Source organism: Ammospiza nelsoni, chromosome 1 (genome assembly GCF_027579445.1).
Source record: "Ammospiza nelsoni isolate bAmmNel1 chromosome 1, bAmmNel1.pri, whole genome shotgun sequence".
Taxonomy (NCBI): domain Eukaryota; kingdom Metazoa; phylum Chordata; class Aves; order Passeriformes; family Passerellidae; genus Ammospiza; species Ammospiza nelsoni.
Window position 1 is genome coordinate 65,471,947 of NC_080633.1, and position 576,716 is coordinate 66,048,662.

At 41.2% G+C, this 576,716-nt stretch overlaps 4 protein-coding genes across 12 annotated transcripts; 2 read left to right on the forward strand and 2 right to left on the reverse strand.

Moving 5' to 3' along the window:
- Positions 1-18,265: 18,265 nt before the first annotated feature.
- Positions 18,266-91,200, forward strand: GFOD1 (Gfo/Idh/MocA-like oxidoreductase domain containing 1). Its single transcript, XM_059474803.1, has 2 exons — positions 18,266-18,593; positions 83,747-91,200. Exons 1-2 carry the CDS (start codon positions 18,341-18,343, stop codon positions 84,664-84,666), a joined length of 1,173 nt encoding a protein of 390 aa, XP_059330786.1. The 5' UTR covers positions 18,266-18,340; the 3' UTR covers positions 84,667-91,200.
- Positions 91,201-101,568: 10,368 nt separating this feature from the next.
- Positions 101,569-119,407, forward strand: TBC1D7 (TBC1 domain family member 7). 2 transcript variants are annotated; one of them, XM_059478848.1, is made up of 9 exons: positions 101,569-101,716; positions 103,031-103,220; positions 103,672-103,795; positions 104,456-104,536; positions 107,415-107,602; positions 109,216-109,353; positions 110,965-111,110; positions 118,215-118,344; positions 119,141-119,407. In XM_059478848.1, the coding sequence occupies exons 3-9, from the start codon at positions 103,684-103,686 to the stop codon at positions 119,225-119,227; spliced, it is 882 nt and encodes a 293-aa protein (XP_059334831.1). In that variant the 5' UTR covers positions 101,569-101,716; positions 103,031-103,220; positions 103,672-103,683; the 3' UTR covers positions 119,228-119,407. The 2 variants fall into 2 exon arrangements, with proteins under 2 accessions (XP_059334831.1, XP_059334820.1); XM_059478837.1 differs by having other exon boundaries at positions 101,671-101,887.
- Positions 119,408-124,476: 5,069 nt separating this feature from the next.
- On the reverse strand, positions 124,477-450,352 carry PHACTR1 (phosphatase and actin regulator 1). 8 transcript variants are annotated; one of them, XM_059472153.1, is made up of 17 exons: positions 450,307-450,352; positions 447,064-447,169; positions 422,334-422,445; positions 411,129-411,275; positions 409,373-409,519; positions 244,386-244,550; positions 199,861-199,941; positions 193,163-193,342; positions 191,924-192,130; positions 181,483-181,813; positions 173,852-174,060; positions 172,076-172,232; positions 146,192-146,247; positions 141,335-141,396; positions 134,721-134,861; positions 131,385-131,461; positions 124,477-129,276 (listed from the first exon to the last, which is right to left on the reverse strand). In XM_059472153.1, exons 3-17 carry the CDS (start codon positions 422,392-422,394, stop codon positions 129,261-129,263), a joined length of 2,037 nt encoding a protein of 678 aa, XP_059328136.1. In that variant the 5' UTR covers positions 422,395-422,445; positions 447,064-447,169; positions 450,307-450,352; the 3' UTR covers positions 124,477-129,260. The 8 variants fall into 8 exon arrangements, with proteins under 8 accessions (XP_059328136.1, XP_059328127.1, XP_059328110.1 ...); XM_059472144.1 differs by lacking the exons at positions 447,064-447,169; positions 450,307-450,352 and adding an exon at positions 424,514-424,574; XM_059472127.1 differs by lacking the exons at positions 447,064-447,169; positions 450,307-450,352 and adding an exon at positions 423,658-423,820.
- A 107,488-nt stretch (positions 450,353-557,840) lies between these two features.
- EDN1 (endothelin 1) lies at positions 557,841-561,898 on the reverse strand. Its single transcript, XM_059489364.1, has 5 exons — positions 561,696-561,898; positions 561,387-561,528; positions 560,245-560,403; positions 559,868-559,975; positions 557,841-559,121 (listed from the first exon to the last, which is right to left on the reverse strand). The coding sequence occupies exons 1-5, from the start codon at positions 561,757-561,759 to the stop codon at positions 558,983-558,985; spliced, it is 612 nt and encodes a 203-aa protein (XP_059345347.1). The 5' UTR covers positions 561,760-561,898; the 3' UTR covers positions 557,841-558,982.
- Positions 561,899-576,716: the final 14,818 nt, after the last annotated feature.

The following is a 576,716-nucleotide window of genomic DNA, read 5'->3' on the forward strand; positions in this document are numbered from 1 at the left end:
ACCAGCTAAACCCAACCAATCGAAATTTTGAAATTCGAAGTCCAGCCTGAGTTGCTTTTCAGTGTTTGCTGGGATGCTAGGGGGGAGGGGAAACTGTCTGGCTTTCAGAGGAAAATACTGATCTAAGCCTATTCAATGTAGTTTGCATTTTCCCTAATGTGACTGTATTATATACACTATATTTTAAGAAAACATGTCTCTGAGGAGAATTAAAAAACATTTACTTAAATCATGTTTGTTTCTCAAGTAAGTCTCTGATCTAAGGCAAGGAACCATACATATTTAAACTTGGAAATTGTTTTTCTCTGTATGATTAACACTGATTTCTAATGTATACGGTGTCACTTCTCCAGCTTGCTGCAATCTGCTTCATAACTTACAAGGGAAATTTCAGTGCTCTCTACAGGGCTGTGACAGAGACAAAGGAAATTTTAGAGGATAAATGAAGGATGCTCTTGAAAACCAGGGCTGTTAATTGGTACTCTGCTCTGTATTGATCTTATTCCTCTGCTCCTGAATTCGACTGAGATTCTGTAACCCCAGCTCAGGCAGATTGCCATTAAAGAGTTTTTCCCAGCAATATTAAACCCTCAGAGGTTCTCATATCCACCTTCTGAAACACCAGAGATGTCCATCCAACAGACTTGCTTTCATTCCATTCTCTGCCATAAAAACTCAGGAATTTGCCCATCCAGCTGATCTATTAAAAATTAGCCAGCATTCCCTGAAAAAACCCACCCATATGGCTTGCACAGCATCACTTAGTCTTTTTGCACTGTTATGCTTCATTCTGCAGAATTGCTGATGGTGTTGTAGCTTCAAGTTTCTCCACATTAATTGCAATGATATTTTTCAGTCTTTTCCTGCCAACCAAGCTGCTGGCTTTTTATTATATGTGTTCCAGAAAGAAGCAGAGGATTTCTGTCAGCTGGCTCCCATCTGTTTTGGAGGGAAGGGTGAGGTGCACAACACAGGACTTCTGCAACTGAAGAGAGAAAAAGTATGAGATACATGGGTTACATAAAAGTAAGGGGTATGTAGGAGCTTAAAACCCCACTAACCAAACCCAGGAGCCTCTTTTTATGCAGTATTGAATGGAGTAGAAATTGTTTCTATCCCTGGATTCACTACTGGGCCAAGATTGACTCTAGACTTCCACCTTCCTGTGCCTCAAAGGTGAATCAGAGATAAAAATGCCAGACTCCTATATAAAGTGCTTTGGAACCTGCTGATGAAACACATCCTTTGTGGTGATGTGCCCTATGGGCACATAAAAATGATTTCTGTGGAGTGAAAAGGCACTAACATATATGTAACAAATAGGTGAAGTTGCAGTCAGAGATAAGTAAAGATCAACAGAGCTCCCACTGTCTTGGCTGAAAAGAGGCACCACGTGCAGCCTGTTGGAGCCCAGCCTGCACACAGATGAGTTATGGATGCAGGGGGGTCTTTCAACAGGGACAGAGAAGCCTGTTGATATCGGCAGATAAGAGAAGATCCATGTCACATTTCTCCCTAGGAGATTCTGGGTACACAAATGCCCACATGAGTGACAAAATGCCTCCTTGGTAGCCCCTCAGTTTCTGAAAGGCCATGGATGTGTGCTGTACATGGTTTTGTGTGCTGGGCACGTGCAGGTCTCCAGCAAATTTTGAACCTGTGGTGATGCTGTGCCTACACATGTGAAAGGCTCTGTTTACTGGGCATTACTTTCACCATGTGAAAGGCTGGGTTTACTGGGCATCCAATGGATGCCTGGTCTGCCAGACAACCAAGAAAATGATCCTGGATAAAAGTAAAAATCTAAAAATCAGATGCTGACTTGGCATAGTGTCCATGCAAAGATAACAGGAGAAACCTAGGCACCTTATCTGTGGCTCCTCTTCTCCTGCACTTACTTGGCTCTTGGTGCCTTCTGGGCTCACCTCTCCTCAAGGAAAGTTTTGCTATGGGTGTATGAGTTGCCCACCTGAAAAAACCACACTATTTTGGGCTTCACAGTTAAGGGAAGAGCTGCGTGGCTAAAGCTCTGCTGGGGGTTTGGGAGACTTCTGGGCCTCATGAACTGCTCCTCAGATGGGTGGGCAGAAAGCATCACAGGCAGGGCCATGGCTGTGACCCAGTTGTGGTGTGGGCTCACAGCTGTCCCCAGGCAGGTGACCCAGCTCTCTCATGGCCCTTTGGCACCACTGCCAGGCCATCACCACTGGCACTCAACGTGCTCATGAAGGGCATGAGCCCTGGCCCCCCCTTTGCCTCTCAGGAGCCTCTGTCATGGCAGAATTGGGCTTTGGTTTTGGGGGTAAGGGAGGAGCGCAATTACCAGGTGTGAGGTTATCTCCAGCTCCTTTGCAGGGAAGTGCTGTGGGGAGCTCCTGGCAGATCAAAAGAAGAGGGATACATCAGGAGGGGCCTTACCAAAATACTCTGCAGTCCAGCTCACTGGCAGCAAACCTTATACAAGCCTCTTTCCAGGAGAGTTGCAGGGAGTCCAGCTTTGTTTGGAAGGAAGGTTTAACAAGACTTTTGTGATGGATAGTGTGGAAAGTTCCCAGGGAGCAATTAAAAAGGGGTAAGGGCAGGCAGACTCTTCTAGCATTTTCCCATTGCTATTTGGGTAACTGGAAGAGCTACTTTTGAAACTCTGAAGCAACCATAAATTCCTGGAGAGAGACAAGATGCTCCAAACATTTTGTTCCTGACAAAAAACTGTTCTAAGTTTTGCTCGCTGCAAGCAAAAAGTGAGCAAATGCCAAACCAGTCATCCAAGTAACTGTACAGTTCAGTGCTTGTTTTGTGCTGTCTCTTTTGGGCACCTCTTCTAATCAGAGGGGTTTTTTTTCAAATCCTCTTCTTTCCCTGTCTAGCTTGACATTTCTTTAGAACATCTTCATATTCACTTTGTAAGGCAACAAATTCTTCCTCTCTGTTCTATTTTGTCTCTCCCCTTCCCTTGTGTCTTCTGTGAAGAGCACAGAGAAATTTCTTCCACATATTAAGCAGATATTCCTGCACCAGTAATTTCTGTTTTGTCTCAGGCAATCCATCAATCTTGTGTGATTAAAAGGTAATGTCTGTATGAGGCTTGTATCTCTTTCTACTAAGATTTTTCTATACCAATATATTGAACAAGGAGAAGTTCTTCCAGCCATTAACAGGAAATGAAGGTAAAAAATTTATCCATTTAAACCAGACTTCCAGAAGTCAGTTGAAGGAGCACTAAACAGTTACAGGCAGGAACCTGCCAGGATCACTGTTTTGCAATGCAAGCTGAAATTTGATTAATTTGGCAGCTTTTTGACTAGAAATCAGAAGAGAGTTTTGAGAGTCATGAGAGGAAATCAGGGAATTTTTTGCTTTTAAAGCTCTGTAAAACTCAGTGGTGCTTCTTCTCCCCTGGAGGTTTATGAGCATGCAGCAACTTCTGTATTTAATAAAGAAAGCAAGCACAGCAGAAAGACTGAAAATCTTTTCAAGGGGCAGTGGGGCTCAATCTTCATGTGATAACAGACCAGAAAATGTGGTTTCTGGAAGTAAAGGCTTCAGCATCTTGGTTTGCATAGTCCAAATCCACCATCATGTATCTTGCTTTATCCAGTGCTGAGGTCTAGTTTAGAAGCACTCCACAATGTCAAGCATTGAACGTGGCCTGACTGACACCTCTGGAGATCTCCTTGACCTCCCTTGAGAGGGATCTCTCTGGAGGCTGGACAGCCTGGCCAGAATGAGTTTAAGGTCCCACCAGTGGTAGGAGGGTGGCCAATGCATATGAACAATGTGGAAGAGAAGGTTGCATGGCGTGAATAATCTGCTTCTCCTGGTGGAAACAGGGTGGTTCTAATCAACATGTTACAAAAAAACAGAGAAATGTCTTCCTTGAAAATGATCAACATATGCCATCTGTGTGACAAGTCTAACTCAAGAGCAGTAAATTGGGAGTCAGTCAGAAGTGTTAAGGATGCCTTGGAAGCTTCTTTGTGTTAATGAAGGTTTCACTGGGAATTAAGGTTTTAAAACTGTGCTTTTCTACCAGGTGTGGGATGCAAAATTAATGCAGATGCAGCAACCATGGCTCAGTGGAGAGGCTGTGGGCTGAAGCTCAGAAGATCTGGTTTCTGTTTTGGGATGTGCTGATTGTGATATGGAAAAATACTTTATGCTAGATTTAGGAAAGTTTAATATTTTTGGCAGTCACAAATCCAATTTTATCCTTCTGTGCTCCCAACCTTTCTGTGCAGTTAGTTTTCCTATTGTTGAATCTCCAGGGTCAAAGCTTTTTACCCTCCAGTCTGGAAGCTACTAACAGTCTGCAAGATATCAGAAGGCGATTTGTGGGAAGTGCCATAGTTTAAAAACAAAATTAAAATATTGCCAAAGGCATCATGAACAGTCAGAATGGGGAAAATACAAATACTGAACATCCTGGGTTGTATTTGGCTGTAAAAGAGAAGCTGCTGTGATAGTGTCTGCACAGAACAGCCTCTTGATTTGTTTCCTAAAAGATGTAAGTTGCTCTGGGTTTGAGGAGCATCACTTTCAGAGCATGCCTTTGTCACCATCATGCCCAAACTTGCGTTTCTCAACCTGTTCTGCATTTGGAGTCAAAGTTCATCTCATCTCCTCTGACAGCAAATCTGGAGGTGACAGTATGTTCCCTTTTATGCATGAACTCTGTAGTTAAGGCATTAGTCCAAGTTGTAGAAGAACCAAATTCAAACCCCCCTCTGCCCTGAGGGAATGTGAAATCCCATCTCTGACCTTTTGGAAAGTTGTCCTTGCATTCAGGCTCCCAGCATCTCTCAGCCTCTCCCTCCCCCTTCCTAGGGAGTATTTCCATCCCTCCTAAGCCAGGCATGACCTTGCAGCTCGCAAGAGAAGGCCCTTGCTGGTGAGGAGGTTCACACCTGAGGCTCAGTGTTTGCTCAAATTAAAAGCTCAGCATTTCAGCACTGTTTGCTAACAAGGCTCTAAAGAAAGGCAGTGCACGGAAATGGGGAGCCAAGGCATGAAGTGAACTGGGACAACCACTTATGGAAGTGATAAACAAATATTCTTCACTTGGAGCCTTTACTGCAAGTGGAGAAAGCGTATTTCCTGTATTTCAGTTTCTTCATTTTAGCTTGGTCAACAACTTGTTTATTAGAACTGAGGACTTAATTATGGTTTAAAAGATCAGTAAATTTATTTTTCCTACCCACCAGTCTTTGAATCAACTGAGACATCAGGACTACTAGAGATCTACTTATCCCAGGCTGTTTAAGCACTAGTTAGCAGTTATTTCATAAGCATCAGTTTTCCTTGTATGATGATACAGTCAATTTTAAATACAAAACATGTTTTGACATATTCTTCTTTTATATTAAAATAATTTGATATGACTTTATTTGATAACGGAAAGCAATGCTGCCTTTTGCTATGTTATTACAGCCTAATTTCTATCCAAAGGCATAACTACTAAGAAAAAAAAATTGAATTGCCTAGCAAGTAAAAAACATAATTTACCCTATTCCAGTATAATAAAAGGTAAACATGAAACATTTTAAAAGTAAAAACATAAGCATTGGTATAAAAATGTCATTAGTTTCAGTATTTGAACATATATATATATATATATATATATCACATCACATTTTGAGTTAGCAAAAAGTATGAAATACAAGAAACAGAAACAAAGTACAAATAACAAAGAAACAAGTACAAATAACAAGAAAGTATAAAATACAGCAAAAGTCTTCAGGTGCTGTGGAAGAAATCTCAGAGGCTCACCAACTACTAAGTATCAACTGCTTTTTGGAAAAATGATGAAATACAAATTCAAAGCAAGAACAAAACCTGATAACATTAGCTGAGTTCACTTGCTTTCTCCTTTAAGTGACAGTTAAAATAGATTGTTTAAGTCCCACACACATGAATCACTCCACCCAAGCTCATTTTTCACAACAGGAGGCAGTGAGTTTTCGTGCCTCTGCGGTCGAGTAGGAGGAGGAGGAGGAGGAGGAAGGCGGCAGGCTGCTAACCCTGTCACTGCTGGCTGCTGCTCTGCTTCCCCTCCTCTCCCTCCCAGCCCTCCCTCAGAAACAGCTTCCAGAAAATGCACTTGTCTCACCTTGCTCTCTATTGCCTTTCCCAGGAGCAAGGCACTGGTGTTTTCTGCCTGCCTTTCACCTCTCCAAACACACATCTCCCTGCCTTTGTCCTGTTTGTGCTTCCCACACCTCTCTGGTGATGGGCAGGTACCTCTGGAACCAGCAGATAGGTCTGACCACAAATACTTGCAGGAACCTGAGATTTCCATGGAGAGGCAAGTTGCAACAGGTCAGACTTCTTGGACATGCAGGAAACTGGGACCTACTGCATCTGAAAGGAGAAAACCAGAGAGATGGGGTTTGGCATCCTGGGAAGTGAGGAGATGAGAAGTAAAGCAGCCTTGATACTTTGGTTCACCCCAGGGCAAGAGGCTGTTTACTATGCTGCTGCTTACCTGGGATTTATCCGCTGCTTTCTTCCCTCCCTTCTGTCTGACTCTCAGAGTCAGTCCATCATTGCACATCCTGCCCACATTTTGTACGAAACCAGCCCAGCCCAAATGCAGCATAACTCCCCTGGATGCCTGTGGGAGAGTTTCAAAATGCCACCAAACCACTCACTGCAATTATACCTCCTTCCAGGAATAGGAAGTGAGCTCTGGGGCATTTCCAAGGGCAGCCACGTCCTTCTGCTGCTATGTTGCTGTGCATGCAGGTTACCAAATTCCCTATGTCAGCTGTTTCCTCTGAATTATTCCAAGACTGTTTGCCATTCCTTTTGGGTAGTGTTGTTTTGTTTTGGTTTTGTGTTGTTTTTGTTTGTTTTTTTTAAATAAACATTCTGAGTGTAGCGTGCTGGCAGCCATCAATATTCAGATCAAATACCACTGTGTGATGTGCTGCCTGGAGGATAAAGAGAAACAGGAGATGACATTGGGTGCTGCTAAAACTCGTTATCTACTGCTCAGCCCCACTGCAAGTCTGATGGCAGAGAACTGACTCTAGGCAGGTTTGTCTGCCTTGACTGAAAGGCATAACTGCAGGATTCTAAAGCCTTGTGACCATGCATATTTTGGGAGTTTAATGCAGAGAAGTGCAGGATTTGCACCCACGTGAAACTGCTTTGAATCTAGGCTTAGGGCATTTTCTGTGAGAAAAGAGTTGATATTTCCTCCTCCTTAATTGTCATGAAAATGAGTCACAACTTAATTCTGGACCATTTTCTATGCCAGATGAACAGCACAGCGATTCTTTGTTCAGATATCTGAAATGATAAAAACAATGCAAGGATGAGAACATCAAATTTCAGTGCTTAAATCACAGAGATTCTCCTTCCCTCCATTGGTATCTGAAATGTCTGCATTTTTTCAAGTGCGAAATTAATGAAAGAAAATGTGAGCATCTCTCCTTTTGAGATGAGCATGATTTCATTGCAAGTGCTTCATGCATATTTTTGACTTGCCTCTGAGCCTTGCCCAGTCACAAAGTTCACTACACTAGAAACTATTTCTCTGTGCAATCAAACCTGGTTAAGTCTAAAGTCTGAGGGTAAAGGCTCTAACCCAGATTTCTAAAATGATTTGCAAATGTGATTAAAACTAGCCTAGCTTTTCATGGTAAATTATAAAAATTATGCACCTGACAGAGATATTAACCTGAGCTCTGCCAGTGATTGCATTGCTGTATTCAGCACTCCCCTTTGTCTTTTGTCAGAACAATAGGAGCACAGTCACACATTTGACAGTGTCCCACATAGGGTTTATGTGGGACACAGCCCAATGTGTACTGCACTGGATTTGTGATTCCATACTGTCCTTAATAAAGCTGCCCTACTTTCCTTGTGTCTGTGATTTTCTAATATTAGAAGTGCTGAGTGCTATCATGTAGCCTTATTAATATTAAAAAAAAATTCTCCTGTTACTGAGAGATCCTCATTCATCCACTTTTGGTTATTTGTCCTGAACTGAAAGGTGTTGTGTCCTTAAGCATTAGAAGACATGTACACAGCTGGAACATTGTCCTGTGCACTACAGGTGAGACATGGCAAACTGGAAGTTCCCTGCCATAGACTTCACTTGGATGAGAAATGATGAAGTCCTTTCATGAGGGTTTATTTAATAAACCACAGTTGCTGCACCAGTTTCTAAAATGCTAAGTATCCATTTTATTCCTAATGATTAATGCTTGAAGAATGGTGATGATATATATACTTATCTGAGGTATTAAAATACTTTTGAAGAAACATTCTTCTATTAAATAAAGTTCCTTTGAAGGATGCATTTTAATTGCAAGATGAAGATTAAGCCTTGCTTAAATATTAACAGGGAATTCTGGTGTGGAAATTTTATCTGTTTATCTTGAATTGGGAGTCAGTCTTTAGCAGCTGTGGTTTCAAAGACCATCTCAAAAGTATAATCTCATTAAAACTGATGCCTGGTTGCCTTCCTCAGTTTGCAGATTTCATGAGAGTCACTCTCTCCTATTCATTTGGACATTGATGACTCAGGCCTGGATACCAGAAATCATTTTACCATTGTGATCATTTGGGCACACAAGGGCAAGACCTGTTCTGAATGAGGCAGACACAGGGCAAGGCAGAAAGAGGAAGAGGAAGCAATTAAGCCTGATTTCAAGAAGGAAGTCTCCAGCTTTGAAAAAGCCAAGAAATACCTTTGGCTCTTCTGAAAGAGAGAATAGAAAAACATCTGATGGTTTCTTTGTTAACAGGAAACCAGTGCTCCAAGTTTCTGATCCCCTGAAACACTCGACAGCGTGCTGTCCTCACCCCATTGTGGATGGTGACCCGAGGGACCCCAGGAATGGACAGGTTTTCTTCCCCCGAGCAGCAGACATTGCTGCTTTCCTGAGAATGACAACACTCAGCTTCTTCACTGCAGACATTGCAAAGGTTCAGTATTTGCCTGGACTGAAGAAAGAACCTCCAGAAACAACACAAAATAATGGATTTGCTATTGCAGATAAAAGAGAAATAGCAGAGAGCCAGGAGCCTAGAAACTGGACTGGACTGAATTTACCCTGCGTGTAATTAAACAAGACACGACTGACCATTATTGATTTAATGAAGCAAGGTCACAGAGCAGGTAATGCAGGCCAGACTTCAACACAATAACATCAGTACACTTGGCAAATCTAAGGCGTGAAATGTAACAGTTTTACAGTCTTAAAGAGCATGATTTTAAGGGAGCAATAGCTGTGCAGAGACACACCAATATCTGAAAATGTCTGAAAGCAAACTGCACTAACCTTGCTTCTGCTACAGTGCTAGCATGAACCTAGCTAATGGATTTTTTCTATTTTATTTTCTCAATGCATAAAAAAGAAAGTTAATGAACTTGCTTTTTTTTCAGATTAAAAATAATCCCAGTACCAATCCACAGATCTGATTCCTTGTGCCATAAATTGAAAATTGAAATGGAAACAAATGAGGAAGGCTGCCTAGGATCATAGGAGCATACTTCAGGCTGGCAGTAGATATTTACTGCATTATCTACTGAGCTCAGTAGATAATGCAGTAAATACCACTGCCTCAGTACATTTCCCTTGCTAGCAAGGAAGGAGAAGGCTGGCATTTCATTGTGTCCAGGAAGCCAACAAATCCAGACCTTTGGACAGATTATAGGAAAAATACAAGTTTCAGTACTGAATATCATTAAAATATATACATATATGTAAAGACAGCAGCAGGACACAAGCCTTCATTAGATGACAGCACTTTCCAGAGGCAATTAGCTGTGTTAATCTGTTTCCAAGAAAGAGATTGGGATTCAGTATCAGCACCTGGGATTCAGTACCTTTCTAGCAAGCACAGGACATGGGCTTGTTTCAGCAGGTAGACAGACATTCCTTCCTACTCTGCCTGAATAACTGAGCTTTTGTAAAACAGCAGCAGGCTTGCCATTGTGCAATGGAACTGATCTGCAGCACCCTGGAAGGCTGTACAAGTCTGCAGTATTTAGCATACCTGACAATTAAAAATTATTCATGTAACAGATACATTTTCCTTTAGAACCTGTTCCATAGCTCTTTCCATCAAGGTTTCTTGCAAGTCACATTGAAATCCCAACTACTTTCTGAGACAGTACAGTTGAGGAGGGAGACAACTGATTCCAGCATGGAGAAGTCTTGAGTTACACTCCTTGGCCACTTAGAGCACAGATCTGCTTCTCACACTGAGGAGTAAGAAAGAAATGCACAGGCAGTGGAAGCAGTGGCAGGTGACCTGGTGGAAGAGTACAGGGATAGGGTTTGAATATGTAGGGATGGGGTCAGGAAAGACAAGGCAAAGCTGGAACAGGACTTGGCAAGGGATGTGTAGAATAAGGAGAAGGGATTCAATAAGTACTTAGGTCAGAAATAAGGGCTGAGAAGAGTGTGCCTTCCTTAGAAGCAAGTGGGGTGACCTGGTGGCAAGTGATATGGAGAAGGCTGAGGTACTCAATGAATTCTTTACCTCAGCATTCACTGGCAGTCAGGCTTCCTGCTTCTCTAAAGTCCCTGATCCTCTGGGTAGGTGTGGAGGAAGTGGAGTCTCTCCCACTATAAGCAAAGAGCAGATTCAGGATCACTTGATGAAGCCGAATAATCACAAGTGTGTGGGATTGGATGAAATGCGTCCCAGGGTCCTGAGGGAACTGACTGCTGTCACTCTCCATCACATCTGAAAGGTCACAGCAGTCAGATGAAGTTCCTGGTAACTGGATAAAGGGAAAGATTGCTCCAATTTTTAAAAAGGTGAGAAAGGAGGATCTAGGGAAACAACAGAGTGGTGACCCTCACCCCGTGCATCGAAAGATCAAGGAGTGGATTCTTCTAGAAGACATGCTAAGGTGTATGGTGTGGGTCCAGAGGATGCTATAAAGATAATGAGAGGGCTGGAGCACCTCTCCTGTGAAGACTAGACTCAGAGAGCTGAAGTTGATCAGCCTGGAGAAGAGAAGCTCCAGTGAGACCTCTTTGCAGCCTTCTGTTGCATTAAGGGGGTTTGTAAAAAAGAGGGAGAGGGACTTTTTGCATGGGTAGATAGTGACAGCAAAAGGAGCAATGGTTTTAAATTTAAAGAGGGCAAGTTTAGATTAGGTATCAGGAAGAAATTCTTTACTATAAAGGTGGTGAAGCACAGGAACAGGAGGTTATCCAGGGAAGCTGTGGCTGCCCCATCCCTGAAAGTGTTTGAGGCTGGGTTGGACGGGGCTTTGAGCAACCTGATGTAGTGGAAGGTGTCCCTGCCCATGGTAGGGGTGTTGGAACTAGATGCCCTTTAAGGTGCCTTCCAAGTCAAACCATTTTATGATTCCATGACTTAAGGATAAAAGAGGGCTTTCTGAGAAACTGAACTCTTTCAAATCCTACCCTGCATGGCCCAGCTTAGACATCTAGAAATCACAACACATGCTCGCTTTCATCCACTCCTGCGTGAGTTATAAAGTGATGCTTCTCTGCTATTTTCATCCCAAAGTAACATCTCAGATGTCCTGCAAGCAATGTGCAATACAATATTGCTAAAGTAGTAACCATTTTGGCTGCATATTACAGCTATTTGCACAGCACTTAACAAGTGTGATATGACACAAGCGACTGCTTAGGCTCCAAAGCGCTTTTCAGAATTAAGAATTTCTATATGACTCATTCCCACTGTTGTTTTTTTCCCCAGTTAAATACTAATATGACAATCCCCTTCTCCGTGGATCTACTTACATAGTTCAACAACCACAGATTTGCTAAGGTGGCTTAGGGAGCTTTAGCTATTGCTGCCCAGTCCTTGGAATTTATCCAGGGTTTCTGGAGGCCTGCAAGAAGCCCAGGCAGGGCAGTAAACAGACCAGGCACATAAAGTTAAACATGTTGTGGGCAGGAATCATGCCTCTTCTGCAGGCCAGTACCTGGTGCTGTGCTCTAGGTCTGTCTCAGGAGTGGCTGCTTTGCTGAAGGCGTGTCAGGGATTTCATATGCAGGTACAAAGCATGCAACACATCTGGTGATGCAGTGCTTGCACCTCTGCTGGCTCCTGCATCCACCCATGTTTCTGTCAGGAGGGAATGACTGATGTGATCTTTAAACACCAATTACACCATCATGGGTCCTGGCTGCACCCATGTTAACCCAGTAATATTTTCTGAAAAATCCCTTTGCCCAGGATTTTCTCCTGGGAATCTGTGAAGCCTCAGAGAAAAATGAAAACAAATTCTTATCTCATTTGCTTCTCCTGTGTTGTGCTCACATGTGGAATGTGTTTGGAGATTGTTTACCAACAGGTGGTTGTTTCATTGGTCTCATGTGAATTGTTTTGACTCATTGGCCAATCAGGGTCAAGCTGTGTCAAGACTCTGGAAGGAGTCATGAGTTTTTATCATTATCTTTTTAGCCTTCTGTAAGTATTCTGTATTCTTAAGTATAGTTTAATATTATTTAATATAATATAGTATCATAAAATAATAAATTAGCCTTCTGAGAACATGGAGTCAGATTCATCATTCCTTCCTGCCACAGGGCACCCCACAAGTACAACACCATGTAGCTGTGTGTCTACTCCCTGCTTCCATCAGGTGATCCCATGTACATCTCTGCCAACAGGTTCTCCACCTGCTTCCTCATGTTATTGAACTGTGATAGCAGGAGCTTAGGAAAGCCAGCCAGGCCAGAACTGTAAATGTGTACCAGCTGAGTGTCCCGTTTTGGGTGCCTAGCTGTCCTCAAGCACCCAAAAAGACCCAACAGAGAACAACAGAGAACATTGCACTCATTTTCTCTGAGCCTTAACTTCTCCACATGTAAAGTGAGAATACATGCTCTTGTCTTCATAGGATGTCACAGGTTGTCAAAGAGGGGAAATTGTGCTTGTTTAGATCCTCCTCTGTGCCTTAGTGAACAGAGCAGCAATGTATTCACAACTATCTTGTTATAATGATGTGGTTTCTGGAAGCTTTGGTGTCTTCCTCACAGCCCAACCACACTTGGCATACATGTCTTCTAAAGAAAGGCTCTGGAAAGTGGGAAAGAATAAATGTAAAAATCATACTAAAAAGGCTCAGAGACCCCAGGCATGGTCACAATTCTCACTGATCAGAAGAGGACTGAATGTATTATGAACCCTTTGCTAGCAATATGGTCTACTCTAGTTTTTTCTGTTGCATGTTAGACCATTTAATACTACAAATGTTAAAGCAATTTCTGCCTTCAGAACTCAAAGCGGGAACTTCTGTGTATTCTCAGTGGAAATGAATTCAAAGAGACACTAAAACAAACTTGCTCTTCACAAGAACAAACTCCTGTCAGCTTGGGAAACTGCCAGTTGTGTGGCATTAGATGTAAAAGAGGACTTGAGCAACTCATCTCAGACATCCTTTCTCGTGCTGCACATTAAAGCTGTGGATGAGTCAATATAGCTGAGTAGGAGAACCAGACAGGTTTGAATCACCACTTTTCCCCCATCTCTGAAGCAATACTGTTTCAATGCAAATAATTTCAACCTCAGAGTAATAAAAGAAGCCCAGTAGTGGTAATCACTAACCTCATACCCCAGAAGGAATTGACTGTTTAATGAAAATTCACAGCTGTTTCATGTTTAAAGACACTGATCTATGTAAAAGGAAATGAGCTAATTAATCTTAAATCCTGGAAATTGAGAAGTATCTGAAGAGACAGCAAGCTCTGTTTCAGGGTTTCTCTGAAGCTATGTCATATCCAGCTCTTTCCTTTCTTGTTCAGATGGATGTTTGAGAGGTTTGGGAAACACAGCTGAGAAGTCTGACTGGATAAATGTTTAAAAACCTGAAAAAGAACAGATTCTTCTTAAGTATGGAGAAGTAAAAAAGAAGCAGTGGATTCCTGGTACTCCGTCAGGTGGATCTTATATCTGTCTTGAGTTGAGCAGATCCTGGAGTTGAAAGCTCTGCAATACTTAAGAAGATGCATTCACATATTTGGAAAGTAAATTGAGAATGTTTATTGACTAAGTGCTATCTGTATGTGTGAGAACACCAACTTTCTGCATTTCACTTATGCTAAAAGATAATGCTTATTTAATGCTTGATTGATTTTTGTACCTTTTATTTATCCTTTTACATCTAGTACTTTCAATCTAAAACTACCTTAATAATAATAAAAAATCTAAATACAAAAGCTAAATAAAACATTTTTTGGTAGTTAAGTAGAACAGTTTTGAACTTTTGCAAACAACTGTATGAGAATTCTGTAGAAGTGCAATTGAGCTGGGATTTCTCACAAGAAGTTGGTAATATACCTATTACAGCCATTGTACAGTGTAGTGACCTGGAGCCACAAAACTCAGCTGAAATAAGTAAAAGAAATAGAATTGTGACTGCCACATTTTATTAGTTTCCTGCAGGTTTCATTACAGAACTTAGAAAAAGGATGTATGAGACTTTCATGCTTTTGTTTCTTTTTCTATGTGCAACTTTCTTCTTCTTCTAACTTACTTCTGTTTCCAGAAGAAAAATCAAGAATGAACAAATTCACTGTCTCTGTGTGAGGAATCTCTGGGTGTGTGTCTTCATTGAAGGAAGCTTTAGCAAACTTTAAGGACAAAATGCTGGCATTCTTGCCAAGATTGATGTGTTCAGAAGAGTGCAGGTAGGATATACGGAGTACGAGAGGCTTTGTAGCTCATTACACTCAACCCAGGGAGCCTTGGTCCTGCTTAGACAGAACCTTCAACATGAGGCACTTAGTTGTGGTCTTAATCTCTTTTGTTTTGCACAAAAAAAAGGCTTGCCCAGATTTCTGATTTCAAGTCAGAAGTAACAGGCAGCATCAGTGGTGTGGATTTGAGCAAAGAGTCTGCTTTCACTCATGTGTGCAGTTGCCTACAGCATGGTGAGGACATGACCTGTATCCTGAAAGGCCAATTGTCCTTCACTGCCTTCCCTCTCTGGGTGCTCATGAGGACAGGCAAGCGTGGCAATAGGTGGCCCTATTTCACACAATTAATTGAGAAGGGTTTGACGCTGCTCAATACAATCAGTCTGCAGTATGGCCCCAAATGTCCCCCCAAAAAATAAGGGGGAACATGGGGCTCCTGCAGGTGTGATAATTCAGGTTCTTACAGGCTGACTTGGCTGCTGGAGTGCTGAGGGCTAGGTGCCATCTGCATCTACCCAGTTTAACACTTCAAAGTTATGTTCACTTAAATGGAGAAAAGAAATTAAAAATTAAATCAGGGAAAAATTCTTTCTAGGGAAATAGTATGTGGCTGAGGATCCGTAGTGGTGCAGAGTCCCCAGGCAGGTGCAAAGGAGTGCTGCTTTATTGCAAAAACCAGGCCTTTTTAAGCAGTCAGGCCTTTATCAGTTACATAGCTTTAAAGCATAACAAACCTAATTCAACCAACCACCATATGATGTGAATACACAATGGTTATACAACTTGTTTTTCTACCCCTAATTCAGCGGAGTCTCCTTCCCATAGTCCTTTTTCATTTAGCCAAAGTAACTGGCCTGAGCCATGATTTTCCTTTTGTGAAGCTTTACCTATTGCTAACAACAGTGAACACAGCAGAACCGTGTAATAATTTCATTGCCTAATGTAATAATTTCATTGCCTAGTCCTCAGTTCCTAGTTTGAATGCATTACTGAATATTTCCCAAAACAGGGACCTTACAGAGAACTTCATAAAGTGCCTGGTGTCTGCTAAAGTAAAAGCTATATATTGACTAAATAGGCACATAGCATCTACTTCTCTTCAACCATCACATATTTAGCCTGTTCCTGTAACCTAGCTACTTTTCCAGGTTTTTTTATTATGCACAGACAAGTAATTAAGACAGATATTCCAAATTCTCATTCTGGGAACAACCCCTATCAGCAGGTTTGAATGTTGGATGGAGAGCCCAAAAGCAGTCTTTGTATTTTAAAGAAAGGTAATATCCCTGTGGTTCTCTGACAAATAGATCTGGACTGTATTTCAATTGTCAGAAGCCAAAGAGTATCCACCTCCTTCACTTCAGTGCTAATAGGGCATGGAAAGCAAAACATGTTTAACTTGCATCAAGCCTTTCAGTGTCTCTGCTTTTTGTAATAAAAAAGTCCTGTGAGATGGTGGCTGGAAAAAAAACCCCATCCCACCTCTTTACAGAGTATGAGAGAGTGCTACCTTCCAAGCCTAGTGTTCTTGAACATGTGTGGATTATATTTCCAACATTGTCCCTGGCACACTTCCAGAAGTCTCATATAGGAAAGATTCTTAATTTCTTTCGTCTTACTTTCCTTTTCCCTTTACTTTCTTCTCATTCCTTCCTCCATTTCCTTCCTTCCCCTTCTCTTCCTTTCTCCTAGGAACTGGTAAAGAAAACAATTTGTGGAAAAACGTCTTTACTCTTATCCTCTAATTGGAAGCAGGATGTTTTGTCATTTTTCTGTTAAAGAGTCGGGTAGGCAGTGAGGTAACTGTGTGGCACTCACGAGAGCTGCTGTGCTCTCACCTGGCTGATCTGTGTGCAGAGCAGGGCAGAGATTCACCTCTGGGGGAACGAGGTCTGCAGAGACCTGTGTGAGGCCAATGGCACCACTGTCCTCTCCTGCTCCCAGGCCCACCTGCAGCCTCCAGGTTGGCAGCAGGGTGGCTCTGGAGGCCCAGCATTCAGCCCAGACAGGGATAAGCAAGAGCTGGCACTGGGTACCATGCCAGTGGTGCTGGAAGGTTTCCTCTTCTGGAAAAAGAGTTTTTACAAGGGTGGGTTGTCATAGGACAAGGGGCAATGGTTTTAAATTGAGAGAAGGTGGGTTTAGATTCGACATTAGGAAGAAATTCTGCACTATGAGAGTGGTGAGGCACTGGAACAGGTTGCCCAGAGAAGTTGTGGCTGTCTCCTCTCTGGAGGTGTTCAAGGCCAGGTTGGATGCGGCCTTGAGCAACTTGAGGTAGTGGAAGGTGTCCCTGCTCATGGCAGGGGGGCTGGAACGAGACGCCCTTTAAGGTCATTTCCAACTGAAGCCATTCTATAATTTTATGATTCTATGATTTGATGTGTTGCAAGCTTTGTACCTGCTTATGAAATCCCTGACACGCCTTCAGCAAACCTGGCATTCCTGAGACAGACCTAGAGCACAGCACCAAGTATTGTGTCTGCAAAGGAGGCATGATTCCTGCCCATAAGAAATTTAATTTTATGTGTCTGTTTACTGCCATGCCTGGGCTTCTTGCAGGCCCCAGAGACCCTGGAAAAATGCTGTGGACTGAGCAACAGAAGCTAAAGATCCCTAAGCCGCCTTAGCAAATCTGTGGTTTTTGAACTATGTAAGTAGACCCATGGAGAAGGGGATTGTCCTATTGACGCTTTGCTAGGAAAAAAAAAGGAGAACCGATGTCCCAGTAAGGCTGAAGTGCCTTGGTATTTCTAAGGGAAATGAATGAACAGCAGTCCAGTGTGGGATAGGTTGTGAAGATATTGGCTGGGCATCCCGGGTGAGTGGATGTGGTGGGAAGCACAGGTGGTGGAGCTGGAATCCGACCCCGTGCACGGCACTTTTAGGGGTTCAGGGCAGCTCCCCTCGTGCTCTGCGACATCTCCGTTCTGGAGGACCGTCCCAGGAGGAGACGGACCGCAGGGGATGGGCACGACCGGCTCACGCCAGTCTGCCGCTGTTGCTCTCCCAGCTCTCCTGTACCTTCACTGGGGCGTGACTCCGACGACTCCACATCGCCACGACCCCTCAGAGGCTCTCCCGTGGGGGAAGAGATGGGGGGAGGGAAATCTCCGGAGATGCCCCGATACCGACCTGCCAGGCGGACGGCAAGCCCCGGTGGTGCGGCGGAGCGCACCTGTGGGCGATGTCTGCACCGCGTCCCCGCGTCCCGGGCCGCTCCGCTCCGCTCCCGCCGCTGCCAGGGCGCGCCCGCGGCGCCAGTGCCGGCAGCGGGGCGGTGCCGGGGCGGGCGGCCGCCAATGGTGCGGCGGGGGCGGTGCGGGCGGTGCAGGAACACCCGGGAGGTGACAGCGACGCGCCGCCCTCCCGGCGGCGAGCGGGCGCCGGCGAACATGGCAGAGGAGCGGCGCTGAGCCCGCGCCGCCGCCCGGGGAAGGGCGGTCGCCCCAGCGCGTCCCGCGTCCGCCGAAGGGAGCGCAGCGCCGGCGCCGCCGCGGGGCTCTGTGTGATGGTGGGGGCATGGCGGGGCAGCCGGCGGCCGCGGCGCTGCTGAGGCGGGGGGCGGCTGGTCCCGGCCCCGGCGGCGGCAGCAGCAGCAGCAGCAGCGGTATCGAGCGGGGGCTGCCTCCCTCTCCCCGCTGAGAGAAGGAGGGAGCGCCTGGCCTCGCCGTGCCAGCCGCCTCGCCGCCGCCATGCTGCCCGGGGTGGGGGTGTTCGGCACCGGGCTCACGGCGCGGGTGATCGTGCCGTTGCTGAAGGCGGAGGGCTTCGTCGTGAAGGCGTTGTGGGGCCGCACGCCCGAGGAGGCGGAGGAGCTGGCCAAGGAGATGAGCGTCCCCTTCTACACCAGCCGCATCGACGAGGTGCTGCTGCACCAGGACGTCGACCTGGTCTGCGTCAACCTGCCGCCGCCGCTCACCCGGCAGGTCGCCGTCAAGACTCTGGGTGAGTGCGGGCGGCCGGGGGGCGACCCCGCCTCGGGCTCGGGATTCGCGCTCGCCTCGGGCTGAATGGAATTGAACCTCCCCCCTCAGCGCGGAGTTTTCCCTTCGCTTTACTCTTCATGCCCTGTGTCTCCGGAGAGGGGCTGGCCGAGCCGCGGGTACAGGCCGGGGACCGGCGGGGCGCGGGGGATGGCGCTGCGGCAGCCCGGTGTGACATCCCGTATCCCGCTCCTCGCCGGCGAGGTCCCTCGGCGCCGGGGACCCGCCCCTCCGCGATGCTCGGGCAAGCCTATGCAGAGCCGGGCCTGACACCCGAGGGTGCGGGAGGAGGGAGCAGGTGTCACCCGTGTTGTGGTAAAAAGGAGAAAGTCGCGGTAAAAGGGAGAAATGACCATCCCGCCCGCCGGTTCCCATCCGCGCCTGGCCCGGGAGCGGGGATCCGGGATCCGAGCATCCTGCCCGCGCTGCTCGGGGGGCGCGGGTGTCCGCGCTGCCCCCGGACCCAGCTGTGAGCCAGAGAGGGAGGCAGGAAGCGGTGACAGCAGAGGAAACGCTTAGCGAAGCTCACGTACAAAGGGAAGGAGGGACTGAAAAAGTAGGCATGCACTGTGGTGAGCTGCTCTGGTTTCAGGCGTGCGAAAGCGGGCCGCATCTCGCTTTCTCCTCTGTGAGCGCAAGCCTGGGCTTAACTCTGCCAGCTTCGGGATCTCTGGTCCTCGGACACTGGATTTCCCAGGGATTTAAGTCGAAGCACTCTCTGCAGTAAAGGAATTTTAATTTGTCCCCTCAAATATAGGCGACAAAAGGTGAAAATGAGAGGAGAAAGCTGAGGTGGTGTTGCAGAGAGCATGGAGGTTTATGAGCCAGGGTGATTGCTATTCGCTCTCAGCCTCATAAATGTGTGTGGTGTGTCGTAGTGTTAAATTGCTACTAGCATACTCATTAGAATTAGTCACCATTCAAATGCTGCTAATACTGCAGCCAGCTAGTGTTTTCAACATTTGAAATTATGCAATTAAGGAAATTAGGTCAGTACCTAAAGAAAAAATCCTGCCTCAAGTACAGCGTAGGCATTTGTCTGGAATCTTTGCTCAGTGTTACTTTCTGTACTTGGAAATGCTTGTTCTTTGAGTCAGAACATTTACTTTTCTTTTATAATATTCTTGACTTTTTCCTGAAGATGCTGCACTTGCACCAGAAGCCCGACTTGCTTGCCAGAATATGTGAATGAATTTGTTTTGTAGAAGTACATATCGCACAAAACACATAAACGACAGTATAAGGTAACAAAGTTCCACGTTTGACACACAATAATTTGGAGACAATTGTGTCAGTTTTCCTGTGACACACTCTTCCTGCAGGTGTTGCTCATGGAAGTGTCCAGGCTTGCCTTGTGCTCTTAGAGGTAGAGTCCCATGAGATTTCAGGCAGACGCAAGGCATCTGTTAGAAGAACAACATTTCTGAAATAATCAAGAAACACAATTGTTGTGCTTTCTCTCAGAGGGCCAGACACATACCTAGCATAATAAAGGAATAATGTTTTGTCCTTCTCTGAATATTTCCAGATTAAGGAAGGAAAAAAAGTCTGTTCTCAAGCATGAGTTGAATTTATGATTGATTCTATGAGTTGATGTAGCTGAGATGTTAATGGTACCTTGCTGATGCAATCTGCTAGCAACAGACTAGAGCAGGAAAAAAAGGTGTTTTCCCCCTTTTTATTAGAACATCGCCATTCTTGGTTCCCTTTCACCTCTAGTTAAAGGGTTTCCTCCCTTTCCCCAGCAGATGTTATTTGTATATTGTAGAGATAACAAAGTTTGTGTAAAAATGATCATTAAACAGGAACTAAACATGTTGCAAGATGATAATGTGCAACATCTGATAATTTTTTAAATAGCGTTTTACTTTAAAGATTGTTACGGAAATATATCTTGGACTACAAGTAACTCTTCTCACAGTTATCTCAGAGGTAAATTTTCTTAATTTTTTTTTTTAATACAGACATTGGGTCTATAACAATGAAAGTTCTTGCATGGTCGTATAGGTGCCAACAGGGAGTCAGAGCAGCAGTTCCCAAACTGCTGAGAGGAATTATCACTTTGCTGGCAGCTCTGTCTCCTGGTCCTGCTTGCCCTTCATGGCTTGGGAGCTGCTGTGCCCTGGAGTGATTATTTTGCTTTAATCAATGGTTTTTCTGGTTTGTGGGAGAGAGTGCAATTAAGTGGGAGGTTCAGAAGTCTCTGGTAAACAGGGGTAATGTTGTATAGGCTGAGGAAAGAAAACAATAAAAAAAAACATTCCTTACTCTTGAAATTACACACAAAAATATTATGTAGCAGCTAGTGATAGGACACAGATGGGGATACCAGAGCTTTGCAGATGGAGATTTCAGGAGGCCTGAACATGATGTCCTGCATTGCAGTAGAAGAGGTAGAGAAGTCATGAGTTGCTTTTTAATAACACGTTTAATAACATGTTTAATTTAATAACTGGCTTCTCTATTACAGAATGAATATCTGGCCTGGGAAGAGACAGGGACCAACTTTTCTTTGCTACCCATGTTTTATTTTAAATGGTTTTATTTCCCAAAGCTGTGTTCTCATTTGGTGAAGTTTCATTATTGAAAAGTGAAAGCCCAAGGAAGCAGTTGGTGGTGTTTCCATCACCCACCTAGAGCTGAGTTTACCCTGTGAATTTGCAGCACATTAAGTCCTGTCTGGCCTATTCCTGATGCACACTCCAGAGGTGAAGGTGGGGTGAAACAGGTGTCCCCACAGCTGTGTTTAACTCTGGCCACTCGGCAGGAAGGACTCAGTAGTTTTGTTTTCACTGATGCACTTGACATGGAGATGTGATGCTGCTTGAAATGTGTTTTTGGCACAGTGGCCCATCAACTTCTGTTCAAACAGAAAAGTATGAATACATGCCCCAGCTGAGGAGGTCCCCAAAAGGTGGCTTCCTGGCAGCTGTTGAGGGGAGAAAATGGGAGAAATAAAGCTTCAAACTTGCCCTGTTAGCTTTTCCTCTAAACCTCTGCTGCCCATCTCTATTAGAAACAGGCTCCTGAGCTGCATCTGACTCTATGGTAGGTTTTTTTAGGAGTAGGATCAATGGTTGGGCAAGTCTTTGGAACCAGCTGAGAAATCAAGAGAGAATTGGAAACCAGGCTGGTTTGAACAGTGACCAAAAGCTGTGGTGTTTTATGTGAAATACGCTGATGACCTCTGTCACTTCTGGATAAAAGGAATCAAATTCCTTGTTTGCTTTTACAAAATGGGCCTGATTGACCTTTTCCCTTTCTTGCCCCTGGTCTGTCCTGTTCACTTAGGAGCTCTTTTTATTATTGCTTTATATTTGCTTCCTGGAGCATAATACAAAACTGATGTCCTTACTGACTTGCTGCTTGGTGGTGAAGAAAGATCAGTGGGTGAATATCAAGGTAAGCATTGAGAATAATGCTGCTGTTGAATAGGGGTGGTTTCTGTTCTCACTGAACTGGAACATTCAGTGTGTTTGCTAGAAGTTGTCCTCTTTTCCCCTCCCTTCAGTAGAACAGTCATATCCCAAGCCTGATCAGGCAGGGGAGCTGTGCTTGCATAGAGGAATGAAATGTGTTACCTATTGAATGCCTATTTGTGCCCAGCATCAGAAGAGCTGCTAGTACAGACAGTATGATATCAGCCTCCACCTAGTTCAAAACTGTCAGCACATGACTTTTCCCAGTGTAATTCCTCCTCAATCAATTAGATATGACATTCTTCAGATCCTGACTGAAACGCTTGCTTTGTGAGACTGAGTAGCTGCCACATCCGGTGATTTACTGTGTGTGGTTCTGAGAAGACCTTGGTGGCATTTCATCTTGAAGGCACAGGTGTTTCTATGTGCCTGGTCCTGTTGGTGTTTGCCTCAAGTCAGCTTGGATAAAGAGAACTTACTCCTGAGCTCCACATGCAGTGTTTCTGGGGAGCAAATGTTTTGCTTTTGAGAAGACTCAAGTACCAGATGTTTAGCATATCTCTGGAGATGTTATCCTTGATTCTATTTACAGTTGTTTTGCTTACTCTTTCATCCCAAGTTAAGGACAGGAACACTGAGCCATGTGTTGAGTATTTACTGCATGTGTTTGCAGCCATGTCTATGTAGTATTAGTTTTTAAAATGTTTATGTTGTAGTAGTTCATGGTAGGAGTCCATTCTGCCTGGGGACTACACAGAGTATGATTTTCCCAGCCCTCCAGAAGCTGCTCCTCTTAAGGAGCACTTAAAGTTTTTTGCTGATTGGTAGCTCTTCTATACTTGATCGTGGTCATGAGGGAGCATCTTTATTTAGAGAGGAACATAAATAGTACTGCTCAGATCCTTACCTTCCCACCCCTTCACAGGAAGCACTGGCACCACACACGCGTGCAGTATAGGCCTGCTGTCCAAAATGTGTGTGTGAGAACTCCTTGTTAAAGCACTGACAATATTATTGCTGCATCTATCTCTGAGGTATCAAGCTGCAATGAAGTAATTTACAGATCTGATGCAACCTCTAATGAATTTCTACACTCCTCTGCACCCATGCAAGTCAGGCAGAAGTTGGGGTTGTAGCAGTGGATAAACTCAGTCCAGAGTTTATAAAGCATTAGGATTCCTGGGGAAGAGATGCCCTATTAAGGGAAAACATTATCATGACTATTTATTATTAATAGCAATGTAATTTCTGTCCTGTAATATTGAGTTTAAATTTGACCTAACAGCAGTGACTTTCAGCAGAACAGCTCCTTTCAGCTCCTGTGCTTGGAAGGCAGATGACTTTGCGGCATATTAAATGTGAATTATGATCATCTTAGTGCAAAAGAAGTCAGATGAAGTGCTGTCTATCTTTAATCAGCAGAGCTAGCAAAGGCTGTGATGCCTTTTTCTTACATTTATTGTAAAGGCAGTCCAAAGAGCCTGCTGGCAGTCGGCTGGATGTCACCTTTCTACTCAAGTGAGGAAGGTATCCCACAGAAAATGGCATCTAACTCTTCCATTGACCTTTTCCTCTCAGTACAGCAGACCTTTAATGCCAGGGTTATTCCTGTAAAATTCTGTCAGTGATATTCGGCCTCTGAAACAGTTGAGGTAAAAAGACCAGTGTTCAGGTTTTAAAACAAAACTAATAAAAATAATAATAAAAAACCAGAAAACCCCCCACCTCTTAAACCAGAAAACCCCCCACCTCTTGTTTCCTTCATGACCTTAAAATCAAAGGTGTGTTTTCATTTTTTTCCCAGTTGCTCTCTTCAGTGTGAAAGTAGCCACTGGTTCTATTATTACTTTGGTAGGTGGGTTGGGAGCCCAGAATGGACCAGACTTGGAATACTTGGAGCACTGAGCTCCTGCTGTGATGACACATTCAAATCTGCCTAGCCTAAAAACCAGCCAGTTGTGATGGAAGAGGTTGTTTAAAACAGTGCTAGATGTGAAGATCTTACTGTGATCCTGTGTCCAGTCAGGCCAGTGTGTGTTGCTGCATTTTTTCCCTGTTTAAACAGAGTGCTTGGCCTTGGGGATCCCAGGATGGTGTCTCTAGACCAGTGTGGGCAACTGAAGTGGGTTGGGGTGGGTCTCTCAGGTTGCCTGCAGGTGTAGCCTTGGCCCATTCAGCTGGAGGAGGGCAGATGTGGAAAGCAGCATCTCTTGAGTTTGGTGGGTTACTGTCTGCTGTCAGATTTCACTGTGCACCGTAGGTGACTTGGTTGAAACAAATGGCAGCCAAGCCCTCAGCAGCCCCACTTCTTGCTGTGATTTAAATGGCAAAATGTGCCAGAGCACAGACACTCTTCTTCATCTGCTTGACTGCTGGAGACTTGGACCTTTGGCATGGTGAATGAAGAAAATGAGAGCAATGCTGACCTCTGCCAGTGTTTGATTTGATCTGTCACGCTTTGTTCAGCAGAGCCCATAGTCAGGGGTGATACTTGGAAGAAAAATCTTCCTTTTAATGCATGTGTTAAGGGCTGTTGCTGTCTGTTTTTCTTTTTTTGGTAAATCTTTATGTAGGCAAGTCCTTATGACTTTATCATTTCAGTGTGCTTTGAACACTATTGTTGTGCTATTCTGCTCTTACGTTGTGTTAGCAGTGGTGGTAAATGCAGCTTTTTTTTTTTTTCTTTGCTGTCACTGGTGCTGGAAAAACTCATCTGTTCAAAGACTGGTACACATCAGGGCTGTGTCCAGCACAGGTCCTCCCAGGGCACCCTTGGCAGTGCTAACAGTGACAAACCAGCATTAGCAGCACAAAATATCTTGATTTGGTGTTACAAACAGGTAAGAGGTAAGTATCTCTCTGGGGTGTGGCTTCTAGCATGGCTGAGGAAGACCTGACTAGTGTGAGTTAAGTAAAAAAGGGCTGGAAGTAGTAAAATATCTCCCATGAATGAAGCAGGTGTTGGTGCTGAAGGTGTAGAGTGCATGTCTGGCCTTGTGGCTGTGCTAGTGAGGATCTCTTTCTGTTTTTCACTTGATGGCACAGTTTGTACAGTGAATATCTGTATTCACTGTACAGTGAATATTGTACAGTGAATATCTGCTCTTGTGCAGCTGTTTTTTAAATTTTTGTTAAGTGGCACATCTGTGCTGTTGCACAAACAGAAAATGTGCCACATAGCTTGATTCTGTGAGAAGGTATTGATAAAATGTGTATTTATATTGCTAGAGCTGCCCAGGCAAAGTATTGTAATTATTTAAGGTGTAGAGTAAATTATTGCACTCAGCTCACATGGGAAACATCAGAAGACAGATTTTATTTTTGTTGTTGTTATTCTTTCTTGCATTGCTTTGTGCCTTCATTCTTGACAGACAGTGGCCACTGTGATGGCCTGCTGTGGTACTGAGCTGTCTCATCCCTCTGTCACTTTGTCTTGTTGCTTGGTTTTAGGGACTTGAGTTGCTGGGTGTTCAGTGGTGCAGGTAGATAAAAGGAAGGACTTGCAAGCTGCTTCTGTTGTTCCAGATTTTGAAAGAATATTAAATAATAAATAAAGGAAGAATATGTAGGTAAATGCAGAGCAGGGAAAATATGTTGTACAAATAAAATTACTGGATTTTCAAGCTTCCCATAGTTGCCTCTTTTCTCTCTTTCATTTGTTTTGTTTTTCTTTTCTTAAAGCCCTCTAATGCCTGAGGTGACTGAGGTTTGCTGTATGCTCCAGACATGGATAGTTTAGCACAACCCCTGATGGAGGCAGAGTAAAAACTCTGCTAGATACTAAACATGTTGCTCTATCTGCTTTTGTTTGAAAACTAGGTAGATTGTGTTAGAGCATATCGCAGCTTACTATCCTTTTCTTCATATGTGCAGTAGATTTTGCCCATTGTGCTGTAGTGGTGGCAGAGCCCCAAGAGTGAAAATGAAATTAAATTTCCAGGATGGCCAAGATGGATGTTTTCCACAGGCCACTGCAGTGTACAACCCCCTCCACTGTTTTTATCTATTTGCCACAGCACTGTTTCTAGTGGCTATGAATTGTTCTTGTTGCTTCAAACCACTGAAGCAGAAGTGCTTACCCTACTGCTTTTTGTTTATTTTCCATGTAACAAACTCTGAGCTCCTAAGAGTGAGCTCAGTGACTTCATTTGCAAGGTCAGCATGCATGCAGGTAACAAAACCACACTCCTTAAAAAAAAAAGTCCTTCAGGTCTTAAGTCTTGATTTTAAACAAATTTATTTAAGCGGCTATATAATTAAAGAGGGACAATCCCTTGTGTAGGTTTCCTAAACTGAATTAAGGCCTGGTCTGCACCTGGATTTTTGTACCAGTGTAATTTTGACTGCAAGGGCTATGATTTCTTTAATGCAGTAATTGCTGGGTGGTCATTAGAAGTCCAGCTGGTGTGACTTGGCATGAGCACTGTTCTGCCAGCACAGTGTCACTTGTCTGTGGTACAGGTTATTCCTGCTCCTGAGCAGTGGTCAGTTGCACACATCTTTTGAGTGTTCAGCTGTGTCTGTGTTACAGATATGGTCCAGCTCTAGGTGTGTGCGTATGGCTGTGCTCTGCACAGAGATGGGTCATGGACACAGTGAGGAATTCAGTTCAGCTTTTGGGTCACTGTGAGTTTGGAGGCCTTTGAACAAAAGTCTCCAAAAGGTCTCCAAACTTCTGTGCTTGTTCAGGAGCTGGCTATGCTGAAAATGTGGTGAAGAGCAGAGGAGGATGAACCTTGCTGCTCTGCACAGCTGGCCATGACCACCTGTGTCAGACAAGGCTCATCCACCTGGCAAGTGTAATTGTCCTTGGGTGCTGTGGGTGCCTGGGATAGCTGCACTTCCAGAGCTGGAACTGGCATCCAAGATATCATAACCACCAGATCTAAACACCAGAACACACAGGTTTGACTCACAGAGTAGCAGGAGCTATAAGGAATTGTGGAGGCTGGGAGTTTATCCCCATTCTCCTTCAGAAATAGACCATAGCATGCTTTGTTTTAGCATAGCCAGGGCTAATGATAAAAGTTTGGTTTTTATCAGGCCTAACTCCTGGATATGAGCATGGTGAAGAGCACAGAAAATGAGAACATGGTGTGAACAACTTGCTTGGTAGTAATGTAAGAGCAAACATAGTAATTTAACACTGGGAGTAAAATTGCTTCTGTCATTTGCTACTGTGCTAGAGTTTATCTCAGGGTGAAAACTGGTGCTTTCAATTCCATCACAGCAGCAGTCACAGCTTTAGTGAAGCAGATGGAAGTGAAAAAAAGGCAGCACCTTTGTTTTGCATTCTGATGTTTCCATGGCTTTTATCAGCAATAAAGACCCTTGTTTTGGCACTTCCTTGCAGTGAATGTTTGGCTGTCTTCAGCTATTCCAACTGGCAATTTTTTGCCAGGAAATGCCCAGAAGGGAGGGCATGGTTGAATTAAATACTGTTTCTAGGGTACTGGGCTTCACATGGCTAATGAGAAGCTTTAATATAGAGAGCTTTTCAAAATCCAAATGGAGTCAAGCAAGGAGAGAGAACTATAAAATAGTAATTACCCTTGCTGTGCTGGAGTGATGTTGCTTAAAAATGTGAAACCAAGGACTGGGCTCAGTACTCCAAATTCTTTCTCTTAGTGTTTGTACATATAGTTTCACATATGTATAAATCTCCAAAAAACCTGTTAAAGTGAAAAATATATAAATTAAAAATTCCTGGAAGTCCCTCCCCTTCCTTCACTTCCTCAGTCCATAAAAGACAATGCAACTGTTAGTGTTTCATGTGGGGATAGGAAAGGGGAAAGAAAATAGCTGGGAGAACATCTGAAACAATTGCAGCTAAGCTTGTGTGCTTAATAAGCAAAATAAATTCCAGAAATGTGCCTGAAAGTTGTATGTAAAAGCTTTGATTCTGATCGTGCTTGCTCCACTGTAAATGTAATTAAAGCTCTACTGGATCAAAGGAAATAGTTGAAATTTATGATGATATTATTGAGAGCACATTGTGGCCCAAAAGAAAAACCAAGTGTGCCTCAGGGAGAGCGGCCTGGCCTTGCAGATCTGTGTCCTCTCAGCAAAGACGTCTCTGTCAGTTTAGGAAATGATTGGTGGGAGTCTTGGGACACAGTTATGCAAACTTTTGATTACAAGTAGTCTTCTTGAAGATAAAAATCACAGATTCCTTCTAGAGAATATTTGTCAGGCGCAGTAATTTCTGTAGGTAGGAATTTGCTTGCAAACTGCTTTTGTACCAGTTTATCAAACAATCTCAAGATATAGCTACGTCTCTGCAGTTCTATAGCTCTATATAGTTGTGTTTCTGTAGCATATTTTGGCAGCATGTCTGCAGAAATGAAAAATAAGATGGAAAATATTTGGAGCAGAGGTGCATAAATACCTTAGCCATAGCCTACAAAAATCTATCACTAGATTAATGTGACAGAGCTTGCAGAACTCTTTTGTGACTTGCTGCTTGCCTTGAAGGAACTTGACAGTTTAGTGCTGAGAAGGATGCTTTGTGGTTAAACAGTATGAGATGCTTTGATAAAGACTTTCTTCTCAGGCAGAGTGCTAAGCAGCACTCCTTGAGAGTAGTTTGTGGATACAGTGTTATCCGAATGCATGAGAGGGTCCTGAATTTTAAATTCATGTTACTGAAGAATTCTGTTTAAAAATCTGTGTCATGAGATGCTTGTTTTGTAGGGGTGACATCTTTGCTAAACTAGCCAAAGTATGTGTGGACATGGCCTGTGACTATTGGTGTAGCTTGGGAGAACCATGGACATGAAATGTAATTCTGAATATAATTTTTTCTCTGCCACGTAGCTGTTAGGAAAAAATACTTTGATGCACTGTATGCCTGAAATGAGGAAATTGTGTTCACAAGCCATCTTGCTTCTGTCTCATGAATGCTGTTCTGTTTGCTTGTGAGATTTAATGCTGTCTAGCAGACTTATTTATGCCTTTGATTATAGTGCTGTCTCTCAGCTTGTCACACAAATTTAATTGTGATGGTACTGTGGTTGTCGTTGTTTGAAATTACAGATTTGTTCACGTAGGCAAAGGCGATCCTTCACAAGGCCCGATGATGTGCACAGATGTTTTGGCAGCTGCTGGGACCACACCTGCTTCCATCTGTGTGCAGAGAGACCTGACCCTTTACATGTCAGGTGGGAATTAAATTGTTCCACTATACCCTTGTGGTGTGTTTGGTGAGACCTCTGTTTGCTCTGAGCAAGAGTGGTCTGATGAGAATTAAGCCTCAGAGTTGCTGTCCTGACCTTCCATTCTCTGTAACACAGGTTTTGTGTTTGAATTAGATCACACTTACCTGCCTTCCTGAAGGTGGTTTCATCCTCCAGGATGCCCAAAACTACAGACCAGGGATGAGGGGGCATAGGGAAATGAAGAGACTGGCTGAAGGTTGTTTGGAAGCAGGTGCAGGGGCAGAAGGTGAGGCCTCTGAGGTCTGCTCTCCTCTTTCCCTGTGGGACGTGCTGCAGCTGAATGCTGTTGGGAGGATGATCCTCACAGGAAGCACATCTGAGCTCCTGGAGGAGGAGCAGTCCCTGTCACTCTGGGTGGGGCTGTTCCCTGGATGCTTGTGCAGGGACTTTTGAATCAGGGTGGGAAGAGAGGACTGGGGAGGGTGCAGAGTAACCTGGTTCACAGTGCAGATTAACCTCTACTGCTATACTTGTTGGTGTCCCTTTTTGCAGGTGTCCCTTTTTGCAGCTTGTCAAGGAATTGCAAGGACTGTTTGAGGCACTGACTATTTTGTGGGTTATTAATTAATTAATTAAGCAATCAGCTTTCTGGTGTTGGAGCTTTATCTACCAGGTGATACAAAAAAAGCCCAAATCTTAATTAGACAGCTTACTATGAGCAGTGATGGCTCAGCAGCTGGGAGACTTGTGTATTTATTTTTAATGAAATATGGAATCTCTCTTTAGTATTTGTTATGGCTCTCTGCACACTGGGAAACCCCTTTCTTTACCAAATGGGCAGGGCCTTTTTGAGCTGACTGGAACAACTGCTGTTTTGGAAGACAGAAGCATACACATCTGTAATGTATGTTGCAAATAGGTCGCAACCTCAAGCATCAGCTCAAGCTGATATGAGCAAGTTCAGATTTGCAGCTGCTGTTAGGAGTGTTTGAATGAAATATCAAAACATATCTGTAATTTCATGTAATTTCATGTCTGGGCATTTTTTCAGCCTGTAGAGTGCATAATTTTACACTACATAAATAATCTCCTCATCACAACCTCTACACAAAAAAAAAAAACAAAAAAACAAACCCAAACCTCTGTTATCACTGAAATTCAAAAAACTAAACTTAAAATCTCTGCAACAAAAATTCAAAAAGTTTCACCTTAAAAATACCTAAAATAAAAAATAACTGAAACGACAATAACACCACAAAAAATTCAAATCCAAACCAGTATCAATAACCTACAAGAGTTACAACAACTTTTAAAAAAAAATCAACTGAGTCAAACCAATGTTAAAAATCACCAATAATAAACTAAATCCACTCTTCAACTTAGTAAAAAAAAATTACATCATCACTTCACCAAAAACTTTAACCCCTGAAACTCATACTACCCTCAACAAAATCACAAAAACTCTTCAAAAAAGACCAACTCATCACTGTATTCCTAAAATCCCTTTCTTTTTTACAATTCTAAGAAAAAAAAAATGCAACTTTGTAATCTCATTTTCCAGTAAAACACCTCAAAACAAAATCCTTTGTTAATAATTAAATAAATTTTTCCTCCCTACAAGTTTCCAAAAAACATTTTCACAATTTTAAAAATAATTGCATACATTGTAATTAAAGCTAAAACCAAATTATTAACTTTAACAAGTCAAGAATTTTCAGTTTTCTATTTGCCATTAAAAAACAATTACTTCAATTGAACAATGCAAAATTCTAATAATTTACAATATGCATTTTTAAATTTCCCAAGTGTTCTATACACTACCCAACTCACAAACTACTGCAAACAAAATTAAATTAAAAAAAAACCCCTAAATTAAGTAAAAAACCTTTAAATACTGTAACCCTCTTCACTAATAACTCTAACAAAAACCACAAGTCCGTTATAACTTAATTTAATCAAAAAACTAATGTTTAAAAATCTAATATTCAAACAATAAAAAAATCCCCTCAAATTATTAAACTTGCTACAGTAGTTCAAACTTTTCAACCTTTCCCTCAACCTTTAAATTTAATCACACATTCTACTTATGTTACTAATGTAGTCAAAAAAATAAAAAGTTCAATTTTAAAAAATGTTAACAACAAAATTTTACATCACTAACTTTCATATCTTTTTACAACTTTACAATATAAAACTAATCCATATTTTGTTTCTTACATTAAAACTCACTCTTCACTTCCTAAATTTTTAATAGAAAAAAATACGAAAACAAACAAACTAACAATAATTATTTCTAACACTTTACCAAATATTTTCAAACAAACAAAATTAAGTAATACTTTTTCCACCAAAATACACAAACACTCATACAAATGTTTCAAATCTCTAAAAGTCAAACTAAACCTATCATCAATACCTACCTTAACTATCAACTTATACAACCTCCTATTTCTACAAACGCAATCAACCCCCAAAACTTACAAAACCTACAGATGTAACAAACATACATCACTAAATACCCTTCCTTTAATAAATTTAAAAATATTCATGTTTCCATAAACACATTCTCTAATACAATTTTTACTTCCCTTCACACAAATAAAAACAACAATCATGCCTATCATCATTTCCTACAAACTTTTACTTCATTAAGTATACCCCAAAAATTAAAAACTAACAACAATCCCACATACGTATCTCAAAAATTAACCACATTTTTAAATAAATAAAATATTCAGCATATCTTTAGTATTCCCCACTCTCCCACAAACCAAGCAATCATTAAAAAAACACATCAAACCCTAAAACACATTTTAAATCAACAAAAAAAAAAAGGCTTGTGTATGGCCTTTTGCATTGTGCAGAATAATTTGATAGTGCTGGGTGAAAGTGAGTAGGGTGCTGGTAGTTACTGGAGCTGCATGTGCTGTTCCCTGTGCTTACAGGGAATTTGCACTAGATGGAATTGCACTGTACAGAATCATTATGTCCTTCTAGTAGATATGAGTGTTAGTGCTTTTCAACAAGGTGGTAAATAAATAAATAGGCATTAGAAAACATTTTCTTTCCTTGGTGCCTGACAGAAAACTGTGGGATGATGCTCTAACTGCTAAATTGGGTTTTGGCAAATAATTTAAGGCTTTCTTGAAGAGTCTTAAATGTAATGCAACAAGTGAGTTATTAATTGGCCTTGTGTTCTCTTTGGGTTAATGACAAAGCACTGGGTTTTGAGGCTTTTGCTTACTTTGGGGAGGAATTACTTTTACATTTCTTTATTGAAAAGGATGCATCAAAGAATTAACAGCAGAGAAGTACGGAAGACTGGTTTTTTACTCCTAGAGAAAGCTAGTTTTACTTGCACTGCAGCTCTGGACCAGGATGATGGACACATCTGGGTTTTTATAATTGTCTTTCTGGTCTTAGTATGTTAGCCTGCATCCCATGTGCATTATGTGGTGCTTGCAGCTAGGAAGTCTGTAGGAAACATGCAGATCATATGGACTATACTCTCATGATTGTAATGAGATATGTTCTTTGTCCCTGTATGAAAAACCTCAGATAGAACAAACTTCAGATGGGACTGTGCTGTAGCAATGGGCTTGTGAAATTGCTGCAACTGTTGCTGCCGGGAAAAATGAGAGTGTCACATTCTTCCAGTCCTGCCAGCAAATCAAATATATTAATTTGTAAATTAGTATTGTTCATGGAATACATATCTGTAGTAATAAGGTCACCTTGGTGGTCTGTATTTTTCTCAGTATCTGTTCTTTTATTCCCAGGCTGGTCTGGCACCATAAAGCCTCTCAGGGCCCAAAACTAGTTTTAGGGAAATTAGTGTGGGTAATTTTGCTGCTTCAATTTTCTGGTAGCAAACAGTGGGGGTAGTTTCTTCATGAGGAAAAAAAATTTAAAATCTGGCCAGAGAGGAAGAGAAGTCAGAAAATTAGTCTTGGACTGGGACAAACTCTCTAACTCTGGTAGGAGAATTGTGTAGCATGAGCCTCTGTTCTGTTTTAATGCAGCTGTACTGTCCCAGTTTCTAAACCTGTCATTTACAAGACTATGAGAGATTAATTGATGTGGACAATAGTTAGGATATTAATTAAAATGCTGTGGAAGATGTGAGGAACATCTGGCCTTATGTGCTTTAAATAGAGAAACTGGCAAATATATCATCCAAAATGCCTGTAATTTTCAGTCTTTGATCTTGTTTCTTTTTCTTTTGGATGCTCAAGTAGCTGTAAATTGCTTCACAGGGCACAAGATAGTGAAAATTCAGGTATTTATGGTCAAATGTTCATTTTGGTGGAATTAAAGTGATTTCAACTGGCCTGTTGCTTTTCAGACATGGTAACCAGAAAGAAAAGCCTGTGTGGAGCAATCTGAGATTTACCTCTACATTTCCTAGGGGAATTTAATATTTTTTTTCATGTTGATATCCTCCTGTGCTCATGTAACTCCAATTTGTCCCCACAAAAATATGGATGCATTCTTTATTCCTCCTTGGGATTAGAGGTGGAGCAGGTGAAGAACACTGAGCAGCTGGGGATGGGACTCCTGTGTGTCTCTGGTTCTCAGTTTTGCCTTTGACACATCTGTGACATTCCTTTTTTCCTGTTCTTGTTACATCTCCCATGAGAAGTTTTACAATGATGGGAAAACTCTCACCTTTTTTGGTAGCTGCAGGTGTTGGAGCTTTGTCTGAAGCACACCAACAGCAGTGAGTGATCACAGGCAGAACAAGCTTGCAGGGCTCTTATTCCAGACTGCCTCGCTACAGCAGTGGGTGTTTTGGGTTAAAGTGGGAGAAGGGGGTTATTCACCTGGGTTGGACCCCTGGGTAGCTTGTCCCTCTCTCTGTTTGTGCAAAGCAGTGGAATAGATGCTGCTGTCCTCTAGGCAGTGGGTTTGTTAGGCATCAGTGCAGAGGTGTCTGTCACTTGGTGGGAGGCTAACTGTGAAAACTCAAACAGGACTGCATTCAAGGTCAAATGCTAAAAGATTCATAGCCCTGAAGATCTCACTGTCTCTGAAATCTTTGGCCATTCACAATCTTCCAGACTTGGCCCCTGAGAGCTTGATCAGGAGTGCATCAGGCGTGACCCTAATGGAACTTCCACATGCCTGAAGCCCAAAGGCTTGAAAGCTTTCTGATCTGCTATTGGCAAAAAGTCATCTGTTTGAAGTCACTTTCTGTTTAGCAGTTGTTGTTTTGTCCAAAATTCCAAAGAAACTGGTCTTCTCCTGAAAGCAGCATTACAAGAGATGCAAAGCCAAACCCAGTTGCTTGCATTGTTTCAGCATTTCCGTGAGATTGAAAGAAGTAGCCAGACCAAGTTGTTTTTCTTTACAAACAAATACTTTTGGTGTTCCTACTGCAAAGCTTGTTTTATGGCTGATGCTTTTTTGACAGATTTTATCTCAGAGAGTAAAAAGCTGTAAATACTGGGAGAGGGATAAAGAGAATGGAATTTGTGATGGAAACGTGCAGTGGCCCATAACTGGGCCATGCTGCCACTGCTGTCTGCACAGCAGCAAATTTTAGTCAGATCAGAGAATATTGTATTTCTTTCTGCGTGGCTGACTTTCTTACATTTGGTGGCCTGTGTTTGGCTTGTTACCTTTGTTTGGAAACAGTGCCAAAAAAAGGAGACTTTTGAGGAGGGGAGAGTAGCATGGGCTGCTGAGGGTAAAGTCCTGTATTAGGAGTAGAAATCCCTAAGTCTTCCTTCTGCCCTCTTTGCAGGAGACAGGCACTTGCTGCAGGTCCCCTGAATGTCACGGAAACGTGGCAAGCCATGCCCAGCCTTGTGGGAAGTGGTGAAAAGGCTTAGCAGTGTTCTTTGGCATTTCTTGTCTTTGAAAATGCTCTGCTTGAAAACTTCAGATAACATTTGCCTGGAAGAGGAGGATGTGTTTCAGTCAAATGATAAGAGGGGAGGGGCTGCTCTCAGGGCAGAGCGTGAGACGCCTCCCTTGTTAGAAACCGGACAAATAGATGAAAATACAAAATGGAAAGGCACCCTGTCATGCTGACGAATTTGGCCTGAGGAAGCCAGCTGAATAAAGGCCAGCAGGGGAGGGGATGGGAGAGTGTTGGAGCAGGAGGGACAAGTGTCAGTGCAACAGTCTGTGCTTCTGAGTCTAGGCTCGAAAAAAATGGAAGGGGAAAGAGGGTGTTGCTCTCCTTACTTTGAAATTCCCTTGTCTGCCCCCCCTCTCGCCTGGGAGCTGTTCCCTGTCTCCCTCCCTCCCTCCCACTACAGGCTGTGGGCTGCTTGCCTGCAAAGGGCTGTGCACCAGCTGCCCCTAGGGTGTGCCACAGGGGCTCAGGTGGTGGTGGTGGTCCCCTGACAGTGAGATGCAGCTGGGATGAGAGGGCTGGAGCAGGACCTGAAGTGAGGTTTGCATTACTCTGGGAAAGGGTAAACTGAGAGGGAGGAAGACTTCATTGACTTCAGTGAGAACTGTCACACATCTCCAACACCAAAGTGCAGTGAATTAATGAACCTTCCCTGGAAGTGAAAATGCTAGCCATATGCTTTGGTGGTGAAAAAGGTTAAACAAAGTGTGTTACCTTTACTTTCCTTTCTTCAAGTTGTCTTGAACTTTCCAGGGAAAGACTCTGTAAAGGCTCTCTCCCTGTGGAGATGAGCTTCAAAGATCAAGACTGCTGAGTGGAGGAATAAAGCAACCTGTCTGGCACTGAAAACTCCCCTCTGAGGTACCAAGAACTATTCTGGTCAGGCAGAAAATGCTTTGGGCACCAAGCGCAGCAGGTTACTGATAACATCACTGTGATAGTGAAGAATGGAAAGTTAGCCTTCCTTTAGGAAGATTAGGAAGGCAAAGAGAAGTCAGGCACAGTTGGAAATTCTTGTTTATTAAACAGAGGTGATGAATAGGTATTTCTGCATCAATGAGCCATGAGACATTTGATAAGAGCTTGTTGAGTAACTCCAGAAGTTTTTGCCAAACACGGTAAGGTCTGTTTGAAGTGACCTGGTATGTATCTGTGTGTGCCACAGCCTCCCACACTTTCAGGTATATGAGCTGTCCTCCCAAGATGATTGCTGAAATGTGCTGTGGGCAGATGCCCAGTGTCACCTAGCCTGAACTCAACTTTTTAACCCAGAAAATGGGTTAAAAAGTCTGTAAAAATTTCAACTTCGATTTTTTTGAATTTTTTTTTTTTTTTTTTTTTTTTTGTGAGGAAGGCCTCCAGATCAATGCTTTTCTTCATGTTCTGGAAAGGGAGCACCACTGGTCCAAGCTCCATCAGAGCTCTGTGTCACAACCCTGCCATCTGCCTCATTTTGTTGAAGCCACCCAGCTCCTTATAGCGAGGGCCTGTAAAGGTCTGTGTGTTAGCCTGGCCTGTGCTGTGATGCTGCTGATTTGGCAGTGGTTCCCATGCCGTGCATTTCAGGTTGCAGCAAGCATTGCAGTTAGGTGGGCTCAAGCTTCCTTGCTGTTGTTTGAATAGAGTTAAATGCCCCAATGATGCTGTTACCCCTGCAGCCTTCTCACTGAGACACTTTCTTGTGCATGCAGTATCTGAGTATTCTCCAGGCTTGTGGGTGTCTCCAGACTGATCTGTGGTTCAGTCACATCCAGTGTAGAGGGAGAGCAAACAGTGTTGTCCATTCCTCGCTAGGTTCACAGCTTGCAGTGGCACATTTCTAAACACAGGGCTTGGAAGGGGAAGCTGAAGGAGCTATTACTGTGACTTGCTTGACTTGGCCCTGTGAACAACTCAGCCTTTTCCTAACATGGGTATGTCTACAGTATGCATGACTTTGTATAGTTGAGCTATGTTTTTCTCCTCCTGGCTCCTCTTTGTGCAAGTTTTTCTCATGTGAAATATTTTGGATTAGATGAGGTTTACAAGGAGGAGTTGACATTATATTTCAAGGTTTGCCTCTGCTATTGCACTGGCATACTGACATCATATCCCCTGGGGTCAAACCTCTGGGATGACAGCCAGTATTTAAAAAGATTTTTTTGCAGGGTGGAGGAATATCTTGTAGTTTCACCCCCTATGAGTTCGACCTCTCCCTCTTATGCTGCTTGTTCATTAGTTCAGATTCCACCTCTACAACAAGTAAGAAAAGGGTTTGTTAGCCCTTTCTGTGATAATTCATGCCTAACCATCTGCTTAGGAGGCACTGATGATACTGCATGCAGCTTGATCTCCTCCTGACTCGTTTCTGAATTGCTGTACATCCCTGTATGCTGTTAAGCCATCTTTGAAGCTTGCTGTGTCACAGCAGCATACATGAGGGGTAAATCTACTGAAGTCAGCCAAGTGGTACCAGCGTGAAACTGGAGTGACCAGAAAATCATGTCTCCTTTCTTCTGGATTATGTATAGCAGAGAGGGGTGAAAGCTTCAGGTGAGCAGAGAAAATTTTGAAAGCAGCTTTTTGATTTCCCTACCAAAGAGTCTGGCCAAGTATGCTGAAAGTAATTCCGGAGACCACAGGCTGATTTGAAGTGGATCCCTGGAGCTGCATAAACAGACAGTGCATTATTCATGAGGTAACTGAGCCTTTGCCCTGCTCCAGCAGCCTGGGACAAGCAGAAATGTGCTTGCTTCCTTCACCTGGTTGACTGGCCCTCTGGGAAAGCTCTTTGCAGAGTGGAGTGGAGAGCAGGGAAGGCTGCTGATACAATTAGGCTGATTTGCACTGTGGCTTAGGAGCAGTTATGGGAAGCCCATATGAATTCACTTCCTACTTGTTAGTGCTGTGTTTGTCAGACAGCAGTCAATGGGGATCTGAAGTCTGGGGTGCACAAAAATGAGGCAAGAGGGAAAGATTGCCTAGGTACCAGTGTACCTGTGTGCTAGCATGGGCTCAAGCACATCCCGTCTTTGTTCCTCCTGCACTCGTTTGCAGAAAGCAAAAATAACAGTAATGTTCATTAGAAGCTGTTGAACGTGACCTCCTTCAGTGTATTTCGGAATCATAATCTTGTAGAAAGCATGCCTCACCCAGCAGGAATTCAGCAAATCCAATAACAGGCTTATGATGCTGGATCTGGCATGAGAGGTTTCGGCTCAGCTGACCATAAACTGGAGAACAGAAAGGGCTGCCCTTGTTTGTGCCCATAGCTATGATGTTCATGTGGGATGTGTTTGTGGGAGAACTGGGTGTTGTGTGTGGTTTCTCCTTGAAGCATCTTGTCTCAGGGAAGCTAAGTAGACATAGAAACATTGACTTGGAGCAGTTGAAGTGGCCACAGAAAAAGGAATCTGCCCTTTTCCTTCATGCTATGTTTGTCAGTCTTGCAAGTTCCACATCTGACTACTAAGGTAGTAGCTACTGTCCTGTCTTATTTTATTCTAGGAACAATGCTAAAATGACATTTTTGTCCTCTCCCATCCTCCACTGTTTACTTTGCCATCTAAGTGCTGGTCTCCAAGAGTTGTAACATTAATGTGCCATGAGCAAAACCTGCTAAAATACTGTGATCTGACAGGGAGCAGATGAATGTTGTCATTTGAATGTGTTCTGCCAAGTTTTACTTAGTGTTATGTGTGTAGAGGTGGATATTTTAGCTGGTACAGATGTACAATAATGTTCTTAGTCCCAGGACTGCACTCTTGTGTTATAGTCACAGGTCATTGGAAGAAACAGGTGTTGAGAGAGAGGGCTGGCATAATCCTGCCATTCCATAGTCATACTGGAAGAACAAGTCTTATGTTTTTGGAATAAACTGCTGTGGATTCCTTATGAAAACAACCACTTAGGTTTGGGTTTGTCTCTGACAGACCAGCTCTCTTACTGTTCATATATAAACATATATATTGTTCATATATATACATATATACTGTTCGTATATGTACATGCTGTATGTTCATAGCTATTTGACACAGGAAAAACTGTTGAGGTCACCTAACTAATCTCCTGGACAGAGAAGAGTTTTCTCTACAGCATATTTTTGTGATTTATCTGATCTTAAATGTTTTCCTTTATGGAGATTCCATCACAGTGATCTCTCCGCTGAAGGAGGTATTTTGTAGTCAGGCTATACTGTCCTTTATTAATTTAATCACATTATTTCCATGTGACTCAGTTTTTAATACCTTAATGAGTTCTCTTCAATCCTTGTTGTTCCATTCTTAGAATTCACATGTACCTGTACTTCTACATTGATGTTGTATTGTCTGTTGGTGTGATTGAGGAAATTACCTCAGTTTACTAATGCCTCACATAATCTACAGAACTGCATTCAGATGCCATTAAAATGGGTTGGGGGTTAGACCACTGTGACAGAAAAGGTTGGAACTAAATAATCCCTCAGATTGGTTTCCAGATGAAAACATATCCCAGTGGTGTAGTAAAAAGCAAAAATAATGCTGTGGTCACAGTCCGTCTTCTGGTGTGTGGTCAGATGACCCCTGAGAGCATCTAAACTATTTAAGGCCTGCAGAATCAATGCTGAATGTGTGTTGCTGAATGTGTGAGCAGCCGCTGTTGTAGAGCTGTCTGGATCAGAGAAGCATGCACAAGAAAATTGTGTTTTCCCACACCCTTTGCAATGGCTGTTACCAGGGGTTTGTGTTTTGCCTCGGTACCCCCAACGAGTGGTCTGCAGGATGTGGCTGGTGTGCTTTCACTGCTCTGCTCTCTGTGAAGGAGGCTGCACAAGGGTGTTGGCTCTGATGTGCCTGTCGATCATGGCTGAGTCAGAGAGGTGGGTACACAGTGACTGTGATTTTTCTTTTTCAGCTCTTCAGTGAGCAGCTCAGGCTATTCATCGCAAGCCTGCCAGCAGCTCTTGCCATTCAAGTGGGTGATGTTCTAGCAGCATCTCAGAGCTGGCAGAAAAGAGTGATGATCAGATGCAGCCAGTTAAAAAAACTAAGCATATGCTTTACAGGAACATTTGTTCTGTATGCCTGAGCTGAAGATGGAATTTCACAGCGTCAAGGCAGAACAGTCTCCCAGGGGAAATAGTGGCCTTTTGGGAAGCTTACTTAAATATTAGATGGATTGAGATGACATGTCAGCTCTGCATTAAGAAGGTCAAGGATTTGCTGAATCAGGAAACCCAGAGGTGGACACAGCCTGCTGAGCACAGAGGTCTTGTTAGTGCTGTGGGTATTACAGAAGCATAGCTAGAATGGATGGGATTGCATTAAACTTAAATATGGTAGTATTAGACCCTGGGGATTTGTAGGTTTACTCCCCAGATTGTATCAGTTCATTATAAAACATATGTCAAGTTGTAGCTGAGATGATACCACATGAAGGGAGAGGTTCCCTGAAACAAGTTCCTCCTTGCATGCTGAGTTTTGAGGGATAGTTTCTTCTGTCTCTTTCAGGTGCTATGGGAGACCAGTCTCATAACATCATGAAGTTAGGTTACCCACCCCAACTCAATGCCCTCAGTCATCTTCTCAGAAGAACAGCTGAGAGCTGCATGAGGATGGAAGCTGAAGCCCCCATTTTCTTGGGCATGTGGACCTTCTGGGTTGGATGCACGGGTATGAATGCTGTGGAAGAAATCATAGTTGCTCTTCTGTTCAAGAGCACATACAAGTCCCTGGAGATGTCAATCTCATGCTTCCACCAGCTTTAAATTTGCAGAATGATAAAATGCGATTGTTGTATTGAGAGACCCAGCTGTAATACATGAAGAATGTGTGGCACATTAAACCTGTCTAGTTCATACAGAAACTCATGTATAATTCACAGTTTTTGTAAATATGTCAGTTTAATGCTTCTCTGCACCTGTCAGCAAAGCTCTGTCTCCCATGGGTTAGTCAGACCTGACAGCTTCTGAAACTGGACCCTGAATTGTGTGACAAATGGTGCTGAACTCTGAATATTGCTGAATAACAACTAATTTCAAATTCAGAAAAAAAAATCCTACAGTCAGACCCATTTATTGAAGTTCCTCATTGTCTCCTTAGGGCAATTTTAAGACTTCATCCTTCTTATGATGGAGGAACCCTTTACTCTCTTAGTAGAGCTAGATTGTACCAGCAGTAATCAAGCTTTGATTATTCTTCCCTGGACACATTCCACCAGCATCAAGAAATGTAACATAATGCAGTTGTTGGTCGTCTTAGAGTTCTTTCAGATACTTATTTGTAGTTTAATTAATACAATATTTTCTTGTAGACTGTAGCTCCTGAGTAAGAGTCCCTTGCTAACCTGTGACAGAAATGTGCCAAGCCACAAGGCTCTTGGTGACTGGTGTGATTTGTGCTTACTTCTTATTAACTGAATTGCCTGTATTCCATGCATAGATTCAGTTGTGCTTTTGTAAAGCCTGTGAGAATGCATGATTTTGTATGTTTGGTGCTTGCAAGCCTTCCTTGTAAGTGACAACACTGGTCTCTTAGGTAGTCCATAGTAGGTAACAGCTTGGTTGAGTCACTGCTGCTCAGAAAACAATCCAAAATGCACTGTATACACTATGAAAATAATGCTAAATAACAGGATGTTGTACTGTGGCTCAGTCAGTGATGCTGAAAATTTTAAGAGCTGTTGCATGGTAGATTGTTAAAACACATTGCTCTGCAGGATGCTAATGTAGCCTGGGCTGAAGCCAAAGTCTGTACAAGTCTAAATGAGTCAGTTGTCCAGGGAATTAGCCTGCTTTGGACTGGGCCCTTTGGATGGGATTTTCAGAAGCAGTCAGCAGTGCTCAACTCCATGACCCTAACTTCAGTGGGAGTGGAGAGCCCAATGCTGAGTTTTCCTGCTGTTAAATCCTACTGGATTTAACATCATCTTTGAGTGACTCAAAGGGAGGGAGGAAAAATAATCTGCATTTTCAAGTCAGATAGAGTATAAATTCTCTCAAGAGCTGGTTTTACAAGTGACTGTACAAGTTACAAAGTTTGCTTTACCACATGGTCAATATGAGTTATTTTCCTGTGCACAGATGAGTCAAACCTAGAGCAGTGAAAGGTGTGAGTCTGCATTGCTAAACAGCTTTTTGGTGGGAACTGGGACCCCTCTTTGGGAAATTGAATGTGTATCCGTGTGAAGGGAGCTAGAGCAAGAGGCTTTAACATCTGGAAGCCCTCCCAGGGCACATCTTAAACTTTGTTTTCCTGAGCTCTGCTTTCTTATCCAGTTTCATGCTGTCAATTATCACATTCTAACAGCTAGTGGAAATTGTGTGGCTACCTTCCTACTCTGCTGAAGGGTGTCATGGTAATTCTTTATTCTTTCTGGAATTCCTGTAGGCCCTTTCTTTGGGAAACAAAACGTATCTATAATAAAAACAAGAGCAAGTCTTCCTGCAAATATAATAGCACAAAAGCTGGCTGCTCTTTCCCACTGAGGCTATCTGACCCAAGCAGCCTTTGCCCTATCACTTTCAAAGCCCTTCATTTAAGGGAAGGGAGTGATTACTGAATCATTAAGGATAATGGCTATTTACTTTTGGAAACAATGGACTTGATGAACCACAAAAAATAGCCTGATTTTTAGAAGTGCGTTTGTCTTAGAGAAAACTAACTGGGTTTTGGGGTGGAAGTACGTACATTTTAATGAGGAGGTGGTAAAAAGTGACCTTTTGTTCTGAGGTAAACCACTTTTTTTTTTTTTTTTTTTTTTAATCTTGAGGACTGACGTTCTCAACCACGGACCTAAGCTCGGAAATGTCAGGCTGAAAAACAATACTAACATTTAAAGTAAAGAGCACAGAATTTAAAACTTTATAGTGAGTACAAGTTGTCAGAGTTACCTGACACCTTGCTAGGAGTTCCTGTTTTTACCTTGTATGTTTTTACCTCTGTATGTTAACATACAAATTTGCTCTTTCTGCAGTAGGATTTTGCCATGTAATCATCAACATGTGGAAAACTGTTCCTATTTGGTAGAATCACAGAATGCTATGGGTTGGAACGGACCTTTAAATCTCGGCTAGTCCAACCCTCCTGCCATGGCAGGGACACATTCCACTATATCAGTTTGCTCAAAACACCTACCTGGCCTCAAACACTTCCATTGATGGCATACCCACATTTAGGTATTTAGTCATGTCTGCTTAGGTTACAGTGTAATTAAAATGTGCTGAGGCAAGGGTAATAGAGAGGGTATTACTGGGCTAATTAGCATATTACTGTAAAATAAGGGATACTGCTGGATTTGCTTTGTGAGCTGGGTTGAATTACAAACTGGAGGTAGTGGTGGTGGGATAGCAGAATTTCCTTCCAATTTTTCTCATAGTCCTTCCAGTTCATGTGACTCTGGAGCTTGAAAGATGTGTGTGTTACCTACAGCCTGGGCTGAAACAGTGACTCCTGCTCTGTTGTAAGTAATTTTGGCATTTATATAAATTTCTTTCTCAGGGTGTGTAGTCTTAGATTCACTCCTGACTTGAAGAGTGGGAATAAATGCTGCTGCAGACACAGCTGAAGAAAGTCTTTGGCCTTTCAGAAGAGATCCTGACAGGGTACTTGACAGTGGTACAGATGTGCATGGCAGAGACCTTCAATGCAGGATCCTGCTGCTGTTCATGATGATTGCTGTGAAAGAATCACTAGCAGCTGCATGTTAACCTAATGTAACTAATAACAGACTGCACAGTGGCAAGGAGATAAATAACACAGGAAGATCAAAACTGGAGAAAAAACCTAACAGAGTTTTTGAGCTTATGTAGATGGTTCTTCATGGACAAGTGACTTGGGAAGAGTCTTAGGTGAAGGTGCCCTGAAAGTGGAGGTAATCAGAGTAACCCAGGTCATATGTGCATTTGGTAAGTGGTGTTGGCTGTATACCTTTGACTTTGGCAATTGAGGTTTGCAGGTCTAAGCCCTTTGCATTTTATGAAACCCTAAGCAACCTTTTGATGCCCATGCTTGCTTTCTTCTGTGGAGAGCTCCAGGAGCATTTCTTGTCAGGGACAGACAGATGTGCTATCACTGCCTTCTGCTGAGCACGTGGAGTAAACAAGCCCTAGCAAATAATAAAATGTGAAATTTGTGATCAGTGTTGAAGACAAAGTCTCCACCAGTCCCAATACTCTGTAGGGCAGCTTGTAATTGGATTTTTTATTATTAGACTCCTTGCTTATTCAAAGTTTTTGCATAAAATACCCAATGATTTCACTGGTAGAATATGAGGATATGAATCTTATTTATGCTGCTGCATTTCCTCCTATGGTAAAAATGCTTTGAAATACTCCTGTAATAGGTATATAAATATTTTAAAGTGTTTTTAAACTTTAGGGAATGTAGTGAAGTGACCTCTGTGCTCTTAAGAATCAGACTCTATTATGTCTGAAGGGGATTGTTCTGCTGGCATCTGATAATATGCTCCAATTTATAGGGAATCTGTTTTTCAGTGAGCATTGCAGGCTTAACTCTGTCAGCTGGCTGAACTTTTGGTATAGGGACAAGGTCATCATTCAGTACTTGTAGCCTGAGCAAGTAAAGCTTCCCCACTTCTGCTGCTGTCTTTGCCCTCCAGGAGACACATGAAAGACTTTGGCAGAGCCTCTTTTTAATTTTTTTTTCAGTTCAATTTTAGATCATTTCAGCATTTATTGCCCTTTCTGCTATTGCTTAGATCAAGTGGCATTATGTGATCCAGCTTGTCTTTGTACAGTGGGTGAACTTCTGTCATATGTGTGGTGTCTCCCACATTCTAATGACCTTCAGCAAATAAATGCTTATTATTTCCTGGTTAAACACAACAATTAGATGCTTAATAACATATACATTGCCAGTTTCATTTCACACATAGATTCCTAAGGGCTTCATGCTAAACCAAAGGAGTGATTTTAAAGTACATAATGGCTAATTTGTCTCACAAAAAAACCATTTTTATAATGAAGTAGTAACTTTGTGATCTTTCTTTAAAAAATACAAATAAATATGTGTATATAAAAAGGAGGAGCATCACCCTTTAAGAATTGCTTGCAGCTTTTGGGTAAATTTTAAGCTGTTTTACTGCAAATGATTTGTTTTATTGGCAGTGTGCAGTCATGGTGCTTAAAGGTGATTTAAGGTATATAGAAAGGTACAATATCTTTTATCTGATGGACTGATGAAGTTTGGGAAAAACTCCAAGCTTTCAAAAAACATTTGCATTGTGGGTTGAGATTTTTGTTGTTGTTTTTGTGTTTTGTGGGGTTTTTGAGTGTTACAGGAGCCTTAGTGAGTGAGACAGACACGCTAAACTTCAGCAGACTTTCTGTTCTTTAGTTTAATTTTGCGTTCTGGCAGTGAACCGTGCTAAAGCTCTTTCCACTTCACTGGTGCATGCCACAAAAGTGTAACTAAGAGCTTATGTAGTTTTGAGCAGACACTGCAGTAAAATTCCCTTCTGACTCTTTTTGCCTTTCAGGCTTTTGCCAATCCTGCCAAGTCACCTAAAATGCGGGATCAAAAATATCTCGCACAGTCAGAGCTGGTTAATCTGTGCTTGGTTTGTATGTCTGTACAAGCAAAAGGTTCTCTTTGGTGATTTGGATATGCTTTTTGCCATTGCCTCATTTTAGGGCCTTCTTGTACCATAGATTTGATCACATATGAGTGTGGTTCCATCCCTTGAACACACACAGAAGACAAGATTTTTTTCAGGCAGGAGACATGGCTTTCCATCTCAAGCACTCCAGACCACAGCACCTGAGGGCTCAGGCTTTCAAGTAAGGAACATGGAAGCACAACAAGAACAAGAACAAAACCAGGGTGAGAGTTGTATTTTCCTGCCCTGACAACTCAAAACTGTCCCAGATACAAAGATGTCTGGTTGGTGCCCTGCATGCCCTGACCAAGCCAGGCTGATGATTGAAGCTGCAGTAGCACAGACATCAGCACACCCTGTGCAAAGTCACCAGGCATCCTGTGGTCTGTGAAACTCCCTGCTGCTCTGGTTTCGCTGCTTTTGCTGCTGGAGAAAAGCTCACTCATGCAGCAGTCATGCTGTGCTGGCAGTGTAGACATGAGCTCGGAGCAGTGTCTGATGCTGTCTCCACTGGTGGAAGGGAAACGCCAAGCCTGACTTCCATGACCTGGAGGGGGACTTTTTACAAGGGCATGTACTGACAGAACAAGGGGTAGTGCTTTAAACTGAAAGAGGATGTGTTATTAGATATTAAGAAGAAATTCTTACTGTGAGGGTGGTGAGGTACTGGAACAGGTTACCCAGAGAAGTTGTGGATTCCCCATCCCTTGGAGTGTTCAAGGGCCAGACTGGATGGGGCTTTGAGCAACCTGATGTAGTGGAAGGTGTCCCTGCCCATGGCAGAGAGGTTGGAACTGGATGGTCTTTAAGGACCTTTGCAACCCAAATTGTTCTGTGGTTCTATGACTCCAGAATGTGTTACAACAGCAGACCTTCAAAATGGGGATATAATAAGGTAGATTAAAGGTAGGAATATCCATGTAGGCTTTCTTGATTGTTCTCATTCAGGGTGGTGATTCCATATGATGATATTGTATAGTAGTTTGACTGACTGAATGAGCTAAACTCAGGCTTGGCTTTCACTTGTTAAGCTATGCTGAAATAGATACAAGAACAGAAACAGTACTGCTGCAGATATTTAGGTATAAAGGTGGTACAGCAGTGTAGTTTCTTTAAGAAGAGTGGAATAAGCTATCCTAAAATAAACCATGATGCAGATAATACTGTTTCTACAACAGACAACCTAGAGAATCTGTGAGTACTTGGGAAACATTTTAAGAATTAGTCAAGGATTTAGACCAATTGTTTTCCAATTCTGTGGGTGGCTGCTAAACTAAAATAGTACTTCCCCTCTAAAATATTTATCTTACTTTAAAATTTCAGATTTACATTCAAATAGCAAAAGTAGTGGTGTGTTTTGTTCACTCACTTCTATCACTTGATTGTTTTGGTACACAGAGTACTTGTATCCAGAACAAGTGAAGATGCATGTGGCCATATATTAGATCTGCACATGGAACATACATACAAGGTATTGTCATTTTACATGTTATAAAAGCATAGGCCATATTTGGCAGATGAGCAAGACTGTACTGTGCTAGGCATTGTATCAACACAGAGCAGAAAGCTGATTCTGTCTGATGTGCTTTCCATCTTTACAGAAATCAATATAGATGGTACATAGGGGAGTGTGGAGAAGGCAAGGGCATGATATTTTTCTGAAGCCAGATGTCAGTTCTGACAAAGAAAAGTTGACACAGAAAATAAAATGCAGGAGAGAAGCAGTAGCAATGGGAAAGGCAGGACGAAGGAAAGTATGAAAAGATTCGTTGGAAAACTAGATATTTGGGTGATAGCAGAAGCCTTCAGAGAGTGATAAGAAGCAGGAATCAAAGGCTCAGCAGTGGAGAACGACAGAAAGGATGACGGTAAGAGATGGGAAGGCTTGAAACCAAACATAAATTCGATGCAAGAAGGCATCTCTGAGAGAGAGCTGGTGATACTAACAGGTTTGGTCTGTGATATTTGCCAAAGCCATTTGGGTGGAAGAGAGCAAACTTCTCCTTATCAGGACTGGAGGAAATGATGTTGGAGTTGCTGAGATGTTCGAAAGGAAGAACTGTACAAACGCTGTGTAAAAAATACATTCAGGATGTGCTGTCTACCCTCTGTGTTAATATAGATGATAATAATATGTGAATTTAAAGTGAATTTTCTGTTACTAACTACACTGCTTGCAGGTAGCTCTGTTTGGGAACAACAGACCAATTTTTCTATTTAGCTCAACCCTTTTCAAGTGAAACTGCAGAGAGGCATGTTTCTGGTCTGGGAGAAAAGTATCCTCCTACAGAGAACTGAGGAAATCAGGAGAGGCTATTAGGATAAGCTCTGTCTCAGCAAGAGCTTCAGCATAATCCAGATCTGTAGACATAAATGCAGTGCATATCCAAGCTGACAGCTAATGGTACAGGGATGAGCTGTGTTGTCCTTAGGCAAGAGGAGGCAAAATAAGCATTCCCTTTTACTGTGTTCTGCTTGAGCTGAAGGCTAGATATTGTGGATGTGCTGTCCAAAATACAGGCCAAGCATTTACTAAGTGCGTGGAAGTAGTCATACATTAGTGTGTCATCAGTTTGGATACAGTTGAAACTGTAGATAAAATTTTCCAGGGATAAGATGCAGAGGTAGAAAAGAAAATCCAGTCAGAGCATTGTATGTAACAGAACCCCAGAACATGGGAGAGAGCGTTGAGGAGAGCATGAGTAAGGCAGGAGAAATAAGGTTTGGACAGAGTCATAAAATTATGGCTTTTACATGTCCTGAGAGACAGCATGAGCAATTGTATTAGTACTGTTGTAGTACTGTAAGGTCACATTGGTGATGTTGAATGCTATATTGTTAGTACTGCTATAATGTTTGTGTGATAAGGAATATCAGCAATCAGTGGTTATATTAGCAGTCTAATCTTGGCAAACAATTGAATTAACATCATGTGTGAGAGTAATGAGACAAGAACCTTAAGCAGTGATTGATTGCTCAGTGCCTGTACTAAGGCTCAGTTAGGGAAAAGCGCTGGGGTTTTCTTCTGATTCTGTGAAAGATTTCAGCTGTAATCAATGGGAATTTCTGCTCTCAAGAACCAAGCAATTTAGCACTCTTTCGTTATGCTGTGATTGCATTAAATATTAAACTTTCCAAGAAATGAACAATCTGTTAGTCAAATATAAACTATAAACATGGCATGAATTCACTATTCTGTTGGTCTGTTTTATTTGAAGCAGGTGTAAAGCCCCTGCCATTTTGGTGGGGTAGCAGTCTGTGCTCTGCTTCACCTCTGTGGTGGTACACACAGCAGCTCAGTGTTTGGTGTAGTCCAAGTTGTTACAGATATGGTTGAGTTCCAGAAGAAAAGGCTGGAGCAGAAAGAGAGGATTGTGCACAAGGAGATTCTCATCTTGGATGAACCTGTGTTTTCTACTGGTTTTTGCCTTGACTTTGTAAGAGTGATCAAGATCTGTTGAATACCCAGTGAGGAATGCTAGTGCCAGGTTGCCTCACTGCTGTTTCTAAAGGGCTTGGTGTAATCCAGAGCAATCACTGGCACTTGGAAGATATGACAATTTCATTCTTATTTTCCTTCCTATTTTTAATAACCTTTGCCCTATTCTTCCTCAGCCTGCTACGTCAGATTGGTTGAAGTCATAGGGCTCCTGGCTGTGTTCTCCTAAGGAGTTGTGTTCTAGTTTTGTTTTTAAAGGTAAAAAGAAAGACATTTCACCACTTCCCTTTCTCTTTAATGGAGAAGTGTTCTCTTTTCTGAGCAGAAAGGTTTGTGGTGCTTTCTGGAAACATTCAGACTGAGTTCACAAGATATGCTTCTGGGAGCTTCTTCAGCAACTGGATCTCCTGTGCCTTTGTAAATCTTACTGAAAATATTTCTAAGCAACTGTTTATCACAGAAATTCCTTGAGCCGTCAAGAAGCAGAAGCAATTGACTTTAGGAAAGCAGTTATTAATCCAGAAAAGCTGAATAATTGCAACAAGCAGTAATTAGCAAAATCAGATTTCACTCTACATTAAGTGCCCTTGCATATTTATTACACCACAGTTGTTGGCTCTTTCCCACATAATTTTGTCACTGGTCTCCCATTAATAAAGCAGTTTTAAATGCATTGGTAACAAACTGGCCAAGTCATTAAATTTCATTATCCATTCCAAAGTCTTGCTTTGCAGAGCCGTGGTAACTTGCTGTTAGTTTGTTTTGCCAAAGCTTTTGCAAAACTTTGGCAGTGGTTCTCACAAACTATGGTAGTGGCACCGTGCTACATCCCGAGATTTTCTGAGTCATGTTAAGATTCAGGAAACAACCATATAAATAGAGCTCTCCAAATAGTACCTTTACATCATCATCATGTGTTTCTAGTTGGAGGATAAATACTTCCTCATTCCAGTGGTGGTATCACTTTTCCAGACCCTCTCTAAAACTAAATATAGTCATAGAAAGTGTCTCTGCACTTACCAACTTAGTGGTTGAGTCATTTAGGACCCTGGAGAATCAGAGAGGATGTGCTGTGTCATATATTACTGACAGTGATGGTGGCTTCAGTGTCATTAGTGAAAAAGAGAGGTGTGGTCTTGATTCCAAAATCTAAGTCTGGAGGTCAGTGGGGTTCATTATGTACAGACTGGCTTTGCACAGTGATTCTGTTTGTCCATCCACTTGATCCTTAGACTTACTAAATGCTGCCCATCAATGGGACGTCTGGGTACCTGACACCTGGAGAAAGTTGCAGATCCCCAGGCAGCTTCTTGGCACTTCTGGTAATCCAAAAAAGCTAAGGTTACATGCTAAGCTCTACTGTCAGTAGCATTGCCTTTGAAGGGACTAGTGAGGAAGAGGAAGCATCCTCTGGGACTGATTTTGAGGATGGTGAGCCCCTTTAGTCATTTCATCACTCAAAACTCCTGAAGCAACTGTGCTGCTGTGGTCAACTCTCAAAATCAGATCATCAAAATGGGTGGCCAGTCCTGAAAGTGTTGACTTGAGATGTTCTCTTTCACTTAAAAAGAGACATTGGGTAAATGGTATCATATACAGAATGAATTAAAATCTGATCAAGAATTAGGCCCTATGCAAAATCAGTAGCTTTAATTAGGTCAAAAGAACTAATGAAGAGTCATGTCAGTGAGCAAATCTCCTAACACCTAACTCTTCCAGGGTTGTAACTGCTCATTCCCCTGCCTTACATCTTCTTCTCTTGCTGACTGTGGTGGTGTCATGCCAGCTGTTCTTGTAGTGCAGTTCAGCATCAGAAGGCAAGCAGTAATCACTCTACACAGACATCACTTCAGACTGAAGGGATGCTTCCCTTCCAATTTTTGGATGTAGAAATACAGAAAGAACAGGATTGTTCAGGCCTGCCATTTGCCAGATGGCCAAGAGAGCTGATAATCTGGAGAGATAAAAGCTCTGCAAGATGACAGCACTGCCACCAAAGCCTGGGGAGGAAGGCCATGCTCCATACTGGACTTTTAATAGAGAAACAGTGTGAGGACAGGTTTTTCACTCTGAACAGGAGGAGAGGGTTAAGAAGGACTTCCAATTTGGGCACAAAATCATCAGGCTAAACTAATCAGCATGCTTGGTTTTGTGTTGATATCCGGAATGCTTTTCTGCTCTGCTGCCTTCTCACAAGAATGCTCCTGTTTGAGGCACTAGGAAAAGAAAGGCATGCCAGGTGAGCAAAGAGCATGTTTCCTTGTCATATGCTTTCCAAACAGGAATGCCAAGATCTCTCTTTATATCTTGCTTTCCACAGATTTCTAAATGGTACTTAACTGCAATATTTTTGGCTGTTATTTTGAAAGAATTAAATCCTTCCTTAAAAAGGAAGAAGTTGAATGAAGCTTCAAGAGGAGACTTGGGAGAAAATTACAGCTCTATACCCACCTGTAAGCCTCAAAAGGAGCTCCTTTTCACTCTAGCATGCCTTGTAGTCCTTTGAGACAGTGGATTCCAAATGAAGGCAGAGTCCCCAGATGTGTCTGGGAGGAGTGGTTATCTGGGAATCTAGCTGACATTTGGGACAGTGAGCTGGGAGAGTGTGATATAACACCAATTGTAAGTCTTCTAATCAGAAGAATTGGAGAAACCCTCTGCCCTAAGGCTTTCTTTTAATATCAAAGGCTTGTATTCTTTTAATCATATGGTCATATAATCTGAATGTACAGAAATGGAAGACTGCTTGTGAAGTTTTGCACCTTAGCTTGCAAGGACAAATACTTGTGGGACAGACACTTGCAGGTACTGCTTAAGTCTTCAGAATCATGGAGTCCTTTCATTTGGAAAAGATGTTTGAAGATCGTTGAGCCCAACCATTAATTAAGCACTGCCAATTCCACCACTAAACTGTGTCCCTAAGTGCCATGTCTACAATTCTTAAAAACCTCCAGGGATGGTGACTCAGCCACATCTGTGGACAGCCCGTCCCAGTGCTTGAAACCCTTTTGGTGAAGAAATTTTATCCTAATTTCTAAATCTAAACCTACCCTGAGGCAATTTGAGGCCATTTCCTCATGTCCTTTATAGCAAGAACCAAATGCTGTAATCTTGCAGTTATAATTTGTTCTTTGGTGATTTCCATCCAGTTTGAATCCCTGTTCTAATTAATTTGGATCTGGCAAATACATGTTAGGTAAAGCATATGTTCTGATTTATTACGGCATTTGTGATCTCTGATTATTTTTTTTCCACACACAGTGGGGGCTCAATCACCAATTTCCTAAATGTTTTGGCTTTTCAGTGCTGAAAGGTGCCTCTTTGTCAAGCAGCACAAACAAGTGCTGCCCGTGCTAGCTGAGCCAAGGGAGGGAGTTGTACTCTTGCTGTCATTATGAGGAAGTTTGTAGGTGGTAATTTTCCAAACCAGAATTTGGCACTGTAAAACTAATACATTTTTTCCCTGGAACAAAAAGACTGTAGCTGTTACTGGGCACAGTGATTTACTCTCTCTGAGACCCAGCAGGAAGCAAGTTGGGAAAAAGCAAACAGCAATGTCTGCCTATAGTTTGCTCTTGCTTACAGAAGCCTCACCAGTGCTTGTGTTATCTCAGTATTGCAGGGAGAGTGTCCTTCTCCCCAGCCTTCAGGTTACTCTCCCTCTATCAGTAACCAACCAGTCTTTGTGCTGCATGAAGAAATCTGCTTCACGTGTGAGGCATCAGCTCAACACTTCAGGCACAGAGAGGCTGGAAAAGCTTCTTGTGAATTGCCAAGAAATACTCTGCTATAGGAACAACAGAGGGAAGTTAATGTTAGTGTAAATTCAGCATTGATGTGTTCAGCTCAGTCTCTCAGGGAAGAAATGTTTATTGTTTCCTTGCAGTGCCCTTGCCCTCAGACCCAGGGAATGCTCTAACTGAGGGATGCTCTGTGCTGATGCCTGATCTGTGTCCAGAAGGGATTTGAGGAGGATGGCATTAATTTCTTCTATCTCATTAAGCTAAATCAGGCTGTGCTTACAGCTTTTGCATTTCAGCACGTGGCATTCCCCTGGTATGTATCTTCTCTGTTTCCAAGACGCCCCTTATAAAAGGAGACAGCATCTGGCATGAGCTCAGGGAACACGAATATATAAGATTCTTATAGTTAGCCCTATTTCTTTTGCTGTTCTTTGGAAGCTTTTGTAGGATACAGGGACTGGCAGGATGTGGAAGCATATGATATGGTCAGCTCTGGATTACGCTAGCTTTTGTAAAGTGTTTTAGCCTTGAGTGACATTAATTCTCTTGCCTCCACTGGCTGTAAGGGGCGGGGAGTTTTGCCACAGACCAGACCAGATTCAGGTCAATGATCTAAACAAGAGTGTTACTTATTTTCTTGTAGCATCAATGGGCACCTTTTGAGGCCAAAATAAGAATATTTGAAGGGTGTAAACACACACACACAAATATATATATATGTATGTATGTGTATATATATTTGTGTGTGTGTATATACCTGCCTCTCTAAGTTTATGACCATATTGGGCACAGAGACAGGCCACGAGGAAACTGTGAGTTAAACAAAATTGCTTAAATTTTAACATACCCTGATGCTGGAAGAAGGAAATATCAGGAAACTTCTCAGCCATTTTTTTGGCAGAGTTTTATCACTGGAGCATTTTTGGGGCAGCACATTTGAGAGAGTCTATGGAGTAGAGCAGTACTAAACTGCTTACCACCTCATGTCCATGCAGACAGTATGTGCTAAATCATCAGGAAATATCTTCTTCCTGTATTTCCAACTGGAGCAGTGTCAGCATGAGCCCTGCATGCTTCCAGCAAGAGAGTGCTGCAAGCAAACCACAGAAGAAAACAGCGAGAGACCCCCTTTCTCCTTGCAGCTTTTGGGGAAAATCTTTTGTTTAGACAAAGGGAGCAGCCATTAGTGCCTGGAAGGATTAAGGCTTCCTGCTGAGATGTAAATCACTTTTGATTCTGTCTGGGAGATACATTCTGGGAACAGAAATAAATGACTGAAGAAGATGTGGGATGGGAAGAGTAATTGGTGACAACCTTTACCTGGTATAGGAGAGTAGTGGTCTGAAGGGAAGAAGTTCCTTGTCCTGTTGCTGAAGAGGTGTGATCTCCTTGCACTTAACTCAAGTTGGAAAAAACAAGCTAAAAGCCTTGCCCTTGGCTGGCATTTTTTAGTTACAAACTATTACACATGCACTGTGTTAGCACACAGGAGTCCAGTGTGAACTCGGTGTACCCTGTAAATATGGAGCAAGAGAGTAGCTCCCTTGTCAGATGGCTCACAGCCTTATTTGTCATGTTTCTCTGTTGTTTTTAAGATGGCTTTCTTGCCAGTGGTGTTGTATGAAAATCCTGTGCAAGCATTTGGGAGACATGCATGCAGTGGGCTGAGATACAGAAAGAGCAAATGGGAGGAGCAATGAGGGGGTAAAATTTTCTAGTTTTTCTTGCTTTCTTTTCCTCCTATCCCGAGCACAGCACAGCATGTTTCAGCTATGGATGATGATGATGACAGTAGTGAGTCACCACTTCTTGAGGCAGATGTGGGAACTTCCCATATGACGGAATTTCTAAAAGGAGCTGTCCTGCCAGGGGTCTGTTGGTGGCAGAAGCTGCCACTTGGGGCAGGGTATTTTTGGTGAGCATGACCACGTGTGCTGCTGGTTCCCTGGGCGGGCTGGGCTGATGCTGCATGGCTGGTGGGTGCCTCCCTCTCAGGTTTCTGTGCTGAGATGAGCCCCAAGGTACTAGAAAGTCTTTTTTTTCCCCAGCCCTGCGACTGAAGAAGTTGAGATTCATTGGTTGTGCTTTTCAAGGTTGTTTATTTTTTCTTATCTGTTACATTCTGTCTCTGACCTGCTGACATCTGTCCAGCAGGTTGGGTTGTGGCACAGCGTCCACCCTTGGGGTGCTGTTAACTTTTTATATTAAGAAGTATATGTACTTTATTTACAATAATTTTCCAATACGTATCACCTATGTTAGGCAGTCTGTCTCTACTCTAAACCAATCAAAAAGTGTCACCATTCCAGTAGAAGATGGAGGACAAGAAGAAGCAGGACAGGACATGCCCAGATTCTTCCATCTTGCTTCTTGAACCCCCATTCTAAAACCCCAAAATTCTAATTTTTCACCCTGTGACAAATTAGCTATCATTCTACTCCTACTCTTGTGGCTTGTAAATCTTCACACAAAGTTGGTAGTTTTTTCCATGGACTAAAATTGAAGGCATAGGTGTTTCTGACTCCATGCCAGGGTCTGGAATCACCCAGGGCAGCCAGAGGAATGTCCTGGGTCCTGACACCTCCCCAATCCTTAATGTAGTCAGTGCAGGCAGTGACATCAGTAAAGTCAGGGTAGGTGGGTTTATTCCTATATTTTGGAAACCTTGATGCTTTTCTGCCTAGAGTAGAGTAAAAAAGGCTTTGAAATGTAAACATATGCGCTCTCCCTGCTTTTCACTTTATTCTGTTGTAAATCAGGAGTAATCCCAAGGAAGTTGGTAGTTTCCTGGTGTCCAAGGATTCCAAGGGGCTAATTGCAAAAGATGTTTGTATATTAAATTGCTCTTGAAGGGAATAGCCTAATTTTTGTCACCTTTTGCCAGGGAAGGTGCAGTTGTGTGACCAAGAAGACAGTAAAGGAAGGGGACTTGATCTTGGATTTGTACTGTGAGTGCCAGACTTCTTGAAACATCAGTGCTTTACAAAAAAATCATACTGTCTTTACAAATGGAATTGAGCTGCCTGAGGGATGTTTTAGCTATGTAGCAAGTTACAAACTTTCCTAACTTCAGGGCAGGACTCTGTCCTGGTTTTAAGAATGTTCCCACACAACAGCTGCCGGCTCCACTTTAAATAACCTTCTCTATTCCCTAAAATGAGGTGTTTCTTTATTCATTTTTATCACAACTCATGAAAAAAAGCTGCAAGCCAGTAAACCACGGAAGCTTAAGACACTTCAGATTAGGATTAATCAGAATTTTCAAGTTGCGTAGATCATGCTCTTTTCACTGACTCAGAAGTCTGTCTCATTCTTCCCTGAGGCTCAGGCTGTTGCTGGATTTGGCAGTGAAGTTTGTCATTGTGATCAGTGTTTCACATGAATGTTCATGTGACCAAATGACGTGGAGCTGAAGTTTCAAAATCAAAAACCAAGAAGGAAGACTCAAAGTAATTTCCCCCTCCCCCCAATATTTAACTTGACTTGGTCTTTTGCAGTCAGCTGGAGTCTTGCTGGCCTGTTTCTGTGCCCCTGACAGTGTGCTAAAAGATTAGACGCAGGTGAAAGATAGAATAAGAGAGGAGCCAACTAAATTCTTCCTGCCACTGGTGTCAGTTATCACTAGATAACCACTAAACATAAAGTAATTCCTTTAAAAGATGGAAAATGCTGGGTTCATACCATGCATGTACAGAGGCCTTACATGACAGATCATCATTACAATAGAAAAGCAACAGTGATGGAGCAAGGGAGCTATCCCTGCCCATCCTCTGACATCTGCTGAAGTCCCATCTCAGTGCCCTTCTGCTCTTTTTGTTCAGAGCATGTGAGCTCCAGGCCTGGCAGGCATGTTTGTAATTAATGTTTCCAGCATCGCCCTGATGCTGCTTGCTGTGCTGTGGAGAATGTTGCTCCCATGGAGCTGGGCTGCCATGTGGGCTGCTCAAGGGTAGTGCTGGACTCTCACCAGGCTCCTGCATTATAAGCTGGTCTCTGTGCAGAGTAATGAAACCAAGCCTTGCTAGAGAAATGGACCAGCTGGGGTTCTTAGGGTAAAAGCAGATTTGAAGAGGGAAGGGCACCAGCCTGCTAGGTTGATCCATGAAGGGAGTTACCAGGATTCTTAATGCTGTGAAAAGTGAAATAATTGCAAATATATGGTTCTATAAAACAGTGCTTATGTGCCAGAGAAGTAATTCCCCTAGGACAGGGTAAAGGAAGAAAATGTTTACAGCCTTCGTATTTAGTAGGCTTCATGAATTTTGGCTGCTGCCTCTTTTGGATGCCCATTCATTACCAGAGCCTGTTAGAGCACTCAGAGCTTCAAGTGAGCCAATGGACTCTGTGGGAATCAATCCCAAGTCCCTAAAAATAGCAGTCCCCTAGCAATCAGGCATAAAAGGATGAGGGACATACCCATTGGGTCGCACCAATGTTCATATCTGGCCTCTGATTCTTCTTCATCAGTACCCAGAAGATGTGCTGATCAGGTAGAGCATGGGAGCCTGGCCCATGTCTGCAGTCTGCTCCCTTGCACATTCCTGCATCTACCATTCTTGTATTGGGGATGTTAGGAGAAGCATTATTGCCTGTTCCCTGTACTGTTTGTTTATGGACCTATTGTCCCTGGATTTGTCTAATCCCTTTTTGAACCTGCTGATACTGTCTGCCTGTGGCAGATGTTCCAGGTCATTGCTGTGGCAACAAATTCCAGAAATTCACTACCGTCTCGCTAAAAACGTATCTTCTTTTATTAATTTTAAATTATTTCCTGCTCATTTCAGTGAGTGCCTCCCACAGCTAATAATAGTGAATTTAGTTTAAAACAGTTCTATAAGTACCTTGCCCACAGACTTCATAATTTTGTAAATGTTGATCATATTTCCCATCAGACTTTTTGAGCTGAAGACTCATGGACTTTCCGGTCCCTCTCGGTAAAGCAGCTCCTCTGTCCCCTTAAGCATTGCAGTTGCTTGTGTATGTACCTTTTCCATGTGCACTTTGTCCTTTAAATGCAGAAACCAGAAATGCCCCCAGTGCTCAGAATGCCTTTGTGAAGAGTGAACATGGGAGATGGAGCCATAGACCTGCAGCATTCACTGCACACAAGAACTATTTCAGATGCCAGTTTGAAAATTCACTGTGCATAGAGATGGGAAATATGTTTGTAAAATGCCATTACAAACTGCTGTTATTATTTTATATTTGATGTTAAGTACTGTAATTATTCATGGCACTTCTCAGGAAGGCAGAGGTAGGGTGGGTCGGAGTAACACAGCCCTACGTCATGCTTTGTGAACAGAATGGTTTTCCACATGGTCCCAGCCCTGCACGCATTTCCATCTGTAGTGCTGCCAAGAACAATCACATGAATTTGCAGGAACTGTTCATGGCAGCAAGCAGCACTGTGGCCTCTGAACCCATGGTGCCTAGGTGTGTAGGTTCATACACATGTGCATATATATCGGCAAGGGCCTTTTTTAAGCCTTGTTTTATTTTTCCAGTACAAATGTCAATGCCTTTAAAATGCAGAATGAAGGTTGGCTGAATTGTACAGAATGACTGCAGGCATTTCCCCATTGTCTACATAACTGATAGCTGACTGAGGTAATATTTTACAGTCTAAGCTTAGTAATGGATCTGAAGGTCCCTAAAACTCCTTTCCCATATGGTCAAGCTTAAATCTGGTGATTGTTTTGTAGTGAGATTTTTTTTTTTGCCAAGCTTTGTTTTGTGGTTGTTGTCTGCAGGTGGAGGGTTAACCCTGAGGAGGTGACTGTGTGATAAGAACGAGTGCAATTCTTGGCGTTGCACACTGCAATAGTGAAGGAATATCCCATGTTCTTACTGTGTTTTCAGCTTCATGTGATTTTTAACCACTTTATACTCTAAATGTTGTTTTTATGCTTTCAGCCTGGTTAGTTGTATCTTGATGTTGGTAAATGCTTTTTTGAAAGCCTTAGAGAGAGCTTTTGTCAGAGATGAGCCGAGAAGTTTTGCCTTATTGGTCCATGCTCCAAGGATATTCATGGATATATCAGGTTTGGTTTACTAATGGGCAGGGAGAAAATTGAAAGAAGCATTACTTGTTGGCTTTCACAGTCCTTTGTGCATAAGGTGAAGTGACAACATATGTAAATTTGAATTTAATTTTCTGTGATGGTCACAGGAAAACTAATTTACAGTCAGAATTTTGTCCACTAAGTTTGTCTTATGAATCTGATTTCCAGTGTTTAAAAAAAACCCCAAAACATTTCCTAGTATAAATATGGTTTACTTTGGCATCTTTTTCCTTCATTTTTCTGCCTTTTCCCATTTCATTATGAATTATAATCCATCCAAAAAGCTAGAATGGCTTTATGGTACAGCTGTACTTCACATATAAGCAGTTTGGCTGCCTTCCCAAAATGGCACATTTCAACCATGACTGCCATAAAAGCTACTAGCAAGGATTCTAACCATACTGATGTGTTTCAGTCAGCTTCATTATATTTTTAAGTCAGGTCACATTCAAGAATATTCCTGGCCCTTGGCTATACAGTACAGTAACACTTTGAAATTTCATCTCTTGGGACATCAGCTGTCATTTTCGAGTTATTGAGAAATGTGTTTGATGGTACCTACCCAGTCCTTGGTGAAACATTTGCTCCTAGGACCATCTGCCCCTTTAATAGAGTTGTTATTTCAGCATCGCTTCAATCTCTGCAGCAGCTGCCCACTGATAAGAAGTCAGATGTGGGGATGTCACAGAGGAGAACAGCAGAGCCTGACTGCAGTGCTGTTGTTGCCTTCAGCTCACTCTGTCAGAACATCATTTCCCCAATTAATGAAATCCCCATTGCGTGTTCTGCCAGATCATCCTTCAGGTTCCTTCTTGATCCGTCTCCAGGCAGAGAGGCAAGTCATGTGGTAGCTCACACCAGATGCCTTTTTCATGGCCTCCACTTGCAGTGAGCATCTTTCTGTGCCTGCTGAGTTGTTTTTTAGCTTGGCTCGGCTAGCTCAAATTAAAACATTGGCAAAGACACGGGAATTTGCTGTTTCACATGGATTAGCATTTTTAAGTTCTTTTTTTAGGCTTGAGCTTGAACTGATAATCTCTGTTTATTCTTAGACTTGCCAGACATCTGCTTTCCAGCTGTCCAAATGAGCATCCCACTGAACCCCTGCAAATCTGAGCTGTCCAGTTTGTGGCACCCCAACACTACTGAGCCCTGCAGTGGCTCCCAGAGGGCACGAGGGACTGGCACTAATGCTGTGTGCTTTGGGACACAGGCATCTTGTTCAGCCTGGGTGAAAAGCCTGTGCTTTTAAAAACAGGCCCAGTGTGAGTGACTTTCCAAAAAGGTTTCTCTTACAAGTGTCCTCTGTTAGCAGGGACAAATGTGCCAAATGAGGTGTTACGAAATGATGCGGTGTAGGAAGGGTCATTCCAATAGCTTGCCCATTACTCTGAGATCTGGGAGAAGCAAATTAACTTTTCTGTTTTGCTACTGATTTTCTGCCTCCTTTTGTAGTGGAGGCCTATCTTAATTGATTAAATTTAGACAGTCTCTGTTTAGATGGTCTGGTCTAAAAGTTACTTATCTAGTGTTGGCTGGTTACCAAGATGCTCTGTAAATGGTAGAAAGACAGACAAGATCTTAAAATGTGTGCCTAAGTTAGTTAAGTAAATAGCCTTGTGGTGATGTGTATTTATGTCTGTTTGTAAGTCCCAGATTATATTTTAGACTAGGTGCTTGATTTTGTGATGATAGAAAGGAGCAGAAATGAATCCAGGGCTTGTAGTCTCTCTGTGCCTCTTTTCACAGGCTGAAGAAGTCATTAATGATTATCTGGTGTTTCACAGGATGTTGTGGTTGGAAAGATGAAAGTGCCCAGAGATTTTATAAGTAACTAAGTTACGCAGAAGGGAAACATGCCCCTGTGTAGGCAGAGGTGACCTAAATGAAGTGACAGTGGCTTCTTTTGAATGGGAAATAAAAAAAGAAGACTTTTATCCTCTTCCTAAATAGCTAGCTTTGTGAAATTTATAAAGCCAAAAGCGTAAGCAGCTTTTGTGGCAATCTTGGATCCATTTTCTGCTCCTCCGTACTTGGAGTCTTTCATAGATGTACATATTTCTGTACATACACTGTTCACAAATCCTCTGCCTTCACTCAGGTGTTGGGAACGAATGAATTATTTTTTTCTTTCTTTTTTTTCTTCTGTTCTTTCCCTTCTCTGATGAGAGTGCTGGTTTTGGTAACTAAGAGGATAAAATTCAACAGCAGAGTCTCTTGATTCTCTGATGGGTGATTTAGTTGCAGACAGACTCCAGATACCACTTTCTTTGATTTCTCTCTTTCTTTCAATTCTTCTGTACAGGCACGTGGAAGGGTCTGAGGAGCCCTGTGCACATTGTTGGGTTGCTTTGCCCAGGACTTCTGTCTGCTCTTTGGGCCTTTGGCTCATCTTCCAGGCAGAAAAGGTTAGCAATTGCTTTTATGGTTGGACAAGTCATTGTGTGTCAATAAAACAGACTGCTAGGCAGAAGTGCCACATTCTTCCGACCCTTTTGGCATTGCAATAACCCTTCCTGTGAGAGAATCCCACACCCTGGTCCTCTGGAGTTTGTGAAAAAGACACTGTTGTCTGTCTGTCTTGTGGGAGCATGGTTAAGTTCATTGTGCCCAGCTGTCAGGGGAGTCTCCCTGGCTGGAGCTGGCCCCATGGAGCACTTGGTGCATTCTGCACAGTGGTGGGAGTTGTGAGGCTCTCAGGCTTTGTGTTTGGTGTCCTTCAGCCCACCAGGGGAGCAATGAAGGTACCTCAGGTGGTTTAGCTCAGTACCCACCACTGAAAGGAGTACAAGGCATTATAGCATTGCCTCATGGGTTTTGGCTGTGTGTTCCTTGAAGCCACCTGGAAAGGCTTCAAGGAAGTTGCAGTCCATGATGCCTCCCATGCCAGGTAAGACCTGCTTGGTTACAATGACTTGGTGTTTCCTTCTAGATCAGATTCATGTTGGTTTAGCCAGATGCTGTATTCATTAACACCTCTGAGGGACTGTTTGAAAACAAATTCACCAGTCTGTTTCTTTTAGTGTGAGATACAGTGTGTAAATGATGAATGGGTTTTTGCTCACATAATCCACTTTCATCACAAAAATTATTTTGTTAAAAATTTCCTGGTTGGCTATAGAAGCCACCAAAGACTTTAGAAGACACACAAAGGCTTGTGTATTTGCACAGCTCTAACCCCAGCAAGACATGATTCGTGGCTAATAGGAACTGCTGAAAACATTTCCCCATTCCTTTGTGCCTGCACTTAGTGAGGAAACTGGGGAATGGAGTAAAGACTTAAATGCTTTTCCGTAGAAACCTGCTCTGCTGGCTTTCAGTTGTGATACCAATCCATCCCTTCCCAGCAGGCAGCTTGCACGTGGTGCAGTCCTTGATCTCCTCAGCAGTACTGCCTTCCTCAGCGTGAGCAGGAGGTGTGGCACTCCTGGTGGCACATTCCCACCATGTGCTGTGTGTTGGGAAGAGCCTTTTCCCTGGTAGGTGCAGGTTGTGCTGGTGTTGTAAGAGCTGCCTTCAGGGAGGCAGGCAGATGTTGTGGCACTCGCACAGCTGGGCTTGTTTTGAAGCTGTGAGCAGTGCCTGTGAGACCTTTGTGGGTGTCTGGCTGTTAGGTGTTTTGCACTTCATCTTCCTCTAGGGAGCTGCCCCTTGCAAAACAAAGCCCCGTGCCACTCCGGGTGAGTTGACAGTCTGGTGTGAGTTGAAGAAAGCTCAATGTTTTTTATCTTGTTCCCCTTTGCATCTCACTCAGACCCACACACAAATGTACATTAAGGGACACTTTGAGCTCCTTTTGTCTTTGAAGTTGCAGATTATGACCTGGTCTGATCTGACTGTGTGCCTGCACCTCCACAATGTTTACCTGTTTTGCTCCATTTTCTTATAGCAGGGCTGAGTCTTTATCTGGGGCATGGAGCTGGTGAATGTGGACTCTGAGCCCTGAGATATGCTCTGACCGAATGCTCATAGATCTCACATTTTGGCATCTGTCCACAGATTGAAACCCTGTCTGGCCTGCTGTCACCCTGTAATTGCATAAATCAGCCCTAGCATTTGGCTTCTGATCGTAATTTTTTGTGTTATTGTGTATTGTATTCCTAAAACTGTGATGTGTAAGGAGACAGTTCCTGAAATAGGATTTAGGCCAAGCTGAAAAAAAATTGCTGTTAAATAACATTGTTTGTTTTTAGTTGGTTTTTTTTTGTTTTTTTTTTTTTTTTTTCTGTAACTGGGACTCTTTTTGAAGTCCTTCTTTAAATATATAGTGACACTTTTTCTTCTTTAGCTCAGGGGTCAGTGTCTCGCGTCAGACCATGGTGTGGGCTCCCTTGCCAGCCTACAGAGGTTGCCAATTGTTTCTTTTCATCCTACTAGGGTTGGCTTTCAACTGTGTCTGTAAGCAGGGCTTGACTGTTGTATCCAGATGATGGTCGAGCTCCCTGCAGCTAGACACTGCTCACTGACTTCCTCTAACAAGCTCTGCTGGCTGGGATACTCTTGGGCCCTTCTTGCATTACTCAGGATGGGTCAGGGAAAGGCCATAGGTTGGCACAGTTTTTGGTTTCCTGCATGTACATCTTCTCTGCTCATTACCTTGTGTATTGCCCAGCTTCTCTGCAATCTGAATTTAAATCCCTTCCTGGTCAGAATAACTGCATTTTCTAGAAAAGAGTGTCTTAGGTAAAAAAAATACAGAGAATTGAACCTCTGAAGCTTTCTGCTGCTGAAACTAGTTTGCAGGTTGTTCACAAGATGTTATGAAATGGGAGCTTTATCACCCCTCCTGTGCTATCCTGTTAGTTTCTTTACTCCCTGATTCATGTTTTCAATGGCTAAACCTTAGGGATTTGAATGAATGAAACTTTACTAAAAACTCCACCATATAGCTCAGTAGTAGACTCAGAAATGCTTTATCCTAAATATTCTCAACAGGATTGGCAAAAAACCAAAACAACAAAAATCAACAAAACACTCCAAGATAAACAAACCTACCTTCCCCCCCAAAAACAGGGAAAAAATCACTCCAAAATCTTATATGAGATACTGTAAATTTATTTAATTGTAAGTTGAAATAATTTCTAGGATCTGTGTTTTCAAGATGTTTTGTCCTGTCTCCAGTGTCAGTCACAGAAGTGGAATACAGCTTTTGCATTACACACCAGCCTCACTGATTTTAAGGGTCCAACATGAAAAATGGCCCAGTGTAGTGATTTATCATGAGATTTGGGTTCCATGTAGTTAAAACCTGCCTAGAAACCCAGCATGATGTCAGTGATAATTTATTGCATGCCAGGACAGGATTTAATTGCATGCATTGACAGGATCTGGCTTCCGAGACAAACCAGTATGGAAAGCACCTTCTCAAGGTGGGCCAGGCACACCTGGCTGCTGCTCAGGAGTCTCTCCCTCACCTGTCTCCTCTGGGGTTCTTAGACATTCAGGTGGCAGAGAGTCAAGCTGCCCTTTCTCAGTGCTCCAATCACTAATGCAGGGGAAAAGCTTTGTCCCCTTTCTACAGCCACTGCCATTTGTATGCACTCAAGTGGTCAGTGAAGGCTTTAGCCCGTCTCGACTGGCTGCACAGGAGCTGTGCACAGCCAAAATTCACATTTGCATGCGTCGGGTTTCTCCTTTCTGTCACTCCCTTTGATCCCACTGCGAAGTGACAGTAGAGAGGGGCAAATGGGGACAAGCAGTTCTTGCAGAGGGAAGTGAAGAGAGGAAGCTGGGAGTGATTTTGTGTGGAAAATTAAATTTAGCCCAAGTGAGGCAAGTTGAGCAGGGTCTTGTCCAAGGTGGAGGAAGGCATCCCCTCCTGCTCCCCTGCTTCTGTGACACTTGGGAATCATGTTCTTTCCCAAGGACATTTTGAGCATGTTATGCAGGGGGGATCTTCCTTGTGAGCTTCGGTGGAAATGTCAGATTAGCTGCAGTGGGAAATGAATAGCCACAGAGGAGAGAGGGGCCCAGCTCCCTTCGCTAAAACTGCCTGATCCTATTGAAATGTTTTAGAGGGAGACAAAGCCCAGCCTGACAGACAGGACTTAATTGCATAATTCCTTTGGGGGAAACAAGAAGTGCTTCCAGTGCAGGTCCTCTCCCCTGAAGGGACTGCAGATTGATGGCTGAGAAGCCTTAGCTGAACTCAGCCAGTGGGAAGTCATCTCTGGTTGTTCAGGGGGGCAGTCAAAGTCATTTCAGTTTTAATTGGATGTGGCAATTCCTCTTCCTTTCCCAGGCAGCAGCAGGGGCTCCTGCCCTTGCAGCCTGGCCGTGTTGGTGTTTCGTGGTTGACACAGATACCTGGCACTCAGACCCAGTGTCATCAGTGTGTGTGGGAGCATTCCTGCAGCAAAGCCCTGCCAGGCTGCCTGTGCCTACCTTGCAAATGTGGTCACCCTTTTGTACCCAGGTGTACCCCATGCTCCTCCTGCTGCTCTCTGGTGAGGTCTTTTCCAGCCAGTCACAGCATCTGGAGGTGAATCTGTGTCCTGCACAGGCCCTTCACAAAAGAATTGGAGGTTTGTTTGTTGCCTTTGCTGTTTTGGCTCAGGAGACAGTGGAGTTCAGACTGTAACTGGTGTCACCAGCTGTGATCTCCCACTGCACACTTCCGCACCTGAGTGAGTGGGGTTTTCTTGGCAGAAGGGGGGAGGTCTGAGATGAAAAGTGCTTGCAGTATGCAATGGAGGTACCTGCAGCTGCCTCTTGGACAATCAAGGCATGCTCTGCACTCTGGAGTTCTGACATCCTCCTGGAGTAGTGGGGTGTGCTGGACTCACACCTCTTAGATACCTTATCAGGAAAGCTTGTCTTGTTGTGCTTCTGGAGAGCAAGGATAGCAGTGCCCTCACCTGTGCACAAGAGCATCTGTATAAGGATAAGGCTGGCTGGAGATGGGCAGGACACAGTCCTTGCAGAGACCTTTTCTGTAACCACAGTCAATAAAATTAATTTTTTAGGCAGAAACCACCAACATACACTCTTGAATATTTGCTGTAGAGAAAGCAGTAACATTCTGATCTACTATTTTAGCTGGAGGGAATAAACCAGTCTGTCTAGCAATTAGAAAAGAAAGCTGAAAGATTTGTGTTTTCATACAGTTAGAGGGGAGAATTGGACAGCAGAGCTCTGTGTTCTTCATTTCTGCAGCCACTCTCTGTCCTCTGTATGGGATCCTCTCCAAAAAACCCTGTGCTTGGCAGGACAGCACAAACAAGTGAATTAAAAAATCACATAACTTTAAAATTTTGCCAAGCTAAGGTAGCAGCAACTTGGCTGTTTACATATCTGCATGGGAGTAGTCACTAATCACAGTGTGCATGACGTTCATTTGTGTCCTCCTGGGAAGGGCTGTTTTCACACTAATAATTGCTTCCATATGAGAGCTGGAGGTGTGTTGCTCTGCTCTTGTCACTGCCAAAGGATGTGCTGGAAAGCTGAGCCTGTGGTGGATACTTGCTGTGAATTACAGGTCTTGCTTGCATCCTTTTAGCTTTTTTCAGTGACTAGTGAAAATGTCCAAGGCTTTTTTGGGAGACAAAAAAAAAAAATCCTCTTAGGTTACAGGTGTTATTAAACTTCTACTTCTCTCTAGTCAATCCTTTCTTCACTTTCTCTATTTTGTGTAGTATTGTCACTTTTTTTCCTAGCTTCATACAATAATGCCAGAAATCAGAAAGCCAACTTCTTTCTTGCCTTATTCCCTTCTCTGAAACTAATGTTTCATTGCCTACCCTCAGATGTTCTGGGCAGCTGACTCAACTAAGGACCAGATGTGGGTGAATGAAGGCGTGTTGCAGCCTGATACTTTGTGGGGATGTGTTCACTGCTTGTGGTGCCTTGCAGGGTTATTTGCATGGCCGTGAGAACTCCTCAGTAACACAGTGAGCATGCACACTGGGAATGTTGGCTTTCTGGAAATGAAGGGGTGCACTAGAGTCTTTTCTGACATAGAAGCAGAAGAGCGAGAGATGAGCTGGGATATGGCATTGCTTCCCCTCAGCACAATATTGTGTGAACAGGTGACCAGATTTCTGTGTTTTGTCAATTCTCTCAGTGGAAAGGACAATTTTAGATGAGCCAAACCAAAGATGACAACAACAGAAGCTATGAACCATACAGTTGGAGAGCAAAATACACTCTGTAGACTTAGAAGGGCTAGTTTTGTTGCAAACAAACACCACAAATTTTTTCAAAAGGATAATCCAACTGAATGTGACTCAGAAGGGAGCCATCCAAATTTCTGTGAAGCCCAGTTCCTTTCTGGTGTCACTGAGCCAACTGAAACCTGCTGTATTGTGAAAACACTGGCATCAGCATAAGTGTGTGCTTTGTTCACCTTTGAATATTGTAGCATTAAAAATAATTTTTTAAAGGAAAGCCACACCTATTGCATAACAGTATTGTTAAGGCTTGTCCAAGGTAAAGCAGCTTGTATTGCTGTGATGACATCCCCTACAACTGGAAAACTCCTCTGTCAAATGTGCTGCTGTAGTGCAAAACAGCTTGCAAGCAGAGAGAGGCTGTTCCAGCATGTTGCCACATTTTATGTCCTGTCAAGCCTCAAGGACAAATACAAGCTGCACAGTTTAAAAAAAGCATTTTTGAAGCTAAACACATTTGCAGTGAACAAAAACCTCACTTAAGTAGTCTAAATATGCAGGCAGCTTACAAAATTCATGTAGGATTTTTGCAGCACATACAAGAAATCTTTAAAGACTGAGCAATATGTTGTCTCCTGGTACTCTGGAGTTTCTGGAGATGTGAGCAGTTTGCTACAGCCTCTGTTGCAGCACTCCTCAGCCCTGGCAGCAGGACACTCTCAGATCCAGTAAGTCATGTCTCTCCCAAGGTAGCGGTGCTGTGCCAAGGTACGTCAGCTGTATTTCCCTGTGGCAAAGACTCATCCAGCCACAGATAGACCACAAGGTCTGTCTGACCTTGCCCATACATTCCTAAATCATCCTTAAGAAAATAGGAGGCCTGTGTGCAGATGCTTCCTCCAAGAAAGGGAAGGAAGGGGTACATACATTCTGTGTACACCTTGTGCCGACGTGCCCTTGGAAGGTAAGGATGTGTTCAGTAAAACAGCTGAGGTGTCCGTGCCATGGGAAACTAACTTTGACTTGTTTGGGCACTTCCCTTGCCTTCTGCCTCAGGGCAGATGCAGCTGTTGTAATGTCCCTGACAGAAACACACAGGAGTGTGGGACAAGGCAGCGTTTGGTAGGACATGCTTGCTGCTGCAATAGGAACACCTCTTCAGCACATGCTGCTACTTGTAAAAAGCTTATAGCCTGAATAAACCTGGAAAACTAAAATACTTGTGATGAGGACAGCCTCTGGTGCAGGGTATGGAGATGTGAGCATCCAGCATGTGCCTGGAGTTTGAGGCTGGCTGCTCGCCTCTGCTTTTGCCCATCCTGCTGGAAGGGCCCTGAGGGGACTTGCTGGTCTTGTCAAGAATGGTTCTGGTGACAGTAACACTTCATGACTGGCAGCTGAAGGCAAGGCGAGCCTCTCATTTCACCCAGGCCACCACCTTTTTGTCAGGCCTAATGACATGCAGTTGGCCATTACTGAGATGAATTTGGGCTTGGAGGAAGAGCACATTACTGCAGTAGTTCCTCTGAGGCATCGAGTGCCCTGCAGTGCTGCAGTCAGACCAGGCTTTCCTCCTGAGAAATCACAAATAGTTGTTTTGGCATCCCCCTCTTGCTGCACTGAGTCATGGGGGTGAGTCTCCGCAGGCAGTGAGCTGCCTGTGGAGAAATGATCCTTTCCCAGATTTGGCACTCTATTCATTTCTGGTTAGATGGGGTAAATATTAACCCTTAGCTTAGCTTTCTGCAGAGCTTGTATGACTGAGTGGCATCTTTCCATGTGCGCCTATTGCTGCTGATGGGTATAACCACAGCCAGGTGCTGTTCCTGCCATGATTTTAGGGAGTGCTTTTGTCTCAGCACCCTTCTCATTTTTCTCTACCTGTTGGAAAATGCCCAGGAGTGAATCTAGCCTAAAGATGGTACTTTTGCCCAGGGATGAATCTAGCCTAAAGCTGGTATTTTGCCCTGTCTGCAAGGCACCCATTTTCAAGTGTGTGAAAGGAGGAAAACAAGAGCCTGGCTATTACAGTGACCTGAGGAGGTCTCCATGGTGAGAGAAGGATGAGAATCTTGTTTCTTGATCAGAAGGCTGGATTTATTGATATAAGATATATAATATATTATAACTATACTAAAAAGAATATGAAGAGAAGTTGCAAAGGCTGCTAAGCTAAGAATAGAATAGAAAGAATGAATAACAAAGTTCTGTATCCAGGGAATCTTTCCCCGAGCTTGCTCCTGTGATTGGCCCCCAATTGTACACATGGAACATGAACCAATCACAGGTGCATCCCATTGCATTCCACAGCAGCTGATAATCATTGTTTACATTTTCCTCTGGGGCCGCTGCTTCCCAGAAGATGCACAAATCCCAAAGAAAGGATTTCTATGAAAAAATGTCTGCAACACCTGGCAGTTTTGCTACACAAAAAAATCTCTGCCCTGAGACAGTCCAACCAACACTCCTACAGCTGAGGTTTGGTCGTTTCACTTTCAGCTGAAGTTGAGATATTCCAACAATCTTTGAAGAGCAGATATGGTGCTTTTTTAAAGAAAAGAGTAAACCATGGCAAAATTGGATGGAAAAGCTAAAAGGATGGTGTAATTTCTGCAGATGCAGAAAGGATACTAGTGAGGAAGGGGTTAGATAGGTAAGATTACTGCTTTGGCCACTATCTGTACCAGGAGAAATCATCAAACTTCCTGACTTCTCTTTCCTCTGTCTTTGCAGTGTGAGGGTGATACCTGCTTGGCTTTGTTGAGTGCTTTGAGATCTGTGAGTGGACCACAAGTGACTGGTGGCAACTTTCAAAAATACTGTGATTACCTGTTAGTTATCCTTGTTCCTCCAAAGGGATAATCTGACTCTCAGTGTTTTCTGTGCTGAGTGCAGATGCAAAAGAAGTAATGACACTGAAGGGTCAAAAATCTATCTCCCAAATGTCCTAGGGAGTGGTTTTTCTTGGGATGTGGGGATTCCCAGTTTGAGATTACATAGACTGGTGTCATAAATGAAAGGGAAAATAAAGAGAGTGGTTTTAATAAATTTCTCCCATTCCTAAGCAGCAACAAGCAGATGGATTTGGAATGAACTCCCAGACACATGTGGCACCCTTCTGAGGCTGTTCAGGAGGATCCTCTCCCATGGCCTATGAGTGTGTGATCCTTGGCCAGAGTCCAGAGCAAGGCTCTTGTCCAAATCCACCCACACACACTCGTGTTCAGGTTTCTGACTGGAAACTTCATCCAGACTGAAGCACATGACAAATAATGCAGAGCTCCCAGTGCACTCTCTGTCCTGCCTGGAAATTCGCCCTGGTGTAAGATGTGGGACATGATGTTTTATATAGAGAGTTGTAGTAGTGTGGCTTCCCACGTGGCCAGTTATACTGGAATAATGATGACCTATTGAAATGAACCAAAAAACTATAACATGCTTTTAATCAGGAAAACCATGTGTGTACTTGGGGGTAGGGATGGTAAATTTCTTAATGAATGGTTATGAAATAATAATGAACTCTATATAGTTGGGGCATAAAAACCCAGAGAATTCCAGGATAACTTTTAGTCTGTACTTATTGAAGTGTCTTTTGGGCTATTAAAACCCTGGGCTATATTAAATGATTTTAAATATACAAGCTTGTTACCATGAAGCCACTTGAGATATTGTATAATGTGACTGCAGATATATGCAAATTGGCATAATTTCCATTTGACATATGCACTGTAATTATTGAAAGCTTTTTCCCAAATTTATTTTTCATGTCTGCTGTAGTTAATTCACTATCTCCTTTTAACACTGGCAATTATAATTATTTGCCAAGAGCAAATCCTTGCTAACAAAAATCCAGTTTTCTTTAGCCTGCAGCTTTTCCTTTGAATTCATGATGAGATACTGTTAATCAGAGGAACCAGTGCTGGCCTCTGAGTATCCAGCAGGGCAGGAAAACACTGCAGTCAGAAAAAGAAATGCAATTAATTAGCCTAAGCTTCTTTCTGGCATCCCAGCCCAGCACCTCCTGGGTTGCCATGTTTGAGTGAAGAGGTGCTCTGTGAGATCAGAGTTAGCATCTCAATAGAACTTAAATTGAAAACTCTCTGTGCCCACTGTGAGATTTCTCCTCACAAGTCCTTGCTCATTCTTCTCTTGTAGGGTCTACAGGTAGAAAATAGCATATATTTGGGGAAAACAGTGTTATTGGGTTGAAAAATACGCTTTCTAGGGTTGTTTTGTGTGGGAATCTGAGCCAAATCTGTGACTGAAAAACAGAGCAATTGAAGACCTTTGGGATTCTAGCTGCATACTCCTGTTCAGAAATAAAGCAATTCTTATTCCCTTGAAAATGCCTCATCCTTTGTGCCCTCCCTTCCCTTGGAGATCAGTGTGTTGTGCAGCTTCTGAAAGGAAACACAAGTGCAAGTGCTGTCTAAGAATTGCTGACCTACTTTACAGGTGTTTTATTCTCCATTGAATCAGATATGTACCGGCAACAGTACAGGTGGATAAAAATTACATTTCTTTCACCCACTGTGGCACAGGTCAAGTGCAGGAGAGCTCTACCCTTGAAGTTTCTACCCCTGGAATATTACTTTAGGTTCTCCTGGGGCTTCAAAGGGATGAAGTCCGAACACAGCTTTGCAGTGAGCTCAGAACAGCATAAAGTAAGGCAGCCTGGGCTGCACTTCTGCCACAGCAGTAGGTGGGCACAGAGAGAGGAACTGCCCATGTTGACCCGTCTTTCCAGCCCAGGTATCCAGGGTGCAAATGATAAAACAAAGCCTGCTGTGAATAGGGGCTCATTTTCCATTGCACATTTGTGGAACACCTGGCACAAGAGGGTCCTGGAATTACAGTGTAAATGCAACAAAATCAGGTATTGGGGCTGATGAAGAACACAGCAGATTGGGCTGCCATAATTAACTATATCCAGCCTGATGAGCATAATGGGGAAATGTTTCAGTGTTTTCCAGCAGTTTTTCAGTGGTGGGGAAAGATTCCCAGTGTCCTTCAAGAGCAGGTGGAAAAGCATAATAAAATATTCAGCTGCTACTGTACCATAGCTGCATCTTGTCTGGTGCACACTTAGCCCGTGTGAGTGTGAATGGCATTTTCCAAAAACCCTTTTGGGAGGGTTAGTTTGCAGCTTGACTGCAGGCAGGACAATCTGGCATCCAGGCAGATTGCACCCGATGAGTTACTGCTCTCTGAGTCAGCTGCTTGGGCTGCTGCTGAGTCCTTGGCTCTTGTGTGAGCTCTGCAGCCTGGGGAGTAATTAATCAGACCTCCATTGTTCTTATGGACCCAGGGCTGGAGCCAGGGAAGCATGATGTCAGCGTCTCACATCGTCAGAATTGCTGATTCATTTGATTCATTCTTGCTGCTGCTTTTCAGAATGGGTTTATGGCTCCTCTTTAGCGGCACTTAGCGCTCACTGACAGGAATATAAAATACTACCCAAGAAAGTACACCAACTCTAAGATGACTGCCTTGAGGGGAGCACTTAATAATTTATTTAGAAGTTTCTCTAAGGACCTGAGAATCATAAAATACTGTTGGATGAGAAGTTAACAAAAGTACAGTTAGTTTAAATCCTCATTTGCTTGTCATCTGTTCACTGTTCTATTGGCCACGTTGCTCGAAGAGCCTGACCAATGGCCAGTGTGACTGCTTTAATTAATGGGATTACAGCCGAAGTAAATTTGGCTTCAAATTGGCAAAGGCCTGATGCCAGCTCTCTGGAAAACTCTGTTACCAGAATTCTCACTAACTTCAAAATGGGAGTGGGGCTGGACTGAAGGAACCCAGTTTGGTTATGGGTAGGGTAGAACTGCACTACTCAACACTGACTCGGAGAAGTCAGTGAGAATGCATTTTGTCTTGAAAGGGTCCCAGGAAAAGGATTTTAATTTAGCTGGCTTGATTTTTCTTGCATAGGCCAAGCTACCTTATTTTCTTAGCCTGTGTGTTCTGTGGTCCTGATCCTTGATGTTGTTGGCAAGACATAAAAACCATCTCTGGTTTGGGCAGAGGACTAACTTAGACTGTGAAGAGGAAATGAGAAGCCCTGAAGAATCCATGCCATGGGCTCACCAATAAATAGGCTTAGGCAAACTCTGATGAGCTAGGCAGGTGGGAGAATATTGTCCATGGTTTTGTGTATGGTTTTGTAGTCTCCCAGGTCCTGGGGAAGGGACACACCACAGATAAACAGGTGGGAAAGGCAGCCTTGAGCCCTCTGGGTGAGGTTGGGGAGGTTGGACCAACTGCATGGTTTCATCATGACACCTTTTGTGGCACAGCTTTTCCTCTCTGTGCAGCCTTTCCTGAGGGCAGAGCAGTCATGCCAGCCTCTCCAGCTCTGCTGCTGCTGCCCCTCAGTGAGCAGAGAGGGGACCTGCTGACTGACACAAGGAGTAGGAAACCACTGACAGAACATTCTCTCCCAGATGCATTGTGAAGCCAGTGTTTGTCCATTCCTGCCTTACATGCTGGAAAATCCAGTTCCACTGCTAGGCACAGCCTTACACGCTCTAGTAGGGTTTGCCTAGTGATTATAAATAGATGTTTTCAACTTTTGCAGCTGCATATGTGGAAGAGAAAATGTGACCACAGGGTGCACACAGGGACACACAGGGTGTTTGTGCACTCACTACTGAATGAAATGGCACTGCTCACCTCCACCTGCCATGTACTTGTCTGTGTGTGAAAGGAACTCTCCTGCTCCTTGGCATGTGTCTGTGGCTATGTGCTTCTGTACTGAAGTCAAAATTTTGTTTGTGGGCACAGTCTTCAAAGTCTTCACAGTCTTTGTTTGTGAGCCCAGTTATGTTAGTGTGTCCCTGTCCATAGCTGGGTGCTTTGGTATCTGTAGTCAATTCAGTATTTGGGAACATGAGTGATGATCTTAGAATTTATTTTAACCACTCATATCAGAAAATTAGGTCAAGTGCATGCTCCATTCATCCAGCACTGCAGGGGTGACACACATTTTTTTCAGCACAACAGTCCTTCAGACTTCACTGGGCAGGAAAAGAAGTAGAAATACCCCAGCTGAAAATATTGCAGAGAGATAAGATTAGGAAAAACATTTGCAGTAGGGTCTGGGCTAAGTGGGTAGTGAAGCTGATGCTTCATACAGTTATCACATAGAAGGGAGCATACTGGAAACTTCAGTGCTTCTCCTGCAAAGAGATTGTGTGGCTGGATGTTTATTGAAGAAAATCCTGAAGTATGAAGTGCAGGGGGAGTACTGGTGCCGCTCTGCATAGTGATGGCATGGGAGATGCAGATAGGGATCTGACACTGCTACTTGTAGGGACAGTGGGTTTTTTTTCCACTGTCCCTGTCACTTGGCTGGCGAGATGTAATTTTTCATGTTTGTAAAGCTTCATGGATCCTGTACAAATGAGTGCATTAACTACTCACCAGCTGTAGTCTGATGTTTATATTTTGTCAGTTTTTTATTTAGTACCAGATTACAGCTTGCTAGTTTTAATGGGGTAGAAAGGGTAGACAAGAGAAATATAAAGAAAATTAATTAACAGTCATAAATTTCTCTGACTCAGGAAGCGCAGACAATTCTGTGATGGAAAAGCAAACCGAAAGAAAATTGAACCGCCTGATTTCCTAATCCTCCCAAAGCCTTTACAACAGCTAGGCATTTAGTTGTTGTCAGCCAAAACAAAAAGAAACATGTTTAAATACAGATAACAATGCCTCAGGAGAATAGAGATTGATCATAGACTGTGATTGCTCTGTGACTTCTTTTCTGAGGAAGAGAAAGGTATTATAATATACTGGACTGATGACATGCATCTTGCACTAGAAGCTGAATAAAGGAAATGAGAGTAGTTGGGAGAAATAAATGACCAAACACAGAGATTTACACTGAGTCCTAAATTCAGTTTAGTCCTAAAACAATTAAAACCCCCTTGAAATCAATGAGTGTTTGCTTGAATAAGGTCTAAGTAGATTGTCTGGGAGATTTTTTTTCTCAGCCTATCTGAATACTTTGTGCAGGTCTTGATTTTTTTTCCCTGTATGGGGAAGTACTCAGCAGGGATGTGATGATGCTGTTTTGATGGGGATTTGAAGATAAAAAATCAAACAGAAATTTGGGAAAGCCAGCATGGTTTGTCCAATATACTTTTTCGCAAGCAGTATGAGAGCATGGAAAGCATCCAAGCAGGGCTCAGGGAATGTAAGTCTGAGCATGTTTCAGATGCCTGAGCAGATAATCTCAAGCTGAGACCCCTGAAGCATTTCCCTGTGGTGTGCACAAGTAGCTGGTTTGTCAAGGTGTATTTGCACCTTCTCTAGATTTCCCAGCAGTTAAAGGTTTTAAGTAGTTAAAAAATTACTAAGAACTTCATTTATTTCAGGCTCCAGTGCTGTTATTTGCATAAGTGCCTGCATAGAAGAGATGAGAATGACATGTCAGGTGGGCTATAAACAAGGAATCAAGCTCTACCCTGTGTTAAGAAAGGGTTAGAGAATTTTGCTTTGCCTTGCAAAGTGCGCTGGCATACACAGGAATGCAGGTCTTGCTTGCTTAGCTTGCTGTGAAGCACATTGCCAATGGATTGAGTGATGCAGAAACTTCATAGTGCCAAATCAAAGGCCCCAACTGGCCAAAGTAACAGAATAAACACTCAGAAATGTATACGGACTTACTAGGAAAGTTACCTTCAAGTCAGCACATGTGGTCTTTGCAGAAGAAGTTCTATATCATGGAATCTAGAATATCTCTAAGTTGAAAGGAACATTGAGTCCAAATCCCTGCTCCTTGCAGGATTACCTGAAGCTTTCCTATGAAGCAAATGTGAGTCCAGTGTCAGGCACAGAAGAAATGCATCTATTTCAAATGCCATGAACACTGCTACAGCAACATTTATATCTGCTGTAATACATGCACAGACATGGCCCCAGTCCATAAACCCTAATGACTACCTCCATGCAAATAAAATTAATATGATATTAGTACATAATGAAAATTGATATCATCATTACAGTCTTCCCTCATTCTGATGAACTGTCCTGGTTCTGCTTAGGTGGCACTTCCTTACCTGCAGGCATCATTATAATCCTTTTGGAGTCAGCAGGGCTATTTTCCCAGCCTAGTCCCAGCCTAGGCACCATACCTCAGGAACTCTGTCCAAAAAAGAGCCCAGCATAGCTTTTTTTTCTTTTTTCTTTTTAATTTTTTTCCAAGACAAAGCAGTTTTTTGTTTTTCTGTTTGTTGGAAGGTGTTACAGACCACTAGCCCCGCTGCAATCACTGGTGTGAGCTCCCAGCTCATGGTAACCCTCTTAGCTCTAGAGCCTGATTGCAGCTGTGGCCCTGCATGTGTGAGCTGTGTGTGTCTCCTTAGTGAGTGACACCTAAACTGTCGCTGCAGATGGTGCTCATGTGCCACCAGCAGCAACCTGCCCTTGCAGGTTTTTGTCTCATCATGCATACACTTGTGAAGTTTGATTTAGCCTATGACTACAGGGCAGCCAAGGCAGAGACACAAACTGCTTTTTTTCCCCCGGTGTATTTGAATGTTAAAGTTTTGTTTTCAAAGGAGTTGTGTGAAATATAAGTTCTATCAGTGAGGATACACCAGCCTAAAAACTTGAATCGATGTGATGGACCATAGCCATAAATGAACTGAGGGCCTGGCTTTAGGGGTGTACAGTTCAGGTATGTGTGTTTTTACTGTGGAGATATTTCTCATCTAATAGTTGTGAAGTACAATTTGTCCCTGTTGACTGTAGAATTTAACAGGGCATATGTTCTTTAACTTGATAATATTTTGATGCAGAGGAAGAGGCGTAGGGCTTGTAAAATCTCTGCTAGCCATTGGTTTGCTGGGGACAAATGAGCTGCTGCTCATCAGCAGGGCAGTGTATTCCTGCCTCTGTTCATTTGCTGTCTGTTCCAGTCCCAAAGGAAAACACATTCCTCCAGTCACTGTTATTTTCCTTCACACTTGCAGCAGACTAGGAATACACACATGGCCTGTTAATACAAATCAGATTGTGAGCTGTGACTCACTATGTTGTAGTAACTTGATTTTTTGCAACAGATATGCATATCTGTGATTAACAAAGATTGTCTTGGCCAATGTTAGGGCTGTGACTGAAGCCAATCTTGTTAGGCATTCATCATCCTGATTTATTTCCTTGTCAAAAGGTTTCTTAAATAAGGTTTCTTCGAAGAAACATTGTCATGCTATCAATTTTCCCTGGCAGATATACTGATTGAAATAAATGTATTTTATGCACTTCTTTTCATGCCACTCAAGAACTGAATGACAGATTATGCACCAAATACAATAAATGTAACTATTGTTGTTATTGTTACTATGATCATTACTATATCACAAGATGGATGGCAGCAGCATCTCATAAGAGCAGAGACATATCTACACATTAATAAAATTCCTACTCCCATGTGAAAAGGTTTTCAAATCACCTGAGTGATTGTTTTTTTGAGATGGCCCAGACATCATTTCTCATTTCCCAGAACAGAGCAGCCTTCTATCCAGTTTTCCACTCTTCCCGCATATCTGTTATTTTGTGAGGGATTCAAAAGCTTTTAGCCACTGTGCAGTATGTGTGATATGTGATTCACACATCTCCACATGTAATGCATCACAAAATAGTACCAGTCCCATAGAACAGCCTGTCCCTGTATTGCATTGCTCTAGGCTAATGTACTGTTGGGCAGCTTAATTCTTACACATATCAAACTAACTCAGATACTTTTTTTTAATTGTCCCTTCTTCCTGTCCAGTCTTTGGGTAGAGAAGGGTGCTAATTTTCTCTGAAATCTATTTCTTTCTCCTCCATTATTTATTTCTTTTGCAGAAAAGATGTTAGCAGGGCACACAAAAAATTGGACTCAGGTGATCCTTTCAGGATGAGCCTCCAGACAGTGGGGATGTTACCATTAGGGCTGGCTGTGCAGCTCCTGGAGTGGCAGGAGCACCTCTGGGTTTTTGCACCAGACCCTTGCAGTGCCTTTCTTTCCACCTTGGGAGTGTTTTTACTTCCAGCTCCCTCTCCTTTCTTCATTTACTCAGCCACCTTCCTGCTTTTCTCTGCTGGATTTCTACTGATGCTTGCTCATCTGGAGTGACTCCAGTGGCTGCCTTGGATTCCTTAGGGAGCACCAGGAGGGAAGAAGGACTATGGACTTCACCTGGGTCCTCCTGATGCTCATTGTGCCAGTCCTTTTCCACTGCTCCAACATGCAGATGAGCTTTGTATCAATGAGCACAATATCCCTCCTGTCCTTACAGCAGTTCTGTGTTAACAGAGCCAAAGGAAGACACTTTTGAAACAGAAGAAATAATGTCACTTTCTTTTAGGTCTGTGTGTCTCCTTTGTAATCAATGGTTTAGTATGGTTGCAGCTCAGATCTCTTAAACAGTCTTCTGGGTTTTCCAGGGAGTGATGAACTTGAAAAGAAAAGAGAACTTCATTACCAGCCTCTGATTTTCTTCAGACTGTTTAAATATTGGAATGAGTTGATAAGATAACTGAGAAAGTTTTTTACAGGTCCTGGCAAAATTAAGCCTCCAAATGTTGTATTTTTTGCAAATGCTTCAAATAACTGTGAGGATATCCGAGGTCATTGTTAGGTAAAATACACAGCAGCTCTCTCTACTGATACACAGTTTGCGTCAAAGATCAGTTTAGCTGTAGGGAACCACAGGCTGGCTCCAGGTGCCTTACTTAGTTTCTAAGATGGTTTCTGTGCACAGCTCCAGAGTTGACAATGTGTGTACATATATGCAGAAGAACAAACTGCTGGCCATAAATTATTTAAATGAGAAATAGTGTATTTTGATTTAGGCCATTTGTTTTGACCATGGTTTTCGATAAACTCCCAGGGAAAGGTCTTCCTCTGATTGTGCATAGGATCCAAAGGCAGCAAGAGCAGTTGCAATGGTGAAAATCTGAGAAGAAAAACTTGCATGTATTTATTTATTGTATGCTTATTAATGATAATGTGGATTATTACCATTTGGAGTATAGTTTTGTATTAGTTTCTTTTTTTTAAAAAAAGTGTTTGAAAAACTGTAGTAAGTTTAAGTCATCCATTTGAAATAACCTGGTAAGTGTGCTCTTTTCACCACTCCAGTATTTTCTGAAACCCTCAGACTGTCCTTTGAATGTTGACAGTTTCTCTTTGCTTTTAGAAAGATTTTATCTTTTTTTTTTTTCTGGTGACAAACTTAGCTCAGTTCACCAAAACCTTGTTTTTTATTTCTCTCTCTCTCACTCCTCCATCCTGACAAAGAGGAATAGGTCGCAATTGCTAACTAATGAATCTTTCTGGTGCCAGTGAAGGATTTGATTATATGCCCAGACTCCAAATAGAGCCCTTTTTATTTTCTTGTGAATAGGAAGAAGAGAAAATACTGTATTGGGGCCTCATGTTTTAAGCAGAACATATAGAGGACTAGTCATACTTCAGCTCAGAGACAGACACTTGTTTTTTTAATTAGTTGGAGTTTTTTAATGTGAAAATATTTGTCTCCTTGTTTGAAACAATCAGAGCAGATGGGGAGAAAAAGCTGATGTTAAAGGTTTCAGAATTGATGATTCCTGTGCTGGTTACAGCCATTCTACCTTCCCTGTGCTTTGAGTTCTGCTCGTTTTCAGCTGTGCAGCACAGGGATGATAAAGGACAAAGAAACTTGGGCTGCTGGTAGCGAAGGAGCTTGAAAGGAGCTTTGTCTGTAGAATGAAGAGATGCAAATTCCAGGAACTGCAGAGTCAGTAGTTAAATTCTTACTGTAGCTCCTCACTCTTTCCCTGCACTTACATGGAAAAAAATGTAAATACCCTGGACTGTATCTACTCGCCTCTCACTTCTGGGCTTATCTCCAGTTCACAAGGACTTCCTTTTTTAAAAATGAAGACTGAGGATTGCAAATAAATCACATGGCTTCCTGAGAGAATTAAATACTGTTAGGTGGGTGACAAGCCATTAGAGCATGGTTATGATTTGACTTTCCAACATAAAGCTCTCCAGAGAGATCTTCACTTGAATGGTAGCCCAGACAATTTTTTTTCTAATTGCTCAGCTGCTTCTATAGAGTTGGTTAGACATCTGCTTCTTCAGAGAAGAAGAGTGTTCTTCAATAATCTTCTTTAAAAAAGGCAGACTGGTACCTAAGTTGTTAAGGTTTGACTTGGGGGATGCACTTCATGAGCCTTGCTAGGAGATGTGTTCCCCACCTTCAGCTTTGGACTTGGGCTGGCCAGGAGTAAGTCTTCCCCAATGCTGGCGCCGCTCTCTAGAGCAGAGCCAAGATGGGAGGCTGGAATGAAGCCTGTGTGGAGCCCTCAAAAGATGGACATGTATTTAAAATGTTTGTCATTTTGCCTGAGAAGTCAAGAAACCAACGCTCATTAGTTGCCTGGTTGTGAATTGTAGCACTGTATACCAGATTTCTTGATGCAGGTGGAAGGGGTGTGTATTCTTTCATAGGATGAGATTTATCCAACTGTGTTGCTTATCAGCATGGACAGATATATTTCACTTTCTTGCTGAAACAAGCTGGCTGCGTTTCCCTGCTTTTATGTAGTTAATGAAGTTTTTGCTGTCTGATGTGGTGCAATTTTCAAAGACATGAAACAGCAAAACACGCTGGTAGAATGACAAACAGTAACAATTCATCCTTTGCTAGAGTCCTGTCCAAAAGTGGAGAGGATTAGTCCACAGCCGCAGACTAGAGAAGAAGGGCGTCAGTTCCCAGAGAAGCCCCCTGCAGCACCTGCAGTCAGAGCATGCCATTCCATGAGATTTCGTGTTGGGAAGGGAGATTTTCCTTGCACTCTGCTCTCTGTTCTGCCTGATGCTGCTATAGAGAATGGCTCAAAGGGAAGGTTCCTTTTCTTCCTTCTCCTTTTGAGAAGGGAGCAGAGGGAAGAGAGCAGAAAAATGGTGTTTTGATCTGCCTTTTTCTCATTCTGGTGGCATAACCACACCAGAGTATTTCTCTAAATTAAATTAAGCAAACCTTTTATGTTCTGTCCCTACTTTCAGAAGGCTAATGTGGCTGCTTGCAGATTTGCAGCCATGGAGGAGACAAAGATCTGTAGTGCACACAGACTCAAGTGCTGAGCAGTGTTATGCTGAATGAACTGCACAAGCTTTAATAGCATATAAAAGCTTTCTGGGCAGCAAGCAAAAAGCTGTTTAAATCCCTGACAGGAATGAGAGAATAGCATGTATTATCAGCATATGCACAGAGACAGAAAGTCTCTCAGAACATTTGCATTTTGGATTTGCTGAAATTACAAGGTTTCAACCTTTCCAAAAAGGTTGAAATGGTGGAAGGAGTAATTTTAAGGCTTCAATTTCTCCCCGTCGCCATATAAATATTTAGGGCTTTTCCCTTTCCTCTGCACACATGCCTGAGTTACACTGATCCCACTGGCAATTTTTCTCTAATGTATGGAATGTAAAAATCCATAGGCTTCTCTTTCATATTAATAATCATAATTTCATACTCAGATGTTAATGATCCCAAGTATTCCTTGTCCCACATGGCGAAGGACTAACCCCCACCATGCATGGCATGGAACACTCAGCAAAAAGATTGTCCCCAGGCTGCAATTCCTCATGAACACTGATCCTTTTCCTAGCAAGCACATGTGTGGAGCTGCATATCTTGAGACACAGTGCCTGGACAGAGCTCAGATAAAATGTGGCAGGCGTCTGTGAGGCAGAATGATGCAAGCTGAACTGGAGCAGAATGTGATGCTTTTGTGGATCAGTGGTGAGCAGGTCAGATAATGAGTAATATATATTGGTTCTTTGGGGGAAAATTGCTGTATCAGGAAGGTTTGACTTTAGGGGATGTTTTGTCTTAAGATTTCCCTTATTTTGCTAACTAATTTGCCAGACTGACATCTCTCTGCAAAGAGTCCGTGTAACTCAAGGATTATTACATTAGTGATTTGTATCAAGTGGCATAGCTGGAGGTACCAGTTAGAGGATATAGGGCAGGTGGATGAATGTTTTCTCCAGTATCAAACAGATGCAGCAAAAAATTATTCGGGGGCAGGTAAAGAGGTGCTATTAGTTGACATTATTGAAAATGTCAACTCGGTCACCAATAGCCATCTGTAAAGATGAGAGAGAAAAGTAAAAAGAGAAGACACCATGGGCACTGAATAGAAGATTCGTGGCTAATTTAAGAGGAAAAATGAGTTTTTCTCTACTTATCTGATTAAGGAGAAGGTAGATAGGAGCAAGTTGAAGAAAGATCTTTCCCTTCTTGTCTGTTAACTGGATGTGACTGCCACTTCAGTAATGACAGCCCTCCCTCCCTGCAGTTTCAGCTACTCAAATAGCAGCAGACAAAGACTGGGAGTAAGCAGTGTGGATAAGCTGGTTTTTGAATGTTTGGACTGTGACCCTCTTCTTCTTCCAGTCAGGCTGTTAAATATTCATGTAAGTGGGCTCAGATAGATCCCTGCCATCTGTCTGTACTTATATGATTTCATCCAAACAGCTCCAAAACATGTAAAATTTTATACTCTGAACAGCTCTTAAAAGAAAAAGAGATTTTTTTCTTTTAAAACTACCTGAAGGGAACAGGAATGAAAATACAATGTGATTTAGCAAGTAAATTTATTCATCTGGACTCCATCAGCAAGGACCCAAATTCAGCTCTTTTAAGTGCCAGGCCCAGCCGTAGCCCAAGGCTCTCCAGGTAAAGGTCATATTTAGTGTCATAGTTTATATCCAGAGTGTTCCACAGCTTACCTAATATTGATCATTAAGCATTAAAAAAGTCTCTGTATGCAACTAAGAAGGAAACTGGAGATTCTGTCACTATATGTGTGTGTGAGTACAGAATGGAAGTGTTTGAGGAGGAGAAATCAGTAATAAGCCCATTATTTAGCCTTCACTGCATCCAGTTGCACACCTTGATGACCAGATAAAAGGGGACTGTCATGCAGGCTTCAGTAAGCAGTGTGCCATATGGACAATTCCACAAGGGAACAGATTGTCACAGCTACATTTGACCTGTTTTAGAGCAATCCTGACTCTCCCTTGGCACCATGGATGCACTGCTGACATTTCAGCAGAACTGCTTCAAAAAACACTTGAGTGCTGTTGTCAGAATAGCGGGGCATTTTAGGAGTGAGAAGCAATTTCTTCATTTTAAATTAAGCAGCAAGCCCAGTACTTCTCTCCTCAGAGCCTCTTAAAACAGTCTGAGCAGGAAAGAGGGAGAGACAAGAGTACTGAGAAGACAAAGCCAGGCTTTTCAGTGTACCTGTGTTAAGTTACTGAGTACATGCACTTGTGTCATTCATACCCTTCAGGGATTTGAGTCTGAACCTCAGATTCAGCTCACAGAAACCCCTGCATGGGCAGGTTGTCACAGAAGAGATGTCTGTGAGATGGCTGAGGTGGGTGATTGGTTTCATACCTGTTCCCAGAAGGGAGCTTACTTTTTTCTGTTCAGGCTTTCACCTTTGAGCTCTTTTTAGACAGGAATGCTTTTTGAAAATGAAAAGGATCACATTTTGACTGTGGTGCTTAAAAAATTCTTACATGTATTTTGGAAGCATGCCAGAGTGAGTCTTTGTGCCTCGAAAACATTTCAATATGGCGTTACTCTTTTAGGGTCTTTCTCCTTGGCTTAGTCTTTAAGAATAACCTTGAGGCTTTCAGCTTACTCCATTGATAAAAGTTTATTGATGATTTTCTTTTTCTCACCGTTTCAGGCATTGGGAAGAACGTCATCTGTGACCGAACGGCGACTCCCCTGGATGCCTTTAGGATGATGACTGCGGCTCATTACTACCCCAAGCTCATGAGCATCATGGGGAACGTTCTGCGCTTCCTGCCTGCTTTCGTGAAGATGAAGCAGCTGATCCAGGAGGGCTACGTGGGGGAGCTGCTGGTGTGCGAGGTGCAGGTGCACAGCGGGAGCCTGCTGGGCAAGAAGTACAACTGGAGCTGCGATGACCTGATGGGAGGCGGGGGCTTGCACTCGGTGGGCACCTACATCATTGACCTGCTGACCTTCCTCACCAGCCAGAAGGCCGTGAAGGTGCACGGGTTGCTCAAGACCTTTGTGAAGCAGACGGACCACATCAAGGGCATCCGGCAGATCACCAGCGATGACTTCTGCACCTTTCAGATGGTCCTGGAAGGGGGCGTGTGCTGCACCGTGACGCTCAACTTCAACATCCCAGGGGAGTTCAAACAGGACATCATCGTGGTGGGCTCGGCGGGACGGCTCACTGTGATAGGCACTGACCTCTACGGGCAGAGCAACAGCTCTCCTCAGCGGGAGCTCCTGCTGAAGGACTCCACGCCGGTCAGCAACTCCTTGCTTCCGGAGAAGGCCTTCAGTGACATCCCATCCCCCTACCTGCGGGGCACCATTAAGATGGTCCAGGCTGTCCGGCAGGCCTTTGAGGACCAGGACGACAGGAGGACCTGGGACGGGAGGCCCCTTACGATGGCTGCCACTTTTGACGACTGTCTGTATGCCCTGTGTGTGGTGGACACCATTAAAAAGTCAAACCAGCTAGGGGAGTGGCAGAACATTTCAATCATGACTGAGGAGCCAGAACTGAGCCCGGCATACTTGATCAGCGAAGCCATGCGGAAGAGCAGGATGTCTCTGTACTGCTAGCTCCTCTGAGCTCCTAGGAATGAATAGGAACCAGACAGCTCTTGAAGGAGATGGTAATTCAGCCCCTGTGAAGGGCTTGGGTGTCTTATCTGAGGATTACAGGAGAAGGAAATACAGTGTCTGGATCAATTAAATCTGTTGGCAGCTAAATGCCAAACTGATGTGGTCCTTCAAAATGCCCAGAACAGACAGGAGACGTAAGAGCTGATAAACTTAACTGTTTTAATAACAGTATTAGCTGGCTGATTGCAAAGATATATCATGGACTCATCCCCTGCTTGCAGGTGCTTTAGATTATCCAATTGTGTTTACTGTGAAAGGTTGGGAAGATCCTTTTAGATTTTCCTTACCTACCAGAGGGCTGTGAAGGTACTGTCATGTCATTAAATTTTCTGTAGTGTCTGACATGAATGTTTCCTACCATGACAGCTGACACCACCATGTTGTATTACTACACCTCCAACCAACACACAGAATAACAGGACTTGATGTGAAAGTGTTGCAGTGTTGCAGGATTCAGAAAATCTTGGCAGTTCACTTTTCATACAGCCTGTTAGGAGCTTCTCCGTGTTGGTTTAGTAGTTGTTTTTTGCTTTGTTTGGTTTTGATTTTTTTTTTTTTTTTTAAAGCACAATTAAATAGGAAAATGTGTGGCTTTTAAAACAAAGCAGTCCTCAACCACAATGCATATGCCTGGGTATTTGGGGAGGGAGGCTCTTCTGTGAGCTCCTGGTAAGTGTCAGTGTTATGGGTTTTCCGAATAAAATGGGTGATGGAAAACCTTCATGGATGGCAGGTGGCACGACCCAGTAATGATAATGGAGTTTATTATACAGCCAAACTCAGGCTAGACTTACAAAGATTTGCACAAAATTTCCTGTGTTTGGGACTGACTTTTGAGTGAATTCATTGTGCATTTTGGTTTTAGGTGGGAAACAGTAGGAATATAACCCAAAACCATACAATGTTTGATTGCATACACAAGCGGTGTTCTTTTAAAACACTGTGAACTCACACTTGAGAGATGCACACCAACAAGTAATTTCACATCCCTCAATCCAGAACTGCTCACCTCCAAGTGGTAAGTGTGAGTGAAAAACAAAAGGGATGAGGAAATTTCCTATCTATTTACAAGGAAAAAAAATTACATAGGACCCCCAGCCTTCTCACCTCCTTAAAGTGGCCAGCTGCTGGTACTGTATTAATCATTCCCTGTCACCAGTGCAGGGGTGGACATACTTTTTTGCTATGTTTGTCCTGTTCTTCTTTTTAATATTTTAGATTGCAGTCTTGAAATAATTCTTTTGAGAATATCTTCTTGAAAGAATATTGTGAAAGGCACATGATTTATCCCAGTAAATAGGGATACTGTTTTTCTGAGTAAAGCTGCTCCAGTGCTGATGTGTTTACAGTGCTAGGTCTTGAGATAGTAAAAAAGTAGAACACAAGCATATAGCACTAAATCATATTAAACTTGAGAAAAACCTTTTCAGGGTTTTTTGTTAATTTTGACTAGGGGAAGTAAGAGAACACTGGGGTGAGCAGTAAATAGAAAGAGAAAATATGTTTTTGAACAGGAGGGCATCAATAGTGTTGTTCATCTTATCTGGCTTTAGTCAGCTCAGAGTTGGTTGTCTTGTTCTGATCAGCAAGAACACTGCAGTCAATACAGAGAGAGCTCTCCAAAGGCTGACTCAGTTCACCCTAGGATTAATATAGAAAGAGATGCCCACTGGAAATGCCTGTCTTCCTTCTTTGCAGAGAATTCTGGCTTCTAAATTTTGGTGTGGCTGAAGTTAGGAAACTTGACTTCCAGCCCAAAATTGATTCATATGTGCTTAATATTTCAAGAGCATATATATGACCTTTTGTTAAATAGTCCCCAAAGTGTGGTAGTGTGACTGATGAAGGAATAATGTAATACTGCAAAACCACACCCAAGGGGAGAATTGTTTCTATCCATGCTGTTCTGCCAGTTCTAGCAACTCTCTCTGGGGCTATTTCGGCTAAAACCTCGGGCAAGGCTTCATCATTCCTTCTTGGAAGCGGCCCTTGACAAATTTGGTTGTTTTTTTTTTTTTTTTTAATGGGTTTCTCTGAGAATTCCAGAGGTAGTATCTGTGCCAATACGAATCTCCCAGTGCAACTGTCATGGTATATACCATGCTACCCACTTCCTGCCCTGAAAAGTAAATAATGAAGAGAGGATTTGATCAAGAAATCAGCTGTCTCCTGAAAAATAGAATTACCCCCAAGGGGATCAAGAGAGTTTTCATACAGTGAAGCAAAACCCATTTACTGAAAAGAGTGGCTAGTTCAAGTCATGAATGCAAGCCTGGTGGATAATTAACCATGTCTAGTTAAACATCATCCAAAAGTGGAACCAAACATGGACCACAATGTTTGTGAATCTTGCTTCTCAGTTTGGCGATTGTGTTGGAGTTGCTGTTCATGTCTTTGTCCTTCTTTATGCTTCACAAATGTTGGCCGTGTTTCCTCTCTGTGTTTTCTTCTTTTCTCTGTCTTTCTGGGTTTTGTGATGCCAGTTAGAATCCTTTCCCCTGCCCCTGCAGTGAACAGGCGAGACACAGCAGTAAGGATAGTACTACTGAGCTCAAACTTTCTGCCCCAGACACAAAGGTTTAGGTGGCAGGCATCATCCATCCTCTGTGCAGACCTACTGTAGATGCAGCAGAAAGAAAATCCAATGCTTTGGTTACACAGACATCTGATGCTGCTGTCTGTACTGGCTTGCAAATGGGTTGAATCTTGTACAGCTCCTTGTGCTGGCCCAGAGGGAGCAGGGACAGGGTGGAACCTCCTCTTGTAATGGTAGCAGAGATGCTACATTTATGCTACCTACTGGGATGGCAGCAGGAGCTGCATGCATTCAGGATTGTATGGCAGTTTTTCCATTCTCTGGGAGGTGAAGGTGCTGCAGTGTCAAGTGTAAACATACTAAACTTCCACCTGGCTTGGAGGAGGAAAGAATTAGTGTATTTATTGAATGTGTATTGTTATTCTGACAAATAGTTCATTTATAGTCTGGGATTTTTTCTTGGCAGCATCCAGCCCTCTGTTCCTTTGGTGCAGTTGAAAGTACATTGAATTTGCCCTAAGTAGCCTCTGGAGTTCAAGTTGGGTTTAGGAATTTGGGCAGCGGATAACAGAGATGTATTTGATTGAACTCAGAAGCGGTACCATCCCAGGAAACATGTATTTGGAATTGCACTTTTAATGCTGTGCCACAAGGTTTGAGATGAATGCTGCTAAATTAGTGCAGGCCTAGGAGCCAAACTGCAGCTACTGCTGGAATTTACAGTAGCCCCCAAATTAACTTGTTCATACACTAGATAAGAAATTTCATTCCTCTTTCCCAGGACTGCTATTGGAGAGGCTCTTTCCTTTGCCATCGGCCTGTGCACATGGGATACTGATCCTTATGGTCTGTTGCCAAAGACAGAAAGAGCCAAAGGGTGAGCTTTGATGCTCTGCAGGGCTCTGTTCCAGTGCTGGGACAGTCAGCTGGGAGAGGGTGTCTTATTTCCCATTGGAATTGCATTGGGATTCACACCAGGGGTAGGACAATGCTGCACTGTGACAGCAGGGCACAGCTTAACTCCTTAAATGTGCCCAGAGGGAGGGTGGTGATTGCAGCAGGGAGCAGCAGGAAGGTGTCTGCAGGCTGGTACCTCTGTGCCTGCCCTGCAGGGAGGCTGTGGAGGGTGAGGGCTGCACTTCCCGAGGGTGACAGCAGCAGCCTTGCTCCACCTCTGTGTGTGGGAGCTCAGGAAGGGACCCTGCCCTTGGAGAAGCAGAGTCTATCCCACACTCCTGCTGGATAGGCACATCCTCAATGCTGATCTCAGTGGAGTCCTACATGGAAGTGTAAGAACTCTGCAGGAGCTTGGGCTTTCCTACATCCAGTACCGTGCATGTGGTAAATCCGTAGTACGTCAGCTGTGTAGTGAGCAAATACCCAGTAGGCACGAGGGGATCTTACCCATGCAGCCAACATGGCAGGGAATTGGGCCATGCCTTGATGAGTTTTGGCTCAGGAAGGGCTGCCCTGGAGCTCATCCTTTGCTTTGGCTGAAGCAAATCAGCCAAATTTGATTGCAATCCCTGTCCAGCCAGCATCGGGCAATCAGAGGCAATATCCTCTTTGTACTAAGTGTTCCCTTCTTTTCCATAACTTTCCAAAAAGTGACTGAACAAGTAAACAGCTGTCCTGGAAGTTCAGCCATTCAAAAAATTGAGGCTTTTCTGCTGCGTGTGGTCACAGCACAATGACAATTCAATTTCTTGTTTAGTTTTGTGTCCATGTGGAATAGACCCAGACAATTTAAAATGAATCACTGTTATACCAAGAAAAGGCATATTTTATTTACTGGGTAAAGGTAACATTAATCTTGATGTTGTTTTTGCAGAGAATCAGAAAGGAGTGATGACAGAACTTCTTGTTGCTGGGAATTTTTGTATTTGACTTTTATTTATGTCTTTCAGCATAAAATACACTCATTATCAAGTCTGTTCACTGCTAAGTTCTGTATTTACAAGCCAGAGTTGTGGCTTTGTGCAGATACTCCACACTGGTTTGGTGTTCCAGTGGCCCAGTGATGTACCCTTAGTATGTATGAAACTCAACACTGGACTTTCGACCTCTGCAGTGATATCTGGGTATGTGGAATTAATGTGAAATGGCAGGATTAATCAGGACAGCAGTTTCTTTTTGTTGTTGTTGAAGTTGCTACTTGTGGGGAGCAAAGTTTGTAAATTTTAGAGATGAAGTGTGACTGAATAATATTTGGCAGTCTTATCTGCTTTAAAATTTCCTCTTTTTTGAGCTGCTGGGTGAAGTCTGTCCAATAAAAATAATTTCCCCTTAACTGCCCACTTCCATTTGCTCATGAAAAGAAGAAATTTTAAAGTAAATGGGACTACACATAATGCTGCATTCATGAACTGATGTCAAAACCTCATGACTTAATGAGTGTATGAAGCCACAGTCCAAACAAGTAATGTCTTTTTTGAAGCTGCCAGATCGAGGCCTTGGGGTTGAGGAAAGAAGGGTATCAGCACAGGTCAGACTGAAATAGCTTTTATTCAGCATTTTGAATAAAATGAATAAACAGAATGGCTATGGTCAATCCAAAACTGAACACATGTTTGTATAAGAGTATTTATATACATTTTTTTAATTTTGGGATTAAGTTCTATTTTTAAAGAATGCTGTTTTGAAATGAAAGCTTTCTAAAATCTTTTATTATGTTTTGGCATGTGTGAAATAAATTGTTTGGGGCTGGGGGGGCGTTGTTTTTTGGGGTTTTTTTGTTGTTTTTTTTTTTTTTTAATCCATACTTTAAAAATCTCATCCATTTGGTTTAAGGATGTTCAGTGAATTCAGCTGCCCTTGGGCAGGTTCAGCTCTGAACCTGGGCCTTCACAGAATCTTACAGTGACCCCATTTTTAACATCTGAATTTGGCCTTCTGAGTTTCCTTTGTGTCTTCTTGTGGCAGTGGGAAAACTGATTCATTCCATGGAGTTGGCAACAGATCATCAAGACACTTTTTGCAGCAATGCCAGCCATTGTCTTTAAAAGCACTTAACTCTATTGACTTGTTTACCTTGGTTATTTATGACCTTCCAGCCATGTGCTGTCCATTATTTGTTTTCCTTTTTTTATATCAGCCTTTGGACTCACTTCCCTGCCCTCTCTGTTTCTCATTCCGTTGCAAACCTGGAGCAAGCCTCCCTGGTCACCCCTGAGCTCCTGCTCAGTCTGTGTTACACGTGGCATACAGGGTGGCTAACTACAACTTGAAGTGACTTTTAATACATTACAGGATAGGTGAGCACCACGACTGCTCCAGTACGGGGCATTCCGAGTGCCCAGCCAGGGCAGGAATTCAAGCTCCTTGCTGTGCTGTGCTTCACGAGCAACACTCACTGTTTCTCTCCCACTGGTTTGCTTTTGTTTGATTTTGAAAATGAGAAAACGTTCAGTTTGTTGCTGTGTCAATATTAAGTATATATTTATTGTTTTTCAGACATACATACATATATATAAATGCTATATATATATATATAATGTCAACGCATGGACATATGTACAGTAGATATTTTAAAGAGCTATTTATCAAGAAAATTAAGTGTTATAAGTAAACAGAGTTTATATTTTATATATTATGTAGATAGCAAAAAAAACCAAAAAAAGTGGTTAAATTATACTAGGACTTTTGGGGGTGGGGTTGGAGAAATGGGCAAGGACTGGTTCTAGCATTTTAAACAGCCAAACTACTTTGTACGGAAGCTGCCTGCTGTGCCTCTCGGCTGCAACATCTGTTTGTTTCTTCTTTTAGAAGATGATGTGCATTGTTACTTTTACATTGCTTGGGGAATGTAGTTAGTTTATTCTCAGCCAACTGGTATGTGCTGCTTAAAACATGGTTTCCTGCTGTTCTGCATACTTGCATTGATGGAATAAAAGGATCTTAACTGGCAAATAAAGATGTAAAAGGTTGTCATCCCAGCTGTCTGTGGTCTTTCCCCACACTTGTATTTTGGGGGGCATGTGTGTGTGTAATAACCATCCCCTCCTCCTGGCTTCTGGCCTGCCTGTTAAGTTCAGCAAACAGTAAAATACATGGGCTTTGTGCTTGGAGGTGAGGATTTTGATGGAGGAAGAATGAAGTTTAACACTCATTTAACACTCATTGAAAATTTTATGTGTGGCAAAGACTGCACTAATGCCTCTTGGGGGGATATGTCTTAAAGGGACAGCTGCTTTTGTTGCCAAAGGATGCAAGTAAGTCCAGTGTCACTGCAAAATTGTGACATCCCCCCTGCTGCCTGGAGATCCTTTTTTCTGAATTTTCTCTTTCTTCTGGATCCTTTCACTTGTCTTCCTACCTGACCACTGGTATTGTGGAATGTTTTTGCCTTCCCAGTCCCCAGCTCCCTCCAATGACTTCCCCATGCTTACCTCCATCCTTGCTCCCATCTGCCAGGAGGTGTCTGTTTGTCTGGTGCTCCTTTCCCCCCTGTATGTGGGAGTATCTGAAGTCTCATAAGGATCTTCTTATCCCAGCCCCTCTGTTGCTGAGTAAAACCTCACTTGGGTATGAAGGAGAAGAAATTCTGAGATCTGAGGGAAGATTTAGTTGCCTGTGTGACTGATGTGTAAGAAGGATAGAGGATTTCCTGGATTGCCTTTTATAGCAGAGCACACAGAAAGATGCTGGATTCTACTTGTATCAGTGCACATTCCATTCCCAAGCACTATGAGAGTGTGTAAATCCGAGGCACAAATCTGTGAAGGGATGGGAAATCATCATCACTTACAATGCACACTACCCTCAGATCACCTAATCTTGTAAACTGTATATTTTTCATATATATATAAAAACTTACAGAGTTGGTATATTTTATACAAAATTTACAGTGTGATTTCATCACAGATATGTAACATGTTAGCAACTTCTATTACTACTACTGCAATTATCATACTGTAAAGATATATTTATATGCACATAAAATACTCTTTATCAGTTTTAATACACATCATTTTCTTAGTCTGAAGAGAAGAAAAGCACAAGACAAGGAAGTATCAGTGCCCAGGTCTTCAGGAATTACAGTTTAATGTTTGCCTTGTCCTCATGAGTAAATGCAGTATAACCTTGCTCAGGTTTCCAGATCACCATCCCCAACCAATCAATTAGGCACTGAAATAGAATAGGGCCAAATTTCACAGTACATCCTTTCCCATCAACTTCAGAGTAAAACAAGGCCTACTTGTTTTTAAAAGGCTAAAATGTAGAAATCTCTTGGAAATAGCACCTGGGGGAGCAATTACTGTGAAACAGTGTTGGAGGTACAGTGGGGTTATTAGTACAGCGTTCCAGTGCACATAACTGTACAGGTAAGTGAAAATGCAAGAGCGAGTATAAACATTCCACACTAATGAGGCTGCACAAGTGCTAAGATAAACATTTCCAAACCTGTGTCAGCACACTGAGACACTTAAATGCAGATTTATGAACCCAAGTGAAACTTCCGCTTTTAAAACAAACTGCAAAACCGTAGGTGAGGGGGAAGACCTCTTGCCATTTTCCCTAGTTCTTGAAGAACCAAGGCTTCCACAGTTTACCCTGGCTTGTCCTGCTGTTTTCTGGAGCCCCTATTGATTACCAGCTATGCAGTAAAAACAATGGATGGCTTGTAGCCATAAATATTAATCAGAAGAATGTTAAATGCATTGCATTGTTCCCTTTGGCAATGAAGAGTTTGCTGGGGCAGGGGTTATTAAAACATGCTGCTGTGCCAAATAGTAGACACACTTAATGCTTTTGCTATTTATTCCTCTCGGGCAGTGGAAAGCTGTGGAGGTCTTTTGTGAGGCCAGTGGAAAACTTGTGTTTCAGAGCTGACACAGGTGATCCCCAGCACAACAGGGCTTTACCCCAGCACAGCTCCAACAGGGTGACACAGCACAGCTCTTCCTAGGACAGCCTTTCCTGGGTTGGAGGCTGGGAGAGGGTGCCTGTCCGCTCAGTCTGCTTGGGTCTATGTGCCTGTGCTGGTGACAGCTGCAGTTGCCATGTTCAACATGGAAGGAGGAAATTTCCACCAGGCATCCCCAGCAGGCTGCCCTTGGAGTCACCAGACTTGTCACCTGTCCCACAGCACTGGCCTAGTCCAAGCTAAAACTCATGTCCTGCACATAATGCCTTTTCTAATGCATTTTCCCCTTGGGAGTGCTCCAACTACTGCATTTAGCACCACAAATCTTGGTGTGCACCACATCTTTGCTTTAAAATTAATCATTGCAGCTCCACAAACAGTTCCTGAGGGATGAGGCAGGGCTGCTGCCAAGCCCAGGGCACCACTCCTGCTTGTTCCTGCCTTCCCTGGGTACAGGCACTGGGGAGAATGTGTGTGGCCACCTGGTTAACAGTCATGGATTTAGCTGAAAACTAACATTGTGAGGTTTTTATTAGGTTAGTTTTCAGGCAGAACAATTCCCTGGTCTGAGTCATTGTCAACAGAAATTTATGCCAAATCATTCTAACAGCAGAATGTAAATAGAAACCAGTTTTGCTGACTGCCAGAAATGTGCTTTTTTCATCAGATCAAAGAGCTGGTAGAGTAACTACAGAATAATAAACATGTCCAAAAGAAAAGCTAATAGAGGAGAACAATTTTAAGTTCTGCATGTCCCTACAAAAGGATTTACATGTAAGCAAGTGTTTCTGCAGTGGCCCCTCCTCCAGACATGGAGGTGGTGTGTATGCAGATTCTAGAGAAATGTTTCACATCCTTCTCCAGTCTGTTTCGATAACTCTGCCTTTCACAGTTAATCACATCTTGCAGACTAAAGGATTTTGCAGATTATCAGATCCCATCCAGGCAATGACAGCAGCCTCTGAATGCAACCAGTATTGTCACTTGTGCAATAAGTTTTACATGGTGTTGCAGCCAAACCTGGAAAAGCTGGGACCCACTTTTCAGACTTTGAGAAAGCAGAGATAGTTGGAAATGAAAATGGTGCTTGACAGGCTGCTTTACTTTCCCAATGCTATCCCTAAATTGCTAAATTTTATATTTTAACACTCCTTTTCAGTGGTGCTAGCTATGCAGCTTATGGAAGTACCTGTGATGAAAAATGCCTTCCATTGCTAGTTGTGACAAGCTCTCCAGCTCAAGAAGGAAGGTAATCAAAATGTCAGATAAGGTAATCAGGATCAGGGTAAAAAGCAGATTTAGAAGGAACCAGAACTTTCCTGGGCTCTGATGATTGACTCTGTTCTGTTAATTATTAGGAACATCCCAAGAATGATTTCTGGCTTAGATCAACTTATATTTGTCTAGATCCTTTCCATGGCACTTTTAGGAAGTTAGCACACAGCAGACATGATTCCCACTAAGCAAACTGCTTAAACCACCCTCTTTTTTGGTGATGATGAAATTAATAATGAGCATTCTGTGCCAGTAGGCCTTAGTGGCAGAGGGTGGGCCTCAGGGCTTCCTCTGCTGCTGTGGGTGCAGCTGAATGTTTAGGACTGATTGCCAGAATGGAAGGATGTTGGGATTACAAAACTTGTGTGTTAAGAAATTGCTCTGTCTCTGCACTGTGTTGCAGTGTGAGGAAATGCAGGTATAAACTGTGCTCTTTCAGTAGAACATTTTTTGTTAAAATGGATTATTTTTTCCATTCACATTTCTATGCCTTTTGCCTGCAGTTCCATGGACAGCATAAACAGCTTTCTGGGACATGTCCTGCCCTTTTGCCTTACAGACCCTGATACCTGGAATCCTGTGTAGGTCTACTGTGGGACCAGGGCCTCTGTGAAGAAGAAAAGATTAAGTCACTTGCTGAATTGACAAAGCTCCCAGCTATCCACCCATGTCTGGCAAACTTTGTACTGCTTCATACATATGAAGTGTCTTATTAACAAATCCCCTCAAAATGAGCTGTTGTGATTATTCCCATTTTGCAGTTGGCAAAGTGAAGGCAGAAGTGAAATTGGTGAGATCACTCTCTAATGAATTTCTTTTTTTTTTTTTACTTGTAGCTTCCACCCTGTTTTTAAGGCAGATTTTGGTAGGATTATCCTCCTTTTATGGATGAAGTGGTCAGAACTATTTAGTTTTATAAATTTTTTTTTATATTCTTTTCCTTTGCTGTGATGCTGGTGAGACACTGGCACAGGTTGCCCAGAAAAGTTGTGGATGCCCCATCCCTGTCACTATGCAAGGCTAGGTTGGATGGGATAAGGAGCAACCTGTTCTAGTGTAAGGTCTCCCTGCCCATGGCAGAGAGTTGTAATTAGATGATTTTTAAGGTCCCTTCCAACCCAAACCATTCTATGATTCTATGATTCTATGAGTTTAACACTAGTACTGGAAGATTTGAAATTACAGTTAATATTTCTGTTTATAACAGGATCTCATTGGCTTCACAAAGAAGGTAGATACCATTACCCTCATCTTGTCTTTTGAAAATGAGAGATGAATGGCAACCCATGTTGCTCAAGGCCATGCAGAACAAGTCTGTGACGGCCAGATCCACATCCTGCTGCTTTAATTTCTAGTTCCCTTTAAATAGTTCTCAACCCTAATATAATTCTAATTCATTATAATTAATATAATAAGTCATATATAATTAATGCCTAATATGCTGTTGCAGTTTGTGAATACCAAATAAACTGGGGTTGGCTGCACAGTCTGTGTTCAAATTACTCTATTTAGAACAGGGCTAGCAGCACCAAAGCCTACACCAGCAGCTTCACAGCTAAGTGAATACATGTTGTGCAGTTCCATCTATGGAGAGGAAGGTGAGACTGCACTCTCCATGAATTGATTTTATAACCAAGCTGATAAAATCAGCACCAGATCCATCTGCTGACCAGAAAATCACTCGAATAAGTGATCAGGAAGCACAAAGCTGCACTTTCTATTGTGTGTTTTGAGAAAGGATGTTAGAGGGGTGTATCTGCCTGCACAATGCTCAGCTTCACAAGGATTTCTGGCCTCAAAATGCTTCAGGGAACATTGCTTTCAGTTCCCAACAGAAAGTCCTCAATGATAATGTCTGCAAATCATTGCCTGTAGAGGCAGATGACAATCATCCTGGTGTAATTCAGGAATTGGTGGGGTAAATTGTCCTGTGATTTTTACAACTTTGCATTAAAGCAGGACACTGACAGTACCTCTAAAAAGCACAGGAATGCAGACCTAGAAGGCTGACAGAAAATCACTGTCAGTAGAGACGGGGAGACTTCTTTGTCCTGTCACAAAACAAACAGCTGTTCACAATTTGAGCTGTACAGCTTGTCTTCATATATTAAAACAAGCCTGCAAACCATGACTGATAAAATTTCTAGTAATTAATTAGTTGCTGCTCAATCCTTTATGGATTCTCTAGCAAAGCCCTCTGAGCTTCACTGAGATCAAAAGCCAGCTTGTGCACAGGGCTGCCCTCCCCCTGGGCAGGCAGGGCTCCTGAAAGAAAACGATTAAGTGACAAATTATTCTTTGGAGGTACAAGTGCTGTGTCTGCTGGGTTGCTTTGGTTGGATCCAGTCCTTTCACCCTTCCATCAGTGGTCCCAGTGAAACTGCTGGGTTGGGCTCCTGCCTTTGAGCCTAGGCAGCAGGGTGGAACTAGGAATTTGTTTCCATGGCCAAACATGCCAGCAGCTAGGGTGCTGTTCTCAGCACAGGTTGTTGCTGAGGAGGATAGAAATGGGGTGCAAAGCTTAACCACAAAATAGTTTGGGTTAGAAGGGACCTTTAAAGCTCATCTATTCTCCCACCAAGAGCAGGGACACCTTCAACTAGATCAGCTAATTCAGCCCCCCATCCAATCTGACAATCAGTGTTTTCAGGGATGGGGCATCCACTGTAATGGGGGATACTTGGTTGAGTGAGGAAAAGAGTCTAATTACCACATGCAGCTTGTTACCTTGAACTGGCTTCTGGGCATATTTGTGGCTTTGGTACAAAGAGAAAAAATGCAAAGACTGAAACCCAGTCCTAATTTCTACTTAGTTTTGCATTTTGTTGCAGATATCTGCATATTTTTGCCTTGTCTCTAATCATATATGGGGATCATAATAACCATACCTCATCCAAACACCACAACTCTTGATTAGGCTGCTCAAGATGTTTTATTTGATTTTCCCACTGTCCTTAAACTGACCAACCTTTGTCTCATTTTCACCTACCTCATTGTCTGTTCTCAATTAAAGAGTAACAAACCTGAGATAATGTTATTTGGAACTGTTTATTAGTTACTATGTAGTGCCCCAAATGTGCCATGCTCAGTGACAGCACAAAGCATGTGTTTGGTGCTATTTAAAAACTTGCAAGCCTTTTTCAGACAAAAATGTCAATCTTAACACAGCTACTAATCAGGTTGGTAAATGAATAATTAGGGCAGTCACAGCTGAGGTTACACAACAAATCAAAGTTATGACTATAATCCAGAAGACATCATCCTAAAAAAATCGCTGACATAATCCTAAAAAAACCCCTTTACATTTGGAGCAAGCAACAGCAGTTGGTTATTTCCTTCCTAATTGTATTGCAGTTTCTGCATATCTTTGCAGACAAAACCATGTCCCCTCTGAAGAACACTTTCTTTAGCAGGATGAGAAAACTCAGAAGTAGGACACATTTGAACTCAGATTTCCAAGTTCAGCCACTCCTCTTGCTATTTTCAGCCCCATAAGCCTTTTCCTTGCTGTCATGTGGGGATGCCTGCTCATGATTACAGGGACAGTGTTTGGTCTGTTTGGAGTCAGACTTGCCTCTTGTGCCTCCATGCTAAAATGAAAGGCTGAATTCCCCTTTGATGCTAAACAGCTTTATAAATTTTTTACCTTGGAGTGTTATATTTTTTCCATCTGACTTCAACAAGGAATTAAGTTGTGAACATTAATAGAGCCAACATTTGCATTCTTCTCTCAGGTAGAATGTAAACAGCAGGGGGATGCTGTTTTGGCCAGGAAATGGGGCCAAGCTTTTCCACATCTGCTGATCTTCATAATGAAAAGGTTATGTGAATGCATAAGTAAATTGTTCTTTCCATTAACACAGCCCCACTCTCCATCTGGAAATATTAATGCCTCTGAAAAAACATGAGATGATATCTCAGAAAAGCTGATATGACCCAACTTATAACTTCTTTCCTAAGCATCAATAATTTCCTATTATTACAGGAACAAGGGATGGTGCATTAGCAAGCTGGAATCACTGAATCTGATACACTCTGAAGATACTATTAGACAAGTGTTTTTTTATTTTTAAAGTACATCTTCTATCAGTTTAGAGCAAATGAAACCCACATGAATTCTTCACTTATTCTCTGCATGTTACATCCTTGTGTCATAATGCCATACAAACATAGACCTCCATGCTGTGTGTGAAATTGACGTTTCATTGCTTTGCATTTTCCCCTTTTTTTGAGAAATTTGCATAACAAGGTGTGCTTCTGATTGGTAATCCTGATCCATTGATAGGTCAGTCACACAGGACAGACTGAACTGACTTTCTAAGAGCAGTGCTTAGTTCACATAAAATTAGTGCAGCTTTAACAGCAAAAGCATTCATGAAGAAACACAGGCACAACACAGTTCATATTTTGCAATAAAATACGTTAACAGTGCCTGTTTGGCTTCTTTTTCCTGTGACCCTTTATGCCAGTGAGTAATTCACTTGAGCAATATAAAGATATCAGTATAAAATGCAAGCACAGTGATACTCATAGTCACAGATAAAAGCAAGAGATGCAGTATGCTAGCAGGGTACTAATTCATTCAGTTCTGCTGTCTCAGATAATCCCAAGCCAATTCCAAACCTGCTTCCCTTTTAGCTTTTATGTGTGCTACCTTTTCTGATGTTATTACAGTTTAAAAGAATTAAGTGTTTAGGTTATCATGGTTTGGATAAATGCCTAGTTATGTATTATTGATTAATGATGTATTAATCAATTTTATTATAGGCACAGTCCTCCACTTGGCTGACTGACACTAGCAGCTATAAATGATTAAATTCTGCTTGCATTTTCAGTGGCAAGAAAGAGATTCTGTCAATAGGAATGAAGATACTTTATGTCCCTAGACAAGGGAAAATAAGGTTATTATTCAGTTTATGAAAATATAAAATGTATTAAAGATTTAAGTCATGACTCACTTGTGTGCTTTGCAACACTGAGTTATGGCACATAGAGTCACTTGGCAAGAACAGGTGGAGGTAGAAGGGCAGTTAAAAGATAAAAAGGCTGTTAGAGTAAGAAAGTCCAAGTAAAAAAATAGGTTAGTCATCTCTGGTTTGCTGTTTCACCACATAATAATTGTTATAGTCAACCTACTCTTGCTCAACCTATGCTTTTAATTTCATTTGCATTTTGAAAAATCTCAAATTAAATTCTTTAACTCATTTCCCACGGACCTAAATATTTATGTAATATTTACAACTGATCTCACTATAACCTATTATGTTAGAAACAAGCACCATTAAGAAAATCTCTGTGTATATGAAGCTTTCTATATATGGGGTTTAGAAACTTTACTAGGGGAAGAACATTAATTTGATTGTTTTTCAGGACAGGTGTTGATTTTATGCTGCATTTTTATGCAGCTAAACCTTTCAGAACCTATTTTTGTTTAGGCATTTTTAGCAATGGCATACCATTCTGTTAACATTCTGTATCTCCTGTACTATAAATTAGTGCTAAAACAAATTGTGTTAGCTTCAGGCTTCTTCAGAGCACCACTATAGCTACGTAATAAGTCTTGATAAAGGCTTGAAGGAATGAATGATTGAAAATTACACGAGATTTAATTTCGGCAGCTGTTTCCTGAACCGTGTGATACTGGTCAGCTCCCAACACCACCGAACAGCTCTCATCCCGAGACAAGTGCCATCTATCGATAAAAGATGTATTTGAGTTGAGGGAGCCCCAAGTGACCAAAAATGGAACCAGCCTGCCACCTGCTGCTGAGAGGAATTATTCCAAGATTTGCTAGGATTTGTACACACCCAACAAAAAGCATACTCCTGTGTGAGCTGGGTTTGACAAAAGCCTTGCCCATTCTGCAAGAGTGTGCTTTCTCCATGGCTACTTCCAAAGTGTGGGGCAAGATTAAAATAATGGGATGTCCTGTGCATTTGGAAATAAGCCCCATAACCGCAGCAGCTGCCTTGTCTTCTCTCTCTGGCACTGGGGAGGCCACAGCTCCTGTGCTGCGCCCAGTTCTGGGATCTCAATTCAAGAACGATGCTGAGGTGCTAGAACAGGTCCAGAGAAGGGCAACGAAGCTGGGGAAGGCTCTGGAGCACAAGTCCTGTCAGGAGCAGCTGAGAGATCTGGGGGTGTTGAGCCTGGAGAAAAGGAGGCTCAGGGGGGACCTGATTGCTCCCTACAATTGCCTGCAAGGAGGCTGTGGCCTCCTAAATAGGGGTCAGCCTCCTCTCCCGAGTTTCAGGTTGGACATAAGGAAGAATTTCTTCACCAAAAGGGTGTCTAAACATTGGAATGGGCTGCCCAGAGAGGTGGTGCAGTCACTGTCCCTGGAAGTGTTTAAGGAAAGGCTGAACTTGGCACTCTGGTATAAGCTGACAAGGTGGTGTTTGGTCAAAGGTTGGACTCGATGATCTCAAAGGTCTTTTCCAACCTAACTGACTCTGTGATTCCAGCACTTCAGACTCTTGCTGCAGCTAACTCAGGCACTCGATGGCCTCGTTCAAGTTTCTGCTCCTGGAAAGGGGCTCCAAGCAGGAAACTCCACTCCTGGGGCGAGCAGGTGTCCAGTGTTTGCAATAGCACAGAGGGGCTGGCAAGGTCCCACACATAAACATCACCAACAACTACAGAAGTACCCTAATCCCGAAGCAAAACCACACTACTAGTTTGATGCCCCCTAGTTTTGGCAACACAGGTTGATTTTTGAGACTTTCAGCAGCGAGACGTAGGTCCTTTATCTCTTCTGAGGGGCGGGATATTTAGCAACCAGCACTTCGATCACAAGCGCCGGAGTAAATCTCGATTTCGCGAAATGCACTTCGCTTCCCAGAGGTCTCTGTAAGTAACGCGCCCTTGGAGTCACCGCGGATGGGGGCGAAACCCATCATGACAGCAAACAACGCGGTGCAGCCCTCAGCGCACCCGCGCCAGGCGGGCAGCCGGCTCTGAGGGACGGATGCCCTCTGAGGGCAGAGGGACAGAGCTGAGGGGTGGCGGGGAGCACAGGCGGGGTGCGGGATGAACCGGGTGACCCCAAGAGGTTGCGGGACGCCCACAGCAGAAACCGCGACCCCGGACCGCGCCCATCACGGCAGCCCCAGCGCTCCGCCCGCCGCCGGGGCGGGACCGGCCCGCGCATGCGCCGCGCCCGCGCCGCGCTCGGGCCGCGCCGGGCTCCCCCAGCCGCCCCCCGGCACCTCGGGCAGGCTCCCGAATTCCCGGGGCGCATTGATCCTGTGCCCAAATGTGCCCTTGTTTTCCTCTGGGACTGTGACGGAGGTCGGGAATTGAGCCCCGAGGTAGGGCCGGGTGGGGGGAGCCTCCGGCAGGGCCTGCGGGGAAGGGTGCTCGGTCGGGGGCAGAGCGCGGTGGCTCCGCAGCCCCGGCCTGTGCGGCGTCGCTGCCCCCAGGAGTGACACTCAATGGTACCGGGAAAGCCGCTGGTGAGGCCGAAAATGCTGTAATTGAGGGTAGGACGAGTAAATTACACACTTCTGTACAGCACACTTCTAATGAGCTGGCTAAGGATTTGTTTTCCCCCTTTCTTTTTCCAGGGTGTAAAGATTGGAATACCGGTCATTTGTAGAACATGGAAATACAAATCCTTAGTTGGGAGGGAGGAAACAAACTATCTTCCTCCTTTTACCACTGAATAAATAAAACGTACTGCAGTTATAGTGCTAGTTTAAAATTATTAAAATAGTATTCCTGGCTAATAGGAATATTCCTACTGTTATTTTTCAAGTTACATTTCATGTTCCTGTTCTGTATCTTGTAATTTTTCCACAAGTGGTATGGCCAGACGTTTTTTTTTTTTTTTTTGTTTTTTTTTGTTTTTTTAATAGCTATTTTTCTAAATAACACTTACTAAATCCAGCTTTTAAAAATTTGACAATCTGAAAATTCTCAAAAAAAATCTGAAAATTTTCAAAAGTAGTTGACTGTCTATCACATCTGAAGTCTGCTTTTAAACATGGCTGTAATGTAAAAAATGGGCATTCTGATCAGTGGACCCTTAAATACACCAAACATGAATATCCCAGTCATTTTCTTAAGGATAGTGCAGCACTGGAATGTGTTGCAAGTAATATTTTTTTCTTTTTTCTCTGGTTTTAAAATAATATTTGGCCTATCTCAGAAAGCACTAATTCAGTCATTTGCTGGTTTGTATTTTGCTGTCTGATCTTGGCCCTGATCCTACAAAGCACTAAAACCAGACATAATTTGAAACACAAATAGGCCTTCTGGAGATACAGATTTAAATGTGTGCACTCTCTATAAATTGTGGCCTTTGTTTATATCTGTAAGTGCTTTGCTCCTGATGTGTACTTTGGTTCTGCAAGGAAAAGAAGAATTTAACTATAAAGCTTCTCAATGCATCATTCACCACTCTTTAGTCAAAATAATTTTTTTTTTGAAGTTTTGCTGCTGTCACTGGACAAGATAAAAGTTAAGATTGTTCTTAGTCCTTGGAGTTAGGAAACAGAATTTCTTATGTTTGCAAGCCTGGAAAGAGAATTGATAGTTAGAGGGCTGAGCTGAATTGAAATGTCATTTACAGTTGTTCTGATACACAGAGCACTCACTGGAATTTACCTTTGTCTCCACTACAGGGATGAGACATTTGTTTGGTTTTAGTGCTGGAAGAACAAGCTCAAGGCTGTGGCTGTTACAGCAGCTGGTAACAACATGAGCATTTAATTCCTATCTGCAACTTAAGAAGAAACCTACACACCCAGCCTTAGCCTTCCCTGTGCCACTGAGGCCAGCTCTGGCTTGTCCTTGCTTTGACTACCTTGACTGGTGAGTAAGAAACCTAATAATTTTACTTATGTGGGCAATAGTTCTACTTGAGTAGGGTTTTTGTAGTCAGAATTTTGTCAGACTTGTAACTGTACTTTTTAATGTTGGTTTTGAAGTACAGGGCATGGCGTAAAATATTTAAGTTGTTCTCCAGTTTTTTAAAAAACTTTTTGGAATTTAGCATAATATACTATGTGGATAATTTTAAAAAATCCCTCTAATTTTGTCTGTAAAGTTGGCATCTTTAGATCTTGTTTAGAATAAATTACATTTGTAATTGTTTATGTAAGTATGTGACAAAAAACATCTTGGAAGATTTAATATTCTGTAGGGTTTATTAATACTGTAGAGACATAGGCAGTAAATTTATATCAGTGTGCAAAATTGCTTGACCTTAAAGCAAAAGGAATGTATGTTTGTAAGTCTTCAGAGGAATTCATTGTTTCTTCAGGAGGAATCAGCCATGGCTGATGACTCTCAGAGAAACTTCCGCTCAGTGTATTATGAAAAAGTGGGGTTTCGTGGAGTTGAAGAGAAGAAGTCGCTGGAAATTCTGCTGAAGGATGATCGTTTGGGCAAGTTGCTCTATTTCTTGGTGATTAGGGGCTGGGGAGGGAGTAATAGATAATGCTTACCTGCTGTGCTTAATACTTTTTTCAGTTTTGCATCTTTCACCAATAATTCCTCAGTCAGTGCTAGCTGACCTTCGATTTTCAAAGACCTGAAAATCTGATTTTTAAAACTATTAAAGATTTGTCACCTTGCTTGTTTCTTCTTTTTTTCCTTCTTTCATTCTCTGTGCCCAAGAAACTTAAAGATTTTTAGAGAAAGCAATTTTAATCTGAGAATGCATCATCTCATGCTGTCAATTCCATCTAACTTCAAAACAATGAAGATGTTATTGCTTTTGGTCCCTGAGGAGTGCCACATCTCTGGCAGAACAGAAAGATAAATGTTGTCCCTTTAAAAAAGGCCTTAGTTATTTTGACAGTGACATGCTTTACAAAATGCCTATAAAAATGGTCCAGTCTCCTCCTTATGAAACCTGGAGTAGTTTTACTGTAAGTCAGGCCAATGTGAAAGCAGTGAAAGCATTTGTTGATAATATGTGGTGAAATAGAGAATTTCAATCTGCAACTAAAGTTTGTCATACTTACCTGGGTCAGAGATGCAAGCCTGTTTGTAACTGTGTTTAAATTTGTCCTGAATTTTTTTTTCTTTGCATTTCTTTACAGATATTGAGAAGCTTTGCACATTTAGTCAAAGGTTTCCTCTTCCATCCATGTATCGTATACTGGTGTGGAAAGTGCTTCTAGGTATGGATAGAATATAGAATGTATATTCTATATGTATCTGTATAACACAGAATATAGAATGTTATGTATCTGTATAACATGGAATATAGAATGCAGGAAGGTGCAATTTTTTCTTTTTTTAATTTTTTTTTGTGTTTGATGAAGTAATGACAGGATTATTCTGTATTACCTTGCCTGCTGATGCATATTTAACCTCCTTTTGTATCCACCTTGGATGCCCAATGGCAATTATAAAACAAGTTTTTGAGAACTTTGCTGAAATGTGCCTAGCAGAGTGTGTTTCTGTATTTAACTTTGTAACACTATCCAAGTACATTTATGAAATGAATTTGAAATGTGGATTATAAGAAGTTATCTATATCTGATAAGATATTCAGTTGTGCTCCTGAAATAACAGACAATGAAGTTGAAGTAAAGTTTTGATTAATTTTAGACTGAGTGAAGCATGGAATACATGTTTATTCTAAAGAGAAGCTTCGTGTTCTGCAGAATATCAGTTTCTTATGGTTTTGCTGCTGGCTTTGAATTGTATTTGCTGTTGAAGAAGATACAAGGCTGAAGACAAGTCAATAGTATCCCCAGAAACTGTAAAAACCACAAATAGATTATATTTTCCTAGAAGTGCACTAGTCAGATAATTCAAAAGTACTAATGGCTTTGCACTAACTGGTCAAGTACATTAGTTGACTAGATGCAAAGTCATGTCCACTTGGAGACAGGAGGGGTTTAAAAAAATCTTAATTTTCTAATTCATTTTTTTCTCCTTCCAGTTTTTTACATTTTGAAAGTTTTGGCTTCATATTCCTGATTATGTGGAATATAATTTTTATTCCTGTTTTTTTTTTTGGCAAAGGTAGTAAATAAACACTGCACAGAAGGGGCAAGATCTAATTACAAAGCTTGAAGTTCTTGGTGTTGAACTTACAGAGTAGTCCTACTTGATAAAAGGCTCTGCCATTAACAATATTATTGTATTCTGGGCAGTAGTCAGCATCCTTTAAAATATTAGTAGTGGGAAGTAGAGCATAGGAGTTTTGGACAAGCAACTCAGTACAGAATCCTTCAGCCAACATTATAATAGCAAAATACATCTCTTTGCAAAATTGTGGCTCACTGCAGAGCCAGGTCTTGGGCTGCTTTAGATAAAGGATCTGTGAATCATATGATAACACAAAACACCTTATGAATCAGCTGCATGGAAAGTTATACTGGTTCTAAAAAGTATGTTGTATTTTAAACCCAGAGTGATTCATTTCACAGCATGAAGTTGTTTCAGGGGAGGTTTGGGTTGGATATCAGAATAAGATTCTTCACCCAGAGGGCGGTTTGGCACTGGAACAGTTTCCCAGGGAAGTGGTCACAGCACCAAGCCTAACAGAGTTCAAGAAGTGAGCTCTGCTCTCAGGCGCAGTGTGATTTTTTTGAGTAGTCTTGTGAAAGGCCAGGAGGGGGACTCAGTGGTCCTTGTGGGTCCCTTCAAACTCGCGATATTCTGATTTCAAGTATTCCTACTGTTATTCTGTAACATGCCTTGGGTGAACAGTGGTTCAGGGACTTTCCTTACACTGCATTTCAGTGTTAGCAGTTGTTAGAAAAGCTGGTATTGAGAAGGACAGTTCAAAATATCTCCCCCTAAATGGCTGGAACCACAGCTCAGTCCATTTCTGGTGGGGGGTGTTATGTGACCTCTAAATAATGTTAATAATTTAAGAAAAGGGAGTGTGTCCTATCAACAAAACCCTCTCAGACATGTGCCAAGGCTTGCTGATGTCCCAGGTGACATGGTGTGTCAGAAATGCCTCTGTTACCGACCTGTTTGAGAATGACTCATGATGGTTTCCAGGCACCTCTCTGTTGTTTCAGCTTTGTTTTGCCTGCCTAAGGTTGTCCTCTGTGTTTGAGGAGAGCAGTTGGCAGTATGTACACACAGTTATGATGTTGACTCTCTTTTGGCGTATTGTGAAAAATGTCTTGCTTTCTTCCAGCTTTTGAAATGCAGACAGGTTTGCAGCTGGAAAAGAAAAGATAATTTTCTATCTGATGTGCTTGTTCCTCAACCCAGCCATTTCATGGTGTAACACTTGGCAGGAATATTTTTTTCTTTAAATGAGAGGTAAAAGGAGCAGGTACCTTGTTTCAGAACTGACTTTTGAAGAATACTTTGTTCTCACGGGTTTCTACACTGGGAAAAATTCTGCTCCACTAGTGATAGGGAAATGGCATTTTTTGCCTAGGTGTATATATGTTTTTATTTCTGTTGAAGTCTGTGACAGTTTTGTTGTGAAAATCAGTGCATGGCAAGACTCTCAGGTAGGGGAAAGTACTGAATTTGAAATGGTAAGTATCTCTGCTGGAGATGCTGTGTAATTTTCTTTGCCTTTCTACTTAGATATTTTTTAAATTTTTTTTTCTCCCAGAAAACTAGAAAAGATATTTGTGTTCTGCTAAGAAAATAACAAATGTTACTTTACAAGTGATGATGTGGCATTTTAAGTTCTAATCTTTAATTGATTCAACTGATTGATTGTGGTTTTTGAATGTCATTTTAGGGAGAATTAATTTCTGGTACAGTGAGTAAAGACTTTTCTGGCAGTAAAGTAATTATTACTGCAGTGAACAGTATCTTTGCATTAGTTAGTTGCATGTATATATTCTCTGTCATCTCAGACAAAGTGTAGAATTTGAGAAAATGAACAGCTAATGTATATAAAAAACATTCTACAGTGACTTTGTTTTCAAAATAAATGGAAGCTGGGCACAAATATGCAACTAATACTGTACTGAAAACTAGACATATAAAAAGTAGGATTCCTCCTTACAATTGCTTATATTTTTTTCTTTTAATTTTTAAAATTTAATTTAATTTATTTTTGTTTAGGAATCATTCCTCCTCACCACGAATCTCATGCTTTGGTGATGAAGTACCGGAAGGAGCAGTACTGGGACATTCACCACGCTCTCCATGTGATTCGCTTTATTAATGATTCTACCCCACAGGTGGATGTTTTCCTCCGCATACATCAGCTGGAATCAGGAAAACTGCCTCGAAACGTTGCTTTTCCATTGGTCAGTGGTGATTTTAACAGTCTGTTAAATACAGTACTTTATTGAACTTGAAACTGTAAACCAGTGAGAAACTGAACTGCAGGTCACCCCACAAGTGCTTGTAGATAGAGCAGGTAAGGTGAATGGAAAGCAGAGAAGTACTAGTATAAAATAAAGAATTTTAGTCAAAGTGCTTTTCTCTTTTCCTTCCCCTAAGTACTTATGTAAGATTTTATGCCTTAAAATCTCTTTTGTCCTTTTTTTCCTGCTAGGTTTCAAGCCTCTTGTACTCCGGGGCAATTCATTTTTTTTATAGCACTGACATGAAATGACATCATCTCATTGTAGCTCATAGGTTCTTACATTCCTGAAACAAGGGTAATTCAGAGCCTGTACAAGCAGTGATTTAATGCAAGTTGCAGCAAATACTTAAATTATTTGTTTTTAAATCTAGACTTCAGTGTACTGTCCTCCTTTTTTTCTTAGTCTGAACTGACCTGGGCTTCTGTCAGGTAGTGCACATACTCTGCTGTTCACAGTATACACCCATATGGTTAAACAAGGCTGTGTTGTGATGGTGAATTAGTAGTGTAATGATAAAAACAATGAGTGGTTCTTTCTTTTCTCCATGAAATAGGAGATGAGGAAAGGAGCCACAGAGCTTTCTAAGTGGATTCGTCCTGTAGTTAATTTATCCGTATTCACTCTAGCCCAGCTTAATTTGTAATTTTCATCTGTAATCGCAAATTTTGACATAAGTACTTAAAGAAAAGTTCAAAATTAAAAAAAGGTTAGACTTGATATGGAAAATTCAGTAATATTTAGAATTGGAGGATTGCCTGCAGCATTCTCTTCAGAGGAGGGAATGTTTTCATACACTTACCATTTCCTAGGAATGTGGCCATCCTACCCTGCAAATTTCCAGTAGAGAAATTTCCTTGATTTTGGCATGTGATTTTTTCAGTGGGCTGAAAATTCCTCCCTTCTAGAGCAGTATTGCCTTCTGAGCAAGTGTTTTGTCAGTGCATCCCAGAGCTGCTCTCAGGACTGGGGTGAGGTTTCATAGCGATGGTGTTTAACAGAGCCTCAGTCATTTCTCCTGTAACTCAGGTTTGTTTTGCTGCTGCAGAAAGCATTTGTTCTCTTTTCAGTGCAGTCACTGTCCCCTTAAACTTATGAGAGGTTGCTCTTGATGGTGGTGCAGGTGTTTTATTGTAGAGGCAGAGGGAGGTAGAGATGTCAGATTGATCTAAATATTTTGAAATGTTTGAGTTACAAGTGGAAGTCTGCTGAGTGTTTTGTGCATCTGAATGCAGAGAGTTCAAATAAGGATATGTGTGTATGGGAGCAGTCTGTGTGGCAGAGACACAAACCCAGTAGTATTTAGGACTCTCTATGCACTGAAGCGTATTTTGGTTTTAAAAGCAAGACAAGTCCTACTTGCTCTGTTTTAATAGAATCTGTCATCATCATGCAGCTGCTGCCCAATGTCTTGTTTAGGAACGTCAAAACAGCTTTTTGTGTATGTTGATTCCTGTTTTTTTCCCTGAATAGCAGAGAAAAGGAATATAAGAATACTTTAAATCAGAATAGTCCAATACTTTGTAGATCAATTTTTTTGCTTTGTTTTTCAGGAACCTGAAGATGAAGTGTTTCTTGCTATTGCTAAAGCAATGGAGGAAATGGTAGAGGATCCTATAGAATGCTATTGGCTTGTCAGTTGTTTTGTGAATCAGCTGAACAGCAAGCACAAAGATTCATTACAACAGCTGGTAAGGAAAAAGGATTTTTTTTTGCAAGGAGAAGCAGTCATAGAAAGCATTAACAGAGGGAGACAACTGGAGAATCAGAAGTGACACCCTTGGATTCTGTTCCACCAGCTACTTTGAAAATAGGGGAGGAGTGCTTTTTGCATTGTGACTGTGCTGCCTTGTTTAATGTAACATTAGAAATAGTTTTTGTTTGGTATGTGGTAATTTTCAATTAACTTTTTTCTCTAAAGTTTACATTGTATCCAGTTGAATTACATGTCTCACAAATTGGTCACTTGAAATTTTTCTTTAAACAATTAAAATGTCAAAAGTGAAGAACATCTTGATGTACATCTGCTGCTTTTTGGACTGCATCTCTGGCATTCACATGCTGCTCATTGGATGATAGACAAAGCTCAGTTTTGCTTTATAAATGGAGCAGAGTACTCCATCTTCAGAAAAACAGTATGTTGCAGATCAAGTTATAATAAGAAGTGGAGTAGATTTTTTGTAGCACTGACAATTTAAACACTATCACAGAATATTAATTTTGAATTGCTGTCTTCCTGATTTATAAAAGAAAATTTTGATTTTAATGTGTACTTACCAAAATTATGATAGTTCTTGTAATTCATCAAAAAGCCATAACAGATAAGGAATTTTTAGTGAACAATGTCCTAAAAAGTAAAAATATCGAGTACATGTGCACCAGCAATTGCTGAATAGAAATTTGCTGAGGAAAATTATGCCTGCCCTTGTTAGTTCTTCTGGAACTAAGAAATAATTTTTAAATCTACCTCTTGTATCTGTGGGTGGTACATTGAACTATACCAGTTCAAAGGAGAAAGAAATACTTTCAAAGTGTGTGTTTGTACGATGTGACGTGAAGAGTGCCAAGTGTCTCCCTCCCTATTTTTTTTTTTTTGTAACACAATCAATGTGCCAAGACTCAGTAGGTGAGAATATTGGCAAAGGAAACATTTTCTGCCTTTGACAGTTGAAGTCCTTAGCAGTTTGCCTAACTATGACAAAGCATAAAGGTAGTCAAGAATTTATGAAAATGTGTATTATGTTACATTAAAATTTAAACAAGATGAGAAAATCATCCACATGTTTATGCCTTAAATACTTAGGGTTTTTAAACAATAAGTCAGTGTCCAGCCTTTAATGGGCTGCACAGGGATTTGCTCTCAGAATTGCTTTTTTGGGTTTTGCTGTGTTGTGTGTAGATATTTTTGATGTGTGCTGAGGTGATTCGGTTTGAGGTGAATGAAACTCGATTTTACTTGTGAAGGTAGCAGTAATTAGTGCACGTTTAATCTTTGCATTGCTTGAAGCTCTGAAGCACATCCTTGCACCAGGGAATACTGCATATCTTGGAAGTTCTGCTAGTGGTCAGCAGTTTCAGGAAGCTGAGGTTGTTTCTTTGATTAAGTACATAATTAGTTAATTGCAAAAGTCGGTAACACCTGTATTTTGGAACAACTAAAACAATGAAGGTACATTATTTTAATATGTTACATTGCTCCATTACATTAATTGAATTGTTAAGACAGTGCTTGTCTTACAGTGTGCATTAACTATGAAGGTATTCTGATGTGAGTTACCTAAAATTTTCTCATCCTTTCTCAGCCAAAATTTCTGGAGCAGTATTTGAACATTGAAGATAACAGACTGCTGATGCATCTGAAGGCATGTTCTGCAATGAGCAAACTCCCCTATGATCTTTGGTTTAAAAAGTGTTTTGCAGGATGTTTACCTGAGTCCAGTTTACAGAGGCAAGTTCTTTTTCTTTTCTTTCTGTTTGTAACTGTATAGTCATTTCAGCTTTCTGTCACTATCAGGCAAAGAGCTTTCCATACTTTATCTGTAAGATTATGGTATTAGCTTTATTGCTAACTTGGAAATGATAAAATTGGATTTCATTCCCCTTGTTATTGATGCAAGATAATCCATCTCTGTGTGATTGTTTCACCTACTGAAAATAAAAAGAATGGAGCTAAGTATACCAGCTGATTCTGTTGGACACTTAGTACACTTAGTGCCTCTGAGGATGCAGAGCTCCAAACCCTCTGTCAGGGTTACAGAGCTGAGTGGTAGTCAGTTTTTGGGCTTTTGGACAAAAATCTCTGCTTAGGGAGTGATTGTAATATTGCATTAGTGTTACATGAAAAAGATTTTGGGAATGTGTATGGGTTTTGGCTGGGATAGAGTTAGATCTGGTCAGAGTACTGGTATAGGCCTGTGTTTTGGAACACAGGGATGTTTTAGTTCCTGCAGAGCAGTGCTTACACGGCATCGTTCTGCTCCTCACCAGCAAGGAGGCTGGGGGTGCACAAGAACATGGCTGGGAGGGGACACAGCCAGGGCAGCTGACTCCAGCTGACCCAAGGAATATCCCATTCCATGTGCAGTCATGCTCAGCAGTTCAGCTGAGGAGGAGCTTGGCAGGTGGGAGCATTTGCCTGGGGACTCACTGGCCATCAGTCAGGGTGGTGGGCAGCTGTTCTCAGTTGTATCGCTTGTCCCAGGTTTTATTTTCCTCTCTTCCTTACAATTTTTTAAGAAATTATTACTTCTTTTTAATTATGAAACTTTTTTTCTCCACCCACAAATTTGTTTCTTGCTTCTTCCCTTCCAATTTTTCCTCCATCCTGCTGATGGAGGTAGTAAATGAATGATTGGCTGCTGCTCAGTTGCTGGCTGGGGTTAAACTATGACAAAAAGTTTATTTTAATAAGTACTAAGGCAAGTTGAATATTACAAAGTTAATGAAATTGTAGGATATATCAGGATTCTGCAGTTACAAATAGGTTGTTGAGCTTTTAAAAGGGAAAAATTCTTGTGTGTGACACTTCACTGAAGGGCTTTTGAAATGAAGCCTGTATGATTTCCCTAATTCTGCTGCCTGAGAACTCTTGGAAAGCAGGAAATTCAAGCTTAATGTAGAGAAGCATCTCTCTGCATTAACAAGAGTTGCTGATAGCTGAACAGGATGTGGCACAGAGAAAACAATGCTGTCATTTGCAGCTGTCTAAAAACTTTGAGAAGTAACAATGTTCAAGAGAAACTTTACTTCGAGGTAATCACAGGACTTCAGTAGCTAGAATAGGAACCTAGCATGGAAACAGTGCTTTGTAAATTGCTTTGTAGAAAATGCTTTTGTGGTGGTAAAGTTGGTAATAATCTGAATAGTGGATGCAATGTTTGTTTATCTGGTACTTCATGTTCTGTGGAGGAAAGTGGAAAATGGCTGTTCTTAAAAATGTTTTATTTACCCTTATAAGAATAAGAAGATTTTAGGGAACAAGCTGTAAGATTAGAAATCATGCTCCCTGCTCTTGTTGGACCATGGTCTTTGAGGTTCTGTAGGTTTTATTATTGTCAAGGATAATGTTTGAGGGAAAAAACCCATTTTGTGAAGGATTGAGGCCTTTAGGTGCAACATGGTTATTGTTACATGGCAAGTTCTTCTCATCAAGCACCTGTAAGGCACCAAAATAGTCTTGTCTGCCTAGTGCTTGTGTGATGTGGTGATTGAAAGCTTTTGGTACTTCTGTGACTGCAGAAATTATGTAAGCATGCATAGTATAGGATGTTTGTTACAGTTTAGAGCTTAGAGCTCATGTGATTCAATTTTGCTACTGGATCTTATGGCTGTGGACAAGAGCTGAGGGAGGAATTTGTATCAGAGCAGATTTGCTCTCGGAAGATGGAGATTTTTTAAAAATTTCTGTTGAAAATTGAAAGTTCAGTGGAGCTATGTCATCCTGATGGTGTAAAAGGAGAAATCTAGATGAAGAATTTTGATTTTTGTATTTCATCTAGCAAGAATATTTGGCTTCAGTTGACTATAATATTGATTTAGTTTTATTTACATGAAATATTTTGTCTAATCAGTATGCATCTTTAACATTTCCATATGCTGTTTTACCTTACTGAAATGAGAATATTTTGATTACCTGAAATTTTTAATACTGTTTTTTCCCCCTGGAAAAGGTCAAAATTCTGGCTTTTTCTATCACTCTGGAATAAAAACAAATTTCAGTGTTGGTATTTCTGACGCAGAACAATCCCTTTTCCCTACAGTTCTTGTGGGAACATGATGAAAGTGCACTTTTTCTTGGCAGTTTAGGTTTGTGAATTATTCAGTTGTAATCATAATGGCCTTATTCGCTGAGGAAATAACATACTTCATGGGTAGTGTGTGACAGATGAACTTAATTAATGCTTGGAGACTCAGTTTGGATTAGGATCTAGAAGCCCCAGTGCTTATCTGAAATGCATCCAGATGTCAGTGTTGAAAATGCTGAGGTTTGAAGGTCTCCAGTTCTCCCGTGAATTTTACTTACTTTCTTGTGAAGTGAGAGATTATCTGAACACAGTCTTTTATGATTTATTTTCACTTATGATTTACCACTGCATTTCTTAGAGTGGCTGCTTGCTTTCTATGAACTGTAGTCTTCTCTGTCAAGCAGATAAATCTAAAATTCATTGGTTTTTGTGTTTGTTTGGTTTTCTCTAAGGTGTACAAAACTTGTATATGCTGTGCATACCTGGTAATGGTGGGATGAAGTTGCACAATACCAGTGCCTGACAGGCACTGCTACTCAGTATAAATACTGTTTTATACACACTTCAAGTTGCACCATAGGTAAAACTTACGTATCAGTTTAATGTAAGTGGGCTTGGAAAATACATATGGACAGGTTTCACCTGGAAACTTTTGCTTTGAGCTTATGCAGTGTCTAATACACTTGGCATATTATGTGATGAGCTTCTTAACAAACTTCTTAAAGGTGTCACATTGGTGAAAGGGAGGAACAGACCATTCCAAAGACTCTGTATCCCACCTGGAATATAGACAGGGTGTTTTCTGGAAAATGAACCAGCCTGTAGCAAAGGTTTGAGAGACACAGAAAGGTGTGTTTCTCTCTGAGACAGAGAACTGGATCACACCTTTGTTTTCATACTCATCATTGCCCTGTTTGTTTGTTTGATTTGTGCAGCAGCATATTTGCTCATCTGTTTGGTAAGCCCATGTGTGGAAAGCTTTCCAGTGGTGCTGTGAGGGCCCTCAGCTGGAGATGGCTGCTCATAAACCTTGGGGTCCTGTTTGTGGCTTCATCTCAACAGGATAAATGTCTCTTTGGCTCCCAGTTTAATCTGGCACTGTCAGCCCAGATGATTTAGCAGAAGCAGTGCAGCTTTGCAGTGTAATTGTGAATTAGCCAGGCGTTTTTTATGGCCTAATGATGCCGCCTACATGTCAGGCCCCTGCCTAATGTTGTTTGTACTCTGCACTGAAGGCTTGGCATTGGCTGGCTGCTGTTAGGTTATTAGTCTCTGGCAACTTGCTAGTGGCAAAGTATTTTGTCATTCTCCTGAAATCTTTTGGCTTTCAAACTGGCACTAACTCATGTGTTAATATAATTCTGTAGTTTTACACCTGTGATCTCCATGCCCTGCATAAATTACATTTAGTTGTAAAAATGTAAGTAATTAGTTAATAGAAACAACAGAAATATGGAAAATGTCTTAAATTTACTGTGGAGCAGGAGGACATAAGAATGTGCATGTGGGCTGCTACTACAGAGAAACTTTATTCAGTTTGCCTTTGTCTCACTGAACTGCTTCCCAGGTTTGCAAATGAATGGGCACAAGATCATGATAGATCAGGGTGAGATTTGTGTGAGCCTCATCAGGTCCCTCCATGCCCAGTTCCCTCTGGAAGGACACCCAGAAGTGCAGGCAGAGGAGAAAGCATTTGTTCTTTTTAGATGTCTCTTATCTGGATGGCTGAAGGAGCAGAACCAGGAAATAAAGTTGAGTATGTTTACCCTGCAGCGTAGGGAAAAACTGAGGTTAATGGTAATGTATCAGAAAAAGAGAGAGCAGCAGTGCTGTGATGCCTCCTGTGTATTACTGCACTGTGGTGCTGCAGGAACCTCAGAGAGTGCCTGGAGAATGGCATCCCTTCACACACAGGTGCACACAGAGTGTCCTATGTTGTCTATAGAAGAGGCTCAGTTAAAGTAAATGGTCTTATTTGCATAATCCTTGGCACGGTCTTTGCCTTTATAGCTTCCCATTTCTTTTTATTTTTCCTTGTGGTTGTCAGTACTGCTTTGCTGTTCAAGAAACACCTGCAAGAGTGTTCCTGTGGTAATTGAACAGTTGTATTTTACAGAGGATGATAGTCACACAAAACATAGTGAATTTTGTTCATAATATGTATTTCTTTTTCTGCATTCCTGTGTAGGGCTGTAGGTACAGTTTCATGATGTTTCTCTTATACTTTCCCCCTCTCCAGGAGTATCAAAGAACAGGTAAAAATTTGCAGTAAAGTTGATCTTAAATGATTGCTACTAAAAAAGTGAAAGCAGGACACCTGTGTATACACAGTGTATAAAGACTGCTGTATTAGAATAGGATCATCAGAAAATATATTTCCTTGAAACTGCTGTGATTTTTTTCCATTTTTGACAGTTTATGTTGTTGTTCCTGGCTCTGCTGGTACAGACAAGGTGCTGATGTTGATCACAGTGTTGCACAATCATTCCCAATTAAAGTTACTGGTGGAGTTTTACTGAGTGTAACAATAGCTGGAAATGTTAAGGAAAAAATACTGTGGCAGACACAGCTGGTTAGTGCTGACATCTCATTCATGCACTTTGCTGTGCACCATCTTCCAAAATTTGTGAAGACACTGGTGATTTAGATACTGCATCTGTTTTGCCATTGTTAAAACATTTGTTCTGGAATCAGACTAAATAATGCAGGAAAACAATAGAGTGTTTTCTGAGCATAGCATGTAACCTAATGTAATTATGGAGGCTGAAGTCAGAAGAATTGGAAGCAAAATAATGAAAGAAGACCGGGTATTTTATAATAGGATTAGTAAGTTTGTTTTCAAATTAACATGAGCTTTGATATGAACTTTAAAAATTATTTCCTGTTTTTGAGATCTGCTACTCTCTGTAATTGTCAGTTCTGATGCACATGGAACACACGGGGAAGTTTTTCTTGTGTTCTAAACAGATGTGTTTGGGAAGGAAAATGCTGTACAAGTAAACAGGAGTGGCCTGTACAGTGTGGAACAGAGCTGTTGTCTCAGTTTTCTCTTACCCTTGCTTAAAGCTTCCTAGACCTGACTTCAACAGCAAAGTAATATTTGCAGTGATCATTTGTCCTGGGATGCTTGACCCACAAATGAAGCAGTAAGATTTTGATCTTGTATTGTGTGTTGTTCCTGTCCCTGTGGGGATTATACTAATTGTTCAATCATAGCAAGACAGGGAATTAAAACTAAATTGCAAAGGGGAAAGAAATTGGCTGTGCCTTCCCCCCCCCCCCGCCCCCCCAATCTGTCCTTGTGGGTTTTTTGTTTCCTTCTGCTTTGAGAATAGTCCTGAGGATCTACACATTTGTTTTTCTCCTTTCTTTGTTATAAGTTATAATCTAGTCCTATGTTTGAGTTTGTGCCTGTTGCCTCAGATGATTGGAAAGTGCCTGGCTCCACCCTTTCTGTGCTCTCCCTTCAGGTTAACACTGATAAGATTCGCCAGATCCCTCTCTTCTACAAGCTGAGCAGTCCAAGCTCTCTCACCTTTCCTCTCCTTTCATCACCTTCATTGCTCTTGGCTGGGCTCTCCCCTCTTAATTCCTTGTGTAAAAGTGTGATCCTCCACTTCAGCTCAGCTGTCAGAGTTCATGTCATGCCTGTGTTGTGCTCTCCTGGCGCTCTGAGCTGAAGGGCAAATTCTTCTGAGAGAGGTCATACAAAAATGAGTTGTCCCTGGAAGGAGCACACCCTTAGATCCAAATCTGAAGATGGGCTGCAGAAGATGTTTTTCAGTCAGTGTTAGTATATTCAGAAATTATGGAGGACAGTGTGTGGTCTTTGTTTCCCCATATTTTTATTTGGGAGGAGAAATACTTTGAACAAGTGCCCAGAAGGAGCAAGAACTGTAATCCTCAGAAACTCTTTCTGACACAGCTCTTAAAATTCAAGAACTAAAAATAATGTGAGCCCACAAAAGCTGCCATCTGACAGATGGTTTCACACTGTTTTGTGTAATCTTTTATCCCGAGTCTCTTGAGCTGGGCCTGAGAGAGACCTGCTGGATGAGGGGTGATTTCAAATTGTTGCAGGCTAATAGTAGGTTTTGGTAGTGATGATCCATTTTAATATTCATCCAAGTTCTGTTGCTGAAGCCTTTGGACACCTGCCCAAGGAGGTCCAGGTATGATTTCACACGAGAGGTAGGAGTGCCTAGATACTTCTGAGAGTGTCTGTGCACAGTGGGATGGATTAGAAGATTTAATAGTTGTTCCTTGTGCCTAATTTAAACATCATGGACTATATCCTGCTGATAGATCATATTTGTATCTCATACAGCAATGACCTGCTTGAGATGTAGTAGTTTGCTATTACACCTCTTTGAATTTTTAGCAACTTAGCTGATTGAAGAGTATCTTTATTAGGCATGCTAATGAATTTTTTTTTTTTTTTGCTTTAGGAAAAATTCTCATCTTTACCACACACTCAGGTAGCTGTGTAGTCCAGTAGAGTAGTTGTTACAGTCCAGGCTATTAAGCCAAGTTTTGCTTTTTGTACTTGAGCTTGTAAACAATTCAATCTCTAAACAGCAACACACCATATCAGTACATTCCAATTACTGCTTGCCATCCCTCTGCTCTATACAGATTGAGGAGTTGATAAAATGTCTTCTATTTATCCTGACCCAAATAATTCAGTACATTGCTGTTGTTCAGAAAAATATTCTGGATAGAGATGGTTGTACAAAGGCTGTTCTAGCAGAGAAATAGGCAGATAAACACTGCAATAATGTTTAGTTATTCCTTTCACTTTCTTGTAGAGTTTGGGACAAAGTTATAAGTGGATCCTGCAAGATTCTTGTATTTGTTGCTGTGGAGATATTATTAACCTTTAAAATGAAGATAATAGCACTGAATTCTGCAGAAAAAATCACACAGTTTTTGGAAAATGTAAGTACTCTAATTATGCTTTGCATTACCTTTTATAGCTTATAACTGTTTCAGCCTGAATTGCTTGTCTGCTGCAGATGTACCAAAAGTTATTATTCCATTACTGAGAACAGTGTAGCAGTACTGAGGTGAAGGGAGAATGCTCAGCAATGAGAATAATAACTTCTTCTATCAGGAGTTAAGGCTTCCATAGAATTAAGTGATTTTTAGGCTTGGGGAATGTATTGTCTATGTTTGTACAGAATTAACAATTCTTGTGATACTAAAGGATTTTTCTGTGAAAGTAAGAGCAGGTCAGGTTCGGTTACTTTTTCTGGAGGCTTCTAGAAGGTCTGGTTTCTGGTACTTTTTTTTTGTGTCTTGCCTGAGTGCAAATCTGTAGTCTCAGTGTGTTTTCTGTTGATGTGAGGATGGGATCATGAACCTGACCCTGGACAGTAATGAGGTGTCTCAGCAGGGCTGTGGGGTCCCAGTGTAACCTAGGTGAGTTACATGAGACACAGTCTGTGGTCATGGATAGGCAGTGTGAGCCATGCCTGGTGTCAGGGATGTGTGAAGTGTGCCTGCCTGCTTGTCAGCATTTTGGAAATACAAGCTGTTTGTCCAAAACCTGGATGTAATATGGTGTGTGCAGGACAGAGGGATGGTAGGATGAGAGGACAGGGAGATGGGATTCTACTTTTGTTTTCTTTTTAATAAAGAGATAAAATCTGAACTGGAAGTTCAAAGTCTTTATTTAAACAAAGCAGTCTGAATGGAGTGCTCTGAGCAGACACCTTGCCCTGATCTTTTGCAGATTCCTCAGGACAACACGGACGCCATTGTCAGCAAAGCTGTGGATCTGTGGCGCACACACTGCGGGACTCCGGCACACTCAGCCTGAGAACTCTCCTGGCTTGCGACAGCTTGGGAAAAACTTGACTTTCCAAAAGACATTTTACCACCCTTCCCCCATCCTAGTGTGATGTTCTTCATTAACCCTTTTGTGTAAAGATGCTGTTAAAGCACGGTGACCTATATGTAAATATTTTTCAATAAATACAGATGGAATGAAGATACTTCATGATGGGGTGATGACATCTGAAGTTATGTGTTCATCCAGATACAGTATTTTGGTTGCACAGTGTGCTCTCTTGCTTTTGCAGAAGTAAAACTAACTCTTGAAGCAAGGTAAATAGATTTACTTGTAATGTAAAAATGTTTCAGTATGCCATCTTATACTTGATATGACTAGGTACTACTTGGAGGTATTTGTACAGTGAATTTACTGAATGTCAGCCTGCTGGCTGGTGGACAAGCATGCTTTTGCTAGGAATGTAATTGTACTCTTTTAACACTGTAAATTTTCCGATAAATGTAACTTCCCAAATCTGAGGTACAGGACATCACAATGACCAGGGGTGAAATCCTTTTCTGAAGTGTTTTAAAATACTTTTTATATGTCAGAACCTCTCTATGGCTGTATCTCCTTTGTTCTTCATGGAAGAGGTTCTAGAGAAGTGGATCTGTGCAGGTATGGAGAAAATCAGTGGGATGAGCCAGTATAATTGAGAATTACAGCCCAGTAATAACCAATGCCTCTGCTGAGTGCTTGGCTCAAAGCTGTTGTAATTTGATTCTTCTTGGTTTAGATTTCAGAATTAACTCAATGCAGAAATGTAATTCATGGTGTGAGTAAAAGTGGAGTGATTAGCCATAGGTAGAGATTTACTGGAGAACTGATCTTTTTCTTGTAAAAGTGTAAAATTCTATTTCTACCTCTTGCATAGACTAGGGAATTGTACATAAGAATGTGTTATTTGACTCAAATTGGTGCTTAGTGTGCTGAGTTCCAAGGATGCTTGCTGCACTTGAGAGAGCGTGTTTAGCTTGCACTCGGTGTTGTACAGACTTGAAATGCTTTAGAAGCTTTTGTTTTAAACTGGGACAGGTTTACCTTGCAGCACATTAAGGGGGGGAAGCCTGGGACTCAGCTGGGGTTACCCCTAAAATCCTGGGGAGTTGATCTCTGCTGGATCCTGAGACCTTGCTGTTGGTGCTACTGCAATGCCCAGTTCAGGAAAAGCGTGTTTGTGTCTGCTTTGGAATCCATTGCTGTGCCTGCAGTGTGGTGTAACCCATGGAGTTCACTTTGGGTGGGTGCTTGTTTTCCTCGTGCAGGCACGGGAGCTGGGCAAGGTGCACAGGAAAGACACAAGCTGTGTGAGCAACAGCCCTGCATCCTGTAGCATGCAGTGCACAAGTGTTTCACATAATGGCCACGGGTGCAGTCTGAGGGGTTGCTGGTGTGAAGGATTCCCCTGGCGTGCAGCCAGTTCACACCTCCCCAGAGGTGCAGGTGCATTACTGGGGCCTTCACGTGGCACATTACTTGGTCATTTAAAAACAAGCAGCGATGACACCGAGGGTGTTCAGCTGTTTCAGTCCTGAAAGGGAATCAATAACTCATATTCTGTGAAGAGAGGTGCACTGCATCAGGATTAGAAATGCCAGTCAGTGTTACTGCTTCCAGGCTTGCCAGTGGGTGTTCCTCCAATTACTCTTTGACTGAAGGCTCCAGAAGTTTTGTTTTTTTTTAATTTAAAGAAGCCTTTTTTTGTCCATAGGCAGGCCTGGAGCTGCACAGAAGAGAGAGATCAACTTACAGAACCATAGAAAGGTTGAAGTTGGCAGGAACCTCTGGAGTCCACATGGCCTGACCCCCCTGCCCAACAGGGCCACCTAGAGCTGGTTGCCCCAGACCAAGCCAAGTCTGTGTGGCTTCTGACTGTCATCAAGGAGAAAGAGTCTTAACACTTCTTTGGGCAACCTATATTTGATCATCCTCACAGGAAAAAACTTCATGTTTTCACATAAACAACAGCAATTTTACTTAAACATCGCATTTAATGTGGGATGGGTCCCAAAATGCTGCTCCACTGTAATGTCAGCTGAAGCTGGTATGTAGCTTTTTCATTTGTGTGTACCAAGAAGGGTCAGGAGTGTTTCCTTATTGCAGAGGTCATTATTTATTGTGGGCTATGCTGAAGAAGGTGCTATGCTTAAGAGAGGGCATGGTGGTTCAATACCATCCTTCTTCACTGCTGGTGAGAGGCATTTGTTTGTCTCATAATGAGTCCACTCACAAACTTAAGCTGTGGATTTAGAAGGAATCAGTTTATGCAGAAGATGCCCTGAATTCCCAATAGACTGGAAGTATGAATCTGGCTCGCTTAGGCTCAGTCAGTTTTCAGTGATTGCTCAGTTGCTCGTACACTCAGTGGAACATAAACCTTTAGCTGACTGCTCTGCTTCCCAAGGGAGCAGAATGGCACAACGGGAGCTTCCACTGTCCCCAGCATGTGACAGTCAGGGGAAAGTTGAGGCAAGGTACCTCTAATGTCCCAGCCTGGAGCAGAGTCCATTGTTAGGGAAGCCTCGGTCTGTCCCTCCAGACATTGTCACCAGCCTGGGGTTGGTGGTGACCATTCTTGCACCTCTTGAACTAAACCAGTGTCCAACTTGGCACTTCTAATGGGAAGTCCACGTTTGGTCATTTCTCTACTATGGACTTGTAGTGCCTAACAGAGAATGTTTTGAAGTTGCATGTAATTGAGTCTCCCACTGAAATCTTTGGCTAAGTAAGGTGAGGAAGGGGGGGTTATCTTTGTTATTTGTTTTCAGTTAACCTCTATGTCATCCAGCAGGAACATAAGAAGTTACCTGATGTTCATTTTTCCTGAGAAGCTTGAAAATGAGGTATTTTTCCTATTTTTACATAATTTCTCCTTGGCTGGCTGAGTATGTAACTGCTTGCTGCATACTTGCTTGTTCATTTAGAACCCAATAAGTGTTAGGTTGTTGTTTTTGTTTTTCCTTTATGTTTTTCTCCCCCCCAGAGACAGCACTGAAGCATTGACTTTGGAGAGTGAAAGCTATCCCCCTCAAGCTTCACCCTGCCAAATATCTTCATGGGCTTTGCAAACAAGAAAAAAAGGTGTAATTTGATCCATTTCTCCCCTCAAGCCATGCTCTCTCTCCAGAGAGGTTTAGAGTGGTGCCACATGTCTGTACTGTCCTGTGCTGCACGCACCAATTCTTTTCCAGCTGATGTCCAAATGTTGTGGAAACTCCAGATAAGAAAAGTAATGGCAGATGTCAGAGGATGATGCTTGAAAAGTGATGAAGGGTTTGGATTTTATTAAGGGGCCTGACTGCATGGAAAGGAAAGCAGGAGAGCATGGAGACAAAAGTAGCTGAAATACAGTCATTCAAAGGCTCCTAAAGTAACAGTGATCCGGAGCAGTGTTCTGTGGGCAGGAGATCAGCTGTCATCTCCACATGACATGCTTCAGCCAAAGATCTCCTTCTGAACACCACAGCTCCTGTGGCACAAATTTACCTAGAAGCCAAGCTTTTGTTCATTCTGCCACTCAGGGAGGAATTCTGTATGCAGCTTTGTACCATTTGAAGGCACTGCTGGCCCATGTGGCCTGAGGGTGCTGTTGCACCTCCTGCACCTTGCCCTGACAGCTGCACCAGAAGCTGCCACTGCTCAGGAGCAGCACAGCTGCTTTGTCCCACACACACCAGCTCGACTTTGTGACCAGGGCATGGCCATGCCGCTGTTTTTGGGCTTGGTTGTCTGGGAAGCTTGATTTGAGGAGCAGAGGGGAGAAACGGAGGTGAGGAGATGATGGCAAAGCAATCCAGCCCTACACCTGTGCTAAGGGCACCGAGCTCTTAGCCAGGCACTGCCAAGCAGCAATGTGTGTTTGTGCAGGTGTGTTTGTTAAATGGAGAATTGTTTTCCAGCCTCCTCTGTTTCCTGCCTACAGATGGCATTGCATTGCAATTTGATTGTCAGTAATTACATGGACTTCACTGAAGACACACACATCCCTTCACTCAGACTGCTTTTATGAAATGCTTCCATTGAAACAAAACCCATCCCTTCTGTAGAGGTCTCAGTGTAAGAGATTGGACTGTGTTCTCACATTCCCTGTACAATGTATTCTCAGCAATAATTTTCTTGTTAAAGCACAGAAATTACTGTATGTAATCCAACAACTATATACTGCTGCCGTGGAAGCCATAGCTTGATGTGAAGGAAGGGGATCTTTAGTCACAACCTACAATTTTGTTTATTTATCCACATCTCACAGGATAGCCACAAAACCCATTGGCTGTCAGAATGGAAGTACATACAAACACACACAAACAAGGATTGTGAGGTAGGTGAAAAGTCGCCCAGATGGAAGCAAACAAAAAAAAGCCCAATACCAGAGTTTTGATCATGTTTTTTTTTTTCCTACAAGGGAAAGAAACAGAGTTTGGTCAGTTAAAGTAGATGGATCTTTAATTTTTGTGTAATTAGAAGCATCTGTCAGGGGAAGGGAGCTGCTTCTAGCTGCCACTTACAGTGAGGATGCTGAGTGTCACTCATCTCCTCAGGGTCAGAATGTTTGCACCATCAGTTCCAAACACTGAAGAGCCTCAGCAGAGCTGTCACCCTTGCAGGGGGCCAGTGAGCCTGTTTGAAGGTCTGTACTTACTCTTGTGAAAGCTTTTCCTCCTCTTTTCACTACACAGGGGCTTCGACTTGTCACCCACTGAAGCTACTCGGGGAAGAGGAGTAACAAAAAATAGGAATACATGATATGGATGTGCAGGAATCTGCTGAACAGCAGCAGCACTTGCTGGTGCTGCACATTGGCATCTGGCCCTGGCAGGGCAATGCCTGCACCAGAGCATTGTGGTGACAGATGGGGTTTGGTTGTGGGGTTTTTGGATGCCTGTGTGTGTCTAGTGCAGACTGTTGGATTTGCTCTTCACTGGCTGGGTGCCAGGCACCTCTTCAGCAGCTGAGGTACCACTTGTCCTTCTTTGTGAGCTGCACCAGCCCAGCCATGGTGCTTGGGGCTCATCTGATCTGTCCCATCCATCCACTCTGGGAAGTCTCCCTTTCCTGCTTTGCTCCCATGGAGGTGTGGGAGAGCCTGGGTGGTATCCTTGAGTGCCTCTGTGTGTTTCATTGTCAGTCACTGGGACAGAGGGTGAGAAAATACACAGGCACCAGAAAGTTTTTTTTAAATGAATTTTTTTAAGAAACTGCATACATCAGAGACAAACAATAATTTAAATACCATGCAGTTTCAGTATGTACAAAAACTAGGACATAGAGATCCAGTTTAATTTTTTCTAGTTATTTACATCATTTTCATACAGCCATAATCTGTTAAATTACAATACTGGAAGATCACGATTGACAGCCACCACACTTACTCCTATACAAAGACAATCTATATACATACACTTGGATATCAACTGGAAAATGCAACTGGTGCAGGAGTAACTGAGACACACAGGAACACAGGGTATGTGCCTGTCACCTCCTCTTTGTTTACAGAAGTTGTTCCAAGCTCAAGCAGACTGAACACCTGGGAAAAATAATTTGTCCTCCCTTCTTTCCTGATTTTTTTATTAGCCTAGTCATCTCCCATGGCTATTTATACAAAGTTATTTTATTTGCAGGCACGTTAGGGAGCCCCCATTCATGTATAACTATGGGTTTCCACCTTGCCTATCTATTTTTATGAGTGCAAGCTTCACTAGGCATGTTGGAAGTGCTCCCCCCTCTCTTGGTTTATAGTGTTTGCATTGCACAGGTGGTGCTGTAGAAATAAGGAAGGGTGAATTTGGTGAGTAGTTGCAGTGATTGACAGACTTCAGTGGTTACACATGGATTAGGATGAGATTTATTTGTGTAATGGCCTCACTAAATGGTTTCAGTTAACATAAAATAACTAAAAGTCTATTATGCTCCTTTCCCTGCCTCTTCCTTCTCTTCTGATAATGCCCAGTGTGTTCACTAGGAATTGCCTAGACCCAAAAGTTGGCCTGAGCTCCTTCCCAGCAAACCTGCAGCCTGAAACTTCTTCAGCCTGCGAGTACCCACCCAGTGGGGTGTAGGGTGGGCAAAAGCCACAATGCCCACATTCCCTCTGAGTCAGAATGGTGTCACCAGGTCCCTGCAACTCTCTGCTGGTGAAGGTGTGCCACTGTTGGGCTTCCTCACCATCACTTTTCCCAAACAACCAAAACTTTTTTGTCCAGATGTTTTGGAACTGCTTTTTTAATCCCCACCACCTCCCCAGCCACCCTTTAGTCCCCATTTCTACTTCATTCTTCTGCAGGCTGCTGAATACAGCAGATGTCAAAATACTTGCACACTTTAAATATTCAGAATTTGGTAGATATAACAAAAATGCTTCTATTCCTTGATTCTTACCTCTGGAGATGGATTACCTCTGGAATAGTAATTTTTATTCTGTGTTGACTTTTCCATTCTCTAAACCTGGTGTAATTTCTTTATTACCACTATTAATCTCCTTCCAATCAGAACGGGGATGACTCTGCTAATACAGACTTGGCAGGAATGTCATCATTATGTCCTACACATAATCCAGGTCAAAGGAGAGAAATCATGACTGTTTGTTGTTTGGTTTTTTCCCTTTACTGCCAACAGAATCACAACTCCTTTGCCATGATGGAGATAGCTTTCACAGATCAGAAAACAATTCTCAAGAAACCAGATTTATAAAAAAAGGGACCAGCAGTTCCCCAGTCTGTGTGCAACTTCCTAGGGATGCCAGAGGTGGGTGTGCACACCAAGGATGTACTGCTGTGTTCAGGCCCTGAAAGGAACATTCCTGTTGTGGAATGCCTTGGCAAAGGTTAACTTTGCAAACTACCCAGACCCACTGAAGCTGAAAGCAGATGAAGTGTCAGTTTGGTGATACTGCAGTGCCAAACACCTTGTATGGCTTCTTTTTCCTCTCCTTCACCCTTTTCAGGAATAAGCTCTATTTCTGTCTGGGGAAAAATACGGCAATTCTTCCACTTCTCTCTGGTGTCTGCTCAGCTAGGAGTTAAGTAAAAAAACCCAAAAGAAATAAAAAAAAAAAAAAAAAAAAAGAGCATGGCTGCATGGAGCTGCCCTGGGGACAGCACAAAATCATGGGGCAAGGCTGAGTGTGGCAACTTGCTGAGTGGTCAGCAGGGACCTGCCACGGGCTCACTGGGATGACGATGCTGGGGAATGTTTGGCCATCACCCAGGACTTGGCTGTTATGTGTTTCAGACAAGGGTTTATTTTCAATGTCAGACTGGCAGTGTGGGCACTGCTTGGGGCTGTGCCCGTGAGGGACAGTGGCAATACCCAGAGTGATCATTCCCCTGGGGACTCCAGCACTAACAATGGACAGACAGCAGCAGCCTGCGACTTCCACCTCCGTCGTCTTAATGTGGTTAATAAAAATGAAACAAACCCTCACCTTTCCCTCCCACTAGCCTACCAAGTCCTGTGATTCCTGTCACCACTGCTCCTTAAACAGTGTCCCTTCCATTTCACAGTGACCCTCTACACTAGAGATGCCAGGGCAGGTGTGAGATCCATGCTGGGAACACAAGGATTTGTTGTTCTTCAGAACAGCTCTGTTCCAGAGCTCTTTGCTAATGCAGTGCAGTCTGTGCAGTTAAAAGCATAAAGACTTTCCTTCCTTGTTTTAAAGCTCTGAAGCAGTTTTGTAACTTGTGTGCATATGTATGTGAATGAATTTATAAACACAAACTGAGGTTTTCACGACAATAACCCCAAAGCAGTGTGTTCCTGGCTGGTAGTGCTCTGCCTCTGCTGGACTGAGCTGATAACACTGCACACTGAAGGCTTTCACTACTGATGAACTTTTATCTAAAGCAAGTGTGAGCTGGTGATACAGGGATCACGGTGCACTTCCTCAGGAATCATCACCCAGTCTGGGAAGCACCAGAAACCACCTGGTTTTTACCTTCCTTTGATGTTCCATCCTACAACAGCCAATCCTCATTGAATAACTAATAATCCACAGCATTGCAAGGATGGCCATGGATGAGAATGAAAAGCTTTTGCTTCTCTCTGTTGGAGGGCCAATCTGTGAGGTGCTGAGTGCCGCCACCAAGAGCAGATGGAGGGTGTCACCCTCTCTGCTGGGATTGTTGGGGCAGGCTGGCGCTAGAGCCACTCCTTGGGCTCTGTGCAGGTCCTTTGGCCATACTCCTGCATCCAGAGGAGTGAGGTGAGGCCTGAGAAGAGGCAGGAGTGTTGGCACTACACTGCACTGCACTTGAGCATTAAATGCTCAAGGGTGAGAGGCATCTCAGCCTGCAATCAGTGAAGGGTGATGTTCGCATGGAACAGGGGGAGCTGGACAGGGAGCACAGAAGAGAGGATAGATACATGGAAGACAGTGAGAAAGGAGAAATTAGTAAAAGAATAACAGAAATAACTATTCTGTAGTAAAAAACTTTGGCCTCTCTGTTCAAACTGTCAAAGGAAAATAGCTTTTGTGGAAGAAAAGGTGTCCTGGAATAATAATCTGAAACTTCTTACAGTCATGTTGCTACAGTGCTTTCAGCCACTGTCCCAAAACATGGCATGTATCCTGTAAGAGTTTGAAAGGAATCCTGACAATGTCTGCCCCAGTTTGCTGGCATTATACTAGTTAAGGACTTAATTCTGGAAGGTGATGGCCTAAGTTCAGAAAAGCACTTAATTGTGTTCAGGTTCAATTAAGCCTCTTAGACACGTTCCTGAAAGCAGTGAGGCTGTGTGTGCTTCCTCACTGTAGAGCACACGCTTAAGTTGGCAAGTAAGCCAGGCTCAGAGTGACCAGCTCTCTGAGCTCTGCTTGGTCAGTTTGTGTGTTAAACCACTATAATAAAAAGAAATTAAAATCAAAGTTAGAACCAATAAATTCAGAACGCCTCTGCATTGCTGTCCTTATGCCTCAGCTGTGGGTACCAGTGACAAGTCCCACCATCCATAAGAATGCCCCAGACTCCTTTTGTCAGGACAGGTAATACGCCTTGTCATGCTTTGCTCAGTGTGAGTTTAGGATCAGTTCTTGAGACACCTGATAGAGAGACAATAGATATCCTCCATGGAACCTCCTGCCCCTCCTGTTGTGTGTCCCTCTGCAGAGCCGGAGGGCAATCCCAGCCTTCCTGCTGCCGGGGGCATGCTGGCTCTCACACAGTCACAAGGTTTGGGTGTAAGACAAACTACAAGCAGAGCAGATGCCATGCAGTGACCATGAAGAGATGGGCTTTTGCTTGCTGGTTCTCAGTGTTCTTGTCGCTTACTGCTAATGGGCTCACAACCGGGTTTAGAAAATTATACTTGAAAGAGATGGAAAACAAACAGTTGCTAGAAGTGAAGCAGCCTTCAGTAGGGAGTCCTGTTCTTCAGAGGATTTTTCTGCTTGGAAGCTGAATAATGTCTACTGACTGGCTGAAAACTTCTCCAGGGAAAGAAATGCCTTTCTATCTCAGATGATATTCACAGATGGGCTGGCCCACGGAGAGTTTCGCTCCTTCACTGTCCTCATAAGGTGCTCTCAGCTGGAAAGGAGTGTTTGGTGTAAGTGCTTTAGTGCCATAGGGGCTCATCTTTTGGAGACTTCACCCAGGCCAAGTGATTCCCTGAACATGTCTCAGGGCTCCCTAGGCTTGATGAAGAGGCTTGTCAGGATGAGGGGCGCCTGAAGACAACAATGGTTGCACCACCAGCTGGGCTTGAACACATATGGCAAATCCACATGCCGGGAAAGTCCTATACATAGATGCCAAGTCTTGGCACGATTTCCCACCAGGGGTATTTTCTGTTACTGAAGCTTGAACCAGCAGGTCTGATGATGCTGCAGTACTCATCACATGTAAATACAATTCTCCTTTTTTTTAATATTTATTTTTCTACCTTTTTTTTTTTTTTTTTTTTTTTAGAAAGGCAGTTCGGAAGATTTACATTGTACGTAACAGGGAAGTGAATAATACCAGCACTTATGGTTCCTTTTAGTTATGTTTTGAAGATGGCATAGTAGTCAGGTAGAATTGATCTGCTACGGTCTATGAAACCTAAAACCCAAGGGGGAAAAAAAAAGAGAAACAGTAAGATAATATCCTCACATGTATATTGCACATAAAAAAAAGTAGGAGAACTAATTGCTGCAGTGACACCATTAGGCAGTTCAATTCCTGCAGCATTGACATCAGCCATGCTAGCAAGAGGACCTAAAACAGACAGACACTCACACTTCCTTGGCCCTTGCCAGACTCACAGTTCATAGGTGTAAGCTGTTTGCACCAAAATCTACCAGAGACAGTCATACACTTCAGGTCCATCCTGAGTGGGCAATAGCAGATCAGCTTGCCCTCTTCCAGGCCATACAAGGCCTGACTCCACAAAAATTGTCTGGTTTAGACAAACCTTATGCTATTCTGCCACAAAGATTTACATGCAGTTTAACCATGATTATTCCCTAATGTTGGACGCTAAAGAGACAAATGGAGCTAAAATGGTCCCCCTTCCTGCAAGGCACCTTGTGTCAGAAGGCCTTGGTTTGTCAGATCTGCAAATACACATTTTTTAAGCTTTGATTTTTCACTCTATTATGAATTAATTAATGTGTCCCACAAGTAAAGTGACACTCACATTCTTTGCTCTTGCCACTGCTTAATGACATGAAGAGCTCTTTACTTTGCTAATGACTTTATAATGGTGATTTATCTAAATTTATTTAAGGGAAATACTCTCTTTTGTTTAAGCACGCTTCCTTCAAGTGCGTTTTCCCAAAGCCACTTATTGAACCAGTAAGTCCTGCTGTTCTTCAGGCAAAGCCTTATTCCAGAGTCTGTTACATGAGCTGTGGCTCTCTGCCTGGCCCACAACTACTGAGTCCAAGCTGCTCAGGGGTTTTCAGATACAAACTTTAAAGGGTCACTGCTTACTCCAACACTGGACGAGAAGGAAAATACTGTGCAGAAACCTGTGAAACCCAAGAGCCAGAGAGACTTCTCGAAAACTAAACCAGTCTGTATGTTGTGGGATGCTAAAGGCTTCATGGAATTCAAAGAAGCTCTCAATGGAGCTTGACTACTTGTAGCAACACCCTCTTTAAAACAGCCTTTCTACATTTGTCACCTTGCCTGGAGGAGCCAAATGTCCCTTAAAGGCTCAGTAACTGGGGTCAACAGATCTAGGTCAACTGTACATCCTAAGGCTTCTCCCAGACCTTGTGGCTCAGGAGCAGCTGCCTTGTCTCTGGCAGCACTCCCTCACTACAAACCCCAGTGCAACCAGCCTAGCACATGCTAGGATGGAGAAGGGAGATTGCTTCTGCAAGGTAATATATGCATAATACATGTGGTGAATTTTAATATAATTATTAATTTATACACATAAAAATCTTCTAATACAAAATTAATTTTGCCTTAAGCTTTTCTGTATTTTTCCTAAAAGTACCACCTGCATTTTTCATGAGCAGTGAACTGATGAACACATCAATACAAGGGCAGCTCCAGTTTCACACCAGATCTCACTGTCACTTGTCTTCAGTACCCAACACTTGTCTTTAAAGTCTAAAGTGTTGATTTGCAAAGACCTGACTTCAGCCCTAGCCCATCAGAGAGGGAAGTGGCTGGTTTGGGCTCATGGATAATTCGTTCAGTCTCTACTTTTACAACTAAAAAGAAGCCCAAGGTGTAAATAACAGTGCCTCTCTTACAGTGTGGATCTTGCCATGCCCCACTGCATCAATGGCCAGGGTGGAGGACAAGACTGAGAGATCTGTGGGTGGTATCTGTGTGGTGTGAACAGCTGCACACACAACAGGGACCAGTGTGTGCTCATTCAGACTTTGCTACATGCTCTACAAGGGTTCCCTGTCCTCCTTCTGACACCAACTCTTTTTTAAAATTTTTCATCTCAGAAGAACAGATAAGCAGCATGATGATTTAAAATCCCCAGGTTATACTTCATTAAATGGCATGTGCCTGCATAACTCCACATAATGGGGCAGCACGTGTTTGCCTGTGTGAGTTGTTTTTACAGCCTGTAATTCTAAATGTTGTCTAGACCTCATGGTGTGTTCAGTGCATGTTGGAGAAACAGCTGCTGGCTTTGATTTTCTTTTGAAAACAACAGTGTTCATTTATAGTCTTAAAAAATTAATCTCTCAGCTTACCTTGTTAGATGCCTACTTAATTCATGAACTTCCATTTCAGAGCTTTTAAATTCATTAAGCTCTTTTCGAATGGCTGCCTGCAAAGGACAAAGAAACTCATAAATGTATAAATGAGAGAGATCAAAATAAGGTCACTTTGTTCTCAAAACAGTATATTAAAAGTAAAGCAGAGAGATAACATTATCAGAGAGACAAAGACAAACATAAAGACTTTAAAATGTGGAAAGGAACAGAGATAAGCATGTTCTAAATCACATAAAGGGAAGAGAGAAATTCTTTGGTGGAATGGCTCAATTTGAAAACATATCACAGACAATGCAGGTACAGAACCCAATTCTGGCTTATTATGTGAACATTAACATGTACAAAATCCAAATTAACATAAGCATGAGAAGAAAAATGTGCACTGCAGTTTGTGAAACACTGTGATCTGTTCCAGACTGGACTGTAACTAGACCAGGCCCAGATCCTGACAGACTTGTGTTTGAGATGTCTTCTGCCTTTATTGGTCCTGAATTTCCTCAGGTGATGTTACCTAAAGTGACTGATCTTACTTGGGAAGGAAAGCGGCTCCCTGCCCTCTACTCTGCCTTGGGCTGTGCCCCTCTGCCCTGCTCCTCTCTTCTGACCCAGCTGTGCTGTTCATTGAAGTGATTTGACAAGTTAAGCCAGCAGAAAAGCTGCCATGGCGTGGTGGTATTCACCTCTGTGGCTTCTCTGTGAGGGCAAAGAAAACCAGGGGCACTGGCAGGAAAAGAAATACTGAAAAATAAAAAACCAGAGGGGGTGACTTGGAGGGACTCAGCTGCAGGGCAGAGATGGTGCTCAGCAGAGATGGCTCAAGTCCCAAGCTCAGAGTCAAGACCTCTGACAGCTCTGTGCTATTTGTTGTTCATGAGTGGTTTCACAGTCAGCATTTGGAGGGGGTGGACAAGGGGTGTGCTGTGGCCAAACGCTCCATGGTCTGAGGTGTGTGCACAGCCTTTCTGTGTGATGCTGAAAACATTAAGACAGAGGTGGAAAGGGGGTCCTCCAGTAAGTGGTACTCATGTCTGTCAGGAATTTTTCTCAGTGAAGGAAATCTAAACCAGGATGAGTAGCACAAGCCCAAAACAGGACTTCTGCAACAGCCACGGCTGCAGTCAGCAACTACCTTTGCTTTGACAAACCCTAAGTGATGGATTTTGCAAGTGTTTCTATACAGAAAAGGCCCTTCCTGCTCCTTCTCCACAGCTTTGGTTTCTTATTTCCCTTAGAAGTTCCTGTCAGGTGCTGCCTATCCATCAGGATGGCTGTGCAGCAGCTTCTGGGCTGCCTTCAGCAGAGCAATCTGCTACTGAAGTGACTGTGAAGGAGGCCACAGGGGTGGCTGACTCCCACAGGGACTGAGATCTGTTCCCCCCTCCATCCCTCATCTGTTGGAGAGATGCAAAAATGCCCTTTTCCTTCCCCTAAGAGTCAGACCTGCTAAAGACAAACTCTGACTGAGGGCAGTTCCCTCCACCCAGCACACAGAGCAAGATTTACTGGCAAACAGAAAAACCCATTCCTAAAATCTGTTTTTGCAGTAAATCTAGTCTGTGTTGACCAATGAAGACAGCTACTGAATCTCAGCATCCTATCTAGGATGATGCAGCTTTGTTTGAATTTGTCTGGCTATTTTTTCCAACAGTGGACATAGTGTTGAGGAAAAGCAGGTCACCTGTATGACAGAAATCAAAATACTGCCCACAAAACCCAAAAAAACCCAATCTATCTGCTTCCTTATGCCATAAAAGGCAGTAATATTAGAATGACAAACATCTCTTCTTCTGCTTTGCTGAGAAAGGTTAATTTGAAGGGCTTAACCCTTTTCTCTGACTACTGAACTTGTACATGCATTATAAAAAAAGAAAAAGTGACAAATAGTCTGACTTAATACTAAATTCCTTACTAGGTTACATTTAATAACGGTATTTAATGCTTATTCTTTTCAGAAACATAGAATGAGAGATCAAATCTCCATGCCCAGCTGATGTTTCTCCATGCCTTTCAAACCAGACAGGGATCTCTCAAAGGCTGTAGAACCAGTTGGGAGATTTATTCCCTCCCTCATCCAATAATCAAGAGAATAAAGTTAAGTCAGTTGACTAATATCTTGTCAAACATGGTGAGGTAAATGAAAAAAGCTAATTTAACCCAGTATATTATGGTCTATGGACAGTCCTGAGGAAGTTTTTATTTTTTTTTCAGATCATGTTTATGCTACATTAACTTAACCAAAGCTAAACTGAAAAAATCCCTCTATCAAGGAGGAGAACAATGTCAAAAAACTGTACAAATCCCTTGGTTGAATTATACAAGTATAACAGGCTGTCCTTTGTGAATAAAACCAAGAGGACCAAAAATGCACCATAAATGTGTGGCTGGAAACTCTGCTAAAGCTCTAAACATTGGACATCATGCTCTCCATTGCTGAATGACTGAGTTCCATGGCAAAGTCAAGGCCTGAATTCACTTATCTGAAAGTTTTTGAAATTCCAAGGGCTTCATAGAGTGACTATAAGATTCATGAGTGAATCACTGAGCCTCATAGTCCTTGCTTCTTACAATGTCCATAAAATCTTTTAAATATTTTTCCTGAGGTCCCATTAAAGATCCTCAGAATGTGACTGATATAATTTGCCAGCAACTTAATAGGGATTAATGCCATCATTGTCAACACCAGAGACACTATTTAGTGGAAGTTCCACCAGTGCTCAGAGGCAGTTCCATCAATACCAAAGTATTCCTTTTTTTTCATCGGCAGGTCTTGTGTGATTTCAGTTCAGTGCTTAAAATATTATGTGGCAGAAATCCTGAGCAAATATCCCTGTTGTAACACACTAGAGAGAAGTGACTCTGGCTTTGGAGGGATGGAGGTACCTTTGCCAAATTGACCTGCTGGCATTTTCACACCCAACCCTGTCCTGTCCTGGCACAGCCATGCTGGCACACACTTCTGTCTCACTGCTCTGCTAAGTCTTGCCAGAGCTCTCAGCTGGCAGCATAATGTGATAAGACCAAAACCAACAAACAACAGGGCTGTCATCAAGACCTTTCCTCAAGGGGCTTGGGATTCCTTCCCTCCTGGTTTCCATGCATATAGAAACCTTCCTGCCAAAGATTTATGCAACAAACAAACAAAGAAACAAAATAACTGCGTGAATGGGAAAAAAACACAGGTCTGTTGGAAAGGGATGTCAGGTAGATGTTTATTCCTTGACAGCCATGGGACCTGTGGGACCCAAGGGATGCTGTTTGCCATGGCATGCTCTGGCTGTTTAGGCCATGGCTCTCCCAGAGTTGCCCCCTTACTTTGTCGGCGGCTGTGAGTCGTGTCCAGGGTTTGTCTGCCCTCCTGTCGTAGTCCTGCGCGTCTGCCACCTCCACGTAGTCACTGAAGCGGATGAGGATCTTCCTCTCACGTAGCTCTTCTACTGTGGGCCTTTGACTCAGCTGCAGGTTTGAGGAAGGAGTGGAAAAAGACATCAGGACTTTGCTTTTTCCCTGCAGAGTGCTGCTTGGGGATTTTACTGCAACCACTCTTACTGTAATAAGAGGGTTTGGACATTCCCACTGCATTGTTTTTATCTGTCTTTCAGAGAATTTCTGCCTGGGAAATGCCCTTTGTTATAACACCTTGACTATCATCCCACCTTCTGCCAGAGCAGCCCACTGTTCTTTGGGAAGCTGACGTGGCTGGAGACCACAATTCCCAGCTGATGTTGATCACCCTTAGCAGAAATGAGATGTAAGGCAAGAAAGACTCCTAGTGCACTGATGTCCCAGGAAGAGACAAAGACGACAACACAACTCTAAAGTGACCTGCACAGGCTGTGCACTTTCAGCCTTCTGCTGCTGTTGTCTGTATTTTTGTACTGCCTAGGAAGAGTTAGGCCAAGGCACGGAGTGGCTCCTGCCCTGAATTACATGCAAAAGGTGAAAACCAACTTTCTTTACCATTCTGATGTTCTGCAGTCCTTGCCTCCAGAAAAGGCAGGCAGCATGATTAGTGCTTATTGAACTTTTAACTGTATCTATTGACATTTGTGGTTTGTATCACACCATATCTGATTATTAAAATTTTATGTTGCATACTACAAGCCAAAAGAAATGGCAGTGGTGGATTGTATCATGTCGGGAAAGCATCTTCATTGTTTCAAGTATTTCTTTCAAATTCCACAGTAGAATAGGCAGCCACAGTGAAAAACTCCCCCTAAATTAGTGTCCTGATAGCACACGTGTCACACAGCCAGTTACATGGGCAGGGACAGCAGCTGGCTTTCAGGGATCAATTCTCCTTGGATGCACAGCATGCTGGTGAATGTCAAAAGCAATTACACAATCGTTTCTGAAGGGGCTACATGAATGTGTGCATGGGGCTGTAGATGAGCTGAAAAGTTTCACTGTTAGAGTAGAACATTTGTAACCAGGATACATCAGGAAAAAAAATATCCTGATAACAATTTCCTACAGTGCATCATGCTCTTCCCACTCACTAAAAATAGATGTGTTTGAAATACTTTACCCTTGTGAAGGGTGAAAGGTCTAAATATTTAATAAAAGGCTTGAGATTCTATTCTGCAACATTATTTATGCCCCTGAATCCACCTTTCTTCCAAATTAAGTATCTCAGTTCCCTGCATTTCATCTTCCAGGGAGAATTAAGATTTAAAACAGCCAGGTTACTAAGTGAAGGGTGAAAAATCCCTCCTTTCTTCAGCACTTGGGTGGAGCTCCACTACCCTATTCAGCATCTGGCTGTAAGCCTGTGTGCTTGTTCTTGGCACAGTTGCTTTTCTTCCTCTTCTCTGTCTAGAAAAGATGATTGTGATGGGAGGCAGCAGTGGGGCTGCTCTCCTTACACCAGCATCCCTGAGCATGCACACACAAACTGGGCTCAAACACCTCATGTGGAGAGTCTGCAGAGCTGCACTAATGCCCTGCCTGTGAGATGCTCAGGAGGAAGGGAATGAGGATGGAAAAAAGATGCCCTGACTCTTGTGCCAGTGCTCCTGCTGTGAAAGAGTGCTGAAATCCATGGCTGGTATCACATAGTTCATGTGTAGCCATAAATCTACATATATTTCCATATATAAATACATGCACACAAAATATATTCAGTACATTAAACCAAAGTGCCAATCTGATCATGCTAAGTGTAACGAGAGAGACAACCATGCTAAGTAATTTTCTAAAAGCCATTAATTAAGGCTACATTATTGGAATGGTTAACAACTTTCTCTGCCTTCTTCTCATAGCATTGCAGAGATTTCTTGTGACCTTCTAGGTGTGAGAGTCTTGCAGTATGTTTGGGCTGCCCAGAGCTCCCTTAACTCTTGAATAGCTGGGGAACCAGCTTTGCAGGACTGACTGTAAGCAGCCCCACTGCAGGTGTCAGTTCAATGTGTGTCCATGCCGAGGACACAGCTCATCTGAGATCTCACCTTGCAGTTTATTTTTATGACCTGTGAGCTTTGGTCTCTTGGGTCTAAACTGCTTAATGCTGCAGAGTCCTTATCAAGGAGCACCTGAGAACAAGCTCTTCTAACAGGCAGAAAGAATAGGGCACATTCAGAAATTACAGGACAAGGACACGGCCAAGGGCACCATGAAATTGTCTGCACAAGGTGTGGTTCTCCAAGCAGGGAGAGGGGTTCTTACTGACCCTTTTAAATTTGCTTCAGTTCATGTCAAAGGGTTGTACGGGCATGACTATGTCTGGACTTTTTCTGTGTGCAATACCTGGGCATTTACATTTCTATTTATCTATTTGTGAAGATCTGGGAGCTGAGGGAGCAGGGTAATTCTATGGTGAGTGACTAATTATATGAGTGTGAACCAGGGTAAAATTCCCTTTCAAAATAAATGGATTTGTATTAATGTAAGAGCAGTAAATGAGGACAGGACCCTCATGCCTGGTCAAATTTTCTTCTGTATATTCTGGAGCACTAGTACATAAAAATGGGCATTTTCCAGGCTTTGATACTAAGGCAATTTGAAAAGGAAGGTTTAATACATCCCCCTTTGTCCGTGGCATGTGAAATGAAGCAAACCCAAGCACTCCCACCAGGTAAAGTGGAGGGGGACTTACTGTTGCCAGTCTGGTCTTGGGATTTAGTCAAATGCAAAATGATGAGTTTGCCCCCACTTCAGTCACATGCTTATCTTAGCATGCCATCATTGCCTGCTCTGTTTCCTCATTAAAATGTTACAGTTGTTATTTAAACAAGAAAACAAACTGAAAAATTACAAATTACAAACCCTAACCAGCAGCACCCCTCCCCCTCCTTTGCTCCTCACCTTTTGCAGTAAAGACTTAGGAGCAGGACGTGATGAAAATGCCCTGAAGACCTTTCCTTCTGACTATAAATGCAGTTTATCTAAATTAGCCACCAACCTTTTCTTCCTCTCTGACCTTTCTGCTCCCTGCTGCCTTTCTCTCACCTCTCTCTGATGAGTCCCACCTCTCTCAAGAGTTCATTATTTTCAACAGCCTTTGCTGATGCAAGCCAGTGAAGGTCAGTTAAAGAAAAGCTTGAACATCTTCAAGCAGGGGAGACATTTCCCAGAGAGGCACCAGTGAACAGAGCATTTAAATTGAACTGGGGCAAGAATTTAACAGGAGCAAAGATTTCAGATTATGGCACGGAATTTAAGAAACAGCCACACCTCTTCAATTTGACAGTCAGTATTACAGCTCTGAGAGATTTCCTTTTGGAGCTAGACCTCTGAGAAAAATAAGCTATTGGCAGTGGGGGGATAGGAAGCAGTAAACAGCTCTGGGGATTGAGAAGCATGGTGCCATTTAAGAGAAGAGAAGGTAGGAAAAAAAAGAGTTCTATTCCACCTTGCAAGTGATTTGTAAGATGTTCTGTTAATCCAGGCTACGAGTCTCTCTCTGTAATGGAAGTCCTCAGGGGACATTGAGGCTCATGTTAATTGCCTTGGTCCTTGGCCAAGTTTGTCATGGTTCAGAGAGGATACGCTCTTGGTAGTAATTCACGGGGGCCCAGATCTCCCTGTGGATGTGACCCATCTGCAACACTTCCAGAGGGCTTCTGCACATTAATATTCTTTGAATGGGCTGGAGGACAAGACCAGTGCTCAGAGAAAAAGCCTCCCTAATCCACGTGTGCCTCCACTCCAATGACGCAAGCCCGCGTGCCCAAAGGCGCTCGGTGGGCCCGAAGGGCAGGGAGAGAGGACGGGGGGCTGGACATCCCAGGTGACAGGCAAACATGCTTCCACTCTCCTTCCTTGGGCAGGAGGGACATGAGCTGCTGAGAAACTTAGCCAACAGCATGTCCTTCACTTTGTTATTTGAATGGTAGCTATTCCTCACCCCAGTTAATGTGGAACCAGATGAGTTGGAGAGGATGGAAAATGCAAAAGGGGGCAGCTCGCTATAGGTCACCTGATTTCTTTATAATGTTATTTTTTTTTTAGAAATTGCCTGTCCAAATGATGAATTCAACCGGATATTTATTGCTCACTTTAATAAGGCATCTAGACCTCGCAAGGTAATCTTACTTATTACAGCATGTCATGTTACAACTTATCATCATAACACTGTAACAAAATGTCAGTGCTGACGGAATTTTAAGAATAGCTTTTTTATGGATGGAATGGGTTCTTCCCTTGGAATTGGAATGTTGCCACCAAAAAAACTGAGGACAGTAGCAGTTTCTGTAGGGCAAGGTCAAAAGTCTCATCAGCGGCTTCTACAGAACCCACTTCCCTTCTTAAATCCCAACTACACACATTTCCAAAAGAGGCAACACGGCAGAGTTTCCTCATGTTGAATTTACCCTGCGGGCACATGTGTGTTTGAAAATTCAGTGCAAACAGAAAGGGCTGCTGGGCAACACACTTGCTGTGCTCAATTAAACTTCTGCTTGACCTGGGGTTTAAAATCCTTTGGTAGTAAGACTTCAGTACAAACTGACAGAAGGAGCTTGCCACTCTGCTGTAAACACAACGACACATCTGGGACAGGCTCATGAAAGAAACAGCTGGGGAATAACAACTATTTTTGCAGGATTCACTCAGTGGTTGGCATTTCTAGTTGTTATCTAAAACACTTGCACACTTTATTCACTTCTTTTCTCTGGTGATTTCTGAGCTTTTGTGATGATATGTTTGGTAGGTGAGAACAAAATCTGTTGTTAGATCACCCCTGCAGTTCTTTCATTAAAATTACATGTGTCACTAGAACAATTTACAACAGTTTAAAAAGGTGATCCAAAGCAAACAATGTTAAGCTGTGTTGCTATCAACCTCAGAAATGTGGGGGAGAAAAATCTTTACTAGAGAGGAAGCCAAAAAGAAGACTAAAAGGTTTGTGACCAGGAACAGGGGTAGTAAAGAGCTAAATGCCAGGGCCTTGGACTGATGCTGCTTTCCCTGTTGTTCCTACACAAAAGGGCAAAGAAGACAAAGCAAGAAATGTCCCAGATAACTGCTGAGGTTTTAGGGAGCAGACACTGCTGTGAAGCAGTGGCAGCCTGGGTGCTTTAGTTGAGCTGTGGCCTCTGCCTGTGACAGATGACTCCTGTGCTCTGCACTCTTCCTACAGGATAGTGAAGGATGGGAAGGATGGGAACCGTGTGGCAACGGTGCCGGCTCAGTCAGCAAGCCCTCACTCCTTAGGCAGCACACTGGGTGTGGGGAGCTTTGCTCTGTATCTATTACAGCTGCTCCTCAAATGGCATCAAGCTCCGCACTGGATTCCTGCACGTGTTTACCCTTCAATGTACAGGGAAATTGAAAGCCTGGCAAAATGACATTTCCAGCCTTTGCGCAGAGCCTCAATCCCATGAAACATCTGCAATGCAGTTAGGATCCTTTCTTTCAGGCAGTGCTAAGAGGGAATGCACAATCATCCCTGTCATCGTGGTGAGGAATAGAAGTGTTTTACAAATAATATTATGGCTCTCTAGCTCCTGCAGACAACAGCAGTATCCTCCCACTGGTCACCAAGAATTCTACTTATTTACATGAACTGAGAGTTAAGGCATGAGATTTTTAACCATGGTAGAAAGCAATTCAGTTCTCAGAATGTAACCTTTCCACATATATTTAGAGACCTTTCCTTGTTAATATTTATACCATGAAAGCTGTGATCACATAGGTCAAAAAAATGAAGCCATCTAAAATTGCACAGAAAGGGAATGGTGCTGCTTCACAAGTATGTGAGTTTTTAGAGGGCTTTCTTTACCATTGGAGACAGGAAATATGTCAGTGCTGGAAGAAAGTTAATCTGCAATAGCAGGATGGATTGTTCACTGTGTATGTTTGGGCATCTGTAGACATTTATGCCAGCTGCAAAACTGAATGGGTACATCTGAAATGACTGTTCTTCAGTTTTAAGAGTAAATTACTTTTGAATCAAGCGATGCTGTTTTGTTTGTCCTTCCTTGCCAATACAAGATTGTTTTCTGCACTATATACTTTTTCATAAATGCTTGTCTCTATTAAGTTTAAATGCCTCAGTTCACAACCTCCCTTTCCAGAAAATGTTTAGCTTCCAGTTTTATGAGGGGTTTTTTTGGTGGAATTTTCAAATCAGCATTGCTTTAACTTTGTTCTCTGTAATGGCTACAGAAGCCATTACACTTACAAGAAGCACTGGTCCTTGTAAATGCTGATCTTTATCCTTCACTGTTCAAACCTCCTTCAGTTATGAAGACTAGATTTTCTTTTTTCCTGTTTCAAATGTTACCAGCAGTAGCCTGCAAAGTGGTTTCCTTTGCTCTCCATGGACTTACACCCTGCAACATTGCTGATTTCTTTTAAAGATTTTTTTGTAAGACTTGTTTCACACTCTACTTTTGAAAATGGTGCTGAAGAAAAGGAAAAAGGCAAACAACTGTGCAGTAGGGAGAAACTTAGAGTAGTGTCATAATAGGACCAAAGTTGCTTCTCACCTTACGTGTTAATCTTCTCTTAATCTCTCGTTTTTCCTCCTGCTCCTCTTGCTCATTCCGGGCTGTAAAAGATTTACAAGGATCTCAGAGTGTGGACTCATCAGGCATGCACTGTTTGCAACAAAATTAGCCTTTCCATCAGTAAGTGTATTAATGTTTCAGGACCTCTCTGATGCACAGTATGTCCCTCTGGGGTGGGTGAACATCCTCGATCTGTAGCTACTGCGCTTCTTCACACGCCTCATAAAACATCTACAGCTTCCTTCCTTTCCTTGTGTTGGCACCTCTTCATGTGTGTCACTTTTTATAAGGGCTGGGCAGCAAGCCAGCTCTTCAAAAAAATGTTATCTCCCTGCCCACAGGCCTGGTGGCCTCAGGGGGCTCAGCTACGATAGGGTTGGATTCTGCAAGGTCAGTGGTTGGAAAAGAAACACATACATTTTTTTTCCATCTGCAGAATAATTTCTTGCAGCTACTTTTTGGAGATAATAGAAAAAAACCTTTGGAATAGAGGTGCCAGACAAATTGTGCAACTTCCCATGGCATGAGTGGAGTTAAGTAGAGTGTGTCCTTCCATCACGAGCCTTCAAAGTTTCACACTGGAGCATAAAAGTTCATCCCAGGTCATTTAACTTTCAACATTAAGCCAAAAGATCACGTGCTACGAGTTCTTACCAGGGCATGCCTCAACTCTTCTCCCTCAAGAGTTCAATCACATTTGAGTACACTAACTCTTCTTCAACTTAGGAGCAGGCTGTCATGCATTGTCTTTGCATTGACCTTTACCAAAAGTCACTAAAATCCAAGGCTTCCAGGTACTCAGCTTCTCGATCAGTTAGGATCTGTCTCCACTGCTTCACTGATGGCTGAAACACTCTTTACTCCCATCATGCCAGCACAAAACAGGTGAGAGCAAACACAACTCATCAGCTTTTCCAGTCAGTACTCTGTGCCTCTGCTGGGAGAGAGTTTTTGCTCAGCTAGGACTAGCTCAGGCAGGAATGACTCTCTGCAGGGGACATTATGGACCTCAAAGGCCAGCTGAGGAGAGGTGCTTTGATTTAAATTGTTAAACTTTGGACTGCACTAAACTCAAGGGGGCATCCCACGTTCCTCTCTGCTGATCCTGCAGTTGGAGCAGGCACCTCCTGCAGAGCAGCAGGAACAACCCACCAGCTGTAGCTTCTTCAGCTATGAGAGCACAAACCAGCAATCTCACTGGAAAACTGGGGCTTTCCCCACACAGAAATGAGACCTAAGGTTTGGAGCCCACAGAAGCCTCTGAGAAGGTAAGAAGGGCTAGGCTGCAAACCAGGTGTCTCACTGCTCAGGACAGACAGTGCTATCGCAACTGCTCACTGACTTCAGCAGGACTGGGAAATCTCCACCAAAGTGGACAAAGAACCTGCCGATGTTATGATGTTTCACACTACACTTCTGATCTTTAAGTGCCATTTTACCAAAAATACTGCTTATATTTTCAGAAGGAAGGAAACCAGTAGGGACTAAAAAGAACACAAGACAGCAGGGAGTTACAACTGTCTTTTTAAGCAATCACTGGAGTAGCTACACTGATAAATATGATTTTCCTCTTTCAGTGGTTTCTGCCCCTACTCGGCTGGATACTCCTCCGGCAATTGATTCTCTAGCAATTTTTTTCTTCCCTTTGTGTCTCAAATTTGGAGGAGCTGGTCCTGCAAATGCTTGCTTTCAGACACAGCACTAACTAAAGAGAATCCACACAGAGTCAGGGTAGAACTGCAAGCAGCCAAGGAGTTTATATAAAACTTAGTAATGGCTACTCATTTTTGTCCTTGGCATCTGATGTTTTTCTCTTCTCCTCACTCTCAGCCCAACCACCCACTTTCAGAGACAGCCAGGCTTAAGACTTCAGGCAGGTAAAAGCTGGAAAACAGGAATACATTCTCCTTCAAAACTAGAAAGTGACTTTGTTTTAGCCTATTTCTTTGAAGTTAAGTCATGCCAATCTTGTGAAGATACAGAACAGATGCTTTATTTCATCTTAGGTGTTCAGGAGATTCTCTGTTTTTCTAAACCTGTGTGCCAGGGTGATGTAGGTGCAATTTTCACTCCTGATCTTGTGCCAGTGTGAAATGTCCCCCAGTACTGTTTGAGGTATTCAGAACCCACCTAACCATAATTTTTATGAGAAATTTATGCAACCCTAAATGTGCCAGGTTGACAATTGGATTACTTTCATCCACCTGTGAAGTGGCACAGGGGTGGTGCATGACAGGGGATCGAGGCATCTTTCCCTACACCCTTGGACAGCAAGTACAGGTGCAAAGTGTTCTTTAGTCTTCAAAATAACCCTGCAGGCCTGGACTCCTCCCACTCCATGCCCTTGATCTAAATATGAGTCAGTGACTGGGGCATACTTCAGTGAAGGAGGTCCCACAAGACCCAGTTGTCTGTCTCTGCTGTTTCCTTCCTGTGGCTGCTGTGATTTCACTGTTGCCATCAGCAAGTAGCAGAACTTGGGAAATGGATGCTTTGCCCTTGTAAAGATAACTCATAATTATTGCAGCAGCACAGACCTAGGAAGCATTCAATTCATGTATAAAGACTGGCTATCCAACCACACTTTGCCTCATTTTTCCCCATCAGCATGGGCAGTAATGCAGTTACACGTGTAATAGGCACATCACAGTACCAGACATGACATTTTCATCACGGAGATTTCAGCTTTAACTGCAGAGAAAGCCCTGTTTAGTCTACTTGAGAGCTTGGTAGGTTTTCTTTTGTGTTTGTGCATGCTTTGGGCTGGGCTTTTGCAAATTGCTTGACCTGCTTATGCAGAGAATTTACACTCATTTTATTAGCACTTCCTGAGTTTCTCTTTCCCTACACTCCATTATATTTATTATAATGCTCCTTTTCAGAAGTCTAGAGAAATGACACAAAATGACATACAAATCAGAAAATATTTATTTTTACTTAAGTGTAGAGTATGTTTATGCTTTCTTTTTAAAATTATGTAACAAATTTATTTTTTTTCTTTCCTGCTGTGGCTCACCAAAAGTTGGAATGCCTTGGAAATACCACATTACTCTTTCCTCTAATTAGGAAGCTGTTTGTTTACCAAGACACACATGTTTGGGGCAGATCTCTGCTAAAGCAAGCTATAAAAAAATCCATTTCGGAAATACAATGTGGTTCTGGAATCACGGTAATATTTTCAACCATCCATGTAATTTAAAAGCCTTTATTCAATTAAAAAAGAAACTGGTGTTACTCAAGGGATAACTCCTCTGAAATGTAAGACACCTTTAGGGCCCTCTGTGACTGCTGTGCTCAGCAATGTGACCTTTAGGAATGTCTGCAATGCACCCGGCTGCTCTCTGCTGATGCTGGTTCAAAGCAGGTGCCCAAGATTCCACCTCCCCCAGTGCCAGGGCAGTGTTTGCTGGTCATGCACCAGCACCAGGTGGTGCCTGACACGTGTTTGTTCAGAGGTCCCAGGATGACAACATGAGCTGCCAGAAAATCAGCCTCTGTCTCTCTGTGCATGAGCCTGACATCAGTCACGTCGCAGGTCCCCCTTCTCCAGCTGTTCTGCTACACCCCGGGAGAAAATCACAGCTGGATGCGCCAAATATTTCCCCAGGTTCTTCCTCCAGCAGCCAGTCACCAGAGTTCAGAGCAGACATGAGGAGCACAGTTACCAAGAGAGGGCTGGTCCCAAACAAATGGCTTTTCCAGCAGCCTCAGGCTTGCCCACCCTGCTCTGCTGTCCAGTCTTTTCTCCTCTTGGCATTCACAGTGGTGCCTCTCTCCCTCTGACTGCTACGTGTAATAACATCAACAGATGAAAAGACCCTGCTGGGCACTAACACTATCACTAATCTGCTAAGATTTTGAAGTATCTGAAAAATGAATTCTGCTGATTTTCGGAGAATTATCTTCTGCTACCACATTTTTATGATTCTATACAATGCAGCTATTTGAACAAGAGAAGGTGAATTATGGACCTAGCTAAGGAGACATTATGTATAAGGTACCATTTTGGAATACTTTTTTCTGTAGTAATTTTTAAAAATTTTCCTGGAAATATGCATTTACTAACTTAAAAGGGGAAGAACTTGTTTGTTTGTTGTTGTTTTTCTGCTTCCAAAGTAACAACAATAATTAGATAAACATTTTTTTTTTGTTTTTAATATTCAAAACACTTGCATGCAAGTAAAGAAACTGTAATTTTCTTCCTGTTCATTCATGAGGTTATGAAAGTTGGACTCAGTCCAGCTTCCCTTCAAGTCAGTGGCAATGTATCTACTAACTTGGTTCAGGATTTCTGAGTGGTATTTTGTCCCTTTAAAAATTACAGGCTGAGGATCTACCAGCAAATTTTTGGCTGATTTAAAGGGAGAGTTTCATGGGAATAACCCTGAGTCATACTGGATTCTTTTTTAAATTGAATAAAGGCTCCAGCTAGCATAGATTGCTGTGAAGATTTTTAGGAAAGCTAATCGAGCTATGCCCTAATGTCCTTACTAACTTACAATGGGATGTTCATCTACATAAGTGCTGCACAAAGGAGGCTTTTCAGGATGTCTGACCCTCTGTCTGGAATGTCATTCAAGACCTAGGATTTCTTCCCCTTAGGTTGTTTATTCTTGTAAATTTACTGACTCTGATTTGAAAGAACTGTTTCTGCAGATTTAGATGTTATTACAGACTTTCATGCTTATTTGCACTTACGATGCCCTTTATTATTTTTATTTATTATCAGTGATGCTTACAGAGAATAGCTGATGTTCATAAAAAACAACAAATGTATATGAAACCTAACCCAAATTATCTGGCTTCAGGTTAAATGGCAGCAGAATCAGGACTTACGTTTCAGTATGTTCCTCTGCTCCAATTCTTCAGCAGTCGGCCTCTGGCTCAGTCGTCTGCGAAAAAAGTCCAAGATCAATTTTTGGACCATATCATATTCTCCTCAGTTCTCTGCCTTGAAGAGTCACTTTGGGGTGTGAAAGGCAGAACAGAAAGCACTGACACTGCTCCATTATGTACTTGGTATGCCTGGACCATGCGTGACACACACCATGCTTCGCTTTCGCAGTTTCCTCTGTTTCCAACCCACGAAAGACAAAATATGTTATGTCATCTTAGGCATGACTCTCCCACCCCTACCCCAGGCAGAGCTGCTGAAAGCTAAGCCACACAGATGTCTCCACTTAATTTCCTTCCCTCCATGCCTTCTTCCTGACTTGCACAAGTATTTCTAGCTAGGATCCAGCTAACCCTCTCGCTGCCCCCTCGCCAGCCTCCTGACCGCGCCCTGTTGGTTCACACAGCATTTGAATACATGGACACAGAAAAACAAGGGACTGATTGGCAGCACTGAGGGCAGAACAATAGCAACCCTCCTCCTTCTCTTGTGGCTTTTATTAAATCCTATATTGAAGGATCAGTGTGACTTGCTAGTCAATTTGTCTGTAAGAGGGTCAACAAACCCCACAATCTGATTACAAATAGGGGCTCTGTACATAGGAATGACCTGAATATTCAGAATACAGAGCAAGCACAAAAGCGTCTTTGCAAAACAAAGTAAACCACAGAGATGACATCAGAAGTCAGCACTGTTGGGCATCCTCATACTTTTATCCAAGTCAATGGGTGTTTTGTCAATGATACCAGTGACATGACAGAGCCTTCTCTTCCTCCAGACTTGGTCATTCAGAGACATTTCCAACTTGAGGACCCCAGTCTTTGTCAACTGGACCAGCTTCCCTGTGAGTTACTGGTTACGGGGCACTGATAGGAAATGATAAGAATGCTGCATGGCTTCATCTTCTGCAAGGAATGTTCCCCTGATCCTGGGCACAGCAGCTCCCTGAAATGGAGCTGGATGAGAGATGTCTGACAATGGCTCCTCACCACACAGGGACTAAGCTGCTGGTGCATGTGCATCCCCAGCCTTCTCCAGGGCCAGGAACTCATGTGTGTGCCAGTTCAAGACCCCTGCCCCTCACACTGTGTGCAGAGCACAGGGCTGAACAAGCACTGGGTAGGAACCCACCTCCCACACCAGCTGTTTGAAGGCAGAAGCTTTACAGGCACCTGATTTTACAGTCTGAAGATCTCCACCAGCAGAGGTATTACCAGCTGCATGTCCTTTGGGAGCACTTTACACCATGAAAACAAACGAGCAGTACACAGCCCTATTTCAGTGTAGAATTTGGAGTCAGGAGCTTTATCCCTTTCTCAAAGTAGATTGAACATTTATCTCATTAGAAAAGTGTTAAAAGGGACAGAAACTGACCCTTAATTCAGAAGTAAATAATGTCTGCAAAGTACTTTGAAGACAGAAAGTGCTATTCAAGTGCTTGCCATTACATCTTTAATATACAGTAGCTGTTGCTAATGGGAGACTTTGCCTTAGGACTGTGAAGCAATTAGAACTACTTCATTTCTAGCATCACATGACAACCAAAAAAGAAGAAGTTGCCTTTTTTACCCCCACCACACATGTCTGCAGGAACTGTATTATAAATGTATTATAAATGTTTTCAATCCCCCATGCCATGATGCTTTTCAAAAGGATGCATCAGAGGGATGTTCAGGATGAATGCCAGCCATCCAAGCATGTGAATGGCTTCTACAGAAACAGACATCATAGTAAAAAGAGAAAGGAAAAAAACCTCCCCCGAAGTCCTCCAGATTCCAAGAAAACAGGGATTGAAGGACTCAGATAACTGTTCTGTCACAAACAGTTCACACTAGGACATTTCTAACGGAAGGCAGAAGTTTTATCTACCTACAGAAGTGATTTACAACAGGGACCACATCTTCCATGTGTTCAGTGAGGTACCTGCCATGAAGCAGATGCATTTAAACTAAGCTTTCATTGCATGTTTCTGTGGCATTTCTTCCACACAAGAGGACACACATTTCCTCCAAGAATACCCTTGTCGTTATCTGCACCCTCTACTCCTGTGCTGCTCAGGACCTAGAGACCATGGGATTTTTCCCCACACTGTCTGGTAGGGCCCCAAGTGAAAGCCAGCCAAGGATACTCATGTTCCCCATCAAGAGTCAAATTACTTTGTGGATCCCATTATCCACCCTTTTCAGTCTGCAGAGTGCTCCTGCCTAAATGGTGACTGCCACTTTTAAGTGATGCACAGCAGAAAAAGCCATGCCACTTTGGATAGATTAATTCATGGATTAGCAAACACTTCTGGAGTTTTATAATCCTAAGTTTCTAATAATGTGAGTTAGGCATTAGGAAAAGCTAAGGTATTCTTGTAGTGGAACAAAATCTTAATTAGTCCTTACAGTGCAAGTAGTAAAGCATCACTGAAGGATGAAGAAGGTCATGAATAGAAGCCACAGAGGTTTCTGGCCTCCAGTACCAGTGTCTGCTTTCATCTCCATGAACTGCTGTTAAATTCCCATTTCCATCATCCCTTGGGACTGACCGAGTCTGCTCCTGCTCCTTCATTTTAAGTCCCTCCTTGATGAGCTCTTCAAATAAACCCAGCCCCTTCCACAGCCCTTCCCTTCCAAACTCCCCCAATTATCTCTTTTCATGGTCTCTTGCTCATTTAATTTAATTCCTTCTATGCTGTTACAGTGACTTCTGCCCCCAAACTATTGGGGCACACAAACACCTCCACCAGCTCCTCAGAACAGCACCATTTAAGCTCTTGTTTCTTGCCAGCTAATTTCTAGGCTTGCCAGATGTTGAACAGCTGTTAACATCTCTGTTAATCTTTGAAAATCTTGATACTAGTTACAGATAATCTAAGTCAAGAAACACAAGCAGCTCTTCCTTTATTACTATGGCTGCAAAGACACAGGTTTGGTTTTTTCCCACACTCAGTTTCAGTACACCAGCTCTAGCACAGAGCTCTGACCTTGGCAAACATCAGTGGTGGTAGCTCCCCAATTCTGCCTTCATTCCTGTCCTGCCCAGAATGAAAAGTTGTTAATGAAGCCCACCTAGCTTGCACAGGTTGTTTTCAATAGTTTGATTGCTGCTTGCTGCTGTGCCTCATTTAATTTAACATCACAGGGGCTGCATGAGGCAGTCAGGAGGCCACAGGTCAGGAAAAAGGTGTCTCATTAGCAGCACAATCAGAATAAACGGAAGAAAATGGATGTGAGGAAGGAACCTGGTGCCACAGCAAAGAACAGATCTGCCTGTGCAAACTGTAAGGATGGAAAGAGATGTGTGGTGCTGCTGTTGATCAGAAAGGTAACTCTGGCTGTTTCATCAAACAAAGTAAGTGCAGGTGTCTGGCCAAGGAACAGGGGAGACTGACCTCAACAAGTAACCACCTCTAACAGCACTTTCTGTGTTTAAAATGTTCATGTGTCAACATGCCTGACCTTCACTGTGCCATCCATACAGTTTTGCAATGTGCTTCAGGCATCCAAAAAGACAGGAAAGTGTTTTGTAATCGGTGCTTTACAATTATTGCTTGGTTTATACTTCATATATTTCTGCAATATCGATTACAACAGTTTTGCAAATATACTGTGACAAAGGTTTTACTACAAAGGAAAGCTTCCCAAGATTTATGGTGACATAAGGAAAGCCTTGCTGGAATTTCACTGAAAAAATAATATCCAAATGGGTGTGTCAGTAAAAATTGCTCACATTTACAAAGATAAACTTGACAGCAAACCAATTTTCAGAATTAATTCTCTATAGGATCAAATGCATCACACGTCTTGTGCTAGACAATAAGAGCAGTTCTTCGTAAGGATGGTGTAGTGAGGCTTATTTTGTTGGGTGGTTTTTTTTTTTTTTTTTTGCTTGTTTGCTTGCTTTGAATTTGCTCTGGGCTGGGCTGGTCACATTATGGCAGATGAGTAGGAGTTTGGGGCCAGAAGGGACAATCCTGCAAAATCAATTGCTGTAGATCTAAAATATTGGCTGGTGCAGGGACCAACAGGAAAGAAAGGCAGCATTTTCACTGATGGATGCTACTGTTTGGACCCTCCCCAGCAAACTGAGAACTCAGAATGAAAAGTTTCTGCTCCATGTGTCAGTATTCTGCAGGAGCAATAAAAGGAAAAACATGTCCTTGGGTATGACAAAACACTTAAATGAAGTACACAGTGCTGCTTACCCTGCTCTGCAGTGTGACCACTCCCCAAGGGCTCTCAGACCAGCAGCCAACCCCTTGTGGGGGCCTTGGCTCAGATTTTTGCAGCCCTTTTGTCTGGCAGCACCTTTGAGGTGAGATGCTCCTGGCTGTCTTGGCTGTTCCCTACCAGGAGTCATGGGTTTTCTCTCCTTGATCTCTTGTTTTGCTGTGGATGAGCTCCAAGAAAAAGCTGGTTTATGCCATCCAGCTTGTTGTTGTGTGAACAGGATGATGTGGGATATGTGTTTTCTGTGTACCAGGAATTCATCTTTGCCTCTGTCCAGAGGACAAGAGAATTTAAGAGCCTAGTGCGGGGTCACACGCAAGTATAATGGCTGGATACAATACAGGGCTGGCTGGAAATTGCTTCCCCACCCACTTGCCAGGCTTATTAACTGTGAGTGTTTGCAGGCACGAAAGGCAGAACTCAGCAGCTCTCCAGTGCCTCAATGGTGACATTTGGTGTGTGGGACCCATGAACAGGACTGGTGGACATGACAGGGCACACAGCAGGACGGTGAGATGTCCAGAATATCCCCAAGGCATCTCTGAGCCAAGTTGTGCTCACACAGTTGTTCCTCATGATTTAAGTCACCCTGATGTAAAATAATTTGTGAGCACAGTGGGGCATAACCTCTGGAGCAACTCCTGAATTTATTCTGTGCAAACATCCTCAATCAGCAGCAACTGGGCCCATACTACCCTAGACACTGCGCTAACAGAGCAGTAAATCTGAGCTGGGCACATGAGAAGCCAGCTGCTACAAAGAACTACTTGAGACATTGCTCTTTAGTTGACATAAATGAGCATGACTGAAGCCAGTAGAACTGCACTGATTTACATCAGCAAAATAATTCCACATGAGGAAAATTCAATGGGAGTAAAGAGTGTTAATTTACCTTGCCTTTCCCAACAATAATAATGAAGCAGAATTAACCAAGTAAAGGCTGTCAGGGGCTCTTTGCACTCCCATGCCATGTACAGAAAATTCAGAGAAAAACAGAAAAGAAGAAAATCTTGTATTTGTTTCTAGCAGTTAACTGTTAGCAGAGGGCAAGAATGAACTACCTCCTTTCCTTACATCACTGCACAATGAGCAAAAAATCATTGTAAGCCTGGAGGTTCACCTTTTTTGCAGTGACAGCCCAGATTTTGCCAGCCAGATTGTAGAGTCTACAGAGGACTATCATTCTCCTAAACAGGATTTATAAAATGGGATTAAATGTACTTCTATCAATGAATTAATAAACTGAGGCCATATTAAATAGAAAATCCCTACCCAAAGAAGCAAGTGTAACCAATAAAATACCAATAAAATTCTTGTACTAGACTCCATTAGATGTTTGCTAATCTGTAGGATTATTACTTTAAGTTCCCTCACAGGTAAGCGTGACAAGTCTCCTGGTATCAGTCATGATAATACACTTTATAAGTTCTTTTTTTGAGAAATTAGGGCAATAAAACCATAAGGAGTGTTTGCCACGACTCAGTTATCATGTAATGACTGCTCTACACTTCCCTGTTGATTTAAAATATTCAGCCTCTGGGAGATGGTGATGCTTCTGCAGCTATAAAGAAGCCTGTGGCAATGAAAGCAGACCAACGTGGGCAGAGATGCCTGTTCATCCCTAGGAAAATGGGTGAAGCACCACTGGCATGGTTTAGCAGAGAACCAGTTAGACAATTTTGGTAGGAAGTATTTGCTTTTGGTGAAAGTCTAAAAAACTGCTAAGTATCAGTTGAAGATAAAAGTATTTTCTGACAGTCCCTTACTGGCAAGGTACTACTTCTGCCTTAGTATCCCAGAGTGCTCCCTGGACTTCTGATTGTGTTCCCTTGACATTTGATCCAGGATAGCTACAACAGTCCCATAACCCTGAGCAGAGAGGCAATGCTTTTGCTCAGCATTAGTGCACTGCAAGAAGTACAGAACAATCTGGAATGTGAGCCAAAGTAATTTTATTTCCCGTAACACATCTGCAGTTGTGTTTCCAGCTGGGCTCTACAGGAAAATCAGATTTACAACTGAAATTATTCAGACTTTAATTCAGGCTCTAAGCAGTCATTTACTACCCCCCAAAATTATCCTTATCCCAGACTTGATTTTGTGTTGAGAAACAGCTTCAATATAGACTTTAAAGCTCCGATTAGTCTAGATTGCAGTGAGGATTTTTGGGAAAACTAATCAGCAAATTTTCTGCTTGCTCAAGCATCTGTGTATAGTGAGAAATATAACCAAGCTGGCTCTTTGTTTAAAACTCTTACAACTGACCAATTTGTTTTCCCATTCTTTAGATCATGTGAATCTATTCTTGAGTCATGGCTCAAATGATGCCATTTTTTCTGGTTCAGCTCACTGAGGGATTGAATTATTATGATTTTGATTTATTCTTTGGAAAGTTACAAGCTTCCTGAGAAAGAACTGCCTGCCCAGAGCAGGTCTCCTGGGAAAAGAATATCATATTCAAAATGTAGATTTTAAAAATTCATTATGTTTGCATAAGGTTACATCTTGTTCATTATATATGGAACAAATTTCTTTAAAATACCCAAATAAAGCAGAAATATTTTGGACCATGAACTCTGTATTTCATTAAAAGAAATGAAGCAATGACTAGATAGCCCTATAACTCTGACTAGAAACACTGTGGATAATGACATACCCAGGTCATCACTCTTCCATTAGACCACTATAATAATGCAGACAATTGCATTTTCCCAAGGAATGACTTCATTTCTTTTCTAAAGATAATGCCAAGCAGTGATAGACACACAAATCCAGATTTTGTCCCCATGTTCAATAATATTAACTGGGAGATGCCTACTGGTTTGTGGAACATTGCAAGACCATGTCTCACACCTCAACCTCTAAAATGGAGCCTCCTCCATTTAATTACTGTGCTGTTCCATTAACATCAAAGCTGTCAGCCAAATGCTGGCTCTTCACATAAAATAAGATCATGTAAGTTTAAATGATTTTAAAAAAAGGCAGCTTAATTAAGATAGTTTTGCAGCATTACTTCTCAAATCTCTTATCCCTATCCTAAGAACAAAATATCCAACAACTGCAGTAGGAAACAAAGAACAATCTTTTTTAGAAGAAGAGGGAATTTATTATGTATCTAATTCAAGAATGTATTTTCGGAACAATAAAAATGGGATGTTTTTGAGTACTAGAAATCCAGAGTGAAAAATGTACTAAATGCTGGTTGAAAATCCAAAGCATGCCAGAAAAAACAGATGGATGTTAGGACCCATTGTAATAGAGAAAAAAATGTTCTAAAATGTTAGCAATTGTCCTTCTGTTGTCTATACAGCATTGTGAGAAGACACTTGCCTCACCAAATGTGATAATATTGAATTAAAAGCTGAATTTACAAAGCTACAGATATCATAATTCACAGTTCAAGGTCAATCTGTAAATGACTTGAGTAAAATGGCACCAAAAAATAATCAATTTGAGCTGAACAGATATGCTTGCTGTCTATAGGCATTACTGAATGGTTTGTTTTAAAATCTCCGTACAGTAATATTGCTTTGTCTAGGTGAACGAACATACTTAAAGCAGTAAATAAAAGTTAGTTACACTCTTAAAAGCAAAGCCATCTCCAAGTATGAGCCAGAAGAGCAGAATCTACTTCTCTATTGGAATTTTCCCCACCTTAGCTTCTGATGCTCAGGGAAGCTTGGATGTTGGAACATATTTGATATAGGAATAAAGCAGTTATTCCTCTGTGTATGTGGCATGACCTTGGGATGGAGACAAAAAGCAGTGCTTTAGGTGGGAAAAAGTTTTGTGGGACCAGGGAAGAAAACACAGAGGGAGGCTGAGGGGTGACAATGAAAGTACAGCCCCATTCCCCCAAGCTCTTCACCTTTTAAAGCCCCAGTGATCTTTCCCAGCAACACAATCTTCTAAGGATGCTCTTCTGAGAAATCTGCTGCCACAAACTTAAATGCAACCTACCCTGAGAAGCAGCTCTGAGGAAGGGCTGAGGGCTGAAACACCTCATGGAGGAACCATCTTCCTGATGTTTAGTCAGCTTGAAGATCACACCCCTAGATGGGCCTCTGTGACCACAGTGACTGACATGACCTGTGCATTAGCAGCTATGTTGCACTTCTAGCACTGCCAATATGGAATTTGTTTAATGAAAAAAGCAGCAGCATCTTATCTTCTTATTCACATATGCACTAACACAACTGTAACCCTAAAATATGAAACCAGGGACACTTTAAACATGTAAACAAATAAACCAACTTTGCTTGGCAGTCCAAGTAGTCTGTGACCATCATGGTAAATCTCTATCTAAGATGTAAAAAGCTGTTCATTTTAAGGAAGGAAGTCTGGATGGGGAGCTTCACCAGTGAGCTGAAGTCAATCTCAACACATACACAGCCAACTTAATAAAGTCTCCTCTGTTACTACAGCAGCTACAGACCACTCAAAGTACACAGAGAGAAATTACCATAGAATGGTTTGGGTTGGAAAGGACCTTAATGATTACCTAGTTCCAACCCCCCTGCCATGGGCAGGGACACCTTCCACTGGACCAGGTTGCTCTAAGCCCCATCCAACCTGGCCTTGAACACTTCCAGGATGAGGGTACCCTAGGTTCTCTGGGCAGCTGGTTCCAGTGTCTCACTAGCCCCACAGAAAATAATTTCTTACTAATATTTAATCTAAACCCACTATCTTTCAGTGTAAAGCCATTCCTCCTTGTCCCCCCATTTTACATGCCCTTGTAGGAAGTCCCTGTCCATCTCTCTTGAGAAGCCCATTTAGGCAATGCAGGGCTGCTCTGAGGCTCCTCCTGGGGCCTTCTCCAGGCTGAACAACCCCAGCTCTCTCAGCCTGTATCAGCCTGTATCACATGCACCCCCTCACCATATTAGTTTCTTGTAGACCATTTTACCAGTGCCAGCATGAAGAAAGGCAAATGAACAATAGTGCAAGAACAAAATTCATCTCAAAAAAGGCACTTTACACTGGTAAATGTCAAAAAAAAAACCCAAAAACAACTCACACCCTTTCTGCTAAATGAATCAAAATCTAAAATACTCAGTGACTTGGAACAGCCACAATATAGAAACTCTAAATATAGGCTTTTATAACAGAAGTTGGCAGTGTTAGCAATTCAAAACCACAATAATTCAGTTTTTAGTAGAAAAGATGCATAGGAAATAGCTATGGTGCCCATACTTTGTCTTGTTACTGAAGTGGAAAATTCCTGGAAGTAAACAAATTTGAGAGCTCTAAGAGCAATTAACTATTTTGTGACAGAGGGATTTCAGTTCCCCAGATTATGGGATTTCAGATCCCCAGACTTCATGAAAGGCAGATGATAAATAGTAGTAACTTTTTGCAAAGGGCTGTGCCTAAAATTTTCACTTGAAGATTAAGAATTAGGACTGGCTGAAATGTTTGTGACAAACTAAAATTGCTGGAAAATTGAGTTCTAGAAGGTCAGAAGCTATCTGTAAGGTGAGGTCAAACTTAGTGAGCAGTTTCAGCTGAAAAAAACCAACTCACTAGACACATTTTTCTCAAAAACAATAAAATTTAAAAAGCATTAAAAACGCACTAGACAATATTTAATTCTGATCTGAAATGCTAGTTTTCAGTGTGTAATAAGAAAATTAATGATGCCTGTACTTGCTATTTTTAGTCAGTTTTCCCTATTCCACTTGTTATTTTGTTCCATTTGAGTACCAAAAGCAAAAAAATCCATTATTCAGCCAAGTCCAGTAGGCACAATTCTCCTTCCAATAACTGCTACAGTGATTCCAAGAACAAATCTACTGAGGTGGATTCCAAGGAGAACTCTCCCCAGCATCTGCATTGCAAACTGCAAAGTGCGGGTACCTTGGTCATTCCTCAACATTTAAGGGGATATCTGTGGTCAGACTGGGTCTTTGCCTGTTTGTATCTGCATCACCAACTGCATAATAATTTCTTATCTTTCTAGAGAATGTCATGTTTCACCACTCTATCCAGAGATTTGCCCATTGTACAAATTCCCAGCTGGTGTGTATTTAACACCTTCACTGCCAGAGCCTACTTCTGCCTCTATGCATTAGCAAAGGTCAGAAAGATTTTTAAGAAATCCTAGCATCTCATGGAATGTCAATGAAAACATGCAGCACCAGAGACAGAAAATAGCAAAAATGTCTAGCTTTAAAAAGAAATACCGATGAAATTATTTTACCTGGTTAAAATAAAAAAACCCCATGCCTTAGGAAACTGCATATTTGCATTTTGAAAAGATATTAGATACAATTATTCCACAGTTATACTATCACCTTTAGGTTCAAATCTAGTGGCCTAAAAGCATGACAAAATATTTTTTACCCAGGAGAATTCTTGTCCCATCTGCCTTTTCTTCTCTTGAATTTACTGAGATACACATAATTACCTAGAGGCTAAATTTGGACTACAAAGTGATAAGCTTTTTTTCTGTTGTTGCTTTGTACATATTTTCACAGCAAAACAAATGGAATGCTATAAAGAGGCTCATCACATCAAATAGGGAATTAGCAGCGGGAATCAATAATCTCCAAAGTAACAAAGATCCTATTTCCAGGCAAATACACTTAACTTCAAAATAAACAACCCCCCCTTGTGAAACAAAAGACTTCCAGAGGGACATTCAAATCCTCTGTGCTATGTTGAACAGGCTGCAGCCTTTCTCTTTGTCCCCTGCATAGTGTGACATTAGCTTTTTACATTTTCTCCCTCAAGTTTTGAGAGCTCAGTTCAGCCCGTACTGAAGTTTCTCCACACTCAGATTTCCGACTGCTATCAGGTGCCTGTACATCCCCCTGTTCCACCTGGCACTTCATTAATGTGAAAACTTGCTTCATCTACACATTCTAGCTGCTGGGATGAGTATTGGTACCAGTATTCTTGACGTTTTTTTTTTTCACTAACTAGAGGTGATGTTGAACTATGGAAGGGGACGGAATGCCCAATGATATCTTCCTTATGCAAAATGGGAGAGAAAACTGGCTCTGTTGACCTAAAGAATATTTTTTCCTTTACACTTCAGACACTTCACTTCTTAAATCTCATTGGAAAGGTGTTGTAGATATCTTCCCTGTGATATTTCAAATGAAGGTGCTATCAAAGTCCACATTTTTTCCAATTGTTTTCCCTCTAAAGAAAGACTGCCTTACATTATTGACTGGTTTTTGAGCTCCTTGCTGAATAGCTTTGCAGCTGGCATTCAGGCAGAAAGGATGAAGAGAATTAATATTTAAAATACATTGTACTCAAGCTGAGCACAGTATGTTTGTTCGTGGCTGCTGACATGCCATAGGAGAGGCCTGGATTTCCCTGCAGGGCACACTCAAATGCCAAGACTGAAACACTTCTGTCCTGGGCATTCAGTGCCGTGGTTTTGTGGCACACACTTGTTTTCTGCATATCTGGCTGCAGTGATGGCAAGGACAGGGGGCTTGGAAGAAGGCAGCAAAGGAAATCATCGCTATCACCCTGACAAAAATCCCTTCTGAGTAGTTAGTGATGATGCACAAAGTGTTTGTAAACCTGGAAACTGCACCTACTGCTATGAGAGGCTGCAGATTGGACTAAAACATGCTGGCTAGGATGGCCTGGGCAAACAGTCGCAGTGCCTCCTTCCCAGTTATGCTCACCTTCTTTATTATTTTAAAACATGCAATTTCTCATTCATCCACATTGAGCAGAAGTAAAAGGATACACCCTCTCAGGCCCTCCTTCCAGCCCCAATGGCCACAACCATGTGGACTTGAGTTTTGCTTTACAGGCAGATTGAATTTACATCTGTAGCCTATAGTTTATTGGGTGGTAAGCCTACTCTTATGACTGGACATTATCTAATGCTAATAACAACTTTGCTCTGCTGAGACCAGCTAATTAACACCAGCTGCTAAGGAGCATGAATGGGGAGGAATATCTCACAACTACTACACTCTGTCAACTTTTCAAACTCCTCTGAGCAGTGTTTTGAGCAAAATGTACATTAAATACACACTTCCACTCTGTTTTCTTCTTTAGAGACATCAGAACAATGCTGTACAATGCATTACTGGAGATCCCTGCTGCTGTCAAGATACCAGGCAGCACCACTGCAGGCTCTCTGGGATGTTTGTGAGAGATCAAGCTTCCTATTCCCCAAAGTGAGCAAGAGCAGCAATTTGCTGATTGCTGTCTCTGGATTCACCCACAGATAGAAAATGTTGAAGGCAGATCTTAAGGTTTTGCTTCAGATAGTTAGAAAAGCAGAAAAGAGCCATACAAGGGTGCCCAGACACTGAAAACTCTTGGAAGGGAAACTGGGACTCTGGGGTTTTTTTGTGGTATTTTGTTTTTGGTTTTTTTTGTTTTTGTTTTTGCTATAGGAGAGATGGACTGAGGGGATGAGGAAGTTCAGGGCTGAGAGAAATGCTTGTAGAAGGAAGTTGGGTGTCTGGAGTTGATTTCCTTGTGAACGCAGCATGTCTATGAGATGTTCTTGTCTAAAAACTGAGTCCTGCTAACTTTTTCCGTAGAGCAGAGCACAAGGAGTTTGGTTGCAAGAGCTAATCCCACACTCTCTTGGGACTGAAGTAAGCTAGAGACTTCTACAGTCTACATGCCATAGACAGGCATTTGTCAAAGCTTGTGACCTGGCTAAATTGTCTGTGCTGTCACAGCCATTGTGCAATAACCCAAATCAGAAGACATTAGTCAAGCATTGCAGCAGAATAGCTTTATGAAACATATTCATCGAAACCTTAGGCTGCAGAGAGTGAAGGGAAGCAGGATTTGGGGAAGTCTGAGACAGAATTTGGCTAAAGGCACACAAAAAATCAGCCAACAATGCCATACACTTCAAAATGCAAAGACGTTGCTAATGCACATTGACATTGTCTGTTCTTTCCCTACCTGTGTTATTGCAGAATGGTGAGTCTGGCAGGGATCTCTGAAGCCCATCTGATCCAATCCCCCTAGAGCTGGAACTGTGTCCAAATGACTTTTGAATGTCTCCACAGAGAGAAATCTCACAATCCCCCTGGCCCACCTGTGGCAGTGTTTGGTCACCCTCTGAGTAGAAATAATGTTACTGATGTTCAGAGGGAATCTCCTTGTTTTGTTTGTGCCTGGTGCCTCTGGTCCTGTCACTGGGCCCCACTGAGGAGTGCCTGCCTCTGTCCCCACTGGACCCTTCCTTCAGGTATTTATACACATTGATAAGATCTCCTGAGCCTTTTATCTAGGCTCAACAGTCCCAACTCTCTCAGGTGCTCTCCACAGGGAGGATGCTCCAGTTCATCATCTCCATCATCTTTGTGGCCCTTCGTTGGACTGTCTCTCATATGCCCCTATCTCTTTCCTACAGAGAAGTCTTGATGATCCTTGCAGATTTCTTCCAACTCAGAATATTCTGTGATTCTGAGCCAGAAGTTGACACAAAACTCCAGATGTGGCCTCACCAGTGCTCAGTAGAGGGGAAAAATCACATCCCTTGGTCTGCTGGCAATACTTTTTCTAATGCAGCCCAGAATGCTATTAGCCATTTCCCCCCCCTCCCCCCACCAAGTTGCTGGCTGATGTCCAACTTCATGCCCATCAGGACCCCCAGAGCCTTTTCTGCCAAGCTGCTCTCCAGCTGGGTGGCTCCCAACATATACTGGACCATGGGATTGTTCCTTCCTAGGTGCAGCCATTAGCACTTGCCTTTAATGAACTTCATGAGATTTTTGGCAGCCCATTTCTCCAGCTTGTCAAGGTTCCTCTGGATGGCAGCACTATCCTGCAGTGCATCACCCACTACTCCCAGCTGGGTGTCACCAGCAAATTTGCTGAGGATCTGCTCTGCCTGTCATCCAGATCATTAATGAAGGTTGTTAAAGAGGACTGGACCCAGTACTGACCCCTTGGGGCATGCTGCTAGGTACTGGAGTCCAACTGGACTCTGTGCCACTGAACAGCAGCCTCTGGACTGGATGGGTAAATGGACTGAAAAGTTTGAGTGGCTGGGGCCATTCTTGAACACCTGAGGAATTTTACAGGAGACAGTGTTGAAAGTCTTACTGAAATCTACACAGACATTATCTACTGCTCCCTCGTTGTCCACCAGGTCAGTAATTTCACAAGTTCATCACATTAATCAAGCATGACTTGCTCTTGTGAATCCACATTGACTATTGCTGACTTTTTTTTGTCCTTTACATGCCTGAATATGGTTTCCAGGATTACATTCTCCATCATCTTCCTAGTGATGCATGTGAGGTCAGCTGGCCTATAATTCCCTGACTCCTCTTTGAATATAGGAGTGACATTTGCTTTCCTTCTTGTCTTTGAGCACTTCTCCCAGCTGACAAGATCAGTCAAAGAAATATTAAAGAAAATAAGGATGGCACTGAATCTTCAGTAATGCTGGGTCAAAGTTCATCCTTTCATTTATACTTTTATGCAGAATAGTGAGGCAGCACTGCTCTCTGGAAGATTTTAACACGTGCCCTAATTGTTAAAACATGACATGACTAGTGACAAGTGCACAGAACTGGGACAAAGGCAAGGTACAGTGATGGGCAGGTGGGAAAATCAAATCTGAGGCAGCCAAATGTGCAACCATCAGGAAGGATGCTGAGACAAGTGAATTGCCATGCCTGGTATTCCTCTACTGATGCTTTGCATTTCCCCATCACTGTTTTGATATCTGCTCCAAAATCTTTCTCAGACTCAGGCCAAGTGCTGCACAGTATCTTGAACCAAGGTGGCGTGGCAGGGGCTACAAGCATTACTGAAATACAGTGAGAAATAAGACAGAATAAAGACACTGAAGAGAAGAATTAGGGACAAGGCAAACGGAAATAAAAGGGAAATCAAGACAAAGGGAAATAAAAGTGCCTCCCAAAGAAGTGTCCTACATGGTGGTTTTCAGAGGCAAAAATCATCTTTCCACCACTGAGCCTTTTTAATCTGTCATGTCACATTAGAAAACATGATGGAGCCCTTTTCTGGCATTAAACAGTACAGTGCAAAATACTGGCAGCTATTTTAACTGCAGTAGAGTATTAGATTTTCTTTGCTAGTCTAGTCTGAAGGGGAAGATGAAGTGGATGGTGGAATATCACATGGCTCTATAATACTTGCAATTGCCCAGGTCTGCCTATCTTACCTTTTATGTCTGCTCAAACAAGGGAAGGGTGAATGGTTCTGGCACAACCTGAGGGTGAAGGACACCAGGCATTTACACTCAGTTGTTAACCAGGAAAAGGTAGAGTCTCAGGGGATGTTCTGACTTTGGAACATCAGCCACTCCTTTTCCTGAAAGTAGCAGAGGGGGGTTTTGGGATCAGTTGGGGAATCCCATGATAGGGAGATGTAAAGGCACCAAACTCTTGTCTGAGAAGTTTCTCTGCACTTGGAGACTGATGTGCAGCTCCAAACAAACCATTTCCTGTCTGAGGGGCTCCCTGCCCTCTTTCTTTTATAGCTGAACCTTGGATATTAAAGCTTCCCCAGGCCAGGGAAGTCCTTATATAGGGGCACAGGGTGCTCTGGGAAAGCTAGAATTGGTGCACAGTTTGGGTAATCCAACTTCCTTCCAAGGCTGAAGGAGCTTGCAGGTTTAACTGGAGGTGGGCCAGCTGATAGGGCTATGAAAACACCTTCATGGAGGATGAGCAGAGATCTTTCTCTCTGCCTTCTGTGAGGGCTCCCAAGGAAGGAGTTTACTCACACTTTACACAGAGCAGCCTTCCAGTACCTTAAGGGGGCCCACAGAGAGCTGGAGAGGGACTTTTCACAAGGGCATTGTCACATGGACAATGGGGAATGGCTTTAAGCTGACAGAGGGAGGGTTTAGATAAGGTATTAAGAAAAAATTATTTGCTGTGGGGATGGTGAGGCACTGAAACAAATTCTCCAGAAAAGTAGTGAATGCCCCATCCCTGGGAGTGTTCAAGGTCAGGTTGGATGGGGCTTTGAGCACCTTGGTCTGGTGGGAGGTGTCTCTGCCTGTGGCAGGGAAGTTAAAATCAGGTAGTCTTCAAGGTCCCTTCCAACTCAAACCATTCTCTGGTGACATGAATCTGCGACCTCCCTGCATGCTCCCCTAAGGGGTCTGGCTGCACCCAAGGTGCCATCTGCCAGCCCACCAGGTAAATGATGTCCCTGAGCTTGTAGAAGGGACAGGGCCCTGGTCCAGGAGCCATGCCTGCTCCCAGTGAAGAAGCAGGCTGGCTCCTCTGCAGCCCCTGATATTTGAGATCAGGGTCCCTGCTTGCAAGGCTTTTAAATCAAAGCCAGCTGATTGCAGGGAGGCAAGAAGACCATTTCTGTCTTGATTACTGCAATAAAGGAAATCTTGAAGACTTTTCCAGCATGCTGAAAAACTCCAATATTCTGCAGGATAAATAGTCTAGCCTGACATTATGGATGCTTGCTCATTGAGCAAATACAATATATTGAATGCTTATTTTATTAATTATTCATTAACCAGTAATGCTGCTACCTCCTGAATTCAGGGATGTCAGTGAAGAACCAGGTTACCGAATTAATCTTGGGGCTAATGTGCTTTCCCTGTAGTTTGCTGGTTTGTTATTTATTATCAGAAAAGCAAGTAATGAACATTACTGGCTGCACACTTAGAGACATATTGATGTGATCTACCACACATTTCTCACACTCACACTTCCTCTTCACTAAAGTTATTAACACAAATTATAATTTCACATGGTCAGGTCAGAGGCTAAGGACTTAGTTGAATTCCCACATATGGTCTGTGCAGTGTTTGTGAATCCCAATGCATTGAAACAGGAACATAATTCTTATCCAAACCTGCTTCTAAAAGACTAGTTGTAATTTTTTCTGCACATATGCAAAAAAGGACCCTATTCATCTGAAAGCAATCCTTTTGTTAACACTATGTGTTAGAGAAAACATTAACGTTACCTAATTGTACCAGGTGTAATGGTAAGGATATTGCTTTTTTGATAAATTTATCCAAAAGACACTTAGTCCTACACAAAATAAACATTAAATCTTATTGACTCCTCTTCAGAAAGTCACCTCTGTTTACTCACATACAATAGTCTGCATGTGAAACTCCAGAGTTTCTGGGTATAGATGGATGACCATGTACAAAACTCAGACTTCCTCCTCTAGCAGTTCTCCTTGTACTCACAGTAATAGCTACAGAGAACATATATGAGCATATATATAAGCACAATTTTTAATTCCTAACTCAGATCACCTTTTAAATACATGTTTGACTGTTTTACAAGGATTGCCTCTGTTAAATCTCCTGCTCATGTGTTGCTAAATAGGCCATAATACATTGAAGTGGAGGGGAAACGCAAACTGTAACTTCTGAGAGAGGTTAAATATTTTGCTCAAAGAGTAATTTCTCCATTTTACAATCAGCCAGCTATGAAGAGAAATTTATTCCTGCCAGTCTGCTTTTATCATGTACTCCCACCTGATTTGTTTCCTTTACAAAAATTACAAGGTCATCCAAGCTAAGCAACTGTTGTGCTTCTGATTAACTACCTACAATCAGGAGGTACAAAATATGAAGATTTAGGGTTGGATTTTTTAGAGGTGGAAATCTATGAGCTAGTTCTTAGTGGAGCTGCCCTAAATTTGTCAGTATTAACCAGCAAAAGACAAACCTAACAAATAAACCACCTTTGTTTTTAAAGCCAGAATATAACATTTTGAAGCAGCTACTTCCCTGCTTGTGTTTGCTTCACCTGTTTTTATTAATGCCATTCTTTTACTCCAAAGAGAGTGCTGCACACACTCCATGTGGTCTCTTGTTTACTGGAGAAATAAGACTATTTCTATTACCAAAATATGTTATTCTCTTACTGCCACAACCTTTATTTATATCACCATGAATTATTTTGCCCAGCAGAGAAATGTGGCTTCTCTTATATAAAAGCTGCCAGCAGTTTGACAACTAAAAGCAAAACTACAATCAACTTGGGGCAGAAAATGAATGATACCACACCCCACTGAAACTGCAAAGGAAATTAAGGTAGATTTAATATATTTGTCTCAGCTGTGTTGACAGCCTGAATTAGACCTCAAATACAGACTTTGTTAGGGGTTTAAGGATATGGGAGGCATGAAGGGGAAATTGTAACCCCTTTAACACATTTTGCCTCAACTTCCTCAGAGAAAGAATGGGAGAAATAGATGTTGCAATGACAGGGCAGCATGACTTGCCCTGCTTCCAGGAGAGCAGAAACAGGAACAGTAACAGACCCCAGCAATAACAAATTCCTCTCTGGGCTGGTGACATTTCTGATTGAAATGAACTTTGGACATGATGAAAACACTTTTCATTTCATCAGTGGTCACACAGGTGCCGTGGGGAGACCTTGCCCTCAAATGCCACTCCCTGCTGCCTACCATTAAAATCATCCCTCTCCTCAGAACAATGCTTCTCCTCCTTTGTAGTAGCATAAATAAGATGTCTCTGTACATTTGGAGCTCCATTGTCTAACATGGAGAGACACATCTGCCCAAGGACAGACTATATCTACTCTGCAAGACTTTGCTTCCATAAATAACAAAACATCTGCTGGCCCTAGTTGAGCAAAATTGATGGGGGCAGGGTTTCATTCCATCCCAAGGTGGAGCTGGAAAGGTTAAGGACACTGTTTCTTCTCCAAACCAAGGAGTGTGTAGAGGTGATGTGTTTTGTGGTGACACTGTCATCCCTTGATTGCTCCACTGACCTTTTGCCATAGCAAATTACTCAGACAAAGCAAACTCATGCTGCTAGCTATGAAATGCAAAACAACCATCAACTATCAAAACAATAGCAATACCATCATGATGTTAGACATGCCTTTTTCTGTAATGAATGATGATGTTAGCCATGGAAATTCCTCATACAAAGAGGTAAGTGCAAACCATGCTCTGAAATGAGGACCCCTGTCCTACTGAAAGACAGAGTTAGATGTCTAAAGAGAGCTTGGTATTCGGGTGGTTTTTTAAAAGCACACAAATGTTGCTGTCAATGAGAGTTTGTCAACTAATGCAACGTTCCAAAGTTCATAGGCATGGATGTACTTTTTGAGATACCAACACACCTTAATTAAATAGACAAACAAGCAAACAAATAAATAAATATGTGTGTGGATCTCTTTCAGTGGCTTGCCTGAGGCTGAAAAGCTGGTGGAAGATGCAGCCTTCTCAGAGTATTGTAACAACAAAGCCACCTTTCCTTTCAGCAGAGCCGAGCCCACCAGGACATTGATCACAGAAGAGAGGGCTGACAAGGGCCATGAACACCCATCTCCCTTCTGCACCCATGCACAGAATCCAAACCAGTTCTGCTCAGAATATTTATTCCCAGCATTTGAGCCCAGATGTGTAATGGTAGCTCAGTTTCAGCTCGTCACCCATAAATAATCACCTGCTTCTCCTGCCTTCCTCCTGATGCTAAGGGCAATTTCCACAGCTCCCTTGGGGTTTCAGCAAATGAATAGCTAAACTAAAAGGGGAAAACTGCTAATCTCCCTAGGTACCATTGCAGCTAAAACTGAGGCTCAGCCTTGTGCAGTTTTTCTCTGTCACCCCCATTCACGTATCTAGTGCTGTCGCATCGTCCCTAATCCAGGATTTCGATGAGCTTGTTTAGCACAATCCCATTTTCTGTGTGATTTATCCCCAGCACCCTGCATGTGGAGAGGTGAGCTCCACGCACACCCGCGCGTGCGTGCTGCCATCAGGGATGAGCTCTTGCTTTAGGCACTTGCTCTGCTTTCATTAGTGGAAGCTAACATTAAGTGTGAGAACTGCAGACGTCAAATGTAATTAGGAAGAAATTATTTCACGTTACCCAACAAAATGGGGTCTTTGAATAAAGCCTAATCCTGCCGTCTGCCCATTCTTTTTATCCCTAAATGACTCGGAGATAGGGAGGGTGCAAAATGCCCTCCACAGCACCGGATGGGGAGCAGCCACCAGGAGATTCAGCCATGCTCAACGGGATCCATCATGCTGCCATCCTCTGGCTGAATAAACCCTTCCCTAGTGGGACTGCAGCACTGCTTAAAGAATTAGCCATTTCAAAAAGCTGAATCTCTTCACAGCCTAAATTGTAGGAAATAAAAATGATTGCTTCAAACTATTCAGTCTCCTCAGACCTCTGAAGAACTGCTGTGTGTTTCAATGACTGTGCAAGCCTTGCAGACTGACCCGTCCTCAGTATTGGGAGTATCTGTCACCTTCATGGGGATGCTGACAGTCCAATCCTCTTCCCAAACTGTCCAATTTTTCTACTCTTCTTTCTAGTATCTCATACGAACGAGTCCAAAAACCTCACAGCAGCCTCATGACATTTTAAAAATCAATGACAATTTTTTATACTTGTGGGAATTCACCAACTTCATTCAATCACAGGATTTCTGTTGTAAGCAGCATTTTTCAGAACAGCTGAGGAATACGTGGTATTGACCAGGGAATGTGTAGATTACCTTTCTCAACAAGATAGTAGGTGATCACCATCTGTCAAACCTGCCATTCCATAAAGTTTAATGATTTCTCATGCCATGTTTCTCAGTCACAGACATCCCAGTACTATTTCCAAAACATCAATGGGACTATAAAAACACATCTAGCAGGTGTGCATGTCCAAATCTCGTGTACTTATTTACAGCCATATGCACACAGACAGAGTCTCTCTCTCTTTCATGATCTACTGCCTCATGATCCTTGCAATATGTTATTTATATTGCTTCAGATCACGATTTTCCACTTGCTGGTGTAAGGACAGTACCCCATAAGGTATTGTAGTGAATAAATCTAGGGCTACACAAAAAACAATGCAGAGCACTACTGTATATCTGGAAGAGAAACTTTAAAGCTTTAAAGCCAGCAGAACATACATCTAGTGACACACAGGATTCAGGTGAGCAATTGGAAGAGCATCTCAAAGTCAGGAAAGAGGCAATAGGTAGTTTGTTACTTTCTTAATTTGTTTCTCATTTTACTAGTTAGCTAATGTGCAGAAGGCTGCTCCCCCACCTCATCTCTCTGCTTTCACACTGGGCACGATAAATATGACCCCTACAACTAACAGCTTTTGGGAGCAGCACAGCACAAACTTTTATTGGATAGCAAAATCTTACTGGTGTGCCTGTGGCACCTTCCAGTGAAGGGCAGCAGTCCCTTGACAAGCACTACTGCCTTTATGTGTCTCCTCTGCCTCCAGATCTGCAGACAGTGGGTAGGAGTGTGTTGATCAGACTGACATTATGCTGACCAGCAATAATACTGTGAATATCAAGAAGTTCCCTTGACATTGATTATTAACAACATGATGCCAGCACACTGGATTGCCAGACATTTTGTGTTATTAGATCATCCAATTCCAGCAGGTGGGAAAAGCCAGGATGGAAACAATCAGGGGAAACAAATAAATACACCATGTTCTTGAAAAGCAGTGGACTAAAATCTCAGCTTTAATACTCCTGTATCTAATTGCTAATGAGCACCTTCACCAGAGTTGGTGGGTTGTGAGACTAAAAAATACTTGAATGGTTTTGAAAGCCTCCCTTGTAGGATGTGTGGCAGATCAGTCGGTCTAAAGACACACATTTTCTCAGAGTATGGGGGAACACTTTGTGAAAGACACACAAAGAAAACAGGTCTTCCCATTCCAAGAAAGTGCAAAGTCTGGCGTTTGTAACAAAGATTACAGAGATGCTGTGACAGGAGCCCTGTAAAGGGCCCTTATGTTTACTAAATGTGTTGATTAAGTCTGTGGGGTCTGTCATGAGCACCATTATGATTCTGTGGTGAAAGAGATGTGCAAGGACTGAAGCACCTGTCTCAGCACCATGGGACATTCCTGCAGTCTCTGTGCAGTTCTGCTGTCCATCACCCAACAGTGCCGGCCTTCCTTTTCACCAGGGCTTCCTGACAGGCCTTTACCATTGCCCCAGGAAAACATCCAAAGTCACTGTCACAGCCTGGATATCCCATTCCTCTCACCCTGACAGCCACTGAAAGCTAAATCCAAATCTTCCTGGCTGCTTCTCTATCACAGTCAGTGAGACAGGCAGAACAGAGATGTCTGTCTTTTCCTTCCCTCACCCTGTTATCGTTCAGAGCGCTGTTTTTCCTCCTGTGTTCTCCTTTCTGTCTTACAGTCACACATGCACACTTATTGAGCAGCTGTGAAGCTGCATAGGCACCAGAGGGATAAAATAGAAGAAAAGTCTGGGAGAAGCTAAAAAAAAAAAAAAAAAAAAGGAACACCATACTCACTTAAAGATTTACTTAGCACAGAAGGTTTGCATTTCAGAGCAGAAGATAATGGAGTTGTAAGGGTTTTTAGCAGCCAAGAACATGGTCTCCAGCATCCATTTTCCTATCCTCATGCCACATGTGGTTTTGAGCTGAGAGTTCTGCATCTTAATTTACTATTTTTGCTCCTTGTTTCATAGGAGATGTCACATTTTGGAGCAATCCATTCTGGCTTGGTTAGAGGAAGAGCTCTTCTAATTAATCGCTGTAATCAATTGCCATAATTGCTATGTCAGGACTCCTCAGAAATGGTTTATGCTGCACTGGCCTGTTCGTGTGGCTGGAATTCATATGATGTGGAATCTCCTGCCTTTGCTAGGACATATTTTGGCACCTTGGGCAAGAAGCTCTGTTTTTGCTGGGGTCTGCATGTGCTGAGCCATGATACTGGACACAGACCAGGGAAGCACGACATTCATGTGAAGTGTTTTGAGACAGGCACAAAGAATGTCTCTCATGGCTCAGAGAACACCAAGGTGTGTAGTGGGCCAGGTCCTTCTGTAAGATACAGTCCCTGCAGCCTCACCCTTACAGCTGGCCTGGTGTAAGTCAAGGCACTATTCTCCCAGCATGGGAAACAGTGAATTCTGCTCTGGAGTCTCTCTTCCAGTTGGCTGATGTAACACTGAAGTCATAACAATTTTCTGGGAATAACAGAAGGTTCAGAGGTTCCAAGCTACATTTAAACAGGATCTGAACAGACCTTTCTGAGCCAAACTGATTCCCAGTGCAACTCTAATAAGGCTGGAGGAACTGCACCTGGGATGATTTTGGTCCCACACAATATGTCAGTGGCCAATCTCAATATGCCTGGGAAGAGGCATCTTTGAAAAAGACATTCTCTTAATAGTACTAAATTCTTATCTGCCAAATGTGGCAGCCAATGAGCTCTTCCAAACTAAATACTGTGAGGATTATGCACAAATACTGAAGTATCCTAATCAGCCTCTTGGTGAAAATTAATTGATCCATTACAGACAATAACTATATGCTGAAGTTTTTATTCTGCATTTTTTACTTCTGTAAGTAGCATATGTGATTTGATTGGCTGGATATTTTAAACCCTAGGGAACCATTGGTGGAGCAGTACAAATACCTCTGAAATCCAAAATTGCCAGCTGCAATTATAGTCTGCATCTAGCATCTTCTCTAAGGACTATAAATGCTTCACTACTTTAATTTTGCTTGGCATTTGCATCACTGTGTGACAATTACGAAGCAACAGCAAAGGATGGATTCAGTAATAAAGTCTGGACAGTAAGGAAATACTGTCCAAATTGAAATATTCTCTCTATTTTAATATCATATTCATCAGTTTATGCACATGGATACATCACATTTAGATACAGAGCACTGGTAAGACAAGCACTCTTCCTTTTTGCTGCTGAAATGCCTGTGGCTTCTTACATATTAGATATGAGCAAAATAGTTTTCTCCTCATATCTCTTTATTGTTTTCAGCTACTCAAAAGGATGAGATACGAAGTCGTAAATAGTAGTAATTAAAAGGTCAGACTGGAAACTACATCACTCCAGTTAAAGCTTGTGAAATTCTACCATTTTCAGTGATGTTACACTGATATAAAGCAGGAATGAAACAGCAGTTTCATTCAGCTCAGCTAGTTTTTGAACTCATATATACACAGTTTTAGTTATTTGAACTATTTGTGATTGCCCCTAAGTCCTAGCTATATTAGAAGACAACATCAGGCATTTTAGCTCAAACTATTAGATTAGCAGAGATACAATTGGGGAAACAAAAAAACAACATTATGAGAATATGGGGCTCACACAGGAAGGGCTTTGCAGACAGCCAAAAATAGTTTCCCTTGTTAAAAAGGCATTTGCTGAAAAAATACTGTTTAGTGAGGAAAAAAGCAGGTTTTGGATAGGTGAAAAATAAAATACTTATAATGAAAAAGATCTGGTGCACAGTGAGCTGTGCAGAATCAGTGTTTATAAATGACACTACTTTCCTTCATCAGCCATAGCTGGAAAACTTCAGAAAGACCTAAGTAATTTAGGCAAATGGGCAAGATAGTGGAAACACTGTTCAATGTCATTGCAAGGTCAAGCAGTGAGAGACAAAATTTTAAATTCTTCAGATGCTTCAAAAGGGTTCAAATTTAACCATATAACCACTGGGACCTTGCTATCCTGTGCTGTTCTTTGGGACCCAGAGCTCAGTGCAGCTGCAGTCTAACAAGTTCGGAATAAAGCCGAATAAAGACTGAACTGAAAAATCACAGTACCAGCAACAGTGCAGCACCATCTTACATATTTTGGGCATGTTTGCAGAAGCCCCTCAACAAGATACTGAAAACTTAGGTTTTGGAGCAGGCTGAACATGATCCAGCACAAAAACTTTCAAAGACAGTTTGGAAAGGTGTGGTTAATTTATTCCAAGGAGGTGATAAACAAGGCCATGAAAGAAAAGTAAATAAAATGCTGAAAGTGGTATTTACCTGGAGCTCCTATTCTTCCTGTCTCCACAACATGGTAGCAGTGTTTCCCCCTTATCCACCCACCCCCAAAATAAAAAAATGAAAATGTGCAAGAAAATTCCCAATAACTGGTTGGTCATTTCCTTGTGGTTTCCTCACTGGAGAGCAACTAACAGCATTCACCAGCTCTGCATACTACCAAGCTGACAATGTAAGAGGATTCAACTGACTACAGAAATCATGGCATGCACATAGAAGGTTCTTAGACAGTTCTGTCTGACCTCAGTTTAGTAATTCTTGTCAGAAATCCTCCACATTTAATGGCCACCCCTTTACACCCTATTCAATACAGAAAACCAGAGCAGCTAGTGAGTAACCCTGTTATGAAGAAGAAAGTGTCTAGACAGGGTAAATCTGTCCAACCCGACCCAATGAAGGCAAGTACTGAAGGACTTAAACTATTTTGCACCAGGAAAAGTCTCAGCTACTCACAGGTGATGCCGTCAGAAGAGAAAGTTATACCTGTGACCTTTGGCCAAACTAATAGCTTATAAAAAGGCACTTACAGCTACAGTCTGAAATGTTACCAAAGCTGAATATTTTCCAGTGATGTGCCAACAAGAACCAAATTCATGTAGCTCATGCTGATACTTAACCAAAGTTCCCATAGCATATACCAGGAAAATGAAATGGGGAGTTATATGGGAAGCTTTATTGGACCAGAAATAACATAGAGAACCATATCTTTTCTCTCCATGGCTTTTCTTCTTGAACATTGTAACCAAACAGATCTCAAATGTTTAAAGACTAAGGAAAAAACTACATGCCACCATATATTTCCAAGAGCAAGAGTTAAAAAAATGTTTGTCTCTTACCTTGTCAGCTTTGTCCCAATCTGCTGCCTAAGTTCAAGCCTCTCTTCATCAGTCTGCATGGGGAGGATGTTCTTTTCCTCTAGCTCTCGCTTGGAAGGCCTGTTGCTTAGTTTGATTGCTAAAGAGTCCTTCCTACAGAGTTTCCTTGCCAGGGGGCCTGTGGGAGAGAGGAGAGGTTCTGCCAAAAGAGGTGTCATCATTTCATTACAGCATGCACCTGGCAAAGAAGGACTAGCCAAGGGAGGATATGAGGCTCCTTTACACTGGTTGGACGATGGGAAAAGGGGTGTCATTAACTTCATGTGCTCAATTAACCTCAATTCCTATCTTAATAAGGAAAAGCTGAAATTGGTAGGTATAGAGGAAATATAAATTAATATATTGCTCCATAGAGGGGAATGGAGAAGAAGGGCTTGTTTCAGAATTGGTAGTAACATCTGTAGCTTTCTCTAGCACAGTATTTCCACATAATGGAATGAAAAATTCAACCTCAGAATATGGGCAGGCAGCAGAGCTATAGCATGTCAAAAGAAAGGAGTATCTGAATGTGTCTTGCAATGTAATATCAAGACATGCAAGCCAGCATTAGAAGGAATCAGAAGCGGCACAAATCTCTATGCACATGAACTAACTGCTTCCAGGGCCGTGGCAAAGACACTAAAAACCAATGGTCTTTTATAGCTCAAATTTGCTTTCTTAGGCTGGTGTTCAAAGCAGTTTGAGCAAGGAAGACAGACACAGAGAGACACAAACACATGAGAGTTTGTCAGGAGAGTGTGATATAGTGCAGTTCTGTTCTATTTTTAGTATAAGAGCAAACACTGCTTAATTTCACCTACAGGGTAAGGTGGGGTGATGAGGAGATGAAATATGCCTGTTTTAGAATCTTATTTCTATGTGTTTTAAAAGGGATGTTGTTTGACTGTACTGCTTCCAGTTTTCATAAGAAAAGAAAGGCAAGGGCCTGGAACTTCAGATGCCACACCGAGGCAGGAATTGAGTTTTCTTACAGAGGTCAGGAAGGCCACAAGGTCCTTTCCCACTCCGTAATTGTGATATGGTGTCCTGGGTTGGCTATATGATGCTTGTATCCCCAGTCATCTGTTCTGTTTAGCTGCATGATAAGTTTTGCACCTTTAAGACTTGTTCTGAGAGCAAAGGGGGGAGAGGAGAGGCGCACAGTTTGCTGGGGAGGGGCCACTTGAATTTGTTTTTCTAGAGGAAGCCCCTTTAGAGGTTTTTCTCCCAAAATTGCCCTAAACCAGGACATATGGTTATCAATTAACCTCTTCTTATCTGAGCCCAATCCTCTGATTGTGACCCCTTTCAAAGCATGCGCACATATATGATTCCAAAATTATTTACTATTGACTGTATATAAAAGCTCTGATTCTCTATGTGTGGCACTCATTTCATCCTCCTGAAGAAACTATTGAGATGATCTTGACTTAAGCCAAAAGCAGGGCTTCTCTTCACAAAGGGCATTTGGGAAAGTGAATCCAAAAGCCAATTTGTAACTGAACCAATATAAGCCCAAACTTGTCATTTGAGTTTAGTCTGAGCACTACCGAGACAAGGATTCATGAATATTAGTGAAATCACTATAAATTCATACTGCTTGTTATTTTGGATTAGCATCTCCATATAGTCAAGCCGTGAGGGATGAAAAAGCCACACCCAAGAAAGAAAATACACAGGCCTTGTGTTTCCTCTGTGTATTGTGAGCTCAGGGTACAAATTAAATAAGTGAGAAAGGAAAAATTGAATGAGTCTTACTTGTAAATAATGAGTTATCCTCCTCTTCATCTTCCTCTTCTTCCTCTTCCTGTCTTGGATAAAGGCAGGAAGAATCTTCATAGTCAGTTTCATGAGGCACATTTTCTTTATTGTCATCGCATTCGATCACAACAGTTGGCACTTGTCTCATGTCTGGAAGGCCTGAAGGTCCTGCTTTTGTAACACTGTCACTTGTGTGTAAACCAGAGCTGTTGGGAAAGAAAAGAAAATAAATAAACTGAAGGAAACAGCTCAATGAAGGGCAGAGTTGCTTCTCTCACTGTATACAGGAAAGTAGTGGTCTTTCATCCCTTTTTGAGAAGAAATGAGAACAGAAAGATTTTTCAAGACCAGCAAGACTTCTAAGGGGTTTAAACTGAGTACTTATTAGATTTAGGGTACGACACTTAAAAGGGAGAGTTAGGACATTAAATAAGCAGAAATCCTGTCAGCCAGGATGAAGCACTAAAGATCTCTGACAAATTCTCAGGGACCAGCTACTCAGTGGTAAGCACACCTTCAGCCTGGTGTCTGTGTGACCTTTTCGCTGGTGTGCAGGCAGCAAGGAGAAAATGTCTCACCTGAGTGGAGCAGGTGGAGTAAGAGTGGGAGGAAGGAAGGGTGGACTGTAGGGGCTTGCACTAGTGATGCGTGACTTGAGGGGATGGCAAATGCACAACTCTGGTGTGCAAAGGAGCGAGCCTGTGAAACTGGGCTTGGAGAAAAGAGACTTTGGGAGCAGGTGAGAATAACCAGGGAAGAAGCTAAAACCTGGGGGGTTTGTTTGCTAATGGCACAGTTATATACTGGGAGGTGGACATGATGATATCCCTTTTCATGCCTCAGCTTTTTATCCAGCCAGGTGTTGAAGATCAATCAGAATTGGCACTAACATCATATTTCTTTTGTCACAGGAGTGATTGATTATTTTCAGTATCTTATGAGATGAAGACCTGTGGTGAGGACTACTACTATCTAGCCCTGTTTATGTGTTGAATTCAAAGCCCTTTACCAAATAACATCAAGTAGGGAAACAGGAACATGAAGAGGTGAAGATCAAAGTCAAAGAAAAAGTGAAAAGAAAAGTCAGGAACAGAAGTTGGAAAACCCAACCAGTTTTTATTGAAATAGCTCATGCTGCTTTTCCAGTATGAAATCAGAATGAAAGATGGGCAGGCAAAAATGGTGGCAGCTCAGGATTGTGAGACAGCAGAAACTGCCCTCTCTCTGAAGTCCTGGCAGATGCAACAGCTCTATGAAAAATGGGCAACATTTGCCTGTGGGACACCCTCTCTATGTCAAACTCCCATTTTACTTTTCAGAAGAACACAGGTGTGAAAGCAGATGTTCTGGCCAAGTTGACCTTGAGGCACACCAACTTGGATCTGACAAGTATTGAGTGCCATCAATTCCCTTGAATATTTTAGCCTGAATACCACAGGTGTTCTGAATCTTGAATAAAATGTATTCTTCTCTTTAAATGATTTTCTACAGAAATCTGCTGAATCTACTATCTTCAACTTGAAACATTTTGCTTTCTTCTAACCTGTAAGTTAGAACGGACTCTTAAATGGCTTCCAGATAACATTCCAGAGAGACTTTTAAAAATGTAGTTCTAGGGTTATAATGCTACTCCAAATATGCTTAGGGATTAAAGAGAAGAAAAGGCTTCAGATCCTGTGAACAAACCATACCAACAAGCTGTTATCATAATCTTCAGCTTCAAAGAAATAATTTTTAAAATTCCAACATGTATTATTGCAGACTAACCAATAATGAGATACAGAGCTTTACTAGATTCCTTGAACAGAGAAACTCAATTTTCTTAGTGATAGCCCATGTTTTGTATCACAAAGTAAGAGAGATTAATGAAGAACTGGCTTGCAAATTTTTGTATTTGACTTCAATGATTTTGACACAAAAAACCCCTTTATCCCAAATGCAGTTTTAGAATCCATCAACTGAATTCTCATACTGACAAATCAACACACTACAATCTTAAAAAAGTTTGAACTAACTTTTAATTTACTGAAATGCTTTCAGAAGTTTTATATTATGAACTTCATTAAATCTGTTTTCTCTGTAAGCTAATTGTTGAGTAAGTCTTTTAAAGAGGAAAGGAAGGAAATTCAAAAGCCTGGAATCAAATTTCTGAGAAAAACCATAATATTGTGAAATTCTGTTAACACTGCTAAAAAAAACACCCAAAACCTTCCAATTGCACCATGCAACCACTGGATCATTAATTTAATTTTAAAGCAATACATGCACAGAGAGTAAGTACAAATGAAAGGAGCAAGAAGCAATTCAGCATCCAGGACTCTTTGGTGCTTCCCTGTTCTGTGAAGGATGGATGTAGCTCACAGATGCATCCTTATGGGTGTGTCCCCTTATGGGTAGCAGATATCAAAGTGATCCATCAATTCAGGTTATTGAGCAGATATAGGATGGCAACAAGATTCACAAGTTACCACAGAGGATTTTTATTTGAACTAGTGATCTAGAAATAGGCAGCTTCTCATCTCATTGTAAGCTTTCTGAATCATCCACTTTCTTGATAATACTACTTTCTATTTTAAGCCCCTCATTTTTCCTAGTGTTTTGTGTTGTTCTTGATTAAAATCAGCCCTTTCCACAGCAATTTGCCTAAGTCAGCTGTTTAAGCAAAGTGCTTATGAAATACATGCAGTACTGCAGTATACTTAAAAAAGACAAATCAAGGTCATAGGATATGTCCATTGTGTATAAATGACTCTGGGTCAGTAGCAAAACTCCCACATGGTCAGGTGACTACACGACAAGGTTTTTTAGCATTATTCACCAAAAAGCACACTATTGTTTCAAAAAGCCCATTTTAAACCAGTTTTTTGTTTTGCAGCAAAACCAGGGAAAAAAGCTACAGTTAAGCAAGTACTTGTTTTAAGAAGATCTTAACACATGGATGCGAACAATTCATAGCTCCCTAGTACAAGAACTTGCAATAACTGCTGGATCATCTGTACATAATCAAAACAGAAAAAAAAGTGACACCACTATAGATTACAATGGTTTTAGTGAGAAAATACTTCAATGAAAAATCACCTTTTAAGCATATGAGTGACTCATGGTACAAAAAAATTTAAAAAAAGAAAAAAGTGAAATACTTCCTGTAAAATCTAGTGGGAAAAACCTGCACACTTCTTGTCTATCATGCCAGGCCCTTTGATTTTGGAATAGAAGATTACATTTTTATCAGAATGTTTTCAGATCCACAGTACTTTTATGTACTTAGCAGTTAAAACAAAAGGTCTGAAAGAACTTCAAACCACTGTATATACGTTTCTATTACAGGAATGTGTGTCAGAGAGAAGGCAGAGCTATAAATATTAAGTATTTCTATCCTTAGGCAATGCTAAAGTTTAGACAAGATGCAATTCTCTTGACAAGTTTTATGGAAGATAAATGTTTTCTGACTCAAATATGTTTCGTAAGATTTACAAGACACTGGTGGTAATGTCTAATGCATTTCATTTCATAAATCTACAGTCTGAGGCTGAGCTGGGTGTCCCAGAGGAACTGGTCTCACACACAGTCTTTTTGGGCACAGTGATTTTTCACTGCTCTGCCACAGAGGCAATTCTAGCCTGGAGTGAGATATTGCCACCTAACAGCTCTTTAGTACGTACATTGAACAAACTGAGCCCTGGATTCATCTGTGCCTGCTCCTGTACACGAGCCCACAGAGTAAATGAAATTAATTGTCACCTTTCCAGACAGGCTGAGAATTATACAGGCAAGGCAGAAAATCAGGCTGTTTCAGATGAAGAAACTGCCTCACTAAGTCAAAATTAAAGACACATTTCGGTGTCACAAGAGAGTCTCTAAGGCTTCCTTAGCCACTGTTTGTGATGCACAGCTTTGAGGCATGATCTTTCTTCTCAAATTCATTTTGGTTAGGAGGATGAAATCTGCGTATTTTGGTGGCAGGGCTTACCAGATTTTCATCAACTCCTAAAATGCAATGGTAAAAAATGATGTCCAAATCTAGAGTTTTACTTATGCTTGACAAACACCCTTTGGACTGAAGGGGAAAGTAATTTGCAGTAAGACACAAATTAGCAACAGAGGTTGCAGAAAAAAGGTTACATGGAAATTACACATATCTCTGTTTCAACTTTATCTACCATAATACTGGTAATTTATCAGGGAAAATAGAGGCAAACTGGCAGCACAAATGACATGTCATAATAGTCATACTATGACAAGGGGCAGATTGCCCTTCTGAGAATAGGTTATGAATAGACATTAGAGTACCAGAAAATGTTTGCAATCAAAACTGTTAAGTGCACAAATGAACTTAATGTTCTATAATGTCTGTAATAAAATTTAATAAAAAAATCCAGGAATTAGCTCCCATTTTAAGTCCTAAGAACAACTGGGACTTGAATAGATATTTCATGCCTTTTAATGTACCTTAAGACATTAACTTATTAATATGCACTAGATCTAGGTGAGGTAGTTACATGCAATCACTCCTGCAGAGGGGAAAATAGAGATAGAGAGACTCAGTAACTTTCTCAAGGTCAAAGACAGAAAAATCTGGCTTCCAGGTCTGTACAGAGGGAAAGCTCATTTTTCTCTGGCAAGCCTGTGGCTCATTGGCAAAGCACCGATTTCAACTATCATTCTTCAGATGTTGTTAGACTACCTGAATTCCAGAGATCTTATCTGTGTAAGCAAAGAGTCCAGATTGCTAGAGGAAGGGAAGGTTTTAGCTTTTCATTTTTTGTTCATGTCCACACTCAGACACCTGGTGAACAGGAGAGTTGTAAGGTATAAGACAAATTTACTGGACAGAATGACAATTTCATAGAAACTGATTCATCAAATATCATTAGAGCTTAAATGACCTTGAGGAGCTTCCACTGCACCAGGACCAAAGAAACTAGGTACAAGGAAGAAAAGGAAAAATTCCGGAAGGAAAAGAAAAAAATTAGAGCTGAAAGCTGATCTGTGCTTGTCTATGTGATCATCTCTTATTAAAATCAAAACACTATTCTAAAAAATCCCCAAAATTACCAGACTTGGCAGCATTATTACTGCAGCACCATGGCAATTCTTCTGTAAAGTTGTAGGATACTTTTGAGATAATGTCTGAGATCAGAAGGAAAAACCCCTTAGTATTCACCAGAAGCTGCCTCAGAGACTTAGCAGGCTCTCTCATCTCCTCAGGTTTGTTGAGCCAACAGTAGTGGCCCAGTACTTTGCTAACTTGCAAGGAACAGCAAAGTGCAGGATGTCACTCCATATCCTTTGCAGGCTATAGATGTGAGCACACTACCAAGCTCCAAACAGAGGAAGGAGATCTAGGATCTTTGCAGTTTTAACAGGCCCTCAAGAATTTTGGGCTGAAGTGTGCAATGACAAATACTGCAGTATTATTTCTCTAGAGTTTAATGCAGATTTTTACAATAAGGGAAAGTAAGTAGTGTCAAAATAGTAGAAAACGGGCATTCAGTGCAAGTAATTGTCTCCCAAGTTAAATAAATATATTTAAAAAATCTGCACAAATCTTCAAGCAAACTCGGCAAATTTATCTAGATCACAGTTTGGCTTGGAAAAAGCAAATGAAGAATTTAAGAGCAAGATCAGCTCCACAGAACTGTAAATGGTTTGAAATATTTTTACCTCTATATACTATAAAAATAACAATTGCTGATCATGACCTATTTTCTCCCTTGTGAATGCAGAAGTTATTGATTTGCTTTGACAAGGATCATGAACAAAGTACTCAATACATTAATCTGTGATTTAACTAACAGTTAATCAGCATAAAAAAAGGCTATGAAAAATCTGCCTGCAATATCCTGAACTACGATTTATATTATTTTTAAATGTGAAATATCAGTACCCAACCTTTTCTTGTTTTCTTCTTATTAACTGCAAAAGGAAACAATTGCTTCACACTGGTACATGATTGCTTGCTTATTCAGTTTTTAACAAGCAGCAGAGCTTCAGCTTCAAATTAATAGTTTAATCCAAACAGCATCACCTTCTTTAAATCAGTTAAACGTATTTGTAGACATAAACATGATGGATGACTAGAAACTGGAGCATTCATTGCTGTGGGGCAACAGATGCCGCAGTGAAGTCATGCTCTGAGAGATGTCACTGGGCTCAGGATGACAAAGGGCCTTCTGCACACCGTGTGAGCCAGACATTAAGACGTCCAACCTAAGCTGGGGACAGCATGGGCAATGCAGCCCCAAAGGAGCCTTGGGGAGACAACAGCAATGCTCTGTGCCTGGTGCATTGAATTTTGGAATGGTGTAGAGGCACAGACCAGCCATGCTGTCAATGTGAGAGGTAAACGGGTAATCACTGGGTATGGCAGTAGGGGATACTCTTTCTATCCTACCTCTACAGCTCTTTCACAGACAGGAATAAGAATCTCCTTCATAGCCCTAGTAGTTTTTCTCCAGCTGAGAACTCCCCCATACTGTAGAAATATTAGCCCCATGATGTAATCACAGATGTGTCAGTATTCTGGTACTAAAATAAGCTGGCAGTGTGAGACAGCCTCTGGTCTCCAGACTCTTTTTCAGGCAGTATGGAGAAACTGCCATCAACAATCCAGTTGTTTCCAACTATGGAATATAATGAAGGTAGTTATCAGTTATCAGACAGAAATACTGGGGTAAATCATTAAGCATTTTTTCTCTTAGACCAAATATTTTGCCTTCCTGTATAAAAGGATGATCTGATGCTCCTAGAACAAGGTGGCTACAAATCTGTCCTTGGTACTAAATAAAACATGTAATTTTTCATCCATCTTCCCTGTTCTGGGACTTTTTCAGTTTTGCTCTGCAAGGTGAAATAAATTTTCCAAAGCTTGCTGATGTTGCAGTCTATGAGGGCAGCTTGCATTTATACAACATGCTTCACTTACTCAGACTACTTGGAGAAACATTCAGAGATACTCATAAGTGACAATAACAAAAAACAGCGCCAAGGTGGGTAAGGCATTTCTGATCAAATGTTCTACCTCTTGCCAGATGCAAATGGCTAAGAAGGTAACTGCTGTGGAATGAGTTAAATACTTACTTTAAGATCAAACACATAATTTAATTTAAATTAATTTAAGTAATCTAAATACTGTATTAAAACCCTTCTAAGTGACTTGTAGGAAGTCCACATAGATTGTTTTGAGCTAATTGGTAATACTAATCAGACGCCCTGCTGGAGTGGCACACTAGATTCTAATTGCTCTTTTATGAATCCTGCTCTCCTTGCATTTAGCAATCCTCCACACAACTGGAGCTCTGCAGTTATGCCTCAGCAGTACCTACTGCAAGCCAGGCATGTCCTATTAAAATCTCCATTGGCTGTATTAACTACTTCCTTGAATGGGACAATGGTGTTCAGGAAATTTGGTCTTTATTTCCTTTCAGCCACAAACTTGTCAAACAAGTCTGGAAAGGCTCTTCCTCTGCCTCTGTTTCTGCAGAAATGACTCTGCCCTGAAGCTGTTAGACCCCAGAGGAGACACCTCATTCAAGTCCTAGGAACATAACTCAAGTGATGCCTTCAATGCTGAGTTAGCAGGAATCAGTGCACACCAGTATGGAATGCTAAAAATGTTGGTCCATTACCTTTCTAGCCTGTGCATGGTCATGGCTAGCGTTTTGTTCAGTTCCTCGATCATGCGGCACCCTGAAGGGTGAATGGGCAACGTGCTGGACCCAGAAGGAAGGTGCTGGCTGTGGCTGCCGTACTGGAGCTGGTGCTGGTGAGCTGCTAACTGGGATGGCAGGACAGTGTGATGCTGCTGGGTCAAAGGCTGCTGGGAGCTCTTCTGCGTGGAATAGGATGAGAGAGAGAGGTCTGGCCCCCCTAAAGGCATGCAAATCATGACTTTCTTTGGAGGTAGTGGAGGTGACAGTTTAACTGGCATACAAGGCAGTTTCACAGGAGCGCCAGGATCTAAAAGAAAGAAAGAGAGCGCAGGTGTTAATTTTCATGTCAGTAAGAAGGAGATGAGAGTATCTGCCTGGGTGAGCAGGTACAGAGGTTGCTACTCAACATAGGAGAGTGCACACTTCTTGTGACAGACAACTCCTATTGTATGCTCAGCATGGTCTCCAGAAAAACACTGTTGTTTTGCAGCACTCCTGAGTCTCACAAAAAAACATCCCAGGGCTGTGCATGCCCCTAATAAACACATTAAGCAATACTTAACAAGGCTTGTGGCATACTTTAAAGCCCTAATCCTCCAAAATAGCCCTGTGAGGTAGATGCAACTTCTTCCACTCAACAGGCACACAAATAGGGGGAGAGCAATTAGGATGAGAGCAATTCAGTGTCTGAAGTTACAGGATGACTCACCACCATCACTGCCAGAGCAAAAGCTCAGGGATTTCTGATCTATCTCAGCCACTGCAGTACAATTACTACAAGTCACACTTCTTACAGCTTTGACATGTGCAAAACATCTGGTGTAAAAAATTACATTACAGGGCCAAAGAGAAAAGAAATAAGGTTTGAATACTAAACAGGACAGGTTTGGAAAAATGGAGGGTACATGAGGAGAAAAGTTAAAGGGCACTAGGTTGTTAGGACTAATGCATTCTTTTGCAGAAGTGGCAGGCATTTTTCTCTGGACTAAAGCACTGAATTTTACCTTTTTAACTCTATTTAAAACATTCACTGAAGCCCATAGTTCATCAGACAGGAAAAGACTTCACTGACTTCAATGAGAAATCAGTGAGAGGTCCACAAGCAAACCTCTCTTCCAGAACTCAACTGAGTTGGAGATTTTTGGAGTTGCATTGTGAAATATTTTCAGAAGGGAAAAGAAGTAACATGAGGGCTAGTAGTTGCCAAGATGAATGGGGGAAATGGTCACAAACCATGTTAAGAGTGAAAGAGAGAGAAAATATATACACTGTGAGCAACAACTCTAAGTTTGTCTCTAGGAGGAAGGCCAGGCCCTTTCCAGCCTGAAATACTGAACACATTTGTCTCCGCACTGTAGCTCTGTGAGGCTTGTATGACCTTTGTTCTCTTGCTGCTTCTGTCCACTCCTCTGCTACAACATGGTAAGGGAATTGCAGGGCCAGAATCTTCTTTTGACCTGAAGAAGCTTGGGAGTTAGATGCTGCTCTCCAAAGTTCATCACTATTCTGAATGCTACCAGATTTCCATAGTCTTTTTCCAGACTATACAAACTGGTTCTTTTTGGTTTAAATTATCCTCCCCCCCAATTCCCTTCATTCTTTCCTTCTTTCCTGGCTTGCTCTGGGTATTGCCTGGACTTCTATCCATATCTAATAGCCAGGGTACACAAGTTTGATATTAGGACTAGCAAGCAGTAACACTTCTTAAAAATGATTACGGATTGTAAGGTGAAAAAAGACCATGAGCTAAGTTCAGATATGTCTCTTGAGTTATTTTAGTGCTAGTCACATCTTCCACAGCATCCACTTGATATTAGTGGTTTTGCTATGCTAGGAACAACACATTGACAGTGTAAGCCTTCCCCCTCTCCAGAGTGTTTATAGGCTACTACACAGAGGGGTTCAAGGGAGTGCAAAGATGAAATGCTGCATGCTGGTTTTGGAGGGGATAGAGTTAATTTTCTTCACAGTGTCTGGTATGGGGCTGTTTTGTATTTGTGCTGAACAAAGTTTGAGTTGATAATATAGAGATGTTTTTGTTATTGCTGAGCAGGGCTTGCACAGAGCCAAGGCCTTTTCTGCCTTTTGAACTGCAACACAGTGGAGGGAAACCTGGGATGCATGGGAAGCCAGGACAGGTGATCCTAAGTGAACAAAGGAATATTCCAGACCATATGATATCATGCTCAGCATGTATAGTGAAGGTAAGAAGGAGGAAGGGGGGGATGTTTGGAGGGGGGGTGTTTGTCTTCCCAAGGAGCCATTACATGTGATGGGGCCCTGCCCTCCTGGAGATGGCTGAACACCTGCCTGCCCATGGGAAGCAGTGAACACATTCTTTGTTTCACTTTGCTTGTGTGCATGGCTTTTGCTTTCCCTATTGAACTGTCTTTATCTCAACTCATTCATTTTCTCAGCCTGACTGAATATGGTCCTAATACTTTTACCCTTCTGATTCTCTCCCTGACCCCACTGGTGGGGGAGTGAGTGAGGGGCTAAGTGGGGCTTGGCTGCTGGCTGGAGTTACACCATGACATAGGGGTATGGAGAAAAAGTGGCCTTCCCACATTGCAGAGTGGAAGGGCTATAGAGAGTAGAATCCAAGTCTTCTGCCTTTCAATGTAATATTAAATCCACTTAACATGTTGTCTCTTCTGATGGCTCTACGAAGGCTGAAATTTAACTCATGGGTTTGCCAAAGCAGTAAAAGAAAAAAAAAACAAACCACATTCAGGATTTTCTATTCAATCACACAAAGGTCTTCAAGTCACCTTGTTTTTCTTACAAATATGTTATTTGCATACATTTCCTTTGTGTATCCTGCATAAAAGAACACACTCTTCAATTAAAGGTAAGTAACAGAAAGAGTAAGGAGTAAATTGTATAGAGCCCTGAGAATAAAGCTCCTATGGGATTTGTAGTAAAAAAAGTGGGTTTTTTCACACATTTATCCTTCAGGCAATTTTACTTCTAGAGCTTGTCCTGAATTACAAAGACTACACTAAGATCTGCACTTCCATTTTGACAAATACAGGTTGGTTTAAGATCCTTTTCTGCAGCATGTCAATTAAAGTCTTCATTTGACAGTGCTTGTGCCTGGATGCCCCATCACTCTGTGGCAGCCCTCCTTAATGGTGAATTCAAAAAGATCCCAACTGCAGGCATCTCTGTCTTTTGACAAAAGAATAACTGGAAGGATCATTTGTGTTTTCTGCTTTTTGGGATCCTGAAGATCAGAGCAGTTCAGGTATAAAGCAAACAGGAATCCTTCCTTCCTTCCTTCTTCTAAATACAGTGAAAATTTCTTTTCTCATGCAAGTATTCATGCAGTAGAGTTGTGGCACAGGCACTGCAGCTCTGGAATTGTACAGGAGCACAAGTCTAGCTTAATTATCCTGAGCAGCCACATATTCATTCCAGCATGAATCAGATGCACACACTTTGGTTTGACTCCGCACAACAAAGGTTTGGACCTTCAGCTTCCACTTAAATTTAAACAAATGCTTCACATTAACATGTTTTCAATGGTACCAGTGCTGAGTGACTCCACTGGACACCTGCCAAAAATTGTGCCCATTATTTTTAATGTCCTCATTCAGGCTGACTGTGTTACAGCCAGGTTCTTGAGCTTGTCTGAATATGGTCTTAATACCAAAACAGACTTAGAAATGACCAGAGGCATTAAATCTGCTTGTCTGTCCTCCACCTGCAGGAGAATTCTGCTTTGTTTAAATAAAATGGTTAAAAGGAGAATTAGTACAATTTGCTGGGAAATGTAACTGTGTATCTTCATTGACACCAGTAATGGAGACCTTGGTATTGCAAGTTTTAATGTGTGGTCTGATCAGTGACTATGCTGAACAAGTAGCCTTGCCCAAATCCATGGGCTCTGGGAATGCTGTTGGGAACTGTGCTACCATCATCTACACTAAGGGACAGAACAATTTCTCCCTGCATGTGAGATGACTGAGTTTTACAGTTCTTTCCTCTGTTTGCTTTAATGTCACAATGTACATGATTTATGAACCAGAGATAGTAACAATTACTGTCTCCCCCATGGAATATACATCAGACATAGGCATCAGTAGATGAGTAAGAAGCTGGACAGGGGAAATAAGAACAAGGAATCTATGGTAAGTGTCTTCTCAGTGAAACATTACCAGAGTATTAAATCATTGCACAAAGCACTCATAACTGAAAAGAAGCAAACTGTGTGAAGCCAGGTGTGCAAGGCTGATTAATCTCTTCTGGCTGAGGTTTTTCATGCTCAAAAGAATAATGAGCAATTTTGCAAGATGTTGGTTCCCAGTGGGGATGTGACCACTCAGCACTGTGTAATAACTTGTATGCTAGAGTTGATAAAAAAGACATCAACCTCTCCACTCTTGATGATAAACAATTACTTAAAAGACAGTTGTGGATGCCACAATATTTGCTACACATCAGAATTTTGACAAGCAGGCCATCCCTTACTCTTTCCATATCATTTTGCTAACATCTGTAGTTACTATATTTCTTTTGGGGTGTTCATGAGATAAATATAGGTTTATTTGTTGCACAGATTTGCTACTATATGGTTCTTCTGAAGTGTTAGTGGTACACTGGAGCTGTGAACCATATACACCAAGTCTGATGCTTAGTCACTGAACATGGCTGTAGAATTACTCAGCACACATTGAAGACACAACTGCTGCAGATGGGGTGCAAGGAACTTCTGGATGCATGGCAGCAAAGGTTGCTGCAGCAGGGATTGTAGAAAGGCTCATCAAAATCTTCAAATTCTGCCCCAGCTGAACTACTGCATGGAGAAGGAGGACATGCCTGGGGATCCTGGGCTTGTGGCAGAGCTGGCTGTGTTGCTCTTTGTGGACTCCTTGCCAAATGTAAGGCAGTGCTGTACCCTGACAGCAAGGAAGGACAACAGACTCCTGGGTGGTACAAGAAGAAACACAGCCAGGAGATTCTGCTACTGATAGAAGGATTCCCTTCTATTCACTGGTCCTTAGACTGTGTCTAGACTACCGTGCAAGCTTAGTGTCCACCAGGAGAGATATCAAAAGAACAGAATGAGTTGAGAACAGGGTCACTGCAGTGGCTGAGGGCTAGAGCACCAGAGGTACTGAGTTATGTTCAGCTTGGAGCAAAGACAGCTTGTGAGGGGAACACTTAAGAGCTGCCTCCCAGTACCTACAAGTTATCAATAAGGTGATACTCTTCAGTGGTGTGTGGTGGGAGAAGGAAAGACAGTGGACAAAAGTGAAAAGAAAGAGGTTCAAGACTGGATTATAAGGAAAGTGTCTTCCCTGCCATGAGAAGAGGCAGTTAGTGGAACAGGTTTATCCAGACAGGTTGTACAGCTGGCATCCTCTGACGTTTTCAACACCCAGCTGGTCAAAAGCCCAAGCAATTTGGTCTGATCCCATACCTGGCTCTGCTTTGAGCAGGAGGCTGGATTTAAGATCTGCTGAGGTCTTTTTCCTCACCTGAATGACCTTACACTGTGACCTTTGCTGTACTGTATACAGCTAGTAAGTAATACAAGTAATACAGCTTGTCATAAAGTTAATGAGACACTCTTCCTCCTAAGTAATTAATTATGTAAAATAATGTGCAAAAAACTCCCTCAAACCAACAAACAGTGCAAAAAACAGTGTGGCTTATTGAGGGAGCTCCATGGGGTGATGTGCCTGATATTTACTGTCCCCATTTGGACAAGTAACTTTTGCTTTTTCAGGTCTTCTTTCCTGTAATCACTTGTGCCTAAATGGCGAGAGTCTCTTTTCTTGTTTCAATGACTTTTTGAGAAGTCAAAAACTGTTCTCAAAGGTTTGCCATGCATCTCCTCCTGACTATAGCAAGATCTGCAGTCATGTCTTTTGGGGAAGATTTGAGACGGAATTCTTTGCTGTTCTTCTGTACCACATACGCATTCAAGATTCAGGTTGAATATGGAGAACAAAAGCAAGGCATGATTATCCCTAAAGGCTGAAAAGTATAGCTCTGCATGAATTCCTGTGCAGGGCCTTGGAAAGGGTTTCAAAGACGAGAAGATTTCCTGATGCCTGTATGTGATATGTACTCCTCTCCAGGAAGAATCACAGAGAGGAATTATAAAGAGAGAAACTGCACCAGGGTCCAGTTTCCATGAGAACCTGGTGAAGGAGAACTGCTTTTGCTCTGCTGCTTCTCCCTTGACACGCAGTGAGAGAACTGTCCATTGTCTTCATGCGAATGTAACCTCCCTTCATGAATGTAGCCGGCCAGAGCAGGCAGCTGGAGGTAACATCACTGTGGAGGAAGCTTCTGGATTATGCCTTGGGCTCATCTACAGGGAGTCTTCTGATACATATGTGACCACTGCATTATAAAATATTCCAGAGTATTTACTGGACAAATTGTAGTTGTAAAAACTTTTACAAAGTTGTCACTTATAACCAGCTGTGTGTTGGCAAGGCACCAGGACCCCAGGCATTCGTGCTCTCAAACCTCATTCTTGTCTTGTCTGCATTGTAAGAAGCAAATTTCGAGGATTTTCAATATTTTGTACCCTATTAAATGTGTCCCTCTAATTATAAATTAGTTCTGAATCTACACAGACATAACTAGAAAGCCCAGTATCAGAACTAAAAACGTGCTATGTGTCTCTTCAAAATATTGAATGAAAAAAAAGCAAAAGAATGCAAAAAGCTTAAATGGAATAGATATTGGCCAGATATAACCAAAGCTACATCCTATTCTAATATTAGGCTGAATTTTGGCTCAAACAGACTCAAGTGCTCCTGAGATCCCATCTTAATGGCACATATTTTGTTCTCTGGTGTTTTAGGAGCTTTATGGGTTATTGGTGATTCAGTTGAAAAATATCTAATTAATTTCAGAAAGCATTATCTGCTCTGGTGAAAATTAACAGCTTAATGAATCAAGATCAAAGAGAACTTTACAACACTGGGGTCTATCAAATCAGACATGCCTAGCAGTCCTCTCACTTGACCATTAAAGATTTTTTTATTAACTGGGGACTTGAACACCAGAACCCCAATTAAATTTGGTCCCAGGTAATTATTTCAACTCTTCCTAAATTTTCAGTGAAGGAAGCTCGAAGTGTCCTAAATGCCTGGGTTCTGCACGTGAATATCAGAGAAATAAAACAACAAAAGAAGTTCTATCTTGTGAACAGTGTCTCATACTAATCAGTCTAATGCTAATCATGTTTGAAAACCAGGACAAGGCTCACCAGGAGGTGACTGGCCAACAGGACATGCAGAGCAGTGAACACAGTGGTAACAAAACAGTTAAGGCTCATGTTTTTCTCCTGGAATTGCCTGTCTTCTAGGGCTTATGTGAGCACTTCCACACCCAGTGCTGTGACAGGGATGTTCCCTTGATGGAGGCAGCACCATCAAAACCACAGGACATGGCGTGAGGAAAAGCATGGAGCATCTTCTGCAGCAGTGTTGGTACCACTCCCAGTGGCTGCCCTGCAGTCTGCTCTTGGCTCTGGCACTGTTTCTATAGTGTCCCATCCCTACAGAGCCTCAGCCTTGAGAAGAAGCATGCCAAGGCTGTGTGATTTATATTTGCTAGAGGCAATTCTCTCTTCCTTCCACCTTTAAATGGATTTTTTTTTATTTCCATTCACCACAAAATTAAATGTGCTCTTACGTGTTTATTTAGGTCTGCTCTTTTATGTGCATTTCTTATCAGTTGAAAGGCCAATCTTTGTCTTGGCACAGGCAGATAGATATTTGAGATGGCTCAAAATGCTTTCAGAGGAAAGGAATGTTTCTTTTCCATTTCTAAAACCTGTCATAAATTCTTTGTCAAGCCCTGCAAGTCAGTCTGCATAACTTTTTTAAGAACTTTGGAATCTTTTCACAGCAAGAGGTGGTCTGACTTTTTTCCCTCAAGGTTTGTTTTTAAAATATTTTTCCTTTTTTTTTTCCTCTGACCACGTCTGTAGTGACTTTTTAATATATGTTTGTACAAAACATCTTTCTATTAAATAGATACACTTATGTACACGTATACATGCATATATATATATGTATGTAGATAGAAGTTGAGTTGCTTCTCCCTTTTCACATGTGTACCTGAACCCTTCACAGGATCACATTTCCTCTCATAGTCTTTTGAAAAGAACTACCAGACCATTAAACCTCTGTCACTCTCCACTAGCCATGCCTGATATGTTTTAATTTGTCCTTCAACCTTCTCAAAAATTCTTCAGTAGAAAACTGTGTATTCAGCAAGAAATGAAAAGTTTTCATTTTGAATGCCAGAGTTCAGATTTTGCTTGTTTTCTCACTCCCAAGCAAAGGAAGTCTCTGGAGTGATTAGAAAAAGAATAGCATTAATTCTGCTTCTCACTGAGGAGGATGCTTCATTAGGATTGATTGCTCATTTCCAAAGATTGTACATGGCTAATATAATTACCACTGGAGAACACAAGGCACTGAGCAACACTTATATCCTTTGGACCACCAAAGTAAATGGACCCTTTAGAACAAGCTGAATACTTTTATTTATAAGGAATGTATAAGTGAGGGTTGCAGTACCAGCAGGAATACTGTCAATTAAATTATGGCTCTACAACTAAATTTGAGTCTCCTTTCCTTTACCCTGAAGGTTTTGTACACGCATGTACAAGAGTCTACCTATACTCACTTACAAGACTTTATATAGGACTGGATGAGACATCAGTGAAGGCCACCACAAGAGGCCACACCAGAGGAGTCACAGTTCTGTTTCACTTCCATTGGAAAGTCATCACCATCAAGCAACGCACTTATGCTGATAACTTGAGCCTGATTCTACTTCACACAAAATTTCCAACTGTGGAAAAACAAAACTACTCCAGAAGCCCTCATCCTTTGATTCTTCTGGTATCTGTTACAAAAGAATGGCTTATGAACCAAGGACCTGAGTTTTTTCCTATGTTATTCCTATATTTTTATTTCTTACATGTTGGCCTCATTTCTGAACAACTTCTTGTAATTGGGACAGAGTTTTAGGGGAGATCACAGGAAGCTGGTTTTGTCCTTAGGTGAAGCCATGAATACTGCTACCTGGCCTTGCAGGCTGCAGGACCACCCATTCAGTTTGTAGCAAAGGGCAAGATACTAACTATTATGTGCAGATTTTGGCAGGTAAGAAAGTAAAGAGGTTTCACATAAAATGTACAGAACTATACAGGACAAAAAAGTGTGGTCATCCAAACAGAAACATGAAGAGACTACGTAGAGATGAGAGAAAACCAGAACATGTTCTTTCCTAATGAGCACTTTCCTGATATAGATATTAAACCTGAATAAAATGGGTGTTAACTGTCTGAAAAGAAAATCTACAATACATAAATGTGGGCAGAGCATTTCTCACATCAGTTCTGAAAATATCAGGGCAGGATTAAGACAAGATCAACCCAGGGGAAGACTGGTAGCTGCCCCACTACAAAGATGAACCACACCTCATATTCAACTCAGGATTTTGAGATGCTGCCTGCTGTGCAGCAGCTGCAATTATGAGCACACTGTTCAAAAGGTGCAGGCAAGCATTTAGGGAAGCTATTTTCATCAGCAGTTGAAATGAGAGACTGGGAGGAGGAGACACACCCACCCTCCTTCCACATTCACCTAGAACTTTGAATCCCAAAGAGCCTGGACACTTGTGAAAACATGTGGAACACAAAACAGAGCCTGTGTTGTTTACTGTTGCTACCTTCCATGCAGTGAGAGCTAAATGGCAGCATAAAGCACAGGACATCAAAATGCTGGTGATTGGGAATTGGAGCTGGACTCACTAATTGGAGGGGACTAGTCAGAGCAGGGGTGGAAAGGGGGAGCAGTTTGGAAGATAATGTAAATACTGAGGCAAAATGGCAAGAAGTCACGGGACAGAATTACCTGTATAAGGATCAGGGGCAAGTCAAAGACAAACATATGGAAAGATACAGGATGTGTGGAGGGAGACCTGCCCATATGGCGGTCGAGGGGACAAGCAACAAATTGCAAAAGGAGAAATCAAAACTCTCCCTTTCCCCTCAACTCTCACGCCTTTCCTCATTAAGGGCATTTAAAGATATCCTAGTATTTTTCTGATACTTCCTTTCCCATCAAAGCACATCCTGCAATTTCAGTGGTGATGGTAGCTCTTGATGAATAAGGGTGAGGAGGGTTAGGAAATGCCACAGTGGTCTTAAGCAATTAGAGCTGAGAGAGGAAGTGCCCCTGGAGCAACCTTGATGAAGGTGCAGTCTGAAGATTTCACGATCCCTGCCCTAGGTACAGCACGTACATCACCAGCACACACACAAGTGCAAACAGAGTTACAGAAAGAGGAAGAACATTGAGAACCTTGCTACAAAGGCAGCTTTTCCTATAAGGGAAACGGTGGGGCTGAGGGTCCAGGAATACCTACTTACCAGTTAAGTGGCTGGCAATCCTGGCAATAGGTTTAGGAGGCAGGGCAGGGGGCTGTTTGAGGAGGGACAACTGTTTCACTGGGGTGTCCTCATGGTCTCCAGGGAAAGCGGCAGATTTTTTGGGGGGAAGTAGCAGGACTGGTTTAGCTGTAGGATCTTGGGACAGGAGGACGCCGGATTCATTGGATGTGGGGCTCTCTTCAGACACTGGAGGACACAACCACATCATAGACGCAACAACGTTATGAGCAAAGCAGCAGCAGATACAGCCGAAGTCAGACAAGAAAAGCAGCACAGCAATGCAGATTAGCAATGACTCATAGATTTCACTCAAACATCGTATAACGTAGAAAGGAGGAAAGAAGGAAAGAAAGAAAATAAAAGAGAAAGAGTAACACACATCTACACAACAGCCAAATTTCCCATTACTTCTGAGAGAAGCCAGCTCCCATCCAGGCTGGGTAGTACTTCCACATCAGGAACACAAATCAGGTTTTATAATGTCACATCTCTGATGGTCTGTCACCACAGCTTGCCTAGGACCAGATATGTTAGCAGGTGATCTGTAAACTTACCCTGTTAAATGTAAAAAGCACCTCACGGGGCCTACTCTGTTTTGAAAAGGCTGCATAGCTGTGCAAGATCACGGATGACAACTTCTACTGCTCACTTTTCCTCACTTGACCTTTGTCCACAACTCTCAGCAGCACAACCTGATGCAGAAAGAGGAGCTAACCTAGATGTAGAGCATTACTGTCTCCCTGCACAGGCTGGGGAAGAAGAGCAGCCAGCCTCACCCAGGGCAGGGCAGCTGACTGTGTTAGTTACTGACAGATGTGTGGTGGGAACTACAGACAGCACCATGGGGCAGGTAGAGGGCACAAAGTTGTACCCCAGGGCTCAAAAGTGTTGTAAGCTCTCTGCTCTAGAGCTCATTGGTACATCTGAGATGTAGACAGAGAGCTGGAAACCTGCTTTTTACATGTTCACAAAGTGCAGGGGTTTTGCCTCACTCTGAGAGAGGTTACTGGCCTAGAGGTAGAGCATTAATTCTCCATCATGTCAGTCAAAATTTCTTGTGGAGCATTCAGTGACAATCTCTATACTGTCACCTCCTTCTACACCAGAAGACCTTCATTTTGACAAGGATTTCTCAGGGCTAAACACCAAATGTTAGAAGTCAAAAACTTGTTTCAAACAGCTTAGAGTATCTACACCGTAACATAAATGAGATGTTACCTGTCCCATCCATGATCTCTGTGGTTGGGAGCACTTCATATGAGCAGGGTTCCACAGATGCTGGGACTGACTCCAGTTCTGCTAGGGCTGGCAGGGACACCTGGCTGGAGCTCAGCCCAGAGCCCAGAGGCTGTCCATTCTCCAAAGCTCCTTCTTCATTTGGTATGGAAAGTTCCCCATCTGTTCATAGTCGGAGGAAAGAAGAATGGCAAAAAAAGAGACATAAATAAAATGCAGACAGAATTTTAAATTAAATCTATTTCCATTTAGATTGTTTTCAAATGAGGAACTTGGACTGAGATCTTCTATATACACATGCACTGGGTTTACGTGGAAAAGTTTTGATACCAGGGGGTCTACATGGGTGACTTCTGTGAGTAGCTGCCAGAAGTTTCCCCCATGTCTGATGGAACCAGTTCCAAGCTGGACCTACTGCTGGCCACGGCTGAGCCTATCAGTGATGGTGGTAGCACCTCTGGAGTAACATATAATTATAGTCAAATATCTGTATTCATCTTTTGCTCTACCCTGGAATGGTCATTATGAACCGTGTTCTAAGTTGGTTGATTCCTGACCATCATTGACCCACATAGACATGCAGTCCCATCCAATGCCAAAAAAAAATCTGTTTTCCCTCTCTTTGTTGAATCTGGGAAGTCAGGAATGACAGTAGGCTGGAACTAAAGAATATTAATACATACTGTATATAACATTTTAATATTAATAACAATAATTATTAGCTTTCCCCACACCAACTTTTATGCTATAAGGGACACAAAATCACAGGGATATGTCCCTGTTTTACATACAAATAACCACATTTTATATAAGGAAGAGAAAATATTTTTTTTATTTGCCTGATGTAAAGTCTTGATACTGGGGTATATCAGATTCCATTTAGAAAGCCTGTTTTTATAGTTACTAATAATATCTCCTCTATCTGAGCAAAATTTCTGTGACAGCAGCTGGCATTTTCTTTCCTATCAAATATCCCTTCACATTAGAAATAATAAAGAGCAGAAGAAAGGATTCAGATTATTCTCTATGATGTCAACCTGTATGATTTTTATCTCTGAACTTGTTAAGCACAGCACTCGGGTACCTGGAGGCAGTGACTACATGGACATCACAATTAGAGTTTTATAAAGCAAAGTGTTCAGCCCCTATGGTTACAAATGGAAACCTGAAAATATAACTGAAATGTGACCTGTAAAATTAAAAACCAGCAGGCAAATATGCAGAACTTGATTTTACTATTTAAATTACTTCTAAAAATGAAACTCAGGATTTCAGAATATGCTTTTAGCTTTTTGGTCACTACTGATTAGCCATATGTGGCTCAATGTATTGAGTGGAGATGTACATCAGTCAAATAAGCGCACATTTTCCCCTCACAGGGCTAACAAATCACTTTGGAAAACAATACTGAAAAGATAAAAAGTCTAATTTTGGTGCTAGTATACAGCAATTAACAAGTCTGAAAATACATTAGCTGATAACTATTCAGAATAATGTTTCTGCCATTTAAAGCTTCTCTACAGCAAGTGAAGATGGCCTCCTATCTATTTTGGAATTATTATGAATACCGAGGTCTTGACTTTCTTGGTTTTGTTGGACGCTTTTTGGAGCCCAGAGAGCTATTATGGTAGTGCAGTCACATCATACTAGACTGAAACCTGACCCATGACTTTGAGAGATCAACTGAGCTGGCTAAAAGGTGGCAACATGAATTAAACCTATGGGCTTGGGCCAAGTGTATGTAGCGCAAACTCCTTTCTAACTGCTGTGCCCATTCTATTCAAAGCTGTTTACTTCAGCTTACATACTGGCTGAATTTTTTTTTTTTAATTTTTGCTGCCTAGGAAAGTAAACATTTTTTTACTTAGCTGTTTGGGCAGAAATGCTGTGTACTCTATGCTGGCTCTGTCTCCCTTTTATGAAGACATGTTTGGGATAAGGATTAATGTTCTCTCAGTCCCTGGTTTCATGGAAGAGTGTAACTATTTCTTATGTAGAGCATCTGCTTCTTGAATGAAAGGCAGCAACTGTGTCCAGCAATATATTCATTAATTCAGTGCATTAATTCAAACTAAATGTGACTGTAACTATGAGAAAAGTATGCATGACAAACCCAGCAATGTTTGCTTTTTGGAGAGATGACTACACATTCTTCATGAAGTGAGATGCCTATTGTAATATGCTGAGCACCTTGAAATCCTACTGTCTTAAGTGTGCTATGTACTTCTCAAGGTATATTAGCATGATTTAAAAAGACAGCATTTGAATGATCCATGAAGACCTACAATTGCAAAAAAAGTAAAATGTAAGATAAAATTTTGGCTTTTACCTTTTGTCTTAATACTAATGCATGGCATCTTTCTGTACTGACAATGTAACCTTTTTTAATCTTACATCTGAATAGCTTTAATCTTGATTTAGAGTCTAAAGCTTGTCCTGGGATTTGAATGAAATCATCAGACATGGCACAGAATCATGACTGAAATATACACCCTAAATCAGGTGTTGCTTAAAGAAGAGCTACCTGGAGAGTTGCTCAAGTACAGCAAACAGATCAAAGATGTGGAAAAAATAATTTGTAGAGGAAAGAGTATCTCAGTATGAATTAATCCTGCATCAGAGATATGCTTGACAACCAGATACAAAAGGCAAATTACTTATTATTTTCAAAGTATTAAAGCTATTCCAGTTGGCTGATATACAAATGAAAAGAATCCCGGTAATGCAATTATTACATATACAAGGATGAACTTATCTGTTTTCAGGAACTGGCTATGACTTTAAAGTTAATTTTGCACAGTGATAACATATGTAATCTTTTGTTCTCAGACTTGCTAAATCCTTTGCTGTTTTCACAGTGTCTGGTGCTACTTAGTGGAAAATTACTAAGTCCAGGAGCTTTAATAACATCAGCTGTGCGTGAAACTGGACAGGTCCAGGAGGGAGTAGCTTGACCTCTGCAGCAAGAGAGCACATGAAGGCTGCTCTTCCTTCTCTTACTCAGGAGACTCTGCACACCTGAGGTCACTGAAAAAACAGGACCTCAGAGGAAACTCTCTTATGCAAAGGACTCTGCCCAGACACTGATTCATATCAGCATGTGAAAGCACAGCATGGGACGAAGGCCCAGAGATACACAGACGATGTCTTCAAAACCTGTGGCTCCTAAGCATGGTTTGTACTCCTGAACACATCTGCATTTTCCACTCTCAGGTACTTCTAAAACATTGCCTGGTGTGAAGCAGCCCACAGTGCATCACACTGACTGGCACAAACCAGTCCTGTTGTGTTCCCCCTTTTTTGTAGCTCTGCCTACCCTCTCACTGTGTCTTTTACTCTGAACTACCTTAGAGTACACAACTTTTTGCATATCTGAAAAGTGCCACACTCATGCATTCCTTCTACAGAAGACTGGCTATGGAAGTCAAAATGGACAAGCTGAAATCCTGGATTAATTTTTGGATAGGGTTATTTCCTTCAATACTTGTCTGCTCTCAAGTAGACTGTCCAAGCAAGAAATTCTTGATGACAAAGACTAGGAAGGGCAGAGTAAAATTCATTGTCATTCTCTGCCATGACCCCAAGGGTGGGAAATGGAAAACTGGGTGTTCTTGTATGTGGTCAAGACCTGCCCCTGGAACTGTTTCCTAGCCTTGGTGGCTACCTTAGAACAGTAGCTGGGATCCTGCACAACTTCAGCACCTAAGCAGATGCCTGATTTTGCGGGATGCCATGGAGTTTGAGACAGGCTGCTTCTGGAGGAGTTCAAAACTTCAATTTTGAATACCAGAATATAAAAGACGAAGACTGCCCATGTTTTCTTGGAAAACCATTGCAACATTGCCTTTGGCATAAGTAATTGGTGCACATTCATATTCAGAAATTTCTCACTACAGGCAATGTCATCTACATTCAGAAAGAAGAAGAGCTATCAAAATACTACAAGTAGATTTAGTTCTTTGACCAGCAGCATGAAACAGTGGGCAATTCTAATGACAGATGTTTTTGGGACGGTTACACCTCCATGTGGAAATCAAGGTCTGCTCCTATGTGTAGGAGTGATGGCAAAAATATGAGTTCCTCTAAATGTTGAGGTATGTTCTATGATGCAGGTGGAAGATGTGTTTTTAACCTCTCAGGACTATCTGCCCACAAATTATAAGAACAGCAGGAGCTTAATCAGATACTTCTTCAACTTACTATTTTCCAAAAGTACAGAGTATTTGAAAAAGATTATAGCCTTTGCCTACATTTTCAGAATACTCAAGTCACAGACCCCTGGAAATGGAAGATAACAGAAACTGATTCTGTCATGAGTTTGGCCCTTAGTAAGGAAGCGCTCTCTGCAGTTCAGTCAGGAGCAGCTTCAAGTGACTAATTTAAATGTGGGGGTCACTGAAATAATAACAGCATTTCTTGTTTTCCAAATGCAGCAGCTGGACTGCAGTGACTCTCCTATGTGTGACTACTGTGACTTACTGCACTCTGATAATTTTCACCTGCTGGGTGACACGAAGTCCTCTGAAAAGTCAGCAAATCCTGAAGCAAACAGGTCAGACTGTCACCTTAAACAGCAGGAAAACCAACCAGCTAATTATGCTTTTCTTCAAGGTAGAAGATTTGACAAAAACAAAACAAAACACAAGGCAAAAATTCTTGTTCTTGGGTCAATCTGCCTGCACTATTTCCTTTTATCGGTATGGGTTTTTAAAGAAAGAAAAAGCCAAAGTTACTCACAGGCCTGCTTTGCCCACCTCTTAGGAAAGGGAGATAAAGAGATTTACACCTATTGTCTGTGCAAGATGCCTCTTGGCATGGAAGGTGCTACCACAATCAAATAAAGCGTTCTACCAGGAAATGCTAAAGGTCTGTTGTTTTCTCAAAGAATTAGAGGTTACCTAACAGGAATTACAAAGAAAATGTAACTTCCACTTAAGGTTGTCAATGAAAAAAATCCTTCATTAGAATTACTCTCAGATTATTACACCACTGAAGGAAATAATGCTTTTGCTCTACACATCTTGCCTTGTTCACATCCTTGTATCATCACAGCTGTTTGAGTACTGCTGCTATTCTTGTGTATTACCACCTTCTTCTCTGCCCTACCTCTTTCTATTCATATCAGCTTTGTAAAGGTGAAAAATCGCTATAAAGAGGAAATAATTTCTTTCTTTCAAATGCCTACAGACAACTTACAATTTGCTTCACAAGATGACACAGAAGTTTTCAAACAATATCATTTGATCAAGAAGAAAAAAAACCTGTAATGCTTTGGTAGCATGCTTTGGTAGCAATAGAAGAGGAATCTTCTCAAGTTTCAACGTGGAAGGCAAGTCACAGAAGACTTCACAGAAAAGATTTTTCCTGGGGAAGCCTTTAGGGTTATGTAGGGCTGGTTCAGAGGGTGGCTACATGTGGGATGCGAGGCAGGGATGAAGGAGGTCACACCTGGGACAGAGGTGTGACTGAAGGCTGCCTTCTGAGCTGGCTGAAGCACTAATCCCTTGGTGTGACAGCCTGGACCCCGCCTCACTGGCTGTGGTCTGATCTGAGTCACACTACAAAACGGGGGCAGCACAAAGCAGTGAGAAGGGCAAGCCTGTTGACAGGACTTGTTTTTACTCTCAAGTTGCATCTAGGATGGTTTATAAGCCACTAGGTCATAGTGAGAGCACACTACTACACATAACTAGTAGAAACTGTAAAATTTAATGATAAGCACATTTTTGCTGCAGTTTGTTTTTAACTTAAAAAAATTAGCAGCCTGAGTTAGTAAATTTTTAAATTCCTAATAAGCTCGAGTAAAAAGCAGGTAACAGATTTAAATGGTCCTGAATTTTTGAAATAGGCCATACTTCTAATATTTGTGGAAACTTCTAATTTCTGTTGACTTCTATGAGATTTTGTACTGCTATTTCTACTGCTATGTCAAAAACCTTTAGACTTTGAATTAATGAGGCTTTAAAGCATATGCATAAGTTCTATTGTGATTAAGAAGTAACTTTATTATGTTTTTATATAATTTGTTGAATTAATTACCTTAGTAATTGACAAGGGAAGCAGCAAAACAAATAGAAGACGCACTCAAATACTGACATGTATGTAACAGATGTCAACTATGTATTGTGTTACCAGTGTAAAACAATGATTTTTGTAAAACAATGGCATTTTGCATAAACAAGACACTAAAAACTCAACAAATTAATTATCCTGAACAAGGAATTATTATCTCTTCTGAACTGTTTCAAGGGAAAGTATATAGTTCTGTGCTCATCAGGATCCAAAACCTTTAAATGTTTCCCTTTTCCACAACAGTTAATTCCAAAGTGACTCAACCAGACAATGGCAACACACAGAGACATGAACCCACTACATTTCTCCACAGCCTGGATGCTTTGCTCTTTGCAGTCAGTGACTACTGCCTATTGCTGTGATTTTTATTTCTATTGCTTTACATTTCCGATTATTTTTAATTTTTATTTGCTAACTAACTACCACATGTATTCAACAGAGAGGGCCAGATTACAGCAAAGTCAAGAGAAGTGTTCAGAGATCTTATTTTGCACAGTCTTGCAATTCAGAACTCTCTGTTCCTGGTTTCTAGTGTTACAATTATGCAATGTCTGGCCATAAAGCTATATGGGATGCCAATTTACTGTTGTGAAAAGAAAAACACTTACCTTTATCAAAAATTTCTTTCAGCACTCCTCGTTTTATAAGCTCCTCTCTGCTTTGCCTCATTGACATTTTTCTTTCCAAAGCTGTAACAAAGGATAAGGGTCAATATAAACAGAAAAGAAGGGAAATTATTGTTTTAAAAGGCTCTATGCCTTTTAAAGGCATTTAAAAATGCTCTTTCTCCTCTTCAAGTCAGTGCAGTTTAGCATCTCGAAATAAAGGCTACTGGTAGTCCAGAGAATCTGTCTGCTACTGCAGTGTGGCTGTTACTGACAGAAATGGTGGTAAACTGACTGATTTAAGGGCATGTCTGCACAGCCATTGCTTGGTTTTGACACATAAGCCAAACATTTCTGATTTCTGTGGAGAGTTAGGGACAGCAAAGGGAGAAAAGGGAGATTATTGCAGGAGCTGAAGAGGGAAAGGTAAGAAAGAAGGCAACACAAAGGCTCAAACCAAGTAAAGATGTGGCCACAGAACATGGCCATGGACTGTGTCCAAGCTGTGAAAGCCAAGGCTTCTTTGCCACTTGTTCCAGTGAGGGCACGTTATGGTGTTTGGGACAGTGCAAAAAAAGAGCTGATTAATAGAGCCTTCTCTTCCCTGGAGGAGTGTCTTCCCCTAAAGAGATGTAAAGCAGGGAAACTCCAAGAGAGCCACTGCAATTTATGCCAGATTTGAACAGCTCAAGTTGTGTATTGGCTGCTTGGAGACCGCGGTCACTGAGCAGCAAAATGACAGATAGAAAATACATGTTTCTTTAGTGCAGTAGTAATTAAAACAACGTCCAATTAACCAAAACACCACAAAGGACACACACACAGGCAAAGAGCTGAAAGCCAGAAGCTGGGGGCTCAAGAAGTGATGTGAAGGAGTGGCTGTGACTGAACCCGCTCTGTGAGAAACAAGCCTGTGCCTGCCAAAAAAGAGGCACAGTCAAGGGCAAATGGCTTCTGCCATATGCTCCTCTAGCAGACCCAGCACTGATGCACACATACACACACACACACAAATGAACTGGGACTTAGCATCCTCAGCCTGCCCAAGGCAGATTTAAAGCAAAAGAGGCTTGGAAACCCCCTCTTCTCCCCTGAAAACAGGAAGGTGCAACCTTTCTTGGTACTGCTGTGTGTTGATTGTTCCCACAGGGACCCATATATCTAGTGAATTAGCTATGCTTATACTGGCACACTGTGCTTATTGCAACTTATTTGCTGCCAGATACTTAGGGCTAATATGAACAAGGCCAGCTCTGCTTCACTTTTTTCCACAGAATAAATGTTTTTCCCTGTTTTTAAAATCAGTTTTGAGCATGTATTCTTCAGGACAAAGATGACCAATATGTACAGTCAGAAGCTAGTTAAAAACCCTGGTCTCCCCAGGTAGAGACACACTCTCTGAACTTCAGCATGGATGAGAATTAAAGGCAGGTCCCTTTGCTGAAGCACCAGACACCATACCCATTAACCAGCCACATGGTGCAGTTTCATTTTGGAGGTTGTTAAACTAACAACACCATTTGAAGAAGTGCTTTAGGCACCTCAGCTGACTTGCAATGAAACACTGATTTCTAAGTTTTTAATATGCTTTTGAAAAGAAAGGCTCAACTACAAAACTCTGGAGTCACACTGCAGACTGCTCTCCAAGCTGCCTTTTCCCTGTGCTGAAAGGGTCTTGTTCTGGTGCAGCATTTAAAGCTTTTTTCTCTTCCTCCTTAAGAATAGCTGCTCTCAGACCTTCCAAGAAGAGCCAGAACAAGCTGCAACTAATTCCTGAGCCTTTTCCCACCAAAGAAATTGTTAAAACTGACTGAGTTTAAAGAGCAATTTGGTGGCACCCAGCACCTTTTCCAATAGGTCTCAAAAAGTGTAATTTTCTGTTAGAATAAGCAGCACACTGAACTTGCTCGTCAGTGGGAAACCAAGATGGGTGAATCAGCAGCAAAGCAGCAGTTTCTGCATACAGACAGCAGCACTGCACACAGAACAAAGACACAGGCAAATTCTATTTCTGTACTCTATCTGACCACAGATAGCTAAGTAAGAGATCCCCATTTTGCACACAAATTCACTGGCATCCACCTGGGTGTCCTGTGTCACCCTCCTGCCCAGACAAGAGCTGGTTATGCAAGGTAGCAGCGTATGACTTCATGGCTAGGAGGTCCCACCTCATTATCATAGTACTGGTAAGAAACACAGTCATTTTGCATTCAAAGATAGAATATAAATATTTTGAAGACTGTACATATATAAATTTATCGGATATTCCCTATTGTGATCTGCTTGTTTTCAAGAATGAAAAAACCTACAACCCTTGAGCTGAAGCTCAGACAAAATAAATTTTTTCAGTTTCTAAATCCTTTCTAAGTAGGTACAGGACTTATAGTATTAACTATTTTCCTACTAAGCCAGTTTAATTAATAAGATATTTAGAGGAAGGGCATGCTGGGCTAAGAGCAGCACTGAATTATAGCAGATGTTATATTAAAACTGTGGAACATGCTGCCTTTCTTCAATTCAAATCTTCCTCCCAAACAAGTGTTGTACATTTAAGTGCATAACCTGCTAAGCTATTGCTGATCAGATGGAAAAAAAATGAAAACATTTAGACACAGAACTCATTAGAGTCTAACACTCTGAACAATGAAATGCTTTACTTGGTCTGGATTTCTCTGACTAAGATTGCCAGTTCTTTTATGAAGGATTTTCATTTCAAGGAGAAAGCTGGTACAAAATAAATTCATTCACTCTCCACTGAGAAGGAATCCATTCACAGCAGAGGATAAATGTAAACCTTTGAATTAATCCTTGATTCATGAGAACCGTGTAAATTCTGTGATGGGAAAAACTGAATTATAATTAATATTTAAGAAAAGATGTATTACTTCATTAGTGTTTTTCCTTGGTGATTAACCTCATTTTTTTTCATTTGTACAACCTTCCAGGAGATTAGAAATAAGCATTAAGCCCTCTTTATTGGGTCTACTTATTCCAGAAACTAGTTACTGCAACAAATTCATCCACTCTACAAGAAACTCTCAGTTACTAGTTTAGAGAAATGAGCCCATGTGTACTTAATGGTAGAAGCGTACAGATTTTGCCAGTGTGCTCTGCAGTACGCTGTTTCTTTTATGCTTTGATGAAGAAACAGTGGGAAATGTTTTTATTAATGTTTCTGAGCTGCTATTTTTGAACTCGTCCCTCAGGAGCAGCCCCCCTCTGCTGTTCAAGCAGAGTTTTTCCTCTGTGGCAGACCCATTAAGATCAGTAAAGCCTTGACAGGGTCAGGAGAAGTTCCTGCCCCTCCACTCTGAAAATCAAACACAGTTTTGTCTTTATCCCTTTAACAGGCTGCTGTGCTCCGTGATGGCAGTGCTTGTGGGCTGCTCCTCCAGCTGAGCCGGCGAAGCTCCGCGCTGCCGCTGAGCCCAGCGCTCCTGCTGCTCCATTAACCAGCCAGAGCGGCATTTGTGCCGTCAGGACACACAGACTTCCCATCCTCCTGTCTTCCCTCCGAGGCAAAAACACCTCAGATGAACTATTCCAACCTGCATCTATATGAGACAACAATAAATTAATAATAAATATTATTATACAAGATAATGATAAAGTGTCCTCCTTTGCAGCAATTGTCATGTTGCTGCTACACCAAAGGGTGGACTAAATAAACAAGGCCTGCCCTTTTCGTCTGACAACTGAAACAAAATCCCAGTCTGTGCTGGCCAATTGGATCTTAACCTTGCTTTTTTCTGAGGTTGTCCTTGGCTTTTGTTTTAAAAAGCACTGGGGGATGCTTTGCATGAATTCTTCCTTTTAAAGGCCACTGTAATTTTCATGATGATTTTAGAAAGCAAAGGTTGTTACAGGATGAAGCTGAGAGCAGAAGCTTTCAATTATACTTGCTTTTAATAGAAATCTGCTTTGCTAATAATTCAGATCTGAATAATTAGAAACAAGTAAACCAATTGCTTTTCACAATGTTTAGATAAACAACCATCACTGTTTTCTTTAGATTTATAAGGAAGAAGAGATTTTCAAATGTGATGGATTATGTATTTAAAAATGTTACACATCATCTTGAAATTTTCACAACTAGGTAGACTTTCTTGGCAATCAAATGAAGTAGGATTCAGCTGATAAAAATTTTTATAGTGTGGGCTTCTGCCTCTGCGTTGGTCTCCTCATATGTTATGATCAAGTCTTGGGCATCATTAACCTCAGAATAATGTAAGAATCTTAACAAGATTGAGTTGCACCTTGGAAGTGCCTGTTAGGCTGCACTGACTGCAAAGGAATCTAAGGGTGAATGACTGAGATAAAGATGCATAAAAATAGGGCTGAATATACCCCTGAAATTAAAATTGACTGAAGAGAGTAGTTTTAAGAAAAGAAATACTGCTATAGGTGCAAGTCTTAGACATCACTGAGGAAAATGTAGATGTATCAGCTCACTGAGAGCTCCATTAATTTTGGGGTTGTTTTAATAGCTATGGCATGACACTCAGCATTGTTGCACTGAGCTTGGGGTATGACCAATACCAAAACATAGCTTGGTTAAAAAATACCTGTATTGCTCTGCTCATTGCTAAATATGAATTTTCCTTGGCTTCAAACATGAATAGGTATCTTAAAGCCTGAGGAAAGTAAAACTATTCCAACAGGCTTCTGAATCTTTGAGATTTAAAGTTCCTTACAAAAGTTTTGAGCATCTCTAATACCAGCCAAGGTTTTCCTGCAACAGTACCAACTACAAAACCTAATTCAGACAGATTACTTCCTAGAAAAGGCTGGGGGCCTCTTTTTGTCTGTGTGCTTGCCCATGACATTCCTTGTTGTGACTGTAGCCTAGCACTCCCATTCTATGAAATAAGAACATTTGAAGGAAAAAAATAGGCTGGTATAAAAGGTTAAGTTTGATTTTGAAAAGTGTATAGAAGTACCTCTCCAAATCAGCTGACCAAACAAACTCCCTTCAGTATGTGAATCACTTGGAAAACTTCTGTGGCATGTGCTACGAGACAAACTAATAACACAGAGAAGCCCCACAGCACTGATGCCACACTAAAGAGTAACTCAAAACATTCTTCAAGCAAACTCAGCTCATCACTACCGGAGTGGAAAAGTGAGGTACAGACAAGCTGCAGCAACTTGGCACACCACCTGCTACATCAGTAGCAAAGCATTAACAGCACCTGCTCTGTGACCATGGGCCAACACTCTAGGCTAGGAAATGACCCTTCTAGACTTAAAATTTGCTACTGTCATCAAGGCAAGTAAAATAACAGGAAAAAGAGGAAAAATAAAATTAACATCCCACCCCCAATTGTTTTTATTTTATTTCATTTCCAGTCTTGCAAGTACAACTGGACTTCTTTTAGATTGTGACTATGTAAAAGCATAGAGAAGATGATGTCAAGGCATCTTGCTTCCACTCCAATACAGACCAGCTCAAGACAATGGTCCATTTCCAGTTAGAAGCACTAGACTGGGAACATGATAAATCTTCATTTGTGACAGGTAATCCTTTGAAATGACACAGTAAAAATATACACATTCCTTTGAGAGTGCAGGATCAAATCTAAAATTCCTGGTTACACACTGGAAGACTTTATGAGGTGAAACAGTTGGCACACCTGGTAACTACAGATAAAAATTCAATCTTCTTTTCCTTACTGATTGAGAAAGAAAGTGAAACTGGGGAAGAAATGAAAGCAGCCTTAAGAAAACCCTAGACTTGTACTGACCATTACTACAAGTGAACTGCCAGAGGACAGACTTGGGAGGAAAGTGGATGCAAAGTCAAATCTGTGAATACAGAACTGCAGAAGCTAATCAAAATACTACAAACCACACTGAGATCACAATACAGGAACATAACTCAGAAAAAGAGCATGCAACCAGAAATTCAGCAAACACAGGGAAAGGCAGAGAAATTATATCTGAACAACTCTACCACAATAGTTCTTTATTCTTTCTGAACCAAAGAAATCAGAAACCTAATCCAAGAACAGATGGACTGTATTTTTTTCATACAGAAGGCCTTAAAAAAATCAATCAAAGAAGGTGTCTTCCTAGGGAAAGAACTACACTTCAAGTTAGATCCAAAGAAACCCAACATAATGGATTTCACAGGCCAAGCCGAGCAAGCATGGCAGAAGATGAATGCATGAAAGCAGGAGATAAAACAAGAAATCTTGACAAACATAACAAAAGCTGTGTGTTCAGGGGAAAAAAAAAACAACCCTAAGAAAGCAGGTTTGAAAAGAAAACAAGATTGTAGACACCTTAAGAAACATGTTACCACCCTCAGCTGCCTAGCTGATAAAGAGCAAAACAGAACTCCACTGTGTCAGCAAACTGTGATAATCTATCAAAAGGATTTTTGAAAGACTTGCATTTTTATACCTTTTGTACATAATTGCTTTTCTAGTCACACTTGAGAAGTTAGGGAGAAATTCAGAAAGTAGATCAGAATATTGAAAAAATGAAGAAAATACATTTCTTCTGTTCTTCCCTCTGAATTGCTGTACAGTGTTTTCATGAGTTCCTAGGCAGTACTAGGTCAAGAACTTGAAAGCTGGGCCAGCAAAAGGTATTGCTTTTCACAGCTTAATGAAAAAGTAGATTCTGTATCTTAATTAAAGAAATTTGCAACAAGGTAACATAGCATATCTTAATGTACACTTGCTCTGCAAAGACAGTGTGAGTGCAGAGTGGAAAGCCATAACCTGGCACTCAGAGACTTCTTAATTTAGGCATCAAAAACAGCAGTGAGGGGGTGGTACTGGCTGATTAGAAGGCTTTTGTCCAAGCAAGAAACCTGGCAGACTAGAACAGCCCCTGCTTATGTCCATGCTGCTACCAGCACCCTATGTAGCTATAGCTGTGCTAAAGCTTAATTGACCATAGTGATCACCACCACAGTGCTGACTGGAATGAGGTTATCTTCTAAGCACCAGCAAAAGGTAGGAGATCCATTTACATTTTCACAAATGGTGGTTTCCCCTACAGACTTCTGTGTAACAACATGCAGAGGTTGTAATATCAAAGGAAAACAAAGAATATGGGTTCTACATGTCAAACTTTTGCAACTGGACAAGATGAGTGATGCCATCTGAAAAAGATACATGGCAGCATCAGAAGCAGCTGTACATCCCAAGGAATGGCTGGTTTTTACAAGTGACTCAACCTGGTTTAGGTACCTTGCAGTCTCAGATTTCTGTATGTACAACAGACAAAAACTATGCTAAAAGCAAGTGGGTGAAGAGCTGGGTGAGATATCTGCAAAGTGTTTCCTTTGCCCTGAGAAGGTGGTTCTCAGAATGATGAGACAGCAGAAGGGATCTGCAGTGCCAACAGTAGAAATATCTATTTGCAATATTGCAATATTCTGCAGCATAGCATAAGTTAAAGGGACCTTCCTCAAAGCAAAAACCACAGTGGACATTGCTTCAATAAGATAACAACTCCTGTGACTCTCTGGAGAGTTCTCTCCATGACAGAGTTTACACATGGCATGTAACTACCCGGGCAAGCTGCTGCTTTTGGGTTTGCTCCTCATCAGACAACACTTCCAGATGGCAAAATACAGAGCACAGTTTACATAAAGAAGTCTAGAAGATGTCAGGAAACTGGATTTTCCAGAGTAACTTTTAAAGGTGAAGGAGTCAGCTTTTCTGGGATGGAAGTATGGGGAAAAATTTAGAGATAAAACCAAAACAATGGAAGACTGATGATAAGAAGGCAGAAAGAATGCTTGGACAGACCACTTGGAGATGACAACCAAGCTACTGGCCAGTATTTGGTCCCCTCATTTGCCAGCTGGGAGGATCACCTTGCTGAAAAAAGAGAGAACTGTAGTCAGTAAGACAAGCAGCACAACTCTCTATAGCAACAGCCAACTGCTGTGTAGCTTGAGTTCACCTTACAGCTGTAACTTTACAAACATATTTTGCCTGGTACCCACTGCCAGACAGATGTGTAAATCCAGTGTTTTACTCCCTAACAACATCCTATTTTGGCTACAATGAAAAAGCCTGCTCTGCTGGATGCTCCTATTTCACCAGAAAGGGATTTGAGATAATTTAAAATATATTCACACATGACTCAAACACTGTTGAAGTAAATTACAGTTTTCCACTTAGACTGGAATAATTAGTACACCGTAGCCTCCCAAACTGACATGCAAAATAGATGGGGACTTGTTTATCTGTGTCTACATGTACTCCTACTAAAAATAAATACAAAGCACAGCTTGTGACTAAGAAATACCTACTTAAATCAGAAGTTGGCTTAGCACCGTTTTGAGAGAAATGTTATGAATATTTCAGATACTTCTCAGAAACCATCACTACTGTTCTACACCCAGAAAATCTTGACTAAGCACACACAAATTAAAAATGCATTTGTTATTGAAATGAACCGGCATCAACCCTTCAACACAGACCTCTGTTAGGAGCCAAACAGGAAATCATTCATTTAATGCTTGATTATAAGAATGACTGAATCACAAAGCAACAAACACTTCCTCCAAAATAAGAAGATTCTTGAATTGCAGCTGTCACACCATCCAGCAATTATATTTGGATGATATTTCCAGCTTGTGCAATGGTGCTAGCTGGCTGGTACATAATGCTGAAAAAACCCCAAAGTGTCTTTAACGACAGCGTCTTATCTCCCAAAATAGTGCAGTCTGCTTTCTGGCTTGGTAGCTGATAGCAGTTCAAGCTACAGTAAAGGCCCACCATGCAATTTCAGAATGTTTTACACATTCAGAGTCTTGCTTTGACTCTTTTTTTGCTTCTTTGGGGTGAAAGGATAACATTCCCAGATGGAGAGAAACTTTCCATTATACATGGCAGTCCTCTGGAATCAACAGACTGAAAAGCGACCAGACTGTGACTTCAGTTACAGTAACATGAATGCAGAACAGATTCATGAGAATTTGGCATGCACCACCCTGCTTTTAATACTAATTATTCCATTATTTTAATAATGATATTTTTTTTAAGGCCACCAATGATGAAATTGCTTTATGCTCCTCTCCAGAAAATGTTGAAGTTATCTGAGAAAATAACATATTTTTTCCTCTTATTTTACCTTAATGCTTTTTGTGTGTGTGTGCAAAAACAGTTCTGATGCTTGTCTGGGATGGGGAGACAGAGATGAAGATATGAAATATGTTTATGTTTAGATGGTAACAGTTTTGAACTGAAGTACTGATATGAAAAGCAAATTTCAAAAATAAGAGGCAAGAAGGACAGTGAAGTGAAGTGAAGTGAAGTGAAGTGAAGTGAAGTGAAGTGAAGTGAAGTAGATATTATTAATACTCTGGACATTTCTTACAGTGTAATCACGTTATAAATGTAGATAATATTGTCAGTGTCATATCTTAGTACATCTGTGAAAGTGTCCCTGCTTTCAATACCCTAATACAGTTTTTCTGTTCATTGTGTAGAAAACCAAACAGAAAATTGGTAGAATTATAGATGATCTAAGGTTAAAAGCAATGGTACTGAAGAATAAAGGCCATGGTAAACAAGCCAAATATTTTTCACATCAGTGCTAATCCTGAAGAGCTTCAGCAGAATTGCAAAGTGCAACTCTTCTTTACAAGGAGCTGTGGAATTATTTCTAAGTGAAGTGTCACTTGGAGAACTTTTGAAAGAAATCAATAAAATCAGAGCAGCAAACTGCCAAGACCAGACAGTTTTCTTCCTTGAGTTCATCAGGAAATCAAATATGAACAGAGTAAGTGTGATATGTAATCTAGATAAGATAGAAAAATGGGAGATGGCAAATAGAAGGTTGCTATTCTCTAAAGTCTGAAAGTCATCTTGGAACTACAGACCAGTAAGCCTTGTTCCCATCCACCAGTCTAGGAACAGTTATATAGAATAAAGCTACACATTGGAGGCTTAGAACAGAAGATGAGAGAAGAATTCTCCTGGGTTTGAAGTCAATGAATGAAGATGTTTGTTCCAAGTTGACCTCCTCAAAGTTCCAAAACTTCTATGTTAAGGTCATTGGAAGAATTAAAATTGCATTAGATAATTAGATGTGATTATCCTCTAGTGGAATAGCAACATGTAGAAATTAAAAAGGAATGTCCCATACATAAACAGAGGGATGTCTTACAAAAACACAGTTAAGAAATGTTGACCATAGGGAGATGACAAAATTTGTTGACTGCAGTCAAAACTAAGGCTGACTGCAAAGAGCTACAAGAATTCTTATGATACTAAATGATGTGTGACAAAATTCAACATTGATAAGAGCAAAAAATACATTTGGGAAAAGGCAGCCCTAACTGTACACACTTAACAGCTCTATTAGTCATTCTCACTCAGAAGATAGTGCTTGGACAACTCTGCAGAGAATAATCTGAAAACATCATCCTAATGCTTGGGGCAGTAAAAAAAGGCAACAGAAATCTGAAATTACTAGGAAATATATACAGCCCCTTTGTGCTAGTGTAATAGTCTACAGCTAGCACAAGTTTGGGTATCCATCTCCAAAGAGATACATCAAGACTAAAAAAGTTATGAAAAAAATGAAAAAAGAATGGGGTTTGCAGAGAAATAAAGAATAATAGCAGAACCACTTTTTTGTTGGTCATCTATTCTTTTACAGCAAGGTCCTGGCTCCCCTCATATTCACAAAAATACACAGTATGTGTCATCTAGGCTGCACACTATGTAAACCAGACTGTTCTCTTGGAGGAAAATCAAGCACAAAACAGGACAGACAACATCAGTACACATCCTCTGCTGGGAGCTACACCAGACAGGGCTTCCTTGGCCTGGCATAGCCCCTCAAAGCATCTCCACAGCCCCGGCATGCTTCCAGAGCCAGAGACAAGAGCAAACCCCCAGCACAATGGCTTTTGCCCTCTGAATGCATGAGGCGGCCTTTGGCAGCGCTGCGAGCTCCGGCTCTCCTGTGTGTGGTCACGGCCCTTTGCTCCAGGCGGGGCCATTGCCAGCACAGAGAGATGCTACAGCAAGGACAGAAGTCAACAGGGAACACAAGAGGTCTGCAACACCATGAACACTCATTGACTCATTCATGAAACGCCAGAGATAAAGAGCACCCAACAAAATGGTCAGGGTGCAACTGAAAATAAGGTGCTTTTGTGCACAACGCCTTTTTTCATTGTGGAATTGTCTGCATGAGATATCCATTAAAGCTAAATTTGGTTCCAACAACACAAAGGATAAATCCACATGGCTTGATTTGGATATTTCTGAGTACTTCAGTCTGATTTCTTAAGTCAGGAGTTAGATAAATAGTTGCTTACCCTGCTTCTTGCATGTAACACAATTGTTGAGTACAAGAAAAGATACTGGACTACCATGGACTTTGGTTTTTTCTACTATGTCTGCCCTGGAGTAAATTTATTTTTAAAACGTGTGTTTAATGAGTCAGCAGAAAACACCCTTGATCCCAACACACGAAACTATACCATTATCTAATTGTCAGGAAATGTGCAAAGGCAGCTGATTTGCCTTTGAAAGAAACTTGAATTTTATCTCCTTATCATGCAAATCAGGGGATTTTTCTTGCATGATTAAATCAGACCTCTTAAGTAATAGGGAGTTCAACATACTGACATCTAAAATTACAAAAATTGATTCAGTTTCATGGCCTGTGTAGTGCTGGTTGCAAAAGCAGCTTACTAGCTAGCATGGCATCCAGGTTTAGAATCCTTTGTCAACACAGGCTTCAGGAATTTTCACTCATTAATTTCAAAGAATACTAAGACTTCTTTTACTTTTTTTCTTTCAGTTCTAGGAAGTACAAGAGCGTGCGCTGTATTTCATGTTGGACAAATCTTAATTATTATGAATTGCTTTCTGGCAATACAGTATGTGAAGGAACAGTGGAATGTGAACCTGAAATGTGAAATTCTGCCCAGTGTTGGGTTGTGACCTGACTGTAGATGTTTTTTTTAACAGAGAATAAAGTCAACTTGTTCTGCAGATTTTGACAAATACTTCACAAAAGAACCACAAAGATAATGCAAATCACTGCTCTCTGGCAATTAAAAGTCTATTCAAAGATGACAGTACCTTGAAATATTTTTCTGAAGATAATCAAAATGCTGTTATGTTGCTATAAATACATTAATTATACATTAAAATATTACTGCTGTGGCTTCAAATTTCAGATATAAGTCAGGAAAAAAATCCCCTCAATTTTGTGGATAACTCTACCTAAATATTCTTCTGTTCTAACTTTATCCTGGCTTTTTTTTTACATCAATAAGATTTGTATGGTTTTTCTTGTGAACTTTCACTTATTTCTGTTGCATAATAGCAATAGATGTCAGCCTATTTCTACCATCATAATTAGTTGCTGTGGGGATGACTGAAATATCATGAATTATTATAATTGCAAATCAGGAATAAGCAGTAGGAAAAGATGACATTGATAACGTGCAAATATTGCAAGGTTCCTTGAAACTAGTTGACTACAAGGTATTTGAATTTGCCATAATAACAAGGAGGCTTACAGAATAAGGGGGTGGTGTATATTTCAGACAAATACACTATGAAGAAACACGACAGTTACATATGATGGCATCTTAAATTTAGCTTAACATTAAAGCAAAATTATCATGCAACCCACACATCTTCTGATTTTGTTGCATATAATTTTGCTGAAGGCCTAAAGAAAAGTCATTTGTGGTATTCACCTTTATTACTATGAGGCAAAAACACCACAGCAGTAATTCATAAAATCAGTAGGTGTTATCCTGAACTAATCTTCTTTGGCAGATAAATGAAGGAGAAACAGGTGTTCAAGTATCTGCATGAAAAGCAGTGAGAATGATTCCTTTGACATCGTTCTTTAAAAGGCAGGAATCATACTCTATCTTCCACTGGAGACTAATGAACCTCTCGGAGGGAGAAAGGACTAAGTAGACAAAAATAAAATTCCTGATGTACTTTTTTATAGCAGAAGTCCTTTACATTGTGTTGCCTTTTGTTGCAGGGCTGTCTGGCAGCCCAATCTCACCTCAGAGCTGCATTAAGTGACTGCAAAGTGCAATGATGCTGCCTTCATACAGACACTGTGTGCACTCCCAAAATGACAGCATTATTAAATCTTCGCCTTTTCTGCCTCAGTAGCATGAAGCAATTGTCCTGAGTTGAAGAAAAAAAATCCCAAAATGATGCTTTTATGAAGAAACAAACTTTTAAAAGCTTGACTGAGCTAAATACTGAGTTAAACACTCTCTTATGTGTTTCTGTTCAGAGCTAAGTTGTTGCATTCTGAAATATGAAGGGAAAGTGAGAAGCATTAAAGGAAATTGAGAAGCAGCTCTCTGTAAAACAAGATTTCTTACCCTTTCTGAGCACAGCAAAGCTTCTGATATCAGAACTGTATTCCCAAGATTTCCATGCCATTATTTGGATAGCTTTTTAAACACTAAATTAGTCTCCTGGCGTCTTATGAAGATGACATATATTGATAGTTGAGCTCCAGAATATCAATGCATTTTTTACTGATTGAGCAACCAAACACCAAATGGCTTTGGTATCAACAAACTCAGTTCAAAGACACTGGAATGGATTCTGTGAGGGTGAATGAGCATATTCCATTCTGACCCTCCCTATGCTCAGAGAGAGTTCTGATCCACCTCTTAACAAGGCAAAATCTGAAACACACTCCACTGCTATCTTATCCATCTACTGCACCTTTTCAAGACACTGTTGCTGATGCAATAGTCTGATAATTAGGCTAATTTGACGTGAAACCTCTTGCTTTTAAATTCAGCAGTTAATTAAACAAATTAATATAAAACTGAAAATGCATCTGGTTTAAAAATTTTCTTCTCTGTGTCAGTCAAAGTAAATACTGCACATCTCCCATCGTCTCATAAAGGCTGGGTAGGATGTGCAGTGTCTATTTTTACTTCTACACGGCAAATAAAACCTAACACACAGCTGCACACTGTAGTATTAGGCATTTATACAGCTCTGAGGGATTATCTTAAATATTTTGGAGCTCAAATACCCCTTCTTATGTTGTTTGTTAGACCTCAAGGAGGAGTCAGGAAAGTGTGTCTGCTAATCACAGAACTGTAGAATGGTTTGGGTTGGAAGGGATCTGAAGATCATCTAGTTCCAGCTCCCTTGCCATGGGCAGGGACACCTTCCACTACATCAGGTTACTCAGAGCCCCAGGTACCACTGAAGGAAAATATTCAGTCAGCATTATATATGGAGTGGAATTGGACATAATTAGAAAAGTTTTACTGCCTTGGCAAGGGACAGAAGAGAAATAATGATGATTTTATATTTAATGACTCTGCATTTATTTAGTCAATTGATAGATAGGGATATGCCAGCTGGCTTCCCCCATCTCAACATATTATAGTGAGTTCTGACTTTGTTTCAAGAAAAAAAATAAAGGCCTGACTTAGGTAATTAATTACTACAATCACAGAACCAAATCCTGCTCTCATTACCTTTTTAAACCTTAGATGAAATTATTCACTAGAGTTCATGTGCTTACTGCAGATTTAAATTGATGCAGCAGGATGCCATATTTTTGCATTACTTAATTTACTCTGAACAATAGAGTACGTTGACAGTTTAAAAATAATTTAAAGAACAAGAGGCTCTTCTTTTTTTTTTTTTTTTTAATCAATTTCAGTTGCTTATCCTATTTGAATTTTTTCTTAGTATGTAAAAAGGTCTGAGAAGAGATAGAGGCAATCAATAGCTTCATACTGTTGTTTTCATTCCATCTCAGAAATATCAGCTAAAAAGGTGCTTGTTTACCTCTGGTTTTATTAATGATCTTTTAAGAGACTGAAATTATATTTGTTGTGTAATGTAACTGGACTTTGTAAATTTGTTCTCCTCCCCCAAAGAGTCAATCATATGTTTTTATGTGGTTGACACTATAAAAACCAAACTTTTGCACGGACTGGGTAACATTTTTTGCCACTCTTTTCTGGAGAGGACATAAGTTGAACTACTCAGAATAATTGTCTTCCAGAGCAGATAAAAATTGGTAGTTTTTATATACATGAGAAAATGCAAACATAAATACATAATAACCTCCATCTTCCTTGTAAATGTAAGAAAATGGAAACAGAAGTCCTGTTCCCATTGAAGGTCACTTTTACCAGAGATCAGACACCAGAGCTCAAAGAAAAATCTATGATACATTTGATTTCCCACAATTTATAAAGAAGAGGCTTTTTTGTCTTCAAGTGACTTTTAGATTGTGCTCTGTTCTATCCCCTTCTTAGGGCCTGACACATTGCAAGAAGAGCAATCTCAGTAACATAAGCAGTAGGTACAGGCTCTGACAACCAAATCAAACTTAAAAAAATCAATTGACACATTAAAATTGCTTTTGGTATTATCTTTATTAGAAGGACAGTAATACATCCTGAGCCTATATAAACAGATTACTCAACCACCCCTGAAGTGCAGCCAGTACTGGGGTGGGAAGCAATAATTGTGATGTGCTAGTAAACACAGCACTGCGATTCTTGAGGGAGGGAAAAAAACCATCATCAGTTAAAATTCCAGGGGCAAAGTACAAATGGGGAAGGCTGAAATAATTGCCCCAGGTGGAACTTGATTCAAAGGCTAAGTTAGGAAATTTTTGAGGAAATTTCAAAGTTATCTTCATAGACTCAAGTAGTTCTTGAAGCCTGGCTTCCTCTAAAACACAAGAGAATGATTTTCCTTAATTCATAGTTTAACTTAGAGAGTACACTGGATCCTGCAGCTAGTCACTAACACTTTCCAGAGCTCTGATGGTTTCCCTAGAAAGAATGTAAATGCCAAGGGAGAAAGAAACACGAAGAACCTAGCCTTCACTATTGCAGTAAGAGCAAAACCTTTTGGAGAAGCACAGACAGTGCATTATAGTATCCCTATGCTGAACTAGGAGACCATGCTCCTCCTCTCTATGGCTTGGACCTGAACAAAACCCATCTAGGACTGGGCATGTACACTGGTAGCAGCTGCAAAGTAAGTCTTTACTTTCATGATGTGCAAAGGTAAGTGCACAGAACAGGTACCCAAAGTTGGAAGAAAAAAAGGACCAGCTTAGTTCTACTTTTAAGAACTTCCTAAAATAAAAGCTGTATTTGAATTTTGATGGAGAAAGGAGATGAGGAAAGCCTGTTTGGTGAAATCTTTATTATTTATCAATTTTCCCTTGATAGAATTCATCAGCTTGCCATGCTTGGAAAACAAATGTCTTGATAATGCAAGATTTTCGAGCTTTTCCCAAAGTGTGTGTGCAGGAAAATATGATATGAGTTCAGCTTTCTAGAAACTATGAATAAATAAATATATAAATATGGGAATTTTCCTTCTGGCCAATTTTGCTAATAGACTATTTTTGCTTTGCATACTGCTATAGTCCTTTAAACATATCCTCATATTCACATGGAGCCGTGTACTGCAGCTTTACTCAAAGTGAGTAATGAAGAGCACCAGCATCAGTGGGAGTTCACTGACTGTGCACTAATTTTTTATAGGAGAAACATGAGTCTATTTATATTGCAGGGTGCAAAATGAATATGAAAGAGCTGCTCATTAACTTAATGACAAAGGTACGGCATAGGGCCAACCTTTCCTACACCACCAACACTGGCAGACTTTTAACCACACTTCCTAGAGCAATCATAGGTGATCCTAGGTGATGATTTTCACAGTATCACATTGGTTATTATGGCTTTAAAAAAAATTAAATTATTTCAACATTTTGCTGAAGAATAGTTCCTCAAGCCAGTTTTTATGAATACAATAAAATAAAATACTTCCTTTAAACTGTAAAATCCTGAAGCTTTGGAACCTGAGAAGAGGATGAGTCTGTCTTAAAGGCTGATTGTATCCAAACAAAATTTTTGAATCCCAGGTCAGCTAGGATCTTTTTACCAGGAAGACCACACCCAAGAGGAATCATTGCTTCTTCTTTCTTTACTGTTTTTTTTTTTCAGAAAGGTGCTCCTTTCTCTTTCTTTGATTCTCTTCCTCTCCTTCAGTTCCTGAAAATATGCAGTAACTACATACAGGCTGACTGGAAGGGAGGGGAGGAAATTGCCTTATTAGGCTGATAAAAGTAGTTGCTTATTAGCTTTCTTAAATCTGGGTTTGAGTACTCTTTTTTTTTTTTTATTTTGCCCAGATTCCCCAGTTTTTGTAAAGTTCCATGGGGTTGTTTTGCTGGACTCATAAATTACAGCACAACCCAATTCTCCTACTCTGTGAGGTGCTGCACTGTAATTAATAAATCATTTGAATTTCAACAGCAGCTTCTGTCAAGGAAGATCAAAGAGCCCAAATATTAGAGTAGTGTGTTAACATTCTCTCTCTTGCATACAATTCCTATGGGAAATCTAAGGCAAACTCCACATCTGTGCTTGATCCACAGAGGAAGCTCCCCCACCACTCTTCAGCAGCTAATGCCAGAGGATGGAGAAACCTGCCCTCCTGCTCCAGAGGTCTTGTAGGATGGAGCATCATTGCTCTGTGTCCCATAGATCTCGTAGCAATAAGCACCAGGATGACAACACAGTAAGTCGGCCCCCCACAAAGGCCTCTGTCCCTTAGAAAGTGGGAATCAACTCGTAATTTTACTACTACTCCCACTTGATAATCTGAGTTGTGACTCCCATAATTTCCTGCGGAGGAAGGAACTACTTGTACTGGTGGAGTGGTTACCATCATTATCTGACCACTGTGTTGGTTGGATCCATAAAGCCAATAACTAAAAAAACAAAGAACCTACATCTCCAACTAAACTAGTTTCATACACACCCCAGAAACTCTGGGTTTGCAAGAGTTACTCTTTTGCACTGAAAGCACTGTTTAATTTGAAATTAATTTAACTTGGGTAAGTAAAAATATCAGGCTCACTCTGAAAATATTACAAATGCCATCACCAAATATACAAGTAAACCACAAATCTTGCTGGGAAAACTGAAACACGATATTTTTCACATGAGTACCCATTTAAGGGAGGAAAATAAGCCTTTAGCCTTAATAAATTCTGTTGCAGCTAGTTGAAAACTATCATCTTCTCTACAGACTTTAACATTTGTGATGACTTTGCTTTCTCCAGTAGAATTTAAATGAGGAAGAAATGGCTTCAACATAAATAAATAAAAAGTTTAAAATGTCGAAGAAGCTCTTATCATCAAAGAGTTGATTTAAGAAATACCTTAGCAAGTCTCTTTTTAATTAGAAATATTAACCTTTCTGCTTGGAAATAAGCAAGCATATTACAGTGATACCCTCAGATAGGTTTGTGATGAGAAGTTCACTTAAGAGGAGCCCAGTTTAAATGAGACAAGAGATAAGGTATTGTCATAATATGAATTGCTTTCCTTTAAGATTACATTGCCTTCATCTAACATTTTTATTTAAAAAGACCCTGTTACGTATCCCTGTCTGAGTATGAATGCTCAGGGCAAATGCTCCCACAGTGTAATTTACTATTGAATTTAAGGAACCGAATAATGGCAGATTTTATTAGTCCAGCAGAACAACCTTTAGACAGGTTTAGTTAGTTGAACTCTGTTCATCAAGGACATTTTGTAAAGTGGTAGAAGGTCAAACTCCTTAAAGGCAACCTCCTTTCACTGGGAAGAAAGCACTGATTATTCCTGTCTGTAGCACTATTATTGGGGTGGTTAACAGAAATACTCTGAAGCATTATAACCATGTTCAAATGGACCAGTATCCAAGTCCACAAAGATAAAAATAACAAAGCCCAGCTGTCACCTGCAGCCACCTATGATTTTTTTTCACTTAGAAACAGCAGATCTTGATGATTATTAGCTACAGCCCCTTGCCTTGCTTTAGCACCTATTAGTAAAAATATCTTTAACTTATTATAAACTTAAACCCATGCTATTTTGAATAAATTTATTATTATTCTTCCTGATAGAATGAAGCCAAACAGTTCACATCAACACAATTGTTGCAATCCCTTTTTCTGTTGAAATAAAAGAATTCAGGAAAACACAATGTTTTGAAATCCAGAGAGAATGTTGCCCAAAATTCTTACCAAAACATCTCTGAGCATTTAAGGGCTCAGGAACTTGTTTTCATATTTTAAATAAAAATGGTATCTTTTAGTTAAACACCATAGCATTTATCTTCTGGACTGAGGTGTGTATATCTGCACTAAAACTTGGACAACAGGGAAAGAACACTGAAGAGAACAAAAAGAACCTGAAACTTTGTCAGCCACATTGAGCCTAGCTGAAGTTTTAGATTACTTTTATACAAAGATGCTCCTTTTTGCCTTTTCAGTGCTGGCTGGTTGCCTGCTGGAGCTGTGTCCTCTTCTCTAGTCTTTTATGCTTTATGGGTGAGGATGAAAAAACTAATGTGTGTTCATTGCCTGTAGGAGGTCACAGATTGGATTTGGCTCCAGGACATTGTTGGGGTACAGGCACAGAGAGGGCAGAAGTGACTAAATCTTACATGGTTGTGTTGGTGAGGCAAATAAACCCTAATAATCTGTTCCATGCCCCATACTGGGAATCTGCTGCTAAGAAAGTGGAGTTAAGCTCTGTCCCATACTCTTGAGGGTCTCAGAGAAGTAGCTGGAAGATGAACAGTGCTGATTACAACAAAGCTTGGTAAAATACTGTTGTCTCTGCAACTGGATCATAATGGCCTGGTACCTGGAGATGTAAGTTTGAATCTCCAATCCTTGCACTGGGAATTTGCACTCTCTAATCCTGAAAAAGCTAGTAAAATTATTTTTTAGCAACCAAACATCATATTCTGAGTAGAAATGTATTCCAACATAAAAGACAATGCGCTGGTGATCCACCCATTGGGATGATAGATCATGGATTTGATGATTTACTAGAAACACTACTAAACTTACACTTTTTCAAATGTTTTCCATGGGTTTTGAGGAAAACAGGATTAAATAGGGATGAAAGGGGGTAGCTACTTGCAAAGCTGTTTTAGAGGCAATCTGTACTCTTATGAGACTGTACAGACATGTGAGACCCTCCCCTTCCATCTCAGTACACCTTCCTGAAACAATCTGTCTTTAAAATGTGACAAACAGCTAAGCAAGCATTACATAAAAAGATGTTGGCAGGCTGCTTTTCTTTATCCCTGTAAACTTTTGCCACATAATATTAAATACAATTATAAAGCATTCACCAGATTAAATGTTAAAGAGGTCTAATGCTCCATCTCTTACTTCTGGCAATGAAGAGTTTAATCTAATTAAAGCCTTGAGCTGAATGTGTCTGCTGGTTCTAATCCTCAGCAGTTTTATTGTTAGGTTATGCAATCCTAATTAAAGACAATTTTAGACAACAGGAAATTTTAATGAGAGAAAAATATACACAGTGTCCTTGTGGGTCTGTTTAAGAATTATTTTTAAGGTTTATTTTTAGCCAATAGATTTCCATATATAAGATACAACTACATTCACTCAGAGAAATCTCATTTTAATGTTTGCTATTGTAGTGCTGTCACTGTGTGCTTGCAGTTTGAATGCTACTACCTAAAATCAAGACTTACTTCAGTGCTGTCCAGTACATTAAAATAAAGTGATATGACACACAGCCTGTGCTTCTTGATTCCAGAGTTCAACTTAAAACGTCTTAATTTTCAAAAGGTATTAAATATCTACAGAGTCTTATTCTCTGATAAGCCATCTCACAAAATATAAGTGTTGAAAAACACCATTTCAGAAAACCTACACAACAACACTCCAGAGAATATACATTTCAGTTTTATTTTTAGGAAGTGAAGAAAAATGTCATGGAATTTCATCCAAAGCTAGCTCTCAACACCCTGCTCTCCCTGTGGGGTGCTGCAGAAACAGTAATTTTGGTAAGAGTGACAGAATTATTGTAACTGTCAGGGAAACACTTTAGTCCCCTACAGATGCCTTAGGGCACTCAGGAAGACCTAGCTCTTTGCCTGCAACAATCTAAGACCACAGCCAGAACAGAACCAGAGGAAATGAAGCAGTAGATGTATAAATTCCCTTCCAGTACGCCAGCTTTTTATTTATAAACTAAACAGGAGTTCAAAAAAAAGTATTGACAAAAGTTGAGCTTGATGTTATTATTCTGTGAATGACAATCACAGTTGGAGATACGGATCTACCAAAAGAGATTCTGGATGGCTGCAGCAGGGAGTAAGGGGGGAATATTTGCCTAATTTTATTGTCTGTTGTGGTGAGTGCATTATTGCTCAGAAAAGTAGCTGCAGGGGCTGTGTCCAGTGCTTTGAATTCAAAATATAAGCGTTACTGTCCTTAAGGGGGTGAAAGTGCTCTAAGAGGAAAAAACTGTCCTCTTGAATTCACTTTGTCCTTCTATGGATGCATGGCAAAAACTGTCTGCTAAGAGCATGCCTGGAGCAGTCAAGTTTGCTGCTCTCTAAACTTAGCTTGTGTGGAGAATATCATATTCCTATTAGCCTACACCTCTGAGTATGGAGGCTCAGCTGCGAGAGACACTAACTCAGGATGTGCCTCCAGGGCACAGGCACAGAGGGATGATCCAGCTGCATGCCCTGGTCCAGGCTGGCACTCCCCTGCTGCTGCTGGTTTCATGCCATTGGCAGCACAGGAGTGCTGAGGGTTGCAGGCATTTCTGTGGACAAAGGAGGAAAGGGAGGGAGACACTGCTTGAGGAATCAAAACCAAGAAAGAGTAAGAACCAAAGGGAAACTCATGGTCCAGTTTGAAATGATGAGGCAATAAGCAGTTAACGCACTCACCGGCACAAGACCCTGTCCAAAATTCTGCTCTAAGCTCACACAAAGGTTCCACAGGAAACCTCTAGCTTTGCATAGACTTTTAATGTACTTTTTAAAGGACAGCTAGGTTTTATATGAAATGAAGGAAAAGCTTTCTCAGGTTAAATTTGGTAACATGAACATGAATTTTTGTGTACAAATTTCTAATCCTACGATGTCTGTATTTTACATTAAGGAAGAGCACACATCACTGCCATGCTGTGGATTCCCTGAAGAGCTGATGAATAAAGCAACAGAAATTGGTGAGATGCCTGCAGTAAATCATTCGTGTGCCTTCCTGGTTCTCCAATCAGGCAGATAAGAAATCTGAGCTATTACAGTGGAAGAAATAAGCCATTTTAAAATATTCTTTTTTTACCATGTATTTCTACAAGTAACATCCTTGTAGGTGTTCTGTCACAGGCAATGTCAATAATATTAATGTTCTTTTTAGAGAAAGGAAAGCCTCAAGTTATAGTAAACACAACTTAGCTATTTAAGATTAATACTCTAAAAAAAGAAGTTCCAATTAATTTTTCTGCTTTTCATCTTTGACCTTGTCATCTTCTTTATAACTATGTCTCATTGCCAACCTTAGGATGAGGGAGGCAATTGCCTGGCTTGAATTTGAAGTCAAAATAAAATTGTAGGCTAATTCTTGTCAGATGCTAGACAAGAATTGAGTCTAAAAATCTGAATTTGAAAGTCAAGTCTGTTTTACATGTTGAACACATTGAAGAGTGGGCTTTATCACAGGTTTTAATTTATCTTTTGTGTCATCTTTTGTGACTACAGTTTATTATTCTCTTATGGGAACACAGCAAATGAAAGTTCTCTCTTTGTAAGACTTAGCAGACATATGACAAGATAGAGGTGGGTTACAGATAATTTTCTGTCTGCATTTAATTGCACTACAGCTACTTTAATGATAGAGAACAGACTCCTAAGATAAATAACATAACAAGGCTGTTGTGAGAAATCTGCTAGACTTTTCACATGCCTTACTAATAAAACTAGGCTGGGGGAAGTTAACCAAGGTTTTTGCTGTCAGGGTTCCCAGAGCCTGCATGCTTCTCTCTCTTTCTGTCTAGGGCTCAAGCACTGAACATAATCAGGTCAAATATTTTAGCCTTCACTCATTTTATACTCATATTTTGATATAAATTTTCAGTTCAAAAAATCTCTATTTAAATTAGTTACTAATGGGACCAGGTAGAAATAGTTTTTGATTAAACAGGCATGTTCATAATATTTCTTATAGCCAGCTGCCTATAGCTAGTTTTTTGCCAATAATAATTCCATCACAGAGATGACCTTGGGCCTTCAAAGACTTTTCAGTGACTGAGCAACTTAACCAACTTCAACAGAGGCTGACCAGGTTTTGCCTTTTTGACAGAGGAGGTCACATGGCTATTTTCAGTTCTAGGGCATGCTGAAATCACTGGGTGAAGGCTTACATTAATGTTCAGGGCAGCAAGGCTGAGGAGCAAGGTTTACTGAACAAGTCCTGAAAGGATGGCAAGGCTAAGGTGAATGCTGGGGTGAAGGTCTTGCTCTGCAGAGAGGCATGGTGATCAACAAGTAGCACAGAACATGTCACTGTCAGCAGCAAGTGAGCATTCCCAGGAGAACAGCCCTGGGAACACCACTATGGCAAAGGATGCACATGTGGAGATTGCAGAAATGCAGAGCTGCTCTGCACTGCATGGGAGGCTGGCAGCAGAGCTCAGAGCACAACGTGGTTTTCTGATTCCCAGCCCAGCTGCTTAGTCATAACTCTGACTTTAATCAACTTCAAAGTACAATGGTGGAAAAACCTCAGAAATAAGTCCCACCCTGGCTGCAATTTCTGCCAAAAATGATCTTCTGCTACAAATTTAAGCAGTTGTGTAAGTGTGGCAAAAAGCCTTTGGAGTAGACTGTGCAAACTGCAGAAAGAGGAGGGAATGACTGGTGAAAGAACCCTCTTAGTGATTTGTGTGGGTGTAGGTAGCACCTACTGACCAGAGACCAAACTGGGACCAAAAAATATGCTTTAGATCATCACCTTAAACTTATGCATGAGAATTACCGAGCTCAGCTGAAGAGGAAGGAGATCTCAGATAATACAGGAGGGGTCTTGATTACTCTCCATTTGCCACTAGCAGGGTTCCAACATTGGTTTTGACTGCTCTTCTTGTCTACTGCTCTCCTGGGCTCCTTTAGAACTAGCAATATTAATGACTAGTGTAGCCACCTAAGGAAAATTTCCTTGCTGAATTTAATCTACATGAAATTTGTCTGGTTAAGATGAATGGTTTCTCAAGAGCTATATTCTGTATTGAGCACTTCTTAAATACAGAAAGCTGTACACTTATCGTGCACTGCCAAGGTAAAACCTGCAAAAGAAAATGAATCTTGGAAATGGAAATAAAAATACCTCCAGTGATTTAGAAAGTCTTGCCTGTCACTATTATTTCTACAGCTTACATATATTTCCTACATATTCCAACAGAGCAAACAAAATAAGCACACTGATTTTTTAATACATTTATTGAAGCAGTCTAACATCCTTGAACTACTGTGACTGAAGCTCTACAAATCATTCCCCTGCCCCCACTGTCTTCAATCTCCATTGATGTAAATTATGGAGGAGTTCACCCAGAGCAGTGCACATGTGTGTGTTGAAGAGTCTGTGCTGGGTAGTAGCCGGCTGTGATTGATCCCATCACCCAGAAGCTGGTGAGTCATACAATCATTAGCAAAGGAGCTGTTACAAAAATAAAGCTGAGATAAGAATTAGGTAGCAGTTTTGACTTAATTTTGTTTCAAATGGCCTGCATTATATTAGGTGCAAATCAGATTTGTGTGAAATGAGGCTAAGGCTCTGGTGTCAGGATTTGGTAAATCCTGTCCATTTATGTTACATCAAATATCTCTTCTCATATAAAATTATGGACACATTATCCAGCCAGCTAACTGCTTTTTTATAGGTAATCATGTGAGTGAAACTTGACTGTCCAAATATTTATGTAAAGAAAATGCCAGTAGTCAGATATGCATGACCGAAATATAAGAAAATTCAAAGAAAGAGATGTTTTTCCAGACTAATAGTTATGAAAGCCAGGAATGCAAAGCTTTAATGCTAATGTAACATATCTATGCCTCTGCTATGGGAAAATATGATAGTAGGAAAATATGCTAAAGCATGGGCATTTCAAGTTTATGACATGGGGTGCTCTTTAATTTTCTGTTAATTATAAATTCCTTAAAGATACAGGGGAGTATTGCCATTTGTAACTCCAAAACAATGTCAAAGGCTCTTGATAAGTTTGGATCAAATATTTTTCCCAGTGCAGAAATGCTTCTCCCCTCACCCTCCAACTTTGCTCCATGTATGTCTCTGAAATCTCCCAAAAGCTTTGCTCTAAAAGTATGTGGTTTGAGAAAGTCTAATACTTTGAAAATATTACATGAAAAAGATTAACCCATACCCAAAAAGAGCACATTTTAACATCCTTCTTTATGGTTCAGCCACAGCAGCTGTGTGTGGGACAGCTGCTACAGAACATGGCTTGTCCAAGCTCCCACCAGGAGTCTCTGTAAGAAGCCATGAGCCAAGCTGCCCATCCCAAACCAACAACTTATATGGACAACAGACATCTAAACGATGGGGCTTCAGTAATGAAAAGTCCTTGCAGAGGACTTACACTTGAAAGTGAGAAGCGAGAGGGAGCAGTGTCCCTGATTGTAACCTTTTTTCTCTGTTTATTCTTTGAGAAAGGCAAGTTCTGCAGGGCTGGTTCTCCTGGCTCTGAATTTCATGCAGATTTCTCCACACAAGATTCAGAGCAGTTTTAATATGCAAATGCTCATTAGCTTCCAGAAACTTAGATGAAGATATTACAAAGTAAGTCCAATCATGGTATTGCTGCTAGGTTTTCAGTCCCCAGATTAAAACACTTTTATCTGAGAATGCGCTTAAATGCATAATGGTCAGTATATGAATTTATGATTATTTGTTTTCCAGGTCTGTTCAATACCAATTCTGCACTGTCATGAGCTACACATCAAAGAAGAACAATAGGACTACAGTTTTCTTTGCAGTATCTGCACTATTCTGACTATATATCAAAATAAATGAGCGATGGGCATAGTTGTAACACACACATGACACTTTCCAGTAATATTCTATTGGTATGAAAACTTAATGGTAGCATTTTTGTACATATCTAGTTGAAATGTTGTATGTGTTTCATTGCTATGGACTTAGATGTGAACTGCACCAGAGTTCAAGGAATATTTGTATTCCAAACACGTGACCTAGGCACATTTGCAGCTAACAACATTATTAAAAATTAATCTTTATAAATACATAATCATATTTGTGGCAGGGCAACTTAAGTGTTTCTGATGTTCTGCGGTTCTTCATAAAATGCTGCAACATATTTTGTCCTTTTCTCAAATAACCTTATTGCTGGTGCTGTGGATAACTACTGACTAGTATTAATATAATAGATTTAACAGGAAAGAGTTATGAAGTGTGTACATACACAGGTGGGTAGAGAGAAAGAGGTGGAGAGAAACATGTTTTGTAGGTGAGAAGTGTTGCATTTTTTAGCTTTTAAAGAACGGCGGTTTTTGTCTTTGCAGTACCAGTCTATTTTGTTACTAAGTGGTGACTTTCCTGTCCTGATGCAAGCACTCTATATATCGCCCAAGCTAAAGAAGAAGCACAGATTCTATTGAGTATTTTTCTAATTTTAGTAGAAAATTACAATTATTTTGCCAAATCCTTTAATTAGCAGATGGTATTACAGCCATTGTCAGTCAGATACTGCTCTCAGTACACCAGAGCAATCCCTTTATTCCCAAGCGGGTCACGGAGGTGTAATCAATGACAGTATTTCCTCTTTACTCTCCTTTAATTAAGTAGAACAGAGTGGGGAAACCACATGACAACTATAAGACCACTGTTAAAATTTTTGAAATCCTGAAACTGTTTTGCTGGCATTGTGATAAAATCAACTCAGAAAGAGCATTATGGATTTTTTGATGGAGCATCCAATTGGCCTATTCTCATCTCACATACATTTGCCTGAGGTTTGGGTACACCTGGAACGTGGCTTTCATGAGAACTGTCATATGTAAAGCTCTCCAAGAATCTCAAAAGCACTTCATTAACACCAAAGTGATCTAATTAACTATATTTACATTACACACCTCTAAAAACTGATGCCACAAAACCACACCGATGGTATATTCCTAAAGACCTGCTATTCTCAAACAGGAAGGCAGTCCAAATATTAATATTGCCAAAGGGTTGTGAGCCCATAAATCCTACTGTTGTGCTCACTGAGGCAAAAGCACACTGTTATTTTATTCCCTATCCTTGGAATCACCAGGAACAATAGGTCCAGATAGCCATACCTTTACTACAAAAAGAATTTCTTCAAACTGGCCCATGGCTGTAAGCAGCACACAGCAGACAGCAGAAGTGGGATAGGCAAACACACACACATGAACAAGACATCTGAGGTGCTTTAAAAGAGTTTTATCAGGATGTACATTTCCCAGCAATTCACTATTTAAGAGTTTCTTTACTCCGTCTGTAAAATAGATTGGTGCCTGACTGGTTTTTTATATTGACTCTTCTCAAAGAATTTACTCCATTTCCACCATGCTGCTCCACGTTTTGTAGTCTCCTTGAGCTTAATGCACTCTGTGCAGGGCTGACAAGCTATTCTGTCAGATCCAGTTTGTGCAGTTTCACCTGGCTGAATGTTCCCACCAAGCTCTGAACTCGTTCACAACCCAATTCATTTGTATTGCCCTGGCACTTCACTCAGCAAGGCTCAAGAATGCCCAAGAGTGTCCTGAGCCTCTCTGAACACTGTGGTGTGAAGCAACATCCAGGCACACAAAACGCTGGGAATTGGGGTGAAAATTTTCACTTCTCCTAAGCTTCCGGGCCACTAAGCTTTTCAGTTGCAACTAAATCCAGAAGGAATTGTTCATCTGAAACTCCTGATGGGCTTTGACAATCCTAGAGTGCAGGAAAGAGCATATGCCTGTGCGTGTTAATGTACTGCTGAAGGAAACATGGTATCCCTCCTGAATCTCTCACACTGAAATGAGTGGAGATGGAAAAATTAGGTGCCTTCTTATACAGGTCCCGACACTACACACTCACTTTGCATCTTACTGGTATTATCACTGAGAGCCCCACGAATCTAGTAAAATATTTTACTTTTAGAGACTTCTCAGTGTCTGTGTTTTTGAGAAGTTTTAATCACATAAGAAAAAAGAGCCTAAATTACTCATGTCTCATTTCAAAGCTAGAAGAAACTGAAAACAGAAACCTACTATTTAAATATGTTCCACTGCTTTTCCTTCTGCTCAGGGTCATCCAATCCATAAATTCAATTCAAAAGTAAGATAAAATATGCATATTTTTACATAAAGCCTAAATATGTTATACAAATGGCAAGAACGGGAATGGCTTTTAAATTATATAGCAAAAGTAACAAATTAAAATAAAACATGAATAATAAGGACTAGAATATACACCACTTTATGCCTCTCCAACTCATTCCAGCTTCCTGACTTATGCAGTATCTTTTATTTATATATCTCTATCTATTGCTATATATTGCACTTGAATAAGCTGCTCTGGAAGGTTCAGTCCCTAAGCTGAGTCATTGCATGTTTCTTAATACACTTAATCTCACAGAATAGTTGCTCATATCAATCCACACCTAGCACATGCTGCGAAAACATAATTTATGAGCTACATCTCTTCAGTATCTGGATTTTGACTAGGTTTTTAAGACTAGCTTACTAGCTTACTTTCCTTTACTAAGTAAAGTAGGAATGAATGCATGTGAGCATGTGTAAATGAGCATTAATCACAGCTACTCATGCTTGTTTGTCTTCCTGCCATCTAGATTCGGCCTCTATTTCATTCCTCAGCTATCATACTGTCCGCCTCATACCTTCTATCTTCAAGCACTTAGCAGAAGTCCGCTCCAAATTAGGAATCAGCTTAATAATTAAAAGATCTGTACCTACACAGAATAAAATGGACTGGTAAAACAATGCACTTTAGGGCAAAATTTATGCTTTTCTTTACAATGCCAGTGTTACCTAACCTGACAGATTTAATAGGAAATACCTAGACGTAACCGAAAGCAAAATTTGACCTGAAATATCTGAAACAGAGGTGTAAGTCAAAGTACAATTTGATCTTATGTAAGCAAAAGTCAATTGTTATTTGCTGCTTTGTGTTATCCAAGCGACATTGGTGGTAACTATCAAAAAAATTGGGAAAGATCACAGTCCAAAATAAAATGAAGTGAAATCTTAGCCTAGCATTGATCTGTGGCTAGCATGACTTTAAGGCAATCTGTGCTTTGTTTATCCTCTCCTTGCCTGCCCACTGGGCTGCAGGACAGAAGACAAGCTGAGAAAATACTGTGAGCCAAGGAGCTGGCCTAGATGGCTGCCTGAGATACCTGAAGGCAAGCTCAGCTTTGGCTGAGGTCCTGCTGGTTGTCTCTTGAGGTTTCTCTGTGTGAGTTGTTGTCCGTGCAGAGCCAGGGCTTCCGCAGGCATTTCACCTGATGGAAAGGGGCTGAAATGGGAGTGGTGAGTCACAGCACGTCTCTTGGGCATGCTCTGCTCCTACCACGGGTCAGGTCCGCTGCTGTCAATTCCAGCAGTGAACATGACACTGTCAACATCTGTTTGGGACACTTCTGGCAGAAAGAACTGGAGCCACAACTTACATCGTATTGACGAAACTGCTATCTCATTTAAGGATTCTCCCATATATGCAGCATGCAAAAATGAAACAAAAATTCTCCAGAGGTGCACTCTGAGCAATCTCAAAGCAGATAGTATTAAAAGGATAAAAACCAGCTTAGGTTTTAGTAAAATGCAGTGGCCCACTGGCTGCATTTTGTGGCACTGTGGCACAAAAATGATTGCAGGCAGTTGGCAAGAAGAGGCAGGTCAGTGTGTTCATGTTTGCTCAGGGCTGATTCCAATTTTTTAAAATCGTATCAATTTCCTAGCCTAATACTGAGTGAAATTTAATTAAAGTGGTGTTTGAATTTAAGTATTTCACCATAATATCAGCTACCCACTCAGTACTACACTGCTCTCATCACAGACATACTGATTGTAGTTTACACAGCACTTCCCGCTTCTCCACAGAGGGCTGATTGGTCCCATGATGATCATGCTTCTCCTGATTTCCAGCTGGTACATTTCATTAAGAGACAGCTAGAACTGCCTCAGTGATTTCCTCATATTACTTTTCCACACAAGCAGTTGGTTTGACTACCAAGGGGATGCCAAGGAGTCAGGAACAGGATGAGAGGGTGGCTTTTGAGAAGTCTTTTCCTACACAGAGGTAGTCCCACTTCAAAAGGCTTTGGGAAACATTCTCATGAGCAACTGAAAATGCCTAAAGATCTCCTGGAGACTAATGGGACCAATGCATTTACATTATTCAAGCAAAATGAAACAGGAAAAATTAAGTAAACAATGAGCCAGAAATCAGCATTTTGTAAACAATCTCCTATTTGTTATTCACCAACATAATTTTGTTCTGCAGTTATCTCCTCTAATAAATGTGTGTGCAGTTTTTGTGCTATTCTTTCCTTGAGAGCATTACTTAAAATAGTGTTCTCACTATTTGGAGTGCCTTAGATACACAGCAAAAAGCTTCCTGCAGAAAGCCTTCACTACATTTTTACAGAGGGTCAGGCCTGTTGTCACTGAAGGTGATGAGATTTTACAACCAAGTTTAACAGACAAAAGGATTGCCTATATCATCTGCTGCAGGCAGGCAATGTAGTGAGCTTGAACATGTGTATAGATTCCAGGTGAAAAAAGTAGGACATAAGCATATATACATAAAGGTTTTACAGAAATAGCAGGTGTTAGATGAATAGGGAGACTCTGCTCTACCAGCTGCAAACCAACTATGATATGGATCTAGGACTCCTGAATATTAGCCCTCTTTTTATCCAGCTTCTCTGCAGCACAAGAGGCACCATTAGACTAGCAGCACAAGTACTTTGCTTTGCCCATACCTTGCCACATATGCTTGAAAAAGCTATTGCTTTACTCACCTTAACCTACAGGGAGTTTCAGACCATAGACACACACCAATTTATTCACAATATGCATACTGGTACCATGTTTGCTCTGACAGGGGCTAAGAGAGAGCTCTGCTTTTCTGGAGATACTGCTGGGTTTATTAGATAATGCAATCCTCAAAGCCCCTCTTCTGTTTCTCTCATTTATCTGTGCAGTGAACTATGACTTGGCCTACTTTCAATTAGCACAGAAGGGGAGCGTCTCAGCTCTCTTCCCCTGTGGCTTTTCTATCCTGTGTATTTGCAATGTTCACTTTTATAGCCTTTCCTTCTAGGGATGCAGGAAAGAAAACAAGACCAATATAAATCATTTTGCAGCATGGGGCAACAAGGTTACTCCAATATACACTGTATTTCCTGGATGAAACAATGTTGCCAAGACAACAGATATCACAGGTAAAAGCCACTCTTCCTCAGGGCACATAATTCCACAGATAAATTCTGAAGACCCTGGTAAAATTCAAGTCCTTTCTCTCAGTGGTTATTTTGCTGATAAGGACAATAGGAGAAAGATGTCATGACTATGCTGAAGAGCACACAGCCAGCTCAATTCAAATGAATTAAATGAACCAGTGCCAGAAGACAACTAAATTGTGAAACAGTTACCTCTTCACTAGCAACAGGGGCTCCAGGCCTCTGGAAACCAATGTTCAGGTGTCAGCACATGGGCTCACCAATGGCCTTCTACAAGAGAAGCTCAGGTAATGCCTTCTCAACAGATCAAAGAATACTACAAATAATGCCCTGACCAAAATGTGAATTGGCATTAATTTTGTTAATTCAGTTGCCCCAGTTCAAGCCTCAGCTGCCTGCATTCAGAAGGTGTAACAGTATGAATGACACAGCTGAGACTTGGCTTGATCCAAGTGCAGTCACTCAAATGAGGGCAGCTGAGTTAAGCCAGTCTCACAATCCTTGCAGTGAAATCAGAAACTGGACTAATCTGCTAGACTAACAAACGGGGGGATTTTCATTGGTTTTGTCAGCTTCTTGCGGCGCATTTTAGCCTGCAGGAATGTTGTCTGCACATTAATGCCAGAAACACCACAGTGTCACTGGCCTCTCGTTTCAGCAAAATGCCTTTGCAGATTCAGATGCAAAAAACCAACATCAATATTTAGAGGTAGCCATTCCAAACTGGAAGTTTTCTGGGGCGTAAACATCACACTAAATAAAAGATAGTGCATGGACTCGGTTACTAGCAGGGAGAAGTACATGTGCCAGGGCTCCTGCATCGCTGCTGCCAGCATGAGAATTCTGTGTTATGGAGATCAACAATGGATGCCTGGCTGACTGTGTGGTCAGTTCAGATCCATCACTAATTAAGAGCAGCTGTTGCTGATTTGATTTTTTAAATTTATAAACCAATACACAGGGGTTTTCTGTAATAATCTTCCCACGACAGTTCTGCATTTGTCTGCCTGCAGAGTAACCTCCTGATCTCTCCCAGGGGTCTGATCAAAACCCTGCAAATATCTTCACACCCTGGCTCTTTCCAAAGCAAACAGAAGCATGAAGACACACAAGGATTCTTCACTTAGCATAAAATCCGAAATAATTTCTATAAACAATTTCACAGAAGCTTCTTATTCTGATGCTTATCTTCCTTACAGAAGTACATTTGATGAAAGATATTGCAGATATTTTGAAGTTAATACTGAGGTTGTAAAAGGATGCCGTATGTGCTGCCACTCTTCTAAACTCATTGGCCAGCCTAAAACAAGAAGAGCCAAAGCATCCCTTTCTATAGCACCCAGCCAATGCCTTGTTTTCTCCCATCCCTTCCTGCATATTTTTAGCAGCAGCAGTGGCTTCCTTGTCTTTATATGCCTTCATTGGTAATTCCACTAGCTCTTTCCAATTTTGGCATACTTTGGTCAGGACAAAAGATCATAAATTTGTAGTGTTTCTAAAATTCTGAAAGGCTGGTTAGGGAAACTTGACCCAAACTGCCATTCCTAGGCTTGTGATCAGATGGCAAAAGATTCAGGAAGGAGCAACCCATACAATATTGTGTTTCAAAAGTTCTGTTTCTCATGGAATTACTGAGTCTGATTTTTTTCACAACTATAAACTAGAATCCTTCAGATTGAGGACTGGGATGGTGTACAGGAAGCTACTAGCTGGTGAGAAAAAACACTACCACTCAGGTATGCAAACTGTAGCTCAAATGTCATCTAATATTTCACTCATAGTCAACTACATAATTTTTTAAAATGGATGTTTTATCTATCTGTAGCATATTTTCTTATTAGATGAGAAACTGGGAGGAATGCTACTATGACTACTTAATACAGACTTGATCCTATGCCCACAAAAACCAGAGAGAATCAAATGATCATTTTTATGGGGCTTTTGATCAGGTCCATAAAGCACACAGGCCATTAGATGTGCATGTACAGTTCTGAAAATGTAAGTGCCAGTACAGAAGTGTAAATGCAGTATTGATTCTTGATGATAGTGATAGAAATTCACGGCTTCAAATGGTCTTGAGGCAGAAATTAACTATAAAAGATTGCAAGGTTTCTAAATATATGTGCATACCCTGGAAACATTCTGCCCGCAGATATTGTTTATTACTGCAAAGATCTGAGCACCCACCAAGTCCCACAGTGTTCCTTTGGGAACAGAGCACCTCAGAAAGGTGATTGTGCAGCTGGCAGAAGCCTTCCTGGCCAGTCCATACGAACAAAGGCTTTTGGTATTCAGGGACTGCCTGCCAGGCACCCTGCGCTCAGTGAGGACAGCGACAGAATTCATCAGCTTCAGCAGGAAGAAAATCAGACTCATTGCCAACCATTTTCAGCATAAATATATGCACCGCCTTCAGGTAGAAGCATATCTGGACCTTTTTTGGTCCTTCCTCAGACGACTGCTTATCTGTGCATGTTCAGCTGTCAGCCCCATGCTACTTTTAACTAAGGATTAAATGAAGAGCACATGGGGACCAAGAGCTTCCTGCAAGACACAGGGAAATGAGCAATTGATGTTTTCAGATTCAAGTGGTAGCTAGTGGCAGTCAAACTCCCTGTAACTTTTCTTTTAGAATAGGCAAAAAATGCTGTTGGGTAAATTTAAAAAGTGTGGTTCACCACAGCAAAAGGATGATTTTTACTGCCTGTTTTGATAAAGAGAATTGTTTGGGATTGCCAGATTACCTTGAAGAGATGTAAATAGAACTCTGAGGATATAAAGGGCCAATACTGTTAATTACCAAATTAAAACCTTTTAAAGAGGAACCTGTCCTTCAAAAATGCATATACCCATACTCATCTGCAAAATAAGAGACTGAGAAACTCCATTTTTCAACCTAGAAACATATACCTGCTACTCCAGTAAGAACAAAAGGAATAGTGAGTCATGTTCAGCATCATGGATCTATTCTACCACTACCTTTATCTAAAAGTGTTGAATATCCTGTAGATAATAAGCAATTCAGATGCAGTTAACAACAGATAGTATGGTCTTCAGCCTACACAAACAAATAGTAACCAAATTAAATCTTGTTTTTAACTACTTCTTTATACAGACATCATACAGTGGAACTGAAACATTCATCTAAAAGTGTATCAAGAAAGCAAATTTTTAGTATTCACAAAATCTGTATGTTTCTCCAAATAGGGAGTTTAACTTCTAAAAGGAATGAGTACTTTTCCCCCGTGCTCTTGGTTTCTAAGATTTTCTCCTACATTTTAGAAATCCTTTTTATTACTGTAAACCCAAAGTCTCTCTGAATTACTTGACTTTGAGAGCTGCAGGTCTGAAGAAACCCTACATATGGAGAGACTGACCCCAAAAAAAAGAGACCTGGTCAAATTGCAGTCAAGTCCTGCAATACTTAGAAGTCCAATATCTACAGGTGTTGTTTGCAACAAGACTGGGATGGGTTAGCAGCAGAATTTGGAAGAGAACACAACAGCTTTCTCTCTTCATTAAACGTTCTAATCACCACCTCGGACTTCCTTTGCCCAGTCCCTCAGGCAGTCCAGTAGCCAGGTGCAGCTTTCACAAACAGAGCCTCTAGCACCCATCTCTTGTGACACCTCAGGTTGTCTATCTACGCTTTCCTGCACATTAGTTCTGGTGATTGCTTACATGGGTGCTCAGGAAGAGCAATCTGAATTGGAGATTCAAGGAGGATCACCAGTGCCACATTAAACACTTATGTGGACACTTTAATTCAGAACTAAATTTGCCTTAATGAATTAAAATAAAATGAATGAGTTTATGAACTGCATAAACATCCACCCAAGGGTTTATGATGTTATAACTAATCTGTTTCATATTTATGGTTTAAATAATTCAAGTTACAATGTATAAACAAGCCCTAGAATAAAAAAGACTTAGACCAAGCTTTCTATGAAACTGTTCCTCATCAAGCTATCTTTGATTTCCAATTCATAATCTGTGTTTTCCTATTAAACCTCTGTATATAGGGCAATTCAGTTTCTCTTTCTAGCAACTATTTATTATTCCTCAACATACTAGCCCCAGCATCCCTGGAAAGAGCTCATGAAGTTAATGGTTTTGTCTGGGTGATTGCCATCCATATTTCAGATCCCCATGGACCTGGAATTCTCATCTCTGCTGCCAATACCCTATACATCTAACTGTATGTGCCTTTAATGCAGCTCATGGACATGGAAATAAAGGGCAACCACCATGATTAAAAAGTCCCATCAGATTAGACCCACTGGGCTGCATGCTCACACGACCAAACCAACCCATTTCCCAGTCACAACACGGGTCACACGGCACAGCAGGACTCGCTCGAGGTTCTGCCGTGCTGGCCTCGGGGATTCCTGCTTCATTTCCCCCCTGCGGGAAACACTGAGAGAGAGCAAAACAGCATTCTAGGAATAAAGCTTCCTCAACAGCACTTCTCAGTGAGAGCAACATTGTGAAGACAAATTTCCTCATGGCCTCATGTCACTGTGAAATGTTGTGATTTTTTCCTGTGCCTTTATAAAGGCAGTGAAAATCAAAGAACAAAAGCCAGCGGTCGGAGAAATACTAATTAATATCCATGCTTCCACATACAATCTAAACATAAAATGCAGCTTCTACACATTTTGTTGTTAAATGAAATCATTCTAAAATAACCTGTAAGGACACAGTCTGATGAAGACTCTCCATTCATGAGTCATAGTAATGGAAGCTGAGGATGTACAACAACTTTTTACACAAGAATGATCTTATTCCAAACACGTATTCTCTCTCCCCACAGCCAGATATTCCATTATTGGTGATATGTTGCTAAAACACTTAAAACATTTCCAGTGGACGTTGTTCTCTAATCCATATGCCATGAAGAAGCTTATGTTATGAACAGCATCTACTTCAATCATCACAATTTGTACTTTTTCTAATGGATTAATTGCATTATATTATTTTAACATGAATGCACTGTTGTAGAATTATGTCACAGCATTACAGTTTGGGTGGCCTCATATAATCCTCATGCAGCAGCTGGAATTGTAATTAGCATAAAAACCAAACAGCCTCATTAAACATCTCTTTCCTGTAAGACGGGACACATTTAGAGGCCTCGTTTCACACATTCCATTACAGCTGGCACGGGGGTAGAACAATCCCTAAACGCATTTTTCAGCCCAGCTAAGCAAAGCCCACTTCTTAAACCCTGGAAATGTTCTGCAGCACATCTGAGGAAGACACAGTGATACTGCTCTGTAGTGGAATACATGCTCCCGGGGGAGTGATTGTTTCCTCCATTTTTGAACTAGGAGCTTCCAGTTGGCAACTCAAGTATAAAAATAGACAACTGCTTTCACTGCCTTCCTTGTACAAATCAGATCTGCAACTTCCGAATGCATTTCCATTCTTTTAATCTCCTTAAAATGACAAATCTGAAGACGCTGACAATTTAAAATATCAGCAATAGAGGCAAACATCAGCCATCACTTTCCCTTGCTATTAAGTTTCTTCTGCCACCCTAGCTTTGGGCTGTTTATCTAATTGTGAGGCTTAAAATGACCACTGGCTTTAAAAATCTCTGTGAATCTTTGGTTCCACAGCAGTAAGCAGATACACAAGATAGTTTTGCTCCCTCTATAGAACAGCAAAAGATGAAATTTTTTAAAAGTTGTCTACAGTTTTGCATGAATTCTGGTACATTTTCCTGCCAATTTCTCAAAAGACATTAAGAAAATGTCAGTGCATACAAAAAGAAGTTAAATGCACTCCTAGAATTTTTTTTTTCACTTTCAAAATTCAGAATACATCAAGTGTGTAGTTTTGGATCAATGCAAAAAATAGAACTGTGTATGGATTTTAATTTTTATTCAGTCCTTGAATGCAAGCAGTGTAATACTTCAACAGACCTAAGATACAAATGGTTTTCTGCCTACCAGGAAACCATTTTATATATGAAATACAGGGTTTTAACTATACTAAATAATATCTAGTTCCAATTTCAAACAGAAATGTAAATTTGCATAAAAACTCTTCTAAGATTAATCTAGAAAACACTGAAATATAATGATCTTATTTTTTTTTATTTTTCTTCATGCAAAAATATTTATTTCATTCAACGTACATTCAGGAACTGCCCAAGTTCCTGCAAAATGCTGCTTTTCTTCAGACAATGACAGCTTGTGCTTACCTCAAATAATCACAACATGGTGAACATAGCAGCCCTTTCTAACTCTGAAAAGCAGTTGTACTGCTGGTTTTTAATAAAACCAGAGCTCCTTTTTTTGCAAGTTTGGACTTAGTTTTATAAAAGTGCCATTTTTGTCTCTTCTCCCAAAATCTTGGAAATGATCAGTGATTTTTAGCAATGCCTTAATGCTGTATGAGCTGCTCCAGCAAAGCAAAAATACCTGGCTTGTACCAGCATCTCTATCACCTGCTCGCTGTTTCACTTCAAAAGGGCCCCTAGGGGTTTTACACAAAAATATTAACAGGCTTTGTCATGGAGGAGAACAGGAAGGGTTCTGAGGTATTTCAGGCTTCAGGGTGGCTTCAGACCCAGCTAGCCTGGAGGGGACACTGTGCTCTCTCTCTGAGCACTGATTCAGAATTCTGAATTATATTTCCAAGTCATCAGAATATGAGCATCAGGGAAGATAAAAACATAATTACTTCTGTTCTCCATATCTAAACCTAGAGACAGTCTGGCTTGAAAGTTCAAGAGGAATTTTAAATGAAATATTTATACTTTTCACATGGGTTCACAGCAGATATTAAATAAAATTCAGAAGAACAGAATGGGAGCATAAAGTGCTATAAAACAGTTATCCTTGTTAGACAATAATCCAAACAAAACCACTCTTTTCAACAAAAACAGAACCTCTGCAGATAGATGTCAATAACCTGGCACTTGGGAAAACCACACTGAGTCTCCCACCCCACAGAGCACCACCCTAGAAGTACAGGCAGGGCTGAGGCAGGCATGGCTGCAGCCTGTGCTTCTCCTTTCTTTCCCCAGGCAAAGGTCTTACCTAAATTGCATGACCAGTTTAATACCCTAGGGGTTTTATATGAAAAACACAAGAGGCAATTACTGGCAAAGCAGAAGGTTTAAGAGAATTGAATTGGCAACATATAATTGAATGTCTCCCATCTGGAATATTCTGGAAAGAAAAGTTTAAAATATTTACCTGTTGTAGTTAGAAATAATCAGCAGTAGGAATCAAATGATCTGGGCATGGTTTATGAATAACAGTTTCTTTAATTGAACAGCTTTATCACATTTTGGTTTTTTTCTTGTTATTTATCAGAAACACTGAAAAATCCTTGCCCGTAAGTGTTGCCAATTTAAGCAATCTCCCCTGCTGACTGGGAGACTTAACTTACATAAACACACTGACATATTATTTTTTTAACAGAGTATCTTAAAAAAAAAATCTGGTTGGAAAAACCAAAGCACCACGGATTAACAAGTGGAAAAAAAAAAAGATTCAGGCCCAAAATTATTATCTGTTTTAAAGCAGATTTTGGGAGTGAGGCAGCTAAAGTTTGGATGAGTCAGCTTTGTAGAGGCTCACTTAATATCTTTAAATGGCTTGAGTGAGAGTGAAAGCAAATGGAAGAGCATGTTACGCCCTCCCCAAAAAGTAAACTGAAAAAATCCACATGTTCCCTTTTGGCATTGTCTACACTATTTGGCTTAAATCTTTAGATCGAGAGTGCAGACCTCCTCTATTCCTACTTAACAGAGTAACTGCTAGCAAGAGAAGATTGTCATCCTCTGTACAGATAACTATTAAAAGAGTCTTAAGGCCCTTAGGCAGCAGATCAATCCAGAGACCTGCCCTGAATGTCCTTTTCCCCAAACCAGCTGATGATACTTGGCTCACAATGGTTTGCATTTTGGCTCTTTTGATATTCTGGTCTACTTCAGCCCCGGTCTTCATCCTTTCCAACTCTCTACACCTTGAGACAGGTTCTTGAACACCAATCTCTACAATGTAACCTAAGCCAATGAAGCCTTAAATGAAACAGGAACAGATCTCCCCTATTCTCAGGAGGGCACCCCAAGCATAGGGCTAGAAAGTCACAGTGGTGTCTTCCTTGGTCACAGACCAAGATGTGGCTCACTAGCTCACCCATGGGTTTTGGGATGGGAACTGTGGCACCAGAGGACTGATATGTGATTACTGCCCTGTAGAGGATGATTGCAAGTGTTTCTAGGAAGGGAAACTGGGACACAAATAAAAGGAGCTTTCAATGTACCTAGGAGGAAAGGCTGAGTTCAAAAGATTTCCTTTCCTGCTTTTCTCTTGTCATTCCAACTAGTGTCCTTCAAGTACAAATTACGTGCTTCCTTCTCCATTTTGCCTGAGCACTGCGATTCAGGAAGCAAGGATGGTGGAAGACAGATGCACCAATTCTTTAAAATGAAGATCACCAGAAATGCAAAATGACAAAACAAGACATTTTTCTCTACTCAAAATTCTCCAAGCAGCTGAAATACTTTTCTGAAAGGTTGCAAACAGTTGGCTTTTGATGAAAGTAGCGATAAAAAACCTTCAATAATATTTCAAGTAAGTGCAGAATCTATTTCCCCTCAAGCTTCTTTCTTTCAGAAGCAGTTCCTTCTCCAAAACATCTCCAGGAAATGACATTTTAGCATGTGTACAGCACTGCAATAAAACAGCAACACACCCAGGAATATTTTTCAAGTACACAGCAAGGCGAGCAGATGATCAAGGTATTAAAAAAAATTACAAAGGTCTAGCAGAGGAGACAGTCAGCTTGGTCTCTTGCTATCTGCTTTGCTGATTCTCAGAGAGCCTCATTTGGCTTCTAAAATCTTGATCAGTCTTCTAGAGCCATCCCAGCTGCATCCAGCCACAGAAATGTGCTTGAGTATAGAAAATGATGTTTCTTCCTGGCTTGTTCTGCCATGAGACTGCTCCTTGTCAGCTGTAAGAAACAATGCTCTTAACAGAAAGAATCTTGCCATTTAGAAGGTTGCCCGTTCTTCACAGCTTTATAATACCTCACATTTTTGTTTAGGGGGCCTTGGCCCTGCATGGAAATAAAGGTTTCCACACTTCATGTAAAAATCTTTGCTAACTTTGAAAACATACAGCATATCTTTGACTGTAGCATGAATAACAATGTGGCAGAATTTGGTTTCTTTGTTGAAGTCCCTGTAAATGGAACTTCAGTGTCCAGAGAGTTTATGCTGTACTGCAGGGGTCTCATCACCCATCAAGGAACTTACAATAGATGTTCTGTGATAAAATGATTTGCAGACCTGACACTGAAAACCACACATCGTGCTGGTGGGAACTTCACTTCTGTCCAGGAGGAGAATTTCTCTGATGTGCCATTCACATTCTCTGACAAAATTCCTTCGCCCAGGGTTTTTCTCCTGGGAAGCTCAGAAGCCTCAGAGAAAAGGAAAACAATTCTTATCTCATTTGCTTCTCCTGTGTTTTGCTCATGTAGAATGTGTTTGGAGATTGTTTACCCAAAGGTGATTGCCTGATTAGATTCTGGTGTGACTTGCTTTGACTCATTGGCCAACCAAGGCCAAGCTGTGTTGGAACTCTGGAAAGAGTCATGAGTTTTTTTTCATTATTATCTGTTTAGCATTCATTAAGTATCTTTTCTGAATTCTTCAGTTTAGTATGGTATAGTATTCTTTAATATAATATAGTATTATAAAGTAATAAATTAGCCTTCTGAGAACATGGAGTCAGATGCATCATTCCTATCTTCATTGGGGCTTCCCTACGAATACAATACTGTGAGAATTAACTTGTTTCTGTTCCTGCTGTGGAACACTGGTGTCCCTCATAGAGTGTAATCTCCCTGTTTTCTGAGATTATGCCTAGACAAAGCCTATCTTTCATTCACAGTGCACATTCCTTACATACCTCCTTAACACACCACCTTCCAGCAGAAGAGGTCACAGATCAAGCCCAGCGGCTCATCTGGTGCTTCCCACCTGCACACAGATCACCCTACCTGTGATCATCTCTACCTGCTCTGGCTGTTTTACGAAATACCTGATGATGATCTCACAGAGACCAGCTGCAAGGCAAAGGCATGAGATGTCTGCATCAAACCCATGACTCTGACCTTTGTTACCAAGTCAGCACCAAGGGAATGTCAGACTTTGGACCCTTCTGCAACGCCACTACACAAATACCAAAACCAACGTACTCTATAAATATATAACTCTACAAAACATGAGCATCCTTTTGACCCTCTGCTTGTCAGTGACAATACAATAAAAAATATGGAGGATGGGGGATTTATGCTCAAATACCACAATTTGAGTATTGATGTGCTGAGAGGAGTCATGTATAGTAAGCCTAACACTGAGGTCCTCTATCAATCAAATTATATACTGTCTCACCTCATGCAGTTACTAGGTGTCAGAAAATAACTTTTCCTATCACCTAAAAGGTTTTTTTGCTCTTTGACTGTTGAATTGAATTTAAAAACATTCATCTCTGAATAACTAAGCAGAGCTTTCAGTCTGACAAAGATATGGATACAAAATGTTAGCACTTGGAAATACCAAGAAAAAGGCAACCTTTCAACCTTACATATCAGCTCTCTCTTTCCTTCTGTCCTCTCCCAGAGAAGAATCTCCCATTAATTTCAGAGGAAATTTCATCAGATTAGGCCATGTGTTTTGACCCTTACTGCTTTTGACATTAAAAATAATTGAATCCATTGTTGCAGCAAATAAGGACGTAATAAAATACTTGTATTAGTATCTATTTTTTTATAATTACTGATGTTCTATGCAGGTGGGAAAGCTTGGGTGTGTGCCTGTAGGACACTAATGGGAATGCTTTTTTTCTAAGTGTCACATTTATCAGTGCACTAGAAGAAAATAAGCTGTATTATGAAGCTTCATGCTGGCTCTCATTATGCCATCTCACAGGCTTGTCCTTTGATTCATTATAAAGATTAAATATATTTTCTCAGTGAGATCAGAGGTACTAGACAAGAGGTCATGCAAATGCTGGCAGAAAAATGCTAGTTTTCCACGTGTCAAATCTTTTGTACTACACATCCAAGGTTCAACCAATGCTTCTAATTGCTGCGGGGGTCTTGTAGGGTGCTGGTGGATTTCTGTTCCCCAGGGATGGGGATGATGGAAACTGTGAGGTCCCAGCTCTCGCACAGTCCAGAAGCAAATCTCTATCCCTGCCTTCTACAGGGTGCTCAGCAAATTTGACATCCTCATCAATTTTGCTGCAGTTAGTAGCAGGGGAGCTGATAGGAATACCAATTTTGCAGAGCAGCTGCAGGATACTGTTAACTTACTAGAAATAAAAATTTTTCTATAAAAAAAAGAGAAAGGTTTTGGATTCAACGGAGATCAAACCCAGTACTGTGACTGACAAATGTTCTGGAGACCCAGCTCTTAAATTGTTTTTTCAGACACTGACCTCACTCTTACTAGGGGAGAAGATACGCTGGCATGTCTGGTAAAACTTCCTATTCCTCTGAGAAGAGAAAATACATGTGTTCAGTCTGGTTCTAATCACTGTGTACTTCCCAAATATTTTGGTAATGGGGCAAATCTTAGCAATACTTCTTGTAATGCCCAGAGTGGACTATGGAGCCATATTCCATCCAGCTTCAAACCAGTCAGCCTAAACACAGCAGCATGCAGCTCAGCCTCATCAGCTGGAGCTGCAGAAACCATAAAACTCAACAGTAGGCAAGCTTTGGCAACCCATGGTACCTCCTGAACAGCCATGGTTATTCCCTAGTTGTAACTAACCAAGGCAGCATGCTCAAACTAGATTCAAAGCAGTGGTCACCACAGTGTCCACATATCCCTAAGAGCTACATGGTTTTCATGGAAATCCTACTACACTACACTATGGTTATGACTGATGCAGAATAAGAAAGACAAGTCCTTTTTTTTGCAGAAAGATATCATTTTTGGTGACAATAGCTTCTAGCTGTCAAGTCAAAAAATATGATCATCACTCAGAGTGATATAGCCATCCATTCCAGCTCATTAGTTTTTGGCTGATAAATCAGAAAGCAGCCTAAACAGCACACAGTAAAGAACTCATTCAGGTACAAACCCTGAAAATACTTATTCTGCATTTAAACTCATTCAAGAATTCACACTTAGTTAAATGAGATGTCTCACCCCATTGTGGGCCACTTTCAGGAGTACAGGATTTGGGGTGCCACAGGTACACCCAAGTAGTGCCTGAAACCTTCCACTGTGCAATACACAGGGTAGAGAAGCAACTTATTGTAGCTCAAGCATCTTCTGACACTTGAAGGAGCAAGATACTCACTGCTTTCTTTCTAGTTCTAGAGAAAACAATAAGAAATCTGTAGAAACTCCATGTTTTCTCACAGATAATCCAGGCTAAAGACTTGCAGAACCAAGTGTAGCAATTATTGGCCATCATGAAAGAACAAAGAAAACAAACCTTCTAAATAAATTGCAGAGCTTTCATCACATGGATCAATGCCTGCATCTGGGATTCTTGCTCAGACCAATTTACATTATAAACCCACATTTTTTCAGTTTCCCTTTTTTTTTAATAACAAAGGGTCTTGGACTAGAAGTGCAAGAAAGCAATGGCAAAAGGAGGGGTGTGGCAGGAACTGAGACTTGGTTTTCTCAAAAAAACAGGGACACATCATTCCTGCCCAATGGAATGAATAATTTCTGGTTATCCAAGTTACTCAACACAATGTCAACTTTATCCAGTCACTCCTTTTTTTCTCACTCCTTTATTAGCACTCACAGGAGCTTAAATGTGGCTAAATCGACCTCTAGCATTATCTTTTCATACTGCCTTTTCCTTTATTCATAATCTGTGGAATCAATATTCAAAGATTTCTTCTGAGTTTGGCTCTAGATCTAGTAGCAGAACCTGAAAATAAAGCTCTGGTGAGCTGCTGATTTAATTGCAGTGTACCCAATGTGTCACTTTAGGGCTTTTAAAGAAAAAGTTTCTAAAAAGTTAAAGATCTTCTCTTACAATCTGATGAATCTCTCCAAGCCAAGCTTCTAGAGTTGAAATCTCCCCAAGCCAAGCTTCAAGATTTGAAATACTCTTGCAAAATGAAACTGTATTACAAATTTTCAGCCTTAATGAGCAAAACTTCCAGATTAATAAACCGACCCCAACGCGACTGTTACCTGCTGAAGTGTGCTTAAATTTTTCACTCTTCTTCTTCCTCCATTTCCATGGCTTAAAAATTCTCCCAAGAGTGGCAAATTTGCTCCTTCTTCTGATTGGAGGCGTGTGAGTCCCAGGTACTAGAGAATCTGAACGCATTGCAGCCAGTCTTTCCACCTCTTCAGCTGTAATTCCGGCAAGAAAAAGAGAAAAACACAAGGAAGGTGGGAAGTGAAATAAATGCTTTAATAAATTATCAGAAAACCACACAGATGGCAAAACTTTTTCATGGACATGGAGAAGGATAACAAAGGGAAAAAAAATTTTAACATTATTTTGTTTTCTTTTAGTGAAATTGTTAATCTACTGTAAAGAACAGTAGTAACAACAAGATTCAACAGAAAATTATTAAGTTATAGAAGTTATGGCTTTTAAAAAATTGTTCTACATCGCTCTAGACAGCTGGTAGTTCAGCCATCAGCCATTCCTGGGGAAGTGTGACAGAGAATGGGGAAGAGAAAGCCAAAAAAAAAAAGATGCAATATAATTTAAAAGAAATATTACAGAGTTTTGTTGTTTTTTTTAATTGCAACGGAAAGAAACATTTTGTTTTACTAATGTTTATTAAGAGCAAGGATCCTCATAAATAATGACCCTTTGGTACCATTTGGTGTCCATTAAAATTGTGTGGGTTACAAAAAGGGGCTACATTAGAACTTCCTAGTGAGACAGAGGGAGCTAAGAAAATCATAGAATCATAGAATTGTTTGGGATGAAAAAGACCTCTAAGAAGGGGTGCAGCTGTTAACCCAGCACTGCTAAGTCCACCCCTAAACCACATCCCCAAGTGCCAGATTTACACATCTTCTAAATTCTTCCAAAGATGGCGACTGCATCATCATCACCATCTTCGAAAGATGGTGACTGCCACTTCCCTGGCGGCCTGTTCCAATGCTTTACAACTGTTTCCATAAAAAATTTTGTCCTCATATGCAATCTAAAATCTCTCTGGTGTCACTTGAGGCCATTTCCTCTAATCCTACCACTGATTACCTGGGAGAAGAGGCTGACCCCCACCTGGCTACACCTTCCTTTTAGGTAGTTCTAGAGACCTATAAGGTTCCCCTGAGCCTCCTTTTCTCCTCAGAATCTCTCCTGCCTCAGATACTCATGATAAGACCTGTGCTCCAGAACCTTTAGCAGCCTTTCTCTAGTACCCCAGAGTCTTTCTTGTAGTGCAGGGACAAGTCTAGTCCCTGCCCATTCACTGCCCTCCAATTCTTATGCTTAGTTTTTAACATTTAAACTTTTAATTTTAGATTTTAATACAGTCCCCACTTCAGGCCGAATTTCCTTGAAGAGGATAGAGGTTTTCACTGAGCTTCTATTTTTAAGAGTTCAGTTATCTGCCACCTTTACCCTGTAGTACACCATGATAGTCTCAATACTGGAAAAAAAAACCCTGAAGAACTTAAATTACCCTTCCTACTTGATGAGAACAAGAGAAGTCTGGGGATTGTCCCTTGACGTACTTAAATTGCATGGTCCTCCTGTCTCACATTTGCAAGGCAAAACTAATGCTAATAGTTTTGGGAAATAACATCTCTGACATTAGAGGCACAGACAATGGAAAGCCAGGACCACAAAGAAAGCACCAACAGAGGGAAGGTACCAGTAGCACGAGAGGTTGTATCTGTGCCACAGCTGCATAGTTCATAGTTCAGTCAGCATACAAGCAGGGGCTTTGTGTGGTTTGTTGTTGTTATTTTTGTTTGTTCATTTTTAAGTTGTTGTTGGGTGTTTTTTTTTTGTTTTTTTTTTTTTTTTTAAGGGATACCATTTCCCAGACTTGTGTTGTAATGTGACACTGCCACTAACACTGATTTGAGAGGATTGCACACACAGTCCAGATGCATAAGGACAGGATGCAGATTGTCACCTCTCCTGCTCTGAAGACAACAGCCCAGTGTTTCTATTCACCTCTCATATTTTAAATATTAACCTCAGGCATGAGCTTGAGCTCAGGAACCTCAGCAAGAACATTGCTTTGAAGGGATGAGCACGCCCACTCCACACTGACAGAATCACCATAGATTTTGGCTGGCAAATTCTTATGTATCTCAATGGAAATTTTTTCAAGGCTTTAAGTGAGCCAAATATAGGTTGGTTTTCATGGGAACAGCCAGAGACGCATTTCTAACACAAAGGAGGTTTCATTATCAGAACTCCAACTGAACTACTATTTGAGTCCCTCAGGTCTTTGCAAGAAGGTTGGTTATTTTGTTATTGCTCTTTTGTTTGTTTTTAATGTTAATATGCAACATAATCCCTTTTCCTGTAAAATACCAATGCCAGATACAGCTGCCTGTAATTTTTCAAGGAAGAAAAAGCTAGCCAGCAAGATAGATAGATATATAGATAGATATATATCTGAGCCCAGATATTTCAGTGGAAATGGTTAAAAACTGCTATTCTTTGGGGTAACAAAGAGAAAGACAGACCTTTCTGAGAACATCTCTTTTCAATTTAAAACAGAGGGAATAAAAGATAATCCAGCCAAAGCATTTCATTCTGTTCCAGCTCTTTGTGCCTGACTGCCTGGAGAAATACCTTCTTATCCAAAGAACCCATTACAAGGCTCTGTCCTGTACAGGGGCTGGGACATGCTGTATCAAGGCTGGGAATTGCCTGGTTATGCTGAATAGACCATATGGCTAAAAAGAAGAGGAAATCAGAAATTTCCTTACACTTTCTAATTTCTGGAACTTGCTGGGCCTTGAAGACCAGCACAGGGTACAGACCACTGCCTTCTATATGCAGGTCCAAAGGGACAACTCCTTTTCCCCTTCCTCCATTTTTGAGATGCCTCTAGTTCAAGCAAGTAAGATCCCACTGTGCTCCACTGCTGTGATTTTTTAGAGGTGCTGCTAAAAGCAATGGGTTGGTATTGTCTTTGGTGTCTTATTGAGGGGACACAGGAAGTGGCCCACTGAGCAAACTGGGAATGACACCATTGCTGCTGAATTAGGCTTCCTGCTAACAAACCTACAGCTGAAACATTGAAATTCCTCTTGCTGCACACCCTCTCTCCTTTTCACCATCACTGAGCCAAGATCTCTGCTACGCAAGTGCCTTTGTTATGAAATGTCAGAGCTGCAACAACTTCTCTTTGCTAGCTGGTCCTAACTGGTATTGCTCAGGCCATTTCCTGGAGAACTAACACCCCTTAAAGACACTCTCCTTTCACAACACAACTCTGTCTCACACCAGCTGTGCTCTCACTGCCCCTAGGGAAGCTTTTCCCACTCAGGGTAAATGAGTATGGATTTACAGTCAGGCAAAACTAACACTAGAGTAAAAAATAATTTACCCAGAGGGTGGGTTCACTGAAAGCCAAACACACTGTCAAAACCATTTCCACATTTTGACTGCTCTTCCCTGAATTTCAGTACTGTCTTACACACAAATCTGTGGCCTCAGAGTCCTGCAGTGTCTGGCATCAGTCATGAAAGTGTCCGTTCTCCTTCATCCTCTCCAAACACACACACAGCTCCAAGCTAATGCAAGTAACCACTCTTTTTCCTTCTCATTCGCATTTCTCAGAAGGACGTGATTTTTTTTCATGAGAAATGCTCTCAAGAGCACTGCTAATTCAAAGCATAATAATCACTGGCCAAGAATAAACCACATTAGCATAAAGCCATGACAGTTTTAATACAGCAAGAATAAAAGCAGACCACGATGCAAGAAGCAAATGCCAGCATTCTGTGCTCTCCTCTGCTGCATCTTTTGCTCAAGTTGGCTGGATTTCTCTGCCTTTTTGGCTCATAATAGCTATTGACTGGCTGTGGGCTGCGACACCCACTGCTGACAGCAGGCTCCGTAGGCTGATTTCACACCTTTGCTGTTCCCAAAAAAAGCTGGTACTTGCAGGAATGGAAAGTAACCCAGACCTTGCACTCTTTTTCTATTTTTTTTTTTCTTCAAAGAGGAAAGCAGTCCCAGCAGTCCCAGCCTGATCAGTCTGCTGAACTGGGAGAGGGAACTGCAGTGTGCATTAGTACCTGTAGTCACACTGTGGAGATCTCATCTTGACACTGGTGCCACAAATGTGATCTTTACGGGTCACAGGCACTGCTGATACTGCTTTTGGGAACTTGTTCTGATTTTTTCCAGGATATGAGAGATCTTTCTGAGACACAAAGAAATACTGGGAACTGCTCTTATGGCAAGAGGGTGACGCACTCCCCTCCCACTTTCTTCTGTCCAAGCTGTCATTTCAGAGCTAGCAATGGGGAAACTAAACCTGAGAGTTTTTCATGGGCTGTTTGGCTGTGAGACAGCTATCAATATTTTACTGTAGTTCTTAATAATTCTGAAGTTCATATAGGCTTTATATAGGGCTAAAGTAAGACATGGGGTTTTAATGAAAAAACCCCACCACAAACTGAAGTACTTTGCATCCAAGTAATATAGAAAAAAGTACATATTTGAAATAAATTACAAAGAAAAGAAGAGGCCAGGCCATCTTGAACCAGTTCTGTATGTTCTTATGATTTTCCCACATCTTTCAGTAGGGTGTTGATTTCCAGAAAGTCCAGTAAGAGACAACATAGCAGTTGCCTACTTATAGGATTTGAGAAGGACAGCATGCAGATCAAAAGCCCTCCCACAGATGAGGTAACTCATGAAGTTTTCCTGGAGAATGACAGCCAGTTTTGTCATTCCCACCACTGTCTGGGAATCACTTAATCTATTAATGTAGCTGATATGTAATACCATAATATCCAGCTTCCATTTTAGAAAAAAACCACTATTACAGCATTTGGGTACAAAGAGCAATTTCATTGCTGAAGGCTGAAGCCCACCCATCCCACTGGTGGTCTTTAATATTACCTTCCTCATGGGTAACAACACCACGTTCTCTCTTAGACTTTTTCTTAACACTCATTTTTCATAATCAGACACATGATTATCTTAATCAAAAGGAAATTTACTTCACAAAGTTAGATTTTAATTCTTCCTAGGAAGTTCCAGTGGCTACCTTTTGCTTTCTGTTACATTTGCACAAATCTGTAGTAACAGGCTGAAAATTATCTTTGCCCTAAAGGTGCAATTAACTAAATGTGTCATATTATTCAATGACAAGAACCTTATATAAATAAAATCCCCTAACATAATACTACTCATTTCCAATCCACATCCAAACAACCTTTATTCTGCAGATTAAGTTTCCAACAGGCTCCTGTTGCAAGGTTTCTTTAGAACTTGCACCCCAAATATCCTTCACTTCAGACTGCAGGGACCTTATTCTAGCAGCTTTGCTCAACACAAGATGCAGACACACCATATGTCTTTTTGAAATGACAGGAAACCTGAAAAACTCCTCTAATTGCTGAGCACTTATGTCTACTCTTTACCCAAATGGGAACACTTTCAATTAAAAAACCACCTTGTTTTTCTTTCAAGAAAATGGTTTATTTTCTGCTCTTCCATTATCTTATGCTCACTTGTTTCCCTTTAATTTCCTTTTGCACCTGGAATTAATTTCCATCAGCCTTGCCTTTACTATGTGAATTTCCCATTTAAACTTTTCCTAAGTCCACAAAGGTCTGTTTTCCAATGAAAGACAAGGCATGCCACGCTGCAGTCTAAGCGCAGTCTTGCCAAATGAGGATGATTACCTGTCTGGTGGAGAACAGCTCCCACTGGACATACGCATTTGCAGTGGCAGTGAGCTGGCATAGTGATTTTATGAGCCATGAAGAGCCTGTCAGCAGCTTTCCTCTGCATGCTAAGCAGCACTCACTTTCCAAACCCTTGCCAATTATTCCTGGTCCTCAGGTGCAGCACTTCACACTGTGTCCATGAATGGAGTCTCTCATCTCTTAACCTCGCCTGCTTCAGCACAGGTACCACACCATGGTACAGCTCTACTCTCAGCTACAGTCTCTCTATCACCGTCTTTTTATTTCTCTTGTTGGCACAGAAGTGCAGAGAATAGTTTTGGAAGTCTAATCCCTCTAGGACCCTGCTTTTGACTCATCCCCATTTTGACGTAAAATGTAAATTATTCATGCTGATTGCAATCTGAAAGCCACTTTTTTAACCTCTGCAAACTACACTGCACTGAATGCATCACTCTAAACATGTCTTTACAGATATGAATTCTCTCAAAACACTAGATATTTTCTGTATCATAAGATAGTACATAAGATTTTCACTTGCAACAAAAGCACTTTATCATGTCACCAATAGCTGTATAATCTCTTCCCAAAAACCTGTAACTATAGAAAATAAGGATTTTTAGATTTCTTTGATATCAACTGTTTTCTGTATCCTTTATTTCTTTTACTACTCACTAGGTTTTCTGTCTTTTATGCATTTATTTCATATAGATTAAAGATTAAATAAAATAAACAGTACTGTGGCTCATCACTGTCATGTTTCCAGACACTGGAGCTGACACCAAAGGTCTATCCTGGGCGTCACACACAATGTCTGGAGGAGACTCAGCAGCTTCAAAATAAGACTCAGAGCAGTCACTATAAGTGGAACACATCCAAAAACCAGCCAAGAGAAAAACAGGGCCAGCAAAAGCAGAAGAGATCTCACACTGTTCTTGGGGCTACAGTTCCATAGGTACCAGGAACTGCTCCAGTAAAAAAACTTCAGCTTGAAAGGAAGGGATATTTTACCCTTCCTAATTGACAAGCAGGGAGGAGATGCACAGTTTGCACTTTTAAGAAAGCAGAGGAAGTAAGATGAGATGCAAGGACTTTTCTGTTAGAGCAGGCAGAGAACTTGGGAGAAAGGAGAATCATGGGGTCACTTTCATCTTCCCCTTGAAAAGGCTTAAGTCCACATCTCTGATTTTCCCAGGGAACACTACTACTCTTTCAGTCACACCCAAACCTATCAATTAGAGTTAGGTCTCATCCATCACAGCTCAAGTTCTTCCTGAAAGCCAAAGCTAAGGGCAACAGAGAAGATGTCTTCCTTCCAGCAAATCTTTAACTCATTCAACAAGAAAAAACAGAAATTGAAGGCCAGGTATCTTAAACTCTTAAATATATCCTGATGAAGAAACAGTGCACAAAATTTTTTCCTGTGCTTGTTTCAGCTTGCTAGTGATGGAAACTCTCTTCTTGAAGGAGCTAGTAATGATTCCATTTTCATGGTTGGATTTCTCTCTTAAACCAGCCTGTATTGCAAATTCTACTCAGCGGCAAAACACAAAGCAATCCAAGAAAAGGACTGAGTCCACAAAAGCCCATGGGTTTGTTGCTCACATTTTACTAAGTTTCTCTTAGTGGGTGATAATTTTCCTAATTGCCATGTGGACAGAGGAAGACACAGTTGCTCACATAGAAGAGCACCTTGGCTCTACCAGTCTTCACTAGGAATCAGGGAAGTTCTCCACCCTTTTAAAAATAAACCACTAGTGCTAAAGGCTAGCTGTTTATTTTGAGAAATCCCAGAAAAAATATTTGAATCCTTCTAAATTTCTTAGGGAATTTCTGATGGACTAAACAATTTCTGATCTTTTTCTTTTGACATTACTGGAAGTAGCCATATCCAATATTTTATTTTACTAGAAATGTGTGCTATAGAAGGCATATATTTATATTTTTTCAGAAACTTGAGAGAGGTATGTCCTCTTTTTAAAAGTAATCCTACTCAGAAAATGGCATTGCAAACATTAAACTTCCTAAATACAATGATACCATCTCACCACTATCACCATAAAGATAAAAAATTGAGTTTTTAATTACTGCAATGGCTGAGAGAAGAAGAAAAAACCACCTTATTAAGAGCTAGAAAGTTCAAACCATTCCCCGTAAACTCTGCATTCCTTCCCTTAGGAAAAAGAACTTCTGTTTGTGTTTAAAGAAGTTGATATGAAGTTGGCCAAGAGGAAAGGAGTAATTATACCAAATGGCACATTGATAATGAACCTAAATATGAGTTTTAAAACCTCCCTCAGTAACAGCCTAGCAAAAAAAAAAAAAAAGTTTCATATGTTCTCTGAAAGCAGACAATCTGTATCCATGATCAGGAATTTACAATAAGTACTAAACACTTTTGCTTTGAGTGCAGCAGTACTGCTGAGTGCAGCAGTACCTATGGTTATAATGAGAACTTTTTGTTTATTCAAATGACAGTTTAGTTTAGGCCCTTACAGTAGAGGCTTGAGTTTCAAAGATGAATACTCAAAGGGGACAAAAACATCCACAATTCCTTTAAGGTCATGAATAAAGCATGATAATTTGTTGGCTAAAACACACTGACTTTTTCTGTGTGTTTTTCATAGCTATGATTTCACTTTTTTCTACCATATTTTTTAGCATAAAGTTCTAGGGTGTCTCATGGTTGCTGAGCTCTGCAGGGTATTGCTCTTGCTCAATAGATTTATAGGAAAATCTCTGGTTCCTAAAAAGCTGCTGCTGCCTTGAAAAAAAAGGTGGTGCCCATCAAGTAATCAAATTGGTATATCTGCCTAAGAAATGTTACAGTCAAAGGAAGGACCTATGCATGTAGCTTCAAGCTCATGAATTATTCCAAATCCAGCACCCAGAAATAGCTCAAAAAATGAGAATGGGTTTAGATCAGAGCTAAGGAAAAAAATACTACAGGGAACCAAGAAAACACAATCACAGAAAAAGCTCTGAAATAAAGCTAGCAGAAAGAAATGAATGAAATCCTGATTGTAGCACAGTGAACAACAAAGGTCACAAGGAGTCAAATTACTTTACCCAAACCATCTAGTAACTGGCCAAAGCTGCTAAAGGGTCCCTTCCAGAATGCTAAAATTTACCTTAAAGAAATTGGCAGAGAAGACATTAGGGCATGGGGTGTGACTGAGTGCTTTCCACTGTATTGATGGGAATGATGCCTTTCTGTGGTGTTTGAGAGAGGAACCAGCGGCATGTTGTGAGGTGCAAATGGAAGCACAGCATTCATCAGCACACTGGGATGTGCTTATACAGAGTCACTTGGCCATGAAATTGGCAGCAAAGTTTATTTTCAACATCATGAAGGTAAGTGTGATAGGCATCTGCACAATAGTTCATTTCAGCCTAGAAGAAGGATGAAATTAATCCAAACCCTGACATTTCTTACAATTAAAACAAAGGGATCTCTTTTCACCTCTTCACTGATGGTACTGGACAAAGAAACAAACTGATGAAATCTCTTTTGCCTTCATGCTGAAAGATTCCTTTCAAAATCATCAAGATTCTGCTACCAAGCAGATGATTAAAAAAAACCCCAAAACCCACCAAACCAAAACAACAAACCACAACAAGTACAACATAAGCCTTTCTGAGCAGTTCTTGGCAATATAAACTGTCTTTTTCTATATAACCTATGGGGAACAGGTTCTCAATTTTAAGTACTGTTCTCTTTTAGGAGAAGTATCTATATGACATCCTACAAGTATCACAAATCCCTGTCAAGTCAAATGTTATATGCTCTTCCAACTGAATTGGAGTATTTGCCCCACAAACCTAATGTTCAAAAATCTCTTTAGCTAAACAGCATTTTGTTTGAATTCACAAGTCAGAGACTATCTCGAACCATGACATCTGGCTGAGCATACCAAGTTTTAGAAGGCTTATGGTGGTGTTCAGATTGAAAAATTTCTCAAGCATTTAGTTAAAGAGGGAGGAAACAAGAAACAAAACAGGTATGTGACTGCAGGTACTAACACACAAACATATAAAAATGGAACCCGGTCTACATGCCATAATAATGCAAAAATCTGAACTAAATTAATCATAGCAAGGGAAGAACACCATTTGCTTGGTAAGCACAGAGAACAGGTGCACTAGCTCAGAGCTGCTGAACTCTACAAGTAATGCCTATCTTCACATAGGTCTGTATTTTTAAAAAAAATAATTTATCTCACTGTGCCCAATGGCCAGAGAAAGCTGACAAAATTAAAAACAGATGAAAACAACCCCAAAGAAAAATCCCACCAAAGTGCCCTTCTTGAGCCTCTATGCAATGCTAGCAGATGTATTAATGAACTGATGCCTGTCTTGCTGTTTAGTGAACTGCCTGTTCTGCCAACTTGAGATGAATAAGAGAAAGAAGCATCAGTTCACTGGAACTACACGATCTCCCTATTTTCTTTTAGGCTCATGGATTCCTATGCTCAGCACGAGCACATTGAGTTCACAAGGAAAATGGCATTTGACTCAGATGACAAAAACACATAGAAAAGCAAATGCACATCAGTAACTAGAGTCAAATAATGCAGGGAAAATGCTGTCCTTATTTAAATGAGACACACAAGAAAGAAAGAAGGAAACATCTCCCTAGTTCTAGCTTGCTAATGCATGTGACTTAGGGGGTGGACTTTGAAGGAGAGGAAGCTACACAGCAGAGCCTCATGAGTCCCTCCTTTCTTTACCATTTGGGTATCATGTCTAATTTTCTTCAAACACTGCTAGAGGAGCTCAAGTTTGCCAGCTACAGAGAGCAGTCGGTCAGAAACTACCCTTCTCTATTCAAAAGCTGGAGCAGGAAGCACATTCTGTCTTAAGTGCCACAGCAGGTCAGTGGAAGACAACATCTCATTCTCATGACCATAAAACCACAGACAATTATTTTGGGGCTGTGAATATTAATGAAAGCTTTACTCATCTCACTCTTCTACTTCTCAACAGGATGCAATTCAGATTCAAATAGTCAAAGTTCTACACAAGCCTCCACACCTGGCTTTCCCTTCAGGGCGAACCCAAATTTCAAAACTATTCATCCAATAAAACCCATGTGCTAGCATAAGGAAAGCATCCTGTTTTGCTGGTGCATGGGAGGAGAGGGATGAGGTCTTTCAAACTCTGATTTCACTTCTGGTTCAAATAGTTTCCACCGTCTGCCCATCCCTCCGTCCATGCACCTACACCCACATGTCTGTGCACCTACACTGCTGACTGTTCATCTGTGCATCTGAATTTTTATCAGTGTTGACATTTTAAGCAGCTTGGAAAGTAAAATGGGAAAGATAAGATTCTATAAAGCACTACAGCAGCATGACACACATACCCTTTATATGAGTTCAATTTCAGATGATACAGAAGAAATAACATTTCTATTTATTTTATTTATTTACTTATTTTACTAGACTCAAGGTTGATAGAGTCACCATGTTAAAAATAACATTGGAGCTGCACACATACAGTTTCAGATAGCATCAGAAACGTCAAAGTAACTGCAGCCAATGCATGGGGTAAAGAGAGATAAAGATGATGCCATAATCCTTATGACATGGACTGCTGAGATTAGGAACCATGTCTACAGTCCGTAAGGATGTGAATATATGGATCATCAATACTTTGGAGAAACTTGTTAACACATAGACTATGGATGCAATAGACCGCAGTGACATTTCCAAGCCTGGCTCATTTGTCAGAATGTAGTTAATGAGTATTCTAATTATTTATCCTAAGATCTCGAATGCATTCAAGTCTGCTTACCAACATTTCCATCTGTTTATTCTTGAATCTGTACTAAAAGGCCAACAAACACCAAGATAACACTAATTGTGTTGCAGCTGAACACCCCGTAGCCTACAACTGAAGATAAAAAAATAGTTATCAAAATTTCTAACAGAACTTAGATGTGGCAGCAGCTCTCTGACCACAGAGAGAAACAGACAACTTTCCCAGGCAAGTTGTCTGTTGTTGTTGTTGTTTGTTTGGGGAAAAGCTGTGAGATCAGAGAAAAGAATGAGAAACAATTCTTATCTTAACTGGCTGCACCTGGTATTGTGAACATGTGGAATGTGTTATGGAGATTTATTTACCAAAGGGTGGTTTCTTAATTAGCCAATGGTGATGGTGCTTTGATTGGAGGAATAATTAGGTCCACCTGTAGTGAACTAGGGTATAAAAGTCTTTTTCTTAATAAAAATGATCAGCCTTCTGTAAATGTCTTGAGAGTCTATGTAACTTCTTACCTGGCTGGGGACCCATTGTGCTGACACTTAGACTCCTGTTTCTTGCCATGACTTGATAGGCTCAGTATTTCCATCATTACACTTCTGTGCTTCCAGAAGATTTAAAATACCAGTAGTCTCTGGTTTTTTTTGAACAGATGATCAACTTCTCTTAGGAGGTGAAATAAAAATCATTCTCTGCTACCTAAATCTCCCAAGATAGATTAAACAATTGGATCCATTTTAATTTTATTCCCTGCACTTCTATTGCATGAAGCCATTAGACTAATGGCCTGAAAGATGTCATGCAAAAGATGACAGAGGGCAAGATCCCTCTCCTAAGTAGTGACAGGGGAGGGTGTCTACTGAACTGCAGCACTAAACCTGTCATCCTAGCCTTGGGCTGCACAGCTCAGGGCAGGAGGAAGGAAAGGGAAGATTTGAAGTACATCTTACATCCTTTTCAAAAAGACCCAATCAATACATATGCTGGGCTCTCCCTGCACACGAGGCTGTACATCCTAAATTGCAACCCTTGGGATTTGGAGATTCAGCAAGTCATGGACACTGAACACTTCTGGTTAGGGCAAAGAAATGGGCACAGTAATAACAAAGGAAGTTACACAAACCAAGGGTTTGGAGCCTGCAGGTCTCGCCCCAGTTTATGTCCTGACTAGCACACTCTAAATCATAAATATGCAGAAACCTGCCCTCCTCTTCTCCTTGGACATTTTGGACACAATTTTATTTTTGGGGAAGAGTGGGGAGTGTTGGGGAAAGCTGGGGACATGTTTGTCTTTTATTCCTGAGTCATATCTTCAGACCTTAAAAATTTCCACTGTTTATGCAGAGGAAATATGCAGAGGCTGTCAGTCAGGTCTGGCCATCTCCCATTTGTGGTTTCTCTCACTTGGGATGCAGAGCTTCCTTTCAGGGAGGAACACTGCTTGTCCATGAGAGCTCTTTCAACAGCACAGGTTAATGCTGGCTATGGGCACTGTGATTTGGGCATGTTTCAGGCAGGGTAGCCTGCACATTACCAAGTCAAAATGCTATGTCTAGTGGTTCCAAAGAAGCTGCAGCAGGTGATTTTATAGTGGCCGATTTTATCTTTGATTTAAATGACAGCAAGTGCTCATTGTTTCTCAGAGCAACAGAAATAACTCATCATTTGTATCTAAGAGTCTTATCCAAAGGCAAAGGCTCTGCTAGATTTGCCTTATCTTCAGTAAGCTCAACTCAAAGCCAGAAAAGTCAGTGAGAGATGACAGTGACATGATCAAACATTGTCTTACTCCTCTCCACCCAATCCTTTCTGAGACAAGGAGACTAAAAGCAACAGACCAGTGAAGATTCATGTCACTTCACAAAAGCAAAAAAACAGCAAGAGGACAGTTGTCCACCTCACAGGGATGGCAAAAACATCATTATTTTCTGAGAAGCGTGCAAATCAAAGTCACAAAGGAGAAACAGGGCCTCCAAGTGTGTCCCAACTTCACCCCTTTGCAGCTTTGCTGCATTCATTTAGATAATGGCAAAAATCACAGTACCCTCCAGTTTTTAAGAAAGCCCCTGAAACATGCAGACAAAGCTGGCTTAACCACTGCACACTCTGGTGCTGCCCTTCAGTTATACCAGTCCCCTGATGCTGGGGTTTGGCTAATGGAATTGGAATGGTGTGTGAGACCTGGTGTGATCCACTAAAGAGACTACAAATATATCCAATTAATCTTAGACATCCTGGCAGACTATTAGCAAGATGGTAATGCTGATACTTATACTGTGCTCTTGAAATTAGATTCTGGCTAATTGTGGGCTGAGTAAGGTGTCAACAACAGGAAGTCAAATTTGGTATTGTCTGATTACAAACAAGAAGATCTTAGAGGATACAAAGGAATAGCTATGCATTTACTAACAGTCACTGAAATAGATCAAGAAACAAAATCCTACAATACAAAAACTGATGTAGAAAGCCTACCTCCTCTGCTGAGGGAGCAGAGATGAATGAAAATGTCATAAATATAACAGTATACTCAAAGGATAGGTTTTGCTCATCAGTCAAGGAGCCCATAAATGAACTCTTCTGCTTTTAATGATATGATATGATATATAAAGAAAAGAAAAAAAAAAAACCAAAAAAGAGAAGAAAGGAAGGGACATCACATGGCAGACTATTGAGTCTTCTGATCTCTTCTCCCCATACCCAGTATTTCTCTGCTGTTTAGCTTTGACAGGCAGTGACAATATTAATGAATAAAATTTCAATAATGGTTGGAAAATGAAGTACTTCCATCTATCTAATTTTCTTCTAAAAAATTGCAAGTTTCAAAAAAGTAAGAAGTCAAATGAGCAAATCACCCTGTAAGAGAAACATCTTTAAGCAAGTAAGAGAATAAGAAAAGACAAAACACAGAAATAGAATCCAGCTGCCCACCTGGGCAGGGACCAAAGAATAGAATAGGACATAGCGGTGGTGGAAGTAAAAAAAGGCACAGAAAGCCAAACTTATTCAGCCAGGTTCATACTAGGTTTGAAGTGCATGCAACAAGAACATGCTCCTCCATGATCTATGCCACCATCCACATCTTGCCCCTTTTCTACAAATTGCTCCATACTTTACACATGGAAAATCTGTGGCCTTTTATGGTTTATCAAATAGTTCTGTATTACATTTCTGATGTATGTAACCTGATACAGAAGAATCAAAACCAGGCATATTAATTAGGATGGCAACAAATACTCTGAGCATATCATTACTGGTAAATACAGGAAAACCACTGTATTGCTCTCATCATACTTGATGGCATTTTAACTGCTTTTTTGAAATTCCCACAAGAAAATTATTTTTTTTGTGTGTGTGTTTGGTGTTGCCCCAATCTTTGCATTTAAGAAGCTTACATATACCAAGACTACAAACTTGGTTCTCAGACAGAAAGCAGGATGGTAAAATGCTATCTAAAGATGACAACTTAGAGCATTGGAAAGGGGAGAAAACAACAAAAGGAGACAAAACTGAAACAGACAAGCTATCTGCTCTCTAAAGACCCAAAGAATCGAGGTATCCTCTTATCCATGTCATTATGTCAGCAATGTGCAATAAAAATGAGGGGGTGCTGAGCCATCGTGACCAATTCCAGCATCTTTGTTGGTTTTGTTCCTATAAGTCCTCAAATCAATGACAAAGACATACAGAGTTCCCAGAAAAGGTGGCAAACGTTTCCCCCATAAGGATACAGAAGTTTTCACTGAAAAATAAAGAACTTAGTCATCTAGTTGCATAAGCTTGACCCAATCTTGTGTACACTTTTTCTCCTCATACTATCTAATTTACCAAAGTGAAGAACTTGCTTACTAACTATATTTTTCTTACAGTTTCTGTTAATAATGTAAATTATATTGCTATTTTGGACAAGACATCTTCCAGGACACTTCAAAGTAAGCCTGGAGCTCTGCTGGGTGACAGCCCATGCAAACTTGGGCTGTGAATTTGCTATTGCTAGCACAGTGTCACCTGGAATGGTACACAACTGGCTTGTTTTGTGGCCAGCAGCTTTTGCTACAGGCAGTTTAACAGGATGAGAGTTAGTCACTACAGAGATGCATGTGAGCAGTTAATGACCTGCTCCAGGCTTCATGATATTTCTTCAGGTTTATTTTGGGACATAAATGTCACTTCCTCTCTTCCCCCATCTCTTTTCTTCAGCTGCAGACTAGCCAACTGAAAGAATTGCCAGTGTTTAAGGAAAATCTCACATCTCATGGGTCAGCCACTCGCATTTGCTAGTCTTGGCACATGTGTAAGCCAGGGGGACAGCCTCTTACAGCCTAAATGGAGCTTTTTGTTCCTCTTCTCTTCCTCCCCACTGTTCTCCCTGCTTGCAGGCCATGCCCATCTGCAGCAGCACTAACAGATCCCTGTTAGCCTCTGATTTCAGGTCAAACCCACAGGTTACTATGAGTTTTTGTTAGTCCCCAAAGTGAAAGACAAAGTGATGGGAGCAGAGCGCTGGGACTTTGCCCCCTCCACTCCTTAGTAAAGGAAAGCTAAAGGATCATGTGCTGGCAGCCATGGGCTTTTTCTCTCTGGAAGTTACCATGAGTAGGCATCACACCTTCCTCCTAGAAGGCACATTTATTCACATCCTGCCAAACACCCAGGGCTTGTATCTTCCAGAGCAGAAAGTAATGCTGGTGGAAACAAAGTGGGCCACCCAGCCCACCAGCAACCTGTTGGGATGTGGAGCATCTTTGCTTGATCCCATCAACTTTCTCTAGCATAGCATCATATTCACCCAAATCAAATACTACAGAGTTCAACTGCCAAAAATAAGCTGATTTGGTTCTGTGATCTGTTTGAAACATATTTCACTCAGCAATGAAGCCCATGCCTTTCCCTCTCTGCTTCTTTAGGGTAACTATCCCTCAGGGACTAAAGACACACACTGCATAATTGTATTAGCTGTCCAAACCTCAAACATGTTTTTCAGCTTCCCACGCTTCAAAACAGGACCAGGTACACTGTTTTTTTACCTACTTTTCTATTCTATGTAGTATAATTTTTTCACTCCAAAATATCTCATGATTTTTGACAGATACCACTGTAAAAGATTGCAATGCCTCATAGCAACATACTTTGCTCACTCTGCAGATGGTAATGGAAAAGCAGTTACTGTCTGAAATTATGTGAGAATTAGTGAAGTAAAACTTATTTCTATACATAGCTCTTGCATGGCTTACAGTTTGTCTAGAAGATAACTATTTAATTTAGTAATTACTTCTGTGGGAAGCAATACAATCACCTCAGAGACAATCTTTTAAGTGATGCTAAAGTAAATGTTCTAAAAGTTCCCAGTTAAAAGAAATAAGTCTTCAGTTCCAGGTGGGAATCACACATGCATACACACACACACACACATGCACAAGACCCCATACACAGCTCCCCCCTTTCTTTTTGGAAAAGATATTTATCTGGAAGCTCTAGAGGATGGGCAGCGTCAGAAAAACAAGTGTCAGAATTCCTATAGCAACAGTATCTCAGTCCACGCTGATTTTCATGCATATATAAGATCTTAGAATAATTTCTGCTTAAATAGCAAAACCATGAAGTATAGGAGCACATAATAAATAGACTGACTATCAGCTCTGAATGAAACCTTTTGGGCATGTTCATTCTTTGTATTATTTGTACTGCCACTACACTTGAACCTAAAGACCTAAAAACTTTGAGCCACACAGTTCTTGGAGTTAGGAATACAAATGGCAAGAGACAGTCCTGTCCTCCCTCTCCCCACTAAAGGACTCATAATCTATTTATAGACCAGCAGCAAGTGGAAGGAAATCCCACAATCTCCATTTCACAGACAAGGAGCTTGGGTACAGAGTGATATATGATGGACATGCTTGAAGCTGCCCAGAGATACTAGACAGAGAACCTTTGAGCTGAGAACCCTAATTTGTCAGTGATAAAAAACCACTTAGCTCTGTGAATTCCTTCTCTTCCAATGCACTCCTAAGTTAACTTTTTACAACTCAAGTTTTCTTGTCAGACCCTCTGCATAAAAATCAAAAGTATCCCACTTCATTTGTTCCACTCACTCTGTTAGGTCACCTCTGGGTGTCATTGAAGCCTTACAGTTCTTTCTAGCCATACAGAAGTAGAGATCTGTCTAAAGCACATTCCGGAGCCAGGCTCAGCATTCAGTAGGACACTGAGATTTGCAGTCAGTTTCCAGTATAAAATAAATAAAAACCAGCCAAGCCTCTTCCTTCACTTGTTTCTCTGACTACTGTGGTTCATCAGTCATGTCATCTGCTATGACCCAGCACTATCACAACCCTCACAGAGACCACCAAAATCAGCACACTGAGAAGTGCTCTATACATACCAGATGTTTAGCGTTACAGCATGCCTTGATCTCTTGCAGTTCTAGCTCCTTCTGCTCTACTAAGATTATCAGTCACTTCTCCATATTTACATTCAGAAAACACTTTCATTCCTCTTCATGATTTTGGAGCAACCCGTATACCATTCTTGTATGTTGTTTCTTTGGACTGTTGCAACTCTTCTCCATTCTGCTTCTCCCAACATCTCCCTCACAGCCCCTAGCATTCAGAGCTCAGCCCTATTACTCCTGTATTCCTGGAGGTGACTCACATCTCTCTTCACTTGACCTCCCTCTCAGTTCAGTCCACCATGTCTGATTGCCTCTCTGGCATCCTGTCCTGAATATTTCATTCTTCACTCATGTACAGTTTCACCACTCAATTTTCAACACAGTTTCTGTTATTCTACCACCCAACCTTTTGGTATTGGTGCTTTTATAGACCTCTCTTGTTGTTTTCTATTTTGCAACTAAATTAGCATTAAATATATCCATTCTTTTCAGTCCAATGGTTAAAGCATCTCCATTTTCATCCTATTACTGTAGGCTCCTGCTTATCTTTGAGCTCCTCACTTATTATTTTTTTACCTCATCAAAATGCTGCATCTACACCAATTCCTTTTACCCGTACTTCAGTGTGCCCATCTGCATTGTCAAATTTCTTCATCAACTTCTCTCCAAATTACATGACCTCCCTTCCAAGATATCATATGACTCAGTACCTGCTTCCATATTTTCCTTCAGTTTCATGGCTATCTCTTTTAGTATTCTCCTAGTCATGACCTTTCCTAGATTAGTTGATGGTATCTGAAGGATCTGCCTCAGTTTCAGCATAAATTTTCCTTCTAGAGTAGTAGAACAATGAAAATGTAGAGTAAGACAATGACTAGAATCCAGGACTCATAACTGGATTTGGAGGATATTTCAGCATTAAATAAATGTGTCCAACTGATCTGCCTATGCCATAGGGACTGAATACTGGTCTTTGTACATGGTTCCAACAAATACAATAGCTGCTCAGATCACAGGATCCACACAGGACATTTGGGTACACTAGAGCAGCTACAGACCTGCAAGACATTATATAAACTATACATAATTTGAATAGAAGGGTGGGGGTGCTCACATTGCAAAGTGCTGTACATTTCCCTTATAAAAGGTAGTAAGTGGTCCCCTTTCTAAGCGCTCTTTAGGCTGTGCAACTGTGAGGATTCATGGACATCTTGAGATCCTGACAGGTTTCTCTGTATCTGAGCTGGTCACAGATTTTTACCTGATCTGTCTGATATGATCATTGTGTAATTTCAGTTCATTATATCATCCTTTCCCTCCAAGCACCAAAAGATGCAGAACTGGTATTCACCAGAAAAAAAAAAAAATCCTGGCATTTTTCAATGCTGAAAGTGAGTGTCCCCAGGCAGCATAGCTGGGACTAGACTACAGTTTCTTTACTTTCTGAAAGAAACTCATAGATGTGCATGCTGTGGAAAGAAAAGATTAAGGCTGTACTGGTATTAGTTACTTTTTAAATTATGATCATTTGCATGACACAGAATGAAATCCTACCCCACAGAAAGAGGGGGCAAAACCAGACTGATGATGTGCCCTGGAAGCCTGCTGGCTGCGAGCCTCTCTGCTCTGTTCTTTGCCTCTCTAGGGTTACTGGATTATCTCCTGCCAAGAGCCATAGCCTGCCCTCGGAGTATGTAATGGTTTGAAGCTAAATAACCAAACACAGAGAAGGAAGAAAACCCCTAAAATACAAACCTATTAGTCTGCTAAGAGGTACAAGTAACTGGAGTTATACATTCATATGCATCCATGTGTACACGTGTGCCTTAAAAGGGAAGAAAGCATATTCTTTTCTTACTGTGCTAAGATTTCAAGTACACGGTTCCAAAAAAAACTCAGCAAAAGATGTTGATGCAATTGAGTTTTAGGTCAATTCAATTAAACTAGGAAAGCATAATTTTATAAATGGCTTCATTTGCTTTTAAGGATAAATAAATTACACTAGTAGTGTAAAGTAAATACTACTGCTTTGGCTGGACAAAGCCATTCCTTTAATATCTGTGGGGCTTGCTGTCAGTAGCAGCACATAAGAGGAAAGGAAACACTCAACAATTTACATAGCATTCATCAGATTCTTCCCTCAGCTGTAGTGGCATAAGCAGAAAGAGTGCTTAACCCACTGTGGGTTTCCAGGCTTCTCAGGCTATCTTCTCCCTATTCACCAAAAGCAATTCTGTTCAGCTTTAGCTGCTTTTTAATCAAAGAAATTATAATCACATTAGCAGGATGCTTATTCTGAAGAGACATTAGCAAATGCACGGTTACTTTGCTAAACTGCAGACCTGTGGTTGAAAAAGAACCACGAGTTCCCAAATAATATTTTGTTCTTTTGTATAGAGAAAATGAAAGCAGAATTGGTTAATTAAAATATTATGATTAATAATAATAATAATAATAATACTAACCTTAATGTCAAAAACTGAAAAATGGAGTGCCAACAACTACTAAGAACCTCAGCTCAGAAAATGCTAACAATTTCAAATTCACATTTATCATCAAAAAAAGTCTTTCCCTGACCTTCAGAAAATGAGATCTGTATACCACATCAGTTAATAGGGACCTAAGTCGAGTGCCTTCAGTCCTAAGTAACATGCAAATCCACACAGCAAAGCAAAGTAATACAACATTGAACAAGAATGTGGGGTAACATCTGTGAGGCTATTTTTTGCCTGAATGCTTGTATGCTGCTCCTAGTTCTCAGCTTCTCCTAATAGCTTACTTCGGCAAAATCCAGTGAATTTGTCATTGTTGCCTTCAAATATTTGCATTCCTAGAAACATAAAAAGCATATACTTACCTGTAGCAACACCTGTGATTGATTACACCGTCACTCCCTGAATACCCTCTAGAGGTTTTGCTCAGTCCCAAAAGGAGAGGGGGAAGGGATGAGAACAGTTGTCTGAAGAGCACTGTATTAATTCCAATAAAAATACAATTTCCCCCATGCATTTGACAGCACGATGAAAATCACACTAGCGGTATTCCTGATAAACCAGATCTTCCAGATACTCAGTTGAGTCAAGCAAACTCTATTGCAGCACAACAAGGAAAAAGTTGATGTATCAAGGCAAAAAAACCCCTGATCTAAAATTCATAGGAATGGGAACAAAACACAATCAATACAAACAGCAATTTCTATAGCAACTGGGGAGAAAAGGGAATGGGAAAATAGGAGAAGAGTTGGTGCCTTAACTGTTAGCACAAAGCTTCTGAGGCAAATGAAGGGACCCGTCCCTTTTGGCATCTCCCTGATCGAGAGGCTGAATCAATGCCCAGCGTATTGCTCCCGCGCCTCCTTTCCTCTTTCCCTGGGATCTGTGGAGGAGCAAGCCGAGCATCCCAGGCTCCGACGGGAGCGCACACATGTCCGCGCACCCCCGAGCAAGCACAGGCGCTCCCTGCCTCGCTCCTACACCCACAGGATCTCGGCACTCACCGTCACGGGCTTCCTCCCCGCGACTGCAGTTGCCGCAAATGTGTTTGATCTCCTTGCCTATGTGATACTGTATCACAAACGAGACGTTGTTAGTGCTGCTGGTGGGCTCCTTCAGTGGCTTCATCCTCACTAAATAGAAAGCTTTCTTTTTAGGTTTCTCTCCACTCATGTCCGAAACCGAGCCCTGCCCGCAGCCAGCAGAAGGAAAAGCCAGCATCCCAGGCTGCCTGGCGTGCGTGCAATCCGCCATCCGCTCCCGCTCGCCTCGGTGTTTAGCTGCCACACACAACAGGGATGAAGGGGAGGGCTGGGGGAGAGGGGGAGGCGGGAGGAGAGCAGGCAGAAGCGCTGCCTGAGCCTTGCTGCCTGCCCTCCGCGACCCCTCTCCTTAACCAATCCCCCGGGCAGGGCTGGAGGATGCTCAGCGCGTTCCCGCTCCGAGCCTCTCCCTCAGCCGCGGGAGCCGGACACATGTGGCGGCACGGCGGAGCCTGGCACACCTTTGGCTACCTTGCCGCCTGCGGACACCCAGGAGGCAGAGCCTTCCCTGGCCTCCCGCTCCCGCTGCAAGCCCTTCTCCCACGCCCTCCCCCATTTCCGTGCGCCCCGGGCCGCGGCCCTGCGGGATGGCGGGCACAGCCCGGCCCTGCCAGCGCCGCCGTGCTCCGGCCTGGAGTACACGGCAGCAGGGCCGGCAGCGCGGCCCGTCCCACGGAATTAACGATGTACACACAAAGAACTGTCCGGCAGCGGGCTGCAAACCTTCCTCCCCGGCTCTCCATCATCTCCGGCTGCGGCTCAAGGGGGCACAGGGGCACGCCGCTTCAGCTGCCCCAGCAAAACCAAACCCCACCCGCTTTTCATTCCGATTTTTTTCCCCCTTTGCTTCTTATAAAAGCCAGATAAGGTGCTTGGTCCGGCTCGTGCAGGGCTTAAGAGGGCGGCCACAGACAATGGCTGGCACCGCCTGGTGACTTCGGCCCGAGAGCCCCTGCAGGGGCACTGCTCCTCAGCCGCCACGGCTGAGCCACACTGTGTGACTGCTTATCTAGGCAGTGAACTTCTTTGTCTCCCTTGCCTCCTGCCCATGGTTGCAGCTGCTCCAGAGAACAGCCTAATCATTCCAGGCTGCCTGCATTTCCAAAACTCCCCCTGCCTGAAAGGGATTATAATCCCTGGCCAGACACACCAATCTGCTGTCCAGCTGCCCCCAAAATGCTGTGTGTTTTCACGGCTTGGTAAACAACCCAAACTGCCCAACCTGCCGAAGCAGCAGCTCAGGACAGTGCCTGTGACAAAGAGAATCAGAGGAGTGGGGGCAAAGATGCTTGCTTCTTGCAGGTTCTGGGAAGGAAAGCCTGAAGAAGAGATGATATCCTCAGCTATTCTGGCTGCTATTACAGGAATGTGAGTGCTGGTTCTTTAAATGTTCAGCAAGCTATCAGTTTGGCAGGCACTAAGCAGAGAGAGTGCAATTGGGGCAGATGAAATACAGCAAAGAATAACACCATTCTCCTTATTTTTAGCCAAAGCCCTCACTCACTGTTAGAAGAAATCCACTCATTCTGCAACTCTTTATCATTTCCACATATTGTTGCCCCATGTTTTACTGCAACATGAGGACAAAACAGCCTTGATACTCTTAAACTACACATGAAACAGTCAGTGAGACTTTTGCCTAAAGAAGACAGAGCAGAAACTTAATTCATTGCCATGGTTTTCAATTTTCTCAAGTTCATGCACACACACACACACACACACACACACAGAGGCACACAGAAGATGCATACAATGAAACTGCTGACCTACTTGCTCTGCATCATTCTGATGCAGGTCTGACTTCTCACCTGGCACTCCTGGGAGTTGAAACCAAATGCAAGGCTTTACTTTTCTCAGCAGAGTTCACAAATCAGCCAAGGTGCTATCAGATCTCACAGAAATACAGACTGAAGCAGGCATTCAGCAGAATTATGCTGGTCACCAAGCCATACAAGCATCCTATACACTGGGATATGTATGTGGGTTTATGCTGAATAGAGTCGGTCACCTCAGGTGATGTATTGCCCCAAAGGACTTGATTTTGCATGTGTTGCTCATCTAAGATTCCTACCCGCTTCATATAAGTGGTAGGAGAACAGGGAATGCACAATTATTCAGGAATAAGCAGGTGAGTTCCCCAAATGTGTGTAAGTGTGTAGTTCCGCGTTAATGCACTGAAAAGCCATCCCTTTGAAGGAAGGCCTGATGCTCAGGTGCTGTTTGCTATGTTACACATTTGGAAAGTAAAGGCTGAGAAGAGTTTGATTCCCCCAGTAGTCAGACAGCAGTTCAGAGACTCGCAGTGGAATTCCCTCTAACTTATTCACTGCCTTTGAGAACACCTTCAGTTTGGTTGTGATTCAGAAAATAATTAGGTGAGTGGAAGACATGATCATAATTCACCTTCTGAACTTGCTTAGAGTTCACACTGTCACTCGTACTCAGTACTGCTGCATTATGGAAATGGGTCAGGAGAGAAAAGCACATTCAAATGCCAGCTTCCCTGAATCTGGGAAATATGAGTGTTAATGAAATGCAGGGTGAACTCAAAACTGGAATATCATATCTGTTGTCTCGGGGCAGTTTTGGGGTGTTGTGCCTCCCATGTCTTAAGAAAGAAAACTAGAGTCATACATTCAGCAGAGCTGGTCTTGTAAGGTAAATGGTCTTGTAGTTCAGGAACTGGGGAAGACTTAGAACATGAAAAACTGGGTCAAGTCATCAGTCTTTTGCAACCTCCCTCTAAGACCTCAGAGAATTTATTTACAACCTCTTGATATCTCAGCTCCTTGCCTAAAGAATAGTGATGTTGATGTTTCTGGTTTTCAGACAAATTTTATGAAATCATAATCTAAGGTTCTCTGAAGGTGTTTGTATATCACAGAGGGAATATCAACAGACTTTTCAAATTTACTGAGAGAGAGAGGTTTACTGTTTATAGCAAAATGAGAGGGGGAACAGGAAAAACATTTTGCATCAGGCTTAGCCCAAACAATTCACTCACTCCAGAATTTTTTTTTGTTTCACTTGATTTTATTTCGACAGTATTTATCCCTCCTCTTGCTACTCATTTGATTCTAAAGCTATAAAATTCAACTAGGATCTGAAAATAGACTTCATAACTAAACACTGCCTTTTTACTGACTCTGATATTATCTCCCCAACCCAAAAAACTTTTAGAGAGAGACAGAAGCAACTTCTTTCTCAGGCAGAGACTAAAAGACTATCACCTACCTTCTAGTTCAGCCTCACATGCGCTCCATTCTGTGAAAGAACCAGCAAATACTACCAGAGCGGACTGAGTTTTACAAGCAGATCCCGGGAGACTGCAGAAGCCCAGCTGCTCTGACATGTTTGTGGACAACTGGGAATTAAATAACTGGTGAATAAGAGCCCCAAATTATCATGGAGAAAGCCCAGTAAATTTTTGCTTCCAGGTGCTATGTATTTTGAATGCAAACAAGCCCTGAAGATATCTGCTACTATGTCTCCTGTAACATGCTCTTTGCTATAACATGCAAATTGCCTTCATTCCTAAGAGCTGCCTTACAGAGAATCTGAATTTGCCACAGCTCATAAAACAAAAATAAGTTTAATTATGATCTCTTTAATTACGGTGAAAGCTGCCGCTGCTAATCAGTTCCAGGACAAATAATGTAAAATGAATGTACTACAGTAGTCCTGCAGAAAAAGACTTGCTTTGCCTTTGTAAAGATAAGTGAAAAAGGTCTAATAACTCTTTCACTGCCTCAGTACACAGCTACAAACCTTGGCATAATTTGATTGCACAGTGGACAACAAAAATCAATGAACAGGATGTCAGATAATTCGTTATTTGACAGTGAACCAACAAACTTGCATCCTATTCCCAGGCCACATTTGCTTCTTCTATAAGCTTGAGAAACCACTTGAACCTTCAGTTCTTTCACCCCTTCAGCCTTTGCCATTAAGGAGAATGCCAGTTCCATTGTCCATAAAGAAGAAATGGAAGCAGCATCCCCTTTAAACAGATGACTGACTGATGACTTACCTGCACAAAACCTCTGAAGCTTGACACTGTCATGCCTTTATTTTTCCCCATTTCACCATGTCTTCCCATGTCAGAGATCACTTGGCTAAGAGTCTTTTTTGGGACACTGTGTCCTCAAAGAGCAGGCAAGTTTTCAGCTGCATTTTCCACTCTACAGAGAAGAATATTCCTTCTCACTTCTTTCTCTAAGCTGTGGCACTGTGCAAAATGCCAGTCAGGACATCCCTGAAATGTGCCTTACAGCCCTCAGCTGAACAACAGGGAGGTTTCTGTGTGGGCTGGACAGGCTCTTTCTTCCAGCACAAATAGGTGCACAAAAGAAACTGTGTGGAAGCCTCTAATCCTTGTTTCTTCAGTACAAATGTTGTCTTGGAGATCTGCAGTGTTCCTCTGAACAAGCCATGGCACTGCTCTTATAAAAATGCTAGATAAATGCAAGTCTAACAAGGCAGCACCACTTCTTCTCAGCAGTTTAGTCTTTCTAACCAAAACACTATGATTCATGTTTTACAGTCTATTTAGGCAGTGATGTTTTCACAGGGATGCCCCGGTACTTGGCAATTTTTTATAAATATTTTACTTTCCTTCTTATTTCCTCTGCTCATGGTAATAAACATCCCAGTGAGAATAAAAAAGAGATAAAAGATAAATAAATTAACTACCAGCTGCTCTGGTGATTAATGCACACATCAATGTTGTGCTACACATAGTGGTACAAACTGATCAGCTTGGAGTAAAGAGGGAAATAAGTACAATTTGATCACTGACTACAACACAGGAATCAGCCCCTAGCACAGTACTTCCTTTGGTAACATCTTCAATTTACTATCAAAAAAATGCCCTCAAAACCACCTCAGGATGGCTGACATTTTTCAAAGGAGTTTGTCGCCAGGTGGAGAATTTTTCTCATTGCAGTGCACAATTCAAACCTGGCTATCCAAATATTTTCTGTTTGCCAGGCAATTACTGCAGCTGGAGGACTCTGGTCCATGGCAGGGGCTCCAGGGTGCTAGGCTGACAGTATTTCTGCTTACTACGTGGCACATCAGCAAAAATGGGAGGGCAAGGAGGAGGGAGAATCAGCCTGAGACTCCAGCAGGCCAAAATAGAATATGACCTTTTTAGTTTTGCAGCTGTAAACACATTCTTAAGCAACAATCCCAGTTACTCCTGGCAGTCTTTGGCCCAAGAGAGACAAAGACTGCCATCACCCAGGTGATGCGTGCTGCACAAACAAGTGCAAACTGAAGGAAGAAGAAAGGAAAGAAAATGCCCCTTCCTGGATTTTCAACATTCAGCAATAGTGCTGAAGCATTACACATCTCATTCTTGCTCTACCTGCAGGGCTCTCCACATCCTGTGCATATGCTTTGCCATGATGGAGTCCTCTCCTTATTTAGGAGAAGCCCTGCTTTATTTCTATGTGATGCCATATGGTGTGAAGAAAGTGAACAGAAAAGGTTACACGTAAAAACCACATAAGCTCAGAAACACCTGTTTGCTGCAAAAGTGAAGAACTACTGATGGCAAAGGCCTTCTAAGGATAAAAAGGAAGATGGCATCCTACCTAGCAGGACAGATGGAAAGTTGCTGAGCTGCCATTTGAATGCCCAAACACCTATGTGCAATTAATGTCTAAAGGTCTGATAAAGCTAAGGGTAAACATCAGCAATGAACCAGTGTGGGGTGTGACGTTCTAAAACAGCTGAGCAAGCAAACATTAGCATTAGATGATGCTGAAAGGAAGACAATCTTTATGCTGAAATCACAGCTGAAGCTCTTGCTGTAGCAGAGCTTACTGCAAGTCCTAGCACCAGAGCCATTAGTCACTACAGTCCTAACGAGGTCATTACCTCCCATCTCAGAAAATCCACTCTCAGTTTTCGTATCTAATTTTGATGTGGCATGCCCTGAAGTTTTATGATCGATTTGGAGCACTTTGCATATCCTGCATAGCTTTCAGAGGAATGGAAGCCTTTTTTGCCTTGACAACACAAAAAGGATAGAGCAGAGGCATGAATCGGGACTTGGTAGCACCCCTGCATGATCTAAACTGAGCATTTAGCCGCCATCTTAAAGTTAACAAAAAGTAGTTCCAAAAACCTCACTGCAATTACAAGTTTGAAACCAAGGAGGAATCTGAATTAAGTCCTGCGTGGCCAATTTAATAATTCCATTTAGGAAGGATCATACTTAGCGTTGATGTGAGCATACAGACAGCAGTCTGACACTGGTAATTGCTTTGCCCCATGTGTTTGGAACTGTGGGAATAGATTCTAATAGCAAGATTCACTACAAAATATGGGCCTGACCCAGTGCTTATTCAAGTTAATTGGAATTTTTCCATGACATTAACTGCACACTTTAACATATACCAAAATGCAACAGCACCGGTGACTTGAAGACCCATATCATTGCAGCAGCCTCCTAGCTAGTTACTCCCTGCTTGACACTGAGAGAATAAAGTATGATATACCATGGATTTTCACACACCACACCACCCCAAAATACCTTTTTCTTTCTGTGCATAAATTAAGGAACAGCTCTCCACCCTCTGCTTTCCTTCCATCAAACCCAGAGCTGTCTTACATATACACGCAGAAAAATATTTTTAAAAACCTCACAAAACTAAACCCACAGTCAGGTATCAGACTGCATCTATAATTCCTCACAAGGTTCTGCTCCCCCACAGCCTGCTAAAAAAAGCGCAGCAGGGGGAGAAGTCAGTGCGCCTGTGTGTACCTGTGTGTCTAGCAAGCCCCTGGGGGAAAAAATCTGAATATGACTTATTCTTGTCACAATTGCTCCTAGACAGCAAAAAGGGAGGGGAAGGTCCAGAGGAGGAGTCCAAGCCTCTAGAATAAATAAAGTCAAGCACTGGTCATCTCTGCCTGACAAACTGGCAGTACTGCTCCCACATTATGGGTTAGTTTTATACTGCTTCCTACGGATATGGAAAACCAGGCACTTATGGTTTTGTTGGCTCCAAGTAAAACTACATGTTTGAAAAGTAAAGCAAAGAAGTCAATATGAGGGTTTTAGAGCTGTGCATTACAATTGTTTCATAAGAAGAACCTTAATTTGGACAAAATCAAGTGTTTCAGTTAAAGTAACAAGGAAAATACAGCAGAAGCCCTGGATTTACAACATGCAATAGAGAAACTTGAAACTTTGTGGAACCTAGCAAAGTTCTGCTGAGATAAACCTATGACTTGGAACAGCCTTTTCTGGACACTTTTGGAAGCAAAGAAAACTCAGTAAAGTAGGTTACAGTCATCATCTTCCAGGATGCCACTACAGTTTTCTCCATGTTTTCTCAAGAATTATGTCTCAAGACAAGAATAAAAGAAACTATACTGAGAAAAAAAAAAAAATCTGCTTTTCATTCCAGTACCTGGAAATCCTGGGTGATCAACTTCAGACACCTGAGAAAACATCAGTCTTTCTAGAACTGCCACTTTGGATATCCTGAATCTCTATCCCTTTGAGAGTGTGTGGGACAGACATGAACATCACAAAATCACACAAGTCTAGGACTTCCTGTCACAACCCCTCAAGGACTGAGCCATACACAGTGCTCTGTCTGCCCTGGCTCCAGAAAGGTCTGAGTCATCTGGCTTTAAGGAAAGTGTAAGAAAATAGGTCAAACTGAACTTCCCATCACAGGCAATTGCAGCAAAGTCAATCAGCTTGCAAAAGCATTGCTCTCAGCACAAACTGCCCTCATATTTCTGTCTACATAACTAATTAAATTAATTCCTGATCATATCAAATAGCATGACTTCCCCAAGAATGTACAGACTAACACTCCCTGCTGATAATCTTTACTTATAAAAGTTGCTTCTCAGGTAAAGCTATGGAGAAGGATCACACTGCAGGAATCTTTGTTGAAGTAATACATCCAAAATATGAGCGTGGCTTGAAATTGGTAGACAGACCAAAAGATTTATTTCCAAGCAATAAAATAGATAGTTATTATCTCAGAAACTCTCTATTGGCTACTGAGATCACCAGCCTAGAGCAGACAAAGTTACAATCAGCACATAATAGAGATGACTGGATTTTTTGCCTTTATAAATGACTCATATTAAGTCTGTTGCTTGCAGTTCAGAACAGTTTACTTGAAGGTCAGGGATATGACTGTGCATGAAGCACATTCATTTAGGGAACACTTTCACACACAAAAGGAAACAGCAAATGAAGAAGGATACATTTGACAGACTTGGCCTCAAAGAGCTCATTTGCAGTAACACAGTTACAGACCCTTGACCAAAGTTTCCAGGTCAATGGCCTGGGACTTGCCATATCTTCTGTGTGCCACTGGGGCAGCCACACAAAACTAAAAGGCTTTCATTTCAGTTTTTCATCTCACTATGGTTGCTGTGATTTCCAGAACCAGTGTGTTTAAAGCAATCTGAGAAAGTCACGAAGTGCAAAAGCTTTGGAGGCTGGAGACATGGGAAAAGCCACACAGCAAGTCCAGTAAAGTCAAACTCTGACCAAGTTCAGACAGAGGATGTGAGGCTGAGCTGTGAGAACAAGCTAAAGGTTCATGAGGTCTACAGAAGTACAAATGAACAGGCAAGCAGGCAGAATCAAGTGGGAACATGAGATGAGGGGAAGCAACATTCAGCCATAACAGAAAGAAGATAAAGGGAAGGAGTGGAAAAAGAGAGAAGATCAGGAAAGCTATGAACTCCTCCCTAAACTTCCAGGGTGCCTTTGAAACAACAGACCCTCCCAACCTTCAAAGGCTTCTCCCAGCGCTGAAAAACACTTTGCAATAACACATGAACAGTGCAGGAACCAAGAGTACTGAGGCAGCTGCAAAGGCTGATTTAGGTACAAACGCTGGCAAAGCTGTAGGGGGAAGCTTTCATAAGCATCTGCCTCCACTGGGCCTGACAGCAGCACACACTGTCAATCACCTCACCTCAATAAGTGCTCACAGTTTTCTCAAATTAGAAATTAAGTCAACACAAATCCCTAGGAATAGCACACAGTTTCTATACATATCACCCAGTGAGTTAGCAGCGCTGAAGTGAAGCAAGAAGCTTCTGACATTATCCATGTGCATCTTTTTCAGTCTTTCCTCCTTCAGCACAAACATGGGGTCCTCCGACTGGTACAGAAATCTGCATGAGGAACTTTATATTTTCTCCAAAAAGAAGCAGAAAAAAAAAGTTCTTACTCTCCTCTTTCTAGCCCCTGGTTACTATGGGCCAGTCATTTTTCATCATCAGGCCCCTATCCCTCAATCACTGCTTGTACTTTCACTGTGGACTGGTGTGAAGCACAAGCACAGAGGGAGAAATTTGGCTTTGCATCAGTCCCATGTCATCATTCTCCTAGTGTTCCCAGAGTTTAACACAACCAGGCTTTACAACACCAACAGACAGTACACGCACCATCAACAGGTCTTACTGACAAAAAGCCATATTAAGCGTTTTTTACCTCTTTAAAGCCTTGAATAGCAGTCAACACAAAGAAGCTGCAGTGTGCTGAAGGATCTTAAGAAATAGCTATATAATCAGTTTTTGCTGAAATCCTGGAACATATTTTAATGCGAATCTTGCCAAGCTCTTTAATGTCTGCCCATTGGTTAAGCCTCAACATCCAGGCTAGATTTTAGTAATTTCTTAGGGGCTTTTATAAAAGCAGGAAATATTAACTGCTAAAATCTAATCCAGCTTTTTCCATGATGCATTGCCATAACATATAACAACACACCTGTAGTACTTTTAACAATCTTAGCCATCATGTACATAAATTATTCACTAGAAATAAAAACTTACTCCTAATATATGCTAATTTTTGGAGGTTTTATAGAGTTAACTGCTTCACCTGTGTGATCCATGATGTCTATCTGTCAAAACCTTAGTCTCCAGAGAACATCGCAGCACAAAGGGCAGGATTTCGCTTTCCCAGAGGTTTAAACCAGAGAAGAACGTGACAGAAGGCTGAACTAGAAGGACTGCAGTACAATACACGTTTCATTCACAGTGGAGTGAATGCAGCAAAATAGTGGTAAAACCCACTGCAGATCTTTTTTATTACTTTGTATTACAAAAATTCCAAGGGGCCCCAGCAGAGCTTAGGACTGCAGTATACAATGTACTCTGACATTTTAACAGACTTTTTGTCCTAATGATCTTCAAGTTTCCTCTAGAGCAGTCATCCTCTGGGCTTAAAGCATCCTGGCTTCAAGACTTTCTTGATTCAAGACTTTGGGAAAGCTCTAACTGCATCATGAGGCCAAAAGCAGATGGAAATTTTCAATCACTTTATGGGTTATTGCTGGAAATACATCACCAAAATGTATACTAAGAGGTCAAACACATCTATGTTCCTTGCATCACCATGAACAACTAAGAACTTAGTGTTCATAGGCAGTACTTGAAGAGCATGCTGAGAAAAGATTCACAAGAGAACAGTTTGCATACTTGTGATGCAAGAATGCAAACTTAAGCACATGTTTCTGCAAAAAAAAAAAAAAATTTTCCCTTCCCACAACAGTTTAAAGTTTAAAGGTGAGACTACTAATTACTTACAGCCAAGCATAAGACCAAGGTGCCCAGGAAGGTTGTCTATCTCTGTTGGCGCTCAAGGCTGGAAGGGGTTAAGTCCCCAGGCAATCTGATCTAATTAGATCTGCTTTGAGCTCTGGATGTCCCATCCAACTGAAATTATTCTATGATTCTAAAACATTCAATCAATAGTATCTTCCTCTGACTTGTACACCTTTGAGGTAACAACCAAAGGCAGTCTCAGTGGTGTGTGAGTGCACTTCTGCACACTGCAACTGCAAGTTCCAAGCTTTCTTGTCAGGGTAACAGTTTTCAGCCCCTCAGACAAGATATTTGAGCGGGACGTGACCATGCCACAGCCCTTTGGTAAGAAGCTGGTAAGTTGTGCTCATGGGAATATACACAGCTTTTCAGTTTTCTCCAGAGAAGCCATTTGGCCTTCTTCCTCAGGGAACCTGCAGCTTTCCTTCTTGAGAGATCTAATGCACTATAAGCTGCAAATAAGCTTTCCATACCAAGGCTTCCGCCCCCCCCAGCCATATTTTGTCATTTTTCTAGATGTTTTGAGAAATCCAGAATTATGCGTATTTTGTAATTTTGCCTTGTAATCTTTGTGATAAAGGTTCCTCCACCACTTCCTAGCCACCTCCTTTTAAGGACTGCCACCTCCACAAGCTGGTTGCCAGAAAACAGCTATCTTGGGAAATGCAATGTGTTAAATGACAAAGGACTGCTCTGCCTGCCCGAGGCATCATTCTTTTGATGTCTGCACAGAAACATGCTGAGGGGGAAATGAAAAGGCTACCAGCCCTGACAATGTAGGGCACTGGCTGCAGCTGCACATGGGAGAGGAACAGGAATTCTATGAGGGCAATCTGGCCTTCAAGTGGAAATGCAGGGACTGTTAAAAGGGAACAAGTGCATGCTTTGCTCTTTCTCTTGTTCTTCTGACCAAAGTAGAAGAGAGGCAAGGTGAGAAAACAAAGAATATGGGATCTAGAGAATGAAGCAGCTTATTATAAAGCTATTATGAATAGTTGGCATGATGCTTAGCTAGGGGATAATGAAGTTAGCAATTAGAGATGATGAATGGTTGAAGGGGCTTTATAATGATATGGAATGATTTTCATTTTTATATCAGACAGGTTGAATTCGGGTCAAGTCAGTACCAACACAACATGAATGCTATCTGATTTATTTCATCGAGTTTTGTGGAATGAGCTTGGTCCCTTGTAAGCTGTTTGGGACAAAGGCTTATTCATAAGTAATTATCTGCAATAAGCACCTCCACTTGCATGAGGCAGGGCTTTAAACAAGGTACTGTTCAAACAGCCAGGCTTTGAAAAGGTTACAATTCAAGTAGATAAAGCTGTAAAAGTATTACTTAAATATGACAAAGAGAGAGATGGCATTGTTTGTCCAATGCTTTACAGAAATGATGGGCTGAAGCTTTATTTGAATTTATTTTCAATTATGAGCCAGTTCTTCCTGCCTGGGCATTTAGAAATTGCACAGTGCCTGTTGGGCAAAACTGCAGTCTATATAAAGAAGCAAAGAACATAAGGTGTCCTTTACTAGCCACCATGTTCATCAGCATCTTTCAAGAGTCTGCTTCTGCTCTCACAAATCTTGCCGGTGAGAAAGAGAAGGCATGTTAATTAGTACCAAGGAATGGCGTCAGCTTCTGGCTTGCTAGCAAGGGCTATAAACAACATTATATTTACACAATGCACAACTCCTCTTCTACTGGGTCACTGTCAGAGCAGCACTGGGGTTTGCAGGTCACAACTTGTAGCTCAGATCCTCTCCTGAAATTTTTGGCAGTTCAGAATTATGAATCCTCTATTTTTTACATTTGGGAATAGTAAATAAATACATGAGACGAGATTAGAGGTATTGGCCAATGGAGACTTAGTTAAAACACAAAAACCGGTAGGAGAGCTGGAGGAGAGAAGGAATATAGGAAATTTAGTTGATGCTGGAAGGAGGAAAAAAATAAAACAAGTACAAAGAGCTAATACACAGAGACCCCAGAGAAACTGCAGTGGCCTGACCCATTAGTGAGGTTATACCGATATAACCTCATTGCCATTGTCACTGATTTAGCATGGATTTAAAATCCCCTGCACTACAGCGCTTCATCTAGCATACTGCTAAGCAATCCTACTCTGCTGCATGTTCCACTTTGAGTTTGTGCAATGGGACCACATTTGGCATTTGCAGCAGTATAATCATGTTGAATAATTGGACTGTGCAAACTTTCGAAACATCAGTTTCCTCAAGTCTAAAGAAGGATAGAACAAAACTAATGGTGTGGAGTGAACGGGAGGTTAACCAGTCATCAGCTTCCCACTCTAGGCTGCACTGTTCATACAATTAGATTTTGTATTTTGACAATTGTACCAGAGTTAAAGTAATTACAGTTATATGAAGCTTGAAGTGCAGAGTTTAGGACTAGGACTTCTGGAGCTGTGCATGCCTCCAAGGCAGGGATGTGATTATTGAGGTACAATCAAGTAATATTAAATTGAGGCATCATAGAGAGGAGGTGGAAGGCAGTGCCTTCATGACTAGGAAGAAAAAAGTACAGTTTGTAAGGAAAGACAAAGGGGTTCTAGCTTTGGATGGCACAGGAGGTAATCTCTTTCCTTCATTTCTTTCTGTGCCTTCTCCCCATCCTCTGAGAACAGACAGAAGCAGGCACTTTGGACAATAAAGGAAGGGGGAAGAACTGCAGATTGATTAAGGAGAAAAAAATTAGGAGCTAGCTGAGGACCTAGATCAGTCCAGAAAATTCTTTACTCTCACTAAAACTACTGCGTACTATTACTTATTCTCCTGATGTTTTCTTTAATCTATTGTCCCTACATGCTTTCTCCTGGCACATTTGTCTCTGAACATGTAAAACAGCATTTTTGCTGCACAGTAATGGTAACACTGGGACAATTTTACAGACATTGAGATTTCCAGCGCATAGCCCCAGCTATCCAAAGGGTTACACCTGTCCAGTGTCAGAGCTGGTCATGCTAGGTTTGACAAAATGACATCATTCAGGGACACTTACCAAAGGAATGCTAGCTTTTAGGAAAGTACTATGGAATACTCATGGTCCTGAGGCATGAAGGACAACGCCCATAACCTTTGGTTTTTGCTCACACGTCTTGAAATTGATGGTGGTTATTCAGTTATAGAACACAGGTTTCAACTGCATCACAAAGCAATTTAGAAAATGCACTTTGCCTCTGCATAATAGATACTTGTAAAGATTAGGGTAGTTCTTCCATGTCTCAGTAGACACAGGGGGTGCTGCAAGCCTGACTCATTCACCTCTGTTGACATGAAGCATGGCACTGTTTGAGATGACAGACACCGTAATATCAGTGTCTTTTAGTTCTAAGGTCTAAAACTGTATGCCAACATTCTGTAAAGTAATACCTTCCAATGGTCTACTGCTTGGGAGGATGGGTAGTTGTCTAACTATAAATTCAATGAAGATTACAGAGGATTTTTGGAATTTTTCAGTTGTTTTGGGCATCACTTGCTGGTATCTTCGGCTATAAAAGGTGCCTGGAATGACACGTCAGATAAGACACAGGCCTTTTAAAAATATGAAAACATATTTCAAACACAGTTGTGCTGATTAAGATTTTTGATAATGCAAGCCTTGCAAAAATAGCTTTCCAGTGAACAATGGATCTACACACTTGGGATGATTTAGTTAAAACCAAAACAGAATAGAGAGATATCACAATGCGAATCTTTGTGTTTGGATGGTTGGTATCCCTTTATAAATTTAATCTCTGTAGATTAATCATTCTCTGTAGTTCACTGTGCTCACAAATTAAATACACTGAAATTCAAACCAAGGATCCTGAAACAAACCCAGCCAGAGGCATTAACAATGCTCCAGTGAGTACGCTGGCACACTTTGATATTCCAGGTCAATGAAGCTTGTTCTAAGAAAACATCTGGAGCACTCTAAATCCAGCATGCTTTAAAATCTAAATCTATGCTGAGCTTCTCTTCATTTCTTTAAGATGCCTTTTAATTACAGTCCTGATCAATGCCATTTTGCAAAAATAATTTCCTGTGCTACTTTCCCCATTAACAATTAAAATTACTATTTTCTCTCATTTTATTCTGGATAGCTTCTCAGAGCAGAGCATTAAAATCTTAATTTCTGTTCATTAGCACTAATTTTTGATCTAAATACAGAATTCGAATGTTGGTATAGGGACTGAAGGTTTTATAATTCAGTCATACCTTCCCCTGCCTTTTTCTTCTTAGAGCTGGATTGAAAGAAACAGGGTATTTAAGGGTAGATACAGATCTAAGCTAAGAAAGTCAATCTTCATTGCTTCTTGAGAACTTTTTAAAGGGAGTCATTGATATCAGAATTGAAATGCAAGTACTTCCAACCCACCAAACTGATCAAGAGTTATTTAAATAAGCATTCAACAGATTTTGTCTTTTATATATGTGTATTCAACCAAGTGAAATGGGGCATCTTTGAAGAAAGCGCTTTCCTGGTAAAAACCTTATGCTACCTGATTCTGGCCACAGGATAATGTACAAAGATTCCACATCCTCTCCCTTCGCCCCCTTTTTCTCATGGAAAAAATTCAACCAAATAATATTTCTCCTGGGCCAAATCGGCCCCACCTGCAGCTGCATTCTCAGCCTAAAGAAACATCTATGTCTGTGAGGCTATGCTGTGAGCCCATTCACTCTGAAAAGCAGACAAACAAGCTGAGCACCTTCATTTCTCAGAAATGTGATTTTAGTTTTTTTTTTTAATTAACCACAATACTTCAAGACCTTTCCTAAAACAGAAATTCCAGACCAATTTCTGTTTGATAACTCTCCTCCTGTACACACTGAAATTTCATTTTTGCCTTGTCTTATGGGAAGAACATCCCACTGAATCTGTGTCAACCCTTCAGCGGCTTTATCTTCCCCCATAAAGCTATGAAAAACTCCTATAAAATCAATGCACAGATTAATGCGGAATTAAACTCCCCCGCCATGCTAAACTGAATGCAAATTCATGCAAATATTGCTGTAAAATGTCTTTTGCATTGCTCAGTATAAGGCAAGTGACTACAGATGTAATTTTCAAAGGAAAAAACACATTTAGAGCCTCTCTGGCCGCACTATGGAAAGTTCTCTTCAAAGAGAATGATTTCCTTGCAGTCTATATTGCAAAAAGGCCTCTTATATGTCTTACTTTAGATATTAATATTGTTTTATGGATTCAGAGTAAGGAAAATCTACTACTCAGTACTAGTAAATCTAGCAGAATTCAGTCCTTATATAGCATGAGCCCATTACAGTGGTGATTATTAGGGCATCACTGACATAGCAAGATCTTCCCAGATATACCAATAGTAAAACAGAGCTAACCTGCATAAACAAACACAGAGCACCAGAAGAAAATCCTAGTTTGTAATTGTACCACACTGAATTCTGGAAGCCTCTGTAAAGATATGAGGCTTAGTCACTAAAGAAAAGACTCAGAAGGAGCTCCTGTTTCATTACATGCAAATGCACTTATCCTATAGATAAGTAACTGAGATACAGCAATGTCTTGCACAAATTCACTGCACGTCTGAAGTAGGGCTGCAAGACACACATCGGAAGAGAGGAGCTTACTTTTAATGATGGCTCCAGTCAGTCCTTGTAGACACATTCGCTTAAAAATCTCCCAATATCTTGGGGAGAAGTGGCTACAAGTTACTGCTACACCTAGGCCTGGGACTGGCATTTCTTCAGAAGAGATATATCCACAGAGAGCAATGCATTGCTGCAAAAGGACACATGGAGCATGACATGTTATCTGGAAGAAGCACTGGGCCAACACATTGTGCCATGTAGCTGCTCTGTTAACTGGCTGTGAGAAGAAAAACAGGGAAGAGCTCGTATTTTTCAGTCTCCCCAGGATTTGTGGTAAAAGCTAGCAACCACACTGCTCATTGAAAAGAAATATCGAATGTGCGTGGGCAGTGTACAGGCTCTTATGCCAAGATGCAGAAGCAGCATCTCAGAGGTGGCTTTCTAAGCTATTTGTTTTCCTTTTTTGTTTCCTCTTCTAAAAGAAGAACTACTGAACCATATTCTGGCACTTAGAAGCCTCCCAAAGGTAATGCTTGCAGTGGTATATAGACTTTTTTGCTATTGCGCAGATCTCTGTTTTTACGTGCTTACAGTAGCATACATGCATGACACATAAGAATGAATACTTTGTTTACCTAGAGTGTCCCTAAGGGGGCTGAATTATTGAGGTCTGAAATATCTCCATCCTTTTTCCTGCCCTGGGGCTGATTGCTAGCCTGCATCTGTCAGTCATGGGAACTGAAAGTTAGGTGGACAAAAATAAAAGCTACTGCAAAGAAAACATGTTTTACAGGAAAAAAAATATGAAAAGAAAAATCTATAATTTTCCAGTCACATTAGTGACAGTGAGATCCTCCCAGCTTTCCAACCACGTACAATTAGCAATTGTTTTAAACAATCAATGAGTTAATTACAGCAGTAACTTCCCATTAGATTTCACAGGGAATGTATTATTTGGTGAGGTGCATAAGAAACTACAAAGCAGTACTTTCATTTAAAAGACAAGCAGAAAAAATACCAGGGTAAGCAGTGTATGCCTGAGTCCTACACAACTTCCCAGCAGCATTCCTCTCTGCAGTGCCCGTGGCTCTTTTCCTTTCGGGGTACACTTTTTCTTCACCAAATGAGACCTGAAGCCCGGGTCAGGCTCAAAATGCATCTCTTCCTGCATGCAGAATCTCACCTACTCACCCAAAAAAGCACACTTGGTGGTACAGCACACGCAACCTAGCAGTGCAACTGCAATCTACCACTCTCTTACTCTAGGTGACACATTCAGATGTGGCTTAAATAAGACAGGACTCCTGTCAGTAACCACTTCTCTTTTTGAACACTAAATTGTTGATATGTTCCTAAGCCTTTTTGTCTCTTTTTTTAAAAGCTTCTTACTAGGAAAGATTAATGACTTTACTGTCCCTGTGAAAAATGGTGAGGGAAGCACTGCTAAGCACAGCTACGATTTATCTATCTATATATAAATCCTACTGCTGAGCTTTGATTTGCTGCAGAAACATAATTTTAGCTTGGTAGGAGATACTCATTTGCATCAAAGCAATTGATAAATTGATGCTTACCATAAGGGCTGGCATCATAATCTAGTACACGCCAAGCTTCTGTGGTTCATTATCATCTCAAGAGTGCCCAGGTCTGCATTCAATTTCATGTTTCCAGAATACAGTTTCAGTTTCATGTAGTGATTGTAGACTTCTAGATTCTGCCCAATAAAGCAAAAAAAAAAATATTCCTGTTGAGTTTCAACTGGTGCCTGGCTCCTTGTCCTGCTGGCAATTGGGCATTTCATTACAAGTGGCAGAAATCTGCATTGCTGGGACACATGTGGAAGGATCTACTTACTGCTTTCAGAAAATCACTGCTGCTTTGATAAAAAAAGCAACTGCTTACATGCATTCTGGACTCTTAGTTTCTAGGCTGGATGGAGCAAGGGCCTTCACCAAGGGAAGAGACACCTCATTCAGATGCAGGGAATGCATTCTATTTTAGAACCCCAAATGGCAAGCCTGTTGTTCAGAGAATATATACTCTCTGACAATCTCAAGAACAGTCAAGCCAGCACAGGAAACTGCTAGGGCATGCATTAGGAAAGTTATAACTGTAGTGTTTCTCTCTTCCTAGCCCTCAACAATGCTGAGTAATGGCATGTCATCACTCTGCTTTGGAGGTGGCAGCCAGGTATGCTACTGCTTGCTTGGAGGGAATGAGATAAAAGCAAGCCAGCAGCAACCTGTCCCCTCCCTTCAAACTCTCTGAGCATCAGCCACACTCACTGTCTTTGCCAACCTTCAGTGCTAAACTAGGTATCCCACTCCCCTGAGCTACTGCTTCAGTTTCCAAGATTAGTTGGAATGAGTTCTCTTCCCCAGTGCTTTGCCAACTACAACCTACAGATGCTGGGAGGTAAGGAAGGCACTGAGAGTATGTCCTTATGCAAACATGGACATTCAGATAATGCACAAAGTTGGCCTGAGAAACAAAGACACACACTTGACACAGTACTCCATTCTAGATCATTTGCCTCTCTTTTAAGGATGATAAAATATATCACAAACTAGTTAATGGAACAAATTTAATATTTTGTCGCATTCTTGAAATGAGTATTGTTTTTCATTGTCTTATCAAATTTAATCTCTGAGGTTATGGCACAATGAAAGTTTCCTTGTAATAACTGCACAGAGACTTCAAAAAGAATTTTGTTTCCCTAATGGAGTGTCACTGCGATGATGATTAATTTGTCTCTCCCTTGAGGTCTCAAAGAAAGAAGATTTAAAAATAACCCCAACCAAATAAAAAAGGCCAATCTGAAGGTTCATGTTTTCAAATATGACTGGTGACCTACCTTAATATGCATTGAAGACTTTCAAAAGCAAGGAGTGAGAATTTAAAGGCTGTCCCCTTTAAAATGTGTCCAGCCAGCCACATTTGCAAACAAACAAAAGCACAATTGTTTGGGGAACATAAGCCTAAATACCACCAATTTTAATACCATCTTTAAATACAATTTCTGAAATGACAGCATGGATTGTACAAGCAGAGAGCAGAGAAGCAGCAGAGAATGACTCCTGCAGACACAGTCATACATGCGACAAAAGCAGCGTTGCAAGTTCAGCAATTGTAACAGCACTTCTTCAGGGAAAACCAGCTTGTAAGCAAGAAAACTCAGGCACAAAACAGGTCAAAACCACTCCAAAATGACTCAGAGGTCTCAAAGGCTGAAAACAACAGGTCAATTTTTATGGCTGCAAAAAAAAATGCAATGCTGCTCTTCTGAGAAGTTATGCATCAGAAGCAAGAGGGTGAACACAAGCAGGCATGATTTCCAAGTAATCACTGGAAAAAAAAATCCCTGGGTAACCTACACTGTGGATGGACACAAGCCTAATCTAACAAGAAGAGAATGTGGCATCCAGCACAGATTGTGTCCCATTTAAACCTGAATTTGCAGCTTTTGATTTGCAGTCCATCCCTTAGGACATTTTGGGTTGGTCTCTGGACTTGATAATTAGTGTTGGTGCCTACAGTGAAAGCCATCAGAGACTCAACCACAGCTTCTTCATTTTGGTTTAGTCCCTGCAAAAAATGTCTGTGTTCAGTCACTGCTGATTTGATTTTTTTATCAGATGGCTTCTCCTCACCCTCCTCAGCTTGCCAGCCTTCCAAGACCAGATGTTTTAGTGGCCATTATAGATTGGTGGTGCTGGGTTCATTTTGTTAATGCCCTTTTTCTTGGACCAAAAATCCAACAAATCACTGTTCAACACCATGGCATCCAAACTAAAGCCTCTACTTGCTTCTGCTGTTTAAGGCATCTGTAAATAACTGATAAGGATTACTTATCTCTTCAGATGGCTTATGTTTTGGCAGAAGGAACAAAACCCATCAACTCCAGCCTAAAGGAGGATTCTTAAGTGGAGGTTAGTCACTCCTGCTGCTCATGACTATGCTCAAGCCTTGGAGCAACTGCATCTCCATGGCTTGTGAATGAGCCAAAGCTTCTTTCTCACTGTGATAAATATGCAGAGCACTGCATTAATTAGCTCAGGACACTGCTAATGTCAGATAGCGTAAGTCTATCAAGTTCAACATGGCCAGATCTTTTACTCTCATTTGTGATGTGACTTACAAATAGGAGTAATAAATAACAGTCACCTGAATGCTAAATCTGTCTCTCCCCTCAAAGAACTACACTTGCTCTATACCCTGTGCAGATTAAACATCCCTGGGTCATCTCCTCCATGTGAGGTAAACACTGAATCATAGAAGCATTAAGGTTTGAAAAGACCTCCAAGATCAAGTTTGACCTTTGACCAAACACCACCATGGCAATTAATCCATAGTACTCAGTGTCATGTCCAGTAATTTCTCAAACACTTCCACCACTTCCCTGGGCAGTCTGCTGCAATGCTTTACCACCATTTCAGTGAAGATATTCTTCTTGATGTCCAACCTAAACCTCCCACAGCACAACACAAGGCCATATCTTCTTGTCCTGTTGCTGGCTGATTGGGAGAGGAGACTGACCCCCACCTGGCCACACCCTCCTTTCAGGCAGTTGTAGAGAGTGATCAAGTCTTCTCTGAGTCTTCTTTTCTTGAGGCTAAACACCAGCTCCCTCAGCTGCTTCGCCTATGACTCACTCTGCAGACCCTCCAACCAGCTTGTACTGTTATACAGTATCAGCAGTTTTGCCATGTCCATGAAGAACTAGAGCAAAACAGGTAAATTTAAAGTATGTGTAGTCACAGCTTGGGCACAGCAGCAGAGCAGACTGGCTTCTCAAAGCTAACAATCCCACCAACTTTCTTTCAATGCTCATTTCAAGAACCAAAGTTTTCCCCAGGAGATACAATTCTCATCTGAGTCAAGTCTCCAATGAGTAGATTTGCTTTGCCTTTGGGAAACAGAAAAAGTACATTTGGCTAGTTACATCATTTAGATCTTTTTACTCTACTCTGTAACTGCTTAGAATTGCAGAAATGAAAGGAGAAAAGCCATTGCTTCTCTATTTAATTCCTTCCTCCCTCCACTTCCCATGCTTATTCTCTATTGGTAAGTTTTTACTTTGGATATTTAACAAAGATACAGCACTATTTTCAGGTTCTGTTTGGTTTTTAAAAATTAAAATAAAGATGGCTCAGAAGCCTCATATACTCAAGCACACACCTATTCACTTTCAGATAGAGACAAAATACTTAGCAGAGAAGTAATCTACCATTCCATCTGCACACCCCCCCAACTGGGGAAAAAAAAGGCAAAAAAGCCAGGAAGGCATAGGTGAACATAAAATAATACAAAATCCTTAGCTGTCTAGATCAGCAGCATGCAGGCAGTAAAACTAAAAGAAATCTCATTAGCATGACATAACAGTCAATTATAGTAAGCAAAATTTAATGTTAAGTACTGAAGCCTACATTCAGTTAAGTACTGAAGCCTACATCAGCAGACATTCCTATTGTGAAAATGGTGCTCTACAAGTTTCAAGTTTTAGTTCACTGCACCACATTAAGCAAAAGGTGGGAAAGGTACAAAGGGAGACAGATTCATCTTTTGTGTAATTGCACTGACTCCAAAAGCAGACTCCTTTCATTCTTGAAAAGGCTCTGACTTGATATCAAATTCATGCACATTCAGAGGGACTCTCCTGATCATCATTTCCTGGCAGGATTTTTTGTTTTCCCAATATATTTCTAAATATAAATTGACAAAATGAAAAAGACAAATGCTTCAAAACATTTTGGTTAGGTTCATACCTGAAGAGGGCAACCACAGCTGAGGGCAAAACACACCACAGAAAGTATGTGGTGGGCTTGAAGCCCAGACCACCATCACAGCTGGAAAAGGTGCAGTATTTGGGGGGTTGTTTTCAGGACTGCCTGGCTTTGCTGTGCTCAGCAAAACTAAATTTCCCACTGCATAATTTTAAGAAAACTACCTCCAGCCAGAAACCCAAAGCTTTTACATTAAGTTTTTACTCACACAGAATCTCCCAAATCTCTTCTACAGCTTAAAATATTCACAACATGAATCTTTCAAAGTTTTTCCTACTCTTATACTGAACTACTACAGAATGAAGGACCATTTTACCATTATACCACTGAATTGACTGCCCTGACATCCTGAAATCCCTTCTGATTTAAATTATCCTCTGATGCTAAGTAGCATCGGTATATTCAAAATTGAATTTTGGTAAACTGGAAAACAATTTTGGGAAAAGTTGTCTAACTTAAATTCCGATCCCTAAAAAACTAAACTTTGAAAAAAAATAGCATGAAAATTTGAGAATAATGCTACAATTTATTTTGGTACTGATTAAATTCTGAGCAATCACATGTGACTTTTTTGTTGTTTCACTGCTCTGAAACAACTGAAACTGTGACAAAAAATTATTTTCAAGAAAGAATATTGTTTACTACATATTGTTTACTCCAATAATTTGTTTACTCCATGTGGACTTCCTTTCTTGTTCTTTGCATCTGTCATGAGGAAGAGGAAACAACTATTAAACAACTCCTAAACTCCTTTAGAGAGTCTTTTGACTCTCTAAAAAACGCTCTCTCTTTCTGAAAACAGAACAGTTTTTTCACTACAGCTGCACTTCCAAAAGCTTCCAGCATTTTCTTAGTTTGCCTCCACTGTGAATCTGTGTGGATCTGACCACTGGCTAAGAGAACTAGAAAACCAAGTACATTTTGCCATTTCTTACAGACATTTTCCACGGGTCTATCAGACAAAGATTGTGTGAAACAAGAATTACTAAGAGGCAGAAATACTGCAATGGTGGTCTAAGTCACAGCTGCAGTTTCAGTTTGCTCTGCACTTCACTTTTAAGTGGATTCTGTGTTTCCCCTAGTCATTGTATTTCAGAAATACAACCTTGCACAGATTTTTTCCAGGTTGGTTTTGGGGTCTTTTTGTTTGTTTGTGGTTTGTGTTTGTTTCTGGTGGTTCTTTTTGGTTGTCTTTTGGGTTTGTTTGTGGTTTTTTGTTGGTTTTTTTTGTTTGTTTGTTTGGTTTTGTTTTCTTTGGGTTTTCTTTGGTTTTTTGCTTGTTTTACCCTCTCAGGTTAATAAACCACAGAATTTCCAACAGACACATTTGCTCCTTTATCAGCTTGATAGGCTATTAAAAATGCCAGACACCTCCTGTTCTATTGTCTGAGAGTGGTAGCCTTAGAAAGTTTGAGGCATCTGGACTTTACTCACATACCTATTGCTTGAAAATCAAAGCAAAAATAACAAAGTTTGAGACTGTTTCTCAATTTGATAAATCAAATCCTAGCTTCACTGTTGAGCTAGAATTTTTCTTCTAAGCAGCATATGAAAGATTGTGTTGGGCCATTTTATTTCTTTGTCACCCATCACACTGAGTTTCCTCAGAGAAGTTTTCATTTGCCGATCCTTTATCCAATAAAGCATGATGACTCCTTTAGAGATTAAAAGTCTAATCTTCAGTAAGACTGACCACTCCTTATGAAAATTAATAGGTCTGTGCTTTCCTACCTATCTAATCCCCACTCTTACTGCCCTCATGAAGGTAATGCATAGAAATCAGTGACTATGCTCAAAGAAGTTTCATTCAACTTCTGATCTCCTGAGATTGCAACGCACAGAGAAAGATTTTGTAAGAAGACATCTGAATTATATTTTTTTTCTTCAATATCTTTGAAGGATACTGTAGTGATATGCTGTGATAGAGGATTATCTAGTGAGCTTTCTTGATAGCTGTGAACGTATTTGACTACACATATGCCCCCTATAATATCATGGAGCAATGGCATTATAGAAATGATGACTATAACCTTTTAGTGCCACCTGGGAAGATTGCCCTGCAGAGAGATGACATTCAGTGGTCCAGGTCCCAGGAGAAGAGACATTCTCCTGTAGCTGCACCCCAAGACAAGATAAACTGCTTCTTCATTTCAACTGGCCATGGATCTGTATTTTGGGAGCAGAACAAGCAGGGCTGCAGTCTCAACAACAGAAATGAGTTACAAAGACCTAGCTCTGTTTCTTAGGAAGGCCAGTGCAGGAAGTGTAGCTCTGCTAACACAGAGGGCAGTGGAATTAGATCGCTGCTAGTTAAAGTCACAGTACTGTATCTGTTGTATGATTCCAGTGAAAACTACAGACATGACAGATGCCTCATACTTATCAATGCTTTACCTGAAGTCTTTTTACTGTCGTTGCTTCCATTGAGAAATAAACTTAGGAAAAAGATTAGACAAATGCTGTTAGCACTGACAAACCTCTCAACATGCAGCACAGTTAGCAATACTACTATTAGGGAGGACCAATAATCATGTACCATATTTTACAACTTTATAACAAAGATGACATTACTCATCACTAAAATCTTCCCCTCTTAGATGTAAATTTCACACAAAAAACACCATAAAATAAACACTATAACCATTTTTAAATATAACAGCAGAGGACAGTGCAACTATCTAGGCTAAGCTAAGGTCAAGATCATGCCCTGCCAGGAAAAAAAGAAACAATAAACAGAGAAAAGTTGTTAGTTTGCTTTGCTGAATTGTGTCAGTGAATAAAATGCTGGAGGTTTGGTTTGCATTTCCCAAATGTCTACAACATCAGCAGAGATTTTTAGCCTTTGTAGTCTCCACATATTACTATTTTCCTACTCAGATGTCTTTAGATGTCTAGTTTCATCATGGATGGCTGAGTTTCAACATCTATTTCTGTCCCCTTTAAAAGACAGCAGAGAAGTATGCAGAGCAGAATACCCATTTTGCTCCATGCCATGAACACAGCTATTCACCTAACTGTGACACAGGTCTATAATCACAGCACCCCATGTCAGCAAACACCTTCTTTCTCCCAGGCCATGTTTCAGAACAGCTTAACCAAAACCCAGCAGGACACTTCCCATACTTCAATTTCTTTGTGCTAAGTAAGGCAAACATCCTTGCTAATCAATAGAAGACCAATTCCATACTTAAAATCCATGCTGAATGGTACTAGAGAAATGACTGGTCTCTGCTATGAATGCATGGCTTTCTTCACCTACAGTAGAAGTTGTTTCTGTACATTTTCTTTCTACTCTCGGGTCTCAGTTTTCCCCTAGCTCCTCTTTGCAGCCTGACAGCTGCTGTAGTTCTGCATAACCACAGAGCGCAGAATAAGCATAAAACTGGCTCAAAGTATAAACTCCATTTCCAAGTGCATCCTCTGGCACTTTTCTGAACAAGCCTTTTCTTTTGTCTCTACCTTTTTCTCCCCCTCTCCTGCTTGATTATAGGCTTATCCTGTTTTCATGCAGATGTACAGGCACTGATTTTGGTAGCCATCAGATATTGGTAAAATACAGCTGCATTTTCTATCATCTTGCAGTACCTTCAGAATAACAGGGTTAAAAATAAAAAAATAGCAGCAGAACATATCTTCCCCCTACCTTAGCATCTTCTCACCCTTTCCTGAGCTTCTTTGTGACCAAGGGCTGAGAAAAGTACCACTAGACCATTTCAGGTCTTCTAGATAACTTTCTATACCACTTTCACTGCTTGTGCTGCTATTCAGCAGTTACTGCAGATCTCAGTTTCAGGAGGATTTGCAAGTCAATCCTCTATCTGTAAATCCCAGATGGCTCAGTGATTTTTAGCACAGCTATTGATCTCTTCATTCACAGATACGGCTTCTGGGCAAACACACCCAGCTGCTCCCACCAGCCCCGCCTGACTGCCACCGGCAGAAAAGAGGACTTGGTGAACCCAGACACTACCCGCTAATAATACTGCCACTTTGAGCAATAAAATTAGGCAGGAATAAGCATATGGTTTTCACGTTTGCCTACCTGATTACAAGGCTGCTGCCAGGCTCCCTCCCTTGCTCTGTAACAGCTGTGCTTTTGGCAGCTGAGCAGCAGCCTCCCTAAGTGTCATGCTCTGAAAACGCTCACGCTCTACACACACCCATCCAGCCTTGCCGTGCCAGACAGCCCCTTCTCCGCCGTCAGCCAGCCGAAAAACAAGTTGCAATTCAGTGACCAGCTCCCATAGGAAAAGAAGATACAGAGGTCAGAACAATCAATGCAATTAGCCATTCTGAAAACAGCACAAGGCTTTTTGTAAAATGGGAACAATTGGGTTTTATCTGCCCTTTCCCCTCCTCTCATATATTACCTATAAATCAAGAAGGTCTTCAGCAGATTGCTGCATGTTTGATGCCAACTGCTCTGTCTTCTTCATTTTATCTTATACCACTGCAGAGCAGCCAGAATGCATTTGGGCTCCCTGGTGGTGCAGAAGGAAACTGCTCCTTACCTCCAAGAGGTAGGGAATCCTGCCTCCTCAGAGATCTTTGAGGAAGATGATAAGGAAACAAGCCAAAGGTCTAGATAGCACTCCCTCCCTACCCATGCTCTTCCCTGCAGATCAGTAAGCTACCATACGTCCAGCCTCCACACGGCTGTGGCACCAGTAGGAGATTTCAGGCAAAGTGACATGGTATTTGATACTACTGTGACTCGTTCACATTTTGAAGGCTGTTTGTTGAGCTTTGTTACATGCAGTTTTGTCTCCTTCTGCAGGGAATTACTCAGCCAGGCAGTCACATGGCTGCAGCAGCATAATTAGAGGATTCAAAGTGTGCTAAGCTCATCTGGAAATCATATGAGGTGGGGAGATAAACAAACCCAAATGATGACAAGGAACTACTATCTCTGTGCAAATAGCAGCTTGTGACTTCCCCAGTGTGCATTCTCCCAGGGCTTTCCATCACAGAAAAACTCTATGAGTTATGGAGTAGTGTAAACCCCACCTAAATTTGAGAGGAACCCATCAGTACATGGAGTTCAAAACAAGCAGGCAAACAGGCTACAACATGCGCTCAAGAAGGAAATGGGTACAGGGAAGAGGAGGATATGTATGAATGTGAGTGTTTCAGATTTGGGGGGAGGGCAACAGTTAAAATAGTAACAAAATAGTGGAAAATTTTAAATTCAAATTCAGGTCCAATACAAGTCTTCTCCAAGGGTCAGAGGAGAACATTTCAGAGTTTCATAAAGTTTAATGGAATCTGATACAAATATTTATATATGAGATTTTGGGTTGGACCTGCTCCATCATAATGTTTGGGAAAGTATCATGCAGGACTCAAGAAAATTAGAATGGTGTTATTTATAAATGCAAGTGAAGCACAGAGAGCTCTTAGACTGTGTCATGGTGGGATCAACAATGGAATTTACACTTTATTTAAAACCTAGCCCAAGATGGTTCTTTGTCTGCCCTGACTAAGCTTAAAGGAGCATTTCATTCATTGCTGTGGTGCGTATGAGTGGTGCAAAATGAGAGACTCTGCAGATAATGGCTTGGATGTCCCACCTGCATGGCCAGATGTGGTTGCTAGGATGTGAGGCCCAACAAAAAGATCCCCATTTTTGGTGGATGTTGCCCATGGGGTTAGGCATATTCCTTAGGGCCCCCTAAATCCTCACGAACAGAGCTATTCACCTGACTGCTTTCTTGCTTCAGTTGATAAACTCTTTCTAGATTACTTTCAACTTCTTTCACAAATTGCTTGTCATATTTCTTTCCTGATCACACTTTTGCTTATTATTTTTTTCTTTCTATTTAAGTTGTGTAGTGAGGCAGCCAGTTTCATTCTTACCATTTCACAGATTTTACAGTGTAATGTAACCGATTTGTGTAATTGTTACTTCTTTTTTCCCAGCATTTCCCTTCCCTCATGCCTCACACCAAATATGTATAGCTACAAGCAGCCTTGTCTCTGCAGTCAAGTTCCTGCATAGCACAGCTCTTTTTTGTAATTCTCATTATGGTCAGGGCTATCACTGATGCTTCCAAAATGCACACAAAGACCCAGACAAAGACCAGAATCTTGATGGAAGAGGCACTGACAGAGGTGTGCAGACCCACAGTGGGAATGGGCAGCTCCTCAGATCTGTGGTATGTGCCCTTCTGAAACTTTCCTTCTGATCCAATCAGCCTGAAGCACTTCCAAATATAAATCTTTCAGCTTTCCACAGTGCTTCCCCAGTCATTCTGTACTGCCATCCTCACTGAGGGAGGAGCTGAGGGGTGGCTGACAGGTGTGACCATACAGTCACAGAATATGCTGAGCTCAAAGGGATCCACAAGGATCATCAACTCCAATTCCTGGCCCTGTACAGGACACCCCAAGAATCACACCATGAGCCCGAGGGCACAGTCCAAAATCTTCTTGAACTCTGTCAGGCTTGGTGCTGGGACCACTTTCCTTGGGGAGCCTGTTGCAGTGCCCAATCACCCTCTGTATGAAGAACCTTTTCCTGATATTCAACCTAAACCTTTCCGGACACAACTTCATGCCATTCCCTTGGGTCCTATCACTGGGCACCACAGGGAAGAGCTCAGTGTCTGTCCCTCCTCTTCCTCCCTAAAGGGGAAAAGGAGGTTTCCCCTTTTCCAGGCTGAACAGACCAAGTAGCCTCAGCTGCTCCTCATATGGCTTTTCCTCAAGGCCCTTCACCCTCTTGTTGCCCTTCTTTAGATGCTTTCTAAGAGTTTCATATCATGCACTGGAAAATAAGATCAGTAGAAAGAGCTACTGGAAGGACAGGTTCATACCTAGCCCTGACATTTATGTGAGTTTTTGCTTGTTCTGAGCTGGTGATCATTGTGGACACAGTGATACAAATGTGGGTTGATCTCCCAGTACACAGCAATTAAGCAGGGGCCTGGCTATCTCTTGAGACTGCTGCATCTTTTTTTCCCTCTGAAAACCTTCCCACTTTGGCTATGACACCATGCTGACACACTTGTCTCTCCAGCAAGTTGCCCTTTCCTTACCCATTCCACTTATCCCCTGCAAAGCACATTCAGGGAACCCTAAAGGAAATTAATATTCACCACAAAAACAGAGAAAAGAAAATACTGTTGAAGTCCAGTTGGTTTGCTGAATATTTAATGTGCAAGTCCCAAAACTCAGGGGATATTCAGTGATGGGATGGATTTGGTATTGGACTCTCATCTGAGTGAAAACTGACATGTATGAAAAGACATAAAGCAGAAAGCTAACAGAATATACTGATTTCTGTAATTTTACTGTCCTAAAACTACTAGCCTCCTGAAGGGACATATAGTACTTGTTTAACTTTGTATCTCAGTTTTCAACAGAAACCTTTACTCTGGTTTTAAGATCCCCTTTTTCTCTTTATGGTAAAGTCCATCCAGTAGGGATCTGGATCAAAATCTGTTACTTGTCCTGTGAAAAAGACAGCAGTTTACCCCCTATAAATCACCAGCTGAAAGGGAAGCAGCAAGTCAAGTGGACTGCTGATACTGAGTACTCTCTGAACAGTTTAGGAAAGCAACACCTAATGGTCATCTCATGAACATCCTTGGTAACCTGACACAAAGCAGCTCACAGTTTCATCTTGAACTGTCTGTGCTTGTCTGCTCCAGTAAAGACTTCTCCCCTCAACTGAATTTTTCAGTCTCCAGCCTCATCTAGCTTGTGACCCAGGTTAGTTGCTTGTAACAACAGCTTAGAAATGCATGGTGGACTCTCATTAAGAGGACTGATACTTATTGAAGAATCAGGTGCTTTCTCTTGCTAGTTTCATCACATGCGCTGTAAAAAAAACCAAAACAAAAACTCGCAGATTTAGATTATAATATTTTAAACCCAGTAATAAATATGGAAGAACATTCTGTGCAACTGTTCATGATTTGCTGTGTGTGGTTGGTCTATTTCTTTACTTTCTGTGCTTTAAAAGTAAACCTCACCAAACAGCTGTGATTCTAGCATGTTCACATGATGTGGGGAGCTGGAATTCCATGAGAAACCATGAAGTTGTGGTTCTGTGTTCCACACAGAAAGTCTGAATATTTTGGGTAGCCATCAATCCTTGCTGCAGCTTCACCAGGTTCACTGAACTCAGTACAGCGTGTCCAAACCAACTGCCTTATCTTTCTGCATGGTAGAGAAAATTATGAAAAAATCTCATTTCATCAAAAATGTAAAAAAGCTTTAAGACCTCTCAAAGTGGGAGATGGGCAAAGCTATCCTATGTCAAGCACAAGCTAAATGTGAAACAGAGACAGCAATAGTCTATTACAGTTTTGCTAGACAGATATATTTTTAAATGGTGTATCTCTGTGAAAAATGTCTATTGTATTATTTTTTCTTTCCTCAGTATACCACACAAAAAATGCCAAAACACCAACAAATCCAAAATCTTGTCTACTTCAAAGTCCCTAGAAATAATGTGAATGCCTAGCAGAATTTTAATGATACAGAGAGAGTTACTGCAGATTAGTTTAAGTATCACTAAATAATGAGGCATTTCAGGGGCTGTAAGATACTGAGGGTTTCTGAATTCAGTCTTTTCTCTGCAGTATTTTGAGGAATTTATTAATGCAGTTCATATTATGTAGGGTTTCACAGAGGCAAATTAAATGCATGTTGTTTTTAAAAAATATCCACATCTATAGGAATATAAATAGTCCTAGCATGAAAATATGGTATCTTAGAGAAAATTCACAAAACAAAAATGCTTTTGAAACAATAATAATACTTTCTTAGCATCTATCTTTTTGCAAAACATTCAACAGAAAGCATAGCAAATTAATCCTTCCAACACTCCTTTGAAATTCGGAGATAACTAATTCTTCTTTTACAGATAAGGCCCACTGAGGTAGGATAGCAAAACTGTTTGGCTAAAGACATCTGGAAAGCTAAGACTAAAAGTTAAAGGAGTATTGACAGATAACCACATCTTACATTACATCTTACATAATCCAGACCCACATCTTACATTCTTCTTAATGAATACCCCATAATTTTAAAAAATAAGGAGGATAGTATCTCTCCCTATATCGAAAGGCTGCATGATTCTGGGAGAAGCAAAATAACTCTGTGCCTATGTGAAGAATAAGTACATAGTTCAACCATAAATGTGCATAACATCCTTTTTAATATACAGACAGCTGTACTAGGGGAAAAATACAGTCAGAAAAGCTTGGCTTGACAATGTATGAGTCTCCCCCATCCAATCAATCTGGATGCTGTAGCCAGAGCCATAACAAAAGCTGGAGAATGAAAATTGCTGTTCCTCAGTACCCTTTCAGACAAGGGCAACAAATGTAACCAACAGCTCTGTCTACCACTATAAAAAGACAGGCTGTAGACTCACAAGGGCCAAGCAAGTGGCATTCATTAAAACCAGGAGGAAGAAGAAAACATGATGAGATTTGGCTTTAAAGTCAAATCTAAACGCAGCGGTAGAAAAGCAGTTCAAGCCACAGAGAGAATTCATTACTCCATGGGTATCTCCATAACTTTGCAAGGAATTCTGGCCAGCATCTCAAGTCAAATTTAACCCTTTGTAGATCTACTGACTTCTGTGGAATCTTTACTAACAAATTTCTTAAAAAGCTCTGGGATGGCTACCTAAAGCTCTTTGTAGTGAGAGGAATTTCAAGAAAATCCACATTACCCTAAATGAATCTAAATATAGACTAGGTTAACTTCTTATCTCATTGAAGATCAGGAACTGCCTGTGCAAAACCCCTTATTAAACTTTCTTGCCTTAGCTGGCAAGTAGTTCCACAGGATTTTGGGCTGTCAGGGTAGTGAATGAGTGAGTGAGAGAATAGCTAAGCAGGATTACCACGACACAGTAAACATGAAGGTGAATATAGTGGTCATCTGAAGCAAACTGGTGGTTTTCACACCTGATCTCCTACATCCTTTCAAAGTATGCGTATTTTTAGAACTTGCAGCATGTCAAAGAGGAAAGGTTTTAAATGGGATCAAGGGTAAAACGAAGCAGCTGAAGAGAGGTGCTCATACTTTTGAATTGTGGCAATCCAACCCTGTGAAAATTACTTACTTCAAAAGGCAATGGTAACAGGTGAGAATAGGAAATGAAATGTCAATACAACCTAGAGATCATACCATGAAGGGCTCACATTTTGCCTAATACAGCTCCCCTGAAGTCAAACAGAATAGAATTTCATGCTATTCCTAGGAAAAGAATGGAACAGACTATTTTAGTTGGAAGGGACCTAAAATGATCATCTATAATCCAGCTGCCTGACCATTTGAGGGCTGACCAAAAGTTAAAGCATGCTGTTAAGAGCACTGACCAAATGCCTCTTAAACACTGACAGGCTGGGAGCATCAGCCACCTATTTAGGAAGCTTCTTCCAGGGTTTCACCACCCTCTCAGTAAGGAATTGCTTCCTAATACATAGTCTAAATCTCTCTGTGCAGCTTGGAACATCCTATCATTGCATCCCAGGGAGCAGAGCTCATCATCTCCCTCCCCCCTTCCCCTCCTCAGGAAGCTGTAGAGAACAATGAGGTCACCCCTCAGCCTCCTTCTCTCCAAGTTAGACAAGCCCAAACTCCTCAGCTGCTCCTCACAGGATCTGCTTCCAGCCCTGTCACCACCTTTGTTACCCTCCTGGTACGTTCAAGGATCTCCACAACCTTCTTAAATGGTGGGTGCAGATGTGCACACAGGGCTCAGGGTGAGGCTGACGCAGTGGGACAACTCCTATCCTGGCTGGCTGGCTATGCCATGCTCAATGTGGCCTGGGACGAGGTTTGCCCTTGGGGCTGCCAGGGCACACAATGGCTCACAGGGACCTGCTGCTGACCTGCACTCTCAGATCCCCTTCCACAGGGCTGCTCTCCAGCCACTCCTCCCCAGGTTCATACCTGTGCCCATGATCTTCCATCCCAGGAGCCAGATCCAGCATTTGGATTTGTTAAATTTCATCTCACTGATGAATGCCCAATGCTCCACTCCACCTCTCTGCAAGGACTCCCATCCCCCAAGAGAGTCAGCAGCACCTCCCTGTTTGATACCATCAGCAAACCTGCTAAGGGGGCATTCAATTCCTGCCTCCAGATCACTGAGAGGTATTTGCACAGCACTGGCCCTAGAACCAATCCTGAGGAACACCCCTGGTGACTGCTCACCAGCCAGATGTAGCCTCATTAACCAAATCCCCTTGCATCCTTCTGCTTAGCCAGTTCTTCAGTGCATACCCACTCATTCCAGAGATGGGCAACTTGTCCAGAAGGATGCTGTAAGGGATGGTATCAAAAGCCTTACGACAATCCAGAAAACTACATCTGCCACCTTCCTTCCACACACCAGGCAGGTAACCTTATTGTAGAAGGATATCAAACTAGTGAAATGGGACTTTCCTTTTGTGAACTCTTGTGTCTGATTACTGCATTGGTCTTTAAATGCCCTTCAGTACAATCCAGTTTAACCTTCTCCATAGCTCTTCCAGAAACTGAGGTTAGACTAGCAGGTTTGTAGTTGCCTGGGTCTTCCCTCATACCCTCATTGCATATAGGGCAACTTCTATTCTAGGCAAGATTGGGAGGATCTTGCAAGAGGAGCTGCATAATGCACATATCTGCAAAGCACACAGCCTTGTGTGTTAGGGAAAGCTCTGTCCTGAGGGCTTAGGAAGCCACAGAGACAAGTAAGACTCCAATACAGGTTTTAGGTTCTGTGCTCAGTGTGGAACCCAGGCAACCTTAATATTCAGTAACTGCATATATCTCAGGCCTCTGGGGAGAACTGCTTGTGAACTGTGGCCTAAGCAACCTGACAAAGAGCTGCTGGCATTGAAAGGATCGGTGTTTCACAGAGCTGGAATCTCTGGTGAGTGCACAGCAAAACTACTGTTCTCTAAGGTCTTCTTTAATGAGCTGACATAGAACAAAGGAATAATTTTTTTGAGCCACACTTTAAGAAGATTGTCAGAAGACATATGCAGAAGATGCCTCACTTGAACCATTCTGAGCTTCTTAAACATATAAGGTACCTGGGGACATCTAGGTTGTTCATGAAAAATGTTTGTGCAAACAATTTTTATATTCCTTCTAGCAAATTCATGAACAGAAGCTACCAAAAGTAAAAACCCAATCGTTAATTGGACAAAAATAGGTATCTGAGCATAGAAATGGGAGATTTTGGAGAGCCAGTCTGTGTTCCTGCTTTTGGAACAGATAGAACCAATGGAAATGTATTTGATCATTTGAGTGTTGTACTGGCTGAGTTTGTTGTCACAAACAAACCCAAAGAACTGGATTTAAACTCCTGTTCCAGAAGGTGTGGATTTCACTAATACATGAGAGTATTATATCCAGAGCCTGCATCTTATCCTATAAATCTGTATGCAGAGGGGGAGGCATAAGCATGTAGGTGGGGTTTTGAATACAGCCTGCAGGCTCCTCTACCATTTTGCTCAGTTGGAGTCAACTCCCTAGAGCTAAATCTATCTCCTAGTACACTTACTATTTCCCTTGTATGTACATCTTAAACTGTGCTAAACTATCTTAAATGGTCATAAGTAATCTCCACTATAGTCAGGGTAACATCCAGCAGACACTTTTCATCATCTCACCAAAGAGCCATCTGAAAGACTCACCTCTGAAATTAATAACCACACTGCCACTTAAAATAATTTACCATATCAGCCAAGAAGTGGGAAACTACCAAGATTAATAATAGTGATGAAAATCCTGTCCAGCTATGTGCTGTGGATTGTGAAAATGATCTAAAAATGTTTAAAAAAAGAGTAAGCCTTGAGACACTAGGTGGAAGAAGCTGAACTAGCGATTGGCATTACCAAGCAGAAAATGAAAATTTTGATCTTTTAGAACCAAAATCTAAACTGAATTCTTACTGCAGCATTTTTAATACATCTTTGCTTTCAAAGTTTTCAGAGAAATTATTTTATTCTCTTATTCAACATGTGAGATAGTACAGATTCAGTACTTGCAAAGGGTTAATGAAAAAACCCTCAAGGTTTGTACATTTCAAAAGTGATGCTTAAAAGAACCCACACAGTTTTGTTCCACAGTAAATACAAAAACCTGTCACAATAGCAACATGTCACCTAAGATAAATACAATATAGAGGATCCAATTCATGTTGGAGGCATCAACTTTATAAACATCTTCCTCTTATGTGTTTATAGACCACCTCAAGGACACAAATACTGCTTTTGGGTCTGAATAGGGGGAAAAGAAGTTACTCTTTTGTCCTGCTCTACCATGTTCATTGGTCCATACACCTTTGACATGCAGTCACAGGGTTTAAGTTGCATGAAGCCACACCATCAATACAGGCTAGTGGATGAATGGATTGAGAGCAGCTCTGCAGACTTAGGGGTGTTGGTAGCTAAAATACTGGATATGAACTGTCAATATGTGCTCACAGCTCAGAAAGCAATAATGCTGTCATCCTGGGCTGCATCAAAAGCAGCGTGGCCAGGAGGTTGAAGGAGAGGATTCTGTCCCTCCATTCTGCTCTGGTCAGACTTGGAGTGCTGCATCCAGCTCTGGAGCCCCCAACACAAGAAAATCCTGGACCTGCTGGAGCAAACCCAGAGGCCACAAAGACGGTCAGAGGGCTCAAGCACATCTCCTGTAAAGGCAGGCTGAGAGAGCTGGGCTTGTTCAGCCTGGAAAAGAGAAGGCCTTGGGGAGACCTAAAAGGGGCTTATAAGAAAGATGGGGGCAGACATTTTGGTAAGGCCTGTAGTGATAGGACAAGGAGTAATGGTTTTAAACTAAACAAGGGTAGATTCAGGCTACATAAAAGGAAGAAATTTTTATAACAAGGGTGGTGAAGCACTCAAACAGGTTGTCTAGAGAGGTTGTGGACACCACATCCCTGAAAAGATTCAGGGTTTAGTGGTAGACCTGTAGTATCAAGTTGAATGGCTGGACTTGATGATCTCAGAGGCCTTTTTGCAACCTTAAATCCATGTTATTCTCTTCAAAAAGGACAAGAAGGAGGACTCAGTCAGCCTCACCTCCATCCCTGAAAAGGTGATGGAACAGCTCATTGTGAAGGTCATCACCATGCATATAAAACAAAAGAAGGTCATTTGGAATAGTCAGCATGGATTCACCAAGGACCTGGGGGCCTCGATGGGTGACAAGTCGACCATGAGCTGACAGTGTGCCATTGTGGCCAGGAGGGCCAATGGTGTCCTGGGGTGCATCAGGAAAAGTGTGGACAGCAGGTTGAGGGAGCTGATCCTCCTCTGCTCGGCTAGTGAGGTCACATCTGGAGTGCTGTATCTGCTTCGGGGGTCCTCAGTGCAAGAGAGATAAAGAGCTACGGGAGACAGTCCAGTGGAGGGACAGAAAGATGTTTTGGTGTCTGGAGCATCTCTCTTATAGGAGAGACCGAGGGAACTAGGGATTTTAGTCCAGAGAAGAAAAGACTGAGAGGGGAATCTCATGAATGCATATAAATATCTTGAATGCATATAAATATCTTGAAGGCACCATCCAATAATACGGTGCCAGACTCTTTTCAGTGGTGCCCAGTGACAGGATGAGGAGCAATGGCCATAAACTGGAACACAAGAAGTTCCACCTCAACATGAGGAAGAACTTTTTTACATTGAAGGTGGCAGAACACGGGAACAGGCTGCCCAGGGGAGTTATTGGAGTCTCCCTCTCTGTGACTCATGATTTTAAAGGGTTAAGATTTTAGCTGAGGGTTAGAACCAATTCATATTGAAGTTAGATAGACCAACAATAGGTTAATGATGTTTAAGCTAAAGCTATTTGTTATCTTATGAGCTCATTTGTAGAAAGAAGCGGAGCTAGTGAACCATTATTGGAACATATTGAAGCCAGTAGAACAATGCCTAGCACCTGGACTCTGCGTTAATCCATCACAAAGCAGAAGGTCTTGGATCATGACAGAAGGTCATAGAGATCTGATGAACACCTCCCTGACTTCATTCCTGGGACCACTGACCCAATTCGAGACCACCAAACCAATGCAAGAGAAGAACTGCGCACATGTGAAGGACTAATAATCTCATTTTAATACAAAGGAGCGTGGGAGGTGCTGGGTTTATGCATATGTATTTTTTTGGAAAATAAACAGAAGGCAAAGAATCTTGTGTGGTGCCGCCCACTGGTGTAATAAACATACTACTTTCTAACTTTGACTAGTTAGAGAGTCTTTGTCTCTGATTTTAGTTTTAATGATTCATCTGGAGATTCAAACCCCACCTGGATGTGTTCCTGTGTCATCCCAACCATTCTGTGATTCTATGAATCAATGGACAGGTTTGATGGCAATCTGAGTTACCTAATCTAGCTGAAGATGTCCCTGCTTATTGCAGGGTGGTTAAACTAGATGAGCTTTAAAGGTTCCTTCCAACCCAAAGTATTCTATGATTCTATGGACCCTTGTTTAGGTGTTGAGAGCCATCCAGCCTCCCTTATCTGCTATGTACAGACAGAGCATAATCCAGAAACTACTGCTGTAATTCTTCTGAAATACTGTGTCAAAAAGCATTTATTGCTCCAGAGTCAGTGGGACTGTACTCATCACAGCAAGGATCCCTCTTAGGAATGGTACAGCACTTTGGAAATGTCAAAGCTGACTAGCTTGACCTATACTCAGACATCATAAAGCTACCTTTGCAATGCAATGAGACCATCTTGTCTTCTGTATCCTAGCAATTAGCAGCCTTTTTGCTTTTGGTTTCTTAAGCTTATTCAAAGAAATCAAATAAAAAATCCAAAACTAAATTGAACTCACACAAAAAAGGCCAGTCAGCTAAATTCAGCTTCAGAGCTTATGTCTAATATGTCACAATTCAATGACAACACATATGAACAATTCCCAAAGTGTCAATGAAAAGAAGTCACATCTCTACAGGAGGTGCAAGAAGGTGCTCCAGAAATCTCCCTGCAGGGATTTCCATAGGATTTTATTCTACTTTAAAGGGGGATTTCACATGAAGCAGAACTGTGTGATCCAACAGTAGCTGCTATAGAACAAACCAAAGCTCCTCCTGCACCAACCCTCCCAAGTTACATCCCAGTCTGGGACCAAAGAAAGAAGTCACAATTATTAAGGACAAGAGAAATTCAAATGAAAACAACCAACCAACCAGATAAATCAAACAAAATAAGAATTTGAGATGTACCAAATTTCTGTTTTTAAAAAAACAGTAACAGTAAGAATTCTGGCCTTTGAAGCCTTGTCTTTAAGAAATTTCTTGCCTGGCAACCTTGCCATAGATTTGCATATCCAGACATAGGAGGAATATGGACTCTCAAATCCTTTAGAGAAGTCCTCAGGAACACCTAAGTCAAGGAAGAGTAGGAAGCCATTTGGGTCTTTTGGCAAAGCCTGAATCAGTTTACAACCTCAGCTCCCAACCTCCATTCTCTTGTAAGTATTCACAACTGAGAGCTCTGTACTCAATGAGATTGGTTCTGCAGCCATGTCAACCCACAGAATCCCCTTCCTTCCCTCTCAGCAAAACTTCAGCTTTAAGAATTCCTGTACTCATTGCCACAGGATCCCTTTGTTTCTCGTAAAACAGAATTGTTTTTTTTTTTTAGCAGCAGAAGTGACGCATAATCCAAAGTGGTTGCCAAAACTGGGTAATAGAAAATTATCACACCACAGTACCTGGAGGAAGAAAAACATATCAAGAAAAGAAAAGCCTCTCCTTTCTTATTCAGAGAGAAACAAAATTAAGGGATTACAAAGGAAACCACATCAAAAAGCATCAAAAAGGTTTCCGGTTCTGCACTGTGCTTTAAAGGGGCATAGAATGGATTGTGCAGTTAAGACAGGGAGAAGTTAAAGTACCTCCATAGCAGTGGATGGAGAGCTCACAGCAACAAACACATGATTTTTAAAATCTTGAAATCTATATAGCACTGCAAGCTGTAGCCTTGGCCTCAGCAATCCTTTGTGCTCTTTTGGTCAGCACTTCAGACAGCCTCATGAGGACATAATTCTCTGTATCTGTGCTCCATAGTGCCTGCACTTCAGGAAAGCCTCTTTCGGCAGCTAGCATGAAACATCTAGGCCCTATCCTGGAGACTCTGGGTTTTTTGGAAGTCTGCATTGTTCTGTGGTTGAGAGCAAATCTCAGACCTTTCTGCTGTGGAGCATCTTTTACAGTGAAAGGCTTCCCCTTAGCCAGCACTTAGCAGAACTGCATCTGAGTGAAGAATACTGGAGCAGCATTTCTTCTCCATTTCTCATGTGTAACTGTATCACTGAGCAGAGCCCAGGGGGTATGGAGAGAGAGCTAATTTCACCCTGTTTCTCATTAATGCTTTTGTTGTGCCACAGAAGACAAAAACCAGTACTCCATTTCCCAAACTGCAATTCTCTGTTAAAAAAGGTGTTTTGCATTAGTGAATGCAGGCAATTCAGGAAAAAAACCAAAAGAATTGTAGGCCCGAATTTTGCTGTGCACATCTATATCTCCTTGTTTACAGACACATGTTTAAGGCAAGGGATGCCCTTCTTCCCCCAGTCAGGAGGGCCAGGGGCTCCATTCTTGTCCTGTGTGCTCTTCATCCTCACCCTCAGCTGAAAGGATAAATTGCTGCCTAAACAAGAGGTACTCACTGAGGATGTGCCTGCCTGAGAGCTGGGAAACCAGCACTGCCAGTGCTCCACACTCTCAGCTCCTTTAAAAGGCAGACCACAGAATGCTGATAAACCAGGCAAAGGGAGTTTGAGAGACTTCCAACAAAAGTTCACTTGCTTTCTGTTTTGAATTCTGTCCAAAGAACATTGTAATTTCTTGTGTGCTTTGAGTTCTTTCCAAAGAACATTGTAATCATTGTCATCCTGATGCATCAGCATTTGCAGGTAGAAAAAAAGAAACCATTTTGCTGGAGAGTTTCTCACTAGTCCATCATGAGGTCATGAACTTGGGATGCATCCAGTTGCTACTTCTTTTAACAAAAGTCAGTAAAACATTTTACCCTCAGGCTAAATTGTGTATTGGATATTTCACATGTACAAAAGCCCAGAGTGGTGTAAGTTTTTTTTGGGGGAATTACTCATCCTATTTTATGTACAAGGTAAAAGATTGACTGATGCAATTTTAGAAGCACGTAAAAGTGATCCAGTACAACTTTCCCATATATAAGACTCCTGCAGTTTTCAAATCTGATACCCCACATTTTGCTATAAATTTTACTGTGGTGTTGTAAATCCTGGGACTAGATCAGAATGACTGTGAGACAGCAAACCTTAAATCTGCCACCAGGAAGAAAAACTGCCACCTAAGTTCTAAGGACACGGAGAAGTACATTTTTAGCTCTCTTATAAATTAATTGGGCGACTTTGTGCAAGTCACTTTACCTTTCTCTCAGCAAGAACTTCTCTTCATCTCCTCGGCAATCTTGTCTATTTAGATTGCAAACTTTTTAGGGGAAGGACTGTGCTTGCACTAGGGATACTTAAAGAGGCTCCAGTTTGCCAGAACCTCTATGTTTTACTGTAATATCACCAGTGCAATCAATGAAGACTGGAGTATCATAACTGTACACTATTCTAAAGCACTAAGGCACAGTGGTGCCATCTATCACGTAAAGAAAAACATTTGTCTCTTTTTTTCTCTAAAAGAGAGTGCAGACTCTTAAAACCTAATTCTCTCTTTACAATTGTAATAAATATCAGGGATAAAAGATTTTAGGACCGTGACAGTCCATGCTTCAAAATCTCATGGCAGTTATTGTTTAACAGGGAGAAATTTCCCTGAAAGATCTTTTCTGGAATCCACTATACAAACCTTTTGTGAAAAATGCAAATGAAGTTATTTTTAATATTAACTCTACACTGTTCAAAAAGCATGCAGTTTCATAGAAAAACATCAAAACCACCCTCAACTGCCCAATACATTTTTTTAAAGTCTGTGAACAGCACAAAAGTGGCACTAAGACATGTGACATATCTAGATCATATCAATAAAAGAGATTATTTCCAGGACCCAGCTGGAAATCCCCAAGGCATGCTGCACAGAAGGGCTGAAGAACAGGCACACATCTAAGAAAGGAAGCTGGCAAGGCTGCAGGAGCAATGGGCTACCTTTCCTCACATAGCCGCAGCCTAATCTTGGGCACAGAATCTGCTACTGATCCTCTCAACATCTTGTGGGGAGCTTCTAGCAGAGTGTGTGTCCAAGTAAGAATGGGACTTTGCCCCAACTGGTTTTGTAGCATCAGCTACAAAAGCTCAACCTTGCTTCAACACAGCAAAAAAACCCCCAAAACCAACAAAACTAAAAACAACAAACCAACAAAAAAATTAAAAAACCCCCAAATCCAAAAAACCCCTGGGTAATAGAAAATTATCATACCACAGTACCTGGAGGAAGAAAAACATATCAAGAAAAGAAAAGCCTCTCCTTTTTCATTTTCCAGGAAAAAACCCCAACCCAAAACAAACAAACAAACACACAAAAAAACCCAAAAAAACCACCTAAAAAAACCCCACAGTGCAATCCAGCTTTCTTTGCAAGCATATTTCCACACATAGAGTTAATAAAGCTCTAATTTCCATACTTTCCTATGAATCCAATCAAAAATCACAAAAAGTCTTTATTCTTCTCTTTTCCTTCACTTAAATTAACTAAAGCTTATTTAGTACAGTGAGAGTTAAGATGTCATTGTCTTGCTTTGATACTTGTTTGATGAGTGAAGCTTATAAAAATGCAAACCAAACATTTCAGTTGTCCCACAGCAGCTCTGATTGAAAAATTTGTTCAGCAAAATGAAATTAATTGTTATAGGTATATTCCCTTTTTTTTGGTCCACTGTCCTGTCATGTATGCCTTTTGGAGTGTCTTATCATGGAGATAAATAGAATGAACTCTGGCTACTTTGCAGATGAATGATATCCCAATTAAAATTTTAGCTTAGAAATGTCTAATGGCTCTTCCTCCTTGTAACCTGAGAGCAAGTTTAAGGTTTCACTTTGAGGATAATAATTCAGTTTTACAGCATAGTGGTGTCAATTAAAGAGATTTGCTTCACACTGAATATAGAGCTCCAAAGTCCCATAAACAACAAATGGTAAAAAGATCTCTAAGTCTTCCTAGAAGTGGAATAAATGTAGCCTTTTGAAAATGCACAGTGCTTGATTAAATATGATGGTTTAAAATTAATTAAACCACTCATCACACTCCCGAGGGCCTGTATGTCCTGTAAAGAATTCAACTGGACTACTTGGCTAAGAAAAAGAACTCACTTTGTTATGCCTCTGCCTGTTTTATATTTTACCAAATTCATGCTTTGCTAAATGCACTCACCCTTGTATATTAGTTTTAAAAGGATTCAGGGGTTTTTAATAAAAATCAACTGAATTATTTCTACCATTTCTCTCTTGAATTACTTCTCTCTTGAATTATTTCCATAATGAATTTTTTTCTTTCTTGCAAATCCACTTTAGTTTAGTGCTCATAAAATATATGTCCCCAGTGGGTATATTAAGCATCTGGCAGCATGTAGGCCTGTCCTAGAACAAATACATGAATATGTGTTCCTGAATTTCACCAACAATCAAATAATACAGAAGCAGTGCTATCTGCCCATCTAACCACTACAAAAAACCTCCCCATCTATGAATTTCTGCTGAGTGACATACACCAGAGTTCAGCATGAGCAGGAATGTAATACAGTAACTGCTGCCATCACCCAAACACGAGGATAGGCTTGGCATAAGAAAATGGTCAAAGATGCTAATAAACACTGAAAAGATCTACACTACCTAACATGCATTGGCTGCATAGAGTTTATCAGTTGTGAAGACTTGTAGTCTTTTTTTTTTTTTTAATCTTGAATTTGTGATCAGACCTTGTGTTAAACCTGGGTACAAATCCTCTTTCTCTCTCTGTCTTGGTCACTTAACATGAAACACCTTTTTACCTGCAGTGTTTTCAGATGTCAAACTGAAATCCTTAGAACCATTTAATATGAATCATTTTATGCCTTCCAATGACGACAAGACAGAGTGCAAAGAAACTGAACTTCTGCAAAAGCCTTATCTAGTCACCAGACCTCACCGAGCAGCAGCAGTACAGCAGTGTTGGCAGCAGTGCCTGTGGTGTGGGAACTACATTTGTGCAGAATGTGACTTACCTGCTTGGGCCATTCACAGCCTGTAAGAGGAGGTCAAATACTTGTCTGTGCTTATACCTACCAGGGCAATATTGTCTACACGAACCTGTAAGCTAGAGTCTTCTCATTTAAATACAATCAGGATCTCGGGCCAATGCTGTTCTTTTGCTTTCTTTGCATCTCAGTATTATCTATTATTTAACACTTCCAAGCACAGAAATTCTGCATGTAATTATTATGTGCACCCTCTTCACTGTAATGCTGTTACAGATCTTTGCATTAATCACACAGAACAGGAAAACATTACTTAACAGATGTTGCCCCCTAGCAAATAACAAAAATTACAAGTGCTGCCTGTCAGGAAACAGCTTTTGTCTTATAAAAATCCGGTGAGTTAACTGAGAATTTCAGCCATTGCTTATTGATACTACTAATAAAAAACATTATCCTGAGAATGATTTCTCTACAGATCTGAATGCATATGCTCAATAAAAGAGAGATGCTATTAATGGTCACTGTTTCCTTGGGCCACAAGGGACGTGACTGTCTCCTGGGCGAATCCAAGGTCTGGTTAAGCACAGAGATACAGACATGGACAGGCTGTGGCTGTGTGCAGACTTACAGTTCCACAGATGCTTACTGCAGCCAAGCTGCAGCTCTCCCGTGACTCTCCCAGGAGCTGGGAGCTCTCCAGAGGTCCAAGCTCATGGAAACAGGACTAGACTTTATTGAGGGGGGAAAAAAAAAAGTACAGAAGACAAAGCCTCAGTCCTAAGAATTATAAGGATAGTCCTGAAAATGTGACCCCTTATATTTCAAGCTGCAGAACACAAGTACAAAGGACTGCAAATTTAATTTAAAAATACCTCACGAACTTTTATTGTCTTTTGGGGCATGTCTCATGACTTCGAGGTCCTGCTTCTGGCACTGCTATTGGAATCATCAGAGTGTTCTGATCACAGCCAGATGCAAGCCTGAGAGGCAACGCAGCAGAAAAGAGGAGGGGAAAAACATAGATGGAAAAGAAAAATGATGACCTGCTTAACACTTTTGAATCCCAACAAGAAAGAAATTATTCTCCTTTGCAGCCTTCCCAAAATTTGTATCAGCGAGTATTTAACAACTTTATTAGGCCACACAAAACATTTTTTTCTCGAAATGAAAGGAATACCTTGAATTTACATCTTCATCTTTTTGTTTTTCCATCTCTTCAACTTTGATTACCACTTAACGGCTGCCAGTTGATTTTTGTTACCAAGTTTTGATTATTACCTAATATTATACTGTAGCAGCATTAGTAAGACCCAAATCTTCCACAATTATTTAGTTTAACCAAGTACATAACTTACTGGAAAATACAAGAAAACAATAGGGATGAGAAGAGTGTGTGGACTACTGGAGCCCTGTTTGCCAGACTGTCACTTGGCTTTCACGTTGCCTCCTGCCACCAGGTGTCAGTGACATCTATAGATGTGTGGCACACTCGGTAGCACTTCCAAACCACGCAGAGCTGGGCATTGACATATCTAGGCTTGAAACCTCAGCATCGACAAAAAACAGCCATGGATTGCACTGCAAGCAAGTTTCCTTTCATGTGCTGAGGTGGTAGTGCAATGCTTACCCATGTTGTAGGGGTTTTGTTGGCTCACTTTGCTCCTTTCAATTTTCAGTTCAAAGTCAGTAGAAAATGCTGTTGATCCGAGAAAATTTGCTTATTTTTAAAAAATTATTGCTTTTATGTTGAGATAAGAGAAATAAAACATAAGCAAAATAAAGCTGATGTAAGATTATAGAAGATGGTTTCTTTGGGGGGAAGAATTACAAGAAACTCTATGAAGCATTTTGTTCTCAGCTACTACCCCCTGGAAGTGGCAATTACAGAAACCACTATTTTTTCAGTTTTGTAATCTGTTCCCAGATATCCATGTCCTGTGATCAGAGACATTTGTGAGATCCCCAAAATAAGCAGCTGACTTGAGTTTTAACGAGGGAGAGAAACAAAAGTGCTACAAGCACTACCCTTTGATGGGGAAGCACAGTGAAGACCCAACTACCACATCTGTCAGCCACAGCCAAGATGATCTGTCCCTGAAGGTTGAACTTATTTTCCCTTCAGGGCCCAGAGAACCTAGGCAGGTCTCTTTCCCCTGATCCCCATCAGGAGAAATGAGCCGATCACCCTCTACCATAAGGGAAAAATACCTTTTGAAGAGATGCATGAAAGCATCTGAACACTCACACAACTCACTCGGGGTGGCACTGGCAGAGTTCCCGCCTGCCTTCCACAGCTCAGCAGAGGACACCACCTCTCCCTTCATCCCTGCCCCCAGCAGTGGGGAAGGTGAAGTCAGCCCTGGGTGAAATTCATTTCTGCAGCCAAATTAGCACCAGTGGTTGGCAGCTGAAGTCCTGTGGGGAGCAAGACCCTCCAGCACAGCTTTCTGACACACTCAACTATGCTACTGCCAACCCTTCTGGCCCTGCTCAAAATTCAGAGCATTTGCCCTCTTGGGAGACAGAAAATCAATCCCAGCAGCCTCATTTGAGACCATTTAAGTGTCTGTACTCTCACACACCTGTATTTTTGATACACCTGTGAAGAATGGTTGTTTCCCTTTGCACACAGCTTTTCAGCAAGTCTGCAATCACTAAGAAGCTCTATTCTATCCACAGTGAACACTGAGACATGACATATGCTTACTTTATATTTAATAGGCCTCTCATTTGTTTAGAAATAAAATGTATTGTCACTAAATTTAATGATGCTATTTATAATGCCTGTATTCCCAACAATGAATACAGTCCATAAATATTAGTGGGCAAATTTACTATGCTGATTTAGTAACACATTAGACCAACCCAAAATCATTCTGAATGTGCACATATCTGAGTAACTTTGAAAATCTGACTATCCCTGATTGTAAGCTAGGAAAGCTGCTGCTGAACTTGCAAAGTGGTATTTTTTTAGTTATATTCAAATTACTGTGAAATTATAAAGCTCTTTGTTAACTGATGATCATCCCTCTAATCTACTAATTATTCCAATTCCACAATAGACAGAGTACTCTATAGACATTTCTAAATTGCTTTCATGTTCAATTACTTATAATTATACAAACAAGTCTGAAATTGATGATCTGTGCATATAATTATAGATTCTGCAACTCAGCATAAGCAAATAAAGGAAACTACCTTTATTATGACAACACAGTTTCTAGTTGTCAGCCACTGTAAATTTAATCGCAGTAAAGGGTGGATAGTATTATTATGTAATTAGTAACAAAATTTTTATTTCAAGACAATTAAATGATAATGTGGGCACTGGAGCTCAGTCTTAGAGAATATTCTAAGTTTAAGGTGAAGGAGTCCTACCAGATTCAAAAGCTGAGTTAAGTTGAACAGTGTTTTCTTCTGTAAGTATTGTTAAAAATATAATGATGAAATGATGCACAAAACAGTACTAATAAAGTGATTACCTGTGGCCTCTGTACTACACATCATAAGTTTCAGAGACTCCTTTCAGGTTCTTTCCTCTTAGTTTGTTCATTTTACCACACTAATAGAGAAAGGCAACAGAGTATGTGGTTAATTCTTTGGTACGTTAATACAAGCCTGGCCTTTCTCAGTTATAGAAATGCCACTTAGAAGGGAGACAATCACCTCAAATTTGTGAAAAACAAGAATAAAGCAACTTAAACCATGATTAGTGAAAGCATAGAACAGGTATTGCAGAAGGCACATGCAGGTGATACAAGAAGGATAAGTCACTTGCAACGAGGAGATAAATCTAAGTTTAATAAAACCACCTATACACTGTTTCTTCTAACAGAGTTTATTTTCTAGGATATAAACTGAGCTATTAGGCCATGACTTGCAATCCTCCAATTAAGAAAACAGTCAAAATAGAAAAGCTTAACAATGGTGACTTTACTTGGTGTGAGTTGTCCACAAATTTAATATCTGTTTATAAGGCATCCTTTCATATTTACATTTTAACTTGCACTCATTTGCTTTAATGGTGCAGGATTAGGAGAAGATAAACTGATCTGATTAAATTTTATATTCTGGATCATTAAAGCATCAGGAAATGAATTGATATATTCTTTTCCTACATTATCAAGCCTTCTGATGAGAACTAAAACTCTCTTAAACTTGAGTCACAAATTACTGACTACATCATCTTACTATAGGGAAAGGCACACTTTTATTTTAATTAAACAGCAAGGTAGCAGAAATTGGATTCCCACTGACACTAACTCATCTCTTAAGGGAAAAAGGATGTCTCTTTGTAGATTTTCATGACTGCCATGCAGGTAGTTCTTTAGTATGAAGGCTCTCTAGTCACAAAATTTATTTAATTTTTTACTCCCTTTTCTTCCCTGCATTATTTCTCAACTCACAGTTAAGGCATGAATTATTGTAGAACAGGAATAGATATTTTTAAGTGTGTTAAAGTGAGTTTTCCTCTGCCTTCAGAAACCCTTAGCAGGCTGATAGGCCTTAAGAAGAGGAGAGCTGTGCTGGAGGAAAGCAGACACTGGACAGTGGCGACCCAAGGAGATATGGTTTGAAGAGGAGATCTCATTTAATAGTTGAATTAGTACAATGTCTTTCTACTGCCTAAGAAGGCATCCATCTTTTTCCTCCTCCCTGTCTCTCATGGCAGCTCATTTGTGCTGCTTCCCTTGCATGGGTCATTAATCTGGAAAATAATTACTGCTGCAGTCACAAAAATTAATAACTTACAGATAGTCAAGGTATCGCAAATGAAGAGGGCAGGGCTTTCTGTCTTAGAGCTGGAAATAAGAAAGACTGTGAATGCTGCTTGGGTGTGATAGAATCATTAGGTTAGCTGTGCTGCACCACAAGATCTCCCCCTGCTGTGTAATGGTTTGCTTCATTTTATCTGAAAAAAAGCCAACAAAACAAATTCCCCAAAAATAAGCAAACAAAAAAACAACCCTCAAAATCTATAAAACAACCAACCAACAAACAAACAAACAACCCCCCCACAGTACAGAACAAAACAGCAAAAAAGCAGATATGCTGAAAGATGCTGTATCACCCTGGGACAATCTTTAGTCTAAAATAGTCCCATACAGCCACCTCTAGGAAAAGAAGGAAAAATCCAAACACAGTGATATGCATTTACAATAGATACAGTTACAGCATGACGCAAGCTGCCTTATGAGAAGGCCTGAAAAATTAGGGCTTAAAAAGTGCCAAGACAGCGAGCAATCCCTCTTGCATGCAATGCCTGACTTGACCACGAGGTGGAAGTGAAGTTTAAAAATTAAATCTGACCAGAGCAGAATTGTGCAACTGTGCAGTCATCGCTAGTGCCATCGAATAGACAAGTGAGGGTTATTATCAGCATGGGGATTTCTTAGCTCCTTGCTCTCTGCTCGGCAGCCTGGGATGCAATCAGTACAAAGTAAATATTGCGCTGACATGTCGCAGTGGGATTTCATTTGGGGTAGAATAAAAACCACCTTTTGATTCCTGCCTTGGATTTCTGACTGATACAGCACCTCAAGCTGTGATCAGTTCTTTTCCCCCTCCCAGCTCCAGGGGATGATTATGCCTGAAATAATTAATTGGTAGACAAGAAAAGCAAAGATCTCCTTATTCCTGAATGTTTTAAATTGTGCACTAGAAATGTCAAACTAGTTCAGGAGTAATTAGTCAACAAGGAGTTGAACACAATGAAGATTATGGCTGTGCAAAAACCCGCAGAGCTGCAGATGCTGATGCACCTTTAGCAAAGAGAAAGGACCTGCAAGGGAAACAGGTTTCGCCTATTTTGTATCCTTTCTGTGAAAGACAAAAGCTTAGTGTTAGAGCAGGAATGGCCCACAGTGCTATGGGTAGTTCTTTTAGAAACACTGCAAGATTTTCTTCTTAGATGGAGAACTAAGAACTCCACAATCTAAATAGTTTCGTCCACACACAGGAAAGATGTGCTAGGGCACATACTGAACAGGTAGGAAAACTGAGACATAGAAGGGTTAAGACTCAGGTCCTCCAATGCATTAAGATGATTTTCCAAGATGTACAGGCTGTGTCTAAAATCCCACACCCTGAAAGTGGTTCCTTGGTGTCAGGTTTACACTTGCACATACCCTAGGTTCCATGGTGTGAGCCTGGTCTGTGATGGGATCCCACCACACTATTTAATGCCTACAGAAGAGATAATTGCAAGTACTGATACCGTATTTTGAATCTGAGAATAACCCCAAATAAACAACAACAAGCCCTTTGTTTTTTTACTATAGTATCCTTTATATTCAGCTCAGAAGTGAGGCTGAATCGTATTCATTACATGCAGTAAAGACTGAGGCTATGAGACCAGAAAGCATGGACATAAATAGGCAGAGGTATGAAAGGTATTAAACTGCCTTAGGCTGTTTACAGAGTATTCAAACAGAAGAACAATGTAACTGCAAGTTTTTGCAGATGGAGGACCACATACTGATTCATTGTGTGCCTGAGCCCAAACTGCTTTTCAGAGGAATCCTTCTAGGTATTTCCATTGACCTGTTCTCATGTTTGCCTTCCTGCTAACCACCATTGAGATGTACAAGAACTAGGATGCATAAATGGAAATGTGGACTCAGTAATGGAGAAAGGTCTGAAATAGGGAATTTCTTGAGGATATGGCAAATCCTCTTCTAGCAGAGGAAGGCAGGGAACAAAGTGGGAACTCTCCCTGCACAATACGTAAGGGCTGTCTTTCACAGGTACATGCTTAAAATCACCTTCTAAGACCAAGATTAATTTGGTTCACGATCTGTAAATAAACGACTCTGGACAAAAGCCAGAGCAGGGACTCATAAGAAGCCTGCTGCTTATACTTTAAAAACTTTGTACACAATAAACTGGTTACATTTATCAAAACTCTGACCAGAATTGCAATATGCTTTGGAAACCACGCAGAGAATTGTTTTCCTCATTGTAGGTGAAACTGGGTGGAACAATGATCAGATAAAGTTGCTTTTGGACCCACATAATTTTCCCTCTCAGAACTGCTGAGTTGTTGCTCTAAACATTTCTCTAAGCTGGCAGGTGATAAAAATGCTAACAGAAAGTTGGTAAATAATTTCCTCACATAATTTCATTCCTGCTCCAGCTGGAAATAAACATAATGAGCAAATAGCTGGCAAGTCATAAAGGTGGACAATCCTTTTTTATATGAAACACTCAGTCTGCCTTATTTTCCCTAATAAATATGGGCTGAGATAGCTACTAGCACAATAAATATAGCAAATCCAGAATGCTCTGGAATAATTTTAGTTCCTGAAGGCAGAAAGGGAGTGCCATTTTATGCTATCACTGATCAAGTATGCAAGTCATAAGTAGTTCTAAGCAAGAAACAGAGGTCCCAACACTGGAAAACAGGTATCAAACCCTCAGGTGGCTTAGACAAATACACTCAGAGAGCAAAGGGTGCTCATTTTTACTGGTGAGAGATGACTACAGCTCCCTGGTTAGCTTCATAACAGATAGGTCTTGGCTCAATGTTGAGGATCACTTTTGAACTCAGAACTGGTCCTGGATCCTCCCTAGTGCTTTCTACTGCCCCACCTCCAGCCAGGGATGCTGATTCTTCTGCAAGCCTTTGGCAAACACCAAAGTTTTTAAAGTTTTAAAAACCTACTGCTGCCCATGTGCAGAGCAACACTCAAACTGTTTGCAAGCTTGTCTTGTGTCGTTCCTTATGAGAAGAAGGACACCACAGCGCTGCCCCCAACTGAAGTTCTTGCTAAAGAAATCTCTTGGCTGCTATATGACATTAAAACACTAAATGCATGCTCCCTTTTCTGAGAGAAAAATTACCTTAAAAGCTCACACAGCTGCATAATTTGATTAAAATCATGCTTCCTGTGAAAATGCAGGCTGTCCTTTGCTATTTAAAGCAAAACACATGTTTCTGCATATAGGAGCAGATAATCACAGAGACTGACACACATCAATCACAATAACCACCTCACTTGACATGTCTGAATCAGCCATCACTCACAGTGGGGGGAAAAAAGGTGCCATCTTTCCCCTCACCCCAGACCCTAACTGAATGCCTAATTAATGCATTTCAGTCACTTGAACACATAAGTATGCCTTCACAGAAGGCTTTAAGTCTGAAGGTGTCTCAGGTAATAAAACACAAAGCTCTGAAATATTCCAAGGTGAGCAAGTACCTGAAAGCCTGGGCCTGAACCATCTGAACCTCAGGCATGCAAAAAATAGACCACAGGCTGTTTCCTTCTTCTTTTACTTTCTCTTTTTTCTTTTAACCAAAATCACAGTCTTCAAATCTTGGCTAAAGCTTTGAGTCTTCTGTAACTCATTTTCCTATTCATTATGCAGGAACTAAGACTTGATCATCATTATAGCTGTTCTAATTGTAACTTACAATCTTTAATCTCTGAGCCCTTCAGAAGATGTTTGATATACTGCATTTAAGAGCCAGGTGCTGAAACAGACAACAGGCGAGGCGGAGGGGCAGGGGGAAATGGGGACGGAGGAGAGAAGGGAAGAAGATTAAATTTAACCTTTTTTAACCAAAAGATGAGTCTGAAAATCAGAACTATGAAAATCATGCTGGATTTGATCTACAAGTTTTATGTAGAATCAAAATCATCAGAATTCTCTTTGCATTCAGTTTATCTCCCTGTCAGTTCACAGTTCATATTTTGCACAGAAGTTGTGTTTCTCTATGAGAGATGAGGCCAGCTCACACTCACATAACAGGGATACTTTTATGGATGAAAAAGAGACGTTAAATGCAGCCATTACTGAACCAAAAATCTAGAGAAAAAAGCATGTGAGGTTTGCATTAAGGCAAGCCAGGCATATGTGCAATTTATAAAATTGTTAGCATGAAGGCTTTTGTGAATTTTTATAAGTAGTTAATGAGAAAAAGTTGAATTCCCTAAATACAGTAGTCCAGGTTTTACAAACAACATGACAGTACAGAAGATTTTCAGAACTAAAAGGTGTTGTATATCTTCAAAGCTAACATGAGATCTAATTTGGTGGCAATGAGTCTGAGCTAGAAGGCTCCTATTCAGCTATGAATGTCTTCAAATTTCAAGAATTTTCAAATGCAGTTTCTTACGCTGAATCGAGGAATACATCTTTAACTTCACAGGAGAGATCATTGAAAAAAATCCCAACCAACAAACTCCCCAACCAATAAAACACTTCAAAGAAAAATACTTAATGCAAAGTGTTATAGTATAGGAATAGTACTTTCCCATTTAGTGTTCCCACTGGAGCCACTTCCAATCATGCCCATCCCTCCCTCCCTCCTTCCCCTCCCACTTCCCTGTGGTGGGCTGGAGAAGAGAACTGGAGGTACAAAAGGTAGAGATCATAAGTTGAGATAAGAACAATTTACTGGAAACAGTGAAGGATAAGCAAATGAACAGTAAGATCCAAAATTTTAATAACAAAAGTGTATGAGGGGGGAATGATTCACCTGCAGAGAGCACTTAGTCTGAGCCTGACAAGACGCAGCTACTCTCACTGCCACACTATCCCAGCACTCTGAAGAGAGGCCTTTCCCCACCCCTGGAAAATGAGCTGATAGAATAAATAGCCAAGCCCCCTCCTGGCTACTGCAAAATATAAGCCTGTCCTGGTCAGAACCAGGACACAATGTTAATCTGATCAAGATGCACTGTATACTGTTCAATATGCAAATTTAAGTGCTATGTAGTATAAGCTAAGACTCCATTTATTTATCATAATCCCATAGAAATATTTATTGTAACTCAGTAACAGGATGAACAGTGTGGCTTGATGTCACCTCTCACTGACTACATATGAGTACTTAAGAAATGCATATAAATCGAGTCTTGATCATTTAGACCTTTCTTTCTATTTCTTTCAATGTTTAACAAATATAGAACACTTACTAGATACAGATATAATAGTTCATTACAGACAGCTTAGTGCCCTGGGTCTGCTCCCTGTCCCTGGAGCTTCAATTTCAGTCCTTGTGTCAGGAAGGGCTCTTTTTTTTTTTTTTTTTTTTTTTTTTTTTTTTTTTTTTTTTTTTTTTTTTTTTGGTAAAGCTATCCAAAGCTAGAGACACAATTTGTACAAGGGAGATTCAATGCTGAATCTGTCCATTTTGATGGACTGTTCCACCTGACTTTATATCCCGGTAAAAAACCCCAACACAGAATTGCTGTACACTGCATTCAAAATAAAATAAAGCTGTCTTCAAATCCCATATTAAAGCAACCTAATCATCAAGAATAGATTCACTTGGTCACCTGAAATTTCTGCTTCATTTCGCATGGTTAAGAATACAACCTAATTGATGCAGTTATTTATCCCCTTCACCCATAAAATGGGTCACATCCTGTGAAAGCAGCAGAATTATGGTGGTATGAAATTGCAGTGGGGGAAAATCTGGCTTTGTGTGGGAGTAATGAAGAATAGAGAATTCAGGCACATACAAAGGCTTGCAGTACATACTGTCCACCTGTTCTGTGCACTTCCACTGTCAACTCACTGTTCAATGGGGATGAAATTAATGGATAGCCCAAACCAGGGGAATTCTGAGTAGTCTCTGATTTTCCTTTCTTCTTGCCATAAGCAGGGAGGGCTTGTTTACTTAATTTTTGCAAGATGTGAGTGACATCTGCTAATCAGTGAGGAAAGATTTATAGAAACAACTTTTGAATGCAAACAATGTGATTTAATGGCAAGATTTCATATAATGCAGGTTCTTTTATCATGGAGAGATACATGGACAAATGCTGAGGAATGCACCTAGTTAAAATCAAAGCAGAATGGAATGATGGCCTAAGCAAATAACATTCATCAGCAATTGAGGAATTTGAAAGAGATTTTCATAGAGAGGAAAAAATCTACAGGGGAATTCTCATATAAAGCCCTTAAAACCCAACACATACATCTGAAAGGCTTCACTAGTGTGGGGTGAGCAGATTATTCAGTTCTCCTCCTCCTCTGGATGTGAGAGATGCTATGGAAGGTACTCCCTGTTTAACAAGTGCAGGGTGAAGACAGCACTGCACCCAACACTGTAGCATCAGTTATACAGAGGGACCACCAAGATGGGCCTCAATGTGATGATGGAGCACTGTGACACTGCAGGCAGGGGGGCTGGTGTGAATGGAAGAGTTAAAATGAAGACAAACACAACAGATTTATCACAGAAGAGCCCTAAAAAAACAACTCATGCGCAAACCCAGAAGGCTGTAAAGACATAAAGTGGGAGAAGTATTAAAGACAAAAAGGAGAAAGAAAGACAGAAAAAGCTGTGTAGTAAAATCAGGAAAGTGAGGGATTACTTGCTTCTGCATAGAATAAAAAAGGAGCTCAATCCACATCATTCAGGGATTAGCTGTCCTGTGTAATACATTAGAACTATAAAAGCATTGGAGATCTTTCTTTGTTGCTTTACTGGAGACAAAACCCATTGTAATTATTAGCCTTTAAAGGTACAGCAGTATGTTGGTGCCTAGAGAGACATATTGAAAAGTGCTGCAGAGGAGCTTTACAGCACTGTCCATGCACACAGGTGTTCACAGTGCAACTGCAAAGCTCAGACAACACACAGATACACAAAGCAATTGCAAATAATGTGCCTAAAATAAACACCATAAATTTCATGCCAAGAAGAGACCCTGTTACTTCAATGCACACACATGGGCACACACATGCCCACGCCCAAAGGCCTGATGATCAGCAAGAACTTTGTAGGCCCCGAGCAAAAGCTAAGTTTGAGACAGAAATCTGAAAGACAGCACTAATAGTTTTGCAAAGCTGAGTGGAAAGTATTCCCTAGCACAAAGAAGAGAGGAGAGAGGAGAAAGAAAGGAGGAGGAGGAAAGATAGGACAGGGAAGAGATGAGAGAGGAAGTCTGGCTGCAGATGATAGCTAAGGGAAGCACAGCTGCAAAAGCAGCCAGGAAGGGAGGGTGAAAATTCCAAGTGCTCCATTAGTGCCATCACATTGTTCACTGCACTTACCCACTCCTCCTCTCAGCATCCATATTACCATTTACCTCAGATGTTCCTTGGGTTATTCTGTGTTGCCTGTCCTGACCATACTTAAGACTATATGTCCATGGCTTTTGGACTAATGTAATAAGCATGGCTAATAGCACATGTTCTGAGAGGTGTGTTATGTTCTTAATACAACATAAAAAGTAGCTCCAAAAATAATATTAAACTTGCTGAGCAAAAAGGATCCAAAGAGTGCAGTGGCAGCAATGAAAACCTCATCTAGAAAAAAAGCTTTGTTTCTTTTTTATAAGAAAGAAGTGTGGATGGTCAAGACAGTATTTTAAAGGATGAAGGTGGAGTAGCAAAGATGGGAGAGAACACAAAATAGAATTTTATTGGTGCAAAAATTAAAAGCCCCATAGAAGAAGTACTCTTAGGTAATTTTCATCATGATACAGACAAAGAAATTAATAATTAAATTTTTCTGTGCATGTCTGTAAAAAAAGATTTTCTGGGATGAATTTGCTAGCTGATTTTTTCTATTTTCTCTTTCAAGAAAATACTATCTTTCTGTATACTACATAATATGAAAATTTGCAGGTTTGTTCCCTATCTCCAGATTGGGGAGAAAATAACAGAGGAGATGGAATTAATCAAAGACTTGAGCAGAGACAGACAAGTTTAAGTAATTTTAAACTTGTGACATAAAACTACAGTGACCTGTCAGGGTATTTGTTATGATGAGTGCCTGGCAGGCTTCCCAGGCCCACAAGGAGCCATTACATCTGTCACAAGCCAACTTAATCCTTTAAATACTTTTTTAAAGATTTTTTTTTGCCAACACTGCAGAATTTCTGTATGATTATTGCAATTTTGTCTGGTCTGAACTCTATTACTAAACACGGTCTGTCAGGTCTAATGAATTAAACATATGTAAAAACAAAATAACCACAACAAAACACCAAGTAGAGGAAAAATCTGATTAAATTAACCAGAAAAAGCAGTGGATACTCTGTCTTCTGAGTCACTTTGACGATTATTGTGTTATAGAAGGACAGCCAGATGGACAAGTGAGTGCTGTCATTGAAGAAAAAGAATTGGTCAGACAGAGTTCTGTAATTGTTCCTGCTTTAAACCAGACACTGTGCTTCAGCATCTTCTGTAAACTGGAATTTCTAAAAGCCTGTAATGTTTAGAGAGGAAAAATCCCAATCCTAATGACTGTGCATAAGCCCAAAATGTTTATGCCTGTACCCAGAGTGTCCCAGCCCTCCTGTACAGCTGATCACCATGCAGGGCATGGCAGGGGAGAAAACTAAACAGGCTTTGAATGCCACGCATGGGAGGTAAAAATAGCAGCTTTTCACACTTTAAGATATGACTGATTTTTACACACTTCCAGCTCTCATCAATAGCTACTCTGCCATATAGCTTCCTAAGAAAACAAATAAGATCCAATCATTAAATTTTTCAGCTTTGGAACTGAATTTTCTGCACACACAATACACTTGATAGTCTTGTTAGACATTACACTGAGAAATGCCAAGGTTGGAAAGGCATTATTTTAACAGGAAAATTTATAAGATGCTATCATTTGCAAGGTGGTAGTGTGCTCTGAACCACAGAAGCATGGTTAATGTGTAGTTATGGGGTTTTTTATTAGTTTTAACCATGCCCTTGTATTTCTTTCCTTGCCTGTAATTTTCAACTCTCTATTTACTCTCTGTTACTATTTCAATTCTGATTTATAATGATTCCTTATTTATAAATGTAAATATGCACTTATCTAAATCACTCATGCACTCAATAGCTGTAGAAATGCCAGCCCTCTCCTACCCCTCTTTCCTCTTCTTATGGATGAAAAGCCCCAAACCACTGTGAAAATGGGCCGTTTATCATGATTTAGTTGCAGTTTCAGTACAAGTTAAAACTCAGAACCAGGAAGAATTAACTTTTAACTTCAGGAAATCCTTCATTTGAGCACCTCAGAAAACAGCTGAAGTCTCTGTTTCTGTTTCCCAGACAGGCTTTTAATTTCCAGAGCTGGGACACCATTAACTTTCCACAGGCTACATTCACTCAAAAATTATTAATGATTTTGATAAAACCATTTTCCATTGTTAACACAGGAGAAAGTTCCACAGATTTCAACACACTTTGAAGATTCTATACAGGCTAAATGCATATTCTTTTTAGAAATAAACACATCTATTTTGCTTGTTAAGGCTCAGTGCAAGCCCTACTTTTATTTAACCAGGTATCCTCAAATTTGCACTGTATTTGCAGTAAGTTACAGAACAGAATGGTTGAGGCCCCCATGACTGATGAAGAGTGGGCGTAATAAGGAAGATGAAGTGAAACCTCAGATGTTACAGGTATCATACGAATTAGGCTTCAGACTGAAAAATAGCAGCAAGTAGGAGGAAACCTCAGAAACACTACCAGTGTTTTTCAGAGCTAGGAGGCCACAGAAGTCTAACAATTATGCTTTGCGTGAAAATATTGCCTTCTAAGCTGTTTATGTACGCACAGACTGCTCATTCATGTTTTCCTTTGGTCGGCACAAGACTTGGCAGCCAAATATATGTTGAGTTGATTTAACTCTCTTGTAAATGGATACCTACATTTACAGAAGTTGCCTGAGATTGCCAGGCAAACATGCTGAGGGTAAGCAGCAAGTTCTGGTTGAGACCATCAGTATGTCAGGTACTTGCACACAGTGGAAGAATGAGCAGCTTCTCTGTTAGGAGGCTACAGCAAGGTGGGCTATTCTTCTCATAGTCTTCTTTCAAAGACTATGAGAAGAATAAATTTCTGATTACACATCCTGAAGTGCTCTGGGCATTTCCTTATATCTGTCAATGTTGGCCACAGCCCTGCACTGGATTAGATAGAGAGCAAGGGACTGCTGGAGATGTAATAAGATATTTAGGACATGTATCTGGTAATCCATCCCCGAGAAGGAAATTCTCAAAATTCTGCAAAAGCAACTGTCATGCAGAATGCTAGTTTTGATGCCCTACATCGTCCAGTTGAAGTAGTTCCTTGTGATGGCATCAAAGAGACAACAGTGCTAGTGAAGTATTAAGCCCTCTGCTGATGATCTTAAATAGGCCCATATTACTAAGTGCTGAAAAGTTCTGAAAAGGTAAGAGAGAACTCTCACCTTGCTGTATTTCAAACTTTAAGATAACTGCTAAGCTGCATTACCTGAGAGCAAACATACTAAGCAGAGTGAGAAAATCTCCATACCTCAGCAGGTTTGAGAGGAATTTGAAAGGCTTCATAATACAAAGAAAACAGATCAGTGTTATTTCAGAAGGATTATTGCATTCCTTTACCAGATAAGGCTTGATTATTTGATGAAACCATTCAGAAAAGGACAGTTTGAAAAAAACAGATGTGTACACGATCACATGCTGTACAGACAATGGTGAAGTGATTAAGCAGTGGGGAAGCAAACTCTTGAAAGATTCAGCTCTTTAGGCCAGATGAGCATCAAGCAGTTTATTTCAGCCCACCCACTCTTCTTGGTGCAAGAGCATTATGCAAGAACGAAGGAGGAGTGTGCGCACAAGGCATGAGAGGGAAAGCATGGATGTGGGTGTGTGCATGAGAGAGATTTGCTAGTTCTTCCTAGTTTTACTTAGGTGTGAAGTTACACAAAAATAGTTTTTTTCTCTTGACATGTTCACACATTTGCACTCTAGCTCTAAACTTGAAAGCAAAGAAAAGAAATTAAGTACTTGGAGAACTTCAGCAAACAGTGGTTGGTTGAGAGCCTGGACTTCTCATCATATGGCGAACAGGAAAGGAACTTTGCACTACCAGCCATGGCACAGAGACCATGCAGAATGCAGGTATGGAAATGTAACTAATGTAACATCTGGTGCAGTTCACAACTACCTAAGGAATCATGATAAAACATCCACATGCACAAGTACAGTGTGCACTATATGCACCAAAGTCCTTCACAAGTAAACATCTGTCCAGCTTGTGACCACATCTTAACCCAAAATTTAAAGCTCTCTTATGACCAAAATACGAGTAAATGTTCCCAGGAGAAAAGGACAGTGAAGAGTTGTTTAGTTTGGCTTCTCTGGTAAAACTACCAGCAAGAGTGACAATTAAAATATAAAATTGTAAGGACCTAACATAGGTGTGTTGAAAGGGACCATAAATTAACTTTTGAGTGTGGCCTTGTGCCACACTGACAAATGACAACTACCCTTCTCAGTAACCACTAGAGTTACTGAGGCAGGGAGAAAGACCCTTAAACTACAGCAACATCAGCTGCTGCTGAGGGGTTTTTTCAGGTGAATTCTTTATCTCTGCAATCTGCTTGACTTCTCTGGTTCTGCTATATCCACAGTTGCTTGAGTTTTACAGTGGTCTAATTTCCCTCCTTAGCTGTATGAGAAATGCACACCTTGGGGGGAAAAATAATACACAAACCTATGGAAGTATTTTTTTAGGATGTAGGAAATTGTACTTATCTTCTGATTTTTTAATCTCCCTTTTGCAGTGGGCCCCTGCAATCTGGTGTTACTGCCTGTCATAGGTTAATACTGCTCAGCAGGACAAAAAAAAAAAAACAGAAAGAGAGGCAAAATTTAGATTCATGTAGAAATGTAGAATACCTTGTGCAACAGGAAACACAGATTTTCTATCCCAAATTTAATATAACTGCACTGAGATAAGCAGATTAACAGTTTTCCTGTCCAACTGATATGAACTGTGTGAAGTCACCTGGAACATGTTATCATATTCATTATGGTCTGGAAACCAGAGTAAAAGCACCTATCAATTAAATAGTATAAAGTACTAAATAATTTTTTTTAATAGGAAGAATGATAAACCAACATTTCAAATGAACTTTTAGCAGATAGAAACAGTAGGAAATAACAGCACATGATCTGTCTTGGACAAAGAGCACACTATATTCTGCAATAGCACTACTGAACTGCAATTCATACTGTTCCGCTTCAATGGCATCATTAGATATCTATTGAGGAAATAGAAGAATTAGCAGATTACCTCACTGCCACAGCACTCACTTAGCTAAGCTTTAAGCATATTATGTGAAATATATAATAAAACAAGAACTTTGGTGCATCTCATTTGCAGGTGCCAAGAAGCTCCTGGTAACAGAGCAGATGGAAAAGAGACACCTAAGCTGGGGCTGTGATTTCTGCCTGGCAGCATAACACATGCACGATGCAGTAGCAAGTCCAGACTCCTATTACATATTTTCCCTAAAAAACTTGACTGAGAGTGAACTCCATCTTCACTGAGACCTGTTACTGCATCATAACTTTTATATTTTGTACATACAAACTGAACACAATTCCTTTACATCCCTTAAATTGTACCCTGTAACAGTCCCTCTCATTTAGCATCATCACTTTGTTTTGAAAGCCTTGAAGGTGCTAGCCAAAACTATAAATCCTTAGTACTCAACTTTCTGACAACAGCGATTGTTCAGGTATTTAATTAATTTGGTACTTCCCTCTCATTTTCCTTTTCACTTTAAAGGCACAAGCTTGTTAATTACTGGCATCCTTTGTGAGGGCAAGAGGACCAGCCTGTCTCTTAGTATGTACTAATGAATCTGACTGATGTAAGGGGAAGAAAATACCACTGAAATGGTTAGGAGTAGATACATTTGCAGCCCCTGAGCAACAGCTGATGACTTTAAATGCAAGCAAAAGGCTGAATTCATTCCCCCTGAGCCCAGAGGAACAGCTGGGATCAATCTGACCCACTGAGGAGCTTGAAGCACGTCACTGCTCACTCATTTCCCATATTGTGTAACACATGGATTAACCTCTTTGGCTAAAGCAACACCCTGGTAGTGGGACAGGATCCCAAAGTGGCCAGAAGTGCCCCATCTTCTTGGGAAACAGTGTTCAAAGTGTGAGTGGGAAGGGTGCAGAACAGGTATGGTGATATGGAAAACAGTCTCACTGGTCTTAAATACTCATCCATACTCTCCATCATGCTGACTATGCTCCCTAGGCTATGAAGAAGAATGGTAAAAATCTAAGAAGGAAGAACAGCCAAAAGGGAGATTTATATTTCAGGCAGTTTTGGACAATACCATAAGACCTGTTTGTACCACTAAGATTCATGTAACTCTCTCTAATAATCAGACTCTTACTTCAACAGAGTAGTCTTGAAATGTGGTTCATTACAGCAAGTTTAACAAATCTGAGATGTTTCTGCAAGATTCTTCAAAGCAGATGTCTACAGATTTTAGAATAGAGTGGCTATAGCTTTTTTTACTTAGCTTTGCCTGCCATTCTTGACAATTGTAAGCGGTCATACTGTTCAAAATTTCTACCTCTATATAATTATTAATATCCATCTCTCATGCCATACCAAGTTTCACTGTTATGCTTAAAAAGATGCATTAGCTTGTTCTGAAAATGGGCAGATTCTCTACACAAAGCCCAGGGTTGTAATCACAAAGTCCAGAACGAGAAAGGACTGAAACAAAATCAGGTATTTCATCTGTTTATTGTACCAGCAGTTTTTGTCTTTAAAACCTTTTCATCAGGACATAAAACACTTCATGTTCTTACAACAACATTTCTTAAGAAAACAACTGCAAACATTTGATATTTATTTGCCATCTGATTCAATAGGTTAGTGAAGCTGCTTTCCATTGTTCCCCTTGTCTATTCACCCTCCAGCTAAATGCCCTCATTACACAGGGTGACCTAGAGTTGATGAAACGTAGATCCCAGTTCACTCCACAATTGCAATCAAAGCTCAAATCCCCAGCTGGGGCTAACATCCACAACACAGGCTAAATAGGAAGAAAGGCCAGCATTCAAAGAGAAACTATTAGTTAAATACAGCACAGTGAAGGTTTGCCACAGGGATGAAAATTCATCAGACTTTACAAAGTTTTTGACTTGGAAAGGAAATGAATCACTAAAATTTTCTTTCAGAAAACATGAAATATTGCTTGCTTTTTATTTTAACATGCCTAACAGCTTGTAATATGTCTTTTTTGATGAGGCTTTTGGAGCAATAGGTCCCTATATTGAAAAAGGAGATGAGAAGACTGTGGGCCTGAGAGATTTCCTGTTTCTTCCAACTATTTCTATTCAACTAATAAAAATATTTTCCCTCTATGAAGATATAACCTTGTATACAGTCAAAATTCAGTGTTGATTTTATGCTTTCTACCATCTGACCCTAGCAAATGCATATCTGAATTGTTGTGTTTAAAGGAATGGATGTACTCCTAAAAACCAGGTATCTGGGCTGTTAACTGTGCATGATGGAGCACTGCACAATACAAAAATCCAGAAACTATGTAAATTACACAGTTTCATAGAAATAAACTATTATAGCTATAACTTAGGTGTCAGTTAAGCTTTAGGCTGCTATCAGCGCTGCAAATCCATCATTGAAACGTTATGGCACAAAAAATTTGAAATCTTATCATAGCTTTTTCATGGCTATCATTACTAAATCGCAGCAATAATTTGGAAAACAATACATCTGGCACTCATTTCCCTAGATGAAGAGACTGTCACACCATCCCTGATTACACCACTTTGAGCCACGGCTGCCTTAAAGAAACAAAGCAGAAAATGTCAAACCCATAAGTGGTACTGCACCACTCAGCATGCAAGAGATCAGTTCCTCTTAGTGACAGATCATACACTGGCCACAGCTCTGTCAGCCCAAAGTCCTGCCAAAACTAATGTCATTGCTAAGCCAAAACCACTAAGAGAACAAGATGACTGAACCTCTTGTGAGCCCCTGCAAAATATTTTATGACAGTACAGATGAATCAAACTTCTTTGCCAAGGGGAAACATTGTTATGCTACTTCCCCCCCTGCCACTTTAGTAAGACTGACTATTAAAGCAAAAAATTATTTCATGTATCTACTGTTCTATTTAAACAGTGTCCAGGGCATTGGTGATTGCTGTAATGAAAAAAGTAAAAAGTAATGATATGGGACATTATGACATGTGTATTCAAACTTTAATGGTTTGAAGGATAAATTAAAAGGAGCTAAATTATTAGAAAATATGTTAAGAATGTTCTGTTAAGAAAGTCTATAGAGACTTATCAGGGTTAAGCTAGCATAAATTGTCACACTATTAACCTTCATGAAAAATGTGTCCAAATAGGCCTGTAAGAAAAGTGCCCTTTTATTTTATAGTAAGATTCTTACCATCCCAGCATCTTCTCTCCAATGGCACTTGACATCATTTGTTTCCCAGAAAGATCAAGGAGGAAAACAGTTCATTCTGACAAATCCAACACAAATCAAATCATATGTACCTTTACTGGTGTCAAGCTAAGTCATTCTGCTATGAACAAAATCAACCAGGATTTGAGGAAATTGAAAACTCCTAACTATATAAAAACGACATAGCATAAATTTAATTTCTAGAACTTTTAGTTTTAAAAATATGAACAGTGCATGGCCTAAACCTGTTCACAAACTACAAGAACTCACAGAGTTCTTCAATGGATCAGTTAGTTTTGAACATAAAATGTGTTTTGGGAAACTTATTTTTCTCCTCTGTCTGTAAAGCACTGCAATAATTCTAGCACTCTAATATTAAATAAAGCTATCTTTAGCAAGGAAGAGACAACTAGAGAGAATGCTTTCTATACGAATGCATGCTACACTTGAACAGGGGCCAAACTGTTTCCCTCTACATGTTAACAGATTCAGGACAACCAGAATGATCCCATAGAGAAAAAGACAAAGAGACAATCAAAGACAGAGCAGATTGCACATAAAAAGCATTTAAACAGAGCAGGACCCTTCAGAATCTAGAGAAATGAGTGATGACTAAAATCCTCATTAGCTTGCAGAAAGTGAGTAGGAAATGACTATTCACTGTTTCTCCTAATAGAAATAAAATGAAATCAATAAGATCAGCACGTGGCAGGATAAAAACAGCAAAAGGAGGCTTTTTTTTATGCAACATACAGTTCAGCAGTGGAACCACATGCTGTGGGAAGACATGCTAAAAATCCTACCAGCTTCATAAAGCATTCAGGCAAATAAATGTAAGAAGAGAAAAAAGTACCTATCAGGGGCTTATAAACATGGAGAAGCTTATTTGGGTCACATAGACTACAAGCTACAGATCTCCAGAGACCACTATAGTGCGCTGGGGAAGTATTATTTTATACTTACCTCATTGTGCTCTTTCCTAGGCATCAGCTATCAGGTGGTATTAAAAACTAGGCTAAATGGACTTTGTAGCAGAATGTATTTTATCAAGTTTATAAAACAAAACCAATTCAAAATGCTGACATGAATCTCAACTGCACTCTAATTAGTTCCCATTCACAGATTGCCTGACACAAGAAGGTTAAAAAATACAAAAAAGTTGCAGAACGCAACTATGAAAAATACTAAAAGCTAAGAATACTTAGTATGCATTCATTTGGAAATAAAGCATGTAGACAATTATATATTGTGCCTTTGCCAGTTTAGCAAAGTAACACTGGCTTTTAGTACAAAAGCTTTATCATGTTGTAAATCAGCATGTTTTGAATGGTCATGCATGCCCTAAGAATGTATACTGCTCCTGGAAAATAACTAGCAAGTACAAATGAAATAGAAAACAAAAATGAATGATCTATGTAAAAGATTTCTGTTGGCTGATTAAAAAATCTATTTTAATCACGATTTCAAATCCATCAACTCTGGCTGTAAATACATTCCTTCAGCTTAGGAGCTATTTGCAAGAAATATCAATTCAAGAACTTCATCAGACTGTCAAAAATAATACAATGTTCTTAGGTACTAATCAATTATAGACAAAAAACCGCGAGTTGTCAGCACATTTTCACCAGCAACTGTTATTGGAGCTTCTAAAAGATAAATCAGCACAATCAGCTGGTTTTACCAGTGGTCTGAGAAAATGAGGTTTACTTAATATACTCTCTGTGTTTCCTTCTTGTTATCCTTCCCAGTAACTTAAAAATCTGGTGGCCAAAGCTGCCAGTGGCTAACAATCTTGGTAGAAGTAGTGCTTCTAGAGGGAAGGAAAAAATACTAGGGTAATTTGTTTGGCTTCAGCTTTTGATTGGCCTTGAGCAGCAGCTGTCATACCTGTCGTACTGGACAACACAAACTCTGTGGCTGAAGCTCATCTAACCTGGCCAGACCCCTTCCCTTCCTGCAACATTGTTGAAGGGAGAAAGGCTTTGGCTCTAGCACAGAGGCACATTGAATGGGCTCTCCAGAGAAAGAGAGCAGGCTGCCCTGCACAGCCACCACTGGCAAGAAGTGCCTGGGTCTCTTCTCCAACCTTGTGGGCATGGGACAGCCTTCATTTGCTCTGTTTAGCTGCCTTATCCTTATAAAGGGTACCCACAGTTGAACAGCCCAGTGGGAACAACCCCTGTACTGCATTCTAAATAAAGTCCAGAGGCTGTCTGGAAGAGCTTCTGCCGGCCATAGTCACAAAAGGGAATTCCTTCAAGGACCAGTAGGGTCAAATGCTCAGAAACAAGTCCTCTTCAAGCTACCTCCACAGATCCAGCCACAGAAAGCACAAGGAGTGAGAGAACTGTGAGGAAAGATTCCACTCTATATTCCTCCTTCAACAGTGAAGACTTCAGTGACAGGGAGCAAGTCTACAGAAAACTTAACTTCTCCATTTTTCTGCTGTGGGACCACATGAAATGATTAACACAGGATCCATTCTGCCCCTATTCCCTGCCCTCCTCCATTGCTATCATCTTCAGGAAAATCCAGTACAAATTACGACCTAACAAAAAGAATAAAGAGGAGAGATAACAAGGAAAAAAAGAGGCAAATGGGTGTCCAGCTCTCTCTAGCGCTCAGTAGGAGCTGAGAAACTAAATCTCACTTAAGACTGTGACCCAGCTATTAGCTACCAAGCATTGGCATCCACAATAAATTCCTCTCTGCAGAATATTTGTTGAAGAAAATAGGCAAACACTGACACTCCTGCTAGATAGAGACTTGATCATGATAAACCACTGGTGTTTTCTTGCAGCAAAGGGGTACGAGGCTGCTGCTCTGAAGGGTCAGTATCGTAATGAGACTGACTAATACTAGGAGCGTTACAAAGCGTTACTCTGGGAGCACCCAAAGGACTGGCCTTGTATTTTCAGTCATTACCATTATTTTTCTCCTAGTCTCATTAGCGCTATTATTTAGAACAGCATCTGCACACAATCACAAAAATAGAGTCAAGTGTGCTGCCTTCTTTTCCCATGTGTGCTGTTAACTCAAATTTTTCAAACAAGCGTTCTGTGTGCACACGGCTCCACCAGCATGAAGAAATCTATTTTGGGACTGCTCTAATCACTGAGCACAAACAGGGAGGCAGTCAATGGCCTATGCACTTGCAAGCGGTAACATTTGCACAAAGTGGGAACACAGCGAAACAACCATAAATATAGTCATAAAGATTTCTAACTCAAAAGAAAAGAAAGAAAAGCTACTCTTCCACTGTGGGATTTTTTTCAAATCAGAGATAGATGTGAGGAAGAAGGTTCAGAGTGGTGTTAGCCAGGTGTTAAGTAACATGCATGTGGAAAGGAGAAAGGGACATGAAAGTGCAATAAGCCATTTTCTTCAACACTAAGTGACAAAGCAACCAGAGAGAACATTAAAATATAGATGAATGGTTGCACTTTTCAGTACCTTGGAGAAACAAACAAAACATTTGGTCATAAGGAGGCCAGAAGACAAAAGGTCTCCAAAAGCATTATCTATTTTCTCAGCCACTCTGCCAAATGTAAAGGCTATACTTTAATCTGGAAGGAGCCTCCTCCAAGCTATCAGGGAGATGTGCCAGTGTGCTTTGACCAGATCAGGAAATGCATTTTGCAATAAACTACTGTGAAAAAAAGCACCTGATTGGGCTTTGGTGGTGCCCTGAGGGCTAGTTGCCCTCTTACGTTGATGAGACATCAGTACAGCCCCATCCACTTCAGTGCAAGCATAGAATTTGAGGTCAGCATAGCTCTTGTTTACTCAAACTGTTGTCTTTTTTCTCTCATGTCTAGCTGCCCAGCATACCTGTTGTTATACAAATATGGACTCTCCTTTGGTGATGTCTCTGCCTGAGCAACAGAAGGACTGTTCAGGGACTGGACTTAAAATAAATTTCAGCTGGCTGCACACCACAGACTTGTGTAATTTATGCTAGTTTTTATTCTCAATAGGGTGTCCATCAACCTTTCAAATCAAGTCAATACAAAACCCTGGATAGCTATATTTAAGTAAATCTATTTGAAATTAACTGTCTCCCATAACACCAAAAAGTCAGAAGATGAGAACCAAAACTAGTAGCAATAAACATACCTTCAGCATCTCCTCCATCTCTACATTTTCTACTGATTGTCATCAGAAAAACATACAGTTTCCCTGACTATCATGATCCTGACTGTGTATCTGTCCCTGCTGACCCTCTGTTGTACCTCCAAATAACTATGAGATCTACAAAGCTTATGGAGGGAGGATGCTGGATTGAGGGGGAGGAAATCACGCCTTGTTGGTAAATCAGTAACCACACATTTAATGAAGCAAGCTGTCAGACTGACATAAATTGTGCCTGAGACTGAGACAGAAGTTGCTAAAGGATGAGCTATTCACCCCTGGCATCAGGACTCCAGACCAAAGCTTCCCCTGACTAGGGTGCCTCAGGAGATAATTAGCTAGCAAATAATGCCTACTCATGTCTTCACCTTGGTCATTATTGTGACCAACTGTTTGGATTTACAGTTCAGGGCCATTCTAGCCAGTTACTTCTACTGTTGGCTAATACAGAATGCAGAAGAATATGTAATATTTTGTGTGTGTGTGTGTTCATAACCAAAAAAGTATTGAAAAGGAACTTATTTGTGGGTGTTTCAATGAAAAAAGTGTCACTTGGCAAGCAAATGCTTGTATCAGTTGTACCTTTAGCTTATGCAGATTGGGCTGATACAACTGTGCTGATCTAAATTAGTGATGCACCTGACCTTTTATCTCCAGCAGATGATAGTACACCCAATTTCACATCAAACAGTAGCAACACATCTCATTGGATAACAGAAATAATCAGATAATGTATATTTAAATATAAATGTGCCAAAAAAGAAAATCCCAAATTACCTTCCCTGACTAGTACTGCTAAAAAACTTCCAGAGAGAGTTCAACAGAAGAAATAATTCTGCTGAAAAACTGTCCTAAACTGACATAAGATTTCTCAATGAGATGAATAAAGGTTGCTTTATCATTGGAAGTTTTTTGATTGACCCCTCTTGTTATCCTGGGTTTGATATCAGCTTAAGCAAAGACAAGTGACAGTTTAAACACTGTTTTAAAACTGCAGCTTGGTGTGTGGTTTGGTCAACTGCATATCCTTTCATATGAACTTCAGGAGAAAAAAATACAGTGCAGAAAAAACAGTGGAATATGTTGTAGTCATCCATTTTGCTAAAGTCATGGAAAAGCAAGAAATTTGCCTGGCATAAGTGACACAGCTGAATCTCAGAACTCCTTACAGTCTTCTGATCAAGCAAGACCACTAGTAACTTCCAAAGTATAAGCAATAATTTCATATTCTCCCCTCCTTGAAGAAAGTAGGAAAATAAATAATCAAGCTGGTTTTGAGTTACAGCTGAGTAATGAATACAGTACAATACTGCACTACTCCATCATTCATTCATTCATTCATTCATTCATTCATTCATTCATTCATTCATTCAGACACTTCAGGATTTCTCAGTGCTCTTAAGAACCACAGAAGCTAATCATCTTCCATTTGAAAATCAGAAATAATAGCAGCATCTCAGCATATGAACGAGGATTCATGATCTGAAACTTACTTCACAACAAGTTATTCCAGCCATTTATTCTTTAAATATTTTATTAACTTCTATGACATGCTTTCTTTGGCTGGGGAAAGGAGTTGGTTGGGCTGAAGAACTCAGAAGGAAATCTTAACATCAGGTGTTTAAATGTCACTGGTATCATGTACCTAAAATAAGCATTCTCTTAAGAACACACAGGGATAAAAATCTGGCCCTACAGAAGTTAGTAGAAGAAACTTAGCCTTTGGTTTCAGCATGTCTAGAAATTCATCCAAAATTTGTGGATTGGTCTGGCACATTCAAGATGAACTGATTTGTTTGCCAAAGAAAGGGTGTGAATTAATGGCTCACCATAGATGCATGCTCTGAGGAGTGTGACTTCTCACACAGGACTCCCCCTGACTGCATCAGGTTTTATGGTAAGGGTCCTCTCCAAGTAAAGGTCATGCAGATTTTCACAGGAATAAACAGAGACAGCTTAAAATAGCCCTCCAAGATAGCAGTTTGCTTGTAAGAACGGTACTTAACTGAAGTTTCATTACAGTGAATTATGGTTTGCAGGCACCTTGTTATTTAATAATGTAGATGAAACAATTTACATGAAAATGCAATAGATTCTCACCAGATTTTTGTATGCAGGACATGGACTCAAGATATGCTGAACAGGCAGAGACGCTGAAGAAATGACTACTTGAGATATCATTACTTGGGTGTATTGATGAAGTAGAAAATAGAGCATGAGGAAAAGATGCATGGGAGGCGTAATTACTATTTACAGGGTCTGACTTTAATGCTACACAATAGTAATGTAAATAAATCCACATCTTAGCACTCAGGTGGCTATAGTGAAGAGGCTCTCCTGAAACCATTGTGCACATACCCAATACACACACGTCTGCCTACCTACACATAACTGGATCTACTGATTGCCAGATCATTGCAGCACCTCTTCTGTGCTAGTCCACATAGCTTAAAGATGATTACACATTGGAACAATTCTAATCCACCTTCAAGTATCACCATCTGCTCACCTCACTAGGACATCAGGTTAAATATGCTTATAACACCCAACAAATAATTACCCAGCATAGCCCAAAAAGCAAGTGAAACTGAGAACAAGAGGTACAACAGTTTCTAACTGAGCTGACTCTTGATGTACATCTTTGTCTCTAACACACACAGTTGGGCATGCATTTGATTCTCACACTCCGTGTACACCCATAAAAGCCATCTCTTCATACATAAACTGCTGCAGGGCTGTGCTTTAGCACTGCTGTTTCTATGTATTTGCTCAAATTTTAGTCAAGTATTCACTGAATGAGAATGTCTTCTGATATTCAGAAAGACTAAAATTTACTTTTGCCTTCTCATTTCTCCAGGTCTTGTAATAGACTATTGTCCAATTGGTAGAACAAAAGATGTGGTCACATGGTGTGTTTAGCCACTCAGAACCTGGATCTTCTTCTACTCCTGCATCAACCACTGAAGACCTAAAAACTTTTTACCCATTTCCTCAGGAAAGCTTTGACTTACAAGAATTTGCAGTGGTATTTCACAGGCTCCTCTCCTGGAGTATTTGAAATGTGCATCTTCACAACTGTCAGAGCAGAACAACACTTAATTCTGGGAACATATTTTAAAGAATACAATGAAACTGCGTTTTATTTCCAACGTTGAAACAAGAGAATTGTTTCAAAACATCAAGTATCAAGTAAACAAACACACATTTTGCTTCATTAAAACTAGCAAAATCACAGTGCTCACTAGGGAACAGAAGGAAAACAGAATCTAATAATTCATTCATCAGTACAAGCACTGAAGAAAAGTGCAAGGTCCACAAGACAAACAAAACCATGATAAAACTTCTCTTTTTTGTTTTCCATCTTCACATTTTGACTGTTATAAGGTGGAGAAGTACCCTGCAATTCAGCTGAGGGCTGATAGTCTCTCTTTTCATCCCAGGAACATATGCAGCTGCTTGGGTGTCAGACTGAAGTAAAATGGGACTTTAATCAAGCACTTCATCAGCAGCCTGAACTTTGACATCCACATTTTTTTCCTTTTATTACCTTTAAAATAAAAGGTTATCATTTGATTCAAAACAAAGAGCTAAGAAAACCAAGACAGACATCCTCAAAAGCTTCTTGTTGGAACTTAGAAAGAAAAAAAGGAATTTAATTCTGTAATCTCTTATTCTAAGTATTATAAAAAAAAAAACAACCTAAAGTTTTCTTTTTGTTTCAAAAAAATCACAAAGCCCAAAGCACTGAAGATATTTCATATAATGCTAGTCAGATTTTTTGAAAGCTTTTTGTTATCGCATGGTTGTAAGACCACTGAAAAATCAGGGTCTCAAGCCACAGGTTAGGATTGGGTTTGGTAAGCGCAGTAAGGACAGAAAATTCTTTAACTAAGAAATGAGCTTGAAAGCCACATTATACTCTCATTTAAAGTGCTATGAATCCCAAATAACACAATAGCAGTAGGGTTACCAAGATTTAAAAAAAAAATTTCTTTTGCATGTATTCATGTCACCCACCCCATGAACCCACTGTAGAGTATAAGCATCTACATCTGAGATACTTGCTCTAAATTCTCTTCAAAGTCAGTGTGGAAAAGAGAGGACAGTAGCTCATCCACCCTTACAGTAACCATCATAATATGAAAACTGTATTTCTCCTTTAAAGCCTTGAAGTGTCTCTTTAGTTATTTTGTCTGAATATAGGGCCTAAGAGGATTAGGTCAGATTTAGATACTTCCCTTGAAAATACTCCTTGTTAAGGGATATGAATCCTACCCAAACTGTCTTTTTGTTATGCATCCAGATCAGCTGGGCCTTCCTTCCCATGTCATCCCATGAGCTGCTGCAAAACAAATACAAATCCTAATAAGCAGAACCAAGAGCTCTGCACTACTGCTAGGCTATTTAACAGAAATATTTGATCTGGAGGATTTAATCTTATTCCCTATTACAGAAATATTAAATCAGGAGTAAATCCTGGGCCTGCAAACACAATTTGTTAAAGAAAGAAAGAGGAAAAAGATTCAAACTGTAGAGTAAAAACAATTTGAGCTAAACCAATGGTGGTTTAGATAATTTGGTCCTAATTTTTCTGGCTGTTAGTCTGAGGGAAAGAGGAGCCTTTTCAAGCTGTTCTCAGCAATGAGAAAGCCTTGCTGCATTTTTCTCAGGTGCTTTGGGGGGAAGAAACACTCAGCCCTTAGGGTTCATTACCTCTAGCCTGTTTTGTTTCAGTCATTACAGCACAGGTCCTGCTGTATACGGTTGCCTCAAGGGCAGAACTAGAAAATTCCTCCCAAGCGTACAGAAGACCTCTCACCAGTCCCCACTGAAGTGGGAAATCTACTTAACTTGTGTATTTTTTGTCTGGGACAAACTACACAGGGACAAAATAATGTAGAGAAAGAATCCCTGCGAAGATGTTCACATCATTAAAAATATAATGAAATTTTAAGAACTGTAGAGTTTGTATCAGTGAGAGACTTCAGCCAGTGCCAAACATTTTCAGAGCAGGAAACAAATATTTCCTATTAGCTTTCTTTGCCTAAAACATGCAGCAGAAAGACAATCAAGGATCCTGTGTGTCGATGGGCTGTCTCAAAAATTCATAACAACAAGAAAGCAATTGAACCTCCCCCTGATCTGTCTGCCTGTTGCTGCAAACCTCTTCTCACCCTCCCTAGTTTAGGCAGTCAAAATATCCACACAGAGCAAAACCCCCTGAAGTCCACCCAAAGATTCTGACCATGTGCCAGGCATGGGAAGAACCACACAAATGTGGTTTTGGGGAGGAAGGGAAGCCTGGCACTGTTTTCTTTTGTTGTTTTGTTTTTCCATTCTGTTAATCCTTTAGGATTAATATCCTAATGTAAGCAGTGGCTCAGACTGTCATAATTTCTCTGTGATACTCTTCAACAGGCACAAACCTGGAGCACTCATTGCCTGCTGTATTTTCCACTGCTACTCATGGTACCTTCAAGTCACTGGAGGCAGTCAGCTGCTCTGCAAAGACTGAAGTTCAAGGATGCAACCTCTGCTGAGGATGCTCCAGCACTCTACAGCTAAGATGTAAGCAAAGTCCATCCACACCTCAGGGAAAGAAATAATCAAAATATTATTTTAAAAATTGATGGCATTTTATGAGTGTCTCACAGGAGCCCTCCAGAGTTCATTTCAACCCATTATTACTGACCTGATGAGAATTTGTAAAACTTGTCTCAGCAAACCATTCATCCCAACGCCACGTCCCCACAGGGAGGAATATTTTCAACTTAGAAAAATAGAATTAAGCACAGTATTACAACAGCATCCTTCACATTTCAAAAAGAAACTGCTAGTGACTTGATTCATAATACAGTTAATGTGCATGGTGCTAGTGAGGCCAATTTCCTGTGATTTGTTTCTGCCATAAATTTAAGAGGCCAATTTCTCCAAAAAGAGTTCTAGGTTTTACCTAGAAGGATTTGACAAAAGTGAGGCTTTAATAGATTTTGCTATTTCATAAGTGCACCACTGAATAACTAAGTCTTGTACTCTGTGAGAATGACTGAAACAGTAAAAACAACATTAGATTTATATTTCACCAATTTTGCAACTTTGTGATAACTACCACAGGGGATTCTCAATAACTCATTAAACTTGTGCCAATCTGTCATGCTGTTTTCTTCTTTAGGTCAGACTGATACATCCCTGCTCTTTTATTGCTTTTATTTTTTACCACTTAAGATGCATTTCTGTGGAATCACTGAAAGGCAGATAGCATGCTTACCACACATGCTTGGAAGACTTATAGGAGCTTTGTGTCCCTCCCTTTTGCTCCCAAAATTCACATATCTGATTGTTTGGGTAGTGCTACTCTAGGGCCCACCTGTCAACTTATTTTTATAATAAAATGGGACTACTTTTATTCTCCACAATTAAGTATTTCCTGTCAGCTTCCCCCAACCTTCAAGTAATTTCTAATCATGTTTTAAACTTCCTTTTTCCTTTTTAAACCAAGAGCACATGAAACATCCCTACCTTCTATTATTTGTGACAGTCATTACGTTACTCTTTTATAGAGACGGAGCCACCATGCTGGACACCTGGGTATTTTAAGAAAGCAAAGGCTACACTCCTGTTTTCCTTCACCACCTGCAGTGAATTCACATGACAGAGGACGGAGGAAAAACCCCCAGTAATCTGCTCACCAAAGACCTTATGGGTCTGCTGCCAGAAATAAGGCTTTTAAAGATAATATCCTTTGCATGTTTGGACTCTGTTTTGAGCCGCCAGATTGGGGTGGAATACTTGTCAGCAAATGCAATGGTGAAGATGAAAAACACCCAAACAGTTCTGCTAAAAGCAATCAGAACTGTGAAACAGCAGAACCCCTGCTACAGACTGACTTAGTGGGTTATTTTTACAGAGGAGCAGGATGGAAGGGGACGGCTGTGGGAATTGTTTGCACAGAGTGATGCCCCGCTCAGGCCCTGACTGCTGTTCACCACTCCACAGTATAAGAAGCAGCACCAGGACTCTGGCCTGGACTGCTGGGTCAGCATTCCCAGGTGGGAGAGACTAAGGTCTAAACTTGACCTATAGTCATTCTAGGGGTTTACATAATGACAGAAAGGCTAAAAACACACCAAAAGGAAAGCAACAAGAGTAATTTAAACTATTTATTCAAGTGTGACTGGGACATTTTCTAATGGTCTCACCTGACCTGAAATTCATAGTTACAGTCAGAAAACAAGGCCCTACTGCCTCTATTCCTTTTTTACCCGGGCAAGTACTTTTTTCTCCCCTTCTTCAAAAGGTAAATTATCACTCAGCTTCTCCTCAGTCTTTGAAAAACAGCTCACAACTGGTGAAGAATGCATAACAGCCTTTATATTCTCACTTTGGTATTCCTCTAGCAGCCAAAAGAAAACACTTGCATTCATAAAGACTACCTTTCAAGGCTTTGGCAGCTCTGGAATCAACACAGCACAATCAAGGAGAATTGATTTTTATTAGTTTTACTGCAGACTCAGTTCCCTCGTGCTCAGAAAGCATAAGCATGTGTACAGCTGGGAAGGCTCAGTAGAAAGCTTGTCTCCATGGGTAAAATTAGGTCTTACATATTCAAGCATCTATATTGCTCTTTTTGCACAGTTATTTTTTAAGGCTGTGCTAAGGTACAACAGTTTTCCCTGATTGCAGGAAGGGGTGGAATTTAGTCTTGTACTTTCTTCCACAGGGTGAGAAAATCTTTACTTTGGGGTTCATGATGCTAAAACTATTTTATGCCCAACAAGTACAACATGTTGCTGGTTCTTGTTTTATCTACAGAAAAGAAGCAACAATGTTCTTGAACATATGCATTTTTTGCTGTTACATGAAAACAACTCATCTCACTTCACCAAACATGAACCTATGTGAGTGAAGGCAAAAAAAAAATCTATACAGAAAACAAAAATTGATGTTATTTTCTTATAAACAGCAATACTATAAAATTATTTTATATTGAGACTCAGAAATGAACCCAGAAAAGTAGGCTCACACTATAATACAGATTTGTAAATTCTTTGACATGATTAGCTTTTAATTAGTTTAGAGGAAACTCAGTGAACTTTCCCTATATTAGGGTACCACATGAAGGAAACACCACCAAGGCTTCTATTATTGCAATACTGCAGGAAATTAGCTCTGTCCAGTACATTTCATTAGCATTAAGAGACAGCTCCTTGCTAAATGTCACATTGAGACCAATACTTCTAGTAAGATTATGCTATTTCCTACGGTCTGAAAAACAAATACACTTTCTCAGCAAAATGTCCAGTTTATCCTAAACTTATTCCTCTCTGGGATCTGTTGCTCTTCAGGACATCCCTTAGATATATGCTAGGGAAGGAGAACTCTAGAAAACCTTCATGAAACATGTGATAGAGACACTGCCAGGCAGAACAGTGGATGAGGTGGACCTCTGGTGCAAACTAAGTTTAACAGTTGACCCCACTTTAAATATGAAAGTTTCCCAAAGTAGTAAGAAAAAAATTGTAGACTAAATGTTTCAGAAGCAGTTTAAATCACAAGCTCTTTTCAGAGGCTGAGACTTCAAGTGCATCTCAACAAAACAACTGGTTTTAAAACAGTTTTTTTCACTTCTGTAAAAAAGGCAGTAAATGCCAAAGCTAAATGAAGTGAATTCCAGCTTTCTTAAGCCATGGCAGCGGAAGAACACATTTGCATTAAACAATGATTTCCTACCAACAGAAGAATGGGAAATTAAGGCTGATAATTTATCAAACAAAACACCAATGCAAACCAGAAATGTTTCTCTTGACATTTGGACACATTCCAGATAAATTTGTTTCTTTCCCACCCAAGGTAGCATTCAATGACTTACTGCCCTGGATATCAAATTCCCCAAAGGATACAGTATGTCAAAATAGGTTGGGGTTATTTTTGTTGTTCTGTTTTTCAGGGTTTTTTGGTTGTGTGTGTTTTTTTTTTTTTTTTGTTTTGTTTTGTTTTTTTTGTGTGTGTTTTTTTTTTTTTTTTTTTTTTTAATGGGAAACCAAAGGTTCAATAAAGTTGTATTAACTTACACAAAAGTGATTTAGTTGAATCAGTGCATCACCTCTGTATAAATAGTTTCCTTGCAGTTTTGAATCGTTCCCCATCCATTGAGCTTAAGTGGTGAGGAACAACCTGGAGCAACTCTGCAAAAGCTGCATTTCCACTTAAACAACCCTTCCACTTAAACAACCCTTCTGCTAAGACAGCTACACCCATTGAATTGTTCTGCACCTACACAGTAGCAAGCTCAAACAGGCCCTGGTTTGAGACCATAGATCGGTGCAAACAAATAATAAAGGAGTAGCCATTACATATTTTGAAGCAGCAAACAGAAGACTCTCCTTTAATCTCACACTTTTCTGAGCCAGCTTTTACCAGGACCATGCAAACAAGACCAACCATCAAACAGAAGCTTACAGAAGACACGAAAGAAACACAGGAGGCAGGACCAAGGTTTGGAAGATCACACAGGGCACTTTGGAGATAAGGATTTACGAGTGTAGAATTTGCTCTAGTTATGCAGACAAGCACACAATCTGATTTCAGTTTTTAGACTTTGTCTCTGCATACACTTTTGGTGGGAGTGCTGCAGATTGATGCAACACTTTTGGGCTCTGCCCTGTACTCAGTGTAAATCCATTCCCTGAAAGGAACTGAAAGCTGACAGCAAGAGTTAGTGAATGCAGCATTATCCAGAACGAATTTAAAACACAAGCCTTGCTGCTTTAATATTACATTATTCTCAGATACTTTGCATCTCTAAGCCTTGAGGTTAGAATTGTTCAAATGAAGATACCAAAAGTCACTAATCAACCATACCTTTTGATCAAGTGTTTTGTTTGACTCACCTCTGACTACTACAGAAAATTTTCCAGAAATCTGTACACAGAAATGAAAAGTGAAGCACAATTTAAAATTATGTATCTTTCAAGGTAAATTTATGACGGAGCAAAGTCTATACAGTGATATTTGTTTTATTTGGCATTTCATTATTTGTTTAATCATGGGTCTACTTAGACATTTAAATAATATTAAGTTTCAGGGACAGCATATATGCACCATTGGTTCTGAAGGTTCTCACAAAATAATTAAAATAGATGTATGAGAAACAGAGCCAGTAATTTCTAAATATGTCTAGCAGATTCTTATGCTATTTTTCCTCCTCAATAACTTATATCTGCAAGCTACATTCTAGTGTTTCTTCAAATCAAGTTCTCAGTAAAGTAAGTTTTGAGGGGGACAGAATGCTGAAATTGTACATTTGACCAATCTGATGAGAGTTGCAGAGCTCAGAACTTCCAGAAAGCAGCCCACAAGATACGGCTCTCACACTTAACTTCAGACAGCATACATGAAAAATATTTACAGAATTGGCCACTCTCTTGGGTATAAAATTTGGGCTTAATGAAAATGTCACTGATTTATTTATAAAGACAGACTTCATACTTGAAAGTAATTCTAGATATAAAGATGCTTTTTTCTTCTCAAGCCACTCTGTAAGTCATATGTTACGTTTTCCTGTCACTTGTTATTTTACATTTCACATATAAAAAGTTCAAGTAGGCGAGACAGAAACCACTGTTAGATCTGGTGTGGGTTTTTTGGGTGTCTCTTTTTTATTTCATTTTGTAATTAAATGCTACAGACAACTCTGGTCTCCTGAGGCATGGGTGCTAGATTTTTCCTCCCTCTTGTTATACAAGATGCTGACAATACCTTCCCTGACACAACTCTCTGCCAAGGCAGGAGCAACCCAAGGAGAGACTCCACACTGGAAATCTCCACATCACTTGACAGCTTCCAGCCTGTTGTTTTCCCAGCTGTCAAGGACTTCAACTCTACTATTGATGCTGTATTTAAACACTTGGGTATGCGGGAAATTGTAGCCTTTCTAAATTTTCAAGATCAGGGAAATTAAAAATCCTCCTATTCATAATAGTACCTATTGTTTAGGATTATCAGATTTCACTTCTCAGTCCCACACAATATCCAGATGGGAGACAGAGTTACTAGTTTCAAGTCTTCAGGTTTGAAAATGAAACTTCAAATTTGCCAGCACCTTTCATACAAGAAGTGTGTGTATAGAAAACTTCTTATAGAGAATGGACAGAACATGCTGTTATGTTATACACTGAGCCAGACATGGAGCATCAATATCTGTTTGAGATGGTTGTATTTCAAGGCTGGCATGATTTAAAGCAAAAAAGCATCTTAAAAGTATTACTTTCAATAATCATTATGGAAGTATTTCCTTTGCATTTCAGTTTTCTTTTCAATGTTTAAAGTATTTTAAAAAAACATACCTGCTTTCATTGTACACAACTCAAGAGGACATGACAACATGGCTCTGTTAGTTCTTTCCAGTGAAAGCCAAAAAAGGGAATAAACCACTATGTTGATTATTGTTCTTGTCAGCTTATTGCTCAATAGGCAATCCAACCAAGAGGAAGCAGGATACTCACTTCTGCTCGTGGTAAGTAATGGCTAAAAAAGAATTCTGCCCTGCAGTTCAGAAAATACTGCAATCATTACAATTCCTGTATTGTTTCAGGCAACACTGTGTTCAATGATGGTAGGCAACCACTAGCCTTACATGATATTCTTGGTAGTAGAATACTTTCTTGGGCAGTAGAATTGTTCAGCTGAAATACCATTAATCTTCAACTCCATGCTGAATATATGCATCCTATCTCATTCTCATGCCATAATTTAACTCTGAAGAAACTTTTGATAAGAGCAAAGGCAGTGAAGCAACACATGAAACATCTTCTGAATTTTTATGGGTTATCTACTAAATTGGAAAATTGTTGTTTTCATTGGAGTGATGCGATGAAATTACAGTATGATTATGAATGAAATTCACTGCAAAGATGATGCATTAACTCTTTTCTACTGTATGAGTATGTAACTATTTCTTCCAGTGGAACCTCAACTCTTCTCAGGTTCTAGCTGTGATCCTCAATACGGAATAGGGACGTAGAATAAAAAGGAGACAGTTGGGTATAAATTTTGAATATACACGTCACAAATGTTCTTATGTCACTTGGTTATCATTAATAATATTAGAGAAATTTCTGGCAGAATGACAAATCAAGGACTGGCTAGTTGAGTAGGTATGTTTTGCTACACTTACCAACATTCCAGTTGGTTTCTTCTGCCACATCTTGGTTTGATTTTGAACTTGAAAAATAAGTTATGGGCATTTTGCAAATGTACGACTTGGAATTAATTCAACACTAAGGAAAAAGGCATAGATTTCCAGATATTTCTAATGGAAATTATTTGGCTTCAGACAAGTCTTTTACTTGGACAAAGTAATTTACTGACCAATATGCATACACATATTAATTTTTACCTTCTGTGCTTCTAGAGCTTTTATTTTAACATCACTAGGCAGAAGGAAAGGAGTGTATCAGCAAGTTTGGTATGAGAGAGCAGTATAAAAGAGGCCAATTATTTCCAGAATGAAACTTGCAACTAAGGTTTCAAAATACCTAAGTTATAATCTGCCATGACACTCTTAGGCTTGACTTCAGCAATTTAAGTTATGTCTATTTTGGATAGTACTGCAGAAATAAAGGAATTCAATATTCATCATCATAATAGTTCAGCTTGGCAATTTTGCATCACAATTGTTCAATACTTTGACTGAGTAAAAAGAATAAAAATTCCCCATTTGCATGACAAACTTTTGTGCCCTCAGCTTCAGTATGACTGGAAAGGATGTAATAATAGAGATCTTAAGAAATCACATAAGTGACTAGAGTTCTCTGCAATAGAGCCTGTATTTTTCATCTTAGTGCAATTTCATATCTACAGGATTTTAGTATGGAATGACAGCTGTACCACTGCATCTTTTTTACCGATGCACATCTTTATTTTCCAGAGTAATTATGCAGTCATCTTGAAAATTTATTTTAAAAAAAGCCTCCCAGTGAGTAATGCATTACAGTGACTAGAGTCAATGAGGGATTTAATGAAATGCACATTAAAAGAAGGAAAATGTGCCTAGTTTAGTGGGGTCATAATAAAAACAGTAGACAAACTTCATCTCTTTCCATTCCTTCTTATGTGTATTTTCTTCTCTTCACATGCAAGGGTTTTAGAATTACAGACTAGAGACCATCAGAAACTATAGATGAAATGATTCTGTCTTTGGACCATATAGTGAAGATACAGTACCCATTAAAACTTGATAGTTCAAATTCTGCTACTAATTTTCTGGAAGAGGGAGAAATGTATGACATATTCCAAGGCATGAATGCTTCAAATGGGTTTCTCATTGCAGAAAAAACGTAAAATTCCTAAGTCTTATAATAGCCGCAGAACAATTAAAAGAGTGAAAGAAAAAACCAAATCTCACAAAACCCCCCAAACTAACCAAAAAACCTCAACCAACCAAAAAAAAAAACCCCAACAAAAACACACCAAAAAACACCAAGCCCCCTGAAGACCATCTCTTTTGAAGATGCTACTTAAGTCAATATAATCTACGTCACTAGTGCCAAAAAGAAGCAATTTTCACCCTTTCAACCGATAAATTCAGATTGTAAGTCAGCAAGTTTTCTATCTAATTTAAAAACATACTGATTCCTGTTGGCAAGTACCTGACTTCAGAAACTGTGGATTAATCTATCAGTACTGTTTAAGAGACACAAATTGCAGTATCAGTGGAGCAATGGAGATCCTGCAAAACCAGGTAGCTTTACAGACATCACAAGGAAGGGAGCAAAAGAGGGATTCAGTAAGCCTTGGGTTTAATCCTAGTATAATGACAAACTTTTTAAGGCATTGAGATGATAAAAGTAGTTGTATTTTTTACTTTTAATTTTTTTTTTGTTTTGAGGCACAGCTTGTTTCCTGTCTTTTAGGCTTATCTGGAAACAAACACAACACCCTTCAATTTGCTTAGCACGTATGACACAGTGGCAGGCCAATGACTCCTTACAATTGTGCCAGGTGAAATTTGTGGAGGCAGGATTCCTGACTGACACCATGTTGCAAGGTATATCATGAACAGGTTATGATATATACATAAATGACCTCTGCAGTCCTTTTCTGTGCCTGCCATTTTTAAATGCCAAGACACAGAAGAGCATATTCATATGAAGTGCATAAATGGATATGCCATATTAAAACCTCAGCTGTATTACTGTTCAAGAAAGTATTTTAAAAGAGCACTCTGAATTTGACTGAAGAATTTAAACATCCTAAATGAGAATAATCTCCCAAGATATTTATGAATTATTATAACTTCCATGATATATATAAAAAAATTACTCCACAATATAATTTGGCAACTGCCATGTAAAAAGCCATTTATTGTAAAAGAACTTACTTCAAATTTCAATCCTTTGACATTTTCTAAAATTAAAGTATTTCTTTATGGCAGGAAGTTCTAGATTATTAATGAACAGTTAAATAGCTAGCAATAAAATAATAATTTGAGACAACTCTAATGGTTTCTCTAACTTGTCATAAAGGAACACTGCAAAATGACAAGTAGTATGTTAACCTTAGTTCCATCACCTGAAATTGATTTTAAGTGAATATCATCTACACCAAGTATTTTTAACCATAAATGGTTCACATTTGTCTCTCAGAACACCTTTTTCTTGGTTTTTATTTTTCCTCTATATTTAGCTCATACTGACTTCTTGGGCTAGCAGGACTGTGGCTGATATTCAAAGGTAACATCATAAATTATACAACTATCTGAAAAAATATGTTCTGAATACAAGTAGAAAACTTCCATCAGATAGCAGAAAATTTCCATCAGATTTCAAAGTAGTTTTACAAACACTCCAAAACTGAAATGGAGCTAAAATAATTGTACAAAATATGTATAAGAGTACAGGTAAAATGGGATTAGGAGATGCTAGACAAAATTTAACTAAATGCAAGTTAAGTATGGAGATGGACCAATTATGTTAATGGAATATGAAGAAAGTAAAAAGTGAGAGTAGATTCAGCTGTCAGTGGAACTAAACAAGAACTTACACCTGTTTTTGAACCTTAACCTTCTGGTGTGAACTGCACACCCAGACGTAGCACAGCCCTCCACTCTTACTGACCGGACACTTGATCGTAAGCATCTTCCCCCCAAAGCGTCCTATCTGGCAGGTTCTCCTTGAACAAGCAAGTCAAATATTGAATTGTTTAACCTCTTAAAAAAAAAAAAAAAGGAGGTGGTGGTGCTTCCCACTTTTCCTGTAGTACAGAAATGGGAGGACTGTTGAGAGATATGGGTTTGCTCCCCTTGCTTGTGTGAAGGATTTCACATCTATCAGGACCACACTCAACCCAGTGGACTTTTATTTGAGATACCGAAACACTGTAATACTATAAAATTAACTATACCACCCGTGCATTTGCCATGATCCTATAGAAAGATGCCACAATTATTTTCTCTCTTTTATATTCCTGAATATCATTGCTGAGAGCCTTTAGAACATAGAAGTACAGCAGGACAAAACTAAGAGCAATCTCACACAATATCCTGACTTTCCTAATTGACAAAAATAGAAGGCTAGAGGACAGGTAAAGAATAGAGCAAGCAAGAAATTACTCTTTTCCAGCGTATTCTTCAAGGCTTGAATACACAGAGGCAGGGGACTACCCAATCCAAAAGGAAATCTTTTTTTGTGGTTATAGCCTTTGGTAGATTTTTTTCTCCATGAACGTCTCCAATCTCACTTAGAAACACTTACAGTTTTAGCATCAACATCTTCTTAAGGAATTCGCAACTTGACAGCACACTGTGTGAAGAACCATCTCCCTTTTTGTTTGCTTTAACTCTGCACCATGTGAACTTCACTTAAATCCCCAGCCTTCATACTGGAAATGGTGCTGGACAACTGATCACTAATTCTGCTTTGCAGCCAACCCCTTTTATATGCCTGAATTGTACCTTCTCTCAGCTGCATCATTTTCAGGCTGAAAATTCCTAGTGTAAGCAGTTCTTTCTCAAAATTATTTCCCTCATTTTGATCACCCTTACCATCCCTGTGACATTTTCATTGTACTATATTTCTTCCAATACATGCCCAGCAGAACCACAAAGAGCATTTATAAGGCAAGGACAACGTACATCAGAGGCTCACGATGTCCTCAGCATCCTCAAAAAGATGGGAGGTTTGGCTGCAGAAGGAGGAGGAGAAGAGTGGTATAGTGTCAGAATCTGGCTTTAGAAAACACGTGAGAGCAAAGTCTTCAATCTTGCAAACAGGCAACTTAAAGAGATTCCAGCCAGCAAGTAATTTCATCGGTATATTATGAACCACCTTCAAAGGATGAAGAGTCAAGAAAACACGAGTAAAACAAAGATGTGTGTAAGGTCAAAACCAGTCAAGCAAAGTGTTCAAAGCAGTAATGAAAAGAAACAAAAGAGGTCTCCCTTCTAGGCTTTTCCTATCTAGCCTAAACCTAGATGGACCACAAGGTTACTTTTTTGGCAAAGTCACACTGCTGTCTTACAAAATGTTACCTGATTGGTGCCACTTCTGATTTGTGGCTATAAGCTCAGATACCAGTCCGAGCTGTCAGAGGAACTGCAGCTGGATGTATCAATAAAGAACAGATTCTGAAAGCGACGGCGCACTTCCTGCAGGAAGAACAATCACTCCTGCTCAGAGGTACAACTGTCACACAGTAGGTGAATTTTACTGAACAGTATTAGGACCTCTAAAGCAAATACTCCCTTCCTTAAGAGAAAGAAACTGTACAATTTCAAGGCTATGAGAATGCCTTTAAAACCCAGTGAGGACCATTTATTGACAAAAGGCAGGCAATGATGAAAAAATAATTATTACCCCTCCAAACAAAAATACTTTATTTTGCTTTTCCATTACACCAATGAAAAAGGGACAGATGCCAGGCACAGACTGACAGGTCCCAGGAGAAGGGACACTGAAGGAGACTGGAAACAAGCCAGAGAAAGCAACAGTAAGTTAGCAGATATTTTGAAGCAGGAAGGACGGTGGACATCAGCAGGTGTTGGGCAGGACTTGTCTCAGACTTGAGAGGTCACAGGGTAGAGAAACCTTGGCCTAGCACAGTTAAACCTTGCTGGAAAAGATAGCATCTAACAGAAAGAAGCAAGCTGCTCCCTATCTCCCTGAACTTCAAGGGACTTCTGCCAATAATAGGTTTGAAAGTAACAGATGTCATGGTTAATTTATTGGCATGCTATTAATTGACTTTATTCCAAGATGCTTCATGATAAAGTACAAAGATAAACTGAATTGAGTGGAGAGAGGAAAGCAGCACATGATTTTATAAACTAGTATCAAAACAGAAAGCAATGGAAGTGGTGAAATGCAAGGCGCTATGTCTTTTGATAAAGTGCCTTCTGATGAGTGGGTTTGAAGAGAAAATTTTTAGAAAGCAAATAAACTCTTAGGTTCAGCACATTTCTGAAAAGAATGAACTTCGTTTATTCTCACACCTGCTTGTTTTTTGGGAAACTACTGAGCAGGTTTAAGGAAGCCAAAAGCAAAGTAAACTAGGAAAACAGCAGTATTACTACCTGGTGGCGAGAGCTGTTACTGTGATTTTGGTTCACTGTTGACTATTCCTGAAACTCTCAATTTTCTAATTAAAAACCTAGGTTAGTAATCCCACTAATGGTGTTATATGGTTCAGATAGCTATCTAGTCTTTTTAATTAATGGAGCTATGTGATAAATTCAAGCAAAGGGGAAAAAAAGTGTGAAATATTAATTAGTTATCACTATATAAGGAAGAATGTTCTATCTGGTTTTGGAGACTACCTTGATTTTCTGATTCGAATAAACTGATTAGTCTTCATTGATTCAGGCTACCCACTTGGGAACCAGAGCCTCTGCGGCAGACTGGTTTCTAATTGTGTGTTAAATATTAAGAGCAAAAATCGATTTTTCATGGTTACGTAGCTGCTACACATATTTTCTTACATCGTAAGAATTCCCTTCTCTTATCTCTGAGCCCATAAAAGTCAAGAGTCATCCCATCCCTCTGTAAAGTCAGACCTCCAGGGACAAAAACGTTCACTACAAAGAAAGAACTGTGGCAAAGGATTGTGTCAACCCAAGTTAACTTCTGTTTCTCTTAAGAGCTTGGAACATGTATAAGCAAACGGTCTGCCATAGCATCCTCTCTTCCTCATGCTGATCAAGCAGAATTCAGCTTGTTTAAAAAATGAGATCATCAGGTGACATGAATTTTCATGACATGGTAGAAAAATACTGCCTCTTGCAAAACTCGAGAGGGAGGAGAATGCTGCCAAGAAACATTTTAGCTACGCAGTTGATAATTTTTCCTGCAGGTACTTTTCCATATGGATAAGATCCACAATGAAAAATGAAAGAAAGGGACCGAGTGACACTACTATAGTAGAAGTGAAAAATTACTCTAAAAATTCACTTGTTTGAATGATAAATGATGGTCTAATAGTACAGCTGAACATAAATTCAGCTTATGCCTTGAAAAAGCCCAAATAAATAAAATACAACAACTGACCAAAAATCCCCAAACCCAATAAAACAAAAAATTATCTATTCAGATAATTTAACACAAAAGACTAATTAAATTCTCAACTTCCCACATTTGTTAGAAGGATTACTGTTCTGCACTCAGCTGTACTGGACAGTTTAAACAGCAAAAACCACAACAGCATAACCCTACAGAAATGTTTCTCCTCCTGAATTTTCCATGAGTTTTATTAGCAAAGAATGCCACACATTCCAATTTTCCTGCAGTCGCCCCTATCACTGCTCTTACAGATTGGTGGATGCACACTTGGCCTCCAGACAGCGCCTAAATCCTGCTAAAGCCCACAATTATCTTCAGGTGTGTCACACCCAAAATAAGTTCATACCCAGAGTTGAATTTCATATGTAAAGACATGCGGTCACCTTGTGTTGCCTCCTTGAAATATAATTGCATTTTCCATTTGAACTCTGAAAGTCAAGCACAGCATTGAAATCTCTCTTCACCAGCCACTGACAAATAAAGTTCTCCTGTGCCTCTGCCACAGTTCTGTCACGTCTGGTTGCAGGTGCCAGGGAGCTGCCTCGGCACCCGCGGCCCACTCAGCCCACCGCGATTGGAGAGGTTTGGTTAAGTAACCCCAACCCACAGCTCCCTCTTTGTACAGATAATTCTAGCTCTGAATAAACTGTCAATCACATCTGGCAATTGTTCCCATTTCAGAAGGAGAGGAAAATTAATGGCTGCTGAATCAAGAGAGGTGAATAACATTAACTGATGCGTGTGAGGTACTTGAATGCTGAAAAGCATAGCAAAAGTGCCAACGATTGTTCCCGCTGATGATGGCTTGTCAATGCCCTGATGCCATCAAAAAGCATCCCTTCTTCCCTTTCCAGTTGTGAAGGACTACAAAAAAATAATAAGTCACCAAATCCTACACCATCATTCTTTAGGTTAAAATTATTTTCACCTGTTACTTCACATATCTTTACAGAGCTCAGGCAAGCTGTGGCAGGATATAATTCCTGATGATGCTTGGACTCAGACAAGCAGCAGCTAATAGTTGTCTCCTGGCCTTTAATTCCAAAGGCCTTGTGATAAAATTAAATAGCTTTAGAGATGTCTCAGCAGTGAGTGTGCTTGTTCACCAGCCCTTCTGCTAAGGGTATCAAGCTGGATCAGCCATTGCATGGAGGATTTATTTCGCGTGAATGAAAAAAATCCCCTTTAAGCCTTTCTTCCTCGATATTAATTCTCAATTTAATGTCCTTAAGTCTAGAGCTGGATTTGCATTTACAGCTTCCACATGGGGGATTAGGTGCATTGGAACAGCCCATCCAGGAGGGAAAGACTTCCACTCACACTGATATGTAGCCTGATCCAGGCAACCCACTCCAGCTTCCCAATACCTCGTTTTATGGTGCGCCCAAGTGGTTACAGCACTCACTAACTGCACTGGGAAACATTCTTTTACAAAACCTTAAAAGCCCTGGAAGAATAATGAAAACAATTTATGCATTATTGTTATCTTATTACCCTTAAAGGCAGGCCAGTGCCAAATAGCTTTTAAAAAGAAACTGGTTGTGATTGGAAAATGGGAAGATAACATCTCAATGCTCATAAGATATAAAAACATGCTGGTAACAGACATGGCAATGGATTAAAAAATGAAAGGTATTCTTGCAGTGTTTAGATTCCTGGATTTGGTTCCCAAACCTATTGGCTTTATTATACAACTTGAAATTACATAGCACTTGGAGAGCTATCAGTTTCACTGTGGTTACCTAAAAACATGTTATTAAGAAACATGCCTGTCACAAAAGTTCTATTATGCAAAGTGACATCCAATGTTGAAAAAAATGTGGAAACTTTATTATTCACTCTCCAACAGAAGCATTAATCTAAGGAAAATAATCTTCTTCACTGGGAATCCAATAGACAAGTTCATTTATAATTCTTTATATTAATGCCAATTCTAGGACATTGACACAAATGTTACGCAAGACAAAAATATCAATTTACTGTACCATTTGCAATTCTTTCTAAACAGAATAATTATCTATATCTTGCTTGAACAAAGCCATTTATAAACCAAATCCAAACGTCAGCCTCCAGATTAAGCTAATTGATTTTTTTTGTTTTGGTATTATGGGACTCAGTGTGGCTTGACTACAAAGAAGTAAAATGGAATTAAAAGCACCAAAGTAAACCAGTCTCTTGTCAAATCAAGAAGGGACACTCAAGTGAGAATGTGCCAATACAGAGTGGGCTGAAGCTACATCTCTTTGAAAAGGGGAAAGAGATGTTTAATATTAATGTAGAGAGTAGTCAGGTGTTTCAAATGAGTTTTTTAAGGTCCCTTCAACCTTGAAACACTCACTTAGGACATCAGGTGAGCCATATAGTTAGCAACAGGACTGACTAGTATGATCAGCATATCAGATGGTATCTATCAGGTCAGAGTGAAGGATTTATATTACATTGCTGCTTTTTTCAAATTTCACTGAAGAATTATAAGTATAGGATGCAAGTCTGCGGTCCATAAGGGTAACAAAAACAAAATTCAACATCATAACTGTAACAGGTACAAAAGCACAGGGAACATTCAGAAAATAAAAGATGATGGTGTAGCAATATCTGTTCACCACCAAGATAGCAGTTTCAGGATCCATTATTGATCCTGGTCAAGTCAGTAATGTCACTATGAAGAGAAGCACTACTGCCTTCAGAGTAACAGGAGAGACTTCTATGGGCTTTCTAAGAATTTGCAAGCAGAAGGGAAAAGACAACTGCTCCTAGTTAATATTTTTCTTCATCAACTTGAGTTATTAATATTGTATTTTAAAAATGTAAATGATTTTTCATTTGGAAGAGAGAAGTGCACTAAAAATGCAATCATTCAATTTGTTCCTTCCAAAGTGATTTCCATCTGTCAGAGAGTCCAGATAAAGAGTCAGCCTGACAGCACTGGCAAAAAAGAGGAAGAATGAGCAACAGAGCTCCCTCTGTGGCAGAGAAATTCTCTCAAGCATCAGTGTTTCAGCTAAATTACAAAGTTCCTGCTGGAAGGAAGCCCAAATTTTTTGTGCCCCTGCAGGGTGTTCCCCAAAATTGGTAGTTTCTGGGCTTGACCTTACTATATAGTACTTACACCATTTTACTATTCTGAAAATGGAAGTTGAAAACCATAAAGGTTGGCTGTTACCATCTTATTGCAGGGGTTTCATACTGCTGTCTCCTTATAAAAAAAGTTTCACAGCTTCTTGGTGTTTCTCATGGACATCTCCTCAGAGCACTGCCTCTTTCTTATTCACAAAGAAGCCAACTGACTCCAGCTCCTCTCTCAACTAACCACCCACTCTTTTATAGCACTCTTCTCATTGGTTACAGCTGTGGCCTGGTAAAGCCAGGCCTGTTCCTAATCTTTGATAACTGGCCCAGCTGCAACTCCTTAAGGGTAAGACTACTTTCTAAACTATCTTTATTTTCTTATATTCTATCCCATTCTCTGTTTCATAATTTGCACAGCAAAATCATCTCTTGTTCATCACTTTATCCAATGAAGAGTTTTGGTCTAAATAGCAAATTCAAAGAGAGAAACTCCTTGATTCCTCATTTTGTTTGAGAATATACCTACTCTCATTGATTTAGGTCTACCTCAGACCAGGGAAACCATGTGCACAGAGATCTATGACAAAATATGGAGAGTACATGACAATTGTAGACATGAATGGGAACAAGATATTGGCCCATTAAGGAGCTGTTAAGCAGTTCCCACATGCTGTTGTACAAGGTATTAAGATCTGATGGCCAATAATCACTTGGACTGTATGTGCTCAGACTCAAAATTTCTTATTATAACACTTTAAATGCAACTATTTTTAAATCAGAAAAAAAGGAACAGCTGACAGTTTTAATTGGTTGTCTCTCCTGTGGCTGTTTAATTTTCTTTTCTTAGAACTTTTGCTAATCACAAAGTTCTGTTTGTGACTGTATTAATCATTTATCAGATTAAATAATTCTCTGCCACTGGACAAATGTCAGAGCACTGCAAGTTCCCTTAAGTGCCTGATAAACTAGAAGTCTAAGTTCTCCTTCACACAAGACAGAAGTCAAGAAAGCATTCATTTCATACACAAAAGATCCCTCCTACCCCTTCTGAAATTTCCTAAAACAAATTATAGGCATGGATAGAAATACATGTGAAACTTGAAATGACCACTTGTATTTCACAGCTCAAAGTTCACTGCTCATGCTTAGGTCCAAACCTTCTGGAAGGGCTTGAACACTTTACTCAACCTGTCATTGCCATCCAGCTGCTGCAAACCCAAACCAGAATGTGCTTTACCTACTACACCGTGCAAACAGTGCCAATCCTCCAACAGCCACAAGCCGTAGGACAACTTTACACAGGAAGCTCCTGAGCCCCCCAGATTAAGTCGGGTGTGTTTTAAGCTCTGCCTGTTTACAAGGCCAGTTTCTCATAGAGCATTTCAAGCTTTCCACTTTATTAAATTAAAAGCAAAAAATTACGGGGACACAGATAATAAAGCTTCAGAATACTAAGAACTCTAACAGCAAAGACGCCCATTTTTCATTCCTTTATATGAAGCATTTGCTCACCATGAAAATCCCAGTGGCTGTCTTAAACTTGTTTTCATAACAGACTAAATTTGAACAACCTCATAGAGAGACAGGATAACACCTTCTCTGTTACAGAGCCAAGGAGGGTGTAAATAGATGGATCTGACATAGAAGAAACTTTTTTAACATCTCCTTACTTGTATAATGTGAATGACTGTGGATATTAATAGATACACCAGGGAACTTGACACATGAAACATTATTTTTACTCACACATAAATCTGAGACACCACAGAACAGAGAGTCAATTCTGTTAATACTGACCACAGATAAGAATCTGAACACTGTCAAGGAGCCAAGTAAACCCCAACCTACACCTGGGATTGTTTGGGGGATGGAGTGTTTGCTTTTTTTTTTTTTTTTTTTAAACATAAAAACATCACTACAGAGAATACAGGTATATCCACTGGACTGATGAAAAGTATCTGTTCTCTACATCAAGCCTTAGGCTTAATAAATCTTTCATTATGAACCTGAAGGAGCCTTCTTCCATTGCACAAATTGTGCTAATAGACCTACAAGAATAACTTGGCATCTCATCAGTTTGCAGATTTAATAAGCAAGAAAAGTAAGGCTACTTTTACTCCAATTAATTTTTTTTCAGGTAAAGAAGGAAAAGAAGAAGAAAAAAAATCTGCTGTCAAAAACATCAGCTGGCAAAGACAGCAGCCAAACACATGATTCAAGGAAAAGATTAAGCTCATTAGAACCAGTGGAAAACAAATGAGACTATAGAGTAAGAGAGGATAAGAAAACACTCCTAAGGAAATGATCTTAGAAATATGCATAAATGGGAGCTATTTCTTGCTCTGCAAAATACTTCCTCAATGGCCTCCAAGAAGTCACTCAAGACAATAGGGTTCAAAATATCAAATAGCCATGCTGTGAGTCAGACTTGGTTTTACTTCTTGCCCTGCCATTAACCCACTCTATCATCTTGGTAACCCATGCTGCTTCTCTCAACCTTAGTCATCTCAGCACTGAGGCTAGGAGAGTGGTATTTTTTTCATTAAATACTTAGATGAAAAATCCATTGTTTTCTTAAAATAGGGATTTCTTCTATTAGCTTTGACAGAGGTTTCACTCATTTAACAGCAGATTTTGTTTCAGTGCCCCTCTAGAGTGGAGACAATCTCACTTGGTCAATACAGTGTGAGAGAAAATACAACAGTCTATTGCATTGAAATTCTTCAAGGAGCTAAAAGGCAGAATTATGGAGGCCACCTATTGTGATTCAATCAATCAATTGCTTCTTGAATCACCAACTCACAATTGCTAAAGCTCTTTCAAAAAGTATCTGCTCCTGAACAGGCATTTTCTCTCAGTTTTCAAACTTTTCAGGATAGATAGCTGAGAAATGAGAAGTTTTAGGCTTGCTTACTCTTCAATCCACCCTCAAGCAGTTCCATGCAGTTCAGGCTAAGGTGATATGCTGCTGGTACAGAACACCTACCATGGCAAGCAGTGTGGGCTGTTCACCCATGCAACAACAGCTAGAGCTGTAGACCTCGTTAGTTAAACTTTAAAAGTAAGAAAAAAAAATTAAATAGAGATTAAAAACTAAAATAAGCTCTTTCTGAGCAAAAAGATTGACCTAAAACTTTACTGCAATGTAGTCCCTTAAGTCCCTAGCTAGGGTCATTTGTTCTGCATGCTTGCAACCACCTGTAGATATGACTCAACAAATATCTCTCAGTGGAAAAGAAAGCCACTCATATATGCACAAAATACATTAACTCCAAACATGCAAATTTAATTCTAAAATAAGCCAGCAAGTCTGTATATTAGTGCAGCCCAGTGGGAGGCCTGGAGCCAGATCAGCAGGCAGCTTGCTTCCATCCAGTCCATTGCCTTTGTCCCAGAAGCAGGCAACCGTGCCTGAGGAGGAAACAACCCAAATGGCTGAATGCCTCCTCCTTTCTAATCTGGCCTGGAGCATCTGCAGCTGAGCTGAAAATGCTCCTGTCTTGATGATAGGCAAGGAGCTTATTCCTCATCCCTCTCCTGCAGAAACCTGGATCCCATCCCAAACTGCAGCAGATGAGATGTCCATCCCTCTCCACAGAGCCGGCAGGGTCTGCCCTACTCTGTGTCAGACTACAACAACCTTCAGCAGCATACACAGTGATGGAAAGAGGAAAGAGACAAAAGTAATTGCTACATTAGGGCAAAAGTGGGGAATGCCCTTCCTGGGAAGGTGGCAGTGTGGAGCCTTTGGTGTGGCTCTCCCACTGTAGCTATCAATGTTTGGACATCTCGGGCAAGTAATACAACAGCAACACACACTTTACAGCAGTATTGAGCACAAAACCACTTGCACTGTTCAACTTAAGTTGAGTAAAATCTGTGTGTGTGATAACTTTCTCTTTCTAGCCATCTTAAAATATTTTTACTGTGCTACAGTTGAGCAATAATACTACTGTTTACTCAGTTTTTTCCTTTAAGAGAGGTAGGCTTCCAGGTCTATTCAGTGATCCTTGAAATGTTTGAGGTATGCAGGTTCACCCTCCCCTCAACAGATGCATTATTTCCTTTATTTAATAAAGAAACAGGTAAACTTTATACACACACGATAGAGATATTTCAACCATTTTTGCAGTATAGAAGATGTTCTGCCCTAAGTATTAAATGACTTTATCTACAAAAATAAGAAAAGCTAAATATTCATTAAGAAAATGCAACCTGTTTATATTACAGTAGACAAAGTAGTCATACTTCACATCCAATGTTGTCAAAACACCTTCATAATGGGAAGCTTTGCATTTCCTAAACTTGTGTTTTATGACAGGCTAGAGTAATGTTACATGAAGGAGATATTTCTCACTCCTTTCAACTCTTCCACACATGCAACAACAACAAAAAAAAAGAAATAAAAAAAAAATCCTTTAAAGTCTGTAGAAGGAAAACAGCTGATGACAGAATTAAAAACCCCATGTTTTGAGTATGTATGATTAGTCTCTGAATCAATTCAATTGAAACAGAATTACAAAGAAAGAAACTACTGACCTAATGTCAGCCTTCCGAGTGGACTTATTGCCAGTTCATCAGAAAACAGAAAACACCTGTTTCCTGAGCAACTTTAGCCTAAAGTCCTGAAAAGCAAGAGATTTGTGGAAGTTACAATGAAGTTTCTGTGATTGACTGTCAATTGGATAAACCAAAAAAGATAAACCAAATGAATCCTAGGACCCCTGAGATAAGAGATGGATGCTTACCTGACAATGCACTACACTTAGAAGGGAGATCAGCAAAAAGCATCATTACACATTGGGATGCTGCACATAGCAAGTAAAAGAGGAAAGAAAATAGGTCTTGGAACAGCACTACACAAAAATTCTCACTAATGACAGTCGTGTTTAATGCCACTCCAAGTGACTAATTTTGATCTTCCATAAATAACTGAAGTTAGAGTAAACCAGGAACACTGTTTTTGTCACTAACAGTTGTCAGTGAAACAGTTGCCTGCTGCTTCTCTCTCCAACTGAAAGGATATGGTGGGAAGATGACTGCTTACTAGGAGAGATCTTGGATAGAAGTTGGACTTAATGAACAGAAGCTCCCTTTTAAGCCCTTGTGTTCTTGACACAAGTCAGACCCTGCGTGCTGAGCTTAGACCCAAACCATGCAGTACGGGTATTTTTTTGTGACAATTCAAAAAACCCCCAAATGAACAAAGAATAACACATAAACACCAAGAAACAAAACCACGAAAACTCAACAAGATGCTCTAAAGGAAAAAAAGTGCAAACATAGTCTTTTAGGCAGCACTATCAGTGCATCCCATCATCTTATCTCTACCCAAAATATACCTGTTAATCTCCAAAATTACTGAAGTTTAATAATTTATTAGCCTCTGAAGTATTATACTAAGCTCTAGTTCACTAAGCCAACACTTCAGAAGTGCTTGCTGTGACAGCCACAGCCTTAAGGGAACAAGAACATGCCACAATCTTGATGTGTCAAGCCATCACAGCATTGCAGAAGGACTGAGGTTAGAAAGGACCTCTGGAGTCCTTCTGGTTCAACACCCCAGAACAAACAGTGTCACCTAGAGCGGCTTGTCTAGGACCATGTTCCGCTGAGTTTTGAACATCTCCATGGATGGAGACATCACAACCCTTGTGGTCATCCTCACAGATTAAAAATTGTTTCCTGACCTTCAGGGGGAACCTCCTATGTTTCAGTCTGCAATTGCCTTTGGTTCTGCCCCTGGGAACCACAGAAAACAGCCAGGCACCATCTTCTTTACACCCTCCATTCAGGTATTTATAGACATTGACAGGATTCCCCCTGAGCCCTCTTTTTCTAGCTCAAGAGAGCTTTCCCAGCTGTTTCAGCCTTTCCTCAATGGAGGGATGCTCTAGGCTTTTAACCATTTGCAAGGCCCTTCATTGGCCAGCCTCCAGTAAGTCCATGTCTCTTCCATAGTAATTCATCTTTAATGCACTTTGATGTCTTTAATGCATTGTCCAGCAGGATAACATCTGTAAAGCTAGAAACCAAGTATCATCCTAAATGGAAGCATAAGCAGGATTTATCAACAAGAAAACAAATACAAAATAGAGACAAATATATTTTATTCTTTTGAAAGCTGTAGCAAACTGAGAATTACACTAATTAGCAGCAATGAGACACTTCAAAGACTTAGAAAGCAGGAGGAACTAATAGAAAACATGGAGTAAAAACCCATATAGCTCACCATCCATATGAAGGAAAAAAAAATCAGGTAAAATCAGAAAAGTAAAGAGGCAAAACAGTTTACAAGTAATGAAGATTCTCTAAGTACACCAGGAACAAGAGGAAGTCTATTATTTCAGTTAATTAACAAGGCCATTAATCAAGGGGGAAGGAGAGCCTACAATGAGACTAAAGTAGTCAAAGCCTCCTCATCATAAAAAGGTTAGTTATAATTAAGTACTTAAATTAGCTTTAACAATGAAGGAGGAATACAGGTCAAAATACAGAAGAACAGGTCAAGAAATATTTAGTTAAGCTAGTTTTATTCACGTCACTGAGATGATAATATTTACGCCAGCATTATTTAGGAACATGATGGAAAAAAGTTGTGGAAAAAAGGCAAGTGTTATTTCTGGGTAAAAACCAAATAGTGTTTAGTGTTCAAAAAAAGGGGGGAAGAAAAAGAATTACAGGCAAGTCAGCTTGATTGTCTTTAGGAATGATATTAAATCATTAAACAAACAGCTGTAAGATACCTTCCTTTGCCCCAACCCCCAAATGCCACAGACTTTTCAAGAACAAGGTTAAGCCTAATCAATTTAATTTCCTTCTTGACCTCATGGGTTGGAGGGAATGGCAGAATGAAAGGAGAATGGAAGCAGAAGACGTGATTGTCAAGTGTTGTATTCCATTAAGCCTGTTGACTTTCTTCCCTTAAATCACTGTTGGATTGACCAATTTATTGGGAACATCTCTCTACATAAGTAACTACTAATCATGCAGCACAGACCAATAACATGTAGTAGGATCCCTGGGGAGAAGCGTTTCCTGGGCTTGGGCGCATTAGATATTTTCAGCAGTTAGTCTGATTTCAGAATTGGAGAAGTCACCTAAAAATTTGTGGATTGCTTTGGATTTGAAGAGAAGCAAGCAGTTTACAGAACGAGATTAGAATTAGAAATAAACTTATGACACAGCCCCATATCAACAACACAAAATTAAGAAAACCAAAAGCACTACACTGCAGAAAGAGAAACCCAAATGCAGAAAATGAACACTGGAGTAACTGGCTAAATTGCAAAAAATAAATACCTAATAGACAACTGGAATAATATTTATATTTGAATATGTTATATACTTGTGAGCATGAGCTACAAAAAATGCATGACAAATCCAGGACAGTGTTCTTCAACAGATTCTTTTAATGAAAGGAACAAGCTCCTGATAAAAGAAAGATCCCCACTTTGATCACTATTTCTGTAAGGTCCCACTGAAATCTAACAAATGGCCATTAATAAACAATATGTAGGTATCGTATATATAAAAAAGTTTAGCATTTAATTTAAAAATATTAAAACCACATATTCAAATGATAAACAAGTTTCAGAGACTGTTTTCATTTTCCTTTGTGTTTTCAATGCTCCAGCACCATCAAGACTGTTTATCATTACTGAAATGATGAAGCTTTACTATATATTGGGGAAATAAATAATTCCTGTGCATAAATTATTAAATCTATCTCTGCTGCAGCTCCTTAGCAATACTCATGCATATTCCAAATAGTTTATCATCAATAAACTTAATGGTGAAGAGACAGGGGAGATGGGGGTGGGGGGTGTTAGAAAGAGGCTTTTTTCTCTTCACAGTAATTCTCAGCATATATATTGCTTTTCTTATAAAATGGAAATAATTTAAAACAGAACAGCAAACGTAAGAGAAGTCCCTTGGTTTTATCTCTTTATCTTAATGTTTTATGTAAATAACTGCTGTGCTTTCTTGCAGAACAAGTTGCAGTGCCTATTAATATTATGTGAAACATTCACATTGCAATGATATAAAAATAAACCACATAATTTGAAGCTTATTTTAAACTAACTTGATTAAATAAAAGCTTGCAACATTCTACATCTTCTCTCTAAACACTGATAGTTGAATCAAAGGGGCTCCTTTTATATGAATATTGTCGTGTTTTAAATTGAAATAGTCATTGAATATACACTGATGCCAACATTACAAAAACCTACTGAATAACATTACTGATTTCACTTTCAATTCATAGAAATACAACATCTTTGCATAGCTACAGCAATGTGTACTAGCTTGGGTCTTTGCTTTATCTTTGGACAAATACTCCTGTATTATACCAGAACAAAGCAATCTAGTTTGTTAAGAAAATATGTAACTGATATAAATCGGTCTGTATAACTAAATATTCAAGTGGTGAGTTAGACGTAAATAAAACAACTAAATCAAAATGACAAAAACAAAAACCTCAACGACATTAAATCAACTTTGTGTGCAACACTGACTCCAGGTGCTGACAATGTAATCAATGATGTACCACAAGAACTCTTAAACAAAAACCAAAAAAGCTGAGTTTTCTATCAACCAAGTATTCTCACTCAGCTTGGAGTGTACTAAAAAACCCACAATACCCTCAAACCCTCTAATCCTCCAACCCAAAGCCAACTGAACAGAAATTTTCAGGCCACTTTGATAAAGCTTGTAAGAAAACAAGCCAGTGCTGTACAAATACTTGGAGGTAGGGTGGAAACTTTTCTTATGCCACACAAAGGCAAAGTCAAACTTTTAAAATGCTTTAATAGAGAAAAAGAATAATAACTTAAAAATATAGACTCTTTCCACTATATAATGATATATACTTCAGGATAGAGACCATTGCTTTAAAATTTGTTACTGTGCACTCAGGACCAACCTGAACGTTCATCTCCCTATCTCAGGAATGGTTCTGCCAGTTGTGTAGAGTTGACCCATACAATGAAAACAAAGTCAATAACAATTTCCTGTCTACATATAATCCCCTTCTCTTGCACATGCTCCCCCATCCCATCCCCTGAATCTTTTTTCCTTCTCCACATATCCAAACAGGTATTTCCAAACAGGCCCCAAATTTTGCTTCGAGCCTTTTTTTCCCTCTAAGCATTTTCCTACAGATCTGTGAAAAAAAAATTGTCACTCATGCCTCAGTGTAATTGAGGCACTGCACCTTAGTTTCAGATGTTTTCTTCTCTTTACATTTCAGCATTATGGCTAAACCTGACACAGAGAAAAGTCAATTAAGCATCCTAATAACATTAGCTAAAGCCACTGCATAAGAAATTGCTCACAATTTATTTGAAGTATTTGTACAGCAATTGCTCACGAGACACTGCACTTAGTTGGGATTTCCTGTTCAACTTGATCTGATTACAAGAAGTATTTTGTAATCAAGGCAATTCAAAAGCATTTCATAGATGTAATGATGTGTACATGTAAAATCTAATTTGGAAACCTGAAAAGGCTAGATTTTGTTAACTGTCTCTTAGACTAGAAATCTTGTATATAGGACAGCCGTTGTGAGAAAAGGAGAGCTCTCACCATGTTCTTCCCAAAACACTAGCACTGTAGTTGCAAAATTTAATTATGATACTCCATGAAGAACAGTAATTATTGTTTTTAGCCTTCAATATTCATCTGCTACAGAAAATGCTGAAATGTGAGTATACTATGGGGGAAAACCCATGAAGGACACTACTGGTCAGTGAAATGGAAAAAGTACACAGCTGGAAATTCAGGTAGCTGTTATTTTGGGAACAAGCTTGATAATACCAGATGAGATACCTCACCCCATGTAATAACAGGAAGTTTTTCTGTAAAATGAATGACTTGTGCTAAATGTCATTCAGATGCCAGAGTCAGCATGTTTTGCACAGATGTTCTGCACTCTAAATCTTCATAATGAGACTACAAAAGGTACCAATGCAAAACTCTCAGACAAGCACCACAGAAGTCTGTACCACAGAAGTATATATACTAGCTCTTTCTGTAACCATTCACACTAAATCCAGGACAGGACCACAAACAGAGGTAGCATGTGCTCCTGAAAGCAAACAGAAATTCCATGTCTATCAGCACTCAGAAGGGAAAGGCCAGATGAATCCGAGTAAACATGCTTATATTGTGAAGAACTGCTTGCCAAGAAAGTATTCTGCACACCCTAGTGTTTCCCTTTAAGTAAGGCTGATCATATAACATGATGTCTTTTCTAATTTTGGAGACAGGTGCCCAACACAATTAAGTGGGCATGAGAAGGTGATGAAGGAACAATTTTCTATTATTGTGTTCTATTACTGTGTTTGAATACAAATGCTCAGTTTAGCAAAGCAGTATACCCTGTTATACCCTGGTGATCAAATAGTGTCACGGGCATGAAGTTTAAAGTGTCCTTCACTGTGTTACCCTTCAGTGATCTCCATGTCTGCCCTTCACAAATAAGTTAGCACTCTCTCCTGTTCTGCTCTCCATACCCAGACAACTTTCAACACCTCAATACTCCATCCATGCTCATCTGATCTCTTTCAAGTTTCCTCTAAAGACCCCAGTAAGAGGAGCCCCCAGTGGGTGGTGTGTGTTAGCTACTCCTAGACTACACTATTTGATATAATTTAATCTGAGATGAGCCCAGGACCCAGGATCACAGACTGGAGTGCTCAGAGTTTTATACAACTGGTATTGAAAGGTATTCAAAGTCTCCAACAGCGGAGGCTGCACGGCTTTTCTAGGCAGGCTGGTCCAGGCCTTATTGCTGTCATGGTGACAGCAATTTATTTATTTTTTTTTATCTTCCCTTTGGCAAATCAGGCCCTTCCCTGTTCATTTCAAGACCACTGTCACTTGTCCTGCTTCTGTGCTCCTTCACACAAAGTCTGGCTCTGCCTTCTCAAGAACGTCCCTTCCAGAGTTTCCAAGGCTCCCACACGACACCACCACGGGAAACATGGACCAGAAGATCTGTTTCAAAACTGCCTGATTTATCTACGCCAACATTGGAACACCTGCTAATTACAGCCTAATTATGGGTGTGATTTTACACCTGTGTAGACATTTACACTGGAGGAATTAAATGGTATAATTTTGAATCAATAGAATAAAACTAGTTCTAAATCCTGCTAGGATACCCAGTTGAGTTCAGATGGATACATTTTTCAAATTGGCCTATGCTTGCTAGTTTACAGGACACACTGTTCTAAAATGAGATGATATATCCATGCAGGAAGCTTTACACAGGTTTAAATATCATCACTTCTGTTTGACCTAAAGGGCACTTCAGAAAAAAGAGGTTATGCTTTGAGGGAAATATGGGAAAAATCAGCAGGCATGGCTGGCTCTGTACACCTCCCACCTGAGGCTGAAGAATGCCCTGAGACCTTGTCCTGTGCTCGCAAATGCTTGCCCTGGTGAGTTTCCAAGAACAAGAAGTCCCCTGCTTCACATATACCATAGGTATGCACTGGAGAAAGGAATAGGCAACACTGATTGAATTATGAAAAGTACAAAATTCAAGCTAGACAGGGAGTACCAGTTAGAAGGTGAAATACAACAGCATGATCCACGTGCTTCCACTGAGTTTATCCCTTTGCTTCATATCATACTGCTTCAAAACAGGCCGTCTACAATTAAAACTGGCAAAATTTGAGCAATACAGCTTCCAGACACAATTTTTCTTTATTTTTTGGAAAATTCAACTGAAAAAAAAAAATCCGTTTTCTTTGTGTTTAGATGGATTGAACCCAGGTGAGGGAAATCCTGTAATTTTTTTTTTTTTACTTCCAAGGGACTAACCTTAAACTGAACAAGAAACAAAAGACTGATAACTTGCCTACTTGCCCCAATTTAGCTACTGCTGATTCTTGGAAAGTCTCCAGTGTTCAATGTCACCTCAGATCCTGAGCATTCAATATGATATGATTTATTATGTGGAATGAATGCACAATACAGTGATTTCTTGTTTTTCCAGTTTAAAGGAAATTGCTTTTATATCTTATGCTGACTTAAATACTTTTTTTTTAAAGTTCCCCAATAGTTTAATTTACAAAATAAACCCTACCAATTCTTGTGTAATTAGATCACAAAGGACCATATTACGTTAAATTCAGTATCTGTATCTAATTTCTATGGCATCTTTTCACAGTGGTATCTAAGAATCAGGCAGCTTTTTTTCCCTTTTTTTTTTTTCTTTTTGAGTTAATTTTGCTTTCTCCTTATTTAATAAAACAAATTGCATGTTTGAATTAGTAACGCTCTGGGAAATGCATCTTATCTAATTTCTGATATTACCAGTGCATATGTGGCTTATCACAAAATCTAAACATGGTCTACTTGCTTCCAGTCAGATTACAGAGCCATGCACGTCTGGAGGCCCCCCTGACTGCAGCCAAATTTCAGCTGTATCTAGATCTCATTCCTGCACAAGAGCAGCCAGGCGGAGCATCAACAGCTATCTGAGATGTGGACCAACACATTCAGGTCTCATGGCAAAGAAACATGGGTGGAGGCATCAATGGTAAGCTGCTCTGTACACAGCTCTTGCACTTCTGTTTTATTTATGGCGTATCAGGGAGCAGGAGAAGAAATAAAAAGAGAAGCTGATATGGTATTTTAAGTTTATGTTCTCAAAATAGGAAGAGTTGCTTTACAGCTAATGGCAAATTTTTTGAGCTACAGACCAAGCCTGTTCCAGGCCATGACCACTGTGACAGCAGCACAAGGAAGGCTTTTCAAAGTGTGGTATTAAACCAGAAACATCTATACCTGAACACTGGAAAACAGGCTTAAAAATCTGCTCAGATTTCTCACATTTAAGGTTACTCGTGAGTTGGAGAGTTGTGGGAGGTGGAATTAAGACACTAGAATGTTTATTACTTGTTAAAAACAAACAAAAAAGGTATTTCCATTGAGCAAGAAGAAGCTTTCAGAAGTCAAAGTGCAGAGAACTCAACTTTTGTGAATGCATCGCACAACCCCAACTCTATACCAAGCCTGTCCTCCCTCTGTGTGTGACTTACAAGGCAGTTTTTCACCACTGAAAATAAGCTTAGCACATTTTGGTTATCCATATTGGCAAAAAACCAACTAAACTAGCAAACTAAAAGTGAACATAAAGTACATGTTCCCAAAGAAGGAGTATGTAGGGAGACGAGCTTTTTTTATTGAAATAGAACATACATTACAGCTCACTTGAGCAGGCTGAGAATGAACCCCTGGCAGTAGCTGCTCACAAAATTACTGGAAGAATCCAAGTAACATAAAATAGAATTTTTCTCAAACTAAAATATATTAATTCTTTTTTTTCCATAAAGAAAAGTATTCCATTCATTGACAAGGAGAAAAATTAAGAGAAGCAGCTATCAGATACCAAACTGTACCTTCTGAACCTGCCTACCTGCCACCACAGGCAAGTGACCTTGCTAGGCTGACCTAGAAGACATTTGTAGAATGTTTCTAGAAAAAAAGAAAAAAATTACTATTATATAAATTATTCCTTTTTACCTAATCTAGTGGTAACTTGATTGCTGTGATAGGGAATTACACAGCTAAATGACACCTTGTTCTTACTTTGACTGGAAAAAGAGGAGGCTGGTAGGTACATGGGCAAGATCACGGGAACAAGCTCAGGAGAGTGTTTTCTTTCTCCCCTTTTTCACACATCAGGCAAAATAGAGGGCACATACTTACTCATTAATAAAAAATGTCATGCTCTCTGCTCAGAGCGTGCCACTTCCTCCACACAGCCCTAGTTTGACTCTGTCCCACACAGACATGCTGCACCTTCACAGTTTTCTCCCACTCTGACTATGCCACTCTGTGGCATGGGGTCCCCCCCAGCAAAAGCAACAAGAGCACCATCATGATGGGACTTCCTGCCAGAAGATGCATTTTTAGAGCCACAGGAACTGCAGCACACCTAAGGATCCTTCTGGCATATGACCCTGAGCACAAGATACTTTGCTTCCTGTTGCGCATCACCTCGGGCAGTAGCACTGAAATGAACTCTAGTGTAAATATCACCTCCCACTGCCCTACTCAGAGGGATTGTGGTCAAATGGCAATATGATCTTGGGAAAGGTAAGTAAACACATTAAAATCTTACAGTAAGTTAAATTGTGTATTGTATTTCTGGAAAACATTTCATGCCAAACTCATAGAATCAGTTATTTCAACTGAGCCTACTGATGTCAGCCTTGGCTCACCTGGGTCTGTGCACATCAATAGCGGTGGCACACAAGAACACAATTATGTGACTAACAATCACACACCTCAATCAACAGCTATTATACCACTGCTATCAAGAAACCTAGAGTTCCTCAAACTGTTCAAGAATGGGTTTTATGATAAGGACACTTGAAATTTTTCTAACACTAGAGGAATTACTATGCAACATTTATTAAACTAGGGTACAGGTATACTTCACCATTAAATTCAGACTGGGATGCAAACTGCTGTAACTAAAAAGACCTACACTGAATTCAGTTGCTATGTAATCAAAATAAAGTTCCAAATTATTCACATTATTATTCTGATTACCATTTCATCCACATTCTTATCATTCCCAGCAGGACTGCTGTTTTTCTAGGAGAGGAGAAATATTGTAAACTATGTCAGCAGAGACAACCATTCAACTGGCCCCAACCCCTTCTTCAGCACCTCCTGCAGCTTTGCTTAGGTTGCCTGCAGGCCAGTTAGTAGCTCTATGTGAATAATATTCTTGTCCATTCCACTATACAACAAGTGCATGCACTGAGATTCAAGTATTAGGACTCCTGTTCAAAGCACATTGCACAAAACATGCATTTGGAAAGCAAGAGCTCCAACACCTATGCAGTACTAAATGGCTTTATCAATACATAATTCCACTCTTATTTCTGTGAACTTTCCCCTATATATTGTTGAAGTCTAAAACCTTTTGCCTTTCATACTAAAGGCCTCAAAGTTTATCTGGGAACATGCTGTAATTCTTTGTAGATCTGAACTAGATGCTTTCCATTTCGCTCTGAATTAAATTTTTAAAGAAAGTTATCATGGAACTTGAAAACTGTGAGCTGCTTCAGGAATTGTGTCAGTTGTCCTTCCCTATTCCCCAAGGTAGTGGCAAAATACTTAGGAAAAAGAAGAGAAACAAACTTCAAAGACGACTGTCAAATCTTATGGATGCAGGATACACTCACTTTAGCAATACAGTTATTAAAAATAAATTTTTCCTGAGTATGTTTAAAGATACCTAAAAAACACTACTAAGTCCTGCCACAGGGCAATTTACCTAAAAGTTTACTCTAAATACACTGTTAAGCCTCTCTCTCAACAAACAAGATTTACTCAAACACAATGTCTTCACAGCATTGAGAACTCACATCATTTTTTTTGCTTTTTTTATGTGGAGCTAGCACTTATTTCATTTGGTCTCCCCCAGTCTTGCTAAGTGCAGGTAGGGTATTGACAGCAGAAATACACTTTTCTTCCTGGGCAGGGCCCCCCAGTATCACACCCAAAATGCACTGCTTGGTAAACAGGCACCTTACTCTCCATTTCCATACATAACATCAAATGAGAGGGAAGGAAAAAAATAAAAGAAGAAAAATCAACCAACCAAACACCCCACACAACTTCAAGACAAGGAAAAAACCCCAAATAACTGACAAAGTAATAGGAATAAATGAATAAATGAAGACAACTGCCAACTATTGAAATAGTTAGTCAAAAGACTGCAGTTATGCTTTACAGTACCTCTGAAGGCTTAGTGTGCCATTATGTTTCTGCAGAGGCTGAGATGTGTCAGAACAGCAGCTGCAGAAATTAAAATGCACTCTCTCTCTCTCTCTCCCTCTCTCTCATTCTCTCTCTCTCTTCCCCCCCCCCAGAATACTGTGGAGGCATAAGCCCAAAACCAGAGCAACAGGCTCCCTTGGTGCCCCCTGAAGAGAAGCAGTATTACGAGGGAGCATAGAATCCCCATCTCACTTGATGGCTTGCAGCATTAGCTACACACGCTGCACCTAGCAATGATTGCTTCCTGAGCAGATGCAGTTAAGAGAAAAAAGGCTTTTCCCTGTCCTCCAACACCTGCCTACAAACCTGAGTGACCTGCCACTTGGCGTCTCTCTCTTGGCTGAATGATCCTAGCCTCTTCATCTATTTGTAACCAACATTTTTACCATTTGTGTGGTGGTAAAGAAAATAACAGGTGGTCTCCCTGTACAAAAAACCAAAAAAAGAAACAAACAAAAACCTACAAAAAAAGCCCAGGAGAGAAATATTTATTTTCATAAATTACCACATCCTTATGAAAACCTGAAATTATTATTAATGGAGGGGATGAGTACTTGTGCTAACAGCTTGAGGATGATTTTTTACTTTCACTTGAAAGCACTCTTCTAAATCTAACACAAATTCAGAAAAAGCAGAAAAAAGTTAGTGATTGGTTCCTCTCTATGAGACTTTAAACAAAGTTTATCTGTGCAATTATAAATGGCATAAATTACAAGCTTTCCTCAGTGAAGGTTCATTTTCCAAGATGTACCCTGTCAAAATTAGATGTAATTAAACAGCATATTTTTCAATTCCAGAGAGAAATAAATTAAAATTTGGCATGAAATTACAACTTTCCATGTGAAAAAAATGACAGTGTTTGAGCCTCTAACCTTTCCCTAATGAAAACTGTATTACATCATCCTTAAATCTATATAGAGGCAATCACATATTTCCCTGGCATTTTTAATGACATTCACATGATGTTTCAGTTCCCCCGTATTATTTAAAACATGCAGAGAACACTTCAGTCTCTGAGAAGGGCCAGGCTGGCATTTCTGCTCTGGTTTTTTGGTTCAAGTGTTTATTTTCATTTTGATAAAACACACATTGATGATGATCCCTTCCATACTTCACAGAATCACAGAATATGTTTAGTTGGAAGGGACCCATAGGGATCACTGAGTCCAACCCTTAGCTCTGCACAGCACCATCCCCAAGAATCACACCATGTGATTCTCACATGTGGACAATGTGAAAGCCTTGTCCAAATGTTTCTTGAACTCTAGCCTCTCTCAGGCTGAGATGTGGACCTCTGTCAGGCTTGGTGCTGTGACCACTGCCCTAAGGAGCCTGTTCCAATGCCCATCCACCCTCTGGGTGAAAAACCTTTTCCTAATACCCAACCTAAACCTTCCCTGACACAACTTGTAGCAGACTTCACAGCAGTAAAGGACTGGTCTCAGCAGTAAAGGACTGGTCTCAGCAGAAATAGGTTGGTGTCCAAATGTAGTTAGTTCTTTTTAAAGAACTCAAACTTCCTCTTCAAGGACAGCCCTTGGGGCAGCTCTTGAGCTCTTCAGAAAAGGCAGCACAGGTAATTACCACGACATCCAGACAGAACTGCCCAACTCCGGGACAAGGAGTTAATGGAAATGTCCTCTCAACAACTCATCTGTGTGTAACACCCATCAAAAAACACGCTAATGAGGAGTCAGAGATCCTCAGTATTTCTCAAGTGACAGTGGCAACAGGTACAAAATTGAGCGACAGAAACAACAGCTCTGCGAGAGGATGTCCTGCTAGAGGGCAGCACATACACTCCTAAAAGCTGCCAAGAAAATGACATGGAAAAGGTAAAACACCTTGGTTATTAAATATAATCTGAGCTTTATTTAGTTTTTAATCACCTTTGCTGGAGATTGCACCCAGAATATGAACGGTTTCTTCATGGTACACCATATGTTCCTCGACTGTACTAAGACCCTGATATGGTGGATCGGGATGAGAATCCAAGATGAGCAGATGAATGCTGAAAGGAAGACAGATTATAGCAGCCAGATCTCTCAGAACATGACATTGTGAGGAGCAAGTAATTTTTGTCACAGGTAGCAAAAACATTAACTCTCAGGGGTAGAGGAATGGAAGATCGAAATATTAAGATCCAAAAATAAACCCAGCATGAACTAAACCACAGAGATATTGCCAAGAAGTTATTTTCACTTTACACTGATATTTCTTAATTTGCTTTATCCAATATCCTGAGCAAACAACTTTGATCATATACTTTGTACAAAAACTGATTACTGATGTGATTTAGTTTTTTGTGGTATTTCTCTACTTTCCTGATGAAACTTTTTATAAAACCAGATGGAAAGTCTAAAGATTTATTTATACTATAAATTGTTATTATATTGAAAAGATTATTGAAGAATTGCTAGAGAATGTGGAATTCTTGCTAGGAAAACATTGCTTCTGTCACTGCTCATGAAAAATGAATGAAAGAGTTCATGAATACTATCAAAGTGTTCTGACTCCTGTTTTCTTGATGATTTTTTTACATGTTCTATTCCAGACTCAACCTCATTTCCCCAAATCTTTTTTGACTGAAAGCAGTCTGTACAGTTTAATAGATATAATTTTTTTCCCTCAAAAAAAAGTGAATATATGTAGACAACTCTGCTGGAAAACAAATCTTACATATCTAGAACATCCAGGCTATTCAAGCCAATAATCCATGATGCAATATCATACGTCAAGTGATTTACTTGACATAATTAGAACTATTAGTATAGTCCGTTTGGTCTTTTAAGAAAATTCACAGAACATATATTGTGAAGCTGTGAAATATCAAGGAAACAGAGTTTCTGAAATAGAATTTTATCTCTTTTTTTTGGTGGGCAACTAATGTGAATAACCAGAACAAGAATAACTACAGAGCTTTGAGGGAAAAGCAGAGAACATGAGAGCCCAGGGGATGACCTCATTGATGGAAAAAGCCTGGACAGGTGTGGATGCACATTGAGAATTAACAACCAGCTCTGCAGCCAGTGTTGCAAGCTGTGCTTTGGCTTTCATAGTCCAGGATCCCTCTTTAAGGAATAGGAGCTGAGAGACAGAATCCATTTGATGAAGTAGGGTAAAAGCACCTTTGCCAAAAGGCTTGTAGATTCAGTGCAGAGGATTTTAAGCTGGGTACATGTGAGGACACTGAGAATAGCCTGCAGGTCAGTGAGAAACTGGAAGTAAAGGGGAGTTAAGTTAATGTTACATAGGGCAGGGTGATGGGAGCCAAAGAGCCCTCAGTTGGGATAAAACATGTTGAAAGGGGGCCATCTCACATGCTGGTACACAACCGCACAGTGCCTGTGTGACACAGCTCTGCAAAGGATGGGTGTAGGCAATTGAGTACAGCAAATGAATCCCAACTTCCTGCAGTCTGATTGCATATTCAAAGAGAAAATCTCAAATTTTGAGTATCAAAATGCATAAAGTAGAAGGTGCACCTATGTTGCACTTTTGCAGTATATTCAAGTTTGCATTCATCTTGATACAGGCTCTCCTTTAAGATGCAACTGTTTGCAGCCAAATATTCTTCAAATATTTCCCCCTATCTTATTCACCTTAGCAGTCATGAGACCTCATTCCTAAGCTTGTCTTCATGCTGAACTGTTATCTTTTCTTCACTACTCAGTAGACTTTTCCCTTTAAGAAGAGTGGGCTAACATACATGAATTTGCAAAGGCGTGCTATCTCCAGCCTCTGATTCAGACTAAGGAGGTGTTACTTTTGTGTTCATTAAACCACTTTTTAAAAAATTAATTTTAATTTATGTACACATGGTCTTCTGCTGTGGATTCCAGCTGCCAGAACATAAATTTACCAAAATTTGTTACAAGTTCTTCTGGTAATGAAACACAAACAAAATCAAATGCACAAGAAAAGAAAAATCTGACATTTTATGATGAAGGGATCCAAGTAAAGTAAGAGAGAATGAGTTAACGAGAGAATTCTGTATTCTTTCTTCTTGGAGAATACAATTCTCTGCACACTTTGATGAATTAGTGAGAGTTTATGCATGGTGAACGGATGGAGATGAAAGTGCAAACAGGATTAATGAATCTTCTGCAAAAGGGAAAGTGCAGAGATCCTGAAAGCTTTACCATGTCAGTGAGGGAAGACACACAATATCACACTGTACTTATAATTCATACCCTCTATGCTCAAACCCATCTTGGCAGTCACAGCAGGAAGCTTTCCTAGCAGATAACACATGAGCTCTGAGATGGCACCTGAGACTCTCTGGAGACCTTTGCTTTCCTTAATGGAAATGCAAGAATGCAAGCCCCCCGCTTTTTTTTTCCCCTCCAAACAACTACTGGAAGCATGAGAGCAAGGATCACTCCAAATGAGCAGAGATCGCTCCCAATGACCACAGAAGATAATTCCAAAGCATTAGAGATGTTTAACTTTTCAAGGTGCTTTCTGGGGATGTAGAGGGTGGAGCAGGAGAAGAAAGGGGATGAGGAATATGCTTACGTTTCAAGCTTAAAAATTACTGATTCAATCAAATATCTAAATCTGGGGATTCTGAAGCATACTGTACGGACATATGTGCTGTCAGCTGCAAACTACTCCTACAGCACTAGGAGTTGAACGCAGCACCATATGTTATGCCAAGATTACTGATTTTCATTAGATATGAAAGAAGATTTCCAATTTTAATCTTAATTTTCAATCATTATTTTATTTGGCAGTCTAAACACAATGATGACAGCCAGTATCTTGATTCTATCTCTGCACCTGCTGCAGGTACATTCACTCTCACATCCTCTCTCTTACTTTCAAATCTAAAAGGGAAAAAAGAGAAATCTTGAGTCTGAGCAAGCCCTAAGGATTTTGCTAGGCACGAACACTGACATCACAAATCCCTCTGCTTCCCTGCAAGAAGCTATGATGGATGGTAGGCTGTGACTTGAGGACTTTAAAGAAAGAAGTCAGTCCTTAAAGTAAAAGTCGTGAGTTAAGTCGTGACTGTGTTAGCAGAGGTTATTTATTAACTCTATCAAGCAGGGCAACCCTATGAAAGAGCTGGCTTACCCATCTCTTCTCACATTCTGACTAGCAACAGGATGAGAGGGGAATGGGAAATCTGTGAACATTCATTGCCCTTCTTGTATCTCCTCAGGGATGGATAAACAGGCAAGGTGAAACACGTAAAAGAAGATCGCAGTGTCTCAGCTCCAGGTCCATGCTGGCTGACTAAAGTAACACCCTGTGTGCCAGCACCATAAAGCATGATGGAAATTACTTAATCCCATCCCTGAACAAATAGTAGATGTGAAACAATGGTGTGAAAAAGAGGAGAGTTTCCTCTGCTCCTGATGTAGCATGGTGGGATTGCTATCTTTGGTTGGAGCAGTGTGAGAAGATGCAATTCCAGTTAATTTTGAGAGACCAGACTAGTGCTACCAGTCATATTTTATACTTTATTACTTACGGGAGACTGAATTTCCTAAACTGTTAAAATAAGGAACAAAAAATGATTGCAGCAGATGAAGCCTTTACAAGGACACACAAGTAAGTACTTACAATAGCGATTTACAATGAAAAAAGCCAACACACAAGAGAGAAGCACCTAAGGCCACAGAAAATGGTTACCCCTTCAAAATGAGTCATCTGTATAGAGACTAAGCAGCAATGAGGTTTCAATGGAAGCAATGCAAGTCATGTTCCACTAAGAAACAAATATGAAACACAGCTGTAAAAAGTGAACACAACTTTTTTCCTGAGAGGTGGAGGTTAATGCTTGTCTCCTGGTTGCTTTCATCTGTATAAACAAAGAGGGTATCATTCCCTGGGGGTGCCTGTACAGCAGCTCCATGCCCACTACACCTTCTCCCACAGCAAAATGCCAAGCCACTCATTACTTGTCCACATGTACATGTTCTGTACTTGCATAAATCCTTTCGGATCTATTTCCACATCTTCTGTGAGTGTCACACTATTTTCTTTTCCTAAGAGAAAGACCCCAAAAGCTTTTAGTTTTTATTACAAATAACAACTCCTAGGTGTGAAAGAAACAATGGGAATGGGCATGTACATAGCAGAGCAGCTGGCAGCACAGTGCACAGAATGCCAAGGCAATGCTCATGTAGTCACTGGGTCTGAGGAAGGGCTTCCCCACCTCTACCTCAGTAACCACTCTGCCCTTCCCATTTCCCTTGTCTCTGATGTCTAAAGTAACCCCAAGCAAACAACCATATCTAGTTATGTTTTGGTTTGTAACCAGCCTAGATAATTCATGTAGTCTACCAGATTAATTGGCTTTCATTCTCTTTCACTCTGAGGTGCATAGTTTCTGCAGTTGGATGATCTGTCTCCATAACATAATTTTTACTTCATTTAGCAGAAGATTTAAGACATTTTCCATCTTCAATTTCTTATGAAACCTCCTCTCAATTTACATGTAATAGCCTGCATTTCAGAATGTCAAGATCAGCAGCAAAAGAGTACATTTTTCTATTGGAAATTACGTAACACCTGCTAGTAACAGTGAAGGCAAAGGGATGTATGTATCTACAAACTTCTTGTTTATTTTCTTTCCAGCTCATCAGGATTCTTCAGGTAATAACACCCTGACAGAGCAGCACCAGGTTATGAAACATCACTGTGCATGCCAGCCTTCCATTGAAAACAAATCTCAATTTTTAATACAGCTGGGTCATTAGCCTACTGTAACTGGAGTCACTATCAGGGTCCTGTTAACAGTATAGGCAGGGCACTGCTAGCCAACATACAACAGCTGGCAGTGCAAGGTCAAATACAGTAAGCACTGAGCTGTGAAGAACCATTTATTCTATTTGCTTAATGACATGCTGAGCTTCTGGTACCTACTGGAAAGTGGCATCCCCATTTCAGTACAGTTTGTGCTAGCTCTACCACTGTGCAACTTAATTAGAGAGCAATTTTGCATGAAATAGCTCTTGCAGCTTAGGCAAGGCTGAAGCACAGGTAGGTCAGTAGCTGCTGTGCGGCTTGGAAAAGCAGCCATGACAGCTACCATCAACCCAAAAATAGTGCTGCTGGGCCAGCACCATGCCTTCTGGTGGCACTTGAATTATTCCACACTCTTATTTTACTTGTCATAAAGCAAAGGAGGCAAATATTTCTATCCAATATATCTCACATTGTCGGACCATTAAGGTGCCTGCACACACCAGACGTCTCAGACAGATGTAATTTCTAAGAAATTTTACACACGAATTTAGGACATTTGTGTGTGTTTGTACACAGGCAAAATGCAACTTAAGATGCACGTGGCCAATTCCTCCTGCTTTTTTAGTGCAGTGAGAAAACTCAATGTTTTAGCAAAGCCTGACTAGACCAGAGCGAGGAGCCAGTTCAGTTCTAAAACTGAAAATCTAGCTGAACTTTTATGTTGGATTCTTGATGGTAAGCTTGTGTGAAGAGATGAACATCTTGTTCAGTGAACACTGATTGGAGCTTTTGAGCTCTGCATGTCCAAATCACATATAGGGCACTGTGGTGGTGATGACCAGGTATTACATTGCCTGAGGGATGCTGCATCATGAAATCCACAAGAGAGATGCCATAAACGGAACAGGCAAAGACATAAAATAACATCACAGGCAATTTCTTCTGGTTGGAACTGAAGCATCACACCACTTAGGAATCAGACCATCACTTCTCTGGTCTGTTGAGAAAGAAAGTCTCCTTTTCTAGGGCTGTGTTTTTCAACAACCACACTGGTTTGACCTGGAGTTTTTCTTTTGTTTTAAATCAAGCACATGCTGTATGCTGCTTCCTGATGTCTTCCAGGCATAAAAGTTGCCCAGTGGGATCAGACACAGCAATTTTAAGTATAAGAAAATTTTCTGGGAAGAACATGACAGGAATATTAATTTTAAGTAACAATTATATGCACATTTTCTAGCAGAGGTGACTGTGGGAACAGACAACAAAAGCATTCCCGATTCTCTGAAGTCTGTTTGTTGAGTCACACATGGAGGGGGAAGGCTCTCAGATGTGTTTTTAAGTAAACTATCACTGTCATATTCCCTGTGAGAAGGACTAAAAATATGATAATAATAATAATGAGGATGATAGCTAAGACAACAAAAACGATGGTCTGACCCACAGTTTTTGATGCCTGGCTGTAGTCATAGAGGCTCAAGCTCTGAAGGGTCTGGTGGGTGATATGGCAAATATTTGTGCAGTACAGATGTGATCATTTGATTTCTGTACCGGAGCACTGAGTCCTTTGATTTTAGCAGCTGGAGACAAATTGCTAAGCACATTGACACACACTGTATCTTTGTAGTAAGAGCTTCAAAGGACTCCAGCAGGTTAGTCTGGCTTTTCTCCTCTCAGCTTAATTCTAGCATTTTTGTAATCAGCCTGTGTTTTTCCACATGGCTTCCCAGCAGATCAGTTAAAGACAGATGCAAAGATGATTTTCAAACAGGCTGACTGATACGCAGTATGCAGGCTATGGCCCTAGATAGGGCTCCTCAGGTAAGCTTTTTAACGCTTTGAGAAGAACAGAGACTTATCCCAAATTTTAAATTATCCCTCAACACTACAGAAGTATGTTGAATAAATCCAAAGGATGAATCTACTGTCTTTCCACCACTGCATTTCCTTCATTTTCTACTGACAGTCTCAGAAGATGGTTATCCAGTTGAAAGGCTTCTGCTCCCTACTGAAACTGAAACTTTTAATCATCAACTGGGGTATTGTCCTACCAGACAACTCATTTTCACAGAATGTGTTTACTCTGTAGCATCAGATGGATGACACCCACATTTCCTCATTCCTATTTTTAATCATATTTACTAACACTTCAAGGTAAAACAGCAATCTAGGAGGACACACTTAGACTGTCAGAATCACAGCAGATGTTATGATTGTACCTGGTGTATCCTGTGCAACACTTTGCAAAAACTCAAAATTCATAGAATCATAAAATATCCTGAGTTGAAAGGGACCCAATCAACTCCACAGCAACAATTTTTTTCTGTGGCATCCCCATTATCATGGCAGTCTGTTGGTTCTTGCTAACCAATTTTTCAATTAAAATAGGTGATTTTCACTTAGCCTTCTTCCTCCACTTTGAGTTCCAAGATGATTGTTCCCCCCTTGGTTTAAGCAAAAGCAGCCTCAGGACTGCCCTGACTTGGTCTGCTGGTAGTTATGTGTGAGCAGGGATGCACCCTCCATCTGGAAGTCCTTTAGCAATCTTTGTTTTGCTCCCGCAGGGAGAGCATCGGCATAAATACCTCGAAAATTTGCACTAACTGGGACTTGGCACAGCAAAATCATGTCTTCTGAGCATTTGCAAAGATTGGCTGCTTCTCTGCACTATTCCAGCAGCACTGAATCACAATAGTTTGAGTTGGAAAGGACCTTTAAAGGTCAAAAAGGAACCTTTAAAGGCACTGAGGTCAGCACATATTTCTAAACTGATCTTTTAATATATAAGTTTTACCACTATTTCTTAGTGGGAAGGAAGAAGGAAAAAAGAGAGCAAGGGACTCTGTCTTTGGGAAATAGTCAGCTCCTTGACAAACATGATGCATTGAACTACCACCATTGCTGTGCCCATACTAAAGCTCCTCTCTGATTCATCTTTCTGAGTAACCACTACTACTTCTCAAGAGTAGTATACAAAGAATATTCTGCTGTTGCAAAAACTAAAACACAAGCATATTAAGTGATTCTTTCCTCAGGCTCTGTGGTATTCTCTAGCTACTATTCCAATCACAAGCTCTTTATATCTTGTTCAGTAATGGCCACACACTAACCAATAATAAATGTCATTGTACCCTCTGGATGCTGAGGAAAGGGAACTTGGCAGCCAGCAGCACTTTTCTTCAGGTAGGATCAAGTTCCCTGGGGTTCCCTTGTTCAACTCTCTGCTTCTTTCATCTTCTGCTCATACATGCAGTTCTTTTTCTGTCCTACACAGGATCACTCTGTGCTAGCACTTTACATGAGTACAATCACAAGTTATAACAAAAAACAAACAGCATTTATTAAATGAGCAAAGTTCATTTCCTTATTTCCTTAAACAGCATGTTTCTGACTCTGCAATCTGCTGTGTTTATTCACATGTCCATTGATGAATATTTCATTACTTCAGAACAGGCTTCCTAGTCATTGTATCAAACTAATCTCCAGGCCATTAAAACATTTAAGCAAGTGCAGGACATAATTTTAGGAATGTGGATGATTCTATTGAAAGAACTGAAGCAGAATCAGCTGCACTATCAACATCTGCCCACAGTGCAGAATAAAAATGTAAGAGAAAGTTAATTTCTACCCTTGAACATCCGCAAAACACGGTCTGTTTTCACAGTACTTAACAAACACATTCTTCCCCAGGAAAGGAGGTTGCACATTAATTGCCAGGAACTGTATGCCTAAAAATAAAGACACAAAAAAGGAGTCTTACGATACTGATGAAGTGAGAAGAATCTCAGAGCTTTGAGCTAGATTCTTGACGGCAATAGAGAGTGCACTAAGAATAGCAAAAGAGTAGGAGTAGTCAAGGCTGAAAAGTTTCTAAAGTGTTTTGATTGCCAATTTCTTCATGAAGCTCTTAATCAGGCTACCTCTTATGTGAGAAGGTTAAATCTTCTGTGGAGCTTCAGTGTGTTGAAAGGCAGTTAGGAAACAGCTAGTTCTGGCTTGAATGTCATTCAGTGGAGAGCCAAAACATCACTAAGAACAGTAAGTGTCCTGGACTGGTTAACAGAGAGTTGTTCTGGCTACAGAAATTATTTTAATAAATAACATGGTGAAATGTTAGAGCCAAGGCCAAAAGACACCTGTGAAGTGTCTCTCTCCCCAGGCACAGCACTGCACAGTTCGAGAGATGCATAACAGAAGGGTTATAGAAATCCCAATCCCACAAAACCTCAATCTTTGCTAGGCAGGTAAAAAACAGAATGCTTGGTTAGATGAGTCAAAACCTATTCTGACACAGCTCAACCAGAATCTCTGTTCTCCAGAAGAATATACATATTTCAGAAACTGCATTTCATAGTCAGTCAAATCCTTGACATAAGAAAGTCACCAATAAAACTTTTGATGAAACTCTGGAGTGCACAAATCTAGAATTGGCCCTAAGAACTTACTAGGTCAGAAAGAACTACAGAGCTTCAAGCTCTGAGCCTTTTCAAAGACAAGCCAACACTAACACCATGGGCACCAGGACTCTGACACTACCTAAAGACCAGTGCCCAACTCTCTTTTTGAGAAGGCACATTATCACCAGACCTGTGCATAAGACTTGTTTTTGGATAAATAAAAGGGAGGTGGGATTCTACATTGACAGAAGGTTTAGAGGGAAAACGAACAAACAAAGTGGACTTGACATAAGGACCACAGCAACAGAACAGGTAAGAATACTAGGGAATCATGTGCTCTTTGGAAGAAAAGGGTGTTTGTATTTGCAAGTATTGCAAAATAAGCTCACAAGGGCAGTTTATGTAGCTCTATTAACACTGTGGTCTTGAACAGCTCTTAGATCACAGAGTAATCACTTGATAGACATTAACTTTAGAAAAACAGGAAAATTGTTGTATTTAAAGACTTTTACCCTTGTTCTCAACACCACTGATTTCCATCTGGAATAGATATCCTCCCCTTATATCCTTTCTGTGGCAAAATTTTGCACTTGGAGCTAAATATATTATAATATTATGGCTTGAAGACCTCTGTGAAGCTGCAGCATCCTAGGACTGTCACACATCGCCACCACCCTAAGACAAGCAAATACATTTTCTACATCATCCTGTTTCACAAAATCCAGGAATGAAGGCACCTACAATATCACATGAATGGACCCTGAGCCTGCATGCCATACAGCTGACTGCTGAATAGCACCTGCTCACCGTTCAGAAATGTCAATAGAACATAAGAAAGGTAATTTTGTGAGGATTATTATTTTAGACTGGCAATAATAAAAGCTGAAGTAGGTGGGGATTTCACTTTCTTTTCATTCTGGGTCACTAGTTTACAGCTTTCTGCAGCTTTGCTTTTGTGCTCTAGTCCAAATTGCCTTCTGGTATTCCATTGAAAATGCTATGTCAGAAGGGCTGGATTTTTCCTTTTCATGCCCTCACCTTTCCTTTATTTAAACAACTGATTCCCCTGTCCACAATAAATGAAATACCACAAGATCTCAACAGGTTTGTAGACTTACCAGCTGTATTTCTGCTCTGAATTGTAGTTACTTGAAAGCATGATGGTACCATGGATAATGCTCAGATCTTCACCTCCCAAGACATAAAACAATTTTTAGGTGCAGGAATCAGGATGCTCCACTGAGCAGCCCTCATTTCATGCCCTCAATAACCTGAGTTCCAGGCCAGTTTCCTAGTATATTCACAAAAATCTTTATTGTAGAAAGGCTGATGTTTAAAGAGAGTTAAATCATTTATATAAACAACTTACTACAATCAGAAGTACTGCATTAAACATCACCCTCCTTACTCTTATCCTTACTGACAGCATTACATGAGAAGACAGAGTAACACTCCTAGTTGATGTTCCAAGGCAATGAAACCGGACAAATGGCAAAGGTCTTATTGCTTTCAGTGTATCACAATGTAATTTTAATTTTAATTTTGTCTTACTGGTAATATTTAAACTCCTGTCTTGTCACCTAGAGACTTCAACACTGCCACTGTGGGAGCCCATCACTTAACATTCCTCACAGAATTCATAGCAACAGCTTGAGTCATCGCCATTCCGGTGACTCACTCCTGCCACTCAATATACATCACATTAATTTTAAGTCACACAAAACCATCTGAGTGACAGCCAGCAGCAACCCTATGATTTTCTGGCTTCTGCATCATTAAATTTCTCTTCTTAGCACTTCTTAGTGCTCACATGTCTTCACTATAGAAAAAAAAAGTAAATTAAAAAAGTAATTTCTATTAACACAACAAAAAATCCAGATCCTTTACATGCACATAGAAAAAAAAGAAGCGCCTGTCCACCTGATTGTTTCAATGAGAAGTTCTCATTGCCACCATAAGGGATTTAAAGCTGATGCTTGCAAACCATTTTCAGAGACTGACAATAACCTAAGCCCCAGAGGGGCACCTCAAAACATTGTAGGGAGCACTGTAAGCTCCCCACTTACGGTAAGACCTACTGCCTTGTTGTTTCATATCTTCAGGGCAAAAGAGGGAAAGAAGTAAACATGTAGAAATGACATCTAAGTTCCTTTGCTTTCACACCCGGGAGATGGTAGTCTCCTCCCAAATTTAAGCACATATCAAAGGTTTGTCTTTGGTGACACTGTCTGAGACCAAGATAAGCACATTAATTAATCCTTCTCTGATGATAGACATTCTTTAAACTGTAGAGGCTGAAAATTGCAGCAAAGTAGCTGGAAAGTGGAGCCAGGCATCCATCTGCTTCCATCTATCTCTTTTTGAGGAAAGCATTGAGTACACACGCCTGGTGTAATGGCAGCAGTGGGGGTTTAGGTCAGCCCAGATGGGCTCGTTTGGGGAGCCACCTGCCAGGCTTGAGATGGCCACCTGGAAACAAGAAGGAAAGTAGGTGGAGGGGCAGCTATAAATGTTCAGGACATGCATGTGCTTTTAGCACTTTGAAACTCACTGCTATGCATCTTTGTGGTTACTTGATAATCCATCTACAAGAGGCTGTGCAATCTCCATGCACAGGGCAGTTCAAACCCCAACTTGAGAAAGCCCTGAGCAACCTGCTGTAGTTGGCTGTCCTTTGAACACGGTGAGATGATCTCCAGAGGGCCCTTCCCACCCCAACTCTTCTCTGAGAATAACTTACATAGTGCACACAAGTAGACCATTGCCCCCTGCATACAATGCCTCGAGAATACAACATGCAAACGCATTTCATACTCTTCAGGAGCAGTACTTAATTGTCAAAGGTATCAGTAACTGCTGTCAGAAACTCAGCAGGAGTCTTCCAGCTCCTAACAAATGGTCAGTGTCACTCCTCCGTTACATATTCTCTGCTAAATCAAAATTTTCGGCTTCTACAATCTCTTGGTTTGACTCAGGATTTCTTGAATTTCAAAAAACCACACAAATACTTAAATGAAACACTGAGGAACCACTTGGTTTGGTTTGGCAGCTGGCACTACAGACTATATTTCAATCCTATTGGGCATATTTTGTGACATATTTCAAAACAAGGTAGCAAGATGAGACTTTTAGTAGATGAAGGATGTGTCTGCTTTTTGTCCTGTGGTCTTCCCCCTAGACAAAAATGAACAAGCAATGATTTTAACAGACAGTTTATCCTTTCCAGGGATAAACTGGATAAATTTAACCTAAATAAAGATTGTCCTAAGAACACAGTAACCCTAATTCTTTCCTTTGTCTTGCTGCTCAAATCTAAATAGTGATGGTCATATTTAGGGAGTGGAGAGCTAGCTAATCGTTCCTATTTTTAAGTTATTAACCTTATTAAACAGTGAGAATATCTCAAAAGCTTCCCATAATCCTCTAATGGTTGTTTTCAGTATGATGTTAAAAGAAAAATTTAAGTGCAAGGCTAACATTTGCTTGCATTTTTCATTTGCAAGCAATGAAACAGGTGCAAACAGTGTTTGGCTTTATAACCAAAAAGAGACTTGGCAGGATATTACCCCTCTCAAATACTGGCAAGGGTCAGGATGTACCTGTGGGCATGTGTTAGAATGAAGAGATGGGTTCAGAGAAAGAAAAAGGGAGGTGTTGAAGGAGGAGAGAGGGATAATTTATAGATACAATTATCAAAACAACAGTTCTCATATCATTAACAGAGTACTAATTATTTCACAGGACTACTTCAGTGGCTGTAAAATTGCAGAATATTGCTATATTGTGTGGAAAGTCATAAGCCATTGCTCTCATCGCTGGCAATAACTGGGCAAGCTGAGTTTAGGGAACTCTGCCAGAGTGAAGGGAGCAGATATCTCTTATTCTTTCCTTTGCAAGAATGATTTGTGTTGCAACAGACTTTAAAGATCATTCAGTTCCAACTACCCTTCACTGCAGGGGCAATTTGCACTAGATCAGGTTGCTAAAAGTCTCATCCAACCCAGCCTTGAACACTTCCAGGGATGGGGCATCCAGAGCTTCTCTATTCCAGTGCCTGCCTCACAGTGAAAAATTTCTTCCTTATATCTCATCTAAACCCACTCTCTGATGGTTTTAAGCCATTCCCCCATGTCTTATCACTATATACCCTCATAACAAGTCCCTCTCTAGCTATCCTGAAGGATCCCTTTTGGTTGGATTCAATCCCACAGGGCATTAAATCTATGTCCTTATTATACTGGGGATCCCAGAATTTAACATGGGAGTCTACATGGGGTCTGATGAGAGTGGAGAAGAGAGGGAGAGTCACCTGTACCCCTTTGCTGTACACAGCATTGTAGGGAGCCCCTTTGTACACACAAGCACAATCTTCGGTCTTTTGCTCAGTCTCCACACCACGATAGCTACAAAATGCACCACATCATCTTTTCAGTACCAAAGCTTCACTACCAGTTGAATTCTCCATGCTGAGTCACATGGGAAGACAAAGTAGCAAAATCTCTTTGTCTTCAGCTTCCTGAAGTTGAAACCTGAGTAAAGTCGGGCTTGTTAATGATTATTAGAAATTGTTAGAAAAGTTTATACTGTGATATTTTTCTCTACAGGTTTTCCAGTGAAATGACTTTGTAGGTCAGGGAATGCATAGAGACAAAGCAATCTTAAAGTTCACTCAGGCAAGTGACCTGTCTTCAGGAGGCACCTTGTCCAGGTGGAGCAAAACAACAGTGCTCGCAGAGACTGTTTTTAGAAGCACCAGGAGCACACAAAAAGGAGCCAAGCTGAACAATTACTTCTATTCTGAACAGCATTTTTGCAGCATATTTTCTAAACAACATCATCAACTTTGCCAATTATACAAGTCCAAATAAACATGAATGAAAAGACTACTTTTATAAAAACTTAATTGGAAATTCTTTTTAAATCCTCTATCCTTACAACTCTGACATACTGAGAAATAGCTCCTATCACAGCTTCTTTTGAGGATTTTCTAAAGCACTAATCATAGACCTAGCTGATACTACTTAAGTGAATAGACGTTTTATTTGTCAGGCTCATGCCTACTATTGAAAACCACGAATTTGAAAACCCATCCCTTAAGTAATAACAAAAAAGTAACAATATACATTCAACAGCAAATTGCTACAATAAAGAATTCCCAGAAGAAAAAAATTATGGTTGAATGGATACTGTAAAAAAAAAAGGGAACTGACAGTTTAGCAAGCAAATTAAACGCTTAGTGCCCGAAGAGCTGATTTTCAGGATTTCCATTGTACGGTTACTGTTCTAACTTGTACAAGAGAAATTGCTATGGTTGAAATCCAGCTGCTGAAATCTAAAACCAAGTTGCTTTCACAGGCGAGAACAGTCACAATTAACTGAAGCAGGGACTGCTCCAAGAGCAATCCTTAGGTCACAGTTCAATGAAATATTGAAGTACGGACAAGCTTTTAAGCTTACATTTATGACTTTAGTTGCTCTAACTGGGACAGAGTCAATTGATAAAAGCAACAAAATTCTCTTGAGTGGGGATATGGATGTACAAAAAAAGTGTAAAAGCTGCAAGCACAGCTTGTTTTAGTTTTGGGAAACAATGTTTGTACATCAATAACAGTGTCCTGCCGTATGAGTCATGTTTTTACATATGTTTGGGAAAACAAATGCAATACAAACAAAAAAACTCATACACCTTTATCCAATGTAATGCTGCCAGTAACACTACTGAAGTATAGAAGAGCTCAATGTTCTTGAACTTAGCAGAGAATGAATAGGCCAAACATCAGACAGGCTACATGAGCAGAGAGTTGGGCACTTTGGCTCTCGAAGCCCCTCCTGGTCCTGAATAATGATCCTTTGTTGAAGACCACAAGTACGAACGTTATTGATGCTGACAACTCTTTGAAATTAGATGTCAGAGCAGCCATCCTCATGTTGCCCTTGCTGTGGCTTTAGGTGTGGTTCCACAGTAAGGTAATCCAATTTGAATACAAGATGATACAGGATTTTTCCCTTCTAGCTCTAAACGTGTACACTCCCTCGGTGGTCCAGAAAACTGATGTGCAAAACCAGTTGGGACCTATTATTTTACTAGATGGTTTTCTGTGCGAGCCCTAGTTCCAGCTAGAGTGAGGAAATAGGTGGACTTCATGCATGAAACAAATGATGTCTCACCATAGAAGGCAATCATATCCTTGAAATCTTCTTTCCACGTTCTGTAAGGCTCTCTTCCATAGCCATCACCCTCTCTCAAATAAGAGCCTTTATCAAATACAAGTTTTTGTCAGAGTACAAAGAGCATGTATTTTCAGTTCATCAGCACTCTAAGTCAAAAGCTTTTCATTACAGCCTCCTCCTAGTTTGGCTGTTCTGCTTTTCCCCCATGTTCTGGAAGGTCTCACAGTTCTAAAATTTTCATACATGTTAATCAAACTCCAAAAGAACAAAATAGTATTTTCCCAGATTTAGAAGCAGTATGGCAAACCAACTTCAAAGAAGATAATTTCATACAAGTATAGAAAAAAAAAATTTTAAAGCTAGCCAACTTTGAGCCTTTTATGTCAAATAAAATAACAGATATCTCATGCCCAGTGACGGAGTGCAGCAAAGTACTGGTATAACACTAGAATGAAAAAAGACAATGCAAGAGTAGGAACTTTCATCACTGAGAAGCTTTCAAAATATCTGGAATTTAGACTGAGGTAGAGGGAGGAGAGATAATGTCCAGAAACTGGTAACATTGAAGTGAAAAGCATATTGTTTTGATGAATCCAGAGCTGCTCAAGGCCTGCAAAACACAAGTTGACGGAAGATATAATTGTCTAAGCAATCTTCTTTGATCAAGTACATATCCAAAGCACAAAATCCCTGCCACTTCAACAGAAGATTAAGGAGTTTCTCAACAGAAGATTAAGGAGTTTCTCTGCACAAAAGCTGGGATTCCACAGGAAGAAGTCCAATGGATCATTTGGGAAAAGCTAAGCTCTCCACTGACCAGGGAAGCAGCCTCAGTATTGTTTTTTAGCATCCATTGATGAGTATTTCCCTTAGATATCAGCAACACTACTTCATTCCCATTTGTTCATTTAAAAAAGAATTTATTTCACTTTTGCATCTAGAGATGTCCTGACAGATAAGACATAAATGCACATAGTGATAAATCCAGATTTGTAAAAAAAAAAAAAAGTAAAAAAGAGCTGTTTGTGAATCAGTTCAGATTTTCTGCCTGACAATTCTACTAATTCTTGTTCAAAGGTTGTTTCTCTGGCTTGTTTGGAAATGTGTAGAAATCACAACTGTCTGCTGCATTTGCTAGCAAATGCAAATATACCTCCTTGGTTTTCTCAGAAAATAAAATTTTGCTAAAAAAAAAGGCAAACTGGTTAAACGAAAAGTTTCAGTACAGTCTATAAAATAATTTTGAAATGTATTGTTTCAGAAAGGAAGGTACAGATTTAAGTTTAGATTTAAGTGTGTTCTCTCAGGCAAGAAGGAACTCATCTGATAGGATGACACACAAGTATAAATAAAGCACAGCTGATTTGTAGCCACTGAAATATCAGCCAAAATGCAAGCTCTAGTCAGCATTTGAATACTTTTTATTTGAGCTTCCACATGGAAAGAATTTGCATTGACAGGGTGGTCACCATTTCTTGGAGTTTTCTTTTGGTGATGGTGGACTTTTTCATTTTATGCATTGGTTGGTATCATCTCCTTTCCCCTCTATCAATCTCTATGAATCTCTACTCATCCCTGGTAACGCCACATCTTGAGTGCTGTCTCTAATCTGGGCTCCTCAGTACAAGAGAGACCAGCAGCTCCTGGAGAGGCTCCAGTGGATGGTCCCAAAGGTAATTAGAGGTCTGGAGCATCTCTCTTATGAGGAGAGACTGAGGGAGCTGGGCCTGTTTAGTCTGGAGAAAACACGACTGAGAGGGGATCTCATTAACGCGTATAAATATCTCAGAGACAGGTGCCAAGAGGATGGTGCCAGACTCGTTTCAGTGGTGCCCAGTGACAGGGTGAGGAGCAATGGCCATAAACTGAAACACAGGCAGTTCCACCTCAACATGAGGAAGAACCTTTTCACACTGAGGGTGGCAGAGCACTGGAACAGGCTGCCCAGGGAGGTGGTGGAGTCTCCCTCTCTGGAGACATTCAAAACACACCTGGATGTGTTCCTGTGTCACCTGCTCTAGGTCACCCTGCCTTGGCAGGCGGTTTGGATCTCCAGAGGTCCCTTCCAACCCCAACCACTCTGTGATTCTTCAGTCTACCTCAAGATTACTCTTATACAGAATTACCTTGAAAACTAAACTCTAAAAGCCACTAGAAAGGAAAAAGTGAGGGATACATGGAAACCAGCTATATTCTGTTTTCTTTTAGATTAAGAAAAAAAACAAAACTATTCAAAGACACCCTTGGAGGTTCAACAAGCACTAAAAAAGTATATACATAGAAATGTAAGTATATGGAAGGTATTCAACACTCATTTCACAAGAGATGCATTTATTTTTTCTTTAGATGACTAGCTCATAAATCAGCACTATGCTTCAGGAAACCTCCCAAGGACACCACATCAATTTTTAAATGACTACAGGCAAATGTATGCTTTGCCACATGGAAAGTTTTGTCAGAAAATATTCAGGTTGATATTTTCAGAGCTTACTGTCAGTATGAATTATCAGCAATATACATTACCACAAATGTTCAATTACACTAAATATATTACTAATTTTTTATTTGATGGATTGGCCACGCAGACATTCCTTAATATGGGATCTGCTACACTGACAGCAGACGGTGGTACCTAGCTTGTTTGCATTTGGTAACTGAAAAGTACTTCTCTTCTAAAAAGAGGCTCTGTGAAGAGAATTATGTTTCCCTTTTCCATCTCTAGAATGGTTCTCCAAACCATTCCAGTGCTTCTTCCACTGCAGTCACATCCAGTGACTAAAGCTGGTTACATCAACACTCTCTATTTCATTATTTCCAAAATCTCCAAAATTTCCAAAATCTCTCCCTCAGAAAGAAAAAGAATCTCCTGGAAGTTCTTATTACACTCTGATGAACCAAACCCCAGAATAACAAAAAGGGAGGAAACTGCACACTCCCCTCCCCACTGCACACAGGTACTTGAGTTTCAGATGCAATGCAAGGTTAAAACACTGCAGCAAGCTGAAATGAATCCTTAGCTAGCAAGGGCCTTTCAGCAGACGTTGCTGGAGGAATATCTCAAAGACTATCTCTTTTAAAAACTACAATTAAGGCTAGAAATGGCATTTCAAGAACAGGGTCATAGATTGAGAAGGATTTGGGGATGTGTGAATGTATGAATGAGAGTGTTTTTTCACATATTCAAGATACACTTGTACAGCAAATTAGCAGATTAAGTCCCAGGTCTAAGAGAGATTCTTTCTGTGTTTCTCTTGTCTAGTTGAATATGACTTTTCCATGGCAATGGGGTGGAATTCAGCATTAGCTATCTTATGAAGCAGCATCAAAAGAAAAGCATGAAATTAATAAAGGACAAGGATAATTAGATGATACTTTACCAAGTTGTAAAGACCCATATGAAACAGCACAATGTTTCTGTTTTAGCTGAACCATACACCACCAAGACCAAAGGAAACCCTAAAAGCCAACATTGCTTTACCTACAAATGAAATAATCACAAGCATAATCCTTCGAGTATTTTTTGAGCTTATCCTTAGGGTAAATACTCATATTTCATTCACAAGGCTGTTGAAATATAAATAAAGGTACCTCTCTTAACTGACAACCCTACTGGCCTGAGAGATGGTGAACTATGACTGGCCTGAAACTCCATCTTCTCTCTTCTCACCTCAGATTACCCTTGACTAAATCATCAAAACTTAATTCTGTGTGTGCACACTAGGGCTCTCCTAGGAGGTCACTTATTTCTGCAGTAAGAAGAATAAACATGTTCTGACTCTTTGGCTTATATGACCTCTTCCAGCAGAGCAGCAGTGATTGGGGTCTTCATCACTTCAGCTTTCAGGCTCCAGCCAAAAGAGTTGAAAGGGGGCAGAGCAACATGAAACTATGAATGCACTAGCTGAGAACTAGGAAGTAGACAGAGCAGCACAGGCCTGGCCAGGGATTAGTATTCAGATACAATAGGGAGAATTTAAATGATGCTCATAAAGATCACATACTGGATTTTCAGTCACTTTACTTGCCAAGACTAAACAACTCCCTGGAGACAGCTTAAAAACTGCACTCAGAAGAAAGCCAGAGCAGGCTCCTGCTGATGCCAGAGTCTGTGGGGTTCAGGACCACTGATATTTACTAGACAGTATTTACAGCAAGCTGAAAAATGCATGAACTTCATTCTCTTTCAGCTTTGAGTAGAACTGATGTATTGCTATCCCCCATTCTGGATTACTCATTGAAAGACCAACCAGATCTATCAACCACCTCACCCACTAAGAAATCTTACCCACAGACCAGCAAGGCAAAGGGTGGAAAAAACCCAGACAGTTTTAACATGAGGGCTTGCATTATTTACATCTCCTTCACACTGGGTTTACAATCACTTAGCTCACAGGCATTCCTTTTCACTGACACAGATCTAAACAGGAAAGGAAGTATCGGTGCTTTTCAGACAAATATTGAGGGACACATATTCTCGTGTCTTCAAGGGATAGCTCCACATTGGCAGCAGCACAGAATGGCATCACAGCAGGGAAGCCCTGAAGGGCAGATATCTTCCCTGACACATGAATAGAGCATGGCTGGCACAGAGACATATAAATGACCTCAGGGTTCCTTGGACTAAACATCTATCCCATCAGGATACACATCCCAGCAGGAGCACAACTGCTCAGCAAGGTGAGGACTGACCACATGGGCAAAACAGGTCCTCTCATCCTGTGAAGCAGTGACCCTCTGCTCTGGGAGGCATGCTGCTGAGTGCCTTTCCCTCCCACCTTCCCCAAGGCAGGCCAGCAGCACAACAGAGCTGGGTTTTGAGGCAGAGTTTGGTTCTGCAGCTCCTCCTCATTTTGTCTCATTGCTGTAAACAGGGCTGCTCCAGCCACTACCTGCTACTTGAAGCGTGCTACCTCTGGACTCAGCATAAAGCCTCAGATTTTGAGGATTACCAGTTTTGTGATGATTCATCTAATAACCAGTCTGTGCAGTAGCAATACAAAAATTCTGCTTCTTTTTTTTTTTTTTTTTTTTTTTTAAAGCAGTATTAAAGCAAAAAGCCAAAGGTCCTCAGCACATATTCTCAGCTTTAGGTGAGAATTTTCTTCCTTCTCTTTCTCCCCACAAATGGTTTTGGGTGTTTCTCTAATGTTTATATTGCATTAAATGAAGATAACTGTAAATAAAAATCTGATGATTAGAGATGGTTATTATTTTCTTCTTCTCAGTACTGTTCTGGGTCTTTATATCCTAAGTTGTTTTATGAACACCAGAGCAGGAACATATTAAAAACTTTAAAAGCAGACAAAAAGAAACCATGAATTAAAATAAATCTTGTAATTTATTTATTACTCATAATTACTTAAGTTTAGTATCTGTTATTCTTCGTTATATAGAACATTACCTTACCCTTCACATTCCACCACTAACTCTCATCTCTCTGTGAAAAAGGAGATTCTGAGTACAAAGACAAAGCTTGGATCTCCAGTTTCACCTTCATCTCTTACCAGTGTGCTGAGTATTGATGACAACATTTGGCTTTTTCATTTCTTGGCATTTAAGATTCTAGTACTAGGCCCCCTGCTACTCTGTTAACTGCCAGATAATGCATCATCTGACAGTCATTACTATTTCAAAGGAACCCTGCTAGAATTCTGACCTCCACTATTATTTTCTTCATAATAAATATTGTTTTGGATGTGCATTAATATTCTGGCTTAAAAGCTTTTAGAATGTGTTTTCAAAAGTGAAAAGAGCTTAAGACAGAAGATATTCTGTATTTCATAGACTGGCTTTTCCATTCAATACTTCAGTGACAAACCATTTGTGCTAGATTTCTCCCTCATCCCTCCAAGCCCTTCTACCCACAAAGTCCACTTTCCAGTAGCCATCCCAGTTCAGATCCAAGGCACCAAGCAGAAAAAAGCAAATGTGAATGTGACTGTCATACTTTCTGCTGATTTTCTATCAAATTCTGCCAAGCAAACCAACAGTAGCCATGCCAAAACCCCCAAGACATTAGTCTGCTTCCATGAAAGCATGCAATTAATAAAACTACAAGCAGGTCACCTGGTGAAGAGCAGTGCTGAATTAGGGAGCAGGATACACTCTTCCATAACATTGTGAAAAGCTACCATACACAAAAGTAAGCTCTCTGCCACACTAAGGCTACAATGGAGTTTCTAAGTATTCAGTACCAAGCCCAAAATTGAAGCAACCAACCATCTATCAGGAGAAAAATTCACCTTTGTGTGTATTTCAAATAAGCTTCTTGCAAGGAGCTTTTGGATTTTTTGACATCACGTGGGCCACATTATTCTAAAAAAATACAGAAGCAGCGAAAACTGAATCCATCACTACCACTACTCACTGGTAAGCCTGATGTAGGAGAACCCAAACCCAGCTTTCACTGCTATGCAAGTTTAAGCCTACAGGCTCTTGATTTGCCCAATGAAACAGAATCACCACTAGCTGTTACATCCATTTCTTTTGCTCCCCTCCATAAATTCATAAGACACAACGTTTTAAAGATGTTGATCAGCAATGAAGTAATCATCCTGAACTCCAAGAGACCACAAGGAACTGTTTCAATGACCCACAGAGATCATGTTGTTCTATTCTTCTGCTGACTTTCCAATGAGTATGAATATTTTCTGCAACAATTAAGAACTGCAAAAGTAACAACACACTGTCCCTAAGAGACTGACACTACAAAAGAACAAGAGCTCAATGCTTCAGAACAATACCTCAGAACTCATTCAGTGCATAATTTGCCAGTATCAACAGAGGATCCATCTAATGCTGCAGCATCAACTGATGTTTCAACATAGTAAATTAGTTATTAGCTAGCACTTCTAAGATGAGAAACACTAAAAAGTGATTTTTTCACCTTGCTAGTGCACCTTGCTAGTGCAGTGGGAAAACACAATGAAGTATATAGCACATCAGCACCCTTTTCAGGCCAGAAAATTCTTCTTCTAGTGTTGTCATCTTATTGCAAAAGTTCCATATCTTCTTGGCGATTTCTCATGGGGCATGATGTTCTGAAGAATATATATGAGCAAGGGCAGGAAGCACTATTTGAGTTGATGTGATGAAGTCTTCCCCTTTCTCTACAATGTCTGATCCCTACAAGCTTCTGGGCATGGACACAGCATGGCTCTTACCACAATACTTTGCAGAATCACAAACAGCTCTGAAGAGGTGTGCCAGCACCTCAGGGTCTGTGCCTCCCAAGCCAACACAGAAGTCCTTAACAGCAAGGTATGAGGAGAGCCCCATCTACTCCACATCCTGCCAACACTTTTACTGAGACTGGTGCTGGTTTACTGTTTTCTAGAACATACAGACAAAGCAAGAAGGTGCTGAAAATATTAGGCACCTGGACAAGCTTGTAAAGTGGATTCATGGGAACCTTACGAGGTCCAACAAGGCCCCGTGAAAAGTGCTGCACCTGGGTGAGGGCAACCCCAAATATCAATACAGGCTGGGGGAGGCAGGGAGAAGGACTAGGGGTACAGGTGGGTGAAAAACTATGCATGACCCAGCAATGTGCACTCACAGCTGACAAGGCTAACTGCATCCAGAGCTCCATCGAAGCAGCGTGGCCAGCAGGTCAAGGAAGGTGATTCTCTCTCTACTCCACTCTCATGAGACCCCACCTGGAATACTGCATCCAGCTCTGGGGTCCTCAATACAAGACATACACAGACCTTTTAGAGTGTGTCCAGAGGTGGCCCACAAAATTAGTCGGAGGGATGGAACGGCTCTCCTATGAGGAAAGGCAGAGACAGATGGGGTTGTTCAGCTTGGGGAAGAGAGGGCTATGGGGAGATCTAATGACAGCCTTTTGGTACCTAAAGAGAGCTTACAAGAAAGGTAGGGAGAGACTTTTTAGCAGGGCCTGTTGTGGTAGGACAAGGAGCAATGGTTTTATACTAAAAGATGGTTGATTTAGATTACATAAAAGGAAGAAATTCTTTACAATAAGGGTGGTGAAACACTGGAACATGTTGACCAGAAAAGTGGTAGATAGATCCCCTGTCGAAACATTCAAGGTAAGACTGGATAGGGCTCTGAGCAACCTGATCTAGTTTAAGATTTCCCTGTTCTTTGTGGAGGCATTAGACTAATTGTTATTTAAAGGTCCCTTCCAACTGAAACAATTCTATGATTCTGTGCTGGTCTCCAGAGAGCAGATTTTCCTCTGCAACTTTGAGAAGAATTCAGAACATATTTCTAATGTTTATTAATGACAAATCTTGATGCATCAGTGTTTTCCTGAACTGGGTCCTTCCAGAGTCACAGTAAGCCATTTGTGAGGCAGCAGTTCTTTTCCATAGCTACAGAACTGTAATAGAGTATGTATCTATTTGAACAAGGATGCTGTAATGTTGATCTATCAGAAGCTATATTATCTGTGCAACAGAAGCTCAATTTGCAGAAAATTTAAATACTAACCACACTGATCATCAAGCTAAAGTTCTTGTAAGACATTTCATTAATATCATCAAAGAGTATTTCAAGTATGATGCAGCAACTCTACTTTACAGAGAGACTAATTAAATATAAAATCTAGTTACTGTTGTACCAATGAACCCTAATTACCCTACAACCATTTAAGGGTTGTTTTGGGAGACTCATTCTGATAGAGTGTAAAAAGCAAGCAGAGCTGCAGATAACTATTCCCTACCCATCTGGGACTAAAAATCTTATTATATACAAGGGCCGTAGGATAGACACATTATTTAAAAGAACAGGAAGATAGACAGACATACTTTTCAGAACACTTTTCATTTGTCTTCAAGCCATTGTGAGCTACTTGAAAACTTCTTTAGAAGGAAACTTACCCGCTCATATTTTCTATTCTTTTCCTGAGGGGAGAGGGAGGAAAAAGAAGCCTGAAAAAATTTTCAAATACATAATTTTTACTTAATTTTGAAGATGCCAGAAAAGGTTTCTAAGGCAAGGTGCATGTAATAGCAAACACAAAACAAATCCTCACAGGATATATCATGTAAATGCAGGAACAACATATGGCAATGACATAAGAAACTTCTGTGCACAAAATGTATGCAGTATCCTTTGCTCTGGGCCCAATGTAGTTTCAGGGTACTGTTGAGCCAGTACACACAGTGTTGAAAAGGAACCTTTACTGGATTTTGTAGTCACTTCTCTATCAATTCTCTATTGGTATGAATATCAATACAGAGAAACTCTTTTACAAACATGCTAGTTCTCCAATCTCAAAAGAAAGATGACTGTGACACAGACTTCAGAAGGGAGGATAAACCCTTCAGAGTCAGCATCCCCCTTACCACACAGAATGGCACAGAATTAAGGAAGGGGATTCCTAGGGGAAAAGCATCAGAGGATTTTGTCAGAAGAAAGGGATTAACACTCAAGGTTTTCAGTTGCAGATGAGAATAAAACTTCTAAGGATATATATAAATACCCATGCAGCTGGACAGCAAGGTGCAAAAAATATATCAAGAAAAAATATCTTTGTCTCACATAAAACACTCTGTGCACAGAGATTTATAGAAACTGGTTTAGTAATGTCCTATGGGAAGCACTGTGAGATATTACATATAAAAAATACAGTCCTCTAGGCAGAAAAACCAAAAAAACATGACATTGGATTCTAACACAGAGAAATGTCGTTTTTCAGTCCAAAAATCCTTTGCAGGGAAAAAAGTGTATCTGAATGGTCGAAACCACTTTGGCCATCCTCCCCCTTACACTGTAAATACCTGTTCTTCCCAGAAAATGTCTCAATCAAAATTTGGAAAGGAAAAATCATTAGCAAATACAATTATTAAGCTTACTTATTAAAGCCCCTGTGATTGAAGAAAGACACAATACAGGTCCTCCTCACCACCCTAATCCTTTCCTTCTGTATCCTTTCTAGGTCTTCTGAGCTTCCTCCCCATGGAAAGGATGTACACGGAGATTGGAAATTACTCGGAGATTGGAAATTACTCATCCTGGAGTCTTCAGGGCACGTTGGAAGACAGGGAAAAGACAACAAATATGCTCTTGTATTCACTGAATGATGGGGTCTTGCTAAGGGTTAATACTGTGAGTAGCAGGAATATTATCCCTCCCACCTAATAAAACAAACAGATGAGGGCCACCTTTATATACAGTCCTAGATCTTTTTCTAAGACAGCAAACCAGCTAAACCAAAACATGAAAGTTGGTACAAACTACTAATAACACCTTCTTCAAGAGCCAACCTACATTTCCTTGATTAATCCACTTTCAAATTCTGCCTTAAATTCAGTGTAAAATCCTAGAAGGGGTAAAAGAGCCAGTTCCCACAGGCAAACCACCCACAGCATCCCATTCAACCAGGGAAATTGACTGTACATGAGTGACTGCAGTACACTAAAGCTGGCTGCACACATACACATAATCTCACAGTCCCATGTAAGTGAACCAACATGACGAAATGTTTTCTAACACAGTAACAGAAAGGTGCACGGGAGTCAAACGCTTTGGATGATGTTCTGCTAGAACAGGTCTGGATTTTATGTATGGCTAATACTGTCACCACATTCCCTTCCTCAGTATATCCCTCTACCTCTTGCTGATAGCAGTCTTTTTCTTTCTATTGAGAGGTAATGAAAGCAAAGTGCTGCCTTATTAAACACAATGATATATAGCTGATAAAATGTTTTATTTTAGCCACAGAGGGAAGAATGATATTTAAAAGCAGAATTTATCTCCAAAATGATAAAGAAGCAGGCCCTGCATTTTCCTCCCTCCCAACACTAGCTGCTTCTTTAAATCACAATTGGCTACAAATTGTAGTAAGCCTTGCCAAAACCCATGGAAGAAACATCTCCTGAAACAGCTACGATGCAGGAAGGAACACCAATCACTGCTTGGGACCTGTCTATCTGCCACTGACTTGCATAATTGAGAGAGTAAGTTGCACAACTTGGAGAGCCATCCCTCTGCTGCCCACTTTAAGCCTTTTAGACTCCTGCTGGTTAACAGATGGTCCCTGCACGCTCCTCAGGCTGCTGACACACACCTCTAGGTATATGTACAACCACTCTAGTGAGCACCTGCTAACATCATGTTTCTGCTGCCTAGGGCAGCACTAACCACGAGCAGTTAAGTTCAGTAAGGCCTGACACGTGTTAATGACATGTCCTGCATTGCTTTAATTCTAGTGATTCTTTCCCCTGTTTTCTTACTATTATGTCATGAAGCGTGTTAAGAAAAAGCTGTATTCCATCAGTGTAATGATACTTCCCAACCAAATACTTTTACCACTCTCCCTTTGGGTGTCCTTTAATATTGACAAAGCTGTTAGATCAACTGCTTTCAGAGGGGGAAGCTTGCAAGGTCAAACCCCAAGGTTATTCAGTGATGCCTATCTTGTTTTCTTTAAAAAGTAGATAAAATTTACCAACTAATTAGCTCAAAAAAATATTATTTGAAGCAATCTTGTAAAATTTATCTCACATAATGGTTTGTTCTTCTGAGCCTTGAGATAAGACTAAATTACAAATCGAGCTTTATATTGATTTCTTCTTGCCTTATAATTATAGGCTATCATTTTACATGTAATTAGTTAGCCCCAGCTAATTTTTTTATTATTAGCTTTCAAAGATTTTGCTGTTCTTCCACACAGAGAAAATTAAAATGATCATTTACTTTTCGTTTTTTTATTTGCTATTTCAACCTAGTAAGTCATTGTGAAAAAAAAATAATATTGAAAAAAGTAATTTTTGAAGAAATCTTTTAACGATTTTTGGAAAAACATTCAGAACATCTAATAAGAGCCTCAATGTGTAGTGTAAGTAATAAAGGATGATGAACAAAGAAAGTGTTAAGACAAAATTAGATTTTTCATGAATGGATGAACATGCTAAACTGCTTTAAATATAAACAATGACTACTCATTAGCAGCTTAATGCAGTTTTATAACTCTCCACCTCTACCCACAACCAGAAGAGCAGTGTCTATGCAGAGAGCAGGAGTGATCATTGCTCCGGGGAATGATTGCCTTAAGCGGGTTCATGGAAGCACCATGCAGATTAATAGCTCTTTATCAGAGCTCCTAAAGATGCATGGTGACCTTTTAAAGTCATAGTTCCCAATGTACCAAATGCTGGTATGGCATCTCTGCCAAGACAGCAGGCACAGCCCTCAAGAAGCTGCAGGCCAGCATATTGCTGCTACTCACATACGTAGCCCTGATAAACATCAGAGAATGGAAAAGGCAACAGGAAAAGAGAGATGCCAACAACAACACGACCCCAGAGAAGCCAGGAGCTGAGAGCTCACATGAGACAGTCAACTACAGACCTCTTCACCAGCACACTGCACAACATGACCTTTACACCCATGTGCTCCTGCAGCTGAGGCTGGGCATGGGGAAGAGCCATCCTCCTCCAAACCTTACAGATGCCTCATGCATCAAGCACAGCCTTGTCAAGGTCTCCACATTTGTTTCTAGCACTTCTCTAGTGCAAGAAAACAAAGAAAACAGAAGAAAAAAATGATGTATGAAAACTGCACTATCCGTGATCTCAGCAAGGAAAACAAAGGACCATTACAGATGTCAGATGGGAGTAATGTCTTTCTCAAGGAATATTGCAATATAACTAATAATTTCCCATTTCTTCTTAACTAGGAGGGATATTTTCTGTTCTGAGAGAGATTCCTATTGCTCATTGCAAAGCTGTAGCAAAATGGGACTAGCTTAAAGGGAGTCTTTTAATGCTGTTTCTGATGGCTTAACACCATTGCAACACTTGACTGACTGAGGGAACATAGGAACATTCTTCCCAAGGACATGCACCCCAGTCAGCCATCAAATCTGTCAGTAGACTCCTTGTCCTTTTACCATAGAGCAGAAATAAGCACACACTGGTAGGCAGACAAGTACCACAGTCAAAACAGGTCCTCCCAAATTTGGGGCATCAAGCTTGAATCAGGCTTTCAAAAACTTTCCAACATTTTAGCATAGAATTAGATTTAGCCCTGATGAAATTTCTCTTTCATTTTAATAATACATCAAGTATTTAATTTGCTTATAAACTATTAACCAGATGTCTGTCTGTCCAAGTACTGTATTCACTAACCGTAAAAATGATATTGCAACATAAATTATGCATAGCCAAGAATGTTCTGATTAACCAAAATATGCACTGCAGTTCATATCAATCACAGTTAAAATGGCATGTGTTCATAGAGTATATAAAAACACAAGTATATGCAAACTCTTGTCACATGCTTCCCCAGTCTTATGTACTTCATAACCAGAATGAAACCACGGTGAATCTGGAATGTAGAAGAAACATGAGCACTGAATTTTTCAACTCTGCCTCCCTGTTTTCTTGCTGAATTTGCTACTCATTAAATTCTAGTTTAGATGTCATCTTCACATTCTTATACACTGAACTGGAATTTCAAGATAAGAAAATTATTACAGAGTTTGCAGTAAAGGCACTAATTATTTTATTTTAAATATTCAGGAACATTGTCTCTACAAATGAAAGGGAAGCTAGGGATGGTGACCATATACTGAGGGTCCAGCTATGGCTTCAGCATATCAATATAAAATAAGACCACCAATGCATTATAACTGAAGGCAACAGAACTGCATGATTAAAAATGGTTACTGCATGATTATAAATAATTTTACCCTAATAGTATTCTGAATGAAGAAAACATTTTAGTGGACTACATCAAGAAGGTGTATTACTATGTAAAATACATCACATTAATATGATTAAAATGTTAAAAGTGACATTTTTTGCACCTTATCCACAAGAGATACATTGTCACGAATGTTCATCACCAAGAAAGCATGAAGACAGCCAAGTTTTATTTCACTGTGGAAATACAACATTTCATACTGACTCTTATGGTCTAAAGCAGAAGCACAAGAAATAACTTCTAATAACATAATATTTCATTAACATTGAAATTTTATATTTGAAAACAGACAGCCCAAGACATTCTTTCTGGACTAATGACTTTTGTCACATGGCAAAAACTTACAAACAACTTTAAGATTGATTCTGAAGACACTAACATGCCTAGCTCTGAGAATTACTCTGAGTAGTCCCAATGAAGCCAATTAGTTGACTCAGAGTAATTAAGTATTAAAGCTAATTATACCTGTTACTGAGGATTAGGCCTTTTCTTTTTACTAGATTTTACAGCTAATAATTCTGAACAGGGCTGTCAGTTTTGAAGTTTTGGAAAAATGCAATTTCCTTAAAGACCTAGTTCCCAGAAGAAAATTATGGTTCCTGATGAAACAAAAAAAAAATTATTTTGCATCATCCCAGCTTGCAGGAATATACTTGGTTGTGTTAACCCAAAAACCTCATCAAGCAAAACACAAATATAGAGATAACTTCTTATCCAGGCAAATTCTGCAACACCAATTTTCCTGAAGGACCAGATTAATAACAAAGCACTACAGCAGCCTTAAAGTCACACATACTGCAGAGAGTTTTACAAGGCATCAGCTCTGCATATTCTGATCCCAAAGTGAGCACATACCTTCCTTCCTTCCATCTCCTGCCACAGCTGTTGCACAGCAATGTTGATGCCATTGACTGCACATGTATCAGCTGTCCCCTGACACAGAAAGGTGATGCATATGTGCAGTGCCACAAGAACATCATAACATGAGAATATCTCCAGCATTCAGAGAAATGCATCTTCTCTCATTTTACTCTTGCCAGTCCATCAACTTGACTAACTTCGCCCTTCCCTTCAAACTGTCCTCAGTCATATTTGTTCATTCAAGTCTGCATCAAAAATTCCTGTTAGATGACAGCTGGTGAAGCAGGGATATCTCTCCCCTTCAACAAGATCTGGGGAACATGTAAACTCATTCCTATCAGGCACACAGTGAAGGTCACAGTCTTAAGTCTCCAAAGTCAAGTACAAGAGTTAAAACCTCAGCTGCTGATAAGACCTCTTCCCCCCAAAACTGCCTGTTGATACAGAGGTGCTTTCAGCCCCTGCACTTAGCCCTGGGAAGGGCAGGCTATCTCAAATGGCCTACCCTTGTCACATGAAAGGTGGCTTTCAGCTTGGATGTTCATTCTTCCTGGTATGTGTACTCATGCTCCCAGGGCTGGAAAACAGCCAGGAAATGAATGACAGGCACACATCTGATCTCCGGCTATACTCCAAATTAAGCAGCATTAAGACTATCAGTCATCAGTCAGCGAAAGTGCAGGCACAAGGTTTTTTAAGGCAACATCTGATGGCAAAGGAGGCCAGTTCTCCAGGCCCCTTTATAAAGTTATTAAGAAATGCTTTGCCAAAACCTGTGATTTCGGTTCCTAAGTATGACAGGATCTCCATGACAATAATCTGAGGGAGTGATTAGAGCAGAGCAAAAAGTGGAAATTTTCCAGGCATGCATTTTTACTAATCTTTCTCCAAAAAGAAATAAAACCTCCCACACATATTAGAAAGCCTACTACTGCCTATTTCTCTCTCCCCTGTTCTGCTGAGACCAATCTTTTCTACCTGAAATCCTAAAGCCACCATAATTTAAAAATATTTTTAAAACACTATTATGCCCTTCCAATTAACCTTTCCACATTGTTTCTAATCTGTGAGGTCCATAAATCCAAAGTCGTATATAGTATTTGTATATAGTTTTGGGGAGCATTTATTCATATATCATGAAACCCTGCAGAGTATTTTATTACAAATATATTGAAATGTATACTGAATAAACAGGGAAGAAATAACTCAACTCCAAATGTGATAGCATCTCAGATGACTGCAGAGATGATTAACTGCGTTAAATCATTTGTAAGGATGACCAGGGGCAAACTTAGAAACTTCAAAACAGACTTAAAAATAAAATTATGGGATTTAGAAAAAATTAAACATTAATGGGATGGAGATTTTCTGCAGAAAATCCAGTCAAGGAATTTCACTTTATTTTCACCTATTTACAATTTACCCACCTCAGTGAGCTATATAAATATTCTTTCTTATTTTACAAAGTAACAAAATTAAGTTCACAAGCTCCTCCTTGTTCACTGCAGCAAAATATATCATATCCTTCCAGAGAAATCAACATGTATGAGGCTAATACACAAATAACATTATCTTTCCATTAGAAAGCAAAATCATACATCATTTTGATCCCTGAAAAGTGTTCTGCATAGCTCTAGAGCTATATAATGCAGTGCATACAGCAGTACAAACAGGAACAGTGAGGCAGCCTACCATGAAGGCTGTAAGAAACCCTAGGGCCCAAACAGAGCATGGAAGGTGCCAGGACACTGAAAATGTAAGACACTTTTGATTTCAACTTTGTGCCTGGTCCAGAACAAATAAATTCCCACATCTAAAACTAACAGTCACACTTTGTGTCCTGGCTTTTCCCCACCAGCTCTGCATGACAGAAACCGCCGACCATGAACATTTCCCAGCTTGCGAACATTTGTCTCAGCCATTCAGCAGTTTCTGCCAGGATCCTCCTCCCTCTTTACACCCTGTGAATTAATTCTGCTTGCAGCAGCACTAACACAGGCTGACGTAGATTTTTTTCCTCTCCCCAGTGTGATTTATTCGTCACTGCTTAAGAACAGTAAATGGTACCAAATTCACTTGCCTTTCTAGACACGAGGACCCTTCTTCTGTACCTGTGGCAAAATTATTCACAGCCACTAAACCCTTTCCCTCTCAGCTTTGCTTTCCCAGAACACATTCCAAGACAACATGTGGCTCCATACCACAAAGAGATAAAACAGATCTTTCATCATTGAAGGGGAGCAGAGATGTATATTTCTACAGTCTGGCTGAGATCCCTGGCTGAAGTCAACAAATGACTTAAATCGCTTGAGGATCCAGCTACTTCAGTGAGATTACTGAGTGACTTCAGTGCACTAAAAATCTGTGCTACACTCCAGGGCTGAGCGAGCCAGCTGAGCTCCATAGCTTGCACAGGCTGCACCATCTCTATTGAGATCTGCCCGTCACCACCTCTTTCCCCTTTCTCTCCTCTCTCTTCAGAGGCCAGCTCTGCACTCCTCCTGCTGCTCCTCTGGCTTCTGTTTGGTTGCACCGCTGGCACACACTTTGAAATCAGAGTGGGAGGAATATATTCACATTCAAAATCTGCCCTCTCCCCATTCCACAGCTTCCATGCTGTGGAATTCTTTCTGAATCTTTGCTGATCCCTAGTACAGCTACTGTAGTCATTCTGGCCTTACACCTTCTCCAAGGCATTGGCTTGCTTTCTCCCTGAGTCTCCATCCCCAGGTTAAATAAGTAGACAATCAGCCTTGCTCAAACAAAAGCCAACATTTGGTGACTTCCCTGAATGACTGCGGAGCTGAAACAAAGACAGATTCTTGCACCACTTAACAAGAAGTCAGTCTGTTAGAATCAGCTTTGCAGAGGATTGCAGTACCAAACTCAATCTTTTTTGGCTAGGGACAAGTAAGAGTACCTGTATATAGAAATAGCTTCAATAACAACTAACACTTGAAAGGCTAAAAGAACCTGACCAGATCAATTCAGTGCAGTAGTCCCCCCTTTCCCTAACAAACACCAATAAAATTCTTACAGGGATTCCCCAAGCAGCTTTGTGAAGGGGGAAGGAGGAGAAAAGCTCATACACCTTGGATCACATAGTGACTTTTAAGCAATCTATTTCCTTATCAGTCATCACCTCTGCCAATTTATCAAGCTTGAAAGCTACTTACCATGCACTGCTATTTAAAAAGTACAGTATTTTGCAACAGGAAGAATAGAAATCAGCCAAAACCTGTAATAGGTCAAAACTGATAAAAACCACTTGAACTGATCAGCTGGCACAGGACTAGGAAAGTGATTATGCTATTGTCACAGATGAACAAGTTTTCAGAAGTAATTTGGGATTAGCCTTTACATGCCTGCATCAGAAAGTCAGAAAGACAATCTGAAAACTGTGTTTAAGAAGATGTGTATGAAAAGCCAAATATGGATGTTAAGAGATGGAGACATGCCAGATTGCTAATCATAATAAAGAAAACAAAAGACCACCACCCAAAAGTGAGAGCACATTCCACATTCCTCTAGTGTTGCACTGGAGGAAGTGGTTGAGAAAATAAAAAATTAATTTCTGTAAGGAACTGATTTATTATCAAATATGGAAAAAGAATTTATAGCTGCCTATAGCTTTACAATATTATGTAGCTACGTTAATTTTGGCAGAAGAGTTAATTTTAATCCTTTGGGAAGTATTATCCTCTTGATATGAGCACATAACTTAGATTAATAGGATTTGCATATGTATAATAATAGAGAGAATAACCCTGGGTTTAGAAAACAACGGGGTATTTTAATCAGTTTGGGAACACCAGACAAAAAACCATACCAGGCACAACTAATCGAACAGCATTTGTCAACTAATGCTAGGTAATAATTGATCAATATTTAGAAACAAACATAATAAACTGGCATGTTTTGGAAAATCAAACAATGCAAAGCTGTTAATATAATCGAAAGACAAGGGGAGATAGAAGCTGCACTGTTAATCATTTGCAAATTGTGTTTTTTAAAGACCCAGACCAAATACATGCTACAACCAAACTGTATAATTGACTCTGTGTTTGCAATCTCAGTTGTTCAACAATACAGATAACAGCAGTAATGGTATAATTATAACTCACAGCTGAAGTAGATAAAAACCTGATAGTTCTTAACTAATGGTTGCAATTAAGGGTGGAGAAGAGCAGTATTCACTGTATCTGGTTATGGTTCTTTAATAAAAGTGGATTTGAAGTTCCAATGCTGCAAAGCAGATCCTGCATGCTGCAGCCGAACTTTGACCGTGTCCTGACAGAAGACAGTGACTGGGGAATGCAGCTTGACTTGTAACAGCTGTAGGAAAAATAGCTCTGTAAGCAGTGGTTGAGTAGCAAGTGCAGATATGGAATGCACTAAATGGAAAGCAAGCAATGAGCACACAAGGAAGAGGTTCCTTCCTGAGCCCCGAGCATCACTTCAGCTTCAACTGCATCCGTGGGCTGAAGAAGCAGCTTTACTTCCTTCCTACCACCTTCCCCCTGCATAGGCAAAGAGATACACACAGCCCTGTGCACACACATGCGCTGCCAGCCCACGGACAGACGGGGAGAACGAGGCAAGGCGGGACAGGCGCTCTCCACCCCCGGCGGAGCGGCTTCAGCACCGGGGGCGGCGGACAGCGCCCCGGGCAGGAGGTCGGGCCCCTCCGCCCAGGGCACCGCGACACCGAGGGCGACCCGGACCCTCTGCGGCACAGGCAGGGACACCAGCCACGAGACTGCACGTGGAAACCCGGTCGGCTTGGAAACAGGGTGCTTCGCCCCCCTCCCCATACACAGAGCCATAAAAATAAGGGCAAGAACTCTGCACCTCACAAGCAAAGTAAGTTTCAAAAGGAAAGCCCGAGCTGCACGGCATGATCGAGTATGAGCAAAAGTGGCCAAACACATTTTCTAGTGGCTTTGTCCTCAGACTAGAGAGTTCTCATACCCAGGAAGCTTGGTTTGTGCTTTCTGAGCAAACAGAAGAGTAAACCCAACAGCTCAGAAATGAAGCGGGTATCAGCGGCATGTTTCACTTGCTTTTTGGCTCTCTCACTCAATACTGGTTGCTAAGCAATTTTATTTTTTTTACTACTCACTGCCAGATGGATTAATGAAAACACACACTTGCACTACTTACAACATTTTTCATTTATATTTCTTGATACACCAGTACAGTTTCTTTTAATTATTTCTTTTTTAAGGAATTCCATTCCCAGGTTTGCAAGTAAAGACCCAAATTATAGAGAGCCAGGGGGAGGGGAGGAACAGAAAGAAGCTAAGTGTAATTACCAAATTATTTGGTGGATTGCAGGAAAGAGGTACCTTGAGACTTCCACATCCTCTGGGACTTGTAGCAAAGACAGCATGTCTAGCTCAGCATAGAGATGTGAGGCACCAGGTGACCTGAAGGTGCCTTGCTCTTAGCTGGTTTATCTATTTATAACTACATGTCATAACATTACCTGAGAGAACACAAGTCAGCACAGTGTTATTTCAGCAGTCAAATAACCATACACAGCCTTTTTTTCTTTACACCTTACAGCAATGCTCTTTCTGTTTTCACTTCCAGTTCTTTATAGAGCTGAAACCTGGCACTTGGCACAGTCTTCCAGCCTGTGCCCTGGAATGCCACCCAACTTACCCATGGTTTGGCAATTTCTTATAAGTCGTGATCAGAGAGAAATAATGACACGCCATACCGTTCTGCCAGTGGCAAAACCAAACTGCGCATCAGCCATTACCAAGGGTGTAATTGCAGCAGGGATAACAGGAGGGGGGAGGGGAATCTGTTCCATCCCCAAATGAAGAAGAAGATGCATCTCTGCCATCTCCAACTTTCTGCCAGCTGAAAGGGGGAGGAGGGATGGGAGAGACTGCAGCAGGGCAAGCAGCAACTCCAAGGCAGCTCTCTTCCCTTTACAGCTGGCAGTGAGCTCACAGGCTCAGCATCAAACAATGTTACACAGTTGGGCCATTTTGTGTGCTACTGCTGGGACATGAAGGGAGGCTGCAGTACTGCTGGCTACAGATCCTCCCTCATGCTGTCCCCCTTCCCAAACAGAGGAAGTCTGGTTTGGTGCAGAGAACCAGCAGGAAGAACTTTCTTTTGTTTTTGAGAGCAAGTAACCTCTGGTGTGGTTAGTTTGCTGTTGATAGAGCTCATAAGGAAAGGTCAAGAAAGGAGGGAAAAAAAGAGGCCTAGTAGAAAAGAAAGAGGATAGTTTCATCATGTACAGGATGAACTGAAGGGGACAGCTTAAATCTCAAAGGAGTCATGAGGAAGAGGTGGCAAAGAGGAAGGCACAGTAGTGGAGAAAGGGGAAGGAAAGGTCAGGTGGAGAACTGCAGGAGATTTGTCCCAATAATAGGCAGAAGGAGGTGAATGCAGGGAGCTGGAGGTGTGTTGGTAGGAACCATCAGGCTGTAAACCCATCGAGAGTCTCAAAAGGCAATGCTGAGATAACCGGGGACCTCATGAAACTAAGTGGACAACACAGGTGCAAGTTTCCTTGCACTTCTGAGGCATAAACCCATCAGGGGAAGAAGGCAAAGAGCAAGCCAGGGAGAGACTTGCAAAACACCAAGGGCAGCATGTCCAGGAGGGATGCCAGCACCTGGCGAGGAGGGACAGTGCGGAAGCCTTGACGGGATGCGCCACCACGCTGTGCAGGGCGAGAGGGCGGCGCTCTGGGACAGGGGAAGCTTCGAGGGGCTGAACGGAGCAGGGCAGCCGGTCCCGGCTCACCCAGGAGGGAGGCGCGGGGCAGGGGGAGCCGGTGTGCGGGCCAGGGCCAGGGGAGGCCGGCGAGGTGCGAAGGCGCGGGCAGCGGGGCAGGGCCGGGCGGCGGCGCCCGGGGAGCCCGCGGGCGCAGGCAGGGGCGGAGGGCGGGGGCGGCCCCTTCCCTCCCTGCTTCCCCCGCCGCCGGTCGCGCCGGGCCGGGCCGCCTCTCACCTGTGTCGAGGTTTAAGGAGATGCGGGCCTCGGCGAGGTAGGGGGTGTCGCTCTTGGAGCGGACGCGGCGGATGGGTCTGCGGTCGATGTCCTCCTCGGAAGATGCCGCCATTAATGTGGGCACGGTGAGCAGCGTGGCCCGGCGAGCTGGCGAGGGCGAGCGGCGGCGCGGGGCGGCCGGGCGAGGAGGGGGCGGAGGGGGAGACAGGGGAAGGGAGGAGGGAGAGAGGCGCGGGAGGGGGAGGGGAGGACGGGGAAGGAGAGAGGGAAAGGGAGAAAAGAGCGCAGGGAGGGAGGGGGAGAGACAGGGAAAACCCGTCAAGGATCTGCGGACGGGAGCGGCCGCGGCGGCCCTGCCCGCTGCCCCTGCCGAGTCCCGCCCGCCTCCGCTGCGGGGCACGGAGCGCTGTCCCCGGCGCCGGCGCTGCCGGCCCCCGCCCCGGGCACGGTCCGGCCGACCGCCTTTCCCGCCCCCAGGGGAGGTCCCGGCTGAGGTGCCGAACGCCGCCGATGGGCCTGGCCGGCAGAGGTGCCACCCCGCAGCAAGCCCGGAGCCCCGAATGCTCACTTCTAGCCCAGGGCCTCCGGAACTCACAGCACCGCTTCATTGGGACTTGGTGGGATGTCTAACGGTGCATGCCTTCACCTCCTTACCCTTGCTCCATGGGCAAACCCATGGCGTAAAGCGGGATGGCGTGCCACACCTTGGCAGTTTAAATGCCAGGGGGACTGAGGAGCTTGCACTCAACGTTTGAAACTGACCAGCCTCAAAGCCCGGGGCTCGCCTTCCTAAGGGCTTCGGCAGGTCTTTGAGAAAAATGTGACCCTCTGCAAAAACCAGGGACTCCCTACTTCTGCTGCAAACTGGACTTGGTGTTTTGTGGAATCTCTGTTTCTCTGTTTAGTAATCAGCTCTTTATGTAGACATTCTTACCCTGCCTGCCACATTAGGGCTCCAATTTCGGTTGGTTAGTGTAATATAAATAATCAAAAAATGCTATTAAAAATAAGTGGGTAGCACAAAAGTACTACTTTACTAAAAGTAAAGTATAAGCTAGACAGTTAAAATATGTGCATAAGAGTGTACTAGCTCATGTAATTTAATTCAGGGCTTTTTAGAAAAAATGCCAAAACCCACTCTGCTTGAAGTCACTAAACTGTCAGTACTTCCAATATCTTTTGTATTGGTCAGCTTCAATGAGAAAGAAAGACCAAGGAAGGAATGTTGGATCTCACAAATTCTGAAGGCAGTGATAATAACACTAGTTAGTCTGAATTTTGAAGGACAGTTCTCTTATTCATTCCTGCAGAGTCAAGAATTTTCTGTTCCATGTTTGCCAATTAGTACTATTGAAGTTTTGGGTTGTGCTGCATTGGCTGTAACATTGGGTTTAGCTCAAGTCTGCTGTTAGCTGTAATCCCTCCATAAATGTTCTCAAGAACTTTCATGTTTCTCTGCCTGGAATGGTTAAGATATATTTTGTTTGCAAATCAATTCTATTTTGGTGTGATCTCACTAGCTCACCCTGGCTAAAACAGAAAAAAAAAGTTTTAGTTAGCACTTGCAGGAGAATTTTGAAAATTATTCCTGTTCATACATATGCAGGTGCTTGTAGTTAGACAGCCTTGGCATCTTTGGATGTCTGGTGAACCACCACATCGCTTGTGAACGAGGAGGTACCATCTGGTCCATCTGCATCTCAAGAAGTAGTCTTTAATTAACATCATATGCTGTTTAGGGAAGCTGTGGTCTTACCATTATCAAGGTTGAAGCAGATCCGAGCTTCTTCCAAGTAAGGGGTGTCACTCTTAGACCGGAGCCTTCTGATGGGTCTCCGGTCTATGTCATCCTCAGAAGTTGCTGTCACCAGAGTGGGCACAGTGAGAAGAGTTGCCCGACGAGCTGGTAAGAAGAAATAAATGAGGATGAGAATAGCAGAGAGAAATAGAAAGGGGAAGAAGGAGGTAGAAAAAGAATAATCATAATAAAAAAGACTAGAAAAGAAAAGAGAAAGAAAATCACTCAATAGAAGAGATGATCTGTAGCAGGTAGTAGAACAGGCTGTTTGCTGTGAGGTCCTTGCCTTATATTCTACATGATACAGAATTTAAGGGCTGGACTGAATTATACCAAGAAAAGATTGCTTTCTTTTGTGTCCCAAAGACACAGATTACAGATCTGTTGTTGCCACAGATTGCTTGTTCTAAGTTCCTAGTTACACCACTAAAACAATCCTTTTCTCAACTTCTCAATAGCTCAATAGCTGCAGTCTCTCTTTTCCTGAATGCAGTTTTTGAGGCTGTGATACCTGAGGAGTGGAAATATTTAAGTGGTCAATTAATCTGCAGATATCAATGGAAGCTGATATTTCCAGATATCAGTGGAACACATGATATGATTATTATTCTTGACAAGATGCAAACTATTCCAAAACTCAGTTTCTTGTTGTCTCCTCTTGAGCGTTTAAAATTAACAGCTACTTTTTTTTTGCTCTTGATCACTTTATGTCTTAATTTCTTAGTTGTGGAGCAGGGAGAAACATAATTTTCATTCAGTAGGGATTTTGTGAACATATAATTCCATTAATATTGTAAAGTATTCATATACTTTAGTGAAGCACCAATGAAAAACCCATGAGGAAAGTATCTTCTGAGCAGGATTTAAATGGCTTGGGGCCATGCATTCAAGGAGGAGAAAGCAAAATATTTAATACTGGCTCATTAAGTGAGCACTGCCCACTCCATGCACTGATGAAGCAAATGGTAGGATAGTAAAAAATTGCTGTCATCATGCAATTAGAAGCCCTACTATAATCCATATATATAAGGAGACAATTAATGTTGAAGAGGCAACCTTCATTTGGGCATTGCCTAGGTATTTAGCTCTGGACCTTATAGCTTTGATAATGTCCCTTAAATGTAGGTGTTTTATATGTGAAATGTAATTATGAGTGGCTGTTGATTGCTTTGGGCACTGAGCCTATAAATTACAAATCACAAAGAGAAGAGCCTTGTTAAATATATCCAACTAAACTCTCTGTATCTGAGTAGATAAAGATTATCACAAATGCTAGTTGGGATGTGGCTGATCATTGAAATAATGAGGACCATCCACAAGTACTTTCTCCTCCACTTGGAAAGAGAATTTCTGCTTGAAAGCCCATCCTTACCCACAATGTGGGCCTATAAACATTAACTACCATGTGGGACCCTGTAAGAGCCTAGGAGCCTAAACCCTAAATGTTTCTTGCTGTTGAGACATTATTTAGCATAAGAGACTTTATCTCAGGGCTTTTGTAGAGCATCACACTTCAAATAACTAACAATGAACTGTATTCTCCCTCTGGGAGTAGAGAACATGACTGATAGTGACTAAGAGCATATTCTGCAACCTACTAACTATGATTCTTTATTTTAAAAGTTTTTTAGAGTTTCAAATGAGACTTGTCAATCAGTAGCTTTCTGATGCCTAAGATCTGACTAAGGTGTTAGGTATGATAGCATATAATTAGTATGAGTTAACAAAAGCTGTCATGCTCTATTTTTCAATCTGGTGTATTATGTAGTTTACTAAACAAGTAAATCTGTGCTGCTGGAGGTAGAGGATATTTCTGGTCTAACTTACTTATTTTCTGTTTTTAAATAGATTTTTTCTGGGTGGGGGGACGTTGCTCATTTCTAACCTAGCATTTGAATTTGAAGTAAAAGCAAAGGGCAGGAGTTGAAATTGATTTAATGGGGTCAACTATTTAGATTAAGCTAAAGTAAACATTGCAAGTAGGCTGTAAACCATTCCTCCCTTGTAATAGGGAATAGTAATGAAGATAAAAGAGAATGGAAAATTTCTGCTATGGAAAATTTTGTGTACTGCATCTTCAAATTTACACTTAAGGAAGATTTATCTATACAGGAAGTTATTATTGTAAAAGTCATCTCATAAAACAACCATGTAAAAGATTTGTCTTTTAAAACTGGCATGACCTAGCTGTAGTTGAAGTCAGTGAAAGAACACCCATGAATTTCAGCTCGATCACAGCACAGAAATATATCTGAAAAAAACCCCAACACCAAAATACATATACATTTTTAGTAAACAAAGAATAAGAGTAAGCTTTTCTATATAATTGTTTATAAATAATTTTTACCTTTTGGGTCAAAATATTGGGATCTGGCTTGTATTCATTTTGACTGCAAGTAGGTGGATGCTAGAAAATGTTTCTTGGAGTAATCATTATGTATTACTTTGACAACCATCATTATCTACCCTTTGTGTATATTACCAAAAGGAGTTTTCAAGAATGACTGGAAATTTTAAGTAAACATTGAAAACATTTCAGAGTAGGCTAATAAGTATTAAAACATTTTGCAATAAAAACCTAAGATCAATTCTAGAACTGAAAAGTATAGCTGATGACATTCTGGTATCCACAGAGTGACAGTGAATGTTTATGCCTGCCATGAATATAACTGTACACATTCTTTTCCTAATCCACAGCAGTCTTTATTTCAAGAATGACTCGCCATACATTTTTTAGTAAAGCTGTCAATGTATGCCCATGTGACTCTTGGGTCCATCACAGATAACCCACCAGTATCTCTAGCTTCAGCTGCTCTCCATGAACCAGCTCAGTCTCTGGAACATACGTTTAGGAGATAGTTTTCCAGGAAAATTAGGAGGTATCCTCTTGAAGGTCTTGGAGCAATGGAATGACATTACAGTACACATTAAGGGACCTGCTTACTCTGCAAATAGATATAAGACCAGTGTCTAAAAGCTCAATTTAAGGAGCCACTGTAACAGCATGAGGAAGGGAAATAAGTAATTTTGTTAAATTCTTTAATTCTATTTTCATTGTTCCTCATAGGCTTACACTCCAATTGGCTCATTGCGGCAATGTCTAGTCTGGTATTTTTTAGAAAGGGAAAAAGTTGCTTATGAAGAGAAAAATACCTTAAAATGCAACACAAGTATGTCTTTGGGAGAAGGGAAAGTAAAATATATAAATTTTTGTATTACAAGTTCAGAGGCATTTTTAACATATAATTTCAATATGTTTAGTTAGATCTATAGCTGGTCACAATTTTTAAATACTCCTTAAAATTACTGAAAATATGAAGGGTGATTACACCTTCCATTTTTTCCTTTAAGATACTTTTCCACATATTTTAATAAAAATGTTAGTAGTAATTTTTGTTTGCCAAGAACTACCTTTGTTTTGAAGAGTTATAGTTTTGATTTTTTTAAGAGTTGTGTTACTTAGAAAAAAAAATTGGAAAAATTTCAGAGGTGAAATAGCATCTTCCTAAAAATTAATTGGAGAAAACATGTAATACTCATTTAGATTTTCCCCCCACTTTTACCAATCAGCCTTTACTAAAATAACTCATTGGTGACACAAGTACCGTGGTCATTTTTGACTCAATAGGGTCTTCACCTAGAAACCCTAATTTGCAGAGTACATTTTGACCTCAAAATGGCAAATCTTTGAAATACGATGATTTTTATCTTAGTACAAGTGAAGTGCTGAAATGTTTCTTGCAGATGTCTAGATGTAGAAAGGCTGTGTTCCTGATGCATAGAATCAAAGCAACTTCAAATAACACTGAAAGAGCCACAAGGGGGATGCTGGTTTACATCAGAAATCTCAAAGGCTTTTCTGAGGAAAACCTTGTTTCTCAGGCCAAATTTTTAACCACTTTGTAAAATCCCTATAAAAATATTTTAATTGCAATCCTACTATTGCTGATTGAATATGATTCTTCTTCCTTGCTACTTTTTTCCGCTAGAGGAACATATGGGATCTTACTCAGTTCTCCTTCATGCTTCTGTGGAGAGGGCTCACCATGACATAAAATATCTGCCTGTGGATAATGCATGCAGAAATATATTTTTGGCTAAATGGAAGCTTTAAAAAGATGAGTTCGGGTACATTTTGATTCATCTAGCACATGATACTCCTTTTGTGCTAAAGAAACATTATTAGGCTGTGAATATTCTTCCTTAAAGACAAACCAGGCAATGGGTTCAATTGAATGTTTATCAGGAAAAAAAAATCTTTTGGTCTGGTTTAATGCCACTTCACTTTATCAGTTGCATTTAAAAGAAGGTGAAAGGACAACATTTGGAGGATTAGATTTGGGAAATGGAGTATGAGTTGCAGGAGAGGCAGAGAGTGGAACATGTGGAGAGGACATAATTTGTCATTTATGAAGAAAGATTTATAGGCTTGTGTCTCCCACATAAACACAGAAGCACATGCATATGGATTGCTCCATGTCTCTAAAGCAAAGCTGTTGAAACCTGTCTTGATGGACTTCAGTAATCTGAAGCAAAGTACATGGACACATCATATTCAACCACAGGCCCAAGGGTTGCAAACAACTGTACCCATGTGAAAGGATATCCACATTTATGTGCACGTTCGTTCTGCTGGTTTGTGGAATTTGGTTAAAAAGTGTGCACAATACACCTAACTAGCATTTTTTGTACATTTTAGTTGAAGCTTGCTTATTTCTCTATGTCCAAAGGCATAGGTTGTTCTGAAATTCTCAATAATGGGGATATGCCAGAATAGAAAGTAGGAAAAGGATTCTAAAAAGGATGAGGAAAAGGTTGATGTTGATCAGTTTCCTAATATTATTTAAAGGTAGGGACATTTTATTAAGAATGCACATTTGATGTTACTAATTCTTCTGATATTGATGTCAGTCTAAGAACTAGTGATATCACTAGTGATAGATAAAAGAGACCTGGAAGCTATTGTAATTTTGAAAATATGTTAACATATTGGATGGATTAATCACACATTTTGGTGGATAGAGGGACATCCAGAGTGGAATCATTCTGGATTAGGATCTGAGGATTCTGCAGCAATATGTTTTTATAAAACACTGGACCCAATTTAATATGCAAAAGCAGAAGGAAAGTAGCAATGAAGAGTCAGCAGTGATTAAATCAAACATCTAGAATGAATCAGCACTGACTGAATTAAAATAAATGAGCAAAAAATGAAGCACAGTGAAATAAATATTGTGGAAACATAGAGTAACAGAAAAATGTGGAATTAAAACTATACCTGAGAGTACTTTATTAAACATTATCAAGAAGAATGATTTCCTGAAATCTTTTCAGCAATCATGGCCTATATGTCTATACAAACTTGTTACCCCTGGCAGTATGAACTATATTTTTATTTCTATATTTTTTTTACTTTCCATTTTTTATTCATTCATGCTCCTGATAAATGTGAATTAACCAAGTAAATTACATGAATGTTGCAACCAATAAAAGCATACCTAATATAAGTCTGTCTGTAACTTAATTATAGGTACAATGGATAGCTTAAGATAAACCTGCAAGAGGGTTTTGTTCAATTAAATTAAATATGTGAAGTGTATCTTACCAAATGGCCTAGCTAGCAACTTCAAGGAATGTAGCAGAATCTTCAAAATAATTAACATAGTTAATTTTAATTTTAATTAAATAGTTAATTTTAAGTTGGTGTGCCCTGCTGGTATGAAAGGATCTAAGGTACAAGGTTATAGGATATAAATGGATGCACAGCTCTCTCACAGGAAATTAGGAAGTATTTTATTGAGTCAGAAGTCATGTGAGAGCTGAACCCAAACTCCCAGCAGGGACCTGAGAGTTGCACTGTGGTGCAAAGGTGGATGCCTGCATCCCAGAGTGGCACCCTGACACTGCACTGTCAGCCCATGCTGTCAGACTGGCATGCTGTTGCTAGAGGCACTAAGAGAGGGTGAGTCTTGGGCCCCATTCCATCAGATCATGCCTGCAGAAAAGTGCCACGTGCTGTCTGTGATGGGCAAATCCCCTTTTATGGCAGTACCTAAAGCCTTCTCTTGCAATGTACTGGGCAGGAATTATTCTTCTCTCTTAGAGTTCATCCAGGTGCTCAGCTCCCCTGGTGTACAATGGGAGGGAGGGAGGGTGGGAGGGGTTCCTCAGTTCTTAATCCAAGGTGATGGAGCCTAGGTGAAAGCCAGGTACCAACAGCTCTGTGTGCACTCTTTGCACAGAGTTTAGTTGGCTGTGGCTCAAGGCAGGCTCTTTGACATGATACAGATGTTGGAGAGAATGTTTTAAAAGGCCCTGACCAGCTTTGGAGCTTCTTGAAAGAGAAGCAAGTAGCCTCAAAATCTGCTTTCTCCCTGATTTTGGAGTTACACTTACACTGTGGCCACTGCCCATTTGCTGAGCAAGGCTTCAACTATGCCTGTGCCTGGCTACATTCCTCACTGATCCACATCCAGACTGCTGACTTCACGTCCTGCTTAGTCTCATGCCTGCCTCATCATCCATGGACTTGTCTGATGGTCTGGACTCCTGACTAAACCTGGTGACTGTCACCAGACCTGCATGGCTTGTGTGCTGCTGTGCTTTACCTCTCATAGGTGAGGCTGCTGCCTCTGCCTATTTTGGTGACTCTGGGTTTATTTTCCCTTACAGAGCTTCTCACTTCTGCTGCTTCTCAGTGCCTGTCTGCTCAGCTCTGTCAAATGTGAAGTCTTTCTTTTCATGCCCAAAAGCATAATTTTTATATAGAACTTCAAGATCAATGATGCCTCTCCAAACCAGGCTACAGCCAAGATGAAATCTTCACATTTACAGCTTTGGATTACAGCTTTACCCATTTTTGGGAAAGTTACTCTCTTTTCTGAATTAGATTCTATCTTGCCATTCCTCTATGCAAACAAATGCCATTAGCACAGGCATCTTTCACTCAATTTCACTGTCTAGGCTTTCATAATCAGTATAGAGGCAAGACTTACATTAATCCAAGGAAGATATCTAAGATTAGGTGAACCCTGCTTTTAAAATGACATTTTTTCTGAGACATGCTAAGCTAGTTAGAACTCTTAGGTAGAAACATCATCACTGAGGCCACCTAAGGGATAAGTGAACTAAATCCTATTCCAGGCCACATTACATACTTTCAGCCCTTGCAGCTGAAAGCCATGATAGATTTGCATTTAGAATACATTTGCAGCCAAGAATAACCAGTACCATCCAGACGCTTCAGAAGGAGAAGGCTTTTTTGAAAATGAAAGTCCAGCTTCATGCTTAGATTTCAGATTCAGGCTTTCCAAGGGCAAGAGGCTGGATCCAAAGGATCACAGTCCTTTCTTTCCTGTTTCTGATTTGCAGATGCGTCACCAGGCATTACGCACTTGGCAAGGACATCCCACCAGCTCCTAGCTTCCAACATACAGTACAGAAGAGACAGTCAGGAGGGCTGCAGAGCTTAGGATATTTCTGGCTTGTGTTTGAAGACTACAGCCAGCTGGCTTCATTTACCAAGTTTTCTAAATCTAGCTAATCCTACTGGCAGATCCAGCTTTTGTGACTTTTCCATCCCTCCTGCTTCACTTTCCTTGAAGGAAACAGGGAACAGCTGTTTGAACAGCAGAACAGCCTGAACGGGCAAGCATTTCTCTGCTCTGTGCTCAGCACATGGAAGTGAGGTGATGGCTGCTCCTGCAGAGAAGAGGATGGGAGAGGTGGCAGCTCATAAAGTAACACCTCTCTCCTCCTACCCTAAAACAGCAAAGGCAGTTTGCATCTTTCTGCAGGAGCAGGGACAAGGTGTGGGTGTTAGTGCAGGCAGTAAGGTGCAGAGAACTGGTGGGTTAGTTGCTGGAGGATAAAACCCTGTCTCAGTCTATTTGTTGAGGTCAGAGCATCACACATCCAACTACATAACACCCCAGGCCAGGTAGAATTTTATGTCATCAGTTGTCAATGACATCATAGCTCTTTGAGTTCCTTCCCTTCTCTTCCACCCACAAGGAATGACTAGAAATGAGAATGAGTGCTTTACAGCTGCCATTTGTAACATTGTCATGTCATTAATGTCAAAACAGTGGAAATACTTTTTTCTTCATCTGGAGTACTAAAGGGCAGAGACCTTCAAATCTCATAAAAGAGTTGAGTGGGTCATAAACCCCCATTCTACATTGTGTAAACAGAGCACTTTGTAATGCAATAACTAACAATATAACTACACTACTAATAACACATATACTGTTTTCTGATGTTGTTTCTAATTAAATGGCAGAATACTGTAGTCTTCTTTCACTCAGTTCTTATTGCAGTTTTAATGCATATACACATACTGTTTGATAGTGTGATTTGCTAATAGCGTCATGCTATTATACCAACATCAAATAGTTACTTGCAATCCCATTAGGCAGATCTGTTGGCAATGCTTTCTTGCAGACCTTTTATTCAGTTCCATACTAGCTACTTGAGCTATGCTATTTATTGCGGATGAGTGCCTCACATTCAGTGTGTTTTGGGGGCGGTTTCAGAAAGTTAAAGCTTAATGCAGTTAGCCTGTTTCTCAGAAGGTGGAGAAGGAAAGAAATATGATGATTTTGCCCATGTTTGGAGATATCATGCCATTACCTCATATGAAAGGGCTTGTTTTTTGGAAGACAGCTTTAAAATTTGGCATAAGGTACAAGGGCAACAGGAGTTAGCAGAGCTGTATAGGCAGCATGAATACACACTCAATAGGTTTGAGTTGCTTGTTCTGTACTGGGGGTAAAGCAGCTGAGAGGAAGGGGTTATTTAGAAGTTTGGGGCTAAAGGTAGTCATAAAGGCATTTACTGCAGAAAAGCTTGATGATCATAATTCTTCCAGAGGCTTATTCTTCAGCCTGCTGAAGCAGTCTGTGGCACCTCAGAGAGGCTCAGCAAAAGCCTCCTGAAACTTCTCTCTGCACAGGCCACATTTCATCTCACATCCTATTGCCACTGCAATTGTTCATCTGTTCTTCCCCTCAAGCACCTCTCCTGTTGCCAGGGGGCTGCTGTGTTGCAGCATTTGGGAATGTAAAGCAGAAGCATTGTCTCTTCCATGCTCTGAGCAATTTCCCTGCTGGCACTCAGCTTGTTGGAGAGCAGCTGACCTCAAGCACAGAAATAGGAAAAGAGGGGAGGTTACTAGAGTTTGGGGAAGAGGCCTCACCTCAAGCATGTAGAGGTAAGAGATGCAAAGGGCAGGAGCTGCGAGAAATGCAGTAAAAAGAGCAATGAGAAAGGCAAAAAGTGGAAGGGGACAGAGCCTAAGTGCAGCATGGCTTTTCTGTCAATGTTTCTAGTTGTGGAGGGAGGTAGAGTGTGGGACACTGGTGGACAGGGGAAGAATGTAATTGGTAACTTTCATAAAACATTCCCAAGCAGGGAAAAAAGAAATCTCCAAGTCTCAGTGCCAGCTCCTACTTGTTTTGGCCAAGGGATAAAAGTCTACATGACAGATCTAGAGGTCAGCCCCCTGCTGATGACATTTGTATCAAGGAATACAATTCTGCGTAATATTTTTTTTTCCTTGTTTTGGATTTAATAACTGATCAGTACAAGCATTTCTATATCTGCTAACAATATAATTTCTCCAAGTATGGGTAAGATAATAATGTTTTTTCAATCTTGCTTGCTTGGATATAGTTGTAGTGAAGTTGACCTGCACAACCCTTTCGAGTCACCCTGTGCACATGAGTGTAATAGACTTTCATTGCATGATGACATATTCTTTCTTCCACAGTTGCCTCTGTATGTTGCAGTGCAGGGCATTGGGATGCTGTTGATAATTTGCTATAGTTTGTAAAGCAGTGAGATGTATATTCCTGAATTTTAGTTTCTATGGAATAGAAATGGTTTGTTCCCATAGAGATATCACAAAATTGTTATGGTTGGAACTGGAGGTCATCTAGTCCAACCTCTCTGCTCAGAGGTTTGAATAACATATTTCAAAATTACTTCTTAGCAACACCCAGGTGTTTGTTGTATTTTAGAGATGGAGAAAAAAACCCCCATCAAAATCACTCATTGCCCTCAGTGGTTTTTCCCTGATTTTGAGGTCCTTAGTATTGCTTCTCTTGTTCAATGCAGGAAGCTGTGTTGTGACAAGAAAGGCTTTCTACAACTGGTACAGATTAAATTGCATCACAACAACTGAGACAGCAGCTAAGCAACACAGCGTGTGTTAGGCAGCAGCACCTTGGCTGAGCCAGAGGTCAGAGGTGGTACTGCTCCTCATTATCCTGGGATGGTGGCATCCTGTGAGTGGATTACATCTTGCTCTGGGAGAATAGCCTCCAGAGGGAAGTCCAAACTCTGTTGTTGACACTTTGCATTTGATTAGCAACTAATGAAATTAATAGTGGAAGAAAAATTGATCCCATTTTCAAAAAACAGGCAGTATATAGAAACAAAAATGGCTGATAGAGCTACTTGGCTCTTACAATTTTCTGGAATTTAATATGATGTTTAAAGTTTAAGGGGAAAAAACCCTTCTCTCTGAAATTGCAAGTTTTCTCCAAATATAGAGCTGGTGAGAAAAATGTGAACTGACTTTACCAAAAATATCATCTATGTTGTGAACAAGTCTCAACTACATTAAAGCAGTGGATCTTGGTTACCCTTCCCCTCTCACCCTGCTGCTGCTCTGTGGGGGCCAGCATTTCACAGGGGACGATGAAGACCAGTGAGAGCTGCTCTGTGCAAACCGGGTGGGGGACTGCCTCAGGGCCTTCCCAAACCAGTTTTTCCTGAGTAACATCACCTTATGATCGCTGAGAAGAAAGAGAAGGAAGGAAAGAAGAAAGGACACTACAGGCTTACTCAGCAAGCTGCAGGCCATTGCTGTCTCCTCTGTCATGTCCATTTATGTTCTGCAACACCAGAACTTGTGTCTTGGCAGCTCTTTTTGCTCCTGCAGCACATGCAAGAGCTCTCACAGCTCCTACTTATCCTCTGAGAGGGCAGATCAACCCCACTATTACTCTTCTTGTAGTCCCTTTTAAAGCCCATGCATTTTAAAGGCCCTGTGCCCTCTCAACACTTATGTATGTTGGTCACTGGCCCCTATCTGGCCACATACATTTTAACTGTACTGTTAAACTAATAATTTTCTGAGTTACTGCCAGAGTTTCTTACCTTGGGCTCCTTGACTGTAAAACAGTCTGTGAGCAGACTCAACATCCAAAAAGTAGTCCATTTTGAAGGTGCTTTGTGTACAATACTCCGGTATGAATGATCAGTCAGATTCCTAGAAAAGATTACAGAGATGTCAGAGAAAAAAGCTGGTGGGTTTCTTTGTGGAAAGTACTGTGTAGGCAGTCACTAAAGTACTTCATCTGGCATATTAGGGTCAAAGTATTTTCAAGTCACTATTCATAGAACTTCATAAGCATCCTTTTCTATTTTAGAATGTTTGGTTCAAAACCTTGTCTAAAGAAAAAAAAGAAAAGTGCTACTGCAGTATTAGCAACATTCCTTGTATCTTCCAAGTGCAATCACCTGTATTCTAGACAGTCTCCATTTCTTAAGACACATACTTGGATTCATCTGCCTGTTACATTTGCCCTTAAAAAGAAAATCAGAAAAGCTCAGGACAAGGACCTCCTTTAGCCAGATTCATAGCCAGTGCCTCTAAGTAGGCACTACTATAACAGACTACATTAAAGATTGCATTCTTGCCACTTATGCCAAAACACTGCACTAGAAAGGAAGACACAATATTCTGGATATTTCACTCCACCTAAATGGACCAGAAGCCAACCTTGCCTCTCCTCTCTCCTCTTGCTGACCAGAAGTAGCAACAGAACATTCCACCATCGGTTTTAAAATATGTGGTAAGAGCAATCATTAAGAAATAGTAGGCTTCTCCTAACACTGTTTTGTAGCTAAGGTTTATATTTTTGGCATCCTTTCGAATCGTAGATCTGCCGAGATCCTGGATTACAACTCTCCAAGCTATACACTAATTATGTTTGCCTGAGCCCAGCAGAGTTCCTGGAAAGATACTGTGACCCTTCTCCAGCTTCATTACTACCTTCTGCATTTTATTATACTTTTAAAAACTCACAATAAAAAAACAGGATTTGCAGAAAACACACAACCCAGTTCTCTCACCCACATCACAGTTCACCATAGCATGTAATCATAAGCATGCAAACAACTCTGAACAACATGTATTTTAAGACAGACGGACAAAAATACCTCTAGTCCTTTTCCGTGCAAATCTAACAAAAAGGTTTGAGGCAGGGAGTCTGATTCTTGCTTCAAGTAATTCCTTCAATTTTGCTGTGAAAAGTCAGGAAACTAGGCTTCCAAACCTTTACCTTTTCCCTTTGGTTCAGTTCTCATCAATCAACATGCAGTTCTTTTAAAATTCAGAAGTCTGTCCTGATGAGAAAACTTTTACGTTCCACAGCAATTCACTTTACTGTAGCACTCCCAAACCAGAAATGATACTTACTGCAGAGTATCAAGGGCTGTCTGGCAGTGGTGTAAGCTCCAGTAGTTTCAAGGAGGGTTTCTTTGATCTTACTAAATGTCCCCAGTGTAAGCAAACAATTTTGATTGTTTGATTGGAACTCTGATGAATAATGCATAACGTCAACTGGACTTCCTTTATCAGATAAAAATGGCCAGGAGATGTTGTTACTTAGCAACAGGAGGTGACACTACGTTCATCTCCCCCACTCCCCCTCACCCTTCGTACTAAAAAATTAAGCCCCTGGTTTTGATTTGATAAAAACTTTCCTAAGGAAAAAAAAATCTGTATCAAGTTTCCTTAAGAATTTGTTTTACACGTCGATCTTCCTTGTTGCATCTCAGATTCTGAGATAATTTTAATGTTTCATAATTATTAAATTTAAATATAATGTTATGTTTTATCTAATAGTTTTCTTTCACTAACTAAAATACCTGCTTACTCCATCATTTACCATAAGGGTAATGAGATTGTTTTGCTATGAATATAATGCAAATAACATCTTGAGAAGAGATTAATTTCTTATCTGGTACTGCTTGTTGGACAAGGCAGACAGAAAAAGCAACATACAAAATGTTCCAGTAATGCTACGAAATATATAGAACATTGAGAAATCTTTCCTATTACAGAATTCCTACTGTAAGGAATTCATTCATTCTTGAAGGAGCTCTAACATCTGATATAAGCATTCTCAAGGAATCGTTGCATTTCTGCTTAAGATACAGCCTTTTACAAAATACACAATGTAGCTTTTTTTAGGAAATGCACATTGACAAAAAGCCAAAGCACTGAAAGATTTTAAAAATAAATAAATAAAATCAGATGCAGAAGTACTTACCGGTGTTACTGACCTCTTTCCATCCTACTGTCATGGATTAAGACTAAGCAAATGCAACCCAGTCTGTGAGCCAGAAAGAACAGCTTCTAATTTTCACTTCAACCTCGAAATCAAGAGTACTGAATAGAGAAAGGTGACGGATCTGCTGTTTTATATTATGATGAAATGAAAGCTCTTAGCACAGATCTGAGTAGAACTGCTTTTTTTTATACTACATTAGCCTGCTAATTTGAGGAAAGTGAAAGGCTTTGTTTTACTGTCTTTTATCTGTTCTCTTTGCTACCCCCACAATTTAATTTGCATTTAAAATTATTCTTATGTCTCCACTGCACTCCAAGGTATGGAGCATTTTCTAATCACGATGAATGTTCAGTGTGGTTTTTTTGTGCAATGCCACTTTTATTCTGAGCCAGAAACATGGTGAGTAATTATAATTGCCAGCTATTTTCTAGAATGAAATACAGAGTGGTTGTCTGATGCAGTTTTTGATTTTTCCTTCATTTAGCAGTACATTGCAACAAACTACTCAGTCAAAGCATCAGTAAAAATATAAATCAAAGAGCACAGTGTCATGGCATGATAGCTTAAATATGCATATCCATAGACTGTGAAAGCAGAATATGTTTCTACCGAGATCTTTTCAATTATAATTTGCCTTTTAAAAGTTTAAAAGTGAGCTTGAATAGCTAATAAACTGAAATATAGCAGTTATCTCTTTGTGGCTTACAGCTGATCTAGTTTAGTATTACTGAAGCTGCACATAGTTTGGAATCCTGATCAAGCCAGGCACTAGGGGCTAAGAAGGGCCATGCTATTAAGCTGCATGGGCATCCTTCACAAGAGGATTATGACCCTGCTTTTTCCAGCAGGTCTTTGAGAAGTTCCCCAAAGCCTTTTTGGAAGAGAGTAAGAAATTGAAGAAGGTAGTGATAAAATGATCCTTTGATAAATTTAAACTCAGGAGTGCTGGTCAAGAGAAGTGTCAATAAGCAGACAGACCTAGTCTTCTCATTTTTGCAGATATTTTGCTCAAAAGGTCAGATATAAATACCTTCTAAAATCCATTGCCACCAAATATTACTGGTGCTCAAAACTGGGTCTTTTCAGTATCAGAAAACTCTATATCAAGTAGCATAGGATTTTTTGTTTGTTTTTAAAAAGAAACCCAAGAAGATGAATAAACCCTCAGAGTACAGGGATTTTTTTGGAGCAAGTTAGAAAGTAAGAATCCCCATGAAGAGATTACTATATGGCTTCCCATTCCTAAGGCTTCTTATATTCTTTTCCAGAGCATCCAGACAGCATCAAAGATAAGGAGAAGCGACATGAACTCCAAGTAGAGTCTGGTATGGCTGTTTTTACACTGGCACTCCACTAAATATAGTTGGATTGAGTAGGTGTCTCCCTGTGCCACCTTAGTGGTAGATGAGGTTTACCAAACTGTGTTTCTGTTTTCAGAGATGTGGCAAACATTTTCATTCCTAAGGACAAATTAAAGCAAAAGCAATCCACAAGAACACTGCAAGCTGCTTTATTTGCATTTTGGAGAGTTGCTAGCACCTCCATCTTTGCATTTTGGAGGGTTTGTATTTGCCATGGTGACTATTGAACAGTGGCTGTATAGCTATGGAGTTGTATAGCTGTTCCTCCAAGCTGGCCTCTGATAATAGTTGGATCCATTACAGGGGCCAGTTGCCTGTTTAGGCAGGCTGGCTTTCTTTAACATAAAACCAGGAAAAATAAGAAAGGCTGGCAGCACAGAGATTTAGAAGGAAAATGGAAGACAGGAACATCACTCACTCCAAGGATTATGCCTGTTTGCAAGCAATATGGAATACTTTTGGTTTTTCCTCGGGACACAATCTCTCAGTCAGAAGGAAATTGAAAAAAACTACAAGCTTGCAGGCTGGAGAATGTTTAATAGCACCTATCCTTTAGCCTTTGATGTATCCTCCTGATCCTCTTTGCTGTGTCCTTTCCAATATGCATGGTCATCTTCAATCATGACTGGCAAGCAAAGTCATTGAAATCACCAGCAGCCTCTCTACTTACCATTGCAAGATCATCCATCTTGATACCTTCATCCATCTCAGGGATTTACAGTTTATTTTAAATTATAGTGCAGCATTTCTGACAACTGCTAAGAGCTCTTTCTGACTAGGGAGCACTTAGCAACAAGAAAGGTAACAGTGCCTATGTATTTATGTGCTTCTGTAACATTCATCATCATGAGGGAAATCCTTGCCTGCCTGATTGGAAAATCTCTAGGATGGTGGTGTGGGCTCAGATTTGACCCACAGTCCAGGAAGAGCTCAGCTCTCAGAAATCCAGTTCACTTGAAAAGCTTACATGTCTAGATCCGTTTTAAACACGATCCCCAGATCAGGCTTCACAAACCCCTGAGGCTCAGGGGGAAAGTTCTGCACAACTCTTGTGCTAAAGCATAGGCCACTGAGATGTGTACTCTGACTTGGTTTCCAAAGAACAGCAGAGCATCTCAGAGGACAGGACAGGGAAGGGCAGCAGTAGCCAGAACCAGAAACTGTACTTTCTAGCTCTCTGTTTTTCCTGTGCTTTATCAAGGCCTGAAGCCAAACTTGCAAAACTTCTGCTATTGACTGAATTATCAGTATAGATCCCTGTTTAGGATAACGGGTGAAGTGATTTTGTAACATACACAGGTATCTATATAGGACTAGACAGAGACTGAATGCCTTGTGAGCTAGACCATAATACCAACCAATCAAACTCTGCTAAAGAAATACTTGGAAAAAACCTATCACACTTAGGAAAAATCTGAAGCCAAAATTCCTCATCATGAGCTTTAGTAACCTACTACATCACATTTGACTTTTCCCCAAATTAAAAAAAGAAAGCCAACAAAAAACCCTCCCAAATCTTAAGAGGAACGTAATTGAACACTTGGCATTTAAAAGGAGTGAGAAAGGAGTGAGTAGCCTTCTGGTTCTCTAACAGTCAGATACTTGTAGGCATTGGGCTGAGGTTTTTTCCTACCCTGAACTCTACTGAGAATATAACTGTTACTGTAATGACTCAGAGCCTTGAAAAAAGAGTCTGCTGCTGACAAACACTAATATTAACCTGAAAGAAAGTGGGAGAGAGAATGTAATGTGTGACTGAAGAAGTGTAGGCAAGGTGATTATTACAGAGAGTTGTTTCCTGAGGGATACATTCAGAATAAAGGAAGAATATAAAAGTTTATGCCCCTAAGCTGTGAAGAATGGGCTTTTTTTAATTATAATGATTAGTCTTGTGCTTAGATATGTTAAAAAGAGAGGATTGCTACCAAAATTAGGACACAAATGTGTTCTCTATTTCTTATTTGTAATGCAAGACAGATATTATGATGCACATAACAAACAGCAAAAGACAAAAATATTCAAATGAGGTTTGCAGATTCTTTACGGAGATCGAGACTAACTTTGATGCTTTCAGAACTTTGCAGAAATTTTGTACAAGTCCATTTTGGGATCCTTAGGCTGAAACCAGGAATTTAATGAGAGATGTCCAGAAGAAGGTGCTTCCAGTGCTAGTATTTACTTTTAATGCTTCTGCCATAAAAGTTATCAATATCCAGAAACATTAAAGTGAATGTAAAGGTAACTCTGGCTCTTGAGATCAGTGGAAGGTTTGGGCAGTGCTTTCATAGCATCAAGGTCACATTCTTGTTATTTAGGTCTAAAGCAAGAACTGCATGGATTCTAGTGCAGAAGAGATGAGCTTGAAAGGAGGCAGCTCCACCATCACATGTCATGAACAAGAAGTTCAAGAAGTGGCAAGCTGAGAAAAATCTTTAAAGTGCTGTCATTGAGAACAAAGGTTAGCTATCCTGCATAGTAAAAGCCTATTCTAAGATGATGTATGGCAGTTTGATACGCCTTCATTTGAGGGAGGAGAAGTTGAAGTCATAATTATATGATAAACAGAGAAGTGAGAATTTGGGAGAGCATGTACGTTAAAGCCTATTCCTCTAGTCCTTATACAGGCAGAAATTCTTCTGCTTTAATAGACCTTCATAATTTTCCTCAATTACATGACTCGATTTTTTTTCCTATAACAAACTACACAGGAATGGAAGAAAAGGAACTTTCTCTAGTTCTCTCCACAGGCAACTTAGTGGAAGTAGTGAAACACAGAGCTATTTGTGTCAAGAAAAGTGGAGGAAAGTAGTAAAATAGATGATTTGGATAAGTCTGCCTTCACTGCCCCACCAGCATTCAGCAGTTAAGAAGGTGGAGGCTTTTGACTTCTGGCTCACTTTCCAAGGAGTTCTGGCAAAGGAACTTCAAAAGGATCTAAATCAGCTGCTGGAAACAAAGACAACAAAATCATCCATCCTGCTGGGACTCAGCAGTCACAAAAGCTTGAGCTATCCCCCTGCACAAGATAGTGTGGCTGGCCAAAAATTTAAAAGGAAATGCCTTTATTTTGTACTAATACAGGTACTAGCTCAATCTTGACCTTCTTTGGAAGAAAGGGAAAACTATCACTGGGAAACTGGAAACAACTGCATGCTTAGTGTCTCCTGGTGGCATTTGAGAAATAGCACCGAAAGCAGATCGTTCATAAGCCTGGTTTTAGTTGGTCAGTGGTTTAAGTGGGATAAACAACTGAGCTGCTGGACATAAATACACATGATTACATTCAATAAAAATTTGAGACTTGCATTCTGGCTAGAACAAAATCAAGTAACTTTTTGCTGACTGCCTTTATGTAAAGAAAAGACATAACTATGAAGTATTAACAAATCTACAAGGTGTAGTTCTCAAATAACATAATTTGATTTAATATTCATAGGGCACTGTGCATACATAGATAAATAATACATATCAATTCCAGTCTCTGAATAATTTACTGTAAAATCATAAAATGGTTTGGTTGGAAGGGACTTTAAAGATCATTTAGATCCAAGCCCCCTACCATTGGCAGGGCACCTTTAGATAAATCAGTTTGCTCAGAGTTTCATCCAACCTGGATTTGAACATTCCCGGAGATAGGTCATCCACATCCAGTGCCTCATCACCCTCACAGTAAAGATTTTTATCCTAGTATCTAATCTAAGCCTCCCCTCTTTAAGTTAAAAGCCAGTTCCCCCATCCTATCACTACATGCCCTTGTAAAAAGTCCCTTTCCATGTCTCCTACACACACCCTTTAGGTACTTGAATGTTCAGAATTCTCCACGGACCCTTCTCTCGTCCAGGCTGCACAATCCCAACTCTCTCAGCCTGTCTTCATAGGATAGGTGCTCCAGCCCTCTCAGCATCTTTGTGGCTGTCCTCTGGATTTGCCCCAACAAGTCTGTGTCCTTCTTATGTGGGATGCTCCCAACCTCCTTTCCTGTTTTTATACTATGTTATCCTCCAAAAAAATCACACCATTTCCTCTTATGGTTTGGTCTCTGGTTTTTAAGATTAACCTCCCTGGTAAGACAGATCAACAATGACAGCTTCAGGGAAAACATCCTCCTGCCTTATATTTCCTACCTTATGTTGCTCTGGAGCTACTGCAGAGCTGTATCTTTCACAGTGGGAATATTTACAGGAATTGTAATGAAACAGGTGAATATAACTGAAAAAATTGTCCAGATATCTTGAGAAGTCTGGACAAATTTTACTGCACCTCACTATTAAAGTTATTCCAAAGCTTACCTGTACCTGCAACTTAGTTTGGATGCAATTTTTTTAATGTGCACAAGTTGAGTATTTTTTATATGTAAGTATGTCCAACTACATATTGCAGTGTTCTCTGCGCTTTTTTGAAGAACTTGATCCTGCATAATGCAGGTCAAAAATGACAAGTCTGAAAACAAGCCAGAGGAACCTAATTCTTTCTTAATTGTAGTGAAACTGTAGTGCTGTCAAGTTAGTTCTGTCTGATATCAAAAGTATGGCTCAAAAGAGGAATATGTATTGCTGCTACATATTCCATTAGCATGATGGGGGCTACATGAATTCTCCTGTCTCTTCAGACATGCCTTTCTGCCCACATCCTCCTCCTCCTTAACCATACATGACAGGCTCAGGAGAGTACTTAAAACTTCGTGCTGTTCATTTTAAAGAATTTCTTCTTGCCTTTGAGCAATCCTTCTTTGCACCTTCAGCAGGAATTTGTAGGACTAATACCAAATTTGCATTGTATTGTGGAACAGCTAATGCAGATCCTCTTCTCCAGCTTCTTCAGCTTGACAAAAGAGATCTTTTAATCTTTTAACGGAACACGAGACTGGAGATTGTTTCAAAAACACTACAGGCAAGGACAGTCCAGTGTTTCATGTTTGTTGCACTTGTTTTCAGTCAACCCTGTTGCAAAGAAAAATTGAGCATTTTTTCTGTTGCCCAAGTTTTACTAATTATTAGAGACAGTAGAGCCACATCAGTGAGGTGTATCCCCATGAACTGACACAGCAGTGTGTCAGGCAGACTACAAACAACAGCCTTGACAAATGACATTTCACCATCTATGAGTGGTCTCCTCAAAATAGCATTCAGTGTCTGCTCAGTGCTCCACAGGGTGATGAGTAATAGCAATAAAACATTCCCCTTGGGAGAATTAAGAAAAAAGGTACTTTTACACAGTGTACAAGTCAGGTTAAAAAATAATTTCATGGTGCTTCTTAAAAAACTTACTAAAAATCAATGGAAAGTGAATTGAGATTATAGACAGTAAGACACTTCCTCAGCTGCAATCCTTATAAAGCAGATTCTTCTCTTGTAGACTACCTTCTGAAACACAAAGTTGTATTATTTAGCCTCTTGGTTGACTCTCATCTGCATATTGTGTAGTAGTAATTTATAAAGCATTTTCATTTTTCAGTTAGTGAAGCCAGCAAGTGTCCCTTGTATGGCACACACACCATCCACACAAAATTTCCAGGGACCTGAATGCCAGCTAACTGCACAGCTGGCATCTTGCTTCTGGTCATGCTTGGCATGAACAAAGCTTTAACATTAAATGGCTACGGGCTTAAAACACATGCTGAGATATGCGACTCGCACCTCTGAGCTTTTTGACACAATCATGTGGAAGTTCAAATCATAACTATAAACCCAAGGCTTGCTTGCAGTTGATTTCCAGTAGTAGAGCCAAGTGGATGTTAGAGTGAGGAAATCAAAAAGCTTGGTCTGACGAGCAGGTCTCACTCTGGCCCTGTGTTAATGGGAGTGTGCGCAGCAGTAATTGTGGGATGGGTTATGACTGCAGCAGATTTACAGACACTGCTCAGGAGGAGGAGTTGTGGTTATAGCTGCTGTGTTGCAAAAGGAAATGAGAAGCTCTGAGCAGCTGTGGAATTACAGCCCTGAAGCTAGAAAGATGTGTGTTTTGGAGAGGTCAGTGCCCCTGCAGAGGTGAAGGTGATGCCTGGTCTGTTAATGTAGACACCAAGCATCTTTTTTGAGAAATACGACTTTAATATTTTTCCCTTCCCCTATAAAAGTATCCCAGGGTAACAATAACAATAAAACCCCCTCCCCCCAGTGTTTTCCTTTTAAACACATCAAGCATCAGAAAAGCTGTCATTTCAGACCAACTTCTGCCCATCCCTATGGCAACTAATGGAAGCATTTAATACTATATATACAAAATGTAATTTGCTCCCCCGCCATCTCTAGTTATACCCTTCTTTTTATGCTAAAATTGCTCCATGACGCCTACAATGTTTAGAAAATGCTTTTGAAGTGACATGCATCAGAGGTTCAACGTCACTGAAAAAAGCTCAAGTGACCAATTAAAAAAATATTGATTTTGAAAAAGCAATTGTGGAAATTAGCAAAGGCCAAAAATATCTTGTCTGAACAGTAGTATCTGTAGTCTTGGAATGCCCAGTATTAAAACTTACAATGTGTTTGGGAAGGAGGAGGGAGAGGAAAAATCAAGCACTGATTATCAAACCAGAAAAAGTGACAGTATTTAATATTTTTGCAGGCTCCAATCCCTGTCATAGAAATAGCTTTTAAAGTTAGGAAGCAGTCTCTGTAAATCCTCCCTCTGCCTAGCCCCTTACAGCTTTAGAAATTACTTAAAGTCAGCTTGAACTTGGGGATTAAAATATTGAAATAAAAATAATTCAAACATAGGAGTAATATGGATTTCTTTAATCTCCTTTTCAGAAGGGAGTAATGTATCCATTGCTTACAGCTCTGTGTTATGAACAAATCTCTGTTCTGTAACAGAGAACATGCTTACAGTTATTGGGTTGTCCAGATCATCTGACTTGTTCTCTATTCCTTACAGCTTTTATCTATACCTGTTTCAGAGCTGAACACCATACAGTAAAATCAGTATTAAATGCAAGGATACTAGGTAATAACTTAATTCTGTTACCTCCTTTGAAATAGTCAGACATGCACAAAAAAACATTCAATTTCAAGTAGGCCAGCTTTAAAGAAATATATAAAGCTATTTTTGAAATATGTAAACATAGATCCACATATAAATTTATAAATACTTAGATAAATAAGTCAGGCAAGAAGAGAGCTATTGTATGCTAATACACTGTCTCTGTCATTGTTACAAAAACTAACAAAAACACTTAAGTTATCAGAATGTCTCCCAGGTATCTCGAGTACTGATTTCAAGTGTGTAAGGGATCCACTTCAATAAACTCAAGAGATAAGGTAGCTCTGCTGTGGCCTGAGTTCTTATATCCTTTCTCATAGTTCTCTGCAAGCAAGAGGTCTTGCAACACTCACCAGCTGGCAAAGACAGGTATCACCTGCAGGCTAGGCTGAGTATCTTCATAGAAAATAGTAGATTTAGAGAAAACATTAAACATTATGCAGAATTTTATGGCTCTTAAAGATGCCCAGCATGAAGAAGAAAGTGAGAGCAATTTACTTAGGATAATGCTTTTTACAGTATTTCTTTTAGAATTATAGAATCATCACAGTTGGCAAAGACCTCCAGGGTCATTGAGTCCAACCTCTGATTGAACACCACCACTTGAAGTAAACCATAGCACTAAGTTCCATGTCCAGATGTTTCTTGAACATCATCTCCAGGAATGGTGACCCTACCACCTCCCTGGGCAGTTTCTTCCAATGCTTTGCCACCACTTTAGTGAAGAAATTGTTCCTCATGCCCAACCTGAACCTCCCCTGGTGGAGCTTAAGGCCATTTCATCTTCTCCTGATGCTATATGCCTGGGAGAAGAGACTGACAGTCAACTTGCAATAACTTCCTTTCAGGCAGTTTAGAAAGCAATAAAGTGTCCTCAAGCCTCCATTTCTCCAGGCTAAACAACCCAAGCTCCCTCAAAAAGCATGTGCAAAGGAAACAACTTCAGCAGAGGAAGTAAGTGGGCACAGCAGCATTACAATGGTGACTAAAGCCAGACAGTGCCAGCTGCTTCCTCTAAATCATCTCTCTTTCACATCCTTGTCCTAGTCCTTTGGCAGGCATAGACCATTGACAAATACCTGTAGCCTTCTAATATGGTTTAATTAGATGAAGGTCTAACCAGAAACTTTTCCAGTAAAGGAGCTGCTTAGACAGTGATTCAGGGATTGGACCTTGCAAAGGCATGGTCAATTCCTTTTAACTTTAGTTTTCTATCTGGAACTACAAGTGGTGGGTAGGTAGAAAGAGCAATGTGCCAAAAAGGAATAGGATAGAATTTAAAGAAAGGAGGAGACAATTGGTATATGGAGTGAATATTGCAGCATGCTATAAAACCCTGTCTGTAACCCTGTGATGTAGATTTTTCCATGTAATTCTTATTTGGCTTATATTTTTCACCTGTGTAGGTACAGGAATATAAGAAGTTCAGTCCAAGTTGTAATATGCACAGATAAAACCAATCTCTGTTTTGAAACAGGTCCTAAACTGAAATTCACCAACTGTGGAAAGTATTTGGTATTCACATTGTTCTAGTATTAGGATAAGAAGGGCTTCTGCCCATAAACTATGTAAGGAACCCACTTTGTCACAGAGTTCTATGAAAAACTTTCCACAAAATCATCCAACAATAAATAATTTCTTATCGGGACTTGACCAGGGACATAAGTGCAGTTTGAATTGAGCCACCACCACTCCTTCTGCTCCAGTTTCTCATACCTGAAGAGATACTTCAGCTGGGAAGCCATTCTCTCTCAGCTCTGTACACAGTCAATGGCCAACAAACAACAACTACTCCAGAGGTTACTTCAGAGTAATCCTGTCTTCCATTCCTCACTTCTTCTACTAAGAGATCACAGGACCAAAGTCTTTAGTGAGAATCTTCTTTGTGGTGGTTCAACATCTGCAGCTCACAGGGAGGCTTCAGTGGGTCTCATAACAAACAAGAACACATTGTCTGGTGTACAAATAAGGGAGACTCCATCCTAGCATGGTTTGGGCTGGAAGGGACCTTAAAATCCTCTAGTTCCAACTCCCCTGCCATGGGAATTACACCTTCCTATAGACCAGGGTGTTCAAAGTCCCATCCAATCTGTCCTCAAATACTTCCAGGCATGGAGCATACACAGCTTCTCTGGGCAACCTGTTCCAGTGCTTCACCTCCCTAAAAGCATAGCATTTCTTCCTACTATCATGTCTAAACCCACACTCTTTTGATTTGTAGTTCTCCTTTTTCTCCTTTGTCCTAGAACTACATGCCCTTGTAAAAATGCTCTGTATATGGTTTAGCATGAAAATAAGATATGGAGTATAACTGAATTATAGCATCCCTAATGAAAGGGACTATTTGAACAGTATCTATAGCATATAACATCTCTAATGTGTATGGATGGGCTCCTCTAGGCAAATGCTGGCACTACTGAAATCCCTCCGGGTTTTATGCCCATCTTCTGCAAGCCCCATGTGAATACTGCATATTGGGAGACATTAACATTTTTTTAGTTATGCAAACTTTTCCTTCTAGGCTGTGGTTTTTCTCTCAATGCCTGGAGCCTATGGAAAAACACAACTTGATGGAAACAACTCTAAAATCCTGAGGAAGTGAAGACTGGAACATACAGATAGCGTGTGTTTAATAAAAGAGAGACGTAGCGTGCTCTTCAGGAAAAAGATTACTGAAAAAGGAAAAGGTTTTTGAAGGCAGTACTTAATGCAGAATTGCAGTTTAAATGGGAAAGAGTGTACTGGGATAGATCAATAAGCACACAGCAAACAACAACAAAAGCCCCGGTTCATAGAAATGCAAAGCAGAAGGAGACCCAAGAAATTCTCTAATCCCTGTGCACCACAGCAGAAATAACTTTACCAAGCTCATTCTTCACTGGTGTTTCTCTAACCTACAGTTTAAATCTTCCCTTGAAGGACAGCACAACCTCTTTGGTAGGTCTTCCTAGTGTTACAATACCTTTATGATAAGAATTTCTTTTCTTAATAGCTCCCAATTGTTCTGATGCAAGTTGTAATTTTCTCCCCTTTTTTCCTCTGATGCATATCATGAATAATTGAGGAAGATGGTTTAACTAGAATGTCACATAGAAATAATGTATTCAGTTACTTCACCAAAGGGAGAATTCTAGTCCTCTGTAGGTGACTAGAAAACCACCATGAGACTCTGAAATGTGAGTACACTTGAAGAACATGGTTGATCACCCTCTTTATAATGTAGAAATACATTTAGAAGCTTAAAATGACTATTTGTCTGGCCCCTCAAGCACCTGCTATTCAAGTCCTGTCCGTCTTCTGTAAAGATTTTTCACTAAGTAATAATCCACTGGATTTCCCAATCCTCTGGAGGATTGTGATAAAGCCATATATTGTCATTATTGGTATAAAAAGAAAAGACTACTTGTGTCACAATAATCTGGTCCAAACTCCTGGCTGGAGCAGGTTGCACAGAATCATGTCCAGGCAGGTTATGAATATCTCCAGAGACTGAGATTCAACAGCCACTCTGGGAAGTCTGTTCCAGTGCTCTATCACCTTCAAAGTAAAGAAGTTGTTTTCTCATATTGAAGTGAAACTTCCCATGTTTCCATCTGGAATCATCTCTTCTCCCAGATAAAAAGGGCCCAGCTTTCCCAGTGTTTCTTCATAGAAGAGGTGCTCCAGTCCCCTAAACAGCTTTACAGCTCTCCACTGGATTCACTCCAGGAGTTCCATATCTTTCTTGTCTTGAGGAGCCCAGAACTGGACAAAGTACTCCAGATGTGTCCTCACTAGGGCTGAGTAAGGTGGGAGGATCACCTCCGTTGACCTGCTGGCAATGCTTTTCCTAATATACCCCAGGGTACCAATGGTCATCTTGGGCACAAGGACAGACTGCTGGCTCATGGACAGCTTGTTGTTGTCCACCAAGTCCTTCTCTGCAGAGCTGCTTTCCAGTAGATCAATCCTTAACCTGTGTTCATGCATGGTGCTGTTCCTCCCTAGGTGCATGACAGGACTCTTGCAATTATTATTCCAGAAAGGTATCCTTCTATTTTCATATCCATGATTTTTTTACTCTTACAGCTCATGTGTGTTTCTGTAATAAATAAATTCCCATCATCTAGTCACAGACTTCTTGTCATCTTTTCTCTGTGAAAAAAAACCAACCCCACTTAAATTTGTCCCTTTAAATCACATTCACCAGATGAAGTTGGTGAATGCTGGAAGAAATGGTCAGTCCAAGATCCAGCAGTAGACTCCAAAGAGATAAGATAGGATTGAAAGAGGACGGGCAATCACAGTGGAAAGAGCCACCGTTCCCCCTTAGAAAAACATTTAATCAAGAGTAACCAGAGAAATATCTGTTCAGATTGAAGTGACTAATAAATACTACGAGCCTGTTAAAAGCTAAAACTTGGCTAGTGAAATAGAGAGTGGCTTGAGTTTCCCCCTTCCAAGGCAACAGCAAATGCTGCTGCTCCCAAAAGTGGCAGCCAAAAGCCACTTTTGGGGCACTGGGTTTTCTTCTGCCACAGAAGCTGAACTTGTGTCTCCACTGTTTCTGGGGCAGTTAGAGGGGCAGCAGCTGCTGCTTCTGGAAGGAACTGAAACTCCCTGGCAGCAGCAGCTTGGCAAAGCAAACAACTGAAACAGCTCTGGCAAAGAGTTCTGTATCCACTGCTGTTTTACAGGCTCCCTTCCTCCCCAGCAGTTTGCTATGCTGTGAAACTCTGCCCTGTGTAAACCTAGAGCTGGCTGGGAGAAGGAGCCCAGTCATGACCTGGGACTGAGAAGATCATATATCCAAGATGTGATTAATTGAATGTATTCCTTCTGCTGTGGTTAGAAGGGACAGCTCCATCCCAGCTGCATTTCATCCCTCTATTCATTGCAGATCTGGATTTTGCCGAGAGATTCAACTAAGCATTGTGTACATCTGCTTTGAACAATCTTCAGGAAATAAATCATTTACAATTTGCGCTATTCCATTATTATTCTTCCTCATAATTTGCCTGATTCCCTAATGTCTGCAGTCATGACTCAAAAGTCCCACTGTGTCAGGCAATGAAGAAACAATCCCCGCCTGAAAGAATTTACCATCTAATATTTTCTCATTGAAATCAGTAGCAAAAGCTGATAGAAGAGGATCTTCCTCACTCCATGGAAGCAAACAGGGGAATAAGAGAGAGAATGATGAAAGGACAGACCATTACCATTAGTGGGGCAGTAGGGCAGTCTTTCTGTGCCTTGCCATTGTTTCAACTCACTGGCACAATATCTAAGTGCTCCATACATTTTAGTAAGGTATAGCCACACCAACTTTCACCCCCTTGTCAAGACTTTCTTGATTGTCAGTGTTCTTCTGAGATTAATTTTTTTACATTTCATCTTTTTTGCAGTTTTTCAGATTCTGTTGTTCCTTCATGCACAAAGACCCAACAACATGAGATTCAGGACATTAGCTTGTGATGATAAGGGAAAAAGCAAGCAAAAAAAAAACCATCAAGCTAAAGACAAGCAGCATAAATGCACAGAGAACTATTTCAGGACATAGCTGTTCTAGCTCCAGCACACAGAATGAAACCCAAATTACAGGTAGGACAATGTGTTTGAGGTCTTGATCTCTGCCACACATCCACCTCTGCTTTACAGCAGGGGTTAGCAGCTATGACATAAGTGCAATGGCACATTAGGAGGAAGCCAATGTCAGCATCTGGCTCCCAAACCAGATGTTGATGTGCTGCACAGCATTTAAATTTCTTGGATTTCCACTAGAAAACACAAAATCAATTTGGAAAATAAAAACAGAAATGAGACATTTCTTTGTCTGATCTATGTCTTACAGGTCACTGAATAAGCCTAGGAAATACTGGGAGAGATCCTGAAATACAGAGAGTTCATCCATGAAATACATATAGTGGAAGAGTCCCTATCTGAAATACTTATAGCATAAAACTTCTTCAGGGAGAAGATACATACATACACAGAGATGCACACACAAGAAAGGTATTAAAATAAAATTTAATGATAGGAGAAACATTTTTAACCTATCTGCACAGTTTATTCCTCTCAAATGTGTTAGGGTGCAATAGCTGCCCTGACACACATGGTCTTGCTAAGAATGCAGAAGTGGTTTTTTAAACTTGGCTATGTTTGGAAAAAAGTACTACATCTCTAGTCATTCTCTGGCAAAGTGCAGTATATCTAATTTTGTTAAATTCCAAAACATACTGTACACCAAAGTACTTGTAGGTGTGAAGGAGAATGTCAGGGATGAGTCAAAGATTAATACCTAAATTATAAAATGTGAAATGGGAATTGCAGTCTTAAATATCACGTTAAGAAACAGGAAGTATTTACCTAGGCTAAAGCACCACTTGCATTGTAATAGGCAAAATGCTGCTTCTTTTAGTTACAAAGGAGTCTTTAATAGTCCCAGGCTTGAGCAGGAAGATGCATAGGGTGGAGTGGCAATTTGATGAGACCTTTACAAACTTCAGCAGACCTCTAATCCATTGCAGCACTCACTTCAGTCATACCTAACAGGTCCACTGTTCTGCAGAAAAATGGTGAGCTTAGAACAGTACTTAGAAAAATGGATGTTTGACTAGTTTATTTCCTTCAAGCACACCACTTCTTCCACTACTGCACTGCAAGACTGTCAGATAAAGTTTTCCACTTTCACCGATCTGCCCCTTCAGTTACCTCATTGTTCTGTTTTTCATATATCGTTACAAAATTTCCTTTTGCTTTCTTAAACAAACAAACATGTCTACCTTAGCACTAATCTTAACAAACCAAAAAAACCCTCTCTACGTGATGCTGTCAATGCTTTCTTCTTTCTCATTTTTACATTTTGCCTCTTACATTCAATTGTCAACTCTGTGTCAGGATTGCTTCTTTCCTGTGTGCATGGAGTCCTAAAATCATACATGGAGCTTTTAAATGCTAGGTTAAAAACCCCCAATAAATAGAGCATAAAAGACTAGAGTTTTAATCAGCTTGTTATTTTCTCAGTGTCACTAAGCACAACACCTGGCAAAGGCCCAAGGGTATTTTTTTAAAACATAGTTGAAGAGACAGTAATGATGTCTCCTTTGATTCATAGGCAAACATGTGGAAGTGGTTCTAACAACATTCAAAACCAAGTTTCAGCTGATTCTTGGAGCTTTACCAACTAACTTCTGTTTCAATAATCAGTGCCCAGTGAGTCCAGTGCTGCTCAAACCACATGCTTCAGCAACTAATACTTTGCACTGCTCATTAGCTGGTGACAAATAAGATACAAAAATAAAACTTTGGGAAGCAGACCTAAATAGACTTGTCAATTGGTTATAGAGAACCCTGCCAAAAAGTGACTTTATTTTTATTAAAAGAAAAATATGTTCATCAAATAAATAGTTCCAGAGATCAGACTTCTGAAGCCCTGCTTTTTAATCAGTTAAAAATACTGAATACACACATATTTTTAGTAGAATCTACTAAATGTCACTCCCTGACATCAGCCAGCTCAGACTCACTTTACCCCGAGGTAACCCTTTCTTATTTTAGCATCTTCAACAAGTCTTAAGATGACTTGAGCTCTGTTCTTGACTGTTTAGTCCTCTGCTTATCAGAACAAAATTACTAAAGAAGGTAACCAGAAACAACAGGGATGAGAAACCTGCAGGTAAGTTACTGCCCTTGTGATTCCCCTAAATCCTTGATACTGTCAGACTATGTTTATGGCCAAAAGCTCAAGGTCTCCTTCATGCAGCTTTTCCTCTGTAGTTTGTTGTGTTTTCCTTCTAGCTATTTCTTATATTATGGAGACTCAGGGCCTTACTTTGCCATCTCTTGATACAAGTTACTTCATCTAATATGTGGTTGGGCCAGATAAATAGTCCTCGAGATACAACTCTATTTATCAAATCTCTGCTATAAAGAAAATATAGAGAATTTCTTGCTATAAAGAAAATATAGAGAATTTCTTTCTATAAAGAAAAGTGACTAAACAAATTGAATTGATACTCAGAACATGTAAATTAAACTCAGAAAGTAAATCTAACTGAATGCCTGTAAGGATGCAGACTGCTGCACTTGGAATATACTAAAACACAGAATATTTACAAGAGCCCTGGCAGAGGAAGTTGTTGCAACTCTATAAACTTCAAGGCCTAAAAGCTTACATAATCAGTCTGAATGTTTTGCGATGATTTTACTAAACAATCTAGCACATCTATATCACTGCACTTGGTGTTGAGTATGAAAGTCAGTCCTATAAAACCAAGTAGAACAAGCATTGCATTATAGAACAGAATCACTATGGTTAAGTAATCTAATGGCAGCAACAGAGCTGTTAAAGTCCCAAAGTTAATTTCTGGGATTCTGCTTTAAGCCTATGCCATAGTTATTGCAAAGCATCTCACAAACAAGCCAGCTCACAGTACAATATTCTCAGCAATTAATGAGTTAGCACCTATAAAATTACAAGAGCTCAAAGATTTCCTTTTTTTTTTTTTTTTGCAACTGTGCCAAATACTACAAGCTCATAGATGCTGTCAAAGCCTGTCAGCCTCTTACTGAGTGGGCAATCCACAGTGAGAATTAAAGAAAATCAAGGTATTCAAAGTTTGCTCAGGTATTACAATGAATGGTGGCCACCAATATGAACAATCATGTTGAAGGAAAATTTTTCAAAATCTCTATGGCCAGTATCAATCTTCTTGTTTTCAGATACAGGAAGAGGCTTGAAACCCCAAGTAGTTAGAAAGAACTGGAATGTAATGTTAGTAGTGATATTTCTACAGCAGTGTCAAGGGAATCTTGCATCTCTGAAAGAGGACAAAGTCACTAAGATAAAAATTCCAGCCTGTGAGAAATTCTTGCACAAAGAGTAATAGAAATGACCCTGGAGAAATTTTCTGAAATAGGAAGGTATGGCGTGAAACAATTAAGTTGATAAACTTTATGTGAAGCGTGGCTTCTAGTAAGATTTGGTGACGTCAATGTGTATCTGTATCATAAAAAATGCCCATAATAAAGAACCAGAGAGAAAACCTTTAACACTCTCTGTCTGCTAAGTAGGAAATTCAAGAGATCTTCATGTAGAGAACTGCAAGAGAAACCACAGGGCATTTCAGGTATAGGCTCTCACAAATATATAATTATTAGCCAGACCCATAGTCAAGTAGGGGCAGACCCACTCTAGCAAAGTAACAATTCACTCTACTTTTCTTCTTTAGCTATGACTTCTAGGAAAATGTGTTGTTCATCTACAGCAAGCACATTTGTAAATGGATCCTATAATTTTTAGGAAAGGGGGGGGGGGGGGGGGGGAACTGTGATTTTATACCTTTGAATTTTGTGTGATTGTGTATGCCTCCTTTCTTCTCACCCCCAAAATACCAAGACTAGCAAACTAGGACAAGAATTCAGACAAGTATTCAGAGTGTCATGTGAAAACCCATTTTAGGATTAAAAAAGTATGCCTTACAGCCACTACCAAAAGGTTTCCTCTGCTGGCAACTGTCAATATATGTTTGGAGTAGTTAAATTAGCTATCAGGACAGGACTTCTGGACCTGACAACTGAATATCTAGTTTGCCCTGCTTCTTCTTTTTGCCCTTCTACTTCCTTTTTAGCATGCTCTCATCAAGTCTTCTGCTTCCTGTCAGAAATAAAAGAGTTCCAGAGGAGCAAGGATCCGCTTCAAATGATTTGCCATATTGAAAAAAGAAGAAAGTGCTACTAAACTGTCTCTAGGAATGGAAAAATTGATTTTTTGTTCACAAATAAAAACAAAAGAAAGTATTAAACAAGAAGAAACAAAATTTCCAGTATCGCATACTCTGATGAAACAAAGAAGTTCAGAGAATGCGAGATATGGTCAACCTTAAAAAAAAAAAAGCAATGAGAAATAAAAATTAAAGTGAATAGATTTCCTATAGTCACATTAGAAATCTGAAAAAAAAATCATAGTCTAAGTGCACCTTAGATTTTTATAGAACCTGAGCAATTGCTGGAATACCACTCTTTACTTGTTTCAGAATAACAGGAGGAACAGAAACAGAGAGAATTAAATGCATTTCCCTCCCCTGATTCTGAGCTTGGACTGCATGCTGCATAATTTCATTTTGGCCTGAAAAATATATTAATATCTGGAAACATATGCCTTCTTTGCTTTTATCATCAGCAAAGTAGGTTATCGCTAGTTTTTAGCTAACAAGTATTTTTATTGCATGAAGTATGCTGAGACTTTATGTAAAGCTTGTTCTCTTTTCCATTCTATTATCCTGGCCTGTGACAGCTCTCTACTAAGTGTCCCTGTTTCATAAGCTTCATCTTGATAACACCAACATGCAAGGGAGATTTAGATAGCCAGTGGATTCATTGACACTTATTATTAAAACAGCCTATAGCAACTGAAGTTTTAGGTAATTATTTAAATATTTGCTACATTATTGTTATGGTAACAGCTAAGAACACATCAACCACTGCACTGTTTGACAAATACAGCACTTGAAATTGAATGTTTCTTTTCTTTAAAAAGTTGCCATAAAATATGCATGCATTGTCTCTATTAACAGTATTACTCTAGCACATCTCTGTTTCTCCCTTTCTTATTCTAAATTCTTGCTTGATATTACTGCAAAGCATCAATACTTATGCAAAGGCTGATTAGCATGCAGGGACTTGACAGACATGTTGGAAGGCAGAACTAACAAATTTCCAGCATACTACTAGATTATGCATTTCTCCCTGTGCATGCAAAAAGACATCGTTGTTCACGTACCTCTGATACTTCTGTTGATACTTCCGTCAACATCTGTTCACAGAAGTGGCTATTGGCATGCACTTATTTGAGAATCACTATGGAAATATATGCAACTGCAGTGAAAGAAGTCCCTAGAAGATTTGAACAAACTCATTTTATCAGAATAAAAATGTTGAGGTGACTGACAGGTCTATTGTCACAGCCTTTAAGGAAACTTGCTGCCTGCTTTTTCCACTGTTAAAGCAGAATATTATTTGAGTACAAGAAGCATTACTGTGAACATAGCAATTCCAAATTCTGGTAACATTTTGCTTGGTCCCATTTCATTGTAGAGCAGTTGATGTATGTCCTCAGGGGAATCAGGCTTGGACAATGAAGGTGATATGAAGCTAAAGTGATAGTGCCATTCACCAGAAAGGACAGGCCCATTAAGGTTAGACAGTGCTTGGGACACCAAAGAGGAATCCTAAAACAACACCCTTAATTAAAATTGGCTCTCCACTTATACTCGTGGTGGTATGCAAAAGACAAATGGGTGTGATCTAACTGATGCTTTCTTGGCTACTTGTTAAGGGCGCTGGTTCAGATGTTTGTGATGAAGGCCCAACCAGGATAGCTGAGGAAATGCATTACTCTCCACTCTCTGAACAGCCTGAGCTGGACTGCTTAGAGCAAGCGGCAATGCCAAAAGTGTTGGTTGCAACAATGCTCACCTCAGTTATTATCCTCTTCCTGCAACTGTTCCAAGAGCCACACTTTAGCACATGAGCTTGAGCCTGGAATGAAGGCTTTATTTTCTATTCTATCTCATCACTTGACTTTGGAGGAGAAAGAACTGGTATTCTATATTCTACAAGTGTTTACCTCCAAGGTTTTGGTAGCTCATACAGGTAACAAAGGCAAAAGGTTGACAGACAAATGGTTTTTAGGTCTTCCTCCTTAACAGTGCATGCAACATAAAACACAGTTTTCCCCAGCACTTCATCTTTACCATGGCTGCAGAAGACAAAGTAAAGAGGGAAATTGTACTGTTTACTTTGAGGAGAAGGGACATGTAGTGAGTCCAGCAACAAGAGAATTCTGTGTCCTAAAATGCTACATGACAATTGCAGACCAAAGAGTGAGCAATTCCTTAATCCCCACCTCTGCTCTATCCTTAAAAATGTGAAGGGCTGCTACTGTGGATCCTAGTTTTCCGTTCCAACACTAAAACAACTTGTTTAGAGATCCTGCTTGATAGTGAGTCAGCTGCTCCTACACTGCATATTGTACATACAAGCATAAGTAATCTTGCCTTCCTATCACACACTGTCAAACAACAGGGGCTAAAGCAGTAGCTTAAGACACAAGCTTAAGCAAAGGCAGCCCCCCACTTTAAAAAGCAGATTAAGCATGTGACAGATGCTTTGTGATAATTTATGAATAGCGTACGTTGACCTCATTTTTGTGATGTTGATTGTATGATTATGTTTGCTTGATTTAATTAGAAGGCACAGACAAAGCCTGAAATACTTAATAAACACAAGCTACCCACTGATAAACATCCTCAGGTCAGTTTGTGATAAAACCTGAATTCTCAGCTGTGTAGAGTCTATTTCTGGGCTCCAGGCAAGGTGCTGGAATATCTTTGGTCAGTTTGAATGCTGAGATTAAAACAACTGCAGTGAGTATGCTCTAGATCCATAAAATATTATGCTGTAAAGTCAAGTGGGTTATCACAGAGGGTCAGCTGTTGAAGGGAACTTATATCACCCTGTCCCCTTGACACCTCGGAGAAAAAAAACCCCCAAAAACTGTCAAGGCAAAACACCTAAAGTCAATTTCCCTACTTGTTTTCCTCTCTGTCACTGATATTGTTTCAGGATGTCTGCACGCTCAGGATAAATCTGCAGGTGCCTGCAGTCTGAGAGACTCATGAAGTACCCCAGCCTTTGGCTCACAGGGTATGGAAATACTAATATTTTGCAGCAAGTAAAGACACAAACCCTTGCATGAAGGGACTGAGCTCAGAGGCACCAGATGTAGCTAGCTCTAGTTGTTATAAATAGCAGCTTAAAGTTTCATGATTAAAATAATCTGCCCCTCACATATGGAAACTTTAAATGCATTCATAAATGTGAGATAATCCACAGGAATTCAGTGCCTCGTTGTTGACCTGGTATTGTAGAAGATTTGCCTAAGGGGCAAGACCACCTGGGGAATCCTGCACAGGGGCAGGAAGGAGAGACTCATGTTCCACAGTTCCTAACCACTGGGGAGACAACATTCTATTACAGTATCTCAGAATATTTATCTCTTTGTGACCCAGACAGGGAGCTCTTATGATATGATGACATCCCTCATAGCTGAGATTCTGGGTGAAAAAGCCTGTGCTTGGGCAGGGGAGTGAACTCAGGCAAAGAGGAAAACAGAATACATGCCCAGGTAAGTTCCTATTCAGTGAGGCACACTCCGACATGGAAACCCTGAGGTACCCCGAATCTTATAACACAGAGAAAGAGTGGAGTACTTCATATGGCAAAGGTCCTGGTCGCTTTAATGGGGTCAGTAGTTCCCCTGAAACCTTTTCATATTTCTGGCATTGCTTTTTCTAACTTAACTCATCACAAGACCCTTTTGCCTGAATAGTGATGTTCAATCTCCCACAGCCAGTGAACTTGTACCCCTTGCACATACCAGAAATCTGACCTTCAGCCTTATCCAGACTTCAGTGTTCATCACCACACTAGTACATGACAAACAACTCCATTCAACATTCCCTTGCTCCACCATCACAGACTGATGCCTTACTGCTGACACTGACACGCTGCCTCTCTTGCTACTCTGCTCACTCACAGTCGTCCATTTGCTGGAATAACCTTTCTAAGCCAGCATATACCCTGACATTTGAAGGAATGTGCAGGGCAGTAGGTTAGGGAGGTAAAGTGCTCCTGCAATATCCAGTCGTAGCTGGACAAAATTTTTTCTTTGAAATGAGAAAGATTCTATATGGAGTTACAGAAATTTTTTTTTGGCATTTGGGTCAATTTTACCAAAATGTTTACTATTAAAAATAGCTATTGCTGGATCAGGAGTTTATGACATATATGCAAAAAAGGTAAAAACATAGTACTTTGATATTTTTGATAGGGGGGTTATTTTGCTCTTCAATCACAAAATAACTTGTCAATTTAAAATTACTATCAAAATGTATTTAAAAATTATTCTCAAAATTCAAATGGAAAATATCCCCTTATTTCAGACCAATCAAGACAACTCTTAACTACAAGTGGTTCTTTTTAGTTCTTAATTCTATGATTTTCTGTTTAAATATTCATAATGTCAAATTAAAATTACTTCTTCGCCTTCCTATGTCTGTCAGAAAACATTCTTCACATTCAGCTATAATCCTGGACCCAGTTTAAAAGATTATTTAAACATGCCTTTAATTCTGAGGCTAAGTTAAATACCTGCTCAGATTCTCCACTGAATAACTATGGATGCCAGGTATGTTGAACTGTGAAACCTCTCCAACCCTTTCTTCTCTTCAACTTTTCTATGTGAGGCTTGTCTTCACTGCTCAATGGGAAAAAAACGACAGCGTGTTAGAAACTGAGAAGAAGCTTCATACATACAAAGATGCTGCTCCCAAACTTTTGTTCAGCAGAGAGAAAATAAAGCAACATCTATCAAACTTCAGTGTTTGGAAGCAACATAAATTCTCTTGGGCACCTGAAAGTTCTTCCCCTGCCATCTTCTTAAACAGGTATTATTTTTCATCAAAAGACACAGAAACAAGGACTGCATAAAAAACAATAGAATAAACATTTAAAAATGTTTGTTCTATGGGCTATAATCCTTAGAGAAAGCATCTGATCAATTAAATTAAAATTATTTCCCGATCCCCCTCCAGCCTTACTGTGTACAAATAGAATAAACAATCAAATTCACACTGAAGTCCAGGGCTTCATTTTTCTCTCACTCAAACACATTTCAGAACAGACTAGGCTCCATTTGTATACACATATATTAACAAAAGAACACATTTCAATTAAAAACCCTCTCCATGTTTCAAGCTGCTTATGTGTTATACATACAGATTCATTTCACACATCGGGGGAATAAGCACACACAACCAAGCTGAAGCAGTTAACTCCTAGCACCCTTCCTTTGTTCAGCTCCCACAAATTTCTGCTGCTGGTGGGTGTAAGTCTTTTGAACTTCTTGAAAGAAAGGGAAAACTGTAGCTCAGTGTATTTAACCATGTGCTTTCCAGGGCTGCAGGCAAAACTTGAGAAGGAGCAATATGAATGTGATGTGAGCAGCTCACAGCATTCTTTGGGGCTTTTCTGTTGCTTCTGTTGCATCAATTTCATTAGGACACACAATGGGATCACCAGTATCCATGTGCCTCAGACATCACTCAGTTTACTTTAAATAGCAACAGGAGGAACAGGAGTACTTTGAGTTTTGCTCTCTGGGTTGAAAATTGAAATGAGCTGGTTCAAACAGAATGCTGGAGAATGTGCCCACTGTCCTGCATGAGGGGAAATGTCTCCCTGTTAGAGGTGCTGTTGTACTCTTCATACCTACCCTAGCTTTTAAACACAATTAAATATTCCTCTTTTGTTAGCCTTGAAGGGCATGCCTTCTACAGCTAATGCCTTGTAACAATATTGACAGACACTGTCATAACAACTACTGCACGGCCAGAGAAAGAAGCTACTGCTGACCTGACTGCAGTATAGAAGTTTTCAAATATGTTATGTAGCTAGAAGTAAAAGAATAGTTTGAAGAATAAATGAAATTTAAGAAATGGGGTAGGAAAATCTAAGGAGGCCAGAGCCAAGAATCTGTAAACAGGAAAAGCTCTTTAGAAAAGAATACAGAAACAGATGACTACCCAGCAAAATAGAAGAGAGCTTTAACTCATAATAACACCCGGATACAACAATAAAATAAATGCCTACCTCATTAAATCAGATTCATAATGCACCCAAGAAATTGTACTCCTGCTTGGTCAGAAAGCAACACACGAAATCTCTTCCACACATTTGCCTAACCCAGGATCAAGCTACCAAACTGATGAGCAAACAGAAGAAGCAACACCTTCAAAAACCCTGCCCACCCTGCTCCTGTAACAAGCTAGGTAAGGACAATCCACTCTGACCAGGTGAAAACCATTACCCCTTTTCCTTTGGAAATCAGCACCTGGGCCACCTCCTTTAAGCTGAGGTTGTGTTGCTTTGTGGCAGATGAGAGCCTGTGAAAGGTCAGGGATTACTGAGAGGTCAGCTAAGGGAGAAAGAAAAAAAAACATGTGCAACAAGCATCTTCCCATTATATCCCAAGGTTGCACATTTGGTTTTCTCAAGTTGGGAAAAAAAGGGAGGTTGGGCCCTGTGCTGCTCCCTGGGGAAAGGCTGCTCTGCCAGCCTGCCTCTGACTCACTGTTGTGACATCTGGTATTAAAGCTCAGGCAGTTTGAAGATCTGGAAAAGAGCATTTAAAAACCTGTTATTTCACCTGTTCCTTTGATTTTTAAATAACTGTGTTAATTCTTATTTATCACATCAGGCCCCTGAATATACTGAACATTGTTCCAAGTTATTGTAACCTTCTCTCTCAAAGTGGATTTAAACCATTACAGTCTATCACATAAATCCTTCTTAGTTTGTGGATTATTGACCTGATAGGCCCAAACAGCTCCATCTGTCCTTTTAAATGGGCATGAATGCTGTGAGTGTTTATTGCTTTCAATCCTATTATTTGCAAAATGCTTTCTTTCTCTGTCTCCATGTATGTGTTTGCTTGTGCTTAGTATTCAGGGACAGCTTATTGTCATATTTTTGTCTATACCCTTTTAAATATAGGGCTTTACAAACTGCCCCCATACAGTAGCATAAGTGAATGTACTGCTACTTGAATTGGAAAATTAAGCTGTTGACTTAGAGCCAGCCTTTGAGAGTGATGTAAAAGTTGATAGACTGGAAGAACATTTGAAAGTGAAAAGGGACTCCCTTTTGAAATACTGATGTGAATCAAGTCTGAGTTAATGAAGCTTTTATAGTCATAAAGTTACTTTCAGACATCTACTCTAAGTGGTTCTTTTGAAAGAGCTAAAATTATGCTCTAAGGGACATTTGTTGAAGTGAAAACAGGAGTAAAATAATTTATTACCTGTTGATATGTGTCAGGATGAGAGTATGTGGAGACAACCAGGCATTTTTCATTGGTCAGTATTTGTGGGTCAAATAATTTACCAATACTCAGTTAATCATTCTGATGTGTTGAGTCAAATATTTCTGATGGAAGTTTTAAAGTGCTATGAAAAGGTTCCTTGTGTAAGCATGCCTGTTCTTTCCTGTCCCAAGGGTGTTCTATACACAGAGTTATTCCTGTTAAACAATGTACCGGAAAGCCCGGAGACCAAATACGAAGTCAAAAATCTGCCAAATGCATCTGCTGCCCTGGCCTGATGGATTTCATTGCTGCACTTTTGTCCTCTTCCTATGGGTGAGCCACTCCACCTGGCACCAGGAGGCCAGGCCATGCAGAACACATGGTTGTGGCTTCCCAATGTGCAGAATGCTTTGCCTCTGACCTGGCTTGATTCTCTTTGCAACAAAGATTAGTGGAAAAGAGACAGTCTAGCAAGTCTGTTCAGAATAATACTTAAAAATTGTTGTCAACTTATTGCAAAAGTTCCATACCTTCTTGGTGATTTCTCATGGGTATTTCTTCACAGCACAGCCAACACACTCCAGCTTTCTTCTCCACCAGCTAACCCACTCTTTTTGTAGCACTCATCTTCTTATTGGACACAGCTGTGTCCTATTAAGGGCAGGCCTGTTCCTAATCTTTGGTGATGAGTACAGCTGCAGCTCCTCAGGTGTGAGACTGCCTTCTGCACTATCTTTATTTTCTTACATTCTATCCCTCCACAAAAAATCTTACAGAAGCTAAAAAACCACTTTGCAGATGGTCTGTAATAGCTTTTGTATACAAAAATAGAGATGTCTTAGGTCTGACACTTGGTAGAGAGTGGTTTGTAACTGGCTTATACTCTTTTACAACATATGTATGCAAGGGACACACAGTTGTTTTTTCAGGGATGGGGAAACTCAGCAAAGTGAGAGGATATTTTTGGCAAGCAATTTTTGCAGCAAAAATGCCAGGTGCCTGCACCTTCTCAAATGCAGAGCTATGCCCAAAATCTGAGTGAAGTTGTGAAACACCTTTGATCATACTGTTTCGTATAAGATGGTGTTATTTTAAGTATACTTGTGTTAATATTCAGAACTCAGTCCATTTACTGCCTTTTTTTCCCTTTTTTTTTATCTAAGTGATTTATTACTATTTTTTAAGACATCTGCACCCTCTGACCCATCTGTTATTGGACCATTGACTCACTGCAGGGTTTACCAGTGGCTAAATGTTGTTCTAAGCAGAGAGCTTGCATAAAACACTTCTTCCTTGAAGTGGAAATAATTGTATCCTAGGTGCTCACACTTTGTTTTGGCAGGGAGAAAAGTGGTTGCCTCTGGAGACAGTCCACCAAGTAGATTTTGGGAGAGGGCATCAGGTTCTCTGGCTGAAGCAATTGGAAATTCTACCCTGTTATACAAATTCAAAGCAAAATTTTGAAGTGTTTAGAAAACTTTCACTTCCCTTTTAGCACCAAATAGAACTTTTATTTTTGGGGATGAGCACATTTAATCCTGCCATGATGGATACTTAGCCTAATGGAAAAAGAGAGTGATCCAGATGTTCAGCAGCACCTTGGGCAACTGTTTCAGCAACATGCGTGAAATGCTGATATGCTTGAAGATATGGAAGACAGTGATAAAGAGCATTCTGCAGCATTAAAAATTAAAGCTTTGCTCTCTGAAATGTGAGCAGAACACTACTTAGCATTTTACATTTATCATATCCATAAGCTTTAGGATGATGTCTAGAATTCCAAGTGAATATGGTTTCCTTATTGTATAGTATTAACTAGCATTGTTATCCTACAGAAATGGTAGCTGACCATCTGATAGAAGAGCAGCTAAGAAATAAATTTGTTCATATATGTTTTATTTTTATATATAAAATATATACATATAAACATGCAAACTATATGTAGCAAATTTTACCCACAGTCACCTTAGGTACCAATAGATATATTTAACATTGAGACATTTCTAGGAAAAATCAGTACATGTATGTTTTTTCCAACTTAGGCTCATTGAAATACTGAGATAAAATTACCCAAACCCCTTTTTATCCAAGTGGTTTCTCTGCACCAAACTCAGGAATTTCCATCAGGGAAAGGGAACTGGGCATGCTACAGAAAGCTTAACTCCATCACCCTGAGTGAATGTGGGGCCAGAAGGGAACCTTTTCAATGCTCACTGTTTCTGTTTTAACATTTCAGTCACAGGAGGAGGGAGAAGGCTTTGGTGTATTACGGAAGATATTTATTTTATGAACTGTACCAATAACATGGCTTATATTCTACTTGGCAACTAAATTGGTTTCTGAGTTTATATTCACAGTAATGAAGTTTATCTAGTTAGGCTATAAAACTGAATTTACTAATCAGGCATGTGAAGATGGGTTTTGAAGAAGGTTTTTTAAGCTACTTTAGTAGCTAGAACACTGTTTTGGTGGCGATTTTAATACAGTCTTAAAAGCTGATCCAAAGAATTATGAAGGCTGAAGGAACAAAATCACTGCTGTAGTATTTTATTAAAGCAGCTCACATTATACTGAAAGCTTGTAAACTGACCTGTTTCTGTGAAAGCCACTCTTCTGCATCTTATTTTGATAGGCTAATAAAAAAGAAGGGACATTCTGTAGACACTTGCAAATTTTGGGACCAGGAGATTGAAATGTAAGAGGTAACGCAGTACATATTTTTTGATAGGAAACTGGTCCATACATGGGTTCATGCATTCGTCTTATGATAAAGGGTATGCCCCAAAACAAATTGTTATCCATAGGTCTTTCATCTTGAAACAGAGCAAAGAAAACTAAGCTGATGGTCATAATCTCAAAGCCCACCACTAGTGGGAACATAACATAGCACAAGTCTCATTACTGCCTGGAATTCTTTTAAGCTATACTGTATTGATGTCATTTAAAGGGAAAGAATGATGAATGCTCAATTAATTGTAAAATCAAAAACACACAGAGAAAATATCTGACTATTTTGGTATGTATATATGAATTATCTTCTTGGCTGCATAATTCATTTTAACATGAAATAGCCAGTTTTGCAATAAACTGGTTCTGCAGGATGGGCCAATTCTACTAAGACTTCATTAAAAAATTCATCCTGAGCCAAGTGGGAAGACTGAGGCCAGTGAAATCCATTGAAAGCTGTGGGATGTGATAACAGCATTTGAATCTTAAAGCAATTCAAAGTGGAAGTGACTGTGAATAAGCACTGGGATACTTGGGTAACGCTAAGGCAAGCTGGTAAGGGGTTTCATATATTGGAATGAAGTCTGTAGCACCTAGCTCCAGAAACCTTGAGCTCAGTGAATCCTGATGGGCTGCTGGCTAGGCAGGTTTGCCAGCCTGGGGTGTGCACACTTTCTCAGGTCAGGGCTCTCTCTCCTCTTTTCTGTTGAATTTGGCTTTCATCACAGAGTAAGGGTAGCTGAAGTGTGCAGCCCACCTCTGGTCCTCCATGCACCACTGGAAAGGTGCAAAAACTCTGCAGGGTCAGAGCTGACCCCAAATCACAGACACAAAGCCATGCTCTGGCCAGATCTCTTCTTGTACTCTGCAGGCAGAATGTAATGGAGAACGAAGCAGGCAAAGGAGTTCTAGCAAGAACATTGTTCTTCTTTTTTTTTCCTCCAATCAGTAGACCCTCTACAAGAAAACTTACCATGACTGAGTAGAGCTTTCTTTTCAAGCAGTGAAAGTCAACACAATGTTCTGAAATCACAGCAAATATCACATTCCTGACAGCTTGATGGCATCTCCAGATGCTGAGATGAAACGATGCAGAGAAGCATAGATTATCTCATAAATATCTACACTAATCCCAAATGGTCCCAAAGGAGAAAGGTGTTCTATTTTATGAGGACTTTACAGTGTTGCTCTCTACTCCCTCAAGAGATGTGTCTGCCTATGAGCACTGGGCAAATAAAAAGCACCATTTACAGAAAGGATCCTTCTTTTATCTCTGCAGCAGCTGAAACTCCTGAGTGATCTTTTTCACCTCTTAGACACCAGAAAAACCTTTGTGGCATAAAGTTTCATGTTCCTACAGCACCTCTAGGACAGCTTTTCAGGAGAGGCCTGTGTGTGGTTCCCTAGTAAAAATAATGTGTGAATAAGCATTTACAGTATACATGCAAATTGGCTTTCCAAAGCATGGAGCCACAAGACAAAGTTTATCAATCAAGGGCACCAAAGCAATTGTGAGCAGTCCCCAGAGAATTAATCCTTCAGGAATGCATGAAATCAATCTGGCAGCCTCTGAAATACACAGTCCAGTTGCTTATGTCCACACAAACATTCACCTTCTCACCATGGAAGCACTGAGGAGTGCATATTAAAAGGACTGTTTCAGGACTGAAACAGTCATTCTGCAGAAAGAAGCCAAGTAAAGACTGATTATTATTTTATCTGTGCTGAACAACATTGTAAGCAAATTACACATAATTATGACAAAATACCATCAACAACATGACAGTCTCCTGTTGTTTGCTGGGGCATTTGGCACACAGCACTGTCGAGTCAAATGTTTGTTCCCTTTCTGATGATTTGTGTTTGTTTTTTTGTCTGTTGCTTTGATTCACACTCTTGCTTCAATAAAGACTTTCTGTAATTTCATTGTGTACAGTGTTCACTGATTTACACCAGACAATTGAAATTCAGCAGCCAGTCTCCTTCATTCCTCACTGCAGGGACTGTTCCCTGTCAGAAGCTCTTCCCATTCCTTGGAAAGAGGAGACAAATGAGCCCAACCAGTGATATCCCTGAGGGAACGGGGTATACACCCTGGGATGAAGGACAGGTGGAGATCCCTCCTTACAGGAGCAGAAGATCAGTTTCCTGTAAGGACATGCTGGCAAACTTTGTGCTATCAGACTCAGATTTTGACACTCATGGCCTGGACTTGCTTGGGATTTTTGCACCACTGCTAAACCACATGGCCTTTTGGGGGACTGATGGCCTGTCCCTGTTTCAACCTTGCCAAGAAGACCCCTTTTGTTGCCTCTGGCAGCAGATGGCAAAAGCTCCTTGTAAGGAGGTGCTGGACAGTGAGATGATCTCATCTCGTTTGACTAGTCTAAACCAAGTGCACATGAACTCCAGAGGCTTTTGAAGCTTATAAAATTTAGGGAAAACACAGGGCTTCAGATTTTAAGTTGCTTGCTTTGCAAAGTTATCCTGCAGTAAAATAAAGCTTAAAAAGTGGGCAACACAACTGCAGATGAAATCTAAAACTGACAAATGCAGTATAGTTCACAAAAAAAGTCACAAGAATGACTAAACAGAGCTAGCAGTGTTAAAGCAGCATGTTCACAATTTGCCTTGCAGGTGTAGCTCCTGCCCACAGGAGAAAAAAAAAAAGCTTTAAAAATATGCAGTATATACTTAGCAACTGATCCTTGAGAAGCAAGCCAGTCCTTAATATCTTCCACATGTTTGGAAATAGAGGTCCTTCAATCGAGAAAGCCATCAGAAAGCAGGGGATTCATTAAGTACAAATTCTGTCTGGGCTTCTCCTTTTTCTGATCAGAAATGTTGTTCAGATGTGAGACCTGGTTGTGCCATTGGTCTTGGAACCCTATGCTTTTGTGTCAGCTCATGTTGAGGAGCAGAACAAAGAATCACAGCACACACTTGCCTTAGCTCTGCAGAAGAAGCGCTGGTATGAGCAGATGTTCGGCAGGCTTCGAGTGCACTGGAGTGCAGCATTTAAGGCCTTAAACTTCTGGAGAGCCGAAGGATGAAAAGGGGAGGCAGGAGGTGGACAGGGAGCACATCCCTACTGCCTCCCTGGTGGGAGCGCCTGCTGTACCCCGGTGCTGGCAGTGCAGGCACACAGACCCCTCACACACCACGCCTCTGCTTTTGAGGTCAGGCCACCGGAGATCTGAATGGAAATAAAGAGCAGCTTAGAAAACAACGCGATGCATGGAGTATTTTTCAGAGGCGAGAACAAAGGCTGCTGTTTCTCCGACAAGGCAATGAGCCCTCTAGAGGCAGCTGCAACCAGAGCATCCCTAGCATGATGGTGTGCCATGGAGGAAGAGCCCAGCCTGGAGCCCCACGCCTTTGCACCCTCTCCGAGCCCTGCTCCCTCTCCCACAGCCCTTCCCTCTACCCCAGCCCCCCAGCACCCACCCCTGCCTCCCGGTAGTTACTCCCACTTTAGCCAGTCGGCTGGAGAAGTCCTGGGGAAAGGAGCTGCAGCTGGGCACAGATACAGCAACATTTAAGGCACTATAAAAAGTTTGCAAAAAAGTTTGTCTGCTAGTACATTATGTACAGACCATTGACCAGTCCTCATCCTACATGGCACTTCTGTAAAGATTTGACAGGAATTGAGGAAAACATCTTCTCAGCTACACAGTAATCCTTTCAGAGTCAAATTGTTTTCAGAATGATCTAATCACAGCCGAGCAAGTCTTTGGTAAGAGTTGTTGAGTGCAGCAAGCAGAACCACCCCTCCACGCCTACAGGAATGGCCAGGGCATTGCATCCCCCTTAGTGCTTCCCCCTGAAGAGTGAGCAGGGAATGAATAACAGCAGAAAATTACTGGGGAACAGTAGTGAGGGTACAGGATGTCAAGCAGGCTACAGGGTAGCTTCAAACATGAAAGGTGATTAATTCCTTACTGTCAATGCTTTAATTGAAATCACAGACTCCTGCATGTTCTGTCCTGGGAAGTGGATACTGTGGGAATGCAGTGAGTTTAACCAGGCTGGTTTTCCAAGGGCTTCTGAAGCTGTGAAGCTGACTCATCTCTGGCTCCTCTGTGCTGTGTGTGAAGCAGTAGGTGGGAGGCTCGATGTGCAGCCTCCCTGGAGCAGGGGCTGTGACTGGGGTCGTGACCGTATACGGGTTGTGTTTTATCACTTTGCTTCATTTCCAACGACTTGGAACTTGTCAAAAGCAGCAGTTTAGTATATAAGAGAAGTTGTTCAGGCTTTGAAAAAACCCTCCAGGCACTTTTGTACACCTGTCTTTACAAGACAGCATAAAACCTTCCTGCAATCCCCCTGAGGAATGCGTTATGTACCAGTTGTGGGCATTCAGCTTGGTCTGGAGAAGTGCCCTGCATCTTTCCTCTGCTTTCTCTTCAAAGCTCTGAGTGATACCTATCTATCCAGCTATCAAACCACAATTTCTCCAAAAGGAGAAGCTTTCTTTTTTTTCATCCCTGTTTCCTCAAAAAAAACGTACAAATTTTGCAAAACAGTTTGTCTGCTAGTACATTATGTATAGGCCATTGTAAAATCAGCATAAAGGGCTCAACACCTTAAGCCCCTCATGACGATGTCTGTGGTATTAATTGCTGGATGATCTTGCTGCAAGACACAACAGCAAAATGGTTTCAGTGATTTCTCTTCTGAAATATCTAAGTCTACTATTAGGATTTCCTATGTCCTTACTTTTCTTAACTAGATCTTAATTAAAAAGCTAATAAAATGTTATAATTTGATTAAGAGACAGCGATAATTTAAAATATGCCGTTAATTTCTTTGCACCGCTCTCAGGTTCATCCATCCCTCTCAGGCAGAGGAGGAAAGCAAATTCGAAGCTCCAATGATATACAGAATTATCCCTTACTATATAAACCTCTCACAGGATATTTGTGGGATAATATGAAAACCAGCATGTATAAATCTCTTATTTACAGTTTAATTTATTGTGCATGTTATTTTGAAAGGTGTGATAGCTGGTTTAATTCAACTAAGAATATATGTTAGCTCGCCCTGACCTGGCTGCTTTAGGAGGGAATTCAAGGGAGGTGTTCTTGATTAAATTTTTTTTTCCTTTTCCAAGTGGAGGCAAGAATTAGATGCATATGTTCTCAAAAAGAATGCAAACATACAGTTTAATTTAATCTCTTTGTTAATTTTTTTCCCTAAACTAATAAGCCTTTTGGAATCAGCATTTTTAAGTGACTTAAGCCTACAGATTGATGCTTGGGCTGACATGTTAGCAAGGCAGGGGAGGGACGATTTATTCTTGGAAGTCTGTGACAGAACTGATGTAAAGCCTAAAAAAGATGTTTCTTTTATAAAGATGTTGGTGCTCTATAGGCAACAGTCCACACATTTCATCTGCTTGTTATGTTGTTGGTCTCTCACAAGCTCCAAACCCCCACTGCTGTAAGCAGTAGTAACAGCAATCCCTAGCCCACTTAGCATCAGTTGCCTAAACACTTGTAATGCAGCCTAGTCCTAGACTGGAAAGCAAATAGCTGGCTGATTTTTTCCCCTTGACTTTGAACTTTTGGCTAACAAAAACCTTGGTTTTCTGCAGGCATTTTTTGGTGGGGGGGGAGACAAAGTTCCAGTTTAGCCAATGCCATCTTGAAGGAACAAAAAATTTACTTTTTACTCTTGACTTTGTCTTTCAGGCCACAGAACTCTGAAGATCAGGATGAAATTTTGTCTCAGCAATGAGTAGAAAATAATAACTTATGTCTTGTCAAGCCATTCTCCTGTCTCCTTTGACAGCTCAGCCTTTGGTGGCTGCAGTGGGTCGGACATGTGGCTGTGTCATAAGCCTTTTGCAAGAGCCCACCAGGAGGAAAGGAACACTGACTTGGAAGCATCCCCTGTCTTCCTCTGAAAGCATCTGGGCATTTTAACCCGTCTTTGGGTACCATTTTGCAGTCAGATGAAGAGCTCTTGCCCTTCCTTTTTGTAATTAGGGAGACATTAGGTCTGATGCCTTTCTGGTGGTTGTTTGGGATTCAGGGAAGGAATTTTGTTCTTGTCATGGCTGTCTGGTCAGTGCTGAAGTTTGGTTGGTTTTCTCCTGAGTCCAGATATCAGGTAAGTAAATTTATAATTAATGTTTTTACAGCTGGCTGGTGCCTAGGAGAAGGGACTGGCTTCCCAGCAGGCTGGCTGGGGAAAGAGGAAGAGTTGCACAGTCACAAAACGTTTTCCTTAAATGAGTTAAAATTTCCCATGTTTCAGCTTGTGTCTGCTGCCTCCTTACAGCATACAGTTCCAAGAGCCTTGTTCTGTATTTGCAGACAGCAGGTCTCCCCCTTACCCTCTCCCCTTTTGGCTGAATGTCCCCAGTTCTCCCACGTGCTCCAGCCTCGTGGTGGCTCTCTGCTAGACTGGCTCCAGGTTGTCAATGTTCTTCCTGTACTGCAGAGGCCAAAAATGGATATAACACTTCAGCTGTGGTCTCTCGATTGCAGAGGACAGGGAAATAATCATGTCATCATTCTTGCTAATGCAGCCTGCCATGCAGTTGGCCTTCCTTGCTGCAAAGATGCATTGCTGGTTCGTGTTCAGCTTGATGTTCACCAGGACCTCCAAGTTTTACCTGAAAAACTCTTTTCCTGCCAGAGCTCAGCCTGTCCTGTGCATGGGGGTACTTCTCACTAGGGCAGGGCTTGGTGCTTCCCTTGGTTGAACTTCATGAAGTTCACCTTGGCCCATTTCTCCAGCCTGATCTCCAGCATACTGACTGCCCTCCTGTTTGACATTGCCTGGAAACCTCAGAGAGAGCACTCATTCCCCTTAGCCAGTTCCTTATACAGACACCACACAATACTGGTGCTGGTAGGGGCCTCTGAGGTACCCTCCAAGGAAGTGGCTGCCATTTGCACTTCAGACCAATAATCACCACCCTTGGAGCCTGAGGGTTCAGAAGATTTTCCACCCAGCTTATTGTTCCTTCATTCAGTCCACCTCTCACCAATTTCCATACAAATCTGATCTCTAGAAGAAGGTGTGGACTAAGTTAGCACTTAAAATAACCCTTTGGATTCATACAAAACATTTCTATTGGCTTGAGAAATAAATAAATAAATTGTGGTGCCAACATATGCCAAAATCTTATTTTGTGGACTGTAAAATTGCTGCCATTTCCCACAGAGATCTGCCAAATAACCCATGGGAAAAAATATGGGGAAATAGAAAGCACTTCATATAGGCTGGCTGTTGAAAGAAGACTTACATAACTCCTATGTCAGACTGAGACTCAACCTAGTAATTTTAAAAGCATTAGATTCATTCAAAGGATAATGAATCCATGAGCTAATCTCTGGATGTCAAGTTATCACTATTATTTGATATAGACCTGCCAAATGCGTATAAACAGAGTTGTTATTGTCTTTAGTTACTGTTTGTGGAATATTCCCTGCACCATATTTGCATTACTTTTTAATTTTTGGAAATATGACATCTTGTTCTTTCAACGTGATTTGTAATAATTAGTTTCATTGTTCCTTTTCTAAGAATACCTGCTGTAATTATCTCTCCATGGTAAGGTGGGGGAAAGGATGACCACAGAAATCAAGTGATATTAAGGAAAGCTATAAACACTAAAAAATACAAAACCATAAAGAAAAGTTCCTCACAACTAATTTCTTCCAGAATATTTCAGAATTATTTTCAGCTCCCCTGGGTATTACTCTTTTTGATGTCACTGCATTATGTATAAAATCAACACTTTCAGAAAAGGGACCTGTGAATTTAGATGGCATTATTTCAGGTGCTGAAACGGAATCATTTTGCTGGAAGCTGGATTTGAAAAGGTAATGATCATTATCACTCTCTAGCAACTATTTGCACTTCCAGGTTCCACAGACGTTTTGAAAACAGTGGTTACATATCCCTTGTGGTTCATGGAGGCCAAGCTACCAAGGTCATAAATGGAGCTGTTACCCTTTCTCCACACATTAAGCACTTACAGTGGAGCTGGGCATGTTCAGTAAACACACTTTTAAAAAGACTTTCAATCTTTGGCTGAAGTGTTTCCAGACACTGAAGGACCCAGGCTCTGAATTTCAGACGTCATTGAATGAGAATCAGAAGCTGTCCTTTTTGTGCTTGGGCTCATGAACTATGAAAAGAATGAATAGTTCCAGATCCTCTAAGGCTTACTGTGCCCTGCAAGGGCCGCATGGTGGAATCTCCAAACTGCTCAGCTTGTGAAGACCACTGTGGCACACTGATTCTTCCAGGCCAGGCTGGATGAGGCTCTGAGCAACCTGATCTGGTGAAAAGTGTTCCTGCTCGCAGCAGGCAGGTGGAACAAGGTGATTGTTAAGGTTCCTTCCAACCCAAACCGTTCTATGATCTCTGCTTGCCCACCTGCATCTTCAGGCAGAGGGCATCTGTTGCCCAGTGAAGGCACAGCTGAAAAAAATTAAATTGTCAAGTCTGGAGCAGGCCAAAAACATATGAAGAACTGTAAATGCACTAAAATCCAAACATCAAAAGGGAAGGAAAATTAGTTTAGTCATGGGGTTTCAAATTTCAAAGCCATCATCTCTACTTCACCAGCAGTGGATGGGTGAATTCCCCCCCAAACTAGATGCAGAGATATGTGCTAATTTTCTACAGCAAAAAAGATAGGTCAATAGCAGACCCAGAACCTAAATATAGATGCTTCTACACTTAGTTACTATGTAATGCAGCTTGTGATGGTTGCCAGAGAAACCCATTTATGCTCTTGAATAAGGTTGTGCTCTCCCTGCTTTATCCTCTCCCACATAATGAACATTTTAAAGTGGTTTAGTACAGAATTGAACTATGGTGAATGCACTGCATACAGAGGCAGTAAGTGTTTAGATGTCAGCTGTGTATGTGTATTTTTCTATTTTGGGACACAGTGAAACAGCTCAAGGTATCTCTCTATAGTGCTGGAGAACAGCCGTGTTCCCAGCTCGGTCTGAGTTCTTCCCTCTCAGATCTGGGGGTGGGTGAGCAGAGGCACTTTCACAAGACACTCAGCAAAACTTTTGCCCATCTTTTAGTTTCAGCAAGGACTGAACTTTTTAACAGCTATGAGGTGTTGGATTCCTTCATGACTGCAAATCTTTTCATGGTCGTGGGTTCCTCCCTGTCGAGGACTAAAAGCAAACAAGCCAGTGATCCACATGAACTGACAGCATCACCTATGGCCTTGGACTGTCCCCTCCTTCCAGAAGCTCAACCAAGACTGACCAAGTTGAAAGCCAGACAGCAATGTCTGTATTAAACAGTGTCACCTATGCATTGTGATACAGTAAGACTGCCAAGGGCATGAGGGAAATGGGCTAGTACTAGCCTATGGATGCACAGGGCCTCTGCAGACTGAGAGGCATGTGACTTTGGTAGATATAACTTTAGGACTAGAAAAACCATGAGCCTTGGAGAGTAGTCACAGAGGGATTGAATAACTTTTGTGTCTCCTCATGTGAGAAGTAGAAATAATGAATAATTCTGTTTTCCTTGTCTCAGCTAGGTCTCCTCCTCTGTATCATATCTTGTCCAAAGGAACGTAACATCAGTCAACTGAATCTTCATGATCTTTTTCTGACGATTGATTTTCTTGATTTCTGCAAAAGTTGTGCTTCATTTGTGCAGTTATTTGGCCACAGGACCCAACCTCCTCTACTTCATAGCCTTGTCTGCAAGGGATGGATTTTCATGTCGGGTTGTGAACTGAGTAACATCTGTTACTGATGATCAGGACGAAGAGCAAAAATGCATTCCTCTGACACTTGCTGTTTGGAAAGTCCTTTAATTAGCCCTGTGCACTTTTATGAGGCTGAGGCCTTTGGAGACTTTTAAAAAGAAGCATGCTGAATATTTCCCTTGGGATTTCCCCCTTATCTCTGGAAGCAGCTCAGTCTTATTACTTACAGATTAATCAGGGCATTAGTTTTGTGACAAAGGTTTCAGCAAAGCACTGAGCAGGAAAGGAACTACACTGAAAAGCAACAAGACTGAAAATATGACCACAAAAAAAAAATTATTGATCTCCAGAAATATTTGCCCCAGCTGGGGAACAGCAGAGTCATGGAAAAAATTATGTGGCTTCAGCTCACCGCTGAAGTTTCTCTTTGATAAGATGGGAAAATTAAGTCAGAGGGGTGAGTGATGGTGAACCACTCAGAGCACTAGGGGAAAAAAATAATTTGGAAATATCCTGAAGACAAACAAACATTGCAAAGTCCCCTAGATGATTTGTATGCTGGGCTTAGTAACCACTCACTGCTAGGCAGGAGATCAATAGTATAGTGACAATTAGATATTAAGTAGAAGGAAAATGGCATGGATACACCATGTCCAGATTGCTAGAAACATATGAACATGAGGAATGGAGGTGGAAATAATATTTTCAGTGCTTGATACTGGGATTTTCTCCCTGCAGTAAAATTGGCCTTATTTCTTCTGAAAGGTGTCTTCAAGGATTTTTAAAATAGCCTCAGACATTTCCCTTGCTACTGGTCTAATGCTTCCTAATTTCTTTTTCCTTGCTTAGGATCTCCTCATGACTCCTCTTATTAGTTAAATATATGAAAGCCAACCTTTGGTTTTCACATATTTTATTTCTCACAGGACTCATATTTTAAAACTTGCTGACACACTGCCAATCTGGGTGCTCATTTCATACTATTTCCTGCCTGAAATGCCTAAGACAGTAATTTTTTTTATTCTTCCTTCACACAATAAGTTCTGCAATAAGACCCTGATACTTTGTTAGAGTTGCTAGGCACTGCTGTAGCACCATTAATTATAATAAAGAACAACACATAATCCCAGAATAGTTTCAAAATCCTTCTCACCTCAGCAAACACATACAGAAATATGTGAAGAGGTTTATCCCTACCCAATGCATTTCCCTTGCTTAGGAACTGCATGCATTCAGCCTCCTTGATTACCTTGGCATTTATTGTCCAATTTCTTTCTTCAGGGTTTCAGAAGTCAGAGGTTAAGAATACTTTTCTCATAACTTTCTGGCTCTCATCTTTCTGTGTTGTTCTCTATCAATGTACAAAAGGTTTCCACATGCTTGCTGCTCTGCCTACGTACCTGGGAAACATAGCAGGGAGAGAGATGCTGCTAAAGCACAAGATCCATTAGCAATTGTTTCCCTTGCAAGGGCACAAGAAAATGTGATTTTCTATATAATGTTGATCACAGATTCCCAGGTCTGCCTTTGGCAAAGAGAAGACAAATTGTATGACTCTCAGCTTTGCAGCCATAGTTATTCTTGCTGTCACTGCAACTGGATTTAACTGCCAAGTTTTAGACAAATCTTTCAGCAAGTGCCAGCAAAAGGTATTGGTTGCAACAAGGGCCCTAATTCTGTTTTCACAATTATGTGAAATTAAAGAGGAGCATGTCTTAGTCTGGGAAGCCTCTAAGAGCAATACCCATGGCTTTACCCTAAACTCCAGGCAAGGAGTTCTGCGGTTTTGGGTCAGCCAATATTTGACTGTGGCATGACAGAGGGGTTATGGTCCCTGTCTCCTCTAGAAAATAAATGGGACACTTGTCCTGTGCCAGTTAAATAACAAGCAGAGATTTCTTCCCCTCTGTGCCAGCACAACCCCATGGACTGTTTCATGGACAGGGTTGGAGTACATCTGTATCATCAGCTGGAATCGGTCCAGAGTTGCAGGTGCTGGCACTGCAGGGGATGTTGCAAGGATTCTGTCTAATGCCCAGGGAGCCACAGGGCACATGCAGTGAGCCGTGCACCCCCAGAACAGGAACAGCTCACCTTTCCCTGTGCTGTGCTGAGGCAGAGTGGCCACAGGCCCCTTGGTATGGGATGTACTAGATGCAGCTGCAGGTTTATGCCCATAAGATGTGGGTGTATGCTGATGATAATGTGAAGGGCTGGGAAATACAACACCTCTGCCCTCAGTGGAATTACTTCAAGTTATTCTGCAAACCTTAATGACTGAAGAGGGGGAAATAAGAGAAAGAGAAGGTAATAGACTTTGTCACAAGAGCAGCCATGTCCCTGCAATTCTTGGGGGTCAAAGAATAGATGAGACAGAAGAAAGAAAGTGTGATGCCAATCACTGTTTTCAATATCCTCCCACGTAGCAACTGCTTCTATTGAGCCTTTCTATTGTGAAAGCCCTTCTTTCACTGCAAACAGAGTGGGAGCTCTCAGTGAGCCTTGGCTCCCAGTGGAGAAAAATACTGTGCTTTGGTCAATAACAGTGAAAACTTGTTTATACCTTGAATTTGCTGGAGTGCTGCACTGGTTGGGGCCTTGGCCCTGCAGAGAGAGAGCGCTGCAGCTTGGATCCTTGCCATAAGAGAGATCCCATTCTTCCTCTGAACTTAACCATCAGGTCCTTACCAGCCCTTCAGTCTTATTGCCTGCAGGGCTGGAGCTCTCAGAGCAGACGGGCTGGTTGAGAAAAAGTGGCCACAGACCACGAGGGCCAAACACTCTTCCCTGTCACCTCAACACAAGTGAGATCCTGACTGGTTGGTTGCAGCTGCCTAGTAATTTCCAAGTGACATCTGGTTGTCTCTGCCACCAAAGCTATTGGAATGAGCCTCCAACTGCACCACATCTGGACTTTGACGAAGTTTGTTCCTATAGCTGAACTTTGCTTCTTGAACTCACTTTTCAAATGAATTTTTGTTGGCTTCCAAGTAGAACAAAAGAGAATTTACATTCTCTAGGAAATGTGATGAGAATGACATTACAGAAACCTGAATTTAACTTGAAAAACATGATGACAGTGTATGAGCAATTTGCAAGGGAATCCCTGTGAAAAACATGTTGCTAAAACTGACTTTAAAAAAAAATGAATTCATTAAAAGCAGAGCTAAGCAGGTCCAAAGATAATGTACTGCAGATCCTTAATAGAATTTTCCAGTTTTCCATAGTACTTTGGAAAGGTCTTCAGTGCAGGAGAGAAGAGAGAAGCAAGAGACCTGCTAACACTCCAGCAGAAATCTTTGCTGACAAATAGACAAATTACATGTATTTTCAACTCGGGAATAAAACAGCAGAACAAATGTTAGCATCAGTAAAGCCACTGGAATATCAGAGACTAAAGTGAAGCTTGAAGGTATACCCTTCCTCCAGCTAAATGGTTGACAAAGGATTTTGAAAGATTGACACATGTATACACATGTATAGACCAACAGCAACAACAGCTGTGCTGTAGTATCACTGCTTTGTTATTTCTTTGTGAGAATATTGGTTATAAAGCAAAATTACAAAAAAAAGTAGTTCAACTGCAAATTGGATTGCTTCTGCAGTTTTCATTATTGGTCAGGAAGCTGGTAATTGAAGGATCATTAAGATGCGAAAACGTGTCTTAAAATAACTTGTTCAGCAGAGAGGCCCTTTTATTGGATTTCTTTCTCTGAAGACCATCTCAAATATTTCTCAGAGCTGCAATATGCTGCAATGTGCAAGTCCTTCTGGCTCTGCTAGAATTTACTGAGTGAGCAAAACAGCTTCTTGATAGATTGAATTTAATGAACTTGCATGGAAAGACCTAATCACAGGGCTAAAACAGAGCTCTCTGTGGCCAAAACCACCTCTGTACAGCTGCTGAAGGAATGACAGCTTGGTGGAGACACTGCAAAAACAGGTTTCTCACGGTTTTGGAAGAATGACAAGCTGCAAATAGCTGGCTTAGGGATTTGAAAGAAGGTCATTAGAGCTACCCTTTAAACTTAGTGGTAAATCCAAACAAAATCCCCTAAAAGAGAAAAGCTGGAAATTTGCACCTGTCTTTATTTAAAATCAGCTTTCCAGCTTCTCTCTTCTCCCTTGACAGGAAGTGTGCCTTGAACACGAAAAACATTCTAGGGGTTGAGGTGTCACTGTAGCTTCTCTTTTGGTTTTACCCTACTCTCCAGCAACTTCAGAGCTGTGAGACGTCCATGAAGTCCTCATCCCATTTGCCTCTCTGTACAAGGGTCAGAGAGACAAACCCTCTTCCAGGCCAGTTTGGGGCCATGTGGGGGAAGCACAGCAGGGCACAGAGCAGCCCCACAGTGATTTGCTGTGCCCCTCTTGGGCAGGTGTGGCACCCTCCTTCAACACCAATGCACCCAGAGATGTTCACATGTGTGGTGCAATGATGCTGGCCACTCATGGTCTCTAGATAAACAGTGTGGTCTAGATAAACATTGTGGCTGCAGTGGGATTCCAGAAAGCCCTGGTGCTGTGGGGTGGATGCCTCTGGGTGCAGGAGAGCACATGAAGAGGGAAGTCTGCTCTCTATAGACCTTCATGTCAGCAACATTTAGCTCAAATCTTTCCCATCCTCAGCGCAGGTAATTATGCCCTCCCACTGCTTTAAACAAAAATACATTCTTCTCTTTCAAACAGTCAGGTTTTGATAACTTTTTTTCTGCCCACCTTAGCTCATATCAATCAGGCTTTACGTAACTGTGGTATTTTAAGAAGTAACACCTACTCTGCAGAAGAGTTATTGGCAAAGGCCAACTAAAAAGGAAAAAAGGAACATGGAATGTTACGTTCTGTCTAAGGGCAATGTTTTCACAAATAGAAATCAGAGGGAAAATCTGACCTGGAGGGAAAAAATGCCATAGAAGGAACCTTTGTACTAAGTATGATTTAGTTTCATAGAGCCATTCCTAGCCTTAATTCTGTTTTCACTTTCAATGTACTACAGAAGAGGGCAGTATAAACCCAGTGTTTGCATGTAGTAACAAGAATACTTCTGTGGTCACATCAACAGCATTGAACCTTAAATTAATGTTTGTCCTAATGCATGGGGGAAGAATTAATTCCTGTGGTTCACACTGTGGAGGATTTTCTAGCCTGTGTCTTAAGAAAGACAGAGCTGGGAGTCTTCTTTCACTCTGCATTTTCTGTGCATATGATCTGTAAATCCAGCATATAATACTGCATATGAAGTATGCACATCATCAATGCCAAACAAGCAAAATCAGGGTCAGATTTCAGCAAAGGCTAAGGCGGGCAACTTCAGCACAGTGCTTTTGCTTACTTCCATGGAGATAGATAGGAAGGCTGTGTAAGGAAGAGAATGATTCTCCAGGAGTCCTGCTTCAGCTGGTTTTGACCAACTGGAACATCCAGCTGCAGGGGTGGGCAGAGCAGCTGGAGGACTCCCGGTGAGAGAGCTCTAGATACTGCTTTCAGATTGCAAGAGAGTTTCTGTAAGTTATCACACTAACACCAACTTGAAAGGACTGTATGAATAGAGAGGAATAGAGGTCAATCAATCAATAGTATCAATCTGGCTTTTTGTTTAAAAATACAGGGGTGCCTAACCTTGTCTGCTAAAATTACCTCACCACCACAGCACCACAGAGCTGTAACACCTTCCAGCCATAATGCAAGTCATGGCTGCAGTGGCAGCATTGCTGTGTCTCACCAGTGTCTGAGGAAACAAGTGCAGGCAAAGATGACACTTTTAATCAACTTGGCAGTCTTAGAAAAAAACAGACAAGCTCAAGGATATAATCATCTCTCAGGCCTTTGAGGAGTTAAGTTTGCAGAACACTTCGCACTTCTTCCTTTCCACAGAACTCTTTCTCTTACATAATAGCTCCCCTTATATAATAGTAACTTTCTAAAATCTCCTTTTATTGCTGATTTTTGAAAATGGTTTGCATCTTTCAAAAGAAAAATTTTGCTGTGAACTATGACAGGAAACATCAGACAGCTTGTGGAGGTTGTGTGTGCAGAAGGAAGGAAAAGTTTCCTCCAAAAGCTGGAAGGAAGAGGATGAAATTACTATTTATAATATCACAGGCTTAAAGTTATAATTTGACATTTAAAATGTACTCACTGAGAAACTTGTATAAAATCAACTTTAAAAATCTAACAGGATACCACAGGGACTGTAGGTGGTTACAATCTAATAGACAATTTCACAGAAGCGCTTAGCAGGGACAGTGCTCTAATAAAGAGAGTCTATAAAAAGAAGTTTCTGGGAAAATCTATAGGATTTAACAGCAGAAGCGGGGAGAAGGGCGGGGGGAGGCAGGGGAAAAGGGAGAGAGAAGATGTGACTTAAGTAACGTCTGCTGAAAATTGCATGTTTTACAATTTTGTGTAGGTGGACTCTAAACATTCTAATGATGCAAACGTCAGACTGGGATGTCAAGTGCCCCAAAGCATGAAATATGGAGTTGAAGGGTTGGAGTTTCTGCCCATCTGTAGCAAAATTGTGTTGCTATTTATAGGCGTGCTTTTCTCAAATATCTAAAATGCTTTCATTGCTTTGCACAAACAGGCATGCCTATAGCTGAATGCAACTGAGTCATCTGAGTACTGCAGTTTTCCTTACATTAACAGGATTTAAAAATCCTACCTTTTCACAATGAAAGAAGCTAGGTAGGTAGAGACCTACCTTGCCTTTTACAAAATATTGCAACTTCTGTACAAAAGGTGTTTTTGTAATACTTAAACTTGAAGATTTTGCCAGTTTGATGTTGGTCTTGAAATTTTTCCAAACTCTGCCAAAATTCTCCTCCTCCTCCACTTGCAGACTCCGCTTGCTTGTGTTTTGACAGGGAGGATCATGACTGGATTTGCTGAGGAGATCCATATTCAGAAGAGGCAGTTTTTAACCCAACCACACAGTTAACCTGAGTACACTGTAGAAAACATGCTAGTTTAAATGCATTATGTACATTTACTTTGTCAGCTGTTTTTCATGGATGTCACTTCAACAGTGACTGCATAAGCAGTCTCCCATTGATTTAGGTTGGTTCTGGTTTGAAATCCCTGTCAAAACCAAACAGTGTCAGTAAGTAAGTAAATGTGACCATCAGCCAGGCTCATTGTAGAACAAAACATCCTGACACTGCAGTAATTACAGTACAGAGAGAGTATAATAATCTGGAATAGCTGGAATTGTGTATTATTCTCATCTTCTTACACAAATAGGTCATAAAATTATTCAGAAGGCAGATTTATATTATGCTTGTTACTTTTGCTCTCCCAGGAATTTTTCAGGGTGTCTAAGAATTAAAGTTATATTATGTCACAAAATTGAGACTAAAGTGTTTAGGCACTAGGAAGTGCTGATTAAAAATGAGCAAGGAGCACAGGAGCAAATCTCTCTCTGCCTTGTTAATGCCACTTTCTATGTGCAGCATAGACTGTCGCTAGGAGGCAGCTGTGCCTCAGATTACATGGTCCTTCTCATTTCTCTGCTGATTTTTCTCACAAACCTCACATCCTAGAGCCTGGGAGCTGTGAGACCAGCTTCACCAGTCTCAGAGTGACCTGTAAACATGACTTGTCCAGATGATACACAAGATGTCTAATCTTAGCCTTGTCTGGTAGCATCTTGGCCAATTTGAGGTTAAACAGCTCCTGCCCCTTGTGCAATATCCCACTCACATGGACCAGCAGTTCTCTGGGGAACCTCACCATGCCATGCACAGTCTCCACAGCACCACTCTTAATCCAAACTGCAGCAAACAGCTTCTCTAACCTACTCCTATCAGTGTTTCCTTGCCTGTGTTTGGCAGGGCAGTGAAGCCCTCGGGTGTGTTTTATACTTTACCCTGCATGATGCAGCACGAAGACCAAATTCCTCAGAGTCCGACAGACCCCAGCCACAACAACTCCAACTAGAAACAAACTGGTCAACTTTTTCCTGCCTAAATGCTCACTGTGCTTGCCATTAATTCAAATGATTGCAAATATAAGTGGCTTAAGCTCTCCAGGAAGAACTCTCAGAAAACAACCCAGTCCTTCAGGAAAACACAGCAGACATCCATCTCTCAGCTGGTAGATTTCCTGTAGAGGCTTAAAATTGTGATGTACTGGTCATAAAGGTGACATTTTCCTAACAAGTAAGTGGAAAAATCTTTCACCATGACTTAGTTTACCAATAACCATTAACCAGCTGATGCAATTGTAAATACCAAGTATCACAGTTCATCTTCATGCTACTCTCTACATCATGATAGAGAGCACAAAGGATCAAAGCCTGGCTGGCTGTACATATCCAGACCTCAATGGACTTAAAGTTTTGGTGAAGTCTCTGAGAAAAGGGGCCTGGCTGGGGTGATGCTGCTGAAGGAGGAAGCACAGACACACTGAAGTTTGCACACAGTGAGACAAGGCAGGGAAAGAGTATCTGCTGGGCAATAGGTGAGCCCACAGCACCTGGTGGTGACACTACTAATGCAAGTAAGCACTGCAATAAAAGCAATGCAAGCAACTTGCACTTAGGTAATGCGAGTTCAGAATATACACCCAACTATGGTCCTAAACAATACATTGTGAATTGGCAGCTCTGTTTCACTGACAGTGGTCCTGGGTGAGTCAGAGGTGCAGGTCCCTGTTTCTTAATTGATCAAATTTGAGAGAATGTGAAAAGAGAGTGCAAGCTCGAGAGGGTGATGGTCACAGCAGCAATGAACTGCTGAAACACACTTTTTTCTTGAAATTCAGCATCGCTCAGTAGAGGGCACCAGCACCTCAGTTTAGTGCCAGACTGTGCCCAGCAAAGCAAGAAAATTCCTGGGAAAAAAATCCCCCTGTTCATAGCTGGGAACTAGTATATAAGAAAATATAAAATTTGAATAATAACAGCAAAGTTGCCTTGGTGAAAAGAAAAAACTTCAGGTCAAAGCTTAGGTTTCCAAGTTTGTGTGCAACAAGAAAAACTGGACACCTTCCTAGCTTCAACTGCAAATGCACTCTGCTGGAAAAATAAATTGAAGCACATAAAATAAACAAACCAAATAGATCTTTAAAAATAGATAGATTGTTTAATTATAATTCAGTATACACATCTTGATGCAACAGAAAAAGTGAAGTCACTACTGAGCCATAAATTAACAAAATATTGCTGTTGCTGAGGGCACTTTAGAAGTGAAGCAGCTCAAATCGCTTGGCCTGAACCTACAAGAATATAGCAGATGCTTGTTTCTTGCAGTTATGAGACTTGCTTCCCTTAATGTCTAGAAAAAGCGCCTTCACACTTTTCATCGATGTCAGGGAAGTTCAGCCCACAGCATCATCCCCACGAGTGTGGAGTTGCACACCATGTGTGACTGGCAGGTCACGCAGGTACCCTGGTGCCTCCTGGTTTGGTATTTAGCACTGTGGGGACACGGGTTATGGCATCCTGTGCCACCAGGATGCCTCTTCCTGGCATGCTGCAGTGATCTCTGCCAGGCCCCAAGCCAGCCTGGCCTGTTCAATCCAGGACTCAATGTTGGTCCAGCCTCCTGACAATGAGCTCAACTTTAAGTCCTAAAAAATCCGCACCACCCTGAAACACTGCTCAAAACAGAGTGCCCAGGAACAGGCTTTCCTGAAGTCAACAAGATAACAAGGCCATTTAATCATCCAAAACTATGTGGCCTCAGCTTTGTCCCTCAAGGATATAAACATCTCTTTTTAACCACACTTGGCAGCAATAGTCTTTCTCCTGGATTTCAGCTTTCTAAAACATTCACAGGAAAGCTGATCCTTGCATGACTTGACTGAACATTGGATGGTACATGGGGAGCTAACATCTTGTAGTGGCAGAGGTTAAACCCGTGTCTGGGGCAATGTAGTTCAGCACACTTTACACTGCTGTGTCCTTTTTTGTCAAAAGGGTACATTTTGGTGAGAGAGGAATCTCTGTATGCTCACGTGGTCTTGAAAATAAATGATTGAAAAATAAGGAAAAAAGACAAAAAAAGTTTAGGGAAAAAAGATACAATTCAAAGGACACCTGAAAACAGCCTTTCAGCTTGTAAAATGAGACAGGGCAGTGCTTGTTCTACAAGTCTTGGCATGGCTGAGGTGCAAGATCTGCTTGGAGGAGACCTGTGTTGTCAGGCCTAGGTGGATGTGAACAAAACCCAGACTTCAGCAGAAGCTCAAGCATAAAACCCCCAAACCAACTAGATTCTTATGAGGTTAGCTGGCATTTTATGAGTACCAGTGATTGGTCATAGCCTTCTAGACAAGCATCCTGAAGTCTACATCTCTGCACGTTTAATAAGCCTGGAGGATTTTTCTCCGAAGTATCAGTACCAAGGGGCAAAAGGGCCACAGCGGCATACCAGGGGATCCCTTGGATCCAGCTTCCCATGGCACTCACATTAATCTCCTCAAACCTAACCCCCATCAAATGCTGCCGAGTCCTCAGCCTGGACATTAGGAACTGGTCCTGGAAGCTGTACTTCAGGAAGGATAGAGATGAGGTGGTCTGGAAGCAGAGCTGAGCAAGAAGAATGACAAAAGGCTGGGAAATATAGTCTGTGAGGAGCAACCTCAGCACTGTTTACTGAATAAAAACCACTGAAGAGTACTGAAAACAGACCTAGGAACTCTGTGAAATGTGTAGAAAAATACCCATTTCAGAAGGATGCTGTAGAAGATCTCCCAAGGCCCTTTTCCATGGTAACATTTTACAATTCTATGACATATCAGGTTTAGAGATCAGTCTAGAGTAACAAGTGCAGCAAAGAAAACAGTCTAATAGTTTTATCTGGTTTTTACAGTCAAGGAAATTGGAAGCAAGGACCTAATCCCTTGACTATGAGGTATTGCAGTTTTCAGATGGAAAATTCTCAAAACCCCCCCTGCAACAAAACAAAGGCACATTGTGTTTTAGCCTGGGTACCAGTAAATACATGTGAGTTGCCACTTTTACATTTCTCAATGTATGGGATGCAATTTTCTCTGCCTCCCTCCAATTCCATCCCTGTGTCACCCAGCTACAGCCCCTGCTGTGTTTGCACAGTGCAAAACCAGGCTCTGGCAGCAGGACACTTTAATGACTGTCACGGGAAAATATGCCAAAGCAAGACCAAAGGCCCGGGGTAAGCATAATCATCAGTCTGGTCTTCAGCTTGCCTAGTAAACCTTTAAAGGTGTTAGCAAAACTAACCCGAGCATCAACATGTACAGGCCAGCCCTCAGGTTATCAGGATCTTCTTGGTTTATATCAGTCCTATCACAGGACTGAGTCACCCTGGGATGTTCAAAAGAAAGAATTCAGTCAGTAAACTTCAGGAGAGAGGGAATTCATCCCACCAAAAATCAAGGCTCCATACTCCGGCAAGACAAGCAAGCCTAGACCACAAAGAGGACAAATGTTCTTCTTCTGCCCCACGGCTGAGTAGCAATGCCTAGAAGGAAGGAAAACATCAGCAAAGCCAAGGAAAACGGGCACACTGTGGGCACACAATGCAAAAGCACAAAGTCACTCCCTTTCTCTGTGTGCCTGTTTGTTTCTGTTGTGCAGTTAATTCTTCACGCTGACCTTCTAAGGACAGGCACATTAGGGAATTTCAGATGGTGCTGTAATGTCTTGGCCATTGAAAACTCTTCCTTATTTTGTCTGAAATGTTCTGTGGGTGCTTTCTTTAGCAGCTTTATTGGCTCTACTGCAGATTGTTTTTGTGCTGGATTGCGGGAACATCAGGTAGTTTTGGGGGAAACAATTTTTTTTGTTATTTTTTATTTAAGATTTGCTAATTTAATAATAGAAACTAATTTGTCATTTTTTATATTCCTAGTGATTCCCCATTCTCTTATGTTCTCAGTCCCACTGTTCATACTGAGTCATGGTGAGCACTATGCAATGGTGGAGGGAGAACACACGCTGAGAAATAGGTGAGGTGAGAGTTTTGCCATTCCTAAAACCTTTGCCAGTTACTGAAAAGAGGAAAATAACCTTACAGGGATGTTGCAGAACTCTCCAAAAGATCCATGTGTTGCTGGTGAGAAACTGCATGTGAACCCAGCTCCAAGGGTGAACAGCTCCCAGAGTACTGGAGGGAGGAAAATTTCCACTGCTAGAGGGAGGAAAATTGCCCTCTTCCCTTGCTCTGAAAGGTTCTGCAGCATTAGTGTCCTTCCTGGGGCTCCCTTCCCCTAACTGAACAGCTGCCATGACTATCCCAGACACTTACACTGGACATTAGGTCTGTGTTTGAGCATAAATCTGTGACCTCTAATGCCAATCTCTCAGCCTTGTGTGCAAATCATAGCATCAATTTTTCATTCAGGTGAAGGAGACCCAGGAGGATACTAAGGACATTCTAACCCATGAGTACTGATGTGTGTTAGCCATGACTACCACATCTTCAGGGTCTTCTTTTCCAGTTCAATGATCTTGCTGCTCCAGCACCTAGGTCTGCTTTAGCCACATATGGAGGAAATGTCATGTTTTGTCAGGTGGCAGCTCATTGGCCCTCCTGCTGGGTCTTCTCTTTTCTGTTGTGGTTTGCCAACCCTTTTTCCATGAGGCTTTGCTCTCCAAGGAAGTCTGAACCCTGCTGTGCTGGAGTTGCTGTCTGCTGTCTGCCCTCTGAGCCTCTGCTTCATACAGTTCATATGTTGCTTAACCTTTCCCCCTCCAGTTTTCAGAACTGTTGGAATTGCTCTACAATTTGCACTGCATTTTGGTCTTAAAAGTGGCCATTTAAGACCAGGCCTGTCCTCCTTGAAAAGCAGCCAGAGTCCATACTGTTCTTGCCTGCCAGCATTCCCCAAATCTGCTGCTTATTCTTCCACCCAGACCTCATTTTTATTTCTCTTCCGTTTTAAAACTTTGTAAAACTTAAAAATAGCTCCCTGCAAGTTCAGAGAAAAAGCTCAAGCCAAAAAAAAAGGAAAAAAAAATTTTGCAACAACAAATCAGATAAGATGAAAACAGAAAGGGAAAGGGGGGAGGGCATGCCACAAATTATATCACTGTCAACATGGAAATGCTTAAAGAATGCATATTGAGAAACAACAGGAATTAAGAGGCCACAGCTGTGTGATGAGAAGTGATAAGAAACTGCCATCCTTTAATAAGGAGTCCTAGGAGACATGCTTCAAATGCCCCTTTTCCCCAGGCCCCCCAATCTCCAAACAAACAGTACCTGCAAAAAAAACCCAAAACCAAAAACCAAAAAACCAACAAAACCAAACCTCCCCAAAAATAACAAAAATCAAAAAAACACCCCACACCATCATAATGAAAAAGAAACCCTTAATTTACCCTGTTTGGGATTGAACAAGAGTTGAGGTGAATCAATGAGCAAATAAAATACACATAGTAAAGGCTTTCAAGACCATCAATGGAAAAAGGAGGAAGAAAAGGGGGGAGGGTGCTGGTGGCAAATAACAGTATAAACTCTGCAATTGTTACTAGTCTGTCAACAAACATACTTTAGGGATTTTCTTGTTAAGCCAGAGGGATATATACTTGCAGTAGAGGATTTCAACCTTTCAAGTTTATTTAAAGCCATCCACACACTTTGATTAAAAACACACACAAACTTTCATGTTGGAGGAATCTTAGGTAAATGTCTGTTTTAGCAGCCATTTCTTTACTTGATTTTTTTTTTCTTTAGTTTTTGGTTGGGTTTTTTTTTTTTTTTTTTGGGTTTTTGGTTTTTTGGTGGGTTTTTCCTTTTTTTGTCTGCTGCGCAAACTTTTCACATAAAAGACAGAGAATAGCACTTTCACTCCTGCTGGGTCTTAAAAATACCACCCTTCTGGTTATTTATTTATTTTAAGCACTGTGCTGGGGACCTGAGCACTTTGCAGAGCAGTTTAAGTGCAAATACATCTCAACTCTACAGGATGTTTTTTTCAATTGTACCTTGGTCTGATCTCTTCTGGATTGTCTACAACGTTGCCAGCTTTTACTGTGAGTGGGGAAATAGTTCATGGCCTAATTAAAAGCCCAGCCTCTGTGCTCTTGGGACTGTGGGCTATTTAGCTTCCCTTTAGAAAAAGAACGCCTGCACAGATATAGGGAAAAGCCTGGAAGTACCACATGAATGTACCCAAGACCCTGGAAAGTCAGAACATTAAAAAGTATCTCAAATCCTTTATAATATTTAAAATAACACCACGGAAGAGTTATGAAATCCCAGGGTTGGCAGGAATGAAATTGCATAACACCCTAGAGGTTTAACTGTTGACTGAAATCTAACAATTAACAATAAGAAACGATAATAAAAATTAAAAACAGTAGAAAAGAAATATTTGGCAAAAGATTGAAACTGTAAACATACTACTCTGAATTTTACATTTTAAAATTAAAATTGCTTGAATTACTCTAAATACTGTAAGAAAAGAAAACCAGAGCTTTGAAAGAATGAAGCTCTTGAATTAGGTATCTCATTAGCACAAGCTGATTTTCAGAGGCAACCAACTCTGTCTGTGACAGTAACAAAGTGCATTGCACTGGAAAACTGAGCCTTGTAGTTAGGGGTGTTGGCACAGGCTCTGGTACCAGTGTTAGCCACTTGCTATAAACAAACAAACAAGCAAGCAAACAAACAAAGAAACAAACAATCTTTTGGTGGAAGTTAACTTCCTTCCCCAGTCACACAAGCTGTGCTCAGGTTATGTAGGCAAATATTTATCATTTGATAAAGGGTTATGATCTGCTGACCTTGGTATTAGTCTTGATTGCCAGTAAAGCAGAGTTCTTAAAAGCTGTTATTATAAGCAGGGAGCCAAACTAGTCAAAAGTTTCCTGTGTAATTTATGTCAGGTTGCTCTGAGGTTGGCTTTTTTTTTTTTTTTTTTTAATTTTGTGTTCTCCAGAGAGCCATGCTCTGGTGGCTGGTAGGAACTACGGATCAGCCAGCAAGATCTACTCATCAGCTACAGCAGATGTCCCTGCACAGCCTGCCTGGGAGGGTGATGGGGAAGTGTGGTGAAAAGGGTGCCCTGCAATTTTTTCACCCTGTGGACAGGACAAAGGGGATGAGCAGAGCAAAAGATCAGACCTTTGTATGAACAGACAACCATAAGGCAATTATGATGTTTGTCATGATTGTTTGCTCCTAATCTGCATCCACTACTATGCCCCTGAATTTATGACTTAAGATTTATCACAACAACACTGGTGCACCTACTGTAGGTCAGAGTTTGCAAACTCCTGCACAGGATCAAGCCAATAAACACTGGCTGCAGAATGCTCTTAGGGTGGGAGTGTGCCATGTTTTAGCACATGTATGTCCTAGGTACCTGTGTGACCTAAAATACAGGCAAAAGCAATCAAGTGAAAAAGAGAATGTCTGGGACCTAAGTTTTGAATAAAGACAGTTGCTCTGCTGCTTTCTGGAAGTCACTCTCCTCATTATTCACATGTACAGCATGCTCAGAAGCATTTCTCAACCTCACAAGTTTTGTATATTCACTCTAGGAATGCAGTCATCATCTTCCTGGGTACATGCTTCCAGTTTTCCAGGAAGAAAACCAATAGGAAATGGAGCAAGTGATCATATCTGATAAACCTGAAAGCTGCTGTAATGAACAATGCTGGGGTGTCAAAACTCTTCAGTGCCTGCCAAAAGATGGCCAGTGGCTAAGTAGAAATGGGGCTCTACCAGCAAGGAGCTGAGCATTTCTCCTTCATACAGCAGAGCTCACTCATGACTAAACCTATACACGTGAGTGAACCCAGAAAAGTAGATTTTTTTTTTTTCTTTTTGAAGATTTGCTTTGTCCACCTCTTCATTGTCTGCTTTACATAGCCTGGAGGGCATGGTGTGCTGTGTCCAAACTGCATCTAATGCTTTAGCCACAACTAGCTGTTAAAAAATAAAAATAAGCTCAAATCCCTGTGCTTGCTCACATTAGATGTGTGCATGCCAAGATTTTTTTAAAGTGAGTAATACTTTGAAGAACCTTTGGTTTCCAGTTGTTTTAATGTGTGCCACCACTCTCTAATCCCCTTCCCAAACTGTAAGGTATCCATCCCTTAGATTTCTTAGAAGCTCGTATCTGCCAGCACTTGGGGGTTATCATAGTCCAGTGGTGTCCAGAGCTGCACCTTCTCCTCAATATATACAGACTGCTGGTGAGGCTCCTTAAAAGAATCAGTGCCACAAAGTACTAGAATTGGGAAAGAGACAAAAGTGAAAGAATCAAAGAAATTCTTCTGGACATGAAGAGCCATACAGAAGGTCTTGGAGAGGGTGGATGCGAGGAGATATGCAAAGAGTGCAGCAGATGCCAAGATCTTTCTCTCCTTAGGGAATACTGCCTGCACCAAAGGATTTTGCCAAACTGGTATGTGAAGTGCTGGTGCCCTGGACAGGTGCCTTCTTCTGCCTACCTCTTTCTCGGGGGCAGGAGCTATTAGGGATCTTGCAATGATGACAGTGAGGCCCATCTAGACCCCTACAAACACACTCCTGTGCAAGCACTCTGTCCAAACCAAGCTTCTGCTCGGGATGGCGTTAATTCATGTCGAGATTCAACAGGTGGAGAAAATGAGTGAAAGTGCTCATGAGAGCAGTAGGAGGGGATGTGAAAGATGTCTGTCAAAGACAAGCACTTCATCCCTCAGCATCTTCTTCAAATGTTAATTTTGTGTTCCCTTAACTTCTCGAGTTTTATTTGTTTGAAAACAACACTGTACTTCAGGATAGCTGACTGGCTCCTTAGTTATTGGAGGGAGAGTAGATTTTGCCTACCTGAGCAAAGTATTTTCCTTTTTCTGAGGCCAGGAGATCTTCCCCTGGGAGGCAGAAACATCAAATTGAACTGGACCAAGAGCAGACAACGTAGCTTAGGACACTAAACATTTCAAGCAATTTACCTACTCTAGAGCCCAGCCATATCTTGGGAAGGGGATAAATTCTTTCTGATAATCATGATCATGGGGAAGGAGGGGGTGAACAAGAGAAAGAGCATGCTAAAGCTTTTCATCAGCTCCTGCAGGGGTTGGTTTTGTGCCCACCATGCAGTGTGCTGGGATTCTCTACACCCACAGCCCAGACTCCTGCCAGCAAAACACCAACCCCTTGAAGGATTTCAGCTGTGTCTCCCTTCTTCTTCTTCCAACACCTGCTGGATGCTCCCTCCCTCCCTCCCTCTCATGAGCATATCACATCTTGACTGCAAAGTCCTCCAAGACCTCTCCTTACTGATTAAGGTCAAACCTGAATTTAAGGCACTTTGCAGAATCACATTGTTCGCAGCCCTGTTGCATGGACCTGCACAGGCCAGCATTCATGCAATTTGAAGGGTCAGGGAATTAGGAGAGAATAGACCCTGAATTAATGGCTGCTTCCCAGAATCTTCCCCTTAGCTGGCAGGGGTGGTGACTGCCCTGTATCACCGCTCTGTTCTTCTGTAGGGGTTGAGCACATTCATTGCGTAGCTCGTGCCACTCCCTGCTTCAAGGGGGCAGCTGGGCTGCTGTGGGAAGTGCCCAGAGCCATGTCCCAGGTTCCTGACAGCCCCTCCTGGTTTTCCCCCAGCTCTTTTGTTGGCTTTGCATGGCGGCAGGCGGCCGCGCGTGCTGCGTGACTTTCTACATGCCGGGGGATACTTCAGATGACATGATGGACATTCCTCCTTTGAACCCTGCCCAAGCCCATGCCAGAAAGGGCCATGATAGATTCCCCGTGCCATCCTGCAAAACAGGCTGAATTATAGCACCTTTTAACCACGGCCCAGGGTAAACAATACAGCCTGTACCACGGCTCATAAACAGTCCTCATTATTACAAAGGGCATTTCAAACGCGCTGTGCTACGGCTTGACCTTAAAAGCTATAGACAATCTAGCGGAGCACAGACGGTTTCATAAAGTACAATCACTTCCTGCAATTCTTGGGGCAGTGCAGCCGGAGCCGTGCAAATCCTGTTTTCCCTGCATTGTTTCCTGCATGTGAATATCATCAGTCTAATGGTGCTCGTAACCATGGCACTCATTAAACAGGAGCAGGGAGACTTGTGATAAAGCCATCCAGGACTCCAAGGATTTGCATGGGGCCAGCAACCTTGGCTGGACAAGGCAGAGTTGCCAGCATTCACTTCAGAAGATCAAACAAGCAAAGTATGCAAAAGAGAAGTGCTTTAAGAACAGCTACTGGGTAAAACTGCAATCACACAGGTTTAGGTCAGATAGGACAGTGGGTCCTCAGTGATCCCCTCCCTGCTTAGGGGGAGCACTGCCTGTCTTTGGAGAAAGCCTTTGCTCCTGTCTGAGGGTCCTCATGCCTGCAAGAACACAGAGATACAGCAACATCTGCACAAGGCAAGAGCAGATCTGTGGGAGGTGCAGAGGTCAGGGAGGATCCACCTTACTCACCTCTCCATTTCTCTGCATATAGGAAAAAAAAAAGCATTGGACAGAGGTATGACTGCAGAAGAGGTAACTGAAGGTAGTTGGCAGTATAATCAGTTTATGCTCTGGATAAGATTATTAATGACTCTGTGATTTATTTAATATCCGTGGAGGGGTTTCATGTTTCCAGACAACACCAAGACAGTACCTGCCTGGTGCATTCAGGACTGCCAAACATTTCAAACATTATGTTTTTACAGAGAAGTCCATGTAAGTGAGTGCACACAATTACACATTTGACAAACAGAAAGCTGACGGGCTGCTCAGCAGCCATCTGGCCATCCTCAGACGCCTCAGTGCTTGGCAGTCTTTGCCACAACTGGGAACTAAAGCATCGGCAATACCCTGCTTCATACCTGAAGGTACCTGATCAACAAGATGCTGGAGGTGTAATTGCCCCATAAAAGGCTTAATTTGCAGACTCCTGCATCCCATAATGAAACCAATAGCGCCGAGCCTGACCTCGGTGTACAAGGCAGCGCCCACAGAGACAGAACCAGGCAGAGGTTACTGCAAATCTCAAGGCAAGTAAAGGCTTGATGATGGGGAAATTTTAGATGAGTAATTAATCAAAGAGTGCTGGACATAGTTCATTGTGTTCTTTAAATACTATTGAAAAAAGCCTGTTTCCAAGTAAGGAAAGTGCTTGTCTGGGGCAGCAGTGCATACTTTAGTCTTGGTGCCACTGAGCAGGCAGGAATTGAACTCAAGCTTTAAAATGTAAGGCCAGGGGGATGATGATGGTCACAAAATGCTTACATTCTTGAAAAGAGTAAAAACCACTAAATGGACACTTGTAGATATGGTAAGTCAGGTCTCACAGGAAGAAATTCTGGGGGACAGTACTGAAGCCTACATTTGGACAGCCACAAAGCAGTGTGAGCTGCAGAGGAGAAGAGCACATATAGTTGAAGAGAATGGGACAGCACCAACATCTTGTGGAAGATTACCACAAGAAGGAAAGGTTATCAAGGAAGTTAATGCAGAAGTGGAAACACAGACTTTTGCTGGTGAATGAACATAGAGAAATAGCACAAGCATGTAAATACAAAATGAACAGCAACCAGGAGGTGGTATGAAAGCCTCCCAGATACCCAGAAGCAACCAGACAATCAGACAATGCAGGAAAACTCATCACTTCTTGGATAAAGAGGAGAAATTACTGAAAGAAAGAAGATTGTTTAAATCTTTGTAAAAAGTTAACAGTGAAATTGATTTAGAAGATGATAAAGGCCAAATCTGAAAACAGAAAAAAACCCAAAGAAACAAAACAAAAAACCAAAACAAACAAACAAAAAAAAAACCCACAAAAAAACCCCACCCCCCCCCCAAAAAAAAAGAAAAGAAAAAAGAAAAAGGAAAAAAAAATTGCCCAAAGAAGTTTTAGAAAGATAATGTTTTGCAGTCTAAGAGGTCTGATGTAAGTCACACTAGTGTAATTAAGGAACTCCCCAGAGCAGACTGAGCTATTAGTGATTATCTGCAAGAACTCTAGGTTTAAGGGGGATGTCCCAGAGGGCTGGAAGACGGCAGACAGAGGACCTGTCTTTACAGAAAGGAAAAAGGAGGAGCCAGGGAATTCAAAACAAATCTGCCTAACTTTGATAAATGGAAAGATAATAGAATGAATAATTAAATAACCAAGTTATAACCCCAAGAGAACAATATGTTGACAAATATCAGCGACTGCAGTTTTTGACTATTTTTTATTTTTAATAACATGGCATGTCAGACCAATTTACTTGGTAAGTAGCCCAGTAATTAAAAAGGAGGCAGGATGCCATTTTTCAACACAATGTTCTGAGAAGTAAGAGGAAAATATGATATTGGTGAAATCACATTAACTTGAACATGCTACTGTGTCAAAAACTGCACTTGGAGACCAGGTGTCAATCATTCACTCTCAGGGCAGGATGACATTTAAGGAAGTCCTTCCTGCACTTATCCCAGTCTTTTCTCTCTTCACCTTATTTATCAGAGGCTGGCACTGACAGTGAGCTCTGCTCTTGCAGAACTAGCTGTAAAGCCAGAGGATGATCCAAACTGAGGAGGGAGCTCAAATCTGCAGCCTGAAATTCAGCAAAGGTGAGGTATTTTTGAATGCCAAATAAAGCAGACCAAATAAGCAAAGAAGTGGCAGCACACCAAGAAGTGATCTTTGGGACACAGAGGACCAGGAGCTCAAGGTGCACGTAGAAAACAAGGTGAATCTTTTTTCCAAAGTGTATCAGTAAGAGGGCTGGATGTGAAGCACGAGGAAACTGGCTTACTCTGTGTGTATAGAAAATTTAAAAGAGAAAAATTAAAGACACTGGTAGGACATCAGCTTGTCTCCCTGCTTGAAATGAGATCAATTCCCCAGTGAGTTCAGAAGGGAGCAATGGTGATGATATGTGATGTGAAAAACCCATTATCCAAGCAAAGGCTGGAGAAACCATCTTTGTTCAGAAACAGGATTGGGGGAGAACAAGAGAGATGCTGTCAGTCCTGCAGCATGCAAGAAGGGAGTTACAGCAAGAAAAAAGCTTAGTTGTTCTCTGTGTTGAGGAGAGTTTTGTTTATTTTACACAAAGATATTTTGAGCTAGCTGCCTGGGGGGAATAGGAGAAAAAAAAAAAACAAGGATGAAAACCAAAACCCAAACCCCAAAATAAAACTCAAAGCTTTCTCATTTGAAAGATAGTTGGAACAAGGTAGCAGAGGAGGCTGTACAAACTCTGTCACTGGAGGACTGCTAGTGAAACAGCTGTCAGGGCTGCTGCAGATCATCTCTTGAGGTCCTTTGCAGCTCTGCTTTTGTATGATCTTGCAGAGTAATTAAGCCTCTGTTTAACATTATGCACATAAGTGACTTGCAAAATAGGCAGTGTTCCAACCTGAGCACATGTTTAATTGCTTTGCTGGTCTGAGGCCCAAGGTATTTCTGGAAGGTGTTAATTTATTCCAAAAATTCTTGCTAACAACTATTCCCCTATACACACTGACACCTGCAAAAAAATAAAAGCAGCATTCTTCTGTTTCCAAGCTGCTGCATTCCTTTCAAACCATCCTGCCCTCCTCTGATAATACTAAGAAAATAAAAGATTCTCTGTTTGTGACCTTATTTACCAGGCAAAATTATTTCCTCATGTGGTGTAGTTACAAGAGAAACATGAAGTCACTGAAACAATGAGATGATTTATATCAATAAAGCATTAGGGATGCAAAATATGAACATTAATGTATTTAGAATTCACTCAAAACCATACATAATACATACAGACATCACACACAATAACAGACTCCCCTGAGCCTTAAATGGATGGAAAATCTCATCTTACAGCAGCAGGACCATTGCATTTAGTTCCTAGTATATATCTATGTTTAACCTCACTGTGCCTTGTCTCTGAGGCAGCTGGCACACGGTGCCTCCAGTGCCACAAACAGGAAAACAGTTCATAAAATACAGCTAAAAGATCTTTGGGGAGCTGAGACATTCTGAGATTTAACTGACTTTCCCAAAGCTAGACAACCTCTTCCCAGGCCTATAGGGCTGAACCCCATCAGCACACAGCTAGCAACTGCATGGGGAGGTTGGGGAGGCCAGGGGCAGCTCAAATACCAACAAATCCTCATTTTTCTGTTGGTGGATTTTGTGTGTGTGCTTAATGAATTGTTGCTCAGGAGTATCAAAGCATCAGTCATGATTCTGGTCTTCCCAGTCTCCGTGAGGTGTGCAAACACACAACAAAGGAAGGAGCCCTGCCTAAATCTTTTCAAGCTGAGTGCTAGATGAAATACCAGAGTTGGATGAAAGGAAGGCAGGGAGGAACAAAAGGAAACTGTAAGCCTGGTTGCACTATTATCTGAGAATTGCTGTTGCTTATAGAACTGAATTTTAGCTCTTGAGAAGTTGCTTGTGGAAGGGGATAAGAAATGGCCATCCTTGCCTAAATATTTTGACGGGAAAGGGAATTACCAGGAGAAGCTCCCATCCCCAGAAAGTCAATCAATGGAGTGTTTATATTGCAGGCAAAAAGCCTTGTTCCAACCCTTCACTGCAAACCTGGCAGTGAAGGGACTTAAATCTGGTGCTAAAACAGGCCATGAGATTCAACTGGATCTGGCAGGGAGGGCTTGGACATTCCAGAAAACCCCAACAAACAAGGTGGAGGTGATAGACTGGGGGGAGATCTTCAATTCAGCCACCATCACTACTGCTAAGGTTCTTCCAGACACAGATCTGTCAGCGGCTCCTGCCCTGTGTGACTTTGCCACCAGAGATGATGCTGGATGCCAACAGCCCCACGCTGGGCTAGGTCCTCTCCTTGGTTCTCCACCTTTCACTGGGAAATTGGGAAAAGGGAAGGGAAGGATTTCTTGTAGAGAGGGTCCTTTTCCAACTGCAAGCTGGCTCCTGTGAAAAACTTGATGGCCATGACTGGAGTGGGACTCTTGACTTTATTTCCTTGATAGAACCAAAACTGACCAATTTTCTTGAGAACATTTTAGTAGCATGACTAAAATATCGCGTTTGAGTTCAATTCCTAAGATGCTTTAAACTGAATATAAAATATTTTTATTTTCTCGCTTCTTACTGATATGACGAAATATAAGGGTTTTTTTAGCAGTTGCCCTTTCTCTGTGAACTTTCAGACATGCAGCTTCTCTAATGAGATTTCTCTTTGTGAAGCTGTAGTGTTTTAATTCTGATAAAATGAAAATCCCATCATTAATTTTAAATCTGCAGAGCATATGAATGACCGTTTTCCTAAAAATACACATTTCTGTCAAGTCATTCATTTTTTATTTTGAGATACTTATGTTTTCCAGCTTTCCTGCTGACACATAAATTGGTATTTTCCCAGCAGCTCCCCTCTGAACAAAATTTCTCATGCACCATTCAGTCAGGCAGTTTCAGTTCATAAGGTCTAATCCTTTAATTGTTTCATGGGTGAAAATTCCAATAACATGCGATTAAATCTCTGGCACATATTAGTTATTATTTCCTTATCAGTAATATTTACTATTTATTCTAGACCAAATACACTCCCAGAGCACCCAGACTACAATACATGAGCCCATTGAAGGTTGTCTTGTAGACCACTTGCTAACTGTGACTCTCAAAAAGGCCCACCAAAACCTTGGGAAAACCTTAAAATTACCTCCCTGATGAACCCTGCTTGTTCATGAGCTTTCTAGAAAAGGTCATTTGCTTGAAGCTCATTACTAATCCACTGCAGGATTAGGAGAAATTTAACATTCACAGGCACTGCTTACAGGGAAGCTGAACACCAAAATATTCTTAGTATACTTTTGAAATTCTGATTATTTTTCCCCCTACTGGAAAAAAAAAAAAGGAATTTCAAGAGCACCAGATATGCTGTGATTCTTTGCGTGGTGAACAGGCGAAAAGAATGTTATAACTGGAGATGGCAAGGGAGATTAAGAAAAGGAGGGGGAGTTTTCTTGGAAAAGGCAGTAGATTAAAACGAAGGCTTTCCTTAGGGACCTATTGTTTTTTGCTTGCTTTTGATGAAGAACACAGAAAGCATTTTTTTTCCTTGGGTGCAGTAAAGAACCTCTAGCTTAGGGAGGCACACCCTAGGATGGTGAGTGGGCTGGTGGAAGGAGTGCTCTTCCTCTTCCAGATTAATGATCACTTCTCAAGTGAAGTCTGAGCTCTTGGCTATTGTGCAGTGTGTACTTTTCTTTTTTTCCTTTCTTTCCCCATATTATTATTTTTATTTTATTTTTGGCAAAAGCTATTGAGAGAGTCTTGGTTTTATTGCACTTTGACACGAGTGTCAACACCTTGAAATATTTCACAAAATGGAATTCTTGCTGCCTGCCCAGTCCTATAATCAACACCCCAAGGTTTCCTCAGACAGCAATCTTTGCAGAAAGTCTGGAAATCCTTAGCCTAAGTGATGAGCTAAGATACATGGGCTCACAGAGGAAAGTTGGCACATAGTGCCTCAAACCCCAGTTTTGTGGGGAAGCAACTCTTCAGGCTGCGAAGCTGTGAGTGCCTGGTGAATCCATGATCCTAGAGGTCTTGTCCTGGTTGACTCCCTGTGAATTCGGCCCTGGAACTGTAGAAGCAAACAGCAGCACTGCAGCACAGAGCATATGGGAGAGGTAACCGAGCGAGTGTGATGAGTGAGGGGCAGCAAGGCTGGGGAAATCCTATGTGCAGTTATACAGTCATGGAATCATTTTGGCTGGGGAAGACCTCTAGGATCATTGAGTCCAAGCACAGCACTGCCAAGTCCACCACTAAACCATGTCCACAAGTGCCAGATCTATATACATGCCCTTTACATACATCCAGGGATGGTGATTCCCTCACTTCCTCGGGCAATTGTAGAGAATGATCAAGTCCCCCCTGAGCCTTCTTTTCTCCAGGTTAAACACTCCCAGCTCCCACAGCTATCCCTTATAGGACTTGTGCTTCAGACCCTTCCCCAGCTTTGTTGCCCTTCTCTAGACATGCTCTAGCCCCTCAATGTCTTTCTTGACATTGGCCCAAAACTGAACACAGGAGTTTCAGGTGTGGCCTCACCAGCGCTGAGTACTAGTGAGAAGGATGATCATTGTCCTGGTCCTGCTGGCCACACTGATCCTGATCCAGGCCAGGATGCCATTGGCCTTCCTGGCCACCTGGGCACATGTTGGCTCCTCTTTGGCCACTGTTGACCTGCATCCCCAGGTCCTTTTCTTCCTGGCAGCTTTCCAGACATTCTGCCCAAGACTCGAGTGCAGGGGGTTGTTGTGACCTTACTGAATCTCATACCGTTGGCCTTAGCCCATCAATCCAGCCTGTCCAGATCCTTCCACAGGGCTTTCCTGCCCTCCAACAGATCAACACTCCTGCCTGACTTGGTGTCATCTGTGAAGTGACTGAGGGGGCACTTGATCCCCTCATCCAGATCACTGTTAAATTATTAAACAAGGCTGGCCCCCACACTGAGTCTTGGGGAATAGCACTTGTGACAGCCACCAGCTGGATGCAATTCCATTCACCACCACCCTCTGGACCCAACCATCCAGCCAGTCTTTTACCCAGCCAACAGTACATCATCCATCTAAGCCATGAACATCCAGAGTCTCCAGAAGAATCTTGTGAGAAACTTTGTGTCAAGAATAAATTCCAGGTAGACAAATTCCACAACTCTTTATTCATCTGCTAAGGTTAATGGTTGTTCTCCAGTTCTCCAGCACAAGCCATGATAAGCTGCAACCCACCTGTTTGCAGATAGAGCCTTTCTGCCTTGCCTCCAGGACGTTTTTAGGGGAAGGGCACAGTTATCTACATATACAACTCTTAATCAAAAGCTGCATCTATTCAGTTTTTTGGATTCTGAATGCCTGAAGGGGAGCCCTCACCTCTGCCCCTTGCTGTGATGATGGGCTTTCATTCCTGGAATTGGGACGCAGCCCCATCCAGTGAGGCTGATGGACACCCAGGGACACATGCACTCTCCTCTGAAGGATTTCTTTTTTTGTTGTTCTCCCCTTTTTTTTCCCTTGTTTTGTTATTCTTACCACATAAAGGAGAAGTCCTTCAGAGAGAGCCTGCCGGAAGAGCCAAGACACATTCAAATGCTCTCTTTTCATTGTTCCCAGAAGATTAATGACACGTAGGCCAATGGGCCCATAGCTCTGTTCCCGTAGCCTGCATGCCAAGGGGGAACAAATGAAAGCATGTAACTGGAATTTCCACTCAGCTTGTCTCAACAGCACACGAAAAGCTAGGACAAATCAAATTACAGCTACAGAATACAACAAAGAAGTTGCCCTCTCAAAATAAACAAACAAGCAAATGAATAGGAGAGTGGCCCCAATTTAATTGGTGAAGTCAGGCAATGATAGCTGTTTCACATCTGGGCTGTACTTTCATTTGGCTGAAGGCCTTTTCATGCCTATGCTGAACTCCAGCCGCCAGTGAGGATCTGGTGGACTTTGAATGTTTTTTCAAGCTGGGCAGCCTGCTGCTGCCTTGCCATGGCCAGCTCCCCATGGTTGCTTGCTGCTTCCATAACCCAGTCACATGAGGCCCCCACTGTCCCGTCCCTGTTAAGAGCAGGTGTCCCTTGTGTTTGTCCCAAATTCCAGTGCAGCGGTCAAAGCTGGCTGGCAGATAAACTGTTGTGTGGAGGCCTGTCAGTCAGAGCCATGTGTGTCCCCCCAGGCAAGGTGGCTTCTTCATTCCAGGCTGCCAGCCAGCACAGGAGAAAGGCACTCACTCACTCTGAAGGGTATCAGCAGGTTGCATGCCTCAAAAGCAAGTGTTAAATAAATGTGCAGGTCTGGGGGTCAATGTTTTGTTGTCCAACTCTTTCCCCCAAAACTCTCACTGTGGTTTGTCAAGTCTCTGGTTTTGGGAGTTTGGAAAAAGAAGGATCAACAGAGACATCAAGTAGAACCAGCAGAGTAAGATGAAACTCCAGAGAACCTGGGAATGAAGGAAGGCAGGGTGCAGTCCCTGGAGAGAACCAGGGAGCCTGACTACCCTGTCAATGCAGCTGTGCTGGTGCCAAAGCAGATCCTCTCCTTACCAGCTACTGAGAGGGCCCCACTAAGCCCCTGCTCCCTCCACAGCCACAGGTGAGCTGGAGCCAGAAATGAAAAAGCAGATTTCTGTCTGGACCTGGCAGATACTTATCACTTTGCTTCTAAAAGGATGAAATTTTGAATGCTATTTCCTCATGTTTTCTGACAAGCCCAACTCATCTTTTTCCTGGCATGCAATTCAACCTACAGTTGGGAAACAACAAAAACAACCCCAAAACCACCAAAAACAAACTCCCCCACAGCTGAGCTCTGCTTCTGCCAAGCAGACTCAGGTAGTCCCCAGTATGAAAAACAGTTGCTGGCACCTAAAGTGTGCCCCAGAAATCCCTCCTACGTACTGTTCCTAGGCTTTGTAACCTGACCTGATGCACCAGGAGCAGTGTTTTTGGCTCATTTTTACATTAAATAATGCTTACTAGATACAGTGAGTGAAACACACCAATCTTGGACACACTTAATAATTCTCCTTTCACTCCCTACCCAAATCCAGCCAACCAGCCAGAGGTTCAGCATGCAGAAGGATGTGTTCGTCCCTGGTTCTAGATAATATCACTCCTTACCCTATGTTTACAGCAGTACAAGTTTTAAGTAAATCTAGTAACAAGTCATCTTTGTCTGTATTCCAGTCTATTTTTTCAATTATTTTTTTCTTCCTTTAAATGTAACTTTTCAGACTTGCCATTTAGAACAAGCCTCTGCATTGCTAGCTGTCTTTTAAATCAAATGCAAACTAAATGACACAACAATCTTTGGGTCATATGAAAAAGTGGTAGTTAAGATCTACACTGGCTGGAAAATGGCTTTATTCACACTGCATTTGCTTAAATCTGACACACAGACCCAAAGCTACAGGAAACCAGTTTAGTTGCTTCCACTCAATTTTCTCCAGGGGAAACTGGAGAAAAAAACAAAGCAATGTCTGTTTGTTGTGGCTGAGTGACATCTGTCAAAAGCCAAATGTTTTTCAGGCATGGGTGCCCACAGGCAAACATTATCAACAGCTCAATGACTGCACTGATTTTTCCAATGTTGCATCACTGGCAGTCACTGCAGTCAGGAAGTGTCCAATACCTGAAAATATCAAACCCACTACTTGTGTCCATTACCAAGCAGTGACGTAATGCCCGAGAGCCAGGCAAACCATGCTTAAAATAACAGCATTATTGTCCAACTCCTACACCAACAGATCCTTTCTGGTGACCTATTTTCCCTCCTCTCTATTGCCTCTGATAAGATCCCATGGATCAAACCAGGTGCTGTTTCCCCTGTCAGTGCAGTCCTGGCTGTCAGAGCACACTGTCCATACCCAGCAGCTGTGCCACATGGAACACAGCACTGGTTCAATAACCACAGATGCCAAAGATTGGGTTAGTGCAGTGGTCCCTCTGCTAGGGCTGCCTGACCTTGAATTATTGTTTTTTAAGAGGAGGAAGGCCCATGTGTTAAGAAAACATCCAGTCTTGTGTTACTCAAGAAGCTATGGCTTCTTGAGGAGGTGTTTGTTCCAAAACACAGCACGGGGAACACACACACACCTCCTGTATGGGGGGTGCACACATGCCACACACAGCAGGGAAACACGCCACAGCACTTAATTGCTCTGGTACACATGAAATCTGAGCAAGAGGGCCAGCGAAACAGAGAGACAGCAGCAAGCATATGGATATTTTGAGATGTTATTGAGCTTCACTGCTGATTTCTCAGCCTCTCCACCACATGCTCATTAAAAAAGCTGTGTTTCCAGCCCTCCACTTATACGCAGCTCAGGGAGCTGACCCCACCAAGACAGGTCAGAGGGAAGACAATTCACCCTCGGCAGGCACCTGAATCACCATGATTTCTGTGATTTATGATCTCTCTGCCTGCTGCAGCCAGTGTCCAGAGCAAGTGAGAGAACATCGCGCCCATGTCCCTGTCCCCATGTGCCTTTTTTCTCCAGAAATAGCCAAACAACACATTGGAAGATTGCAGTCCGTGCTAGGATTTATTTAACTTTCCCCCTCCTCTTTTTTCTCCTTTTTTCCCTCCTCAAAGGAGGTCTCTGGGCATGTTCCGGTGGTTATTGTTCTCGGGCCGTGCAAGGGCAGCGCCCCAGAGGGGCTGGGCCGGAGCCTGACGCGTTCCACACCCACATTCCCTGCTGGGGGGAGACGGATGTCTCCTCATGGCCTGTATTTGCACAACTTACTGTATATTTCCATAGAAGGACAATGAGCATCTACCTAAGCATAAGAAGCCTCTCAGATGACAAACATGTTACATGTGCACCCAAAACAAAGGATTTGCGAAATACAGAAATTCCCTTCATGCTTTTCCTGTGAGGTTTTGCTGGGATTTTTCCCCTGCTTTAAGCAAAAGTCATTGTATGAGTAATATTGTCCCATACTTTTTTTTGTTGTCATTCATTTATGCTTCCTATGATTATCTTATCAGACAAGCTTCCAGAGCTCTGGAAAAAGATTTGCATACAAATTGCCTCTTCCACATGTGCGTAACCTCTTCAGTTTTCAAATGAAAAAGCCACAAAAGTTTTCATTTTCAGATCAAATGGAGGGCTGCTATGAGATGCTTAAGCACAGTCTAATTTTACAAGATATGAGCAGTCCTATTGGCTCGAGGGGCCAGTAGACAAGTGTCTGTGTTAAAAACACAAGTTTATCTCATTACAGGCCTAGCATGAATTCTTCACCCAGGATCATCTGGGAGCAAGGTAACAGTGTCTTCATAGCTACCTCTATGGTTTGAGGATAAGAAGCAGGGAAAGTTTATAGCCAGACCCGATCTCTTTCATTTGGCTAACAGATACAGCAGGAAAACAAACAAACAAAAAAAAAAACCCCAAGAAAACTTTGGGGCACACTCTGTCTGATGGTACTTGGCTTTCTAAAGAGAGAAGCAGACAAGGTCTTCACAGGTACAAGTTGAAGTCAGAGCTGAAATGGAGAGGAATAGAGCTGTAGGACCTTGCTGACTTCAGCTGATTACCTTTGAAGGCACCTTCCTCCCTCTGGTACACAAGACATTTATTTTGTTGATTAAAACCAGGTTTATTTAGGCTTTTGTTGTTGCTAGCATGACTGCAGCTACCCAGGAAGGGAGATTTATCTCACTTTACAGGAGTTATCTCAGCATTAGGCAATTGGCATGATCTGGTGTGTCTGGGCTCCCACTGCAGTCAGTGGAAAAGGATGAGCTCTTCTAGGGATGATTCAATCCATTTTATGACAGATATCAGAGACAAGAGGGATGAATCGCCCTATAGACAGACTTCGCTCTCTCTGCTGAGAACACAGGGACTCTGGATGACTAGACCTGGACTTAAACAGCTAAAATTAGATGACATGAATCATACCCAAAGGTGATTTTTTTTTTTAATGCTAGAAGCACAGATACTACCCACCCAGCAAAATTAGCAAGGCAGCAGTATCTGTCAGCATAAAACTCAGACCATGTCTTTGCAGTCCAGGAATTTGAAGAGTCATCTCCCAAACATCCAGCTCCTCCTGCAGACTCGTCTCCCTCCCTGAGACCTACTATACCCACAAATGCTCTATGCAGATTTGACACCCCAAAAACCTTTGTGACCATTCCCCATCTCCTTTGTGCCAACAAAATGAGCCCAAACCACTACAAAGAAAACGATCCTTGCTTCCTACACATTTCCTATGGGACTCAAGGCAACTTGGAACATCAAGAAAGTAAGCTCTAATATTTAACACCTTCAGTGATTCAAAGGTGAGGCTTAACATTTTATAAGGAGGCTTAATTTAAACCTCTCCCATCAAATCAGGCTGAGATTCCAGTAAAATTGTAAAGTTTCACTTGTAATGACCAGCACCAAAACTTGTTGGATGTGTGTGGGGGACCCTTGAGAAATTGCCTCTGCAGTACATACCTGTATGTTACACAATTACACTTCTTCCCAATATAAGATGAGATATCAATAAAGGTCTCATCCTAAGCAGCCCTTCCCACACCTACTTTTGTAGGGTTACATAAGAGAATTACAAATATGCTCAGCAGCAGTATGCATTCCCAGCCCTTTCTGAATCTTGATAAACTCCCAACCTCCGTGACAGCCTGCAGGAATGAGACCCATAGTTGAATTATATCACGCAGGCAAAAATAGTCCCTTTTTTGGCTTTCAACTTGCTACCTTTTAGTTTCTTCCAGTGTCCTTGGACAGCAGCTAGAGCATGTTTGGAATTTTCCAGTGAAACAAATTGGAAAAGGGCAATTCAGAGTGAAAACGTCTTCAGGAAATGGTTCTGTTTGACAAACTTTGATAAAGCACAGGCAGGATTGGGTCCCAGAGGTGTTTCCTGCTGGGTGAGCAACATAACACAGGGGAGTTGAAGGCTGCAGGGATCCCTGCTCCAGGGCAGGTCATTACTGGCCTGGCCACTACTAGGAGACCAGAGGCCCTAGGAACCCCGGCTCTACTGCATGTCTTGGAGTCTAGATACCACTGCTCAAAGGAGGTTTAAAATTATCCTGGATTTCCTGTTTCAGTTCTGAAATTTTTGTGGAATTTTCATTTTCCAGGAATTTACAAAATTTGCTTCCCTGTGCCTGGCTCTCAAACAAAGACTGCAGCATTTCCTCCCTCATTACCCAAACCCAGCAACTTTTGACCTGCTGTCATGACATTCAGTCCTTTTAATTTCTAATTTTAAGGAAGCATTTGTCACCTTTTCAACTTCTTCCCTCCTCACGGTTTGCAGACAGCCCTCAGTTATTTTGGTTTGGTACTTTTTGCTGTCCTGAAAAACTTCTCCAAATCTACAGTGTCTATATGTGAGTAAACCAGAAACTCTCAATGCCTTTATTAGGGGGACAGGGCCAATGTTTCCATGCCTGCAAATTAAAGGTGGTCACCACCTGAACGTTTGCACACCAATATTCACCACCCAAGGCGTGGGCCGGGAGCGCCTCGGTGCGTAACAATGCGCAGTATTTGGCAGGACTTCAAAATCTTCCTTCCTCCCTTTTGGTATGCCTCTGGCATGTAACTGCAGCTCTCCCAAGTGCTCACCCAATGCCAAGTAAGGGAAAAGTGACTCACTGGCTTAGAAATGCAGACCCCTTTCTTTGCAAGAAGGAGAATTTCAGGATCTGTCTTCCTGTCTGGGCTGAGAGAACAGACCTGAAGGCATATTTAGGGACACTTCCTTTAAAGGTTTGTTCCAGCCAAGTATGGGCCTATCACTACAAAATTAAACAAAAAATTCCCATGTAGAACAAACAGAAGGGGCCAATAGGTCTTCTAATGGACATTTTCCTTTGATGTCCTTCTGAAACAGATTGAGATTGCATTGATGCATATTTCAGGCTAAAAAAAATAGAAAAACAATTCCCAAACACTGACATCATAAGCACACCAGAAAAAGAAGCATGGCAAATTCATGCTTCTCATAGCCTTCATTTTCTCATATTATTCTTTCTCATTCCACTGTAGGGAGTATAAAACAAAACAGAAGGTGCAGATATGATATTTTTGTATGAAAATTATACTAGTGAGCCTGAAGTTGCTGCATTAGTGTCACATGCTGAGGTGCACAATCCATGTTATCACCCTGGAGATGGAAAGAGGTGCAAAGATTTGAAAAGCACAAGACAAACAAATAATGAACTTGGTCCAAGGATGATGAACCTGTGAAAAACAGACTTGGGCAGTTCAAGGCAACCTACGCCTCCAAGACAGCTCTTCCAGTTGTAGCTCAAACCTTCCAAATGCCTGGGAGATTTGAGAGCCACAGCTTTGGCTGATAGCTCACATCTTTTCTATTTCATGGAACTTTGTGCAGCCTGACCTCTGGCAAGCCAAAATAGGGTGGTGATGCTTCCTCACAGCCATGTCTCCATGGAACTCCTCCCAGGCAGAGGCATGGTAAGCTTAACTTTGTGTGCCATCACAGCCACCCACCACTGACCAGTGCACGAGCTTTGTTTACTGCCTCCCTTCAACTATATATAGCCAGCCAGACCTGGAAAAACACAAATTGGGTCATCCACTCCAGTTGCTCACACCAAAAGGGTTGTTTCCTTGCTTTATTACTCCTATTGTCTTATCCTATCTGGTCTCACCCACCCATGTCATTGCCTCTGCTTGTCTGACAATCTATTCTAGGCATGCTCAAGGTTGTGAATTTTTTTCCTTCTGTCTAGCCTCATTCTTTTTCCATTTTTAATTTTAGGCTAAAATCTGTGTAGCCACTTTCTAGATAATCCAGATAACCCTCTTCCTTTCTTTCATGCAATTTCCTTTCACTTATTTATATTGCTATCATCATGTCATCACTCCCTAGCCTAACTTTTTCCAAGAGTTTTTGGCTGATGCACTCTCTCTTCTAGCACACTCATGTGCCCTTCCAAGGCTTTCAACTCTACTTTTCAACCATTACAATAGTTTTCAGCTGTTGTGCATCATTTGGGAAGCAGAGTTTTCTGCTCCCACCCAGCATGTCAATACTGAAGGCTAGTAACTTCACACACTATATTAGCATCATGGTAGTCTATTAGGCCCTTAAAGCATTTTGCCCTCAGCTCAAGCCTTTTAGGCCTTTAAAGCATTTCTTTGCCCTTGTCATCTCCATTGCGAGATCACAAAACGTATAGGTCAAGATTACACGTGACACTTGCACAAATCTGAGAGCTTGAAGGGCCCATGGCCTTGCTTTGTGTAAGGTCTCATCTATGGTCTGTTGTCACCACAGGGCTGAAGACCCTGTGTCAGACTGAGTAACAAGAGGAATATCAAATTCTGGGAATAGAAGCAGAATATAGGCACAAGGTCCACTTTTAAATAAAAACATCATCATACAAAAGCTTATTCGAGTAGTAAAAGACAGTCAGTAGGGTTTAGATTATTTCACATGTAGCCAAAAGTACTGTTTGGGTGCAGACAGTTAAAAATTCACTGTTGCAAGAGGGACCATCATCTTTCCAGCACATTCTATTGGAGCTTAACTCTGCCTCTCACTAGCTGGTTTACAAGTGACTTACTACTAGTTCCTTGCCTGTCAGCTTCACACATTTGTATCTTAAGAGTCTTTAGAAATAATGCACTATATTTTTAAAGGGAAAACCAGTATGCGATTCTTGACTAAAGGCCTGTTTTAAAAATTGTTACTTCCATAGTGTTTCCTTTTTCTAATCTTCAAATATATAATTCACATCTTTGCAAATAATAATTTCCCTTCTTCCCCCTGCCATTTGAATGTTGCCTGCCAGTGATTGGAAATAAAGCCTTGATTTCAAGGCACTACATGTTGTAGTTATTAAAATACTGAGCTTGCTGCCACCACTGAGGCCCCACGATAAAGGTTTTAAAAATCATAAGAGCCAGTCAGACCATGATTTTATTGAATATCACAGGAAGGCACGGTATGTAATTGTGATTTTATTTTTGACAGCCTACCCTCTCACCTATCCTTGTATCAAGCTACTGGAACCTGATGGGCAGGTTGTACGTCTCCACAGTTTTCAACATCCAATAGGACAAATGAGAAGATAATCCTTTTATGTTAAAGAACAGGGTTTTCTAGTGACATTGGTGAAGGTATCACTGTGCTCCTGAAAATGCTAATTTATGGAGTTTCTGAATTTAGAGAGATGCTTTAGATGGTCCTGGCTACAATCTGGTAGTGTGTCACCCCCTCAAACCAAGGGGAGCAGGCTCACCCCCTGGCTAGGTCATTCCAGCTCACTCAGTGCTTTGGAGCTGAGTGAAAACTGCACTTCTTTCAGTACTTTGGGACTGGCTTCACAGCCACCAGAGCTGGTGCAAAGGATGGAACAAAAGTGCAGCAAGGCACTGGAAGGGGAGAGCAAGCAGGAGCCTGATACCATATGGAAGCACTGGGGACAACCCTAGGTGAACTTACAGCGCCAAAAAGCAGGATTACCATAGTTGTCAAAATAAAATTGAAGGAATCAGATGCAGATCTAATTTCTCTCTCTCTATCACTTCTGCAGTGTTTAAGCAGACAGCCTCTGAATGCAATCTCTCTATCAGTTTATACAATGCTAAAGTGTGGCTACTAATTACCTTATTAAAAAACAGTGGCTATTGTAGGACTAAGTCAGAACAGCAAAATTAAAGAGACTAGGCTGCTGAGAATGTAATTAAAGAGTGTTTGCAAAACGCTGTGATTATTAGATAAATGGCAGGCTTGGGGACACTAATTACTACAGTAAAACTGCTTTTGGTGGTGTTTTATATAGATAATTAGTGTGATGAGCCTTGAGATAGGGATTGGATATTCTGTCACCCCTATGGTCCCTAAGCAAAATTATGTAATCTCTCCATAAGTATGTTTGAGTTCTTCTAGCAGCTGTGATGACTAAAGAATAAAAGTCAGTAAAAAACAAAGATTGGGACATGGTTTCCAAACATTTAGGAAGGAAAGATTTTGTATAGTTACAGAAAGAAGCATCTTGGAAGGGTTAGCCAGCAAACAGAACTGAAAAACTTCAGCCCAGGGATACAGACACCAGGATAAGAAATATGAGGCTTTCCATGTAACTATTATTGCAGGAAAGTGGGTCAGAGAGTCAAGAAACCGATTAATGAATGGGGAATAGTATGCAAGGCAAAAAACAAATATCAGCATTTTTCTCCCTTGAAGCTGTTGATAACTTGAAGCTGTTTCAATAGTGATATCCCAAACTGATGGCAATGTTTCCTCCCACCATCCAGCACTATCCTGTTGCTTTGTGTTTTGAAGGGTTGTCAGTCACATGGAAAACACGGAAGAAAGGTCAAGCAGAGAGTACAGGATACAAAGAAATGTCGCACAATCAAGTCCTGGTTTTCAAGTGCACAGAAGCCTGACACAGGCATTTGCAGCTTGATCCTGCAAGCCTTTCCTGACAGCAGCTGCCAGTGTTTGTGCAGGCACCTGATGGAAGCCGCAAGGCTGATGTGCATCACCGGTGTTCCTGGAGACAGGAGCACAGCAGTGTCCATGTGTGATTCCAGTGCAGTACATGACCAAGAGCTAACGCCTTGGTCCACACTTTTGGAGTCTAGATAACATAAGGAAACTTTTTACTATGTGATCCTCTCTTTTCCCTCTCTCCCCCTCCTCTTTATTTTCCTGTGTTTATGTGTTTGGGTTTTTCTTTGTTTGTTGCTTTTAAGTGGTTTTGTAAGCTGACATCTTAGCCACTTGTCCAGAGAACAATGAGAGTGAACATTCTTGTGTTGCCTGATGGTTGTTGAAGTGGAAAAGAGCAACAAAACCTCTAGGAAAGCTGGAGTTTATGTTTTAAGCCCAGTTTTCAGCCCAGGGTGAAAAATATTCTGTGGTACTGAGCTCTCAGACACAGCAGGCCAGAACAATCTTTGTATGCCACAGGAATACTCACATGCACCTTAGGGCCATAGGAAAGGGTCAGATTCAGAACCCTTAAATATCAGCATTGTGCATGTTCTTTGAATCAGCCCAGGTTCACGACCATGCCAAAAATTCTCAGTGATTAAAGCCCAGAGAACAGTGCTCCACAGAAATGGGGAACAGTGCCCATGTGAAACTGTGACAGAACACTACAATCCCTGGGGAAGAAAAACCAAAACCCAAGAGAGAGCACCAGCCCAACTGCTCTTTCTTGCTGAAAATTAGAGGTTTTGCTACAAAACAAGCTTTCTCTGGTCCAGTCTTGACACCTGTGCAGATTACAGAAAGACAGTCCCTGAAGCCACACATCAAGACATGGTTTCCCCACTTCACTTGCATGACACTTTTCCTCAGGTCAGAGTAAAGACACAAGAGACATTCTCTCGAGCCAGAGTACTCCTTGGCCAGCATATTTAGTCTGGGCTGCACATCCAAGGATCCTGAACATTTTGTCCCTTAGGTAGCTATCTGCTATTAACATGCTGTTTGAGAGAACCCACACCAAGAGGAGAGCAAAGCATCCAGGAGCAATGAAAGCCCCTAGATGAGTCTAACAATTTATACTAATTTTACTGTTGTCATCATCTAGATCAAAGAATGGAAGTGACCAGCTAACAAAGGTGGGCTTCTAAAATTCAGGGAAAGCCAGATTCAAAGGGCCACATTCTGCAGCAGCTCTGGCTCCTTTGAAGACAGGAGATTAGGACTGAGCCTCTTAAAGTTCATAGCTACTAAACTGTTAAGGGTCAGTGAAGAGAGTAGGTCTGTAAGTAATGTGGACTATTTAACAGACTAAAGCTGTCCAGCTGCCTCTTTTTTTTTTATTTTTTGGCTAAAGGAGTCAGAACAAAAGGGCAACCTCAGAAAGGGAAGAGACCACACACACCTGGTAGATCAGAGTAACTGCCAGGAAGAAGCAAATTCCTTCCTAACAACTACTAGAAGTATCTTTTAGAATTCCAGAAGTGTAAAAACTAAAGGCTTAATGGAACTCACAAATCTGCCTGTCCTACATTTCCTACAAACCTTCAGAACTGGTATGGCAGTCAGCATGTTTAATCTTCTATTTTGTCTCATTTTTATATGTATGGCCCAGATACATATGACAAAGGGTTGGACTATTTTGAGCAACAACAACAAAAAGCTTTTCATTTTTATTTCTTAATGGTTTGCAGATTCCTCCGTGGTAACAAGGTCCAACCCTTAACAACAACAACAACAATAAAGCACAAAAATTATGAAATCATTAATACATTTTCAAGCCACTCTAACTAGAAGGGAGATCTTGACATTGACCATAAACCAAATCTAAATTATTGTAAATTTTTGGCATATTTAAATTCAAGAACTTGCTTCCTTCTGCTGTGACAATATTTCATAATGGTAGAGATTACTTCGTCTAGAGGACAAGTGGGAAAAAATTTCTTTGCTTGAAAATTAAATAGCCACCTCTTCTCCTTCAGGAGGAGATCTGACCACATTGATACCACTTTCTTCTGACTGAGACTTAAAAAACCTCAGTGTTGTCCTGTAGGTTAAATCAACCTTTTCAAGCCAGCAATACTTCCATTTACTAACAGCAGACATAGAGTGATCAAAACTGGATACACATATTTGGTTGCATTGAAATGACACTCAAGGTATCCTCCTTCTGCCTCTAATAGCATTTTAACCCAACCCTTGATTTCTTTTCACAGGGATGATGCAAGAATTTCAGAATTACACTCTAAGGTGCAACCTGCCCCACACAATGAGAGTATCCCAGGACTGCAACAACAAGCAGGAGTCACTCTGAGTGCTAGTAACAGTCTCAAAGATGACCAAAAAAAAGAGTAAAGCCCTAGGGAAAACTCCAAGGTGAACTTTTACATTCAGAGATAGAGGCTGGTATTGCCCCATACCAAATTCTACCATTATTAGACCCTTACTAAACTTCCAAGATCACCCTCACCCTGACTCCTTCCAAAAATTTCTCAAGTAACAATTGCCTGCCCTTATATTCTGTAATAATTAATTACCTTCACAACTGAAGTATGGCAATGCCATCTCACTTCTTTATTCTTTTGCATAACCATGAAATTCAGTGGCATTAATACATGAAAAATAAATTAGAAGAAAATGTAACCAAAAGGACACCTGAAGCAACACTTCTCCCTTGCTCCTAAACAGAAAGTCTTTGATATGAGGCCAGCATATAACTGTGCTGCTACATGTCAGCCACTTCACACCTTTCTACCTCCCTTAATCTTGAACAACAATAAAACAAACTTTGAATTTTTTCATACTCACATAACCCCAAAGGAAGTAATTCTGGCTGCAAGCAGACAGAGGAACAGTCACCTGTAGCTCTTGTTGCTACCTACATGGTAAGTGGAAGGAAAGGAACAAGAGGAAGGGGAGTAAACCATGCTCACCTGACAGGAAATGGCACTGGCTGCTCCCATTGAATCCAGCACTGAAGAGTTACCAGGTGTGCAAAGTTTCAGCAAGCACCCCCTAGTTCCAGCATTAAGGAATTTGGTAAATAACCCTTCTACCTTTACCCAAACCACTACCTTTGTGATTGTGTAAGTTTTTACCATCTCCTCCCTCACACCCTAACCTTTCTTCTTTCTGGATTGAAGAAATTCCATCTTTTTAGTCTCTCTTCGCAATCTGTCATTCAATCAGCAGTACCTGAACTTGTTTTCCTTGCCCTTCTCTGGATCTTATCTAGCTCTGCCATATCCTCCTCGAGTTGCACAGCTCCACAAGGTACTCCAGGTAACGTCACTACAGCAGTTTTCTATGGCAGGGAAATAACACTCCTTTTCTCATTAGCCATACCCCTCCTTGTGATGGCCAGTGCTTTGCTGGCTCTTCTGGACTCCCCTGCACACTGAGCAGATGATCTCCAAGAGCTGTCACTGATGATGTTGAGGTCTCTTTCCTGCAGTGGAACTACAGGAGTTTAGCCTCATAGTTTAGATTATTTCTCCAAAGGTGCATCACATTTCATTTACCTATCTGGACTTCTGCCCTTTTTTTTTTTTTTTTTGTACACTTATGTGGTCTTTTTAAGCCTGGCATGGCATTTGTTTGTTGAGAAATGCTTACTGTTGCCTGAAACCATGCACAATTTATTGTTCACTCCTCTTTATTCTCAATGAAGACAGCACCCATTCCTGGGGACTGCTGGCTCTGATACTCTGGCCAGTGAATTTCTTCAACATCCTTCAGGGTGGCATCTTGTAAAAGGCTTTTGAAAATTCAGATGTTTTGAAAATTACATAAAGAGGGTTACTTTCACCCTCCTGCTACCAACACCCTCCTAAAGATGCAGAGACAGGAGCTCCCTTCTCTAAAGGTGCCTTTCCCTTTGTGGGTGTGGGGCAATCTACCACCCTCCCAGGACTGGAAGTCAGACCTCCCTGGTTTACCAGTTCTAGTCTGTAGTCCCCAGTTCTAAAGACAAATTAAATTAAAGGAAACATTTTAAGTCAAGAGAATTTCCTTATCCACTTAAGAATAAGGCAGGTCTGTCCTCTATGCAATTAATATAATGCTGCCGTTAAGGCCTAGCTCAGTATATATAAAAACAGTATTTTGTCTGTTTATTCAGTAGGCTTTAGCTTGTCATAGACTGTAGAAAAAAGTGCAATGAAGTAATTTTGGAGACTTGAAAAAAACAATTCAGACAATCCCATGGGTCCTTGGTCTTGCACTCCAAATTCTTCAGTTGTAAGGCCATTTTCTAATTCAGAACAACTTCCTTAGAGGCCATTCTTTCACTCCTTTCTGCAAGAGGGCACAAGCATCCTGCATGTTTAATTGCAAGCATACAATGTTATCTGCTCCTTCTCTCTTATGTAAGTTTGCAGGAATGCTGAGAGACTTTCCGGGCTCTGAGAGGTTAGGGGTTGGAATCAGGTCCCTTGTATATCACTGCATTGACTTTTTGGGACGTGGAGTTATTGCAATTAAGATACTGGCCGGATGTGTGGGCTAAAGAGCCCAACTGATATCACAGGCATTTATTGATAATGCAACTTCTGAGGAAGAAATCTGGGGAATTGTTGTTCTTCATGTTTTCCTCTGCAAGCAAGCAAACCATATGGATTTATCAGAAACACACAATGCTTTATCTAGCAGAAGAGAAAAAAGAATAGTGTTTATTTTACTGTGGAGGAATGTTCTCTTTCAGTTTGGAGAGCCAGTTGCCTGAGCTGGCACTGTGTACCTTTTGGCCTTCAGCAGGAGTATTGCTCTGGTTTAATTCAGTGCTATCTTTAACCTGATTACTATTTACTATTTGTGTTGTGATAATATTTCCAAGCTGCAGTCAAGAAGAAGGGCTTCATTGTGTTAGGTGCTGTACAAACACACAACTGAAAGATAACTCTTGCCTTCAACCGTGCAACTGAGCAGCTCCTAAACTGGGTGCTGGCACACAGGGAGGAAAACATCAGCAGCAGGCTGGGCGGAGGGATGGGTTTGCTTCTCTTTCCCAACTGTGCAATCTCAAGCAATTGGCTTTCCCCCATCTAATTTAACTTGTGCACTGCTGTACAGAAAGCCCGGCCGAAGGACAGTGAAGGGTGGTGGGAAGAGCTTCCTATCTCCCACTTCTTTCCTCTTGTGGCACCTGATTTTAAGCAGATCATCTGCGTCTGCCTTCTCGGTGTGCCAGTGGGCATACAGGAAGGAAATGGTGAAAACCCTGAAAATTAAAGCAGTGCCCTGTCTGACAGTCACTTTGCAAAGCGTTAAGAAGACATTTCTGTAGCAAGAAAAATCCTTTCCCAGAAATCTTACCAGAGTCCTAAGAACATGTTTTTTGGCAGCAATAGAGTAGCCTCCTGCTCCAACAGTGTTTTGGGCCCTTTCTTACTGGTAAAGGGCAGCATTCAAAAGGCAATTAGGAAGAGCAGTGTTTGGTTTAGTCTCACCATTTACCTCATCAAAGCCTGAGGTCTCAGTGGTCTTGCAGGATGGAGCTTTTTGCCAGAAGAGGTTTGGTTGGGTCAATGTCCACCTGTCTGGGTCTGGCAGGAGAGATCCAAGTCTTTCCTCCAAGATGTTGATTGCATGACCACCCTCAAGAAATGGACTTTGAGTGAGGCCAGAGGTCTGGTAAAAGTGTTACTTTCTCCTGTGCATTGGAATGAGTCATAGCTCCATAAAGCCGTTTTCACTTTCCAGTGCATGAACTTAAATTCCAGGAGTCTAAAATAAGTGAACAACCCTGCTCAATGTGGGTTTCAGGCAAGCCAGGGGAGCGCAAAGGAGAACAAAGAAGGCAGAAATACTCTTTTCCAGCACTGGATGAATTTTCCAGATTTTATGTTAACACCCTCTCTCTCTCTCAGCAATATTTCAAATCTGTCTGGATTTTTATATTCCTCAAGCAGAAATTTGCTGAGTTATCCCCAGCTGCACAGCAAGGATGTGCATTAGATGGTGCTGCCAAGGAAATAGGAGTGAAATAATGAACAAGGGAGAGCACAGTTCTGTGGGCTCTCCAAAGGGAGTCTGGACTCTAAAATGCAGCAGCACCTTGCACTTCAATTTGCCTATCTTATGCTAAAACCTACTGCTGCAAATATCCTTACAAACAATCCTGTGGGAAAAAAAGAGACTTATATGGCTTGGTACCTTTGATAACAAACTAAAAAACAAATCTGTAATGTGGCACATGAAATCCATCTTCACAGGGGTACAGGCACAGCCCACACAACCACTACATGTAAAACCCAAGAAAGACTCTGTAATAGCTTCTTTCTCTAGAAAGAAATGGAAATAGCTGTAAAGCTATTTCTGTTGTTTAGGGGAATATGTCAAAGTGACACCAGTTCTGGAAGACGAGGTGACAAACCAGCAATTAACGTTTGCCATTTCACTTACATTAATGTCATTTAAGAACAGAATACATACAGTAGACAGGATAATTCTATAATTTCTTTATATAGACCCTAATAAATTGTATTCAAGGCTGTGTCTGTGTTTTCTCAAAGCCCCACTGGTCTCCCAGCTCGTGCATGTTTCTTCAATTCCCTGCTGGCTTTGTCTCTGGATTGTGAGCTCTCTTGCCAGAACTGGGTGTAGGATGAGGAGGTCTTTCTTTTGTACTTCTGAAGTGGATAGCATGTTTTTAGCAGTATTCTAATCTTGATAAATACATAAAATAATGAAAATAATTGTCTCCTAATAGAACTTTCATAAGTAACTTATGGCATGCTGCCCTTATTGTAGAAAAGTATGTCCTTGTAGATAAGAAATGTCAATTAAAATGTAACCTTTGTGGAGGACAGTTTTATATGCAAATTAAAAAAAAATAATCAGTACATTTTGGGGTTTTGTTGTTTGGGTGTTTTTTATGCACAGACATAAGTGGTAAAGGAAAAGTAATGTGCAGGAAGCTGAACCAGCATATTGTATCAGCACAGTAAATAACATCATAATGACTCTTATCTTATCACAGTGGTGCATAGTTTTGTATGCAAATGTTACCTCAAATAGAGTCAACTACCTGCAATAAAGAGCATTTATTGTAGGAAATGCAAGAATAATCTTATATTATTTTGTTATTACATTTGTTTTTCAAAAGAACATCATAGATTTGCACAGATCTAAGTTAATGGACGGCTTATTGCTTGCTGCTTGTATTTTGTGTTGTCACACAAGCCTTTCTAAAATATGACAGGGAACATGGGTGAATGAGATGGAGACACTGTCACACACTTCCTCATGCCAATGTCAGGGGCCAGTAACAGAGGGCAAGAGGGAGCTCCTGCAGCTGACCTGGTGACATACTTCACAGCTGGATTGCTTTACAATAATTTGATTTCTGGGCCAGCCAGGGAAACACCTTCCTAGGATTGCCACTGTCTTGGGCACTCTGGGAAATTAAACTCTGAATCTATATAGACACAGGAGAACAGAACTGAAAATTATTTTCACAGCTTTTAAACTCTAAAAGAAGTAGTATTTGCTCTTAATGTAATCTAAAAAAACTCTATAATTTAATAGCTTGTGTGGTAACAGCATGATAGTGTGGCTGAAAATGAGCCCTCTATTTGTATTGGCCATATACAAGTAAAATGCTTAAAGCAAGGAAAATTTTGCACTTCTCATCACACTTCCACTTGAAAAAATTACTTCTTTAAACTCCTTAATTTATCAGAACTTCTGCCTGAGATTTGCTGCTTTTCCCCTTTCTGAATTCCTGACACAATATAAATCAAACAAATTCAAGATAGCAAAGCCGGGAAAATCATTATAATCGCAAAACCATCAAAAAGGTCAACCAGAAGGAGAACAACAATAGGATTCTGGTAACTGTTTGGGAAGAAACTATTCTTGCTGCAGTGAAACTCTCTGTTTTCATAACAACAAATTAAATACCAAGGTAATTCCCTGGGGCCTTCAGCAGCGTGGCTGTGTGGCAGCAGCAGCAGCAGCAGCCACTCCAGCGCAATGCTGAGTGTCATTAGGAAAACCCGCTGGCTGCTGGGCCACTGGGGCAGCTCCGTGGTGTTTGAAGTTACACTGGAGTCCAGCCTACCTTTTCAAAGCTCTGCATTGTTACTCTTCTCTTCCTCCCATTCCTGTCCATTTCCTTACTCTCCTCTCTTCCTGTCCCCTGTCAGGCAGATGTGTTTTGGAATTCATTCACAGTATGAGGCGCTGAGCGTTGTCAGACTGGTGCAGGTGGCTGGTGTGCCGGCTTCAATAGCTTGAAATGAGGGACTTACAGCTGCACCTCTTTTTCAAGATTTTGTTGGCTTCTTGTTGCCATATAAGCACCCTAAAAATGTGCAATTGGTCAAGTGTATGCTGTTGTTTTACACTCAAATGGCACAGGAGACAGGTCAGCAAGGTAAGTGTGCTGCAAACATCCATTCTGAGAAAGAGTGGCATTTGTGTTTGCTTTGGCTGTTCAGCTTTGGAGAATGAAAAATCAAGACTGGCCTGAGACTCCTGCTACTCATCTACAAAATGTGATGTTCTATATATCAAAACATTTCAATGATGGTTGCCAAGGAACTGCAGGTATCAAAACAACTTTCTTAATACTTTGCAGTGGGAAGCTTATATTTTCCTGACTAGTGTGCAAAAATGATTATAATTTATCAATTATGGGTCAATAGAAGTGGTTACATTACTATGTCTGTCCTTGTCTGAGCAACAGGCAGTAACATAATTTATAAACAACCAGAGTGAAACAAAAAGAAAAATCACATTCACAAAAAAATCCCCTCAATTAAATGTCAGGTAAAGAACATGCTGCAGCAATGCAATCATTGGGGTGCTTGGTCCTTGCCAACTGACAGGTTTAAAATAACCATTCTTATGCAATGAACAGCTATAGAAGTTTCACTGGGTAATAAATACCCATGTGACAACAATAGTCAACTTTATCCTCCAAACCTGTTCACCACATAGCCTGAGGCTTGGTTTGTCAGGTCTGAAATATGTTTGCTGCGTTGATTCATGGCATTTTCAGGTAAATTCCTGCTACCTTACCTTGCAGACCAGGCCCAGTATCTGCAGTCCTTTCACTGAGGCACCTGGCTGATGTAACTTCATGATTTCATGAGATTCAAGGCACAGTGAAATGAAGAGTCAGAGAGGTGGTAAGGGAGAAGTTGTTCCTCCTCCTTCTCTGGACTCATTGGTTTCTTTCTTCCTCGGTTTTCCATACTGTAATCTCAGGCTGACTGCCCTTGTCCTGGAGTCAGGCACTGCAGGGGCACCCTGACCCACAGGTAACTCTTCTGCTAATGAAAATAAATGGAATTGAGGGGAATTTTATAAAGATTCTTGTCTTCAAAATAAATTGTCACACCAACATCAAAATTAGAAATAAAGAACCCAAAAAGAAAAAACTATTCTGAAAAACAGAACTTAATCTACATTAAATTTTAAACCCAGATATCTGGGTCTGTCTCCTATGTACTCAAGCTCTTTCCTCAGATCAGGTGGCTTCTGCATCTAGTCCAGAACTTCTGAGTTAAAGAAACTTTTAAATTTTTCTCTGGATTTCCCTAGAGATATTAAGTGATGTATCAAATGCATAAATAATTGTTCAGTACATTTACTCTTAATAACACTTTCTACTTCAAACTGGATTTGAAAAGAGGTGGTAAAAAAACTAATAATAAATTTCCTATCAATGCTTTGCCATTGGAGACCACTATCATGGTCCAACCATAATTTTCTGAGACTGCATATTTTATTCCTTATAGTAGAAAGAGAAAATGTTGCAGACTTAAATATCTGTCAGATTCAAGGATGCCTGTTCTGGCTCCATGTGTGTCCTATTTTGTAGCATAGCCTCTAAAATCCACTTTAGAACAGTTCTCTTTTTTCTCATGATCCTTTCAGCTACAATTGCAAACAGAAATAAGCATGAGGCAAGACTTCACTCAGTCTCAGAAGGGAGAGCTGTGAATAGCTGAATATCGAGTTCTCTGGACATTTGCATGCTTCAAATGGCACACACTGGATTTTACTTCACTTGACATGAAATTGTAGGGTGGGAAAGGCTGGTGAGAATGTCACTGAGATATGGAATGCATTCACTGAAGAAACTGAAAAAACTGCTGGGAACCCTTAGCTGCATTTTGGTTGCCTAGAATGCAATATAATGAAAGCAGCGTTCCTGTTCATGAAGCAACTTCTGCCCTTACATTTGCTAAATTCCTACCAGGAGGAAGTTTTCTTGGAATGGTGGGGAAATAAACAATGAACCAGAGATGCAAACAGTTGGTATTGTGTAATGTCAACAATAATGTGGATGAAAACAATCCACAGACCATTATCTTTACATAAATGAGATGTTAGCCTTTTGGTGCAATGTATCTTAATTTTTCCTAAGTTCTAACTCATACATTTGCAGAGGTCTGCTTGCCAGTGGCCAGATCTACATAGTTATAAAAGAATGGTTTCATTTAAAAGGAAAAACAAGCTTGTTCTCTCCAGGAAAACATCCTCCTCCACTTCCAGGGATTTACAACACATTAAGGAGACCATAATCACCAGAACTCTGTTAAAAACATTTGTCTGAAATTACCAAACAGTAGGATGCACAACAGGACAGAGAGAAGCTTCTATTTCAGGTTGATCCAGATAGGGGTAGCAGAGGAAAGCAAACCAAATCTGTTCTTGTTTTCATTATTGATGAAGTGCTCTGAAACTCACCTGATTATGACTGTCAAATGAAATCTGTAGAGAAGACCAGTGTGAAAATGGAGGGTTGAAAGTCTAGCCCTGTTGAATGCAACCACAAGATCACAACAGGCTTTTCTTTTGTCCTTTGTCTTTGCATATTACGTAGGACGTTGTTAATTCATCTTTCAAATGTTCCTTTATGGAAAACATTTACACCTGATACTAGTTTTGCTTTGTGGAAGTGAAATGCTAAACTTAGAATCACCATTTAATCATATGTTTCCTGTGCATTCCACCTGAACACTGTTGAGGCAAGCTTTCCTTCTAATTACAGAGGTGAGCTGAAGAACCAGTGATTAAAATAAGATCAGCTTTTCCTTAAATACCATTGTACTTCAGGAGAGTGATCAAAGTCAGTGGTTGCTTTCAGAGATATGCTAATTTACAGCACACAAACTTCTTAAATGAAGTGTGGCCCTCTTTTTCTTGCTTAGATTTAGAAAAAAAGAAAAACCCAAACCAAACAGTTCAGCGTACTGAGCAATCCTTCTATTAAAAAGCTCTGTCTTCCTTTCAGATTAACAGGGGACTCAGCCTGAATAAGGCCAAAAAGCCTCAGGGAAGATCGTGTTCTATCTATAATTTTGTTGTCGCAATAACACCCATTGTTTTTTTTCTTTAATTTTTTTTAAATTTGCTTTTCATTAAGGAGAAGGAGATTTTTGTGGCATTGTCAGTGCTTGCAAAGCACTTTTAGATCCATGGTGCAGTAATGTGTGACATCCATGTATACGTGGTGCATATGCACAGGTACATATAAAGTATTACCCATAAGTATTAGTGTTTCCTCCCTGTTTCTGATGCCTTGTGAAGCATGATTTCAGCATCTGAAACCAAAACCAGGCCCAGAATAATTTGTCAGATTTACAGAGTTCTAGTAACTCTCTGATAAGAGATATGTGTCATCTAGGAGAAGCCTGGATGAAGCACAAAGTCCAATTTCTCCTCAGGATGCCTGGGCAAGCTGATGCCTGGGAAGGAGAGGAGTGCACAGCTTATCCTGCTGTGGGCTCTGCTCTGTGTGAATGCTGGAACTGGATCAAAAAGGCTCCTTCTAAGTGTGTCTAACACACTTGTGGTAGCAGTGGGAAATGGGCACTTGTGAGATATCTTGTTCTTTATCTGGGCGCAGGTATATCTCTGTACAGGCATGTCTCTGTGTCTGCAGGACCAGCCACACTAACCTACAGTGGAGCTTCGCTGTGTGCCAACTTGAGCACATTTCCACCATAACTGCAAGAGAGGGCAGCAAAGCCTTCCTCCAAAGCAAATGCTGACAGAAAAGCAGCTCATGAAAATATCTGTTAAGCTGTGAAGTGTTTAGGCTTCTGATTGAATGTAAAAATATTCAGGGCATACCTGCTGTGTAGGCCACAGAAGTAGGGGGTCACCCGTTGTTTTTCTTTGGTAATAAGTGATCCTATTGATGACTGTTTGGAGGTATCCTGTCATTTAAAATCACAGTGCCCAACAATTGTGTTCAGATCTGAAACAGACTCTTTTAGCTATCCAAAACAAATGCTAGGATAGGGACTTGAACCATTTCTTGTGGCCAGGACACTGAACTCACTTTGACTCAGTACAGGTGTTGAAATCACTACAGGATTATCCCTGGAGGTGGGCAATCCCTTAAAGGTTCAGAGCTTTGGGTTAGATAAAAATCTAAACATTTGGATGTTTATCTGAAACCTTATCTCAGTCATCTAAACTCCTGGAGGCTGAACACCCATCAGTTGCAGATCTACAAGTAAAAAAGTAGTAGGGTCTCTTGTTTCTACAGACTTATAGCCTGATCCTGACAGCTCTGAATAAACAAAACCTCACATTGATATCAACTTGCCTTTGAGCTGGAGTATTGGGAATGGGAAGTTCCCTTCAGCTAAAAGCGACCACAAACATTATCTGATGGGGGTAGAGGAGGAAGTTTTGGTTACAAAACATAGGATTTTTTTTTCTCATGAAAGTCACTCATAGCAATTTTTTTTTCACTGAAAATCTGTATACTTGAAAATTGTTAGAAAAGCTTTGGCAATTTTCCTTTATTTTCTCATTAAAAAAAAAATTATAATGAAAATAATGGAGGATTTTCAGTCCCTCCTGGCGTTTTGACTAAGGTCACCCTAACTAAAGCTGTGTGCTGTGGTGCCTCACAAGAGCATAAGAAAGACTGTGAGTGTGAAACATGGACACTGCAGTTCACAGCAGTGGATTATGTCAGTGCAGAGATATTTTTCTTCTCTACTACAGTACCTCAAATTTTTCCATTTTGCACCAAATGTTTTGCTCCTTTCTAGCATTTCAATCAACAAAGCAATTTTGCTAGGTGGAGAAAAATTAACTTATGTCTATTAAAATGTGTGAGAGTATATTTCTGAAGAGGGGGGAGGGTAAGGGGAGAGTTTGAGTAATGACTCCTATCCTTTGCTGACATTCCCATGTTATTTTGTTGTGCCATGCATCCCAGGCTGTATGAGAGGTATATGTGTGAGGAAACTGGGCACATCCTGGACGTTTAGTGTGCCCAGACCCATTTCACAGAGTTAAGACCATTGCTTTCTCCTCAAGGCTTGTTGAAACCAGCAGCAGTGCTAGCTCTCAGTTCCCACGACTACATGGAAAGAAAAGCTGCTGAAAGAAGGCAAGAAATGGAGAAAGGAGAGGAAATTCATCAGGTAAGACAGTGGCTGGAAACATGGTAGATACAGGTTCAGTTTTCTACTCCAGCACAACTTCTCTCCTTCGCCTTAGAGGACTCCTTTTGTCTGTGTTTTCCCTGTTGACTGTAGAGGCTTACACATCTATCTCTTAAGGGGCATTTCAAAGATAAACACTAAAAAACCCCACAAAATCACTCAGTTTAACAGAGTAACAGGTGCTACAGGTGCTCAAGGAACAGACAAGAAACTGGACTGCACTAATTTTTGGCAAACACAGGCAAAAAGTGTGACTTTATCAAGGTCTGGCCCACTTGTCTATGCTGCTGTTCTTAAACTGAGTCTTTTCTGTGCCCCTTACACATTAGTATAATAGAGAATTAACATTGTTTTCCAGTATTTTAGTGGCTGGGAAGAGAATTCAAACACTTCCCCTTTCCTTTTCCTCCTGATATGCCAGTTACAGTCCCAAGTTCACAAGGGCAATTCTGCTCATTCCTGTACTTTTGGAACCATGTGTATAGCTGCCACACCACTTTTGTAACAACACTCTCACTTTGGGAATTAAAAAAATGCACTGATTTGTTTGTTTTGGGACTACAGTAGGGTGACAAGGTTAATGGTCTTTAATAAGAAAGATGTTAGTATGACTCTTCTTTGACACAGCAATTTCAAGTCGATGTCTAGAGACAAAGTGATATTCAGAGTTTCACAGAATAATTATTTTCTCCTGTCCATGGCACAGTTGTCTCTTTTTGGCAGTGAAAAGAGCTTGCATGAAAAGGGAGGGAATTATTTACTTTGTATTATTACATTCTGGGGCTCAGGAGAATCATAATTCCACTTCTGTTGAAGAAAACTATTTTCATTCTCCTGGCATTTTTCAAGCATCACTGTGCTTTGATAACTTATTCTCTGTCAAGCTTCCCTATTTAAGCAATACACTTGTTTTCCTTGGTTAACTGCCTTTTATATGTACAGATGTTATTTCTCATCAACGTTTTATGCTTCAAATAAAAATGCTAATTTGGTTCATGCAGAAAGATACGACTTCCTTTTTTTTCTGAGTAGCTGTGCTGTCACCAAGATGATTTCAAGTAGGTCAGTAAAATATTTTATTTTATAAAAGGTATTTCCTTCTCAGTTCTGTTGCTTCTGAGCATTGCTCTGAAAGTCCTACCCCTTGCAGAGGCTACCCAGAAATCAGGGCCTTTCTTTTGGAGTTGCAGAGGAGAGTTTTTTTGCAGGGGGTGGAGAGGGGAAAGGAATGACATAAGAGAAAATGCATCTCAGTGACTCATGAATCCAAGGCAATCTGCCCACCTGCTCCTCAGTGTGCCCTGGGTTCTCCCAGCAGTGCTGGTGTGCATTGCAGGAGTGGGAGAGGGCTGGGGAGCGTGCACCACCCCTCAGAGGCACGCATTCCACGACTGCAAACACATCTGGGCTCCCCCTCTCGCTTCATTCTCTCGCCCACATCGCTCTGGGGGACATTCTTGCAGGATGCTTCCTGTTTTTCACTTAATCCTCTCTCATCTTTAAATTCTATTAAACTGGGCACTATGAAAGCTTCCAATGATTTGTTAATTGAGAATTTTTTTCATGGAACTACTCGATACTTGCAGCAAGCGTTTTATGGCCTTGTCAACACCTGAATTTTTTGGCTGCAGTTTCTTAGCATGGTGGTAAGCACTGCTGGGTCTTGCCCACCTTATGCATCACCACAGAAGAGCTGACTCAGTTCCAGGCAGGTTTTAGCTCCCAGACTTGTAAAAGTCAGCTGCACTTGTCTCAGTGAAGGTGTCATTTAAAGCTTACAGTCACCTGCCACCCAGCAAGGAGCATGTGCCTTGTTACTCTGCCCAGCTCTGAGGCCCCCAGCATAAGGACTGGATCTGCTGGAACAAGCCCGTGGGAGGGCCACAAAGATGCTGAGAAGGTTGGAGCACCTTTCCTATGAAGACAGGCTGACAGGGTTGGAGTATCTCTCCTATGAAGACAGACTGATAGAGCTGGCATTGTACAAGAAATTCAGTTTAAATGAAGTATTAAAAAAATTCTTTACTTGCAGGATGGTGATGCACTGGAACAGGCTGCCCAGAGAAGCTGCAGATGCCCCATCCCTGGAAGTTAAAGGCCAGGTTAGGCAGAGCCCTGAGCAACCTGATCTAGTGGAAAGTGTCCCTTCCCATGGCAGGGGGTTGGAATCTGTGAGGTCCCTTCCAGCCCAAATCATTCTATCATTCTATGGGTGAAAACCGGTTACTCTGGAAGAACAATTCACTAGGTACACAGGTATTGCTCTGAAATTGTGTGCTGAGCCCTGAGGTGATGATTTGTGTTCATTTCATATTTTTCTTGAGTTTTTACAGGGGGTATCTAGAGAGCCAGCTGTGTGAAAATCTATATAAACCCATTATGTTCCCAGAAAACGTTAGGGGTACATATCACTGTGCCTCAATTTGCTATGGCAACTTGTACATGCACCTCTCACATTCCATGTAAGAGCAATACAAATGAAAACTGGAAATGCCAAACATTTGCAGTAGCTGCCTTTCACAAACAATACTACCAACTCAGACACTTCCTAGAGATTATTTAAAGATGACATATTTTCCAGTTAACTCAAAAAGAAAGCAACCGCAGTTAAATGTCCTGGCTGTAGATATTTCCCTGATAAGATGTGGTAAGAATTGCTCAGCCATGTGCCACAGCAACAAACAGCTTTCTGAGCTACAGTCCATCCCACCTGATAGAAACTCAGATGACCCAGGTATTAAGCAGAGTATTGGCCATCATTTCACAAGTGGTCAAAGATGTACTGCACTCCTGACTTTAGTAGCAAAGCTGCTTGTGACATCATTGCTACATTTAAATGGAGCTTGTTTCTGTGGTCCATGAGGGAGAAAAAACTTTTTATCCCTTGGTGGTGAGTGAAGAGTAGGTAAAAGGTGCATTCCCAGGTAGGAAACACATCAAACAGAAGACACTGCAGAGGAAACTGAAAGCACAGGGGGCAAGTGGACAGAACAGAGAGTCAGGGCCAGTAACAGGGAGCTGCCAGTCTGTGTATATGCATATATATATATATATATATATATATATATATATATATATATATATATATATATATATATATATATATATGTGCGCACACACAGAGCCCATTCTAAATACAGACAAGTTTTCTACCCTGTGCAATTCATGTGGACAGGAATCCCAGCTCAATGGATGTTATTCAAAGTATTCCACCACCCCCTGAAAAAAAACAGTAGGCTTTTTCTGCTGTGTCAAGACAGGCAAACTGGTTCAAAGCACTTAAGCCAGCAAACATGTCTGCAATGCAGCCCAGCCTAAAGGCAGCAACAGACTAATAATTTAATAAGGCTGCCCCGTCAGGCTTAATTTCAGCCTTTAAAATGTCTTGTGTGATTGGACCTTTGGATGAGACACAGACATTATAGATGTACATTATTTCTTAAACAGTAAATTCTTTGGGGCAGGAACCCCGAGTTCCTACAGGTCTCTATTTGCAGAGGCCTCATTCAAGGATCCTTCCACTATTACAGCCTCAGAAGGCACAGTGGTCAGAGTGCATTTCAGTTGTTTAAAATGCTTTGGTTTTTACTGCTAAAGATGTAATCTTGCATTTCTTTCACTGACATGGTATCATACACATAGAGCAAATGGTACCAGCCAGGGAGCAAGCCCTGACTCAGACGTGTGTACTTCAGTGATGCCAGCATCAGCCAACAATAATGTGCTGTCAGAAACCTGGATTAGCCCTCAGACTAGGTGAAAAGAAAGGTTTAAATGAAATCCACTGGTAATATTCCAGGCTCTGAGAATGGGAATTTGAAACAAAACATTGTATACAAACTTAAGAAATGAGATGGAAAATGTAAGAAAGCGACAAGACACAGCAGCCTGAAGGAGAACTGCCACACATTGTGCAGTCCCTGAGAGGGAGAGTTGGGGAACATAATATTGATGTACTATAGAATTGTGGCTCTAACATCTTAAACTCTAATTTTTCTCATCCAAATTTTATGCATATAAACCATGAACAGAGCACCTTTGTCCTAACTCTGCAGATAGCCTCAAACCATCTGAGAGGTGTGAGTCTCCTAACAGGGACAACATACTTTGAATCCCCCCAAAGACATGTAAGGGATCTAGTCTATTAATTACTTTGCTGCTGACAGCATTGGTAGAACCATGCAGCTGCTGCATTTGTCCCAAAACCCCAAACTACAGCATTGCCCTCAGCTACTCCTTGCACTGCTCCTGCAAAAACCTTCATCTCTCAGCTGAGGTCAGCTGTGGGATGCCAGTTGCAGAGATGGAGGTGCTGCTGGGTTTTGCCACATGAGGGAAGAAGACCTTCTTGGCTGACCTTCCTGCCAAGGCAACGAGCAGACAGGCTACTAGGATTGCAACTTTTCATGCAGCCAGCCAGATAAAAATTCCTCTGATTTAGTGACATTGTGTCAGAAAAGCAAGAGATAATAAGCTGGAGGAGCCCCTGGGTGAGGCACATGCAGCTGCTCAGAGCCATTCTTGCCTTCCCTCTGTGAGTGCCTAGGTCATCCTATGTGGGTGTTGCTACCAGCTCAGACCATGAGCAGTTTGTCTCAGAGCTGTCTTGCCAGTTCAAAAGAGAAGTCTCCTGCAGCTCTCATCCCAAGGTAGATCCACCCTGCTGTCTGCACGAGCTCAGAGCTCAGTTCACTCTGAATTAGAAGGGCAAGAGATTTGATTTTCTATTGGATTCCTTGCCACCAGCTATAAAAAAACAAGCTGCCATTCAGCTCTTATCTGCCAAGCTCTGTATATGTGAATTTTACTTCCTGTTATTGCAGCAACGGTAGGGATGGAGAAATGCTCTTGATTTCCTTTTTGAGAAGAATTTTCTTTTCTAAACAATTGGTATTAACCAGAACAAAACAACCAAGAAACAGCATGCTCCTTTCACAGATTCCAGTAATGTTAGAGCTCTGTACATTGTTTCAGCTCTTGCTGAGATGAAGCTTGATTACGTTAATGTTAGCCAGTCATTTAATTTGTTTTACTCAGGGACACTTTCACTAGAGGCTTCCTGACCCCTGAGGAGCTGCCTCTGCTTGCAATAGCATGAGTGGGCAAAGAATGGCAACAGGGTTTTTGCCTGACTTCTAGGAAAATACCTGTCTGGGTTCACAATGTGCCTGTTCATGTGCATTTTCATATGGATGTGTGACTGTATTTGCCAGCAGAGATTAGGTGTGTCCTCCACTTGTGGCTTCTGACCAACCTCCACCAGCCTGACAGAGGAGCATAGGTTACAAGACTAACTAAGGCCCTGCAAGTCAAACAAAGGAGACACTTCAGAAAAGGGCCACTCAAGGGTAAAGCTGCTGGATGAGCTTCTTAGAGAAGGCACCTGACAGTGCAACAAAAACTTCATTTGGAGCCTGATGCAAAGTGGCCACAAACCCAGGAGCTTGCAGGTAGATCCCAACAACCCCAGCAGGTTTCCCAGTGTGCCTGTGCTCTGCTGCAGCCTGGTGGAGCTGAGCAAACCAATGGTACAATCAGTACCATCAGTACCACCTGCTTGCTCACTGTCCCCTTACCCAGGACACCATGTAACCATGCAGCCCATAAAACATCTGATGTAGATCCATATGGAATATTGGTCAAAAAACGTAGGTCTGACTGAGAGAGTCACCCTTATTCAAAGGTTCTCAAAATTAATACTTGTGAAGAAAGTCCCAATCCTGTTTCAGATGAATCTGTCAGTGCAGGGCACTGATGGACCATGGGCTACTGGGTGGGTGCAATGCACTTGCTTAAACACAAAAGCCTGAGGGCTTTCTCTTGTCTTGTGGGTCTATTTGTGACAAATAAGATGAGCAGAGCCAGTAAAGAAAGCATCACTTCCTTGCTAGACACACTTTGGGCAAGCCCAATCTTACATGTCTCCCAAGACCTTGGGAGGTAGGAGTGCATAGGAGTACAACATCCATGTGTTTCCTGTGGTATCCTTATTGCAACTCAGCTTCCTGGTGCACATACTGTTACAGGAGCAGAGGACAGAGAAATAGAGATTAGATAGACAGGACCATTGATATTACTCCCAAAAGACCAAATCCAGCTCCCTTGCTCCCTAAAGCAAGCTGGATCAGGGTACATGAGTCACTTTCTGCAAGTACAGGTCAAGGAGGGACACAGGCTCTAGAGCCAGGCTGCCCAGCACAGGCCAGTCTTTACAGCAGGATGATGAATTATTAGAGACCTAAGTACATTGTGATGAGGTGGCATAACCATTATCTCTTCTACAATGAAACAGCTTGCACTTCTCATGGAGAGCTCATCAGAACTGTAACTTTTCAGTTTAAATCTTATCATGATGTATGAGCAGCTGGTTTACATTTTGCATTGTCCATTTCAAGGAATTATTCTCCTCTGTTTGCTTCTTAAAAATTAATATCTTGCATCTTGCCTTACTTTGATGGTTTGTTTTACGTTTCAGGAATGCAAAACAATTGCACAATAAATCACTGAAGGAATGTACATGGGGGTTATTTGTCATGGTTATAAATAAATGAACTTTAGCAATAGTTGATAAACAGAAGATTATGGACAATTTGGGCAAGCTCTCAAAAAGATCAGATCATGACTTTAGCCTTTTAATAACAAGCTGTACTTTATTGTCCCATAACCCACGAGAAACACTGCATGCAGGGTGGCCAGGTGACTCTCCAAGCTGGCAGCTGATTGCCAGGAATAGGCTATAAAGCCCTATTTTTCTTGTAAAGAGGGCCTGTGCCACACACTGTGCCAGGAGCAGACACCCAGCACTTGTGGAGAGTTTACTGTCTGTGGAAATTGTGAAGGAAGTTCATCCCACAGATGCTTAAGTTTTTGGAACTTAGCTTTAACTGTTAATATTAAATGAGAATCAAATTTGGACTTATGCCCCTTGGAATCAAGCATGAACTCGCCTCATTACAGAAGAGACTCCAAAACTGCAAATCATAATGTTCTCAAACACCTTAGAACCCTTCAGTTCTAAGTCTTTTTTCATTTGGCACTACTGAAAATAAATGTCCTGCTGAATAGAAATAAGATTACCCATTTATCATGTTCCTTGAAGCAAGGACAGAGAGAGAGAAAGAGAGAATATCCAGCCTTGAACTTGCCAATGAAAGTATTAGATGCTCCAATTTTTAGGGACTCTAAAAAAGTCACTGCAGTTCACATATCTTTGTAGGAACTGGCTACTTCTGTGGAAATCTTTGTGCCCCCCAAAAATTCAGTCAGAATTTTTGGGGGCACAAAGAATTTTTTTAGGTTCTCTATTAACCATAATCCCATTTACTACTACATTCACTTAGAGAAGTTTAGTTGAATCTTGCTTAAACTTGTACCTCTGAAAGTCTAGGCTCAGTCCAACTCAGGGAGGAAAGATGAGAGCAAAAGGATAAGCTGGGTTTTTACTAGGAAGGTTTATTCCTTAAAAATACATCTCTGAGACATACGTATCTCTCTGAATAGAGGGCCAAGGCTCAAGAATACAGCAATTAATCTGATTTCAAACCCCAATTTGAATATACACACATGTATTTTTGAAATGCAATGATGGAAGGAGCTGTAATTGTAACATATGTGCCAATCTTTCAGAAGCATATTTCAAAAGGGTAATTACAGTAGTTATGAAGTAACCCCCTTTATGATAATAGGATGCAATTAATTCAGACAGTTCCCTATCCATCAAGGTAAAGTGCAACAGAAAGCAAAGGGTGGGGGAAAAGGCACTTAGGTATGCAGTGTCGGTGGGTTTGCAATTGCAGTCAGACCCAGCACTGCTCTTCAGACACCAATATCCGAATTGCTGCTATCTGCCAAAAATGCTTGTGTGCAGTACACAGCTCTTATTGTCTATTGTTGTTATCTCTCCAGACATCTAGCTTGGGAATAGCTGAAGTGTCCTTTGCTTTTCTGTCTGAGGGTGTGGTGAGATGGCAAGGCTGGGCTGATACCGAGGCTTGCAGACGCCACGGGACTAGGGGGGGATGCACCCCAGCCCACCTCCCCTCCCTGCTACCTCCTGTTGGCACTGGTGTGCAGCTGGCAGGCCAATAAACCAATTCAAGCCAGGGAACCAGCAGGAAACTAACCCCAGGAGAGGGGGAAACAACCCACGGCCAGTGTAGCAGGCTGAGTGAGCCCGTGCAGACACACACGTGCCGAAGCCGGAGCAGAGAAGGAATGAAATAGCATTGCTGGGAGGGAGAGAGACAGGGACACAGCCCCTGCACTGATGTTGCATGATGTTTGCTTTGCCCTGCTGTCTGACCTCACCCTCAGCTTCTAGGAACAGTGACCTACAGTGTCCTAGGAACGACAGTTTCTTCTTCCAGTCTTTGGTAGACCAGAATGTGTGGATGTCAGTGTGCTGGAATACAGGGGGTGTACTGTGCTTGGGGAAAGCATCAGTCCTGGAGCAGGAGATTACATCTGAGGAAAGACAAGTTATGTAAGGAAATTTGTCAGAAGACAGGACTACTATAGCTATGCAATCAACCAAATCCAGACTAAGCCTCAGCTTCTTTCCTTACTCTTTCTTATCCATGCCTCAGCACCTTGGGGCAAACAGAGCTGATGGGAAGTTTAACAGAAGCAGGGATAGAAGGGGGAAAACTCTATGAAAAGTGTCAAAAATGCTTAGAGTCTGGTAGGCAGAAACCAGTGCCAGAAAGAAAGGACTCTTGTGTATAATCAGAAAGATTAATTTTCTGAATATGAAGGGCATTCAGAACACAAATATGCTCCTGAGACTGAAGCCACAGTCGCTCCTAAAGACTAGCTGTAGCACCAGCAGCAAGGCACTACTCCCACCACAGCCCCTCTGTGATTGAGGAGACCCCCAAACTGTGTGCCTGCTCCCCTCAGAAGCTCAGCACACACACTGGCCTCAGAGAAAGAGTCACACTTTCTATGGGAGATCTCAGACCAGGCCGAGGTACAGCAGGCACACACAGGTCTTTGGAGAGTTGGCCCAGATCCAGGTTTGCTGAGTCCTTGGTACCAGGGAGTGTGGGGTGGGCAGGGGGGACCCCCATGCAGATTCCTGCCCATGCACATCCCTTGCACAGCCCCAGATGTCCACCAGATCCCTGGTGAAAGCAGCCGAGGAGCACTCCCGCGCTTGTACAAACAGGAAAATATGACAACTATCTGCCCAAAGGGGTTTCTGGTTCCATGACAACATACCAAACATGAAATACTCCCACCTTTCTCAGAGGGAATTTTCAAGGCAGGAGGCAGGTTGGTAGGGAGGAGAGCACCTAGGTGCTACAGAAACAACGCGGGCAGGTGCAGATCACACTACTGCAGAACACCTGGCAATTGTCAAAACTGCAGAAACAAGTCAATTGGTGTTGATACTTCATTACAGAGCATATTTTCCTTTATGATTATTAAATCTTTAATCCTTTACTGGCATATTTTTTTCTTCTCTCACATAAACAGTTTTTGGTTTCCTGGAACAGAGTGAGGCTCCTTCACTCAGTCAGCCTCAGCCCAGAAGAGCCACGGAGAGGAGAGTAAGCACTGAGGCATCCTCTTTGCTTTGTTGTTCTCATTTTGACTTGATAGACCTTGAGTTTTCATTACTAGGAGGCTCCAACAGCCTCTGTGGACAGAAAGGGAAGAGCCCAGGAGGCAGGGGGAATTCTCAGGGTGGGGTACAGGCTACAGATGCCTTCACCCTCCAGCCATCATTAGAGACACATCACAGTGGGTAACCAGAGCCTTCCCTGGAGAATCATTGCTCAGTGCAAACCCAACCTCTTCCTCACACTGCCCTTGGGCCAGACTGCGCAGGGTTGTTGGGCCCTGTGCATTTTCATGCTCTCCTCCACACCTTGGAACATGCTCTCTCATTGTCAGGGCTTGACTTGACCCGTGGGACAACTTGAAGTGATGAGGAAGTAACTCTGTACCTGCAGCACCACTGAGGTGGTTCTTCTGCTGAGGTTTGGTCGTTGTTCCCATCACCTCACATCCAGCTTCCTCAGCCTGCACTGCCTTCCCAGATAGCTTGGGCACCCAGAACAATTCCCATGCTGCAATTTCCCTGTGTGTGTTCTGTTGCTGTACATATTGTTGCAGCACACAGATGACATTCAGTTGTATGTACATTAAGAATAACCCTAAAAGCAGAGCTGAATGCTCACCCACTCCTGGATCCAACCACAAAGGGGCACCTGCACACAACCATCCATACCCAATGCAGTGTTTTCCCACAGTATCATTACCCATTTAGAGCTGTTCAGGTTGCTCAGGTCAGAATAATAGAAATGACAGGAGGAAGGCAAATAGTTTGTACAAGAGGGAACAGTGAGGGTTTTCTGTGGCAGACTTGTATTATTGGATAAGAGCAGGGCAACCATTTCTAGTGGAAACTGTGTCAGACTCTCTGGGTGCATATGAGGTACCTGCTTTGTATCATGCTGGAAACACAGTGGAGCTTCAAAATGGGACTAAATTATGTTGGTGTCCTACTACTGGAGGTTTCAAAAACGCCAGTACAACCCCATACATAACATTCTTACTCATGTGCTCTGCCTTTAAATGGTCTGTTGGACTCTCCACAGCTCTTTGTGGCTGAAGATGCCAGAAACCAACCAGCTCATCAGTGCAGGTTTCTAGCCTCCTACGTTTGTGTGTATCCAGTAAACACAGCTATTTGGCTCTAGCCAAGCCCTTGTGGTTTCTCCATGGAGACTTTGTTGCCCTAAAGAGCAAAAGACTTGAAATATGTGACTAATTATGATGTCTTACCCTGTTTGCATGTGCAGGACTAGAAATGCTTTGCTGAACAGACAGGGATCCTCTTTCCTAGTCATGCAAAGCACAAAGCACGATGGGGAGCTGAGGCAACTCACAGGAGCTGTGCTCCAGGAAGGACAACATTTATGCGTTTGATGAGCCACAGCTCATCAGTGGGGTGGTCTAACAAATATTGGCAAGCAAAGATTGCCCAGCTTTAATCTAGGAGAGGCTTTTGGGTTTGTTTCTGACTGCAAAGCTCACCAGATAAGTGACACCCCAGTTTGTTAGCTACTTCATCACTGTGTAAAGACCAATCTTCCTCTGCTCTGTCACACTTTGCGTGATGTTGTTGCTGTTTTCTGGCCATGCAACACAGTCACCTCAGCTACTGGACTTACAAAGCAAATGCTTGCAGAACTCAGACTCAAAATATATACCCTGCAAACTTACCAATCAGCAAAAGTTTTAAAAGCAAGCTTGAAAGAAATACAAGTTGGCTAGAACAGCCTGTTTAAAGTCCAGATTCAAATGAGTACTCATAGAAAATATGTTGTAGCATACACCCAGATTTTATGACACAACAATCATAATTGTAATACCACCTAACTTTCATCTGTAGATCTCGAAGGCAGTCCACAAGATATTAAGCATCCTTAGAGCAGCTACTTTGAATAGGCACTTTTTCAGCTGCTGACAATATTTAAATTACTGAAGCAGATTAAATGATATTATTAACTAATCACCTGCCAAGCCTTTTTACGTCAAGTTGCTACCTGGAGCAAAGTATTATGCTTAATTTTGGAACAGCCGACACCTATGGTTTATCAGGGCAACTGTAAGCATAAACAATAAACCCAACTGCACAAAGGTTCATTTGCATGGCCTAATTTAGTGTTTGCCAGTTGTACACAGCATTGTTTCAGCCATGCAGATGCTATTCTGCTGAAATCAGTTGACATCTAAGGGAATACAAGTGACTTGGGAAAACAAAGCCTTAGCTTTCCAGAGATGATGCAAAGCATATCAGAGTGGATCTGTCCAGGCATCACAAGTATAAATCAACAAGAAATGAACACCTCAAACCTGGCAGAGCAATGAGGGCTTAAGTGGATCTGCCTGACAGAGGGAGGGGAGAGACTGAGTCCTACTCATGAGATGAGAAGTTATTTTTCTTCTTCCAGACTGGTGTTAAATTTTGTTATTGTGCAATATCAGGCTCTGCTAAGTGGTAGATAGTGCATTAGATAGGCACAGTGGGTGGTAGATGTGTATTAAGATATTGCATGAAGCAATAACGTTTCCTAAACTTTCTCTGTCTTCTACCCAGCACACAATGCAAAAAGCATGAAAACTACCCACAGGTTAGTGGTGGGTAGGTTTGAAGGGCCCATATTGCACTTGAAGGTATTTTGACTGTGTTACAAGTAGCCAGTCTCACAGGCTGCAATGATCCTATGAAGTTGCACAATACCTGTGGAGCTATTTTTCATTAGAGCTTGGGGTCAGTGTTGTTTGGACAATGCTCTCATACACATGCTGCAGTTCTTGGGGTTGTCCATAGCAGGGCCAGCAGATGGAACCAATGATTCTGGTTCCCCCTTCCACCTCAGCTTATTCTATGATGCTATTTTCAAAGTGCTCATTGAACTTCAAAATGAAATGTGAGTGTTTTGCCCTCACAGTGAGGCTCAAAGCCTGAAAATGCAACAAAAAGGTGTTTTAATGGCTGAGATATTACAGCACAAACAATATGTCAAGCTGCACTAACGAGACAAAATATTATTTTCTGTGCTTACTGTTTTCCATGCAACATACCTACATTTTATTTATCACAATTTGGAACATGAGAGAAGAGATTTTTGGATTTTCTGAGAACCAGGAGAATGCCCTGCTAAGGTTCCAGGTATGATGATGGGTTAGTCAAGATCCACTTTTTTTGTGGGTAGCAGGTAACATCTCAAGTATTGACCCAGAGAAGGAAAAACAGGTATTTACTAGAAGTAAAGGAAAAGACCCTGAAAATGGAGCCTCGAGGCTGCCAGTCTGCCACAAAATGCAGTCATAGTCAAAAGGCTACGTGAAGTCAAGTTGATTTATCTTTTTTCTAATTCATTTGGAGATGACTTTAGGCACCCCAACATGTGAATATATGTTTTTCCTTGTGAGTGATAAAAGAAACACACCTTGTAATAGAGTATAGTGCTCTCCCTCTCTCTTTCTGAAGCCTTTCACTATATTATTCTAAAAAGAGGCAAAAGACAAGACTTTCCTACTTATATAGCTCATGTTTTGCCAAAGCTTGCAAAAAGGCAGCAGTATACCATTTTCACATGAGGCCATTGCAATGGAATTAGGAATTACTGTATTTTGTCTCATACCTCAGCCAGAGGTGGGGCCTTTGTGTCAGTGCCAGGACAAGTCTAGCAACAATTGTCAGGTAACCTCAGACTGCAATTAAAATGAACTCTGAAATAAAGGATTTCTGAACAGAAAGTTGTAAAAGAGAGACGGGCGGAGAAGAAATGTCTGAAGTCCAAAAAAGGCGATGTCAGGCTCCTGTACCTGGGGAGGAGTAACCCTGGGTACCAGTGCAGGCTGGGGACAGGTGACCAAGCACTGGAACTGGCTGCCCAAGGGGTTTGTGGGGTGTCCCTTAGTGGAGAGACTCCAGAACTGTCTTGATGCAATCCTGTGCTGTGTGCTTTAGGATGACCCTGCTTGAGCAGGAAGGTTGGACCCAGATGACCCCTCTGAGGTCCCTTCCACCCTGACCATTCTGTGATTTTGTGAAAAGTTATTATATATTAACTACATTTTAACAAGAGAATCAAAATCTCACCATCATACTCAGTAAGACAATGAGATTCTAGAAGACAAATTTCAGATTAACTCTGTGATGAAATATTGGGGGGATTCATTATTTTTAAGTCATAGTTGAATGAAATAATTTCACCTTGCAGTATACTTTAGTCAAACACATAAATGGTAGGGATGGGAAAGAAAAAAATTCCTAATGTTAATTTGAATGAACCAGATGAAATGCCTATAGAAAGTAGGAAAGAATATAGTTTTATATGGTCTCTGTATCTTAGGGTTCTCTCACAGTCTTCACAGCACTCAGAAATTACAGCTTTGCTCAGGCAAAACCTGCATTTTTAGCTTAGGAAGAGCCAAGTAACTGTATCAGTTCTCTGCAAATCAGAGCTGACTGTGGTCATTAGCTCCAACAGGCAGATGCAGGCCTGCAGACATGCAGGTGAAACCACAAATTGAGCCATGCTATGTACAAGGCTTCCAGCCATCACTTTCATTATTGGAGCACCAGGATGACTCCCATCTTTACAACTCCCATTCTTGAGTACATCGCCTCAAGCCTTGTGTTTCCATCCGTAGCAGAAGAACAGCCACCACCATCTCCTCCATCCCAGCCTATGTCAAGAAACACCCTCTGGTCAATAGAAATGCACTTCCAACCTTTTTGGTTCCTCAGAGATCATGGCAAAGCTTTTGTATACGTGGGAACAGCACTGCACAGCCCACCATGGTGCTATGCAGGGCCAGGAGCTGGACTTAATGGTCCTTGTGGGTCCCTCCCAACTCATCATATTCTGTGATCAGAGAGCTGAGGGAGCAGGAGTTGCCTCTGACAGGATCCACTTTTTAGGCAAAGCTACTGTCTACAAACTTGTGACTCACCTGGCCTGGGTGCTGCTCAGGGCCCACACATGGACTATATTTACTGCTCCATTGCCATTATTTTGTATCTGGAGTTAAGCGTGTACCTTGTAATTAACAGCCTACTGAATTGATTTTTACCTTGCCCTCTCCAGAATAGTTTGACCAGATTGCTGGACTGTAATGTAGTCCTTCCTTGAATTTTACTGGGGTTGTTTGCTTTGTAACTTCTGAGATGGCATCTCCTTTGAAAGCACTTGTGGGCACTTGAAATATTTGCTATTTAGCCATCCAAACATTTTGATCTAAAATATGGGACCAATCACATTTTTTGTTTCCCAGGGCATCGGCTCAAGTCCTGCCCTCAGATTGCTAAATGTATATGATTATGTATAATCATAATCTCCTTTAGCATTTAGATACTGTCCTCCTCAGCAAATTTCCATGCTCTTTCCAGAAGGGGACAGTTTTGTTGTATACATTTTTAGAACAGCACCTGTTTGGTGCACAGAAGTAGAATGAGTCCCCTTTTCGTTAGGCCAAGAACAGAGTAAAAAGAACTTTGATTTCCTCTTGCCCAGTCAGTATCCCAGTTATAAGCACCATCAATTTCTTATACCTTAAAATTTTGTGCATACTGGTTCCACTTTTCCAGCAAAATCAAGATGGAGCTTTGATGGCTAGTGCATGGTATTCAGGATCCACTGATTTTGTGACCACATCTGCCTGCGAGCCCAGTCTCAGAATGATTACATACCCAGTCCAGATGCATGGAAACAACTGGCTTTAGTGGAAATTGTGACTTTTCTGGACTGATCAGCTTTGCTAAGGAGCAGGCAGGGCTGGGAAGTGATCTGTCCTTCAAATTTGAATAGTTTGTATGGTACCTGAACGAAGAAAAAAAATTGAACCCTCAGCGAAGCTGTCCTGTGCACATGGCTCCAGTGCACATGCCTCACATGCCTTTCCTGCTGAGCTGTTTCTGCCTCACTGGCTCCACAACTGGAGTTCCTGTGTGCAAAACAAGCTAAGGGGGACAACTGGTGTTGATTGTGGCAGAGGTTTTTTCCTCAGGTCTGTTTCTACATTAAGTCTTTTTTGGGGATTGCTTTAATGCTTCTGTTGATATTTCTATGTTTTGCTTTTCATAAAAAATATCTAAGTGAACTCCAAGAGCAGAAACTTCTCAGAAAATGTGAGATGGAAAAGAAGAAAACTCACTGTGAAAGAAAAATCATCAGAGATTTCACTTTGATCTTACTCTATTGTTTTGGTTTTGCTTCTTTTCATAAAGTTCAAGTATTTTCTCGCCTGTAGCAATGCTAACAAATGTAACATGCAAACACACCCTCCTGCTTGTTGCTGATTACTATATTAAGATAGGTGTCAGATTAAAAAACAGATGGAACAACAGAGGTCTAGTTTACAAACTTTATTTAAGCAGCTACATTAACTGAGAAATACCTCGCAGACTTCTATCACTGCTGTTAATTGTTAAACTACACAGGCTGATTTTGCATCTGCTACTGGAAGGAGTCAATAGGGCCAGCTCTGAAAAGCTTTGAAGGCTCTTCCTGTGTACAAGTTTTGAGCACATCTTCCCTGGATAATTTGGTTTCTTTATGCAGTAGAGATGCCCAGCATGGAGCACCAAGCCAGGCTGGGTATGCCTTTGCACACAAGTGCAACCCAGAGAGGAGCAGATTAAACTGAGAATGTTTCTTGCCCCCGAATTGCTAATTTTTCTGGCATAAGCTTTAAATTGGAGCTGTACGAAATCCAAGGAGAATTGCTGCGAGGTAAATGATACAAGGGGGTGTAGGAGTAAATACCATGGCTGGACACATTCAAATGCAACCCACAGCATTTTCCTCTCTTGCCCCTCCTCCTTCCAGTCTCAGGGTTTCGCCCTCCTCTATGACAAATCACATTCCAAAAAATTTAATGACTGCAAGCATTTAATGAATTATTAAAAATTACTATAAGCCAGCTATAACTTCTTTAAGCAAGACTGAGCCCCACACCCTCTCTGTGGTGCCTTCAGTGAGGTGGCTGAGCTGGCCCTGGCCCCTGGCTAACGCTCCCTCTCTTTGCTCCAGGGGCCTCTGGGACCACAGAGGGCTCCCAAGGATGGGTTCCTGCAGCTGAAGGACCAGTAGAGGGCATTCAAAACACAGTTTCCCAAATGGTTGGGTGCCCATAGCACCCAATAAAATCAATGAACTGGTGCTATGTGGACACAGTAAGTTGGAGAACACCTACACTTCTTGATTCATGTTTGTTCAAGACCTAATGGAGGTAATATTTGTCCTGACGCTACCACAAGTGCTGTTCCTATGTAATTACTGCCAGAATTACACCACAGGAGGCTCAAATCATACAGGTTACTTCGGGGTATGGAAATTCAGATTGGCATCTCTTGTTTGTTTTGCTTTTTGTTCAGTAGACATCAAAGTAAATGGTCCTCACCACCGTTCACATTACTCCTCCATATATGTGTGCAAACATGTTCATCCAATTCTCCTAACTCCAGTGTAGCCACTCACAGGTCTCCTTCTTTGTTTGACAAGGTATTATTTAGCAGCCACCTTTTCTTCTGCTACCTTTACCCTGTTATCACTTCTTTCTGCAGTTTGATTACTCAGTTGAAGAGAAGGAGGTTTATTTGGTTTGCCTATTTGTTTGGATAAAGATTTACATGGTCTATAATTTTCTTGCTCTTGAGTTACAGCTGGATTGTTGAGCCTAATTCTCCTAAAACACAGCTTTTATATAAAATAGAAGAGTATCTCACTAACTTAACAGATGTGAGGTTTAGCACACTGCCATCTTTAGATGAAAAGTAAGACTAACTAACAACTGGCTGGTAACACGGTTCTGTCAGTAGAGCACGCAGTATTTATTGACAGCCACATTAAATACAGTCCCTGTATTTTGTAAGGTCATTTGTGGCAGTGCAGTCATCACCAGGACAGCATTTAAAGTCTGCATCAGTGTTGGACCCATTGTTGGGATCTGCAGTGAGTTCTTTCGGCGCAGGCTGCGTTTGCTGAAGGAAAGTCTGTGACTGGGTAGTGGCTGTGCACTGTGCCTGTGCCTCCTGCTCACAGCAAGTGCCTATTGCCTCAGTCTTTTATTCATGAAACACTGATGTCTTGCCACAGATTTGTAAGCCAAAATATGAAGGGAAGAACACAACCATTGTTTGGACAAATACAGACAATGATCATGTTCATAGATCTTAAAGATAGATCTGTGATCATATTCATACATCTTAAAGCCATAGCATTATAATCATACTTTTATTGTGGTGGGATTTCAGCCACTCATTTCCACATTAGTTGCCGAATTGTCTGAGATGAATTATTTTTCCTGGATAGGACTTCTCCTCATGGATGAAGAGTTTTTTAGACATTGAATGTGGCAACTAAAATGACGTAGTGGAAGTTTTTAGGGTTATCTGGCCCTCAGACTTAAGTTTTCCAGGAACAGCAAGGTATTTTGTTCTCTCTTGTCCTTCAGGATCATAACTGACTTGCATTATAAGTTTTCCACTTATTTGGCATATTGAAATTTAATATGTGGGAGGGGAAACTAAGGGAAGAAGTTCTATTCCCCTGCTTGCTCTTCAAATTGGAAGCTCCCTAAATTCTGCAGCCTTATTCTCAAAAGTAACAATCATTTTCCTGTTTCTTCTATCTAAACCTATAAGCATTAGCTGGGGAGAAGTAAAGCAAAAAGGAGAGGAAGGAGCAGAGGCTAGAGGAACAGGCAATGAAATTCTATTTGACAGTGCTCCTGTGAACTTGCAGATCACCTGCTCTATAGGCCTGCTTAAGCCCCAAACTTTTTCCTTACTGATGTTCACACTTTTGTGATGGGATATTTCAAGAGGTATCATCTTGAGGGAAGATCTGTGACTGAGGAGGAGCTTTGTCCTGTGTACCCTCTGCCCTCTCCAAGGGCAGATACTCCTTGAGCTACTCCCAGTGCAAGGCACAGAGCAAAGCTCTAGAGGCTGGGATTGCAGTACACAAAGCTGTTTTATTCTTTGATTTCTGTAATCCATCACAAATTGCCCCTCAAGACACTTGTCTCCATTTGTGCCTCATGCCCCCATCTATAAATGCCTATAACAAGCCCTTTCTCCTGTCTGTTATTTTTCTTATGGTCACACTATGAACTATTTGGAGGATGGACTATCCACGATGGATCCAACAGCCTAAATTATAACCAATAGTAACAGCACCAGGAAAAAGTGTGGTTAATCCAGTAAGTGAAGCTCGAGGAATTAGTTCTGAGAACATTTTTTTGGGGTCATTTCCACTGACTGATGCAAATGGACACTGATGGAATCTGCATTCCTTTCAGAGCAGCCTGAACAGCTCATCCTAGTTTTTTTTTCTTTCCCCAAGCATTTGAAAATGTAATTTTGAAGGTCAAGGATTGCTCAGGGTGATACGGTTGGAGCTTTTTTAAGTTTCTGACTTGATTCAACAGAGCAAGATTATACTGCAGGGAAAAATCTGGTGCATGTGCCTAGTTATGTCAGGAACAGCTGGATTGTATAGCAAAATCTCTACTCTAGGCTTCCCATAATATACCCAGTAAAAAAATTAACAACTGACAAGGTTTTCCTATTTTATTTTTGGTTGCAAAGACTAATTGGAAGAAGATTGCATTGCTTTTGTGTCAGCTGTTTTACTTTTAATAGGGAACTGTCAGGATAGGAATTAGAATGAAGCAATGTCCCTAATCTTTTACCATAATTAAGATCAGTGAACTTTAGACAAAGCACATCTTCCCACTGACATCCCTGCCCAACCCTGTTTCTTTTAGTCTGCCCTCCCAGTTTCCCCCCGCCCCTCACTTGGAATGACAAACCAAAGATATTGTCAACTTTAGCAGCAGAAAAGGGGGTGGATAACAGGGACAAATGAATTTCAACTATGTTAAAAACAAAGAATCACTGATTTTGCACAGGGTATTCTACTTCAGCTTCTCTTTTTTTTTTTCTGTACTATTAAAGCCTTCAGATAGCACTGTTGACTCTTGGATTTATCTGCTTATTTAAATAACAGCTTCAGCAGCTTGTTTGAGATAATTCATATGTAATCTCAGGGACAAAACTTCTCTGGTCACTGCTGAGTCAAAACTTCACTGAAGATAATATCCTTGGTGGGAGAGTCTAAGAATACCAGCAAGATTTGCAGGAGGGGGTAATATTTGTTTCAGACTAGCTGATACATCTGAAAAAGCAAACAAGTGTCTGGGTACAAAAGTTTTTCTTCAAGTCAAAAATAGAAGCTGAAAAGATAGATACAAATTTGGAACTCTTGTTCTAATTTTAACCTGATTATTCTGTCCTCTTAGTCTATGAGAAAGAAACTACATTCCCCGCTGGTACCTACAAAGCAGAGAGATGAAGGTGCACAATTTGCTCTCAGACAATATTGATACTGAAAATATTAACTTTGAAACTGGGCCTGCTTTGATCAAAGGACAGGACAGATGACCTTCAGAAGTCCCTTCCAGTCTCAATTATTCTTGGGGACCTGTGATTTTATGCCACCTCTTCCCCTAAATCTTGCCTTTTAAATGACAAACTCTGTTGTTTGAGTAAGAGCAGCACCCAGAGAGCAGAGGACTGGCCAGCTCTTTTCTCCCCTTGTGGCACAGGCCTGGGGGTGATATGGCCATTTCACATGTTTTCATTCAGATGCTGGCTGTTGCTGATGAATTCCTGTTGTGGAAAAGGCCAGACACAAAATGGAAGAAGGAAAAAACCCAAACTACAAGGCAGACAGGAGCAGGGGTCAGCAAGCCACAGCAAGAAGGGTGCGGGAGGGTGTTTTACATGTACCCACAAGAATGGTCCTGCACCATCCACTGACACATTTGACATTGAGGTCAATCATGTCTTTCAGCTATTTGGAGAGCGACATTGCTGTGGGTTTCGAAAGGATGATCTGCAAGTGCAGCCAAAACCATCTCATTAGAGCACCTGCCAGTCTTTATCAGTTGTCAAATAAAGCAGATGGATTTGGTCAGCAAACCTGCAAATAAAACATTAAAGGTTTTGTTGTGCTTTTCTTCTTTACTTTGGGCCTCACTTCAAAGCTAGTTTCTGCTTTAAAGTTCTGACTCAGTCTGATAAATAAAAGAAGTCTAAGTTTTCAGTTAACAATGTTTATTACAAAAAACCAACAGAGCTGACCCTTGCAATTGTTAGCATGGGTAGACTTCATCTCCATTTTTTTGTTATAAAAGGAAGGGAAATGGTTTACCAGAAGTTACTGCTAAATATTTCTATAAATAAAATAACAAGCATTAATGATAATTATTCAGTAACAACAATTCTTTACCTCTTATCTTAGGAGTTTAAAACAATTATGCCTCACAGAACCTAAAACAGGATGATACAAGAAAAAGGATATAATTCCCATATGGCTGTAAAATTAGGCTGCTCCTTTTAGCATGAACTGTATGGACACAGTATACACACAGCAGTGGAAACAGGAGAGCTGCATCTCACCTGTTGGGGCAGTTGCCCAAACAATTGTCCCCTGTACTTCAGAGTAGCCTCAAAAACTACAAGATTATACATAACTCACTGCTGTACCTTTTCCAGGGCTGGCACCAATGCGGCTGGAAGCCCAGTGCCTCCAGCAGGACAGATCACCGAGGGGCAGATACTTTCCCTATCTCCCCTTAAGCCTCTTTGGACAGGAGGAGCAATGCTGAAGCTGGTACACCAAACCTTGGATTGTGTGGGTGCAAAAATCTTTATCACTCAGGTGTTTGTGCAACACAAACATTAGAAAGAAGCACAGATACCTTCAGAGGGGATTCATTAAGAAAATGCAAATTCATCTCCTCAGCTAGCTACTCATACTTTCCTTTCAACTCTGATTATTGTTACAGAAAGCATCTCTACATATTCATTACTTTCCAGCAGCTACTTCCTAACTGATTTCACTGCTGATGGGATTGGATGTTGCTTCAGAAGTATTTCTGAAGCTGAGATTAAGAGGTGAGCATCTTTCTGAGATTATCGCCAAGGACATAAATCTCAGGGTGATGTGATGGATGGAGAGGTGTGAGGGAGGCACTGGGGAACAGACCTTATCTTGCACCAATGATTTCAGGGAGGTAGGGGTCTCTGGGAGAAGTGAAGAAATAACAACACTTGTCAAAGAATATTTTAATAAGAGAATTGGCATAATACAGCAAATGCTTTCTGGTGATGAATTAGAAAACATTTTTTCCTTTCTGGCAAAGTCCTCATTTATCACCTGGAAGCAAAACTAATTGAGTGATTCAAATGAGAATTATGAAGCAGTGCTGTTAATAATCTCTTCTGTGTAATAATTCTTTGTCATGCAGACATGCCAATGATTTGCAGCTCCCAAGAGATCGTGTTTGTGACTAATGAGAAGAAAACAGGCCAGATTTTACCTTCAGCAGCAAAGCCTACATCCACTGTAAAATTATCAAGGGTGTTGAAATAACATATGATTTAATGTGTAATTGAGAGTAATTCCAGCTTCAAATTATATTAGTTTATCACAATGTACTTTTCCTGATGCCTCATGAATGATATTCCTTAAATCTCACAAAGAGAAGTTCTCGTCCACTGAGGAGTTCCTGCAGCTGGTGCAGTGGCAGACTGGCAACATTTTAATATTCCAAGCAAATCTGTATGGGTCAAAGCAAACCACAAAGCCTGAAATCTCTGCATCTGGCATTTCAGCTGGATTTACCTGGCAGGGAGGAGAAGGAATGGCAGGAGGGAGAGGGGAGAGGGAGGAGCAGCCCTGGCTTTCAGGTGGAATTGCAATAATTCCTTTATGGCAGGGCATTAACATAGAGCCCGTGCCAGAGAAATTAGCCCACCATTGTACTGGATAAACAGCATCTCGTTGAGACAACAAACCTGTTGATCTTATCTGTCAAGACCTAGAGCATCATCTGGGCTTTGCCTTATCAGCTGCTCTGTCAACAGTTCCCCCATAAAGAAAAGAAATTGCAATAGCGAGAGTAAAAGCAGCCTCCAGCACACAAGAAGCTTTTTGCTTTAGCAACCTGCCAGGCCACAAAAACGTGCCACTTTAAAGAAGAAGGCACATTGTTACTGGAGAAGATAGCCTCTGGGCAATGCTCAGCAATGGGATTACAGTGAATTCCATCTTGGACAACAACTTGATGATACAGGTAGGGAAGAGTTTAGTGTTTGCAACTGAAGTTTCTTACAGAAACCTCAGAAATTTAGTGAAACCTTGTCTTTAATTTTGCTTGGTTTTCCTTTATACATTTGTGACCATATCTAAATTTAATGGAGAAATATAACAAAGCAAACAAACAAAAAACCCCACAACTCACAATGCTTGGAATATTTTCCTTGAAAATTTTATCAGTGAAACCAGGGGACATAACACTGTGTTTCCCTCCCTTGCAGCTCTTTTTTCCTCTGGAGTTTCCTTTTTCATCAAGCTGACATGAGACGATGGCCTTTCATTTTGTGAGCAACAGGAAGCACCCCTGGATGAGCGTTAGCTCCTTGGCCAACATCACCTGCCATTGCATAATATTAGCTTGGAGAAATTGATGAAGGAAAGATATATCAGGGTGCCCAGGTGCTGATAGAAAGTGACCTGCTTTCTTCCCCATTTTGTATTCCATTTACTGCTGAGCCAAGAGGGTGCACAGAAAGAGGCAAAGCAAGCCCAAGAGTATGAGGAAAGCCATACCTTGGAGAAGGAAGATCCATTCAGGGGTGACTGCCTAGACATGCTCTGGTCTCTGAAACACATTGCAGGCTTTCAAACTCCTATTAAAAGGATCAGCCTGTCCCTTTCTGAAACAATTTGTGCAACTGTGAAGCGTGTAACATCCTCGTGTCTTTAATAAGGAAAAGAGAAAAACTACTTAAATTAAATGGCTTTGGTACAAAGAGGATCTGGCAGTGGCCAGCTTTATATTATTAACATTTCCCAGGAGTGATGTTCCACAGTGGCAGGCTGATGTAATTACCAGAAGTGAAGTTGTAAGTACTATTGAAAAGACCAAGAGATTTGCTAGCAACTTCAAAGAGGTAAAGATTTGTGTGGATTTGCACGGGGATAGAAAATGCAATGGGTTAGAAAATCAGGTCCTCCAGTGTCTTTAATCTTTTGTGGGCTTTATCCAGACATTTTGGTTTACAGGGGATTTAAATTAAGTTGCAAGAGAGACTTCCTAAACTTTCTATCTGAATGTTATATTATGTGGGTTTTATACTATTAGCTTAAAAACTGACCTTTTCTAAGCTTTTTGGATTAATGGCTTGTGGACAACTAATGCTGGCATTGGCAAGGAATTTACTTTCATGATGCAGAGACAAATGATGATCTAATAGCGATTTGCCTTTATCCAGGAAATTCACATATATATTAAAAGATGAAAGAAAGGTCTTGGAATGAACCAGTAAATTATCAAAAAATGACAAAGCACACTGGATAAAGTACACTGGAAAATGCATTTGAGAGAACTTGTAGTACAAGATATGCTACAGAGAGTCATTGTGATAGAATATGATCAGACAGACCTTTTTTGATCCTATTTTTGTTTGAGGAGTAATGGTTTTAGTATAATTATGCAGATGCAGATTTGTTCTGAATTATTTATAACAGATAGTGTGCCAGCTTTTGTGGTTTGACTTCTTAAAATTTTTCTTTCCTTAATGTAGGTCAGTCTAAAATTTGAAAAAGCAGTCAACTAAGGGGAAAAAAAAAATCACTTGTGTTTTAACATAACCTATTGTCCATATGGATATGGAGCAAAGGGATACCTTTTCTCAGACTGTGCACTGTGACAAGATGTCCCAGGGGATTCAGTGTTCTAAGGATCCTCTCTGTTGTTTTACAGCAAAGGTGGGAATGCACTTCTGTAAAGCAAGACATTTTCAAAAATGCTTAGCCTTGTGAAAGTGCTATAAATTGCCTGAAACAAAGATTGCTGCAAAGATCCCTTCAAAGACAAAAAAGCATCTTTTAAAATATTCCCAGCTTCCATTTTGACCTTGCCACTGGTCAGCTTTTTTTTCCCTCTGGCCTCTAGATTCCAGCATACTTTGAAAACCATTATAAGAATTTTATGCAGGTCAAACCTGGAATAAGTCAAGGCATGCTTCACTAGGCAAACAGACATCCATTAAAAGAAATGTTTCCACTGTGCCTCAGTTTCCCTCTGTGTTCAGTTGGAGTAAAGATGCTTATTCCACAGCAACACTGCATGGTAAAAACTTGCTTGCTTTTTAAAATCCCATGGTTTTAAAAACATGGTGGGCTGGGGATGGCTGACTACTTACCCTTGAGCAGAAGTGAAGTAGTTATAATTCCCAGTATCCTCAGAAAGGCAGGCAGAGGACTCAGTAGGAGCTGAATGAAGCAAATGTTAAGCACCAGCTATGGGAGGTGATGTCAGTCCCCTGCCTTCTGTCTCCAATGCCTTTGCTGGACCATCACTGTGGTCTGGGAGAGCTGTAGCCAAGGCTGAAGTTAACAGGCAGGGCCTATGGGATAATCTAGATGGACTATGAATGCAGGAAAAAAGGGAATGCTTGTTCTCTCTCTTCACACCCAAAAAGATGAGAAAGTACTACTTGCAACTTTCCCCCAGCTCAGGCATTTTGTAGATTACACTGCAAAATGCTTATTCTTTTTGATTATTCTTAAAAAGAAATGTATCAACTCTGTGGCTGTGTCTCTTTTCCTCATAGATGTCACATGAGTGGAAGGGGTTGGTGGAGGAGAAGGCTGTGGTTGGGCGTAGAGTGCCTCCCATTCCCTTGGTTAACTTACTTAGGCCCTGGCTGGCTGAGAAAAAGACTGAGCACAGAAATGAGGCAGAGGGCACAGGAGTCAGGGGAAGACCTTTCCCATTACTGGCTTGTTCCAACACAAGCTTGCCCCTGCAGATGAGGGGACCCTTGTAAGAATGCTGTTTTAGCTGACGTGGGAGAGGTTCTTTACAAGCCGGGACCAGTCTGATGGAGAGAGGCCTGCTGCTGCACAGTGTGCGGTGCCCAGCTGCTGCTCTGCAGTCAAGGTCCTCAGTGTGTGTAGGGAGGTGCTGAACCAAGTCCCAGAAAGAACCTTTGGGCAGTGCTTTGCTGCAAGTGCCACCTGTTGATAGACACTCTTCTGAAAGAAACATCAGTGTTTTGCATATTTTCATCATGTCTGGATTAAGCCAAATACTTTACTGGGGGCCAAGGAAGACCATACTGGGAGAGGAATATTGCTTGTATTGCTTTCTTCTGTAGTGTGTAAGCTATGATCTACTTCTTAGGGCCTTTTCAGACTTTTAGGTAACATTTTCCTACTGCATCATTATTTCTGGACATGGGCTTCCCATGGGTCTCCTCCCTTCACATTGTTTGCACAGGCTCTCAATCTTTACTGTAGGTCTTAGTTTGTCAGAGGGTATTAGGAAACTATTTTGAAGCCTCTAACAGTCTGTGGCATGTAGAGGTGATGCTCTAGGGCCCTGTTGAGATTAAACATTTACTGCTTGACTTGTTTGTGATGACAGGGACCTGTCTGGTCTTCTCTTCCTATGCAAACTGGCAAAGCTCCGCATTTCAGCAGCTGGGAAACCAGCCCTGTCGGCACCACTCCTCCTTTGTAGTGAGGAGCAGCTTAGCCTGAGAGCACAGAGCCTCAAAGCAGTGCTCCCTGTCCTCCAGAATAAAACTTTTTGATGAGCTCTGCTGCAGGAGATCATGGAAATACTAGTGAGGGGATTGCTGAGTACATGTGTTGTCTTTATGGGCAGTGGAATTGACATTTAATGAACGTGGGCACTCCTTCCCTCTCTCCGGAGACGCAAGTGTTGCATATGCAGCACAAATAATAGATTTAAATTTAGGCACTCAGAATAATATCTGACAAGATAGGAACATACAAATCAGCTGTCACTCACCACTCTTTCCCTAGCCCTGGTGCATGAGGCACTGGCAGTTTTCAAAGTGAGGACAGATGCCATGCAAGTCACAGGTGCCACTGTATTAATGTTAATTACAATATTTGTCTCTGCCTGGGCACAAGGGTCCCTTCCATCTGCTGCAAATATTTTTGCTGTGCTGGACTCCCTAACCTAGCTATTTTAAGCTTCTGGTGCATAACAGTTAACGAAGCTGTCTCAGTTGCTTTTTGTATTTTGTAACTTTTCTAACCAAATGTGGTTGCACCTGTCTGGTATTTGACAAGCCATCAACCAGTGTGCTTAGTGCCAGTGATGTCCATGTACAAGGAATAACACTTTTTCAGAGCACAGCACCCACTTCAGCAAAGTTGCCTTTTCTCACCTTTCCAAAACCTCTCAGGTGTGGACTCTATCCTGTTGTCTGCTGGGAAAAGAAATTAATCTCAACATATCCAGGCTCCAAAGTACAGTGAAAGAGCAACTCAGAGGAGGAATACATGCAGGGAATTACTTTGGGCTAGGGACTGTCTGTGATCCCCTCAGCTTTACACAACATTTACTATACAATGGGATTTGTCTGTTCTTTCACCTGTGAGTGTAGCATGTAGAGCTGTGTGTGTGCACACTAACAAATTGACTTCAAGCATTCCCCATGCACTCTCCTGATGACAAAACCACATTGAGAATTTGCAGATCTGAGAGCAGAACTTGGAAAAATGATCTATAATGTTTCAACCACCATAAAAGACTTCCTGACAAGGTTCAATCTGACACACTACTGTATATTACACCAATTTACCAAGCAGAAGTTTTAAGACAAATAAAAGAATGCATTTCTCTTCCACAAGCATAATCAAACCCTAGGTCTCTTTACCACTCTAGAATTTGTGACAGACAAAGGGATAAACTAATTCACAAATATTTTTTTAAAAAAACTGAAAATCAATCCTGCTATGTCACTATAAATGGAATTGATTGAAAGTAGAAGTATCCCAGCACAGGAGGCAGACAGCTGTGTGCTTTTCTTGTTCTGCACACTTCCCCTGAACATTTGCTGCTGGCCACATGAGTGATTTAAGTAACTGCACAAGACAAGTTCATGTCCTTATTTTATAGCCATCTTTCAGGTAAAATACAACCCAGAATGGATCCTCACTGCTTCTTGCTGTTGCTGATGTCTCATTACTTGCCCTGAGGGTGATCCATGAGTGAAGTCAGCAGAACTGCAGTGCTATTCAGGGATGCCTTAGGATTGTGTTGGGGTTTAGGCTAAATATCAAATCAACTCAAGCAATCATGTTTTACCCATATATACCAAGTTTCCCCTAGAAAGTTCAGCTGGAAAAAGTCCTTCCTGTTGCTCTGTTAAGCAGGTAAGCATTTTAGCTGTTCAGCATAAATCACCGTGTGCACTGATAGGCAGCCAGCCTGTACCCACACATAATCTGTGTCACTTTGGAAGCAGCACAGAAAAACCCAGGAAATCAGAGACTTTTTATCATGGGTGTAGGCAGAGAAGCTCACCTCAATTTCAGGCTGTCCCAGCTAATAAGATTTGTTCCCATTGCTCTGAGGGTACCCGCGTGTGTTTCTGGGTTCAGCTGTCCAAGGAACTTGATCTGGGTGACAGCAGGGAGGTGGAGGCAAGCAGGGTGCTTTCTGCTCCTCCTCAAGGCTATTGCATCACGATTTTGAGTCAACACATTTCAGACCTCCCACAGAGAGCAGAGCTGGCTCTTTACCTGTGCAAGACCCAGCATAATAACTTCAGGTAGCTCTCCCCAAGGCAATTTGCTGAGATCATACACGACAGTCACAAATATTTCCCAGATTACCAAATCATGTGTGTCAGACAAAGAATTTGATTTTTATTTTTTATTTTAATTACTGTAAGGCAAAGGTTAGCTAAAAGACTAAAAATCATACAAATAAATATCATACAAGGTGATAAAAATTACAAATACAAATTTTAAAAAATCATACAAAGTGATGTCTGAATCATTGACTGTGACCTCTTGCATTAAAATCCAGAAACAGAGAAGAAGAATCCCACCTTTGCTTCTTCCCTTTTATTTTTGTACCACAAGGCTCTTCTTGCAACACCAGCTAAGAAAGCAGTTTTCTGTGAACCTTCTTGAAATGAGGGAATCCGCAAAGGAGTGGTAGAAATTTCTATGTTGTGAGCCTTATGCACCAGAGGGAAGAAAGAGGTATTGTTGAAAATGTCAAAATACCTGGAAAAGTAGTAGCAGAGGGATTGGCTAACTGGTATAGTTTAGAATGGGACTGAGGTTACTCAGGGGGTGAAACAGAGAACTAGAAAACTTTGACTAGTTCCCTGATTGTATGTATAAGCTTTCCACAAGGAAATTGAGGCTGACATTTTTTGGGAGGGACTGTTAGTTGGTGAAAAGTCTCAGTTTCTGGCAAAGTAGCAAAAAACCCCCTCAACACATGTTCTGCTTTCTTGCAGAAAGAAAGAGCAGCTGTTTCAGCCACACAGGTGAGGCCATCAAGGTAGCTGAGGTACCTATTGACAGACAACACTTTTCGCAGAAGCAAGACAACAATTAGAATGACGGCATGACAGTGTGCAAGGCTCTCATATTTGCCATTCACACTGGATAATACTCCCACCTCCATTTGTTGAAACTTGTATCCTTGATCAAGAATGACTTTTTGTCATTTCTGCAAAAGAGCAAAATTCCTCTGGTGAAGAATTTGAAGTTCAAGCAGAGCCAAAATTGCTCAATGTCATTAATAGGGCCCAGACTGAGCTTTTGTGCTGAAATAGCAACAGTTTAGGGGGGAAAAAAATTAGGAGGTTAAAAAAGCAGTTATGAGGCCCCAGAAGGGTGCCAACTATGCAAATCCCCATTCTCCCAATTAACATCTTGTTTTGGTCCTTTCATATTTCTTCTCTGCCTCTGTTTTTCATGTGTGTATTTTCTGCAAGAATAAACCCAGCTTGGACACAGGAAGGTGAAAGCATTCTTACCATGTTTGTGGTGCAGAACACAAGCAGCCTCTTTGAGTGTGGGCCAGGTGTGAGCTTAGCTGAAACTGAAATTCTGCCAGGTTTTCTACAGAGCAGAAATATACACTCTCACACTCATATATATATATATAAATAAATACATATATAAAAAATATATATACATGCAAATAAGTATCTATAAATGAATGCAAATGTATTTATGCATGTGTTTGTGCTTAGGTACATGCTCTGTGCATCTTCTTGACAGTGCTGGTTTCCATTTCACAGCAGGATTTCAACAAAGTAAAATTCGGGATTTTTTAAGTGGAGAATCAGATCTCTGTGGCATAATAAAGGAAATAAAACCAAAAGCTATACCTCCTCACTTCCTAAACAAGAAGAGTTTTGGCTTTGAGGCTCCTGATTGGAGGAAGTTGTTAGGAGTTCTCTTCCCAGCACATCCCAAACCTGTCCTGACAATAAGCAGCCTTCCATCTCCCCTGGTTGGCACAGTGAATTTGTCACCTTCACTTCAGACAGCAAGAGGCAAGGAAATAGCTGGGCCTTCAACTAGCCCCAGTGTTTCAGTGGAAACACATCTGGGACATGGTCATCAAACACATTCTGAAGAAGCAGTGAAGAGAAACACACCTGAGTCTCCCTTGCTGAAGCCCTTACATTTTTGTGGTACCATCCATCTGAGCCAGCTGTGTAGGAACTTGTGGCTGTGTAAGTAAAGCTTTATTTTTTCACCCTGCTAGTGCAGACCTCTGTCTGTACACAATGTGTAAAACTGGAGTGTCATGGAGGTCACAGTTCTGGCATATGCCCTTGAATAAAGATTTTATCAATGTAAAAAACACTCACTGCTAGAAACAAAGCAGTAAACATCTTGGTTGGTTTTCCTCAGTAAGTACAAGGATGCTGTTTTGCCTTGGTGATTCTCTGCGCTCTGATTGACTTTTTCCTACCAATTTCAGGTGCATCAAAACAGTGCATTTCATTCTAGAAAGAGCTTCCTTCCTATGTTTTGAGGGTTTTGGTTTTTTCTTGGTCAGTGCATGTCTTTCAGAAATGTAGTAAGTGGCCTCAAGGAATCCTCCTGCCTGTGAAATTAGACCTCTTGTTGAACTGTTGACTTGCACTGCAATAAAGTGATTTTAGTTTTTTGTATCCTACAGTTTTGCATGGAGGCTCCCTGGATTTAGAGGCTTATAAAAGAGTCCATACGCAATCTCACAGTCAAAGAGTCATGAAATGGGCAAGGTTGGAAGGGACCACTGGAAGTCACCTAGACCAGCCTCCCTGCTTTGGGAGAGTCTTCTAGAACATGATATTAAGGATTGTGTCCAGATAAATTTGGACTATGTGCAGGGAAGGACACTAGGACTTTTCACCAGTGAAGAGTTGTGCTGTTTTCCAAAAAACTAATCTTTACACAGCAATCTCTGCCTGTACAACCAGATGACCCCTCTTTTGGCAGGAAAGTACAATGGAAACCCGAGAGTGGCACTAGAAATAATTTCCTTACATGATACTATGTTGGGTCCCAGCTGAACTGAGAGAGTTAAACTGTTGCCCCAAGGGCTCTTTGTCAGACTCTGTAGCCTGCGTTGATGATCTCAGGCAAGACAGATTTCCTACAGATTACAGAGGCATATCTGAACACTGAGTCAGTTCTTGTCCAAAAATTATGAGTAGCCTGAAGATAATGCCCTGCAGCAGCAGGCAACCTGCCACAGGGCTGCCAAAGGCTGGCCAGATTTTGAGCAGCACCCAGCAGGGCCAGCGTTATGTGAGTCACTGTATTTTACGGCTGGTGTCCATAAGAGATGGCAGCTTTTATTTCTGGTCAGCTTTGGGTTTGGTGGGAGCCAGGAGCTGCTGCACACAGGCAGATAGAGCATGGTAGCTGCTGTATCTCAACTTGTGCTGTGTTAGGTGGCATTTTTCCTCTGGGTAAGACAGCACCTCCTGCAGCACATGCAGCATCACTTGGTATGCTGGACTTCCAGCCGGGAAGGACATCTGCAGTCCTGAGTATCACTTTGCAGAAGCTGCTGATTTGTGCTCTTATCTGTTATCTCCCTTCATCATTTCCAGATTAAGTCTTGCACAGGCAACATGATTTATATAGCTCAGTAGAATGAGTCATTGAAGTTAAATGCCCTTTTATTGTTATTTCTTAATGGGTAGTCTCATCCTGGTCATTCTTTAAAAGAGCAAATTTTCTAACATATCTTCAATGATAAGAAATGGCTCCTTGGTCTCTGTTGCTCACATAGACACATTTCTTTGCCTGTTGCACATTCACATGCTCATCTCTTCTCTCTCTCTCTCTTTCTCTCTCTCTCTCTCTCTCTCTCTCTCTCTGTCTCATGTTCATACATCCTCCTGGAGGTCCTGCTTTCTTATATGTACATTAGTACACAAAACACAACCAAGATAAAAGACTTGCACATCCTAATTAGCCTGGTTGATTTTTACTTGTTCTGGAGAGCCTTAAAACCTGAAAAGGCATTGGATATCAACAGTGTGGCACTTTATCCAACAAGAGAATATTTGTTTTCATAGGTGAGCTACCCAGTACTAGCAGTTCTGACCTGCCTGGCTATGGGGTGAATTGAGATGGAAGAAAACACTCTACATTCCCAAGAATAGGCACAGATTATCTTTTTTTAACCTTCCAGTTTGTTTCCCCTACTTGTTTGTTTGGGTTGTTTTACCCTCTACCCATTTGGTGTGTTTCTGGTTCAATGCCCCTGTAAAGGCCAGAGGAATTAGCACTGTTGAAAGAAATCCAGTCCTGAATTGCCCTTGTGTTGTCTGGACTTTGTTATGGCTTCAGTTCATTAAAACCAAGAGATGGATAGCTGGAAGAGAGAAAGAGAGAGAAAGAGAGAGAGAGAGAGAGAGAGAGAGAGAGAGAGAGAGAGAAAGAGAGACCAGCTAGAGGGGAGCACTTGTGGCCGGACTCTGGCAAGTCTCCCTGAGGGGCCAGACCTGTTTTCTTTTGAAAAGAGCACTGTGAAAAAGTCCCAACTGTGAAATGGCAGGCTAAGTAGGAAATGGACATATTCCAGGCAAGCTGGAGAAAGATAGATGCTCTGTGCCCTAATTTTCCCAAGTTCCTCATCTCTGGTTCCCATCAGTGCTGCAGCTGGATGTGTAGATGGGTGTGTTGCATCCCTGCCTCACTTCTCCAGTTCTCTGAGCTCTGTCAGTTCATTCCTCCACACAATTCCCATTCCTCTGATGTCCCCAGAGAGTGACCTGGGCAGGTCCCATGGCTGGTGTGGTGGGCTACCTGCAGCTCCTACTGATTGTTGGTGTCCCTGAGGACCTGAGGGCAAGGAATTTCCCTCTCTGTGGAATCTCTGTGTGGAATCCTGCTGCCATGTATGGACAAGGCACAAGATGAAGGATGCAGTAGGGGAGCAATTGTGCCTTCCTAAAGAAAGAGAGAGATACAGCCAGCTGAGAAAAAGGGAGAGGCAAGACTGAATCCTTAGTTTGTCTAATTTTCTCTGAAAATTCAGTTCTTCAAAAAGCTGAATTTTACATAGCTATTTCAAATCAAGCTTACCTATTTAGGTAAAATTATCAAGGCAGCCTAAAATAGGAGTAGAGTCCTTGAGGCATGGCAGCAATACAGTGACTTTTCCCTATCAGTTCTCTAAAAACTTGCTGTTGCCACACCAGTAATTGCAACAAGGGAGATGATAATAGTAACGAGCTGTCCTATTTTTAACAACAAACCAGGAATGAAAATTTTCTCCTTTCTCTGCTCTCAACTTTTCTTCCTCTTTTCTTCTCTTCTCCCCACATTTAACCATTTAATGACTGGAAGCAAAGAGGAAAATAAGAACAAAAGAATGTACAGAAAACTAATGACATAGGAGGGGGTCTGAGAAGACAAAGGCCTGTTTTTTCCATTTAATTACAAAAATCAGAAAAATGTTTTGAAACCCAAATTTTGAGGCATCTTTTTTAAAATTAATTTCTTAGAAGATCAAATACCTTATACAAATATTTTATTTGAAATGCACCAGTTCTGTTAAATAAACCACTGAAAATGAATTCTGTGCCTTGTAAATGTGTCAATATCTGCTAAACAACACACAATATGAATAAATCAATGTGGCTGAGTACTCCTGTATTTAGAGAGAAACATGCATCAATACTCTTTTGAAGTTATTTCTGTCTGATGTGTCAGAATTTACTAAGCTGTTTCATAGACCCTCCATCAAAGGACAGCAGAAACCAAACAAAATACAATTTAAAAATAGCTACTTATTAGGAAGAACAGATGGTGCATTCATATACTACAAAATTGCAAAATTTTAGAAGCCTCGAATATCAAGCCCTTGAGTTGTAACTCATTTGCACTGGAAACTTAGTTAGCAAGTCAGAAAAAACACACAGAATTCTGCAGAGCTGTAAAAGAAGCGAGAGCTGACACATTAAATAAAACCCGTCTATTTTTATGTCAAGTCCTGATAACAGAACATTTTTTCATTTTCAAACATAAAGAGAGAAAGAATTCAGTTCTTTCCAGGCTTGGCCAAGGCACCTGATTCACAATGGAAAATATTTTTATGTCTTATGTCAGCATTACTTTGTTCCAAATTAAGGGCTGTGGTACTGAAATCTTTCTTTTATGATAGTGCCCATTTCTCACCAGTTCTCTCTTTCCCTTAACAGTGCTGCATGTTGGAGGTGCAGCACAGAGGTGTTTCAGTTCACTCAACTTTGCACATCAGTTTTCACTTATGTCTGAATGCAAAATGACATAGTGAAGTGTGTCTTTTGAGACGCAACCCAGGGAAACCATGTGGGAAGAATAAGAACTTGAAATCAGATTTTTCAAGCAAATTAGTCCAAACCAGGCTTTTTGACTGAAATATTACCAGAAAAAAAAAATGTTGATACGCATCTGAGGTGTTAGTGCAGGCATTTAGGGGCCAAGGATGAAGACTGAAATCTCCCTTTCAATTTAATTGACTACCCCTCTCACTTGTTAGTATATGGAATTAAATGGCAAACTGAATGTGTTTGCAGAATTAGGTTCTTGAAAGATAAATCAATAGACTTGGAAACAGACATGTAACAACACTGAAAAAATGCTGGCATTACTCAGACAAGTATGCAAGGCTTGGTACAGCAGCTGGGAAAAAGTGACATAAATTCTTAGCAATTTTTCATTTCACTGGGAGCATTAACAGTGGGACTGGGTCTATCTAGCTCTCCCCATGATTTTGTCTAAACCCTAGTTTAATGAATTCTTGAAGGCCATATGAAAAGCCATCTGTGGTATTATTTTCCACAGGCCTCAGTCCCGCTGATGTCAATTGGGCTTGAAGAATACAATGGGGGCAGATGCTTCAGTTCCAGCATTTACTGCCAGCATGTACCTCAAGCACCTTGGACATCGCATAACACATCTGGAATCCCTGTATACTTTTTTCTACACATCCACACCATCCCTGTCTACTTTTTCCTTCTCTCTTTCCCATGGTATCGAACATTGCAGAAGTGTCGGAGCACAGGAAATTCCTCTGGCTGCCCTGGAGGACTCGAACCCCTGCCCAGGGAGCTCAGAGACCTTGGCACAGAGCCCAAGACCCCTGTGTCTTTGATTTAGCCCTTGGAAAAAACAATTACCAACCTTTATATGAAGAATTACAAGTCACGAAAGTTTAGTAGAATGATAGTTTATTTATTATGGGATGAAAAATAGATTTTTTGGGGTTTTTAGAATGGGGGTTCAGGGGGCAAGATGGAGGGATCTGGGTGTGTCCAGCCGTTCTCCTTCTTCCTCTTGGCCCCCATCTTCTGCTGTGATGGTGGCACTTTTAGATTGGCTTAGAGCAGGAGCTCACTGTCTAACATAGGTTATAGGTATTGGAAAGTAACTGTAAACATTGTACATGCAATTTTTAGTATAAAAAGATAACACCGCCCTGGGGGAGGCAGAGTGCCTCTGTCTGTCCTGCTGGACAGACCTCGGCAGGGCAGGAGAAAGAATTTTATAGATAAGATACAATAAACAACCTTGAGACCGAGAAATGAAGAGCTCTGAGTCCTTCTTCGAGTGCCGGGCTGGGAAAAGAGACTTTCTAACGCATCTCGGGGTCACTCTGAGCAGCGAGAGTGCTGAGACAGAAGTTGGGCTGGTTGGATGTGAATGCTGACCATGTCTTTTATCCCTCTAACCACCTTCTGTTGCTTTTAGCTGCCACCCCTTACCCAGGATGTGTTGGAAGCTGATGCTGGACCAGTAAAGTCACTTCTAGCCAGTGCCATCCTCACTGTCACTCTTCATTCAAGTCCACAGATACTGCCTCAGCCTTTCCAACAAAAACTACCAGCAAGGAGTAGCAGAGTTCCCTGTACCTCAGCAGAGCTTTTTGTGCCATTGCAATGCTGTGAAACACAAACAGGAGCTAACTTGAGAGCAGCATCTCTACCAGGTAAATCTTCTCATTAATCAAGGAGGAGATAAGCTAAGCTGGCTCCATCTTTGCAGCTGGATACAGGTCTCTGGATTAGGAGACAAGCCAACAAAAGTCTGTGTGTAGCTGTTGGTAAGAGTGAAAAAGAGAGCTTATTTTCCTTTCCCTTGTTTTAATCTGCAGTGAAAGTCAAAATCAATTTAGAAGATACCTATATCTTGATCCAGTGAAGAGAAAAACAATATTTCAGCTTACCCAAAGGAACAGTAGACACACATCTCACATATGATTTGCTGTGAATTTAGAGACCCAAGGAGAACACTTTTTTTGCCATTAGGTTGGTTTTTTTTTGCATCAGGCAATACCCTCTGCTGTCAAACATTTCTGAGAAATCAGTGCAAGTCAGGGTAGCCCCATTTCACAACTTTGTTCTCTCTCTCCATCACAGAAAGCCACTTCATTAGGTTTGACTCAGTGCCCACCTGGCTCAAAGATGGCATAGCTATTCACTGATGTCACCTATGGGTTTCAGGGTAGAGCACTGTGGGCTGGGACCTGTTCCTTTCTATATGTTTGATATATCATAAAGAAACTTCAGCTGACCCCTCCTGACTTTCTCAACAGTCAAACTCAAACTGAGAAATAGTCTTAAACCAGCTCTGTCAAGGAATCCCAGTGCTGTCTAAATGATCCAGCTTTCTGATGGGAGTCACACATGGAATTCATTCACAAGGTTTCTTCAAACTGGGAGTGAGTACATGAGAGCTGATCTACAGTGATATCCTGGCATGCACTCCAAAACTATTGAAACCAATAGCCTCAGTGCTGTTTCTACATCCTTTTTAACTACACTAAGATTCTCTTTTCTGGTAATACAATTCTTGAAATTTTTCCTTGAGTTAGCCTACGCTTCCCCTTTCTTTTTTTTCAGAGGAGATTTCCCAACGAAAAATTGTCCTGGAAGAGATATAAATAACATCTGGGTGTGAAAATTTTTTTCAACAGCTGACTAAGTCAGAAAAGAGAATGAAGAATTTTTTTTTCTTTTGTCAGTATGATAGTCGAAACTGGTAATCTTTTCCTCTTGAGTCAGCCCAGCTATGTGAGGGTAGTAGGCCAGGCTGCAGGAGCTAGCCTCATTCAACATTTCATGGGAATCAAATTCTCCTCAGCCTAGCTTCCATCCTGCTTCTTTCCTCCCTCTGATTTGCTACGTCCTCAGGATAACCTAGAGTTGATTCATGGTAATTAGGCTCATTCTAGAAACTCAGCTCAAGATGATGAACTTCTCCTCCCAAGAGCTTCCATTATGCTATTTTCTTTACCACACCTTCAGTTTATTACAAAGCTCTCATACAGTGCATCTTGTACCTGCTTGCCTCAAGGAACATATCTATGGGTAAACAATTGGTAAATAGCTGCCCTACTATTCTTCTGTGAGAATTTTGTATTCTCTTAATCAAATTAGATACTGAATACATTTCCCTCTGTTTAGTATGGTTCCATCCCTCAAATGCTACTCCATGAGGATTGCCAGTAGATGCTTCCTGCATATTTTTCCCACCATCCTATTTCTGGCCTCTCCATGTCAACCTGTCCTCTGAGCTCACACCCACCTCTTTTATCATTTACACATGGCATAATGTCTTGGGAACAATCTCATTTCCTTAGAGAAGATCCCCTAGGCTTTTGCATTTAACCATTTCTAATAAAATTAGACTGCCTGTCCTTTGCTGCACTCTCCTTTGCTCCACCTTCATTGCATCTTATTGGACGCTAATCTGAGAATATATCTGCTTCTAAACCCTGTACTCTGCTGGGAAGCATAACGGTACTTCAGGGTGAATAGCACCCTGAGAATAAATTGTTCCCTGTTGAACTGGCACTAAATTAACACTAGGCTGAGAACTTTGAACTGATCACCCTGCTCTGCTCATCTTGGTGCATTACTGTGGCCCTTCCCATTTTGGAAAGCAGCTCTTTGCTGGGAGCTTCATGGGACCCTTAGTGTCAGAAAGGCACTTGCCACAAGAGGCTGTACAGATTGAGCCTCTTCCCTCTTATTTTCCTCTGGCACCACTCTCACCTCTGTCTTGTTGCCTCTTCCAGATGTAGTTCCCTAGAACACATGGTGATTAGAGACATCGTCCAGCCCAAGTTTCCTCGCCCTGAGGCCTTGTGGCCTGGAGAAGGGATTCCCTATGGATCACCTGCATGATACTACAGGCTGAAGGTCTGGAGAATTTCCACATTCAGTAAGACACTGAAATATTTGCCTGGACAAAAGTAGGATTTCACTATATAAGCCATTTCATTCATTCAGTAATATCTAGTTAAAGCTAATAATGTCTCAGTTATTCCTTTCCATAACTGATCCTGTGACCCAGTCCAAGTCTTCCTCAGCCTGGAGGACACCAGAGGGGAATTTCACTCTTGGGAAGCACCTCTTCTGCCTGTGGTGAGGACAAACCTTGGTAACCAAGCCACAGAGGGCTTTGGAGTAACCACACAGAGCCTCATAACAAAACCTCATATTTGTGTACAAGCTTCCAGGGAAGAATGGAAAATGAAACATCAGCCAATACTTCCTGTAGATCCACCCTTGTGCACGTGCTTGGGTAGTGGTGTTTCATTTTTCTGGTTAGTGGTTCTCATCAGAAATGAAAAAGAAGCTGTCAAATGGTTGCACAAGAGAAATATGGCCTCTGGAGCATCCTGACTGCTCTTTAAAGGGGTCTGCTGTAAAAGAATGAGCAACCTGCTCTAATAGCCCCAGGATGAGATTTCATGGGATTCTCTATCATGTGGCGATCATGACATGCTCTTGCAGAATAGGTCTGGGACTAAATTCTGTACATGAGATCCTGCCCATAGGGACTCTATTTGGGTAAACACTGACTTGTTCCTTCAGATCAGCAGAGCCAGCTTTGCACTGAACACAACCATAAAGTAAAATCATTGCTGAGTACGGTGGACTCTGGCCACTTTTGGCCACATGCAGCTGAGGCCATGCGGAATTTTGTACCCCAGCTCTCTGCTGTGCTGTAACCAGAAGGCAGCAGGTGAAGAACATGTGTGCTGGCAGTGGGGAGCTCTGTCTCTGGCAGAGGCAGCAAATCCTCAGAAACAGACCAGCTGGGCTCCCTGTAGAGGTTGGACACTCAGAGCCATAACTGTGATTCCTATTGCACTGTCACCTTTAAGATGCTGCCATTTCCTACCATGCTGCTTATCATCCAGAAGTTTCCCACCTTGCCTTTCTGCCCTCGTTTTTAACAGTTTTCTCTTCCTGGAGAGACTGTCCCAAGGGGCTGAGAGTAAGAGCTGGGGACTGTCCTGCTTCCTACTCAGTGTTCATCTGGACTGACCTGCTTCTCAGATGCTTTCCCTTTCCCAAGCCTCATTTCTGCAGCAATGCCTGATGTTCTCTGGGCAGGGTGCTCAGAAGAGACGGAAATGAGCATTTGCAGACACTTTGAACTGTCTCCTGAATAAATGGAAGAAAACTAAAGGATAGCCAGACAGCAGGGATTATTGATTTTATAGCTATTTCAACAGCTTCATCAGTGGTGGCACGTAAAAAGAGCTCATCATTTATAAATTGACTCTTCCAGGGATCAAAGGCTTGTCAGGCAACAATTAGTTCTGGTAATTTATCAGATGTTTGAGCTTGTCAGGTGGAGAGAGAAGGCTAGTTCTGCATCAGCTCCCTTGCAAAGTTGTAGCTGTAGCCAGGGCCAGGTCGGATGTGCAGGTCTATCATTTGCTAAATATTTCATGTCCTCCAGTGTTCCATCAGTCTTTCTGATACCTGATCCAATTTGGTTGGGCTGTCAGCTGAAAAGGAGGCATCTCTTAGCACACTAATGTCACCCCAACCACAGGTTCTTTGTCTCCTTAACAATGTCCCTGTCAAATCCCTGCTGAGCAGCTAAATGAACTGGAATGCAGCAAAAAGAAGGGAAAAAGAAAAAAAAAAGGAAAAAAAAAAACAACCGAAACCTGTGGTGTGTCTTTAATTAGTCCATAAACCATTCAGAGCTTCCCAACTGTGCTGTCCATCCAGAGAGGGAAAACTGAGGGCAAATATACTCTCTCCTTGCAGACCTCATGGTAAAAATAATTCCATTCAATTCTTGTTAACAGCAAGAGCTGATTTGAACAGATGAGAATCTTGAGCAAAAGCAGCCATTCTGTGTAGCAGTGCCTGGTGCAGGTGCTAAGAGCAGTTGCATACTTTGCAAAGCATCCTTTGCAAGGGCACCTATGGAATTTGGCTATACTGACGAGAACTCTGATAGTTTAAGTGGCAATAAAAAAGACAGATATCAAGGCAGAGAGCCCTTTGATTCTGGATTCTTCTGACAATGGGGAGTAGATCCAAAATGTGTTGTACAACATTGAAAAGACCTTCATTGCAATACCCTACATTGCATGTGCACACATTTGCTGCCTACAAGCACACATGCCAGATTGATAAATGCCTTGAATTTCCCCTGATGTACCTGATCACGTACACCTGATAATGTATTTATACAATCACATTCTTTTAAGAACAGTACCTTTCTTATTTGCTATGTGGTGGGACTCAGTCCTGAACTTTCCTATGCTGACATTTTGCAACTTTTTTTTTCCAATCTACTTTCTGTGTATAACCACCAGTTTAGTTAATTTATAATGTGGGCCACCAAAGAATATCCAGTGGAAGTGCAAACTGTTCCAGGAATTTCACATATGCAGGTTGTTTTAAAGCACATATGAACTTAGATCCCTTAATCACATTTCATGGTTCTTCAGACATTCAGGGAACACAGGCTGAAAAAATAGCTGCTATCAGAGCTTCATACAGAAGCAGCTCACAAAAGTTGTGTTTGGTAACAGGGACAGCACAGAAATACTTGCGTAAACAAAAATAAAGGAAAGACTGTAGCTTGCTTAGAAAGTTGAACCCTGTCCATGTATAGGCATTTATAGAAACATCTTTGGAGAAAAATAATTGCTGGGCAGAAAGTGGTTAGTTCAAAGAATACATTTTTTCACTGTATAGTAATATCTAGCCAACTTTCTGACTTGCCTAAAGGGTCAACACCAGAACCAGCAATCTATAATCTATTGCCAATTCAGAGCAAAGGACGGCGCTCATGAACAATTTGCTTTTCAGCCAGGTGAAAGACGTCCTTGTGCTCATGATGAAGCAGACTAAGGGTGAAGTAAAATTAAATTAACAGCTTTAATGCACATTTGGAAGCCACTGGAAAGCACATAGCTGCAAAGTGTCCAGCTGGATGTGTACTGAGAATGACATAATGGTTAGCAGAGACCCAGAAGGAAAAACAGCAGGCCAAGTCCTCAGGAAAAGCCATAAGATTTTAGAAAGATAGTGGATTAAAATTTCTGGGAAAACTAAGAAAATTTTCTTCTTATGAAAACATGGAAGAAACATGGATGTCTGCTGAGGTGTTTGTGGATTTCATAGCTGTAGGCTAGTGCTGCATGACTGATACAATAAAACCTTTCAGCTGGTGAAATCAGGGCTGTTCCTCCAAACTCTCCTGAATAATGCCAGTTTAGTCCATCCATAGGGAAGCTGGGATGACTGGACAGCACTCCCAGCTGAGATGCTTTCTCAGAAAAATCTGCTGTGAGGTTCTGATAAGACCAGTGGGGTCATTTTGAGATGGTGCCTATGGAAAGAGCAGCTGGCACAGCAAAGCAGCCCCCATGTGGAACCTGCAGCTGTGTGGGACAAGAGGTTTACACTTCTAGAGGACTGATCAGGGCTGCTGGTGTGGCTTGTGACAGCAGCCACCCTTCTCCTGTCCCCCAAAGGGCACACTGGCATCGGCATTGAGCATTGATCAGCCCAGCATTGATCCCTCCATGGGTTCTCTCATTCCTGCTTGCCTGGCTGCATAATTAGGTTAACTGCCTGATGGATGTGCTGGGCAGCCCATGTGCAAGGAAAGAGAGTCTCCTTTGAGGTGACATGAGAGGGACAATCACAAGGGGAAAACCCACAGGGAACTGTCAAGGCACCTCTGCAGCACATCATATAATGTCATGGTTCTCCTTCTGTGCTTGTTTATGGAATTCGAGGGAAATCCTCCCACAGGCAAATCCACACCTTCAAGGCCTGCACATTTCTGATAAGAATAAGGCACACACCATTTGTTCAACTTCTCTGTCTGCTTTAGTTTGCTGTCTAGTTTGTGAATATCACTGCTTTATACTCCTGTTAGAAATAAGGGAAGACTAAAATACAAAACAAAATACAATCTCTTGCAACAACAGGATTGAAAGGAAGATATGATGACAAGAGAAGCTCTTGCCCATCAATACATGTGACTAGCTCTGCACAAGAAGTCCTTAGAGCACTCCCTTTTTTTTCATGATGGATACTTCATCAAGTTCTGGGTTAAATTGTGTTTGGGAAAAGAGATGGAGAAAGCAGAGGAGGATGTAAATCAAACCTATGTGACCAAAAATACAGTGCTGCTTTCTTCTTGCCAGATTAGAAGTTGGATTTGTCTCTGGTGACTGGCACAAATGCACTTTTTTCCTTTAACTAGGAAAAAAGTTCCTTTTAGGGTTGTTTTTTTTACTTTCTTTCCTTGGAGAGAAAAACACAACAACAACAACAACAGTGTGGGCTTGAATTACAGTTGATGAACTAAATAATTTCTGTAGCCCCCAAAATAGCTGGAGAAGTCAATGAAACCACAAACTCCATGGGGCTCATCCATTTCTGAATGCAGCTTTTTTGAGCCAGAGGCAAACTGCCCTATCACTTACCAAAGTGATATTTATCTAATTTATTACTATCAAATGCTAGCAGGGAGGAAAAAAACCCATCCAAATATAAACAAAACCCATCCAAACCCAGCCCAAGAAAACCAAGAGCCACTAAAGGCCTGTGCTAGCATCAGCAAACCAGTGTCTGTTTGTCCCCAGCGTGGCAATATCAGACAGAAGGAAGCCTTTCTGGGTCAAATTCTGCTCTCATTTGCACTGCCAGAAGTGATGCCTCTAAAGCTGAGGGAATTGTTGGCTGGCTGGCTGGCCCAGTGGACTTCATGCAGAACTCAGGTCTCCTTGACCTGATCAGAGCAGAGGAGCCTGTCCCGGGCACTAAGACATACCAACTGATTGTTTAACCATATTGAGCAAAATAGGTTTCCCTACCATTTTTCACCTAGCTCAGATTTGATCAGAGATATAAAATAAAGAAAGACATGAACACTCATTCTGGCTACAGTTCTGAAATGTCGTTTGCACGATGTTTACCTCAGGAAAAACGATCTTGCCACTATCTTTGTACTTTATCTGCAGCTTTCTGTCTCTCTGCATACTTACACTTAGCACCACAGCTTCCAAGCATTCTCCTCCAATTAATCAAAAAGTCGGTCCTTTTGTTTCCTAGGTCACGAAGGAAGAACAGTACATTAAATAAAGATATTGGCTGAGGATGGAAGCTGGATTTCTACCCAAGGAGCCTAATAATAGTGCCTTGATGCAGGCCAAGTAAAAATTGATATGGTTTTATATACACAGAGGCAAACAGTTGAGTGTGAAAGGAGTAAACACCAGATAGCATTCAAACAGTGGTTTATCCAGTCATTCTATGTTTGTAAATATAGAAATGTGTTTTGGTGGCTAAATTTATCCTAATGTAAGGAAACATGAACAAAGAGGTTGGTATTTGGTAACTTCTATAGGCAACATTAGGACATCCTGCAGGAATTATTTGGGGGCAGTTCATGATAATGTGGTACAGATTAGGGTTGCCATTTCTGGAAGAATTAGGTCAGAATTATGTAGATAAGATGGAAAGAATTTCAGTAGCATTGTAGTATTTTCCTGACTTGAAGCCTGACTCACACGTCAAAGCTTTGTTTTATTGTATACCTTGTTTTGATCTATAGTCAAAACAGCCTTTATCCAGAGAAAATGAAAATAAACCAGCTGAGAAAGAAAGAATTACAGTCAGCATTGAATAAAAATAAGTACAGCAAGCCTAATTTTGGAGAATAGTTGTCTTTTCCTGTGAAACTTTCCAATTCCAGAAATGGCCATACTGAACCCAGGAAATATCAGAGGAGGGAGATATACTTTGATAACAGCTCAGGAATGGAGCTTTTCCTTGCTCTCGGTGTGAGATGGAATTTCAGTCATATGTCAGGTGTATTTTGGGCCACACTGGAAAGTGGTTTCCCTCTTCCCTAAACACTTCCCTTTATGCCTCTCAAATTTCATCCTGGATTAGAAGAACCTCTCACTTAAAAAGGAGATAGATCATGATCATGAAAGGTTCCCTTTCTCAGGGCACTAAGATTAGTGCTAGTTAGAAGACCAAGAGCTTTGACTCTGCAGCCTTGCCTCTGCAGTCAGCACAATGTTTCCTTTGGCTTCAGGTAGAATGTTTTTTCACTCAGTTCGTTTATTATAAGTAAGAATGTACTTTTACACTGCTCTGTGTTCAGTGCCATAAATCCCAGCACATATTATGCCTCTCTTTCCTCACCAGGGGCTCTAGCCTAAGTTACTGAATCTCTCTCTCACACAGAGCTTTGAGAAGGAGCAAACCTCTGGGACAGACCCTGGTACTTGTATGTGAGCCAGAGTTAAGATAAAATGCTTTATGTTCCCTGTTGCTTGTTCAATGAGACAAACAGACTGCTGAACTCTGCTTTTCCAGTCTAGCTCATTAATGCAAACCAGGGTAGGCTGCAGTTTATGCTCCAATGCCACAAGGTAAATGGGGGGCACAGTGGCATGCAGAAGCAGCAATGCATCCCCTTCCACCCTTGCTGCACCCCAGAAGGTCCCTGAAGCCAGCAGGGCAGCATGAAACAGCTCCTGCCGCTCTTCCCAAAGCCTGCAAGCCCCTGCCATCAGGGCAGCTTAGCCCTTCGTGCTCTTTGCATCGAGGCTCAGGCTTTTTCTTTGCACGGCCCTGGGGACCAAGCTGAACCCATGGCATGCCAGAAGGCCAGAGTGCCCATCCCTACACAAAGCTGCAGCAGGAGCAAGCAGCAGATGCAGCTTACTTGGAAGGAAAGGAGAATGGAAGCCAGCTTTTGACTCTGGGCATGAACAGAGTAAACCTTAGAAGGAACACGTTTATTTTTAGGATGGTCTCCCAAGAATCTCTTAAGCAGATAGCCAGAAATTTGGGCTACTAAAGCCCACCCACAACATCATTTAGGCCAGCCACACAGAAAATCCAAATAACCAGCCTTAATAACAGCACAGACACTGCTGCAATGCTCCCCCACTCCCAGAATTGATCCTCTCCCCACAATCTTTCCTGGGAGAGAAAACAGGAACAACTGGGATGGGGATGCTGATGTGCAGCCCCTTCACTATCAGGAGCATCCATCCCACACCAGCTGCTCGCCTGCCACTTTGGCTGAGTGGGAGGGAGCATCTCAGCTACTTGCTTGTTTGTTTTCCCTGCCAAAGGCAACTACTGGTAGGGCAAGAAATGGAAAACCAGGGAGCATTAGTGAGGTCTCTTCATGCCTGACAGAGGTCAGTGATCCAGGCACATCCCAAGCAGTCAGTGCTGGTGATGCAGAGATCAAAGGATTGCTCTGGGGGCTGCAGCCTGCCCTGCAGAAGCACAGGGGCTCCCAGCTCCTTCCCACTGCCTGGACCAGGCACTCCTGTCAGTACAGGACTGCCAGCAATGTCATTTCCCCACTGAATTACTGCTCTAAAACATAGCAGAGCAGTGCAAACAAAACATTATTTTAGCCTGTCAATATTGTGAATATTGACAAGAAATCCAGAGCAATTTCAGAAATTTTCAATGGTGACTACTTCTGTGTTTGGGTCACACTCCTTGTATTGTACTTCTTTATTAAGTTCTGTTTTTAAGAAAACCCAAACCACTCAATTTTATCCTTGGATTAACTCCTGTGCTTTATTTTTTCCCTACAGGATCAAAGTTTATTAAATCAATTTATTTGCTTTAAGCATCTTTCTAGGTATAACCATTTAAAGTCAATATTTTGAGACATGTAAAAAAGATAATTATTGATCTAGATTTTTCCTGGGCTTGGGCCCCATTAAGATCTCCATCTTTACCTTGCATGGAATGGGCTGAAATTTTTAGTGTAGCAGGGTAATAAGTAACATTTCCTAGTTCAATACAGCCCACAAGTTTTCCAGTGTGTGCATTTCCCCCTCTAGTTCATCCGTATCCAAATCCTTAATGTCCATATTTTAATGCTGTACTACACCTACATCATACATGTGAGAAGACTGCTCCAGGATAGATTAATTTGACCAATTGAGAGTTTGCCATGGAAATTTGATGAGCAGTCTTGCAGCTAGAACAAGTGTCATGTGCTGTCTCACATCTGGCACAAACTTTGATTGCTGTGATCTGGCTTATCTGACAGAAAGACAATTATGTGCACGCTCTTCACCTGGGTCAGCTTTATATGTGGGGCAACCTACCTCCATGACCACAGAGCCACAGACTAAGGAAAAACAAGCCAATACAGTAATTAAAAATATTTATTTCTGAAGATATTTACCTTGATAGGCATAAAGCATTTCCCAATTTCATACAGAAATACATAAAACATGCATAGACCAATATGGCCTACTTCAATGTGTATTCAACATGGTAAATATAATGAAGAACTTGTGTGAATATAAATACATGACACAAAAATAAGCACATAAGATTCAACTTGTCTGCAAATTCAACAATGTGAACAAATTCACTGCTATAAACATTCACCCAATATTAGCCTTTTGACTTAATTCAAAACAACCCTTTGTCTCAATGCATTTCCACCAAACAAGGCCCTGAATAAATCTTGCAAGAGCCTCTGGTACATCCCCACTTCAGTGCGTTTTTGGTAGTATGCAAGACACAACAACCTGTATTATTAGAACTTCAGTTGACCAGATATCCTTGTTATGGGAAACTAGTAGTGTCCTTGATAAGTTTTATTTTATGTTGAAGGGTCCTTTGGTATCCAAAGCTAAAGGACTTTGACTATGCAAACAATCAGAGTGCCTAACCCACATTCAGATAACTCTGGTTGTACAAGAAAACTAGACTTCTGAAAAAAGGCAAAGGGTTGCAGCTGATTAGTAAAGGCAATAACAAGGTGTAAAAATACTCTAGCAGGAGTGCAACAAACAGTATGCGAGGTAGACATGTATATATGCAGTAAGTCCTGATTAAAGTAGAACTGTGGCTTTCATTTTTGCATTTTAATCAAAAGGTAGAGTTCTTTGAAGTTTGTACACTCAGATCTTGCTTTCTGTCCTTGCTAAGCACATCTGTGAGGTCTTCCTTGCGAGATGCTTTTATTGTAGACCCCGAAAGCTGCTCAATTGATGGGTAACATTCCAGAAGCAGTATTCAAACGTTTCTTCAGACAGATGGCTTTTCATCTATGTTACTGCAGATTTCCCTTCAGCCCTTCTACCCATCCACCTGAATTCCGAAATGACAAAATCCTTTGTCTTTATATCTCCAAATACAGGACTTCCTTAGCACTTAGCTCCGCTGTGCGAACACTGGGACAGAGGGGCCCTTGGCCATCGAGGAATGTTGGAGTCAGGGCAGTTTTCACGATGCTTTGTCAGCAAGCATTGCAGAGAAGGATTACGGTGATCTCCCACTAGGATGCTTTCAGGCTCTCCCGGACACTTTGCCTTTTGCTCGCCCTGTTGTGCTTGAGCTTTCGCCCTTTCTGGAGCTCAGCCTTCAGCTTTGCGATACTGAAGGAGGCTTTGATACTGTTCCCAATGGCCTCCAGCCTGCAAAACCAAGAAATGTACATTTAGCCTTGTGATAATGGAGATGTATGTGTAGAGTGAAAAAACTTACTTTTTGCTTCAATAAAACTCAGTCTAGATTTCTACCGTGGGATCCTAATAAACTGCTGTTTGTTATCCCTCAGAATGAGGATAACTTGAGATACTTGAAATGTTGTATTCATAATTTCAATGCAAACATTAAATTAAAATATTCACTCAAATATAGATGCCCTAGACTTAATTAAGTAGCCAGTCAGGAGGTCTCCAGTGGTTTTTTATGTTTCTCCTGTGTTGTTTCTTTTAGGTAAACCTGATCCTACTTCCAATGAATGGGTGCATTTTTCAAGTAAGTAAGCAAGCCCTGCTTTCAAAAAAATTATTTAAGACTTCCAGGACCTAAGTCTCATTCAATATCATCAGGTTGCCTGCTCCCCTAAGTCCTGTTCTGCTCGTGAAAGGAGCACTAAAGAGTCTTCTTTAGTACAGGCAAACTTCTGTATTCCATACTTTTCCATAGGAACATGGCTGAGCACTGAATGCAAGCAGAGGACAGACAGCGGGCTGAGCTCAGCACCCGTGTCCTCACAAGCTAAAAACCCAGAGCATGAGGAAAAGAATATCCTCACTGATTCCTCCGTGACTGTCAGGCTGAAACCAGCAGCTAAGCCCAGGATGACCCGAAGGCAGGTGAACTGTGCTCTCTATTGCTGCTCCGGGGAACTACAACGGGATGAGAAGAAACTCACCGCTTCATTTTCCTGCTGTCAGCAAGCTGTCGGTTCATGCATTTGGGTCCAGAGCAACTGCCGGCTTTGATGCGGTGCCGCGAGGTTTTCTCCACTGTGGACTGAGCCCTGTTAAAAGGGAAAAGGTGCTGCTGTTAAAAAAAGCACCAAGTCTGCAGTCCACAAGGTGAGGCATCTCATCAACCACTTCTCAAGGCATGTAATAAGCAATCTTTCTGGGCCAAGCCATAGTGTGTATCATAGAAGTGGGAGCGCTCAGGTAGGAGGCAAGGCTTTGGGGAGAGCATTCGCTCAGCAAGTGCCAAAATGAGTAAGTGCACCACAATCCATCCCTTTCACATGCATTGCCTTTTAAAGAGTAGCAACAAGAGACGCACCAGAGATCCTTGCCTGCCTGGCAGAAGTTCAGACATTTCTTGTCCTTCTGGTTGGCACATCGGCATCTGCTGCTTGGTTCAGCAAGCATCTCTGGCACCACGTCCTTCAGTGATCTTCTGGGTCGAGCAGGGCCGCCGAGACCATATGGAACAGTCTTCCTATGATCAAAGAGACAACATGAAAGTCATTTAAATAATTCTGTGGCTTCAAAACACTATGGGGTATTTTGGGCAATCTTATCAACGGCATTGATTGCACGAGTAAAGGTTGTGGGATTGGGAATGCCTCATTAGTCACAGTTTCCATGCAAATGCTTCTGATGATACTGCAACATATTCATTAGCATGGCTATTGACAAGGATGATGACCTTTTAATTGTGATTTCACAAGGCTGTTGTGCCTCCCTGTGCAATAGAAAGCAATAAAACCTCATCTCTTTGAACTTTGGCTACTGCCAACACTGAAAGAAGCAGTAAAAGTGAAGAACAGATTCTCTCTCAGAGGAAACCCAGCAGCAGAAGAAATGTCAACGTTGCAGTGTTGGCAGCCTTAGGTGAGCCTCTGGCTCACTACTTTTTGGTGAGGAGAGTATAGAAATGGATACTGTGCATAATCCTATTAACACGTGGGATGCATTAATTTGCAGCAGAGAGCAGTGAAAGGCAGCTAGAGCCACCCGGTGTCAAAGCATTCCTTCCAACCTCCTAACTTATCAGAAAGAAAACCGCTCAAATTCAGGCTGGCAAATCACGCCTTTGGCATTTTGTCTGATTCTGATTCATAGTGAAAAGTATCCTGCAGCCTTTGCTGAGCAGCACCCGAAGGAAATTCTGCTGCCCAGATTTTAGGCAGGCAGATGTGCTAGGGCTATTAGGAGCTATCTGCCCGATCTGGGTGGCCCAGTCCTGCTTGCCTTCTTCTGGGAAACAGTCTCGTTGCTACACGTGCCAGAAAAGTAGGAGCAGGAAGGTAAAGCAGTAGGAGAAACTCTGCAAACAACTATTCCTTCTTTCCCTTCCCATCTCTGCAGGGGGGTTGTGGTTCGTAATTTTCGCCTTCACACCTCCCTCCCTTTCTTCCTAGCCACAGGGGAACCCGGCGCTGGGGAACTGCCGAAACCCCTCCATTGCACTGCACTCACTCGGGGGTGTTGATCCAGATGATGTCGAGATGGCAGAAGTAGACGCACTCCTCGTCCATCAGCGAGGAGCAGGAGCAGCGCCGGGCGCGGCGGTGCGCGGCGGCGGCGGGGGGCGGCGCGGCGTCCGCCTCGGCTCCGGGGGCTGCGGAGGGAGCGGCAGAGCTCAGCACCGGCGACAGGGCAAGGCAAGGCACCCGCGCATCCCCTCCCGCTCATCCCTCGGCCAGCCCTCCCCGGAGCCCCGCTGCGGCTCCGCAGCCCCCGCGGGTCGGTCCCGGCGGAGGCGAGCGGCAGCGGACCGGCACCTACCTGCCGGCAGCAGCCCCGGGCAGAGCACGAAGAGCAGCGAGACGATCATGTGGCAGTAATCCATAGCAGGCGGCGTTGGGCGGATGGAAGAAGTGAGGGGAAACGGGGTAAAAATCAATAAAAGGCGAGGGAAAAGCGGAGAAAGTGTGTCCCGGCGTGAGCACGGAGCGCTGTGGCGGGTGCCCTGCGTGGCGCGGCTTGGTGCGCCCCGGCGCGTCTGGCTGGCGCGGCGGTCCCCGGCGCCCTTTTATAGCGAACCCCCATGGAGCGGGTAAACAGCCCCGGCGCTATTTTATCCCGAGACAATGTTATTCTCCTATTAGTCACCGCGCGGCAACGTGCGGGCCGAGATAAGGCCGGGCTGGAAAGGAAATCGCCTGCAAACTTCAAGAGCGGGGGGCGGCGGCGGCGGCGGCGGGAGGGGGTGCCGGGGGCGCCCCGGGGGCGGGAGGGGCGCGCCTGGGGCCGCCAGGGGGCGCCCTGCCCGCGCCTCGCACCTGAGGGCGGCTCCGGGATTCGGGGATTTGGGAATTCAGGGATTAAGGAATTCAGGGAATCAGGGATTCAATGTTTCAGGGATTCAAGGCTCAGGGCTGCGGGGCCTCAAGGTTCACCGCTTCAAGGTTTCAGGGCTCGGAGCTCTGGGCTCCACCTGCTGCTCCTGCTACTGCCCTGGGGAGAACCCAGCTGAGGGACACCGGGGTCCCATATGTGGGATGACGGATGCCTGACTGCGCTGGACCCTGCCCTGCTCCTCCCTTCAGACCCTGTCAGGTGGGCTCTGGGGTCTCAGGAGGTTTGGGCTTGGCAGCAGCGCTGGAGCATTGGGGTATAATCTCTCTTTTCTGCCCTGGTAGGGCAAGGTGCTAAAACCAGCGTGTTTTAGGTCTGAGCAGGTGTGCAAAGCCTGGTAGGGAGGGAAGGAGGAAGATCTGTGCCTGCTCTTCGCCTGTGGCTCTCACCGCTAATTCTAACAACGCCTTTTTTCTGGCATGTTTGTGTTTTCAGCCTTGTGTCCAAGAGCAGAGTCAGTGTGGAAGCTGGACCCTTGAGGAGTGGGTGCAGCAGTGCCATCACAGATACAGACATGCATGGAATCCACTGAGGTCCCAACTGAGGGAGCCAGCCCCTGACTATAAACTTAATTAAGTGAACTCAAAGTGCCTGTGATCCACTGCGGAGCCGTCGTGCTGCAAAGCGTGCCAGTTTCACCTATGATAAATAGATAAGACTCTCTTGGTATTTGTGGTATTTCCGTGAACTGTGCTGTAATAATAGAAATGACCTTGGCTATCACAAAGAGCGGGACTGTTAAGTGCAAGTTGCATTGTGGTCTGGCAGGTGAATGGCCAGCTTTTTTAAAGTATCAAATTATACTGTGCCACTGCATCGCAGCGGACAGACTGTCTGCAGCCGTGCTGAGTCAGAATAAAAGTCCATTTAGCTAGTATCCTCTCTGCCACAATGAATGCTAGCAGATGGCATGGGAAGGAGTACAAGAAAGGAATGCAAGTGGAGACTAATCCTTTCCTCGGTGTAACCTCCCTGCTTCTAACAGGATGAAGTGTAGGGGCTTTCCAAGCAATAATGAACATTTAGACCATTATGCTGAATAAACACCAGTGGCCCCATCCTGAGATGGTCATATCTATTTATCAAAGGTACTCTAAAAACTGCCCTGTAAAATATCTGTGAGTGCAGAAAGCCGGGTTATACAATGGTTTTTGTTCACACCTCTCCAGCGTGGGAGTTTATTTTCCAGAGCAGGGATGATATCGTCTTGTGTATTATGTCTCCTTGTGTACGTAGGGCAGGATTTACCGGAATGCCAAAGTATCTGTACGAGTGTGTTTGAATTGCTGCAGTCATGATAAGAATCTGCCAGCAGGGGTCACACAGCTACATACAAAAAGTAATCACAGCCCCCCGAAGTAATGAACTTTATCAGAGTTCAAAAGTTAGGAGAGAAACTAGGTGACTTTTTTCTTTCTCGGCATTAAAAAAAAATAAATAAGAAATTTTTTAAAAGCACAAAACGTGAAGCAGCTGTGTGGGTTGAAAGATAGCAATCGTTCTGCATTGAGTACAAATATGCATAGCCTTTCCAGCCTGTCGCTTAAAGACTGTCTTTCATGCCAGTGCTTATTTAAATTTTTTTTCCTGAGATTCCTTTTTCTAAGATGTGCACTTGGAGCCAAAATGACTCACATTGGTGGAAGATATTTTCAGCCTTGTCAGAATATCTTGTTAGAAAGTATTTTGTTAGCTGACAAAAACAGCATGCATGTTTCCTCCGAGTAACAAGGCACAAACATATCGCAGGCACTTCTGGAGATGGTGTTCTTTTTTACCTTTTTTTAATAACAGAAACATCTTCAGCAATTTTTCATAAGAATTCATAAATATTATTGTTGTCAGAGATCCATTTCCTCTGATTCAGCGAATTTTGATAGCTCCACTTTCAGATCTTGAGACTAACCAGAATCGAGTTATTCTGGTTGCTGTTCCCGTTGCTTGAGTAATGCAAAAACAAACTTTTGTTCCATTTGTTACCAGTGGCCCACGAGGGTCATTTCAGGCCACGGGGATTGCCAGGCCAGGAGGTGGGTTTCCCCAGGAAAGGGTAATCCTGACCCCTACTTGGACACTGTAAAACAAGATCAGCTTTGTGCCATGCAGAAATACTCTCTGGGAATCAAAGAAGGAAAATTTGCTCACTTTAAAGCTGTTTAAAGGAGAAGTCCAACAGTAGGGGTCACAATAGGGGCCTTATAAAATCTTCTGAAGACGACTGAACTTTTGGTAGCAGTCAGAGTTTGCAGGATGGAAACACAAAGTCAGGTACTCCAGAGTCATCCCAGTGCATGCCAAGCCAGGTCACCCCAAGGGCTGGGGAGTTTGCACCGTATTTGCACTGCTGCCCATGGGGACAAGGGTGGCAGCAGGAGCTGAACCTGGCTGCTCCAGCAGTAGTCCCTTTCTAGCTGGAGCACCTTGGGCAGCCACCCCTGAGACATTGTGTTACGGAGCAAAACCTCAGCTGGCCAGCCAGGCTGTGCTTGTAATGTTCCAGCTGGAAAGGCCATGGCACCGACTTCTGTAAAGGACATTTTGTTTGGTGTCAGAAATGTGAAATGCCTGCTTATCAGCAAAACAATAAAAGGAGACTGTAGAACTGTGCCTTTCTGTCTAGGGAACAAGGGGAGCAACATGCTGTTTGCTGCTGATTTGAAACACTATTCTCAATTAAATGAAAGTTATATAAATTGTCCCCTTACTTCCCTCACTGCCCGTCTTGCACCTTACTTTCCTCTTAGGGGCCATCCCACCTGCCCATGCCCCATTTTTATACAAAATGAAATTTTTTTACATAACATGCAAATCAAAGAGCTGACTGTGCCTTGCAGAGAGGACCTTGACAGGCTTGGGAGGTGGGTCCATGCAAACCTCAGGAAGTTCAGAAGGGCCAAGCACAAAATCCTGAACAGGTCTCATGGCAATCCCAATCCCAAATACATTCTGAGAAATGAATGGATTGAGAGCAGCACCAAGGAGGATTTGGGTTTTTTTTTCACTCAGAGGGTGGTTTGGCACTGGAACTGGTTCCCCAGGGCAGTGGTCACAGCACCAAGCCTGATAGAGCTCAGGAAGCATTTGGGCAGTGCTCTCAGGTGTGATTCTTGGGGTGTCCCATGCAGGGCTAGGAGGTGGACTCAATGATCCTGATGGGAGTCTTCCAGCTCAGCATATTCTGTGATTCTGTGATTCTGTGACTGGGGGTGTTGGTGGATAAGAAGCTTCATGTCAGCTGGCAACATATACTTCCAGCCCCTAAATTCAGCTGTATTCTGAGCTGCATTAAAAGCAGCGTGGGCAGCTAGTCAAGGGAGGTGGTTCTGCCCCTCTGCTCTGCTCTGGTGAGAGCTCTCCTGGAGTGCTGCATCCAGCTCTGGGATTCCCAGCACAGGAAGGACATGGACCTGTTGGAGCAAATACAGAGGAGGCCATGAAAATGCTCAGAGGGCTCCTGTGAAGACAGGCTGTGAGAGTTCTTCAGCCTGGAGAAGAGAAGGTTTCAGGGCATCCTTAGAACAGCCCTTCAATATCTCAAGGGGGCCAAGAAAGCTGGAGAGGGACTTTTTACAAAGGCATGTAGTGATATAGCAAGGGGGCATGGCTATGCACTGAAAAGAGGATGGGTTTAGAATAGGAAGAAGTTCTTTACTGTGGGGGTGGTAAGGCACTGAAACAGATTACCCAGGGAAGCTGTGGATGCCCACCTCTGGAAGTGTTGAAGGCCAGGTTGGATGGGGCTTTGAGCAACCTTGTCTAGTGGAAGGGGGCTTGAAATGAATGATATTAAAGGTCTCTTCCAACCCAAACCATTCTAGGATTCCATGATAATTTGAGCTCTTGGAAATGACCTTATTCTCATCTATCACTACCCAGCCCTATAATGTATTTAATTCTCCTTACAGCTGTGAGAGTCCTTGGACTGAAGTCTGATTTCTTGCAAATCAACTTTCTTCATTTCTCCCCATGCCCAGTTAGTGAGGTTTAGCAAAGGACAGGAGTGTCTTTCTCAAAATACAATTGTGGACTTATTAAAGTGCTGAGGAGAGGAATGAGGACAGCCAGTGATCCAGCAACCTTATGTTACATGTTTGTAACATGTGGCCCAAACAGATCCTGTCCAATATCACCAATGATCATTTTCTTTCCAAAATTCACTCCACATACAAAATTACATTTAAGCCAGGGAGGAAAGTTGCAGCTGTATGACCCTTGATGGAGGAAAGCCTCTATCAGAAAGCTCTTCCAGACCATGCACGTCCTGACACCATGTGGCAGTGACTAGATACCATTTAAAGTACAAAAATCAAACTCTGCTTAGAGCTGAAATAGATGAGAAAACCAACTTTAGTGAGCAAGGTTTACAGTTTCTCCCAGGGCTAAAATTGTTATTGTCAGAAAAACAAGTAAGATGATTTGCAGAGATTCAGGTTTCAGAGGATGAAACCTGTTGTGAAACCTTCCTCCCACTTATACTTTCCACAACAAAGAACTGCAAGCAACAGGAAAATATTTCCCTGGAAGTAAAAAGTCATCTTTAAAATGAGGGAAACATCAGGTGGGAAAAGGGAAAGGCTTAAATAGCCTGGGAACAAAGAATCCATATAACTTTTAGGTGAGAGTTAACAGGAACTTCTCACTTACTTCAGTGTCCATCTCTGCTGTGATATTGTGGGAGGAAGAGTGTTCACTTCCCACTGAAGGGAACCAGAGTGGCACTGGAGGCACTTGGCTGTCCCCTGTCCCAGCAAGCTGTGGCAGTTCCTACTGTTTCCATCTTTTACCCTGCATCTGCTCTTGTGCAGGGGCAGCAGGCAAACAGAACACCAGGAGCAAGGGAAAAGGTTACTCTCCGTGGGTGGAATGTGGGCAGGTGCCCTGAGCCCTCCCTTCCAGTCCCTGTGAAGGTGACAGAGGTGCCCGGTATTGCCGAGGGTGTGTCCTGTGAGGCGCCAGGGTGGCACAGGTGGGTGATCATTGCTGCTCTGGTAGCTCAGGACCCTGCACACAGAGGCTCCAGAGGAATTCAATCCATTGCCCTTTGCGCTACAAGCAGTTTGTATGGTGGTGCTTAAGTTGGATTTAATTTTTTAATTGACCCGATTCTCATGTAAGTGTCAGCATTAGTAGAAGGTAAAAGGCAAAGGCCTTACTTCTGGCCCAGAAAATCTTAGAGAGCTCCTTCTCCAGAATATTTCCCAATCTGTCTTATGCCTGGTCTCTTGCAGATACATCCACCTTCAGCCATGTCAGACACAAAATGCTGGGTTGATCCCACAGGACTCTGATGTATTCTCATAGCTATGCTTGGACACTTGAGTTTGCTTTAGAAAAAAAGAAATACATCTGTGTGGTCTTCAGCTCCATTCCATCACTCAAGTTCAAAATACAGACAGCACGAACTATGTCTTCTAAAAGTGTGAAAAGATGGTAAAAGGTTACATGTATCAATAATCAGCCTCTAAAGAATGAGTTATGCAAGTAAGAGTTTAACTACTTAAAGATTAATATCAATAAATACAAGAGATTAGTGCAAGGACTGCAACAGAAGGCTTTAGCAAAGAAAAGGAAATATTAAACAGAAAATGTTACTCGTAGAAAACCAGATCTAGTTTTGTATACAACCTCTTCTGTGAATACAGCAGCATATGACAGAACACTTATTTGCAAATAACAGTTAGTGGAAAATGTGCTTTATCAGGTTTGTTTACTTACTTCTTGGCAAGTCTGGCTTGCAAGGAACTCAAACCCCATGCTTCCAATTAGAAAATCTTCCAAAGAAAATCACTAAGAGCAGTTGCTCTAACTGATACCTTGCTCCTTTCAATAGAGCATTTCAGAGTTTCATGTTCTTTAACAATAGTCACTTTCCCATGGCCTCGTCAAAAAATCAGTGATGCCATCCCAGTGTCCTGAGCTGAAAGTTGAAGCACAGAGGACAGTACTTGTGCCACCAGACAGCAGATATGGTTTCTAAATTAGATTAACATCTTAGTTCACCTGGTGTCTGAATTGCCCTCTGGAGTATGGAAAAGGGCCTAAGGTGCTGACTGTCCTAAATTTAGGCACCATCCTCTTCTTAATGTCTAGAGATAGCCAGGGATAAATCCACGTTGGTGTCTTGCCCAGGTCCCCTCAGAAACTGATGAGGGAGTGGAGAAATGAGCTGAGTTCCTCAAACCCATGTCCTGTATCCTGCCCACTACATTGTCAGCCTTTCCAGTACATAGAGGTTTGTTTATTAAAACTGACTTTTTTTTCTATTTTGATTTGTCCATCACTTGGATTTTATGTTGCTTTGCTCAGAAAAGGTACTTGTGAGGTCATCCTGCAGTTTGCTCAGAGGTGCTTCTTTGAATTAATTAATATAATTGACTTTTGATGCCTAATTTATCCACCTGTGATGTGGCCTGCTCCACCTTTGAATGAGTCTCCAAAGACTCAAATCAGTAGATTTCTGAGAGCTGTCTGGCTCTACCCTTTCCTGAGTGCATAAAAGCCTTGCTGAAATGAAGGTGATTAAAAAATGCATTGTTCCAAGAATGGTGTTGAACTTTCTTTACAGCACAGTCCTTTGGCCAAGAACATGGAGCCCCTCTGTGACTGCTTTGTCCCCTCTGTTTTGAGCCTGGGGTTTGATGAGTGGGCTTGCTGGTTTCTGTCTTTTCTTTCTGAGGGAAATGAGTATGGGCTGGGAAACACCATGGGTTTAGATGTGGCCTGAGCCATGGGTGTGGGTTTGTTTTTCTCCTGTTCCAGGTACTTGCTTTGTTCCCAAACCCCTTGGCACTACACTTCTCTGCATGACTGCCTGGAAAATGGACAGGAAAGTAGTTTTATTACAAGCCAGTGCTTCTAGCACTAAATATCTGCTTGTCCATTTGAGTACATGCTTGTCTTTTTTTTTGACCAAAGTATATTTTGCGTGTAGTTGAAGTGTTGATCATCTCTCTCCAGCTGCAGTTCCTAGTCTTCATCTGTGCTTGTTTCTCCCAGGAGAAGGCTGCTTTGTGAGGAAACATTGCACTAAACATTCTCAGCTTGAACAAATTACACTGAGAGCTGACAGAGGAGAGAAACTCTAGACTAACTACAGTTATTTAAAAAAAAAAATCAGAAACTCTCCTTATTTATAAAGGGACAACAAGAGGGACACTCTCTTCTTTTACCTGGGACATGTACACATTAAAATATCTAGGTCTGAGGCAAAATATGGACCACACAGGTCCAGGGTTTGTTATGGCAATTACTCATTGGTGACACTGACAAGGAGATTTTGTGACCTGTCAAGGCCAAGAAAACAGGAATAGCAGCTTGAGGATAAACGATGGCCCAGCACTGAACTAGGGTTACCTTACAGACTCCAGCCCCTGCCTTTAGCTGCAAGAGCCAGCCTGTTCTGAGGTGAGCGTGCCACCTGCAGCATTGGCACTCCCCAGCATAGCACAAAGTGCCTGGAAATGTGTGGGGATGAGGCACCACCCCAAGGGAAGTTATCTCCAGGACATTTCTCTCCAGGCTCCCAGGAACAGCTAAAAAACTGAGATGCCTGACAGGGTTGTATGTCGATATTTGACATATATGACAAATAGCATATAGGAATGAGGCCAGCATTTCTGGCTGCTTTCACTAAGTGTCCTTGAGACATGTCTCTATTAGGAATTTTTCACCAGCCATTTCCATTTTGACTTCTTGTCACAGCCTGAGCTGATGCCTCCGGTGACTCCACTGCAGTCTCTCAGTGCCTGCAGCCAGTCCTCTCTGTTCTTGCTGTTTCAAGGAGGTTTACTTGCTGTGTCAAAAAAAGGCACTGCAGTTTCCTCAGTTTTCTCTAAGCATTTAGCATTGTAGTTGCGGGCATTCAGCTGAAATGGAGGACGCTTCTGTAGGAGAGGTGTCCCCTGGGACTTTACTCTGATGGTGCAGCGCAGTGCAGAGCAAATGCCAGTCTGTGCTCTGACAAAGTTTATGGATGGTGAAGACTTTTCTGCCATTGCTACCAGCCCTGTATATGCAACATCCTTTGGCTAATCCTGTTCCAATTAGCTGAGCTGGAGTTACTCTGTTACCATTGGCATAACTGTACGTGAGCCTTAAGAATTGCTTCCTAGTGTCAATTCACCCCAACATTTACCATCTTTTCGCAGTTTTAAATGAAGTCTTATTATTAAAGACAAACATATTCCACCTTTCCTAACAGGATTATGATATAAAACTGTAACATTGGTTTCAATTTTACAGAAATAGTCAGTTTCTAACAATGGGTCTAGGATGAATCTTTTGAAAATAGGAACTGTATATATCACACAATATAGGTCAAAGCATCAGCTGACAGAACAGCTGACAGAACAGCTCAGCTTTCTTCAAATTCTTGCAGACGTATTTCCTTTTCAAGTGAAAAGCATCTTTCTGCAAAGCTAAGTTGCTTTCACACCATCTGAGACAGTGAAAGCAGTTTCATTTTAGTTTTAGGAGGGCAGAATAGTAAGGAGGGTTCAAACCTGACTGCAACAAAGTTTAGCATGTGTTTTGAACACATTTCAATGATTAGCTATCCATATAGTTGTATTCCTAGTTTTTAAAAGGGCTTTTAAATCACACTTTTCTCTAGGACAATGAAACTTAGTTGGGAAGATATCCAAGCCAAATGCAAAGAGGAGAAAGGCCTCCTTCCTCAAGTATTTTGATCCTGACACCAAGTTTTTTAAGTTCGATTCAGCCACTGGTTACCAGAACACCGTCTTTTCCCAGAAGAAGTGGAGCTGGCAGTAAATTTTGAAAATGTGTTATGTTGTACAATGGAAAAGAGAAGTAAAACCCGTGCTTCCTTTGACAATTCAAAGAGTTTCCCTCTTTGTATTGGGCCACATGACACAGTTCAAATCTTTGTCTGTTTCTTTGCAGCTTTCTTGTTCCACTGGCAAAGTGGAAATCAAAAGCATCAAGACAAAGTGATCCTCTCAAAACCCACTTATCTTGACAGGAAAATGGTTTAAGATCAGGCAAAAAAGGAATCCTCACTTCCTTTTTCTAGAGAAATTACGCCATGTTCATTAGCAGATCTGTGTCTCATTTCCATCCACTTACCTTTGTTATAAAAATAGGAAGAAGCAGGGCACCTGAGGGCACCTACCCTTTGCTGCCATTAGTATTCACAATTTTCCCACTCTTTCATTTAATAGAAATATCAGTTGTGACACTTGAATGAAATAGCATCCTGTTTTCCTTGAAGTTTGCTTGTGATTGTGTAAGATATTCCTTACAACGGGAAGGTGGGATTTCCAACACTGGTAGAAAAGAGAGACTTTTACTGGAAACAATCATCTTTGCATCTCTGGGGAAACCTTACCATGCATTTTCAGTACATAAGGGAGGCTTGCAAGAAAGATGGAGAGAGGTTTTTTATGAAGACCTGTAGTGACAGGAAAAGCACAACAATTATATACTGCAAGGGTAGAATTAAATTGGACATAAGGAAGAAATTAATTATTATAAGGGTGGTGAGACATTAGAACAGGTTGCCTGGAGAAATGGTGGATGTCCCAGACCTGGAAGTGACAGGGAAGTTGGAAATGGATAGTCTTAAAGGTCTCTTTAAACCCCAAACATTCTGTGTTTCTTTGTGTTTCTATCTTCAGCCCAGACCTTGCTTGCTGTGTCCATGCCACCATTGCTGTGTGTGCTATACAGAACATAAATGGGTGACAGCTCAGTTGCAGTAAAGGGGCTGGTTCTTGGACCTTGCCAGTGGCTCTGTGGTGTGAGAAACGCTGGGAAATCAGCAAGCAGGAGCAGCACTGCCCATCTCCATCTCCCCAGCTGCAGCCAGGAGGGCAGGGAGCTTGGCCCTGGGGCAGGCTGCAGTGCAGACCTTCCCAGAAGGGTTCACAGGGTCCATGGAACTGGAGCTCTGTCTCCTCATCCTCCTCCTCAGGAACACTTACAGCAGGTGAACTGCTGCCTTGAGATAGTGAGCCTGCCAGGCATTTCCTTGTATCAAAGTACACTGTAGCCAAACAAGGCACTGATTAGTGCATGCAATAGAAACTGCTCTGCCAACCCCCCCCCCCCCCCCCCCTTCTTTTTTTTTTCCATTTTTCATTTCTTTGGTCTTATCAGCAAGGGCATGGTTTTCTCAAAGGTTATTTGACAGCCCAGAGTCATGGAGCAGACACATTGACCCACAGCATGAGAAATACAGCTAATCAATGAAGGAATTACAGAGTGCTGCATCCTCTCTGCAATGTAACATTAACACTTGAGTCAGTCCCAGAGCACCACAAACCAAAGTGGTATGAAAGACAAAAAAATTAGGGAGTCAAGCCCTAGAACTGGGCACAAGGAAGAAACACACATTCATGGAGGGCCACCCAAGAGAGACAGCTCCAACAGAAGATCCAGGTAGCTGCTGGGACTGCAAGGTCCCTGCTGCAGTGTTCATTGGAGCAGGTAGCCTGTGCTCAGAGGTGCTGACTGCATGAGCACCTCCACTGGCTTTGAGAATTCTTTAATAGAAATGCTTTAATAGAAACCCATGCTTGGCTGTCTGCAGCATCAGGGGTGGATGTGTGTGCCTTCCTGGGGTGCCAGTACGTGACAAAGTGCAGGTGACAGAAGGATTTTAAACACCTCTTGAGGTATGGCATTCTGGGCAATACTGAGAAAGGAAATTCATGTTTCTGAGCTCACAGGTACATATGGTCACCCTGCTGAGACCTCTTACGAAGTGTGCCCCTCTCATATAAAATCCAAAGCTCAGAGCTTCATTGAGCAGAGGACGTTTCTCCCTTTTCAGGTTTGATCTTAGTCTAACGGACTTCAGGGAATATTTTTTCTTCTCTCCATTCAGATCTGTCAAAGGTGAGGTTCTCTTACCACAAGGGTTTAATGATGGTTTTTTGCATGTCTAAGGATGTTAGAAATATTAAATAGGATGCTGTTCTGTGTCTCAAAAGTGGCCATTGACATTTCTTAGAAAGTTTCTCCCTGGTCAGGGAGACCAAGTGTAGGAAAATAGCAACTTGGAGGTGCAAATAGACCCTGGGCTTGTCTCCAGTTCCTACTATGGAGAGGTACTTCATTATAATAACGACTTTCAGTGATGCAATAAACTTCATGTCACATACCCTGTGGCACAAAACAAACAAAACCACCTCTGCCTTTGTAGACCTAGCAATTATTTTTAAAGTTCCTACTTGGGAGGGGCCAGCAACAGGTTTATAGAGGAAAAAGATGTTGCAAAAAAAAAAAAAAGAACACTCTGGAAAGAAGAAAATGAGAGGGTGGTAGGAAGTTAAGACATGTGAATGTTTTCTGAAAGCATTATTTCACCAGGTTCTGGAGAGGTAATCTGAATGCAAGGAGATGAGCCCAGGTGGTTCAGTGCAGGGAATCAATAACACAACTCAGTATCAAGTTCCCAAAAGAAGTGACCTTGGAGGAGAAAAGAGAAATAGATTTTCCCTGAGTAGTGACAAAATCCTAGTCTATTCTGGCCTGGAGAGGCTGCTTAGCTATTCAAGACTTAAAAGCTATATTGCTGTGGATGACCACAACAAGCAATTACTGAAATCTGCTTTTGTTCATTAGCTAAAAATCGAGGCTGAGACTTTCACCAAATAAGTGCCTAAAACGGTTGCTGGTAAACTGAGCACATCTTGCATGGATTATGGAGATACCCCAATTAAACTGTCCCCCTGGATTCTTTTTTGCTGTGGGCTGAATTTCCCCTCCCAGAACTTTTGCCCGCAGCTTTCTCTCCCTGAGGGCTTCCGGGCTCGCATTTATTGTTCAGACGAATCAACTTGTTTTGATAAAATAAGGAACAAGAATTGTTATCTCTGCGGGAAGGAGCCGGGGCAGGCCGCGCTCGCCTCTCCGGCCTTGCACAGCCCCGGTGCCGCCAGATGGGGCCTGGATCCGCGGCCTGGCGCCGGGAGCCGGAGCAGCGGCCTGGGCTGGGCTGTGTTCAGACAGGGATGCCAGCAGCCCCATCACACATCGGTGCCCTCCTGGTGCGGCAGAGGCAGCAGAGCAGGGCCCTGTCTCTGAGAGAGGGGGACTCAGCTAGAGCTGGAGGGATCCCTGCACAGCAAATAGGAATGTCTCATGTACAGGCTGCATCCAGACCTGACTGATGTGAGGAATGAAATCCTGGAGATGAGAGCTCTTTTTCAGAGTAGTAATTGGTAGTTGATGTTAATGAAGTTGTTAAGGTCTTAACTTGAAGTGTTGGTCTGTTGTTAAACAGTAAATGTTAGAGTCCTAGAACTTGCCTTCAGTTGCCGTTGTTAAATGTTGCTATTTTACCCTGTATTTTTATCTCTCTTCCTCATACTCTGTATTTGTACCCCGTGTTAGTCTGTTGTTAAACCTGGAAGGCTAGAATTCTAAGACTTGCCTTTAGTTGCTGCTGTTAGATGTTACTATTTTACTCTGTATTTGTATCTCTCCCAGTCATACTCTGTATTTGTACCCCTTTCCGTCTCACCCCGGATTTGTATCCATTCCCCTCAGGAACCACTTCCCCTGCTCCCCTGCTTTCAGGAGGACTTGCACCCGGGCTGAATTCAAGTGAGAGGCTGTGGGAACTATATGAACCCTCTCAAAACAATGAACTAGCACACAAACTTTGACTTTAACCCATCAGAACCACACTAAGTCACTCACTCTTGACCAGAGCCGGATCCCATCCTGTCACCATAACTGGATAGTACCCAGCTTGGAGGATACCCCTGGACTACGAGCCAATATTGCCTTCCTAAGGACTCTCGTGAGGATGGAAGCCCCAGCTCTGCCGAGAGACAAAGCTGTACCCCTCAGGTTCCCCACCCAGAGCTGTCTTTAATAAAGGCCTTTTTAAAGGAGCTGGTCTCCTGGCCCTATTTATCACAAATGAGACACTTTCTCTCAAAGCTGCATCCCAAAGAAAACCACGAGTTGTTTCACTTTGAGGATGCTGAAAACCATGAGTTGTTTTGCTTTTTTGATGCCCTGTGTTCTAGAGAATTTGTGTCTGTAAGGAAATGTAACCAAGTCTATACCCTTCAGACTGAAGTTTTAGAAGAGAAAAATGAAGTGCTCATGGATATCAGCAGGAGCAGGTTCCTGTTTGTTTTCTGCTCTGCAGCCTGTTTTGCTAACCTGAGCAGTGTGAAAAGTGTGGTGTGTTTGGCAGGAGCAACTATAAGAGACACTTGTGGAGCAAAGGAGGCCATGGAGCGTACAGAGCTGTCTCCTACCCTTGACTAGGACATTATTAAGGGCAATATTGTGTGAGGGCAGTACTAAGGATTGGAATTGAAGAGCCCCACTGAATTTGTTAGATGTGGTTCTTGATGTTTCTCTTAATATCTTTGAGGTGAAGGACATTCACCAGGGAGGTTCACAGCGTTGGGGTGGTCACACAACTCTTCAAAATGCACTGTGCAGCTAGGAAGCAGAACAAATTCTTAATTGGGCATATGGGAGCTGCCTTGGAAGTCTTGCTATTTTCTTCCCTGATGCACCATCCTTTTGAGTGGAGTGACAGTGCTTGTATTTAGTATAGGGATAAAGAATTCACCCTTGGGCTTCCTGCTTGTCCCTACAGGTTTTCATTTCCTGGCATGTAAGGAGTGAGCAAAGCTGGGACAAGGAATGAGGTGGTGTCACAGAGGGATGGACATCCACAGATGAAGCCAGAAGCAGGGTGTGCCTCGCTGGAGGAGGGGGTACATCTTTGACATGCTCTGCTCTCCCGAGCAGGCTGAGGGATTAGCCCCAGGATTTGTTTTTCAGATGATCCCATACTAACAGCTTTGGGTGGATTTGGTCTGGCTTCTCCACACTGAGTCCTTTGACCTTTTAATCCTCCTGAAATAACCTATTCCTTCCCTGCTGCTGTCAACTCCCAACCCCACCAGATTTCCTTTTGTTGTTTTTCTCCTTGGACATGTTTTAGGAGCTTGTTGCAGCTTTCCTAGTGGGCTGGGTAATTAGCTGGTGGCAGCTCTGGCTCCTTCCTCCCACTGGACTGTACCTGTGGCTGTGCTTATTTAAGAGTGCTGCTGGACAAGGGTGTTAGATTTCCAGGTTTTTCTGGGCTAAACCAAAAGTCTGGCTTTTAAGAGAAATAAAAAGGCATATCTCTGACTTCTTTTCCTTTATTTTAACCTCTTTGTCCCTCATTCCAATTGTCAGGCCCAAAGGGTTATGCAGTTCTAAAAGAGGAAGAAACCAAGCCTGTGGAAAAGAAAATTACAGCTGGTAAGTGAGGCCGGATATAGTTGTGGTGTGGATGGGAAAGGGAGGAAAAGAAGAAAGCTGGAGAGAGCTCTGGGAGCAGAGGGCTGCAGGCTGGTCACATTGCTGAGGTGAAATATTTTAAGGACCTGGAATGTGGGGGATGTGCAGAACCCCCTAAAGCCACTGCACACATGGTCACTAAAAGCTGTGTGGGAGTGCCTT

Bases quoted from the DNA above. Each gene is read 5' to 3' on its own strand.
- EDN1 (XM_059489364.1), bottom strand. From the start codon at position 561,759: ATGGATTACTGCCACATGATCGTCTCGCTGCTCTTCGTGCTCTGCCCG. The intron at 561,529-561,695 runs GTAGGTGCCGGT...CTCCCTCCGCAG, and splicing joins CCCGGGGCTGCTGCCGGCAG to CCCCCGGAGCCGAGGCGGAC. The intron at 560,404-561,386 runs GTGAGTGCAGTG...CTTTGATCATAG, and splicing joins ATCTGGATCAACACCCCCGA to GAAGACTGTTCCATATGGTC.
- PHACTR1 (XM_059472153.1), bottom strand. From the start codon at position 422,394: ATGGACTACTTTTTGGATGTTGAGTCTGCTCACAGACTGTTTTACAGT. The intron at 192,131-193,162 runs GTAACATCTCAT...TGTGTCCTCCAG, and splicing joins AGAGATCATGGATGGGACAG to TGTCTGAAGAGAGCCCCACA. The intron at 181,814-191,923 runs GTAAGTAGGTAT...TCTTTCTTTTAG, and splicing joins GATTGCCAGCCACTTAACTG to ATCCTGGCGCTCCTGTGAAA.
- GFOD1 (XM_059474803.1), top strand. From the start codon at position 18,341: ATGCTGCCCGGGGTGGGGGTGTTCGGCACCGGGCTCACGGCGCGGGTG. The intron at 18,594-83,746 runs GTGAGTGCGGGC...TCACCGTTTCAG, and splicing joins GGTCGCCGTCAAGACTCTGG to GCATTGGGAAGAACGTCATC.
- TBC1D7 (XM_059478848.1), top strand. From the start codon at position 103,684: ATGGCTGATGACTCTCAGAGAAACTTCCGCTCAGTGTATTATGAAAAA. The intron at 103,796-104,455 runs GCAAGTTGCTCT...ATTTCTTTACAG, and splicing joins GCTGAAGGATGATCGTTTGG to ATATTGAGAAGCTTTGCACA. The intron at 104,537-107,414 runs GTATGGATAGAA...ATTTTTGTTTAG, and splicing joins GGTGTGGAAAGTGCTTCTAG to GAATCATTCCTCCTCACCAC.